Raw genomic sequence first — 576,716 nt, forward strand, 5'->3', positions numbered from 1 at the left:
CCCTCAAACTCATCAACTACATAAAATTTCTGCTAGGAACACTCAACCTTATCCCATGTTATTTGTTTTACCCATTAAGTTGATGGAGTAGTGCAAGTGAGGACACTTGTGCAGCAGTTACAGCATCAGCTGGAACTTCATAATATAATCACTGCGTGTACAGACTCCCCCAGCTAAACTCATTTGCATTATTTTAACTGATAATTTTTATAGCTCAGAGGCATATCAAACATGAAACACATAGAACAAACCAGTACTTAGCAAAGAAAAACTGTGGCACATTATAAAAAGGATTTATTGAGATCTTGATTTGGTTTGGCCATCCTTTAACACACACACACACACACACACACACACACACAGAAAAAGTCCTACGGCTTGAGAAATCAGCTTTGTATTATCACATCCCCATTGCCAAACAAGGCTCCATGGGCTCTGCTTTGGCTTCGACATTCTCCTTATAAATAGTCAGCAAAGCTCTCCAAGCCTGGCTCTGTTTATACAGTATGTAAGCCAGCCAGACATACATTTCATTAAATACAAACGCAATGTAATTTACTCCCTTCACAGAGCCACAAGGAAATGCAATAGCAACTGTGCTTGAATCATTATTACCTCCGTGTAGGAGACCAGCAAAGAAGAAAATGTGTTAATTTTGGTTACAAGAAGTCAGAAGTTCTCCAAGGTCACTCAGAAATGTCCTGTTGCTTATTCTGGGTTTAGGTCATGACCACATCTGTCTAACACATGAAATCAACATTTTAAAGTAAATGATGTCCTATCCATCCTAACCTGCCTGTTTGTTAGATTTGTGTTTGCAAACGTTCGGGTGATGTACTGGAAGAAACTGTAATCTAGAAAGATTTGGAGTTACATGTCCATCTAGAATTAACCAACACAGCACTATGTTCATTCAAAAATGTCTGAAGATCCAGCCCTGCAAATATTTATGTGCCTTCCAGATACCCAAAGCCTTAACCATTGCATTCAATTTACACGTCATTCCATTAATACCCTGAAATCTAATAAACCACCGCGCAGATTCAAGCCAGTAAGCAGTTAAAACAGAAGAAACCTGTATGAGTTCTAGTTTGTTATAAACATGTAACTAATAAACAACCCAAAACCTAAAATACAAATTTCTCCCCAAGAAAATCTTGCTGTGGAACAAAGGACACTGTAGCACTCTGTAATTTGGCTGGCTTTTCACGCTTTCCCTATTCTTCTAGTGAAAACTTACGCCATGAAATTTCTTTTTTGTTAACGCAAAGACATGGTAATGTCAAGCATTCATGACCATAAGCATGGAAAATTGATGAAATTACAGTGTGTTCAGGAAAATAATACGGTGATGACAGAAAGAATCTCTGCTTGTATCTGCGTCCTGGTGGCAGCTTTTTGAACAGGTGAACATTTTTTCCTCCCTCTGTGCAAAACATCTCTTTGCATGAATACATCAAATAGATGCCCAGGGAGAAAGGTCAAAGGGAAATAGTCACACAAATAATTAAGATATGAAGAGACCATGTATTAAGTTCATTAATGCTTTCCACCATCTTGTTCAGTTGAGGTGCACCTTTCAACATGACACAAGATAGTGTATGTAAAGCTCTAGGAAGATGGAAGATGACTGAGATGGGCTTCTTATTGCCAAAAAGCAAGAAAGACAGAGTATGGATGACAGGGTAGACCTAGTAGAAGTCATCTAGAAGTTTCCTGACCCATGTTCCCCATCTCTGGGTGCTCCTGGTGGGTCCCAGCTTTGGTCCCGTAGCTACAGCACAGTCTTCACACACATTGCTCCCACACAGTGGCCAACTGAATAAATCAATACACAAAGCCCAAAGGTCATATGTAACATCACCTGAGGCAATTCTTGAAAGAATCAAGAATTTCTTGAAAAATGCAGAGGCCATTTTCCTCCAGAGAGGAAACTATCTTAACATTTTCACCAATAAAATGGAAAGCTAAAATTACAACTGGAAAACTAGGAAAACACCCAGTCTTCCTAGGTGACACGCTCTGTCACCTTCTGGCCTGCACCCAGCTGTCAGCAGAGACCACTTGATCATAAATAGAAATACCGCCCCTTCAAGGATGGGATCGCTTTGCTGGAAAGGTATCTATCACACTAATTTCTAACACTTCCAAAGGCACCCAGGAAAATTTGTTCATTCCCATCTTATTTTTTTAAATTATTATTTCCATCAAGGGCACTCCCTGTTTTTAAAGAAACAGCTGCAAAGAATCAAAATGGCCATGTTGGAAACGTAAAAGCAATCAGATACTAACACAATTTCCAAACTATCTTTTAAGTCCAATTTATCAGGGCAGGAAATGCTATTTCTTTGAAATTTATTTGAAATAATTATAATAATTTGTAGTTATTTATATGGTTTTTTTCAATCCTACATGACTTTCAAGCTTTCAAATCTTCTACAAAGGTATGGGGGTTTTTTGTTGGTGGTTTTGTTTTGTTTTTCCCAGGTAGACACAATACTCTTGTATATCTTATGTGTGCTACCCATGCAGTAGGTACACAAGTATTTAGGAAGGAGCAGTAACAGACCTCTCTCCCAGACCCTGGAAAACTCAGCCACAGCTAATGAAAACACAATCAAAAGCAAACCTGCCACCATTTGGCTTGTGTTTGGGATTCAACAGCAAGACTTTCTGTCACTGGAGCTCAGGACCATATTCATGAATGTGAAAATAAATGCACGACTAAATATCCCTATGGGTTTAGGTGTTGAAGACTGACACAAACCCAAGATTCAGTTTTGGTTTAAGGCAGCACCTTGTTTGCCACAACTGTGCTTCTTGTTCGGTCTATGGGCACCTGCCCTTCAACAAAAGCTGCTCTTTGCTGGCTTGGCTTTCATCTGCTCTCCAGAATTAGCCACCCAAGTGACACTTCCCAAAGTTTCCTTGCTTGGTATATTTTCCTAAGTTTTCCAGCCAAGCAAATGTAGGGCTCATTTTCTGGCAGCTGCCATCATACTACCCCTCTTTTAAAATCATGAAACCTTTTTGTTCGCTTTTTAGGAAAAAATTATTCACTGAAGGGGTTGTCAGGCATTGGAACAGGCTGCCCAGGGAAGCGGTGGAGTCACCAGCCCTGGAGGGGTTTAAAAGGCATTTAGACAAGGTTCTTAGGGACATGGTTTAGTGCTAGAGTTAGGTTATGGTTTGACACTAGGATCCTGAGGGTCTCTTCCAACTGAAATGATTCTATTCTGTGGTTAGTTAGGAATCACCTCTTAATGCTTTTCTCCACAGGTCTGGGGCCCAGAGCTTTTTTACTTAAAAGCTGAGATTCATAAACATTCAGATGGCTCCAGAAGCAGGTGTACCTTGCATCACAAGGTCTGCCATAAACCTGGGAGAAGCAGCAACACCGCTTTGGATCTCAAAGTCTTACACAGTCTTTGCACTTGCAAAAAGCAGGAGTGAAACTTTTGCCATGTAACATGGTTGTGTGTCACCTTCCCCAGACACTCGCATCAGTGCAAGAAACATGCTGAACAGGGAGAAATCCTGTCCTAACTTGCCAGCATACAAGATAAAGCAGAGATAATCTGCTGCACGAATTGCAAGGTATTTCTTTCCATCACCGATTCCTCCCTTAACATCACCTTTGTTGTGCTCATGCTCATGTTGCCCTCTCGTGGCTGCTGGGATGAAAAATCAGGACCTACCTCAACCAGCTCAGGACTGATCTGTGATTACAAATGTATTTTTGGAAGTTTAAGGCCAGCGTTTTATCCCTAAAATTGACCTGTTATAGCAGGAGGTTTTATTCTGTTAATTCCACCGACATCTTTACACACTGAAGTCCTAATGACGCAGAAGGAGGTGGGGACAGGTAAGCTCCCTGCCCGAAACTGCCACATGCAGCTCACAGCCTGCAGGCTCCTGGGTGACATTTGAACCTTGCTCTGCTGTCTACCCTTTTTATTTCTGATGGAGGAGGAGGAGAAGGGGAAGCTGAAGGCCAGATTAATTGTTCGGACCATCACAATCCTCCCCAGCACAGACCAAGCACCAAAGCGTGACTTGCCAGCTCCTTCCGAGCATCTCTCCCCATCCCAGCCCTCACTGTTAATTCTTATGTTATATAGCATCTTAAACACATTAGTATCTATTTTGTGGTTTGTTCTGCTGCTGTATCTCAGCAGGAGAAGTTAAAGGCTTCTCTTACTGATGTCAGTGAGTTTTCTTAGATCAAGTCAAAGCACGGGAAGACCTACAGATTCTCAGCTAAAGTTCCTCTTTGCTGTACAAGCGTGAAGAGATTGGAGACCCTGTCAAAGCCAAAAGAACTTCTTATCTGTAAGAGTACAACTAGTAAATAACAACTGTCCATAGTAGCCAGGGCTTCGGGAGGTACAACCAGGCAGTGACCATCACTCTCCCTTGTCCCAAACCGTACAGAGCTTTCTCTAATGCCTCTTGATTTCACCCACAATTAGCTGGCTTACTAAATACTCTAGAGATGAGCCTTAATCTCTTGGTGATTCAGTGATTAAGCTAGAAAGTGTGGATAAGCTCTTATAATCAGAAGGCGCCGTAAGGAAGAGCCCTTAATATACATGAAGCGTACATTCTGTATTCAAGAATAAAATAAACTTAGTTTCAGCAACAAAAAAGAGCATCAGGATGTAGCTCTCAGGAAAAAAAATGCAATTTCATTTGTGAGCATTTTTAGTTCTTATTAAAAGTTACTTAAGTTAATTCAGGAAGACTGATAGTTGCTTTAAGCTGACAGAGTGCCAGAAAAAGAAGGAGTTAAAAAATGGCAACGTCATCAGAACTAGACAAAAAACACTCTCCATCTGTCCTGTGACTTGAGAATATATTGAAACAATTTTCCCAACTGTTTCTAGGGCAGATGCTGTTGCATTTTCCTCTGTACACACACAAAAAAGTAAACACTGTTCACAAATAAGCACACAATCTGTTTGTGTTGTGTGACACTTACAAAGAAAAAGACTGCACATAGAAAACAGGTATGAAGATGCATTAATTTATAAACCCACATAAAAATAAGGCATAACAAAGAAAACCTTCAAATAGTTGCTAAAACAATATTATACCTTCCACTTCTTAAGCCACAAGGTAGACATCATTTGCATTTCAATTCTACCATTACTTAAAACTTGAAAGACACATAAAATTAACTGGAAAAGTTTCCACTTCAATATTCCCTCTTAAACATTTAAACAAGGTAGTTCAGTTGGAGGAGGAACACGCTGCAGAACCAAGGGTCACCAGGAGCAAGAAAGGAACCATAAACATGGAGTGGCTTGGCGAGCTCTTATAGGTTCAAGATGATGATGCTACCCATAATAAATTGTTCAAAGTAGAGCTATGGTCTTTCTGCACTTCTTAAACATGAGGAAAACAAACAAAAATAAAGGGTGAGTTGAGAGTGAGCATGTGGATGGCTTCAATATCACATGGCATTGTCATCATCATGGTAGAATTATTTTCTCCACCCCTGCCAAAACGTATGAAACTTGATCTCATAATCTGGAGCAATAACTGGTGGAGAAGCACTGGAGTGTTCATAAAATATGTAGGCCAGTTCCCAAAGAACGCATTTTAGTGATAGGCACTGGAAGAGGGATTTTGTTTCGGGAGCCAAATCCTCCTTATGAGAGGAAACATTCCTTTCTTACATTTTCTGGCAAAAATTACTGTACATAACACTGCTGAGAAACTGCGCAGATTGTGTAGGTTCATGAGGACTGAGAACAACCTTCCCCTTTTTTGTCCCTCTAGCCGTAACTCTATGTAAAGTCATCTGTGGTTGACAGTGCTTGGTAATACTCACTTTGATTTTGATTTAAAGCTGTCCTCAAAACCAAATTAAAATCCATTATGAACAGTGCCTGGAATACAGTAGTCACTCCTAGCAACTCTGCAGCCCTTCAGCCGCACTATAGCAAAAACGATTTGTCACAGCAACAGCTGAAACAAGATGTGTCAGCAAGACGAATGTCTTGTTCATCCACACTGCGATACTGATCAGGACTGGAGTAAAAAAATTCTCCCATTTACAGCATATGTTAGGCAAGAAGAAATACTAGTAATTTAACTTCAGTACAGATGGACAAATGTCTGTATCCCATCAGGTTTCTTAGGATAATCCCTGGCTAAGTAGAGCCTAAAACTCCTGACTCAAGTCAAGACTATTTATTCACATTCTCAAGACCATGAAATAATACTTAGGCAGGCATTATCCAAACATCCAAAACGTCCTTTGGGGTGGCTCCCTCTTTCTAACTTATTAGAGGAACTGGACTCTCCAAAAGACTCACACCGAGTAGATTTTTGGGTTCCGTATTTATTGTATTGCAGTCATTTAACCTCTGTTTTAATTGCTAACTACTAACCCTACGCAGTTTTACAAACTGATCCTGGGTCTCACTAGCCAAATTAAGTTGTTCCCATCCTGCAAATCAAAATTTCGTCCATCATGCTGAAATAACTGCAGTTCTGGAAAAGCAGGAGACAGGGTATATCTTTCAGTTTATGGAAGTTAACATGTACCTCTATTTGCATCCAAGCATTAGAGAAGACTAGAAACAGCTCGTTCTCTGCAGCTTTTGGCTCTGTTCACTCCAAACACACTCACTGAATTCCAGAAAAATGGTTTTGGACCTGTACCAAACATCTTGTGGCCAAATGTGAGCAAGATTTGCTTGGTTTTAAGTTTTGTTTTGAAACATTTGGTCTGGTTCTGAAATCCTTACATTTTCTGTTTTCTCCCTCTAATGACTACCCTTTATTGGCAGTATTCTGATAAATTTACTATTTTTATATATATTCAGCTTCATTATCTTACTCCTTTCCTCATTCCATCTATGCTCCTGTCCAGCACAAACCTAAGATCGGTCCAGGGTGCTATTTTCAAATGAGTTTCCAATCATATGAAATTTGGACTTGACTGATATAGAAAAGTGGATGTGGCATACTTCTACTTTAAAGAGATAACAGACAAAGCAGAGATGTCCCATATGACCTTTGCCATGACTCGAAGGAGAAGTCACTGCAACTTCTTGCCCTTGGCTCTGAGGTGCAGAAGAGATTTGTGGCTGGCCTTGGGCAAGCAGAGGAATAGAGAGCAACATCTTCTGTTCCAAATAATTTGTTATTACTTCTAGATTAATTACTTCAGTAGGATTCTTTTCACCCTCCTTCATGTTCCTTCTGCCTTTTTCTTCTTTCCCATGCTATATATAGTTTTTCCTTTACAACTCTCAAATACCCCAAACAGAAAAAAGTAAACTAATATTATCTTGGACAAGTCACTTAAGTCTCTACACTAGTTCTTCAACCTAATCTGTCTATCCATCCCACATAAACATCTGTACAAAGTCACGTATTATGAAGCTTTAATTCCATTCTTCTTTCAGCACCATTATCCTGCAAAATTAATATCAAATGCCTTTTTGTTGGCTTCCCCAACACACAGATATCATAACTCTCAAGATTTCTTTCCATAGCATCTTAATCCTCCATCCTGCATGGCAGAATCAGAAGGAGACTACATAGCAAGAGTGACTGCCTTTAAACTTCATATGTTTCTGTATTGTATGACCTGGAGGAAGAACAGTGCAAACACAGGTTTCCTCATATTTTGCCTTTTAAAATTTAAGGAGTAAGTTTTGCAAGCTTCATGCTTGCAAAATATCACACTACCAAGCCAAATATTTGTGTGTTACAACTACTTTCCTAGTAAGCTTCAACAGTTGCACGCACAGAGTAAGGATCCCATAGCTGATTTCCTAGGACTTGCTGCTCCCAGTCCCCAATGTTGGGGGGACAGGGTGGGAGTGCTACCTCAGACTGTCCCAGTGTTACAGATTAGGGGGAAGTACATCAGGATCAAAAGGCATTTACTTAAATTATGATGATTATTATATAAAGTCCAAGAAGTCTTCAAAAGCAAGGAAGTTTTCCTTGAAATGTTAAGCTTTAGGGGTATATTCAGGCCTTAAAAAAATTACAAAATTTTCATCATAATTGGTTTCATCATATACGTGGCATTTAAAATCATCCCTAGTGTATTCGTCTGAAATAAAAAAAAAAATAGAAAATTCCAACTTTTTGCCCTTTTGGACAGAAATCATTCTATTTTGACCACCTGATGGGCCCTTGGGGTTAATTAGAAAATCCCCATCAAGAGCTCAGAGGCCAATATCAGCTGTCAAAATCCCACATTCCCCTCTTTCACCTCTTTCAAGTGCAAAACAACCTGTGTCTGAAGATGTGCCAGAGAATAAAAGGGCACACCACAACCACTGTGGGCTCTGACTTAGACCTATTCATGGCCCCACTACTATGAATACAGCAAAATCTCAAATGAAAGTTTTAATCTCCCCACTGCATTCAATCCAAAGAGAAAAGGGCTTCCCTTTTAACAATTTCCCCCCTTAAATCTTTTGTATTGCTCTGCTCCTGAAAAAGCCGAGATTTTGCTCAGCCCCAGCGAGGGCTTTTGGCCATAGAAAGCGCTGCACCTAACCCCTTTGTGCTGACATAAGAGTAAAGGTCTGCTCCGACCAAAAGTAACTAATGCAAAAGACCTTCGGAAGGGTCTAAATACCAACTGAACAAGATCAGAGTTAAAAGTGCAGGCATCTGATCTCACCCAATTTGCCTTCCTCACTCTCTTGTCTTGTTCCCAAAGGTGCACGTTACATATGAAGGTGAGTAGGGCGAACCAAACATTGGGAAAAAGATAAAATAAAATAGAGAGAGGCCAGATGTGATAGCGCTGGAAGATTAAGAAAGAAAAGCCATGTTACACCAGTCCTCTGCATCTCCACCTCTCCAGATCAAACAAGATCTCACTCCAGATCAAGTGAGATCTCCCTCATACATACAGGTGCATAAACAAGTGCTATTATAAAGCACAGAATAATTGCTATCCCAGTGATCATTAGCTGTTTTCTGTTCTGTGTAAGCAGAAGTCGCTTACAGAAAAGCCACTAATAACTGAATTTTGTATTCAATGTTATGAACTAAGGACAACAGAAAAGGCTATGATTTCATTAGCTGATTGTCAGGCCATGTGCAGAGACATTAATGGGGTGGGTAGGTGCAGAAAGCCAGAAGAAACAGATTATAAAAACACACCCAGAATATTGTGCATCTTCAGATGTGCTACTCCACCTTTTGGGGTTTGGGAGGGGCTTTTGCTATTTCGCTGCAAACCACACTTTTTATCCTCTTTTACTCAGAACAGAACATTTCTTTCCAAGTGCCTCGAGCCTCCAAAACCACCACTCTGCCTCACTTTGTGCCCAGCCCGTCTTACAAAAATGAAGGTGACACAATTTTATACCCTTAGGAGACAGGGAGCTTCCTCCCATCCAGGACGGCCTTCTCACCCCTTCAAATTATTATTATTTTGTTTTTTTCTCCTTGTAAACAGTAACACCTACATTGTATGGGGAGAGACAGCGAGCATTCTTTGCCCTAAGAAAGCCATTCACATCCAGGCAGCTGGAGAGGCTCAGCTCTCAGTTTTCCCCTCTTCACTCTTGGATGAGTTTTGTGCAAAGCTCGGGCTTGGAGTCCCTTCCCACAATTAATGAGAGACGGAAAAAAAGGAGAGAAAATGTCTCGGGGTGTTGTCCCTCTTTGCAGTTTGTTCTTTGTAGCTAACTTAAACTAGCTGGTTGCCCCGGAAGGATAGAAAAGCGCCCATCATCCTTGGGGAGGAAAAGAGAAATTACACTTCATTAATTAATACACCCTTGGGCTTTTTCTTTTATATGAGAGGGCAACTAAGGGTTTGGAAATTGCACCTCCTATTCACCCAGTGGTTACTGGAACTGCCGCTAGCAGAGAGATCACTAGCCAGCGAGACTTTGAGTGTTTTCATTTAATATTGCCCTACTTCAGACAGTGGCTTACCTCTTTTCAGAGGATGCTTCTGCAGAGCAGACATGGTTTGAAAGGTCCCAATAAGCTCTTAACCACCTTTTTTGCCCTGAGATTTGTGCTATACCGACAAGGATCCAATTCCAAAGCAGCAGTATGGCCCTTTACCCATCAAAGTCCAAGAAAGAAAAAACGTTCAAAAAATACAATAATAACTAAATTAATTTATTAACCCCCTCACAGCTTCACCCATTTTCTTGTCTCTTTTCCATCTGATTTGCCATCAGTGCAAAGCCATTAGATTTTCAGTTGCATTTTACTGTCATGGCTTGTTTATAATAGATGTGCACCAAATATCCATCTTACCCCCCAATATTACATGGGCCCCCCCTTTCACAAAGAAGTTTTAATTTTAAGGTTTGCTTCAGTGAACAGGATCATATAATAATGGGATAAACAGTGTGGTTTGTTCCAGGCAAGCCAAGCACTAAGATCAATGAATCAGTTTTATGGCCTTGTTAGTGATATTGTATCATTTGTTTTCAGAAAAAGTGATATAAAGATTACCATCACCAATGTAAAATGAAAATAAACACCATGGATGATCTTCATTCTTAGATTTAGCTTGAGGGATGCTCACTGTGTTAAGACAATGAAATAATGCAGCTATAATCATACTGTTATATTCAATAAGATGCAAGAATATATCATGTTGCAGTCATTTTCTGCTGGTAGCCAAGGCAATGTGCTTTATACTAGATACAATCACTGCCAAATAGTTTCACTAGGAAACTAGTCAACAGCACTAGGTCAACAGCAAATTGTTATATCCTATATGATAACAAATAATGAAATAATAACAGTACTTTAATAAAAATAAAACAACCTTTTTAACAACATGAAAATTAATTAGTACAGATAATCAGTTTGTCATGCTATTTTGCATAATAACGAAGTATTTTGCTATTTAATCCTAAAAATAAGGGTAACCAAAGGCAGCTGCTGCTAGCTGATTTATAGCCATGTAGCTTTGGCCTGGTTAGCACTGGATGGGAATCAGACATCACTGCCAGGCCAGAGTTACTGTCAAATGTTCAGTGAACACCACAGAAATCAGATGAGTTGAAAAACCTCCTTTCACTCCCATTGCACAGAAAAATAAGAGGGGAGCCGGGGGGAAGGAAAAAAGAGGAGTCTGGAGGCCTCAGTTAGGTAATGGTTCACTGTGTCAGGTGCTGTGTAACTATCTATTAAGTGGGAGCCGGGGGAGTTTTTAAAAGATGAGTTAATTGCACATTGGAGCCAGGACTTCCCACAAATATTAAAGCAATAGCCACGGGAACTGCAAATCAGTTAACTTGTACTTGGCAATGAACTATACTAAACAGACAAATGAGAATAATTTTAAGCCAGGGAGGTAAGTGTATTTTGGCAATAGTCCTGTTTTCAGTGTATAATGAAATAGGCCACTCTTTGGGTTATGTTAAAAGCGGGTTCCTTCCCCCTGTGGTTATTCCTGTTGACTCAGAGCCATCCTTCCCTGTGCCTGAGCCACAGTTACCAGTTCAACACCCTGCAACCGCACCAAAACCAACTCTGTTCTGAAATTTCTCTCCTGTGAATAGCAGCCCTAAAGAGTAAGATTTGATGTGGTGTAAGCCAGTGCAGGACCTGGCCCCATGTATTTTAGTCCCATGAATGGTCCTCACTCTCACAAGTACCAGCAACCGATTTCGGTGCAATACTCTCTAATAAAGAATTCAATTAAGTGGAGGAACTGGTTTGCAGGATAAATTCAAATTGGTTTATGCATATTGCTGAATGGGGACCCTCGTTTCTTTTCATCTGATCATTGACACTTGGTTAAGGTTGTTCTCTCACCTACACTTCTACAATGTGTTTTCTTACAGTGTCCTTGTCAATCATGGCCAAGTGCACTCCTGTTGGAACAGGAGTATTTTAACAGCATGCGGCATTGCCTCTGACTTCTCTTTGCATAGCAAAGGGGACTGCAATATTAATACAGCAGCACTGAGGATGCAGAATGTGCATATGCATTGCATTTGCCTTGATGGGCAAGACTGGTGGCTGACAAAGGCAGTGGACAGAACATCCCCTGTATGGGGGTACGTCTTGAGCCTGCATATGTCAAAAAGTAATGCAGAGGAAGAAAACTTCTTTGGCTCTTTCTTCATATCTTGTATAACTTTGTAAGAACCAAGCGGAAAGTTTCTCTATTAGTTTGAAGATATGACTTCAGCCTCTCCTTCCATCCTATCTCTTTTCCTGGTACTGAATTTATCAGCCAACTTTAAGAATGAGCAATTATCTTTAACAGCTGATGTAAGTAGTCCCAGGGTACTAACTTGTGTGTTGTGATCCTGTTTGTTTTCGTTTGCTATCCTATATCACCAAGTTTCAAATTGTGTGATACAGATTCATTAACCTGCATATAAAAAATATCCCCTCTTTGGATGTGATCAGTACAACCCTTTCACTCTTTTCCAGTTTCTACATCCTTACGTGGTGAATGGCACTTTAAAATATTTTGCACGCACAAAATAGAAGATAAGATCGTGTCGCTGATACGTCACAAATTCCACTCCCTCCCCGAAAGTTCTTCTGTCAAATAAAGGTGATTTGGTGAAAACTCTAATGCCCTCTGTGTCAGCCACGGTGATGAGCACAGCATAACAATGGCAGATAAAGACAAACTGAACCACGCCTGATCTGACAGGCAGGTACCAGGGTATTTGCAAAATGTCTCATGTTTCCATGTGAACATTGCTGAGCGAGCCAATGCCCTTGCTTAGGAATGATTTAATTGACATGCCCTCAGAATGAGGTCATATCAATATCATGCATGATCTCTATTGGCTTTACAGATGCCTTAACCTGAGAACGTTCAAGCTCTCTGAGACCCATTCATACTTGGCAGATTGATATAGTAACTGACAATTCACCGCCATCCAAGTATATCTGAGAACACAAAGCTCACATAAGTATTGTTGAGCATATCCCATTGTTGGTTATTTAATTCTGCTGTTCAACTTCCTACAGCTCTGAGAGGAAGATCATTTCTCTCCATGCCATGTGTCTGACTTACCCATCAGACACGAAAAGCTCCTTGTTTCCTTTTTATCAGTAATGAACTGTGCTAAAAGTGTCAAACACAGGTTTGTTCAACCCCAACCAACAATGTGAAACATTAAAGTACAGGTGGACAGAGACCGGCAAGGAAGCCTGGCTACAAGCTGGGCTGCCTAACTCACGCTAAAACAGCTTGTAATGGTGTTTCTACATTCAAAAAACTCTAGAAGGAAGCACGAAGACCTACCTGTGATACCTTTTCTTCTGCAGTTTCATAAACTGACCTGCCTGTTTACCCAACCTAAGCCCTTACCAAAGGCAACTGTGAGCAAACAGCTTGTACATCATACAAATAGTATTTTCATACAGTCTGTACTCATGGATTTCCAGTCCAGAAATGCCCACCTGACCCTTCGCTCTGGGTTTATTACACTCACCTCAGCCTCTTTCTCTCTGTGTGACAGCTCTGGGATAGAAAGACATGAAGAGAAGAACTAAGGAAAAATGGGGGTTGGGGAGAGAAAGTCCTTAAAACTCATTGCTTTCAAAGTTACCCTGGAACAAATATTCCTGACTGATAAGTCTGGTTGTAGGATGCACACCACTCTAACTGCAATCCTTCTCTCTCCACCGCATGGACTTCAGCCCTTGCATTGCACCCTGCACTAGGTTACAGCTTGCTACAACACCTGGAAATGACTTGGTTTTGTTTCCACTGGTTATCTTTCTGCCGGGAAATAGGATCTGTTAAGCACCAGAGATGACACAGAGAACCAGGAGCTTATGCAGCCAGGAGAAATACGGGGGTGATGCAGGAGGAACCAGACCTTCTCCATCCAGCAGCAGGCAGCTGCCAAACTGGCTGGAGACCCCTGACTGGAAACATCCCACTGGCATCAAAGAAGCCTTGGCACAAAGTCTGACCTGAATTGTGCACACCTGAGACATCCATAAAACTACAGTTCAGGTGCAGCTGGCAACTCTCCTACAAAACATCATTTCCCATGTGTCAACATGCTTCCAGATGACCTACAAATTACAATATTCCTGACTAGGATGTGAACAATTTCTTATATTGTCATTTGTTTTAGAGTAACTATAATCCACAATATCAATTGGATTCTTCCCAAGTATATTAATTAAAAGTTTTCATTGGGAATAGCCACGGTGAGCTTTCTCAGGCCATATCTGAAGAGGGTAGGTGGGACATCTCCTGTCCTCACTGCCTGTACTTGAAGTTGTTAGATATTATAATAGCGGAATCAACTGAAGTCAAAGTGAAAACTTTGGTAGTCTGAAGTAGGGGCATGTTCACTTGACAACTTCAATCTTAGTAGATACTTTAAAACTCAAATGAGTCCAACTAACAGCCCAACTTTTCTGTGAATACTCAACTCATTCTAGAGAATATAGAGCTGAAGGTTCCCATTATACATACATGCTATAACTGCATCCTAACATCCTTGCTAGAAGGTTTACATTTTGCTTAATTAAAGCACTTTTTTTCCCCCTCACTGGCAAAATGTCTAAAGATTTCAATGAGAGCAGGATTTGGACTATTTTTTGAAACTTCTTCCTGCTGTGTTTTGTGAGTTTCACACAGTTCTGTCCACTCAATGAACCCAAACATGATCCACAAAAGTCATAGTATCTGTGTGCAAACATAAAAGCCTTTGCCAGTCGAACACTGCAGTTGTGTGCATAGTGAGGAAAACAAAACGAACAGACAAAACAAACACACACCAAAATTAAAAAAGCCCCATATAACAGTTTATATAGGCAATAGAGACGCACATTCTTCCACCTGAAAATTTAGGCAAAAGTGGGATGTGATAGAATACCATGTGTGAGCGACTGTGCAGGTGTCTGGGTGCACACACCACTGTATATTGTCCTTGGTGACAAAGATGTGCTTCAGGTGTCATCCGCAGAATTGAGATGCTGCAGAGACCTGTTGCAGGGGGAAAAAGCCCTTTTTCTCTTGGGTCTCTGCTCATCAAGACCCGCTCACTCTCCCATCACTCATGATGCTGTTATGACATATGTAGCTAGCAGAACCATGACCCCTATAGCGAATTCCCCTATAGCGAATGATAACCAGGCGTACACACAAATAACATTTACATTTCAAGTGAGTTCGGTTCTCCTAGTTCTTTTTCTCCCCACATCACTGCAGTTCAACTTTTACTCCACCTTCACACTATGTCTTCATTATTTAGGCTTCATTTTTATTAAATATCAAAAATGATAAAGGATGCCATTGTTCTAACTACTGAAAGCAGCACTACTTACATCAAATACAAAACTGTAAGTGTAACTAGACATCAGAACACAATTTTCTTTCAGGAGGGTGTCAGACTTCCATGTGAACAAGTTTAGCCTTCGGTTTTGCACATCAGGGTCGGGGGGAAAAGAAATGGCTTCAGGAGCCCTATAGAGGAGCTTTTGCTTCCCTGACTTCTCACACATTATTCTTTCAAATGAATTTAAAGCTTTTCTTGTCCAAATCCCCGAAAAAAAAAAAAAAAAAAAAAAAGAAAAAGTAACCACACTGCAGTTTTCCTACTATTATGCAAATAGATTAATCAGCCAACGCTCCAGTGAGAATTAATTTATATTTGAATCAAATGAGGCCTTGGATTCTTTATAACCCAACCCCCGGGCCAAGGCCTGGGCTAGGTAGCAACCTCATATTATTCATTTGACGAAATGTGAACTGACATAAATACCATGGCTAACTTTCAATCCGATTACCCCGTTACCTCACATCAATGCTCTCCCAGCCATCAGCCTCTCGCGTCCCTCCTTTCACCAGCACAGCCAACAACTGACAACTCCTCCCTGATAAACAAGCACCCACGCCGTCACCTCGGACCCCCACTCTTAACCCATCATCCCTGCTCAATGGACCTTATTGGACAAGGTACTTTATTTTGTTTGTAGAAATCGAGGGGGACTAAACAGCACAAAATACTGTTTTGCTGGGGCTGCAATTCAAAGCTGCCCTTTCAGAGCTGCGGAGCACTTGAGGCACTAACAATAAACATCTAAAAATATAGGAGCATCATCTCCATACATACATATATATGTATGCACACACACGCACACATTTAATACAGTCGCCAGCATCTGCTATCTTTCATACTCTCCCTAACCCTTAAAAAAAGAGTAAAACAATGTTTTGGGCTACTATGTGCAAAGGTCAATGTAAAGCGAACCCACATTTTACACAGCACCTTTATACTAAACTCATGTTGACAACCACTAAATTCTTTCTATTGCCCTGCACAGGAACTTGTTTTTAAAAAACCTTTTATTTTTTAAATTTCTTTAAAACTGTAAGCATTTAAAAAGCTTGGCTAAACAATCCACCAGGTGTGAGAAAAGGCTTTTCTAGGCAAGCAGCTCTGTGTCAGGAAACCTACACTTAGTAATTAGATTAGCAAACAAGGACTGAATAGCTCTGATCAAAACATCTCCCCCCGCCCCATATTGTTTATAGAGCATAACTGATAACTAAGCTTCTCTAGTCATGGTTAGAATCTACTTTAAAATGGGAGTCCTGCGCACATTGGAATTTAAATTAAGAGGAAAAGAAAACAAAGTGCACATTCTTAAAAAGCTATGAGTAATTACTTGGCTGTCTTGCTTAAACAAAGCTTTACTTGAAAATGTAAGTCATAAAACAAACCCTATGATTTAACGGCAGCTCTTCAGGAGAGCACCACTTAAAACACATCTAAGCTACAGAGTTAAAGATGTAGTTTTTACCTTAAGGACACACGTCACAGTGACCAGGCCAGGGCAGCAGGAGGACAATCCTCTTGGCCACATGGCCCCAGATCAGGGAACATTCCAGATCCCTGGCATGAGCTGAAAAGACCCCATCCCTGGAAAACTACTCTAGTTGTCTTTCTTCATGGATTATTCCATGTGGCCAGACAGCATAGTTCTGTACTAGAGTCAGTTTCCCAACAGAAAAACCCAGTTTGAAAAGTAACATCTTCCTGGAGACACTAAATGTGGGGTGACGAGGAGCTGCAATGTGTTGGAGACATCAGCCCTACCTGCTCCTTTAAGGAAGATGGTAAATGTAAAATAAGCCCTGACAAGGTTCTTCCTAAAGCTTTTGTACAGAGCTGATGTATTTTTCTTGGAAATAGCCAAACTGTTTCACAGTCCTGTTCCATCTGCCCAGAGTGCAAATAACCCAGTTTTGAATTTCAATCTCAGCCCAACCCAGACCAGAGTCACTTCTGTTTTGTACTGTGGGGTCTGAAATCAAATTAAAACCCTGGTATGGATCATTTTTCCAAATAAAGATATGTACTTGCGGAATCCTTCTGCTCAGATCAGAACGTCTTGAAAATCTCCTAGTTATTTCATCTTTCTCAAAAAAATCTTTGAAATATTAGGGTTGGAGCATCAGAACTGACATTGAGACTTCCATTTAAGGCCTTAGCCAGAACTTTTTAAAAGACATTAGAGAACTACCTCTTAGCCCAGGACATCCACAAATCTGGAGGGTGAAAATGGAGCTTAAAGCTACAATAACCTCCTCTCTCCTGACTTTTTTGGATCTGGTGAGTATTGGCTGGAATATGGCTCCTCGAAAAGAGCCATGTCCTGTGCCAAGACAATCTGACCTTACCAGATTTCCTCAAGTCAGTTTTAAAATCTGCTAAATCACATCCAGTGCCCCTGAAGATCTTTCTAGAGACACGGGATTTGATGCTCTCCACCCTCTTACATTTCTAATGGAAAAGGAAAAGCAGAGAAAATTTTAAAAGACCAAATTCATGCCACGATAGCCAAAAATATGAATGCAACCACTAAAACATCATATTCGTTAAGTAGTTCTTGTTTCTACAGGCATGACAAGAAACATGAGAAAACCCGTTTTAGACTATGAAGATGCCATTCAGAACTCCTGGCTGTTTAATTCTAAACTTCAGTCATCTTTGATATTTCCTCCTGCGGTACCAAAACACTCCTGACAAAGTACTGAAAAGAGACAAGTACATTCAAATTCTTCTAGGGCTTAACCCCGCCACATTGAAATTGTCTTGAGTTTTGCCCCTGACTTCAGCCCTGACAGAACAAGCAACATTCTCAGGCCAAAGGCATGGGGAAAAGCTTTTCTACAACTTTCTTTACACACTTGCATTCTCCTTAGTCCTAGAGGTTTCTGTTCGCTTTCAGAAAGCTGCAGACATCAATAGGCAATGCATTCCACCATGTACCTATCCAATCTCCTGGCTGGTGGAAAGCAAGTAAGGCATTTTTTTCTGTTTGTCAGAAAGAAACGCAATTTTCTGAGATGGAAAATACTTTCTACAGGTTATGGAAGCTCCCATGAGAAAGGTTCTGCTCTTTTCTATTTCAAGAAAGTTTTACAAGTGCAAGTGAAAGCCGAACCTCATCAGTTTTTCCCGGTGATAAAACAGCAAAGCCCTTCATCTCTGAACATCATGAAGCTGTGCTGCTTGCAAAGCAGAGCCCAGAAGAAGGGCAGTCCTGTTCTGGTCTCCACGATGAGCCAAATGTTTTCTAAAGAGCACAACTCTTTGTCATGAGTGGAGATCCAGTGTAAAATCTATTTGCTTTATGGGGATCCAGTCATGCTGAATCCAGAGACCTACACTTGAGAATCTTGGAGAGATGTCCATGATGCATAAGTCTATGAAGTTATTCACTATTGCTCCGTTCTCCTTGGTTTTCTCTACCTGAAACACCTCACTTGATAAAAACACCCTCAAAGGACAACAGAAATACAGCTACCTTCTCTCATTTGACTTTCCAATTTACAAAAACAACCAGGAGCAGAGGACATGGACCAGTGCTTGCTGCCTCTTTTCTCATAGGCTCTGTGAAGGAAAACCCTGAGGGACACAATTTATCCGCCCACTTCTTCAGTCAGAGCTCCAGAAATCAAACATAGTCCATATCAATAGCTTTCTATTCCTGGACAGGGTGGGTGGGAAAAAAGTGGTTTACCTTCCTTAAAGAAGCCCGTGTATAGCATTTTCCTCCATAGATGTACTACAGTTTGCCAGGGACCTATAGACATGGATATACCCATGGTCTGGAGCAGAATCATTTAACTGTGAATCCATTGCCCCAATGGACACCAGTGTAAGGCTTCCAGGGTGAAATCACCATATACCAAGGCAATGCAATAACCAAAAAATCCATAGAACTACTACTACTACTACTACTACTATTATTATTATTATTATTATTACTATTATTTTAGGTATGCCCCCATTTTGATTCTAAGAGCATTGCAGTATCCCAACAAGGAAATTTTGCATTTTTTGTCTTGCTAAGTAACTGTTACACAGTATTTGAGTTTCTGCTTTCCATCACATGGCTTTTGCTCCCACCAAAAGGTGTGTAGGTTAATCCTTGTCAACAGAGCTTTTAGCACCTTCACATAGGACTCAAAGAGAGAAAAATGCTAGGTTTCGAAGAACATTCCTCCACACCTTCAAATCAGGAATATTCTTGCAACAATTAGGTTTGTGCCAAGAAGCTGATATCTGCATGGTCAAAGCATTTGCACCAATTATGACAGTATGACTTGCAGGGTGATGCGGCACAGTGCAAGGAACTGGTTCATTAGAACCACTCTGCTGCCTACCTGGAAAACCCAAGACAGCCATTTCCTCCACCGGATCACATCACCTGAAGGTATTTTCACCTAGGAGGAGCAAAGAGAGCCTGCCAGCCCATCACAAACTTTCTGGCTACTCATCACCAGTACATAAATTAGGGAAGACTTTCAAATGAGGACAGTGTTTACAAGTACCTGGGCTTTCACCAGCATGCCATGAGCTCTTCAGAGCTCTTAAACCATTCCCAGGAAAGTGCAGTGTCATTTGTTTGGCATGGTAAAAGCTGAGGGATTGAGGGCTAGTGGTCTGGTTCTTTTAAGAAAAAGTGTAGAAAAAATAAAAGGTCCTGGTTAAATCCTACAGGGTAGTTAAATATTCATTCTGTTCTTCCTTCTCTGAGAGACAGAGCTCCAGCAGACAGAGGAGTGGACACCAGCCCCTAAAAGACTGTGACCCCTCTTGCGGCAGGCATCAAGGGAATGCAGGGGCTCAGGGACCCTCAGTTTAAGGTGACAGGTTTGCCAAAATCCACCCCAGGACACATTCATTCTCCTGTTGAATTGCCCTGACAGAGTCCTTTCCTCCAAGAAAGTTTGTCCTTGCTATCGTAGCCTGGAGAATGGGGAACAGAAGTGAGAGGAAAAAGTAACAGGATCCTCAACTCCCAGCACTTAAATCCGCCCGATGCCTAGAGATTTCAGTCAATCAGTGAGCAGAGAAATTTGTCACTGTCATAAGCAAAGGATCACCACTTTGGTTTGCATGGGGGTGGTTTGTAGAACATTTAAGACCTCATTTGAAAAAAACAAACAAACACAGGATTTTTAATCTTTTTACCTACTTGAGTAAAGTGAGAGAAATACATGTTGAAGCAAAGAAACAGGAAAGTACGTTCTCTCGCTCTCCGTGCTTCATCTGTGAAATTCTTGGGGCAGAGACCACAACTAAAACAAGCAGGACCTTGGCCTCCAGCATCTGAGAATCCAAACATCCTCTGCCCAATTCCCAGCTAGTTTCCACCGTGCTAAATAATTATTAAGGGCAGAAAATAAAACACCATATTGCATTTTGCAAATCCTAGCTTTCCCAACGTGCAAATCTTAGCTCATGAAAAGAGTTGTTTTTAGGGAGGTTGTGTTGTTTGTTTATTAGACAGATCAGTGGAGAAGAAAGAAGAGGGACTGTTCGACCCCGGATTATTTTTTTTTGAAACAAAGGTGGAGGTTGGGGAGAGGATAAAACAGCAAAGTGGACAAAAACAATCAAATTTGGAAGAAAGGATGCAAATTAAACAGGCTTGGAAGGAGTTAGCAGAGCGCAAGCAAGACGCAGAGACCAAACTAAAGTTAATTACTTTTGACATGATCGGATCATCTGGTTGCATTTCAGGCTGCGTGCACTCTGGGCTGGCCAGCATGAATGGCGAGGGAAAAGAAAGTAACTCTCCCCTCCAGGTCCCTTTGCCAAGTCTGGGCTGCGCGCTCTGTCCGAGATCCCTCTTTCTTTGCGCAGGGAGAGAGAGGGGGAGAGGGGAGAGAAACACAGTTAACCACCTGTCAGGGCTGAGGACACAATAAGGCAGCCCCCAAAAGAGCTTTTCATGCATGCGTAATATATTTGTTCAGCTATTCACTTAATGAAGCTGATAAATGTGATGCGAAACAATAGTCAAGTTAATCTATTTAGTAAAATGTTTTGAGACTCTCAGGCGATGTTAAGGAGGGTAGTGTGTTCGGGGACATTTTCATTTCAATACGCTCATCTCTCCCCTCTTAGGGGGGTTTCAAGCAACCTATGTGAATATAATTTCTTATAAATGTGTCTTTAATGGGTTTAATTCACCCTTGCCAGCTGTTTTTTTAGCTATTTTGTAAGAGCAAAACAAACGTGCCAGGCTTGGAAAGCTAGTTAAAATTAGTTTCGGTCACTGGGGCCAAGCTATATTTCCTGCAAACCATCTGCTTGATTGGCACAATAGAAGGATTTTCAAGAAAAGGGGGGGGATCTAGAAGAGCTTTGAACGAACCAACAGTTACTGTTCCTTGTGCTTGAATTCTAAAGGTGAAGCCTTAGGTGTCTTAATAGAGCTTCGCCCCCGCAGCCTCCATTCAAGCTCCCAGCGAGGTCGATAAGCATCGTTAGGGAGTCGGGACGCGCCGGGGACGGAGCATCCCTTCCCCCGGGAGAAAAATAATAATAATAATTTAAAAAATAAATTAAATAAAAGGTGTACACACATACACACGCTTCCTACGTAGCTTTGGAGAACGAGAAGCCGCGGGGCTGCGGACGGAGGCGGCGGAGCGGGGGCTCTGCTCGGGGTCCTGGATCGGGATGAGTGGGTAGAATTTGGCTTTCACCGGCCTGCGGGAAACTCCGGGGACCGGCCCGGTTCGGGGGCTGGTCCTGCGTGGGGTGGTTTCCCCATGGTGATTGAGACGTCGGGGCTGCCGGGGGAGCGGGACGGGCGCTGCCGAGCGCGGCTCCGCGGCTGCGGGCAGGCGCTGGCCCGGCCCCGGCTCTTTGGTCTCCGGATTTGAAGTGCTGGCTCTCCCAATTTCATGCGGATTACCAGCCTCGGACCGGGACACACGCAGGCTTCAAGACCTACACCACCCCCCTCCCCCGCCCGCCTCGCTCCCGGTGGTTTTAGGGTTTATTTGTGGATTTTTTTTTTCTTCCTTTAGCGACAAAGAAAGTAAGTGACTTTTAAGAAATAAATTTGAAGATAACGACATTAAAATGAATGGCAGGAAGCACAAAACGGCATGAGCATAGGTCAAACGGCATTAGTCACAGGTTTTATCCTGAGACATTAGAATTCCCTTTCTCTTAAATGATCACCGCCTTTGAAAAGAAATTTCCAAAGGAGATCACTTAAAATAAGATCCTTTCGTCTGATTTCTTGGTTTCTTATGGTCTATCTTCCCTTTCAATAGATGTCTAGTCCCTTTTGCCTTGGTGCTTAAGGAATTCTTTATGAGTGTGCTCAGACGCATCACAAGGAACTGGGTCCACGTGTGCCCCAGCATGCGTTTGACCCAACCTTCCAGAAAATGTCAGACCCCCTTTTTTAAACCAGAGAAATTAGCAGCAGTTGGTCTATAGTCAGGCAAAATGCCCCCAATGTATATGTAAAGAAAGGAGTAAATCATCTCAAAGGAAACCTATAATGACTGTAAAAAACTAAGTGTTCTCGGATCCGCCCGGGCTGCTCCGAGGAGCCGGAGCTGTGTTGGGAAAAGCCGAGTGGGGGGGGGGAGAAGTGGGCTAGGGGGTGCAAATCAATTCTTTTATCAGGAACTCCCTGTTTGCATTTTCCATCCGCTCCCGTCCCGCTCGCTTGCTAAGTGACACCTTGAGAGCAACCATGCGTATAAACGGGCTTGAGATCACTCCGGAGCGGGGGCGAGAAGAAAGCAAAACCCGGAGCTGGATGGGGCGGCCCCCGCTGCTCCCCCCACCCCGACACCCGTCGCGGTGTCCGGCGGGGACGCGGGGCAGGTGCCGGGGACCCGCCGCCACCCCCTGAACCCTTTTAGGCTCAGCCCTCGCCTTCCTGCCCTGTTTTCTTTACCTGCTAAGCGTCAAGATTAACAAAACTGGGGAGGGGCGGGGCTGGGCGGGGGGGAACTCCAGCGAGGTTTTGTTTCGAAGTGATGCTTTCAGACAGCGGATCTTCCAAGTCAGCCTTCTGCAGATGCTCATCTGCTGGAGGCCGGCGTACAGCACCGGGAAAGCTTGTCAGGATCATACAATTTCGAGGGCTGATTGCGTCCTCCCTAATAAATAACTTTTTGATTTGAATCAAGGGAGAGGTTTAACAGGCTTTCTTTCTTCCCTAATGTGATATAAATCGCAGATGCACTTTTATTGCATGGTTAAAGCATCGACATGGAGATAATCGACACAAAACGTCCGGACAAAAACCATCGAGAGAAATAAAGCTGGTTAATAAGATTTTTGAGAAAGCTTTGTGTTAAAAAGTAAAAAGGGAAAACAGCTGAAGGTGACAGTTAGTTCATGGTTAATAGGATAAAGGCTGCATGGTTGAGCTGCACACTTCTGCTTGCAAAGGTTCAGCCACACCAAAGGACTGAATGGGGTGCTTTTAAAACATAGGACATTTAACACATCTGTTATCGTCTTTAACAGAGAAATCAGGTAAAACCGCTCTCAATAGTCGCTTTCATCACCCAGCTCCAAAGGATATTAACTACACTCGCGCCTATTTCCATATTTGCCACCGCAAACAAAACCTCGCTGCCAGAAAGAAATCCCTGTTTTCTACTTTTCCGTTAGACGATGTCATTTGTCCCTCATACCAAAGTTGAGGGACTTCGGGCTCTCTGGCACCGAGCTGAATACACCTCCAGAAATTCTGCGCATGCACACAGATAAAAAGCGAATTCAGGTGAATTTGACGGCGTCCAGGAGACTTTGAGCCACCGATACCGATAAAACCGAGCCTAGCTCAGACTACTTCAGCCAAAAGCACCCAAATGCTACGACGTTCCCTTAATTTCCACTACTCTTAATGCAGATGAGCGTAAAAGGACCATCAGACTGAGAACCTGAGGGGGCTGCTCTGATCCCCTAAAGCTGTTCGGATCTTTTCTATGTTCAATGCTCAGATTTTCTGGGAGCAAGGTTCTTATCGGCTACAATAAGGCTCACATTTCGGTCCGATACGGGCAAGCTCAGCCCCTAGAGCACACGCACACAAGACTCTTACGAAGGTCGGATCCTGAAAGTAGAAGGTAGCACATCCAACTCACTTTATGCCGGACCTTTGACGTGCAGGTAGAAAAATAACCCCAACCACACGCACAAATTTTGCCGCATACTAATAACAGAGGGCAGAACGCACTCAAATCACGACGGGATCCGCTCTCCGAATATTTCCCCCCATCGCCCAACAGAGCTTAGTTACACGTTTTCTAATTTGTATTTTCCATTCCACAAAACCCGTGCTTTTCTGAGAGCCCGCAGATAAATTTATATGAATATTTATTGGTTTATTTCCTAAACTCAGCAGGGGAGCGGCAAATAAATTTAGTGCTTTCTTTAAATAATTCCCTTTCTACGAGGCAAGATGTCATTCGAAACTTTTAAATAGGCATTTAATTAGCCTGTGTGTGTTGCCTCTGAACAAAACCCTGCTGGGAGCCTTTGGAGCGCTGTATTCCAAAGAGGCGGTCAATATGCAAAATTGATGACTACACTTTCTTTGTGGCGGGGCCATTGTGCCCCGGTTGCTTATGAAGTCTAATCCAATCATAAATTGCAGCCCCGGACCAATGGAGAAGCCCGGAGCTCGCCCTGAATGAAGCTCAAGTGGAGAACTTTGTTGAACCCCATTGTTGGGGCTGTCACTTTTGAAAGAGCCACAGCGGGGCTGACCACTATAAAACCCATCGTCTAGGAGGAAGGGGCAGAGAGAACCCCGCCAGGCTTGCTGGCTGGATCTTTACTAAAATTTCAAAGCAGAAAAAAAAAAAAGAAACAAAACACCAAAAGCAAACAAACAAACAAACGAGCGGCCCCAGGGATGATGTTCCCCAGCCTCATCGCTCCGCCGGCCGGCTACCCCAGCCTCCTCCGGCCGACTCCCACCCTCACCTTGCCTCAATCGCTGCAGTCAGCTTTTTCCAGCCATTCCAGCTTCCTGGTGGAAGATTTGATCCGGATCAGCAGGCCCACCAGCTACCTGCCCAGGACTGCCCCCCCGCCCAGCATGTCCCCTCCAACCTCAGCCTCCAGGACGGACTCGGGGACGCCGGAGCTCGCCAGCTCCACCACGGCCGCCGGCTCCAGGAGGATCTGTTCGCCACAGACTTCCAGCAGCGACTCCACTTTCCTGAAGTTTGGGGTCAACGCCATCCTCTCCTCCGCCCCCCGCACCGGTAAGCGACCCGATCCCGGTCCGTGGCTCCGGGGAACTCACCGGCGACAGGAGGGAGGGTGGCGGGGTTGGGGGGAAAAGGAGGGAGGCGGTTTAGGAAAGGGAGGGAGAACCTAGTACTGAGGGGCAGAACTCTCCGGCAGCGCTCACATCGAAGGGCGATGGGGAGCGCTGGCGGGCTGCTGGTCGCCCCTCCGCCGCCTCCGGACAGGCGGGAGAAGCAGGGGGTCCCTCAGCGGGTCCCACAGACGGGTCTCCTGACTGACTCTGCCTTCCCGGGTGCCGCTTTGCCGGCAAAACCATCGCAGCAATATTGCCGCTTTTGCCTGACAGCTCCGAGCTCAGTCTGACTCGTTTTTTTTTTGGGGGGGGGAAGTATCACCGCATTGATCCCCAGACCAAGCTACAGACCCAGCCGTGCCGTCGGTCGAGTCCAACTGGTGGTAACCCTCTGCTTAATTTCGTTTTATTTATCTACTAGAAACTTCCCCTGCGTTGCTCCAGAGCGTCCCTCCAAAGACTTTCTCCTTCCCGTACTTTGAAGGATCCTTCCAGCCCTTTATCAGATCTTCCTATTTCCCAGGTAGGTCTTTCAAAGTCTCTCCCTCTCCAGGCACAGCCCAGCAATAATTCTCCGTCCCCCTCCCACAACGGGGGTTATGCTCTAGTTCAGAGGTTGGATGGAGTACAACATTCAAGCATCAGTCGCGCCAATTTGATGCCCGATTTAGCACAGGCAGTGACCGCTTGACATTCCCCTGCCCGCTCCCCCCGCTGATCGCCAAATTAGCCGGGATTGTCACGGTCCCAAGGCGAGGCAGGTCGTGTCCCCCTCCCCAACTCCTCCCTCCCGGGCAGCCCCTCCCGCCCGCCGCCGCTTTCAGCACCACGAGGGGAGCGGTCAGCTCCCGCCGCTCCGCGCCCGCGCAAACCCCGCGCAGGCGGGGGGAGGCAGCGCGCTGCTCCGCAAACCTGCACTCCCCTGCGAACCTCAGCCCTCCTGCACACCTGCGCTCCGCCCTGTTTCCCCCGTCCCCTCCCCAAATCTTGCCGCCTCCACCCGGCTCCGCGCTGACGTGCGGATGGAGCGCACGGCGTGACTCCCTTCCACGTACCGACCCTCCCCTCTTCCCCTCGGGCTCATCGCTTGGCGTTCAGACCATCACTGGTTATTCAAACGACAAGATCTCGGCGAGAAAGCAAGGCTACAGGGGTAGGATTCTTACAGCACTGAAGTATTATGATGCTGAGGGAACAATTAAAAAAAATCTAATTACACAAACAAGCTATTAATTTAAAAAGAAAACAGGGAAGGGGAGAGAGGGGAAAAAAATAACCCAAGCTCTTCCATTCATCCTCCGGATAATGGAATTTGCTTCCTTTCTCCAGCTTGTGAATAGCCTAACAAAAACAACTTGAGCTTTATAAATAGCTTTTCATGTCCATTTAATGAAAATGATTTGGGGAAAGGGACGATTGTGCCATCAGTATTCTCCCGAGGAGCCTGGCATGCCGTTGTGTTTAGTTTGAAAGTGTAAATCTCTTTTGTTCCAATAATATATGGCGTTAGCTGCTTGTCCTCAGTCTTTTTCTGTTAGTTCATTACTACACAATTACCATTCACGCTTCATTAGCATCTCTGTCTCTCTTGGGGAGGTCCCCCCCCTTTTTTTTTTTTTAAGGAGAAACTCTGCCCTTTTTATCATACCAATGCCATTGGGAACTAGGCAATGTGCTAATTAGCTGTTACTTTTCATGTCTTCGGCTTGAATCCTCCAACTTTGGAGGGGTGGGGGAGAGAAGAGATTAATATAAAAAGATGAATACTGATTGATCAAAACTGCATCTGAAGAGGAGCGGTTTTGTTCAGAATCAGAAAAGTCCTCATTTTCATCTCAAGCATAATAAAGCATCTTGAAATATAAAAGCATCTGAAAAAAAAAAAAATCAAATGCTTCTGAGTGGGAGGGAAAGCTTTTTTATTATACCTCTATCTTAGCCGGTACGCCTCGCTTTGCCTTTTCAGGCCAGAGACCTTTGAATCTCTCAACAAAACCGGCCACTATTGATCCATTTTACACGTTTGAGTTGATAGATCTAATCCCAGCGATCGCTGGCTGTAAGGGGGGTTTGGTGCTTAGTTAAGCCTAAATCTCCTTTTCACGGCCCCAGGTTGATGGGTGCCCACCCAAAGGGAGGGGGGCGGTGGGGGCTGGTCCTGCTCTGCTCAGTGCTGTGTATCCCCCCCACAGCTGCCTCCGCCGTGGTCCCCATCCCCGGGACCTTCTCCTGGCCGCTGGCCGCCCGTGGCAAACCCCGCCGGGGGATGCTGCGCCGCGCCGTCTTCTCCGACGTGCAGCGCAAGGCCCTGGAGAAGATGTTCCAGAAGCAGAAGTACATCAGCAAACCCGACAGGAAGAAGTTGGCAGCCAAGCTGGGCCTCAAGGACTCGCAGGTGAGAGAAGCAGCAGGTGGGGAGGGCAGAGGGGGTGTGTGGGGAGCTGGGCTGCCCCACTCTGCGGCAGCTTGAGAGAAGGGGAGGAAAATGGGACCAGGATGGACCATGGCCTTATTGCTCCCTAGCCCCTCTCCTAGGGTCTCCAAAGGTCAGGTTTAGTGGTTCCCATTAGCTTTGGTTGGGCACAAGCAGGGTTTCAAGAGTGCAACAAAAAGGCTTTTCCTGGTCCCTGTGTTACTGAACTGTTTCATTTCTGTTTTGCTTCATCCCCCAGGTGAAGATCTGGTTCCAGAACAGGAGGATGAAGTGGAGAAACTCCAAAGAAAGAGAGCTCCTCTCTTCTGGTGGCTGCAGAGAACAGACTCTACCTACCAAGTTCAACCCTCACCCAGACCTCAGTGACGTGGGCAAGAAATGTTCAGGAGAGGAGGAGGAGGAAGAAGTTCCCCCCGTGTGCCCACCCAGCCCCCGGCATCCCTTACCCTACCACCAGTCCCCAGAACATCTACACTTGAGGGACAGACTGGACTCCCATACGTCTCCTTCTCCATCCCATTCTAGCAGCCCCAGCAAACCTTCAGACTTCTCAGACTCAGAGGAAGAGGACGATGAAGGGGAAGATGAAGAGGAGGAGATTACGGTCTCTTAGATCACTCTGCCTGCCCCTACCATCACATGGGGACATTGCAAAGTTGTAAATAAAACAGAATCCTATAAATTGAAGAGGTGATGTCCCACCCAAAAGTCCACATACTTCTCCAGAGCAGGTTCTTCATCGCATAGCTGCAAGGCTTTCTACTTATAGCTGTTCCTTATTTTTTTACCCCATGTCAAGGTTTCTATATTCATAGCATCTGCTAACCTTCTCATAACATTATCTGCTTAACAATCAACATCTGCTCAATTAGGTGCTTTCTCTTGAAAGCAAGCAACAGGTAGCTCCTCACTTTATAGTAGGGAGGAGAGTACATCCTGTTGAGAGGGGAAACTTTTTCTCCAAATAAGAAACAACAAAAAAATACAATATAGATGCTGTGACCACTTCCACTACCTTTCAAGTGAATTTCCAGCTACTATTAAGATTTCAAAACAGCAAAGACTGGTCTGAACCAGCAACCCTTCCATCCAAAAATGACATTATTGAAGGACACAGAACAAACGCTGTCTCCCTCCTCACCCCAAATAGCACAATACTTGCACAGCACAACCACTGAAATCTCTGGAATGGCTTCTAATGTATAATGCAAGTTTGCCTCATGTAATGGCAACTTTACATATTTATATGTTTTTCATTTTAATTTATGCATCAATATTGCATTGGGAGCACTGTCTAACCCATCTTTTTTGCCCACAAGCCTATGCTTATTTTCCACTTTGCTTCTGCTCTCCATGATGTGGACAGAGGAAAGTGGATATGCCTCTTTGATTTTTGACTGAACTTTGCTGTCTTTGCACAGCTTATATGAACTGTACACTATTTTGTACACTTACTCTGTATGGATGTTTTATACCAAGGTTATTGTGAATGAACATAACAATGGCTCAAGATTTCTCTCCTTTTTTTAATTGACAGCTAAAGTACAGACAAGTGTAGCTGTTTAATTGTGTAACTTATAAAGAAATGCTTTTATTTTGTATTTTACCATGTACAGACTTTAAATATGTATATATAATAAAATAAATGATTGCCAAATAAAAGAGTAGATTTCCAAGTTTGATCATTCAGTAGTACTTGATTTCTGCTTACAGGTTGTTGTAGGTTGTGTCTGGGACTGAGCGGAGTAAGAAAAGAAAACTACATTTTGTCAACAGCATATTGATTCGATAAGAATTCGTCAGCTTCAAATTAAGTAAACTTACAAGAATATCTACCTGCATTTTAACTAAGGAGCGGCCCCACCAAAGGATTGAATATTTTCTGCAGTTAAAATGAATACATGTTTTCCTCCTTTGTATTTAAATGCACCTTAATTTCTGCTGTGCTCTCCCCAAAAGCCCTTCTGACTCTCCTCCTTCCTTCCTTCCAGTTATTGCCCTGCATGATCCTGCTAAGATACTACGGTTTGTAGACCAGGAACATATAATTAAAATAGTCTTATGGGGTAGAAAAACAGAATGGAAAAGATAGTCTTAAGACAGCTCTTCAGCCTCAAGTCCAGTCAAGAATCACTTATACAACGCAAGGCAAACCCATAAATGCATTTAGATTCAAATACACATTATAGAAATATTGACCTTCTCCTCCTTGCATACGGGTAGCACAATTCTGCTGAAACAGAGAGTTCATTTTGAAGTGTATTTCCTGCTCCACAGACTCTAATGCGCACCACTCATGGTGTGCTAAAAGAAAAGAAATAAACACAGCAGATACCACCCAAACACAACTGTCCCTGTGTGCCCCATTGCCACGGCCTCAAGGGAAGGCAGGAAAGGGAGACGAGAATGATTCTCCTTTAAAGGGACCTACAACCATCATCTAGTCCTGACCAGAAATAAAGCACGTTAATAAGGACGTTGCCCAGATGTATCCGGAACACTCCAGGCATGGGGCACCAGCCACCCCTCTAGGAAGCCTGTTCCAGGTCTCCAGCTGCTCTGCAATGAGGCAATTGGACACAGCTAACCCGGGACACATTGTCACTGTGATCATCTTCAACCCCTCTAACACCCTGCAGCCATTAGCAGTTGATAACACACACCTGAGATAGCAGGGCAGTGTTTATCCCACAAAACACAAAAGAAAGTGAATCAGCCAATATGTTTTTGTTGTTGCTGTGTTTTGTTTTGTTTTTAAAACAAAACCACAACACCTTTTTCCAAAACAGAAGCACAGAAGTACACCTAAAAGGTCACACAAACACAAGTTAAACAGCAACTCGCACAGTCTACCCAAATGCTCATCCAGGCTCAAAAGAGCTGTTGCATGCATTATCAACAATGTGTATATTGGAGAATGTATTGTTACCCACCTATTGACTCCTTAAGTGATAGAGCACACCACAACAATTATCTATACCTTAAATTTTACTAGTACAATAAGCAGAAGACCATAGTTAACCAACCTATAAAGACAGATCTAATTCAAAACACATTCACTGGCTACTCCAGAAACCACAGGTACCATCACACACACCACAATATTCAAGAAAGGAGCATGTTCCAAACAACAACAGATATAACTTATAAATAATCCCTTCTGATTCAATGTTCAACAGAAGCTACTAATTATCTGACACCCTCTGCTCTTTACAGCTTGTCTGCACTTAGAATGTTACCAAAACCAGTTATTTCAGACTAGTCCTTTCACCGTGAGTGCTATTACATCTTATTCTGCCACGCAAATATCCTTATGAAAGGAAAAATAACCTGGAATTGCCATTCAAGGGAGAAAACACCTTACCTGAAATGTGCCATTCCTCAATCTTACTCTTCCCCTGCCTCCTTCAATGGTCTTGTAGCAAAAAGAACATTGTATGACCACCAAGCACAACCGCTTGAGATCCAGGGATAACTTAACATGAAATTAAAGAGCTTATTGATTTATTAATTTCTTACTTATCACCAACTGCCAGGCCACATCCGTAGCTTACAGGAGAGGAGCCTCCTCCTCCAAGGCTCCCATTTTAAAGCTGGATGGTGAAGGCAAAGCTCACAGCTGCCATGTGATGGCTCACGCAGGACAGCTGTGCCAAGGGGAGCCCTGCAGCAGTACCTGCCCTTTCTGAAGGGTCATATCAGAGGCACATACTTAGTCTCTTCCTTCAGATGTGGAGAGATTCCAGTTGCTTTAGGAGGATCTGATGACAATGGGGTTTGTTCCTGGTGTGCACGAGGCTGGGAGCTCAGCTGGGGTGTGTTTCTAAGAGCAAAACATTTCATAATTTGTTGTTGACATCAAGAGTGTCAGAGGCCACCCCACCCCTATTCCCTGAAGCTCACTGATCGTGGTCAGGCTAATACCAAACTGCTGACCCTAGAATGGTTTTGTTTTTTTAAAAAATGCATTTATTTTTTTAATGAAACCCTCTGTATGCTTTGGGAAAGGAGGAAGAGTGATAACAAGCCTTTCCTGGCTTCACAGGAATGGAAAGATTTCCATATTGACTAGTAGCATCCACAGGTTTTGAAACTCTGGAACAAAGTAATCCTGTGTGTAATGCACTCCCACAACAACTGCTGCTTTGTGATATTAAAGTGCTCTTTCTAAAGACTCAGTGGCCCAAGTGGTCTTGTGTGTCTGTTCTTCCTTCTCACAGCCAAGACGGAAATATCTGACACTGGAGAATGGGAAAGGCGGAGAAGGGGATTTATCTTTGGTGACTGTGAGCTCAGGGCAGCAAATACTCAATTATTTCATCCCTTGAGAACCCAGCTGGTTCAACATCTGTGCCTGCTGTAACTCTGCTTTCCCCCAGCGTGGGAGAGCGGCTTTTGGAACAGGGAAGAAAAGAAAATCAATCACTTTCTCAGGGAGTCTGTGCTGTTATTACCTGTAGAGCCATACAGCAGCATCCTTGGCCATGAGCCCCACATTGTGCCTGGGATGCGCAGGGTCCCACCGTGTTACCCCTCCAGTCCCCTCCCCAGCTGAAGGGCTGTTTGTGCCCCACACAAACTGGGGGAACTGGAACCATTGTCATCAGTGCCACAGCCAGGCCAGGCAAGGAATCCTGCACAGCCCTGTACTTGGAGCACTGTGCCAATCCTGCCACGTGCCCATTTTAAAAAACATGTATGTGTATGTGTAGAAATCATCTAATAAGGTACAGATGGTAACACCATATGCAGGAAGGTATGTTTATCCCATTTATATGAAACACTGTCTTTCCCAGTGCAATTTGTACCCATTGCCTCTTGTCTTCTCCATATGGGTCTTTGTGAGAAGAAACACTCCATCCTCTTTGTAGCTGCCCTGTCAGTACCAGAATACTGCGGTGACGTCCAGCCTGAGCCTTCTTTTTGCTGTGGGAAGAGTCCTAACTAGTTCAGTCTTTCACCATACTGCAGTTTCTTTTGCCCTTTGATCTTCTATGTGGATCTCCTTTGGACCTTTTCCCATCTATTCACATTATTTTTTAATTGTGGGGACCAGAACTGGGCATAGTACTCCAGGTATGTCCCAACAAGTGCTGAGTAGCATGGGATGAGCACATCTCTGATCTCTGTTAATAATGCCCTGCAGATGCAGCCCAGGGTCTAATTTGCCTTCGTTACGCTGCTGACTCATGTTCAGTTTGTTGTCCAGGACCTCCAGGTCCATTTCAGCGAGGCTGCTTCCCAGCTCCCTGGTTCCATCATCCCAGGTGCAGGACCTTGCACTTGACTTTGTTAAACTTCACACTGCTCTTGCTAGCCCACTTGTCCACATCTTTCTCCAAGACGGCTCTCTTCTGATGTGTCCACCTCACCACCTCGTTTAGTGTCACCACTTGGTGAGGGTGCTTTCAATCCCAGCATCCAGAAGATATTGAACAGCATGGGGCCCACTGTTGATCCCTGGAGGACCCCACTATTGAGTAAAAAAACCTATCGACCACCACACTCTTGAGTGCTGCCTGGTAGCAGTTTCCTAATTCATCACCCACCCAATCTGTATTTTGCCAGTTTGTCCAGCAGAGGGCTCTGGGAAACTATTGAACACTTTGCTGAAATCCAGATGAACAACATCTACTGCGCTGCACCCCCCCACCCCATAGACAGAAAATGTTACTTTGTTGTAGAAGGTGATCATGTAGGTCTGGCATGATTTACCTTTGGTAAATCCATGCTAAGTTCTTCCAATCACCCGTTTTATTTGGTTTGTAGTAGTTTCTATGAGGACTTGGCTCAGGGATTGAAGTAAGACTAATGGGCAGTTTCCTGGAGCCTCTGTTGGGTTTGACATTTACCCTCTTCCAGTTGTCGGGGTACCCCCTGATGCCCACAGCTTTTCAAGGATTACAGACAGTGGCCTTGCAACAATGTCAGTCCCTTCTCTTCCCAGCCCCAGAGATCTATGAGGATTGAGTCCTTGCAAGAGGATGCAGACCAGCCCTCCTTCCACTTCTGGTGGGTCAACATGGATATTGTTGTAGCTGCTTGAGGATGTGATCTGGGTTCCAGCAGAGCCAGTAAAGACGGAGGCAAAGATGTCCTTAAATCCCCCTGCCTCGTCGGCAGTATTTGTAACTGGTTTCCCTGTGCTGTTCAGCGATGGACCTGTGCCTTCTCAATAAAGGTTAAAAAAGAAAGAAAAAGTGAAGATGAGTGTACGACACGGTGTGCACAGAGCAGAGAAGAACAAGAACATGGGGAAGGAATGAGGAAGCCAAAAAAGGAAAGAAAGGGGAGAAGAATTCCTGAGAGATATTAAGCATTTTGATGCCAGTCCCGTATTGATCCAAACGCTGTTGAAGATCGGGGCTGGAGTGTTTTCTAGGGCCAATTCTAAAACATGCAATTCTGTGAATCAAAGGAAGTTTATGGAACATAGAAAAGTCCACTTCAGCATGTCCAACTCTATTCTGGCTCTGGAAAATTGCTGCAGAGGGACAGCTGAAGCCCACACTACAGATCAACTCTGAGTTAGTTTGCACTGCTGCATTATTAAAAGAAAAATGAAGGCTATTTTTAGATTAAACTGACTTGAATGTACATCTTGAATTTTTAGCAGAATTTATTATCTTTCAAAACTTTTTCTTCGATATAGGTGAATCTGTCCTATCGACATTCATAGCTCGAATCAGTGAGCAGAGGACAAGAAAACTACAAGGAACTGTCAAATAAGCAGAAATAGGAATAGATAGTAGTCTCCAGGAAAAAAAAATACTACTGTTGAGAATTATCTCTTACACTTTATGTGCAGAGGTTATTGGATTTATGCTTTCTGAAAAGAGAGTTCTTTATTTTCCCAAGTTAGAGCATTTATTTGAAACGAAGGAGAAAAGATCCCTACATGTTCTTAATGACCAATGTAAATTTATTACTGTATAATCACAGTGTCTCTATAAAATAGGTGAAGAGGAAATTGTAATAAATGTTGGTTAAGAAGGGACAAAAAGTTCTGGGAAGCCACAAATCTGAATAAATAAGCATCAATTTTATTGAATCATGAATAATTTAAGACTGGTACAATCATCAGCTTTATTCTCCATGACACAGGGGGATGGGGAATGGGGAGAAACGGGGAGAGTGAGAAAGGAGAGGCATGATCTCAAACAGACCATTCACGAATTCCAATCCTAAATGAGAACTGAAAATTAAATAGGGAGAGGAGCAAATGGAAAACATCATAAACGTACACAAAATACTCAATTCCTAGTTTTTCTCTTTAAAAATGGCTAGAAAAAATTCATCAAAATGCAGCACTTTTAATCAAATATTTACATTTCTATGTTACAATGAAAAAATGTACATCTTATAGAACATATTTCATAAACTGTTCCACTGGAAACGACTAGATCAAAACAGCAACCTTCCATTTAATATCGACAAAGAAGTTTTTTTTGCTTTGTTTTTGTATTTTTTTTCCTCGAAAGAAAATTGCCACATTTAGACAAGTTTTCATACACGTAATATTGAAGTTAAGCATCAACAATGAAATAGCAGTTTGCTTCTTCCAAAATGTACAAAAAGGCTCACTAACCCCCTCCCTCCCCTGCCCCAGATAAACCACATCTTGTTTATGGCCTGTACCATTCTTGGCAGTTGTGTAGGAAAGAGAATGCTTTATACTTTCAATTTACAACTCAACACGAATGTTGCATAGAATCTTGCATTTCTTTCTTGTTGATTTCTTTTCTTAAACAAGCCAACTTGCTAAGGAAAGAAAGGAAGCGTCTTGAAAAAGCCTTAAATGAGAACAAAGTCACTTAAAGAAAGACTTAATCTATGAAAAGTCTTGATAGAAACTAAGATGTGTGCACAACGGGTAACCCTGCTTCCCGAAGCTTCAGAAAACACACTGAATATTGTGATGCTCAGAATGACCAGCCTACAAAAAATTGCCTCGCTCGCTGTAATCCAAGCTACCGTCAAAATGAATTATAGATAACAGAAATTCCTTCCCGAGTTTAAGCACGGGATTCAAAATTAAAAGAGAAAAAAAAATACCCCATTCCCCACAAATAAAACACCATTTTATGTCTTATAGCGCTCAGTTAGCCGAGGCATTTTGTAGGATATTAAGTCCACGTAAAGCCCTAGCCCTGCAACCGGAGTATTTTACAGGCACATGCTCTATCTGCATGGATTCAGTTGGGGGATCAGGTACCAAAATTCACAGTAGTAGCAGGTAAAGTCAGTGCTGGGAAGCAGAATTGTCAAGACTACTGGAAAAATCAACCTCTCTCAAACTCGTCGTCAGCATGCTATGAATTTGATTCCATACAGATTTATCCCATTTTTACAGTACCAAGATTAGGAACATTGGCTGAGTAACCCTTGTTATTTCATTCAGTGAAATAATGAAATACAGTTCATAAGGTTAAAACAGTAACACCACCAAGCTCTTCCCCCCATCATTAAAATAGTTAATTTTTTCTTTTACAGTATTTTTCTTAAAAAAAAAAAAATCATCAGCACTTAAAAGTTGTAACAGGAGCAGATTCAAGACCAGCTCAGTAAGACAAAGTACAGTTATGTTACAGAAAGTCATGAGGTATAATAAAACCATCCTCTCAAGCTGAGTCACAGAAGCATGAACTTGTCTGTTACATTATTTTAAACCCACAAGCTCTTAAAAAAGTGTTTGTAATAAGTTTTCTTTCTGTACATTGAAAAACCAGCATAATCCTGTAATTTATTAATGACAGCATTTGCTATAGTTGAAAAGCTTTTTGTTTTCCTCCTGCATGGATAAAACAACTCTTCAGTGATTTATTAGCTGCAGATTGATATGAACCTGAAAAGTTATGTCATTTCCCTCCTTTTTTTTGTCACATTTAAACAAATCCTAGTATCGCATACAAACAGTATTCACAGCAACTTATGATATTCCAAGAGATGACTTTAGCCCTGTCTCTTTAAATAAGACCCCACAATATACAGCACTAATTTAATCAAACACAATTAGTAAAAAATAAGGCATCGCTTTAGAAGTCAGCACCAAAAAGATAGCTGGAAAGGCTAGTACAAATCAATATTGAGGAGTGCTGTTTTTGCTGAGGTACAGCTGAAGTGGTGATGGTATAAAAAGCATTCGCTTCCATAAAAAGGAAAGTGCAAGTCTTTGGGAGGTGGTGGTGTTCCCCAACAGAAGTACAAGCCTTAACACTGATCGTGTAGGTGTGTGCGTTCAGAGGAGAAATAAAACCAGGTTCACAGCTCTGCCAAAAGGCGAAAGCATGGCCCAGCTCAACTGAAAAGATGCGGTACCTTCCCTCCTTTTGTTTTTATTCCAGATCTGAATACTGCTAAAATACTTTTTTCAATTAAAAACTAGAACTGTCACAGAGCTGAGTTTTAATTAACCCATTTATGGTTGTGCTGATTGGAACAAATACTTTGATAAAAAAACAAAAACAAAAAAAGCACCCAAAATCTTTTAGAAAACGGCTGTAACATTTCATGGCAAGGATTAGGAAACGGAAAGCCTGACGAGCCCCTTTCGGGGGTGCAGCTCACCCCTGTGTGAGGGCTCAATGCCTGCGTGCTGCCCAAGGTCCTTTGGAGCCGCAGGGTTTCCCAGGGCACGGCCCTCGCGCCAACTTCTGGAGGAGGGAAACTCGCTCTCGGCGTCATTGAACGGGGTGTAACACCCCCAAAGTCAACCCGGTTGGGTTACATGGATGTAACTGGGAAGAGAATCAGGCCCTGACTTGCCAAGGGCCACCTGATCATTCACTTGTAAGTAGGACTGATTGTTACACAGTGTTTGAAAAAACCTGATTTGTTCAGACCGTATATATATTTTTATATATTCCTATTTATATATATAATCTTTATAAACACACAATGAAAGAAAGCCAAGGTCTCAGACTGGCAAGGAGAGCAGCGCTTTTTCTTTTATATTTTTTTTCTTTTCTCTTTTTTTTTTAATATTTATTCAAACTTCCTTGTTTTGTAGCTTTGCCTTTATTGAGTATTATTACCAAGGCAAGCGATATCGTTATAGCACCAGAACTATAGGAAGCTGAGTTAAATTTGCAAAGCTGACTGGTAAAAGTCCAGCCCTCACCTAAATGTGTTTGGTCAGAAGCAGCATAGGCAAAAAATTCCTCTCCCCTCTCCTTCTGGACAGTACATGGCACAAAGCTGTTTGCTTCATAGCTGTGAAGTTCGCCCCCAAACCCTACAACTTTTAGTCATGACGAATATTTTTAACATCTTCAGGATCTTAGGCATGAGAGCTTACAGCAACTAAACAGAAGAAAACAAAGGAATAGTGCAGTTCTCATCATCGTCAAAAGGAAAAACAATACAAAGGTTGCTTGGGTTGCCTGCACCCAGGTTCAAGACTGACTCCAAGTGTCTTGTTGTTCTTGCAGCTCTAATACTGAGATCCCAGCCCAGGAACGTGCTATTTTCATGAGTCTGTGATTAAGAGTTCTTGCCGAGTCGGGGAGCAACAATGGAAAAAACCTATTTCTATCCGAGGAAGATCACAACGTTGACTCCAGAGATGAATCGAGGATGTCATCGTGATGGCTGTTGCTGTTAGAGTCACTGTCGTAACTCTGGGGACTTGAGTAGTTGGCTGCTTCTTGCAGTCTCATTAGCATGTTCATCTGCAAGGGCACAGAAGTTCACAATTATCTGTATTCTGGGGTAAAAAAGATTATAGACTCCACATGAAAGCTACTGCGGCATTCACTTTGCCAGTGGGTAACGAAGGGAAGGAAGAGACAACTGGGGTAATCAATACTGAGTTTCTGAAAAGGGATATTAATTGTAGAACATGTTTCAGCATCATGCAAGTTAGTAATGAAAAGTATGCTTTTCCAGTCAAGGTGAAAATGAGATGTTTGAAGGGATTAATCCAGAGCCGTACTCAACAGGATTCTGCAAGCATCCCACCCCTCTCTTTCTCTGACCCATGGAAATACAGACAGATCAGTCAAAAGAGGCAAATCCAAATGAATCCAAATGTCCCGATATCTGGCTAAGTATTTCTATATGTATATATAAGCCAGTAAAAACTGCAACACTCAACTGTCCAGAAAACGTACACCTCAACAGAAATGCTTCGGGGCATTCCCAGTTTGCACAGTAGTTTCAGTAACTGCTTCCCATTGGAAGAAACTGGGTATTTAGTGTTAGCTTCAAGTTCAATTTATACGTTCTATACAAATTCTTGTTAACATTTCCCTATATGCTCGTATGGTATTTCTGATGCATAAATTAGACACCAGTCATGGAGACTATTAGTTCATATATTCTTTCAAAACTTTGATTTTCATCTGGTGTCATGAATACAGCTCTAAAAACCATGTGAAGCAAAGCAACATGCCTATTTTGTGATTGTGGCAAAACAGGCTCAATTAAATGGTTCCACTCTGTTATTCAAGTATGTCTAACAAGATCACACATTTAATTCCACAGCGTAGAAACAAATTTGATTACACACATCCTCTGTCACTTGTCAAAGAGGAATCCTCAACAAATGAATTTGAAAAGCTTCTACTATTGTTTCTTGCAGAACTGTACAAGCTTTCTGTGCGAGGGCGTTCTGCAAGTTGACTTGATGACTTCCCCAGAAACATCGCCTTCTAAACGCTCCTCAACTGTCCTTGACTTCGTTATTCCTGCTTATGAACCCTAGAAACATGGGAAACAAACGGTTCTGCTGTTTCAAAAGTGAGAGCTTACCAAAGGATCTCCTTCGGCATCACTCACTGGAATTTGTTTGCTGGTGGAGCCTTCCCGGGACACGGAGTAGCCATCGAAGCCCACGTCTTCGGGTCGCAGCTGTAGCAGAGGAGGCCACTCATGGTGCTGTGGGGTGGCCACCCAGGGGTAGGTGTCCATCACCCATTTGGCAGGATCCTCCCAGGGTGCTCTCCTCCCATACAACTGGAAAAGCATAAAAACACGTAAAACGTCCCTCTTAGTCTACCATTTAATTCAGTGCCTACCAAACCCAAAATGAACGTCTTGTATTGCAGAGTGGTCTTGCAAGCAGGGCTGAACAAAACCAAATGATGTTTCCCTTGCCCTAATGACATATAAAGCTTTAGCTATTTATAATGGCGACTGATTTGGGAGAGGCTGCTTGCCTCCTTTGAGGACGTAGAGCCCTTCTGTTGGCACCAGTTGAAGAACCGGAGACCTGAAAATAACCTCGCTTGATAAAGTTAACTTAAATAAAGTCACTACACAAAAGACGCTGTCAATGTTGACATCCGGACTGCACCAGCAACTGCCTTATCTATGTTTGCTGCTGTCCGGAAAGTGCCATCAGTGGAATGTGTTGGAGGAACATCAGACCTGTCACCAGGTAATAATGACGGCTGTCATAGCAAAAGGTTTTCAAGTCGGGGAGTTTTATTTGTATTCAATCAAGAAAAAGCACCAGCAGGATTTTGCTACGTTCATGTTCCTTCTTCAAGTAAGCAAGCTCTATTTTAAAAACTTTTTCTGTTCTGAACAAGCTGTGTTACCAAATCCCGATGTATTCTTGTTCTATTTGGTTAAGTTTGCCTTAATTAGATAATAAATTAATGTTAAGCCACATGAATTTCAAAAGCATACATAAAACTTCAAGTGACTTAAAAAAAATGTTTGCTTCTGTTTAATAAATTTCATCCTAAGAATCCTTCAGCAACTGGAGTTTGTCACTGGCATTTGTCACTTGAATTCAGAGAATTCTGCCTTTTCTGCACAACACGGAGCGGTAAAAGCAGTGGTTTAACAGAGAAATTCATCAGTTCTCCGATGGATCCAACACTACTTCACTTTCTTAATAGCTTTTTTTTTCTTTGGTTGCTTTATTTTTCACACACCCCCATTTTATTATCCTCCCATTGCCAAACAGCAGCAGTTAAAGCAAACCTTACAGCTTTCAAGTGCTGTTCTTTACCACAAGTCCCTGGAACATTCTTGCACCACAGAAGCAAATCCCTGCTTCCAGTGCAACCATGTCCCCGAAATGCTGCATCCAAACAGAATGCAAAAGCCTAATTTCATCCAGATGCATGGTTAACAGACCCAAATCTGATCTTCCCGCATGGTAGCAGGGTGTTTCTGCAGGTATCCATCAGGCAAGCGCTGGCAGAACAGCACTTTGACACAGATTTCCTGGGCAATATTACAGAATAACAACAGCTTTCATTCTAAATGACATCATGACTCACAGCCTAATCCTTTATCTGAAAATTTGGCTGTATTCATTTCCACACGCTGAATGAAGCCCTTGATTCTACTAGAGCCTCCCTGTAAGTGTTACGAGAAACCCAAATTAAGTGAAGCACAGATGATAGATGTGAACGCGAACTTGGCCACAGATGGCAGCCAAATGCCATGCACAAATTCACAAAGCATTAAATTGCTCTAAATACCAACATCTGCTTTATTCTGAGGCAGAACCCAGCGAGTCCCAGCCCAGAGCAGAGGTGCCCAGCAGATGGAGCCAAGCATCCTTCAAACTCCTCACCCCTGAATCCAGCTGTACTGGATTCTTTTCTCAGCATAACGTCTTCAGGCTGCAGTAAACCAGATCCCCTATTTTAATCTACAGCAGCACATGCCAGTTGGTAAGTGGTGAGGATTTTGTATTGTCCATGTCTTTTTCACCTAGAAGGTTTGTATGGATCCCAGCTCATTTCTGAAAATTAGCTAGTAGGTAAGATTCCCATGTAACTATATCACACAAAATTAGCTAGTAAGTGAGATTCCCATATAACTATATCACACAAAATTAGCTAGTAGGTGAGATTCCCATATAACTATATCACACAAAATTAGCTAGTAGGTGAGATTCCCATGTAACTATATCACACAAAATTAGTTAGTAGGTGAGATTCCCATGTAACTATATCACACAAAATTAGCTAATAGGTGAGATTCCCATATAACTATATCACACAAAATTAGCTAATAGGTGAGATTCCCATATAACTATATCACACAAAATTAGCTAGTAGGTAAGATTCCCATGTAACTATATCACACAAAATTAGCTAGTAAGTAAAATTCCCATATAAATATATCACATAAAATTAGCTAATAAGTAAAATTCCCATATAAATATACGACATATCTGCAGCAGATGATGAGAGACTGAATGATGAATTCGCTATTCTCTTCCAGAGCAACTAGTTCTGTCGCTCCCTTTCACACGTGTGTTTTCTAGAGAGCAGTTAAGGAGGCAAAAATCAAACTGGTCGCTTCACAAAGCACCAAAGAGAAACCACTGGAGTGCGAGTGACAGTGGCAGGAAGCCACAGGGACTTCGGGTCCTCTTCTTGTATCAATAAACCAAGCAGGAAGAACTGGGGTTTTATCCAACCTTCTAATTTTCACATCTTTGTTTTGAAGGAACAAAACACTCAGCTCCAATGGGAGCAATTACTGTAAGGATCCATTTGGCTCACTCGCCTTTGACCCAAAATAGTTCTCTAAATGAGAAACAGAAATATAAAAATAGTCCAGGTCAGATCCACAGGGATTGGAGTGAAATGAGAAGTCCACCCTTCCTTTCTGGCAGGCAATTTCGCAAGAGCAGATGTGTTGTTGGAGAAGGTAAGGGGCAGAAAATATCCCCAAATGAAACACATTTCTAGCATTTGAATAGTAATTAGCACAACTCTGGCTACTCTTTGAGTACTGAAGTCTCATTCTCATCCACAGAGTCAACAAAAGAAGTTCTAGAGTAAACAGATAAACAATTTAAATGGAAATGAACTAGTGAAACTCGGGGAAATGGGACTGAAGTGGATATAGAACCTAAAGCGCAAAATGAGAAACTGAAATCCTTATACTTGGAACACAAGCAGTTCAAATAACCTAAGCAAAGATGCGGAGAACAGGCAAAACAAGCAAACAAGAATATGGTTTTATTAATTGTCGTTCTTTCTCTGTGTTTCTGTTACTAATTTTTCAATGCTTTCCACAACTACTGATCAGTCAATACAAGAGCTTCAAAACAGAGTACAAGGAGCCCAAGCACCCCTGTGAGGATCAGTTTTCTCCTTTCCAGGAGGAAACCAAGTCAAACATTCTCCTGTCACTTGTTTTAGGTCAAAAATATTATTGGCTCCGGTTACTTTCCTTTATGGGAAGTTTTATGTAAAATGGTTCTGTTTCTAGGAAAGTTCCTGTGTGTGTGTTGTATTTCAGGACCTACCATGTCCTTCAGATCTAAGAGCTTAACACAATTATCTCAGAGAAAATGAGGTCTTCAGGCAATGACAAATTTTCAATAGTAAACACAGCTTGCACACATTCTGACCCAACCTGTTGAACAATTCATGTATTTCACAGAATTGTAAGGAGCCATTAGTAACAGCTTTTTTCTATGACAAGGTTGTCTTCTCTCTCTGCTAGTATCTATAAATCTCTGCTGTACAGACAGCAAATGAAGCCCAAGGTGGTCATTACTGGACAATGTAAAATCCCGCCCCACCTTTTTTTTTAATATAGTACTTCTACAAGTACTCAGACTGAATCTCTAATACAGAAAGGGTAGTGCATAGAAAAGAAACTTAATAAGCAAGTAAATCAAATCAAAATCCCAGTATTTTCCAAAAGAAATCTTTTCTACTTGAACATATCTTAACGGCAAGACATCCTACCAAACACTGCAATGGTGAACCCTCAGCAGGAGCACAATGGAGAGAACTATTTTCCAAAACATGCAACACAAGTGGCTTTCCATGGTGCTTGTACTTGGAGTAATTTCATTTTTCAGAAAGACCTCAGACACAGAGGCATATGTGATAGACAATCTATTGCTTCTGCAAGTACAATTTCATAGCTGTTAATTATTCTTACTCATAACAAGCCATGTCTTGCCTACAGTTTGAATTTTTCTAGTCCAAACTTGTCAAACATCCACTAGACTTCTTCCCTGCAAGACTGAAACAGGAGACTCCCATAGACCACGTAACATTTCAGCTTCCTCTTGAATAAACTGAATAGATTTGGCTTCTCATCTCTCACTGAATGATTCCTGTATCTTACTGATACCCACTGCTCTTTTCTGAACCCTTTCCACTTTAACTTTCTAAGTCTTTTTACATACAGAAGTACTACTCTTTTCCTACCTTTATCAGCTGTAATTATAGCTTATGCCCTCAAAAAGGCATTTGTCCTCTTCACCAAAACAGAAGCTCCCAATGCATTGCCATAATTTCCTATTTTCCATCTACCTTTAGCCCTTTTTCAGTCTTCTAGATTCTGTGCTCCACCTTTTTATTTCTGTGTGATCTCTTTTTTAGCTTTCATGCATGCAATGCCCAGAATTTACTGATATTTGATTCTTTTATCTCCAAATCTGTCTTTTACATGTTATGCTGTCACACTTACTTTGTGAAGAGAGGACTGAAGAATAAAAAAAGGTCATTTTTTCCAGTTGCATAGTAAGTCAATAGCAATCCTCTGTGGAACCTTCCTCCTGATTTCAACATGCTTTGTTGTCATAGGTGCACTAAGAATTGTGTGGTAATGCTTAAACTATCCAAGTTGCTAGAGTATGAATCAGTTACTAAGTACAGGCAATCGATGATTATTTCACTATGGCCTCTGAAAGAATTATGAAGGAATCTACTCAAAAATTCATTCTGTAGACTGAGAAGTAATCAAAATGTCACCGATACTGATCCTGTCACTCATTAATGTGTTTCTCTCCACACACAGCTTTGTTTCTCCTCTGTTGAAAGATTTGATTCACAAAGGAAAATCCTGCATAACTCAGTGAATACCACTAACACATTTTTCAGAGGTACAATACAATTTTAGGGTGTGCTTCTGGAACAAATTATTGAAAGATATTTGGGTGACTAACTCCCCCCACTGCAAACATCAGTAATTTGGCATCTGAACAACTTTTAAAAAACCCAATCTAATCTGGACTTCCAGTGCTTCCACTCCATTTTTCAAAACAGTTTGAAGAGAATAATTCTGCCTGAAATTAATGACAATGTAAGCTCCATTTTCACAGACATGTAGGTATTCAGTGTGCAAAGTTGTATCTAAAAAAAATGTTGGCATTCTTCAGTTTTGTCCAATGCTGTGTTTCCTTTAAAATAGATACCATTCAAGATGGGTAGTGGTAGGTTAATGATTGAACTCAATGATCTTGGAGGTCTTTTCCAACCAAAACAATTCTATGATCTGTAATTTTTCACTTTTGCCTACTCACCTGTAGCCCTTCTCTAACTGCCTCCAGAAGATAGGGGATGATGGAGTAGTTCCACAAGTCAGTAAACCAAACTCTAGAACCGTCTACGTCTATCGGACAGGAGAGGAAGAGCCGTGGACCTGGAACGAGAAATTCAGGTACTACAATCCAATCAAGATACACCTCAAAATAAGACCAAATAACAACTTTAGTTCTCTGGAGAAAGAAGCCAAGGATGAAAGAACATAAGTAGCTCTTCCTGAGAGCTCAAAAATGCTCTGAATCTACTTGAAAAACTATTAACCAGATTAACCAGATTTCGTAACACAATTACTTTTTGTACAGTTTGCCTCAGAGCACGTTGCCCTCTAAAAATAGGGTTTTAAAGAAACTTTTTTAACCTGGTGGAGCACAAGGGGATACACAAGGATGCACCTGATATACAAGGAAATAAAAGACACATATTTATATACGCCCGGGCATATGGGCAGAGCACTTACCAATAGTAACATCAGAGGAGCTGTGAGCCTCCAAGAATTTGTTCAGATGCTGCCAGACCTTGGGAATCCAATCAATAATTTTGACCAGCTCTGCATTTCTCATCCTGCCACTGATCTCTGTTTCAATTAGTTTTCTTCTTAAGAAACGACCGAGAAAGCCTTTGACTGGCTCGGTGTGGTTCGCACATAGCACCCATCTACGGCAGAACAGCAGAAATGTCCATTATTGCTCTTTCAAGCTACTGAACGTATCTATTCTGGGCTGAGTTTCTTTTATTATTTCTAGATTACTATCATGATCAAAATGACTTCCCAGTCACATATGTTTCTTAGCAAAAATTTTGTAACGATGAGTTCTCTAGATGAAACAATTTGTAACGCACATTGTTCAAGATTATTTCTCATTCAGTGTCTGCCTTGTCAATAGTCTTATTTACAATTTGTTAGAGGATCAAATATCTTAACAGTCCTCTGAAAAGGAAAAGTTTTATGAACTGAAGTTACTTTAATAACAGTATCATAACAAAGCTGCACATGTTAGGACAGCAACTAGTAACAAATGGTATTTCTCTCTCGGTTTGCTGTTTCGTCTGATAAGAACAATTTCAGGTGACTCAGTAGCCATTACGCCTGTGCCGGCCCACAAATATAAATAAGAAGCATGAATAAACAGTACCTGAAATTATGGTGAAGCTGAAGATTAGGTGTTGAGGAAGTGGCTTGGTTCATTGTGCCAATAATATATGGACTATTAGAAAACAAACAAACAAGCAAATCATAATTGTAAATTTTGAAAAACAACTTTTTAGTAAGATCTCAACATTTAAAAGGGTTCTTCAAACCTCTTTTGCCAAAAGATTTTTGTAGTTACTAATGACCAAACTCTCTGCTGAGAATCTGACTTCTGAGAACATCAAATTCTGAAAGCAAAACAGGAATCTCAAAGCAGGAAACTTTCACAAAAAATGGGGTTTTAGTATCGAAGAGCTACTGGGTGAAGTGAATGCAAACTACCCAAACTCTACACTCCTTTTTATTACTGATTTCAAATTAATTTATCATGTTATGAAGGAAAATACCTATAAAGTGCTGTCCATAATATGGACAGTCTGGCTGTCCAGTCCATTTTACCAACTTAATCTAGAGTTTGGTTTTGTGACCACATTTTGCAATGGCAGTGGTCTGACTGCAGTACTGAAATTCAGAATGTGTTCTGATATGATTTCCTTACCATTTGTGGTACTTGCAGTTCAGAAGTCCATTAAAGATCTCTCCCAGTGAGCTGACGTGATGCAAATTATCCAAAATGATAACGAGAGGCATGTCCACGGCGTTATTTTCACTGTTACACTGGTCTGCTAGGTTGGACAGGTATTGGCGGAGTTCCTGTAAAGCATACATAAAGAAAATTAAGAAAAAACATAAAATTAAAGATAAAGAGAGTTTTCTTCATACTCCTTGAAAATCCAGGTAAGATAAATAATCTGCTGGCATTGTAATGAAATGTAAAGCAAAAGAGCCTGCTGTCTTAAAATGCACATTGTCCATGAGAAAACAGAAGAATATGGTTTTCTTTCTCTTTTGTAGGTTACACTGAAGATTTAAAGACTATATCAGAAATCCCGTGTGAGATAAGGGCCTCAAGCGGGGTTACCGTGTTCTTGTCTGGGTCTCTGTGTTTTCATTCCCTCTGTCCTAATCTTACACTCGGAGCTCAGAAATGTATTTTTCTTTCTTTTTGGGAACTTGTTCAACTCTCCGTAGTGCAGCAAAGCGAACTTTGCAACCCAGCTAGGTTTGTTACATCTGCTTGCTGCTGGGTTTCTATCGAAATGCCGCCAACAAAATTAATCCGGAATAAAGCATCCCTCAGCAGAGGCCAAATTCAGATGCTCTCAGTCACACCATGAAAGAAGATTGAGCTCGTGGGGCTGCTGCCAGGTGACCGGGTGTGGTTGAAATGCTCTCCCCAGCTTTAAATCATGTATTCCCTAGCATGTCTCAAATTATACCAGTGGTCTACAACCACACTTTAAACCATTCCTTTCCTCCAGAGGAAACTATGCCTAAGGACATCAAACATACCTCTTTTTTTTTAATCTGGAGGTATATACAGCAAAACCAGCAGCACATAAAAAGCAGAGACATGTTTTTACCAAGCACAGGAATGTGTCTGGACAACAGTCACTCCAAACCAGAGTACGCAGATCACAACTGCTGATACTTGCAGCTGCAGAACCTCCTGACAGCCTAGAGATGCATTTGAGGGTTTTGGGGATAAAAACATCCCCATGCAATAGGGATTGCTTAAGTTGCTGGGAATTTTACGCAGTGGTTTATTTTCCCCAGCAATTCTCAGGCTCCTAAGCACCTGAAAATCGTGAGACTTTAAGATGTTTAAATATACACCTGGAAGCCTGCTATTTCAGGCCCATCATCAGGTGAATCTGCAGATTTGAAAATCTTAAATTTATTCCCTTTGAGATTAACATGATGTTTTAAAAAGAAAGATTAGTTTAAAATCAGCTTTTGATGGATTAATAAAGGAGGAATCTCTGATTTTGATATACAGTAGCATTAATTGTGCAAGGATGATTTCCATTTCCTCACCTTACTGGATTTATGGTCCACATTGAAGGTTGCAATAATGCCATCGGCCAGCTCCCGGCCCTCTCTAAGGACCATATATTCAGAGAGACGGTTCGCTAGGTACGTTTTGCCAGTGCCACTGGGGCCAGATAAGATAATCCGTCTGTGTTCCATCAGGAGAGAGACATAACGCTGCAGTATAGGCTTTGGGATCAGTGATTCAAACACCAGACCGTCCAAACTGTTCTCGCAGATACCTGCACCAAGAAAAAATACATCTTATTTAGTGGGATTCCTATTTTTTTATCAAATTATCTGCATTTTTTAAAGCATGGTCGGTTTTTTTTGTTGTGTTTGGTGGGTTTTTTGGTTGGGTGGTTTGGTTGTTTTCTCCTTTCTTGCCAAGTAGTTGTAAAGCTGCAAAGCAATCCTGTTAGTGGAGTTTGAATAAACCAAGATTAGTTGAAATGACTACAGAGTCAAACTGGAGGGCTGAAAAATGTGTTTTGTGAATGTACTCGGGCCCAGCAACAGGAGGAGAAAACCCCCCAAAATAACACTTGAACCCAACAGATTTAGATCCGACCTGGCCAAGGTGTTTCTCACTTCAGAGATAATTCCCTTCCCCACTCTGGTATCCCCCATGATCGAGAGGGGCACATATGAAGCTGAAATTAATAAAACAAGTGCAGAAAAGACCTGTGGGCTTAAACTTCAGCTCTCCCAGTTTTCAATGAGCTCAGCTGCACCCTATGGTGCATCTAAGACCTTGCAAGACTTGCCATAGTAAATAATTCCAGGCCACGTTCTTCACACACAAACCATCCATTTTGCAGCATTTCGCCATGTCCGGTCCGCGTTCATCCGGAATTTACCTGTTTACTTTTGAATCGCTAGACGAAGAAAAGAGTTATCATCAACTCCCCCTACTTTCCCACACGCTTGTAATTAAACTCCTCCTCTGTATGCTGATAGTTATCTCTTCTAACATAAAACTCCTGCTGATAAGCATTTACGCGATGTCAGCAGTCACTTTAGGCAGAATTGGCTCAGGGAAAATACACAGTGCTTCAAAATAAACAGCAGAAAGGGAAGTTGGCAGATCACACAGAGAAATGTTTGCACCTCAATGGCTACTTGGAATATTAAATATTTGTACAGGCAGCTTTATATCTCAAAGGTATATGCGTTTTTCCATGAATTGATTAAATACATTTCTATTTTATTGAAAACTGTTATCACATAGGAACCTTCAAAGCACTAGTCAAGCCAATGCAAGTTAAATACAAAATCAGATTTAAGCTTTACAGATATGCCTAGACCTTAAGCAATATTTCAGTTGGAATCTACTGTTGGACAATGTTTTCTAAGTAAGCAGAATAGCCTGGGTTCACATCAAGCCTCAGTAAATTGAGACATTTCATGGCTTATTTTGTCTTCCTGCTCACTGATTTGCTACCCGAGGTAACCGATTTTTTACACCAATATGCCAAAAAATCCAACTACTCTCAGTCAAATGCCATAGGGAAAATGAGCTGCAGAGTGTTTGGCAATGCTCTCAAATACTCAGTGCTCTCAAATACTCTACCGTCCAGATGCAGATCTATGCTCGAGGTTTCACTGGTATAACTTCAAGCAAACTAATAATGTACATTTAAAATGCAGTGGCTGAGGATTTTTTCCCGCAAATCTCATTTCATAGTACAAGTTTCATAGAAAAATGTTTCTCAGAGAAACCAAATGAGAAACCACATGAGAAATAAAAGCATCGAATGCTTATCAGCATGATATAATGAATTTGATGAGAAATGTGACAACCATACATTCTGAAAAAGCCCTGATTTTAAGGTGTCCCTGGGATGAATTTTGGGATCCCTCTCTACTGGTGCCTGAAAAGGGACTGTTCAGTGAGGCAAATCACAAGCAAGTGACATCAAGATTCTTTTCACTTTGCATGAAAGAAATAACAACTATAGCTGTCACAAAGAGATAATGTAATTCTGAGGCTTTATTCATTTGGAAGGTATTTAGTGCTCAAACATCTCCACGATGTCCCTTGTGATGTGACGTCCTCTCCAGGACATCTCCAGGCATCAGTTCAAGATATGTGGAGAAAACTGCGTGTGTGTAATTATTCCTACCATTCCACTTCAAAAAACTGCTGAATTTATAGGGTTAGCATCGTCTAAGCGCTATCTCTATCAAATGAAAATAGGACTAGTAACTGTAATTAGTGAGAACTACAACAGGCAGGTCAAGCGTAATTACCTTTGACGGTCACTGAAATAGTGTTGTTTTCTCCAACCAGGTAGCCACAGGGCAACAACTCGGGTGTCTCAGCGCTGTTGGTGCGTTTGATTTCTCCGATGCTGTAGCCCAGAACACTGTCTGAATTCAGACCCAGCTGGCTGACGGGATCCACGTGAATTATGTATTCCTGGGGCGAAAAAGGGACGCAAAAAGTTAGGAAGCATTGAGATATCCGTGACTTTGTTCTATGCTATAATAGTAATAATCACAGCAAGTCAAACATTGCTTGGTACCACCAAAACCTAACAGGAGAACTCAAGCACGCAGCAAGTTGTACTCACTTACCTTAAACAAGCGCCTCACAACCCCATCCAGAACATCCCATTTGGTTTTGCCACTGACTCCGATGCAGCCTATGAGGAAGGTGCGAGGCCTCGAATCCTGGATGCATAGAAATGTAAATTTAAGTTAATAAATAAATCCCTTTTGTTTTTTTTAAAATTATGGTACATCTTTACCACTAGTGAATTCTGAACGCTACACAAAAATCCTTCTTTTCTACACTGTTGGAGTCACAAACCTAAAGGATACTTAGATTGGTACTAATATTAGGTAAAAGGTGCTTATTAATTAATTGATCAACAATTCAAAAGCCTCTGAGAGGATGATACTTTTGGAAAAAGACAGAAAGACTCTTAGGAAAATTCTAGGCAGAAAAGTCCATGGCATGTTCATATTTCCACGACTTCAGAAACAAATATGAGGCATTTCAAAGGTTTATCCTATTTACTTCTAGAAATGCTGCCACAGACATATAAATCTAAATAGATTTATAGAAATTATACACGATTATACGTATATATAGTTATATATGTGCGTATACATATAGTTTTATATAATCTCATTTCTATAGTAAGACTTCAAGACTAACTAAAATCTAAGGAATCATTTCACTGTGAGCACAGTGGAGTCCGATAGAACTAGCAATATAGTTTTAATGTTAATTTGCTTAAATAGGTCTGCAATTTCTTAATGCAAAATTAGTATTCAATGGAAAGATCTGCTGAGTCAATTTTATTTCCTATTATTTAGACTGTTGTCCCTCTCTTACAAAAGACATCAAATTATTTCTTAAATATGCTTTTACATGTACTAATACTGTGAGACAGCAAGGTCAGTGCTTGGTAAAGATTGCATAGTACATCCACTCATGCATTACACACACAATGTGGGCCGCAATTTTACAATATCTGAAATGTATTAGAGTATTCAGGATTCTTTCAATTACTTGAGAATGGAGAACATCTGAAAGATGTCATGCAAAACAGGATACCTGTACCAGAGAGGACAACTTGAACTAGAACAATAAGCTATAGTTCTCCCAGTCTGGATCCAATAAGTTCTTCCAGAATATTGGTGCTTCTAGCATTTTGGTGCATCTTCTATCAATGCATTGGATCACTTTAGTTATTACTTACAATTTTATTGATGTTTAATTGAAAGGCTCAAGAGCTTTTTGCAGCTTTTAACACATCAGTCTTAAACAGATGCTGTCCCAAGGTGCAGATCAGTCCTTGATGCTGAAAGAGTGGCCTCATTTTCAGAGGTGCTACTGAAAGGCTTAAATACTAACGTTATCACCTATATCACTGACATATGGTCTAGTCTAGCAGCCCTGTGCTACTTTCAAGGTTTGTGGCCATCAATGCTGATGGCACCAACAAGAAGCTGTAAAATAAAAAGTAACGGCGGGTTGAGTCAACGAGACAACCTGAACTGGTGGTGTTGGCTGCCAGCTGTTCCAAGGAAGCAGAAGAGAGCTGAGCACCTTGGCTATCACTAGTGATACACCAAAGTACTATTCTTCAGAGAAAATTGTAAAAAATATTTTGCAAATAAAAGCCTCCAAAACAATTTGAATTCTCTGCCCCATTCCAAAGTCACTTATATTTCAAAGCTGGGGATGATGCACAACTCACCTCCTTCCACTTCATTTCATCCTGAAAGTTGACAACTATTTTGACGTGCCTGCCTCCCTCTTTCCGTGCAGACCCATCCCCAGTGTCATCTAACAGCATGTCTGTGAACAGAAAACATCAACCGCTTCACAGCTGTGTCTTAATAACAACGAAGACTATTCTGATTTACACCAACTTGTCTATTGTAGTCAAACACAACATACCTGGGCTTCGCACGCCCAGAAGTAACAACATAAGAACCAGTTTACTGACTTCCCTACCAAATATCAGTATCGCTCTTAAAAAGTGAATGTCATTGAAAATTATTAGCTGGTTACTCTGTATTTTCCTTCCTACGATATATCCCCTGGCAAATGTACACCATTAAATGGCTTTAAACACGACTCTTCACAGCTGAGGTCATAATTGGACAACTCCGATCCAGGGCGTAGCAGACTTATGACGACATTTTAAAAGAAGGCTTTGTGCCAGCTCCTGACATATTTCCACACCTCAACTGTTAATAATTTTCATGCTTTCATTTTTCCACGGCTAACCAAACCAAACCAAACCTTCCCAAGTGCAGGACAAAACCTGCCCACCGCCTTTCTCATTAAACTCACCGAGACTGGTTGACTCCGTGAGGTTCAAACTGTGTTGAGAGAGACCCACTGAATGTCTCGGAGAGGATGAAATGGAAACCTGAGACTGAGCTCTGCTGCAGCTGCCGTGGTTTTCGGATTTCAGCCGATCGTTTTCTGCTTTTAATTTTTCAATCTCACTCTTGAAAAGACAAGCCAGGAGTTAGAAGGCACAGTGAAAACGTACACTTAAAAGAGAGCAACATAAGTAACTGAAGAATAAATAGTAGTCTAGCAGAAATTCCATTTTTGTATTACTTCAAATTACTTTAATAAATTAATTATTTTAATTATTGCAAAGTCCCTTCCACAAAACCTTTCAAAGTATCTTAGAAAAACATAAATATGTGGGAATTCACTGATCACTGAAATGCAGCTACTTTAAAGCAGAGAGCAAGGGAATATCTTAAGAGGTTGATGACAGTCAACAAAATTATCCCCCCATAATGTTTCTAGGGTTGAAACAGTTACAGCTGCAGAGTTGAGGGCAGCAGACTTTACACATTCAAGCTGACTTCTAATGAAGGTACAAGGCTTAACGCTGGCACAAAACTAGACCCAACTTCTAATAAGCATTCAAAAACTTCTGATTTACCTTCTTTCCATTCTTTACTGTATGGCAGGTTGGCCAACCTTTAACACACCAACACAGGCTGCAGTATTTGGGGTGGTTATCTCTTACCTGCATTCTGTTCATCGCCTCCCGAAGCTGGTCGAGCTGATGAGCGGAGCTAAGGGCTTCCAGACGAATATCCGTCAATTTCATCTCCTTATCTCTCAGCTCATTTCGTAACTGCATGACCGTTTCAGCTTCACTGTCAGTGCATTCAGAAATACTGCAGAAGATGGAAAACCAGACATTGAACGAGACCATTTGTCACTTTTCAGGTGGTGCTTCCCCAGCACTTACTAGCAAAGGAGGGATAAAACCCTTTTATTCTGCAGGAGGCAGGCAACAGTTTGGGGTTGCCGAATTAGTGATACCATAAATCAGATATTAAATAGGTCATGGAAACATTAGAGAGTAGTGAAATCAGCATATCTGAACAGAATTCTGGAAATCAAATATCTGGATAGTCCTCATTTTCTTTCATGGTAGTTGCCATAAAGGAAAACTTCTAAAGCCAAACTCTAAATACATTAAGGGGGTGCAGGCAGTAACAGCAGTTGGTTGGAGATTGATGAGTTTACAGACAGATTTAAAGCTCACCAGGTGTGCACAGCTGGGTTTCCCTGAACTGTTCTGGAGGGCTTTGGAACTCTACACCTATTCAAGCGTGATAAATTCCTGCTCACTTTAAAGCACTCATGCTTTAAAAATTTTTGGTGGCATTTTTCTTCCCTCCTCCCACAAAAAGAAAAAAAATCTGGGTGAGTAACATTTCAGCACATTCATAAGTGTATCTATATAAAGATCAACTCCACAGCTGCATGCTTTAAGGGAGATTAATTTTAAACGTCTCTCTCTAAATCAGGTTAATGAGAGATGTTTTCCCCATCAAAAAGCCAATAGGCCAAAATACACAAGTTTTACTTGTGTTCTAGCCTTGCCTCAGTTCCCATATTTACTCTTTTCTCATGTTTAGCCTTTTGGCTTTCATGTCAAGACGAGACGTATGCACACAGCGTTTTGACTGATGACAGATGGGATCATCATTTGACAACTTTCTGGCCTTAGAGTTCTGAAACACAATTTGCCTCCGTCACCAGAAACTCACTGAGTGCGGCTCAAGAGACTGGAGAAGCTTAAAAAAAATTCACGGGGGATTATCTTCTGCTACTAACATTTCATCGCTATTATACGGCTGGAAATTATTGCTATTGTGAAACAAGGGATGGACAAAACTTCACGTTTGGGTACTTACTCCAATGCATTTGTTCTGAAATCAGGCTCAAGCTTTGCATGACATCTACAAGGTCGTAAGGCTGGCTGGTAATTATATATTTCACAATACTGCCTCTTACAACTGTCTGTATTTATCTTACTCAAGTGATGAAACTACTGACAGAATTAACGTAAAATCCGTTCTACAAAGTTTTCCAAGCACATTCTAAATGGGAGTTCAGACTCGAAACAGTGCTGTATGGCTATTATTGAACTTTATTTCACAGGTGGTCAAAATGAAGCCTTGAGATCACCTGTGACCTTCCCATGAACATAAAATGGGTTAAGCATGCATCTACATCTCATTCTCGTGCAAACACAGGCAGAAGGGTATGGTTTGGTCCTACACATGAGCCTACATAACAGCTTGCTACTACTCAAGTTCAGCTCTGTCACTAAACCATGCTTTGATTTCCAGTAAATTCTCACTTTTATCTGAATTTGTCAACTTAATTGGGAACTCATCACGGCAGATTAGCACAATATGCACTGCCTTAGTCAACAGAGAAAACAAAATCCCAGGCTTGGCCTGGATTGTTTCATTAACAGCAAGAGATCCAATTAATTCTGCACTCCAAGGTCGCCCTGGTTATAAATACTCTTCATACTCAATATCTTCTGCTGAGAGAGCACCCTGATGAAATATTAAATTGCACTACAGTAACAATGCAATGATTTTTGGCTTCCTGGACACTAAGACAAAGGTGCTGTGTTGGGAGTCAGCTTAAATATATTTAATTTTCTGTATACATGCATACAAATTTTCTGCCCTCTGCCTGTAGTCCCCTTGGACTATGGAACATTCAAAACTGGCAGGAGTTGAAAGTGTGATTTTTTGCTCATTCTTTTTAATTTTCTATTTAAAAACCAAACAAATCACTTACAGAGAGTTGGAATGGGAAGCTCTCAGTAATGGCGTTGAAACAGTGGTGTTATGGTGTGGTAGCTTTGGTGAAGAAGGTAACGAAGAATCAGTCATCTCCTCAATATCTGAATGAGAAGATGCTGACTTGGGAGATTTCTTTTTACCAAACGCTTGCTTGAAGGAGCTGCGTAACTGAAAAAAACAAGACCACAACAGTAGGCACATCATTAAGAATGAAAGCAGGCAGAAAAAGCCGCAGAGTAAAAACTCTAACATGCAAATACTCCAAACCATACAGCCAAACTCACATATTTTAATACGAGTAAAAAACGAATTAAAAAGCTTTTTTTTTTTTCCTTAACTATTTTATGAGATTAATAAGGTCAATGGGATTGGATATCAACGCTTCCTATTTTTAAGATAACTATTTTACAGCAAATTCCGTTCAGTGCAAGAAGCGATGTTGTAGCAACTTGCAGCTTTAACGTAACGTGGCTCAGCCAAGGTTAATGGTGCTGACATGGTTAGTCATGTAAATGGACGGGTTAGCTTTGGATCTCGTAGTTTAAAGTAGTTCTTCCTTACCTCATTGACCTGCCGGAGGAAGTGCAAGCAAAAGGAAGTGGAGGAAGGAAAAAAGACATGTTTTAACAGATAAGGCCAGTGATAAGGAAAGCTTTGGATTCCTAAGACAAACATCACCAATAATCAACAAAGACCAACAGTTACTTTAAAACCGGAACCCTGTATTTTCCAGAACCAGGTGTTTCAAACAACATAAGGTCATTTTTGCACTACTTGAGGGAGACGCCAGACCCAAATCTCTTAACTGCTTTAATTACATTTTCTCCTTGGCTCGGACAGAATGTTTTGGCTCACAGCCAAGTTAATACTGTGTTTTTCCTTGCGGGAACAGGTATTTCAACCAGGTGGAAAGACTGAATGTTCTCTACCTAACAGCAGCTAAAATAACCGCTGTTAACGTGACCGCCATTTTCCAAACAACCAAAAGAATACATATTCATGTGATTAAACTGATGTTATCCCAAAGTTACATCTTAACAGTTAGCATTCAAGAAGTGTTTGGACAACACTGTTAGACATATAGTTTAACTTTTAAGTTGCCCTGTACCGAGTCACTCCCTTCCAACTCAGGATATTCTATGAACACCGTTTAACGCTATCGCAAATTACATGTTGTAAACAAGCTGGCTTAATATGAGCTGAAAGTTATTTTTAAACTAGACAAAGACTCCTACAGTGAGAAATGTTGAAAATCTGATGTTTCAGCTCTGAATTGACACCTGCATTGTTTCCATTTATAACAAAAAGATCTTGGATGAGGACTTCCTCGGTATTCGGGAATAAACAATGTGTGATTCAGACTCAACTTACAAATTTTTCTCAGTAAATTACTGGTTTAATTTCCAGTCTTCATTTTGCAGCAAGGATGTACTCATTTTTAATAACAACATCAAAATACTATCCTGTTTTTTTCTACTTTATGAAAACTTCATTTCTCTTTGAAATAAGGGCATTTTTCCTTAACCTTGTTTAAAAATAGTAATCTGATGAATGAGAACTGTAGGCTGATGTAAGATAATATTTACCAGGTTACAATAACAAAGAGTAGAAGCTAAAGCAGAAAATTAAGAAGTATTTTATCTGAACTAAGGCTTAATGATTACAAAAGGTTTGTCTCACAAATTAAGAGTCGTTGGCAATTTAAAAGTTACAGCAATTTACTTTGTCTATAGCTAATGTATAACCCAGCACAAGAAGGATTTGGAGATGACATTATTTCCATTCAGCCAGTTATTTAAGGGGCAGAGTGGAAATACTTTTGTTATGAAGAAGCTGGCAAGATATCAAAACCACGGGGATAAAAGAGAAATAAAAGCAAGAACCTGCTCAGGAAGTTGTTTCTTACAGTTCAGGAGTTTCATAAACATTTCTGAGAGGATATTGTGCAAATATAAATCAAGCTTTTACCAGGTGAAACCACGTTTTGTATCTATACAGACTTATCTGTACACCCAAAAGGTCCAAGGAGATTTAAATTCAGCGGGAAGGAAGGGGTGGATTGTTTTACTGGCTACGATAAAGGATCTAGGGACTTTAGTCCAAACTACAATCAGACTAGGTCACTAAGGCACTTATGGTCTAATTGAAAATGGAGTTTAATATAATGTACCTTTCCTCCAGTACAGGGTACCTTGTACACAGTATATGATGAGCAAAGAAGGAAAAATGGGAAATGACAGGTAAGTATTCCAAAATCTTGCAAAATAAAGGTCCAGCACAATAAATGTTTAAAAATTGGTGGCTTTTTGTTGTAGAACTCAAGGGTAACATTCAAAACAGAGTTCTTTAAGTGCTTAACGCGTTCACTTAAAAGAAAGACCTATGAGCCAAAAGAAAAAAAGTAAGAATGATCTTTCATTGTCGATTTGTTTTACTTTAATGACAGACGGTGCGTTTTCCCTAAGGGGTTGGACATCATATTACTTTTAGCCAGACTTGATCTTTGACAGCTATTTCTAATTTAAGACTGGCCTTTTGGCTGTTAAGCTAAAATTCAATCCTAGGCAGAGTCAACACAAGCATATACATCACTTAGGACTCAATTAAGCCTTCAAAAGAGAGTTTACACAGGATTTAAACCACGCATAGTCCTTGTGCTGACCTGTCGTGTGAGGGGAGGAAGGAGGAGCTGAGCAGCTCAATTTCACCGTGCGTGTTCTGACAATTTTATATAAAACCCACGCAATCTGTTAAAAAACACTCACCCAGTTCTTCCTCTTCTTTTTCTTCGAATCGCTTTCGATGTTGCTGCCCACGCTGGAGTGACTGGTAGCGCTGTTGATACTGGAGACGCTGTCTGACGAGTGTTGCCTTCGGATCCGCAGGTCTGCGGGTTGAGCAGCTCCAGGTCCTGAATACCGGCAGAGAACATGTCAAAATTAAGTAAGAAATTGGATATAAGTGTAAACTATGGGCATGAGCAAGAAAAGTGAGATAAGACAGGATTGCGTTTGGACTCTACATTAGGAATTGCTGAAAATGCCAAAGAAACTAAAGCGCCTGACAGCTCTGAAATGGGTGAATTCAGATTGGATACTAGGAAAAATTTCTTCATGGAAAGGGTTGTGAAACACTGGAACAGGCTGCCCAGGGAAGTGGTGGAGTCACCATCCCTGGAAAGGTTTAAACGATGAGGTTCTCAGGGACATGGTTTAGTGCTAGAGTTAGGTTATGGTTGGACTTGATGGACTCTTCCAACCAAAATGATTCTATGAACTACTAAATGCTTATAATAAATTTAATGAGTCCACACAGAAGGTGGAAGAGCTTTGTTAAAATGCCTTCTCACGTACCCAACACACTCATTTACTTCTATAGAACATATCGCACTATTAACACAGATCTGATTTCAAATCCCCACGATACCAAAACAAGCACCTAGAGCATGGCCAAGAGACAAAGCTCATCCCTGATGGTTACATCAGCTATTACCAAGCGGACTAAAGTCTCATGGGCACCCCATGGTTGCTATACGTGGCGTTTGCTTCTCACCTTTGCAGTTGAGCTCAGGTGTGTTGATGACTCCGTTGATGGCAGCCTGGGCAGCAGCATTTTGCTTCTTCAGAAGTTCAATTGTCTTCCTTAACTCGTTCAGTTCTGAGTCCTTGAATAAGAACAAAAAAAAGTGGTGATACACAAGAAAATGCAGATGGTATTGAACCGCTCCAAAGGAGCCACCTTTCAATCTAAGCATTTGTAGTAGAGAATTTATGGAATATATATGTACAAGGAGACGAAAATGTGGTTTGGTATACCTGGGAAAATCTGGCCTCAATATGTTGCAAAATGGTTTTGTTATTATTATAAAAAATATGTACATGCTCTGTAATACGAAAATAATGTGCATTCAAGTACACTGTCCAAAAATCCAATATTATCTGTCTTGCAAGGATTCTTCTTGGTGTTTCTCTTGAAAGTGCATGCATGTGGATTCATTGGGAAGAAATTAGTTACAAAAATCTGCAATATTGAAGGCTTGTGTCCAAAGCAACAATTTATTGGAGTAACCTGATTAGTTGCCACAACATCCCAGTGAGAAAAATCAGTATTTTATAAAAGGTTTTATAAATCTTGCTCTGTCACCACAACTGAGGAAACGAAGGCAAATTGTGTTATTTTCTTCCCCCTCAACTACATAAGGAGCACAAGCAACAATGTTGGAAACTGAAGTTAAGAGTTCCCCACGTATTTTTCAAGCTTGCCTTTTGTTCTGCTGTCATGGTCAGGCTCTGCAGTCTGATGGTCATGTTCCCCAGGCTCTGCTCAAATGCTGCCACCAGGTGAGCCTGAAAGTTCAACCATACAGAAAACAGTTTGTTTCCCCTCCCAAAACATGAATAGTTCTACACGTATTTAAATGAACCATCTCCTGCATTGCATCGTTTGTTGTGTAAACGATACAGAGAAAATAACACTGATTAGAAAAGGTCAAATGAGTACAGCATACATTGTGAAAATATTCGCAAATTACCAGGAACAATTTAATTGTGGAAAATTAGAAATGCCAACGGTAACAGACCAATTTCAGAATTCTAGAAAATGACAGCCCTTTCATGTACAGCTACCACGAGCAGCGCCCTGCGAAATGATGCAGTTAAACTCTGCCCTGCTTGGCAGCAGCTGCTCCCAACAGCTTTAGAAAACAGATACAGGAGTAACGCTGTGACCTGGGACATCAGTGGGACATTTTCTGGAGGTGGCTTCTCACTCAGCTGCTACATCCACTTCTTTGATACCACAATTGCAATAGCCAGGACACTCATTTCACATCTATTCTAACAGAGCAGAAAGGTGGGATTTTTTTCCAGTTTGAAATTCTCATTTATTCAGTAGAACGTGCAATCCTGCAATACTGTGGCTTTTAAAGGGAATGCACCTTGTCACCTGAAAGTATGTCCTTGGTTATCTAGCCATGTCCCCAAGCTATTGCAAGCGATGACATGTAAAGACCTCCTATCACGAAATACAGAGAGATTCTAAACATCTCCTGCTGCTCATTTTTGAAATCAATCTTTGACTTTTTATGTGGGACATCGTTAACATGTAAAAGGTGACTCAATGACTTCTCCAACACTGGAGTGCATCTTGCTTGCAACCAAGGTCTATGTGCTAAATATCACCCAAAACTTCCTGGTGCTTGGCCAATTACCCTTTTTTCTTTTCCTATGAAGCACTGAGAACTCATTGTCGATTATATTAAGGCCATCAGCTAAGAACTGAACATTACTGAGAAGTAAAAGGAAGGAAAAGTAGATTGAAAAGATGGAAAGGAACTTGACAAATGGTGCCACTGTTTTATACATATACATGCGTATGTATGTACACAAATAACTGGACACAGGCATAGTTCAATATATATTTCCCTCATTAGCCACAATAATCTACACTAACCATAGAAAATAACATTTTATTTCTCTATTAAAAATAATTCTATGCGCACACCAACAAGAAGAATTGTGCGAAATCCTTCCAAGCGGAAAAGGACATTCGCCTAAATATATACAGAATAGCAAAATCCTTCACAGTGCTATTCCAGACGTATTAATCAGCAGTACACAGCTGACTTATCCTAAATAACTGTTCTCACATTCGCAATGAAAACAAACACGAGCACTACAATAACACGGAGATGTGCATCTCTCATTCCCATCAGCCCCTATGAAAATAAGCAAAGCCGAGACTGTGAGAAAATAGCAAAAAAGTAATTTAAATCCTCACACTACACACGTTTGAAAACCTAAATATTTGTTTTAAAAACACAGTCTGCAAAGTTTCTGTTGGGGAGGATGAACAGGGAACAACAAAAGTGATATCCAAGAATCCTCAGTGATACTTTGCAAAAGCAAAAAATAAACAGGCAAGTGGGACCACATGGATTAATAATGGGATACAAACCCTTATGCTTTGACCTTAATAAAAAGTTGCTTTCAAAATTGGATCAGGCACCTTGTAATTATTCCTATCTGGAAACTGTACAGTCCGCTACAGAAAACAGTTATCCTCCCTTCATAGTTGGAGCAGAACCTTTTCAAAATTCTTGCCCCTGATGGCTTGAGAAGCATCAAATCTTCAGAGTGTACACAGGAAAATTCAGGGGGGAACTATAAATAACGAGATTAATTAAAATTGCGTAAGTTAAATTGCATTTAAAAAAACCCCTGAAACTCTTGTGTCAAGGAAACATCCATAAAGCAGCGTCTCAACAGCACTTATTAGTCTTGATATTTTTGGGAACGAACCTGGCTTTTTACATGGAAAGAGTATGTTCTCTTGAAAAGAGGCAGCTAAAGACCAAACTATAGTACTAGAGCAGCTATAGCACCACCTCTGCAGTGGACTGTAGCTGTTTTATTGACAAATAAGGGACACGTCCAAGTCTAAGAAGTTGAAATAGCATGAATAAAAAAAGCCCCAAGTTTTAGTTAAGTGAACAAAGGAAAAATGGAATACCAGCAAAATAATAATTTATTCTAATAGTTTTGAGAGACAAAAAAGAAAAACCACAAACAAACAAAAAATCAAAAAAAAACCTAAATGCCCCCCAAATAAAAAATGTACAGGAGCAGCATCTGTTGAAAACTATTCTCTGCAAAGACAGTAGCAGCGACCGCACTCGAATTCCTCAGTAAATTAATGGAAGCTGGGGCAGGCACAGCATGTGCTATTCATTGATCTTGCACACAGGCTACGACTGTGTTGAGTAAGTCTGATGAATGCGAACCTTGAGTGAAGAAGAACATAACAAAGCTAAGCCAGAGCTGGATGAGTTGCAGAACCAACAAGTTATCTGATGGACGCAAGCTGGGTTATTTAATAATCTGATGATTAAAAACAAAAATGTATGCAAGACTCTGTTCCTTTCTTACATACAAAAGATACTTCTGGATGCAAGCCAGCTCAGGTATCCAGTCAGATGAAAGCTGCCTTTACTGTGCCAAGTTTGGTATTCCCCCCATTCGGAGAGCTGATGGATGGACAGGAATATCCTCTCCAGTAGCATGCGTTCGGATGTTTATTCATTCCCACAAACTAGGATGTTAGTATGATATGATCTAATGACTATTCATCTGTAGCTTATTTACCCTAGAATTGCTTATTTTTCTAGCAAGCTTCTGTTTTGCAGATTTCTGCAGCACAGAACACATAAATAAACTTGCTCAGGGTCACGCACAGCACTGCTTCGACATCTCCTGGCTTCCAAATATATATATATATACATATATTTTTCCCCCAAGTGTTTTACATTACTTATTCAAATTCCTCAGAGGAAACAAGCAGAAGTATTGCTCATACTGGTAAAAATCAGGGATGTCCACTCCATAAATAAGTTCTCAGAGCCCTTCATGCCACTGTTACCTGTCATCAGCCCACATCTTTATGCAGTAGCAAAGCATAATGCATTTCAATCCACGTTTCCACCGATTTCTATTCCTACCGATTATAACCTTCATCTGTACCTCACCCCCCCCGAATGACAAAACAAGACACTATTTATAAAAAAAGACACTGTCTTCAACAATTTCCACAAGATCTGAAGACGGTTTGTATATGTATAAAGCCAAATTAATATTATGATTCAGCATTTAAAGAACGACATAAGACAATTCAGTAGGACAGAGGATGTTATTTTTGGGAAGGTCCCACATGCATGTAGTTATTTTTTTAAACACATAGGCCATGCAAAACAAATGTTACACACATGAAATCTTTCTGTCACTCATTAAAAACTGAGGTGGTAATGGGTACGTTAAATGTATTCCCTGTTAGTGTTTGTTCTCAGAGTTGTACTCACATTGGCAGTCAACTGAGTTGTCAGAGCTGACACTTTTTCTTGGGATGCATCCAACTCTCTTCGTAGCTTGCGAATCTATATATTTTAAGAGAGCACTTTACTGCACCATGATACGGAGAAATGAAATAGCAAGACGCAAAATGCGGTGTCTTGACAGAACATTGATGCCCGTCAAACACGATGTGCTCTTACCTCTGACTGGCACTTCTCTTCAGGCTATAAAATAAAAACAGAGGAAAACACATGAAGGGCTTGTTTCTAACCCAAGTTATTAGCTGATGTATATGGTAGGGAGTTACTCTACCATCCTTATGTAAACCGTTCCACTACCAGCCACCATGAAAATTACACCCAAGAACACATAAAACTGAGCTTAGAGAGCAGCTGCTGAGTACTTCCCTTGTGGCTCCTGGGGTTATGGACAGCAGCCCAGAGGAAAAGGTCTGTTTTCCATCCTTCCAATAGGTTTTATCCATTTTGGCTTCATCGGGACCTTGCTTGAGGCAAGGTCAACAATGAAAGGTGGCATTTTCAATTTATTATCAAGGTCCTAAGGCCATGTTACACATGTAGCTTCTTAAAAGCGAAACACGTATGTGAAATAACACTAAATAACACTATGCTGGTTTGACAGACTCCTCAGACAATTACACATGATCTGCCAAGAGCAAGTTCTTCCATACACTCTTGTATCACATATGCTTGTTTCAACCATAGACGTGTGATAAGCGTGAAGATGCAGTGCACTTGCACAACACTTTGAAATTAAAGATCCCATCCAATTAACACGTTTCAGAAGTAATTACTATCCATTGCTTGTTTTTTTAAAGGGCTGTGCTTTAAGAACCCCACAAAATCGTGATCATAGCATTCCAGGAATACACGACCCACCTTTAATCTGGGTAACTGGGATATTGACAACACCCCCTCCCAGGACAGCACAGGTGTGGTCTTAACTTGAAAGATCTTCCATAGCATATATTCAAATGGAAAACCCTTCCTGAGACTATTAGAAGAAAATAAGCAAATGCAAACTGCATTTAAAAAAAACCCTGTATTTTGAAACTCCAGTAAAAGTCTTATTTTAGGATCAGATAACCTAAATTAACACATACTTTTGGAGAAAATATTACTGGCATAGTGAACAAATGGCTTCTTTAGAATCATTAAAATCACAGAATGTGAGGTTGAAAATCTGTGCACTAAAAAACCTACTCAAACTTCTTCAGTAGCAACTCATTAACACGAGGCTGGAATGACTTCATTCAGCAAATTCTGAAGTGCTTTAGGTAATGAAGTTCAAATCTCCTCAGATCTGCCGAGGTCCTTTGTAGCAAAACTTATTTAGCGTAGTTGTACAATACTGACTCAAAAAATAAACTGCTGCTTTTAGGCCATTAATGTCTGCGCTTAATGAGGATACTGCTAAATATCCACAGACATCTTTATAAATGTAAACATTTCTTTCATAGCTGGCACTCCGAACATAATCAAATGAAAAGCACTTTTTTTTTTCCTTATCGTTGAATGGCAAAAATCTTTAGTACAGTAAGACCAGTCAATTCAATAATTTTGATCAGTAATCCCAAATTGTTCATGTCATTATACTCACCGTCGAATAAATAGATGATGTACTGGATACCAAAGACAGAGAAGAACCATGCACTAAAGGAAAGAAAAGAAACACAATTAATATAAATACAGCAACCACACAGTGGAATCATCACAAATCACCCACTACCAATGACCAACCTACTGAATAAATACTTTCACAAATTCCATTATCCATCATAAACTTCATTACATTATTGCATCAATAATGTACAGGTTGAAGACTACATGGCCAGGTGATACAATCCATAAACTTTGAGTTGGTAAAGCTCTTTTAACAATTTAAGCATACTGGGTTTTGGGGAGATGCAGCTGTATCTTCCTTCTTCTGGCTGCAAGGAGATGTATGATGGGCACTGAGGAGCTGAACATTTCCTATTTCTGCAGGGGTTTTTGTCTTTCTTTAAAGCAATTGTATTTCTTTAACAAGGCAAGGTTTGTTCTCTCACAGGAAAATAACCAGACCTACAAAACCTTGTATGGAAAGAAGAATTCAAGTCAAACAGTTTTTGCATTTAAATATTCATCCAGTAGGAGAAATACATACACACTGATTCTCAAGTTTGTTACCATCACCGTGGTGTTAGGATTTACATATACATAATTTTATTTTTGCTTATGCTATTAAAAAAACACAACAACCTATCTGAAGCTACTCTTTCTGCTACTGAAACATGCAAATTTATGTTCCCTTTATTTTTATTTTTAGAAACAAAATGCACTTAACTGAAACTTTCATTCGGGTAATTTCATATAAATCATATTAAATTGTATCAAATCACTTCTTTGATCTAAATCCTCCAGCCAAAAGAAAAAGTTTAGAAAAGCTGCCATTTTGCTCTAGTTACCTACTGAAATTCTCCTACATTCATAATAAATGGTCTCTGCTTTCCCATTGACATTATATCCTAAGGCAAGGCTGGAAAGAGAAGTAAACAAAGTCTAAGTTGGCTTCTGGTGGAATTTAAGAGAATTTAAAAAACCCACAAGAAAGTCTAAAAAACCCCTCACACCCATTTGCTTTTTCTAGTTAATCATATTTTCAATTAAAATGATCTTTATAGGTAGATGTTAAAGACTGTACTGCATTAAGAACATAAAAATAACGAGCGTGAGTCAGAGCCAGGGTCTGTGTAATCGTGCGCTCCATCTCTGGCTGCAGCCTCAGCCCGTGTTTAGGGAGAAGGATGCAAGGAGGAGAAAGACACCCCGTGGTTTTTGCCCAGGTACAACCTTTGCATCTTCTGGGAATGAGCAGAGATGGCAATTCCTGAAATATAATTATTTACAGTTGTTTTAGACCTGCTGCTGAATCAGTCAGTGAGTTCCTTGACTGTCTCCACACCCCTGTGATATGGGAAGTAATGGATAAACATCTTCTTTGTAATGCACTAGATTATATATTATCCCCTCCCTTCAGTCACTATTTTTCTAAGCTGAAGACTCCTAAACTATTTTAACTTTCTTCATACCACAGATGTTAGGCACCTAAGATCTCCTTGTCGCTTTTCTTCTTACCTGCATTTTACCCTCAGGTTCACCTTTTTTTAAGACAGAAAGCCAGAGAATACAATATTATTTTCTGGTTTGTCTCTCTATATTCTTTTGTTCAATTTTTTCTAATAGAAATGTACTGAAGAAAGCAACCGTAAAAACCAGCCAGAGAAGAACCAGATCCTGCAATGGACTGGGACACAGGCATTTCTGAATCAGCATTAACTCGGATTTTTTAAGATCACATTGGGACTTCAAAAGGAGGAAAGAAGACTCAAAATGCAATAAGTGAAAGCACATGTAACTCTGGGCATCATACTCCTGCTTTATAATACGTCACAATTGCATCATTTGAGTGTGTGTTTCATTTGAGACGTCTAGTTTCAATGACAACTAAGGAGTTAATATTTTTGCCTAATTTCTTTTTGAAGTATCTGCAGATGGCTACTTTTAGGCTATTTAATTAGGAGCCTGAAGGCAGTTATGTTCTTGATGCAATTGCTGTTTTTTGTAGTTAACGTGCATCTGCACGCAGGCTACAAATCCAAATTGTTTTGGAGCTATTATTTTAAAGCACTCTAAACGCATACGCAAGCATGTATCATTTTTAATGTCAGAAAATAAATGGTCTAATTGTGATCAACTGTCCTATGAGTAGAAAGAACAGGTCCTACCCTACAGTCAGTAGCACAAAAATGAATTAAAAAATTTATATCCCAATGACAATCAATTTGATTCCTTTCTCTCTAGGAGGTGGAAGTATCCGTATGGAGTCAGCGGGAAGAATGGTGGTCAAGAGGGGAAACTTCATCGACAAAAGACCACTCATATTTTATTTAGTGTTTTTCCCTGAAGTTCTGGGTAGTTCGGGGGCTGATCCTGCTCCATCTCTCTAGTCCTGAAACCCTTCGTTATCAGAAGAGTTTAGGCACTGCAAGGCCAACTACCATTTTGCCCTAAACACAGGAGAGAACATGACTGTACTTCACACTATGCAAACAGAAGGAAAAAGGCTTTTAAGAATAAATCCTGGCCCTGCTGGTGTTAATAAGAAACAAAGGTCTTGCAGTCTGTAATAAATAATTAAGTAGGTTGGTAAGCTTTATTTAAGACCTGGATTTATGCTTTATTGACAGTGTATAACTGTAAAAAATGAATTTGTCTATTAACAAATTTAATTTCTATAATTCTTTTTGACCTATTGTCTCAGGTCGAAGGTGAATGATGTATTCATACTTTTGATCTATTCTCTCATTCTGTGAAGGTGAATTACACATCCATGGATTTGAAAGCAGAGGACAACATATTCCATATACAGCAGCGCTTGTTCAATTATGATTTGTGATTCCCTGAGAGATCAGCAGGAGATAATGAGCAGGATACACCTGCCTTCTGTACGGCCAGAGAAGTGACAGAAGATCCTTAACCTGAGCAGCGACTGCACCTAAACTTTAAGCCCATCTAGTAAAATGTAATTAACCATTTAGGTGCCAAAAAGTTAGGAAAATCTGAAAGAGACTTCCTCGGCATTACCACCGCAGGGTCAAATTCTCCTGGACAATAATTTCTGAATTATAAGAGATAGTTTAACCTCCAACATGGATTTGCTGAAATCTTAAGCACATTTAAAGACTAAGGTTACAAATTTTTAAGAATAAAACTTGACTAAATTTTGCTACAGTAGGTCTTCCAACAAATCACCTAAACACAACACAGATTTAAATCCCTTCACAGGTTATAATAAGGAACTCTTTAGTAAGAGCAGGACTGTTCATCTCAGCATGGAATTCAACTAGGTATCAGGCAGACTCTGACAGTTCATGACCATCTAGCTTTCTGAGGGCACAGCACAAACAAAGGTTAATTCCTGCAAGGACACTGTTTTCAAGCCTACAGCATTATTCTGATAATTTTCAACCCCTAATGAAGACCCTCAGCCATAGTCCTCTAAAACACAATTAAATGTAATGGGGTTAGACTGGGAAATTCAATAATGAATTAGCCTTCATATACAACCAAGCTCCCAATCCTTGCCAGGAAGGAGGCTGAAGACTCAAAGAGCTTCCTATGAACTCCCCATGACCTCCTCCCAGAGCTCAACCCTCGCTGGACTTGCGTTTCTTTTATCAGGTATGATTACATATTTGAAAAGATAAAGACTAATTAAATTAAGAGCTCTGAGCACACTGATCTGGTTGAAGATGTCCCTGCTCATTGCAAGAGGGTTGGACCAAATGACCTTCCCAACAAAACTCTTGTGGGATTCTATGAAAAAGAAGAGACTACATGTTTTGAAGAACTAATCAGGTCTCTTCTGTGGAATCTATGTGATATCAGCTCAGGACACTGAGTAGAAATAACCATTAAAGACGATTTGAATACAAATTAAATACTGGAAAAATTATAATCAGGATAGAAACAACAGTCTGGCTGATATCAATTATTTATACTAGAAACAGAAGTGTGGAGGCCCAGATTCAGAAGAACAATCCTATTCATGGAAGCACTTTAATATGCCAACTCTAAGCATGAACTCGAGTGATTCCGAGATCACACAAATGAAGCACAGGATGCGTTTAAACAATTTCTTGAGCAGTGATGGTCTAGGTAAAACACTTACTTGCTTTCCTATGTCAGAGGGATCACTGAATGAACATCATCAGAACAATGATGATCAGGACTGAAGCTCTATTTAACACTGAGAGCTCCACACAAAGAGAACTTTGCTCTGAAACGACCCCTACGCTGAACTGAAAAGCACCAAATTCATACTTGATTTATGTAAGAACGCCGTCTTCCAAATGTTTCCAGCACCACTGCATAGTTCACTGACCTTCTTCAAAGCCATCGCGGAAGGAGCCGGACCGGCTCATCGTTCTGCTCTTCTCGTCCAGGGACATGGAGCTGTTCCTGAAGCGCGTGTCACTGTAGGGGTCATAAGGACCATCTGCGTTGGAAAGGCTGTGGGTCCGGAGCATGGTTGGATTTGACAGGCTCATCTGGGCTGCAGTGGTTGGGCTTGCTATAAAGAGAAGAATAAACACCAATTTATTTGCTCGACCGCAAATTTTCACGCCTAATTTTTGTGCAACTGCCAAAAGACACAAATTTTTGATGTCATCCTCTCCAGGCTTCATTATTTTTCTAAATTCAGTGAATTCAAATAAGAGGCATGCAAATCAAACTAGTGAGTAAGAAAACCCAAGTAAATAATGTAATTTTAAACACTGGATGATATGTCTATGCTTCTGCAGACAAGCTCAGTCAACTCAATTAACACCTTGTAGGCATGAACTAATTAACCCTCATCTAATTTGGAACAGTCCTTCCTCAAAAAGGACTAAAACATCTGAAGGAATTTAAACTACTACTTAGTCTATATAGAACACGCCTTCAGAACTATCTCCTCCAAAGCTTTCGAGTTCTCAGAAAATGACATTTTTCTATGCATTTAAGTCACAAATTTTAAGAGCTTTAGTTTCCTAATTGTTTATTTCCACTGTTAGGTCCTAAGAATTATAAACCACCAATTTGCCCTCAAAAGCCAATATTCTCCCAGCCAGTGTTTAGAGCACGTCTACTCTAGTTTCACATTTTTTTAAGGGACTTTTGTGCTAAAATTATACCTGTTATGTATTAAGAACTACTTATTTGTGGGAAAAGAAAGAACAGAACCGCTGTTCAGCTAGCAGGTTCCTCTTGCTGCGCTGTCATTACCTGTTTCTATACAAACCATCAACTGATACAGGCGATTGTAGAAGACACAATAATTCAGTTTAAAGGTGCTCAACTTTCATATCAACATCTTCTATTCAACTCAGTGACCTATCTTGACTCCAACATCTCCAAGATCTTTTCTTAAGAACCCAGAATATATTTTTCTTTTGTTAATTGCCTGTAGGCTGCACAGCATTTTAAGCTTATTAAAGTAAATAATCTTCAATATTCTCCATAAAGAGTTAACTTTCTGGACCTAGGACTTTGGACCATTAAGATACTTTCATGACAGTTTGTTAGCTGTTGGCAATGTAATTACACTGTCTATATATTCAGCTGAAATTTTGTTAAGTGTCGGTTTACTTAAAGCTGTTTAATTGTTTCTCTTCAGCTCACTCAGAGAAAGGCTCTAAAATGTCACTGCTGCAACTCTAAACTGCACTAGAAATAAGTGACTGCCACAAATTCACACCAGAAATTCCTAACTATGGGCCTAATTATTCCGTACATTATTTCTTTATTGTTCTAAAAAAGATGGCGGGGATTCTGTAAGTCAAAAAGAAGCAGAAAACACCTGTTTGACATAGTACTTTCCAAATGTCACTTGACTTAAAGACAATATATACTGTCAGGATTGATTTACATACCTAAACAAATTGCAAAGGCAACTAAGTAATATTTAATCAGCACACCAGAGATAAGCACTACCAGCACTTTAAATTAGGTTATTTCAACTGCAGATGTGGTCAACTAAAATCTGCGATGCTTTATGGATCCTGTCAAGCAACTTTCATTGTTTCCTTCATTTAAAAAGTGTTTACTTTTAGCAGTGTAATTAAGTGAAGCAATGGCATTTTATCTGACTTAGTTGTATATATTATTTCAGACTGAGCTTCACACCATTTTCCAACAAACCACCTGAAAAATACAGAACTTGAGCTGATGAGGGCTGGCAAATATACCAATTAATATGCTTGGATTTTAACTAACTTGGATTCTTTACTAAGCACGTAGGCAACATCTTAAGTCCTTTAAATACACCAATGTGTGATATTAATAGCTCTGCTGCATAGCTCACTATTTATACTGAGGCCTCTGATTACTCCTAGAGAAGTATTTTCAAAGAGTTATTGCAAGTATGCCACCTTTGGGCATATGAGATAATAACGCTAATCAGTCACACTCATTTCAATGAAAGTGCTTCCTGAGGTTGAATGTGGGACTCGGACCTGCTGAAAGGAAATGAGATTGTGTCATATGCTACTCTCAAGACATGTGATGTATTGCTATGGTTATTCAAACAGATAATTATTCACCAAGCTGTGAGAAGTTAAATCTAGTTCCAGAGGGTGATGTTATGCTGGATCCAGATGAAAATGGAGAATTGCCAGCAGTGTCCTGAAGTCCTCCTGCTGAATGGGAGCGTAGCCATTCTTTGGCATCTTCTTGATTACGGAGTTGTGAGGATGGAGTATACCTGCAAAAACATACCATTTTTGCAAAATGAACTTTGTCATTTATTTAAAATTAAAAAACCCAAACAACCCAACCATGAAATGTCACAAGACTTGGGGGGGGAGAGAGGGAAAGATGGAAGAACTCTCATATGAAATGTAAAGATTAAAATTATATAAACCCATTACAATTCTGAATGAAGGAGCTGCTCCAAGCTGTTCTAAGCTCTAATTCATACTACCTCTGTTTGGGAAAAAAATCCCACAAACCCCTTTGCTACAGCTTCAGTAGTAACCAAATTACTAGAGAACAGCTATAGATAGAAGTTGTGTACTCTAGCACAAAATATGGCATGCATTACACATGCATGATTTCAAAATAAAGCCACAATTTGGAAATCCTTTCCTTAGGTTACGCCAAAATTCTATCACTGTTTTACTATTTTGGTGCATTACTAAGCTTAACTGGCTCTTTGTCATATTATAACCAAATTCAAGCCAACAAATTCATTATCAGATTTTTCAACAAGTTGTGACCAAATAACTCCTATTCCAGAGATGTTCACCTAAAGGCCTGTGGAGGTGTATCCCATTTAGTTCAAAACTAATAGCCTTAAACCATCATAAAGGAGACTGTGTTCAGCCTTTTCTGAAGGCAAAGAAAATAGTGGAAACATTGTCTATGCCAATATCAATGGCAAAACACCCGCTGGCTTCAGCTTAAGCAAAGTTTTAAATCAGCTTCTCTATATGACTGAAAAACAGGTAATGTTATCACAGGTGTTATGTGAAATACGTGATAGGGCGCAGGTATCAACAGAAAGAGCATCATGGAAACACTTGTCTGCTGATGGATTTTATAGTCTTACACTATGCTATCTGCTTCTGAGAAATATTTATGACTTACTGGTCCTCCTTCCAAAAACTAAACACTTGGAGCCTATTATTAGGTGATATTATCTATTTAATTCATTAGATTCCCTCCAACTCAATACCCTAATGTAAGATATCACTTACTAAGACTATTTTAAATCACTGTGAACACTACAATAGTAGTGAAAAAACTCAAACTACTTTCAAAAAATGCATTCATTCCTCTGCTTATGCCTCAACACTTAAGCAACAGTCCCTGACTATCTGCATCTCTTAAACTTTGTACATGTATCAGTTTAACAAGGGGCTTTGAACAGTCATTTTAACACAATAAGGATTTTTTCCTGCAGCATTAATACCTACCTCTTCAGCATTCAAATATTTCAGTCTTAAAAGAGAGTCTTTATTCATTAGAGACACACTTGATAACCACAGAAACATTTTAAACAGAATACCATTTTAAGAAAGGCTTTTAGCACTTGGCTTCACGGGATAAAGCTGCTGTGAAGAACAGCGTGTGGAGCACAGAATAACCTGCAGCTGCAATTTCAAGGCACCAACTCAGTGATCCTGCAAGCTGCTTCAAGCAATTCCTAAGATGCTATTTTTTAAATTGCCTAAGATACCTTTTGTAAATTCTGTAACACATTAAGCATTTAATTAACAGACCTCATGTTGATTATCTTGCTAGAACTGCATGTATCAACGGAAAAATCTTTTTTGGTGCATTTTTTTGATGTTATAAAAATGACAACCTTAGAGATATACAAAATGTATGAGAAGACAATAGACAAAAGTTTGTTTCGGGATTATTTTTCCTCTTTTCTAGAAGAGAAAAAGTTATCTCCACGGGCCCTATATATTTACATATTATGATGCAAATATCTTTTTAAATTAGTACGTCCAATCTCATCCTAAAAGGTTTATACTGAAAATCCTTTCTATTTGTATATCAACAGCAAGCTTCCCAGGGTGAAAAAAGATCTCAAGTCATTGCATGTACTAGCCATACAAGCTGCAAAATTATTGTTTTCATGTCAAGCCCACTGATGTTTTAGGAGATGCTTTCAGCAATTCAGCCAGCAAAAGCCACAGTTCTTGCTCAAGCGGAGAAGCCACTGGATGAAAAAAAGCACAGCGGTCAATGGCCATCTTGAGGATTAAAGAAAAGAAAGAAAAGAACAATATTGTTGCCACCTCTTGCAAACTGCGACCATCACCATCAGCCACAACAGAAACACAAAGCAAACTCCAAAGCCACAACAAAAGCCATTAAACCGTGTGGAAACACCAATACCTGAGTCCCTTCTTAGGCAAAGTGTTCCTATCAAGATGTGGGTCGCTGCAGAAAAGTTAAAAGAAAAGAACTTCAGAGAAGAACAAAAGGGAAGAATAAGATCAGGACGAAGAAGGACGTACAACCATCTGCATCACCTTTTTGGAGGAAAAGGTGTTGGGACCTTCCTACAGAAACATGCAGAAACCTCCTTACCCAGGTGTGGATTTGCACCAACATGCATCTGGTACCATGCTAATGAATCTCACATCTGTTCACAATATGGTTTTGCTATTTCTCCTACCCACAATGAACAAAAAATGAATCTTTAAATGTCAAGTAGATGCTTAAAAATATGCTTTTCAGCAGGCACGAGGCAGACTGTTTGTGAAAACTGATGAGAATCTTCAAGTGTAAACCACTTTCCCATCATTTCTTTCAGCAGACACCATTTTTGGAACGCAGCTAATTACTGTTATGCAGCTGCAATGTGTAGCATTAAAAGTATTGGGTCTCGACTGTTTAAATTTTCAAATCTTAGCTTAAATTCCATTAGCAAAGTAAAATGAATGTATTAGCCATCCAAACCCCAAATATTTAAGCCTATGTTTTTACAACTGATGAACTTGTAACTGAACAGAGTCTGTTAATTTGATTTTGAAGAAAATACCCATGTGCTTAAATGAATCAATTTAATGACAATCCATGTAACTAAATTACGGCATGGCAGTGACTAAAATTACGGCAGTGAGGAAAAGTGAGCTAGAATGTTTAGATTTGGGTCATCTTTTCCCAACTTTTGCATTCACTTTTACAAAGACAGCTGTACCCAAGTCCCCAAAAGACACTCACAAGCCAAACTGCAATATAAGACGGACGACACTGAATGACACGGGGACTTCACGACAAAAAGGACAGGCCTGGAAGGCAGTGGGAAAAGCAGCATGCCAGAGGGATGCTGAAATGCAAGTGAGAGTTTAGATTGGTAGCAAAAAAAAAAAACAAGCCAAGATTTTCAAATTGCCCTTTGGCAAAGAAACGAGGGGTGAAAAAAAAATACCCCTTCAAACCAAACGATGTTCCAAGTAAGAGCAACACCAAAAACATGCCAACTCTGCCGTGTGCCGTTCTCCAGATTGATTTTGGCAGATCGATGGGGTGTTTGAGGGGACTCTCACTGGCATGTCTTAGTGTCAGTTCACACCTGAACGATGAACACAGCAGAGGACTCAACTGAGCACAGTCTGTCACAAAACAATTTGCTTCACTGAGATGGGCAACAAAACCTACAGCCTTGTGCGCACTCCTGTCCTGAGACAGCATTACCTGTCCTGCCTCCTGGGCAAAGTATTGCGGCAGAATTTGGGGCTAGCGGCGGGGGAAGAAAGAGGGCTAGAAGAATCAGTCCAACAAGACAGAAAACAAGAGAAGGAATATTAGAATGAAAAGAGGAGAGAACAGAAAGGAGTTATAATAAAACACAAACAGAAACCCAAACATTATATTCAGTGGTAATTCTCTCCATTGAGATGCAACTCCAGAAATTTTGCGACATGACTGCAGCATTACACATCAGGATAAAGCTGATTTCCTAGGCTTGCAAGGGTACTACTGCAGGTCATTGTCTGGTTTATCCCAATGTTAGCTCAAGGTGCTGTTAATGCAGTTCTGATGCTGAAAAATCCATCCTGTTCCCTCCTCCCTGCTTCATCTGTTCCCAACTCCTGCTCTGTCCACACAGACACTGATGGATCTCATTGTGTACGGAACTGGGGAACTGATCAGTCCAAAATACAATTCAGGTGATCATTTTGCAGTTGGATCCATCTCCCAGTTGGGTACCCTAAGCATCCACATGAATGCCTGTCCCAAAACACTATGGGGAGCAACTGGAGACGGGACAGGGCAGCAGGAAGAGGCCAAGGAGGGATCGAGTGAGCAGGGAGACCAGGACGTCTCTTTTCAGCACGACACTCAGTTTAAAAGCTTGTCAAATGTTATAAACAAGAAGTTTAATGAGAAACAGTTGGTTTCTCAAATCAAAATTATATTAATGATAGAGGGTTTTTTTGAATGTCACCATCAGATCAACTAACAGGAGATCTTTGGAAGGATAACATATAAAATTCAAATATTAGGTATACTATGGTAGCAAGAAACGTTGTCATGTTGGCTACCACAGCAAATTAAAAGCCTCGCCCAAACCCACTGTCTTGCTCTGAATTTGGCTCCTTGCCTGGAACAGCTTCTTTGTATGTTCTAGTAACACCATTCTGTATTATCTTGCAAGAAGCACAACTTGATTTGTATCTGCAGCGTCGGCTACTGCTGCCAGGACTTCATTCACGTTTGAGATACATAAAGCCTAATGGAAACGAGAGAAAAACCTACTAACCTTTCAGACAACGTAGTCTTAACGCTGTTGGTTCGGACAAAGGGAGTCAGAGAATCATCTTTAGAGGCTGGAATCAAGCCAGTGGAGGAGTTGTGGCTCAGCCCGCCTCCACTGCTCAGAGAGATATCGATGGACTCGCAGCTGGTGTGAAGGCTGCTGACGGACTGATACCCAATGCCATCCTTGCTGACAGCAGAAGAGCTGCTGGCGTTGGTGCCCCACGTTAAACTGTTGGAAGGAGCCGAATGCGCTGAACTGGGACTAGAAGCTAGCGGAGACTGGTTCATATCGGGGTTTTTACTATACAGAGGGCTGCTGCCCCCGCTGCTCAGCATCCCGCTGCCAGATGGTGAATCCAGGTTACCCTGCTGGTTCATAGTGGCGTGAGGATTGGAGATGACTACCGAGTTTTTCATATTTTCAGCTGTTGTGATGGGAACTTGTTTATTAGGCTTGCCACCGAAAAGTCTGTAAAAAGACAACGTGAAAAATACATAAGATGGAATATTAAATGCAATGATACTTTTTATCTAGAACATACATTTTCTTAGCTTCAGAAAACCAACATCAAGTAAATGATGCTAGACTGGACATAACTATAAAATTATGAATTTCCTTGTGTTCACTCCGCCTTCAATTAAGCCCAGAGACAATTATGATAGCTTCAAATCTGTCTTAGGTGTGTCTTCTCTGAATTATCAAACACTACTTTCACAAAGCTAAAATACAGCTTCAAAGAACTAAAATACAGCCATATCGTCTTCTGCTCCTTAAGGAAAAAGGGTATCAGAGAAATACTGCACTGATTAATCTAAGGTGTGGAGTATTAGAGATTGAAAGCTAGTTGTCCAGGTAAATTCAGTGCAAATCACTGAATGATCTGCACAGAACCAGCTTTTGCTGGGATGTAACAGGAAGAAAGTATTTACTGGCATCAAATGTAGGTTTGTCTCATTTCAGGAGCTAAGCTGGCTGAAAACTATTTTCTTGGAGTGTAGAATGAAATTTTACCTGGTTTGGCATCTGGAACTGGCTCAGTAAAAGACTGAGTGGCAGAACTAATGCAAAAGAGAGGACACAACAGTGTGGTTGGAGGAGATGACTGCAGCTTCTCCAACTGCACCACCAATGAAGAGGACACTTCGATTCCCTCATTAACAGCTGACGGAAAAAGTTCTCCAAAGCGCACAAGTGTCTTAGGAGTAAATATGCTTATAACCAGACTACCAGTCATTCTAAAACTGATCCTCAAAATTATGGAGGAAACGTAGCTTTTGACTCTTGCTTCAAACATCCACCCCAAGGTGTTGCTTCTGTTTCTGCCACTTAGCTCCTGTCACCGCCTTTGGAACTTCAGTGTTCCTCACAGATAACGATATGGATTTGCTTTTTTCTTATCAAAAGTGTGGCATATTGGGGATGAAATCTTTCAAAGCGGGTGTCTATCAGATTATAGTCCTCAGAATAGAGGACTACAGCACTTCTATACAAGAGCTCCTGAAGACTTTTGAGTGGCTATGCACCAAGCAGAACTTCCTCTGCTTTTGATTACATCCAGGTTGTCTGTACAACACATGCACACCAAGTCGCTTTGCCCAACACCTCCCAGAAGCACAGGTTGTGTAATACATCTGGGCACCCACACGTGCAATGAGTGCAGTGATGCCCAGGTGCTGCCTGCAGCTCCAGGGTACCTGTGCAAGATGCCTGAACAGGTTTCAGCTGGGTGGCTGCTGTTGCATACTTGCCACAAAGCACCTGGATGACTCCTCTGGATCAGGCTGAGATGCTCATCTACACCTATCTCATAATCCAGTAATCCTCTGTGCCATGTTCCTCTCAGCACCTGGTGTTGACATTCACAAACCAGCACAGATCTGGCAAATACGGTTCACCTGGACACCACACCTCACTGATGAGGAGACGCTGACTTAGACAAGTCAGTCTGAATGAGAAAATCCATTCCTGTTTGGATTTAGAGACACGTAGAGTCTAGGCTTTATTTATAATAGATGCTATTAGAGTGAGTATGAAGAAAAATGTCAAATCGTACTCCAATGATACAAGGCCTTCAGCAGCAATACCACCTTAGGGTATTCCTGTTCCTATGCCCTTGCACAGCACCTCTTCAGCTGTACCAGGGGAACTGTCATCTTAAAGATAGGATCCTATAGTTTTAAAACAACCCAACCGCCCACGCAACCATTTTAAAAGCTACGCAGTCTTCCCCAAGCTGTTTCACAGCACCTCTAATACAACTGAAAGGCTGCTGTGCTGTGGCACGAACAGAAACATGTTGCTGCCAAAGGCAACGTCTGGTGGAACCACAATGTCATAACAAGCACCTTCAGGAGAGGACGCAGTCTGGAGAGTGTTCCTTTCAGTCCAACCCAGCAAGACAGTCGCATTAATCCAGAGATTAACTCTGGAAACACATCCCCTCCAAGGAAGGACATCCCCTCCAAGGAAGGACATCTTTTTGCTCCTATTGTTGACATATCTGAGCTGTTTCTTGGGTCATGCACATCTCTCTTTAACCAAAAAGCAGCATATTATTCACTGCAAAGCATGAAGACCCAATTTAATAAAAAAAATGTATAAAGATAAAACAATGGTTTCGCTTAAGGGACATGGCAGATACCGTAATACCAGAGCTAAAGGGAATACTGAGAAAAAAACAGACAGAGATGGGCCTCATGGCAGAATTATAGGATTTCACTGTTTATGGCAGCATAGAAATTACGTAAGTTTGCAGACTTGCAGTTAAATCTGTATCATTACAATGGTACGGGTTCTAATTTATTGTATAATATTAAACAATTACAGGGCCAAGAGGAAATATGCAAGAAACATATGCAACTCATTTCAATTTACTATAAAAATTAAGCTGAAAAATCTTCTTAATTTTCATTCTAGAAATAAGCAGATGAGGCCAAATTCAACTCTGATGCATTTCAATACTTGACTATTTAGACAATCTAGTGAAAATTCAACAGTGAAACTGTATGTCAAATAAGGGAAACAGTGAAATGGAGCCTCAGTGCCTTCTCTTTGAAGTGTCATGTATTTCTAATGTAGTGCTTCAATTAACATGGCTTGCAGTGTGGCTTATAGTAACCAAAAAAATTCCAATCAAATTTCAAGATTAATGTGCCTGAGGCTTGCAACACTGAAAATTTACATTTCTCATGGGCTACACTATTAAAATGAACGGTCTAATGGAGTTTTTCTTATTAAGTAACCATTGATGAAAATTAAATGTTCCAAAGGAAATGGCTTATCGAATGATAAACAGGAATAATATACAGGGAGTGTCTTGAATTATCCTCACATAGGTTCTTCAAATAAAACCACCCATCTAAAAAATTAAACAATTTACAGTTTTTTACAGCTTTAGCCTAAGCTGCCGTCACAGCCATTATGCTTGCGCTGGAGCCTCAGATGGAATGTGGCTTTCTCACATCACTGGAAGCAGGATGATGTAGCATAATTGTATGGGCATTATGGGCGTCAAGACAAAATGAGATGCAAAACACTGAAACTTGAAACAGACAAGCTACTCAATGTCAAATTAAATTGAAAAATAATACTAACGAAACTTGTCACCAATATCAAGGCTTTGATGCACACTGCATCAACAAATCAGCTCCTGACCAACTCAATATTGTTAAAAGCATGTGTGGAGCAGTGGTGGAGAAACAGAAGACAGGTAAGATATTTGTTTAAAGAAAATATATTAAAATAAGAAAATTCAACCCAGTTTGGACAGTAAGTTTACTTAGGGTTTTTCTACACAGTCAAACAACTTGATGTTATGAGTCTCAGAAGACATGGGTCTAATCCACACAACTAAAAGATCAGTTTGGGTTTGGCACGTCAGTCTAAGTGTGGTAAGTCAAATTATGCATCCGTCATAATGAAAATCTGCAATAACCCTCCTGTTGTCAGTTTAATCCATCACTGGGAGTATTTCCAGGTTTGATACACATACATTAGTGCAAGAATTCTCTAGTAACCTTCAGGTAAGAAAACTTTTATTCCTGTGATATCTGCACGGATAAGGCCTTTGGGTATGATTTTTGTAACAAAGAGACTCATATTACAATTGCCAAACTTTCTGCCAGACCGTTATTTTCTTCCAAATGTTAAATTTTTACTGCTGCCACGTGACGTACTGAGCATTTACAACACTGGCCAACCTGTTCATGCGAAATTAAATGTAAATACAAAGACCTTGATGTAGGACACTAGATAGTAAGTGCTCCACAAAACACAGCCAGGCCTGGCTTGAAGAGTCCTGGTCATTCAGCTCCGACTAACATCATCGCACGATCAACGGATTTATTGCCTACCTGCGCAAAGTGGGAGAGGCCACATCGGGGTACTTGGCTCCTTGCTGGTGGGTACTTGGGGCTCCGCTAGCAGCAGTCTGTGATGCAGGGTTCACTTTAACAGAATTACATGAGGCCACGCTTTCGTTGTCAGACGAAATCCCTTTCTCTTTATCAGTCTGGTTGACTAATCCTGGCAGAGAGCTCCCAAGGATTACCTTGGCAGGCTCTCTCATTTTAGGGACAGGCAACCCAGCTGACTTGCTGCTTACGTTGGAGTCTATGCTACTTGTGCTAGATCTATTCCCAGCTCCACTTCTGCTACTGGATTTACTGGGACGGGGTAAACTACGGTACTGAAGATTAGTTCGGGCGCTAAGTGCTAAGTAGCCATCATCCTGGTTCTGTGAGCCATCAACACTAGTCTTCCGACCAGTGGTCCTACCCATGAGTCCAGATGACTTTGGGATTTTTCCCAGGGTAGCCGATCTACTGGTGATAGTTGCCCCACTGGCAGTGATTATAGTCATGCCTACGGCTGACCCGCTCTGTTTCTTAAATCCAAATGTATTAGCATTAGCAGCAGTTGTTCTAGAGTTACTTGTGGGAAGCTTTTTGGATTCATCACCACTGCTGCGTCCTGCATCTGATGGGGAACGTTTAACATGTCCAGCTTTAGGAGATAGTCTACCCTTTTCTGATACCTTGGCGTCATCAGTTTTCCCTACAAAAATAGAAAAAGAATTCTAATATTTAATGACTTGAAAACATCAAGCAAATGATGAAACTCAAAGCAGCATGAAAAGCAAAAGCGTGTTAGCCACCGGAGTGTGGTTAGAAGTTATGAACTAGTCTGCACTGGACTTACATGCCACTCTAGTGACTTACACATGCAGACTTGCCAGAGAAAGTATGTGGTGTTTGCCCTCGAGAATATGAAAAGCAGAACAGTCTTATGTAATTATGACAGATAGGAAAAAAAACATGTTTCCCTCTGTAGCTGCCACATATTGATCCTTTTTTATCGTTAGACAAAAGTTGTGTTAGACCATTAGTACAATTTTCCTAAAAGGCATTGCTCAAGAAAGCACCCAACTTCCACTTTTTCATGTACAATTGTGTACACAACCAGATAAGAGGAGAGATATTAACTTATATTACTTGGTTATGCAAAATCAAGGCAATTTTCATTCACACATCTGCAAGTGCTAAAATTGCTAAATACATTTATAAAAAAATCCAGAACTTAAGAGTGTTTAGTATAAATTAACATGCTGGTTTAGTATTGGGGGTGGGGGGAAATCTCCTAAACCACACGTACTTTATATTCTTAAAGTTAACCATGACTTCAAAAGCTGAAGTTATATTATTTATTTTTCATATGGCAAGATTGTGTCAAATAAATAGCTTGGCTTAAGACCAGAGTTGTCAGGAAAACACCTTTCATGGTGTACTAATCCAAAATATGCATTTTCAAATGAACAGAAGTAGAAATGCAGACATACGAGGTGCTGCATAGCCTAAAACAACACCTAAAAATAAAGACAGGATTACCTGAAGTTCAGGTTCTGCCTCTGGAAAGTATTTAAACTGTTTTCATACTGAACACACTTTTTGGCTTGTTTACATCTTTACACCTTTTCTCACCTGTTCCAGGTGTCTTTAATGTGCCTGAGGTGGTTGAAGGTTTAGTCCTTGGTGTGGTGATGCCAACCTGAGCTGACATGCCCCGTCGCCAGGAGCCCGTCTGCGAAATAACAGTGTTCTTCCTACCAGAAGTGCTCTTATCAGATTCATCCGACACATCAGAGGGATTCCGCCTCCATTTAGATCCTGGCTCCATTTTTATGCCGCTATCGGATCCTCCGTCTGATTTCTTGACTTCATCACCGGACCACAAGGAATTCCGCTCGACCTGGGAATGCTTCTCTGCATCAGTCTAGGACAGATAAGCAATTGTAATATAACCTTCAGAGCGAGCCTTTCTTTTAACAAGCTTCACAAATGAGAACCGTCAAAATGATTAATAAACTCAGCAGTCACCTCTGAGTACCAACAAACATAATATGCCTTTGAGAAAGAAATGTCGCAGCAAGAAATGAACCCCAGCAATGACATTTCTTAAAACTACGCTAGGGGAAAAGAAATACAAAAACCAGAACAGTCGTGCCCCTTATGCCCCTTAGAATGAAAAAAAGCAAAAAAAAAGGTGGAAAAAAAAGCACTTGATTTATAAAGGACATATTCAGCTCCATGACATTTATAATCCTCCATCTCGAATTTCTGACGAACCCTTTTACTGTAATGCCAAAGGAACGTTTCAAACCTGTGCAGCCAGCTTTCCTTTGTTCTTGCTGCTTTGCTATCTCTTGTCTGGCAATCTGATCTCCAGAGCATAACGAAGCAGCTTTTTGAACAGATTTGAAGATGTAGAATGCTGTTCATTCTAATCTAACGTATTAGGAGGACACCCAAGAACTGAAGAAAAATAAATCTCCACCACCTTTCTAATGATACTCAGGTTTGACTTAAATACATAAATTACATTTGTTTTTAATTTATACTCAACACCTACAAACGGTTTTTCCCTATTCCTTGTACAGAATGATTGTGCTGACAGTCTTTTATGGATAATTTTGCAAAAATCAACACAAAATATAGAATTTTCTCATTAGCAAGTCTTTTCAAAATTCTCAGAGATGCTTGAATTAAATCTATTACACTATATATGTAATATATTTCCAATACATTATGGTTTCTATTGTTGATGATTACTCTTGCAGAATTCTACTCCTGTCAAATGCTGCTGATTAATTTGGGCAAATTTTGCAATACCAATCATTGTTGAGGTGTTCTCCAACCATCACAGTATCATGAAAAGGTCTGCCCATTTAACAGTGCATTATGAAGCTCCCAAGGAAAAGCTGGTGAATTTTGGCAAGATGTTGGGTGCCACCTCTTCCTTGCAGCCTCACTAGAAGATGAATGTACTCAGTACCTGTGCAGCAGTTGAATGGTGATACCACTTAAGAGTTAATTATTTTAAATGCCCCAAAGCATTAAGGCGCACAACCTTTTACTCCCTTTGGATAACCAGAAAAGCACAGCAGAAGAAAGGAAAGGATGCACGATCGTTTACCACCCTTTCATCAAAAATGCTTTATTTTATTTGTAAGTTCCTAAAGTACGTTTCAAGTTTATGACTTTTATTTGCTTGCCAGATCACACCATTAATATTAAAGCATCTATGGGAGTTGTGGTTTAATTTCCTCTGCTTTTTACTGTAATTACTTTTTTTTTTGTTTTCTTTTTAAGCCTGAAAAACGAGTCTAAGCAATGAGCATGTGAAAGCTGACACCACACATCATAATGATCTTCCTTCAGTCACGTGAAATAGTTAGGGCCTGGGTTATTTGTCTGCATATCGAGCCATTATACTATGAAGCGTTTACTGAATTACAGATTTAGATATTGTTTTCTTGTACTTTCCTCGTGCTACGCAAATGTTGTTTCCCTGCTTCTCCATTCAAAGAGAGCAACTCAGCACAAGGTTTGGGGATGGTTCCCTTTCTATTTACGACCCTTGGTAGGTGTGTAATAAATTCACAGCGCTACTGTCTTTGTGTCCTGTGTTTCTTTAAAATCATCATTTCATGTAAATTTACAGACCTTGGAAAAAAGGACAGGCAAGAAGTAACAAATAATCAATGAACAAAACCATATCATCATCCCTCACATGCTCTCATTGGTACTGTGCTTCAAGTATCTCATCTGGAATTGCTTATTTACACTGTTAGTGTTCAAGAAATACATCAATTTGCTAATAAAGGGCTTATTCTAGTTTTGGTTGACTACGAAATATTCCTGTACCTTTTACGTTCCCTGCCTTCACATGTGTAAGAATAGCGCAGTCTCAAAAGAGAGAACAGCACTACAAGAAGTCCTCTACCTTTGCTCTCTTCCATTTCATTCCACCGCTACACTCACGGCCAAAGTTTTTCTGTAGGCTTTGAAATGCTGCAACATCCACCCTTGGAGCCCTCCGGCCAGAGACGTTTCTGTTTAACGGTAAACACTGAGAACGGCACAGAAACATGACTAAGGAATCAAAACCAAAACAGGGTGAAACTTCGGGATTGCAGCTGAAACCCCACCTGCCCGAAAGGCCTGGAGTGGGTGAAAGTGGAAATGCTGTTTGCTGGAGGTCATGGCAAGACGTGGCGAGCACATCTGCTGTCCCGCTGAGCTGGGAGTAGCAGTAACCACCACGATTTCACAATTTATTCCTCCAGTTTTGGAAATCTATTCATGCAGCTGTGAGCAGACGAAACGCGTCCTTGCTCCAATTAAACTGAAAAGTCATCTTGATGCAACAGCTTAAAGATGCTGCTGCTATCTATTGAGAGGAACTATGTCTTTTCCCTTCCATCTTCAGATCTTTTTAGCACTATGTGAACAAGATTATTACTTGATCTCTTCCATCTTATTTCAGTTAAATAAGTTATTTTCAAATGCCCACCAGGTCTTAAATTTCTCCTTAAAAATATGTGCATGACATGACTTCAAAGGCAGCTCTATTAAAAGGTAACTTATCTAAATCTGCGAGATATCAGAGAGAAATACAAGGGCCCCAAAAGCAGTAGGGCTTTTGTGGTTCGGCACTTGGCACAATCAGAGCAAGACACGGGAACGTGGTAAGGCAAATTCTGGTTCTAATCACCGACCTGTTCAGAACCAACTTGCAAACATCCTCACAGCTTTGTTACAAAAAGGGGCTACAACAATGAATGCTTATGGAGTTAATACAGTATCTTTAAGTCCTGCTTCTCAAAGACAGAGAAACTACCGCTTCTGGAGTATGGGGTACCCAGCAGCTCTGAACAATCTATTTCTTAGCAGAGACCTTTTTCCTACCATGTCTTCTTCCTTTGCAGAGATGATTCTGCATAAGTTACTGATTTTATCAGCAGACACTGACATGTCAGGGCTCTCTCCCTTTGATGTTGCTGTATTATTTGGACTCCCAGTTGCACATGTATTAGCTTCAAGCTCCCTCTTTAATTAGCTGAAATCCAGCTTCTCTACCACCTCAAAAAGACGTGGTAGAATCACAGCAGCTTAAAAGTTAAGTGCTACTATTAAGGAGAACCAAAGCAGTGGATACCCTGAGAAGAAAAGTCCACATCCCTCTGCAGATGTCTGCCAGTCCTTTGTGGTTCACCACACGGGGGAATGCAAACCTGGGCACAGGCCTTCATACAATACCTCCAGGTAACATAGAAAAAAAAAAAATATCTATATATATGGATATATATTAGTCACTGTTTCATGAGCTGTGAGGTCTACTTTGGGCAGCAAAAAAATCAACCCTGCAAGCTATGCTTGGTTCCATCACTCCAAGTTATTTTCACTCCCTTGGTTGAGAAGATTAGGATATTCCATTCAAATTAAAACAAAGTATTTTATGGATAATTTGCAGATAACAGTAATAGCTAGAATAAATACTGTCAGTCATGAAAAATGAGGAGAGAAGCAGGTCACGGACACTAAAAAATCTGCAAACGCAACTTGTAGCGACTGCTCTGCTGTCTGCACAACCTTCAGCTGCTTTTCTTCTGGTGTATGTCTGCACCCTCTTGGATGCTGTAAGCATTGTGGAGGAGGAAGAGGAGTTCGTCAACACAGATTTCGATCTCTCAGAGGTGTTTCCAAGAATCTGATCCATCAGAAGACAGAAGTCAAATGAGTTTCTATTTTTTTTTCCTTGGTTAATGTTTAGTCACGTCTCCCTTCTTCTTTTTTCTCTTTTCCTTCAATAGTATTACAATGTTGAGACAGGAACAATTGTCAAAAAGTACTTCTAGTTGTCTACGTTACTCTGTTACATACCGAAAAACACAGTTCATAGATCTTAACTCCTCTCAACTTGTATGGGACTTGTATTAGCAGTTTCGAGCACACATGCAATCGCTGATACACAACCAGAGGCTAACTGGAAATCTTTAATGTAGGCTCAAATATGCGCTTCGTGGCAAGGGAACAAAGAGTAATATATGCTTGCACCACAGTCCTGTAGGCAGAGTTACACTTCACAGCAACCACACGTCTACATTAAACCTGATGTTAAAACCAGATTTAGGGTCCGGTCATGAAAAAGAGAGGAAAGAAACATGGGAGAAGGTCACAGCGACATCCCTTTCACACAACACCTGAGTTCCTCGAGCAGGCGGGTGTTAAAAGAACAAGGCTTGGCTTCTTATTCCCCCATTTTTCCAAATCAAATTCTATACATTTGGAGGGAAAAAAAACCCCACAAAACCAGTTTCTATTACTGCAAATCTCTGTACTATGCAGCTTAATTGATAAGTGTAAAACTGCTCGATACCTTCACTTGTTATACCCTCTTTGGCTGTGTGATGTCTGAGAACAAAACATACATGTAGGCTGCTTGTGGGCATAAAATTTGCCCTCCTAGGAAATGCTGCCAAAAATACAAAGTCTACAGTAACACACAGCTCTGGAAGTTTAAAAAAATGTATTTAATTTGCCTAGCATGCTTATATTTCTGATGGAAGTGTAAATAATCTTCGCACCTTCATGTTGACTTAATTGAATTCTATTATTCAAGAAAAAACATAATACTTTTTTTAGAGCTAAAAAAGAAATCCCATCTACTGATCATGTTTTCTGTACAGCAGTGCCGCCAGCAAGGCAGAACGAATTCCATGCACAAAGGAAATATGAATAAATTCCGCATATGATAAGGTGGTTACTATTGCTTGACATTGCCCTTTCACTGACACCATCTGTAGTGAAGGTGGTGTGGCTCAAGTTCATCCAACTTAATTATACCTATTGCACAGAGAAAAGAATAAATATCAATGTTACTTGTTTAAACTAGAAATCTTACCTGTGCATCTATGTTTTTGCGGGAGGAGGCAGGTGTGTTGGCGTAGGAGCTGATAGAGGAGCTGGTGTTAATGTCATCGGTACTGAGATTATCTATGGTGTCACTGATCCCACTGCTGACAGAGCTGCTGTCATCCCAGCTGGAGAAAAAAACAACAAAGGTAGAAAACAAGGGTCAAAAGACAATACATCATTCAAAAGGAGAATTATTATTTCTACGAGCCTTATGCTACCTGCGATTGCCAAATTAAAATTGTACGCTCATTTTCTGAACCTACCTTCATTGCACTTCCAAGTCTAAATTCATACAGATCATTGACTATATGATTGTCATACAGCAATGATGAGAGGTCTGGAGCATCTTTCTTATGAAGAAAGACTAAGAGACCTGGGGCTGTTCAGCCTGGAGAAGAGAAGCTGAGAGGGCACCTCATCGATGCTGATAAATATCTCAAGGGTGGGTGTCACGAGGATGGGACCAGACCCTTTTCAGTGGTGCCCAATGACAGGATGAGGGACAACGGGTACAGACTGAAGCACAGGAGGTTCCATCTGAATATGAGAAGAAACTTCTTTACTCTGAGGGTGCCAGAGCCCTGGAACAGGCTGCCCAGAGAGGTTGTGGAGTCTCCTTCTCTGAGACATTCAAACCCGCCTGGACACCTTCCTGTGTGATCTGCTCTGGTGAACCTGCTGTAGCAGATGGTTTGGACTGGATGATCTCCAGAGGTCCCTTCCAACCCCAACCATTCTGTGATTCTCTATTGGAAAGTTTAGTTGTACAAATGGCGCATAACCCTGCCGAGCCACACAACACATCCTTTTCAAGGAGATCTATTAGCAGCTTAATACTCAGGACCACCATCTTCCACCATGTGACAGCTTCAACATTTTCTAGTGAATGAGAAAATCTAACTGGAAGTTTAGGATACAGAACGCACCCACAAAAAATGTCCGTGCCTGAAGCAAATTGAGTGTTGGAACAGACAGAATCAAAATGATCTAAAAGTCAAGCCGGATGCTGCACTCCAAAAATGCCCGTAAAAATAAGCTGCTTAAGGAAGAGATTTATAAACTGGTTTACAAGTGCTCCATCTCCAAGAATAATAAAGCTTGGATTGAAGCACGGTCCTGGAAGTAGCTCTGCAAAGGTATTTCAGTCCACTGGTGGATAACTACTGCTGGAAATAAATAAGCACATATTTCATAGATCGTTTTTGAAAGCCAGCAGTAAAAGCCCATCTCCTGGCAGCTCTCTAGCTGTTTATCACCACAGCCTCAGATTTTGGGAGCTCCAGACTCTCCTCCCTATTGCGCTTCTCTTTGCTTTACCAACTTATAACAAAGAGATTGCAGTGAGTTTCTTGTCTGTAGAGTGGAAGCCATTCACAACTTGATATACTGGATATTTAATATATGCATTTAAAATTGTAATTGAACTATGTAAAGAAAGGCAATCTGTATCTGGCTTCTTGAGTTTTCATAGCTCCACCACTGTCTTACTAAGTAGCCTTACTATATAACCTTTGGCCACTTTGAAATGAAAAGCAATTCATTTTTCTAAGCATTACAAAGCAGCTGCCCATATGGGTTTTAACAATGCTTTCATAATTTTTAATTGCTTTTTGCTTACTTGGGAATATTTTGTTCATCCCTATCTACGTAAGGCCTATCAGGGAACTGAGCACAGCTTAACCAGCAGCACAAGCACTGAACCACACGAGGAGCAGTGGCCATGGGGACATGCTCCTCTGCGTGCTGCAGAAAGGGTTTTATTGCTCCCAGCTGCTCCTCGCTACTGCTTTGTTCCCAGATACGGTCACCATCAATCTGCCAGCGCCCCGAGTTGTGCCAGTTCTCGCGGTATTGCCACCAACAAGGCCAGCTGGGAAGCTCGGATCAACAGTTTCAGCGAGATGGATTCATTTTGTCCCTTCAGGAAATCTGGGAGTGCTCAGCCATGCTGCTCTGCTGGCAATGGACAGGGATGAAAAGGGATGGACAGGGACGGACAGGGATGAAAAGGGACATGGATGGACAGGGATGGAAAGGGACAGGATGGATGGGGTGAAAATGGACAGGGATGGATGGGGATAGACAGGGATGAAAAGGGATGGGATGGATGGAGACGGATGGGGACAGGATGGATGGGGATGGACAGGGGTGAAAAGGGACAAGGATGGATGGGGATGGACAGGGATGAAAAGGGACAGGAATAGATGGAGATGGACGGGGACAGGATGGATGGGGATAGATGGGGATGGACGGGGACAGGAATGGATGGGGATGGACGGGGACAGGATGGATGAGGATGGACAGGGGTAAAAAGGGACAGGGATGGATGGGGATGGACTGGGATGTAAAGGGATGGGGATGGATGGGGATGGACTGAGATGAAAAGGGACAGGGATGGATGGGGATGGACAGGGGTGAAAAGAGATAAAGAGGGATGAATATGGGTGAACAGGGATAGACAGGGACAGGCACTGGGACAAGCCGCTGACCCCTGCTGTGGGCTCCCCTTCACCGAGACTCAAGTTGGCCCTTTATTCGGTGTCCTTCAACTTACAAAAACCCGCTCCTGGCAGTTGTGATGGACGTCCTGGAGCATCCCAGTTACTGGCAAGACCCTGCCTTTGCAAGAAGATTTTCCAAACACCATTGGATAAATCCACAAACACTCCAGCTCTCCTGATCAGAAAGAAATCTGTACTCTACAGTGCTGGTGATGCTACAATTTAAAGGTAAGATATATATATATATATACATTTTTTTTTTCTTTTTTCTAGATTTGCCTTCACCTGGATGTTTTTAGAAGGAATCTGCTGTAATACAAAATAGAAGTACCTGGTAAAATAAAATAAAACAGCATACACAACGTGAGACCCATTGAGCCTGAGAAAGCCACCTGGCCAGATTCGACACAACAGTTTTACTTACTGTTTTCCAAAATCTTCCTCAGTGTAACTGAATGAAAGATATGCTGACCATAAAGAGAAACCCATGGAATGTAAAGGGAGGGGAGAAAAAAAAAACCTATTTTTTTTCCTAGTACCTAGGATGGAAAAATTGAAAACTTGGGAAAGAAAGATTTCTTTGAAGCACCTTTTTTTTTTTAGAGTAAACAATTAAATATAATGCAAAATATTCAGAGTTATACTACTTCTAATTTTTGGTTTTTAAAACCAGGTCCTGTAACTGATATTTACTTGTATTTCAAAACCTATTATATAAAGCAATTACATTTCCTAGATTTTAGAAGTCTACAAATAAGGTTACAAAGCTGTTATTAAAATAACTGCATAAAGAATATGCTCCTCATTTTCTCAAGTTTTGTGTAGCATTATTTCCTTTCTATTTCTGCATCTATAATGCAACCATAATCATAATAATATCAGCAATATCAATATTTTCCATATTTAACAGTTGCATTTACTTCTTATAGAGATAGGGCAATGGCCAAAAAAAACCCTCCCCAAACCCCCAAACAACAGAAAACCCAAATCCCTAACAATACTATTATTTCGTGTGACTCATATTTCCATCTTGAATGAACAGAAACTTCTCATTTCCAACCATTTGCCATTCTTAGACTATCACAGGACCCAGTTCATCAGCATCTAAAGAATGTGGCTCATGTTAATCATAGTTTTACTGGCATCAACCAGTCCTTGTTGACTGCACCAGGGCAATCTAAGGCATTACAGAAATATTTAATCACCCTTCTGAACTGGGACACGTGCCTAAGGACAAAGGTACAAACATGCACCTGAATACATTGATACTTGTGGCTTCCCTGTAAGTATTTTCCGGGCTTTAAGTCTTTTATGTTCTGATGGAAAGTATGAACGAGTCAAACTCTGTATTTTCAAGTTTACTAAACTAAAAGAGATCACCCATTCTGAGGTCCAAAGACAGATGTCTCATGTCCTGGCTGCCAGAAGCTAAGCAACACAGCTGATCATAGAATCACAGAATGGTTTGGGTTGGAAGGGACCTTGAAAGTTGTCTCATTCCAACCCTGTGCCATGGGCAGGGACATCCTCAACCAGACCAGGCTGCTCAAAGCCCCGTTCAACCTGGCCTTGAACTGTTCCAGGGATGGGTCACCCACAACTTCTGATGACAACAAGCGATGATATTGATGCACGTGGCTCTTCTGACAACTTAAGAAGCTCTACCAGCTAAAACCAGACATCTCACATTTAGCTTTATTTTAAAGAAATCACTTCAGTAAGGGTGGGAGGGCAGGAGGGGTCAGTCTCTAGCTAGAAGAACAACAGGAGGTAAGAGAACAAGAAAACACATCTTAAGAAATTTAAAATGATTTTTTAAACCTACATAAACGACTATGGATGCTGGCCTTTAGAGTAACACTAGACATGGTTTTAATGCAAGTGAGACCAGCGTAGAATTCAATGAACTCTGTAAATTAGATATATGCCAATCAAGCAACATTATGAGCACAGAACATATCCTGCTAAAAAGTAATGCAATTAAAGCACATATACTGTTTAAACTGCTGTCAATGACACAATACACTAAAAGCTCTTTGCCCCAAATAAGCCCATCACACCATATTTGGTGGAATATCCAACAATACTGGACACGTGGGCAAAAACTGCAGTTTCTCAAGAGGACAGCATCTGATAACAAATTGAGGTACCTCTATTTCACATTGTTCTTCAAACAACCCCAGGCTCTCCACACAAACTAGTTCACTTTTACCTTGATCCAGCGCCTTGATGGTTAAAGTGAAAAGCAAGGAAGCAGAATGGGGAATCTAACAGTCCTAATTAAGGTGTTCTTGGCTCCCAGAGCCAAGATAACATCTTTGTAATTTAGCTGGTGCGATTAATAATTTCTGATGTCAGCAAAAGTCTACTCAACCACAACCTGAAGCTGAAATGTTTGGGCTTTCCTTTCCCTATTTGATCAATCACCTGAAACTTTACTTTGATTACTGAAAATTACAAAAAAGTCTATTATATATTAAAATTATACAACCACACACTTAAAAACCATCACTAACACAACTACTTAAAAACTCCCACAAAGCTGCCTCGTCCCTATGAAACCAAGGACCCTGAGCACCCTCCTCTCCCCTCATCTCAACATACTCATCCCTAAAGCAACTAAAAAACATCATTACCACAGATCGCCCACGTACAGCACCAGGTCAACAACTCAAAGCTGCTTTTCCAAACAGGTTTGCAAAGCCGTTGGGCTCAGACTTGTATTTTTTTCCACAGTCTATCAGCACTTTTCCATCTTGCATAATCACCACGCACAGAATGGGCTTTTCTTTGTCAACTTGGACGGCACCAACCACCCTGCAATGCCCCCTCACTGCAAAGATCTTCCTCCTTTGCAAGTCCAAAGCAAAGGAGGCATTAAACCACTTCTAAATAAAGCCATTGTTAGAGGCTGAAAATGCACCCTCCTCTATGGGTGGGTGTGGATTTTAACTTCGCTGGATCTTTAGACAAAACCAAAATTACAACGAGCTGCTGAAAAATACGTTTGTCCAAGACAAGGCCTTGGGGCTCTACAATATTTCAAGTGGAAACATGGTAATTACCCTCTTCTACCTAAAAAATTAACTGTTTATGGGGAACAAAAAGAAAGTCGAGGTGTAAAATGATTGAATCTTCACAGTGACTTTAAAGAATTAGAAGGAAAAATAAAAAAGCCAGTAAAATGTCACTGTGCTATAAAGCAAGATACTAAATACTGCAGTTTCCACTTTCCATTTTCTGGGATTTCCTACAATATTGACATCACTGTCTCAGAAATCCAAAAACCATACAGGGACCCTTGTATGGTTTTCCCTTCAAATTGTTATGAAAAGTGACAAATAAGTGTTTGCAAAATAATGGATGGAAATTTACTTCTGTTGAAGTAATTGACATATCTTCCATGGCTGTTATTTATCACCCACCTTCATCTTCAGTTACTCTCTTTTTATTACACCTCATTATAGGCATTTTAAAATAAACCACCTTGTTTCTAACCAAAGGTGGAGCCTAGGGACAGGACTGTTACCCTGAAACACTTTCTAAGGCCAGATCATGAAAAGTAAAGCAGGCAAAATGAATACAGACCATTTCCAGCTGTTCTTTCTGGAGCAGAATCTAATCCTTTTAACAACTTTTACTTTTAATGCGGAGTTAAACTACCGTAACTGTGCTGTAAGCTATTCAGGCCGTTTTCATGTTTAGTGACTATGTGGTTTACCACCAACAAGCTGAAATGCAGCTTGGTTTAGAATTCATTTAAGGTAAGGTTTCATGATTTACATTTAAAATACCTATTTGTAAAAGATAATAACTCACAGAAGAAAACTAACAATTAGCGTCCAAAAAAGTTGGGTAAGAAAAGATTCGTAGAAGCTACAAAACTGCGCAAACTCTTTTAATTTAATCTTTTTTTATATCAGTGTTGACAACCTTATAAAAGTAACACTAGATTTTACTTTTTTGCCTTAAAATCTGATCAGGAATTTGACCAATCTTCAAGTGAACACAACTGAGTGCACAGACATAGGAGGTGCTAAACCCAGCTAATCTCAGGGAGTTTCCCATTTGAAACACCCCAAAGCTTCATGAAAGTAATCTGATTTTACAGCGAAACTCGTTATCTCCTGCTCTAAAGCAGAAATTCCAATGGCAACTTCTTCATCTGCACACATTTTGCTCAGAGATCTTCAGTCGTTCACTGTTTAGAGGCACTAAAGGCAGCAACCAGCACTGTATTCAGTTGTAAAATACCTGACTGGTGGAACTTGTTTTTTTGGCCACTGTTCACAACAAAGGTTCCTCTGGGATTGCAGAGCCTCGGGGGAAGGTGAGGAACCAGGGCAAGGCACTGCCCTCAACCCAAGTGCTGGAGGAACACAATCCCAGCTAGGTCTGAACAATTTAGTGTAAAAAGCTCCAACCAGCTACCAACCCTTTTTTTTCCTGAACTCACAACCCACAAACTGTAATTTTGGGGTGTGCGTGTCCCCATTTACTGTTCTGCCTGAGGATTTACTCTGTTCATAAACCAGTTAATAGACCAGCCCTACACTGGGAACATAGAGCACCCCTGTGGCCAGTGGCACCTTCACCTCTCTGCTTTGAAGACCATAGGATTGATACTAATCCCTGATCATTTCTGTATGACTCTAGTGACTCCAAATTATTTGCACACGTGAAAGCTGGAAAGGAAAATCAGTGTCTTCATACGACAATTAGGTCAGCGTTAAATCTTAGTTATTATGTTAAAAAACATGTTTTGTTTGTTATGCCTTTGTTCCCAAGACAGTGAGAAAAGTCTTCTAATGAAAGTCAAAACCCCTTGTTTACGTACAAAACTCCTGGTGCTCTCCAGAAAATAAATCCCTGAAGTGCACAGCTTGCTTGCAACAGCAATGAACTGAACAAATCCACAGCGGTCAAGCCAAAGCAGCTGTGGATGCTGCGATGGACCAGAAGTCAAGTCACAGCAGCTGGAGATGCTGCGATGGAGCAGAGGTCAAGTCACAGCAGCTGGAGATGCTGCGATGGACCAGAGGTCAAGCCACAGCAGCTGGAGATGCTGCGATGGAGCAGAGGTCAAGCCAAAGTGTCTGGAGATGCTGCGATGGACCAGAGGTCGCACCAAAGCATCTGGAGATGCTGCGATGGGCCAGAGGTCAAGCCAAAGTGTCTGGAGATGCTGCAATGGACAGTCCCAGATCTTTGCACTCCCCTGCAGTGAGGGACGGGGAGGAGCTCCCCAGCACAGATCCAGCTGTGGATCACCACTGCAATATGCCTTCTCATCCTGCTTGGCCACATCCCAGCCCAAACATCTCCCTCCTCCAGGCAGGCAGAGAAGTTGCCCTGGAGAGCTACCATAACCAAACAGCAGATTGTGCTTGTTTCCTTCCTCTGCCTTACTTAAAAGTTTATACTTTCTTGTCCCCTAAAAGCATATACCTTCAGGATCACATCACCTCTTCACACAAAGGCACTATTTAAGTTATGACTTAACGAAGAGGCGGCACTTACTGAAAACACTGATGTGGTTTCTGACACTCGTCTCCCACCTGCACGCTCCTCCAGCACTGGGCTGAGCTGGTGAGAGCTCAGCAGCTCACCAGAGGTTACTGGTACCTGGCAGCCTCCTTTGCCAAAATCCCCAAAACACAATAAAAACAGCCTTCAACACTAAGAAGAAAAATAATAGATTAGCTAAATTCTTACAGGACTGACGTAACTAAAACGTGGAAGGAAAGGAATGAAGGGTTGTATGGAAACAAAAATATGCAACAGGCATTTAAAGTCCCTGCTGCTGAGTGGGAAGACAGGACCCACCTGTCCCTGCGGCCACTTGTCCCCCAGTCAGGGCCACTTGCCCACCCACTCCTCCAGCACAAAGAGTCAACTGGGACCATTGGGCAGCCTCACCCAGGGGAAAAAGAGCCCAAATCTCCAGCATCTGGCAGGCAGAATACGGCTCCTTAATTTACCACCGTTGTTTTAATCCCTCCTGACGCTATAACTCCACTAATATAAATCCTTTAAGGTCTGCAGGCTGTAATCCTGAGCAAGAAACGTGCAGGCAGAAAATGAAGAAGCGACATACGTGCATGAAGGCTGGAAGCAATTCACGGGCACTGCTGAAGTTCTTTATTCAGAATACACTATCCAGCTTCTGCATTAGATGCTATAAACTGAACAAGGCAAAACCCTGTGCACAGCAAAACGCAGATTCACACACCAGAACCGCTCCTCACGCTGCAGCATCAGCTGCAGCTACACACATGGAGACAAAGATAACACATACGCTTGCACACTCTTTCCCCATTCAAAAAAAGGAGAAAACCACAAAATTTCCTTTCTGAATGCATTACAGCCTGCATTAAGACATACAGACGTATGTCTTAAAATAAAGCTGAACTTGGCAATAAAAGGTGTCAATTTGATCACAGGGCTCAGCACAGTCCCTCAGGAAGTTAAACCACTGAAAAACAACCGTCGTTATTATCACACCAGTGATTTACAGCACAGACACACAATCAAGTGAAAGACTTTATTCTTTGTAATGTGGAGATGTGTGGAAGATGTCAGCTACTACCACTTCTGAGAGCAGGTTTCTTCTGCTGTTGCAGAGCTGCAACATCCTAAGTAGTACCAATAAATCCTGGTTTATATCAGCCTTTAAAATCGGGCTTATTTGAAAGAAACTGTAAAAAAGATCTAGCCTAACTCAGACAAATCAGGAAGCCGACAGAAATTTGCACAGGAGCGAGAATAAGAGCGGCGTATTATGTCCTAAAAAGCAAGTGCACCCTGGGCTGTGATCTGGCCTTAAAAAGCCCCCAACTCGCCTTTGTTTCCCTGCAGAGTGAGCTCATTCCCATAGAGGTGCCTCCTCTGCACAGAAAGCAAACTTACAGTGCTAAAATACAACAAAGCCCCACAGTTTTCTGAGGCTAAAAGCCTGTAGCTCTAGTGGAAAGATAACCGGTTAGATTGCAACCTGTGAGACGCTAATAACCAGTCAATAGATCTCGCAGAATACTGAAATAAAGCCAGAAAAAACCAAATACAGCAATAGCTGTCAGTTCTCACATACAGAATGTCCTATTATGTTATTCAAATGTTTGCAATCTACTAAAAATACGTTGATTTCACGTAGCAGACAGCGATTCAAATGAAATAGATAGCGCAGGGAGAAAACTTCTCAGATTTACTCTCTTATCTCCTGCGTTTCCGTTGCTGCCAGCATTTAAAAAGCTAAACACAAAGGTGTAACACAACACACTTGCAGGCTTCCGAAAGTACAGAAAAACCTCTTACCTTGCAATATTCCCTGGCCAAAGCGCTTCTCTACCTTGTTGCCCATGAAGAATTCCAGAAAAGGGGCTTAGATTTATTTTGCAGGTTGATACCTTCATTAGGATACCATCCAACACCCTCCTAAATAAAGCAGCTTGTGATTTGATTAACTAGGAAGAGACTTGAAACAAAACAAGAAAACTGGAGCAAGGCTGTTTTCCACCAGAACCCTGACCATTCAGCAGCTCTGAAAGACACTGCAAAGTAAAGCCTGGCTAGAAGGTGATCATCAGAAACTTCCCCTAGAAAGAAATCTGATCCCTCCACAAAATTAACCTCTGAAGTGCTGAAAAAAGCGAGAGGTCAAGGTTTTCTGCTGGGAGCGGGTCATCTGTGCGGAGCTGTGACCTGATGGTGGGACGGGAGGCAGACTGGGTGCCTCCGGATCACATACCGTGTCGGATGAAGCCAAAGCTCATGTCAGCAACCCCGCACTTGGAGGTACTAAATGACAGCATTTGATCTCAGCTAAAAGCCCACGATCTGGAAAAGCGTATTCCTTACTCCGCTTTTACAGATGGATTCAACAACGTGGCTGCTGAAACAACTATGATTTTATGAGAAAGTATCAGGAGACATACCCCAAATGTCTTAACATAAAATATTTGAAATACTGGTATATATATAGATATTTTTTTTTTTGGGGGGGGGAGGGGTATAAAATATTTTTTCAATAAAGATAGTACTGAAAATATCAATTTATCCCACTCGCATCCCCAGTAAAGACTTGATGAAAATTGTACAAGATACGTACAATTTCTCCAAGTAGGGACTGAACAAACTAAACCCTATTTACAGTTGTAAAGTAAGGGGCTTAATACTTCCCTTTATTTCAAGTAGAAGAGAGATGAGTATTTATACATATTTAGTTGATAAACATTTCCAGTTGTTAGCATTCAAAACTCCTATTTTAGCCTAATATAAATACTTTCTGACAGGATTCTTCCCAGACCTCTCCATTCTGCCATATATTTATTCTAATATGGGAAATTACAGCAGTTGTGTTTTACTGGGGGAAGCAGTGCTCTGAGGCATTAATTACCCTTATGCTAGATGCTGCATGAACATAACCTGTATATGTTCGAAAACCTGTAAGACAGTGAGAATTGGAAAGCTGGTCACTTATAGCACATGTAGACTCATCACTTATGGAGTCTCCTTTGTGCTAATGGGCTCAGGCACAGAGCGGGAAATGATACACTTACCCCCAAAAAACAGAAACTGTAGAAATACAAGAGGAACACAGATGATGAAACAGAAATTCTTCTATTATAAGGGTGATGAGACACTGGTCCATGTTGCCCAGAGAGGTGGTGGATGAACCATCCCTGGTGACATCCCAGGCCAGGCTGGACGGGGCTCTGAGCAACCTGAGCTGGTGAAGATGTCTCTGCTCATGGCAGGGGTGGCACTAGATGACCTTTGAAGATTCATTCCAACCCAAACCATTCTGAGATTCTATAATACAGTGGTGTTGGATAGCTGTGACTAGTTGAGCATGGAAGGCAGCACTGGAGCTTGGAGAAGACTATTATGAGCCAACAGGAAGCCCATGGGTGATGAAGACCCATGGGACTGGTTCAAGGTCACTGTAAGCAGAATAAGGTCGGTGGAAGAAATGCCACAAGTAGATATGTGAAGAGGCTGGGGACAAGGAACTGGAATAGGGAAACTGAGGTTAGGAGTGAGGTCTAGAAAGCTGGTCTGGGGTTGAAAAGAGACATCTATCAGACATAAAGCCATGGTGGGGAGATAAGATGAACTTGACAAACGGCTGAAACTCATTGAATTGGACTGCAAAATGGAGAAAACAGATTAGCAAAAAAGCCTGAGCTCATGAAATTAAGAGCATATTATAGTATATATGCACAAGGAGAAGGGATTCAATTCAAGACAGAGCCTGTAGTTTTTATCATGTTTTGTTGTTTAAATGGGGACACATAAGACATTCTTGCTGTAGTTTCTACGGTTACGAGCATTGACCAACACACTAACTTCCAGCCAAATGGGAATACACAAGTGCATTCCCTTTGTTACGGAAAGACTTGTTCATTAAGCAAGAAACTACATTTCTAATCCAACGAGGGTAGATTTCCGCTGTCCGGGTTACTGATGAAGGATCACGTCATGAAAAGATGGGCAGCATTTCAGATGGAGAAAGCGGGGAAGACAATACCATACTGTCCTCTTAGCCTCACCTCAAGAAAACGATCAATTGTTTGGCCCAAAATCAAAGAGAAGAGAGGGAAAAAGTAGTCAGAAGTCAGCTACACCCATATAGTTATTAACTCTGTTCAGCTTGGGTACCCTCTGTTAAATAAAACACATCTTTTAGTAGAACCTTGTACTTTTGGTTGAAAGAGTTAAAATGCAAGTATTCAAAGGTTATAAAATAAAGACTCCATGGAGATATTCTGCTGCCAAAACCTTCAAATAAATGAGTCGCAGTCTGAGCTTGCCTTTCTATGCCGGAGTCTGTATTTTAGTGGCCACGGTGTTACTATAGCAACACGGAGGACTGGTAATTTAGAGGCTGGTGGATGTGACAACTTGCAATTTAGAACAATACTACTAATAAAAATGGCTTGGGAAAAGCATCATTTAACACAAATGTTTGTGTTTTAAAATGAAAAAAGGCCCTTCATTTAATTATTTCTTTCCCCCCAGATGGACAATTATCTATATTAAGTTAGTCGAGTGGTGAATAAAAGATAGAAACATGACTCTTGTGCTTTTTGGTATGTCTTCACCCTAGAGTGCACTCAACGCACCCCCTTTGCAATGCGTATAAATGCAAAGCTGCAGATGTCATTATCTCTGTTGAAGATTAAACAAGAATTAAATAACTTTTTTTTAAAAAATAAATATGTCTTATCCATAATGAAAGTGAAGGTAAAGATACTGATGGACTGCTATTAATCCTTCCTTACCTCTGCTGAGTTTAACCAGTATCTTTTCTTAACAAATCCAGTAAACTGTTCCCCATTCATTACTTAAATGACAGAAGAGTTACTAGAGATAAATCTCAGAAATTACAGATACATAAAAGAATCCCAACTGGAAAAGTAAACCTTTCTTCTCATCTCTGACATCCTGTCTTCAGCAAAACGGCTCCCACAAACGTGATGTCTCTTAATTATCTGCTCGCAGAGTTGTATAGGAAATAAGCGACTGACCCAGGGCTAACGGTAAATAAGAACAGCCAAAAATATTCTAATTCCAAAACCAATCAAATCTGAAACTGTAAGCCAGGGAAAAGAAAAGAATCAGCACATCCCATCTGTTGAATCACCAGCTGGAAATAAAACCCAAATCACAAGATTAAGGTGCAGCGTTAGTCTCTCTACACCAAGAGTTGTCCTTCGCTTTCCTGGCAGCCTTTACATTGCAAAGGAGGAGAGGTTTTGCAACATAATACCCATAACACTAAATACAGATAGATATTTCCAGATGAATTTTACATGTACCAATAATCATAGTTTTATGGGTCAGGAAGTTCAGAAGATTAGCGTGTTATGGCTGCAGTTTATAAAAGCGCTTGTGTTAGAAGTTTCGCATAGCAATGGGGTGAGATAAACTGTGAACAGCTTTACATTAAGTTGCTTTATGGTAGTTAAAGTTAGGGAGAAATAAAGAGACTCCAGGTATTAATTTACCTAAAGAACAGCTGCTTAGAAAAGGCTGCAAAGTGTCCTAATACTCAGTGTAATAAAATCACTGCACCTCCAATTGCTTGTTCTCTCTCCCCACACTCGTGTGCTATTCCCATTAACATCAGTAAGAATCACATTCGTGGTCTGAACTGAGCTCAAACTGTACGCAATGACAAAAAAAAGACTTATCAAAGAAATGTGTGGTTTGACTCTTATTTGAAAAAAGCCCCAAACCATAATTACGGGTTTGCATTCTAGGCTAAAACAGCACAGATCTTGCTGCTTTTCAAACCCTCCCTTAGAGAACACCAAAATGCCTGAAAATTGGGTTTTACTGCAATCTGTTAATTTCCTTTATTTGTTTTTTCTTATTAGCTGAGATATATCAGTTAGGAGCTTATAAAATGTCTGCATTTGATGACTGCAGTGATTACAGAAGTAATGCAAGCTGTGTGGACTGTAAAGCCATTGCGCTTCAGAGTCTTTGTAAACTGTTTTATGATGTGTGGTACAAAGCATCCGTCGCATTTCACCATGGAAGAGACTCCATTACAAGTGGCTAAACTGATGTCTTAAAATAACCTCAACAGTAATTTTTAAAGACTTATTCTCTCCTTCTTTTTTCCTCCTAAAGAACACTTAAGATTAAATGAGGAAAAAATATGTTTGTAAAGACAAAACAGATTCTGAACAGACTGAAACATGCTTTTGAACACACTCTGTCCTAACTCGAGGTCATTAAACAACAAAAAAGTATATTTTAAAAGTACTTATATGCATGAGAAAACAAAAGCAGGAGCACAGCAATACTGCTGCATCATCACAACTACTGTGGATCACACTACAGGGCTGAAATTCTGTGTATCGACCTAAATATACTATGGCTTGTGTTGAAGTAAGTTTAATAAACAAACAAACCCCAAACAAACCAACCAACCAACCCCAAAACCAACTTCTTGTACACAAGTGTAATTGTTAGTCCTAGAAAAGTATTTCTAGTTAAATCTAGAGGAACACTGGAAGCAACATAAATTAATACTTTAGGATTTTGTTAAAATTACTTATGTGAGTAGTACCATACTCAAAAAAAAGTATAAAGAAATCACCAGTGTGCTCTATGGCATGGGCAGTATGCAATCCATAGGAACTGACCAGTCATATTATAGATTTAGGGAAAGATGGTAAGTTTCTTGCCACTTAAGCCAATGGCAAAACTTCACTTGACTTGAAGAGCAGGGATTTTGGTGCTGAAAAGACTGTGCATACACAGAAAAGCCAAATATGACATAAGATTAATAATTATCGCATTGATAATGCATCAGGAAAATAGCATGAGACAGACTTAGCATCAAACTCCCAGGAATTTCTGTTCACAGCTCCCGGGAATTTGTTTTCCCTGACCAACCGCTAAGAAAACCACAGCTTCCTCCGACAAGGTGACATGCATGCCTGGTGGAGAAGAAAAGGCTATTTACGTGTGTGTAATACGTGATAAAAAATGGGTTTATACCATTTTACATTTACTTCAAAGATTGTTTAAAAAACACCAGTAGCCTACACAGAGCACGTGTGTTGACACAAGTGTGAGGTGTTCTTTGCACCATACCCACTTCAAATGAACGAGCACATCGGAGTGGATAAACACAACCTTTCTAGTGGCCGTAGAGAAAGAAGAAGGCAGGCAACTGGAGAGCATCCAACAAAAACGGAGGATGCTGAGCAGCGATGCAGCTTGCACGCCATTATCCGAGAGGAATTCCAAATGGATGCTGAATGCCGGGGTTACGCTCGGGTGATCCAAACATTTGTTTCTAAATTTAAACACATTAGCAAGTCCCAAATTCCTCGAGTGAGAAATATTGTCAACGTATTTACTACATACACATGTATATGCTTTGGTATCTGTTTCCTATGTTATTTTTTTCCAGATAGAGCAAATAATCAAATAATTTTTAAAAAATCTATATAATAGGTTTTTAGCTCATTAGTAAGAAAAGTCTATACAAAATGGAAAAAAAAAAAATCTGATCTTAAAATGCAAACAGTTAACACAAGAGTGAAATATCATTCCCATTGTTATAAATGCAGTTTTCTTCGCGTCCTCCAAACCATAAAAATCCGTCCTCCTTCCAAAGAACGTAACGCTGCCAATCACAGGTTGTAACACACATGCCATTGACTAAGAAGAAGAGTTTAATTCTTCCAGTCTAAGCTGCTGAATAGAATAACAGTTTGCTTCCACATTGTTATAAGACTTTCATGTCTTCTGCAACAATTAGGATTTTCAGCTTGATCCACAACATATGAAGTTATAAAAACAGTAAAGCTGCCATGACGGCTTTCTTCTCAGGACTCTGAAAAAATGCTTTGGGATGAATATATGACAGATGACCATATATGATTTACAGTTTGTTTTCTGAGCTTTCCAACATAATGTATTTGTCAACAGGTAATATAGAAGAGAACAGTGACAACAGATATGAAAGCAGCTATACAAATCCATCATTTAGCAGCAATGTTCCTCATGGCCAATAAGGTAGAGAACAACTCGGTAAAAGATAAAATTTGAATTATAGGTTTTGTTTCAGCAGCTGGACCAGGGGACTATGTCAGAAGATGCATTCAGGCCCAAGAAGGATATGCCAAGTGTAATATCTACAGAACTACACTTAGATACTTCTGGTTGAATACGCAGCTCTCCAAGTAGTTGTATGGTTTTGAAAAGACCTGTAAAACTTGACTTAATCTCCTACATATCCCCAACAAAATACTGTAATCATTACAGCTTAATCAATAGTAGTCATTAACCCTCTCCCTGCAGTCATTAACCATTGCATGGCATCCCCTGTAAAAGCACTGCTGCCAACCATACATATATTCATCAAATCCGGTTCAGTTGTGATCAATCGAGTTTGGCCATCTGAATTGCTTTGGCTTCCTCCTAATTAAATATATATCTATCTTTAGAGTTGGTTTTTGTTCCTGCGGCTGTCAAAAAGCTACTATATCCCACTAGGAAAGAAAACTTATTTATCCTAATTGAAGTAGAACAATTAAATCAAACTAGCATCATTATAGCTTGATCTTTAGTGTTTGCAAATCCTCTGTATTACTGAGTCTATAACCATTCAAAGTACATAAACAACAGAGTAATGAGCAAAGAACAAAATTCAAACTCTCAACTTCAACAAAAAATAATTTTCCCTTATTTTCATAATCCATTTTCCTTTATAAAACAAAGGTATCTATTTCACCCATGCAACACAAAGATGTTTCATGGATTGTTTCCAAGCCAAAAGATAAGCCTCCTGCTCAGATTACCTTGCAAAACCTTTTCACTCTTTTGAAAATGCTTTCCTATATGAATTGCTTTATTCTTATTCTTAGTGGTACTGCCTGTCAAATAGTCGAACTTGCTATTTCCAAATTCACAATAGGCTATTAACGCAATATAGAATTTCAGACATTTCTCCTCTCTGCCACTGTTACTTCTGTCTGGATAAGAAAACCACTAAGTTTTCATTGAATTTATAATCATCCTAACACAAAGGGCAAGTGAACTGAACCACTTACCTACAAGACAGCAGCTCTAACTAGTGTGTACTTTTAAACAAAAGTCTTGCCTAGCTCTGCATTTTATGGTTTTGCGAATAATGCCACCAACTCTTACAGACTCTATATTTTTGCTCATTTGGAAATAGAAATTCTAAATTAAGCAGTAGCAAAACCCCAAGTTTGTCAGAAAAAAAAATAATTCAAAGTTATATTTGAAAATTGCAGCTGATGAGAAGTATGCCCTCCATGAAACCCCTTCTCTCATAAACACCTTTGGCAATCACAACTTGCCCATGTGAACTTCTGACCTTCGCTAAACCCTAATAAAATTGTAGCTGTAGATCATCTGAGAAGACTAATGATCCTCCAGATTAGGGTATTGCAGCATGCATTTCAGGTAGCTAAGATATCGGCTTTATGAAAGCTTGACCGAGGCAATTTCAGTGGGTAGACTCGCTCTTACCAAAAGGTCAAGATTTTACCTGCAGCATCAGTAAACTGAAAACTTATTTTCCATTGCTCAAAAATTATTCACTTAGCAAGAAAACACTCTTCTCCTTGCAAATATGGAAAGCCTTTAAGGGTGAAATGTTCTGCTTTTATTTCACCAGAAGGACAAGATGACAGTCGACACGTTTAGACTCTGCAGGGTACCAAGGGGCTTTGCCATGGTTGCCTGTGACCCTGATCAACAACTCTGCCACCCAATGCTACTCAACCTCTGTCCTTCCACAGATGCTCAGCAGAAGCTTCCTCAGAAAAATGGTAGCGACCATAACCCTGGTGGTGAGGGACAGGAGGTTTCCTATCCATAGAATTCTACTCGGAGCAGAGGGTGCAGCCAGTACAGGACTGAGCAGGTTCTGTTCACGTTTTCCACACCAGGGATCAAGGTTGATGTAGACACAGTGGACAACTGCAGTTAGAGTTTAGAAGAACGCTTGGGAAGCAGAGGATCTGCAGAAGGAACAGCAAAGTCTAATGGGTGCATGACAGGGCCGGTGTAACATTTCCTTCAGGTCCCACCTAAGGACCGAACACCATGGAATGAGTGTGGAACCATCCACAGGCTGCCTGGACACAAGTCCATCTGCAGAGGGGTTGCATCCCCCTTGCTGCTGCCCACCGGCAGAACCAGAACTTACAGAATAGTTCCACCTATGCCGAGCAAACTGGAGCGAGCGGCACCTGCTCAAACCCTTTAATTTTTCACTGGAAAAACAAATACTTTCAATTGCTATAGATACTAGGATAACTATAGACACAGAGAGTGAGCTGCAATGGGACACGGGAACACCAATGGCAATAAAAGCTGAATATTGATGTGGTGAGCTATTGCATTTAAGAGTTATTTTCTTTTGAAACTGAACGACTAATTCCAAACATCTGTGCCTTATAGGGCTCAGATTATCTGATACCTGATATTGTTATCTGATACCTGAAAAATTAATCTGGTAATAACTTGTAAATTATATTCTTACAGTTTCCTAACAGGTAAATATTTCTATTATATATCTTATGAACTATGTTAAATATTTAGTCTGGAATGCCAGATAACAGCTCCTAAGTCTTTTCCCATGTATTTTTTTTAATGTCATTTTAAGTAATAGACTGAAAGCAGAGCTCAGTGGTGTCAGAATACAGAAAAAAACAGTACAGCTATAAATACAGAAGGCACAGCTACACGGTGTTACGGAACAGGGTTCAGAGATTCCTGAACTGCTGCTGCATTATGCTTTACAGATGCACATCTGAAGATACTCAAGTGGTTCTGGATGCAATGCAGATTCAGCACGACACAACCTCAGCTGTCACATCATTACATTTTATAGGGTTTCACTCATTTCTATTGCTGGACACTCACCCTATGGGCCAATTTCTACTCGTCTGATTTCATTGAAGTTAGTTAGGAGGACAAGTGAGAACTTCCAATTAGACATAATGAAATGAGAAATGCTAAGCATCCAGAAGATGTGTGGGAAAGCAGGGAAGAGAAAAAAGGATCCATGGAACTGCCCTTTAGCCCCAGCTCACCAAAAGCGCAGTCTTCCTAATGGTCAGAAATACCACGGTCACAAGATGCAAAGCACCGATCTAATACAAGCACAGCTCTGATTCACGAGTTCCAAAATCTTTCAAGGAGTATCTAAGCCCACATTATTCTACCTCTCCTCAAAGTCAGGCCTCACCTGTCCTCCCCCATGTGGCGTAAAACTGAACTTTGTGCTCTGGTATAAAGGCACAGCAACATCCACAAGCATGCACCCAGTAATTAGCCAACACTGGGTTAATTATTATCATGCATCATTGCATTATCATGTCTTCACGCACCCTTTTGTTCCATTGGATTTTCATGATAATTTCAGGTGCAAGGACAGATGTTGTCAGTGCCAGAGGTGCCACTAATCCTGGGCTTCTTACATAAACGTCTCTGGTATGTGTGGTGCTCCTTGTTGTATTAGCTGTTTATTTGCACTCCAAAACTTTGCAATATTCATTAACATGGTGCATCATTTTACAAATGAAAATGCTAACGACAAAACCCAAGATGTGCATTATTGGCTCTGTGCACAGTGTAATTAACATATGCATATGATCTGTATTCAAATCATGTTACTGAAATAGTGACTATTAGCATAACAAGTGCTTATTATTTATTGAGATGCAACTCAAGCAGGCATCCTGCTGGGGTCTAACATCCTTCCTTTAAACAGCACCATCTTTTCCTTCTTCGTTTACACATTCTTCTCTCCTCCTGATGATTAACAGCACAGAAAACAGGGAGACTCCCTTCTGTGCCTTTGTTTAAAGGGGGAAATCTTGTCTGCTTAATTGCCCTCAAGCATCTGACCCAGTTCAAAGCTCAGCAGAGCCTCTCCTAGGATGCTGCACTCCCTTCCCAACCCCATCAACCCTGAACTACAGGATGTTTAAATGATCCGTTAATATATGCAACCTCACCTACATTAATTCTTAATTGATAAGTTAAAAGCAGTTAGACTTCCTTTTTATTTTTTTCTTTACAATTTTACTGCTGAGAGGTCTGTGTCACTGATGCTGACGCTGTTTCCTCACTCCGCTCCCTACCCTGCACAAGTTCTGATGCCCCAGGGTCTCTGCAGGACTCTTTAACCTTTCTTAGCATTTCTCTAAGAGCAAAACCTTGCAAAACTGTTCCTTGCCCAGTAATTCCTTCCTCCAGCCCCAGCCCTGCTGGGTTTTGCGCCTCATATTTGTTTTCTCAGAGGTTACACCCTCTGCTTCAGAGATGGCTGTGTTACAGTAATGAAATAATGACCAGGGGGAGATGATTTCAGTTATTTATTGTTTGTCCAAAATTGAGCTGTTTGGCCTGAAGTTTTCCAAAGTGCATGCCAAGCTACAGATAGACTTTGGTCTCAGTTAAAAATAGCACAACTTCGGAGTATTGTTAGAAAATATACATGATTTTACTATTAAGTTATATTGATCTTCCCTGAGAAGCCTTGTCTTGCAATATAAATATGTTATTTGGTTCTGGAGGGCTCTAGAGAAGAGGGACAATAAGTCTAGAAGTGAAGCTGAGACTGTATTTGGAAAATAAGTGGGGAAAAAAAAAAAGGGAAAACAAATTTAGATGGAAACACTGAAACTGGAGGCTGGGACCTGCTGCACAAAAGGAATAGAACTGGCACAAGAAGAGTCAAGTGGGACTGGAGAAGAAAAAAACAGGTGTGGGACAAATTGTAAGGGAAACATCAGAACTGAAATTGTCTGTATAGACATGTTTTGATATATCCCTCCATGATGGGATGCCTTTTTATTTTTCTTTTAATGATTTCTATGTGACTGCAGGAGACACATCTGCTGCAGAGGTGGATCCCTGCTCTACCACAGTGACAGCTCTCACTCAGGGAAACCCACCTACTCGTTACAGCAGATGGAACATGCACAGCCTCATTTTCCTGTTAATGCAGTTTTTGATGTGCAATACATGTATAGACCCAAATTGTTCCCTACCACTCATTCCATCTTTGAGATCCTGAGAACTTCATAGGCCGACCTTGTAACTAAATACACCACCTTTACAGCACAGTGGTGACACAAAAGCAGCTTGGAAACAGAAACTGGAATCCAGTCAGAAATCTATATTGTTAAAAATAGGGTTTAAGGCACGGTTTCCTCTCCTCTATTTTGCATGCTTTAGATAATACTCAAGAACTGTCAGTTTTGCTACTGCTACGGTGATGATTTACAGATGGTTTGGATTTTTTGACTAAATATCATTAAATATCCTGTTGGTTTATTTAAAAAATATAACTCTTCACAACACTGAGATGACTCCCTTGGATCATTTGTTAATTTTCATTGTTAAATCATGCAGGGTGATGTGGGAGTTCAAGGACTTCAAACTCAATTCTTTCCATCCCACTTCTGTGACCTGATAAGCTCTACAATAGCCAAGAGTCCAATTAACACCTTTCATTATCTTGTGTTGATATAATTTCCAGCAAATAATTTGGCAGGAGAGACAGAGAGAAATATTCTTAAAGAAACACCCCAAATGAAGAAGGGCAAAACTGAGATCCCTGCTCCAGCCAGGCACAGCAGAGACCTCAACTTGACTTTTTACATTAGAACCTTAATCACTGCATCACTACTCTATGGGAAAAACAACCAAAAAAATATCAAAATCCTTATTTTCTGTTTTATCCCAGTGCAATAATGAAATGAAAACAATTTTAAACCAGCCTCAATATGTGCTATTTCAACATCAGCAGAATGTGGCCATCTTGTTAAGGCCGAGCTGTGAACTGGTCTCTCACTTCGCTATCAGAGACTTAATGTAAACTCGTACTGATAAAGATAGCTCTATTTCAGTGAATTCTTCTTGAATTAAGGAGTGGCCATTAGATATCTTTGTTTGGAGATTTCAATGAAGTGAACTGCACAAGGGATGACAAGATGAAAGGACTTTAAAAAAATCACACAAAAAAAGGAAAAAAACCCTTCAGTTAAATGAATGCGACCATTAATATTTTGCATCTAGCAGGCACGTCTAGCAAAGTGTAAGTCCCTGCCTTTAGTATTAATAATGAAATAAGCAAAGATTAACCTGGAAAACCCCTCTTTGGTTATTCACACCAATTTCCCTCTCATGTGTGATTGTGCTTTGGCTCATACAGATTTTTAAAGCCCCAGAGAACAGACTTCCTAGAGACTCGTTTACAAGTCAGTAAGTGCCAGAGAGGTTTTCCTTACAATAACTCTATGTTCTCCTTGTCTTCCCTAAACCCATTCTGCTTAAGTTACAGCTACAATTCACTACTATTCCTGAAAATGTCCGAAGCAAGTTTTGTTCTCCTCCCATGATCTCACCCAGCCTTGCTTAGCCAAGTCACAAGTTACCTTTGGCTCTCATATTTCTCTTTCTAAAACAATCCCTTGTTCCTAAATGATTTGATAACATATACATTGCCGTAATAAAATGCATCACCATGTATTGCAAGCTGCCCCATTCCAACTGTGTTAAAATCTAAAAGTGAGATCGGAGGCTGATGCCATTAAATAAGAGGAGAATGTATCCAAAGTGGGGAGCGACTTTAAGATTCAAACATGTTTCAGGGACAAAGTTGGGTCTCAGTTACTCATTGAGGACAAAGGTAGACAGGATGAAAGCCCATCATTGAAAGCACGGTGCATTGCTTGGAAATAAATAAATGGCTACAAGAAAAAATGATTTGGTAGCATAGAGTGGATGATGTAGGAAAGGCAAAATAACTGGGTCAAGTATGAGTGGAATTGAGGTGGTGGAGGGCGGGGAAAACATATGGTATGACTCACAGGAAGGAATGATTATTTTATCAGTCATATGTTTAAGCTCATTATGGCTAATGTAAGGTCAGCCCATAAAAACATGGTGAGACAGAAGCAGAATGTCGCTAAAATCTAGAAATAGTCAGAAGCTATTGCAGGAAGGGACCCAAACTAAGGCACAGTGTGGAAGACACCTCTGATTCTACCCTCTGGATCTTGGTGCTGGAGGCCAAACCACCAGCACACTTTGACCAAAAGCAACGACAAGCAACTTCATCTTGCCATAAGGCATACTTGCTTTTAATCTATATTAACAAATAAAAAAAGCTTAGTGGTTATTGTTGCAAGCCAACAAAGAATTTCAACAGAAATCAGAGAACAGAACTCATATCCTGTCTTCAGTTCAGAATCACCATCTTCTGATTTCGGAAAAGTTGTGTCTTTATTTTGCATGGACATTTAAGACAGCAGATGTGTGTAAATGCAGATTTCTTGCCACCACCTGATCCATCTCATGAGTCCTTTGGTGAAATGCTCTCAAAGCACAGACAAATAAATTCTCTATCTAGGAGTAGTCAGAGAATACACATAGTCCCAAAATACAGATTAAGTGGAGTATAAGGCTTTCCCAGATGAACATAACCCCTGTGAATTCGAATCGGCACGGGATACTCATATCTCTTTCCCAGAGGCTCATGTTGGTGATTCTTCCTCCTCCATTCCCCCCTCCTCTCTTTCCATAGAGATATATGGTTGTCTACAAATAATTCTAGCTATTTCCTGATAATATTTCATTCTTCCCTTCCGCATTCAAAACAGTTCTAGTTTTGCAAATGCAACATTATGTTTCAGTCATCTCTGAAAATAAAAATGAAACCTTTGCATAAAAATGCAAATGAAACGTAAAACTATGCATGCGCGCATCAGATAGTATCAAGTAACATCAACCGTTTCAAAGAGATGTCTAAGGCATTAAGTTATGTTACAAAGAGTATTTCTAGCTGCAAGTTTCATAACAAGAATAAATCAGTCTTGGCAACGAACATGAAAGAGGGAATAAAACCTTTTTGAACACTCAAGGTGGTTTGCTCCTTTCCCCCAAACCAAAACGAATGAATTAGTTGATATATATGAAAATTACCTTAAACTAACAACATAATCAGAGAAGATAAACTTTAAAGTTAAAATTAGATTAAAAAGATAAAAAATATTACTTGAGGCTGACGAGAGCACATGGTAACTCCACAGTAACTGCTGAGCTGAGCCTTTGTCAGTTAAGAAACAACAACAACAAAAAATCATATAGTTAAAAAAGAGCCGACCTCAGCCCCTGGACTTTGCTCAGGCACTAATCAGAATGCCAATGTTTAGCGCTGATCCTTTGGCTACTTATTGACCACATATACCTGGCCACACATAAAGAGCCTCTAGCAATGCCGTAGTTACTCAGGCTCCCTGTGCTCACTCTGCACACAGGTTTCGCACTTTTCTAATGCCACTTACGTCAAATTAATTAGTCTCAAATTGCAGCAATCAGTGTTAATAAAATTAGGTGTTTTATTTTTGGTGAGAATATAAAAAACTTTTACTAATAAAAACAAATTACACACATTCTCATAATACGGCTTTAAGAGCACAATGTAGCTCCAAGTGTTTCTACTGCATACAATTATTTATCCTGGCCAAATGTATATTTAACTGTATATACTAAAGCAACATAAGACTCTCACATGAAAGCCTTAATGCCTGTTTATGTAATAGCAGAGCGTTTTTAAGCCCCACGTAGCTGCATTAACACTGGGCTGTTTAAGCCTCAGGATGTTGGGGCTCAACTCAGAAAGATCAGGAGCAAAGTGACTACTTGTTCTGCAGAGTCTCAACTTCACTGCGAACACCATTAGCTGTCATAAAAAGGTCACAAAGTCACCTTATCATACTGCTGGAAAAATCCCTATACTATGAGGAAGCTGAGGAATGGAGAAGAGCAGAGTAGGACTTGGAGATAAGAAGGGTACGGACCCACAGTATGGGATAGCTTGTTGGCCACCAAGGAAGTTATTGTGACACCAAATAACAGCCTGATATAAATACAGTAGCTTCAAGAATCCCAGGGTAGCAAAAATAGAGTTAGGCATTTTTGTCCCTGTCACTCCGCTCCCTCAGCTCCACTGCAAAATGCAGCACAGCTGCTCTCCAGAGCTGGGAAGTCATAGAACATGCAAGAAGACTTAAGCAGGAGCTTTTTAATGGATTATCCACAGTATCATAGAATCATTTTGGTTGGAAAAGGCCCTCAAGAACATCAAGTCTAACCGTTAACACTGTCACAAAACCATGTCCCTAAGAACCTAATCAACACATCTTTTCAACCCCTCCAGGGCTGGTGACTCCACCACTTGTTGGGCAGCCTGTTCCAATGCCCGACAACCCTTTCCGAGAAGAAATTTTTCCCAATATCCAATCTAAACCTCTCCTGGCGCAACCTGAGGCCATTCCCTCTCATCATATCGCTTGTTAGTTGGGAGAAGAGACCAACACTCTCCATGCTCCAACTTCCTTTCAGGTATTTTCAGAGCGCAAAAAGGTCTCCCCCTCAGCTCCTGTTTTCCAGGCTAAAGCCTTTTCATTGAAGAGAGACATTTATTCTACACAGCCCATATGTCCCAATTTGTACACTTCCATCTGTGTACACATAAGTGGGAAATGAGACATTACCTTCTTTATGACAACCCAGTTATAGTTGGTAGAGAAGGTCTGCGAGAGGACAGAAGAGAGCGCACCTCTTTCTGAAGTGCTATGGAAACAGGGAGTGAACCTTCATTTTATCTGAATGTATCTTCTGCCTTAATGAGTGCTGGGTCAGGGATGTTTTAGTTTGTTTTAAAAGCAGCCCAAAAGTAGGCCCCTTCCTTCATTACCTTCTTAACACAGGAGCTGCCATCCAGGACAGCTGAAGGGGATCACTGCTTATGAAATACATCGCATTTTAGATATGAGCATAAAGTTGTAGATACCTTACAGCTTCTCCTACTGTGCTCCAGATGTGGATGTATATTGGATATTCAGGCCTATTAGTACCACCCAACATTAAACAGTTCAGTTAGCTGTCCAAATTAGGAGTCTCATTTCCCTGTCTAGGCAATGGATCAAAGCATCTGGATAACCTGAGTTCTTTGGCTTCTCACTGAAGACATAGGTGTCTCCTCACCCCATCTGCAGTATTACGTTTGAAAGCTCTTCATTGGAGGGGACAAAACTGGGAATAATAGAATCATAGAATACCAGGTTGGAAAGGACCACAAGGATCAACTGAATATTCAATAAATGTAATCAACAGAGTAAAGATAAAGAAACAAGGAACCCCAGCAAAGCTTGGAAGAGCATGCAAGAAGAGACATGCATCTGATATATGGGCTCAGAATTTTGATATCATTTTCCAAGCAATACAATCACAGAAAACATTCAGCCACTAAACAGAAAGCTTAGATCCTGGCTATTCACATTAATATTTCTATTAACATGTAAGCTGATACTAATAGAATATTATTGTAACTACAAGAGAACACATAGCTGTAGAACAGAAGCAAAAACCCTAATGAAGATTTCTATTGAAAATTATGGACAAATCCAAAGCCACAACAAACTATCTGAGAAGGGCAAACTAAGACCAAAGGGAGACTCTTTAGGTTTTGGGGTAATGAGACATTTAGGAAAGCACACAACATCTGAAAATATAATCTGGTCTTGAAATTTGCTTTACAGCCATAATAAGCTTCCACGCTCGTCAAAGAGCCCCAAACTGGGATTCTTCTTTTGGAGTCTGACAGCTGTCTGCTATTAGTTTTATCTATTCAATCTCCAAATCCCAAACTCAGAGGTTACTGGTGTAGGTCAGTTGTGAGACTATGTTGACTCTCTTGCCATTCGACATGGAAAACCAAATAACAAAGTCTGCACTATGTCAGCAAGCATTTCACATTCTTCGGTTTGTCATGCAAAGCACAAAGACCCTGATACAGTTCAAAATTGTCTTTGTATCTACAACCTTGTTTACCCTTGGGATACAAGCTTAATTTCCCACATGCCTAAAGTGTTTTAAAAGCCACTTCATACAACAGAAAAGACAGTGCTAATCTCTGGCAATGGAACCAGAAATATTGAGGGTTTCAGAAGAGCCTCCAAATCAGCAGTTAGATCAACTTTATACTTATACACATAAAGTGGGTGTGTGTGAAAGGAAATTTCACTTCAGGAAAATCTAGTTCTCATGGTGTAGGATCACGATTTTGCCATCCCTAGATGCAAATTACACAGCTGCTCGAATTAGGCAGTTTTTCCTATTTCCATGGAATTAGTATCCACAATTGTAAAAAAGGTAAAGGTCCCTTCACATGTACATACGCTGCAATGCAACTTTCTAGGGGACATGACAAACCATCCACAGTGGAATATATGGGCAAAAAGAAGGTTCTGACTTAGTCATGGTGAGTTTCTCCCTTGAGGCACCTGCCGCCTTCCATTAGCTTTGTAGAGAACTTCAGCTCCTGCCTTAAGCATTATAATTAGGTGTTAGAGGTAGAAATACACCCTAAAACATGAAGGAATGCAGAATCAGAATTACAGCAACAAAAGTAAAGGGCATGACATGAAGAAAAAAGTGTCAATGAGAAATGCAGTTCCTAAAGCCTAGATCCAGCTTGTGTCTTCAGCGTTTACATCTAAGCAAAAAAACCAATTCTGAAGAAGTGGTTTAAAAATACAGCCACAGTCAAGCACATAAAAACTGCCCACTCTACTAATTTTGGAGGGAACAACTTGCAATTGTGGGGTGTTTTGGATGGTTGGTTTGTTTTTGGTGTCAAGTGATAGAATTGTACGTCCTCAATGGAAGAAAGTTCTGAAAAATGGTGAAAAACTCTTTCAACCGCATCGTCAGCCCAAACGGCTACTAAAATAGCTATTAGTTAAAAGAAAAGAACAAGACAATTCTTGGCTTCTTGGATGCACACAGGTCTTAACTGCAGTAAAATCTGCCTTTTTTTTCTCCCATGTACACATGGAAAAGAGACTCTCCAATAGGAAAACAAATTGCATTTTAAGAAAAAGTCAGTTATATAATAGGCGCAAAACTGGTTCAAGAACCAAAACCCCGCACATCAATCACCCATCCACTAATGTTACATGATGTGATAACCTAGAGCCTAGACAGAAAGTTTTAAACAAATACCATCTCTGCTGAAAAATTACATCACTCCTTAGCTCATCCTTGAAACTCTTTCTGGCCTTCAAGGAGCTCCCAGCCTCACTAAGCTGATTGCTGGAAGCAAACACTTTTCTGACCATCATACAACGAGTAAAATCAGACCAAGCCTGAGAAAAACAAACCTTTCCAACGTATCTCCATTCCATCATGCCTCTCTAAACAGAGCTGATGTTATCACCTGTGTAAGTATGTCCCAGAATGTAGTAGGCTTCATCCAGTGTACCATATGTATCTCCAAAAGTACGTGTGTGGAAGAAAGAATTTAAAATAACCCAAAACACAGTATTACTGTGCCCGGTGAATGAATTCATGAATACATGTTAAGCCACGAAGTTGAGAAGAACCTGGTTACCAAAGGGGGCAATTCTCACACTTGACCTCTTCCTTCTCATCTTCAAGGGAGTTCTATAAAACATCTTCAAAGAATAAACCAGAGTATTAAAATAATAACTCTGGTGGATATTAAAAGCCATAGATTCATAAAGAAACAGCCTTTACAGCCTGTAGTAATTTCTCCCTCTCCCCAGTTAACTCCTCCACATTACTCAGGCGATAAATCATCCATGTCTCTCTTTTCTACAGCACAGAAACATCATGTCATGCCTGTCCTTGCTAAATCTTCCTCTGCTTCTTCGGTATTGCCTGGCTTTAAGAGTTAGTCTAAATTACTATCACATCCAGGTAAACTTAAGGCAACTGTTTTTCAACTTGTATTTAATAATGAAAAAACTTGCTTCTGTTTTAGACGTGAAGAAATGCTTATGTATCCAGAGTTTGTCATCTTTAGCCTACTGAAATGGATCTGCCATAAGACTTTGTTTCCCTTCACTAACTTTGCCTTGTTTGAAAGCAGAATGTATTTATTTTTTAAATTTTCCTTTTGGTAACTGCTAATTTCAGCCCTCGGGTATAGCTACTATACCTTTGCTTTCAACTACTATTTGTTGTTTAACTTCGCAATTACTTTATGTAACCTAAAACCACTTTGGATTACAGCTTGTAAAAAGATTCCTTGGAAAATAAAAGTATATGGTATTGTGATTTTAATCAGCAGATCCCAAGGCCATAAACTTCAAAGAATCTTTGCAATGTGAATTTCCCTGTTTCTGCAAGTCAGCTTTCAAGATAAATGCAGGATCTTTCAGAGACAGATATGTATCTATAGGTACAACTTGAATAGTTAGAAGCAGTAGTATTTTTTCTAACTTAGTGATAAAATCCAAACAGCTGGTCAAGCAGAGTAGGAGAACTGTTAAGCATGAATAATCTCACCAGTTCTGTGACTTTGCCACTATACACGGACATATATTTACAAATTGCAGTGACTCACAGCATAAATATATTGAGAAATGAACGCTTAGGTGCTGGCACTTTACTTTTTGATTTGTTTTATATTAAAAATAAATTATTTTCTAGAAAACTATGCTTATTTGTTATCTAGGATCCTTATATAGGGGTGTTCCACTGCCCTAGCAAAAATGGGAAAAGCAGAATTGATAAATTATTTTAATCATAACAACGGAATGCAAGAGCAATTGCCAGAGTTTTCTGGAAGTGCAGGAACTGTGAGCTGATGGCATGAAATTGTCTTTCTTAGCTGAGATCTCCTGAGGTCTGTAGATGACTTAAATGTTACCCCTTCTGACAGCAAGGACACCCTCCCTCCACAAACCCATTCACGTAAAATACCAAATGAATCTCCCTGCAAGTTCATTGAGTGTGCAAATCCACAAACACTTATGTCAACCCTCCTGAGGGAGCATTGCATGAGCAGGAGATGCTGTGGAGGAAGGAGATGATGGGAATTCCACTGCCATTACAATGCAGGAATATCTATTGCTATGTATTTTTACAATAGTTGGGTCCATCTGAAGTTTAAGATAAAAGCCAGTCATGTTTTAACATTTTAGGACAAACTCTATCCTGTCTATGTGGCTATTTCAGACACATTTTCTCTGTTTTTCCCCTTTTCTCATGCATCCTGCTACCGTTGCTAGAGCAGCAAAGCTATGACCAGATGGGTAGTAATGGGATATTATTCCTAACAGATATTCCCTGTGAATGGAGGACTTAACTCCTCATCTGCAAAGCCGGCACTTCCGGACACCTTCATTTAATTTTAGCTGCATTTTGTCACTTAGGAGGAAAAACTGACAAAACACGTGTAGGACTTAAAGCTGCCTTATCCTACTATAAAACTACATGAAGAATATCTTAACAAAAATGTCTTTTTTTTTTTCTTTCTTATATTGTAACATTTTTCCATTGCCTACAATAAAGCAGCATCTAAAAAGAAGAAAATTTGATGTAGCTTCTTATGTGATACCCACCAGCACCATGCCTGTAATCCTGCTTTGGGTGGAATTTGCCTCTTTCCAAAAGCAGTGATGCCCCTTTCTCCCCTCATTTTTCATAACAGGCCAACATTGCCCCCCATCTGACTATTTGCTCCAACTTGCTTTTCAGCTCTTCTGAAGTGCAATCCAGGTTCCCATGGTCATGAAGGTAACCTGACGATCTCCCTCCAGCACTGAACACTAACCCATCTTCATAGTAATCTCATCACTTTAGCAGGATTCAAGAAATTAAATTGCACTTAATGAATTTAAACATACTTCAGTCAAAGGGTTTTACTCCACAAATGAATGTGAAGTGTTGTCTGCTACCTGAGCCAAGAGACATATAAATAGCTTTAATATGTTTTTATAAAATGCAAAATAACAGCAAAAGCTACTCTTCAGCTATTTTTGAAGGCATAATTTTTATCATTTGTAGAAATTACTATAAATCGTAGCATGTGAAAAAATCTGCACTCTATTACGTTCCTATTAATAATTCTATATCCACGCTCTGCATGAAACATCCCCTGGCTTTCTGCTCAGTTTCTGCTTCACTTCCAATTCTTCCTTCCTGTCCATCCCCTGTGCTGGTTCCACATTCTCACCTGGGATTACCCAAAAATCTTGCCAAAAGCAGGAAATGCTGCTGAAATGCCAGGAGATGGTTTGAGTCAAAAGTCCTACACTCAATATGGTCTTGTTTGAACTGCAGAGTGACAAGAATGAGCCAAGACTGTCATTGTCATCATCATAGATCTGAACCATGAGATAGCAACGCTTTTAGAATGGTTCAATCCTACACCTGAGCTGTGTTTTACTTACAGTTCACCAATGCTGTAGCTGTTGGAAGCACCAAGACAATGTAATCTGCTATTCTGTTGAGACCGTTCCTTAAAGCCAGAAGCTCAGAAGACCTTTATATGCCTTATACTGTCATGCAAAGACATGTAATTCATGCAACCTCAAATTAAACTGCAAAAGTGAAAAAATCCAAATTAATCATGCTCAGGAGGAGTTAAGCACTTCCTCACTGAGGATATTTTAAGAAGTCATATAGATATTTCCCCAATAGCAGCATTAAAGTTACTCTTGACAAGCTCACATTCCTTAATACAATCTCTTGTCCTATTCACAAGGATACAATAAATCAGCACAGGTCTGGATTATCTTATTTAAATAACAGGTTATACAAATAAGAAAATACAGAAAGATTTATGCAAATATAAGTTCCAAATATCTTCTCTCTTATCTATACGTGTCCGTAAATGCATGTTACATTTATGAAAGTAAGGGCAGAGTTAAGTCTCGGATCAAGCAGCTGCATCTGACAAAGTGAAATCAAGTTAAATAGCCAGATGGTACACACCAAACCCATATAGGCAGAAGAGACAAAACCATAGATAGCTAATTTGCAACATTAAAAAAAAGAAAATAATGAACTAAATGAAAAAGGACATTTTTAATGCTTTTTTCATTAAAAGCACCTTTGTTATATGCAAACACAAATTGTCTTGAAGTGAATAAATAAGCTCAGCTGTGTTGTGCAATGATTCCATTAACCTTGCACTCAAGCATTAAATTAAATTGCCGTGTTCGGATTTCCCTGCTGCAGGGGAAAATGTACCTTCTAAGGTCTGTGCTTTATGTTACCAGAGCCAATGAGTTAAACCTTCACAACTGAACTTCTACAATTAATAATAAAAGAAACTAAACCAAGTAAGCAAATTGCACAAATTCCCCTGATCAGTTTTTAATGATTAACCTCATGCTTGAAAGGTTCATAGTCTTTCACACTTGTTCTCCCATGTATTCAATTAATTAACATCTGCTTTGAGCAAGTTAAATTTCATCTTCATACATTTTCTCCGTGTACCAATAAAGCAGAACTCCTGCTTGCCTCCATTCACAGAATTAAGAAAGTGATTCGTTACTGCCCCATTTCATTCGACTCCTTTTCCTTATGCCAATTTTCACCCTGGAAAACTGCCTCTCAAACCAAGATTAATTTCTTGTTTAAGCTGCACATCATGATCACCCAGCAACCAAAGAGAAGCTAATTTAAAATCACTGCCCTACTGTCAGAAAAGTGATTTCCTGCATAAGGTGAGTAAGCTTGCATTATTAATAGAAAAGACTAAATCAAAACAACACATCATAATGTCACCAAATCTGGGACCAAGGGTAATTTTTCTGTGATCCCGTGTCGCAGCTAAATTGCCAGCCTTACAGAGTCTTTATTGTGTGTAAAGTCCATCCCCTCCATGTGAACTGAAAGAATGATTTTCAAAGCTGAAACAACTGATGTTAAAGTACAAATTGCATTTCAGTGTGTTGCAGTCCCATTTTTAAGTGGAATATATTTTAAACATACAAATAATCTCTCTTGTTGAATGTACATAATGGGTCCTCGTGGTGTCTCTAGGGAAGCTTAGCAAATTAAACACGATAATAACTTACATGCCAAGAAAAAGTGTTGCAAGCACAGGAAATATTGGAGGGGGGAAGGCATCGATGACAAGGAATGTATCACTAGCTCTCCAGAAGGCTGACTGTTACTTAAACAATAATATAATTTATATCAGACCAATTCTGTATTGTAAACAGATAGCTTCTGTTAATGTGGCAATATTCAGAAGCCGCAGCTACAGATGGAGACGATAATTGATGAGTCTTCACTTGCATACTAGGTGGCAATGCCTTCACCCGCGCTCAACCAGGAGCAAATGCTGTTGGCCAAGGGGAGGTTTCGAGTTGCAAATTTCAGAAACAGATATGAGCTCTTGAAAAATCCGGGCATATTTTACAACTGGCAGGCATATGTTGACTTAGTAACTGAAACTGAGCTGAGATTCTATAACAGGTTTTAGTTCTTTTGTTGAGATTTAACATCCTGCTCTTTACTTGTATTAAGCGAACAACAAGGCAAATTTAGTATGGCTTTTTTTGAAAACAAGGCTAAATTCTTCATCACTTGTGTTTCTTTAGTAAACCATGCATCACTAAAGTATCAGCCATATCAAATTCAGTCAAATGCATTATGTCCCGGGAAAGACTTATTGATGACAAAAGTAAAAGAAAAAAACCTTTTAGTTCAGAAATTGGTTCAAACCTGTATCTCAAAATCCATGCAGGGGCCCCTCAGGGAAGAAAAGGGATACGGTTCACTTACTGCATCAACATTAACACTCATCAGGGTTTGGATTTGGAAAGGCAAGCAGCAGCTATAGGCTGATGCCGTTAAAAGCAAATGTATTAAAAGTATTTAACCCATTTATCTCAACTTTAACAGAATACAGGTCTCATTACTGTCTGTCTCCCTGGCTTCCTTTATGATCATGCTTCCATAAATTATGGATTTTTAGTCCCCTAATTTTTGATCTTTGGCCTTGACTGTTCACACTGAATCACTGGACTTGGAAGAATCAGTGGAAATGAGGACACAATTAGGTCTTTTTTATTTCAAACACTATTAAAATAAAAGTTTTACGTTTTCTTGTGTTGCGTCCTGTGCACAAAACCCCAGATAAGATTTCAGCAACGCAATCAGAAGACATAAAGGCAACATTTATCCTGACACCTCCGTAAACATCTCACCTAAAATACTCTGGAGAAGCTTCTATCTGTGTATTCAGTACCTGAACTCCCAAAGCTAATTAATCTTAGAGATCAAATCAGCATTAGATGCAGCTTGAAGCAAGTGTGCCATTATATTATTTGCTGGATAAGAGCTTACCTGTCAGCATCTCCGAGTCCCAGCGAGGTGTTGCGCTGCATGGTCTCCCGCACCGCGGCCATGCCGTCCGGCAGCCGGTTCAGCCTTCGTGTGTAGAGCCCCAGACCACCATCCGTCATGTACCTTCAAAACAGCAAAACACAATGTTATCCTTAATAAAACAATAAAACTTTTAGGTATTGGTGTAGCCCATATCTTCTTAATGTTTTTAACTGTATATTGCAATTCGCCCGCTTTACAGTGAAGAATATTACTTGCAATACGAAGCAAGGAAAGCTTTATTCTTGATTAAATCTGATAAACTTCTTGCCTCTCTTCATTCTCCTCTCTCATCAATAGAATTGCATTTCAACATAATTGTGACAAAGGAAGGACACTTAACTTTCATTCAGGATGCCTAGATGGAAGTCATTTAATACTCGTGAATGCTACCATCAATTACCCTTTCCTGTCCAAAAGATGCATGGTTAATACCATCCTGAACTATTTTGTGTGTGCTAAAACAACACGATGGAAATCTCAACTCTTTTAGAAGTTAACTGCAAAAAAGCACATGGAATTAAACCTAGTTTTGTCAATGGTCGATGAATACTGAATATGCCAAGGTCTATTGTGAGAAATCAAAGTTGCAGCATGAACAAAAGGTTTTTTTCAACCTTGTTTTGGCTCCTACACTGTACTCTGTCTGCAACTGTGACCTAGAGACGTCTGCATTTAAAGTGACTGTTCTTAGATATGAAGAAGTTCCAAGTGTATATATTATAGTTCACAAATTTCTAAGACTGCACATTTCTTACTTTCCAGTTCAGACAAATGAAAAATGCATCTTAAAGGGCACAGAGATGACACTTGGTGGACAAGAATAGGTTGATTTTGTTGATCACTAGGAACAATTCCTCGCAATAATTGAGGCTGTGTCATCCAGCATTTCTGCTGAAGCCTGTACCAATGCAGACAGCAGCTGCCATCACGTCATGCAACTTCGGGATGTGATGGTAACCAAGAAAAGAAAGTTTTAAAAATCATACCAACTACCTACCACTTTGGTTCAGTTTCAAAATCAACTATTTTAGTATGTTAATACTGAAATTAATTAGTTACTCCAGTCTTCTTCAGTAGCTTCCCAAAGAGCTGTCATACATCAATATCTCAATAATGTTTCAAAGAATTTTGTGGCCTTTCACAATAGTAATAGGTGAATAAGTTCAAAGTGTCAAAACAGGAGGATTTTTCTCTTGGTTTTTCTTCATTTCTACAAGTATTTCTGACTACAGATACATGCGAGCTAGCTTTAAACTAGAAAGACAAGTCCCATTTGCCTCTCAAGACATGGCGTGGAGAGAGCTCTGTGCTACCACCACCGGTCCATCAGCCCAGGTACATCTACAGGAGCAGCACCGACAGTTGTGTAAACAATTTTTTACACACCTGAGACTGAAATAACTCATAACAACTCCAGCAACGCGGCCGCTGTCTCTGGCGTACCGGTGGACATCACATACCTCACCGAGTTAGGAGCTGATGGGATTGTATCGTCTTAATCCTCTAGCCACTCTTCACCAATTGACGGCAGCCACAGAATAACATCCACATACACAGGACACTTTCTGCTGGTTTAGCAAAGCACAGAGCTTTTTCCCCCAAAACGAGACACCCTCATCCACAGCAAGACAAGAGAGACGTCCCCAACTGTAGCCAGCAATGCCTGGCGAGATGTTACCGCAGGAGATGTACTTCACCCAACTCAAATTTGATTACTACATTTATAAGAAAGAGATGGTAAAGAGTCGACAAGCCTTGCACAATCTGCTGGTTAGCGTTTCAGTTGGATGTATAAATCTGTGCAGGTTTTCCCAGAACAACTGAGGAGTCTGTCTGAGGAGAGCAACAAGGAGGTTGCTAAGCCTGGCGAGTCGGACACAAGAGTATTTTCTGTTCAGCAGATCTGTGGGGACATGATTCTCCAAACTCATAAACAAACACATTAAAAAAGCAAGAGGAGCAGTTGCACTGTAACTTGCCTTAGGTCTTGCATTCTAACTTGTGTTTCACATAGTTCATAAATATTTTATCATGGAAGAGTATTTTTTTTCCTTAAGCTACTGAAATAAAGGGAAAGAAAAGTGGAGCTTAAGACCATATTGTTATACAAGCAGGCAAACAGCATTTTGCAAAAACATCTAATGTACATACACTAGTTGGTTTATTGTAGATGCTTGCCTGCACACGAAACATGTTTCTGTATGATTACCTGTTGCACACGAATTGGAAAATGCAACTTTTGGCTTTGCTGTCAGATTTCTAGAGTATGAGTAGTCCTTTGCTAAAAAAGATCAACTACAGCTGAAATAGATTGTTCTCCATGTTCATTACCCAAAATACATGAAATAAAACGTATTACTCATTAGACTTAGCCATGCTGAAATCAATGGAAAGCCCCTTTACTAACACCGACAGATTCCATCCTCCATGCAGAAGCTCAGCAATCTGACAGATAAGAATAGTTCAGCAGTTGCATCAAACCAAAAACTAACAGTTGGATTTCCAGTGGTTTTCAGCACTCATAAATCTTACGTAAGTCAACAGAAGCTGGATGCCTTTGGCATCTTTGGCAACTAGATCGTGAGTTTTTCTAACCAAGACCCTGTAAAAAAGCGCAGACATAGATGACAACTTTTACCCACTATACCCATAGAACAAATTTCTTACACGCCAGAACTACACAAGATAGATTTTTGTATTTTGAAACAGGTTTGTGTAATCACAGATTGAAAGTTTTATATCTTATTTGTATTACACACAATGTCCTCTACTCAGGAACGTTTAATTCCAAAAAGAAGCCAAAAGCAACGATGCTTAAAGTCATGTGTGCAACAGTGAGGTGCAAGAACAAAGGGAAATACCATATTCTAAATTCTATGGAGAAAAACACACAATAAATACATTTTAAAAGAAAATAAACCAATACATTCTTGACTATCCAGAGTGTTACTGGTGCCACAAGCCTCCAGCCATCAATTTATTTTCCTTCCCTTCCATCACTTCAAACCTAAAATTGTCTTTGCTCTCAGAAGCCATCTTGCCTTTATGAATACAACAGGTTTTTGCTTTATGAGGAAGGAGAATATAATGAAGGTCTATTTTTCTAAAGACAATCCTATAAGGCTTTACTCGGGGGGTAAAAATAAACCCAGGAAATATTATCCTGCATGCATATAATTCTAACAGTACTCAATGCTATCTGAATTTATTGCCTTATCCTACATGTACACAATATGGAATGCCAGTGTACCAGCCTCGCCTCTACAACCACCCACTGCAATCCAGGCAATTGTATTAGGGCAGTTATTGATTAGGTGTTATTTCTTTGACTTTTCTTATGAAGAAACATGACAAATTTGCACTAGCTGACTTGCCAGATTCACAAATCTATGAACTCTGAAAGCACATTCAGTGCAAAAAGAAGCGCTTTGAAGTATTTTTATACCTGCTCCCAAATAAGAAAAAGTTTAAATATATGATCTAGGAAAAAGCATAGTATCCAGACTCCCTGACTTCTGTACAGATGGGTAAATTCTACATGTTCAAAGAATTCAATAGCTCAGATGCTTTAGTGATGGTACCAAGAGCCAATGAGGAATGAATGTCTTTAATGAAGTTGAATATAATAATACTTAATGAATCGACAGTGAGATAGTGATGATGTTGCTTAAAAGAAGCTTCTAATCTTTTCAGGAATTGATGTTTAATCCTCATCTCCACAGTTTCACTCTTCATCAGCAAGGAAACAAAATGAACCAAACTTCTTTGATTAAGAAAAGACTCAAGTTAAACAAGAGCAGTATTATGCACTTCTAACACACAACTGGAACTTCCAGCCCACTTTCTAGGCGACACTTTTTCTCTATAAGAAAGTGGCTCCATGCCCTGTATTACAGGCATAAAGTAATTTGCTTTGGAATTCCCTGGACAACCTGGACCTTTGAACTTCTCTTTTCTTTAGCCAAACACACCCTTTCTGTGCCTCTGAAATTTTGAATGCTGTAATAAGTTCTTCCAAGTGCAATATTTTTAGGGTATTTCTGATGCTGAAGTGATTTATTTCCCTTTCCTGAAAGGCACGCTGAGGAAACAGGAATTATGGAAACAGTGATCAGTAAAAATCCAGTGGTACGAGTCACTTGAGTTCTGTTCGCACTCCCCGCTGACCCATGTATGCAGCCAACAGGCTCCTGCTTTTATGGTCTGACAACTCCACCACTTCATATATATCCATTTCGCTCCTTAACGTATGAATACGGATTTTCCAGTTTTGAAAACAGATAGCCAAGGGACAGGCATTCTTTACTTAAGCGTTAGGAGAAGGAGCAGCGGGTAAATCAGCAGCACACAACAGAGCGGCCAAGCCTGCCCCGATCTGCTCAGCATGGCGCGGCTCCGTAATCCCAAACCCAGGAGCAGGAGAGCAGCATCGTGTCCCAAAACTGGAGCTGACTCACCCCAGGTGCTCCTGTCTTCTTCTTGGTGCTTTTGATTTAAGGTTAGTTTGGAAATGCCTGCTGAGGTGCCACCTGGCAGAAGACTTGCCCGTCAACCCAAGCGCTTGGAACTTGAAAGAAAAAGCTTGTAGGAATTTCAGGTTTTGGATTATTCCATGTATCATCATCTGCTTTGACACTCAGAAGTGTTCTCTTTTAGCTGCTGCAATAACACTGTTATCCTTAATGTTTTCCTTTAAATGTTTATTTTCACTAGGCTTCACCTGCCTCGTCATTACAGTCAGTTAAACGAGATCAAGCGGCTTAACAAGCTTTAAGTATCAAAGGAGTCTAACTTTGCCGGTTGCTAAAAACCACCAACAGCAGAAAATTCTCCAGTGCTGTTTCTAAGATATGATAGATGGGATCAAAACAAACCTGTGACTGCAACCAGGAATTTGTTCTAAATCTGACTGAAAAAGAAAACTTAGCAGCAGGATGATGACAACCCCAAACTTCTCAGGTCAGTATGAAGTTGGTCTGCATTTTCCATCATGACATTGGAATTAGATCATACGATCTTTTCTTATGTTCCCCCCCCGTCAAGTGTTTCCATTCATTATTCCTGCCTGACCACTCTCTGTTGCAATGCCCACCACATCAGCACAGTTTTTCATCTCACTAACCAAAGGGTTGAACATTTACAAAGTCCACAAACCTGCTGCAGGTTTAAATTCCATCTTTGATCCATGTAAACTTCAACAAACTCATTCACGAACTCAATTAGCTCCTGAGCTTTCAGGTCAGGTCTGCTAATACAATGCCCAAATCCCTAACATTAGACAAAATATTACCTTTCAGGTTCATAGAAGCACAAACCTATTGCTCATTTCATCTAAAATTTATTTTACTTTATATTTAAGGCAGCCTATAGTTTATAAATTAATACACTTTTACTAATAATCAGTAGCTACTTGCAATTAAGAAACTTATGACTGAACTACTAATTGTTTGAAGATGCTCAAAGACAAACATGGAGTAAACCCAGAAAAAACAATAAACGACTTGCAGTCTGAAAAATCATTATCACAGATGGGAAGAAAGAGATACCTGTTCCACTAACAGGTAAAACAGGAAAAATGAGATCGTGCAAAACTTAGTAAGTATATTTAGGTTTTATAGTTTACTCGGGAAACCTCTCACCTGTAAAGCACTAACAACATGGAACAGTAGCTCGTTGTTCATACTGTCCACACCAGTCCAGAAGCAAAAGTTCAGTCCTGTAAACTACTTAATTCTCAGACCTTTTTCTAGGGAAAAAAAGAAAATAGAAGAAATCTACAGAGAGAAAGTGGCTTCTGTGAAATCAACTCGGAGGTGTTTTAAGACTGCCTGGCACATGAGTCATTCAGCAGCCATCAGATAACAATTTTTGGTCACTACTCCCTTTTTACCTAATCCTTCCCTGCAGATGATGCCATGGACAAGCTGTGTATGATTGCATCTCCCTCTGCTGGCGAGTCCCAGAGTGGGACCGTATTTTGTCCTTTCAAAGCCATCTTTTTGCTCAAATTACAAAAACCTGTTGGCACCGAAGCAGCTGCCGAGGTATTTGTTACAGAAACAAGCCCAGAGTGGGTTAATGCCTATTAAATGGCATTTTGGTAGTCATTGACAATAGGACAGTATGTACAAGTAAGCAAAAAATACAACGCAACTTGGGAGTTCATTTTACTAACAAACACTACATACAACCTAATGTGGCCCTTTTTAGCAGTATAATATATAAAACGCTTGATTGCAGCTGATATAAGGTTATGGCTTATAGACCTACAATATCTTCCTGCACTGAATTCTACATTGCAAGCAAATTTATATGAAGGCACATTATCCGAGATCGCATTTGTGATAAATCAAACACCATCTTATTGATGAATCTGCCAACAGAACTATTCCTGAACCAAGTGCAATATTTAAGAATATTTAAAATCATATACAACATTAATAATACTGAAAATGCTTATGTAATAGTCTAGTCATGTCTCCTATAAAGATCTTTAAATAGAGTTATTAGAATAAGAATCTTATTTTGATTTAAACGCTGCCATATTTTTTTCTTTTCCTTCTCACAGCATCATGGCATCTGTGACTAAATTCAAAAGCTACTTCTGAACTCATTTCAACATAGTTTACTAAGAAATCAAAAATCAAAGCTTCCTATTACCATTTCATAAAAGTCAAAATTTTGAGATTGCTTGCCTGACCCCTTCATTATTTAATTATCTCTTTACCATATGTAGCTACTATTGTGCAATGTTGAAAAGATCAAGATATAAGAAGCCAGTCCTAGCAAGACAGAAGAGAGTTCAAATAAACACTCTGCTCAGAGGAGAAAAATGAAATAAACCTCCTATTGATTCTTAGTCATGTTGAAGTGTTATAGCCATATAAGGAACACAGTTTTACCCATGCCCTGTGTTTAGATGAAAGCTTATTGCTAAAATCATATTGGTTTAAAGTGCAACGTCCAGTAAAATGACTAATCCACTGTAACTCAAAGAGTACAGAAGAAAAAATAGGTCGGAAAAGACTATAGCTATATTGAATTAATGTACAGGGTGAACAGGTTCTCATTCAGACCGTGATTACCTTGGCCCCCCACGACTTCTATCTATCCATGAGTTACCTTCACCTGCAACCATTCCTGTTGCAAACAGCTTAGAAGGAAATTACTTCTCTTTACTACAAATTCTCATTAGCAGCAAACTGCATAGTCCTCCTTTTCTTCCTCTAAAACCTTCGCCCAAGTGAAGGGCTGTTACACCACGTACGAGCCCAACACCTGAAAAAGACGCATCTCTGATAAATAGTAGAGAATCAAGCAATTGAGCCACAAGAATCCTACAAGTATCAATCACACTATTCAACATGCAACAAATCAGTCCTCAATTTCAGTTCTTCATAGCAAAAGCATAGCTTCTTTGCCTCCTAATAGATACAACTACTAAATTTCAGCCTGCAACAGAACCCTATTCCAACCATCATTTTGGTCCGTGTTACTCAAGCCCTCTGCACAACAAATGTGATTTGTACCTAGGGCACGATGCTTTTGGGTGGATTTGATTGACGTGAGCAGAAGCAGCAGGTAAAGCCTGACTCCCCAGCTCCGAGTGGCCTGCTCCCCCTTTGAGCATCCCTTCATCTGTGTTCCCAATTCACCTGCTTGTAGAAAGATCCACAGGGAGTATAAAGGCTTCAGTAAACAAGAAAGAATCATAATCCCACGAGCATTGCACACACAAACACATTAAAGGCTGTGAAAACAGATCTAGAATGGGAATTTATCAGCCCCAAAGCATCAAACAAAGGGGGAGGTTAATAGAATGGTAAAGAATCTGCCCCTCAAAGCAGCCACTGCAGGGAGAATTTGTGCATAAGGCTCCTGAACATCGCATGGAGGCGAAACACTCCAAAGAGTGAGCTGGGCTCAGCCCCATAATCCACACACAGGGCTGCTCACATCTGCCCTGTCTCAAAATCCAGGCTCTAGGGCAGCCGAGCTGTCAAACCATCAGATGTACATTTTGCCAGCACATCGCTGGAACAGCCACACTTCTGCAGAAAATTGTTTTGACAAGTTGCATTTGCAGATCCAAAGCCATTTCCTGAGAAAATTTGTGACCAGCACTAATCGATATATGCACACTGTTAATTCTGCATAGAAAGCTGCACACTAGGTTAACGAAACCAGGGGCAGAGGATTAATTACGCTAAAAGAAAATGGTTTTAAAAGGCCTTTCTGACCAACAGCTCTGTCGCTCCCTTCCAAGGACAGATGAAAAGTAATTTAACTGGATGCCTCATTAGAGAGAACTGGGGAAAAAAGGACAAAATGAGGTAGGAATGTGTATGTTAGTAGCCAGAGGGAGATTGAAGCAACCAAAACCTTCTGAACAACCCCCAAAAAGCCATGAGAGTTAATGTCCCCACCTGGAACAATCTTTGGGAGACAGTTCTGGGCTTGAGAGGCTCTGGAGCCCTGAGCTCACCCACCTTCCTACCGAAGCTCCTTGGCCATTCGGTTGATGTTTCAGCTCCCGCAATGAGACCACTTCTTACCTTGGATTCTTCCCCTGGAGACTTTCTTCGTTTAAGTGATATTTTCTGCCCGTTTGGAAAAGATACTCAGAATTTCTAACTCTATGAAAGCAATCTTGGTGTCTGCCAGAGCTCTGCTTGAGCTGACTTATTGAAGGACGCCAAACGAAACTTCCCATGACCCAGGACATTTCAGAGAAAGCATCAGGATCACAGGGCTAAAATAGTTTTTCTTGGCTATTGGATTTATTTTGGCTGTAACAAATATTTTGGCTTCCTTCCCTATCAGTTTGCCAATGAAAACACAGATTCAAGGTTTTCAGACTGCAGGATTGTAGCAATTCTGAAAAATGACAAAGTGAAACACATACCAGCTAATAAAGAGCTATTCATGTTATCAATGCCCTCTTGTGCTGACTGTAACTCAGCTTCTGGAAATATTGGGCCTGTTTGCCCTGACACTGATCTCAGAGATCTGTTCTGCAGCAAGTTACACAGATGCTTTCTTTACAAGCAACCTCTCCGATTTCTAAGTGGTATGTTATTCCCGCCCCAAAAGATACAAGGCTATCTTCTTTTTTTTATTATTGAGAATAAACTGACATTGGGGAGATAACTCATGAAACAGGCTATAAAAACATCTGTTCATACTGAAGATGGTAATCCATTATTAGGTGTCAGTGAGATTCATCAAAGGCAATACCCTCATTTTTTTTGTCTCTCCAATGATATTGGGATTACATCCGATGCTGTCATTGCAATTCAAAACTGCAATGCTTCCTTCTCAGGGAGTCCGCACACACCATTACACTCCACAGACTACGTAACCCCAACATTTTGGGGCTGCTTTTGGGAATGTTCCTTTCAGACACCCATCATTTCAGCAACGAGAGGACCTCCAAACCACCCAATGTCCAAACCCTGCCCACAACCTGGAAATGGAGCTGGATCTTTTCTGACGATGGACTGACCCACAATACAGATTCTACCCTTGGAACCTGGTCAATGACTACAACAGTACTGTATAAATCAATAAACCAACTCACATTATTTAGTGGAATAGGCTTGTGTAGCTGAAGGCAAAAGATGTGGAAAAGAAAAAGACATTCGTATACATAACTTGTTCTAAGAAATTGAAATTGAGATGTCATTTATCAATCTTTGACTACTTGTTTGAGTAAAAATTGTGTGATTCTGTGAAATTGGAAGTTACCTTCCTCCTTTAAAAACGAGTGGGAAATAAGTCAGGTATGTGGCTAAAGGTGCTCTAACGCTCAGGCCTAGGAACGAGCTGTTGTGGTGCATATGACCCTTCTGCTAAATGATGTATTCACCATTTTGATATTATTCTTGGTGTATAACTCACTGCCTTGGTGACAGAGGTGCTATGTGGCAAAAACGTTTTATTACATTATTAGTCTTTTAGACCCAGAATCTAAAAGACCACTCCTGTATTTTCAGACTACGGAGACTTCAATTTTGTTAATCTTACACGATGACCAGATAGGACACAAAACTAAATCATACACAGAGATGAGTGAAGCCACAAATTTCTCATTCATAAACTCAAGAGCTTTCTTAATTCTTTCCTTTTCCTCAACACGGGCTCTGAACTTTATACACTAAGATCTGCAAAGACTAGAGCCCCTTTGGGAAGCCTGAACTGAGAATATTCTGCCAGGGACACTTCTCAGCCCATATTCTTGGTGTTTTATACAAATAATGGTGCTGATCAGGATTTATTTTCCTTACCTCTAGACCAAAATTACAGCCACGAGTTTGAATGAAAGTCATAGTCCAAAGGAAAAGCAATAACTTTTACTACAATAAACACTGCAAAACTCAGGTATACGCTGATTCACTTGAGGAAAACACAAGGTGCTTTAGTGATGTGATATGTTATTAATACAGCAACAGCTACTGGTGCTTTATCTGAAATATAACTTTATACTGGGCTTTGCATCAGCTTCTTTACTATATTCTTCCCTAATTAATAATTAAAAACTAAGTGTCTGACTTTTCAAAAAGGACAGTGTGAAAACATCCAGATATTTCCAGATTGTGTAACTTAACCAGCTAAGTTAGTGACAAAGCAGCAGCTGGATTCCAGCTTTCTATTTCAGTAAGAGACATTACATCTTGCAAATAAGCCAATGCTATAAGAAATACCACTGATAAAAAAAAATTACAGAAAAGCAAAGGTTTTAAGATGGCAAGATGGGGAAAGGGCTGCCACAAAAACAAATATGCCACATGCATATCAAAGATCACTTTTAACATCAATATAATGCTGATGTACTTGAGCTAAAGAAAGACGACTGTACCTTCTGGAAGGAACTGAAAATATTGAACTAAATACTGGCTTTGGAGCAAAGAACAAATGCTTTTTCCAGTCAAGACAGAGGTAAAACATTGATGTAAAACCTTGCTAATGGTTGTCTACCAGTCCATGTTTCTGCACACTAACTTGTTATTTAGATTTTATTTTGCATGTACAACTGTTTTACCCTACACAGAGGTGCAAACTCATTTGCTCCCAGTGAATGTTCTGACAGCAGAAGGGTTCAGTAAAAGTAGAGAAAACGCCTCACTATCTCCATCTTGTGGGCATAAATGAACGTTGCAGCGCGTGTGTGTTTCGACCACAATAAACCCTGACTCAGGAAAACATTTAATCATGTGCACGAGTATGTTCATATATAGGAAAATCTTCTTATACAATCATTTTGGTTTGAAAAAGACCTTTACGATCATTGAGTCCAAACACTGCCAAGTCCACTTCTAAACCATGTCCCTAAGATCCTCACCTACACGTCTTTTAAACCCCTCCAGGGATGGTGACTCCACCACTGCCCTGGGCAGCCTGTTCCGATGCCTGACAACCCTTTCCATGAATAATTTTTTCCTGATATCCAATCTAAACCTCCACTGGCACAACTTGAGGCCATTTCCTCTTGTCCTGTTGCTTTCTACTTGGGAGAAGAGACCAACACCCTCCATGCTCCAACCTCCTTTCAGGTTGTCCTAGAGAGTGATAAGGTCTTAACAAGCACTTAAATCATGTGCTTAAATCCCACTGACTAAATTAACTGTGATAATGAGCTCGTTAAAACCAGTAGAAACCTGTAGAATATATTTGTGGTGGGTTTCTTTTTACCTTTCTATAAGGAATTATGTGAACAGAGCCCCATTTAAACACAAAGCAAGAATCACACGTAGTACTTAAGAAGAAAAATAAAGGTGCTTACCCGCTCGTGATGTCATCAGCTCTGATATTTTTGCCCAACACATCCCCGTCGCTCATATAGCCGGTGGCATCCATGGCGATGCCTTCCAGCTCCATCTCGTCGCTCCCCTTGTCCGAGATGTCCACGTGGCAGACGCTGCTGCCGCGGGTCGCCAGCTGCCTCCGCAGAGGTGCCGAGTACACGTAGCGTCCCGCCTCGGTGTTGATGAAGCGGCTGGCGTTCCCGCGCGGCGGGTACCCGTTGCCCATGGATGGAGCGTCGCCTGCCTGCAGGCGGGGGCTGGACTGCCCCAGTCTCCACGACAAGGGGGTGGGTCGTCCCGTCAGGCTGAGGATGCTGCGGCCGCTGATCTCGGTAGTGACGTTGGTGTCGAAGGTAGTTTCCAATGTGCTGTGAAAAAAAAAGAAATGCATTTTATTAAGCGTGGCTTGCTATACGGAGCTATTTCAGGTGACACTGCGCCCTGAACACTCACCAAGTTACATATCGTAAGTAAAAGCATTAATGACCTCATTAATGTTTATGAATATATAAAGGGTGAGTGTCAGGAGGATGGAGCCAGGCTCTTCTCAGTGACAACCAATGGTAAGACAAAGGGTAATGGGTTCAAACTGCAACACAAGAGGTTCCACTTAAATATGAGAAGAAACCTCTTCTCAGTGAGGGTGGCAGAGCCTGGCCCAGGCTGCCCAGTGGGGTTGTGGAGTCTCCTTCTCTGCAGACATTCCAACCCGCCTGGACACCTTCCTGTGTAACCTCATCTGGGTGTTCCTGCTCCATGGGGGGATTGCACTGGATGAGCTTTCCAGAGCCCTTCCAACCCCTGACATCCTGGGTTTCTGTGATTAACAGAATTTACCTGCTACAACACCTTGAAATTGGGTCCATTCCTCCAACACTGTTCTTAAATAACGTTTCTCTTGCACCCAGGCCAGCAAGTGTTCAACATACATATGAGAAGACTTAAGCAGGAACTTTTTAATGGATTATCCACAGTATCAAAGCATAACTTTTTCATCTTCAATCGTATATAACTCCATTACACCATTGATGCTCTAGGCAAGGGAGTAGGATATTAAACTGACTAAAGGAAAACCAACTACAGTACTATTTCTCTGATACATTTTCTTTTTTCGGCTGTATTCATGAAAGCCTTAATACTCTGGAGATGTGTCCAGCACCAAGATGGCAGTTTTATCTACACTGGGGAAAGGATTAAATGAAAAAAATAAGAGGAAAGGCAAAACAAATTTCTTTTTCAATATATATTTTATACATTAATGAATGGAATATATTTTCAAAATACTGATAATGTTTATAGAGAGCTCTGGTTACAAAAGTGTTTTAGGTCACAGCTTGTAAATATAGTTTTTGACTAGCATCAGCTATAAGAAATCTTCCACTCTCCACATCCGAGACAGTGAATATGTTGCGTCCTTCCCACAGCAATGCCAGTACGGTCTGGGAACGCTGTGACCGCTTATCTCAGTAGTGATATTGGTGTCAAAAGTATTTTCCAACATGCTTAAAAAAATAAATGCATTAGATTAAATGTAGACTGCTAACTGGAACCTTAAAAATGGGATGGCGACACCATGAGATTCTAGGTGATGTGTAGAGATTCCAAGACCCTCCAATCTTAACACTTGCAGCTTAGTTGCAGCTAATCCATAGCTGCAACGTCTTTTACTCACATTAACTCCCCTTTTCCTTTCCTGCTCAGCTAACACAGTGTTATTTCTTTTTTTTTAATTGTGGATATTTGTTAAAATAAGCAGCATTGTACTGTTCACAGTGTGATGTTATGCGTGTGCTGTAAAAACCTGTGTATCCTCCAGTGACAATAATTAAATCATAATAAGCTGTCATGTTAATTGAAACTTGAAAATAAAAACAGCATTGGGAGTTCATGTTTGCAAGCACTGCCTTGGTTTTAGAAACAAAGCCAAAACACAAAGTGTTCGCCCAATGAACTCATTCAGGGCTGAGGTCCATAAGGCACCAAGCACTAAGTAGGACCCCAACCTCATCGGGGGCCGAACAGCTTATTGTCCCAAACCTCCACTGAGGAGATCTGAGTCACAGAGTGTTTAAATGTAATAGCAGTCTTTGTTTATTTAGAGCATATTTTAAGTATTGCCGAAGATTTCCAAATGCTGCTTTACAAAGAAAAAGCAGTTACATACATGGATGACTAATAATATTGGAAAAATCTGTTTGCCCAAAGATTGGTCAGGAATTCAAGTTATGCACTTGATAAAGTGGGTCAGGCACAGTTCACCTGCTTATTTAAACAAAATATTACACATAGGTGGAGATGGGTGCGATGCATTGAAATTGTTCAAGAGTAAGATGAAGAAACATTTTAAACCTTAACCTACACTCAAACACCACCTAACACATTTAACAAGCACTGATTATTCTCCACCTTTGATTCTATATACAACTCGCCACCACCAATTACGCATTGTAAATCTCAATAAACACTGAACGTAGTTCAGAATCTGTGCTTTACAGACAAAAAGTACCAGATCAGTATCTTCCACTGTCAGCGTCAGCTGTTTTTCAAGGATGCAAAGCAGCCAGATTACGAGATGTAAAGTAAGAGCACCATGATTTCCAGTTTCTTATAAACAAAACCATGACGTTACCTGTGAGTGACCTGGGTTCCCCGTAAACTGGACATGGTTTCCTCTAAGTTCTGCCGAAGATCAGCGATGTTTTTCACAGTTCGTAACCGCCGAGTTTCTGGATCCTCTCCTACATGGAAAATAAACCATTAGAAAGGACAAGGCATGAAACACCGCCTCGCTGAGCTGCTACCTCTGCCTCAATCTGTCTCAAATGCATTTCTTTCTGACTTTCTGTTCTTTAACACCCTGAAGTGCTCACGATGCAGATTCCATGTCCCTAGGGCAGGCACCTGCCGTGGCTGCAGCCGGACCGGGAATGAGCTCTGTGCTGTTCACTTTATTTCACAGGCTGCCTTTGCACCAGATGTTTCTGTATTGTCGTTTCCCCACATGACCCAATTTAAATCCTGGTTAACTTTCAACCTCATTACAATATATACTCCATCAATACCACCCTTTCCATCTCATATATTGACACAATTTAAATCAACCCGACAGGGCCAATTTCTCCAATGCTAGATTTTCACCAGGCCTTTTTTCTTCCCATTTTAAACAGATCTCATTCGACAACAGCAGCTTTCCAGTAAAATTGTGTTGACTGGGTGCTCTATGCTGAGTGACGCTTTAGATAAAATAGAAAAAGTTGTTGCTTGTCCACAGCACAACATCTATCGTGGCTTCAATGTGCTAAATGACATGAAGTTAGGGGGTGACTTTTACTTTCCTTAGCACTTAGAAATCCTATTCTTTATACACTCCATTCCAAAACATATTTATGTTCTGTTCTTTAACTATAAAAGCAGAGTTTACATACATTAAAAAATTCCTTGCAGTGCCTCAGAATAATTTATTTTTATAAAATTAATAATTTAATTAGTGCCTCAGCATAATTTATTTACTTGCTCTCAGCTGTCAATTAAGAAACGCTTCGGTTGCTAACTGAGAAGGAAATTATTTCATTCTAGAGGGTGAACAACTCATGACTAAAGAAAATACTACAGCGTATTCAAAACTTTTCAAAGTTCACAAGTGATGTGCTCTTAGGCTGCCAGGACACTGGTCACCCATGCTAGTTTAGATGGTTATCTATATATTACACAAATCAGAAGGGTTAAGGATCAGATGAACAGGCTGTTGTTGGAACTTTCCACATTCTTTGCTTTAAACTTCATGTTGCTACTACTCACCAAAGTGCTGGAGCCCTGACTACAGTGGACTATCTAGGGAGGGGAAGATAGACTTTAATGTTTATACAGTCATTAGCCTTTCTCAGGCGAACAACATTGGCTCAGGTAGTGCCCACATTAGCTATTTTTTTTAAATAGGTCTCTACTCCCTGAGACACAATTCACTTGGGCCAAATGGTCAAACAATTATGATCTTGTTGGACTGGAAACAGCCACTTAACAAGACAGATTTCTTGAGCCAATGGGTCTCTGGGACAGAAAATATTTTCTACATTGATGGATCTACAAATTTTTGCAGTAAAGAACATAAAATATTTACAGGCCTTTAGCCTAGCAAAGGTCACAGTGCTCTTTTACGGATAATTTCTCTCATAGATATGAAGGCAAACAGTAGATAACTTCTTAAGAGAACACAGATAAGACTAGATAAACCAATTCATATTGCAATCATTCTTATGCCTAAATTGACACAAAATTTTTACTTAACTGACATCCAATTGCTTAAATTATAAGTACACTTAAAAGAAAGACATTGTATAGTGCCACTAGAACTTCATTATTAAATCCCTTAGCTCTTAATGAATAGGCAGTATCATTAAATTATTTAGCTGGCAGTTTTCCCCACCTATACTCTCTTTTGGTTTATATGTGCTTCTAAATTAAAAGCATCAGTAGCTGCTAGGTAGGGAGAGCAGAAATCTGTCTCTTATTTCTTCTAATTTGTTTGGCTTGAGGGACCATTTCGTTTTGTGTGCTCCTTTTCCCCCGAGACCCCTTTATGGAGTGCTGCTCGCTGGGGGTTCACCCGCACACAGCTGGGTTTGGCATCTCCATTGTTTGAGGCTGTCGCTCTCTTCCATTTCTGCATCCCAAAACTTACATATTCTACTTGAACAATAAGTTTGTATTTATATAACATCTGCCATTAAAGACTAAAGACCTTCTGTGATCTACAAACACTTCTCAGTTTAGAGGCTGAAATACATCTAGGCAATATGATGGTTAATACTGAAAAAGCGTAAAGCAGCTGGACACTCTGTGTTTCTTGCTGTAAACTGGCTTCTATATTTAAATATCGCCCCCAAAATGTTCTGAAGAATTTTATCCCTTGTGCCATTATTTGTCTTTTTTAAATATTTAATCCAAATATATGTCTCCATATATAAATCATACACACAGATATGCTCATTTATGCATTTCTGCAGCCCTTCTCCTCACCAATAACTTTGCCATCAGTGTATGTAAACACAGGTGTAAATGCAGCGTTGACAGAATATGTAATGCGGTATGAAATTAATCCAATTGTGAAACTTTTAGCCACAGGATTTTCCCAAGCAAGACAATCCATTTCATAACTCATATTGAAGTGGAGGACATCAAGATTAAGTAGATAAAAAACCTGAGATATCCTGCTGATGAGATATGCTGCAATAGTATGCAATACACAAAGTCACAGAAAATGCTGAAATTGGAATAGGAGTAAACTTCACTGTGACTCCAGAAACACATTTTAGATCTTTAGTAGAATATGTTTGCTAAAAATTGCTCTGTTATATTGATAAGCTTAAAAAATTATTGGTAATTATCATATCATAGTAATCATATACTTCTTACATTAGCGGGAATTCTAGATAAACATATGAAGTACTTTGTAACACAGACTGCTACCATTCTAATCACAATCAGTTTCAGCTTGTGTATGCTGGACACAGTAAACTGTGGTTGGATTTTAATCTCCTGTTGCCGCAAAGAGCACTTCACAAATTGATCAGACTCGTGTGAGTAAATTATGAGATTCCTCCAAATCTATATCTGAACCAAAATATCAAGAAAAATAACTTAATCTCTTCTGTGAGCTCTGAAGCAAAGTTTTAAAAAGTAAAAAATAAATACGAAATATTTGGGAATACTTAGGGTCTTTATAATAGCTTAATTCAAAAAGGTGCTGCACATCTCCTAGAACATTAAGCACCCAGAATTCAAGGAATCTGGGGGGCACACAATTGTGTAGAACTTGAGCATCTACTGTTCAGATTATTGACACCCTGTTTCCATCACTAAGAGCTGAAAGAAATATCGTAACTAGTAAGAAATAAAGTTTTGGGAAGAAAACCAAATTAAATCCCCCCTAAAGGGGGAGCTCCTGACTACAAAACTTGCTTTAGCCCATTCTTATTTAACCAGACCACAGTCAGGAAAAGTCGCGTTGCAAGACGTACCTGAGAGGTCTTCGAGAGCGGGCTGTCCAGTTTTGACATAAAGAGCAGAATCCATGGTGACCCCCCCTGTGGTGGCCTCGGCTGTTACGTTCCCTTCGTTGTCTGTCTGCGATCTGGGAGGCGAAACAAAAGAGAGATGTGCAGCCACCCTCCATCAAAAGTATCTCAAGAACGACAACTAGATGATCGCACCCGCCATCCACCGCTCCGTCCTTCTCCCCAGAACAGACCAGCAGACTGATTTTACATAATTCATTAGTCCCATGTTGAACTATGTCCTAGAAATGGAAACATGCACTCAGCTGTAAAAAATAAAAAATTCATAGTCAAAGACAAGCACCACAGCTCTTTAGTCAGGGTCTTAAGACACTTAGATTTCCAGCTAAATTTTAATTATCCATAATATCATGTGGCTAATCTGATCCTCGCTAATAAAATCTGTATTCCACAAATATAAAGCAGGGAGGGTGTGATGGCGCATTACACTCCTGCTAATTTCTCTGATAACTAGCAATGTCACTCACTTATATTCCAAAATAAATGACTGGGTACAACCAACTTCAAACTCCAATTTATCGTCTGACATTGTGGCTGTCAGGTAGTGAAAGGTGATGTCGTAAGAATCTATTGTCAGATTTGAGTAATATGTCTTGACTCATTTAATTTTACTAGTTTACTGTGTTTTGCTCGTAGAGCCAGGTCAACAAGCGGCTGGAAGTTCTCCTGCCCAAAGGGTAAGTGCTGGACAAAAGTGAAGACACAGCAGGGAATTATTATTGCAATATTCTTAATTGCCATTGACCCTATGTGAAATGTAGAACAATTTCTTATGTCTTTTCTTAAAAACAAACGAAAACCCACAAAACCTAAAAAGCACCCAAACTAAAAAGCAAGTCTACAAGCAGGTGAAAAGTCTAGATTAAAGTAACCTTAACTGATAGCAGAAAAAAACTGAGACTACCACAGCAATGTATTAACAAGTGCGTTCCTCACATCCAAAAAGTGTCCAGATAGTAAATTTATAATATTGCTATATATTTGCCTTGGAGATCAATACAATATGACATTTTCTCTCCTTTTAAAGCCAGCAAGATTACACAGTTTGGCCTTTTTACCTCCAATGCTGAGAAGTAAATATGCTTTTTTTAATTCTTAGTATTTTCTCCAGCTGCCAATAGGTAGGTGCATTACTGCTTTTTCTAAAAAGTCAAATAAATACCACCTAGAGTTTATCACTGTGTGTAGATTATAGAAAATATATGGATTGCATCTGCTTTTACTCTTCAGATGATGTTCAAATTTAGATATGTTCAAACTAAAATGAACACCAAGCAGAGTGCTTTGCATTTTATCTTTTGATAGGACATTGTAGTGATAAACTTGAGCCAAAGCATCATGAACACATTTTTGGAGGATAGGAGAGATAAACAAGAGTGCGGTCAGTTTGTAAACACAATTTTCTATTTAATTATGGGTTAAAATAGTACAAACCACACTGGCAATATTTAACTCCAACGTTCAAAAATTACTAGTAGTAGATCCCACCTACAGCCAAAGACACAACAATAATGCTGATATAGGTAGATTAATCCAAGAGCGAGGGAAATCAAGCACTGCACTATTAATAAAAGTTTTAGATGAATTTTTCCCAACTGGTTCCTTTCCAAGTGACCACATCCCAGAAGGACATCTGGCATTTTATTCCATGCACACAGGGAGAACATTTAAGGGGTCAGAAGACTCAAGGGTCGCTCTTCCCATTTGGTATTCTTGTCTAGGCCTTTTGCATCCCTCTCCTTCAGGTTTATTCCATTTACATTCACTTTTATTTAAAAATGTGGCAAACCATTTCTTATGCTACATCTCCCAAGAGTTGAAAGGCAAAAACGCATATAGTAGAACTGAACAGATGATGGGAAAGGGAGATAAAGATGACCAAAGGTTACAAACAGTATGCCTACAAGTTAAAACTAACCAGGCTACGACACCTTAGCCTAGAAGAGACACGTCCTAATGGAGGGAAGGATATGATGGAGGTCTCTCAAATCATAAGTAGCAAGAAGATGATGAAGACAGAACAATAACTTTCATTCTCTTCCTTTGAAAGAATTAAGCAGTGTCAAGTAAAACTAGGAGATGGCTGTCAAAACCTAAAATCCCACCATCTGACTGAGGCATTCCTTGTGTCACAGCTGGAGAGCATGTTCTTAGGAAGCTTTTTTATTGATTTTCCTCTTGTTGCTCTTCTGCACCTATCCTCTACTGCCACTGTCCAACAGAAGATGCTGGACTAGAAGGAGGTTAGTTGTGACTCCATATGGTTGCTCTTTTGCTTATCTCATTCAGGCTTAATGTGCAGAGCAGAAGATTTTGTGCCTGGCCTTACCCATACTATGAGATCCGCCTTTTTTAGGATTTCCCATTTCTACTTATAGTGCAGCAGTTTTACCACTGTTAGCCACACCAAAGAGCATGAGTGTATATGTGATAAATGGGCCTTGCTAAAAGTTTTAAAGCTCTGATGCATAAAACAAATCCACGTGGTACAACAACAGGTAAGAGCAGTACCTGGTTAAGAAGGTGTCAGCATTTTCTCACTTTAAGGGTTAGTACAACTATTATTCATCCTCCTCTTTATCACAGTTTCTTATACATCTTAGTCTGACAGCCCTCCCCAACAGTTTTTGTGTGAATGTGTATCTACTCTTTAAAGCAAGAAACTTATACATGACATGGCATTCATCATTCATTGGGCTATGAGGACGATGAGGGGTCTGGAGCATATTTCTTATGAAGAAAGACTAAGAGAGCTGGGGCTGTTCAGCCTGGAGAAGAGAAGCTGAGAGGGCATCCCATCAATGTTGATAAATATCTCAAGGGTGGGTGTCAAGAGGATGCCCAATGATAGGATGAGGGGCAGTGGGCACAGACTGAAGCACAGGAGGTTCCATCTGAATATGAGGAAAAACTTCTTTACTTTGTGGTGCCAGAGCCCTGGAACAGGCTGCCCAGAGAGGTTGTGGAGTCTCCTTCTCTGAGACATTCAAACACACCTGGACATGATCCTGTGTGATCTGCTCTGGTGAACCTGCTTTAGCAGGTGGGTTGGACTGGATGATCTCCAGAGGTCCCTTCCAACCCCAACCATTCTGTGATTCAGTGATCTTACTGCCTCACTCCCCTGAAGGAGCATCCAAAATGAATCTTCCTACCTAAGCATCATGTTCAAAACAGTCCACAGGAGAAGCTGACCGTACCTGTACATGAAGGGAGCTACCGTGGCGGTGTTTGGGTGGCTGTATTGCTGTTGGGGATGAGGTAGCTGAACACTCACGGTATTGCTCCCCGTGGTGTGTGTCGTGGCGGTGGGTCCGTTGACGGTTTGGCTGCTGCTGCTGCTGTTGAGGCCTCCTACGCCTTTTCCTTCCGAGGAGGCGAGGCTGGACGAGGAGCTGGAATGCCTGCTGTCCAGCTGGGACTTCTGGTGAGAGAGCCCCGAGCCGGCTTTCCCGCCGCGGCCTCTCTCACCTTCCTTTGCAGGAACGGGGGCACTTGAGGATTTCCCTGTGGTGTTTTTCATGCCTGGTTTTGGTATTCCGCTGTGCGAAGGGGCAGAGGGCTCCTTCTTGGCACTATTGAGCTTTCCTCCTTTAGGGATAAAGCTTGCGATCTTGGAGGACTTTTTTGGCATCTCTGTTGTTGCTAGTGCTGTCTGTTCTTCTTTTGGTTCCTCTTTCACATCCAGCTTTTCCGTGATAGATGTTCTCTTTGCAACGTCTTTACTTTTCTCCTTTTCTTTCTGCTTTTCTTTATCCTTCTCATTACCCTTGGGAGAGCTTTTCTTATTAGTCAGCGCCCGGCTAAAAGTCCTTTGTGCAATTCCCTTGAGTGCAATTTTGGGACTACTGGACATGGATCCCGGATTGTTCACATTCTGGTTGGTGGCATCTATTTCTTCGCTCTCCTCGAGGCTGAGAAGCATCTCCAGCTTTTCACAACTGTTGTCCCTAGACCCCGGGCACTCGAGCGTTGTCCCTCCCGCTTTGGAGCCTCCTTTGCTATTGAAGAGTTTTAATTTCTCGAGCATGGATTTTTGACCGTTGGGAGCCGTTTTGGCGATTTCCGAGGGTGGCTTTGGAGGCTCCGACACGGGCTGCTTGACGGATAACATGGAAGACGTAGCTGTGTGCTTAGCACTGAGGGACTTGCTGCGCCAGGGTTTAATAGCGGAGCTGGGCTGAGGGATGGCCGATGAGTTATTGCAACCAACAGAGCTGCCGCAGCTTTGAACGGAGGATGAGACATTTTCATTCATTCCTGTGGGCTGGGAGGCTGTGCTGTCTGCAGGCTCTGGAAAAACAAACAAAAAGCATCCCCAAAAAATCAACACAGTAGTAGCTGATATTGCAGCTAGTCTGAGATTCTTTCTGTAATGAAATATTAGGAACTTTACACTAATAACATTAAGATGATAGATGCATATCACTATTTTCAACATCAGTATCACGTAAAGAAAATAAAAGCCAGTTTTCTTTTCCTACCCGGCAGAACAGTAAGCAGCTCCAACTATGTAATTTACATTTACTTGCTGTTTCAAGAAAAAGAAAGAAAAAGAATCTCCTCCAATTCAAACCAAAATGTGTTTTGCAACGTCTTCTCCCTTATTAAGTCCATAATACCTTTTCATTAGCAAAAACACAGCACTAAGGGTTCCCTCTGCTTTTGGCACAATATTTGCATCCAAGTTTGATTCTTAGAAAAACCACAAACGTATAAAAGAAAAATGCGAGAGTAAGGAAAAAATTAAAACTGAAGTCCTTTCAGTTATGGGGGGGGGGGGGCAATGAAATCTTCATATGCAAAAGATAGAAGAAAACTCCGTGTACAAAAATAAAACCACTTGTGTCCTTACGCGAAGAACCTAAATTAAGTATTACCACATATCTTAGTTCAGCTATAAGAGAAACTAGTGGCAGTAGCTGCACAGCCCTCCTCCCTCAGAGAAAGCAAATATTTTCTTTATTTAGTTCCTTTTTAATGTTATTTGCTCTTGTTAAGAAATTAGTTCAGAGCCTAAAGAGAGCTTGAAAAATCACACTCACCTACCAGCGGCCACTTCTCCTCTGAAGTTTCTCTTTGCAGAGTTTCCTTTCTGGAGACGTTACTCTCTCAATTATCACAAATATGTTTTCTGTTAAACTGCTCATGTTTCCAATTAACTTTTGTCATCTCTGTCTGTTTGCCTGCCCAGCAGCCTGCTGGGGATTAACGGCTCTTACCTATATTTCCCTGCCCTCCAGCAATAAAGTAAACTGTGTATAGAGCTGCATTTTTTTAATTCAAAAATCAACAGCGGTCGAGAGCGTGCGTTTTCGGCAGCAGGAGCAGCCCTGTGAATTCAGCGCTGTAAATCATGAGCCGCTGCAACCACACAGGGGCTGTTTTACTTCACTTTCAGCTGCTCAGTGAAGATACGGCTCTGTTAACCTCCTCTCCTCTGATCCAAACCAGATCTACTGCAGATTTAAAGCACATACATCTTCCTGACTTAGGGGAGAATCGGGTTTCTTAGAGTATTAGAGTCTCCTTAACAATAAACTCAGTCATTTCTTGTGGTTATGGACATAGCAGGAATTAATGATACTTTAAAAAATATTACTGAAGTCAGAAGGTTTCCAGGACTCTGTTATTAACCAATAACCGTTATATTGGCCAGTTTTGCTAGTCCTTTTCCCATGGCAAACGACCCACATGGACATGGAAGGACGCAAAAGTTGGATTACAGACACAGAAAGGAATAATACTTCTTTTAAGCTAGTGCCAGCCTGCTGACTTCCCGGGCATTAATCCTGTTTTACTCTAGTACAGAAGGAAAACCAAGCCAGCAAATGTCTCAAACAGCCATACCACCTTGTCCTCTCAGCTCAAGCCAGTTCAGTCTGATCGTTTAAGGAGAACTAAGAAGTGACAGTGTAGGAACAACAGTGACTCTGGTGCAAGTGACCCACCATCAGTCCTGCCCACAGAGGAAGGAAGGTCACAGCTAACTCAGAAGCTGTTGGAGATGTTACTCCCTCTGCTTTCAAAAGCTGTGCACCATTGCTTTTGCCTTCCTGCCTCTTTACCATACACCACTGCTTTGTTATTATTTTTATTTCCTGAAGTCCTCCTACTCATCCTAATCTACTTCTTATTGCAACACCGCACCATGCTCCTTTTGTAAACCCTGAACAAGCAAGCCTTTGTTTCAGCCCGCCTTCCACAGAAGACACCAAGCAATGTACTGAAAGCTTCATGAAACTCCAAATTGTGCATCATTTACCATTAATTTGTTCAGCTTCTTTTAAAAAAATAATAATTATCCGTCTCAGTCTCTGGTTACTTCTACAGAAAGTGGAGATTCACAGTATTTCCAACACTAAGGTCCTAATGCAAATGCCTAATCAAGCTAAACAATGAAATCTCAGCACAAAGCATACCCATGTCCGTATAACATCAGAGCTGTCTGAGATTCAGGAACATGCTTAGGACAAATTTATGGCTGGGTCCAGGAATGAACCCAGTGTACGAATCGACATGGGGAGGGAACCTTTTACTTTCTCAGAAAAACTGAGTCTCAAGGAGTAATGGGACTGGGGCAATATAAGGGGGACAAATTGAAAACTACTGGTAGGGGATCCCTCTACAAAGTAGTACTTTTTGCTTTACATGCATATAGAGAAGGCAGCGAGAACTGGGGGAAGAGCTGGTTGCGCACTCAGGTTGTACAACGTGTGCAGCAACACAAACCTAGCCAGGGTTGACACCGTGTTCAGTCGGAGCTGACAGCCAACTGAACAGACTTGTACAAGAAACCTGTGTTCTTCTCAAAAAGGTTCATAAGAGTGTGAAAAAAATAGAGGTAACATATGTAGCATTATGAACGAAACCATTCTGCATCCACCAGAACTCAGAGTCTAAGCAGAGTCCTTGCATGAGCTGCGATCCATAGGTTAAGGAACATGCCTGAGATAGAAGTGACCCAAGTTCCAGGTCCGTAACCCAGCTGTAAAGCCCGATTCCATCTCAAACACCGAGCAAGCTGTTAACATGCTGCAAGAGCAGCTGTGGGAGCAGAAACCAGAGGCAATCCACATCAAAACAGGCTTCCTGTGAGCTCTACAATGTTCTCCTGAAGTGAATGGAAGGTGAGGATCATTCAGGACGTCAGCTTCTTCCTCACACTCCAGGTGAGTGCTCCAGTCCATGGACTTTTGGGGAAAAAGCTTTTCCTGCATCAAGTGAAATGGCTTTTTTATCAAGTACCGAAAGTATTTTCCAAAATTTATTTCCCAACAAAATTTTTCATTTCTCCTTTCTCTGAATGTTTTCAGGATTTTATTTTTTTGAATTACGTTGGTCAGTGACCAAAATACACTTGTTTTTTTGTTTGTTTGTATTTAAACACAGCGTTTGCTTTGTTCCCAACTCCCCCACATACACCCTCCTATTTGGAACCTAATTGTGCTTCTGTTGCCAGTGGTGTAGGATGAGCACAATGTAACTCCATTTACAGAGGCGCTCCTCATTTACAGACATGCCAGAGAAATCAGAATTAGCACAAGAATACTATGACTGTCATATTTAAAAAACTGAATGTAAGGGGGATGTTCGTGTAATTTTCAGAGTCTCTACCTAACATTTTCCAGGAAGTAAATTCTATGAATGTTGGATGCTATGCATCGGATATCAATGAAAAATATTTAGAAATTCTTCAATATACATTTTAAGCTTTGGGAAAGGGAAGAAGATATTTTCTTACATAAGTACAGAGGATTTTGATTCACACTCAGGTCAAATGCAGTGAAACTGGAAATTCAAAGTCCTCCAGTTTTTGTTACATTGCATCACACAAAGTTTATGCGAGAAATAAAAAGTTCGCCGTAGAACACGTTCATGAAAAACGGCCTCAACTTAAGAAGACTTCAGCCTTTTAAAGATTCTCTGTTTCTTTCTTATGAGCAAATGTGCTGGTTCTTTCACTCCTCAGCCCAATCTTGGTAAACGAAAGGGGTCCTGCTGCCAGAATGCAGATTCAAACACGAGGTTTCCTAATGAAGCAGTAACATCAATATGTGGATAACACATCAGCATGCAAAGGGGAACGTGTTATTCAGCGTAGCATAGGCCCTTCTTTCATGAAAAGCAGAGCAGGTTTCATGCATTTGATTAATAAGCTTATTATTTCCCATGTGTTCCTTTGTAAGGGAGATATTTTCATTCTTCAGCAACCTGCATTAACTAAAACTGACTATAAAAGAAATGTTTTCAAACCCAAGCTACAGTCTACAATAAATAATGATCGCTTTCCCCTTTTCAAAGTCAAATCTTGGCCTGAAATCTATTTTGTTCCAAGCGTTCCTGTTAAAAAAGATGTTGGTGGTCTAGTTCCAATGCCAATACGCACTGTAGCATGGGTAAATCTGATTTCAGCTGCTCCTGCAAGCTCTTAACTGCATCTGTGAACCTACCCATTTCTGATGGAAAAAAAGGGTCTGAAGGCTTATGATTTAATTCTTCCACTGCAGTCTTTGAGAGCTTATGTTATAATAAGGTCAGGAGAAAATATATGCAATTTCCCATCATTTGTCATGTTCGCCCTAAGCAAGCGGACTTTGATTTGCTGTAACTGAAAACTTTCAGAAACAATCATTACAAACATGAAAGGCAATATAAAGACAAAGGATGTTCTCGTAGTTATTTCTCCTTAGGAGGGTCAAGAACTTAATAGCATTTTAATTCATTTTTAGAATGAACAAGCTGTCGTTTTTTATTCACAGCTATGGGAAAAAAACATAAGAACTTCTCACGAAGAGAAGTGTCTTTTAGTCTAGCCCATAGATTAGATAACTGAGTTAAAAGCAAATCTACAACAAAATTCTAATTTAGGAAGTAAAAGCAGATCTGCTCTATCACATTACAGTGTCAGAACTGCAGGAACCACTGTGGCAGTTTCATCGTTTCCCATCTATAGAAATATATAGAAAAACTGGTGAGTCCTGACCCTTCCCATCCACCCACCAGAAAACTCTCCTTCAAAGCACTACAAATAAGAGCCCTACAGAGAAAAGCTTTTTAGCTGAGCTGTTCTCTTCTTCAGTAGCGATTTATCATGCTCAGCGAACCCCTGAAGTATGGAAATGCCTGCATTTCTGCCAGGGGCTGGCTATAAAAATCACAATCTTTCCACAATCCAAACCACGAGCAGGTAGAGCAGAACATTCCCAACCAGAGCAACCTGGCACACAGCCCTTCTTCAAAACAAGCACAACTCTTCTGGCCCACAAAAGTTTCTATTTCGATTGTAATGCTGTTGACGGGAGAGCTGGGTGGAAGGGACTCGCTGATTTACCGGCTCTGGGTGGACAAGAGCCAAGGCCTCTACCTGCAGGATGATTGAAGCCTTGGGTTGTCTCTCCTTCTCTACACCACAACAAAAACCAACAGAAACATTTTCTTAAAGCAGAAATTGCCAGATCAGGAAATTCTGCAAACCCAAGAGAAGCCCAGATAGGCAACATTTTGCTTTGCTGAGTAAAAAACCTTCGCCAAGCTGAGCAGAATTGGTTCCTTCAACTTCTGTCCACATCTGTGAAGTCCTTTTCATCCACATAGAGCTCCAGTGAAACAACAGTTCTGCTGTTGACTGGTGTTTACGTCGCCAAGACTTGGCATTTTTGCTGAGGTGCAGGGAAATAAAACGGGAGCACAAGTGACACTTTTCTCATTGTCTTGACATAACCGACTGAGACATTTCAGTTTCTTGGTGTTGTTTATTTACTGTAAAATTCAAAATACTGTCCACATGACTGCCTAAGAAAGAGGCTGGAGGGACCTCTATCGACCACATACTGGTTAGATCATCGGAAAAATAATAAAACCATGTTTCCTGTGCCATTCGAAACAAGTCACACTCTCCATTTAATACTAGACAAATACCATTCTTGCTCATTACTCTCCATTTTCTTCTCATTGTGTGTACAATCCAATCCCCCAAGAGTTCTCATAACAGAGTTATTCAGAAGCATTAATGAATTCCAGGCAGGGAGCTTTTACAGAATCTTGCGTTAGATTTTATAAATAGCTGGGGTGGACAATATGTGCACTTAGCAGCCTTGATCTAACAGATCTCTCCTGCATGTAGGTTATACACAATACACCATGTACACGTTAGCGGTCTGAGATTTGCACTTAGGGAATATTGTCCATTGGCCTCTTTTGATCATTGTAACAGTAGTGGCTGTAGTCTGGGCTTGGAATCACCATGGAGGCAGAATTTTAACAGAAAAGGGACAAGCAATAAGAAAAAAATACCGAAAATCCTCCCACTGATCAGTCAATACGCCAAGCTAAACTACTTTTTAACTCAGAAATGTCTCACTCTGCTCAGATAGAAGTCATGCGACTGTTCAGCTGCAAAGAGTTAAGTGGTGAAGAACAACGCACTCTTGAACATGGATAATCTACGTATAAACAGAGGAGTCAAACCACACCATACGGAATTACCAATACTTTACCATCATCTATATTTATTTATTGTATACAAACACACACGAATATGCAAAAATCTATTACATTTTTGTATCAAAACCAGCTGACAGGCACACGTTACTTTTTATATTGGGGTCTTCATTTCCTCACTCTGGTCAATGAAACTACTCTACAATCTGTAGCAGCAGATCTTTCAAACCAGGCCAACGTGCAGGTACCGATCTGCTACTCATGGCAGTAAAGAAGGGATGGGCCCTAGCTTTATACTCATCAGCCACTTGAGAGCTGGTGGTAGTCACAGATTCTTTAGGTATATTTGGTTATGGATGAGGAACAGGCAAAGGTTCAGTAGAGAAGCCAAGAATGGAAGGGGCCAGAGAGGTTGGGAGATGTTCTTACTCAGGCAGAGGAGGCTGCTGCAGGTGTGCTAGAAACATGCTGGCACTTAGAAAAGTCTGGGATGCAGCACCATTGCTGTTTGCTTCCCTATGATTGAACAGTCAACTTCCATCTCCACGGCTGTGCTGGCACAATTCACCCAGCAATAAATTGACAATAAATTGTAAATATTTATTTTGAAAGGAAACATCTAGGAGCTGTGGGCCAGCTCTTCAGCTGGTATAAATTAACGTGGCTCCAGTGCAGCTCTGCAGATGTACACTGGGCAAGAAGCTTCTTCTCAAGGTTACATTTAACTTCAAAGCTCAGGGTTTTTATCCTCATTAACTATACAGTTAAGAACATGCCATTGGCTATTCTTTTAGGATTTTTTTTTTTCAAAAACTTTATTTAAATACATTTTTGGCTTGTTTTAGATACTTAAAAAGTTTATACCAACTATGACAAAGTTCTGTGGTCTTGTAAAGCTCCACTTCAGCTCTGATCAAGCCTTCAGTCAGCCTTCATTTAGGCAAAAGAGGACATACTTTTTAATGCCAAATTCAGCCAGCTGGGCAGTTGTAAAATTAAGCATTAATATGATTTACTGCGTACTCATATCTTGTCCTATAAATGTGCCATATTGTTTGTTATATTCTGACAGTCTTTAAGCTGTTTTATGGGCACACACCCAACATAAATATGTTGCTGCAGATTCACTAAGATGAGCCAACCTTTCAAAAAAAAAAAAATTGATTAGAAAAGCGAGAGGATGCAGACAATACCCCAGGATACATAAATGTATCAATTGCCCGAAGATAAGCGTTTTGTTTGACACTAATGACTCTCGTGAGGGTCTCCTTATGATATAAGCCAGTAACCTTATGTTTGGGGAACACAGAGGCAATAATTCATTTGCTTAATTGGAGAAATAGACTGGGTCAATAACATTACAGACATTGATGCCGAGTGCAAAGTTCTGTGCTTAGAAAGGAGGAATTGGATGCCTAAGTCTAAAATTTCAAAAAGTCAGCTATGCAGCAGTACTGCAGAAAAGAAATGGGAGTTACAGTAGACCACAACTGCACACCTCTATAACGGGACCCTAAGGAAAAACTAGCAGCATTCAGGAACGCATCATGGGTATCAGATATAAGACAGAGGACATAAATATTCCATCCTGCTCCGCACTAGAGAACGACACAAGGTGAAGCATCACGTCCAGCCGCAGCACCCCTCCAAGAGAGACTGGCTGAATGGAAAGAGGCCAAAAGAGATCATCAGAGAGACTTATCACAAAGAACCTACGAGAAGAAGGTTGAAATAGTTGGGGTTGTTCAATCTAGAAGAAAGAAGACATGGTAAGCCTTCAAATATATGAAGACTGTTATAAACAGGACAGAGAATCAAGGAAGAACAAAAATGGTCTTAATTTTTAGCCAGAATCATAGTTTTATGTTTTCTTTACAACCAAATGGACACCAGAAGGGATACACTTATGGAGACCATCAACCCCATGGCACGAGACATTTCAGAACAGAGTAACAAACACCTCTCGGGTACAGGTACAGCTTCACAGATTTTGCTTCACAGGTACAGATTTTGCTTCACAGTGAGAGAACAAAATCCCCTGGTTATTTATGGCTGCAATTCTATAAATACATAACGTATGCTGAAAACATCATAATTTTAACACAGTTCTTTAAATGGAGTTAAAGCCAGAAGGCATGTCTATGCTGCAAAGTTACAGCTCAGATTTGTGTAAGGATATGAGAAGTGGTTCTAGACTAAGGGACAAAAAAACCCCTATAGATTCTGCCAAGGAAGAAAGTACAAACCAAAGCACCAGGTTCTCAGGGTTTCCTTCAGATTATCCCACACTCCTTCATTTCTCTCTCCATTTCTATTTTTTTCTCTTGCCACATCAAATTCATGATCACTGTACTATATTCAAAGCCAAATAAATTATACTGTTCATTTGGTAAACACCTTAAATGCAAGTTATACGTAAAAAACTGGATAGGGTTATGCCAGAATCTGCTTTTTGGTAGCGCATACAGTAGAACAATAGAAAATTACAGCTATGCTGGTTGTGGATTTGTTGAGATAAATTATGTAAACTTATTTTACCATCAGAGGCAGCATCCTCAACACTAAACAGAATATGCTGTTTGCTTCATACTTGACTTAGATGAAACACTTACACATTTTTTAACGGTAGAATGACTAAAATTTATTAAATTATCATACTCCTATTTTGTTGAGCCAACCACATTTATTTCCCAGTGAAAATCTGAAAGTGTGGGTAGATTGGTTTCAAACTTCAACGATTTACACCTCTTTAAAAAAATAAAGCCTTTGCCACTTTTGCAGTCCTTTTAAACTTAGTGACTTCTGCACAGTCTTATCAAGTCAACACTTCAAAAGTAAACATTAGGTTAATCTAATTTTTTAAAGGAAGAGAAACCTAAAAAGAAAACTAATAAAAAAAGAAGGATATAGAACAGGAATGAAAGTAACTGCTCCAAAAAATCAAATTAAATAAGTTTTTTCTAAATCTATATGGACGCAATTTTCAGTCATGAAGAAAGTTATAACTGCCAAAATAATAAAATAAAATAATCTTTAACTTACTGTTAAATCTGTTGCACGAGCCAACTGTTTCATTCTATAAAATCACTTCCCAGCTTTCTGTCATCCATACGCTGTTCATTGATAAGGAATCTTTCCATCTCAGGAACTCGGCTTGTTTATGCCAGTCTCTAGTGAACTGTTAAATCTTCCTGCTGCTCTTCTTTCCAAAAGCCTTCCTCCCCCCATCGCTCCCCCTCCCTCTCTCAGCTCTCTCAGAGCTGGGCTCAGCACCAGTCTCCTGGCACAACTAAAACCAGTTTCAGTGATGATCTGGCAGTTTGTACAAAAAGGGTCAGTGCCTTTTCAGTACCCGTTGAAGTACATCCACAGCATCGTGCTGCCTATAAAGGACACTGGTTGAGATAACCAATATTTCATATTTCTCTCTTATTTAGGAACACGTCTGTGTGCCACCACAGGTTGGGGAGCACTGAAAAACAGGGAGTCCTCCCAGTCACAAATTAACTTTCTAGGTTTGTATTAACTCCTCCTCCTATAACATACCACCCACCTGAACATTTCAGGACTATATAGACTTAGATTAGTAAAGATGTCACTCAAAAGGCTCAGACATATTATAACAACTGCCATATATATACGTGTATATAATACATATTTTATATATATAACAACTCTTATGACAGTTTATAGCTTCTATGTGTTACCAACATTACAAAGACTTTTTAAACAGACCAGGAGAACATCACAAATGGTTTTGAGATCGCTTTAAAAGACAATCCCCACCATTCTCTCTGAAAAGCACCCCCTTGTTACTTCAAGATAGTTTCTGAACAAGAATAATCAACCACAGATCCTGATGAACCTCAAAAACCATAGTTGTTCAGTACAACGCCAATAAAAGAACTCTTCTCAATGCTTAAAGACCAAATCCAGAGGACCTGCTTTTATTTTAACTCTTACTCAGCCAAGCAATCCTGCCTAGTAACTCCTCCAGCCTGATCACTTAAATGGACAAGACCACAGAGGACAACTACTATTTCATGCCTGAAGAGACTGACTGGACAACACTGGAGTGTTGTTATTGTCTCCTACAGTTGAATGAAAATTTTATGAGGTAGTTATGAACTGTAGATACAAATTGAGCTGGTATGAAGAGGAAATTTTTTACACTGAGGGTGGTGAAACACTGGCCCAGGTTGTCAAGAGAGGTGGTGGATGAACCATCCCTGGAGACATCCCAGGCCAGGCTGGACGGGGCTCTGAGCAACCTGAGCTGGTCAAGATGCTCATGGCAGGGGTTGCACTGGGGGAGCTTTGAAGGTCCCTTCCAACCCAAACTATTCAATGATTCTATGAGCAGGGACAGTAAGGTTTATTTAACTTTTTTCTTCCAGAGGACAACAGTCGCTTGAAATGAGTTCACATCAGCCCAGGTCGGTCATTAACACACCCAGCATTGAAATGTTCACACTGTAGTTGACAACTTGATCATCACCAAATGATGATCACTTGATCATCACCAAACAGCTAGTGGTTTGGGTTTTGCTTTAAATATAACACTTGTTATCCTGATCATCTCAATGATTAAATATCAAAAGGAATGGCTTTTTCTTTGGCCAGGAGAAGGGGGAGATGAGGTGGGCACTGAGTACTGGAACAGGCTGGTCATATATGTAGTTTCCAGTAGGAAAAGACTGTACACAGTAACCCATGCTGGGCCTAAGTCAAACTGGCTCAATGCTACAGGCGTTGAATCCAATGCCTCATCTCCGCTGCCATAGTTGTTATGATTAACACCCCTGTACCTGCAGCCAGAATAAGCCTTTTCTTTCACATTCAGGCTTCTATGCTGAATGCTACTATAAATGGGTAAAAAAATAATAGAATGTTAACTCTCTAACAGGAATTTTTATCATGCTTTACAAGTCTCAGAGCTCTTTCTTCATCACTTTTAAAAATTTTTAGAGTATTATTTGGCACAAAGGCAAAAGCCTGCGTTTTGTCTCTGTTTATTATTATGGATTTATTTGGAGTGGAAAAACTTCATGAGGTTAAGCAGAACATAGGGGTCCCTGTGAGGAGGGTTGTGGAACATCACTTGACCATCCTGTACTTGGTACAGGAGCCAACCCGGTCATTCAGAACATGAAATATTTCATCTGATTTTATGCACAGCTACAGAAGAGGGCTGTTGTCCATTTTCATGTGCTTAAACCATTTGTCGTTCAAGAAAACTACTAGGATCATCTGAGTTGATCTTAAAGATAATATAGTTCAGATAATTTTGCTCGGCAATTTATAAGCCAGAACTGTAACCTCTGTCTGAACATGAGCACTGGGCAAACATCAAATTTTGACTCATTATGTCCAATTTATCTCTTTCAATGGCTAATAATCCTCACTCTTAAAATTTATATCTAGTTTGCAGCCTGAATTAGGCTAATTTCAAATTCCAAACAAATGGATACTTGTATGCTATCTCTAAAGGTAATAAAGAGTCCTTATGACTCAAAATCTCCCTCCCTACAAGTTTCTTGTAGATAACCTTTCTTTTAGGCAAAGAACATAAATTAACCTTTTAAATATCTAAAGTTTTTCCAAACCTCTACTCATGCAGTGCTTGTCTTTTCCCAAGACCACTTAAATACTGCTGAAAATTTTAGCCTTCAAGATGCTACCCAGAAGAACTACCAAGTTTTGATCTCATTAAACAAGTCTCCCCTTGCTCCTTGTAAGGATGAGAGTTTTCCCTCTCTATTTCTAAAGTAGCATCTTTAAATTGAATCTTGGGGTTTGAAGCAATCCATATCTGCCACTTTCAAATGACCTTAAACAACGCTGAATTCAAGACAAGCTCAGTATCACATATAACTAAGCTGTAAGAGCGTTTCCCCATGTACTCTTCATATCAATGCAGGATTTAATATGAAATATTTGAGTCATTACAAAGAGAAATCTCAAGTGGTTCAGTTCCAGATTTAGGATTTTCTACTCTTTACACAAAAGGACATTTAAACACATAAATATGGATTTCACAGTAAAGTTAGCATGAAAAACTACAGTTTGCATCAACTTCAGTGAAATAGAAGATTATCTTCTAAACCAACTCTGGACAAATACTGTTGTGTGTTTTTTTTGTTTCATGGGGTTTTGTTTGGTTGGTTTTTTGTTTGTTTTTTTAATTTAATTTTAGTTTATGTGTGCGGTCTAATTCATGCAACAGGAATGTACAAGCACCTTAGAGAATCCCCTGGTGCCCTTCTGAGCAATGCACATCCAGGGATCAATACCACATGGATTCTTATACATCTGCTTGTGAAAACCTCATTGCAGCTCTACAGGTTTGAATTTGAAGAGTCATTTGCACTAATGCCATGACAAGACATGCCATGCCCTTTTGAACTATACTTTTAAATATAACTGCCAACACATAAAGTGCACACATTTTTAGCACACATTTGGTGTATGTAACCATACACCGATAAGCCTAAGGGGAGGTTACATTTCCTTGCTAACATGTCACTCACTTGGTAGTCAGCCCTATTTTGATAACACGAAGTTAAAAAGTTATAGGAAAGAAATGCCTTAACTGCCCCCTTTGAAATACCGTAGTATCTCTTCCTATTTAACTACTTCATACTTAATAAAGTTAAAAGGAAATATTATTTAAAGGTATCAAAATGTAGTAGGACACTTCTAAAATATCAAATATTTGTCTTAACAGGTAGAAATATCAGTCCTGAAGGATGCTTCATTTTTCCTTTGCCTTTTTTCCCCCGCAGAGTCTCTTAAATAAATCACTGGTAATTCTAAAGTCAATGTCCACTATACTTCTAACACTCTACAAGAACAACCATACGTTTAAATTGTAGAAATCGTAGAACAGTCAAGACTGGAAGAAACCTCTGGAGATGATTCCTTCCACCCTTCAGTGGAAAGCAGGACCTGAGAAGTTATCCAGGGCTCTGAAAAGGCAAGTCCTGAATAGCCCCAACAAGGGAGATTCCACCAGTTCCTCTGGACAAAATTCTCCGATGTTTAATTCTCCTAATATTGAAGAATTTTATTGCTATTCCCAGACAGAAATTCCCCTAAAGAAACTTGTGCCCATAGGCTCTTGTCCTGTCACTATACATCCATGTGAATATCCTCTATATATTAAATAAATGTTAAATAAATACTGCATTCCAAGTTCAAAGGGATCCCCCAAAATTTGAAAGAAGTGAAAGGAGCATCAAACAGAGCAGCACATGCTTTTCTTATTCTCCTGCCCACATAGTAAATTCAAACCTGGAAATCAAGACACGCGAGGCTAAGATTATAGCTGAGTCAGCAGGATCTGGTTTCCGAAACCCCTCACGAGACTTGTAGAATATCAAGTAATTTTGCAAGAACACTGCTATTAAAACAGCCATTTATTTCCTCTGAGTGCATTAATCTGTATGCATGTATTCTTTTATTTTCTTTGTCCTAATACCACCTGTTTAAGAGAAACCTGACGTTATTAGCACTGCCTTCTTCATAAACCTGAACAATAAACATTTCTCTTCATCTCATTTGGAAACAGTCAAAGCCTGGTAGTGATATTTTTTTTTAACTGGCATTTTAACTCGCATTCAATCCAAAGGAAAAGTGTTATTTTTCCCACAGACTTCTACTGCCCTCTGTAGGATTATTTTAAATAAAATATTAGGAACAAAGTAGAAGAAAAAATGAAAAAGAAGTATGTACGTCACATTACTATATCACTTCATAAACATACTGCAGATGGTATATTAAGCTGATGCTTCTCAGTGCTTCATAAGCTCAGGTATTTCACAGACTATGGATACAAATCAGGAAGTCATAAGCCCAATATTCCCATTCAACATCACCAGACTTCTGCAACTGCAAAATGCAAACTGAGTGCCTGAAGGGCAGTGGAGACAGGGATTATATGAGGGTGGTCAGAGCTTGTAAAAAACAGCCACCATTTTGCAGAACTGCAGATTACTATCAAAGTCTGTCTCAAAAGACTCTCCATTTCATGTAGCGACGCAAGACACTGAAATAAACTAATCAGAAAATCTACTGTATCGAAGTCTTTACTGCAGTTGTATGCGCCAATATCTGAGTTTCATCCTTGATACTACCCAGGACAGTTCTGTACCTTCTTGCCATGGACAAACCCACCACATTTATTTATTCTAAATTGCACATGCTAATAAAATTCTGGGTATTTTTTATTTGGTGATCATACTAGACAATTAGAAGGACATGGTAACATAGGGCCTCAAGATAACTAGCGACTAATCATTCATATACAGGCACAACAATTTAAAGCTTTATTTGCCTCTTTACTTTTTGATAATTCAGATGAGTTCAGTAGTGATGTTGGGAAGTGGTTGATGCTTTGCATGCAATAGCATTCTTGTGGTGTTAAAAGAAATTAAAGGACACAATAGTAAACCAAAGGTGTACTTACATATGCTTGGACTCAATAACTCTGACAATTCAGAAGTGAATTAAATTGTTTGAAGGGATTATGATGAAAATCAAAAATCACAAGCCTGAGCAGCTTATTATTTCCCCACAATCCAAAAATGCAATGAGACTTTAACTGTATTTTTCTTAAGGAAAAAAAAGCCTGAAACAGCAATTACACACATTAAAATATGCTGCCTTGAATGCTACTGAAATTACAAATGGCTGATCACTGTGACAATAAAGAGAAAACTGTACCATAGTGTGTTGCCATTTTATGACGTGAGGAATGAGGGCACTAAAATTCCTATTTTGACGGGAATTTTGCACATGAACTGTGGGGCCAACTCCAAAAAGCAATTAAATCCATCATGCCCTAACCTTAAGGGTGTCCATAGGAATGAACCAGGTGTCTAAGTCATCCCTCCTAGAGAAGATGTATTAATACATCTCTTCTCCATATCTTGAAACTGGTGTCAGACAGGATGCAAAGTGTGAGGAAGCAAAATAAAATACTGAAGACACCATGTAAGCTGTGGGGAAGCGAGACTCGCTTCTCGTTCCATGTGCTCCTTTGCTAATAGTACGTACGCATCTCACAATAAATAAGTACACATCCAAAAATCTCTCATTTTATGGAATAGTGTAATAGTTTCTGATGTTACATAAATTCTTTCCCCAATATTTCTAGAAAAACAGTGGTATTATCATTAATTGATTAATGAAATCCTTCCAAAAATTCTAGGTTATTTATTTTCTAGTAGCTAGCTATTCCTCCATGCTCCATTTAGTGTCCTCTTTATTTCTGATGTGTTCTGTTTTCAATTAACGCACTTTCATTGCCACGAGACACAGACAATTGACTAACAAGACACTTCGCATTTGGAGGTAAAAGCCACAGATTAATAAAAGCTGAAAATTACAACCTACTTTGTAAGAAACTATTCAAACGTAAACCACCGAGGGCTCCCTTCTATCACACAGTGACCACTTGTGCCAAAACAGGCGGATTTCTCTTTCTCCCATTTCCTTCTCCAAAAACACACAACGGAGCTAGTCCTGGGTAGAGAGATGAAAACTCACCAAGACTGGAACACAACAAGGTCATGTGAGCCTCATTTCCTTAAGCAAAATACAGGATATGGGTCACAAAACTCGAATTGTCTTAGCACTTTGACAATAAACTTTGTCTGGCAACGTTACCACTAACTTAAAATGAGCCAAAAATTTGTCAGACCAACTGCTTTTGTTTCTCATGGACGCAGACCAACTTTGTGTCATGATTATACTTTTAAGCAAAGTTCAAGTCAACTTACATAAGTGCTCATTTTTTTTTAAGACCATAACTTATGACTGGAAGTTTTGACCAGAGCAAAATTCTGAGTATTTAATGCAATGTATGCAGGTTGTCAACCGAAAACTCAACCCTGTTTCTTTCAGTCATTTCTAATATAGGATGTAAATTATCTTGTATGCTTCTTCAGCAATCAGTTTATCTTTCTGAAGAGATGGATTGCAATGAGGGTTCACAGAACTGTCTGCCTAAAAGCAGTTGATGTTTAAGTTACTCAGTTGACAAATTATTGCTATTTCTCTATATGTGTGAGGACTATTTTTTTTTTTTAAGAATGAAAACAGTAGTTTCCTTTCCTTATTTAGTCATCTTGGTAAGCTGTGGAAAAGCCAAGATAGTTCAAGTTTTCTCTTCAATGCAGCCTAACGGCACAGCACCCATGTCCAGGTAGAGATCATCTGGCCAACCAACATGTCTCAAGATGAGACACATCCCACACTGTGTCTCCCCGGTGCGGGAGTTATTGGACATGAGCAAAATAGGAGAATATTGACAAAGAGACAGCAAAGAGAGACTGGGGAAACATTACACAGGACAACAAGGTTTCATCAGATCTACTGCTCATGCCATAACTGGTCAGCTTGTTCTTTCAACTGAAAGCCAGATCTAATTCAGATGTAGAGATGGCTACTACATGCTGATGTTCAGTTAAATCACTACTGCTGACATACTGTACCTTCTGAAATAGTGAGCATGCATTTACGAAAGTAGAAAGTTGCTAATTTATTAGCATGTTATGCTAATACACTGTAATATAATAATTATATTATTCAATTGTGAATGTAAATTTCTTCTTATACAAGGTCTGATGAGGGCAATTCAGAATGTCCCTGGAGGATGCTGAGGACCCCCCTTCATCTCCATCACCACAAAATGTGGTTTAGGGCTATAATGGTTAGATGGGGTAACATTCCAACATTTAGTGACATGCAGTCATAGGACAAGTTTCTAGGGAAAGAAAAACAGGATTTCCTGAAAAGAAACAAGCATAAGAACCACAGGGAAGCTGAAACGGACCGGTATTTTTCCCTCAAGCACAATCCTCATTACCGTTAATAGAAGTTACACACATACAACAAGGACACTTGAGCCCAATGGGTGCGACTGCCAAGTCACGACAAGGAGATGTCACTGAAACCCAACGCTGATCTATATTTGTAACTGCAATGACTTTGGGAAGGAAACAGAATTAGATACCAGCCTACACCAACCATTTGAGTGCATCAGACTAGAGGGATCTGCTCCATTCTCACCAACCACGTCCCCCAAAACTCCACTGGCAAATGCTGCGTTATAGAGCTCAGAGCTCCAGCTAATCAATGCTGTCAGATCGCTATAATGGCTTAGTGAGTGGACACAAAGTCAGCAAACGTCATTCGAAAAAGCCCCACTTCAGATAGAACACAGTATTTTTCATTTCAGGTGCGCTGCCACAGACACGGTTTCACCACAACGCTTATAAAACTGTAACACATTACTGCCTTCAAACCCTATGCTCTACAATTCTTGACATTATATTTAAATCATGTACTTTGGTAACTTAAAGGATCTTCCATGATAGCAGAGGAAAGGAAAGCAACTGGTACTACTTATCGTATAAAAAAATTGAAATATTTAGTGGTCATTTTCCACTCCTGTCAAACTCCTCATCAAAATGTCTTATTCTTTGATTAATTCACTCCCCCTTATCTGTGTTTGAAGCAAAAAGTTTCACCAGTGCCAGTTTTTCTTGAAGCTATTTTTTTTGCAGGTACCTTCAGGACAGCAAGTCACAGCTTCAGTCATATTAAAGGAGGACTATATATTTTTCAATAAAAAACCAGCTTGTTTCTGGATTGTAAATGTCATGTTTACAACATACAGCTTTGAGATAGTCTTACAACTTCCGAAGCTTAATGGAAAATTGAATTTCCCTAGAAGAAGCCAGTATTATTAAAAAATCTGAGGATGCCAAAATCTCAGGCGCTTACCTTTGTCATTGCTGCTTGTTGGTGTTGGAGGGGGAAGTCCAGGCTTAGATTTGTCGTAATTATTAAAGCTCTGGCTGCGTCGATTGTTGGCACTAATAGAACCACGAGCTTTGGCCTCACTGCCCGCAGCGGACACCCTCGTGGTGGGGCCTGGAAGTCTAATGAAAGAATTACAATACGATTAAATATATTTTAAAAACACTCTGGGAAAGAAACTGAAGTTGAAAAGAAAATAATCAATAGCACAAGTACATACTCGTAAGGGTCTTTGTTCTTTTTAAGAAAAAATTTTAAAAAATCAACCTAGATGAAAAATATCTTTCAAATGAGCTACAGACTGAATTCTTCTACATTAAAAGAACAAAACAACAAAAGAACAAAAAACCAAAACCACTCTGAGCTGAAATTAATGGTTACTTGCCATAAATCTTGTGAATAAGAAATAGTTACAAATAAATTCAGTGGAGCAATACCACTGGTACAAGGTTAAGACTACTGTTTTTAAACCAGACTGCTGGACACTTTAATATATGCTGGACACATAAAGGCTACCCTTATTTTTTAAATAATGAGACAGAAGGCATTTTCCCTTGTAGAGAAGCACATTGCATCTCTGCTCTGAAAGCCACAAATCCCAGCAGCCAAGCCCAGCAAAACTTTAACTTGCTTTAATTATTTGAGCTTTAAAAATCACACAATGCTTAAGTGCCCCTTCTTAGGGCCACCACATTATCAGTGAGCTGGTATAAGCCTCTGGTTTAAACCGGGTCAATCTCTTCCAGCATTTCCTTACCATAACCTGTATTTATGAGATTTAGCCGTTTACCTAGAAAAAATATGTAGTTAGGATTTGGAGTAAGCAGACAGGGAAGGACACTACTTTCATGCTTTTCAGGCAAAAGGAGAGCGGGAAGGCTCTTCTAAAAAACTTGACAGAATTACGAAAGCCACTGGCATCACATCTCAGAACAACACGTATGCTTGAGTCCCTCAAAGTCCAACTTCATACATAAAGTTCCCATGTTTGTACTGTATTTTGTGTGCTAATGAGCACCTATTCCTAAATCCCAAACAGGTAAAATATTAAAAATTGAAAGATCTGGTAGCTGCTCAAAATGCATACTGAAGAGCCAGTGAATCAGATTAGTGTTTTGAAAAGCAAGGACATCCCATTAAAGACTAAAAGATAGAACCAGTTCAAGTCACCTACAGCAGCTGTTTTCTGTATGGTAGAATATCTTTAAAACTTCTTTATGTAAAACAAAAAAATCTGCCTTCAATAACTTGTGCCAGTAATGAGTTAAAATGAATAAGTCCCAGTTGTCAGAGAGAATGAGGATGCAACCGACCAAATCACCGTTGTGCCTCTGGGAAGGAAGAGAAGCCAGAAAGGAGCTTGGCAGGGCTTCCCAAATAAAGTGACTGCTCCAAGACTAGCGAAGACATAGGAAATGTGAAAAGAAATACGAAGGAAAGGAACAAAAAACGTCAGCAGCTGCATGCACATGCTTTCAAAGCTCAAAAGAGGATATGACATAAGGGCATCATTCAAACGCACACACAAAAAATAAACGTACAAACTCAAACCACCACAGACCTGGCGCAGCACATCATGGTTCTGAGGTTGGTTTTGCTGAAGCCTTTTAGATCATCCATTTAATTTATCCAGCCTTTTTTTCAACGCTGGGGGGTGCTAGAAAGTTGTCCATACTCATGGTTGCAGTAAGGTGTAAATGAGAACACCCCGGAGATGCCACCAAGACAAGTAAGTTCATTAAGAGATTTTTTTGCTTAATAGGAAACGAGCTAGGTTTCTGATGGGTAGGAAGGACACACAAGAAACCTCAGCTGAACGTTTTTATCCAGAAATAAAACACTGTGCGTAGGGGCCAAGCACTGCAGGAGGCTACAGGAGCCTTCTAGGAGAGCTTTCTAGCAGGGCTTGGCAGGAGGGAAGGGAATATTCTTGTACCGATGGGTCAGAAAAGGCTCCTCACACGTGCCCACACAGGCTTTCACAAAACTGTCACATTTTAAAGTAAATAAAGCTACTCAAACCATGTGACCACTCAAGAAGTGACAAGTTTTCGATTCAAGTCAGTATTGTCACTGCCAATGAAAACATACCGAGAATTTTTTAAAAAGTGTTAAAAACTCTCTTGAAGAAGATATTATTTCCCTTAGATTTTTTTTTCCACCCTGTAGTTTGACTGATTTTAAGCTTCTATTTTTGGTATTAGGCCAGGTTATTTCTCAGCAGTGCCCATGAAATCTAGGAGGAAAATAAAATAGGGTCAGGGAGACATTTGTAGCTTCTTGCTACTAGAGACAAGGTGGTGAGCTTGGAGCATATTCTCCATTACTGCTCTTCAGCACCTCTTCTAGGCAAATATGAACTGTCAAGCCATAATTATGATCAAGAGAGAACACTAAAAAGGAAACATGGGACATTTTAACAGGGGTTGTACTGCAGACCTTCACTGTTGTGATAAATAACATGGGGGAAATATATTCAAATTATACAGCAGCACCGACAGTCTATACAAACTAGGCAAGCTGAATAAAAATCATAATAGTGCACAAGCTCAGCAAAAATGGTGTAGTATGGTTTATCAATGTATAACTATCTAAAAATTCCTAGTAAAACATTTTGATACGTAATAGTTGTAAAAGTAAACATGATCAATAACACAGCAAACCTTATGATCACTGAGATGAGATGGTCATACTAGCTGGCATGCATGGAAAAAAAATAGACTGAAATACCTATTAACCATTTTCAGGGCGATTAGATGTGCTCAGGCACATATATAAGATGCACGTGATGCTGTCCTCACTAGCCAAGACACTAGCCTGATGCTAGTTATTTCAATAATCCAGATCTAAACACAACTAATACAGACACGTACAGGGGGTAGAGAACTCCCAGAACCATGTTTTGTTCTCAAAAGCCAAAGCTCATAAGGACAAGAAAATCAAATCATTTTCTTGCGGGTCAGTGCATTCCACACCTCAACAATTATATGCATCTGACACTTCCATATCTCAGCTGTTTGTAGAACGTCTAATTACAAACTATTATCAACAGGAACCCTACACATGCATCCGGAAATATTGCGAAGGGATTATTCATGCTTTGCAGAAGATGAGGAAATGCTGACCTAGAAGACTTTTTCTGACCAAGAGTGAATCGGATGATTTTGCTTTGAGATGAGTCCCTGGGAGATGCACTGTGACAGGAAAGAAAAAGCGGAAGATAACATTGAACAACAAAACTTCTTCTTTTCTTTTAAGCCACTGAACTTAGTGATTAGTTTTAGGGAGGAAAGAGTTTTTATTAATGTCACAGGAAAAAAAAGCTTCTTGCCTAAGTCTGACTTCTGGCCAAAACTTCTAATATCTGAAATGAATTAATTTTTATAGAGTAATGAACATGCAATTCTACATGCAAACCCCAACATTATTACTCTTTTCCTTCGAAATCTTTTATATGTATTTTCTGCAGAATCTGAGCAATTTAACTTGAGCATATACTAAGAAAATAGGACTTTTAAGAACTTCAGATTAGATAGTCTTAAATTATTTGAAACCCAGCACAATCCATACAATGGGCTGAATATATCAAAGCAATATTCAAATGATCCCTTGCATCTCTGCATGTTTTTGACAGAAAAGTCACAGAAATATGTTCAAATACATCTCTGTTTCGCAATAATGATTTCCTGTACAAGTTTATACACACTGTAGAAACACTGTTTTTCAACTCTATGAAAAGACTGTCTACACCTAAAATTAGATTGATTCATGAAGAAAGACATAAGAAAAAAACAAATAAGCTCTGAATAGTCTGATTGCAAGGTAGTCTCATTGGAAGGCTTCATTTAAACTGTTTATATCCCTCATAAAGCAGCACTTAAGCTAGTATTCACCTTCATATGTGTTATTTTTACACAAATAAGCCTTGAGATATTAAATAAAACAGCCTTCATACTTTAGTAATCATGTAAATATGGCTTCAGCCTTTAATCCTGCCCACGTATCACCACTAAACCCCTCATTCTCAATGAATGGGCAACGGAAGGGTCAGACAAGCAGAATGCTGTACCTGCCTTCATAAATTGCTTTTATTCTAACCTGGAAAGAGCATCCCTGCCATTAAAGACATTCAAGAGACAAAGACCCCCCTCCCCCCCTCTATTTATCTGGATTCTGATCTAGAAGGGTCAACAAACACCAGTTGTGAAAACTGATTTTCATGCAAGCCAGCAGCACATAATTTTTGACCAATAAGCCTAGATTTGATTTTGACTGTCACCAACTACGAGGAGCTCTATTTCTTTCACCACTGTCAGAGCCTTCCACTTCTTAGTGAGGACTGAAACTCTTGTAAACTGAAAAGCAAAGTTGGTTTTCACATGCCCAAAATAAATATTCTGTAAGGGCAACGACAAGCTTAGCAAGTAGACAGAAGCAAAAGGAATACTGAGAAAAGCATCCTTATAAAATACTGTGGTTACGTGGTCTAGCAGGTATTTTACACCTGTTGGACTGTATATTTCCAGCACTGAGAACATATTTAGCACATGAGTTTTGATTTCCAAAGGCGTGAAGCCAATCGCTACCCAGCGTGCAATTTCCAACACGCTCTTTATTCTAGAGCAAAGAGAGAAATTTCTTTGGCTTTTGAAGACCTTTAACAAGAAGGAAAAAAAATTAAAGAAATAAACAATGAATAAAAAAAATAACGAAAAATAAAAACTTAAAGGTAATTTCCCCACCTGGACTGCATTTCTGGTTGTGCTTTGAAGGGATGCTGCCCAGCTTGCGGTGCCCCGACCTGGCACTGGGACGGAGACCCCGCTTGCTGGGACACTGGAGGAGCTTGTTGGGACGGATGGTGTTGTGGTTGCTGTTTCTGCGGCTGCTGTTGCTGTTGCTTGTATCGAGATAAACTGAAGAAAAGGCCCAAGATGGCCTTTAGATTCCCATTCCTGATTTCTGCAAGGCAATGGTCAGAAGTCACTCGATAGTCACTGTGCTCGTCATCATGTGTCTGAACTCGGTTCCTGCATGATATCTTCCATTTCTGCTATAGTCTGTATGTTAACAGCAGCATGCTCAAAAAGATAGTTCCTTTAAATTAATCAAAGCAAAAACCCCATAGGCATATTAAAAACAGCACACTGTAAATGATTTCTCAATCCTAAATTTGAAAGAGGAAAAGAAACTACTCAGTTATCACACAGTATCATACAATTTCTGGAATATCCAACTAATTGTTTCCACTAAGAAAATCTGATGCAAGCTTTGCACTAGAAAATATGATTATTGGGTGAAACTGCTGTATAAAAACGGATAATTACCAAATTGATACCATCACAGCTGATAAAGAATGGATACCCAAATACCTAAAGGCAGCTTGTCAGTGAATGAATAAACATTTCAACTCCTAAAAGTCATTGTGTTGTTCTATGCAATATCAAATGTGAAAATGTAAAAACAAACAGAAATACAAAGATAAAGACGTACGAGAATATGCAGTTAACAGCTGTATCATAATTAACACGTAACAGGGCTGATTCAGTCTTGCAGACAACCTTACTGATGTGCTGCAACTTATTCAGCAGGTTTAATTTCCTAACTTTATTACAAAAAGTGAATTAAAGAAGCTAGATCAAACAGCTGAACTTTTGCATGCGCTACATAGACCACCTGAACTAATAAAACTTACTGATGCCCTGTGCTTTTAAAATAGGATTTAAATCTAATCTTACACAGATTAGTGCAAGAGGGGAAGGAAAGGACATGTGGCAAAACAGCGGCCAAGCACAAAGGTGAAAACCAGCATTTCAATTTCTGATGCAATTCCAGCTGAGAGTTCCTTTGACTGTGTGGTGGGCCCCACTATATCCTTTATTCCCTCTCCCAGTCTCCTTTCTCCTCCCTTCGCTGATCTTTGCTGGGTAACAAGCTTCTGTTCTTAGCCCTAGAGCCTTTACTCAGCAAATCTGAGGTTCACAGCTTAAAACTTTGCTCCCCTTTCCATACCAGCTTCCAGCTTTGCTCTTCTTGCCTATATGTGCCTCAGTCCAGCTTTTTTTCATAGCCGCTAATCCAATTTACTTTCTTAATTTTGTTTTTGGCCCATGTTCATCCCCTCAGTAACCCCCAGACCTCAGCTAAGTGGTCCCGGTCATCACGCAGATCCAGGATATTCCTTTTCCTTCCTCCCCTATTCTTGACTATTTATTTCTTACCCATTTTTCCATCCCTGCAGCCTGGCCCCTCCATCAGTGCTCCTTCCCATCACTGCCCCAGTTCCCTTCTTTAAACGATTATCAACCCCAGGGCCCTTGAGCAGCCGTTTTCTGTCTTCCTTTGTCTTCCCAGCCAATTTTAGTCTCAGTGGGGGTCCCCAATGAATCCTGCTTATTTCCCCTTTTCCCCAGTCCACTCCTGCTCCCATGCCACAAACCCATCTGCAATGACACTTGCATCAGGCAGGTTCCTTCTCTAATCTGCCTGTGTTTAGCAAGGGAGGGATGGAAGTAGACAAAGTAAAACAGACACAAAAGACAGCAAAGCGCAGTGAAAAAGATCTCCTTATCTTCAGCAAAGAACTCAAATTACTCATGGGAATTGTAAGGAAAGCAGCACTTAATCACAGGTCGTTTAGAATAACTAAACAGACCTGGAGGCATTGAGAAGCTTAACAAATAGGGGCCAGAAGATAAAAGACGTTACCATGGGTCTGCATGTTGAAACTTAGCAAAGGTGTATGCAGTGGGAATTCAGTGTGATGGGAGAGGCCATTATAACAATAACCCCACCTAAAACCTATTGCTTTCTATGTCTGCCTGTCTTCTGCTGCACTTTCCAGAAGCACAATCTGCTTTGGACATTTTTCTAAGGTGACCAAAAAAAATAATAATTAAAAAAAAAAACACCTTTAATGAATTCCAAAAGAAGCAGTTTTTTCCCTTCTGGGTTTTAAGCGAAATATTTCAAACGGGACTTTCAGAGGTGGTTTTGTTTCTCTTATCTCAAAGACAGGCTGAGGTAATTCACCTGGCAGTTTGCCCCTGCACTTTGTACAAAAAGAGTATTTCAAAAGAAAGAGCACTTCAACCTCCCGCTCTGCCCATCAGCGCAGTCTCAACTGCTTCCTGCTTCAGCTTAAATATACATATTAACTTAGATAAGGACAGGCGTGTCACCAACTCATTTTAAATTTGGGGCCCAAAATGGCTCATCTTGTAAATTTGAAACAAACGTTAGACATTTGAATTGGCTTCCAGAGAATCCTCACAAATCCACCCTTCGGAAATGTCCATCCTGGTGTTCACTCTTTTGCTGCTCGTTTCACCTACAGCTGGAACTTCTACCACTGTAGCTTGCCAATCATCCTTCTCTGCCTCAACAAAAATACACTAGACTTGGTGGAAATTAAGGAAAAATAATCAGTTCATGACAAAAAGAAAGTTCTGCTGGACAGGTTACTAGAGAAATGTCAAGTGATTCCTTTAACACTTCGGAATACAGTTTCTGCAAATCATAAACTACTCATTGTGTACAGAACACAGATCAAAGCGAATCAAGGAACACAACCTACCACTGTTAGTCAAGCTTGTTTGCATCTGCTTCCATAAAGTTTATTTTATATGTGATTCTGTAAAGCACAAGGGACTAGAAAAACCAGAACTTGTTTACAAGGACTAGAGTGGTTAGCCAAAGAGGAGTGCAAATGAAGAATCACTGCAAACTTCTTAGGGTTGACCATTGAGGCATTCTGCACATGGTCCCCATCAACCCTTCTTCGCTCATTTAAGAGGTTGGGCAAGATGGGCTGCGGAACAGCACAAAATGTAAAAAAGCAGGAAATTCTGTCCACAGTGAATGACGGGAGAGGAGAGAAAGGGCCAAAATAACTACAAGAAGGTCTGAATTTAAGACAAAATGCTGAGAAGTAGAGATACTTCACAGTTAATCCAGGACACATCACGAAGTCCAGACTCAACCTCAGTCAGCAAAAGTGTTTGAGGCTGATGGGGCTCTAAGCTGACTTTAGGGATCCAAAGCTACCAAAACAGCCTTGAGATAAGCACTGTGGACTCTACTGAGAAATGTGATCTGAATATGAATACATATGTGATATGAATATGAATATCTGAATACTTTGGAATGTCACAGTAACAAGGCAGGGAAATACACAAGGAATTAAGTCCCACCGCACACACTGGATCTGCAGGCATTTTTTGATAATTAAAGAGTAATTTTTTGAAGACTGTACATATCTGTACTTAGTCTGGTATCATCAAAATTTGGCAGCATGGTAAGAGCCCTGATCAGGGGCTTATAATAGCACTGTGGGCTATTTGTGCTGCAGAAAGAAAAATTCCACCTTGATGCTGGAAAGCACCTAAAGGACCTAAAATGTATAAGCTGCATTACTGTAGAGTGTGCACACTGAAATTCATGCACCTACAGAAGTGTGCAAGTCATTCCAGAGGCAAAAGCCTAAGCTGAATCATGGCTGTTCCAAAGTCTAGCGAGAAATCTTCTTTTAATCACTTTATGGTTTCATGATCGTTATTCAGCTAATCTGTTACCCACAAGAGGTGCAGCTGTTATCTGTGACATCAGTTGGAGTTTCTACTACACATCTACATTCTTTGTAATCTTCAAAATCTTGGCAGAGAGGAGACACTGTGTGAAGGAGGGAAAGCTTAGCTGGGCAGTTGCAATTCCAGGAGTCTAAAACCCAGCTCAGTGTGGGAACAAGTTATGGAGAGACTGCTTGAAGTGATGGACAATTAAAAAAAAAATACAATAAAATCACAGCAAGAATTCTCCAGCACCCCCGTAGTTTTATATAGTGACTACAAATGGAGATTTTAGGATTTAAGAATCTTTGAGAAGGGAATACCTGTCCCTAGCACAGCATGATCACCATCAGTGATTGCAGATCCTTAGCATCTTCACTGTATAAATCCATTTAAAAAGACCATGTCTAAGGATGGGGCTTCGTTTTCAGGTTAGCAAGGAATTCTTTAAGCTACGTTTCATATTGTCAAAATGCAATTTTAAATTGTAATTTTTAATGACAGCTTTAATTCTATACTAGTGTTATGAATGCTTTTGTATCTTTGCAGTATTTGAAAATGTAACGTACACCTATAAAACTGCTGTACACGACGGTTTCACCATAAATTTCATCCACAGTGGTTACCTGGGATACGTTTTCTAAACATCATTTACCAACAAAAAGGGAAAGTACGTTTCAGCTGAGATTTCAAATCACGATCATAAAGCACACGCTGCTGGGGCTTGAGTTTGTGACTAAATACTGATAACGCACCGGGGTTGATAAGACATCAGGGTTGATGAGGCTATTGACAAGCAACACTTGCGTAGCCTCAAGGAGGGGACAAAGCCAGGACAGTGACCTCAATTGACCAAAGGGACATTCCAGGCCATGCGACGTCAGGGTCAGGAATAAAAGCTGAGGTGGCTTCGTAGGAAACTGCTGGAGGTCTCTCTACGTGTGGGAGGTGGTGAGTGATCGCCTTGGCATCGCTTGTTTTGGTCATCTCTTCCTTGTTCCTTCGCTCATTGAACTCTCTTTATCTTTACCTATGTGTTTTTAGCTCGCTTTTGCTCCTCCTATTCTCTGCAGTGCTCAGCCCACCACACCTACCCAACCTTTCTTGCCTTCCTTGCTGGAGCTATAGGATTCCTTCAGAGGAAGAAAATGCAGCCTTAAACATCCAGGCTATTGAGTTCTTCACACACAAGTAGAAGGATGTGTATGATTTGATGATATAACGTCCTCCCCAAAACTAAGTTAGCAAAGAGACCCAGTCACCAAATCTCACCTGACATCTTGACACATCTAATTATTTGTCCTGTGAAGCACTGAAGATGTCAGATAATTAACTCAAAGTTTGCCTCAGCAGCTGCCAAACCCAACTGCTACTCCAGAATACTTTAACGAAAGGATAAGTCAAAGTTGGTGCTGAGAACAATAGAAATCTGATTCCTTAATAACTCAGCAGTTAAGTATCTTCTAAGCCAAAAGGTACCATACATCCCGACATACATCATGCACTGGCATAAAAGGGTATAGTATGCTGAGTCATGTTGGGGTTTCAGAAAAATTCTGGTGCTCTTCAATGATTAATTAGAGGTTGAAATGCCTTTTTTTCTTTTGGTTCAGAACACTTGGATTTTATTGGTTTGTGCATTTCAAAAATGAACTTTAAAAAATATAATTATTTAAAAAAAAGAAAAGAAAGCAGGATACTTCCTCAGGTAAGAGAATAACTGAAGAATGAGGAAATAAATTTCTGTCTCAAAAGGCAAACAGCCGCCGGCAGTTCACTTTAAATATCTGCAAAATGTAACTCTGATCAATGTGCCAATTACACAACTTAGATGAGATATTTGGTTTTTTTAACAGACAGAAACAAACTGACTGAATTCTAATTCGGTCTCATTGATTGTTTTTACAAGTCAGCTGCGTGAAGATTAGATACATATTTCACCTACCTTTCACACTGGGATGGGGAAACAAGAAGCAAAGACTGTCAAAAGTTTAAATTATCCGTATTAATCTTCCATTACACTTCCTGTGCTGATTACAGTCCTAAGCAGTAATCCAGGTTGCTCCTTTAAAAATCAATTTTAAACAACTGATTGACTTACCTTCTGCTGACAGCCCCTGTATGTTAATCCCCTTGGCAGCCAAGAAACTCAGGCATGCGTCTATGTTTTCAATCTGTTCGAGAACAAACAAACAAAAAAAGAGACACAAAAAGAAAACGCATTGTAATAATTGTTTGCTTTCATCTCTCGCCACCCTTTATTGCACCCGGTCTTTATATCACATAAAAAGTCCCGTTGCTCGTTATGTGGAGACCATAATATGAAACCTCCTCAGTTACTACGGTCCTAAATTGATTGAGTGTTACGTGGGTTGGGACTTTCTGTTATTTGCACTTGCCTGAAGCAAGTTAGTTAATACTTGAACCACAAAAGGCAATCACTACATATCTTGCTAAAGGGTCAAGGATGTTACGCCAGGATTCTTAACCTACAGCAAGTATAACAAACACGAAACTGAAAATAAACACGGAGGCCGCATTTGCTTGAGAAGGCAGATTGCCACTTGCTCTGAAGTTGACAGCTGGCAAAAGTTTCCAGCCACAAAAGCGGTCAAATATAAAAACCGTAACTGGAAACCCCAGCTGGAATCCAAAAAACATTCCCTCGCGACATCCTCCGCATGTCAGAAATGACAGGCAGCTCCGGTCGTCACCGCGGGGCAAATCCTGCCCTTCTGAGAGGTGGCGCAACGGCAGTAAATTGCACGGGATAAAATGAATTTTGACCAGGTAGGGTCTTCTGCGCATCAGGTCTGTTAGTGACTACAGCTGCTCTATACAGACTGGACTCAAATCTTGCCTAAGAGAGAACTCCAGAAAGCTTAGACAGGTTAAGCACTTCTTCCCCCATATCTCAACATGACAATAGAGATCTTGCAGTAATGTTTTCCCACCAAGCTACCATCAAAGCTCTGCTGTGGTACCCAGAAGGTGCAGAGGGACACCAGCCCCCCCAGACCAAAGCGCTTCTCTGCAGAAGCCTAAGCCCACGCACCATGAGAAGCTGCGAGGAACAACATTTTGGGAACTAACACGTGTTTCATATGAAGGCTTTTGGATAATACCACTCACAGTATCACAGTATGTTTGGGATTGGAAGGGACCTCAAAAGATCATCTAGTCCAATCCCCCCAATACCACTGAGTAATCTTCACTCTTCTCGTGGTAATCAGTAAGTGATAAAATAGAGTCTCCGTGTTTGAACATCTTGCAGATGTTAATTTATTAATTCCCAAAACATCGCAAGCAAACACTGCTTGCACTGCATAGATCAAAAAGGAGGCATACACCAATCCCCACACTTGCTATCACCTCACTGCCTTTTCTTCTGTGAAGTTTGGAGCCTGATATCAAAAAGGAATGTAAAAGATGCAGCTTCCCTCTCAGGTCCTGTGGTGTTATGGGGCTGAACCGCAAGCCCTGCGCTTCCCATCCATTTCCTACTAATTAAAAAGTACAAGGGAGGCTGCCAGAAAACCACCACCATGGATTTCTCTCAAGGTAATTTCAATTATTGTCTATAAATACAACAATACAAACACTATCTTCTATCATGCGGGAAAAAAAAAGTTATTGGCATTACCTGTGATTTCAACAATCATAAACACCGATATACTCAAAACTTCTATCAACCACATTATATTTTGAGGTATACTGTATCAAAATATATAGACTTGAGCATACTATATACTTCTAAACCCAGACCAATGCCAAAGAACACATTTCCTGTAATGTTCAGACCCTGAAGCTTGTAGCACGGTGCAGTTCAAAGGTTCATTTATTGACAGTTCAACAGGACACAACAGTCAATCTCCACTTGTTTCCTCCCTCAGTGCTCAAGAACACTTTCACGTTTTTAACATGGCCCTTTTATTGAGAGGATTTGGGACTTAACTGGAAAGCCAAAGTTCATCTTTGCAAGAATAAACACCACACCAGAGCATCAATCAGTTTCTTCTGCCTGCACTTAACAAGTCTGCATCATTCCAAGAACACCTTCAGTCTCCCACAGCTGTGAGTAGATGCGTCCCCTCCTAGACTGGCCGAGTCTGTGTATCACTTAAACCCTTTAAGCAGATGTGAAAGGACTGGATTTGCCAAAGGGGAGTATTTTCTTCTTCACTCTGAGCTACAATTGTTTTTTTGGCTGACAATTCCGATTTCTTGTTTGCTTTGCCAGCAACGTTCAAAGCAGCAGAGGCAAAGCAGGAATGATGGCAGTTGGATGCTCTTGTTTCCCACCTACTCTGAATAGCAGAAAGCAGTGCAAAAGGAGGAGGAAAACCAAGGACAGACAGTGATTATCTCACTCGGATACATTGCTGGCAGTGTCCAAAACTGAGCCTTGTGTGTTACACTTCCTGGCCAAAAGCATCAAATGAATTTGCAATTTTGAACCGTTGCACATAAACCATTTCACTTACGCTCAACTAGCAAAGCGCCTTATCAGTCCCACGCCCTATGTTAGAGTTATTTATTCTGAAATGTCCCTAAATGTCAATCGAGGACGGCACAGCCCGCACCCAAGGGGCTGCCCACCTCTGAAGGCTCCTCCTCCTTTCTTATAATTAGGAGATTATACAATAAAATAAAAGCCCTATAGAATTACACTTCTGTTCAGAAACACCACATCAAGTGTCGCAGCTCCCATTGTCATATTCACAGGAGCAAAATGCATGTTTCGGTCAGCTACCTGAGAACTCCCTCTGAACATGCACCTCTGGGTGGCATCTCCTACCCAGCAAGACGGGAGCAGAAGGTGCCATGGCTAAGAACTATTGCACACGCATAATCTTCAAGAACCAAACCAGCAGCTGTTGCTTTGTTACACCAGCAAGACCATCAGCCTCTTGCTGGAAAAGCAGCATGAAAAGCTGGTGGTGCGTAGTTACTGATTTCTAAGTATTCTTGTCAATGACATCCTTGCACATCACCCTTTTCAATTCCCACCAGACCTGCACGCTCCTCATTCCTTCCCAGTGTCTACATCCACAAAACTCAAGCACACACAAGTTTAACACTGAATTCCTACGTGTGGATCAAAATACATTTATTTAATTCTCATTCCGCTATTGCTTTCCCAGGTGTTTCATTCAGATTTCCCTCAAAAGCACCTTGCAGTAATTATGCATCTCCAACACTGGCCACCACACCCAAGTTGTTGCACTTGTCATATAACAGCAATTGACATTTCTGTTCTTGTCGGTGCTAGAAAGAAAAAGAGCTGGAAACATGCCCTGGCCTGTATGAGCAGAATAAGACACACCAGAAAAAGAAGGAAGAAAAAACAAATCCTCAGCTTGTAGCCTGTAAAAAGAGACCCATACGTGGGCACCGATATATGTGGAATGTCGACTATATTAGACAAAGACTCGAATATGGAAACTCTACAGCCAAAGCTGTCCATCCTATTCTGCCAAGGCAAATACACAAGGTAAATTAGAACTAGTGTTGCCCTTGTGACAGACATGTTTTTCTCAAACAAAAATCAGAATTAAACTTACTGTAGGTTCCTTCACTTAGAAACCACAGGAAATTTCTCATGTTATGATGCAAGACCCCTGCTCCCAACTTCTACAGTGATAGATGTGGCGTTTTTATGAGCTTATCCAGAAAAATCACTGCTTATATTGAAAACAGTGCTTTCCATTTAATTTGAGGCTCCCTGTTATGGCCAGTATATTAGTTTTCAAAGGAGAAAAGGGAGATTGATTTCATGTGAAAGTTTCTAAAGCTTCACAAAACTCTTATGCAATATTCCAACAGACTTCACATACAATGAGGAAACAAGGGAAGAGCCCAACACAAGCTGTTTAAGGCAAAATGTATTCCTTGTCCGTATTTTCAGATCAAGCTTTTACACTCAGTATTATTACTTCAAAGTGTAGGAAGAGCCTTAAAATCTTAAGCCATGACATGGACAATTCATAAAAGCCTGAAGTTTTGGGCAAGAGGGGCTCTCCTCTTAAATAATGTCTCATTTACACTATTTCCTAAGTATAATTCTACATAAGAAACATCAAGGTAAAATTGCAAATGCCATTTTCCCCAGAAGAATACAAATAAAAACAATTATCACTTTGTTTAAAATACATCTTCATTTATAGTTATCCAAAATGTATCTTCTTTGAAATAAAATAATACATTGCTCCAAGTGTTCATGCACTGCTCCCGACTATTTGGATTAAAACATCTCTCGAAATTAAGTTTCAGGATTTTGTTGGAACCTAGTGGATGTCTTAGAACTGAAATAACCTGTAAAACAAAGGCAAATAAAGCTCATCCAAATTCTGAAGCCAAGTTGTAACAGATCTAGCCATAGAAATAAAAATCTGTTGTTACAGGTACACTTCTTACGACTATGTGAAGAGTTGAACTTCTCTGTTACAATTTCATTATTTGGGGTTTTTAAAGAAAAGGACAATTTGGGCACTGTGACCCTGGTAAAACCTTGGCTGTCCTGTGCCTGGGCTCTTCCTCTGGAAATATTGGGACAGATATTCAATATACACTCACAACATGAGTAATATAAATAGAAATGGGGGCAGCAAGCACCACAGAGAAAGCTCCAATTCATGATGGCCAAGATTTCTAATCGCAACAAGAAGCATCCAAAGGGTGTTCTTGTATTATGAACTTTCCTAGTTTATTTTGAAATTCACTTTTATTTATTCAAAACTGAAACTTTCCTATGGGGGGGGGGAAAAAAAAAGAGGCTAATTTATTTGAAAAATATTCCTGGAAATATTGTTTCTGGATCAGCTTCTCAGGATCAGGCCGTAAGTATATTTGAAAAGTTGAAGTGGATAATTTGTGCGCAATTTGAAAGCTTGAGATGTTCTAAATGATGATTAGTTAAGCAACAAGAAGTTCAACTTTGCAAAACAAATGTCAACAGAGTATCCTGCCTCTGGAGAATCATTAATTTAAGCTACAGATGAAACGCTTTGCTGGTCTCAATAGACACTTGACTAGATTTTAGCACATATCACACTAATTGTACGATATTGGCACTAAATCTCTGCTTATGTATAACTGAAGACAGGAGCAGACAGGGAAAAACTGTGGCTCTGATCAGAAAATACATAAAGAGGAGGGTGGCGAGTCCCAGGAATTCCTCATTTCCACCTTGAATTCTACGTAAAACAATATTTTTAAAAGAGCATAAATGTTTAAAAGGAAGGACTGACACTAAGACCACTCAATGCAGTAAGTGCTGGCTTTTGTACACTGTTGTATGTCCTCAAATACTACCCTGTTTCCCTGAAAGTAAGACCTACCCCAAAAATAAGCCCTAGCATGATTTTTCAGGATTTTTGAGGATGCTCGAAATAAAAGCCCTACTCCAAAAATAAGCCCTAGTTACACTTAATAAATAAGTAAATTTAAATAGTGTCCAGGAAGCTATACATGTAAAAAAGTAAGCATCTTTTGGAGCAAAAATTAATATAAGACCGTGTCTTATTTTCAGGGAAACGGCTCAAGTATGGAAAGCTCTGGGTGTCACTAACTTGAATTTGCAGCAGGAATCCAAAATTTAACCAGAACATTTTATCACAAACAGCTTTTACCTCAGGAAAAGGTTTTGCATTAATAATATTGGACTCTATTAACTGATTGCTTACAAAAATAAAATAACCTAACAATCAAAAACTAATTTTAAGTAACGCAAGTAAATTGGAGATTTGTAATTATTGAGGGTAGAATGACAGTAAACCAGCGTATGAGCTCGTTTCGTTTATTCAGATTGAAGAAGTGGGAATGGTCATGTCATGGCTGTGTCATTTGAAGGACCTCTTGCAATATACTGACAGTTGTTCGTTTCTAAAATAGCCCCTTGGGACGGGAGGTGCGGCCGCAGCCCATTCCCAGGCCCAGCGCACCCTCCGACTTGGCCGACGTGCAGAATTATGTCCCGGGGCCCAAGGGTCACAGTGTCACCTGTTCCCGACTGATTTATTCTGGTGGCTGGAGGGACACATGTGCCCCCTCCTTCCTTGCACCTGGATCCTGCATAACATCTCCTACTGAAATTCTCCTGTGTAATTGCTTGCAACAAGCGCAACTGTACTGTTCAAATATGTAAAAATCATCCTACGTAAAAAGCAAAGAATAAAATTTTCTGGATATGTATTACTAATTACTAATAAAATAGTTATTATCACACAGTTCCAGCGTATAAACAAGGGTTGGAAATCAAAGATTTAAGACAAGACACAAAAAGTTTATTCCTCTGAGCTGTATAATCCTTTGTAAAAGCTATGGTCTGTTTCAGATGCTCAAGAGTGAAGAGCTGATTAGTACCTATTCTGTAAAAAGAAACAAAGACCTGGGCACTAGAAGAAGTTGCCATACAAACAGCTTTAATTCTTATATCACAAACCTGACAGAGAAATTTAACAGAGTCTTGGTAAATATGATGTTTCACTGTATTGCTTACCACAAGTGGTAAGCATAATAGCAAAACAGCAGTCTGGATCTCTGGAAAGAAGTAGAGACAGTAAAATGAATTTTTTCTAGGAGCAATAGTCATTGTAAAGTGAGGAAGAAAGACATCTAAGTACAAGAATCCTGGCATATCACCTCTATAGTAAATCACCCTTGTCTACATGACAACACGGCTTCATACATGACCAACAGAAACACAGGACACTTGGAGAAAATGCTTTGAGCATTCCTAAACTCAATACTTGGCCAAGTGCCTCCACAAGCAGTTGAAGGGGCTAAACTGGTATTTGCAACTGGCCAGGGTGGGATGGCTCCGGGTAATGTCTTCCCCTCCAGCTGTGGGGAAACATACCATGGATTTGGGCCAAAAGATACCCATTTGTTAGCACAGTAATGTTAAACAGATTAAATTTCTAAACATACACTGGCAATAGAGACAAACTCCCCAGGCAAAGCAAGGGGAAGTCCTACCAAAACATGGAAAAGCGCCCTTTACAACATTTCTCAGCGCAACCTCGCAATAGGATTATTTGAGAATATATGACTATATTTAACCACTGGGATACGTTTCCAAGATCCTACACCAGGAATTTGCAGAGGGAAAAGAATGCTTGTGATGCTTTTGATCATGCCGGCGGAGCTGCTCCTGAATTAGCAGCAGAGTCCTCCTTGGCTTTGGGGAACGGGCAGCACAGCAACCAGACCCCAGCCCCACCAACGCGGAGGGTTTGGAGCAACAGCCTTCCAAATTTATTGTGGTCAGCTATGGCGACATTTAGATAACACCGGATGTATAGAAATGCTTAATGTGTATCGAGGAGCGGGTTAAACTGGATGTCTGCTCTTGAAGAGCAAAGATAGAATTGTTTTCCATGAGAAAAATACAAATAGCTAAGAGTATTTATTTTTACAGCAGTCATACAGAACACATCCGCTCACCCACTTAGCGGATGTGACCCCACATAGTTAACTGCTCAGGTGATACAGATCATTTCATCTCATTTTATTCCTGACATCCAACTCATTAACGTTACCCTCTAAGTACGGGCCATATCACAGCAGCATTCACATTTATTATCTCAATTCTTTGAGAACAATGACACAGATATATGTATAGCATCCAACATACAAATAGTAATGAAGATTTTCAACAAAAAAAGGATTCATAAAGCAGGGGATGGAGCTGGCAAGGGTCTATGCTGAGGAGGGAAGTGGCCACTGGGCTATAACAACTAAATTAAAAATCCCAGTGCTGCTCAATTTAAAACCAGGATGCCTATCAGGCTGGAAAATTTTCATACAAATGATTCTTTGACTTTGTGTGTTACATACATTACGGAACAGTTCATGGTCAGAATACAAGAAATCAGTCAAATATTAAAATAATAGTCAAATGGCCATCACTGGAGTAAGGCTTCTTTGCAAATGAAGTCATCATATTGGAGATATGGCCTTCATCTCAACTTTCACAAAGTCCTTGGGAAGAAATTCAGGCTCTGACCCAGGCAGCACTGTAGGATTATCTACGTTTGCAAGACAAACAGTAGTAGAAAGACTGAACAGTGTTATTTTACTACTACAGTTTAATATCTGCATCAGAAAGGGATGATTCTTGAAAAACTTCCGGTCAACACATAAAAAAAATAAATACCTCCTCTTTGTTCTTTGATAACATAGATACTTACATACACAAAGTGATCACGCTTTAAAACAATAAAATCCAACCGCAAACCCACACGAGAACCACGGTTATTTCCTACTCTATTTATAGGAGGGAGCTGTGGTGTTGGGTCAGCCTGCATTCCTTCCTGTTGCTCCAAATTCTTGCCTTGGGTGTCCCACAACTTCCTCAGGCTTAGCAGGGGAAGATGAGAGTCTGCTTCATCCACCTACAGACTCCGCCATCCTCCTCCCTTCACCATCGACTATCGCTTCCCAGACAAAAAATAAATCTATTTTCTCATTAGTCTCTTCTCATGCTATTTTTCCTTAAATATATAGAGAGATATGTCTTCTTTCTTTCCACCGCCACATTCAGTATTTCTTACCTTTCCATTTAAGGTGGCAAAACCCCTCTGCCCCTCCTATGAGCCACACTGCTGCTACTTCTTTTACCCCTTCGTCCAGTTCCATCTTCAGTTGTGTTGCCTGTGTCTGCCAACATATCCCTTCTCTGGCAATTATCTCCTCTCTTCTTTGTCTTCAAACTCATATTTATAAAATTAACTTTCTTTACTCAGCTCTCTCCCCAGTCACTTCTAGTCTAGCTGGTGTGGATCTTTTCCTTTCCCTCACCTTGCTCTCCACTTTAATGCTCTGATCTTTCAAACATCTTGTCCTTTGCCGCCTTCTTAAATCATCTAATCTTTACCATTTTATCATCTGTTACGATTTATCACTTGCATGTAATAGGTAACATAACAACCTCCCTCTCTCCCCTCCTTGCAGTGCTATGCAAAAACCATACATGAATGTACAAAACAAAGTGCTCAGCTCTCACACTCCGCTAAAATGTCACTGTGAAACTTCCTTCAAAAACTGTATTTTACACAGGCAGAACACAGCCCCTACAGAGCAAGATTTCTACAGACTGCCATTACAGCCAGACTTGGTATACAACATATAGCAACTCACCTAAGCGCTCTATTTGCTGTTTGCTTATCATTTTACAAATATAAGTGATATGAACCTTTTACAATAGGTAACTATTGTAATTATTGCAAAGGTACCCACATGAATAAGAACAATTTTTCACCACCTAGAAGGGAATAGACTAGACAGTACCTCCTATATAGTCCATTATCCTACGGAATGCCAAAAGTTGAGCTCTAATATCACCCCCAAAACAAGAGGCAAATTGGAAGAAAGAAAGAGATCCCTGTGTTTCTATAAATAAATAATGAAGATAGACCTACTTGGGTTTATTGACCTCAGTCTTTTATTTTCAGGAGTGTGTAGGAGATGAAACCAGTCTTATTTTACCCTTCCCCGTCCTGTTCTCAAGAACCATACCAATATTTTCCTGTGCTTCATTCTAAAAGCCTAAATGCAGTTGTGGTGACTGTCTCCAAACCTCCTTGGTCCCAGAGCCTCTTCTCCATACAACATCCTCTATCAACCACAGGATTTTCTGCATGTCAGCTGGAACTAATCATCGCAATGACAGGCTTTTGTTTAGGGGAATTTCTACAGTACAAAACCACAGAGGTTTGGAAAAAACCAACCACCAAACCTGAAACAGGTCTTATGCAGAGGATAAGATACAGAAGAGTCTATAATAGATTTTATAAAAGCCAGCCAACTCGTATCTGGAGGAAAGGAAGAGAAGGATATGCCTCACAGCCGAGAAACCCAGACAAGACGACGAGGGGGAATATGTTCTCATCTAAGTGATTTTTCATGGAGCCAGTGGGGGTCCTTGTCATGTCATTTCTGGCATTGGGACGAGGTTGATAAGCACGGATGGTCTCAAATGGTTCCGCAATACTAAACTTAATTTGACAAGGCTTATTAGCGCTGGCTTGGAGCCTGACAGACCCAAGCTGCCTCTAATGCTCAGTTTGGGTAAATTTGTACGATGCTCTCCAACACTGCAGCAATGAGAACAACAACGCAAAGAGACCTGATCTGGCTCTGCGTTGAGTTTGCTCAGGTTTGGCGGGTTTTACTGCCCTAGGGTTGTGCCACATGGAAGCAAATACACTTGCTTCCACACCCCCTTTAGTGGGCTTGGGAGACACAGATTTGCTCCAGCTGTGCTGATACATCTGGCTGGACGTGATCTGGCTCTCCACAATTCAGGTCACGAGTCTCTGCTCATGGCATTGTGAGTCTACAAATGAGATAAGTGCCACAGGGGGACAGATGATGGGAGAAGGCTTCCCTCTAAACTCTGTTGTATTTCTATTTAATGAGCCAAGCTAGATTTTCATTTATATTGCCTTTTTTTTTTTTAATTCAAATCTACTCAGCTGTGATGCTCACGTTACAGATGCTACAATATAGATACAGACATCTGTAACCAAAAATAATTTGAAAACAAGACTAGACATGACCTGGTTGAGTGTCTGAGCTGACCAGGTAGCCTTGCCTCTGCCACTTCTCCGAAGCAGAAGTACCAGACACAAACACCAGGTCTCACACGCTGAGGAGTGGTTGTAAGCTGTATTCAGAGGAGAATGCATTAAAATGCAAAGGGTGAAGAATGTCATCTCTCAAAAAAAACCCCAACCAAAAATACCCCAAAAACCCCACAAACCCAAACAAAAAAAACCCCAAACCCCTATATTATAGAAAACCAGGTTAGAAGGGACCACAGGATCATCTGTTCCAATATTTCTTGGCCAAAGCACAGTCTAGACAAGATGGCCCAGCACCCTGTCCAGCTGAATCTTAGGTGTTCAATGTGTACCACCTGCTTTTTTTCAAGAATGCAGGAGATCTCGAGAAGGGTTGTCTCCTTAAAGACCGCAAAGCAACCCTGTGAACACCACCTCTATGAAGATACTTATGTTCTTGCCTTAGAATCTTTACTGTAAGACGATAAAGAGTTCTGTGAGCATGCAGAGTTAATAACAACAAGCCATAAGCATAATCCTTGTTCTTCTCACATGAGGAAAGCTGCTGGGGATGCCTCATGAGATGGGGACACATCCTACTGAATGAGCAACCAGAGCAACACCAGAGGAGGAGGCACAGAGCAAACCCTTATTTTCCAGTACTCTTCACAATTCCTGACCCAGCACGTGCCCTCACTATGCGCCTGGTTATAACCAGATCTGACTTCTATAATATAAGCAACCTATAGCATGCATCCAACAGAAGAACACTGCTCCTTCATTGGGAGTAATGACTTAAAGTGACTTTTAGCTACGATGTCCTGGAATTTGTTACAGACTCCGGTCCTCAATGAAATTCAGTTCTTGGCATACACTTGTGAAACATTAAATTATAGTAATTGTCAAAATTTCCTCTATTATTTATACTCCAGACAGCTGCTGTGGCTATAGCAAGAATAGCACAACCTCTTCAAAGCACTAAAAAGTAGCAATGATAAATCTTTTGGACATCTTCATTTTATGGAGCAAGATTGATAACTTCCAAGGAAAGACCCAAAAAGCCAAAGCGGAACAGCAGAACGCAGTGTGGTTTCTGACTTAAGATGGCAAACTCTCACCAAATCCTTAACTACGCGGGTGCTCGTGCTCAAGTTGCAGGCGTGGAGGTCGGGACAGTTGGGAACAGCCACAGAAATGAAAAACATCAACACGGCTTCACCCACAGAACACATGTCCCACAGTGAGAATTTGCAAGGCAAAGAGAAGGCTTCAGAATTTACACTGCAAAATGAGTTTTGTTCACAAAATACAGAAGGAAATAACCTTCTTTAAAAGGTCAGAAATTTTAAACACTCTTAGGATGCGTTATAAAAACTGGTTTCTTATTCTCTGTAATTTTAGCTTCACCAATATTCAGAGCAGATACACTCTTCAGGTACTATGGGCTTTTAATTTTACTGCACTAATTTTTGGTTCTGCAGTTTGAAATATTATATACGAGCAAGAGAAAACTTTTTCTTTTACAAATTAAAACTTATCAGTCAAAAAAGTTGCATACATAAAATATCTTGAAGCCTGCAATTCATTTTTTTTTCATTTAGGGCATTTTACTAATTTATTTTGTCTCTTTTCAAGGGACACAGGAACTTTTAACCCAACTTGGAAACTAATATCTAATGCTGCTTTTGCAATACTACTGTCTACATGGAGGAAGCAAATTTTATTTTTATATATTGCTGTTTACTATGGGATATTTCAGAAATATAAAATAGCAATGTAAGAACAGTATTGATTGTAAGTATGTGATAAATGACATGGCCTAATTCAATTACTGTGGAGTGCAATGGGGCAAGAACTGTAATATTAATATTCTTCAGATTATACCTTTGCTGTCACTACTGTGAAGAACTAATTAAAGTTTGTTATTAAAAGTCTCAGACATGGAAGTCACACACTCGCACTCAATACTCAACACACAAACCAACCACTTTACTACTTACCATTTGAGACCTATTTTTTGGGCAGCCATTGATGTCTTCAATCTTTTCATTTGCTGAAAGGCAAAAAGGAGAAAATAAAGAAAACAAAACAACTATACCAAGGACTTCTATTGCAATTATTTCCAGAGCACTTGCTGCTAGCTAAATAAAGCACTTTCAGATTGTAGTTGTCCAGTCAAAGTGAACGTGTGAGACACTGAGACCCATCAAAAGAAAAGGGCAGCTGGAGTTTTCTAGTGGGTTGTGCCTCCCGAGACAGCTGGGAGCAGGAAACAACTGCTCCCACAACATCTCGTGCGGTGACGGGTAACTCCTTCGAACTACAGACAAGATTTAAACCCTGCAAACCGAATCACTGCGGGGTGGAAAAGTGAACGCTACGTACGTACAGATGGTTGCGCATCAATTGATTTACTTATAGAGTGAATATATATTTAAAATTTAGATGGGAAAATTACTCTGATACTACTTCTGTTATTTTTTTTCTTAAAGCACAAACCACAAGACCACTTTCCAAGCTTCTTGTCCATGGGTTACTCGCAATGCAACATCCAGAAAAAGAATAGTTCCAATCTTTCAAGTCTCAAGTGCAATAATTAAGTTGTCGAAGTGGTTAAATGTTTGCCTTAGAGTTTTAGTTTGCTCAGTTTCACATTTCAGTGTTGGACTCTGAAATGACTTGTGTGCTAGACTGAAGAACCACTTATCATCAAAGCTGGCTTTCCAAAGTTGGCGTTCACATCCCGTTTCATGAGTTGGACAGATTTGCGTCACCTATGTCAGAATTGTCACCTGCAGCTTTTAACTGAACAGCCACTCAAATATTAGTAAAAGGAACCTTTGTGTGACGTCCCACCCAAAACATGATAAAAAATTATCCCTGGATGGTACTGCTGGGCTTGACCTCAAGATACTGGTTTGAAATATAAACCTGTAAACTTCCTCTGCAAATGCAATAGTACAATTTTCACAACAGCAGACAAAAGCTGTACTGAGATAAGTCACGGCATGAATTTGAATTGCAATAGTTACCTGGAGTAAGCGCAAATGACTTTGAAACTCAGAGCAAAGATCTACTCTGCTTGAGTCAATGCAATTAATTACAATTGGAACACGTTACCCAGAATATTCAGATATACCTGTAAGATGTCTTGTCTGCATCCATGTTTATAAAACCACAGCTTTTGTATGTCATCTAACTTTGGTTGTAACTGATCGATTAAAATATTCCACAAAATATCCTAGGCATCAGTAGGCAAAGTCCTGTTCGACTAGGTTAAAGTTTAATTTTAGCACATAGAAGATTTTCACAGGGAACCAACCGACAATTTGATATACTCCCAATTTCAGAGCATACACAGCCCCGGTATATCTGCATTCAAGAATCTAAATATAGCTACTATGTTTATATGGCATTATTAAGGCATATATTGCTTGTGCATTCTCTGGTAGACTCATGAATTTAAAACTGAAATAAATCAGAATGCTATGAATACATTTTAACTGACTTCCAAATAGAAAAAAAACTGTCACCCTATAACACTGCTATATTATCATTAGCGTTTTTGAAGTTTGAGGATTATCTCCCCTAAAATCAAACGCAGTGATGTTTGCTTAATGTCTTTTTAGTTTTGCTCCTTGTTTGTAGGCTAAGGTAAAAGCACTACCTAGTTATTAATAATTTTAAAATTTTATTTTCCTAAATATGCAGCTATTTCACTTAAGAAGGGGAAGCAGAAAGGACTGTGATCACTGTCTCTTTATAATCATTAACTCTTATGAAGTCTTCATTTTAAAAAAATTAAATAAATCAGCAGAAACACATTTATTCTTTTTCTGGTTTGGTTATTGAGTAGTACTTCAAGATTCAACATCTGTGATGTAAATCTCAGATGGTAAACAAAAGAAAAATTGTGTCACTGATAATTAAACCTGAATCCATTTTTGATGACTCTGGAGAATCTCCAGATATTCCCGGCACATGACAAAAAAGAAGGAAGGATCTTCACGGCTGCATTTAAAACCTCTCCTGTGCTGCATATAGCAGGTGTCTTAATACATAGTCTTATTTGTTAGAGAAAAAAAAGGCTGGTATTTTGCAGGCTGCAGTTAAAGCTGCTTCTAGGTGTGAAAGATGTCACCATCTTCGTGACAAGGAGACGCAGCGTGCCTAAGGCTATAGGCAGCGGATACAAATGACTTTCCCTTCATCGTTAATTTGGAGGACTGAACTGAGTTATGTTTAAATATGGACTTGTGTCCAGTTGTGGCCCCTCAGTTTCAGCAGGACAGGGAACTGCTGGAGAGAGTCCAGCTCAGGGCAACAAAGATGCTGGAGGGAGTGGAGCATCTCCTGGGTGAGGAAAGGCTGAGGGAGCTGGGGCTCTGGAGCTGGAGGAGACTGAGAAATGACTCATTCATGGTGATCAATATATAAAGGGTGAGTGTCAGGAGGATGGAGCCAGGCTCTTCTCGGTGACAACCAATGATAGGACAAGGGGCAATGGGTTCAAACTGGAACACAGGAGGTTCCACTTAAATATGAGAAGAAACTTCTTCATGGTGAGGGTGGCAGAGCCTGGCCCAGGCTGCCCAGGGAGGTTGTGGAGTCTCCTTCTGTGCAGACATTCCAACCCGCCTGGACACCTTCCTGTGTAACCTCATCTGGCTGTTCCTGCTCCATGGGGGGATTGCACTGGATGAGCTTTCCAGGTCCCTTCCAATCCCTGACTTTGTTTCACATGGAAAACAGTCCCTGGAAGTTAAATCCTTCACCTTGTACTTCAACTTTTGAAAGCTTGCAGACCTAATCCTAAATATTAGCCAAAAGGCAACTCTAAGAATGGCTAAAGAAAAACAAACACAAAGGTGAATCAAAGTAAAATAGAATGGCTAAAAAAATGCAAAGGAGAATCAAAGCAAAATACAGTAAGCAATATTATTGCTGTGTGTTTTAGAGGGAATAATTTGAATTTCATAGAGCTTTCACAAATCAACACTCAAACAGCTACACTGAAATACTTGGAACAACCATCTTCACATTTTGATGGTGGTATTCTCACCCACGTTCTCACACAGGAGTTCTCTACAACAGCATTAATGAGGGTAACTAGGTATTTATGAAAGAAGCTAACACCTAATTTGCTGGGATTCCAAAAATTTTCCCTATTAAAGGAAACATACACAGGATGAAGCGTTGTCCATAGAGAATACCTGTCCATGCACAATCAATTTATGGCCTGTTTTTATACATCTGGGTCTGTAGAATGCTACTGAGATATAATGTTGCTCTGTATGTTGAGACTAAATCTTTTTGGACGGATTCCAGTGCAGCTCCAGTGATTCACTGGCACGATGCCTCGCCATTTCAACCAGGGCTTGCAGATTTATGCGTTAAACGAAGGAACTAGCTCATTTACAGCATCTCGAACACATAAATATGCATGCACTGATGTCTCGTTACTTCACTGCTGTCTTCTTAATTTGCATCTCAGATCTGCCAGTTTGTTTCCAACGATACTTGTCCTAATTCCCATTAGCAGGTTTTCCCATCCCATCCGTCTCCATTGGCCCGTGCGTGTGTTTTGTGGCATCCCAAGGACCAGATGGATGAGCCTGTGAAGGGACTAATGACGGATTCAGGCCCAAGGGAACACGCTAAAATATGTAGTTTTACAGGAGGACAATGGACAATGTTGTTTAAAAGCTTCATTATCTAAAAATATTAGTGCAAACAAAGGCAACCAAAGGCTTTGTAGAACTTAGCCTATATTTGAGAGTTGTCCTAATGATAAATAATTTTCCTCACCTGAAAACTCATTATGAAATATTTATAATAAAGGGGTATATTTTTTATTTCCTTTCCTAGCTGCATATGTGGATTTTCCAAAGCTGCCTGGAGCAGAAGGTTCAACACAGCAGGCCAGTACTGTGTATTTTGTTCAGATCAATCCCCAGAAGGTATCAGAAATAGAGACAGTGAAAGCTAACAGCATCCTAGGAGAAAAATACCCCTCATCGGCTCCTTTTTTAACATGCAGCTGTGTGCAGTGATGCTGTTGTGTCAGGAAAGCTTATCAGCAACATCAAGTATTTTTCCACTATGTTTTAAGACCAGGCTTTATCAAATGAATCAGCCAAGTCTCTGAAGGAAAATTATCTACATAATTTATGCAGTTGGATTGATTTGCTCCTCCCTGTGTTTATGTAGAAGATAAAGACAGTGAATTTCTGAGCGAGACGGTGGATACCTGGTACAAAAAGAGAAAGTCACTCACCTACAACCTGGATTATTTCAGCCAATAAGACTCCATCGGTCACATCTTGCTGTAGATCCTTTATCAATCTCTTGTGACCAGACTTTGCTAGATAGTGATTAGCCCAATCCGTGTAAATCTGTTAGGAGATAAACAAAAAGAAATTGTTGGTTATAACATCAACCTGAATAATGACAGTTCTTTGTTTCTCTCAGTATCCGAGAGGCTGATATAAGATCATTGCATATTTGCTCTTTGAAAGAAGCCAACAACATTAAAATTCAAGGCATTGTGCAGATCGAGTATTCAGTTTACTATAATGTGGCTTTTCCTACTCAGAAATGTGACATCAAAGCTCACAAAAGATGATAATAAACTCCTGAACGTGTTACAGCTTGAATGGATCATCAGGCAGTCAACTAAACATTCTACAGCAGTAACGAGGATGTAGAAGATATTTCAACTTACACCCAAGTATTTCTTTACATTTTCCTTCTGACATTCTTTATCTGTTATTGAGAAATTTTAAACATTATTTTCCAAGAACAACTTCTGGTACAGATTAGCCATATAGCAATATAATTTTGAGGAAACTCCTTTGTTATATTCCTCAACAAGCCTTTAGAGGTCTTAAAAATCTACCAATTCTAATAAATTCCAGCTCACAGATTAAATAGGCCTACTAAATTGGTTTGAGTCTCTCATACAAACTTCTAATTGTTGGGATTTATTTTAAAACATATTATTTGAGAACTAAGTTAACAAAACAGACAAAACCTCTCTTTCATTTGCATTAAGCACTGCTTTTCTCATGCCAGGTTACCAAAAAGAAGGAAAAATACTAGAGTAGGAATTTATGCTTCTGAATTAAAGAACATTTTTTGTTCTTCATATAGGACAAAATTCAAGGGAAGAGTTTTTTAATATGATCTGTTTATATTCCAAAGAAGTAAAGTAAAACCAACTAAAAATCAGGATTTTATCTTTCAAATACCCAGACAAATATTAAGGTTCACCCCAACTCTCAAGAATCTCTAGCATATTACAAATACCTTCATCCCAATATCAGTAAGCAGGAGGAGATGCAATGTGCATGACCCTTGCCAATTGTCCACAGTCTCTATAAACCACTATGTACTAGGTTGTTGTTGTTGTTGTTGTTATTATTATTTTAATTAAAGTATTATGCTGGTGATAATTGTCTCATGAGCAAGGGAATCACTGATCTGGAAGGAAAGGTCCGCACAACTGTATTAACTCCCCAGAAACCAAATGAATCACCCAGGAACTCCCCAGACCATCATGTATCAACACAAATCCTTTAACTTATCAACTAACATGACCAAGCACAGCCATGGCTACTGATTTCAGAAGCATCTTCAGCATCACACAGAAAACGCAAGACTTAAGTCCTTCTCTTTCACAGGAGTCAAAGGCCAACTCCCACATCTACAGTCAAATATTTGCCACACCGGACAGGGGAACCTGGAAATAATACAAGGATTGTAATTTCACGCTCCTCTTCCATATGCTGATTCAGTGTTAATATGATAAAATGAAGAACAGATATTTTGACTGGAGTTATTTCAGTTATAAAGTCTTCATTCATGCTTTTTTTAAAACCTGTAATATGCTACTGGTACCAGCAATGAAGAAACCACTCAAAATCTAAAACACATGGCTGTGTTTTCCAACATTTATCCTCCACTTCCACCTTCAGAGCAAACATCTCAATGAAATAAACGCTGAGTACATGAGTGATTTTCCGAACACAACAAAAGAAGAAAAGGGAACCCCCCCCACACACACACTTTGCATAAACCAAACATTGTGTTCCTCAACTCCTTTTACAAGAAAACATCTTCCATAACAGGAAGATGCTTGTAAAGATCTAATTACTTTAAGAAACTGGAATGGACTTCTCCTGTTTTTCTGCCTCATGGTTCTAGTTTGCTTGTCTCCAAGACACATCAGGAAAGGCGTTGGAAACAACTTACAAGGTCCACACATCCCTACAGTGATACTGTCATTTAGCTGACAAGCAACTTATCAAACACAATAACTGTATTTTCTCATGGGAAGGCTGTGATTAATGTCCCAGTTTATTGCAGGAGGACTTTCAGCAAATACCAGACTATACTTTGATGTATCATTTCCAGCCTGGATCGTTTCCACAATGCAAATCATCACACAATTCAGCAAATGGCTTGGATGAGCTCCGGAGTTTGGAAATCCCAAGAGCAGCGAACGGGCAGAGCAGACCCCTCCTGGCAAAGCCTGAAATTACAGCATCAGCAAGACCTTGAGAGCTGGTTGGGATTGATTTTTGAGTCAAACCACTGTGAGAATGCACGGCTGGCGTTGCAAACCCAACATTTCAGAGCGGTTCCCTACTGCACTAATCCCTGCTGCACCCAGGAACACCAGACTCTGTATTCATACCCTGCCAATAAACAGAACTGCGGGAAAGAAATTCCTAATTTGCATCACAAATCCTCCTGGTCAAGGAGACAACTTGAAACACCCCAAAAATACCCGCTCTCTGATTCACTGTCTCCAATAACACATAAAGAAAATCCCTCTGTTGGCAAATGCTTCTTGTAACTCCTACTTGGTGTGTTGAAGTCAAGGTCTGTGTTTGGTATCCAAATTGCACGCAGAGCTTTTGTGCTCATTATAAAATATTCAATTAAATGCATCACTAATGCATACCACTATGGAGAACATATCTGTTCCTGGGGTATTTAAGGGTGTGGAGTAGCTTATTTCATTCAAATAGTTGATTAGGAAAGCCCTTTGCAGGAAAATACAGATAAAATAAATCTGTGCTTCTCTTTTAAAAACTTTATCATAACCCATTATTTTGCAATATGAATAATATGCCTTTTTAAGTGACTCTGAAGCATTCTAATGGCTGAGGTATTACCCAAGCATATCATAGTTGCTCTTTATGCTCACTGTTCATTTTTATGGCATATATTAAGCTAATTATGGAAACTTTCCAGGATGTTTTCAAAACCTGTTTGTTGCAAGTCTTTGTAATGTACTGCACAAACACGATTCCTAATGTTTCTTTTCCTTTTCCATACAAACGTGTGAAAAAAATATAAGTGTACAATGGTTGCTATTTCTAGACACACGAAAAATGTTTCAAAGCACACAGTGTTTTCAAATGTTCAAAAACAGGCAAATAATTGGGAAAACAATAATAAAAGAACTAGGAAAGTGCTGCTGAGAAACTTTCCATTCATACATGTCTGTCTCTGCACATGAATTTCAAATGTTCCTTGGGCATGTTCAGCAAGCAGGTTACAAAGACACGTGTTTGAATATTCACATGAAAATAAACTAATCTGTCAATAGCTTAAAAGTACAAAATCTTGCAACGTGAAATATTTGACCCACCACAACCAAAGAGATACCGCTTTATTATTAACATATATACTGGTATGGGTTTCTAAAACTTGTCAGTGATTTCACACAGTACAAAAATCATTGGAGGCAGCTTTGTTATCTTAGTTATCAAAATCGAGTGAAAAATGCAGTTTGGACATTATCACCATAAGCAGGTCTTTGTGCCTGAGACCAGCCAGTTTAATGTTTAACTCGGGTCTAAGTTCTGGCTTTTGTTAAAGGTGGACTCAGCTGTCCAGTAGCTTATTTTTCTCTGTAGTCTACGGTCTTAGGACTCCAGTTATCTGGGAACAAATTAAAAACAAATGGGATTTCTTTTTTCCTTCTCTCTTTCCCTCCCCACTCAACCCATCAGGTTTGAATTAAGTGTTCCAGGTAAAGCCTGATTCTATCAGGTTTGAATTAAGGGCATTACAGGTAAATATTGGTTTTGGAAGCATTCAGCACGTTATGAGTCATGGCTAAACCACTATTGCACAAAGTAGCAAGGTTTTGAGGAAAAAAAAGCATCTAAAGCTTTTGAAAGTTGTCTATAAAGAACAGTAAGCGTTCAATCAGCAAGAACACCGTATTTTGAAATTCAGCTGGGTTTCTCCCCGCTCCTGTTTCCTTTGCATTACACCTGCTTGTTTAAAGCACATTTTAGACTAGAGACAGAGGTCTGAAGGGCAGCAAAATCTTACTTTCTAGCTAGGAAACTTGGCACTTTCTTGTCACTTTGAGTCTCCAGCACCGTATTGAATATTGAATCAGAAAAAAAAAGTGACTTTTGCAGAACAAGGTTTTTTCTTCGAGATCACGCGACTACCACTAAGGACTTGGGGAGGGCTGGGGAACACACTGAGCGCCAAACAGCAAAATGCCCGAAGCTTCTGTTTGCTTAAAATTAATTCATCCAGCCTTTTCAATCTTGGGAAAATCAACCAAAAAGCCAAATAAACTAGAGCTTGCCTAGCTGGCCATAACAATTTGAAGCTGGAATCTCAAACCATGTTGTTCCTGTCTCCAGATTCCATTTTGGAGGCAACAGGCTGGTTGGTACCTGGGTGCTCAGAGATGCCGATGGGTAGGTTCTGCTTGATCTGCTGGTGGACGGGGCCAAACACGGTATCTATAGGACTATGTTCCTCTGCTCCCACAGTCGAACCCAGGGAACAGGGTCTGAAAAGACTCAGGAGAGCAATGAATCCATGTGGAGCCTTTAAAAATCGTAGAGGAGACCCATCACATCCCTGGAGCTGCAATATTAAGGTTCTGGGTATTATCATGTACTCCAGAGTCTCCTTTAAACAGAGTTTAGATCCAAAGAACTATGCACTGGTTTTTGCCTCTCCATTAGTATTTTAAAATATGCTCATTATGGAAAGGGTTCACACACAACTACTCAAAAAAGAATTCCCCTCTTTTATGCAAGTAGAAAATATGCCTGAAGTCCTTCCCTACCCCTCATTTCCACAGAAAAATTCTAATTACAACAAATGCCCGAGTATATTTCCAAGCCTTTCTTTCCCTCCCTCACCACTGGTTACTAACTAATCACACTCTGTTTTCTTCCAATAATCATCATGAATCAATCCCAAACATACTGTGATACTGTGATACTGTGAATCAGGCTCTCGTGGATTTGGTCACAGCTGAAGGGCATCTTTTTGACATCACGTAGTATAATTAGAGCAGAACGAGGCTTTTTTCAGCCTTTAATAGCAACGGTTAGTCACATCGACGAACTCCACCAGAACATGCAGTACAATGCAAAGCCTGTGTTGCCGCTGACCACGCTGCCTACTGAAGTTCACGGGGGCAAAAAACCCCCGAAACCTAAAAATAGACACAAATTATTGAGATGATCCTAATGGGAATGCCTGCAGTTGTCACAGTGCTATACGGGGGGAGAAAAGCCCATCAGATACTCACTGCTACCCGACATAACGGGATTTACACATGCGGAGGCACGAAATCACAATTTTTGACTGCTAACATTAATTGCAGCCTCATGCTGGTCCATGCTGCACTCCAATATAACGATCTAATTAACAAATATCACGCTGCAAAGCCCGGAGGTAAACAGCTAAAGCCAAAGGCTTGGCTGAACAACTCGGAAGCATCTCTGGCTCCAAGGGAGCACCCTGGTGATAACAGCTATTTTGAGAGTGCATAGAGATGATGGCCCTGACAATAATATGGGTGATGCTTTGCTGAGTTACTGGCAAAAGGACAACTAAGAAGCACATGGTAAAAAGAAAATATTAAAACATCAAATTTAACAGCATTTGTCACAGACCTTTTATCAGAGTTTTCTTATAAATTGTGGCCTTATTTGCCCCCATGCGCTTCCTAAATCCTGCAGGGATCCTGTATCTGTACATCTGTACCAGGATAAAAATTCCAATGAAAGGACTTTCCTAGAACAAGTGAAGCTTCAAGCTGCTATCCAAGACTGGGTTGTTTTCTCAATGTAAGCTCTTGCTAGAAGAATAAAACCCCAAAACACGGGGCACAAAATACCATATAACATACGGTCACATTTCTCCACATTAAACAAAATGTATTAGTGGACTTAGAGGAAAGACCTCTGTCTGCTCATTTTCTTTAAGAACATTGCTTAAGGTATGTAGGGAGTAGAATATGAAGCAAAAATAAGAATATCCTGTCCTCAGGGATGTCCCCGAGTCCCCAGCGATTCCCAGCTCAGAGGGAGAGGTGGACATGGGCAGGCAGGGAATGGTTAAGCCAGGTTGGACACATCAGCCTTAGGCTGGGTCTGTCTCCTTTGAGCTCAGAGATGCTGGAAGCACTTTGGAAGTGAGGATGGAGCCTGGGGAGTTGTTTACTCCATCCTACTTGCAAGAAGGGAGGAAACCACCAGAAACTCCAAGTTTGAGGTGGTGATGGGCTGGATTGCAGGTGGACTCCTCCTGAGAGGCAGGTGAGATGGTAAAAGGACCCTCCTGAAAGGAACCCGTACGTTTGCGAACCCCTGAAAATAGTTGTCACAATAATTAGCTACTAATTAGTATCTAATATGATATCAGTAAAATGCCATCAAGTATCTAAAGTGCTAGAACTTCCTAAGTATCCTCAAGTATTGGCTGCAACAAACTGAGGTCTTAGTTTCCACTCCTCTGTGGAAACAGAGGCAACTATGGTTTTTTACCATTTATTAAGTGGAACTAAAGAAAATTATTTAATCTACTCACATGTGCAAATGTCTGTTGGAACAGCTTTAAATTATTAGTCAGCTGGTGGGAGGCATTCCGCTGTATATTCCATTTTACTGGACACTTACGTACATTAACTACCCTTTGGAAATTAAACTGAGAAATGGGTAATTTAAACAAAGGCCACTGGGACTATTTATTTCTCTCTCTTTAAAGCCTTATTCTCGACTGGGGAGAGCTATTCTCATGCAGATGACCACCATTCAAAGGCGATGGGCTGACTCACAGCACACACAGCCAAGCATATGTGTACGTTTTCACACGCCTGCAAGCCCTTCCAGTAACAGAGCCTTGAACTGAGCCTCTGAGATTGTGTAAAACAAACCTCTGGTGGATGCTAAACAAGTAATACGCTTTAAATTCCCTACCCAGCACCTTAGTTACTCTTAACCTACTGAATATTTTACTACAGTTAATATAAAGAGGAGAAAAGAGATGTTTTCTTCTTTCTCTCCCCCCACTTGCACAATTTCTGTACCCCGTTACTGCCTCTACATTTCATATCAAAGCAACATTTTCCTACAGACCAGCTAGAAGGTGAAACGAGGCCAGTAATTGTAGCGGTATCCGGCACGCTCTGCTCTCAATGCTCCCATTATACACTTTTACCATATACAAATCCCCCTCAAGCTGGAACCACACACCGCGCCAAGCAGGTGGCCACCCTCTCATTCCCCCTTGCAAAACATTTTAAATCCTGAATAGAAATGAGATTACATTCACACCTGCACCATTTCCTTTGCCTATCCAAAAGAGAAATAGAGTTTAGTTTGCCGAGCCGATCAGCAAAGCCCATTCCAAGCCGTACTTGGCCACGGTGAATCAACTGATTTGATCTCACGCCAGCAAAATATAATTGACCTCAGAGAACAAGAGAAGCAAATGTACTAATTTTTTCAGCATTTTCTAAAAAGTCACCTACCGCGAGCACCAAACTACTTTCAAATATCACAGTTCTCAGACATGAAATAAACCCATTTATACCTACTACCACACACAAATAGCAACAGAAAAGGGCTTATCTGAAAGGTGATACATTCCTACTCCGAAGAGAAACCACAGAAAATCTTAAGAAGCTCCAGAAGAAAGGGGAAGAGGGGAATAAAAACATCACTTCTGAGGCTGAAGTTAGTTCCTGTTCAACAGCCATTATCAAGGAGCCAAGAGCTGCTTACTGTTTTATAATGGTCACAGGAAAATTTACTTCTCCCACGAGCAGGGATCTGAAAGGCTGTACTACTTATGGGCATATTTAACATGAATATATACTGCTCGAGTCCAGCTTGCTTGTCCTTCTCAAGGGGTCTACAGTTAAATCATGATATATATGCCGGCATGCGAAGCCTGGATGGTTAATTTTAGCTGAAGTCACGCGTGCACAGAGCTCAGATTTCCTACACTGTCGCATTTAAAACCTCCCACCCCTCCTGCAGCGCTTCCCTTACACCCCCACTGCTCTCTTCTCTCACCAATTAATGCCTGTAACACAGAGTTGCCATGTTTGACATCAAACAGGATCAATGTATTTTATATACAGTCTGAAAGAACAAAGCTATTTGCAGCATCAAGTTCGGTAGGTCTTTTCTGTCAGATACTGTAGGCACGAAAAGAAAATCATTAAAAATATTGGTTTGGTTGTGGTTCGTTTGTTTGTTAACAGAATTGGAAGACTTTCTACCCACTAGAGAGACACTCCCCTCTATCTAAATGCTCCCAATGCCTGTGGAAATCTGAAAATCTGAACAGAAATCCAAGATTTTGCATGCTGCCCATATTTTTGTAACAGGCCAAACAAAAATCCCAAAATATCCTTTTTTACAAAATTGGAAGGTTCCACAACATTGGTCAAAACTTTGAAGGCTGCATCTGTTACAAATGCAAGCTAAAAAGTATAAGGCTGAATTAGATCTCAAGGGGACACCTGCACAACCTGCCCATTGTCTTGACCAAGACCTGGAACAAGGGCGGGACCCCAACACACGCAAGTCACCCCAAATCCCATGGTCGGTCTGACCATGTCACCAGCATTCCTTAAAAATATAGAGAATCAGCCCTTGGAAGCTGCTTTGCTTAAATTTTTAATATTAAAAAAATAACGTTGCCAGTGTTGCCAAGGTGAGAAACGATGACTGCCTCACCTCCCCTCTTGCCAAGTTGAAAGACAGATGTCTGACATTTTCGCTGTTTATTTTTCAATGCCAGAGTAAAATCTATACGGGTCTTTTAACTGCCCCATGAAAAGTAAATAAGTTGGTCGCCACCGCGGCTCCACACCAGCTCTGCCCTCCAGCAAAGCCCACGCACCACCAGCCAGGGCGCGTGTTTGTTTTGGGGAGGTGGGGGATGAACGGGGCTTTGATGGAGTTTGAAGAGAACATAATAACTTCTGACTATCCAGGACATAGAGCGGCTGCTCCACCTACACAGCACCAAGTGCTGCAGCGCTGATGTGCCCTGGAACGCTTGACTTTGCTATGAGCAACAACTCTGTTCATGGAAAGAGAAGAAACGCATTGCATGAGAAAGGGGGAGGTTTAGAACCACAGAAATATTTTGTTTGGAAGAGACCCTCAAGATCATACAATCCAATCATAACCTAACTCTGGTACTAAACCGTGTCCCTAAGAGCCTCATCGCTGTGTCTTTTAAATCCCTCCAGGGATGGTGACTCCACCACTTCCCTGGGCAGCCTGTTCCAATGCCCAACAACCCTTTCAGTGAAGAAATTTTCCCTAATATCCAATCTAAACCTCCCTTGGCACAACTTGAGGCCATTTCCTCTTGTCCTATCACTTGCTACTTGGGAGAAGAGACCAACACCCTCCATGCTCCGACCTCCTTTCAGGTAGTTGTAAAGAGTGAGAAGCTCTCCCCTCAGCTCCTGTTCTCCAGGTCTCTCAGCCATTCCTCATAAGACTTGTTCTTTAGACCCTTCACCAGCTCTGTTGCCCATATTCCCCCAAAAAACTCTGATGATTGAAGAAGGAAGAGAGAATGCCACAGTCTTAAATAAACCCTTCTGCTATAAGCATCCAATACTCAACGTGGTTAGTTCCCAGAACTCAATGTGATTTTGGCACGCGTGGCCTTTGACAGCAAATAAGTCTTCTAAACTTTTCTAATTAAGACAGACTCATTTTCTCTTTTTGGAAAAGGTGTGACAGACTGTTCCAAACAGCTGCTATAACTTCATGGGTATTTTTCACCTGGGGTTACAAATCTGCATGGCTTCAGTATCATCTCCTCTGGGCAGAACGCCACGGCTGCGTGCGGGATCAAAACTGTCAGTGCTCTATTGTACTCGGAGAAAAAGGCTAAGGAAGAGACTCCAAGAGATAATAACAATCTGCAGAGGGCTGGAAATGAAACCTGACTTGCCATGTAGCATCTGAAGCACAAACTCATTCCTCTATTTCATTTTCCCTTGATTGCTTAGAGGATTAATTCACCAAAACAACGTTCACAGTTGTGAAGCAACTCCAAATGAAAGTTGGTCTCAAAGGCACAGAACTCTAAACCATTTCAACTCCTAGTGATGTGTGAAGACAAAATCCAAATAGTGAGGCCAGAAATATTGCAAAGGCTTTTCTTAATTTTTAACAAAGGCAATTTGCTGAGGGAATAAGGGAATTACACAAATTTGCCTTTGTCTTGCCCAAGAGACCAAATCCTACATCTCTTTTAGCCAAGAAAGACAAGGCAGAAATCCCTTTTGAGTCTGCTTGGTGCTTAATTGAAAAAATGGAGTTTTCAAAACCAGGGGCTGGGCAGGTTCAGTCCATACCAACACTGTGAAGTCACCAGCAAACCATCCTCTGCTCCCGTGAGCAGGATGTCTAATGCCACTCAAAAAAACATCAATCATCTGTACTACCCTTCCCACTCTGTAAAATGTAACTTAGTTTAGTGTCCAAGATTTTTCACAAAAGGCAGAGCTTCTGCAGTTGCCAGAAGCTGGCAAGGGGTAGTGCTCTCCAACACTTGGAAGGACATAAAGCAAGATACAACCAAGCCATGGATGAAAAATCAGTGCAACTGATTAGTAAGGCCAACAACCTATTCATCACTAGATCTGCCAAGCAAGATGAATGCAAAATCTGGAGATGGAAGGAACAAAAGGAGGAGGAAGCAAGACCCAAACTTGGGGAAGCACTTGACGACACGCTCACTACAAGCACTTACTCAAGTCTCAATTACTTCACACACATTTAGCTCTTCTGAACAGGAAGCCTGATTGAAGGTGGTCGTTAGAGAATCACATATTAATTCTGTTATTTCTAAAGATTCATGGTAAGAGCAAGAGGATGAGAAGGGGACAATTACCTTTCTAAAAAGTTTTTGTACCTTCTACCCATGTTCCTATTTCTGATGCTCTTCTAATGCTCCTCCTGCTCTTGGGCACTGTCAGAAGTGGGACAGTTGGCTAGACACATCTTGGGTATGACCTACTTTTGAAAGACCTATTTTTATTTTAAGCTGCATTTTTAAGATAGTGAAAAATGCTCTGTGACAGCTGAGCATTAATTTGTGTGGCAAAGACTCAATTCTAAAGACACAAAAAAAGATTAAGAATCTCAGAAGGGTTCAGCATCCCAGTTAGAGCCAGATTATCACAGGCACTCAATTTGCACGTAGCCATCAAAATAAACAACTAAATTTTCAGAAAACTATAGATACTTTAAAAATCCCCAAAGAAGTGCTAAATTTCCAGCATTTAAAAAACCTGATCCTCACTTTTGAATAGAGAAGAAGGAATATATACATATATATTTGCATTAACACACAGATGAGGGGACACAGCCCACAAAGGTGTCTGGCCCTAAGTACTTTGCTAATGAGATCTTGAGACGAAATTCTTGCATTTGAAAATACTAATAACTGTTTATCCATAGGTGGCAGCATTTCCATTTTTGTTATGTCATTGTTATATCATTTATTACGTTGCCACACATCCTATAAATCAGGCTACAGCAAAAAGCTTTCTGCATATCGAGGGATCACCAGGGTTTGGCCATCTTTTTATACAAAAGATTAAGGTGGTCTCCATAAATTTTTCCTGCTACGTCATTACCAAATTATACAAAACAGAAGCAAAAAACCCCTGCTGAATTAATTTCCACAAACATAACAAATCTAACCTAATCATTTTGCAGTTGGCCATCTGTTTCACAGATACGAATCTAACTGAATCTTCTACTGACTGATAACTTTCTAAATTAAATTGTCTATGCTGACCCAGCTTAGTTCCTCCTGCTTCCATTTAAAGCGTTCGGAGTGCTCTCTATATAGTGATCTATATGCCCATTATATAGTTAGAAGACAACTGGTAGGGGTTAAAGCTGCACATTCGGCACCAGATCAAACTCAGAAGAGCGATATCCTCATTGAGGATGCAAACTGAGGGAATATAGGAAAAAATTACTAAATACATATGTTACAGTGAAAACTCCTGAGATCTCCTTTCTCCACTATAGTCTGTGTCACAAAAAGAGACTTTTTCAGTCAGATGTATTTGTGTATTTATGAGGAATTTAAGAAATACCCTTCCTAACAGGAAACTGCTAGTTTGTACGTAATTAGAGTTTATGGCTATATAAAAGGACAAGTATTTTTATCCCTAAATGCAGTTTTGAATATGTTGCACAAGACCCCAGTCACCAATTCACTGCCTTTGGGGTGAAGAAGGATGCTCTGCATGACATAAGAGGAAAATTCGGCTTCTTCATTCCCCATTGACCTTGTGAGTTATTGGGGATGAGACGGGGTGGGTGATGCTGGAGATGGGGCCAGACCCATGAACTCATCAGACCCAACTGCGATGGCAAATCCTCTGCTCCTAATTAGGGAGGGTCATTAAAGTGACACCAGCCTACACGTTCATTGATCCAGCGATTAAAATCAGCGCTGTAGGGTTTTACTACAATTCCTGATATTGAACGCCTACCAAAACCTTCTACAAAAGGAAAAAGAAAAATTCAGTGAAGTGAAATTTATAGCAAGCTGGGGATTAATAATTTAAAATAATATTTCATGGCTGATCAAGAAATGAAAGTATAATTCCCACAAGCGTAGGAGGCTCAGGCACCTCCTTGCACAACTGGTGGCCACTGAAAGGCCTTCTGCACCTTCCACTTGTTCTGAAGCTTTATTGAGAAATATATATAGTACAGTCCTTAACGAGTAGTTACGAGGCAGATCCATTGTAGATTTCATCTATTGTCAGCATAAAGGGTTTTAACAAAAAGATATTTAATGGGAATTGCTAAGTCTTCAACAGGATGACCCACTAGGCTAAGACTTGATTACTTTACCTCGTTATCCTCTCTGTTAAAAATGTGGACAGTGTAAATATTGTTATTATTAATACTCTTCTAACAGTTATATGGCAGCAAGGAGCTTCATCAAAAACCCTTCAGACAAGAACGTTCATTTTGATCCATGATATATTCTGGTCAAATTTTCAGCACAGGATGTAGGCGAAAGCACATTTATGTATGAAACCGAGTACGGTTTAAATTAATGTCAGATAAGAATACTGGCTTAGCTGCAGATAAAAATCAGAGCAATTTACTGGTGATCATTTGGGAGGACAGAGCCTACGGCACAGAAACAAGGCTTATGGACATCAGCAAAATCAGTTCGTTTTTGCCTGGAGCAAGGGTTGGAGGAATGCAGAACAAAGAACGTGCTGCTAGTCCAAAATAAAAAGGTCTAGGCATAAATATATCCTAAAATCTTAATTCCAGAATTAAGCACAAAAGATACCAACTCTAGGTAGCAATTGCCTTTATTTTCCTGTTCAAACAAGACTAATATTTATAGCATTACTTTCTCCACTTGCTCCAGTTCTTTGGCAACTACAGTTCAATCTACATAATCTTTAAGCTTTAGAAATAAGCCGAAATATATAGATATTTTAGGTAACAGGCCATTTGTTTTCAGAAGGCAGGCTAAGTGCATTGTCTAAAACTTGGAACTGTAGCAAATGAATCAAACCACAGGCAGACGGTTGAGTTAGGAATGAAATCTAAAATTACTATTAGAACAACGTAAAAGAAAAAGGCAGCTCATTGGGTTTTGTTGGTTTTTTAAAAATAGGGGTGATTCCACTGCAGAACTCCCCCGTACTGTCATTTTGGCAGTGTTTCTAACAACTTCGGCAGTACTTTCGTTGATGTTTTTGTTTGTGCAGTCTCTTAATCACTAGGGTCAAATGGGTGATCCATTTTTTACCTCTACAAATAATTTCTCAGAGGTCTCTTGCAGGTTTTTCTCCTGTTGGATCCCCGAAGAGCAGGACCACCCAGCATTATCCTTTCCCTCCTGATTGTGTTTACCGCTATAACACGTCCAGCGGCCTCAGCAAAATGACAAAGGCATTTCAAATATAAACTGGTGACGCCCTGTGAGGATCTGGCCGCTTCAGCTGGGCTATAGACATCGTTTTAAGGACCGCACCGAGGTGAGTGACATTTGTAGGCAAGCGCTAAAGGAGCACATGCTTGTCCTTATCAGATTCTGACACAAAGACCAATAAAGAGGAAAAAAATCATACTGAGCTATATCAGAGCTGACAAAGGCAGCAGCTGCTTTGCTGCACGGGGCAGATTTATATTTAGAGTTGAGAAAAACGGATCCTTACAGAAATTAGTTTCAGCTCATCCATTCTGGCCCCAGCACTAAGAGACCTGAAGAGTATAGAAGAAACTGTAAGTAATCAGAACGCAATCTCATTTTTAAAATGGGAGAAGCAACTAAATTCAACAGCAATCTCATTGATTTCTTTTAGGTAATGCCTTGAAACATAGATTGGCCAAACTTCTACATTATAAGGAATATTGAAGCTTCAGGGTATGAGGTCATCATGAAGTGACCACAGCCATGAACAAACAATCAGTAACTCAAAATGCATCAACATCTTACCAGCTTTAACAAGAATTCAGTTTAAAATGTAAAGCAGCAAATCAAGACAGGTTTTATGTTAAATGCTCTCAAAATTTCATGAAAATTTCTCCGTCCTTTCAGTTTAGTGCTGTACAACCAGGAGCAGCTGAAGCACAGCTTCGTGCTCACCAGAGGTTCTAATACTTGGTGAAAAAGTGTTGTCTTCTGCAGATTGACCAGGAGAATTACCCTTTGCCATTCTGATTGAAAAGGCACAATGAAGAGCTCATTTGCAGGGATTATGACCATGCCAACCACTAGCCCTGAAGGGCTGTTTTTCTCCACTTAAAGAAATGTTCACGTTTGACTTAATATATTCATATATTAAGTTCACATATTCAGGGGAATCATGCAGAGATGGTTCTGAAGAGCATGCAGAACTAGCAGGAACGTTTCCCAGTACACACTGTAAAGAATATCGATAAGCCGGTACAGTAGCACCTAGAAAAGATACAGATTGTTTTACTGTGGTTCAGAAGTTTCTAGAGGGTTTTTTGAAGGATGGATGGACGCTTTGGCATGTACCACTAAGTCCTCAAACCTCATTTTATTAGTGCAAAAGGCAAAAATTTACTGCTGCTACACCACAGGTGACCTAAGAAATAATTATTGAGTAAGAACTAGCTTTGGCAAAAACTGGTAAGAACTGGGCTTAGTTTAAAATCAAGCCATCTTAGATGTTGAGATCGCAGCTGGAAAATTAAAAAACCCCAAGTATGTATATGGTATAAAACATGGTATGGAATAATGCTGATGTTTGGTACCCTAAATCGGACTGAATCCATCACCAACTCATCAGGTCACAAAGCCAAGCCGTGGCCCAGAGGAGAAGTTGTTTGCGCCTGCAGTTTTTTCTGCTGACATTTGCCCAGAGTTTTGCAAACCAACAATGCAGAAAACAAGCTCTTAGCAATACAATTCTGAGTGAAACACTTACAAATGATGTAACTGCATTTAGCACGCCTGTCTCTGTATTTCTACATTATCAATTTTTCCTTTTTTAGTATAACTAGTAGCAAATAGCACAGTAAATTATTCAGACTATCTACATGACATCTTGGTAGTGTTTTTAACGCTTGTGTGATCCTTTACATTTTCTCTTTATAAACTGACAATGCTCGGGTAAGGGATGGGGATGGCAAAGGGATGGGGATGGCAAAGGGATGGGGATGGCAAAGGGATGGGGATGGCAAAGGGATGGGGATGGCAAAGGGATGGGGATGGCAAAGGGATGGGGATGGCAAAGGGATGGGGATGGCAAAGGGATGGGGATGGCAAAGGGATGGGGATGGCAAAGGGATGGGGATGGCAAAGGAGGGCTTTGCAAATGCTTCAGGGACACCTGCGTCACGTTGCTGACATTTTATTTTCCAAACTCTCTGCAGATGCTCGTCTCAAAAAGCAAATAACCCAAAGATCAGATTAGCAGACTGATTTTTCCACGGGCACAGCTAAGACCGGCAGACCTCATGAAAGCACTTACCAGCCCCAGGACCGACCTCCACCCCCACGGAAGGATTAAACACAATTAGCATCAGTTGTGTCTAACCAGTAAAGCAGATGTCTAACAAAGTAATAAACCTATAACTTCTACATGAGGTTAAAAATTTCCCTCTCCTTTCCAATATTTAGCAAATGATCCACGGGCCCCCAAAAGTATTGCACTCTGCTTTGTGCTGCCTCCAGACTTTCTTATTCTCTAATCAGTCAATTAATTGGCAATCACTTGTCAGATGGAGAAAAAAAATAAAAGCTTGTTGAGCAAATGTCAGAGAACATTAAATTAACCAGTCAAAGATCAGCAATGAACAGCTGACACCAAATTGAACCCAACACATGGCCCCATTCACATTGTTGTTAAACACATGTAGCCAATCCTCTGTCCTCCAATCAATCTACCTTTAAAATTACATTAAAGGATCTTTATCTTACAAAACAAAAAAAAATACTTGAAAATGGACAGTAAGCCTAATATTGAGCATCATCATAAAAAATAAGCTATTGCTTTTATGCAGTTTGGATTCAAGGTACTGTGTTACCTCTCAGTACAAACTCAATTTACTGAGCATTTTATTTTCAGCTCAAAGTGACTCGCAGTATATTTCTGTGTACTTCTATTTATGTACAAAATGTGTAATCTTACAGGAAGGCCTCCCAAGCACCCACTCAAGTCTGTATTAAATTTCCTGTCCGCATCATCAGGTCAGGTCGGTTCCCTCAATGAGAAAATGAGTGATGTGTACGGCGGTATGGTGCTATCCCCTCATTAATTCCAATCTTCAAAACATTATAGATTATTCATATGCACGTCTAAGAAACAAAGACTGAAGGTACCATCTTAAACAGATCTTCTAATGTTGAAGTGGCCACTGATTTTGGATGGTCCCACCAACACCCACGTCAACATACACATCCCAAAGAGCCCACACGTTCTCCTGCCCTGCTGTGGACCTAAGTGGAAACAGGATTGAGCCCAGCAACTGATTACTTCAGAGCAAGCAAAATTGAGTTCCATGCAATATAAATGCATTAAAGAAAGTAAGAAGCCTAGTGGCTTCCTCTCCTGACAGAAAAGGCCGTTCAGTGCTGTTAATCAGTTAATGACAGGTTATCCGGGGACAAGGAGATATAGTAGCATGTTGATGTGGTGGCACGGTACCTAATTACATAGACTCATTCTCTCTCAACAAAGGAAAAAGCCAACCCGACAATATTTTCAATATTTTAAACACAGGTTGTTGACACGACAGAAAAAGAACCACATCTGCATGAGACTAAGGTGCCCAGAATGGCAGGTGTAATTCCTCTTTTTATTCCTTAAAAATGAAGTTTTCAGCCCTGAGTAAATCTCTTCTCTATAGGTCTGTCACCCCTCCCACCCCTTGTCTGTCTTATTTAGATAAGACTTCTTAGACATATTTATACTACACACCTCCAGGGCAAGAGCTGCCACTTCACATTTCAGTAGCACCTCACACAACACGGCTGGGATCTCAGTAAATGAACCCAGGCAATCTCAAGATTTAAATAATGTTTTTCAAAAGGAAAAAAAATTGCCTACTAAATCCACACTTAGTCATGAAAATAATATGTTTTTACAGAAGACCAGAACAGATTAATTTCCCAGTCATCCCATCCTTAAGAAACCTGGTATCCTATATTGTGGAGCCTCTCCTAATTGAAATTTTCCACTGGAATGTCTTTAATCAAAATCAAAACCCAAATATTTCTACCTTCTAAATTCTAAAACACACATCACAGAGCTCAGGAGAATAAGGTAGCACTCTCCCAAAACCAAGCCAAAATGTAGGTAAGTCTTAGAAAATACTGATCTTTCCATATACCTTGTATTGAATCTAGTGGTAGCCTAATTATGAGCTCAAATTATTTATGTGCATTTTGGTTGGTTTAAAAACAAACCAAACAAATAAAAAAAACCCCAAACAAATAAAAAACAACCCAAACAAATAAAAAACAACCACCAACAACAACAAACAAAAACCCAACAAAAAATACTTCTAACAAAGGAAACAGCCCATAGAAATGGTTTAACAGATCCCTCAGTGGCTGCCAGGTGAAGCATAGAGCAAAAAACCCATTTGCTTTATAATGCCCAACTATTTCACAGGTGAGTGTTGTGCACATTGCAATGTAGCCATGATGGTATAAAATGCTAGAACAATAATATGCACCCAACTAATTGAAATGGGATACTCAGGAATGCTCTTGAAGGTCTCCAGTACTTCCTTTAAAAAGGTATTGATAAAAAAAGATACACAACTACTTAGTTCAGAAGCCTCTTTGAAGTACAATGCCCTTCCGCACCAAAACCATCTTTCCTCCTTCACCTTCGCAGTAATTACCCTCAAGAAATATTTAACCGAAGTTATGCAAGGTCATTTTCCTTAGACAACAAGATTAGGATCATTATAATAAAATCTAGTAACTGTCCAGATAATCTATAAGGGATTTATGTTTGTCAAAGAAAACTGTGTACATTTCAAAATGAAAAGGCAGATCCATTATGACAACAAACAAGCATATTGGAAGGGAATGGTGAATATTTGAAGTCTTTTCAGACAGAAAAGGCAGCACAGAAAACATCTGAGTAGTCATGGCCTCACCATAATGACCCTAATCATGAACTATCTGATAATAAAAAGTGCAAGTAGTGGCTGGTTGAGAAACTGAGTAGTTACAAACACGTAACATTTTAACGAAAATTAATCATATTAAAGACCGTGCACAATATTCTGATAAGATTTCATCTGAAAAATCTCATATGGTTCTTAACACCTGTGTTGAAGGAGGAGGAATTCGGACTAGAAATGGTACAGAAAAGGACTTGGGCAATTAAGAAACTGCCTTGCAAAAGGAAACTCTAAGAATTTGTTTTATTTAAACTTCACAGAGTAAGATGTTCTTCGTCTAGGAACAGAACTGCTAACAGACATGTTGGCAAAACCCCCCAAAATGGGTATGAACAAGCTATGGGTATCTCAAAGGAGATGAGTGTCGAGGAAAATTTTGGGGCAGCCTTCCATGAAGACTAAGAGAATATAAGCTTATCCATTTTAAGATTTAATATCCATGAACACGACATGGTTATGGCAAGCAGTACATTGTAATAGTAAAATCTGACATTGACTAAAAAAACATCCCTCCATGTCACATGCTATTAAATACTCACCATCTGCAACCATCCCTCTGTACCCTACAATAGTTAGCACAAAACCATGCACCATAAATGAAATAATAAGATTTTTAGTAAAGTGAGTATAATTTTTAATCTTCCCTCAGTGTCTTGTGATGGAAAAAAGTAAATAAAAGTACATTTTTTTAATGGTATGTCCCAGTACACACACACATGTTCCTGTTACTGAATCCAGAGCTCCTGGAGTTAAATAGGAAAGTACCTGCATCCAGCAATTGTACCAACTATACCATACATCTGCTGTCATAAATTGATCAATGTCTCTCCTAAAAGGCATGTTGATGTTGACCTCTTGGAAAGAGCCTGATTAGAAAGACTCTGCTGTATTTTGGTGTCTTCACACTGAACACTCCTACGCCCACATTATCCTTGTTTTCCTGGTTATGAGCATCAAGGAAACAGATTTTTCTTTCTCTTGGACAACCCAACAACTCTTGTTCCTTTTGAACTGATCTTTCATACATGATACCACAACTGTGTGTAATATTACGTACAAGGCTTCTCCTGCCTCCTGGTAGTTTCACTGCATTCACACTTGCCTCTCCGCGTACCGCTTAGGAACAAATTGACCTTTTCCACAGCATTATGATGCTGCAAGTTCACAGTTGTGTTGTCTTCTCCTGACCAACCCTCCTTGGGAAAAAGATCTGTGTGTCCTTTCAACACACTATGCTGAGCAGGCTTCTGCATCAAAATAACATTTCTCCAACTGTGAGTAAACAAAATGGTGGGAAATATATGACCATATGCAATAGAAATATCCTCACCTGTGAAACACAGAACTGCACTTCGCTGTTTAGAGTGTGAGTGACTAAGGTTTCAATCTAGACATCTATCAACTGGCAGAGATTCCAGACTTTTCAGCTTGGAAAAGCTCTGTGATCCGATTGCAACATCAAGTCAATTATCAGCTGCAAGATAATGCTGCGACTATTCAAATAAACTGCTTATAAGTCACTAATATAAACGGCAAAAGCTTAGGGAACCACAGCGACTCTCCCTTACTTAATGAAAAGTATAGCTAAGTCAGCTAGTAAAAATAGGTCTATCAGCCCATAACTTTTCAAACGTCTTATCAGCCCAGTCAATTCTTCTGTTGCAGTTTTTAAGTTAAGCACTTGAAAATCTCTTCCCGAATGAAGTGTTTCTTCCAAATAAGTATGTTTTCGTTGCTATGTGCTACACATTAGCCCAGAAGGCACATTGAGATAAGAGCATTAAAGGGAAATATTTAATAGAAGGGGATGCCACGTGTAAACCAGGACAGAAATTTTATACACAGTGGATAAATCTTTTAACACTCTCTTCACGGGAGAAATTCTGAATTAACTCACAATTTTACAATTATTTTATACCTAGTGGTTTTTAATCTAGTGCTTTACCCAACTCATGGCCCATTAACTTCTGCAAAACTCAAGTTCTGGTCTAGTTGGCAGCATTGACCTCCTGGCACACATTTGGGATGGTGCTGAGCGACACTGCGTGAGCAGAAGACATCATTTGCAAATAGTCCTATGTATAAAGTGCTTATGCAAAGACATGCACATTTCTTTTGTCTTGTGTTATTGAATATGTTAAAATCTAAGCAGAAATGAGTCACAGGAAGAGAAAACTAAAACCAGAATTATATCTGCTTACTGAAGTTTTACAAACTGAAAATAGCAATAATAGAGGTGAAAAGTGACAGCCAAGCAGCCTCTGCTCAGTTTTCTCCAGCTCTGTGTATCCCATAAGCCTCATCCCAACTAAGAAAAAAGCTACTCCCTTCCTAAAAAAAAGTTACAAACTACATTAAATAAAATACTAACAAGCTCAAACGTTTGTTAATCTAAAAACTGTTTTTGAAACACTGTTATTTATGGCACATTTCACAATAAAATACTGGTTCCTGCTGACAACTAAGGTGGCTCTTCAACCAAGTTTATTTTATTCCATTTCAAGAAATAAAACTTGTAATATAGGCTTATTGTGGGGTCATTTATTATACCATGTCAAACCCAGAATATTTCTTTACTTAGGAGACACATGCACTATCTTCATTCATTAGTTGCTCATAGGCTCAAGAAAACCTTTCCAGGGTGTATTTTGGTTTGTATTTGGGGTTATCTACTACCAGTTATATCCAGATAGGTTAGTTATCATGTTTCTACTGATAAAATAGTAGGGAAAATCTTGTAAAAGGTGGAAACCTCCTCAGATTTCACACATGCCAGAAGGCTGGGGCTGCTCAAAACCAGGACAATTTAAACCTTACATAAAGAAAAAGCATCACATGCTTTTTACCTCAACCTTCAATCATCACAAAAACAATGTATCACCCTTTGCAAATTCTCCAAGCCATAAAACTATGAGTGGGAAAGATCCTTGTATTGATTACATGTTTGCGTAAGGTGTGTATCTGACTCATAACGGTTAAACAACAACAACAAGAAGAGAGGAAGGTCTTACAGTATATGTTGAAAATTTGTTCTGCTACTCTCAAATGCAAAACAGAAAGAAAATCAGAATTAAGCAGTTACTTTTCTCCCAAGAATTGGGGGTAATTCAGAAAGCTGGCACTGCCTATTCACCAAAAGGCACCTTAGTTACTGGCTGTCCATTCCTCTGAATAACACCAATATGCTCCAGAAACAGGCAAGAAAAGCCCATCAGAGTTGCTCGGAAGTATATCCAGCAATAAGAGCAACCTTGTATTATGCAGATGACAAAGAGATTTGTGCGAACATTTTGTCAAGGTCTTTCCCACCCTCCCAAACAGATGATTAACATAAAAATGAAGATTTCCAAAGTTTTCCAGAATGAAAGTCTGGAACATTTCAGGAGCTAGATGCCAGTTCTTGCTTGGTTACAAGCAATGCAAACAAGCAGGGAAAACTGTAATTCTGGGTAGATTTAGGGAAAAAAATTCTCCCAGTGGAAGTGCTGAAACACTGGGATAGGAGCCATGCGTTTTTGGAGCTTGGCAAAATCAATTGGCCCATAACAACCTGATATTTCTTTGAAGCGAGCTCTACTTTGAGCAAGGGGTTGGCCCAGCCCACTTCCAGAGGTCCCTTCCAACCTGAATTATTTTGTGATTCTATTTACAGAAGTAGCTGGAATAGTTATTAGTTACTCTTAAGGGCTCCGTAGAAATCAGTCAGTCAACTCCAGATCTTGGTTACACTTCTTTTCCTTAACAAAACCGCAATTTGCTTTCTTTGTCTGTCTATCAAAAGGCGTCATCAACTTGTTCCTCAAGCTAAATTAAGAGATAAAATGTCCAAAATGAAATTATTGCATCATCTTTACAGCCATTTACATATAGCCTTACGTCTGGTTGGTTTACCCTCAATGCAATAGTATACAACGCTATATCCAATATAGCAATGGTTTTCAAATATTTCTGAAACCAGTCATTTCCAAATGTTTAAAATAATATCTTAAGGCGTTAAAAAGTTGTAAGTACCCAAGAGAAGAGCAGTGAAGTGGTGGAAAGTCTAACACAAGCAACAACCAAACCATCAACTCTCAAGAAAAGTGCACTAAACGAACAGCATCGCTCTAGATATAAAACAACCCCCCCAAAACAAAAAGGGTCAAAGGCTGAAGGCAGTAGCTCAAAGGGCTCTCCCAGAAGTCACCCATCTCTTCACTCCCTAGTTTTTATGCTGTTGTATTTAGAATCTATTTCTACATTCACAGAAGTAGCAAGTGCAGTTTTTCAATAACCTGATCAGAGTTGGACCTGTAGTGGGCTTGCTAACCCTCTACAACTGCCTTTCCTGAGTAGTTTACTCTAAGTTCCCTTGGCTGCAAGTAATGAAGATGTGCCTTGAACATCAGAATCACCCTGACATCCTTTTCATAAAGCAAACACACAAATAAAATGGGTGCTAATTGGATTATAAAGCAGGATGTGATAGAAATAAGGCTACCACTCACCAGAACAATTCGAGGGCAATATTTTGGAAGAGGAGCTACCACAAACTAAGTTTGAAGCAGGGTTAGACACCTATTTTTGCATTGTGCTTTTCCAGCAACATCCCAATTTTTACAAACTTCACTAAGTCTTGCAGGATCTGATATCTGGGGACTCTGTGATAACAGCAGGCAAAGCGATTTATGCCATGCTGCCTAAAAAGATCCATATTACAAGTGGAACAAACTTAATCTTCTGCAGTCTGAATCTTTCAACCACACAAGTGATTCTCACCATCACCACCCAAAACTCTCAACACTATATATGCGGTTATTTTTGGTATACTGTAATCAGCTGACCCTAAGCAAATGCTGATAAGCATCTTCTGAAGAAACAGGGACAACTGTAAGAAAGAGCATATTCACTAAATTGATACTGTGTAAAACTTCATGGCCATAGAAAGAACAGTACAGCTTCACTGATTGTTATGAAAGGCAAATTTTCATTTGCAGCTAAATACCACGACAAACAGCTGAGGATGTCTCATTCCATCTTATTTCCTACAAGACTTGGTTATTTATTTGTTGTTTTATTTATTTTAAAGTTTTTATTCTGGTTTTCAGTTCCTGTTTTTAGTTGTTGCCAATTAAAACATTTTCCTTTTGTATTTTCAGATGCCTGAGACATTTTCATTGGGCATTGTCTGTTCTATTTACTCTGATGCTTAGCTGAGGATTCAATTTAAAAAATACTATAAAGCTGACTTTCTTTGATCCACTTTATCACTACAGACCAGTCAAGGCCTATGGAGGAGCTCTGCACAAAGCTCTGCTCATCTGAGACCCTTAGGCTGAGCCTTGCCAGATCCCCTGAGACCAAGGAGCACCCACAGCCCTCCCCGCAATCTCCGCAATTCTCTAATTACAGGGGACAATAAATGTCCACCGGTTAACAGGGAGTAAGGCAGCCAGTTCAGGTTTTTATACTTTTCTCCTCCTGGTAAATCCAGCACTTTTCCAGCAGTCTGAGCATTACTTGGTCAGATTTTGCTGTGCCTTGGACACTTAGCAGCTATTTAATTTCTCAGCTCACATCTCCTTTGCTCTGCTCTATTCAATGCTTGGGTTCTCACAGGTGCTCATTCTGTTTGCAAAGTCCATTCACAGGGTGGCTGAAAAGCCAATGGATATGCAAAGACTTTTTAATACACCTGTGTACACAGCTCTCCCCGCTTCCCAAAGAGATGTTTGCATGTGAAAAGGGAGGGAGGGCTCACTCCAACCTCCCTTTCCAACCAAGCCTGGGCGACCCCCACACAAAGCCGCACATTTTCCCTGCCAGCTCACAAATTCATTATTCCAGTGCCTACTCATGCACGAAATATCCGAAACTATCTGATCCCACGTGAAGAGCTGCTTTTCTATCTAGAACAGAATGCTTAAATAAAACATGTTTATCTCCTCTTTCCCGGCAAGGAAAATAAGCAGAGATTGTTAAATTACTGGGCACACTATAAATTTTCTATGATTGCAGAGCCTGATACAAAGAGGTGCCAGGTACCTTTGACTCCCACATGGATTTCAAGAAAGTTTTCACATACAAAGGCTAAAGGATTAGACCTGTAGCAAATCCTTGGGTTTGATTACAAACTCCTCAGCAAAATAAACCTTTCATATAGAAACTTCAGAGAAATGTAATTTTCTTTGTTTACATAATCTGCCAGCGAGACAGAGAAAAGGAATTTAAAGCTATCTCAGCCATTGCCTCGATACTTTTTTAACATCAAATAGCTTTAAAAAGAAAGCTGTTCATAGGGAGTCTCTCTCTAAGTTTTGAGCTGAGTTTAAATCTTGGTATGGACAGTAATTCAAACAGACAGGCAGGTACATGGGTTTCCTGATCTCATTTATGCTGGAGGAATGAAGCTGCCATACACTTTCTATTTACAGGGAGCAGAGGGGTTTTTACTTTGCTGGGAAGGGGAATAAAAAAGGGGAGGGGAAGGAAGAATTTAAAAACATACTGTTTAGCAAATAAAACCCCAAAATGCTCCCAGCTGACAAAATTATTCTAACAAGACTGAGAGAAAACTGTTTCCAAGAAGAAAAAGGCACAATAAATAAAGGAAGGAGAGCTATACGCATAATCTTTGTTTCTATTCTTACTTTTAAATGAGCTTAACTCCAGCGATGAAACAACACGCGAAACAACCTAAAGCAGTCCAAAAGATGAACTAATGAGTAACAGACCCGGCTGCAACTCTATTGCACAACAGCATTCCAGTTGGGGAGAACATCGCTTCAGCATCAGCCTTTCCATATTTCACCATCTCTCAGCTATTTATTTACCGCACCTGGACAAAAGCTCCTGTTTGCTACTGGAAGGAAAAAAAACAAAGTGCCGTACGAACGCGCTGTTTTTAGATCAGGATTTTTTGAAGGGGTTTTTGTTCTGAAGTCCTTACCAGCTTCATGGCGCTGTTGTTCTGCTCCCACCGCCACAGCATCACGCTCATGGTCCCCAGCGAGCACCTGCGGCCGGGCGGCGGCTGCACCTCGGCTGTCACCTGCCCGGTGGCTGCTCATCCTCATCTCATCTCATCCGGTCCCATCGGCTGAGACACATCGTCCGTGGGGAAGAGAAAGGCCGGGAAGGTCAGGGAACGATCGTCTGTCTCATCCCAAGCCCCAGAGCCGGGCGGGCTCTGCTCCCTCCCACGGCCGCGCCGGGAGGACGATGCTTTAACCCCTTCGAGGAGGAGGGTCCAGCTCGGGCTGGACCACGCAACAAAACACACACTTGCTTTGTTTCGTTTTGTTTAGTACTTTTTAAAGTTGTGGGATAGGGACGTAGTGAAGCACTGAAGGTGAAATAGAATACTTTGCAAAAATAAACCCCTACAAAATAGAAATGAATAGAGTTCCAAGCCAGCCGTGGTTTAGAATGATGCCTGAGGGTACTGGGCACGTTTTAGAGCAAAGCAATAAATTACAGGGGATTTCCTCCTGAATTTGACAACCTAGGAGCTCAGCTTCTAAACGGGGCTTGTTTTACCCGCGTTTAGTGCGCTCTAGGCTGCTTCCACTTAAACTTTCATTTGTACTTAAGTCTGCTGGATGGGAAAGGAACAGCCTTTCCCTCAGTAAAAGGGAAAGAGGAAAACAGAATAATACACGTTGTTTCAAAAAGATGGACCTAATCTGATGTCACTGTATCTTTAAAACTGTGTCCATCTTTTTGAAACAACCTGTATAACACCTCAAAAAATGGTTCACTGTGTGGATCATCATAGATCAGAAATATAAGCTTTGCATTTCAAGAGATTAGTAAGAGTAGTTATGATATCCAGAATGACTGTATTCAATAGCAAGAAATATCACAGTTGGCTAGATTTTCTGTATTTATGATACACAGCTATTAAAGATCTATGTAAATGCCAGACTATTCTACAGCTTCTCTCTTGCATCCTTCTGAAATCTCTTGCCTGTTCCCCTGAAGTGTCTGATGTCACGGCTGAGACGGACAAACAGTCTTACCCCGTGTAGCCGTCCAGACAAGATACTCAACTGTGGGAAGATTCATGTCAGATCTTGCATAAGCTCCTATGAAATCACCAGTGGGAAAGGAGCTTCACACCACGCACTTGGCTGTTGCTCCTCACCCTTCTGCTCTGGAGAAGGTTCTATATGTGACAGAGGGACCTGGGGGGACAGGAGACCACAGGAGCTCCTGTCACAGGTACAGCCCTATCCAGAGCACCCCAAGCCTGGGTTTTTGGGATGGTTTCTTTGGTGGCTTTGGTTTTGCCAAGCCACAAGTAAATTATAAGGAACTATGGGAAAACAATAACACATTTGAAGTAGTTCCCCAGGCTGCCCCTTTTCCCATCCTCTCCTCAAATACAAATTGTGAGTCAGGCAACGAAAACTGCGGGCTCCATAGGGAGGAGGCAAGAAACGATTGCACACATAACCCAGGGCTAAAGAATCTGGAGCCCATGAACAGCTTCTGATAGCCTGCATTTGAATATTCCTGTGAAGATATATGGTCCTTATACTATAGTATTATAGTATACTACAGTCCTTATACTGGCTGCTGCTTAGCTGAAGCCCTTGAGTCTCTTTTTTGGGATGCGGTTTATGCCTGCAAAACTTGAATTCGTGATCCTGTACTTCTGAAGGCTCAGCCTTCTGGGGCCAAAAGAAGTAACTATACCCAATTTGTTCTCACCGTGCAGCTAAGACATTAAACATAATAATAAAAAGGAAGGGGGGGGACACCAAGTTGTACCCAAACAAATCACTTTCTTATCTAAAATTGCCACTATTGCATGATTTTACCGGCTAGGTTGTTTCATGTACCCATTAGTATCTTGCTGAAGAATAACACAGGAAATTAGTAAATAAGCATTTGAAATTCTGCATATATGCATTTCTATAAGAAAAAAAAAAAGGTATGCACCTCTGTATTGAAGTCTTTTATTTAACAGTTATGTTTCTATGACTTGGATTTCATTTGGTAAGTCTGTAATTGTTGTCCTGTTCTGATTATTTTTAAGTGATAAGAAAGAAGGAATAATTACAGAAACAAAGAGTAGTAACATTCCTTCAATGTAAAAAGAATTTCCCCACCAATCCTGATAGCTCGAACACACAGAAAAAGAGCTGCATGTTGAAAGCGTTTAAGAGTTTATACACACAGGTTATATTTGAACCACAGAATTAAAATTTGAATCCTATCCTGTGAATAAAGAACCCTTGTTCTTTCACTTCACACCAACGTGGACCAAAGCCCCAGCACAGGGAAATCTACATAAGCGAGTACCCTGCTGAAAGGTCATTCCTCCGACATTCAGAAGAGGAGAAGGTCAGAGCCCCTTTGAGGGCTCAAATATAAGATGTATGGTCCTCAGGAGGGTCACAAGCAGGGACAATAACCTGCTGACAGAGCCCTGAATGAAGGAATGAATGAATGAATGAATGCACTCAGAGGGAGAAGCCCGGGTGTGATGCCAAAAGGATTTTGTAAGAGCATCTTACCAGCACCTCCGAGGAGCTGCGGTGCTTAAATGTGTCCCTTCCCCGCTGCTGACACGGTGGAAACATCCCAAGGCTTTGCCATCGATGTGCTGGCACCTGGCTAAATATCCTGACTGAAAGGTTGTGCTCTGCTCCCAAAAAACACACACACTTAAGACAAATTTATAGAAAAAGGGAGCCGAGGCACAAGGAGCTTTACACTTGCAGGATTACGGCCCATACAAGACAAGACACAAGCCAAGACAACCCACAGCACAAGCCCGAGGAGCCTCAGACATCTCCTAAGCCTCTTAAAAGGTTGTTGATGATCTGCTCAGCTGGTTTGAACAGACAAATGTTTTCATTCAACCTCTCGACCTGGCACCAAACCAGGGATTGAGAGAAGCAAAGGAGAGGTCACAGAAAGTGGTGGTTTCTCGTCTTGCCATGGCAGGGGAAATTCTGGTTTTGGGACCTTCTTCTACCACTTTAGTGCCTGGGGAACAGGGTAGAGCCAAACTGGCCCCTCAAAGAGGGGCTCAGCTACAAACAAGCAGATTAAAAGACCAGATATAGATGGAAGGACATGGGCCTTAATTACTCTTCAGCCAACCAGTCTTGTTTCTTTGAACACAGTTTTCTGTCTATTTTTACATTAAATGAAGCGTAGCTGAGATTTGGAGTATTCTCTCATTTTATCCCGTATGGGCCAACTGAGCATGGACAGTAATCAGTCTGAAATACTAATGAAGCAAAGCTCCTGAGGTTAAAGTGTGAGTTGTGAACCTCCAAATCACTTTTCAAATTAATTCATATCCTTAATTAAGATCTGCGTTGCTTTTAGAAGCTTTTATTTAATGGATTCCCCTAAGCCGGCCTTGATTTGGGACAAAGATCACCAGAGTTCTGATAGGGTTGCCGGGTGTAATTGGCATTTATTTCTTCCATTAAAAAGCAAGACTTCGGAGGTGCCTTTCATCCTCCTATCTCTCTTTTAGGCTCCCTTGACAGAGCAGAAGAGATAAGATTGGGATTGAAGTTGGCGAAATCCGAGCATGACCTCTTGCCCCCCAGAGTTCTTCCCCAATCGCTGTGTTGAATTCTTAAACTATAAAGCATTAGAGCTCCCCAGAAAGCTTTATCATGAACTCTGACGTCATGTACGTGTTGACATGAAGATATTAAGTTGAGCCTTCAGAAAAGGACGTTATTTACAGCTCTAATGGGCATCTAAACATCCCTATTAAAGCGCTAAACAATACACTTGTTATTCAGCAGCAAGTTTTCAATGACAGAGAAACACGCGTGTCCCCAGCACAGCCCACGCTCTAATGAGACATCACTCCAATTCCCAACGCTTTGCAAATAAAACTGCTGGAAAAACAGGAGGAAACAGGTGTTGGAGACATTATGAATGAACTCAGTGCGTACGGTCATCGTCTGTGCAACATTTACTATAAAGAAAGCTCAGGGAAATCCGTTTGCTAATAATCCATTGTTTACCTATGAAAAATATGTGCACTAACAGCTTGCTCCGCAGTCATTAAACAGTCACACTCTTGTCACTACAATTACTTTTGCTTTTTAATCACATAACACTTTGTTATGTTTTTTACTTAGAAAAGGAAGCACATTATTAGAAAAATTTATTACTGCTCTTCTATGCATTTTGGTCAAAAATATTGAAATTTTCTACTCACCAAGAGGTGGGGTTTTATTTATTTTTCCTAAACGTCAATAACCACTTTGTTTTTCCTTTCGTGCTTTACAAAATGGAAATATCTCCAAAATTAAAATACTGGTTAAAAATACTGAAGTTGTCAATGATAATATTGGTTATGTATGATGTGGGAGAGAAGGGGAGGATAGCTCAGAATTATAACAGATGATAATAATTTTCATCCTAATAAAATAAATCTCAAGATGGTGTTACACAGTATGTTTGGGATTGGAAGGGACCTCAAAAGATCATCTAGTCCAATCCTCCATAATAACATAAGTGTTAAACAGGAGTCACCGAATTAAACATCTTCTAAACCAGCAGATAAGATTCCCTGCACTGGTCAGTGTAAGAGGACCCAATGAGGATCTACCCAAAGGGTGAATCTTGATTTACAGCAGTTGTTGGGAGGTTCTAGAGGGCAGACAGACAATTTGTGCTGTGTACCAGCCTTCAAAGAGCAAGAATGAGACATCCTTGATAGTCCCAGACCTACCAGGCTCCCACCAGTCCCAGTCAGGAGCACAAAACGAGGGACAGAAACTCAATTAATAAACAGCCGAAGCAATTCGTATTATTACTGGCAAATGAACATCCCTCTCTGGAAAACGTGTCTTGTTAAACCGGTATTTTCTGCTGAGTTCACAGCAGCTTGTGAAAGCGATAACGCAGATGCGAGGTTCTTGCATTCGCATCTCCTGACATGCTGAAAACCAGAATAATAACAAATCAACCCAGCAAACGTCAGCTGGACTGAAAAGGAGCTAACTGGTTTAAAAATACATGATACACTGGAAATTATCATTAAGAAAATAAGCAGATTGACTGTGATCTGCATGGATAATTTTCAGTGCCCCCTTTTCTGAGCAAGCCTTAAAGGAGCATAAAGCAGTTACAAAATTTGCAGATGGCACACAAGTAATGGGAGAAATAAACGATAAAGAAAATGATCAAAATTAAAGTAGCTCATATATACTGACCAGAGCCATGAAAAGGTGTTTCAATACAGCAAATATAATGTTGTAACAAGGAGAAACTAAGAATGTCCCAGATCAAAGGACTCTCCATGAATTCGGTGAACCTGAAAGATCTGAGGGCCAGGAAAGAGCATCATTGATGTGATGCACATTGCTATGCCGGTGTTTCTGCTGTGGTTATAGGGGCAATGCAATTCTTGTGGATAAGAACAGGTGGTTATCAAGTAAAAACAGGCTTTATTACCTGCTGGTTTTAGTGCTGGTTTGTGTGCAACAATTCGACAGGTTTATTAACCCTCGGAGGGTCTTCAGAGAAGAGCAACAATAAAGACTTGAGAACTGGAAAATACGTATCTCAGGACAAGCTTCAAAAAGCTCTGTTTCATTTGCAAGAGAAGAGGAAGGGCAAATAATATATCATAACAGGAACCAAATAAAATATCGAAGCAATTCAGAAGAAGGCATATGGACTGTTTTATGGAGGAAGTCAGAATGAATTATCGCATTTATTGTGGTCTTACTTTATCATCAAAGGCTATTTCTAATTTCCCCACAGAAGTGTATCAGTTCGCTACAGATCTGCTCCTGCCAACCTCTACAAATGTTCATAGCTCACTGGTTTCAGAAAGACTCAAGGGGGTATCAAGCAAACACAGTGTTAAAGCAGCAAGTGTCACTGGTAGAATAAACCACAGAGCCCACGGTCAGTAAAGACTCAGATCTTTCCTGAGAGGTAATGCACAATGCAATAATCTACTTTGCAGCCTCATCTCTATTATAGGAATATGTTTCAGTGTAAATTTTAAGATGCCTGAGGAAAAGGAGGCTTAGAGAGACAGCATTGCTACAACCCTAACTCTTGCAGGGAAAGGAAGCTGGAAAAAAGGACATACTCCTTTGTAACTCTTCAACAAACCCTAGAGTAAATCAGAACCCATTCTGCTACAAAGAAAAATATTAAAAAAATATTTTAAAGTTAGCCTCTGATGTCTGCTTGATAACTCTACACTATTAGGGCCAGATCACTAAATGTTTTTAATGTACTTTGGCGTCTCTTCCTGCCATTCGTGTGCAGCACACATCACAGCAGTATAAATGCTGCTAGAATCTATACCATCACCTGGCTCCTGCCAGCAGCCCCGTGTAACACCAAGGATTAAAATAAACATAGGAGCAGTGGAAAGCTGCTCATGGTCCATTCTAAGTTCCACCCTGAACTGGGCGAGTTCAACAGCTCAGCAGTGCACCAAGAAATAAGCCTTTGTTGCTGTCGTTGCAATATTAATTTATTGATTCAGTACACAACGGAAAAAGCTGCTAAACAAAAATACCAGTAGACTGAAGAGGCAGTGGCCAAAAGACACGTTTTGCAACAGCATTTCTCTGCTTGTAGGAGTTTCCACACGGGATGGTTTGTTCACAGGATGTATGTTCTGCAATATCACTCAAACAATGAAATCTCAGTGGGTATTGCAGGGGGCTCAGACCACGAGTAGGGGAGATAAATAAGCAATCGGGTTTTACCCACTGTGGTCAGGTGTATGACAGCAAAGGAGAAAACCTCTTACTGGAGCACTAATATCACCAGACACCTTATGCTATTCTACAGATGTTAACAAATCCCCAGGGCCGCTCACTATTCACCCTTTACAGGTAATTCCCTTTAATCAAGGCAGGTATTAGTCTCCTCGCTACAACCAAAGGAAAAAGAAAGTGGTAAATTAAAGAAGATACTTCTCTTAGTAGCTCTTGCCAAAACACAACACTGATAGAGAAGCAGAGCAACTGAGAAATAAAATCATTAGAAACTGATCTCATAATGGTCTGAAGAGGACAATAATCCAAGGGTCAGCTTTTACGAGGAAATCTTCTATGGATCCTACTTCAAAAATCTCTTAGGACAGGGTTATCTTTGGATTATGACTTTCTGAATGTAATTACCAAGTTTTAGAGATTTGGTGAGCTTTCAACAATTGAAGGGATATGATGCTGAGGAATGGTATCGACAGGCAGCTCCTCCCAAATACATTGTTCTACAGGAGATACAATGCACCAAAGGAGTTTAGATCTCATCATTGCCATGTCTTTCCACGAGCCATATGTACCATCATATATCCATCCATACAGCCCTGTTCTACTGGCCAAAAGAAAGGGGCCAAGGCGCTCTTGTCCTGCTCCTGTGGCCAATCTGTGTGGTCACCTCCAAAGGCCAGAGACCTGGCTTTAAAAGGATGGGTTAGTTACGCAGGACTAAAAGAAAATGCAAATATTTTGTGCGGCCACTTGAACTAGCAGAGATACAGAATGAAAAATCATCAGTGAAATTGTATTTAGGAAAAAAAGATGGAGAGACAGAACTATCATCCACTCTAAAAAAGCCAAGCAGGAACTCCTAGTATTAGTGAAGTACAATCACATGTGTGCAAGGAACGGTATTGAGGAGAGAAGCAGAAATGCCAACAGCAAAGAAAGGAATGGAGACGGTGATATTTAAAATGAAAGAGTGCTCTAGGCTACATCAAATGGAAATGCAAATTCTACCTCAAGATACATACATCCAAATCTCAGCATATTCCTGCCGCTTTAAAAGGCACAGATTTCTCTGAAGGGTAAACAAACGCTGAGCTGCCCACGTAGGGGGCCTGAGAACAACTTTTATCTAAACAAAGCTTTTCTAGTCACCAAAGCTGATGCTGAATTAATGCTTCTAGTATTTGAAAGGGATTATCACTTGCTTGAAAATAAAAACAAAAACGCTACTGTAAAAGTTAATCAACTTGGTTTATGTTTTTGGTGGATTATTAAGATAGCACAGAACTATGAATACAGGTTTCAAATATAATCTTATTTTCCCATATATTATCATCACTAAAGATTACTCCCACAGCTTACTGGCATTTTTATTTTTCTGCATCTGAAAATATGAAGAAGTGAATAAATATAAAGAAGCTACAGCACGCCCTGTTGTAAATAACCAAAGCATTTTGCTGAGTTCAGTGTATTGAACATTAGTGAACAGAACGCATCCTGACCCTGTGAACGTCCAAAAGAATTTATTACTGTTTTCAACCTGCTTCAAATCACTCTAAAAGTTGATCTATATTGACATGACAGTGGCAAAAAAAAAGTGCTAATTACTTTAATTTGCTCCCCACACTGGCCAAATCTAGACTATGACTTGCAGCCTGGTCTGATTTGGTCAGAGTAATTAGCATTTACTAAGAACTTATTTATCAACTCCAAATTGAGATTCCTCTCCAAGAATATCAGTATTTTTCTGGGTTTCAATTAAGCAGATTTTAGATATAAAGTCATAATAGAATACAAGGCAATTTTTTCCCCTGACTGCACCACTTCACACTGCTTGGGTGTCTAATTAGTTACGTGCCTTAGAACTAAAATTATTACTGGTCTGTTCTGAATGTACTTTAATATGATGATTAGAAAATATATATATATTCTGATTAAGATATATTGGATCTGACTCTTGTTTGCCTTGAAGTTTGACCATGTAACTTATTCACCTTCATATTCAACTTGTGTAACTACAATGATATGAGCTGCAAGGCAGAAAAGAATTGGACCTCGTTTATTACATAAAATTAAACATTCCTTAATTTTATTAAACATCGTTGCACTGATGTCAAGCCATGCCCTAAAGAGGAAATTCTAATAATACTTTCAAGCTATTTAACAGATTTTAAACCAGTCTCAGCCTATGCTTTGAATATCCTAAAATGTGCTAGTTGCAACCACAATGTTACTTTTTTTAAATGTTATTTTAAAAGTTAGATAAATAATAAACCTTAAGCTCATTCCCTGGTAAGCCTTGTATGTTACAGTGGTATTTGTTGTAAGAGGAAACAAGAAATGCGTCTCAAGGTTTATCCTGAGCAAACGCTTTGATCCAAAATACCCTTTATTATGCCAGCAAAAGCCTTGGCAAAACAACAAGGGCAGCGCCCATAGATTCAAACACCAAGTAGGACCCAATTTCTGCAGCCATCTCTGACTCAGTTACAGGATGCTCCTCAACTTCAGTGTTTTTTCCCCAAAATTTTTAATCCAGCAAAGCTTTGTTTTCCACACGATGTGAATCTTTCACTTTCCCGAAAGACAAAGCAGAGATACATTTTGTATTTCCCATAGGAAATGGCTTCGTGTGGTTGAAGAATTAACTTCTCATGGGCTGATTCCCTGTTCTGATACTGAAAACAAAGAGCTTCAGCTCTCAAGTCAAAGGCAACATGTAGCTTTTTGGAGGGGTCTCAACAATAGCTTTGGGTTCCAATTTTATTTCTCTTGATATCACACCCAATAACTGAGTGGTCTCAACAAAATTGCCTAAATGAAAATAACCCAGATGAAACAGGAATATTCCCACCAAAATCAGTTGTACGAGTCTGACATTATAAAGACAGGGTTTATATAGTTTTTAGTGGTGCCACTCATCATTTACTCAATGAAGGAATGTTCCACCGATCCTTGTTCCACAACACAAACCACCAACACAGAGACCTTCTCCAGCATGACACGGCACAGCTTTCCCAATCCCACAGCTACATTAGGATAACAAACACAATAAAAAACACCACACAAACCAAAACCCAACAAAACCCAACAAAACCCACCCACCACCACAAACAATAACAACAAAAAAAACCACACAACCCCACTACCAACCGTTACACATGAGAAATAAGGCCTGGCTTTCACTTCAGGGAAAACTAATAACCAGAATTGTTAACAACTGATGGACAAAAAGACTGTTCTGCTTCTTGCTGGTTTAACCTCTTCTTAACTATGATTACTGCTTATAAACACAGAAATCAAGTAATTTTTGATAACAATAAAAATAGCGAGTTACAAAATAGCTCTGGTTTCTAGTCAGAATAGTCTCCTGCAGCTGAAAATACAGCGGGAACGTCGCCTGAAAGAGCTGAGTGAAATCTGCATTTGATATTTGTGAGGGAGGTGACGTTGTACACAAGGCGAACCATTTAGACATATTGCAGGTCCTGTGAAATCTGCTCATTCTGCCTTATTAACCGTATTGGTAACCACAAATGGGGAAAGGACTTTGCTAACAGGAGAAGAAAAGTCCAAATTACTACAAGCAGCCCATGTAAATGTCTTATGAGTCTATACACCAAGTCCTTATATCTGGTTTGCTCCTGGTGTAGGTCTGGGATGGGGGATCCCATGGGCCATTCAACTGGTACTCTTGATTCTGGTAGTTTTATGGGACCTGATGCCTCTGAGATCCTGGGATGCTTCTTTAGAAGCCTAAAGATGATACAAGGACAGCAAAACTGCTTCAAAAAACATTCCCATCCCCCTTAAAATTATTTTCTTTCATTCTTAAGATGTAACAAGGCATTGAATTTCTCAGCCAAAATCCCAAGCAAACGCTTGCAACATTAATGGATTTACATTTTTCCCCAAAACAGAGGTTTTGTAGCATAGTACATGGCAGCTACAACAGAGACATTTAGGTCAGATCCCCACCATGGGTCAGATCAGATTTCCACACAAGACAAAGACGACCTTGGTTCCCAAGTGCTGCCTGAAAGATTCATACCAAATAAATTATGCCCGTACTTCACTGGAAAACATCATGAAGGTCTGAAATACTGCAGCAGATGTTTTATAGAGACAGAGAATCTACAGATGAAGGTACAGAGAGTGGCTTTGTCACCAGACAGGAGGGGTTGAGGAGGGATCTCCTTTTTCCTTTGTAACTACATCTTCTCTGCATTCCCCTCCTAGGACTGCAATGAAACTCCGTATAATCAAAGGACAATTAAGTCACTTATATTAAGTGCAAAAAAAAAAAAGTCATAATTTGATAATGATCCACTAATTTCAGCAAGATAAGACATTGATCACTTAGGGAAATCAAATTTGCACTGGTAATGCAGTGGCTGGACCACGCTGAAGCAATGCAGAGATGTTCATTAACTCTGTGCCATATGCCACCAAATCCCAGTACGTTTCTGCCGGAGACACTCCGAGGCTGGGAGGACATCGCGTCACCCCCCGTTCGATTCCTGCCATGTCACCCTGTACCAGCGAAGGCACAGTCTGGATTCACAAATCGTATTTATTTGATGGGTTTCAAGCTAGAAAAGTACTTGTGTCTGGCAACTCAAAGGAAATCAGGCACTTGCTCAAATTAACCACCAGTACTCAACGTGATACAATTAAATGTGAGGATCAATTAAGAGAAATTAAACGCTGACCACTGGCCTATCTCTGCCTCAGCTGCACCGGAGTGACAGCAGCTATATATGTCATATGTTACCCAACCTATATGAAAACCTATGGGCTTGTAACACCTGCCCACCCCATCCGGAGCAAAGTGTTTCCCCCCAAACACGGCAGAGCTTCCCCCACCAAACCCCAGCCTGGGCAGTTCAGGTTCTACCAGGAGCAGATACCCCGGCTGCTCCTGTTTCTCCTTCTCCAAAACCACCTCTCACACTTTGCAACCAGCTCCCCCAAAACTTGTCATTATTCAGAACCTGATCATGCACAAAGAGAGCTTCAATTTTATATAGATATATAGATGGTTTTATATATTATTATTATTTTAATTTTACAGCATTGGCTATGGCAACATAAATGTTGCCATAAAACACAGTGGATTTTTTTCCCCTCATTAAGAGAATTATCTATAATAGAAGCGTATCTTTAATGATCCTAATTGATACTCAATAGCTACTTAATCCTATGCAACTCCGATGCGGACACTGGAGGAAAGCAAGGTCTGGTTTGGTTTAGTTCAACACCACCAGGTGGCAATGGCAGCCCAGCTAAACTGCTGCACGAACCGCTTGTTGTCTTTTTTCCTTTCACTCAGCCCTGGCCTGAGCTCATTTTAAATTTGCAAGCGGTTAATTTCAGTGTCAGACTAACCACGTGTAATAAAAAGATCCCCCACAGCTATTCCTGTTTAATGAGAAAGTCCAAAGATTGGGTCAAACCACAGTAGCTCCCAAGAATCCATAAACGCTTCCAACCCTGCAAGTCCTGCTCTCTGTGCAGAAGACACAGCTGCCTCTTATCCATCACCATCACTTCTGCAAACTGACATCCCTTTGGTGTATTTTTGATGCATAGAGTGAAAAAAGTGGCCCTGAATCTCCCAGTACCTGTAGGACAGTTCATTTTCTGCTACCACAGGACCCCATTACTTCTGATTTGTAACCTCCTTATGAAATGATGCAATAATACTTAACCCTCGCATAACAGGACACAATAATTCACTATACAAACTCCCAAAAAAGATGACATCGGGAAAAGGAGAAAAAGATGATGCTTTTTGATGGCCCAAGAATAATAGAAATACACCAGGCCCGTATTTGGACAGAAAGCTCAATCAAAAATGGTGTTTATATTGCTCAGCTTTCAATGAGGTTTCTATAAAAGTGAGTTAGGACTTGAAGGTCTTACTTTACTAATTATTTTGCTTAAGTTTGACCACGAGGCAGAAGTGGGTTGGTGTATAGAAATCAGTTCCCATGTGCAAGTGTAAATCTACCTACAGGCACCACACTAGATTATGATACTAAAAATCAAAAAGCAATTTGGCCTTATTCAGTATCCCAAGACTACGGTTTCTAAACTTCTCAGGCAGTTTAGTAAACAAATCTGTGGGGTTGTTTGTTTTTTAAACTGAGTTGTAGAAAGGATACAGTCCTAGGCAAACTCATATATATAGATATATAGATCACATATAGATATATAGATCACATCTCTGATTTGACCTCACCAGTATCCCATTTGGAATTACAATAAGGCAAAAATCATAGTCACTGATCTACACCCGATTTTCAGACTCACTTTGAGGCTGATCCTGAGCTCTGAAAGACTCCAGACCACCAGTAACTCCCAGTTCCAGCACCACAGCACCAGCAGCCACCTGTCTGGTCTGCAAGGACCAACTCACCCACCCAGAAGACATTTTATACAACCCTAAAGCAAACCTTGAACGGTTTGCATTGTAACCACTATTTTCTAAGGTTTTTCTGTTGATTTTTTTTCTGTTGATTTTTCTGGATCCACACCCATATCTCTTTCCATACCAACTACTGAAGAGATAGCATGAACACCCAGGTCTCCATTAAGAGTCATCAGTCCTTCCTGTGCTGAGTTGGAGAAAAGGTTTTAACAAATAAACAACTGATCATTTCAAATTAGCTATCTGACACAGACAATCTCTCTCCTACGTGTTGCTTTATCTACAAGGTATTAACCAACTTCGAAGCATGCAATAAACCATAAAACCCTGCCAAGGTCTACACAACACAGTGATCTAGAAGAGAACCTAGACCTTGGTCCTTCTCCAGAAGAAACACCTACCTGAATCCTCCCACTTACCCCAGCACAATCCCATGGTCTACACTGGCTTTCCCTGCTGTGGAGATGGGCTGGGAAGCAGAATTGAAACACCCAGTTCCCATGTGCAGCTTTTTAAGGCTGATAAGCAACAGCTGCCAGGCCCACCAGGGTCATCACGAAAAGCTGAGCTGGGTGATGGGGAGGGGAAGAGAAGAAGCCAGCTGCAAAATACTAAGGCACATCCACTGGTATCAAAAGCCTTATTCCAAGACTGGGAAAAGAAACATGACTGGAGAAAACAGAAGGTGGTAGAAGGAATGGGAATTATATTTGCTTGGCTTCCATGCATCATTGGAGGCTTCTAAAACTAAGCATGTCCATCCTTAAGATGTAAAAGATTTATCCTCTGATAGGCAAAACCCATTTGCCACCTTCTTGTCAGAGGAGCAGCTGTTCAAATGCAAGTTACACACCAGGACATCTTGTTCTGGGTTGCTTTGGTCTTTAAAACCAGTTCCAGTATTATCTGCAATTTTATTCATAAAGCTAAATTATGACTTTAACTGCAAGTTGTATTCTATCTCCTTCAGAATTTAAAATGAGAAATCAGAATATGAAATTACCCACTGACTCCAGCTGCAATATGCTTGTTCTTTCACACTTTCACCCACACTCATTGGAAATTCAGTTCAAATATGACAACTTGAAAATTGGCTTTAATCGCAACTAATACATGGAGGGTTTTTTTTTTCCCCCTCTTTTTGCTCCTTACATCTCATAAGCACCCAAAACAACAATGTGTAGAGTGGATGAAGGGCAGTCAAATAACCCCACGTCTGAGCAACAGGTGTCAAACTCCACAAAACAAAAACAGATACCAAGAAACCCCAAAACACGCTTTAATCTGAACTATTCTGCTGGGCACTTAGCCTCGGGGCAAACACTGCACCTATTCACAGCATCTGCTAATACTTCTGTGCCATTTCTAAGCCAGAGGACCAACGTTTTCCTTTCGGTCTCTCGAAGTGAAGTGATGCAATGCGGTAAAACTGGCCGGACCCCCACAGAAAACGACCACACGAGCGGGGCTTTGCTCTGGGTTCAAACCGAGTAAAATCTGCAAAGCTCAACACGAAGCCAACCTGCCGCACGCAGCAACACGGTAGCTCCAGATCTCTAGGAAAGCAGCTATTTTTAAACTGCGGTAGCAATGAGAACTGCATAAATTAGCATAATTCGCAGATAGTTCTCAGTTGACTGTGTTACATGCTACGAATTAACACTCTGCAGATTCCTGGCTTCTACTAACGCGCTCAATCATGCAATTCATGGGGCTTAAAATCCCCTTTTTCTTTCCTCCAAAATCTCAACAGCCTTTTTCTTTTTACACTCCTCTTTTGCTTTTTCACAGCAGGACTATCAAAGGCTTGGGTTTCATTACAAATCTCACAAGGTTTTCCATGCGTAACTGGTGGTTATGTGGCTTCCTAATTGCAGGACATCCCACTATTTTCTCCGCTGGTGATTTTCTCCTTGTGGGCAGATGGCATGGAAGTGGAGTGCAGATGGTAACCCACAGCCCACAGACTCCTCATTATCATTTGAAATAGTGTACGCAGCTCTTCGATTCTTCTCTTTACATTATTTTCCGCGTTAAAGGACAAATTGCTGTTTTCAGAAGGCACAGCCAAAAGTAATGATATCTGTTTGCAGTTGAGAGCCTTCTAACAAAGAGGTAATGATGTGCCTTCTATCTTCATAAGTTATATTAAACTCCATAAATCATTAGTGGAAAGGATTTTAAATCACGTATCACTTACTTTGATTCAAGTATTACCTTAAGAAAAAAAAAAACAGCAAGGAAAAAGCAGATCACACTGAAGCATGAAGGCTTCCCAGTCACACAGTTAGCTATTTAAGGTAATTTCATGGCTCCAGGTATCACTTTACCTGAGCTGCTTGGAATTATAATGGGTTTATCTCCGCAGAACACCTGTGAGATAAGGGAAATGCTGCTGACAAATCGCAGGAGGCAGCAACGAGGTGACTCCTCTGCAGGTTCTTTGATGGCCTGGGGGTCCTCCGAAACCCTTCTTGATAGAAAAGCACAGCTCAAAATGTCATAAAAACTACTCTTATCACACTTTCAAGCTTTTTCACAGCATGTCCAGTCTGGTGGAACTGGCTTTCCTAACCTTTTGACCAGTTGGAAAAGTCCTAAAAACAGCAAGTTAAAAATATATGCGGTGGAAAATAGCAAGGAACGAAATAATAAGCATTAGAGGTCACGCCTGGATGCCTGAAAAGCTTCTATTAACCAATGGAAAAGCATTAAAAGAAATAAACTCATCCCTTAGTTATAAAAGGGAAACAAACAATACTTAAAACACCCAAGTGACACGGTTGATGAGGATTTAGTAACTCGCACTCAGCGTAATTGAAAAGTTGGATAATTTGCCCCTGTTCCAGAGGCCTGGAGTCAGACCCGATAAACACAAATAGCATCATTTCTTGGAAGTTTTGACCTGGTGCCTGACAACCAATCACTAAACCACACTATTCTACCTCAGCTATAATGGAACCTTCTAAATTGTCTCACAAAATCATTTCTGTCTATATAAAGAATGGATACACATTGCTTAACTAAATTTACTGCCTTTAAGAGCAACCATTAGCAAGCCTTTTCCTCAAATGGCTGAAATTATTTGCATATTATACTTCAAAGACATTCGGATGTTCAACTGAGTTATGGTATACATACACCACATAAATAATGTGACTATACAGTACAGGGCTATAATCTTCCACAGCACGTAGGCATGCTAATGATCTTACACGTGGACAACACAAGACGATATAATGAAGTATTTCAGCACTAAGGGCAATTTATCTTGTCTACATTCATGGAAGAAGATTATAGGACGTCATCTTCTTAGTGGTTTCCCTTTCACAACAAAAAAAGACAATAATCAGTTTTCATTAGGGAAGACTTGTCCTTTCTGATGTACTGACGTGACTTTCATGTCCTACACGCCAAATACAGCACTGATGGCAATTGAATAACTACACAGCATGTTCTAACACAAAGGTTTATAAAGGGTAATTGAAATGCTTAAACTTCAGATGTAATATTGAAGGATTTACACATGTCAAAAGAACCTAAGAGATATGTTTTCTCTCCAGCTTAATGACTTGTGCTTGAAACTAGTAAGGGTCTTCAGAACTGACCATTTAAAATCTCAGCTCAAGTCACAACTCGAGAGAATAAAAAAACTTCCAGAGGAAGGGAAAACGGCATCACATGTGCCTTAAGGAAGCTCTGACTTTGTAAGCCCATCTTCATCGCACAATATCTCCCAGTTCATCCAAAAGCTTGTTCTGAGCTCTTTGACATGAGAGGCCCCATCGCCCATGGAAAGGCAAGAGAATTTTGGCAGGGGATGAAACACTGTGCCAGCATTTCTGACACAGTAAGAGTGACTCTATAGCACATCTGCTCCCCTGCCAGAAGCTGAATCTGCCGGTGACAAGGTCAATTTTGAGAAGGGTTGGTATTAAAAGATTATGCTCCTTCCATCCTCTCACTGAGGCTGCACTAATTATTTCAGGGGAGCGAAGGAATTCTTTGATCCCCCAACTCTTCCTCCCCTCGCAAGGTGACTCCGGCTGCCGGCACAGCACCCAGAGGAACGGCATGGCACGTCCTAATTCCATAATTGCGGAATTAGCCATTTTCAACCTTGAAATTTAACCCTAAGAAATTGAGTATGCAGTAATCCACGTAATCCATGCCTCTACACCTGTCCCTCTTCCAACTAATCTCGCCACCCTTCATCATGTCACATGTTAATTTAGAGTCCTGTCTGCTAAGGTCAGCGTCAGTGGGTGCTCAGGAAGCTGCAACAAGCATTTGTCACTTGACAGGACCAATTATTTCCTTTGTGAACCCTGTGAGATATAGAAATACCAACAGAGAGCAAAACCCTTCCCTGGCGACGCATAAACCACCTCTACAAATGTTCTGGGAAGCGGCGAAGAGACGGAACATATAAATAAATAAATGCACGCAGCGTAGCCCCGGATAATGCGATCTGCTGGTATTAAGTTTTCTCCTGAAGGAGTTAAGTATATACCAGCTGCTCTACATTAAACCGAGCTGGCATTTTAAATCATGCAAATTAGCTGTGCTACCAGCCATTCCAGCCCAGCCTTTAATGGCATTGCAATAAAACCGATGCAAAGTGCTGGCCAAGCCAAGCCCTGCCATTTCAGCTGCTGTTGGAGGAGAACGGAGGAGGGATGGTGCCAGCACCAAGGGATGCTGCAGCTATTCGCAAGATGGTTTACAAGAGACTCCATCCACCACAGGTGTTATTCACGCGACCAAAACGCGTGCACGGAAAGCCTGACGTTTTCATTTGTTGAAAATCCATTTAATATGAGCTGCTAAGAACCACTGCAAAATTATCTAGAGTTAAATTATTTGCCAGTGGAATACTGAAAACTCAAATATCTCTCTTTGCTTAATGCTGTGTAATAAACACTGAGTGGATCTGACGGGCCATCGGCTCAGAAATGCTGACACAGCAGCCTAGGGGTGGCATCAGTCCCCACTCTGTCTCACACTAAAGGACATTTCTCAGGCTATGAGGATAACAGATAGAAATTTGTGCTTGTTCAATGCAAACCCCATCTTCTGCTGAATTTCAGAGAGCTCAGGAGGCAATAACACTAAATCTTATCTAGCTCATGTTGTTGTAGCCAAGAGATTAAGCTCCTTCAGCACCAATCTGAAATGGTGCATAGGAGAGCGAAGAATCTGCTATGGAGTTGTCTATGAGCTTCGCAGACTCGTTTTTTTCAGGTTCTTTTATATGCCTTTTTACCTCCTTTTTTTTTTCTTTCATTTTTTTCTCCTTTTTTCAAGTGCCTACTGCAGCAATTTAGTAGGTTCAACGCAGGGAAGCTGTGTTGAAAATAAGGGTACAGCCGCTTTACTATCCAACCTGAGAGACCAAACCAAACCACTGGTGGGTACGATCCCACCGCGCAATTCTGCGTATGTGCCACAAATCACTCCACGTGGACCAAACCCTGCCAGGTAAAAGGCAGAAAGGCCACCTCATGCAGGCAACCGCAAGGAAAAACTCCATTGCCGCAGCGAGGGAAGTTTGTATGTAAATGCTGGATCCTAGGCAACCGCTGCTCTTCCCTCTTGAAAAGCAGAAAGTGGTTTTTTGTTTTGTAAATTAAAGCAAATTCATTAGAATTCCCCTGGGGAGGTTGTGTAGGGATAAACAGGCGGCTGCTGCCTCCCCTTGCCAGCCCGGCGCTGGACGGCAGGCACCTTTTTGCCAGCTTCCCTTGGCAGGGCTGCTTTGGCACGGTACCCCGGAGCATCAGACCCTGTGCGCTCCAGAGCCCGTCCCGGGGGAGTAATGCTGAAAATACTCCTTCCCAAAATAATCCATCCCAAGTAAGGCACAGGCAAGTCTGGAATACGTACGGCTTGTCCTGAGAAGCAGATTGACCCACAGTTATCCAGCAAGAAAAGAGAAACCCGTTTCTAAGCTGTTGCTGCAAACGGTCGATGCACATTTGATCTTGGAACACATGTGACACTTTAAAAATTAGTTTTGAAGACTTAAATATCCGTAAGACTCTTTGAAATGAAGAATGATTTGTAACTGAATCAAATTTGTCTTATCAGACCAACCTATTATTGTGTCGAACAGCTTTAATTAAAGTTGCACACTGATCTTTGTGGATGGAAATGTGTCCTCTACATCTGCTCCAGGTCCTTAACCTCCAACACACACACACAGATACTGTTCTCAGATCAATTTTTGTGAAGAAAATATAAAATTTCATCACGCTACGTCGGTTTAAGGAATATTTCTGACTCCAAAAGACATGACATGAATCATTATATCTGCTTGATTTTACAACACTACGCCTGATAGATGTCTGTCTGACAGAGGAAGCAAATTTGCTAGACCCCTTGTACAAGTTGATTAGAAATGGCTTTCTGCTAATTAAAGCCAAAATCTGAGAAACAGCTAAAACACATATGATGTGGAAAGATAGCTATTACAAAGACTTGTACAAAATGACTATTTAACTTACCAGTACTTAAGTCACCTGGAGTTTCCAACAGTGGACATGAGTGGACATGACTAAAGAAAAAGGAATCTGTTTCTAAATATTTGTTTCAAGACATAGAAGTGTAACAAAGTCTCGTTATCTGTGTTCATCACAACATATCTGGATCAGCAACATGAAATCCCGCTAGGGTATCAATTTGTTCTACCAAAGGCCAAGTATATAGAATTAATAGATGGCAGAAAAATACAATATAACAATAATTTCTGGTCAGCACTTTCAGGAGGAGATAAGTGATCCTGTCAGGGAAGATTCAGCTCATCACATGAAACTAAAAGGTATTACTACAATAGTCTTCACAACTGAGAATGTCTCTCCGTTGTCCAAATGGCAGATCCATCAAACAGGTTACAAAGAGGCTGAGACATCCACCCTAGAAGATTGTCTTCCTACACAACCTGGAAAACTGTACTTGCCCATTAGCAAAAAGCCCACATCAGCTTCTACAGTGTTATTAGGGAGTAAGTCAGACTGTCAAGGGTTTTGTTGTTGCTGTGGGGTTTTCTTGTCTGGTTGCCCTGTTTTTTTGCTTATGTATTTAACGCCTCTGGGACCATTGTGTTGAAGAACCCATCCTTCTCCACCCAAGGCATGGAGAGAGCAGCACATCATGTACCTTGGCCCCCACTCCTGTGAGCTCCTGGAGCATGAAGGAAGGACTAATAAATGGCACTTCGAACTCTTATGAATAAACAGACTTCCACTTTCAAAGGAAACGCTGATTAATCCATCAATTTACTGCCCAAGAACTAACGTTTCACAGACCTAACCATGTTTTCTTGTCAAGCATAGTACTACTGCTACCAAACCAATACCCGCCAATCCCTCGTTCCTCGGTCTCTACAATCCGTAAGTTTTCCTTCTTGCTTATATAAAATAAAACCTCGATAACTACCACTGGAAAGTAGCCCATGGACTTTCTCTACAGCTGCTGGTTCCTTCCATAGAGCCTTGCTTTGCTACCTACAGACAATTCTAAAGTCTACACCATAAACGTGGACACACCACAATGCACTTTTGGATTATACCATGGTGGTCACCACATAAAGGACAAGGCAGAAGAAACACACTAATACTAGTGACGGGACAGGTAAAATAAGGAGATTAAGGGACTCTTTCCTATCAAAGAGAGGATATGGCAACTTCTAGCCATAGCTGTAGAGAAAAAGGCCATGCAAGCTGAGAATAGGAAGAGGACTTAGGGTAATATTCAAGACAAGGGATGGACACAAGGTAAAATTTAAGAAGAGGCTACGGGATAAACAAGGCATTGTCAAAATATGATGATATTACAGTCCAAAACTGAACACGCATAGGGAGAAACGTCCTGGTAAAAGTGTATTTTGAAATCCAGAAGTTAGATATTTCTTTCCTCTCATGTATTGTTTTCCCACATGTTGCTTCCAACTCTAAAATAACTGAAAAGTAAAATGAAAAATAATCCAAGGATAGCACACCTAAAAATACTTTCAAGATGAAAAAAAGGGGTAGAATCATAATAAAGCTACAGATCTCACCCTGTTTTAAACTAAGAAGTGAAATGGTTTCACTGTTATTTATTTTAATAAGTGGTTTATTTGTTCTAAGCTTTAGCTGTTATTTCCATGCCTATGATTTGCAAAACTGAAGAAACGGAGAATGTTTCCACAAACTATTGCAGAAAAAACAATTTACAGATAAAATTAGAGGCATACAAGTAAGTGCCAAGTGTTTGACTGAATTCCAGTTCTTGGTGAATGGAAAACCAGCAGCTTCCTGTTACAAAATGTACCAACAGTTCATATCTAATAATACACATAAAATCTGACCATTTATATACTTCAAATACAGATGTTCCTAAAAATAATATTCAAACAGGGTATTTTTAGCCAGGTGAACTTCTCAGGAGAATGAGATTCTACAGTTTGCTGCAAGGAAAAAATAAATTAATGGGTTAAATTTTAAGAACATATCTTGATTTATACCAGAATAAAAGTAGAAAGATTAGCCTCCAAAGCTTAAACAAGTGGAAAGCAAATGGGGAAAAATGGAAGAACAGAACACACATCATTCCACTAAAGGCCCAGCTATCACTTTATCCAACTGTATCTTCTTAAGCAGCACTTAAAATATTTATTCTGTGTTGCAAATTTGGGAAGTTCAAACAAAATAATTACTGATTTAAATCCCTCCTTTATTTCTTCTATTTGGTAGGAAAAGGGGAATTGTTGGCTAAAGCATTAAGATACTCTCGAAATAAACAGAGATTTACATCTAGTGGTGAGATAATCTAGAAACTGAAATTACAGAGCAGACAATGTTTCTCAAAGGGAAATAAAAATAGCCAAAAGCAGCCCTGAATTTCCAAACCCAAGAACTGAATCTGCCCTTCCAATCTCAGTAAAATAAAGACTTTTCTTCTGATACCCTATCACCAGAAAAAAAGAACACAGGTGGTGTTGGCCTCATAATTTTATTTCTTTTTGGTACCTCCCAGATACTTGAAACTCGAGAAAGGTTCATGTTTTGTTTACCAGTCCCCTTCTTTATAATTTGATTTTTCTTTTTGAGAAGTGAAGCTCAGGTCTAGCACCACTCATTTTAAAATCCAGTATCTGTTGTTTTATTCTGGTTATATCCCTGTCCCTCCTCTCTGCATCTCCTAGAGATTCCTTCAGGACAGGTTTCTGATGAGAGAACTCTGGTACTGCTCAAGTCCTGCCTGTGCTGGGTCTATGATACACACAGGTGCTTTGTCTTTCAGTTCCTTCACGTTACGCTTGCTCCTCAAATTAAAATTCTTCTATCCGTATTTGAACAGCCACAAATCAGATACACCAGGTAGCAGCTGGGTAGATGGAAACACTTAATTCTTCTGTGTTGAAGACAAGTTCCAACAAGCCCCCAGCAGAGAGTGAGTGTCTATCAGAACTGAAATACAACGCATGCACCAAGAAGGCTAGGGAATGATCTATTAGAGAGCAGCGTAGGGAAAAGGGACCTGGGAGTCCTGGGGACAGCAGGGTGACCATGAGCCAGCACTGGGCACTTGTGGCCAGGAAGGCCAATGGCATCCTGGGGTGGATTAGAAGGGGGGTGGTCAGTAGGTCAGAGAGGTTCTCCTGCCCTCTACTCTGCCCTGGGGAGACCACACCTGGAATCTTGTGTCCAGTTCTGGGCCCCTCAGTTCCAGCAGGACAGGGAACTGCTGGAGAGAGTCCAGCGCAGGGCAACAAAGATGCTGGAGGGAGTGGAGCATCTCCCGTGTGAGGAAAGGCTGAGGGAGCTGGGGCTCTGGAGCTGGAGGAGACTGAAGGGTGACCTCATTCATGGTGATCAATATATAAAGGGTGAGTGTCAGGAGGATGGAGCCAGGCTCTTCTCGGTGACAACCAACAGTAGGACAAGGGGTAATGGGTGCAAACTGGAACACAAGAGGTTCCACTTAAATATGAGAAGAAACTTCTTCATGGTGAGGGTGGCAGAGCCTGGCCCAGGCTGCCCAGGGGGGTTGTGGAGTCTCCTTCTCTGCAGACATTCCAACCCGCCTGGACACCTTCCTGTGTAACCTCATCTGGGTGTTCCTGCTCCATGGGGGCATTGCACTGGATGAGCTTTCCAGATCCCTTCAACCCCTGACATTCTGGGATTCTGTGAAAGAGAAGTTCTGAGGAATGCACAAAGGCCAAACAATCTAGGAAATTAAAAAGCAAATATTGAAAAGCTGTCAAAGAAATTCCCCATTGCAAAGACATGCAAGGAGGAAGAAAAGAATTATTAACTCATTTTTGGTTAGAGGACCAAAGTGTCCTGCTTGGGTGTAGCCGTAAATGAAGTATCAGGGAAAAGGTGATTAAAATTATTTATTAAAACAAGGATGAAGAAAGTTAAAGCGTTCACTTAAGAATCACAATTTTATGGCATAAACTAACAGTTTCAAGGGCAGAGGGAGAACACATGGACACCATATGCATAAGCATTTTGAACTGATTAACAAGTAGCAGCAAAGGAGAAAGATAATCTAATAGTCAGGGGACTAGCAAGTAATTTTCTACAGCACTGCAGACTTCATGACCTTGGGTGAGTTTCATTGTGCCTTAGCCAATCATTTATAAAATAAGAACAATATCCTCACCTCTAAGGAGTGCTCTTAGGTTAAGTATGTTAAAATTTGGAAGCTCCTATTAGCAAAGATCAGAGAAATAGCATAAAAATTAAACTGGAAGCAGGAAAAAAGGTCGTAATAAATGAGTGTTTCAAAACCACTACTATGGACTGTAAAAACTTGAGTGAATTCAACTGCAGCGTTATTAGCTCAACAATAAATAAATATCTCTACAAATCTTATCTTGGGCAATTGGACAGTAAAGGTGTCTGTATTTAGGAAGGAACATCATACGATGAACAAATGCTCTTTTTTTCAAGAACTGTCGCAGTTAAACTGAAATCAGAACAAAAAACCATTTTCATTCATTATCCAGTACAATTAAAAACTAAGTGAAACTTTGAATCCAAGTTTGACCCTTTGCATATTCTAAATGAAAACTTGATAATCAAAGAATCTCACGGGTTTATAGTGCAATCTCACATATTTTCTTTGAATGCATTAAAAAGCATAGCTCTTTACATTAAAAGACAGATCACCGAAAACTCCATGTTAATAATCACAATAAAACAATTTGAGAATTATTTTCTTGTGTTCTGTGTGGTAATATTTCATATGTAAGAAGCCTGGAAGGATTTAATATTTACTGATATGAATCTATAAACATATTATCAAAACCATTGTAATCATAACTAGAAAAAGAATCTGGCTACTTAATAGCCTCAGATTGCTTATAGTGTGTCAAAAAAAGTCCATCAGAAGGCAAGATACAGCAAGGATTTATTTAGAGGAAGGTACTTAGGTACATAATTATATAAGCAACCTCATTTATACCGATTTAAAATGTTTGTGGTTATATCTTTTGATAGCCTGAATCTATAGTTTTTCCTAGGTTTTCCCAACTCTTCACTAAAATTTCTCCTTTGTGCACATCCTAAACATGACTACATTTGGTTTCTTCCAGCACTGCAAAAAGCTATATTTTGTGATTATCAGTATTACTCACCACATTTCCCATAATTTCTTTTATAATTAGCTCAGCACTGGTAGCGAGACCAAATTTTACATCACTGAGGTAGCTCATATAATGGCACTCAAAACAGTCGATGTAAATCTAAATTTAAACTGGGTCCAGATAAAGATTTGACTGATTTCTACCCCTCCTGTAAGAGGGTTCTGTAGTAAAACCGTGAAGCCCAGTATCTTACAAAAAATTGCTAATGCACGTGAGAATGGAAGGCATAATTTCCCTGCAATATGCTTTATTCATCTTTCTATGAAGCTTCGCGTTAGCACGACAGCGATATGGAGGTATAAATGGCTTTTGATAAAGTTAATTGAAGTGTAGAAAAGTAATTAGCAATATCTGAAATATAAGGCTTCATTTGGACAGCTGATGGCATGGGAACGGGATGGTGAGGCAGAGGAACCAACAGCCAACAGACGTGGCTCATCAAATGGTTGATCTGAGCCTAAATTTGAAGAGTGGAAAAATACTGGAGCAACCTATGAATCAATCAATTTGTGGGCAGCTTGGTGGCTGAGGGGAGACCTTCTGATCTCTGAACTGACTGAAAGGAGCTTGGAGTGTGGAGGGGGTTGGTCTCTTCTCCCAAGTAACAAGCGATAGGATGAGAGGAAATGGCCTCAAGCTGCACCAGGGGAGGTTTAGATTGGAGATTAGGGAAAAATTCTTCACTGAAAGGGTTGTGAAGCACTGGGACAGGCTGCCCAGGGCAGTGGTGGAGTCACCAACCCTGGAGGGGTCTAAAAGGCGTTTAGATGAGCTTCTTAGGGACATGGTTTAGTGCCAGAATTAGGTTATGGTTGGACTCAATGATCCTGAGGGTCTCTTCCAACTGAAATAATTCTATGATTCTACTTCAAGGCAGTGCAAAACTGACTGAAAAACACCCTGAAATCAGTCAGTAGTGTGCTATCAACCTGGGAATGGCTTCCCAATAGATCTGTAGTGGAGCTTCTCTACCAATTCCATTCCATACCACTGTCATTGACTTGGACTACAGGATGGCTATACAGCAAAAAAACCAGGGTTGCTTCTAATCTCCACAAGTATTGCAAATGTTTTTTTGAGCACAACCTAGGTCTAGAACAGCCCAGATGTAGATGATGTTCACAAACTGGGAAAGAAGAACTAAATTGCTAGAAGAAAAATTCAGTGTAAGACTAGAAGATGGGGAGATCTAGAATGCCCAGGATCTAGAATGACCAACTCAATATGATCTTCACAAACTGGGAAGAAAAATCTAGCTGAGCAAGGTAGTTTTATTGCAGACAACATCTATGTAGTTTTAAACTGAATTAAAAGAAGGTTAAAAGAATTTAGTTTGCCTGGTGTAGACAAAGAGAGCAGTAACACCTAGTGAGCACCTGCCTTCTGTGTCCACCACAAGAGGACCTTCACCCAACTTCCAGCAAATGAATTTGCAAAGAAGCTTGCAAAGAAATACCAAGTCTCACCCCTCTCTGCTAAATATTAAAGACAATTATTGGTAATTGCTGAACATACAGATTTAATACCAGGTTCAGTAGGTGCCTGTCAACTGGAAGTGTTTTAGTGGAAGGGTAGGACCAATGACTTAGAGGTCCTGGTGCTTTTAGGACTGCTACACTTGCTTAAGACACAAACTGATTATTTTTATAGGTTCTCCAGAGAATGAAAATCAAGAAGCTAGAAAATAGAACATAGCAGCAATAAACATGGTAATTAAATCCATGATCTCCTTTGGTGGCTTTCACAACAACATGGCAATAGCCTGTATTCCTGGAACAGCATCTTCCTTCTTGCAACCTGCATGAAAAATCTTACCATGCCCATGGACTTCTAATTGGCAATGACTTCTGTCTTAAGTAACTAATGCAAATTTAGTAGCCAAATAAATATGACTTTTTCACAATAACTAATAAATAACATTTTGTATACGGAAGATCACTATCTTGCTATCTACTTGACCAAAGTTTCTCTGGCAACAAAGTTAAATATTTCCAAAACAATGCTCTCTAAATATGGGTACAATTTATTGGCGGTGTTTTCAAATTAGACAAAATAAGCACCAGTGCAACAGTAGGATACTGTTGTGCACGGCACAGGGAATTTAATATGGAAAAATGAATTGAGAGTGTGTATCAGTAACAATAAAATAGGAATTATACTGCCATGATTCATCGACCTAGGATTTCCAGCTAGCATTTACAATGGGCTTGATACTAAAACCCTCAGACCTTTCTTTGGAAAGTGGCTTTGAAATACTCTGAAGAACGCTTTTTATAAATTGCACGGCATTTTAAATAACACATTGCCCTTATATGGCCTTAAGGCACAAAACTTCCAGTTACTATAAAATCCAGTTTAGACATGTAAAACCATACTAAGAAGAAAAAAAAGAAATCAAAATACTGAGGAGTTTTCACTGACAGCACATTTCTCAAGTGGGACACCTTAATTTTCAGTAGTTAAAAAGAAAAAAAAAAGAGTATTTTAATGAATAGCACCTTCAGTGCTATTATCTGAAGAATGAGGCTCAAGATAGGTACCACCTGGCACTAAAAAAGCTCATGAACCTAGCGCTGGTGTGCCAGTGGCTTCAAACACACTAATCCAGCATTAGAACATGGTCCAGTATCTTCACATGGTGACTTCTGGTCTCTGCACCAGACACTTCTCCAGAATAAGCAGTGAAGTAAGCGCAGAGAAACAGGCAGACACAAATTCCAAGTGGAAGTGTTCATACACCATGATGGGACAGAAAAATTAACGTGTACAACCTCTTTGTTTCATCACCATCATCATCTCTTTCCATCAGCAGATGTCCTAAACATGAGGTCAAGTTGCTCTGTCCTTATTCTGTACACGGAACTGAATTCTGTGTTGTGTAGTGCAAAGAGGAGCAACTTGAACAGGATTAAGAGCAACTCCCTAAAATACTCCCAGAACATCCTGTGGGTTGTTGATTATGAAACCATTCAGAGATAAGAGTTTGAATTCCCTTGTGTTGAAATAGAAACTGAACTCAGATACCCCACACTGAGCAAATGCTCAGCAATTGTACAAAAGCAATTCTTTGCCACTTGTGTTGGAAGTGGCCTGATACCACCTTGCGTTTCGATAGAAACAGCTTAATCCTTGAACTCCAAGAGGGAGTTTGTGGCTGCGAACTCCAAGTTCAGCCTCAGCATGGAATACAGCACAAGTTAAATAGAGTTTGGTCATTCTTATTTCTGCTCTTTGGTCTTCGATTCAATGGCCACAATTGTTTTAATTCTCTGTCTACCCACACAGGGGATGTTCTGTCCTTCCCCATGGGCTGCAAACTCCATGCGGGGACCAAGATCCACAGAAGATACGTGCCAAAACATTTGGTGTTAGGCCAACTTCAGGATCTAAACGCAAAATGTCATGATAAGAATATAACTCTTCTGAGTCACAGAGGACACCAGATGCCTGTACAGTAAAATGGTGAGGGGCACATTGGTGCTTAAGATAAAATATCCAGAGAAGCAAGTGATCACCCCCATAGGATGTCTATATGATTCTGGAGATATTTAGTCATAACACAGTGTTTAAGACTAAGCCTTACTAGGCTTATTATCAGAAAGCCTGAAAATGTAGCTGAAGGTTTTCCAAGATCAAAATGCTTCAGCTGCTGTCACAGCACCTGGCAGCTGCCCATCCATCCCATTCCTTCTCCCTTGGGAGGGATGGACAGGAGAACAAGAAAGAAAAGTGCCCTTGATACAACTGAGCTGGAAAAATCTCCTTTAGATATAGACCAATGTTCTAAACTGCCACCTTGAATGGCAAAGACCTGCATGCTTCTGTGGACAGAGGGATCAAAGTTGGATCACTAAGACCAACAAAAAAGGACTGTGTTTATTCGGGATAATGGACAGTACAACAAACCTCACTGGTTCACACCTTAAAAGGTGCTGGTCATCTGCTGAGACCGCTACCCAAATGAGGTTAGTGAGAAAGGCAAAGCTTTGGATTTCTCCTGCTCTTGAAGTTATTCAAAACTCAAAATGATCTGAAATTCCTTTGGCCAAAAATCACTCCCTGTTTAGATATAACAAGTTAGCACGAAGACCCTTTTATGATTAGGATAGAAAAGAATGAGGTTTGCTCCACATCTGCATAAGGGTTAAAAACCCCATAGAATTCCCTTCTTTTGCTGCAAACGGCTGCCACTGGCAGGATCTCTTAGATTATAATCTAAGATGAGAAAGTATTTATGAATAACAATCACTTTTGCAGGAATGTATATTTCTATGCAGAAACTGAGGTGTGTCTGAAAGAGCGGCACATAATGAGATTCTGCTGACATGTCATAATCCAAGGACAGACTCCAGCACAAGAGAAAAAGCCTGCTTGTTTTTCCTTTAAGAACAAGATGTGATGGGCAGGTCGCTCCGTCTGCTGCCACCACTACTCATCTGTCTCCTTTTCCTGCTCCCGGTCCCTCAGGAACTGCTACAGTCATATTTGCCTGGTCTGAGCAGCCCAATGTGTCACCCTGCAGCATATCCCAAAATGCAGGGCATGGGGCCAAACATGCCCAGTCAGTAGCCACACTTGTCTTAACAGAACAGGGTTACGAGGACATAGATTTCAAAATCTAGATGGGAGGGATGGCCCATTATTCCTCAAAGAAAGTAAAGGAGGAAAAATAAGAGATAAGTATCAATCGTCATTTCCCTATCCCAGTATAATGGTATCACCTTCTACTGGGCTCAGCTATTGGTAGAAGCAGCTTGTAATGTATATGGCTGTTGCCAAAATCCATCACGCCGCTATACGGCAGTGTCTATAGAACGTTAATGAATTCTGCTCGCTGCAGCAGCCCATCTGCTCTGCTCACACCGTAGTACGCGAACACGGACTCTGCTCCCGCTGCCCAGCACACGCGGCATCGGCGGCACAGGGCGACCCCGGCCACGCTGGAACATCGCCCTGCTGACAGAAATTAAACGAGCTGGAAAAGGAGCATTCCTCCTCCCTACACAGGAAGCAGCATGCATAAAAATAGGTTAGAAAAGTGATGCACATGAAAGAGAAACCTAAAAAATGCATATTGACCAGGTGCTGCATCCTATGATGTCATGCACATATAGTATTGAAACAATTCCACTTGTGTATTCATTTAATATATAATCTATTTAATTAGAACGACACGCACGTTGTAATTTAGCATCAAGCACTGCCTCCCATCCACTCCCCACACAACTACAAATACAAAACGTTCACACGACTGACGCTCCACACCAGTACACGACCACACACAAAACACATTCGTGACAACCCGCAATCTCTCTCCCCATCCCAGGCACGACCCAGCCCTGACAATTAGCACCTACAGAAAGAACACAAAGAACACACCCCAGAAACAACACCTCTACCATCTCCCTTCTGCAAATCCCCCAAGTTGAAGCAAAGGCGATAGAGAAGGCAACGGAGGCAAAGGGCACGCACGGCTCCAGCCCTCCCCACCCCAGCAGCTCCACCATGCTGACAAAATTACAAAGCCACCCCTTGCTAACACATGCCACTATGTGGAATATAAAACGTTCCGCCGCTGCGGACAGATGTTGTTACACACACACACACATGCAGCCCTTCTCTTGCTGCTGGTCACACCACTGTCTTGCCTCAGAAAACCTGCTACACATTCAATACAGACACAAATTCCCACATACACCTCCCCAGCATTTGGTGCCTTCTAACCTGTGTGTCAAATCCATTCTCTACCAAGCAGCTCTTCCTTGGTGGGAGCCCATCTCCTGCGTTCTCTTGTCCATTCGGAGACTTGAGAGGGATCTGGCTGGAATACAATGGCTTCGTCACCTCCACCTTGTTCCCAAACTTCAGGTAACAGGGCTGTGGGATGGTCCTGGCCGTCGGGACGTGCACGATGGGAGCAGCGCTGTGTATGGGTTTAGGTAGTCCCGATTTCATTTTGGAGGCTACCAGGATGGCTGGCATTTTCTCTTTCTGCTCTCCTAACACGTTTCTGTCAGCAGCGGCAACAGCAGAGACAGCAGGCAGGGAGGGAGAAAAGGACACGGTGGGGAAGATGCTCTACACTGGAGCAGTCTGCTTTACTGCAGGGATCTCCAAAACCAGCTTAGAATTTAAAACTGACAATAAAAAAAAATAATAACAAAAAAAAAGGAGGAAAGAAAAATAAAATAAAATAAAACCACACCACTTCCAGCCTAAAATATCTCCCAGCTTTACGCCAGCCTTCCACCTGTTTCCTCTAATATTATTTTCAGTTCTTCACTGCAGTCCTCCTTCCTATTTCTGCTGTTATTTAACTTGCTCCTTCCTTTCTCTGGCTGACTCCTCTAATTTTCTTCCCTGGAAATGAGAGACTTTCACTCCATTATCTCGTCACTGCATCTCCGAAGTGAGGCAGCCTTTTGGAATAAAATGAAAAGGAACCTGCTGCTGCATATGCTTCCCCTTCCGTACGCACTGGAGAGCGAGTGAGCAGGATTTCCAGCTTAAGATGTCTTTCTTCAGTCTTAGCCAAGAAGCAGATGTAGCTCAGTGTGTTAATGACTGATGCCCTTGGATACGAGCCTTAGAGAATCAAGCTTCTTAAGCCTTAATAGCTGCGAACAGGACAACGATGCCGGAGTAAAAGGAGAAACGTCCGCCGGCAGCAGTTTTAAATAAAAATACGCCAATGGCCACCAAATTTCCCGGCTCCCCCCAGTGCTGGAGGATTCAAAAGAAATACAAAAAGCGAGTAATTCAGCTGTCAGAGGGAAGAGAAAGCAGCCGCCGCCACCGCATTTTCTCCTCCCGCAGTGGAGCGGGGTCCCGCCCGGCGCATCCCGCGCCTCTGCCCGGCGGGGGCGGCCCCGGCCCAGCCCCGCCTGCTCCGAGCGGGAACACGCACCAAATAATAAATAAATCAGTGCTCTCTGCAGGGGGAGGAGCGGCCTGGAGTCCTGCGGCGGGCAGGGAGCCCCCGGCAAAGCGGCTCCGAGGGGAGGGATGCCCGGGGGGGCGGGATGCTCGGAGGGGGAGGGAGGGATGCTCGGAAGGAGCTGCGAACCGGGTTCTTTTTGAAATTGAAAAAAAAAAAAAAAGCAGCGCTTTCAAATAAAAACACCTGGAGATGACTCATTGTTCGTTGCTGTTCGGGAAAACCGCCGCTGCCAGCGTCAACAGGAATTTGAATAAGCACAGTGAGTAATGCAGGCCTATTATAGCAACACTTGGCTTTTTGGATTCTTTCTGTCACTGTCACAGGTTCCTCCTGGTGCTGCTCTGCAGATGCCACCATCCCTTATATCCCCCTGACTCCCTATGTAGGACACGTTTGAGAGGTGCCCATATCCCTCTCTCTGCCCACAGGGCACCATCAAGGATTATCAGCATGGAAACCAAGAGATGCCTTAGGACCCGTAAGGGTGTTTTAGCAGTGGAATATACACCACCACAACACCTAATTTTCAGACAGCCAAAGGCTTTGAGTTACCACAGAGGTTTCTTACTTTATATATAGAGAGAAGGCACCCCGGAGTGATCTCACAAAGCCAACACAAGATGTGGGCATGAAATGTGCATTTTAAATCACATCCTCATCACAGCCCCGGGTATCACAGAATCACCGAATAGTTTCGGTTGAAGGGACCTTCAAGGGTCCTCCAGTGCCCCCCCTGCCATGAGCAGGGACATCTTCACCAGCTCAGGTTGCTCAGAGCCCCGTCCAGCCTGGCCTGGGATGTCTCCAGGGATGGTTCATCCACCACCTCTCTGGCCAACTTGGGCCAGTGTTTTACCACCCTCGGGGGAAAATATTTCTTCCTCATGTCTGGCCTGAATCTCCCCTCTTCTAGTTTAAAACCAGCAGCTCTTGTCCCATCACAACAGGCCCTGCTAAAAAGTCTGTCCCCATCTTTCTTGTAGGGCTCCTTTAAGTATGGAAAGGTCTCTGTGGACCCTTCCTTTTTCCAGGCTGAACACCCCAGCTCTCTCAGCCTGTCCTCATGGGCATTATTTCCCGAACAGGGACACTTCCTTCAGCTCCTTATTCCCAGCTCACCCACTGCCTGAAGACAGGAGTGACCCCAGCAAGCAATGAACCCATCCTTGAAATATATGAAATACAAGCTGGGTGAGCATCCAACCCACGGAGCTACCCGGGGAAGCAGGTCTGAAACACACCCCACCACCCATTGCAAGGGGAGCTGCGTCCTGCCTGGCAGACGCTCGGACTTTTGGGAAGGTTTTAAATGTGCAAAATCCAGGTTTTTACATCTGAGACTCTTTCGAATAGAAAAATGAGGCATTTCTGGATTGTAGGTGTCTCCAGGATTAGGTAGCAGGATTAGCATAGGATTTTAGGAAATGGAAAACAGATGAGAGGTCCATCCTGGATCCTTCTGTGGATGTCATCTCAAATGACTTACCAAGAGTTAATAGTAAGTAAGTGGCAGAAGTGGAAATTAAAGTCAGAAAAGTGTGTTCTGCTCATGATAAAGTACCATTCTTCCCCAACATTGCAATGTAAAACAGTCCGCCTCTATTAACAAAACACAGTTTCAGAAGACATCAGCTGTGCTACGTGGGGTTTTTTGTTGTTGTTGCTGGCTTGGGGAGTTTGTTTGCTTGTTTGAGATGTCTTACAGGAACTAGATTATTTAAAACCAAAAGCAAAGCCTGGAAAAAATATCACTTCAGTTTGCCATCTATCCTGCTTAGCACTGTCCCTTGATTGTGTAATTCAGGTTCCCACAGCACACAAGAGTTTTGGTTGTTGCTGGGATTTTTAAGCACATCTGCTTTCACATAGACCAGCTCCATAAGCTGCTTTGTATGACCTCAAAGAGGGTAATTTTTGTTGTTGTTGTTGTTGTTTTTTGGAGAACCTGCTTTCCCCCTAGTCTGTTTATACACTGATCTCAGATTGGAAACTGCACATCTCTACTCATCCACCTCACCGAGATGCATCTTCTCATGTTTACCCCCCTGTGCACAGTTTCAGCTTAAAGACAACAATATAGAACATCTCAAAGCCCAATAACTCGATGAAGAATGAAAGGACTGGTAGTTATGGGAGCAGAAATGTGTCAAACGCTCCGATACCATTTCCATTGTTCAGTGCTGAAAACTCAGCCTTGCTGGCTAAAAGAAGGTTGGGCTGAAGTACGAACAGCTTGAAAAAGATCCAAGTCTGAAAACAAGGCTAATTTTAGGTCTAGTCGTAAAATATAGTAATGTTTAAAAGCTATTAGAAGATCTAATTGACAGCTTTATGTTCTGTTCTTCACTTACACATTTTATGAGGTTCAGGCCACCAATCCCAGATGCACAGAACTTGCCAGTTTTTGTTGTTCTGTTTTCATCTCGGAAAACTGGCCAGGTTACAGGGTACCAAAACAGGCACAAAGTTAATTCGAGCAAAAGAAAAGGATTCCTTTCATTGCTCCTCTAACAATTACTGAATCCGACCCTGTGGTGATGGTGGATTGAATATTTCACAGTTAGAATAAATGACTTTATATTTTCTTGGTGTGCAGCCCTGCCTACTGAAGTGAAGATGATGTCTTCTGAATACACTCCAGCCATGCTCCTGATAATTATTTTGCCGCATTTATAACACAGACCAACCCCTTCTTTACCAAAGCTTAATGTGAATTTGTGATAGCACATTTGGAGAGTGGCCTAGAATTCCTGCTTCTCTTATTATGATTCAGTAAAAACCAGCTATTTAAGAGAAAAGTTTGGATAATTACTGCATTGTCATCTAATACTTGTTTTTTTTAACATTATGCGTATTTCGCTGTTTCTCTCCAAACACCATGGCATAAAGCCACCGAAATGCAACATACTGTATCCAGGGGTAGTGCAGCCATACCATGAGGTCATAAATTGGGAATATGTCACATTACAGGCTACATCTGCAAAAATGGGCAACATCAAGTTGAGTCTATCTTTGGAAGTGACAAGCTGTTGGTTTTGTTTGGGTTTTTGTTGTTTGGTTGGGTTTTTTTGTGTTTGACTTTTGGTGTTTGGTTGTTGTTATGGTTGGCTGGGTTGGGTTTTTTGTTTTGGTTTAATGTAATTGATTTTTACCAGGTTTTAAGGCTAGGATTTTAAAAATAAACTACTTGGGCAGTCAGTGGGATCTGGGAACCTATCTTCCATATCTTCCTTGCAAAGCCCAACCAGTTTTTCCTTACCTTATTTTAAATCAAGCAAATTTCTGTATCTAAGCTCTAAGACGAGTAAGTAATATTAAAAAGCAGGCAAATTATCTCACTAAAAAGCAAGAGCTTCATTCCTTCCAGCCACAAATGTCAGACGAGCCACTAACTAGGGGAACATTCCCTTGCAGCTTGAAGTTTGATGAGTATCTTTGCCTGAATAATCACAATATTCCCCCTTATCTGCCCGGAGTCCAGCGAGCACCCACACACTCCCCAAATGGGGGAATATGGAGGGAAAATGTTATAAGCAAGCACTTTAATTCCCTGTTAGGAAACAAAGCAACCCAACAAAAAAATGACACACAAAACCCCCTGGTGACTTGGTCTATAGGAGTGACTTTTAAGCTCAGGATTCAAGCTGTGGCTACTTAGCATCACGTAGCATCATCTCAAGTGCCAAGTGTTTGGTGTTGAGAACTGGCTGAATATTCTCAGCATTTTAGTGGACAGACTCGTGTGAACCAGAGACTTTAACACATCAGTGGAAACTATTTGAATACTCGATTTGAAGAGCTTGTAGGCAAGTCAGCACATTGCCCAAAACAAAGCCAGTAAACAGAACAAAACCCAGGGCTGGCTGCTCTTGAACAGACGATCTTTCTGAATGAGGTGAATGTTTCTGGAACAGTAAAACTATTGAAGCTGCTTTCATTGTTCATCCACTATCAATTAACAACCCAACGGGGGCTCTAGACCCAAGTGGCAAGCAAATGCCTATATGGACTGCATGTGGTGACTGCAAATAAAATTAAAAGCTTTATGAAATGTAGCGTAGGATCAGAGAATCAGACCTTCCTTTCAACTCGTGGTTAATATCCGTCCATAGCGAAGCCAAATGTTACATTAGTGTAAGTGCAAAAACTGTGTAGAATTATTATATCAATTAGAACACCTCATTAACTGCTCTGGTGGTTCAGAACTGCTGATGGAACTAAACTCAAGGCTTGAAAATACCTTGATCAATGCTATCCTTGTCTTTTAGGCATTGCAGATATAGTTGAAATCTCCCAGAAAATCGTTTTAAGCCAAGGTGAATATTCCTAAAATGTCACCGCATACTGTCAATATCGGAAGGCTTAATCGTTCTTACAAAACCGCTCTCGTCAAACGTTGCTCCTGCCAGGCGACAGCTGTTCCTATAGACTGCACGTATATTCAGCCTTGGCACAACTCCACCAACTCAACTGAAGTTATGACAGGAATAAATATGGACCTATTTTTGGTACTGCAGGCATTTTGCACATTGGCATCCATCTTTTGTCCCTCATCAGTGCAGCCAATATGTAAAAGCTTGACCCTGTCTACAGATTTATGTCACCATTTCATGAAAGAATCCATGAAGGTGTAAATGGGACCAAGCTCCTAATTTTTTGTCGTGTTCCCAGAAGAGGAGCGGTAGAGGTTAGGAAAGAGGAATGTGGGTACAAGCATTATATAACTTGGCATCCTCTCACCACAGCCATTATAATCTGTACATGTGAGTTCTTTATATAGAGCAGAGAGAAAAGGAGGAAACCTTGGTTCTGTGCCCAGTTCTTTTCACAGAAATCTTGTCTGCACCACACTAATTCTGATCTAAAATCCCTTTTGTAATCCCCTGACACGTTTCTAATTCACGCTGGGTTTAATTCCACCTCATTTTATAACAGTGTCATGTTTTAACAAATACACAAGCTAAGTTCCACCTGCACAAGAACACCCATCACGCTCGTTTTCAGATGGTGTGTACAAAGTTTCACTAACCGCACCACTGACACAGGCACACACTTGTGCATGGTGACACAAAATTGCACCATTTTACATTAGCATCTTCAGAATGATGCTCATGTTTAATCCTGTTTCTATACCAGAACACTTCATGCTTTTGTAACGTGAGCACCAACAGTAAGAGCTGGCATCATGACTACACTGAAATACCTTTCCGACCTTGTTCCAGGCTCATATTTTATTTTATGATGCGTTTATCACCGCACTACGTGACCATTTTACACAAATCTATTTCTGGTAGTGCTTCACTCTAAAGCTACACAAGTTTCTACTGTCATAGCAAATGCATTTAGATCACCATTCGTGTCTTTGATTTCATTATGTTCCTGTCGCTTTTGGATCTGCAGCCTTACCAGTTTCTCAGAATCTAATAACAATTGGGCTCATCTGGCTGGGGACAGACACACTGACAGCGGTTCTGTGGCTTTGAAAAGGTCCATCTCTCTGACTTTGCATGTCGAGTTCATTCCTCAGACTTAAAACTCACTGGGAACAGGAGTGAAAGGGATGAGAAATGCAAGAGTTTATTTCAATTAATGCTTTCTGCAGAGCTGTAAGGTTTGGATGCATATTGTATGTCTATAGTGTAGTCACCACTGTGTAAAACATATACGGGTGAATAATCTTTATGATCCTAACAGCCTGGCTTTGTCATGCCAACCTATAGCTCACCTTGACTTTCATATCTCTTAATGCCTGTGACCATAAGAAGAGATACCATCTCTCCATGCCACTAACAGCACCTGGAATAAATATTTCAATATCATTTTAGAAAGATCCTTGCAAACCACGTCTTCCCAACAGAGATGTACATCTGGCTATTCTCAATCTATTCATGTGTCCTTTGTTTCCAGCAGGTTCACAGTACTAACTCCTATATTATTTTATGCCTGATTTGACATTGCCTGTGGCTTCACGTATTTGGAAAAAACAAAGAAAATATCTGTGACTAATGAGAATATCACAGGAAAAAGGTGACGATGATCCAAATACCACATACTACTCTTGAATTTAGGAAGCACTCAGTTAAGATGAAAGATGAAGAAAAGGACCTAAAAACTGCTCTCTTCCCTGCGCTGCTGTTCTCCTGCCTTCTTGAGAAGTGACAAGGGAAAAAATTCCACTGCTCACAAGCCAGCGATTTCTCATCATCAGGTAGTCACCTTCTGTAACCCTGCTGTCCCTTGGTAGCACATTTCAAATACACCTGCTCCATCATTGAAAATAATTGCCAGAGCCTAAAGGTAGAAAGAAGCAGATGGGAAGAGCGGTCTATGTTTCAGAGCTTTTTTTTCAACTGGATCTGCTTAAGCATTCCAACCCAGCCTCAGCTGCCACCAATCCCTCCCACATCAGCACTTTTGAACAAACACAAATTGGCCAGATTATCATGAAGCAACTTCAGCTGTTTTGTAACGAGCAAACTATCACTATTCAAACTAAACAGGGAGAGTCACACTTTCACCTGCTTTAAATCAGTGCAGTTTCTCTATGGCAAACATCAGGATCCAGATTCCAAATTAGAAGTGTTTATCAAAATCTTCTCTAGATAAGAATTCCAGTGGCTATCCTACACTCACATTATCTCCCTTCACATCAGGACACATTACCAATCAATTTATATTTAAAAAATCCTCTTGTATACTGAGCCTATGCATCCCCTTCAGCTGACGATGCACAGGGCAGTTCTGGAGCCATGGAAGTGGTTGCCCCCCAGGGTCACCTGCAATGCACCACAGAACGTCACGATGATTAATTGCAATGTTACAAGCACCAGCTATTTCTGAATGTGCTAGCAGGAAAAAGAAATATACATACATATATATATATACACACACACACATATATATATATTTATGTGTATATATACCTAGATTGTTCACAATGATATAAAAGGAAACACAGACAGTGCCTAACACCATGCCCCGATATGAACGTTGCCAACCTCTACAGCTCCGTTAAAGAAAGATTAGTCTTGATTTGATGTTTATGGAAAATAAAAGCACGTCCTTAGAAGGTAAAATCTGCAGCACACTAATGGTCCTACTGAAATTTTTAAGCCAGAAATTTTAGTGAAACTTCTTCACATTTACACAGACATAACTCAAGTCAACCTTCTGTAATAGCCACTACCCAAAAATGACACAAAAAAGCCACAGTATGTCCTAGTATTTTGTTTCATACCAAAACAAAGAAGGTTCCCAATGTAATGATTAATTACGTTTGTTGCCTTAAATGGCTTTGATATTTCAACATTTAATCCATTTTACTTTTTTAAGGTGACAGGATACTATTCTGTCCTAAGGTTTCATGCAACCCTGAATTTTACCCAAGATGCTGTATTGAACTCACACTGTTTAACACTACAGTACACAGACCCAACAGCCTTGCATTTATCTTACACACCACATCAGGTCATTTTTAATAACGCTGCTCTCACTGTTTGGAATATTTTGGGAAGATTTCAGTGTCAAAACCCCACACAGCCCTAATACACTGTATCACCCCCAAGAAAGATCTGGCTGATGTTTATTATTGGAAAAGAAACAACAAACAGAAGGTGTAGCACTGAGAGATAATTTTTCTGTATTTCATATTTCCTCTTGTCGTTTTGGTGGTAGGATCATTGTAACATACATTGTAATATACAACCTGTTTGTTTTAGACAGATGGAATTCAATTGATGGAATGATTTTCTACGTTCTGAGACAGCTGTATCAGAATGAACATGAGGTTTGTTTATTCCAGCAGTATAACAACCTGTGTTCAAGCTAGTCCAAGATTAAAAAAAGAGACAACTGTCTGGAAACTCGAATGACTCTGCTGTAAAAGCAGCAGCAGTCAATCATTCCTGTCACAACATTAGTGTGTTATTGGCTGTTGGCAAATGGGTCAGCTTGTCAAAGGCAAAGTATTAATCAGATGCTCTGTTCCTCTCTCTCCCGGTTGGCACATGAAATGACGACATTACAGATGCTGAAAGAGACGCCGCTGAATTTCAAATCGCATCCATCTGTTTAACTTCCCCAAACGACTTCCAGGACGTGGATACAACAAACACATCTGCTACCACAGAACATTAAAAAAGATCATCTGGAAAATAACTGGAACATTATAAACTATTTCTGATAGCGATGCACAATCAAGTTTCAATACACATGCAACGTCTATTCCACCTGGAGACTTTGCACCTCTGGCTTCCCGAAGAATTGAGGCAAGTCCTGACCTTAGTCAGAACCAGCTCGGTATCTCCTTATCTCACTGCTAGAGTTTGCTTAGGAAGACATCACTGGGCATCCATCTATATATTAATATATAGATAATACAATATTCAGGGTACGAAGATGATTAGGAGCCTAGAGCACCTTTCTTATGAGGAGAGACTGAGAGAGCTGGGGCTGTTCAGCCTGGAGAAGAGAAGCTGAGAGGGATCTCATCAATATTTATAAATATCTCAAGGGTGGGTGTCAAGAGGATGGACCAGACTCTTTTCAGTGGTGCCCAACGATAGGATGAGGGACAACGGGCACAGACTGAAGCACAGGAGGTTCCATCTGAATATGAGGAGAAATGACTCTACTTTGAGGTGCCAGAGCCCTGGAACAGGCTGCCCAGAGAGGTTGTGGAGTCTCCTTCCCTGAGACATTCAAACCCACCTGGACACCTTCCTGTGTGATCTGCTCTGGTGAACCCGCTTTAGCAGGTGGGTTGGACTGGATGATCTCCAGAGGTCCCTTCCAACCCCGACCATCCTGTGATGCTGTGATCTATACACACTACACCTCTGAACGAGAGGATGAGACCAGGTACAAGGAGAACCCTTCACTGCCAGGACAGTCAGGAGGTGGCACATGTGGCCCACAGGGGTTGTGCTGCCTCTGTTCTTGGATATTTTCAAGACCCAGCTGGATAAAGCCTTGAGTAACTAGGGCTGATCTCACAGCTGACCTTGCTTGGAGCAGAAGGTCAAGACCTCCTGAGGGCCCATCAAATCTGAACCACCCCAATAATTCCTAAATAAAATAAAGGGCAACATAAAAGATAAAACAATAATAATGTTTTCTAAAATCCATCAGGATCCATTGGAAGAACCTTAAGTGGAAATGGGTTACAAACAATAACCTGGTCCATCACAAGAAATGCTCAGGCGGAAGGTCCAGCAGAAGATACCAGCAGATCAAATTTTAGGAAGAAAATTGCAGCACGTGTTTAAGTGTGATTTTTCTTACAGTTCTTCTCCCACATCTCTCACAAACACAACCATGTTATCACTTTGAGTTAAGTGAACAGATGCTTACATTTGCAATTTACATTTACCTAGCCTGCATTAGCAATGATTTCGACACAAAATGCAAACCACAATGCATTTTTTCACCCTTGGGTATTATGTATGTATATATAAACTGCAGCACCAGGACATCGCAGTAAGTTCCTTTGCTGCTCACTGCATTGTCAGTAATATTCTTAAGGTCTCTTGATTTTACTTGAAGAATGCGGTATTAAAGCAAGACCTTTGGAGCGCATCACTTTGCAGCAGCGCTAACACTGTTCTGTAGGTATATAAATGAGAAACAAAATTTTCTTTGCTGCAAATAGCTTGTGCAATTAATAGCAGCTAGCTGTTTCTGTCTTTTTCCAATTACAAACTCGGGATAAAATGGCATTAAGGTACCTCATGCAATTCTGGACCACCTAGTGTTAGAAGAGCAATTTGAGGATGAGCTGCTACTGCTGATTACCAGAATTAAAAACTGAAATAGCAATGTTCACTTTTCAAACTGTGATGATTTCCTATCTCTGGCATAATATTCTGTTGCTCTCCCCTGCCAACAATCATCACTTTTGTTTGAGGATTCACGGACTGAAACTTTGGACATAGAAATGCCATCCTACAGAAAAACTTTCAAAAACATTTTGGATCACCATTTTGCGTCTTTCAAAATAAACTCACGTATTCATCCTTGGCTAATTACCTTTTAGTTCCTATGCACAGATGCAAAATATTTGTGTTTCTATTTTGTCTTCTCCATTTTTAGACAGCTGCACCTGTTTCCAAAACCATCATCATGTTTCCACCATGACGTTAGGACAAAGATTTCTTCTGGACATTATCGCTCCTACTGCAACAATAAAATATTACAACTCTGTATGCATATGCATGCGTGCACACATATTGCGAGCTGAATAAAAATGTGGTGATGTCTAATTTGGCCTGAGAAAACCAGAACAGCATTTCTACACAAACAAGGAAAGGTTCGACACTATTTGCAACGCAGCATCATGAAGCCGATCCCGATTTCTCTTCCACTGTGCTGAACGAGCATTTCCAATTCAAAAGAGTCATTAGCATAGCGTATAAAAATTAGAGGACAAGCAAATACCAAAGCTTTACCCTCACATTAGTCAAGATCAATGAGAATCCATCGCTATAAGCCCAGCCTGGGCACTGGGAGCGCTGGGACGGGCGGCACTGGGCCTGCGCCTCTCCTGTTGCTCATTGGAAGCTACAAACCCCCCAGGGGATAGTTAAATATCAGGTATAATTGTTATAAACACCACCATCATTTTATTAAAGGTGACTGAGATTTCCCACTTCCCTACCTTATTCTCAGACAATCATTTTGTATTAAGTGCACAGTGCCAGAGCCCACTTCAGGCTGCAAATTTTGGAACATTTTGGCCAAAAATCGAGGTAGCTCGACACATCATTACTCAACCACGTACAAAAGTGCCAATGACCTTTGCTTGATCAAGCTCTGCACTCCAGTGCTGTGAAGAAGGAACTCGCAGTTGGGCAAGATAGCGATGTTTGTGCCAGAAATAAGTTTAACGTGAAAACGCACAGAACACAGCCAATTTAAAAGTCATTTCATTTCACACATGCTCTACCAGAACATTTAAATTGAGCAGCTAAGATCAGCCGAGCCCATCCTTCCCAATGCTTCCAAACTGAACCGAACCCCCTCCAGCCCAGAGGGACCAGAAGAAACATCCACCTCTACAACTGGTATTTTGGGTAGTTGTACATATATATACATAGACTGTGAAAGAACATGGAGATGGAAACTGGTTTCAAAGAGGAAGGTCCAAAGAGTGGAGACAACGATGGGAACAGGACGGGGATGAACACCCAGGAATAAAAAGAGAGAGCAGTAGGATATGGAAGCTCTGAGCCTATTAAAGACTACACAGTGTGTGCCCCTAAATCAGGTTCATATTGTATCCACAAAGTTAGTAAAATACTCATTTTTCCCTTTCCCAGAGTTTCAGTCCCTTATCTACATAATAGAGACTATGCTATCCCCATAATCCTCCAAATGTCATTCAGAGATGAGGTGAAGGTACATTAAGGCCAATACAATATTTAGGTATTATACTGAATGGTACTATTCACTGTCAAGAACCCATGGGGGCACGGCAGGGAGAGAAGACAAGAATTTTTTGTTTAAAGAAGAAGTTAGTCAAGTACAGTAAATGAAGCTTAGAGTCTCACATACTATTCTTACTTAATAAAACATACTTTTAAGTAGCTGCTTGCTGACTGACTGCTCTGCATGGACAACATAAGAAAAACAGTATATTATTATGCCCTTAAAAACTGCATCGTCATGATAAAAGACTTTATGTCACAAATGTGCAAAGCAGATACCTAGGACAACTTGCTTCTGGCATTTCCAAAGATTTGGATCCTTAACCTTAGTATTTCAGCAAACATAATATCCTTTAAACACATTTTTGTTTTGTTTAAGGGATTTGATGTTGTTTCACAATATTAGAAAATACATCAAAGAACATCAGACACTTCCACGGAAGATTTGCAGGGATTATTTGTTACCTGGGAAGCCACCAGAACCGCATGGAGCCCACAGGCCCCATCCGTGTGCCCCACACAGACACCCCATAGCCTGCCCTGACCCTCTGGGCACAGACGGGCTGCCCACCCCTCTCCATCCGTCCCACCACGGGGAGCACAGGACCCTCAGGTCACCCATCCTCTCACAGCGATGCCGGGATGTGTCCCACACACGTGCCTCTCCTTCTCTAAGGTCGTCACCCTATAGTGATGCTGGTATGAGTCCCAAACACCTCTCTCTCTCCAGGAAAGGAGGCACAAGACCAGCTCTCACAGCCGTATATCTGAAGAGAGCGAGAACATTTTATCAGCTCAACCCGGATTGTCACCTGGCAGTGCAAAGACACCAGCTGTAAAAGGCGCGATCCAGCGACCACCACACCACAACTTCCCTCCATCAATGGACAACCCGAGCCTTTTCCACACCTACGTCCCGTGTCACCTGCAAATGGGTCACCCCAAAGCCCTGACCCAGTCCCAGCAGCAGCCAGACCTGTTCCACATGACGGCCTGGCGCCCATTCAGCCCAGGCTTGGCAGCCACGTCCAGCACCAGCTTTCTGAACGGCCAGCAGGCAGGGGGAACAAATAGCAGATGGCCTTTCCTATCTGCACAACAATTTAATCGCGGTGGTCTTGGCGACGCTGACGTGCTGGGTTCCATCGCCAGCCACGCTGTGAGGTGAGGGGGCTGCTCTGTTCCTTACCCCCAGCAAGGGCTTTAGGGGTTTGCAGCCAGGACACGAGCTCCACCGACGCAACTTGAGCTTCAGAACAAGAACAGAGCAAGACAGGTCCGACCAGCTCCAGAAAAAAGCACTTTATATTGCAGGAGAGTTGTGACATTGGAAGTGGAGAGTGTGGGATGAGCGGCCGGTGCCACCGCTGAGCTCGGCGTGGGCAAGCTGGGCTGACAGCTCGGCAAACGCCTCCCATCGGGCCGCCCAAAATAGGAACCAGCAAAATTAGTTGCTGCTTTGGAAATATATTTCTTTGTTTTCTTTTTTTACAAACTGTAAAAGCAGATAAAAATGTCTTCACGCTGTCCAAGGAAATGTGACAGCTATGTTAACAGGAGGCCCTGAAATACCAAGATGTTACCAGACAGAGATTTCATTTAAACACAGAATTAATCTCCACTGCTGTAGCTAGTGCTGATCTACATTTGTGTAACATACCTAAACCCGGGCTCCTATGCATTAAAGGGCATGTGGAGATGCCTTGACTAATAGTATGTGAGCAAATCCAGAGGGAGAGAGAGGTGTTACTCCAAGGCAAACACAGCAATTATTCTTCTGGTAAAGAAAACAAGCTATTAAATGTGGCATCTTTTATCAGTCTCATATTGAATTAAAAAATAAAAAACAAACAACGTTTTAAATAACGTTTAAATGTTTTGGGCTCTTTAGCAAGACAAAACCAAAAATCCCAGAGCACGGCAGTTCCTGAAGGTACAGCTGACACCAGCTCGCTAGGTTAGTCTATAAACAAGGGTTCTTTGATACATATGGGGACTTATACACATGGATGCAGCAGCAGTTAGACAAAACATCCATCATTATTTCCAAACCCATATAAATCACAACAGGGGAGCAGGTGGAAGTGCGGGCAGAGAAGCAAAGTTTGACAAATGGAAAAAACAAAACCATTGGAAAAAAACCTTTGGGATGTGTAAGCAAGCTAATGAAAGGTAGAAATAAATAAATGTAGTATAATAGATTATATACAAAATATATATAAATATAAAGCAATCTAAAATATCAGCTCTCTCTTTTGATGTGATTATCTGTTTTGATTTCATGTGTATGGCACTACTGAGTCCCAAACAAATCAGATGAAAAGTGGAGTGGGTTATGCAGATAACATTGTTGAGGGAAGGAAGAAATACAGGCAGGTGCTGTTTATCTTCCCTTTTACTTTCAGTATTTTGATTCTCTGCCCCATAAACAGGAAGGTGAGGGAACTCTACTGCTATTGGCAACTTCAAAAACTTAGTTCTCCTCCCTTGATCCCAAAAACCACAAAATGTTCATCCTCCTTCCCCTATTCCACTTTCCCACCTGGAGCTGGAGCACAAAGGGCAGCGGTTTCCAATGCGTTTGTATCCAGGCACATTCACACACGGCCCTTTGTGCAGCAGAGCTGTGCGAGGAGCAGATAATTACGGCAAATAAAAGGCATCTCTGAATATAACAACGCGGAAGCAAATTCAATTGCTAAGGACATTGGCTGAAAACAGCCCTCGGAAACAAAGAACCAGCCACATTGGAGCAATCTTTCCTACTCGTATAAAATAAGTAATTGAGTCATGGACAGGGTAAAGCCTGGGAGCACAAAGAAAGATCACAAGTCGAAGCTGGAAACCGTCCCAATGGTCTCATATTTCAGCTCCTTCTTCGCTTGCTATTCTTCCCACTCAGGGTTTGAGCATGGCACCAAAGCTCGTTATTAGTTTGCAATCAAGGCCATTAGAGCTCTTGAATTCAACCTGAAGATGTACTCAGGAAAACCTGGCAAGGCGGCAATAACAATCCCCTTTGAGCAATCGGAGTATTGCTCCATAAGATGCTGATAGGAAACGGTTCCTTTGAGCCACGGGGACTCCAAGAGAGCTCACTTGAGAGAAAATGTTACCTTACACACTATAAATACATGAAAATAAGATTAGAGGCAAAGGTTGAGACAGCAATATGCTTAACCTGTCAATACACCCCCTCGTGCTCTGCCCTGATTTGTAGCTCGCTAGTGACTGAGAAGCAAGAGTGACATTGTCAACCCTCCCACTTGTGGACATGTCCCCTCCACCTCTGTCACCCGAGGGCTGCGCTCATCCTCACCTGACTCCACTTTGGCTATCTGATGTACAATCGAGCATCCCTCCAGGATGTCTGAATCAATACAGGACAGGGGAGCTTGTTCACCGTACTAGTTTAACTCCATGACACCGCAGCAAATGTTAATCAGTAGCAACGCTAACGCAAAGTTAGATGTTTGAAGCATTTCCAATTAAAATTAAATGTAGTCACCTGTCAATTTTAACTCCCACCCCACCACATATTATTCATAATCCTAAGCATTCCATAAGATAATTGTCTGCATTCATTACTTCTAGTAAGAAAGAAACCACTGAGTAGGAGATAAATAACCATTTTTTACATTACTCTGGGTTTGGATATTTGATACAGTTGTTTCCCAGACAAACCAGTGGTTATTTTTATTTATATCGTGTGTAGTTGCCTTAGCCATGAATGAAGATCCAAAACGGGTGCCAACTATAAAGTAGCTGCTACAAGGTGCAAGAGATGCACAAAGACACGCTGCAAAATGTGATTATTGATGGGTAAAGTATGTTCTGCTTACTTTAAGAAAAACAGAAAGTGTCAGCAGGCCAGCTTGCCTCACAATAAAAATGAGGCACTCTCAAGGGCTAGGGATAATGTATTTCCTCTGGGATAATGTGTTTTGAAATACAGGTAACAGGAGATAAAATCACAGAATGGTTTGGGTTGAAGGGACCTCCAAAGCTCCCCCAGTGCCCCCCCTGCCATGAGCAGGGACATCTGCACCAGCTCAGGGTGCTCAGAGCCCCGTCCAGCCTGGCCTGGGATGTCTCCAGCGATGGTTCATCCACCACCTCTCTGGGCAATTTATTCTAGTGTTTCACCACCCTCGTGGTGAAAAAATGTCTTCCTCATGTCTACCCTGAATCTCCCCTTCTTCTAAAATTGTAACCCCTTGTCCTATCGTAACCAACTGTGCTATACGTGGGTAGTAAGTCCCAGATGTGAATGAGGATGTACAGAAAACCTAAATCAAGGCCTTTGTGCTTCCATCCGTTCTTTCAGCTCAGTTTCTGGAAGCACTTCACAAGGATGACTCAGTATCTGCGCAGTAGAGATGTCCTTCATGAGACACATCAAGTACTGAGTGATGGGGTGACAGAAGCCTTAATGCTCTTTGTACCTGTGATGGAAGCGTTGGACTCTGCTGAGAATCCCAAATGCTGGGGAACAGACATGTCCAACTACCACCCCCTTTGAGCAGCACCGAGCAGCCCAAGGTGACGGTGCCAGGGAAGGAGGTGGCAAAGCCACGACCAGCCTGTGTGCCCATGTCCCAGCCCCCTGCGCAGAGCAGGGGACATCCCTGGTACCCCACCGGACGCTCCCACGCACACTCCCACTCCCAGATGGCCTCCAAATTTCCTTTCCAACATAATTTGTTATTAAGCCACAGAGCCCAAATCTCTGCCTCCCAGTCAGAAGCACAACCCCCGTCTTCTTGTAAAAGGCAAAGAAAATAAATAAATCAAAAAGAACAAAGTGTCGCTTGCAAAACAAAAATAATCATAATGAAATATTCCTGTTCCTACAGCGAGTCACCTAAGCACTCAAAACTCCGGCCGTGCACTTGCTCTGCTGACAGCTCTGTGCTTACACCTGCTGCTTTTCCTCACCCCGCGTTTGGCAGGCGACAAAAGCAGGAATGGAAATCAGTGGCGAGCAGCCCGAATTAATGGGATCAAGAGAAGCGACTTTGCAAGCAAAGGCACGGGCAATGTCACGGGCAAAGTAAGAGCTGACATTTCCAGCTCATCGGACAAGCTCTCGTGTTGGGATTTGTATTTTGGTGTTTGCTTGTGATTCAGAAGATGGGACCACAGTAATTCAGAGGGGGAAAAGGCAGCTACAGAGTTTCAACCCAGTTTAGTGATGAGTTCTATTAAACTCGAGAACTCATCATTCATTATATTCTCTTTCCAAAATACTAATTTTAGGGTACATCACGATATCTACCCTGCGCACCTATGCATTAAGGAGCTAATTGTTTTCCCTTTAAAGCTACTGAAGTGAGGGAGAAAAACACCGTGACTTGCAAGGCTCAGTTTCTGGCCTTCTTGGAAAGAAGATTGGGCAAAAAGATTAATTGGATAAACTCAACTGTGTTAGAGACAGGGACCAGAGCTTAGTAAGGTAACCACTTGCATTTAAATGTCTGTAGCAACTCAGTGAGCTTGCAGCAACAGACATTAAACAGTCATTTCTGAAGCCTAGCACAGAAAGACAAGGGGTTTTACGCTTGCCTGGTTGCTTTTAACACAGGATGTACAATCCTTATATTCTTTAATTTTCTTATCAAGGTCTTTTACAAGAAAACTTAATAACAATCTGTGTGTTCATCCCATCTCATGATGGTGACTCACAGGCAGGACTGACAGAGTGGAAAGACTGACCAAGTCAGTAGGACCTGCTGTGTGCCCCATCCCGAACGCACATCTGGTTCCAGCTGCCCATAAAACGGGTCTTGAGCCGCTGCAGCTCACAGCACGTACAGGCAGAGCAAAAATCAGTGCTGCTCAAAACCGAAACAGCCTGTTCTGAACCATAGTCCAGCCTCTGCCCGTCCACCCTCTGCTGCTCCCGGGATAAGTCACCCCGTGAGTCACAGCCCTCGTGAGCCGGTACATCCCCAAACCCATCGAAACGTGACCTGCTATTTTTCTGAGGCTTGTCAGGTCACCGTGACGAGTTACTGGAATAGCTGAATCACCCGTTTTCCAGCACACTCGCTGCTGTCATTGTCCCGGGTCTCAAAGTGTCCTCGCCTCGGCGTCTCACCACCTCAGCCTGCGCAGAGCCGGCGTGGAAGCTTCTGGCTCCGGTTCAGGTCACATTCTGGAGGGGAGGCATTCGGAGAAAGGGTTGTGAGCTGAGCTTTATGGGCAGGGGGCATCGCCTGCAAAATAACAAGTCCAGCAGGCTCCAAAGAAAAGCCAACAGAAAGCCTAAATTTACCGTGAGTGCAGATACTCCTCCAAATCTGTTAAAAGCAAATCCTTACTAGTGGCTCTGTTAAATTTAATAATTGAACCCCCAGGCTGGGTTTTTGGGCAGGAGGCAAGTCACGGTTATCACGCTGTCTCAGCAGCCTCACGGTAGGAGAGATGAGGAGCAGAAATAAATCTGATTCTGACTGACAAGGCCCCGATTCACATCAGAGGCTGACATCTAGCTATAACACCAGGTAAGCGCAGGATCAACACGAGAGCTATCAAAAGAGATGAGATATTGTACAGGACCAGTTCCTCTCTCCCTCAAAGGAAAAAGATGTTTTAAAAAAGGCTCAAGAACCAAAGGAAAAAAAAAATCCAAGATTTAACCTTTTTTAAAAAAGAAATTATGCTTTTAAACCAAATGTTATGCTGAGGAATAGTTTCATGGCGCTGAAAAGGACTGAAAATAGCACAATTGATAAATATACGCAGATTTCCCTTCAATACATTCAACTCAACCCCAGAGTTCTGCACCAGAGCACACAGGTTTGTCTATTCCTACCTCTAGTCCCTTTGCTCTTACTCCTTAATCCCCAGATAAATCTCTGATCCTTATGCCATGCTGTCATTAACGAATGGCACGAGGCCGGGTGCACATTTCTTTTCTGGCCTGGAATAATACAAATGACACCTTTACAGGCTCTGTCACCATTTGTCCATTTATTTCTCAATGTATATTACACCCAAAGCTGGCGAGCTGCCCAGTCTCACCTCCTGCAGACACGAACAGTGAAGCGATTCGAATACTGGGCTGCAAATACTCTAAGGAAACGTTGCAACACCAGTAATTTTAGTGCCCAAGCTAAAAGAAACAGCATGAAAAACACTTATTGCTGGAGTTTGGTAAAAAAGCAGAGTTTTCTCCACCACCTTCACTGAAAAACATATATATTGGGCTGCTCTCATCGACATGGCATGTCTAAAGAAAATCCATAAGAGAGATACGAGTCTGGCCAAAAGTAGAAAGGGCCTTTGCTAAGATGACGGGATGAGGCACTTAAGCGTATGTATTTGAAGATGAGAAGGCTACAGGGGGTATCTTCTTGCGCTGTGTAAGTACCTTAAGGGGGATCACAAGGATCTGGGGGATGGATAAATTTGAACTAAGCAGAGACAGAAAAACATGTGGACAATCCTAGGCTTTAAAATGGAAGTAATATATATTAAACAGAACTGCGGTGCTTTATCCCAAGTGAGTTTCCATGTAGTCACGTGGAATTTTTTGCTCAGGACCCCTCTGCAGCATATAAGTAATGCAAGAGCCAAGAAAATACAAACAGGTTGCTTGGATGCCAGTGATATCTATGGATGTGTATGGGATTAGATGCTTAAACATGATAATTTTGCTTATGCACAGGGCTTATGTTTAGCATCAATAAGAAACAGCCTTTTCTCAGGTTACTACACAGAGTTGGGGAGATGGTGACTTCACAGACACAGTAAGAAAAAAATGTACAGAATAATTTCTAACCCATATACAGAAACATCAAGGACATACTTATTGCACCATTCTTAAATGACAGAACGGGAGAGCAAGAATTTCAAGTGTCCCTTGCCTGCCTGTCAAAGTCTAACCCAAGGTCAGCTTGGCACAGCAGGGGTTTGCAGGTCTAGCTATGCGGGTGAATGGTACAGAAGTACCATTGCATTGGAAGCTTCTTTCCGTTATAAAGGCTTTAAAGTATTTTTTTCACCAGCAGACGATTGCACCAAGGAGGCAGGATGGGGAAAGTGCAGGTATCGTAATACAACGCTATGTAAAGTTGCCCCCAGACAGTGCTGGGAACCCCATCCAGGGCATCCTCCTGAGAACTGGGGTACCCAAGAACCCCTCCTGGTTCCTGACCCTGCACCTACCCCTGTGCTTTGGGCCTGCCCCAAAATTCCACGATTCTGTTCAAAACACACTCAAAAAATTAGAGCAGCACAGGTTAAGTGCTTTAAACTAAAGACTTTCCCTTGGTTGGAGGAAAAGAGGAGGAGAGAGGAGGAGAGAGGAGGAGAGAGGAGGAGAGAGGAGGAGAGAGGAGGAGAGAGGAGGAGAGAGGAGGAGAGAGGAGGAGAGAGGAGGAGAGAGGAGGAGAGAGGAGGAGAGAGGGAACCCATAGGCACCTCACAAGGCTTGGGATTCAACGACCTTGAAGCTCTTATATTTCTTTTTTAATGGCAAGTTCATACATGACCACAAGAATACATTTTACTTTGTTACTGCTGTGCAGGATCAGCTGCTGCTAAAGATTATAATACTAAAAGATTAGAACACTGGCCCAGGTTGGCCAGAGAGGTGGTGGATGAACCATCCCTGGAGACATCCCAGGCCAGGCTGGATGGGGCTCTTTTGGCACCACCAAAGCTGGTGTTTCATTTTTGTTGGACTGGTAGTTTTAGATCAGCCCCTTACACTCTGTGAGATGAAATCTGGATCTCTGCTGTGGTTTCATCTTGGGTGCCTGGACTTCCCCGTACTAAACAGGAAGCCCTTGTCAATACAACACTATTTAAGCACTGGCCTAGCTGGCCTGTGCTGTGTCTAGATAATTCAGCCTAATGAGGGATTATTTCCTGTGTTCGTGGCTGACAATACCCGAAGACATGCTGGGACGGCGCGGTGATAAAAACTGAGCTATATTAAGCTGATAGCATGGAGCTATTAATTTTAAATAGAGGGTAGAAGAGAGAATGAATGCTGCCCCACACCCCCCAAAGTCACCAAGGTTTGTGTCTCAGTGAGGAAAAAACATATAAAAATAAAAATATAGGTTTTCTTAGATTAGGACTGACATTTTCCCTACATCCACCGAGCTCCATAACCTTACCTATATGTTAAAATGCAGAGGGGTATGTGAAGCAACAGACCAGTGTGTAGGCGTGATTACAGACTAAATTGAGATCTGCTTTTGTCTTCAGTGGATGCGGCTGGACTAAAATTAATCCTGTTCAGAATATGCACCAGCCAAGGTCAGTCCAAACAAAAGATAAGGATCAAATTTCTCGCACAACTAACAGTAGCTCCTTGGTAGTTTCACCCCGCGGGGGTTGCAGGTCTCTGGAGGAAGCAGGAATGTCAAAGGAGTGACACAACTCCGCAGTCACCTGGTGGGTATGGGGTAAGGAACAGGGTTTTCTTGCTCCACAAAGGGAGCTGAGCCCTGACCTGAGCCAGTGGATTATGGATATCACTATTTAATTTCTTGTCCAATTTCAGAACGTGGACCACAAGGTTAGTCCTTCAGTTAGCCAGCATCTTATGTGGACACCATGGATGACTGATGTGCGCTCCAGCAACTAAATCAAGGCTTAAGCCAACATGCTGTAGCACATCCATAGCCTTTGGGATGTAACAACGAACTATCTCTCTATGGAGAAGAAACACTGATGTCCACTGTGTTTGAAGAAAAAAAAGGTGTTCCTGTACAAACATGTCTGTATGTTCCAGATGAAGGAAATGAAGAACAGCAATGCAGCACATCCCCTGACACATCCAGTGTCAGTCTAGCCAGGAAAACAACAGATCAAAACTAAACATTCATGCACAGAAGAAATTTCTTATCATCATTCTTTCCATTTTATAATATCATCATTTAGATATTCACGTTATTAAAGCCAAACCAAACACTTCAGTTATTCTCAGACCATGTATCCTCTTCACTGGGCTTTCCCGGGCAGTCAGAAGCCTGCCTATCATTTCAGCTTTATTGCTCCTCACTTCTACAACAAAACAAATAGAGAGCTGCCTAAGACATAATCCCAGCTTTGCAATACAATCTAGACAGTGTCATTTGGCCACCTCTTTGTACCAATTACAGTGTTTTTCAGACTTGTATTTGCATGATAAGGTCTTCAGGTACACTTAGAAGGGACTCGGAGTGTGATGGCCCAGCCTGCAGGCAAGCAGCCCTGTTTAAAAATCTATGGTTTGCCTGAGAAGAACCTAACAGCTTAATAAAGACAGGAAAACTGCAACAGCCCAGGCTCACGTATGATTCATCCAACCCACCATCAGTTGTTACTAGGCAAAACTGACACTAAAAATAAAAAAGCACCATGCAAGCTTAATTTTTTCCCATTTTTTGATTGGTATCACTACTTTCAGCTGTACAAGACATTTTCTCTGCCATTTTTTTCTGCAGTCCCTACACATCATTCTCCGTTTGCTATTTCCAAGGCAACCCCACACTGGAATTCCAATGGTTTGAAGGGACTTGCAGGGTTCAGTGACACAAGGCAGATTGAGCCAGTCTATAATCCTCCTGTTGCTGAAGGAGTTTACAACTGTGAAAAGCAGAAAAGCATTAAAAAGTATAAAAGAAGGAAAATAGTACTAGTCTCACTGTGCCTGCAAGCAAAAGAACAGATGCTCAAGGTGTCTAAAGGCTGTATTAGTTGAGAAGTTAGCTTGACAAAAGATCACCTGTAACAAAATCCATACAGGATATAGGCTGTAACTGAAAAAACAATTTTAATTATGATATGCCAAAAGCCAGGACTAACCAGAATTCCCTATGGCATCAAAGAGGAGAATCGGCCCCACTAGAGCGCACTTGAGCTCAGCCCATTGTGTGTGCCTACAACAGGTGAATCACAGCCTTAAAACGCGTAATTCTGTTCTTTATAAAAGGAGCCAAGGCAATCAGCTCAAATTGACACGTCTACACTGCGAAGGTCTAAAGATTCTGCGCAGAATCACAGAAAATGCTTTAAAATTAGGCAGTGGTGAGGGATCTGAGGAAACTCCTACCCTTAGACTGGAAATGAGGTCTACATTTTTGGTAATGCAAATAGATATCCAACCGCTGCCCCCGTGTTTAAGAAAATTAAGTTATTGCAGCATTACTGTACAAACAGGGCAGGTGCCAATATGCAAGGAACCAGATGGGCTGATTCTATTGAAGGGAACTTCTCACAGCGAAGTTACCATTTCCACTCTCACTAAATAAGTAAGAAATAGGAGACTTAGAAAATAAAACAACATTCTAGAAAACTACTGACTATTTCTTAGAAATAAATTCAGTTTTAATGCAAAGCTGTTCACTTCACAATAAATACAGACTGATTAAAGGGTAAGAACTGAACACCACACAACTCGCAGCACTTGGCTCTACAGTGAGGTCAATGTACATAAAGAGAATATTCTGCCACCTGTGCTTCCATCCTGCTTCCAGCGTTTCCAAGCCTGGTATTCACTTAATTAAAAAATACTACCAGGAAGAAACAAAATACCCTGAATCGATTGCACATGCTTGTTAATCCCCAGCAGCTCTGCGCTCTCTGTTACTCATTGGATGCTAAAGTGTGTTCCTATGATTCAAAAGTAAACAATTACTCAGGAAGGTTATTCAGGCAGAAACGGAGCTGGAAAGGTCCGAGCAGCATGTGCTGGGTTAGTCGGTTGTCCAGCAAACCCTCCGAGTCCCACACGCCGTCTGTGTCACACAACGCACAAGAAAAGCATCCGGCCTCGGCACATCAAAAGCATTAACCTCGAAATGATGAACGGCCACCAGCGGCTTTCTGCAGATACCAAGCCAGGCTTACTGACTAAGCTCAGTCCTGGGATCTCCTCGAATCTCTGCTGGGAGCCAGGACTTTTTCCCTTCTAAGGGAAAAGCCTCACTTGAAGCATTTTGCTTTATGCTTTTGCTAACTCGGTGGAGGAAGGAAAGGGTGGAAGAGGCTTTCATTCCACCGAGACAATAGACTATGAAAGGACCAGAATATCTTCTGTTTTACCAGAGTGATTACGAATTATGTCACAGGAGGACAAACAGAAAGTGTATCACTCTCGTTTCAGTCTCTGACAGAGCAGAGACAGGGACACTGCTGTACTGGGATTCAGGATTTGGGGCATCTCTGCCAAGTTCAACCACATCACGTAAAGTCCTTACTCCCAGCAATTCCCAGGAGAACACACCAACACCAGGCAAGGAAACAGAGGTGACATCTCCCTGAGATCGTTTGCACAGGCTACAAAGCAATAAGCTCCCATTTCTAAGGAAACAGAGGTGAGATCTCCCTGAGATCATTTGCACGGGCTACAAAGCAATAAAGCTATTTCAATTTTGAGCTTTTCCAAACCTGGCTGCTTGTAGAAATTGCTGCCAACCGCCCAGAAGTGTGTGAACAGGGTAGACCGTGATTTTGGGAAAAGTTGTGACCGCCGCTGCTCCGCAATGAGCCGCAGTGGAAGCCCCGACTGCAACGCAGGAATTGGGGGTCAGTACCAGCATTAGCGACCGGCACTCGGCGATGTTGCTTTTTTAAGTACCGGTGTTCATCTCGAGCAGAAATTGCCCATTCACTTAAAGCTGCTTTCTGTTTCCCTGGGGACCAGGGGAAAACCAGGCCCTGCCAGCTTTATCTCCGCTCCTGAATCACGGCCCGATCTTTCTAGTCTCCTTGACTACGGCTAAATAAAACAGGGCCAGGAATCATTCACTGGCCGTTAAGTGCCTGAAATAACGCGGTGACTGCATTGCAGCCCGGGAGTTTTATGGCAGGGGGTTCGGGGTGTGTGTTTCATGCCCTAGGCTGTGGTATCAAGGGGTGCCCGGGGTTCTAGTTGGTGCCAGAGGAGGGTGCAGGATGAGGGACCCAAGGAGAACCTGGTCCATGGGGTATGTTGCACACACAGGAGGGATAACCTGCCCAGGACCTGCTCACAGGCAGCACTGTGGCCAAATTCACCCCAACTCTTATATAGCAACACAAATGTAGCCTGTGTGAGCCAAGAACCAACACACTATCTCCCCCAGGTGCTAAATCTGAATATAAAAGCTGATGGATGTGGGGACACAAAGTCCCACAAGCAAGACAGCGACGGTCAGCAACAAAAACCTCACATTTAAGTCACCACCTGTTGCTCCAAACTCTGAAGTTACTTTTGCTTCCAGCATTAAGTACCTTCCATTGCAGAGACGGCCTCATCCGATACCTCAGTTTAATTTCAGTTACAGGGTCTCATCGGCTACTTAAAGACGCATCAAGAACAGGCTCAAAAAACTGAGGGGACAAGAAGCCCTCCCGTGACAATCATCAGAAGCAGTTTTCATATAATAAAAAGGAAAAACAAACAGCTTTACTGCTTCCTGTTCTGAAGCTGAGTAGTTTATTCCTGTTTCAAATAAACCCACAAGGGCAAACAGTGTTTTTTTGCATAACTCCTAGGTTTCAATGAACACAAACTGAAAGAGAAAGAACTGCTGATGCGTTCTCCTGACCATCCACATCAGTAGGTCTTTTTATGTAGACTAAATGGAGTATGTAAAGCCTTAGAGCAGGAAAACAGGATTGTAATGGGATTTTGGAGGAAACAAATTCCTAACAGCAAGTCACACACCCCTTTCCTACACTGCCCTTGCGTAATTAATTCTGCATCCGTAGAAAACCAGTACTCCATGAATGAAGCAACCTCCTGAGAAACAACTACACAAAAACTCATAAAACAGGACATGTTAAAATTATGGCCAGGAAATCTCTAAATCTTTGCCATATATTTTTACAATGTGCTCGCCTGCGTTTGACCTCGGTGCAATATTTATGAAATACAACTGTCAGAGGCGGAGAGCACTTCATTCAACAATCCCAAGGTGGTATGCAAACTGGTTTTCTTCTCAGCTCAGCATTCAGTTTTGGGACTTCAAACAGAGAACTGAGCTGCCCTGCAACCAGAACAGTAGAGATATAGTAAAAAAAGCCTCCAGCAATAACAACTTCCCCACCCAGGAACACTTGCAAGTTTTTAAACTCAGACCTAAGACTGTCTAGGCTGTACTTTCATCAGCCATCACTCTACTGCAAAGAAGCTGACACAATAATTTTGAATATTAATTGATTCCTCTCTCTTTTTTTTTTAAATATGAGTTTAAATCCACCCACTCTAGAAGCAAGAGATCACTGGGTAATATACTGAATTATTCTCTCTTAGCCAAGCACTATGAACTGAAACAATCCTTAGAGGTTGCAGGGACCTATTTGTGACTTGAGCTTATTGCAATTACACAGAAACACGGAATTAACTTGTTCCTGAAAACCACCCTAGAATGCACGGTGGCCAAGAGCCACGTTTGGCACTTGAGATTCTTAGAAGAAATGTATAAAACTGCCTATAAAAGCCAAGCATTACTTCTGGATCGCAGCGCTTTACAAGTAAAAGCAGAACACATTCAGCAGAAAGTGTTCACTGTTGTATCTGCTGTGAACTAAATAGTAAATGTGGGCTCCCAAAATTGCAGTACAAGTGTTACCTGCAATGAAAAAAAATAAGGAGGTCTTTTCTGACAAAAATAAAAGATAAAATGTTCTGGGATGCCGTCCAGACTGTTTGGAGTGATCATGTATTCAGATTAAATGGATTCAGTAAGGTCAGGTCGTTACAAAAAACTCAACTATGATCCAAAAAAAAAATACAAATTTCATTAGGCTTGAGCTTCCATATTCTTGCAAGAAATGCTGGAAAATACATATTGCCTCAGCCACCTGTAATTCTTACACTTCCTACAGTGTAGCATCTACTTTTATAGATCCAGAGATTTTTATAGAGGAGGAGAGAGCACAATTTTGCCAGTTGTAAAACACCAGCCACTAAACCCAACTCATAAATCTCTGCGCTGGACTAAAAGTTCTGTAATCTGGCATCTCAAATCTTGTCGCTCAACCGCTTCAGCGAGAGTGACCCACACAATAGTCTCTCCAATACATCTTTTCTTGTTGGTTCATTTGTGATCAGGTCAGCAGCTTTTAACTTTATGGTGAGCCATAGTACCAACACCTTACATGGAAAGCATCTTTTTAAACACTCTTCTTGCAAAGATCAAACCCTTCAACTGGTATTTTCCCAAATCCATTTTGTGTTACAAACTCATTTTCCACACTGTGATGGGTGTTTCTGCTGTTTGTTGGGAGATCATAAATGCAACAGTTATAGCTATTACATATAGTTATTCCTATAGCTATGTAGACCTGGTTAAGAAAATGCAGTCTGAGGGACTCCACTCTATCAAAAACACAATTGCAAGACCTACATTGCTGACATTTTCTGGCAATAATTATTTGGGTTATTATACTTTTTTTTTTCCTCATGGGTTTGATTGCCATTTTCCCCACAGAATATGGGAAAATCATCTTCTATCCTGTAAGTGAGAAAAACGCCAGGCAAATAGACACTAATCCAGGCCATACAAGGTACTGATCCCTCTCTCTTGGGGTTCATAATGTCACCCCTTCCTCTCCAGTCCACACACACAGGCTGAGGCGTCCTAGAAATCGCCACCTTTATACCAGTGCACACAACTGCATTAAACAGCTTCACAAAGTTCTTTACGTTGCCTGAAAGGCAATAATTGTATTAAGCTGAGCCTATTTTGATCGGCACCAAGTGTGAAATTTTGTCACCCGATTAATACTCCACTTTGCCACAGGCGTGAAGAGCAGCAAAACTGCAATGATTTCCTAGAGAGCGGGGACGGTGTCTCAGCTTCACGTTTCGCTCCTGCCACCCACAGAGTCAGAAACTAGACGTGTTTTCTCATGGAGCAACAGGGACTTGGAAGCACATGGTGAGCCGGGTCATCCCAGGGCAAGTCCCTTTCAATTACTTTATATTTTAAAACCCCAAAGCCCTTTGCTGCTCAGTGCTGTACTTTCTGACTCTGTCAAAGGGTGGCCGCTACCATTTCTAGGTCACTAGGTCTCCAGTACTGCCCTTCGGGGATATTCGCACGAGACTCAATAGAGTTAACGTGTCAGACATCCCCACAGTAAATCTCTCCTACTGTCTGGTGCTTTATCATTGGTTTCACACAAATATATGACTAGATACTGATAGATTATTTTCTTTAAATAAAACCTTACGTGAATTTATACATTCTAAATGGATCTGTAAATGATAGTTCATAATCTGAACTGCACCTCGCTTGCTCTGACAATGAGGAGCTAAGCAATGAGCGGCCTGTCCTGTAGCGTCTGCTCAACACTGTGCTCACAATATTGCCATAAAATTTATCTTCCCTTCCCTTCCTTTTAAAGTAGATTAAACTAATGGGCAAAAGCCCTCATTATAGGTGTCATGCCTAATAATGTGATTCCCAAAGCAGCACTGGACTGTTCCTCCCTAAAGAGGGTTTAGAGACAACTCCTTTGTTCACCGTTAGTACATTTTTTAAATTGGACTTCCCTTTCAGCTACTTCATTAATTTATCATAATCAAGGCACGGGACCAGACTCCAGTCAGTTCGGATTATCTTTCAAGATCTCCACAAAGCACAAGATCCCAAATCCCAAAGAAGAAAATTAACATTTCATGCCTCTTGCTGAGTCACCTGGAAATACTGGGACATTTCCCAAGTGTTTCCCTTCCTTTCTTTCTGCCCTTTATTACCTCTCACCTGTATAAGTCCAAAGATTTGAAAATGCTGAAAAATAATCTTCTCCTATAGTGGAGTTTAGTCTGAAAATATATTTGGAGGTTATCATTATGTTCATCCAGATCACCAGAGACAACCTTGTCAGATCTAAATATCACAGTTTCAAGTGAATCTGATCTTTTGATAGGAAGAATCCAGACAGCAATTCATGTCAGGGTTGGTTTTACTCAGGCTTCTGTTTGGAAACATCAAAATTATTAATTATTTCATGTACAAAGAGTGACAAAAAAAAGCTCATTAATACATGAGCACTGTCAAAGATCTTTTGGCAGGAGATTAAGTCAATAACATTCTACTAGGAAGGAAATAATGACTTTTTTCAATATTGTACTTTCTGATTAACAAGTCAAGGCAAAGACATTTTGTTAGCATCTTAGTTCTACAGAACTGGCACATGAGACTTTACCGAAGAAATTCTAACACTTGTTTGTTTGGTTTCCCTTCTCTCTCCATCTGATCCTGGAAATGCCCAAAGTTGATACGGCACCACTTCCAGAATGAAGTTCAACAGCTGCGTAATAATCCGCATCTTTCTTGAGGGTCCCATGACTTTGAATATGAATTAAAGAGAAATACTGTACCTGGTCAAAACCGATGCTGCAGGAAGGCAAAAGGCCACTGTTTTCGTTCCAAGCTGTGATATCGGATCTCTTTAGATCTTGCGGAGCACAAACCATGGTTAACCACCCGCTCCACTTGCAGCCTCGGAACACTTAAATTTCTTTAGCTCAGTTTAAGTCCGTTCTTTCACAAGAACTCATTTTTACTTAGAAACTGAGGAGCGCTAGGTATTGTCTAATTTACTAAATCACCTCTGGTTCAGCCGTACCGGTGCTTTCTGGCTCATAAACCTGCAGTTTTAGATCATAACACCTCACCGATGTGATGAACTGCCACTCTATAATGCACAGTTAGGTGGGAAGATGGGCCCTGGGTGGAAATCCCCAGCTGCCAGTATTCTGCTGAAGCAGAAAGGATGAATTCCTGATGCAAACTGATCAAATATGTATGTGTTTCGCTAGGAGAGAAAGAGAGCTGATATCCTAGGGATGCAAAATAAGCAATAAGAAACCACGACCTAATCTAAGTCACTGCCTAAGCACTGCAAAGACTCTGCTTCATGTTCTTCATCATTTTATATATATATATATATATATATACACATATTTACATATTTAGAGATAGATTTATTATATACATGTTAAAAGGGGAAAATGTGCCTCCTATACTGGATCAGTTGACATCAGCTAAAGCTGTTGGAAACTGCGGTTCCTCTGCAAGAGATTTGGATAGTCAGGTCTTTGGATGAGGAAGCAATGGAATTTATGAGACTAACAAATATTTGGGTTCATCTGGCTTTAAAGTCACTATAATAGGACAAAACAGAGGAGTCGAATGGGCAACCGACAGCAATAACCAACAGAAGTTTTCACACTTCAAGCTCCAATTATGTGGCACGCACTGGCTAGAGAGGTCGACCCACAATTTCACTGAATATTCTAGCACATCACTCTTTCTATTCCATGTCAAAAAAATCACTTCTGCTCCTCGACATACAGTAGCATCAGTTATTTTCTGATTACTTCAAGACAGAAATTAACTGAATCTGACTGATATTCAGCCTTTCAGCCTTTTTCTTCCTCCAAGATGTTTCGTGTTCACTTTGCACGTTCAGTAGTAGTTTCCGTGCACGCTGATTAGATTATAAACTGGAGAATAGGAAAGCAAACAGAGATTAAACAAAGCTGCAGCAGAGTTACATCTATAAGAACTAAATCCAACCCCCAAACTGCAGAGGCAACTCTCCAAAAGTCATGTTAAGTAGAGTATGTACATTTGCAGTCCAACTTCCATTTAAAGTGGATGACAAGTTTAGCAAGGATAATACCCTTCAAATACTGGCTGATTGGAGAGGCAAGGACATTTGCTCAATTTACCGATAGCATTATCCTCCTGGCTGGCTGGGAGTAGATCCCCCGCTGCGAGCTAACAATAAGAGTTTTCCTTCTCAAGTCCCTGATGCGCGGGCGTTTTTCTTCAAGATCATGGGAAAGTTTGGGGTTTTTATTTTAAATCACTGCAGCAAAGAGTAAAGAAGATTAGTTGGGTTTGCTGCACAGTCCATCTCACCGGTTTTGGCTAATTCATAATCAGTATGTTGTAGAATATAGTTTTAAAATCTTAGATATTTTTTAGTTTAAAATTATTATAGTATATAATAAAAGATACACATTTTAGGGCGCTGAGAAAAACAGACATAGTATTTTAAGCTATATAGGCCAATTTTATTTGATTTATTCATTTATTTATATTAATCTACCTGCAAAACTGTATCCAAAGATAATATCCCACTATTTTCCCTGCTGCCTCCTAACTGCGCAACAACCGAGATACATGGAGCAATGTGCCCATCTGATCTAGCACCGTTTCAAGTGTGAACTTCCAGTTGCAGCAGAAGGTTTCAAGCAGATGGTGCCTGGATAGAGCCAATTGATACCCAGGGAAACTGGGACACCCCGGCAGCCGCGGCCAACAGGCTGCAGAAACGCGTTCACAATCTCGCCCAGAGCTTATCAGGCAAAGCTCAGTCTTACAGAAAGGCTGACGCTTTCCAGGGAACTTGGTAAGACTGACATGCCCGTGATGTTAAAAGCCCGCTTGCAATGTGACTCGCAAAACACAGATTATTTTAACCTAAGCTGGCAAAAACTTTCATGCAATTAATAATTAGGCATTTTGTTACTCTGCAGTGAGAAAAATTAGATATTTAATTTTCCTGACTGGTTGCAAAACAGGTTTGTAATTCAAAAAATTCCTAATGTTACAGAGGAATAAATTATTATCATTCCTATTTACTCCAGGTTTCGCTATGTATATAATTTACTATTTTATTGCTCTACATCTTACATTAACGAGATCATTTTCTTCCTTTTATAGATGAAATAACTACATGCTGTTTTTCGGCAGAACACGACCCTTCGCTGTAAAAGTGAGTGGTAGGAGAAAACCAGGGGAAAGCTGCATTAACCTCCATCTGTGGGTCAGGCTGTCTGGTCCTCCCACACCTCCCCACCACAACCATCCAGCAGATCCAGGGACAGGAGGTCACCAAGGGCCACCGCTTTACTGGGGGGGGATGAGGTTTACTGTGCTGAGCTGCTTTTTCTCCTGTGGAAAAGGAAAGAGCATTATTCTAACAAGGAAGGGAGCAGGGGTTGCTCTTTCCACATGGGAGCAGAGAAATGGCCCGCAGCCAAAGCCCGGCTTAACTTCCTCCCTCAGGTGCTGAGGCAGGACTAGGCTGGCACCGGGGTCCTCCCAACGACCTCAGCGAGGCACAAAAACTGAAAAATTGTGAACACGTTTACTGCATTAGTCTGAACAATCTGAACTCTGCAGTACACTTGTTAAATATTTTATCACTTCTGATTAATTGATGGATTTTTAAGTACGCTCATATATAATTCTTAATTCTTGGCAAGAAACAAAGGGCTGTAGTAGTGTAGTCGCTTACTCTCTGCAAATACTGTACCTACCTCTGCTTATCACAGAATGGTTTGGGTTGGAAGGGACCTTCAAAGCTCCTCCAGTGCAACCCCTGCCATGAGCAGGGACATCTTCACCAGCTCAGGTTGCTCAGAGCCCCGTCCAGCCTGGTCCAGGATGTCTCCAGGGACGGTTCATCCACCACCTCTCTGGGCAACATGGACCAGTGTTTCACCACCCCCAGTGTAAAAAATTATGATTAAGACCATCACCTTGCAAACCACAAGTACAGTTTCCATTAATTTAAATTTCCATTGAAATATTGCAAGATACTTGGCATTTCTGAGGAACACATCACCCAAGTTTTCTATGTATGTTAAAAACATTAAAGAATCTACACACTGTAGCTTGGGGCTCTTTCAGTCCACAGAGTAAGGAAAGTAAGACACAAAAATGCTGCTCGTATATCCTTAGATGGCACAATAAGTGAGCTAAGACTAAAGCCCTCCTTAATACCCAGTCTCGTATCTGGTTGAAGTACATTGAGGATAACTTTTAAGGAAAAAAAATGGTTAGCACATACAATTAGGATGTATTTTTTTTGGAAAATGAAAAAAGAAGAACAACAACAAAAAAAGAACAAAACCAACCAAACAAAACCCCACAAAGTAGCCCATGGGATTCTGTTTCCTCCTGTTCACCACCGCAGTGCGTTCCTCAAGGACTGGAAGAAATAATTTATTCTACAGTTTGGGGAAATTGGATTTTGCTATTTGTCCATAACCATATTTGTGTTGACAGCTACTGAGAACTCTCTATAAGATTTTCTGAAAAGGAACCAAAATTGATAAATAACCACATTCACATTTTTGGGCGTCAACTTTTTGCTGGGGTTCATTCTCCTGTTTTTACTAAGACAGTCCAGTTTCTTTATAGAAAACAGACTTCAGAAAAAGAATTCACATGATCACAACCTCGACTATAAATACAGTTTTGGTCTGCTCTTTTATTAGTATTCAGCAGCATCTGCAGGACTCAGCCAAATCTGGAGATCCAGGTGGGTTCTGTACATACTCATAGGAAATTGTGTCTGCCACAAACAGCATGCAGTATAGACTGACACAAGAGAAAAGGGATGGAAAAACAAGGTATATGTTCCCGTTATATAGACAAGGAACTGAGACACTGAGAAACACAGTGACTTGGGATGTGCACCTGAAAATCATTCACCTCGAAAAGTTCACGGCAATGGAAGAACCAACCATTCAGCGCAAGAATGACCCAAAGCACCATCAAAAATAACTTGCACTTCACATGCCCAGGATAGAAGCTTTCAGATATTTCCATCCGAGTATCCTCTGAATCCTTTTACTATGTTGTTACTGAGAGGAGACTCAGGGTAGTTGCCCCACTTGAGTGGTTGGCACCACCCCACGTTGTGTGCAAAGAGATTCCTGCACAGCTCGCTCAGGCTCTCATCAACACCCAGACTGATTTAAAGCAGCACCCGCCCCGGGTTGCAGCCGCTCTGATCTGCCCGACATGAATAGAGAAACATCCTTTGAGTGACAAACGAAAGCTGACAGCCAGTCTGACTCCTCCTGTACTCAGCTGCACAAGCTTTCACATCTAATACTACTCCAAACTCACACATTTAACTACAGGGCTCTTCGCGTGCATTTGCAAAATAAAGCTGCAGCTCTGTATCCATGTTCTTTGTTTTAAGGTTAGGTTTGTAAGGTTTTTCTGTTGTTTTACAATAGTACTCAGGGTCTTTGGCTGCATCGTCTTGAGGAACTGTTATAGACACAACAGCACAGACTGAGCAGAATCGCAGCATCACAGGATGGTTGGGGTTGAAGTGACCTCTGGAGATCATCCCATCCAACCTGCCTGCTAAAGCAGGTTCACCAGAGCAGATCACACAGGAATGTGTGCAGGTGGGTTTGAATGTCTCAGAGAAGCAGATTCCACAACCTCTCTGGGCAGCCTGTTCCAGGGCTCTGGCACCTCAACGTAAAGAAGTTCCTCCTCATTTTCAGACGGAATGCTGTGTTTGCGCAACAGCTGGTGCCCAGTGGGATGACCTATAATTTTCTGCTAAATGCTGCTCTTTGCAAGAAATTTGTAAAGACTAACAATAATTCCGGTTCTTGTTCTATGTGACCACCCTGCTTGGTCTCTGCCGCCTCATATCTCTGAGAGTGGACAAAAACGATTCACTTTGTGCAAGTACCTCTATCTCACTACTACTACCATGTTTCTGTTTCACCACTAATTGATGCTCGGAGCAATGTTAATGAACTCTGTGTTCATCTACCCCTTGGCCAGCACAGTCAGAAAAAGGTCACTAAATGGAAAGACATAGGAGGGGCGCAAGAACTGCTAACAGTCACGCATCCAAGCACAGAACATAGAATCATTTTGATTGGAATAGACCTTTAAGACCATCAAGTCCAACCATAAACCTAACATGGTCAAGTCCGCCACTAAACCACGTCCTTAAGAGCCTTGTCTATGTGTCTTTAAAGAGCTTCAGGGATGGTGACTCCACCACTTCCCTGGGCTCCTTACTTGATGTAGAAACACTCGGGTATTCAGAAGAGTGCTCACACCAAATAAAATCGCCAACAGACCAGAAGTTGTCACCAAGTAATACGGTGACTCCTTGAGTAGGTGACCCTTCTGGGACACATCCAGCTGCTGGGAAGCAAGCTTGGTTTGCCACATGCTTCAACCAAAGGAGACACAGTAACACATGCTTCATCAAACCCAAATTCACAGCAGGACTCAGAAGTAACCATATGGCAACTACTTTTACTTATAAAGTGAAGGGCATTCTATTAATACTACTGTAACGCTCTAATCTCTGCTTTATACCTTTACTGATCTTGGATGCTTGCAAAACATTTCAGGTAATGCTAAATATATTTCCATTTTTGCTGCTTATTCAGTTCTGTTTCATGGTTCTTTGTAGGCAGGCTACAATTTCTACGCATATATTATTTGTTAGATGTATGCTTTTCCCATTTGTTCATCAATTATGTGCACTAACTACTTAATGACTTGCAGCTTGAAATCTGCAAGCCCTGTTTGCCCTATTTTCAGTTTTGACTGGTGCACACAATGAAAGAAGCTTCAAAATGATAGCATTAATAAAGATTTATCAAATCTGCAAGATTAAATTATTTCAGTCTTTGCCAAATACTTTTTTTGCTTTACTGGACTATGAAATGCACATAGAGTCTTAGCACATTCTAGAAATACGTCCTGCAGCACGGTCATTCTGTCAATGTAAATCGAGCACGGCCATCTTGACAGTTAAGCTCAATTTTACTTAATTTTTGCATACAGAAGATTTGCTGGCAGCTCATCATTATATCAAAATGCTTAAATCAATATTTAGCAGCTAGAGCAGCCACTGCCATGAAAACATATAAAAATGGATTTGTACAACCCACAAGGGTGATGCACTACCTGAAATAATTCCAGGGAAAGATATATTTTTAGAAATGTTCCATGCTAAAACCAGCTATGTCCAAATACAATCTGTACCAGTAAACCATTGAGAGAAATCATTTCTTACCAACAGCAAATTATTGTTTATCTGGATTTGTGTTTCATGTTCCCCACCAAACTATCGTACAAACCTACACCGTAACATCTCATTGACCACCCTGACTTGCTGATGTAACAGTTATGTATGAATAAAGCCACGAGCTGACCTGCAGTGGAAAGTCAGCACAAGTTCACTTATTGTCTTTTGAAACGCCGACCCAGTCTCACAGCCAAGCTGCTGCTTGAATTCACAAATGAATTCACAAATGCTAACGCGGCAGTTTTATGAGACAGGGACATATTAACATTCATCGAACAGAACCACAATTAATTGGGTGCAACCAGAAAGGAGTTCTCCTGCCCGTAATGAAAGAAGAAAGCCTCTCCTGTGGATTTGTGCCCTACATCCCATATACACCCCTCCATCCATCACTAAGAGTCCTTGTGCTTTGCCCTTCTCCATGACACATCCCACGTTTGCCCCAAGTCCCTGAAGACACACTGCTTCACTGCTACCTCTCTACTCCTGGTGCCATCCCTCTCCCTGGTACTATCTTTATTTCCCCTAAACTATGCAGAGTTTCTTCCATAAATTCTTCAACAACCTCCGGTGTCCTCACTACAGCTTGAGCTTCTCCATTAGAAGATCAGTTTGGGCACCTTCTCCCTAGACAGACAGTGATCTTCATGGAGGTTCAATGCATTTACCGTTCCTTCAGATGTATTTGAAACTGGTAAATGGGTTTGAAAGGAACTGGAAGACACAAAGAACAAGAGAATTATCAAGTCCATTTCAGTTCCTTAGGAAAGTAGCCTAAATACATGAAGGGAGGTGAAGGGCGAGTGAACCAGTAATGCTTCCCAGTAAAACAGGAACATTTTGAGGGGAAGGGAGACACCCTGAGCACAAGACTAGTGTAGAAAAAACGGATAAGATCTCAGAAATGAAGTTTTCTGAGATTTCAAATCCGCTGCCTTAAACCGTACCTTATTCCGCCAGATTTCGCAATGTGCTGCTCTGCTCCCAGTCATGCACAAGACATAAACACTCAATCTGAGTATTTGCAATGATGCAACTTTTCAGGTTTTTCTACTTTTGCTTCAAAATATTCAGCTTATCTACCACTTTTTCATTCGAGTTTACCTGTTCTGAAACAGTGGACTGTTTACATCTTTGCATAATTTTTGCAATTCTGCCCATAATTGAGGATTTTTACCCGAGGAGATGGCTTGTGACATCCCACAACTGGGCAGTCCCATACACCTTTGTCAAGGTGCAGTATTAGTATGAAGCCCAGGACCTGAACCTCTTTCACATCACAAAATGCACTTGCTGACAAGAGAAGGGCGAGAGAACCATTTCCATTCTGGTAAGTCAAACAAAAAGGTTTATCTGCGACTTATCGGTCTGTAGGATTCTGCGCAGCAGCAGACGCCTCTTGTGTGACCCAAAGGCAGGACTGGAGTTGCCTGAGGAAACAATTCAGCCTCTGCTGGCACTGAAAATCGAAACCCACGAAAACAATGGGAACGTTTTTGGGTGTTCACAGCAGTACAGGAAAGGGAAATGAAATCCAAAAATTAAGCAGTTTCTACTAGAGCTCTCGCCGCTTTCCCTGTCTGACTTCAGAGCACAGATATTCATGCTTTCAACTCCCAAGGCAGAAAATCACAGCAGAAATTCTCCCCTGTTAATGGCAAGGAGCTGTTACTGATGTTTGGTAACTGCTGTCTGGGATTAAAGTCGGGGTCCTGCACCTCTATCTTAAAACCAACTACCTGTACTTTAGATCTACATTTACCATAGTGTTCAACAGCAAACCTTCCTACAAAGTTTGAAAATCACACATTAAAACTTACTACTTTAAATGTACTCCCAAATTGTTTCAACTGACTGTTTACTTCTCCCTGTCTTTGATCCTCAGCGCAGTTTCTTAAACTAAGGATTTATATAGGTAAAAATGATCCCACTATATGGACGTGTATAATACAGGGATTTACATGACACACTCTACCTTTAGGGTGCACTGAATTTGGTTGTTAACCAGGATCCAAATATATCCCTTCTATAGCAAGCTTCACAACAGCAGTTTGTTTTGCTAGGTAAATGATATCAATCTATTTATTCCCAGATGACTGAACAGTTACCAGCTGGAAGAAGCGGGAGACTTCCATGAAGCATCCCAGGTTTGAGACTGCTGCCTTCATCCAGGAGGCATCGCTGGTCTAACGCGCTAACCTAAAGGAAAGAATATATTCTTTCTGCAGGATGAGTTTCTAAAATGCGGGTTTCTGAAAAGCAAGAAGGCTGTGGCTGGGATTGTGGGGAGGGAGGTGGGGTCAAAGGCAAGAGCCCAAGATCTGAGTTCTTATGCAAGCCAGGATGCGTTGGCCAAAGAGGCTTGTACCAGCACCAGTGTGGCCAGCAGGACCAGGGCAGGGACCGTCCCCCTGTGCTGGGCACTGGTGAGGCCAAACCTCAAATCCTGGGTTTAGATTTGGGCCCCTCACGCCAAGAAAGGCCTTGAGGTGCTGGAAAGAGTTCAGAGAAGGGAATGGAGCTGGTGAGGGGCTGGAGCACAAGTGTGATGGGAGCGGCTGAGGGACCTGGGGGTTCAGCTGGAGAACAGGAGCTGAGGGGAGACCTTCTGATCTCTGAACTGCCTGAAAGGAGCTTGGAGCATGGAGGGGGTTGGTCTCTTCTCCCAACTAACAAGTGATAATATGAGAAAAAATGGCCTCAAGTTGCATCACGGGAGGTTCATATTGGATACGAGGGAAAATTTCTCTCCAGAAAGGGTTGTCAGGCATTGGAACAGGCTGTCCAGGGCAGTGGTGGAGTCACCAAGCCTGGAGGAGCCTAAAAGACGTGCAGATGAGGTTCTCAGGGACATGGTTTAGTGCCACTGTTGGGTTAATGGTTGCACTAAACCATCTTGATGGTCTTTCCCAACCAAGACAATTCTATGGTTCTCCAACCTCGTGCCGTGGGATGCGCTCTGCAGATGCCACTCTGAGAGGTGCATTGCTGTGTTTCTTTAGTAGCTGCAAAATCCAGCCCTGGAAAGAGCGCTGGTCTGGCACCAGATGAACACACTTTTCCTTCCAAACACATTTCTGTCAACCTTCTGCTCAGCCTCTGCAGCGCTGCTCTGCCTATTGATTGTCGCTATTACTACGGCAGTGCAGTTAAATTGATTCTTAGCTTCATTATCTCAATACATCCACAGGTTTATATGATGAGAGAGGGGGGAAAAAAAGGGCAAGACAGGAATTATGGAGAAAAAAAATGTCTCTTCATTGATTGGATTGTTAGCTTACTGTGAAGATAAAATATGCACATTCTGTGTTAGGCCTTTGTTGGCCACTCACGGAGCACAAAGAACTAAATGAGTACTAATTACCAGGAGCTAAGATTAGTCTCTTCTAGCCTGTGGAAAATACAAAGGTGAGTTTTAATAGCAGAGCAAGGAGATTAGGCAACACGAATTCTTACAAGAGCCGGCAGAAAAAAAGACAGTAAATTACCCCTTGTGACCTAAAAGTATAAAATTAAGTTGTACCAGAATTCATTACGGCTTCTCATGAAAAAGCTGCAACTCCTTTCTTCATAAAAATTCAGCATAGCACAAAGAGGCACAATCACAGATATTCTGCAGTTGTAAAGAAACTACATGTAGATCTCCAAAATTCCTGAGTCCTGCTTACTTGTGATGAGGAAAGGCATTTCTTAAGCATTCGCATTGCTGCCTAAGTCAATACTCTCTGGAGCCTATAATGTGTGTTTTCTTTAAATGCCTCAGTTCCACTGACACCGGCTGCTGTGCAATCAAACAGAAATGCCATGTGAGAGGGAGGCACGTGGCCACTTCAGAACATTTTCTTTCAAAACACTTAAATTGAAAGAACTCAATCACAGAAGCTAAATATAGCTAAGAACGGCCATAAATATGCAAGGGTCTCGGCAGAAGAAAAAACAAACACACAACACGTTATGTGTCTATCCAGCAGTTCTGGTATAAGGAATATGTGGATACAAACAGATATATATAAACATATATATATATGAAAAATACTTTAGACCCTAAGGAATGTCAATGTATGACAAAGTTCAGCAGTTTCGCAGAGTTTGAATTGTGCTAATGCCACCTAAAAGCAGATGGAAGCAGCTCAGCAGAAAGAGAGGGGAGAAGAGGAGAACCATGGAGCTGGTGGCCGAAGGGGAATATTCTCATTTTCCAGTAGCAGACACTTTTTATTTGTACTGTCTTCACAGATGTTGGCCAATTTAAACAGCTCATGAGAAGTCAGAAAATACTCTGGAGCACTTGGAACAGTATTCAGCTCTTGTGTATAGTGCTCATTTCCCTTTGAGTCTGTTGAGTAAAGCTAATGAAGCACTAATGAAGCTGGTTTCCTATGGCTTTTCGTCTAGTGGTTGGAATTGCAGGATTTTAGCAAAACATGAGCATCGTTCCACATTTTTGTTCGGTTTTACGTGGTAGATGCATTGACAGCATTTCTTCTTTTGCAGGTTTAGGAAAGAATGGGCCCCCATGGCAATTTTTTTGTTGTTGGCAGAAGAACTAACCTGATTTCTCTCTTCATCTGAGTGGCAATTTTCACCAAACTTGCAAAAACCTTACAGCCCATCACCAAAACAGTGGTTAAAACAGGTCAGAAGATTCAGAAGGTGTGAGGAGTAGGCTGGAAAGGGTAGGCGAGAGGGTAAAAGACCACCAGATAGAGCAAAATAAACCAAAGTCCCACTTTCTTAAACAAACACGCATGACTTTGGAAGGGAAAAAAGGCTGTAATGGGGAACGCTAAGGGAGACAGACCAAAACCACATGTAACTGATGACTATGGTCCATAATGAGTATAGAAAAATGTTTTCCAATTCACTATTATTAACAGGCTAATATACTATTCCTCTCAAAATTTGTCAATGAGAATACTGCTTTTTGGAAGTGGGACATCATTCAACAAAGCAGCATGTTAAATATCATTCTCCAGGCTTTGAGTTGTAGAGATTTCCTTTATGCAGCTACAAGAACTGAAGAGGATTCAATACTCCTACTACATCTCCATGGCTGTGTGACTTTAATATAAGGCAACAAAAGTTAAATCCTTTCTTTCTACATTTCCCAAAGCAGTTTTCTTGCCTAAAAAAGTCCTATAAAAAACCTGCTGATTTTCCTTTATTTTCGCTCCCACCACCACGAGGTTCCTCCGAGGCAGCACACAAAAGCAGAATGCAACTACTCAAGGCAGAATATTAAGAATTAACGGAAGACCTCAGCTTGAACCCGACCTAAATGTTTATGCCTTTACTAACATTTAAAGAGCAATGCAGAAGGCAATAAACACACTAAAGAAATACCAAAGAGCCCAAAATAGCAGTCAGCTCAACACAGCCAGCAGGCAAGAGGACAAGTGGCATCTGGAAATGAATGGAAGAAAAGCTCTGTGGGATAAAGTTATGGCTTTATCATGGAAAATAAAGTTAAATTAAAAAAAAAAAATCACACAAATCAATCCAGTTTTGTTTTTCTCAAATATATGGTAATAACGCTTTCCTATAGTCTTTCTCCTTAACTGGAGTATCTTTTGTATGCACTTATTGATTTCCTGCAGGTATCTCCTTCCTGTAGCACATTCCTGCTTCCATTTCTCACCTCTACCTGAAATCACTGTAAAAAACCACCACTTACAGCCTGTGAATGGTTCTGAACCTCACAGACTTGAGACAAAACTCTCTCTGTAGTTTCCCCTTGTGCCTACCAGAAAAGATGAAAATCAAGTATTATCTGGCACATTGTTTTTTCCAGTAACTTTAACTATCACCTGAAATAAACTGTCTTGCAGGTATTTCCACTCAAAATGAAATTACTGGGTGCAAAGCTCCATTTAAGTTTCCTTCTCAGTTCACCAAGATGCTTTTGACGTGCACAGGTAACTGTGCAAGCTGCTTTTACTTCTGCATCTCTTTCCAGCTATAATTTCCCAAAGTACATGTACACTGAAGTGCATTTATTTCCACACATTAACCAGCGTCCTCTAGACAGTACCCTGCATCCATTAAATTGATTCGTTAAAACTCACTATCAGCATCTTAGTAAGAAACAGGCATTTGTGGTGCTAATAGGAGAAGCAAATAAGAGCAGAATAATTCTGCCTCTTCTTCATTATATCTTTCCAAAACAAATAGCATTCATCACACAAAGAATGTGTCTTTCCAGTAATGTCACGTTCTTCACACGTATGCACATTTATTCCAGACTATAGTTAATTATTTCACCATTAAATTATTTCCATACAAATTTAAATAGTGTTCATAGCGTGGTGAAATGAAATGCATGCACAAAAAACCAACTGTTGTTGCAGATATCCGGACCAGATGCTAATATTTTTCACTTATTATGTGAAAAATGGAAAGTTTACTGCAGAAAAATAGTTAAGAGGGAATGAGACCATCTGCACAACTTCCTAATAACGAATATAAACCCCATGTCTCTTCACTCGTGAAAATCCCTCTGCAAATGGGAACCCAAAGGACACAGCGGAAGGGCAGCACTTTGAGAAACATCAAATTATGTTAAATGTTCTTTCTTGTACATCATCATAGGGGTGCTCACAGATTTGCTGTGGTAAGCACAGCCTCCTTAGAAAACACTGCCGATAGTTGTTTAAATAGGTGTTCTTACAGCAACGGCAATATTGGAATTTAAAGACAGAATTCTTCAAGTGATTTATGATTCATTTTTGCATCTCAATCCGCAGCACTGAAAAGCCTCAGTTCTCATTTTCCTTGAGAAATCTGCAATTTGATGCGTTAATGAATATTCAGATGATGAAAGCGAACAAAAGCATCTCAGAGAAAAATCAGGCTGCAAATCCTGCTCCGGATAATGATTGTCTTGAGTGGAGACGACCCGACGCCCACGCCAGCAGCTGCCCTACGGTTCCAAACGCCATTGGGTTAAATGCCACGGCATCGGTCACACGTGGCAGTGCCACCCACCTACAAAAATGTGCGTTTTAACTCGGGACTTCCCGTGAAAACATGAATTTTTAGCTAATAACTAAGTGACTTGGCAAAAGTGGTGGCCACCTTGACGTTACCCCTGCGAAGCATCACACATAGTGATGGCAAACAAAATCTGATGAGAGACACTGAAATACTTCATGATGGGCAGTTATACACAACATTTATACCTACACAGCAGATACACAGCGCAGTAAGGAAAGAGTAGAAAGTGATCTTTCATTAACAGGCTTAAGACAAAATTATCCCAGCTGCTGAAATAAGATGTAATTTTATTTCTGTCGTGCTGCACTGGATGAAATGGTTCGGAAGTGTTCATATCACAGGGTTAAAACACAAAAAGCTTGCCCAGGACAGCTTGGCTTTGATTCTTTGAAGGAGTCAATTACAAAATTGGGAACAATTTAGACCTGTTGACCCTTCTCCATATTGTGCCCTTTGTCTTGAGGCATCCCCCAAACAACACCCACTGAGAAGCAAAGCATTTTAAAGGATGATTTTGCTTTGTGTTGAAAACCAACAACCTTCAAACTTGTAAAAGCATCTCACATACGTTAGGAGACAACAAAATTAATGGGCTTTGGTGGCTTCTAGTTCTAATTTTTCAACTTGAAACACCTTGAAAATGCAATTCCAGGCCAGACGTAGAACACAGTCTTTATCATTAGGACTTTTAAAAGCATCTTGGATTAGATGCTCATCAATGAAAACCTCTAAAATTATTAGACACGGTAAAAATGTTTTCTAGATACGTTTGCACTTACAATGTACTGCATATCTAAACATCTTCTGTCGGACAAAATTAAGAGTTTTGGATGGACAAAATACAATTAGATTTTACTGGGCTGGTCCAACGCATGAGGACTAGTATCACAGCCTCTAGTAGTGTTGCGTGGGTCTTCTAACAGCTTCAGAGTGACTAGGTAATTATCTATTAATATCATTCTCTAGATGGCTTAAAAGTCTAGTTTTTAGAGGTGCAATATAGATTTTGGTTATTTATTTTAACTCACTACTGCTAGATCTACCTTGTTCATTCATTCCTAAATGAAAGAATCTTTGACTGCTAAAGGATTATATCAATATTTAAAAAAAAAAAAAAAAAAAAAAAAAGATGAAGAAATCAAGCTTTGGTCTAAATCATTGGAGTTATTCAGCTGTCTAACTCTCCATTAATTTCTTAAATGGCGTAATTGCCATTGACCTTCCCTGTGTTTAAGGTCTCAAACACGGGGGAAGGTCAGAGCTGGGGAATTGCTGCACCCTTGACTGAAGCACATTGATCGAGGCCCGTTTAGCACTTGCTTAGTTTAGCAGATAAAACGTGGTAGTCAGCATTTCTAAATAAATTACTTGATTTCTAGCCGGTGATGGACGATTTGGGTAAATATGATGATTCATCAGCTGGGAGAGGGGAAAGCAACAGAAAATCTTGGGAGTTTCACGAGAGGTCAAAGCAAAATTCAGCCTTTTTAGAACATTAAAAACCCCCTAAAGATTTGGGTGAACACCCCTTGACACATCACTACTACCGAGATCCTTTGTGGGTACCTTTTTTCGGATCCCAGCTGCCTCAGTTTTAACTGAAGATGACTAAAGGAGGAGAAATGTAAGATAAATGAGCAGGGTTCACGCTGTAATCCCATTGCTGGTGGGCTCCAGTCACCTCCACCTCCTCCACAGCCTAGAAAAGTTCTGCCTGTGGCCCAGGGCTGGCCACAAATGATGCGTTTTCATTCCCTAATTAGTCTTCAGGACGTTATCAGCTGAAAAGACATTTCTCTGGTTCCCTTTCTACAAAATGAGAATTTCATCTCAGGCACCTAAGAGCTGCTGAACCATCTGGCAAGGAGATCCTGACTCTAATCATATGTTGTCGCTAAAAATCATCTCCTTCTTGTTATTTTAAAAGTCTAACCTGCCCATTTCAGTATTTCATGTCCTCTAGATTTTATTTTTTACCATTTTCATTTTAAATATCTTTATACATTAGGATTTGTATTCACATTTAGAAACATTTGCACTCTATGGAACTAGAGAGTCCTGAGATCAAAATGTACAACCCCATGCAGAAAATTCAGGTTTTAAACATCAGCCTCCACATTCTGGCACATGTCCCCACCCAGTTATCCCTGTTTTGGTAATAAAGTCCACAGATTGTCCCAAGAGCGCGATTTAAACAATTTGCCCACAATCAAGACTAACAGTGGTTTATCTACAAAGCCACCAATACACCACACTGACCAGAGCACCTGCAAAAATGGGATTATAATTTGATGCCACCGGAGCCAAGCGACCAGCCAAAAGGATATTTCGTATGATCTTTTGAGGTCCCTTCCAATCCCAAACATACTGTGATACTGTGTGAATAAAAAACACCATTATTAGTAACACATTTTGCACAGACCAAAGACACAAGTTGTATAAAAACACAGGAGGCTGAAGTTTGCAACACCGCTGTGGAAACACAAACCATCTGCTCCAGTATTTGATTTTATTCTATATTTAGAAGCTATTTGTTAAAAGGTGAAGGCCTGGTATAGACATTTTAAGACTTAGTTAATTACAAGTGGTAATTTGTTTTTCTTTGGAATAGATGAGCTTTAGAATCACGTGGATCATCAGAAAGGACAACAGTTTCTAGTTTTATTGGGCATATTTTTGTTAGCGTTTCCAGTAGGCGTTATCTCCTGTTGTCACTGTGACAGCATCCTCTGACAGTTGTTATGATAGCCTGACCACAAGTGATCTCTATCTAAAAATCAACATTTTTTTTTTAATTAAATAAAAACAGAGCCTGGTATAAGTTTAGAAAACAGCTGTGTTCTCACTGGCTGGGGTCAGTTTTCCCCTAACACACACAGCAGGTTACCAGCTCCTGAATTTTTGCCTGAATTAAAGAAAAAAGGTGAATCTTATCCCCCATTGTGTGCATTTGTTTCTTCTCTAACAACTCCAAATGCCACCAGGTAGGTTTAGCTGCTGTATTAGCCAAACCCCAAACATATCCAGGTCTAACTGAGCTCATGGACTGGCTTAGGACTGTATAAAAGAGATTTTATTGAGAATTGAATCTGGTGAAAGCCAAAATATTTTACTGCTTTGTATAAAACTACCTAAGTTATAGATGGGAAACGTCATTCAAGAACATGTTACATTTGTGTTCTCTGCCATGACTCACATATAGATGAATTCAACAGAAATTGTTTCTCAGTTGCTCCCCCAAAACCTAATATCTCCTGTCTTCTCTGGTAACTATGGCCATTCCCTCTGCAAAATCCAGTTCTCCTCTGCAACTTTAATTATTTGGGTAAAGGGACAGTAATCCAGACAGAGACATGTAATTATTAACCATGTTTCATACTGAATCAAGGAGACTCAACTTGTTCTTTCTAACCTAATGACATATAATTTGTACCCACTCACAAACAATTCATTAAAATTTCCAAAGCTAACTACAAAGTATTATGAGGTTCAAGTGGCAATTATGTAGGAAAACTGAAGCTGAGGTAGCTGGGCTACTTGGGTTACCAGACCTGAGTTTACGATGTAAAAAATACCACCTTGTATTTACTTGATTATTCCTACACATTTGCTTTTTCTACATCAGAACCTTACAATTGTGTCCTCCCCTAGTTGTACCTGCAATAAGAGTTAATACGTGACCAATAACACCATGTAACATTAGGAAAAGACCACGAAAAGATAGAACTTGCTTATAGCTGGATAAGTTAAACCAACATTTTGCAATACAGCTGCGTCTCAAGAAGAACATGTCCAACGGGATGTCCCGGCCAAAACATACAGGCTCTGGTCTCCACCTCATCCTGCTCTACTCCAAAGCATTTTCTCCAAGAAATATGTCCAAGATTCACCTGTCTGCCAGGCAGGAAAGCCATGTATGGGTTTTTCAGAGCTGGGTATAGCATTTTAGTGATGTTTAGAAAGGTCAAGAGGCAAGAAGAGAGAGTTCTCCTCTTTCTGAGGCCATGATTCAGGAACGTATCAGAGCAGGTGCTCACTTTTAAGGACATTCTCAAATACCAATTCAGTCAAGAGGAAGCAAAAGGCACAGACATGAGCTTCATCAAGCACGGGTAATTATTTCCTTCCCAGGCTCAGGTGAACTGACCAAGGTTTGGACCTTCTCGTGCTTTTTTTGCTTATGCTGACACCAGGAAATTGAGTTTAGTAATTTTGTAAGGTGAAGAGCTATATGCAAACTTCACATATCTGCAAACTTCTCTAATGTGCCAGATATCATAATATTTCAGATATAGGAATCTGAAAATTAACGTTAGTATTATTAAGACATGTAAAACGTGCGTGGGTATCGGGGAGGGGTGTATGCAGAGCCCTGCAGGCACCGTAACCCCCCAGAACACGAGGATAATCTTGCCCTCAAGGAGTTTTAAACCCAAACGGTTCTCAGGTATCACAAGCGTTTTAAGTCAATGTCAGCACAGGTTGTCATGGAAAAACAAATCCTGCGATCCCAGCCCTTCTTTAAGGCTCTTACCAGCAATTGAGCATCTCATGCAATGAACTACATAAAGGCATTAAATCCAGCTGGAATGCAAGAGATTATTCAGTTTGCTCAAACTATGACCAGAAACAGCACAAACATCTCACCAGGGACCAAACGACCTTCTCAAAGGCAGCCCAGGTGCTATAGATTGGCTTATCCCAAACCACAGACCCAAGTTCATCCCCTTGAGAAGCTGACAACATCACGTCCCCTCCTGCTACCAAACCCCCCTCAAATGTTTCACAGCACATTTGAAGTGCATTACCAAATTAAAAACTGTCTTCGGCATCAAAACCAGAAACTGAGAAATTGCTACTGCGAACGTGCCAAGCATCATCAAGGTAACTTCTAATTCTTTCATGGTTTATCTGATTTTGAATTTACTGTAACATCAAGCACATGCTTCCTGGCACAGAACAGGTAACGACCTTGAGCAGGAAAGCAAGTCAACATCGGTTAAGGATTTCTGACAAGAAACAATTATTTAGAAGTTGCAAGATCTATGTCCTCACCACTGATGGGTTCAAACTAAGTGACTGGTAATTAAAAAAAGAGACACTAAACCAAGACATTTATCTCAAAGATTTTATTTCTATCCTCACTGTCATTTGATGGGACGTTCCCTGGTAGATGATTAAAAACTACAGGATTTATACCAGATACTCCACTTAAGAATTTCCCCCATACTAAGTCCTAGGAATGGGAATAAACCTGAGTAAAAATCAGGACCAGAATTTTGCAAAACTATGAATTTTTGGTTACAGTATTTGAGGAAGAGGTTGGCTCTTATAAAAATATGTTTAATTCAAATCTAGATGCAAATCATTAACACTGCAGTTTCTCAAAGTCCAGGTTTCCTTCAGACACAGGTCTTTGATCAGACACAGAATTTGCATACTGGAAGATGACATTTTTCAAGACAACCTGACCGCCTATTAACCATCATAAGTGGATTTTGCCTACAAGTCAATACCTTGTAATTTAGAGAAAAAAAAAGAAGTTTGATTACAGCAAGCAATAAAACTTGAATTTTAAACTCCGAAGATTTCTTTAAGCTTGTAGATCACTCGGCATCAAGAACGACTCCGCAATGCAGCCCTGGTCGAGCTGCCAGTTTTCTCCTTGTCAACATCCAGTACGTGGATGCTCCAAGGTTCCAGATAAGCCGTGGGGAACATCAAGATAAGAAATCGGCTGTTTCCCCTCGCTAGGAAACCCGCTGTCATTTTGACCACAGAAAGATCCTCCATGGGCACGCGAACGTTAAACCTTTAACAAGTTAGCAAACTGAAAACTTAACAAACAGATCTGAATATTTACATTTTGGATATGTACAGCCAGTGTATATGTATCTTGGAACAGATTTGTAAATGTTTCCACTGTGTACTGCTTGTAAAATTTCAGAGCTTGGAAAAGTGCCCCGAATGCTACGTCATTGCGTTTGCTGCCAGGGTAAGAAGGGGGCTAATAAAATAACCATTACCAGGAGAACATGATGTGAGAAGCAAATTTTCAGAGGGAGGCCTTCTTCAGGTTTGTGCTTTTCAGTATCAACATCAAAAGGAAACGAGCAGGTAAGAAAAGAGACAAGGAAAGGCAGGTGCGTCGCCAAATGCATTCAGACCGATGACAACGTTTCACAACAACATCGCAACTGGAAATGTAGGTGTTGAAATCCCAGCTTATATTTTATTGAGCATCTCTTGAGAGAGAAAATGCTTCTAAAGCAATTAGGGTCGATTTTTTAAAAGTGAACTTTTAATTAAACAGACATAAAACGCAAAGGATCTAAAATCAGACTAATGCTCATTCTTTGTTTCAGTTTTTGTTGCCTTCATCCTCATAACCGTCTTGAGAATTCATTGTACATGTAGGCAATTGTGCAGATGCAGGAGCAGGCACTGAAGTTACCTCCATTTCAGAGAGAATTATGGCTTGGAAGAGACCATCACCATTTATATATCTGTAAACATTAATAAGGTCACCCCTCAGTGTCCTCTTGTCCAGCTCCAGAGCCCCAGCTCCCTCAGCCTTTCCTCACACGGGAGATGCTCCACTCCCTTCAGCATCTTGGTGGCTGCGCTGGACTCTCTCCAGCAGTTCCCTGTCCTGCTGGAACTGAGGGGCCACAACTGGACACAAGATTCCAGGTGTGGTCTCCCCAGGGCAGAGTAGAGGGGCAGGAGAACCTCCCTGGACCTACTGACCACCCCCCTTCTAACCCACCCCAGGTACCATTGGCCTTCCTGGCCACAAGGGCTCAGTGCTGGCTCATGGTCACCCTGCTGTCCCCAGGACCCCCAGGTCCCTTTCCCCTACACTGCTCTCCAACAGGGTATTCCCCAACTTATACTGGAACGCGAGGTTGTTCCTGCCCAGATGCAGGACTCTACACTTGCCTTGTTATGGCTGGACTGACACTTTCAGCACTGGTCAGAGAAATGAAATAAATGAAGCCCCTGGGAAATAAAGAGATCAAAGCTGGAGGAGCCAACAGGTGAGGCTGGGATCCCAGTTTGTGAAAGGTGATTTTTTTAAACTATTTTTTTTCCTATTAACAAAGTCAACCTCCACACCTCACAAAAACATCCCCCCAGTGCTATTCCATGACCCCCCTTCCCCTTCTTGCTGCTGCAAGGGGGTCAGGCAGCAGCGAGGAAACACCTGAGACCCCAATTCTGCACCAGAGGGACTGTGGGGGACCCAGAGACCCCCCAGCATTTTTCCTTGAGGTGGAAAAGGAGGCTGCATGGACCACGTTAGGGAGGGTGTGTCCGGGAGGCGGCAAGAAAGAAGGGAAAAGGATGGTGAGCAGCATCCTTCTGTGCACGTGGGATGTCCAGGAGAAAGGCAGAAGCTGCTGTCACCATCAACATGGGGAACTGAACAAATGAGACACAGGAGCACCTCTACTAATTCGTATTCTACCACCTGCATTTCTTTTTAATGCAGCTGAGAAAAAGTAGAGGGCGGGTCCATAAGGATAGTAAAGCTGCAAATGTGCTAAAAGACATTTCTTGTCCTCAGTTCAGCTACACAAACAAATCATGACACAGTTGTTTATGCAGAGGATACTTAATTGAAATGAATGACAGATATAAAAGAGATTTTAAAGCTTCTAAGTTGTTTATGATAAATGATTATATGCCTGTATAAGCTCACTTCATGATAAAAAAATACAGGATGTGAGTCAGTAGAGTTGCACAAGGAATAGAACATTATCCAGCATATTTACAGAGGCCTATCAGAAACGTTTTCTCAGCTTCTTTATACCCACTCACATGCAATTCACTTTGTTTGTTTTTGTTTTAACCAAGGAGAAAATAGCTTCAGAGATAGTATTAATCTTCGCTCAACTAATTCAAGATCTTTAGATGACCTCCGTACACACTTGCAGTTAAAAACAGCACATCAACTCCACTGGAGAACCATCAAACAAGGTACTTTTACAGAGAAAATAAAAACCAGAGGAAACCTACTGAAGTCCTTCCCTTGCATTACTCTAAATCAGACGTGATCTTTCCACCATCCCATACATTTCCTTGGTAGGATGTCTTGAGGATGAACAGCAGACCTTCCCAGCTACTGTTTAAATTGCAGAAGTTGCTTCTAATACCGAAAGGGACCCTTCATAACACATGAGGCATGAAAGCAGCATCTCAGAGCTGTGAACTGTAACTGTTCAAAAGGATAAATCTGGTACTGGAGTGGTGGCAGAAACTGATCCCAACCTTATTCTGGATGGGACTACAGAACAGATTAACAAAGTTCCTTATATTCCTTCTGTCTCACCCTGTTTTATTCTGGGTGTTACCACACTCTGTCGTTGCAATCACTGGTGCTCCCCATCCCCATCTGGAGTAGTTGCATTTTGGAAGTAAAGAAATTCATGTCTCTCACAGGCCAAAAACTATTATGACTTTCCTTAGGGACATAATACATTGCAGAGTCATTTTTAAAGCTATATATCAGCTTGAATAAGGATTTACTCAGTTCCCTGACACTAATATTTCCTATGCAGACACGTATGCAAGAACCATTCCCCTGCAGCAACGCAGACACCGTGACCTACACTTGTCATGATCCAGCCAAATGCCCCCAGAAATAGGCACATTTGCTGAGCTGCCATAGCAATGAACATAAACCTCGTGCTGCAACAGCAAAGACACACATTTTGTTTCCTATATAAACACGCACTTTTTGAGATGGCAGCAAGGGGGAGGTGAAGTCATCATCCAGTCTCAATCACAGTCAAGAATGACATCAGTGACCACAAAAAATGCCAGATACTAGTGGACATGAAAAGGATCTCCCCCTTCTAATTCTTTTTCTCACCAAAGTTCTCCATGGATACAAGTTCTCAGAGGTCACAAGTTATTTGTACAGAATAAGCTGAGTTTCTCATGAATAAAGAGGCAAATATCTCTTGCAGTGATGATGCTGTATACCAGTGAGTCACAGTCATGACAGACAAGAAAAGACTATAAGTTTAAAGTAAAAGTGGTGAAGGAGAGGATGGGTGGGCTGCGGGGGTCTCTTCTACCCCAAAAGTCTTGGAGATCTCAGAGTGATCTTCACCTTTCTTTACTGATGACCCAAGTAGATATTTTGCAACCTACTTTTCATAAGACCCAAACTCCAAGGGCAGGAAACCCTTGTGAAGGACACAGGTTGGACACCAGCCTACCACGTACCACCAGCAGCAGTAACCTGTCCCAGTCCAAGGCTGAGATTGCCATGGGAATTTATCCCCCTCCAAATAATAAAACCTTGTGTACAACAACACATCAGGCTCTCACATGTTTTCTGTGTGTTTCTCCGCTGTTTTCATGGTCTCAGTGCCTCACCCAAAACATTCAGCAGATAAAGGGGACCTGGAAAACCATGCCCTACATCTCCACAATGCACAGATATGTCACAGCAGGTGGAACGGTCAGATAACCATAGCAAGTCCCGTGTTCATCTTTTGTTTTGCTTTTAAAAGCCTTTTCACTCATCCATTAAATAATTACAGGTTTCACATTCTCACTTTCAAGGTTTATTTTTGAAACTCTCTGTCACTAAAGCGGTTTCTTTCTAAGTTGCCTTCTTGCCAAAAGCACTTTAGGGATTTTCACATGACAGAAGCAAGGCACACAAAGTATTCTCATCCTGCATATAGAATTGTGGTATCTAACTACTTTTGCTCTCAATATTATAAAAATAAACATTTTAGAAGTAGCGTGAAAATACCTCAGTACTACTATGGTTATGGTTGGGCTTGATGATCTTAAGGGTCTCTTCCAAACAAAATGAATCTCAGTGATATTTGTTTCTTTTTATTAAATGAGTTATTTAAAGCCGTTCTACAGCCTAAACCTCTCTAGATATTACACTAAAAAATAACCGCTGTTCTTTTTATAACGTACAGCACTTCTTTTTGTTCTCTTGCTTTTAAAAACCCATGAAACTATTAGTTTCTGAAGCGCTGCGAAACTAAACCTGGTGCGCTGCAAAGCCCGTAATTAAGCAGGCTGTAATCATTTTTCACTATCTGGCTCCTTTTCAAAGCATACATCATGCTTTTGTTCCCCCTGTGCTATATTCTCATGGCGGCAGCAACCATGCTGATCCGAGGCATTAATTACTGTTCAGGAGAATGGAAAGGAGGAGGCAAACAGAACAGAGAGAGCAAAGAAGAAACATTCCACAAAACCCCTCGCTGTGATATTTGAAAAAGCAGCTTACAAATACCTACCCACACAACCCTTGTTAGAGGATTTTTCTGCTCCCTTTAAGGACTGAACCTCATAACTAAGATCTTTAGTTCCTAAGCCTAAGAAATATATTGACATCAAAATCTATTTTTAGTTAACAAGAAAAAATAAATCACTGCTAAAAGGAAAAAAAAATATATATATATTCATGGGAACTGTTTGCCTGTGTTATTTTGAAAGTGTCTCAGTATTGTTTGTCTAGTGTCAATCTAAACTAACATTTACTTCTACACAATAGAGAGAAATTAAATCAGCCTGGGTATCAGTGAGGTTCTAATGCAGTTTCTATAAGCGTTACTGAAGCTTCTAGACATCTAAGGACAAGGTGTCGAACGTGTAGAACAAAGAGATCCACAAACTCCTACCACGATCTTCTAACTATAAGCTACATGTTAGAGATCCTCATGTGAAAAAAGTTGGTGTCTATAGAGTTGTCTTCTGCTAAAGGCATTAATAATTCAGTAATTATTAATGCAGAATAATAATTAATGATTCCATAACTCTGTTTCAAAAGACAACCACAGCCACCGATGTTTCCTATTCTATTTCACACTCAAAATTGCAATTTAACTTGTATTGAGCAATATTCTTTTTGAGGTGAATGTTGAAATCAGGCCTGCTTAAAAAGATTTTCTTTTTGAAGGACGTAAGAACTGTATGTGTTTGGCACTTAAATGAGTACAGAACGGTCCGAGGCCCCAGAGGGTGAGATGTATGTTATCAGTGTTTGTGTTTCATATCCAGCGTATGTTCAGAGCCGTATCTGCCCGAGCCAGCTCAAGTTCAAAGCTCAGAGCCTGGCCTTACTCCCTTAGGTACAATAACACACTGAGGCAGCTGGGTTTAAGTTTCGGGTTGGATCTTCCTCATGCTTAAGCAGCTCAGAGCAAGGGCAAAATAAGCCACGGGTTCTCTCTGAAAAAATCATTAAATACAAATTGTCAGAAATTATTCGTACAGATGGTCAGCAATGAAGATTTATGACCTTTTCATTGGAAGAAAACTGAAATATTAGTGACTGTGTTAAAAGACTAAGAGCACAGCCTTTAGTTTTCTGAACTATATAAATACATCCATGCAGATATTATACATATATATATTTCCTTTCTATGATTCTGTAACTTGACCAGCAGTAATGAGGGACGATTGGCACAAGGAGAAACTGAGGAATCCAGAGCATCCAGGAAAAAAAAGATCTGAAGGAAACATCATCCAAAATTCTCTGTCTCCAGCTGCTTTCTAAGGGACACAATATTCCAGAATCCAGACTGAGAAAGAAATATATGTTTCATTGTGCCTATGCACACACACCTCAGAACTTATTCTTCTTTATGTTATCATAGATAGTATCCAAACTCTCAGATATTGTATGCACATATGTACACAAACACATATGAGATCACACACAGCCTTTAGGTCAAGAGTTAAACTGAAGCTTCATACCTTCTACAGCCCTGCTTGCTCTTGATATTGAGTTTAAGCATCCTGGTGTTAAGCATAAGGATGCTTAAGATCTTGGTGTCTCTTGAACTCTGATGTCTCTTAGACTTGCCAGCATCTTTCATTTGAAATTTAATCATATCTATGGATAACACTGCAGTAATAAAGCATGCACGGTGGTTTCTGAATTTATATCACAAGTCTGCAGAAGGATTTTTTGCCCTTGCTGATGTTTATATATATTTATCTCAGTATTTTTCCTCTGAAATTGATTCTAACCCGACACCACCACAGCATAAAGCGATGCCTGATTTATAGGCTGAGGTATTACTGCGACATGACATCCATCACGAAAAAAAGACATTTCCTAGGATCAACAGAACAGTTAATAAGAGCATAAACTGTAAAAACATTTAACTAAGCACACTGATCTATCATGTTAATCTTGAAGCACTGACTGTAAAATACAACACTCAACAGGCCAAGAATGCCAAACATGCGAACTGATAATCGTTTCAACTGGTCCAGCCAGGCCAGATCAAGCTCTGCCAGTTTTCCATCACCCATAAAATGCTGATAGAAACCTAAATAACTATAGTGTGAAGAAATTACAATATTATTTCTATGTTGGTAGATGATATATTAGCATAGGAATAGGTTTAAGGGATACTAATACCTGATTGAAAGATATTCAAATTCAAACCAATTCATGTTCGCTCTAGACTTCTAAATCGCTTACATCTAAATAAATACTATCACCAGCAGTACCGAGATACTATAAGGCTTTCTTCTGAGACACAGAAACCTGCTCTTGTGTGAAAACGCACGATAAAGTTCATCCAAGAATATGGACTTAAGAAAAAAATCAACATTTACCTTCCCGAGGTGCAAAATCCTAGAAAAAGATACAGTGCAGCCTGATACTGTGAAGCAAACTGACTTTTTAAATGGGATCTGCTTCCAAGTCTTCCTTTATAAAGTATGCAACATAACCTCTCACTCGTATTTCTCTTCCTCCTCGATTCAGATGGAAAAATCCCTTCTCACTGCAGGAGCCCCCAGGCTGGGCTGGTCCATCTCAGTCATTGCTTCCAGCAGCTTTCTGTCCATTTATTGCATCCAGACTCTCATTAAATCTGGGTATGAATCAGCATTTTAAGAAAGGCACAGGATGAACATCATTTTAATGATGATTTACTGAAAATTCAGACCTTCTCGTAGATACAAGGACATGTAGAAAAAAAATAGTATTCTTGGAATATTTCTGAAGTCATTGCTGTTGAGAAAAGTTTGTTGTTCCCAATAAAAGTGGAATCACTGCCTTAGTAACCAACACAGGGACAGACCAAAGGGCCAGACAACACAAATAACAGTATTCAGATTAAAAGACAATCTGAACCATTCGCCTGTCAGGATTTAGTCCGAAGAATCAAAATTTCACATTCATGTCTTATTATTAACCTGATTATTAACACCACTTCTCTAAAAGAAGCCTCTAAGGGCTCAACATGATGGATTTTCATATTAGGGCTCGCAAGAAACAATAACGATAGAAGGGCAAGACTGGTGTATTGGGGGAACTCAAAGCAAGAAAGTTTTGTGGTTCGGAGGTTTTGTGGTTTGGTTTGGGGTTTTTTTTTGTTTATTGGGGGGGTTGTTTTCTTGGGTTTTTAGGGGGGAAGGGGTGGTTGAGTTTTTTTGAGGATAACAGGGAAATCAGCAAGACTGCAAGAGCTTACTTTAAGTACAAAAATAGTTCAAAATAAGACTGGAGACTTGAGAAACACCATTAGGGTATCCAGTTCTTGTGGATTCTGTCCCTCTGCATCCCTTTTTTCTCATCTTGGTTTTCCCTCATACGTGGTGTATTAGAATTTAATGTGATGTCATCTTAACATTTTAGCCATATAGGCCATATGGCCTCAAGTTGTGCCAGGGAGGTTTAGATTGGGTATTAGGAAAAAATTCTTCATGGAAAGGGCTGTTGGGCATTGGAACAGGCTGCCCAGGGCAGTGGTGGAGTCACCATCCCTGGAGGGGTTTAAAAGGTGTTTAGATGAGGTTCTTAGGGACATGGTTTAGTGCTAGAGTTGGTTAGGTTGGACTCAATGAGACTGAGGGTCTCTTCCAACCAAAATGATTCTATGATCATGATTCTTGTTCGTGTGGTTGCTTCTTTGGTGCAACAAAGTGAACCCCACGAGACCTTCAAAAGGCTGAAGAACCCTTCCAGAAGTTACATACATGTAAAGGACGAGGGATCCGCTCCACCACAAGCAGCAAAGAGACCAAACGTGCCCTTCACAACCTGATGCTGCTCCTCTAGGTGAGTTTTATGGGAGCATTATAGATAAAAACAGATCACACAGCACTTTGTTGCTCAAAACACTTCACGTAAAGAGGGCAACACAACTTCCAGGAATTATTTAAAGGACCCTGTGAGCTGAAGTCGCGCATAGAGCTCATCGGTACAAGACATAAAACCTTCACCAGCGGAGCTGCCCTTTTATTTCGGAGAAATGGAATCAAAGGAATGTGTGTGCATTAAAAGCAGTTGCTGAATCAGAGCATCAGGAGGGTAATTGCTCCATTAGGAACAGTCAACATGGTGAGTTAATAAAATGAGATCTACTATCAATCAATAGTTTGGAAACGATTCAAATCATCGGGGTAGTGGAAATAAAAAGGCCTATTGGTCTTCTGATTAAAACATTTTGCTGCTTTGGGTACATGCAAGCTTAATACAAAGAGAAAGAAAAAGAAAATGGAAGCTTTGTTTTAAAACTTGGGCCATTATAATAGCAATGATATGGCCTTTAGGTTTCTTTCATCATAATTTGATTTTTAAGAAGAGTCAACTAAGTATTGCTTATGGATAGAAACACTCCTGTCACAACTGCACGTTTACTCTATATGTACTACATACATGTCTCATGATGTTCTTCAACTATTCAATGTCATCTCTCACCTTCACTGGAAAACAACTACAGAAAACTAATATTATCCTTAAGCTATTTTCAGATAGGAAAATTAAATTTGACCTCGAAATCTTTAGAAGACTCTGACATTTAAGTGCATTCTGTGAAAAGAAAACTAATGGCAATTGAATCAGCTTTGCAAACGGCTTGAGGATAAATTGAAAGGATCACACCTCAACTGTTATTTGCGAAATTTAAATATTAGAAATGTTCTTGCTTGCTTTGGTTGTTTTTTTGTGGTTCCTTGGGTGGTTTTGTTTGTTGCTTTTTTTTTTCCTCCCAATGTACAGAACAATATATCTATATCTGCCAAGTTAAACAGGAATATAGGAATTACATGAAACATCTGCCTTAGCAATAAGCTGCATCAACGGCTCACATAGACGTGCCCAAACTGTCTTTAAACCAGTGTGACAATGACCAGTGTTGGCCACAATATTCACCCCACAGCAGCAGAGATGCTCCCAAATCAGCAGAAAAGCTGCAGAGCATCTTGGGGTATGTCTACATGAATCTACCTGTCCGCAAGAAATATCAAGTCTGTTTCCATATTTACATTTAAATTCATAAAGAACAAGAAGTGACGGATAGTCATTGCTATGCTAATTGAAGTGCTTAATTCCATCTTGTGTCATTTCTTGAATTTACATCTGAAATAGCAGAAGATTCTCTATAAAATCCCTCACAAGTTATCATAAAACACGTGATCTATTGCTAGGCATCGGGAAGCAAAGAAATTCATACATTTTCATACCTGATGAATAAACAAGAGGAAAAGGCAATAATGAATCAAAACATATAAATGACAATTATCTCAAAGGTCACTGTATTTATGGAGCTCATTATATACTAATGAAATACGCTTAATCAACACCCTTCCAATTACGCCGGAGTGATGTCCTACAGCAAATGCAGCCATCACCAATGTGTGAATTGGACTAATCCTCTCCAGAACTTCCCAAATTTAAAATATGTGTGAATATTTTATCAGATTCAGCCCAGAACATTTAACGCTACATAAATACACTCAAGTCAACATTACAAAAGACTAAATGAGTCAATAGTATCTACAGGTCATAACTCGGAGCTATTAACTTATCCTTTCTTAAATCATTAGCAAAATGTGACATTTATTAATGTCTCAATGCTTCTGCAAACAATGAATGACCTATAATGCTTGTTATTAATTATAATTGAAGAATACTCTAAACGTGGATTTTTCTTTAAACTTACATCTGCAAAATTGATTTGAATTGTATGTGGCCCATTAAGCAAGACAAAGGAAGAAAACAGGAAAAAAGACCAGATTTTTACCCTTTATTTCCTCACCCCACCTGGTAAACCAAACATATGCCTGCAAAGGTAATAATAATGTTGCTTTATCCCGCAGGGAATTATTGTCCTGATATCTTTTGACTCTACACCATTTAAGCTTATTGAAAAGCGCTCTCAATAGGAATCAGATTTTTGTGCTTAATAAGATATTCATGTTGGTTGGGTCTTGGTTGGTTGCTTTTGTGTGTGTGGTTTTTCGGTTGGGTGGGTGGCTTTTTTTAAATGCAAATTATTTTTCTACAAAGGGAAAAGCCTTTCTGTTCCAATGTTTCATTTGCCGCAATCTGCACAAAATATCAATATCTGCCACCAATTCTAAACTATCAAGAAATAAATTGGAAAGGGCGATGAAAAAAAAATCTCTTTTCTGAATTTAGTTAAAATATTCGTGGCAACACTGCCATCCTTAGCCCCAAACAGTGACTTTTGACTCATATTGTATATCCACTTCTATTAATTTGCATTTAAGATTACGCAGAACTTCCTTAGTCTTTAGCAGATACTTGTCATGTGCGAGATTTCTGTTCAAGTCACCCATGTTCAGCGGAGGTTCATGATAGAACTAAACTGAAACAATGCACAAGTGTTTGCCTAATAAAACAGGAGCTAAAATTCGGGTGCAGTTTTAGCTTAACATGAACCAAGAAGAGCTCCACAGAAAATCTCTCCCTCCATTGAGACTGGAGTTAAATAACTAAGAAAATACCACTATTCACCTTTTTAATAAATAAAATTTCACAGTGAAGAAATATACTAATAAAATTACCCTCATTTTAATGGAAAATAGTTTTTTTTAAAAAAAACAGACGACCATACTGGCTGTGACTTTTTTAAATGGATTGTTACATAGTGAAAAGATCTGGTCTAATCCTGTAGAATTTTCTTCCCCAAGATAAAGTATTATATACTGAAACTTAAGAAAAAGATCTTAGTTCACATGAAATTTGTTTCTTCAGACTTTTTTTTTAAAGAAAAAAAACCCCATTAGTTTCAGATAATTTTAAAACCAGACATACTCTTTATCACTGGTTTATCACCTCTTCGAAATAGGACTTAATAAAACAAAACACTTTGGTATAAGCAAAATAACGGGGATTTGTTTGAATGCTGCAATAATGATTACAAAAAATAAAACATCCACTGTTTTCTTTGTGCACTTATGCTCTTGCTTCCCTAATGCACCGAGAGAATAATTTCTGGTAGAAGAAGGTTCAGCACCAATGATGCCGAGCAACCAACTATAAACTAGGCTAAGAAAATTGCACATATACTTAGTCAGGGATGTCCATTTAGGAAGTGAAACTAAAGGAAACAAGCTAAACTCCGAGGGGACTAAAGGGCAATTTAATTTTATGTACAAATCCTCTAATGCCAAGGATGTATAATTAGCTGCTTTTAAGCCTGTGCCTCACTGCTGTTGAAGAAAAGCTGAAGTGCCCACTAATTCAAACCACATCTGAGGGAGTCTTACAGTTAAAAGAAAACAGAAAATTACATCATTGGAAAAATAATCCGTTGTATGCAATGTATAGCGGGATTCGCATCCCCTCCTCAGGGGGCTGATCCCCTCCCAAACCTCCACGGCCACGGTCCAACCGCGTTGGGCCTTGATGGAAGGAGCCAGGAGATGAAACGGGACATCACTCAGAGCTGTCAACACTCAAGCCACCACTTTACAGCCCCTACTTGTTCAGATGTCCCCATATTAATAAATTTCACATTTTAAGTCATCTCCTACTGTGGCAAGACCCACTTATGTTTACAGCATTAACCAAGAGTTAGTTGAAGGTAGCAAGAGGAGCTCTGGTTGACTTCATGCATCCATCACCTCTGCAGAGCCCACAACAAACATCTGGCGTCTGCTGGCCTCCATGTGTCAGGGTTCCGAGCAACCTGAGCTGGTGAAGATGTCCCTGCTCATGGCACGGTTTGCACTAGATGACCTTTGAAAGTCCCTTCCAACCCAAACTATTCTATGATTCTACGAGTATACAGTTTTCGCCCAATTTTTTGAGGCTGAGATGGCCTCAAAAGCTGAAGGACAGAAAACATGACAGGTGAGGTTCCCTCCACCTTGAACATCACTTACAGACATTTCTTGGTCCCTGTGTGTCTTGGCCTTTTTCCAATGACAGGTTCACAGAGAAAGGCGGGTAGCGTTACCAGCTAATTACACATCTCCTTATGCCTAAATTAGAGATATGCAAATACACCAGACCTGACTGATGCTACATGAAAAGCAGAAATTGCTATTTAGACTATCAAATATTGCACAATAACTCCAGGTAGAATGTGCTGAAAACGTTCATCTGGTATGTCATATTGATAAATGGAAAAGATGGGATGTTTCTTAAATGAAATGTTCTTTTCCTCCTATTCCTATATACTTTAAGCAGTACCCCATTCCCACTTCTGTTATCTGGCAAAGCAGATAACTATGACAGCAAACAACATGAACATTTTACCAACCCCTAACCCAACTCTGTCTCAATAGGTAACTATATAAATCCAACATGGACCCACTGGGATTTATCCAACAGCAAATACCCCCCAGCGCTTCCTCCCGCTCTTCGTGCTGCCTTTACACGCACGGTTCTGTCCTCACACACCCATCACTCCCATTAACGCTAAAAGCATTTGTTATTGGGTGCTGATTGATTAACTAATGGAAATACTTGCACGTAGCATGGGAAGGACATATAGCAAAGCATTAAAAAAAAAAACACACAAAAAACAAAACCAAACAAAAAACCAGAGCAAGGTCTTTGCAGGACATTATGATGGGAAAAAGGCCAAGAGAGGTTTGGAAATAAATACACTGATGGTAAACAGGAACTTTAACAACGTGTTTGTGCAGCCTCTCTGGCTGGCATCTTGTTAAATTCTACCTGGTATTAAGCACTGCTGCTTTTATTGCCAAATTAATGAGAGCTGTCAATTAAGAGCGTTGAAAACACATCACTGGAGAATCACTGTTTACATTTTTAATACTACAGTACATTTGTGCAAGTCCTCTATTACTCCCATCGCTCTGGTAAGGAACCTTGGGAATCTCTATCCTATAACCATAACTCTTCCTTTACAAAGTATTTTGCTTGGAATTCACACGGGAGGTTGAAATCACTCATGGTAACTTGGCTCAAGTTACTATTCTTTACCCACCTACTTAAAAATTAATTTCATTTCCAGAAGTTGATGTTGCTAATTTGATTTTCCACAACTTGCTGCTAATAAACAAAGGCAAAAAAACCCACTCCATGCTAACACAGTAGCTTAATAACAATATCACTCATTTTACTGAAATGGCAGTCAATAGGATGTACAGGTCATTTTTGCTCACAAACCACAAGTCTGGTCTTGAAGCGCAAAATTTTGGCTCTTGGTAATCTTAAATAGTAAATATGCCAATTCTAGTAAACACTGATATGATTTTCTGTAGTGTTTCCCATAGTGCTATGAAGTTACAGACACCCTGATACACCCATATGCTCCATTTACAACAGGATTTTCTACTTATACATAGTTTGCTCATTTTTTTAAAATAAAGACTCAACATGCCAGCCTCATCCGTAGTGCTGCTCTTCCACCCCACGGCACACAACACAGCTGTGATATTACACATGCAGATCTCCTGATAAGTGGGGAAACATTTGCCAATATCAGCGCCAGAAAGACAAACTGGATCGTTCTGTCATTTCACAGATCTTCTCACTGCCACAAACACATTACCTAATGATCACTGGAAAATCCCCATTATCAAGGCTGCGTGAATTTTTCAGCAAGTAAATTAACTGTTAAAACCTAATTTTGGTTCAACCATCCCTGGTAATGAGTTTGAATTGAATATACTAAATGGCATAAATTAAAACCCGTGTTTTTTCACAGGCAAATCTAGAAAACGACAAATGAATTGGTGGCAGTTTTGGACTCTGAGCAGCACCGCGGCTCAAACTCTCCGCTGGCCCCATCTCAAGCTGTTATTTGAACCAAATCCTTGCACAAGGCTGTGGATGTCGCAATCCAAGGTGGCTCCTCTCCTGTTGACATCTCATTTCGTACCAAATTTCTCCTACCCAGGCTGTGGGCAGAATGCCGGGAGTGACTTGAGTTCTCACACTGAGCATGTTTGTTTGTTTTACCAGGCTGTAGGAAAGAGGGGGCTGAGATAACCCTACCCTGAATATTGCACCCAAATGCTCTTGGACCACTCCAGTAAGAGATGCTGGTTCACACCTCAGCACTTGAGGATGAGGGTCCAAACCAGGTTCTCTCACATGTTGGAAAAGCATCTAATAATCCTTCGAAGCCATAATCCTGTTGCAATCAAAAGCATGCACAGATAATGCCGTGGTTTGTATTTCTGATATATCGATACATTTAATTTACTGGAATGGAGAGAAAAAGAAAAGCATGAAACACTAGTAAGCCTAAAGGCAAGGAAGTGATCCTTGACATTTCCACTGAAGAGCTATTTTTAGGTAACGATCATTATTTCATTAAGTGAAGCCAGGTAATACATGCTATTATATCTAGAAGAATAGAAAGCAAAATTAGTAAGTAAAACCTACTGTTAAAAATCCAATAGAAGGAGCACGAAATGGATATGAGAATGCTGCGATCAAAGATAAAGGTGATCTTAAAGCCTTAATTTTGAATAGTGGGAGCATGGCATAACTCAAAGGCATTAATCAGAAACAAAAACCAAACAGCAGCGGAGTTCTCTGCACTGTGGCAATAGAACCGGCTGAACCCTGAAAAATGGGAACATTAATAGAGTTAAAATCAAGTTACAAACTAAGGTAATAATAAAATGGAAGCTGCAATTTAAATATGGATATGGTTGACTCATCATGGAGAAGGAATATTGCACTACACCACCAATGCAACCACGTTCTGCTGAATAACAACAATCTCACTTAAGTTAACGCAAGTCAGAGATCCAAGTTTGAATTCTTCTCAAAAGTGATTCCATCAGCGGCCAAATTCTTTCAAATGACCTTCAAATACAACCACAATCAAATGAACTCCTGTCAGAGTCACCACTCCGCTCCAAGCTCCTGTGACCTCCCTTGGACTCGAGCCTTTAGTTCGGTGACTCATTTTTCACAGGCAGCATTTATTATCCAATTATTACCAAATACGATCTACCTTGCAACTCCAAGGAAGTTACCAAACAAGTTTGGAAAAACATTTGCCCCATCTATTTTTCAATTGGCCAGGACATCTGTTTGGCTGGAAACACAGGAGGTGAAGAAAATACCAAGATCAGCTGAGTAACCATGAGACTGATTTAAAACACAACAAAGGCTGGGTTTCTAACTCTACAATTTTAAAACTGGTATTACATAGGCATCTATATTCACTTCAGGGCAACCCTTTTGAACAACAGAGAACCTGAAGAACTTGTTTCTGTCTTACAGAACTCAGTAGTATTTTTAATATTTAGAAGTTTTAACATAGTGTACACAAGAACTGATCCAGGTAACAGAAACGAGTAAAATGCCTTTACCAGAACTTGATGCTAAAAAGTCATACAGGTAACACACTTCAATGTTAAATTAAGCCCTAACAATGTGGTTTTTTTTTTTTTTTCAAAGAGATTATAAAAGTGCTTATATATTTTTCTTCCTTTTAAATTGTAGTTTAACATATGATATGCCGCCTTCTAAATCAGTATCTGTTCTGCTACTACTTCATGTATTGAGTTCACATAAATCTAGGGAAAACAATGACATTTTCTAGAAAAAGCTTTCAAGACCTAGAGAACTGCGGAGGCATCTATGTAATTCCCTCCTCCACACTCCTAATACATTTCGAGTTATTATAAATTCAGTAAACATCAGTAACAAAGCAGAACAAATGCTCCCAGGAAATCTTCATTAAAATCCCCTCCGAAAAAGGTAGGTAGGGAAACAATGACTTTTCTGGATGGAATAGCATGAAAACCTCTCTAAATAATTGACCTGAAAGGAGCCGGTCAGAATATGCTCATAACAAATAGCACATAAAAAGGCACATATAGGATCACATGCTTATAAGAGCTTGAACAACAGGTACCATGGTTTCCATGCTCCTGCTGTGCAGAGTGGAGTTTTTTGGTCCCCACCTGTTTACACCGATTTATTTTAGACAAAATATGAGAATCTCTAAATACAGTAATCAAAGGTCCACGCTACAGCCTCATCCACACCACCAACCTTCCCCCTCCAGGATAAAAGGCATCATCGCTCCAAAGCAACTGCAGGGCAGAAAATATATCTAAACATATAGCAAAGAGCATGCAGTGATTGCACAGCCAGGCAAACTGGAAAAAATAATTATTCTGCCTTTTGACTTCTAGAATATATTTTACATCCATAAATGCAGTGGGTTTTCTGGGGTTGTTTTATTTTTTTTTTTTAATATGTATATTTTCCTTCTTTTCTTCTTTCACCAGCACCATCCTGCTGATGTGGGGGCTGTTGTATTTGAAGCAGGCAAGGAAAAGAATAGGATTGTGCTGCCTCTCGCCTCCCACACAGCCCGTACCTACTGAACCAGAACGCGCGTTCCAGCTCCCAGCAGCAACGCCAGGAAACTATTTACCCAAGGAAATAACTCGGATAAAAAGGATAAAAATAGCCGAAACCATGGAAAGCATTTAGTTGATAGATACGTTGAAAAGAAAGGAAATGAAGCTGTTAAAAAGATAGAACGTGGAGCAAGGCACGGAAGGGGGGAATATTCCTCTGGCTGCAGCGGGGGATCTGGCAGAGGAGACACATTTTTTCCCCGCCGCTCTCACATCTTGCAGTTCACACCGATGGCTGGTCCGGCTCCAAAGGCAGCGAATTGCCCTCTAGAGAGGGCCCACGGGGAGGATTTTGCCTTACAAAGCTCTCCCATCCACCTCGCTCCCCGAACCAACAGGTCAAAATAAACTGCACCTCTACCTACCCCAGGAAAGCACAACGAAACCCATAGATGTGCTGCGGTCTCTATTGCAGCCCAAGAGCTTTGTCAGAGAACCTTAGACATTTTAAATAAAACGCATTTGTGGCTCTAATAGCTTATGGAGAAGAACATTATTATCCTTTTAGGCTATTTTTTGTTGGCAGTCAGGCCCTCTGCGGGGAAAGAATAAAAACAGAACAAAAAACCACCCAGCAATACAGGGACAAAAAACAGGTGCTCACTTCATCTGAAATTAAACCACTTATTTTGCTAATTAAATAATATCCATGCCCATATTAGGCAACCAAACCAGATTATTTTTGCATCTCTTTTTTTGAATATTGACTTTTCAAAGGTAAAAATGAGAACAAGTGAATTCAGCACCATCCAAGAGCAATAGGAAGATCCATTTAGTGCTGTAGAAGAGAAATGGCAAGGTGCCTTCATATTGCAAGAGAAGATGCAAGAAAATACCATGTACTGACTGTGAAAGTATTGCACGCAGACACACGCAAGAAAACAGGTAATACCATAAGGTTTGCTTTCTTCTATTATTTTATAGGCCTACATATCAAAGCTGGAGTCAGTCACTCTGAGTATTCATTTTGAGCTCCTGCGAAAGAGTTTCCTTTACATCTGCATCAATAAACACTGCCTGAAATAAGATATATTTTTAGAAAAGCCCAGCATTATGAATGAGACATTCTGTATTACACAACGTACGCCATGTGCTTGGTAAGACACAAAACTGGCCTCTGTTGGTTTCCCATCCTGGATGAAGATGGTTTTGTCTTTCAAGAAGACTGTGCCAGCTCATCAGAAGCGGCCCAGTGAAGCTCTGGAAACATCCCCAACCCCTTCAGCCTCTCCAGTTTGTCCACAGAGTGAAATCAACCCTGCAAAGTCATTTCTAAACCTCCATATGTTTTCTGATAAAATCCTAGGTACAGGTGGCCACATCTTCCAACACACCGCTACAGGTGGACTGAGGAAACGAGCAACAAAATGGCACCCAAGTCATGGGGAAGGTGAAAATTATTCAACTTAAGAGTATGCAGAAGGAAAAATCAGTATAAAGGAAGCTCAGATTGAAATTCAGGAAACACTTCATAATGACGAGGCCAATCTTTCGCAGTCACACATAGCGACAATCCCTGTTGTGGTGTCTGTCACTGCAGGACATCTGCTCCTTTCTGCTCAGGGATGATGGGCCACCATGACAGAGCAAGACTCATTTGTCTCTTTGTTCTCATATCAGTATGACCCAGATTCAGCCGCAGCTTCACAAGACAAGGCAATAACAAACCTCAAATGAAGCCCAGAGGAGTTTTACTCTTTTACCAGCCATGACGAACCACCAGTGTGGATCCACCTAAAATTCACAATTCCAGGAGGAGGTCTTACCAAAACCGTAGGTAACTGACTTCACCTCTAACACTTCTACTCCATTTTTTCAAATTACCTCAACATGTGGTAACGATCCAGGCAACCAAATCTATGACTATCATCACTAACAGACATACAGAAGAAATAAAAGCCGTTCTCAGCCAGTCCTACTAAAACCTACCAAGAACTTGTCTAGTCTTCCCCGGAAGAAGCAGCACTGAAAATAAAACCATCCCATTCCAAAAGCACGTTACCTTTTGAAATTGTTTGGAACGGCATACTTTCAAAATTCACAGCTAATATTTAGTGACAAATTAATGCTTTATAAGAAAGCTTTTCATGTAGCATCATCAGAGTTGAATGTACAACCCTCAAGGATACAAGTAATGGCTACGGCTCTAGAGAACCAATTCTGACCATTATTCTCACAGACTAACAATTGCAATATATATATTTTAAGCTACATTTGAATTTTCAGTGTGTTTTCAGCATTAATAAAACTGGCAAGCATGCCCTGGACAAAATTAATATTGGTGTGAAAGCTGAATGAGAATGGTGGGGCAAGCAGCAGTTCCCTAAGGAAATCCTTAAGCACATACTAATTCACAGCAAGGTCAGTGTTACTTCGGTGTATATTTATTTCAAATATGTCAATGCGTCTTTTTGTTCCATGTCCAAGCTGCAGGAGCTGGTCCAACCACTCAAGCCAACGCAGATCGCACTGATTTAACGAAGGTTCACGTATCATCTGAAGTACCTGGTACATCGGAAATGCAGAAAATGACCATCTCTTAACGCAAGGAACGGAGAGCTGGATACGTGATGGTTAAATAAAGAGAATCCACGCTCGGACAGTGCATGCGGTAGGTGAGGGGGACAGGCTTTTTCCATTTCTCCTTAACGCAAGAGGAAAATATTGGAATATAATCTAGACTAAATTATTTACATCACAACCATAAATATTACAGAAAGAGCGCTCTGTTGTGCTGCCTTCGCCTTCCTTTCATCCCTAAAAGCAACTGTAAACAAATGGTTTTAGAATACATATATATATATTTTTAATCACGTCTGTAAGCACAAAGGACAAAGATGTTTGCAATTTTTGCAATTTTTACGTGCAGTCATTTGAAACAGTAAAACTTATTTTGGGAAATACAGCGTCTCCACTGCTACACAGAGACCATGCAAAAGTGTATGCATTAGATGAATATTGTATTCAGGAATTCAGTATTAGTAGCAGGATTTCCAACAGCTACTACACACGCTATCACCATTACAAAGTGATTTCCCCTGTACTTTCTTGCAACGTGTAGCAAAACCTGTGGATTTTAATTCCAATTTCTAAGGGACAGATTGGTCCATTCATAACATGGAGGTAATTTGTCTCTCTCTCATTAAAAAAAATGAGCTCAGAGGCATTCAAATGTGGGAGCTAAACATCCTACTAGGGGTAGGTAGCTCTGCGATACAATCTCCCCTTAAAAGGCAGGAAATGAAAGGACATTTCACATGTGGTCGAATATCTATAAATATATATTTTTAATATGTATATACATCCACACGCACACTGCTTACCACCATTAAAACACTTCATCTATTGTCTGGCATGATGCATTGTGTGGAGAGACTGTCCAGATGAAAAAGAGTTGCTTTGCTAAGCAGAAGTTTATATTGTATAAACATTTCCATATAAAGAACGTGCATGGAATTTCCAATGTCTTATTCTAAATGAAGACTGCCCTTGGCCATTGGCTTCACAATGCCCTGAATAATTCAGTTGGGGTCAGTTAAAAACCAAGTCCATGTTCTGACTGTGCATCGGATGTACCGAGAAACCCAATTCCAACATCATGAGAAAGAAAAGTCAAGATTATGTGTTATTAAGCACTGAGTTATCTGTGAGCTGTTATTCACAGCTTTGACGGGAGCTGCAAATATTTTCCAAAGGTGATAGTTCACACACATATTAATATGAAACTCAGGTCAGTAGCGCTGAATCCACAGGAAACAACTAATAATTTAAGAAAAAGCCTCAAAATATGAAGTTAGGCTTGCAGTCTGTTCCGGAGGCAACGTGTTACCTTGCCAGATAACTATGAATATTTGAAAAATATTACAGATATAGCCTGAAAGCTACACTTTCCTCCTTTAAATAAAAGCAAGTAATAATTAAAAAGACAGTTCATTATGCTTTTGTGCAAGAGAAATCAGGTTGGTGTTTCTTCAGCATCAAAGTCCAAATTAGATCAAGGCCCGCGGAGGTAATAACGGCAGCGACAGATTCTCTTCCTACTCCTTTCATGGTTAAGTGAAGTTTGTTCCTTTTTCATTTTCTAAGTATGGTTAGGCGCCTCAAGCATGCTTGTTAGGATGGAAAAAGCGTGCAAATCCCAGACCTAGGACCCTGCCAAAAGTCTCTTTAGACAGTCAAGACAGCCAGAAGTATGCTGAGAGCTTGCCAGAACCGCATTGGGTGGCTAAAATTAAATAAACAGTTAATAAAAAGATCTTGAATCAACCTAAATAAATACAAACTTATAGATTAACTGCCTTATCTGCCTTATAAAAGAGGATCTAAGATAGCAACCGAGCGCTTGAAACGCTTAGACATTCACAAGTTCTGCACCGCAGATTTAAGTAGAGAAGTACTTGCTATTATCTCTTTCAATAAGATGAGGCTTACGTCTGAAAAGAATATATCATTGACTCCTCTGACAGTGATTTCTCTCCCTTTAAAACATAAACTCGCTCTGCCCCCTGTTGTCAGCAGATGACGAGTCGCATCCTGCAGCAATGGGCGAACAGCAGGATCCGAACGACTGAAATATCCAGAGGTCTTTCACACAAAAGGCAGCAGGAGCAAAGGTGTTTTAGGAATATGCTGTTGCAAAGTGAAAAACGTTCCTGAATGATTATCTGCATGCTCAAGGCAGTTTGTTTTCTCTGTGTGGTATATTATTATTTTTGGAAAATATTACCACACATATGAAACCAAACGTATACAAATGGCCAATGTTTTGGATATTAAAAAAGACGAGCTGCCTAGAAAGAAAAAGTAAATAAATTGAACAACTAAAGACAAGTTTTATCAAGGTTCAGAAGCCTTTTCTTTTCCTTTACCTCTGAATGCTTATACCGAATAAGGCAATGATGGATGCTGTGAGTTTAACTTCTTGTATATATAGCTTAGCTTCTTATATATATACCTCGGGTTTGATAAGTGAAATGAATGCAACAGTTTGTCACTGGCATTTTTCCATATCACAAAATCATGTAGATTTGCTGGAGCCGGCTTATGGTGAGGAGATTAAAGAGAAATCTGAACCCACCGGTACAACCTGGGCAGCTTCCCCCAATTTTCTTGCCTATGAAGCTTCTGAGCTACTTGGACCTTCCCCAAACCCAAGGGGGGAAGAAAACTCTTTGGTGATCCAAAGTGATCCAGCTGAAAAGGAATAACCAAACTCCTATTTCAGCGTAAGGCGCTCTCAACCAACACGTTGCCATCCCTTCGAAAATCAAGTGCCTGATAAAACAAACTCACCAGCGATAGAAATACACAGTTCCTACCTCCAAGTACAGTTAACAATAATATTTGCACTCCTGTGTCCTTCTTAGAATGAAATTGTTTAAATAGCCAGATGAAGTGGCTTAGTGGTCTAATCTCGAGTAAAATATCCCTTAAATCCACAGGTTTAAATGCCAGTGGGGTCAGTTTGCTCTTCTCTCCAGGACGGGGCAGATGAATTGCAGGCGGCTCACACCATGTGCTTCACATGGTGCAAAGGGAAAAAAGAAAGGACTTTATAGCCTACCTGAGCAACCAGAAATCACTTATATCTATCCTAAAAAAATCAAGGTTTGTCTGTTGCCCCAGAATCTATTTTCCAGGTGGTTTTTCTTCCCCTCCACCATGGAAGCAGCTGCAAATTATTTCATATTCAGCCTCCATTCTCTGCAAACACCTGTAAATTTTACTGATCTATTATTTTAAATCCACTGGAATTGCTTGCTATGAAATCATACTTGTGCTCCAGAACAGGATTAATATCTCCATATATTTATTTGTAAGCATCCTCACTAATCGCCCTTTGACCAATGACTTGATCAATCATATATTGTTTGTGAAATCATACCGAGGGGAAAAAAAAGAAACACCACAATCCTGGAAAATAAACCAAAATTAAACGATATTAGAGAAGTTACCGATTCCTACTTTCTATTCATCTGTGGTTAAACAACTTATTCTGGGTTTGAATCTTCCCTCACATAATAACAGGAGGAATCTAAGTATCATCAAGAAGCATGTTTTGGCTTTCCCTGTTCTATTAAGGTGTTCATAAACTGGAAAACTATTGCTCTAAGCCTTGCATCTCATTTTTCCCTTCTGAAGGTCTGGAATCAGCAGCGGTTGCGGTGTTTGCATCCCCACCCCAAATAAACCCCGTGAGACAGAGGCCAAGCACCTTCTAGTTCAATGACCAGAACACAGAGTGGAGATGGAATATATATTAAGAAATATATATTAATATATTAATGTTCAAGTCCACTGTTTGAGAAAGAACTAAGGAGTTTTCTCCTCTCTCCCTCTCTCTATATATGTTTTTTTAGCTAATACACACTTTTCAAGTGCACATTTAGAAAACATCCAAAGCGCAACAGGCAAGAGCTCCTCTCTAATCCTGCTCTTCTACCCATTAGTAAAAAAATATGCATGTGGCAAACCGTGCCTGATACTTTTAATAAACATCAGTCTTTCCATATAAATTTAATTTGAGGAAGCTGCTGCAGAGGAAGAGGAGGGTTTACGAAGGAGGATGATTTAGTGGAAATCCCTGATTACATGCAAGACTTACCCTGTAACTGCAAACCATCCAAACTGCCATAAAAATCTATATTGCCCTAACATCTGAATTATTAACCTGGCAAGAAAGCATTCACACAAGTCCCTGGCTGGGCTCCCCTTTTTTTCAGACACTTGGACTGAAAACTCAAACATCACCATTAAGTAGGAATGAGAAAGAGACGCCTCCCATTCTGCTGCTGTAAACCAATTAGTTGGCCACATTCATTTGTGCAATTTTAGAAGAAAAATTAAGTTTTAAAATTGTGCAGCTGGTTGCTGTAAGGCTTCTCGTGTATTGTTTTATACACCACCTACACTGATATTAAGACCGCCACTACCACTCCTTTGACATCGTTTCTAACACGCCAACTGCTAAAACATGCAGATCAGGACTTTAAGAAATGTACGTGTTTCTGCATCAGCTAAAGCTAAAAAAGTGACATTTTACCCCTTTGGTGGCAGTTTTACAACACAGCTAAGCCAAGTTCACGGCTTCCAGAGGTAGGACTGGCCCTGGCCCAGCTTCTTGCTCCTGCAACTGCATCTTGCAGTATTTTCTGCCAGTTTAACCTCCTACGCTGGGCTGGACAAGCAAAAGTGCCTTGAAAAGGAGTGTGGGGATGGGCCAACATCACCATTTCCTTGGAGGCTGGTGATGAGGGTGGCTCAGCCAGCCCAAAGAAGAGGCCCCAGGGCTATTAATGCCATGGATGCGTACGCCGGGTTTCATCAGCACTTACGCTGACCCACCATAGGTTTCAGTCCAATTCACTATAGGAAAGCAAAGCACATGTTACAGCTTTCAGAACGGGGAACACACATGGACCATAACGTAAAATAAAATACAAATCGATTTTAATGCTGGTTCCAAGCCTCCTGTTACTACATTTTGTGACCTACGGCTACCACTCCATTAATCCTGAGAGCCCAGGACAAATCAGAACCATTTCAGAAATGTAAAATTCAGTTATTTCCAGGTGATAGGGGCTGGTTTTGACCAGCAGAATTTTAACCCAATATATCCATTTATTTGTTCAAAACCTTCCCTTAATGTTTTCATCTATACTTTGACACTCTTTTTAAATATTTCTATGGCCAGTTTGCCTGGTGGGCACTTCAATCTAATTTCTGAGCCGCTCCGGTAAATGGAAAGAAAAACCGGACCAAGGGCACATTTTCATTCCTGTAGCCACTAAAGGCAAAGAGTCCAACACAGCTCACTGTGTGTTACACAGAAGCATTAAGCATATTGTCATTTCCAAATTGTAATTTCCTAAAGTATTTACCAAATTAACTCAGAACAGTTTTAAATGGGGTTCCCAACAGATACGCGCAGGCAGGACGTCTACATTGCCTTTCCCCTGCGATGCTGTTCGCTACTCATTAACTTCTGTCATGGGAATCACACAAAAGCAAGCGGAGGAAATTACCGCCTCGTTATTATCCATCCCCGCAGCTACATACAAGAAACATTCGTGCTGCTATTAGAAAATGCTGTTTCAGTTCTGCAGAGATGAGAATTCATCCTAAAGAGGTATTGCCAGTCAAACATCTGCACGGACCACTGAAAAGATTGAGGCATCTACCCCTACAGATGCAGGGACAGACGTACATAAACAGTGCCCATAAACTAAAAGTAATTATAGTGGTGTTGTAAAGAGAAACTGATTTAATGAGTTGGTTAAAAGATCTCTTTCAGGATAACTGAACTCTAAATACAAACAACGCTGTTCAGGGAGTAGAAAAAAGTACCATCCATTCAGGTAGGCCCCTAATTCTTCCTATATTCTATGCAAAGCTAAGAATTAATATACGTACAAAGGTTTTACAAAGGTTTATGGTATGTAATACCATAAATCACATGTCTAAGTCACAGACATCAGCTGGTTGATTTGTACCATCCACTTGGTTGTTTCTCCTCTAGTAATACAGGAGGGGGGAAAAGTCCCAAATCTTCAGTATCTAGTAGTGCTTGGATTTCAAGTAATTGTAAAGATCTATGGTTGAATGAGAACAAGTCACCTCAGATGTGATTTAAGTGGCAGTGTGCAATTAAATCACTGAGGAAACTGTTATGTCCTGGCATCCCCGACCCATCACCGGCCTTCCACCACAACCCTCAGGCCACTCATAACCTTTGGTAACTCCCCAGGAGCTTAAAGTAACCACATTTCACAAGTGAAAGCTTCTTCTCCAAGGTGCCACACCATCCAAAGCCTGCCAAGGAGATCACGCAAGGCCGGGCTTAACCTTGGCCATAGGGAGACCCTCAGGTTTGGGTAGACCCAGCCAGAGTGCTCGTCTTCAGGACCAAGCTCTGGGTTGTTTCCTGGGATTTCTGTTCAACAAGCACTATCAAAATAATTTGTGAAAGGCCAGGCAGGACAATTATTGTGTATGTATTTTAAAATTACTTTACTGACTTCAGTAAATGCGGAGCTGAAACAGCTATTTAACTTCACTTGCTACCACAGCTGCTTCCTAAACCTACTTGATCTGGGCTTCTCTCTGCTACACAAATAGTGAAGCAGAGAAAAAACTGAAGAGCTGGGCTACCTTCTATGAGTCTAGGTTTCATTACATTTAATTTTTGTCATCAGAACATATCTAACAAGCCCACTACGGAGCTACTAATATCCTCACTGCAAATGTATCTTGGCAGCTGGGATTCGAGTTAAAATTGTCATATATGAGGTAGGAGAGGAGGAAGATTCAAGCATTCCGCCTTGAGAGCCACACTATACTGATTAGTGTCCCCAACTTGCCCCTGTCCTTTTACAAATCATCAACTGCTTCTCACAAAATCAGTGGGGTTTTTTTCATACTGACGGTCAGCATAGGCTTCTGTCCCTAGGTTTTTAATGTATAGTTTTTGTATCACAATCAGATCTTCCACTACTGAACCACAATGATCCTTAAATATCAAACTAGGCTGGATTTAGCTGCTGAGATCTCTTTCTTAGCTTTGGCTTCAAAAGGTGATTTCTGGTTGGAAGTCAAGCGAGCGATATGGTTCACCCACCTCTGGAAAAGGGGCATCTCAAAGAGACGGGGCGCCATCCACCAAGGGTTTCTTCCCAAGGAGAAAACCTCATTCCCATAAACAATATCTGCAATTCAAGCCTCTCGTCAGTCTTCCCCGTTAACCCCTTTTCAGTTTTCAACGGTCTCTATTGCAGCAATGAGTCTAACCCAACTTTTCATGTAATAAATACAAGAGCGCTCATGCCAACAACTCAGCGGACAGATAACACCGCAGGATGGGATGGGGACCAGCCCAGATCTATTTCCAACCAGCTCTTTGCCCCTAAGGCTTCATTTGTGTGTCAGGCTCCGAATATCCACTCCCTTGGGTTGCTTTTGGCCTGTATATGTTTGTTAAGAGACTGTTAAGTCCAGCTTTATACAACACCTTTCAACCCAAAACCACATTAAAAACTCACTGCTGACTGCTGGCTCAAGCTGTGATCAACACAGTCAAGCTAAAACTCAAATATCCAGATTTAATCTTTGATTTCTAACTGTTTGAGGCCACCCTCGAGGCACACAGTACCGTTTTTTTTTGCCTGCTCATTTTCAGTGCATTAGTTTAAGGCATTTTTAAAGAGTTAGCACGCTGAAACACAGAACAACAACTCGGTAGCTTTGGGACAGACTAGCAAAAGTGGATTAAAACTCCATATGCACTTCACTGGTCTTACATGAAGCTCTGAATTATCTGTATTCTTTATACTTGCAGAACCCAGCAGAGGGCAGGTTCTGTCCTTCCAAACAGCGACCAAACCCCAGCGAGGACCATCTCTTGAGATTCCAGCAGAAAATGTCCTCAATGCCAAAAAAAATCAGTGTACACACAAATCAACAGGCACAGGACAAAACCTGGCCATTTAAATTTCCTTTTATAGCTCAATATCCACATGGAGCTACATTCTGACCAATTTACAAAACAAACTGCTTATCCTAGATTCGCTTTAATTGTGAGTCAAACCAAGAGCTGCTAATGCAGTTAACTGTATGGTTTTGCTCTGATATACAAATCGTCTATTCAAATATTAATTATAAATACATTCACCAAGTATCCTTTTCAATGAGAACACTGCAGAGGGGGAGGATGGAGGGTATACAACACTTTCCTGCCCCATAACCTTTAGCAAGAAAGGATCATCTTTGATATGTACAGTCACAGTTAAAGCTTATTTTTTAGGTAACATATTTTATACGGAAAGACAATCTCCGGGTACATACACAGAGGATGTGTATGTGGTGAGGGCAAATAGAATCAATGTTTTAAAGCGCTCTGCTCCTCTCCCCACAGCCACTTTTGGGGAGTCGACACACCTAAGGATGCATTTACCTATCTCAGCAACGCCTTGTATGCTACAACCTATATATTATGATATAAGTAAAGCAAATACACCAAAAGGGCAACTTCATCCAGTTTGTCTATGTTACCCGTTGTGTACTTTCCCTCTGACACACGCTGCTCACTGCGCTTTACCTGTAGTAAGACCTTTGTACGTATATTAATATAATGAACTGAACATCCTGAATACAGTGTTATTGAGAAAAAAAAAAACAACATTCTATAGAAAATAAAAAGCTATTTCACAAATCCACCAGATCGAAATTGCCAGTCTAGATCTTTCTTTTTTGGGGTGCCTGGGGCATTCTCCCATAATAAGTACCATGGAACAAGTACCCTCTTATTTAGTTATTATTTCTTCTGTAATTTTCAATACAACCATCTCGTCCTTAGTTTGACAAAGTTTTGTAAAAATGCCCAAATAAGTCTCTGCATACAAATTCCAAATAGAAAAAACTATCAAAAGGTGCCAAATCATGTGCAAATCCCTGCAGCCCTATTGGAACCCAGTCCCTGCCAGGGCTGGGGGCGAAGCGATGGCAGCAGACAAGTCTGAACATCGTGATCCCAGCTTCCAGAAACCTTGGCAAGAATGCCAGGACAGTCACAAAAATCACGTCGAGCAAACAAAAACAATCTTAGTTTCAATATTGAGAATAAAATCCTACCGCGGTGGGACACCCTCTGGGGTTCCTTGCCTTGGAATAAAGAAGAGCTGAGTCAACCTTCCTGGGCATGTTTCCTCCTGAATCAGCGTATTTCAGAAAAAGAAACAGCTCTAACCCGACATTGTGCCTTTTAGCTATGACTTACTGCTGACTATTTTATTCCACTCCCCATGTAATAGCCAAAATGACTAGAGATTCAGTGCTGGCACCTACAAGCGTGATAAGGGGGAAGAAAGCCTCCCTGCCCTTGCCTGGCAGTTTGCATGGTAAATTATGATACTTTTAGACTAAAACCACACTTCAAACACATTATCAAATGCTATCAACTTACCGAGAAGGTCTATATATTTATAAGATCCCCATAGCATTAAATAATTCAGTAAACACTGTCACCCTTTCTCTAAAAAAAAAACCAAAACGCAGTGAATATTGCTGTTTGTAGCAGCTGCGTCTCATATACATGAGATTTCTCGAGGGTTTTATGGCAAATGAGCAAGCTGAGGATTCTGCCAAAGGTTGTATTTATCACTTTTGGGTGGGTGGAAGGAGACCCGTCTCTAGATTAGCTCATCATTACTCATGAATCACAGCGAATGCTGAGTGTCAATAAGAGACACGGGCACGGCGCAGCATCTATACCAGCATGCAAGTATTGAACATTAAATGCGTTTCCTCCCACCGCTTTTCTATTAACTTTGTAAGGGGAGACTCCAAATCACATTCTGATCCGTTTTCAGGGGCTTGAGCAAGAATAAAAAGATTAAGAATGCGAAACTATCGATATCTCTAATGTGTGAATTCTCACTGCCACGAGCTCTTCTCATATATTCCATCCATCTGTTTTCCTTCCGTCATCGCTGTTGCAAAGTGCCCTTTGTCCTGCCCTCAGGCATGAAAATAAACAACATAAACGTGGGGAGACCAGACGGTCACCGAACTGTGTGTTCCCACCATCTGCACCCCCATCAGCTGCCTGGGGGTCCCCAACTCGCCCCTGTCCCCTTCTCCTCATCACCCCATCGAGCACCCCGCTCCCCTTCAGCGCCTTCATTAATAATTTACCAGCTGCAAGAGACAAAGAAAATAGGCCTGTAACACCACGGTGAGGCTGATAAGATTTTTCTTTCTTTCCTCCAGGATTAAAATAAAAAATACAGACTTTATGTATTTTGTTACGTAGCAAAAACACAAAATGAGGAGTAGACACAACCATTTAATCAGCACTACAGATTAGGAGAATAGAGATAAGCAGCCAGACCTGAAACAGATCCGTACTTAGGAGTACAGCTTGCCACAGCTGTCAGGATAAAATACATTTAAGGGATATATATTTTTTGAAGCAAATTACTGTAATATAATTTACCACTTTGAACGCATCAGTGCTGGGAATTTGGAAGATTCTTAAAGAGCAGATTGTTTTGTGCTTGTTATTTTGACAGTAAGTCTGTTATATTATTATTTATAACCAATTAGAGCACTAATTACTGTTTTTATTGCTTTGTTAACTTCTGAAAAATACTGGATAAAGGACTGATGAACAAGCGACAGAGAGGGAAGCAGCAGTTCTGGTTATTTAATGAGGCTGGATAGGAGGTTCTTACAAACTGCCAGAGATGACAGTCCAGGGAAAGGGAAAACATGACACCTCCGTTGTTAGTAGAAACTACAGACACCACAATGTTTAGTTTTAATTACATGAGTTTGGAAGATCGCTACAGGCTACAGCCCACAGATCCCATCAGATCCGCTGTACTAAGTAGAGTTGGACTCAACCATTACTTGCATGAGAGACCATCAAGAAAAGCGGGAGGAATTGGGTTTTGCTTCAGCAGATGGCACGTTTCCCCGAGCAGTGACCAGATGCCCCGGCACCATGTTCGTATGTGTCACATCTTTGACTCAAACATCTTTCAAACATAAATTACGAAGAGTTAAAAGGAAGCTTTTACAGTAGTATATTCACATTGACATACCAGCAAATCCTTCAAGAGGAAATTATCCTCTAACCTCCACAGCAGTCAGATCCTTCAGCTCTTGCAGGTAAAACTAATTTGGTCAAGAAGCCATTTTCCATAGGAAATGCTTTGCTGCAAAAGAGCAATGTTGCGTAAAACTGACAGACAACCGAATCATATACTCGATTTGATTTTATTTGATAAAGACAAACTCTGTGCCCAGCACACAGGAATGTAACATCCTCTAAAATGCCTCTTCACTGCTGGCACGGATGGAAACAGATATTATTTCAGATTCTGAGGTCCTTCAAGAGGATGGACAGCTTTCTGAAATAGCCCACGCTAGGAGGTGGGCAATAGACACAGTCAGTGTAGAACTGCAATGAGATGGTCCTCACAACACACTCAAATCCATCGAGTAGCCAAAAACTGCCCGTTAGGATTTTAATGGTTCTGGGATTTAAAAATTGTACTGCAATAAAACACCCACAGCGCATAAATCTAAAGGACCTTTGGAAGCAATACCAGATTTTATGCATTACTTCCTCCAGCCCAGTGGTTTGTGACAGACACTGTTAGCGTTTGGTCACACAGCTTTTCATACAATCAAATGATGGTTTGGGTTGGAAGGGACCTTTAAAGATCATCTCATCCACCCCGCTGCCATGAGCGGGAACATCTTCACCAGCTCAGGTTGCTCAGAGCCCCGTCCAGCGTGGCCTGGGATGTCTCCAGGGATGGTTCATCCACCACCTCTCTGGACAATTTATTACAGTGTTTCATCACTCTCATGGTAAAAAATTTCTTCCTCATGTCTAGCCTGAATATCCCCTCTTTTAGTCTAAACCCATCAGCCCTTGTCCTGTCGCTACAGTCCTAATTAAAAAGTCTGTCCATATCTTTCTCATAAGCCCTCTTGAAGCATGAAGGGCCCCCAATAAGGTCTCCTTGGAGCCTTCTCTTCTCAGCCTGTCTGCATAAGAGAAGTGTTCCACCCTCTGACTACTTTTTGTTCCTTTTATAAGGTACTCATTCCAACTTAACCCTTTCAGATTAATAATTAATTCACTCTGCTGTGGATAGCAAAACAGTCTGAGGTTGAGGATGGAGATCTCAGCGAAGGTCACCTGCACAAGGACCCTGAGTAGATCCAGTCCTGACTCTGGTGAGCATCCCACACCCCAACCAAGGACACCCACCTTTGCCCCAAGCTTGAGCAGAGACCAGCACTACCTGGTGTCACCTCATCCTTCCCTTTGGCAAGAGCCAGAGTCAGGAACACAAATAAACCCCCAAACCCCATGGTGGGAACTGGATCTTCCTGACCACACCAGGACATATCGACCTGAGAAGCCTTACTCAGGGTTGGCCGGTGTCTCAACCATTTTACTCACGAGTCTCTGGATCTTCAGTCTTCCTGCAAAACGTTCACGCTTGACCTGTCCTGAAGAGCCTCCCTCTCCAAGGAACCAGGTAGAACACCCTCTGGGAGGTTTTACAGAGGTTAGTCCTCTGTTGGCAGAGCTTCAGGCCAAGAGAATGACCTCGGCATTGAGTATTTTTAAAAAGATGCACAGCGCTTTTAATTAAGTCTGTCCTCATCAGTTTCCAGGTGACTTGAAAAATTAACATTCCCAATATAAATTAACCTGGCAGAACCAACCGCCTGGTTTTGTTCTTCTTTATACAGTGGTGCTGTGTATATTACTAAACAGATAATTACTATCAAAACACTAAACAATAGACAGATAATTACAAAATTAGTCACAGATTGTCTCTTTACGCAACCATCTTTTCACAAGCTGTATTGGTTTTTGCATTAAACTCAAGAAAAGTAAAATGGAATGGAAATTGCCAAGGGAACTCCTGGGCAGGAGATGAGCGCATGAGCTGATATTGATTGCATCTGTTTCCAAAGCCCATTAACATCAAACGAAGGGACCTGACCTTGGGAGCCGGCAAGGGAAGGAGCCGCTTGGAGTGTAAGATGGGGTAAAAGTGCTGTATCTCAGCTCAGCAACACGCCCAGACAATTTTATAATTATATCTATTTTGCTTTATAGCACAACATAAGTGGAAAAGCTTCTGGTTTGTGCTACACAAGACAAAACCTACAATTTCTTCTAGTTTTACTCACGGGGGTCTCTGTGGCAATGACCGAGTCCTGCTTTGTGCCGTACACACGTGCACAGAGAACACCTCTACGAGGAATCTGTTTCTGTTAATTGCCTTTTAAATATTATTTCTTCATATTTCCTGAAATTATTGCAAGAGAGGAAATAAAAAAAAAAATATATAAAATCCTCTAATCCATGTGCTTATTTGGGTCCCCTACTCTTGCCTATCTTCTAAATCCATAAATAAGGATTTACAACACGAAGAGAAAGCGGTGGTTCCTGCAGCACGGATTGGAGGCAGACAAACTGCGGCTTAGCTCATTGCTGGAAGTTCATTTCACAGCTGAATTCCTTTTTATTATTATGTTTTCATTTGGCCATATCTGAATTTGTTGAGGTCCACATAAATCTGGGGACTTGATTGTCAGTAGAGCTCTCTAACTACTCAGCTGTGAGAGATCCGATGCTCCAGCCCACACATCAATCCTACTCTTCATCAATTAAAAAATTGCTTAAAAATATAAAGTATCATGCTGGTTTTCGTAAGCAGCGTGATGCCAACCTTTTGGTGACTTCCTAAGCCTTTCTGTGATTTGTAAGTGTGACGGCTTGTTAATTAGCTGTCTAATCACTTTCCACATCTATCATCATGGTTTCAAAGAGCAAGTCATTTATGGGACCAAATCAAGACGGGCAATATATGTTTGATTCCATGGCAAAGTCTTTGGATTTCTGCATTTCTTTAAATTCTTTATTTCTGCTCTTTGTCAGAAAAAGGGCACCGTGCAAGGAGAAACGGAGGAGCCCTGATGTCAGTGGAGAAACTGTTCAACCAAGGGAAAACGTAATTTCTCATGGAACTTCAAGGTGAAGACAGAATTTCATTTTTTAATACTACATTAGAGCAAGAATAGTATTTCTGTGTAGAGGGAAAACATTCTGAGAATGACTAAAGCCATACAGCTTCTATTTTTATATAAAGACTCTTTTCTTAGGGGAACACCGAGCTGCACTGTCGCTTTATACAAGAAGTGTTCTCTCATATAAGCCACCCAGCTTGACTTTCAGCAATTGGCCCAAATGGGAAAAAATGTGTCATCTAAGACAGTAAACATGGTCCTTAAGTAAGATGCCAGGTGGCTTGCAGCTCAGATCAATGATAGCATCCAATTATTACAAAATAAAATGACCCACTGCAGAAAATGGCTCCCGTGGGCACCACAAATCAGAGGGACGTGTTTTCTTCTGGCATGTTCTGCATTTTAAGCCTCTACAAATGTTACCATGAACCTGTCACCCTGTTCCCGCACGAGAACGGATGATTCTTATTTGCTGAAACACCTACAAATTTGTGAGCGCATTATGCAGATTCGTTATGATTTCGCCATCTCCAAACGACCAAATTGCAGGTTTAATAAATTACATTATTACGGCATGCCCGCTTTTCAGTTCCATTTACAAATATGAAAAAGGCTGACAACTCCCCTGCATTTCTGCCAGCTGAAATACATACATCAGGTGCTTAAATAGTCGGGATATTTAAACATTAGAGGCACATTTCACAGTTGGTCCCCCCACTTTCCAGCAAAGTAGATGATCCTTCAATAATATGGCTCTCTCTTGCTTCTGTGGCTATGAAATCCTTCCTTGCTGCAGGCACATAATAAGAAATGCTTCAAAGTTTTATGTGTCTATGCTATAAAGGGATGGGCAGTTGCTCAAATAGCCAGAAAAATGTCATGCTTATGTACAAATTGAAGAATTCAAGCCAAGGTATAACACAAATAAACTAAATTCAAAGGGCCTTAAAAAACCTTTTGCAGAAATTTCAGGGTTTGGTAGAAGCTGACTGAGAATCAGCAGAGAAAAAATAAAGTATCATAGGTCACAATTTCCCTTTGCTCCCATATTAAGAGCTGAGGATGATCAAGGTATCGCGTCTGCACCTTTGGGTCAACCGAGCTCACTGCTGGTGTAGCTGCTGGCACTGTAAGATTTTCCTGATACACACTGGAAAGAACAGATTTAGAATTCGATATAAAGGGGCAAAAAAAGCAGCCCCACTCCTTAAGTTAAAACAATTATTAAATCGGTACAGAAAGAGGCTCCTCTTGTGCCACAGCAGGGCAGCAAGGTCAGGTTGGTAGGAAATTCCACTATCTTTGTTCTACCAGGGACTCGCACTTGTCTCCAAAGGGGAAATCTCTATCACCAGATAATTTGATTCCTTAAGTAGTTCCCATGAAATCAGATAAAGGAAAAAACCAAACAACCAAAAAACACCTCAGTCAATTGCTATTAAAAAAACCCAAATCATTACTCAGAGATTACAGATGCTTGTTAGTACTTTAATATTTTTTTCCCCAACAAGAAATCCATTAAATAGCTAACAGCAGTTCTGTGAACCCGCTCCTGTTTAGAAAGCAATATTGCAATTATATTGAGCTTTCTCAGTGGGAAGAGTCAAGCTCATCTTTTTTTCACTCAAGAACACATCATCTCTTATTGCATTTTATGACAATGAATGCCAGCAGCTCAATGATACAAACAAGTCTCATCTCAGAACCATTGCCACTGCCACTGGGAATGAGCTAATTGCAAGAACAAATTAAACATTAATCATTTAAGCGATTTAAATTCAAGTTGTGCATACTGTTCCATTGCTCATTTTAGCATTCACATAGGAAGCTGCTCAAAGCCATTAAAACACACGTAGCAACAAGATTTAAACAAGGTTGTGCTGTTTCTTTTCTTCCCGCTCAGCTACAGATATTACAAAACCTTCCCCTTGCTTAGAATGTGCTGTTCAACCATTTGAAATGTGAACTCTACAATGGCATTAGCTGCTTGCATATGGATTTGTGCTATATGTGCCTTTGCACCTTCTCCTCCTCATGTCCTCCCAACAGACACCAACTTTGGCCCTATTTCTTCTACCAAGTCATCATGTACAGAACTTGCATGAACTTAACTGAATGTTGAAGTTTCTCCTGCCCTTCCAGTTATGGCTGCGATGGGCTGACGGGGATGCAGACATTAAGACGGATGGTGAGCACAACTCCCTGTATTTCATCGCAGAAATCGGACAACAGAGCCTTGCAATAAACTGTATGGGAGACATGACTCCACAGATAATTCTCTCAGCCTTCGGGTTACTCAATTTGCACAAAAATCAGACAACAAGGCAGACGGAATAAGGAAGAGGCAGGCTTCTCAATCGCCTACTGCCCTAATCCCTCAATAAATCTTAACTATCTGTCATGCTGAAAATGTGAAATGTAGCCCCCCGCATGTTGAAAATATTTGTAGCTGGGGTTTTACACACCTGAGACAGGTACACTGTTCATAAACCCGCTTGCAGGAAATAGGTTTGTAGACCATGTAGGAAGAAAAGCATGTCCTTGCTGTCCACACACACGAACCATCCTGCACTTGTTTCAGGTTTTGTCTTTGATCAGCATCTCTTCCCAAAGCATTTTTATTACAAATTCTTTCAGAAAAATACCTACTTCCAAGCTGGTTTTATACCACTGAGCCATAATGAGCTGACACATTTTTGTTCAGCTATTATATTTAGACTCAGTCCCCTAGAAAAAGTTTATTATACAATGTATATGTAACTTTCCTTCTCCTTTATATATATATGCAATATAGAAGTGACTAGCAGCTTGCAGGTCTACCGTCTTCCCTCCAGAGATCTAAAAATGTTTCATAACAGGGAATTTAACTTCAAAGCGCTTGTGTGAATGAGATGCAGCACTTGCTATTTTTCCCTGCTCCATATAGAATGCAGCTATAGCAAAGAAAGATTACATCGAAGGTCAGACAGAAGTTCATTGATGTAGCTGAAAGGGTCCTATGTGTTCCTCTTGCAAGAGGTGTTACAAAGCAATTCTTATTAAGCACGGAGTATATTCAGGTAAACGAACCTGATCCCTGAAGGATTTACAAGCCTAAAACCTATTTCAAGCAACCGATACCTTTTGAGTGGTGTGATTTATTTCGCTAGGAGTGGTAGTATTTGAATCTAAGGAAGAGGACAGAATTAATTTCTACTTTTATTATCACAGAACACGTACCAAGAAGATGGGCCCCCTCTTACAGCAAAAGGAATGGAGGTTTCAACCATGTACCTGGCACCTCTGTGGGACCAAAACGGAACGCAAAGAAACCTCCAGCAGTATTGGGCATCCCAATCCCACTGCAACCAGTTTTCTTCAGAGGAGGTTTCAATCCTATGTACTGCAGGCGATTAGCAGCACCTCGGGCCAGTCAACCTTAAGGAAAGAAGACAGGTCCAAAAAACAGGATGAAATTTCAGTGTTCCGATACATACCTACCTAAAGCAACCAAAGCATTTGTCAAATTATTCAACAATAATCAAAGTTTCTCATTAAGTTCTTTGCTTCCCATGAATTATCAGTTAATTTGTTGGTTTGGTTTTTTTTTTTCCTTCATTAGAAGAATGTTTGAATTGCAGTTTCCTAGAAGCAAAATGTTTGTTTCTTTCCTCCTTGGCTGAAACCTATTTACTGGAGTTTAAAAACCAAATAGCTTTAAAAGAAAAATCAATGGTAACAGATGCCAGAAAGAACCGATACCCACTGCCAGAGTTCCACCACGAGGTCACGTCACGAGGGATTTGCCAACTAATGACCTCACCCTGCTCACTTAATGAACAACCACATATGAACAGGAGCGAGTCATTCATTAGGATGTTACGATACGCAGAATTGCTAATTCTTCCCAAATGCGCCGACGTGCCAGCTCGAGTTGCCGCAACGCCGAGTGTCAACGGGGAACGAAACCGATGTGAATCACCAGGCACCGGGATCAAAGTCAGCAGCTGAAACCGCCGAACCATGATTTATTAATAAGGAATAAAGAGAATGCAAATAAACTAATTATAAAACGGGGCTTTTAAGAGACAAATTCCCAAAGTAAAACTTTAAGCAATGTTCAAATGATTATCTGTATAATTAGGAACATATAGCCAAATGCAAACGGCCCGATGGCCAACTTGAGTGCCATTAACATCTAAAATATAGCCTGCCCGTGTGCCCAATTCCGCAGAAGCAGAGGGGTCAGGTGCCACATCCTGAGCCTAAAAAACACCATTTAGACAATTCCTTACTGTCCATGGATGGCACTACCAGAGCCCATTTGACACACTGCCCCTGCACACGCATGAACTTCTCACCAGTGGCTCTTCATGGATCCCAAATGAGGGTGCAAAAAGTCCATTTTTTCCACTGTATCAGTTCTGTTACATCAGACAATTATTTACTCTGCACTTGCATTTTCTACTTATGTTCAAAAATTCAGGAATTCATGACAGAATCTGCTTCCAGAAGCAGCAAAGTTATTTAGAATCGTTACATTCTATCATTACAGAAAAGGGAAAAAGTTCTCAGAGGTTGATTAAACTGTACACTTAGGGGATGCAAGCGGTGCTGAGCAATCAGAAGACCATGTCACTAAGTTGTCTATGGGGAGAAGCAAGTTTTATCTACAAGGGCAACACAGAAACGACTTACATTAGAGGTTTCAGCAACTAATTTTTCCATTTTGAAGCAGGAAGGTTCACCAAGACAGCCCTTTAATTGCTGCAAACCTGCTAAGATCCACTGAAGTCTCTTCTCCATTTCTGTGGCATCCAAAGTTCAGGAAAGTTCTTAGTTAGGCACCTAGTTTTACAGAGTAAATCCCTCCAGAAACACAAATGGGCATCTGGTACGTTCCTCTCATATTAAGGTATTAATGGGAACACACTGGGCCCCAACAGTACGGGACAAAGAAGGGAAAAAATGACCAATACACAACAAAAATCAGAACTCCAAGAAATTTTCTGCCAATTGAGCGAGTTGTCTCTCAGCCCACGATGGTTTCAGACCCACAAGGATGACCAGCGGTGGCGTGGAACACTTGAGTGGAACCAAGCAGACCAAAAGAACATATGTAGTGGACTAACTTACACAAAATTAAGTTCTTTCCCTTGTATTGAAACTACTTTCCTGAAGAATTCTGCAGCAATATGTACCTTTAGCAAAAACATGAGCTCCCCAGGAGGCTTCACCTTCTGCTGGATTAGAAACCAACCACCAGACCAGCACTGCTGCGCCTCCTCACAGCACATACCCAAAACACTATGGTTTATATAGATTATACTATTATATTTCTCAGTTGAGTGGCACAGAACTGTTTGCCAGATTGCAAACGTCAGACTATGTACAAAGGATACATTTAAAAAATAATAATCATTAAAATCTTTAAACAAATTAAGTTTTGTGGCAACACAAACAGTATTTACCAGCTTTTACAACTGTTCATTGAATTCTTATTTACAAAAAGAGAAGATGGGGATCTCCAGGGTTATTACACCTAACAGTTGCCTCTATGGAAGTGCCAGCCTTATGTGAACACAATGATAAATTGACTGATTAATATAAGCAGTATTAGAGTTGAAATGAATTATACTAAAATTCAGACTTATAGTTTTTATCACTTCTCTTACTAATAGAAAAATTGGGCTACAGAGCGAGAAGAGATGAGGACAACCTCCTGCACTTGAGAGAATTTATTCTCTCCTTTAAAAAAAAAGGCAGAAATATGTGATGTTACAACCACATTTTAACACTAACTTCGCACTTGACCAAATACCAGTGACAAGTATAGGCTTTATTTTCAAGAAAATAAACTTGCCGCTCACATCTTTCATGCAGCTGACATGGAATCAGTTGTGCAAACCACTTGAAAGAGTCTTCAAAATGATGGACAACAGTAGGGAGGAGGTGAGGGACACGGACCAGCACAACCACCCTACCGAGGGGCAAAATAAAGGGAGTCGGATGGGTGACGGATGGCAAAAAGTCATTATATTTGATATTTGTGATTGACTAGAGTCACATTTGTAACGTTACTAGCAATATTCCCCACCCTGTAGTAGAGGCGAGCAGAGATTTTGTAGCTCTTTAATGCTTCAACAACAGAGAAATAAGAAAGGTGTCAACACATGATAAAATTGTCCTACCATCTTATTTTTAATTAAAGCACAGAACAGCTGGCTTCTGTGGAACAATATCCATCTCCCACAATCGTCCAGATTTCCTTATTTTACTAGCAAAAATGCCCGTTAATTTAAGGCCATTTGGCTCTAACAGATTAATCTTAGATGGTGTAATGGCATTAGACTCCTTTCACAGCAGCCTTTTGCTGAGAAAAACACCTTTTTCTTTTGAAAAAGGACTTAGAACTGCACTCTATCAGGTAAATAATTAAGACCAGGAACATAAACTGAAATTATAAAAAAATCGCTGTATATAAGAATGTGTTGTTCCCTGGAATTTGCACAGTTACCCAAAGCAGAGGCCTAAGTCCCACACAAACAGCTAAGCTGGGCTTGCAAAGCCTGACTAAATCTTCAGCCTTGCAAAGTAATGACAGAATGAAAAATATTTACATAAATCCATAACTTGAGCGAGCATAATATGGGTGAAGCACAGGAATACAAAGCAGTTTTCACCGAGACATGTTTATGCTAAACCACAAAGCTATATATTAATCGTAAGAAGAAGATACATGTCCTGAGAAGTCATTTAAGCTGATATAGTTTAGTTTAAAAAAACTATAGTATAGTTTAAAAAAAACACATACGCCTGCTACAGCCTTTAAAATAATTGTCCTCACCTTCCAGAAGCAACAATCCCACCCGGCAACGCTGGTGCGGTCGGTGTTGGGAACGGAATGTTAATCCTGGAAGCTAATCCAGGAAGCTGCATGTGAATGAGCCCCTCTTTGGGTCCCTAACATTTAATAATCTTTGATAAATGCATTTTACTCAACGCCGCCCAAACCCGAAACATGTTTTTTCAAACTTATTTTGCAAAAAGCTCTGTAAAAATGAATATTATTTGTCTTTCTCGTTACAGGGTGGAAATTCAAAAGTGTGTTTTAAGCTAATGGTGCGTCTTACTATTTTCCATATTAAAGAAAGAAATTAATGTTGCGGCTCCACATGTCACTCGTTTGCGGAAGAATTCAGTTGGCTCTGGTCATAAAAATTGATGAGTAACAACACTGAGGTTCTTCCCTATATATTCCAGATCACCTCCAAAACAACCCATCCCACTGCAACATCCTTCCAGTGCAATCGGCTCCATCATCCAGGCTGCTCGTCCGTAGTCATCTCTTCTTAAGAACTGTAATTGCACAGCGGGAAACTCAATAAACCTGTGTCTTATCTGAAAGAGAAGCCGGTAATTGCCTGAAAGAAATGGATCTTGTTGCGGAAGGATGCAAGACAGCGTCAGATGTATTTTAAGCCGCTCTGATAACTGATGCTTTGTTTGTTTGTTTGTTAGATTAGCATCTAGGAAAGACTTAGAATAAAAATGCAACTTTTCTGCAAAAATGCCAGCCGTTTTTGTGTCAAAATAAAAGCCTGTTTTTAAAGTTATTAAATATTTTGGAAGCTCAACACCGCAGGATTAATGCTGGCAGATCAATACATTCTCTCACTATCAAACTCATCTTCACTGGCTTCTGAATAATTCAGGCTCATCAGACGGCCGAGCCGTCTGGCCCAAAGGTTACGCGAGACACGCATCAATCTGTCAAAAGGTGGAAAACGCTTTTTCATCCTTTTTCCACGTATCGTAATCATAATCATCATCATTTCAAGTCTTCCTTTAGACCATAATTAGTCTACAGCCCCCGTCCCAAATATTGAATGTATTTGTTAGGATAAAAAAACGAGTCCCACGACGCACATATGGGGAGCAAGGGGAGTGTAAGCAAAAGGTTTTAAATGTCATTTTGTACAAGGCTACAGACTTCTTTTTAATAAAAAACACAAGTAAGAATACATTCAGAGAAATATTAAAAGAGAACAGAAACACTGATGTGACCACATTGGATTTACCAACCATGCTGCTTAAATCTTGCATTTACCAGAGGCTTTAGCTATTCTCTCCTTTTGTTTTATCACCATCTTAGCAGCACTAGCAAAGATTTAATTGACAATTAGATAACCACAGGATATTATTGTTTTAGCTGCTCGAACTAACAGCAACAACGACTGTCAGGTACAGATGCCTCCTCTGCTATGCTTTGGTAATCCTAAATCACTTCCCCGTAACCTCTTCTTCTGTAAGGACACATCGCTAAAGAATTACTAATGGATATGGTCAGAGTATTTATATTCTTCAGAATGTCAGCATAAAGCCAAAAATAACTCAGAGTATATGGAAACCAATGTCCAAGGTACGGCTGTGCTTCAGCATTAGGAATTTCAGTCCTGACCGCTCCAAAATCCTGATTCTATGTCACATTTGGGTGCCCACACCTGCTATTTTCTGTAACTTATCATAGCATTGTATACGTCAAGTCAATTTCAAAAAAATATTTTTGAAAGAGTGAACTTCTTTAAACAAAACAGAAAATAAATAAGGGAATGACAAGAACAGGCAGCAGCTTGTGTACAGAACATGGTGCCACTGTTCACCCTCTTATTATCTACAGAGGGACATTCAGTAAAGTTCAAATGCTGTAAAAGTTTATTTACCTGTTTTAAGAAAAATAATAAACATCTATGACTAACCTGAACTCAGAGGAATACTATACGACAAAATTCCTCGAGTGGCGCTTAGTAGGACATCTATCGCTGAAGATTAGGTTGCCCAGGTATTTTGGACTATCTAGTTCTGGTAAGGTGGGTGTTGGGAAGTACAGAAGCAACAGACCCAGAGGTTTTCTGAGATTTATCATGCAGGAGTCCAGCAGCAGTTTTATTTACAAAAGGCTAATTTGGTTACCACAGCCTCCAACGTATGAAGACGAGTACTTTTCCCACTCTAGTGTGATCTCCTATTTGATATTGAAAAACTAATCTGATCTGGAGCACTTTTAACAAGAGCACTAACCTTGGGAAGCGGAGATCTTGTCTCCGGTGGACAAAAATCGCACATGACTTCAAGCTATGATTCGAGTTGAACGCAATAAATGACTTGAAAAATTGAGCCTCGCATCGTTGGGTACTAAAAGAGAACTGACAGTGACAGGTTCCATCAAAATCACGGATGTACCTCCCTGAATGAGGATGTCCCTATGGTACTTCAGTATCTACTGAGCCTACAGTATCAACCAACAGCAATACTGGCCAGTTACAAACTCAGTCCATGCAGAATGGTCTGAAGATGAAAACAGAAAGGAATGGGGAAAGTGAGCAGCTGCTAACAGAAATTAAGGCGTGTGACCACATTTCTGCTAAGAGTTCACATTTTCAACGGACTCGGAGGCCTCAAACAGCTAAAAATATTCAAAAATACTTCATTTTCCCTCCTGTCGGCCACAAAACTGACCGTGGTGCAGAAGGAGACATCTAATTCCCTCTGCTCTTCCACACTGCAGTTGCCCATTTTTCTCCTGGATTAAGATGTATCATCTCACACTTGTTTTGTCACCTTGTTGATGCTGTTCAGTTCCAAGCACAACCAAATGCGTCCAAAACTACGAGTCCACCACTTCGTTCACATCCCACCACCTGGACCATGTTCAGAAACCATGAGCTTTTTAATCCCTTATAGTCTTTGAGAATCCAGCCCCTACACCATTTTCTCCTTTTCTCTTAGATTCCAACCCAGTCAAACGCATTTGGGATCATTGCAAGCACAGGGTAAGACTAAAAGGAGTTTTACCTCTGACTATCAAAGGTATTTCTGCCCCACACAAATCTTTTCAGAGAGAAAGAGCATGTACACAGTGCATGCACTTTGGTGTTAAATTGCTTCTCCGTTAGTTATGGTCTAGTTGCAGGAAGAAACTTATTTGTATAAATACAAATGTTTAATGATGATAAAGGTGAAAGCAGGATAAAATATCATTAACACAGATCTTCTCCAGCACATTAGTGTAAGATGTTTAACATTTTCACCCTTGCTTAGAAAACAAAACTTCACGGAACATATTTTTTTTAAATTAAGCATTTAAATGTTCCTGTTTCAGCCTGTGTAACCCCCTGAATTAAGGGCTCTGATTCTGATTTTCCCAGTATTTTTATTTCTTGGGTTTTACAAGCTCGGAGCTGATTCAATGCAAGGCTGTGACCACAGGGCTGAACTGACTCGACCCGATAAACCTTCCTTTCAAAATCCTCTACAGCTGCCTTTTCATTCAAGAAGTATCTCCCAATCCCATTACTACTTAATCCCTTTATAATCCAATCAACCTCGGCAGCATCATGTCAGCTCCCTCTGTCAACACCGTAACCCTGTAATATTTCATTCTGGGAAAGAGCAGCATTACTTCCAATTTCCAGAAGAGTCGTAATTCCTCTTCTTGACCCGGCTTTGTTCCGGATTCATCTTCAATAGCCATAACCACATTAGAAAGATTGACTGTATCTTCCGTGTATCCCCCTCTTACATGGGGTAAAAAGAAAAATTAACCTTATCCAGCTATTTCTAAGGAAATAAAATACCCGGCGTGATTCGGGCAGTAATTTGGTTTGGTTTACGCTTCTATTTTAGATGAAAAGATAAAATTCAGTTGGGTTACCAGTGATGTAAACTGTAAAGATCCTCCCTAGAAGTCAAGAGCTCTGCAACTGGGTTTCTTCTCATAGCTATCTTTCTTTCTCCTCCACCACCTATTTTTATGGAAGCAGTAAACAGTCCATAAAGCAAACCCCCCGTGGTACATTTTCTGAACTACATGGCCGATTACATGTTGCTACAGTCTGTGCACATTCCTGGCAGCTCCAGAGTAGGTAACCTATGGATTTTTGCTGCCGGGGTCTTCTCCATCTGCACCTGAAACATTGCCCAGCAGGTTCTTTGCATTTCTGCCACGTGGACGCAGCAACAACCGAAATCCTCTGAAATAAGGTGATATCAGCAACATTTTCAGCTGCATCTGCCATCCAAACAATGTTTTCCACGAGCAGCGCAGGGCTGGGGACTCACACACAACGTTCCAGCATCTGTGGCTCTATCTTAGGACAAGTGTCCCAGCTCTAATCACGTTATTTCAGACCAAATGGAAAAACAATATATTCCAGCAGCAAACTCTCTTGTCTGCAAAACTTTAGTAATTGTAAGTTTAACATGTAAGATTTGAATTTCAGGCACGAAAAATGAACTCGTATTATGCAGAGCTAATTGATGGGCTGAACCTGATTGGGACAGCCAGTGTATCTCCAAGCCTTGAAACATTGCAGCCACCAAACAGAAATGGAAAAAATAACAAAACAAAACAAACAACAATAACCACACACACAAAAAACCACCAACAAAAGAAACCCCACTTTAGCTGCTAATTCCTTCTGCCACTATCAGATGAAGAAGAAAAAAGGTCATTAAATAGATGATAACCAACACATCCATGATAACCAACATATCCATGATAACCAACACATCCATCTTCGGAGGGCTAAGAAACCACTACGAGATATATGAAGGAGGTAAACTTAAGTTTTCCAAGTCTTTGATCAAGTTTTCGTCCTTTCTTCTAGTGATTTATCTTCATTTCACTTGAGCTAACAGCAAACAAAATAACCTCAACTTCTTTCCTTTAGTTACAAACATTTAAGCAAGAATGCATTTATAAGCTTTTGTCCTTTATGTGCTATTTTTTATAGTTATTAATATTCTTTATGAGAAGCTCCTACTTGAATGTAGCCCAGGAACAGCAGGGAGGTTTAAACTTGTTCCCTGGTCCAAGACACCAAGGATTTCGCAAACCTGGGACATGTTCCTGGTTCCCTTATGGCATTTCAGGTGTAGCACAGGCTCATCATCTCCATTTATCATCATCCTTCCAGCCCACAATTGTGTAACCATAGAAACATGGATGTTCCCGTGGACATTTTCTGTCTATTAGATTAAAAAAAAATAATAATAAAAGAACTGAGCCTTGTTTGCTCTCTCCACAACATTTGTGGCTCAAAGAAATGAGGAGGGGTTTGCCTAAAAACTTGGGGTCTCCCTATTCCTCTCAACACACAAGATATTGCATCACATCTTGTATTTTCTGGATAACATTAGGGCTTCATTTTGCCAATACTAACAGATACAGTAGGTATGTCTACCATATATTACAACCCTAAAAAGAATAGATCATTATTCACTGTTTGAAGACATATATTTACTTAACCATGAAAAGCTAACACATGAAAAAATATTTTCATACTATCCATGGCCAAGCAGTTAAGAGCCAAAACATTTTTAATGTCTTCAGTCAAGACCAATGTAGAAGGAGGTTTAGTTACCATTCAGAAAAATAAAACATCTAATTAGATCTGGGAAAATTAGCAGTAACAGTTACTATGTGTATTGCCAGAAAATACTTTTACTCATGTAATGCATTCTGAAATATTCTCAGCATCCAAACCGCTACCCAGTCCCTTTAAACCTCTGAAAATTCAAGGTATTCCCTGGGCAAAGGATGAAGTGATCTGCTCCATACACAACTACACATTTACTGAAGTCTCATGCTAGGAAGAATAAAAACCTTTTCCTCCCCGGCAATGTAATTTAATAACTGTAAAGCAGTAAAGTATTATAAACCATTTCAGCATGTACAATGCAGGCTTTAATGAGCATGTTACTTCAAGACAATTAAAGATAATGATTGACACAAACCTCTAGTCACAGATGTTTAAAAAAAAATGTACAGTAGTCAACATTAACATGAAGAAATTAGGCACAAAGCAGTTAAATATTGGAACTATAAAGCTCCTAGATGAACTTCAATCAAGCTTATATTATATCTCATGCAATATACCATGAAACTTTGAATAATGACATAAATTCCCGAATGCATATACAACACAGCCAATGATGACCCTGCAAGAGGAACCTTGTATCTCATGAGCTTTGGTGTTGTTCATACTTTCATGTTTAAGTTTTTCCACTCGTGTGCATTATAAAACATACAAACCCCCTCTTCGGCACTGAGGAACCATTGAGTTCTTAAATCAAAAGCTATTCACTGCAACTCAGCCTTTTTAAACTCTTTATTTCATCTTAAAGAAAATTTTGTATGTATTCATTCCAAAAGTGCCTAAGGAAAGTGCCTAAAGAAAATCACAAAGGCTTTTTCAAACTCAAATATGAATTAATCATCCAGCCTCAGTGAAACTCTTATGCTTCCAGTGACTGATTCTGGACATCGTGATAAGGGTAAAATCTTATTTTCACTTCATATTTTAGCCCTGCCCTTTAGATGCGAACTTTTAGCTGTGAAAGCAAACAAAATATTGAGTAGCTAGCTTAAATCGCTCAATAAAACTCAACTGTAATAGAGCATAAAACGTTCACTCATAAAGTTGCCACCTACAGATTTCTGGATGGCGACTCGCAGGCAGCCACAGCCTAACAGGCAAATTTCACATATTTCAAAAGGTTTTTGGCTGCCTGTGTAAATTGTCTCTCAGCTGGAGATCCAGGTGCCTCTGGTTAACTGAAAATCAACAGGGACAACATCTAATTAAGATTAGAGTACAACTGCGAATGCCATAAAGGGACCAAGGCTCCCCAAAGTCAAAAGGCTTTACCTGCCAAGCAGAAGCCGTTCTGCTTAAGTAACATTACGTCGATGTTTTATTGCTTCCAAAATGTCAAATAAATGGTTTTTTCGTTTTTGACACTATTCTTGGTATTAAAAATAAAAGGACAAGCAAAGTGTTTTACAGAGGTGCTGGTAAGTAGTTAAGCTGGGCATATCTCAAGTTCTTGTTCAGAAATTAAAGCTGATCAGCCACAAGGAACCCACATTTTCTCTATGAGCTCTGGGTTATATTCAAAGACTCTATGGAGCTGGCAATCAGCCATCACGAATATTTAAGACAGTACTATAGACTGATGAAGCTATGTTAATTTACGGACTTAACAGCGGATTAGTTGCTGTTGAAACAATATTCCCTATATTAATAGAAGGTATTTAATACTAAAACTTGTGGAGTATTCCCAATAAAATTAATCAAAGGAAGAACAGGAAAAAAACACATTATTTTAGGTTTTCAGCTACCTTTCCAAAATAAAGTTAGAGCTCTGCATCACAGCTTGTGTTTCAAACATATGTTTCATGAGTGGTTGTCTTATCCCCATAACAGATATCAAGAAGTTATGACCTCAAACAAATGTGCTTTCTGCGGCACAACCCCAAACCTGATAAACATGAGCCAGGGGGCAAATCCATTATCCAGAGCATCACCGACTGCCAGTGGCTGCACCCCAGGAGACGACAGCAACTTCTCCCCTTGGATTTTGGCCTAAACGTTTGTATTGTGATTATTTCGCTCATTTTCATAAGCTTAACTACAGGATTTAGGGGTGTTTTGGTTGTTTTCAAATGGCATAAAGTACTTCTCACTTCACTAACGTGGTGAATATCATCTTTACGATACATGGTTTGAGTAGCTGGTCCCTTTGTGACCAGGACGAAGCTCAGCGCATGGGTCCTCTCCATCAGTTAGAAGTGCCGTCAGATGCAGAAAACATTAATTTCTGACAGAAAGCACATACACAGTGCTGAGCAAAAACCCAAAGCTCAAAACCAGACTCTGACTCACAGTATTGGGCATAAAATCAAGGGGAGGAGACCCAGGACACTGGAGACCTCTGGCCCATCTGTTTCCCACTCAAATGTTGGCCATCAAGTTTCAAGCTGAGACCAATAACTTTAAATTGATTAAAGCTCTCTCAAAAACCATCCACGTATTGAATTAAAAGCACCAAGAGAGAGGTGCTGCAGCTTTTGATAAGGCTTTTCCAGGTTCCTAATTTCACACCCAGCTTACCTGGCTTCAGCTGCAGGGGTTGATTTTTGTTACAGCTTTTCCATATTTTCTCACACTAAAGTTGTTAATATACTGTAATCAAGACACCTTTATTTCTTTTGATAGGCAGAACATCAAATCTATCTGACAAAACAATCCACAACCATCACTTCATCCCCAGCATTGATTGAAAACTTAATAGGTTAGACAGAGAACAATAGATTCTTATCTCCTCATCGCACTCAACGGAGATAACGACCGTGCCATTCGCATACCTCAAATCTGAAAGTCTAAATATTTTGACCTAAAATTCACATTTCCTTTTTTTATTGTGATCACACTGAAGCTTTTACCAACTCCTTTGTAAACCGGTATCTCTGATATTGCCATTTATATAAAATATTTAACAATATTCAGAAGGGTAATGAGGGGTAAACTGGTTATAATCGTATAAACATGCATTTACACCTTGGACTGCAGAGGATCACAAGCTGTGTGGGACAAGAACTGGGAACGCTAATATTTTATCACAGTTGTAAGCTTCCCAGCACCAATTAGGATAAATATAAACATAGATATTTGTCTTTTTATTGCCCATTTATACAAGGTGACATAACAAATGTCTCACACTCCAATGACCCCAAATAGCTGATCCACGGGCAGAAAAGCTCCAAAACATACAGAAAATTGAAACACCATAAATATTAACTGTCTGAAAGTGCAGCAAGGAGAAAACAAAGACAAAAAAACAAAACAGGGGAATGGTTACAATAAACCAGGATGAAAAAAATAAATTTGAATTAGATACTAGAAAGAAATTCTTTAGTGTGAGGGTGGTGAGGCCCTAGAACAGGTTACCCAGAGAGGCTGTGGATGTCCCATCCCTGGAAGTGTCCAAGGTCAAGTTGGATGGGGCTTTGGGCAACCTGGTGTCCATGGCCATGTCAGGGAGCTTGGAATGGTATGATCTCCAAGGTCCCTTCCAATCCAAACCATTCCACGATTCTACGAAAAGGTATGTTCAACCCACAAGCAAATACTACAGGACAACTGTGCATGGCGAGATGACAGCACAGACAGGATCCTGTTGAACTTACAGCAAACATTTCCAAGCTACAAGCCCCAGTAAGAGATTCCTCTTGACTCAGTAGTTCACAGACGCTCAATCAAAGGGAAGACAACCAAGAACCAGCCAACGGGAATATTTAGGTTTCCTTCAGAAGAACATGAGACAGTCACAGCAACCACTGATGGTGCTTTCGGTCATTGATCTGATGATGTTTGGGGATTTCTACACTTAAGTTTCAGTAATATCTGAGAAGCAGAGGAAAGTTTGCAAGTACATGTATGTGCATTCATGGCTCAAAAACAGTAGGTCTATATGTATTTTTTTTTCTTAAAAGCTTTCTTTCAACCAGCCTCATCTGAGAGGAGGATAATGTGGGTTTTTTTGTGGTTTTGTAGGATTCAGCCCAAGGAGAAACGTTCCCTAGACTGGAACTGGGATGTCAATTGTAGGCAGAGAATTACCATAATGCAACATGAAGTTTTTTGCATCCTCACAACAAATATGATGCTCATTTAGATTCATGTAGTTCAAGATATTTCCATCTAAAATTGGCTTTACCCCCCATTAGAATCCTATAGGGCTTGTTTAATTACTGCTAATGAGAATGGATTTTCACATCCTACCTGTTAATTTCTTTTCAGATTTATTTTTAATACCAATGCGTCCCCCTTGGGAGAATGACCATCATTATCACGCAAGTCCTCCGAGAAGCACAAAATAACGGCTGTCACTTCGGGTCACCATAGCAACACTACTGTAACTACACTGAATTTGGTTCAATAGGAGAAAAAAAACAATAATATATACATATATATATACACACACAGAGATGATAAACGACTCATACCACAGTTCAGGGAATTCTCATTTCAACAACAATGTGTTTCCCCCTCCTTTTGCCAGACTAACCCAGTTAAGCTCAGCTTATCCTGAGTGGCCATGGTTAAGGCTACAGATCATCTTCTCCATCACTCAGCGATCCCCCAGCCTCAAATACCACGTTCTCTCTCTTAGTGCCAAAAAAAATCAAGTTTGGGGGATATTTCTTGCCCTCTCTCTGGATTCAGGTGGCTCACAAATAGGTGATCTAGTCACACGATATAACTGAACTGATTCTCAAGAGATTCACCCATTTATGTCCCATTAATGTTAATGGGAATTATGTGTGGAGCACAAAGTATCTGAGTGAAATGAGCTTGCAAGAGCAAATCCACCATTAGAAGCAAAAAATGTAAAGTTTGTCGTTATTTTCAGTGGGAGAAATGTTGAGTCTCAATTCAGTGAAACCAGCTAATCCATTTATATAGAAAAACCCAAAAATTCTGAAAATTGAATATCTGGCTTTTCAGTCTTCGCTGCTCAACAGAAAATACTATCTTTTTCTTTCCTACTATGATTTCTTTTTTATCTCTAAGAGGTCTAAGTATGTTATGAATATTAGTTCACTAGTCCTCACAACATTAATGAATCCAGGCATGTTAACTCACTTGTGGACATGCGGAATTTTGCCACAGTCATCAAGAGACAATTTCTGGCCCACAAAAGCACAACAGTTGTGCTGGAAAACATTCAGGAGCTTTTCTTTCCATTCTGATCTATGCTTTATACTTTATTTTGCATTCAATCCAATGTTTAAATACATAGCCAAGCTTAAGTGGGAGCTGCTTTTCCTCCTTGTCCCTCATCGCCCCAACAGACAGAGGGAAAACATTAATATCTATACATGACATTCCTGATAACAGACTCGCAGTCTACAAAAAATAGTGTACTTAGAAGCATTATCATGCACTTTGACAAGTTTAAGCTTTCAGTTATTTCTCATTTGTGAAGTCACATCCTGACTTCAATAATTAAAGTCTTGTTTTCATAGTGTCAAAAAATCCTACAGTGTGACATTCTTAAGGAAAACAGATGATTTTTATTCCATAATTTTCTAAATCCTGTTGTGGTCAATTTTAATCATCAAATTCAATACCTTCCCCGGTGATATAAAATGAACAGAAAATCATATACTCAAATTAAGGTCTCGATACAAGGAAAATGCTGTGGTAGATGACCCACTGATGAAAAGAATGTGAAAATGTTTTCTGACATTTTATATCCTCCTCCTAAATTATAGTTTTGCCCATCTTTCTAGATAGAAAAACAGACCAAAGTCCCTTTATCTGGACCCAGAAAGAAAGAGCCTGAGTATTTTATTGTTTGAACTGGAATTGAATGGACATTCTCAATTACCGAGGGCAACGTGCCTGACAGATAAACCCCCTGGGGCAGATCATCTCTGATAATGTTATTTTTCTGAGCTTAGCAATGAATTCCTCAAGCTTCACAACTGGCTGCAAAGAAAGGAGCTTTGTCTCTATTTCTTTTGAAGATCCCACCATTTTATGCCAAAGTTTCCTCCTCTGGAGCTGTGATGTGAGAGGGAGAACCAGAGATGCTAAATTTACTTGCCCCGTAGGATTTGGTGCCTCATGCACCTTCCTCAGACTCTTTCATTTCCAGCTTTGCAAAGAGAAGCATCCCAGCCCTCACCTGTTTCCTCTTGAAGGGATTTTTTTCATGCCTTTGATTATTTTCTTCTATTTTCTCTACTCCTTCTAGCTGTTTTGTGAGAAATGTGCAATAACAAGCATCCAGCTCCAGGTGAGTCCCCATCACCCATCCATGCAACAAACTATGAACCACCAACTGCACTATTCCACTTCCACAACTTGCTATTTCGTTTGCTTTTTTTGATTATAAATACCTCTAAACAGAAGCTTTAATGGACAAGGTATCATAATGCTCATGGTTTTCTTTCAGCAGAAATAGGGTTTAATATCATTTCACCATAGGGCTGGTTTATAAGCGTCTTGTTTGTGCCAAGTATGCAGTATCAGCGTTGATTTTTAAACCGATTATAGTAAAACTATATAGTAAAACACCCCAAACTGCATGTGGGCCTGTGGCTTCACATCACAAAGAGCTCAGCAGCAGTACCAATATAAGAAATATCCCAGCTGCCTCCATTCACCCCGTTTTCCTCCCCCAGAGGTGTTGGTTGTTTAATCCCCAGCTGAACATTTCACATGCCTAAATTACATTTTTAGCAGCAATGATTTTTAGGACTCCAATCACCTGCTCTTCAGGTGCAATTTGGTATTTTTCACACCACAGAATCCCCACACCACTGTAAATTACACGCAATCTAATCTCCCTTCTTCTCATTTTCTATAAGGCTCCTATTTCTTCAGTGATGTAAAGATTTAACACTAAGTAGTTTTGCACCAATTTAACTCAATTGTTTTTAAAGAACCTATTTAGTGAAATAAGAAAAACTCCCTGGTGAAGATACAGATTAAACAACGCTAGTGTAAGAGGAAAAAAGAACAAACACCTCTTGCTCTTCGCACATGTGGATTGGTGTTACCAGCGTTTTAATAACGGATGGCAGTTCTGAATCTTCTTTTTCTTACATTTCTTCCTCTCCTCCTATTCAACATCACCCTAACATTCATAATTATGGAGACGCAGCCCAGATTTTGATACTGTGTGGCTTTCCCTTGGGGTAACAAGTTCTGCATCCTGTTTAACCACATGGAGAAGAAAGATGCTCATTAATTGCTTTAAAAAATAAAGCCACAGCATGTTTGACTATCTGCTGTCATGTAGCTCTACCACTACATGTAAAACACGTCGGGCTCAGCTTCGCAGAGTCAATTATTCAAGCTTTCCCATTAGAGTTTCTAAGCCATATCACAGCCAGGAACTAAGCCCATGTGTACTGTATTTAAGGCACATTACAACAAAATTTGCCAGGATAAACCTTCAGCCAGGACGAGATCTATCAGTTGTAGTCTCTGTGCTCTCGCTGATGTGCAATAATTAGGGCTTGTAGTTGCTAAAAGGCTTCTAACAAACCTCTCAAAGCAATTTATCATAATTAACATAACCTTAGATATGTTTCAAGCTTTCGGTCCTCAGCTCATTATTTATGGGCCTTTCAAAATTGTTCCAGTACATTAATTTTTCTGTTTTTAAGCAAATCTATAGGCAGAGCCTATCAAATGCTAAAAGAATTACACTTCCCAGTTTATAAATGTGAGTAATATACATGCACATTAATAGCATGGACCTTTTTTAATCAGTATCGAGTCATTAATGAATGATGTACAGAAATGATTAGAGTCTGGCAGGGCCTCCCTTACAAGAAAGATATTACAGATACCTTAAATGGAGCAGAATTTGCAGACAGCATAAAATCTGAAAAATGCAGCAAGCCTTTAAAATATTTTGTATATAATTAGCATTAACAGCACTTTCACATTGTTACAGATCAACATTCTTCCGAATACGCTTCCAACACCTTTACGCCACTTTAAATTCCAAAATAAGCTACAATAATAAAATACATCTAAAGTGAGGTCAGATTTATATGGAAATACAGAAATCAGTGTAAGGATGCTCCAAAGTTAGCAAAATACAAATATGTCAGATGCAGAGGATTGAGAGTAATGAAGCTGGGGTGGGAATACCCCCGCTTCAATTTAACCAGATTTGCCGTTTTAGCACACAGTGCTACATGAATACACCCAAGCTCGGAATGACCAGAATAAAACCAGTCCACAAATAGTCAGAAACCACCAAATCGACTAACAACTCATCTGAACAAATATGATACTGCAAATACATTGTAAACCGATCTGGCTACCTAAAACCCTAGGTAAAGCATCGGTTGTGATGAAAAGTAACAAATAAAGGGAGATAAACTGTGAAATTGAGCCTTCCCCGTCTAGCACAGTTCCGAGTTATGTGCAATTAATGCATCGGGATCCTAACAGCTCCGTCCCCGACTCCCTGTGCCCTACAAGATGTGGAGGAAAGATGTCAGCAGCACGTTAATGCCAGTAGCAAAGCCTGCAAAAAGTACAGATCTTCAGATACAAGCAATTTCATGTAACTCCCTGCAATTTGGACAAGACTCCTACCAAATATTAATGGTTCCCATCGCCGTCTCCTCATATCAACTATTTTCCATATCTGTACTTTTCCCATTCCAGCACATGACCCAAAGTACATTATCTACCTGCCAGAGCAATTAAACACTTCATGGTCAGAGATGAGAGCTCAAGATGGTCTGGTCCATAATTCATATCACAACAGTGTTCCTCTGCCTCCCCTTACACCAAATAGCTGTAGGGTGACCATGACTTATGTTCTGGAGCAGATACTGGCCAACACATGTAGCTGTTTGTAAGCCAGACCCATGATAACGATGTCCCTAAGTCAAGACTGCCTTCTGGTGGGACACAGTTCCCTTACACACTCCATCATCTCCACCAGAAGCAATGTAGGTGGCATCTATCCAAGCAAAACTGCCTTAGAAGTTGTCACAGCCTCAACAACAGAAAAATATTCCATGGTGGATTCTTAGAATTTAAAACATTTAGAAATTCTTTGATTAATAGGGCATGCCGAGAAATCATTGTCCAAGAAGAAGAGCGGTCAATCGCAACCCGTGTTAACACGGCTGCGAGCGGAGGTCCTGGCACAAGGAGATTTCTCCTTCCTCCTCCTCGAGCAGCCAAACGGCCCCTGAGGCGTCTGAAGAACGAGGTGGCTGGGCCAGGACATCCAGTTTATCACAGCAGAACAAAACGGAATTAAACTCTTTGTCTCCCCCCGATTACAAAGCACAGCGCTGTTCTGAGCACCAAAGGCCCTAATGCGCTTCGTAAGGCAGACACTTCGCCGGGCGCTGGCTATTAGCCAGTGCGGATCTCTGTCGCTTTTTAAAGATAATCTGGTTAAACAGCTACATCTTTCCTTATTATGGTTTTGTTTCCACTATACACATGAAAATCAGCTTAGAGACTAAGAGGGTTAATTTGCATTTTTAGGGGTATGTTTTATCTTTGTGTGCAGATAGGATTTGCGGTCTTTGCTGAATGCGTTGTGTTACAAACCCACTCGCTTTTCTCTGCCCAAAGAAAGAAAAAGAAGGACATTTTCACCATGTAAGCAGAGAATATAGTTCAGCTTTTCATCGAAAAAAGAAAAGCTTTGAATTATCACCCTTACCTAATAATGCCAGGGAAAACTGAAGCATAATAGATGTTGAAAGGAAGAATTCCCTAATGCTAATAAAACAGTAGGAGAAAGTACAAACTTGCATTTTTTGGTCACTGTCTTTGAGATCACACTCTTGTGAACATGATGTGAATCCCACATGGAAGGGACTCGCCATCACATTTTCCACTGCAGTGGTAAGTATTTGTAGCTGTAAATAAAAATGGATAATTTGCACAAGTCCTGTTACCAATCTTGTCACTAGCAAGTGCATGAGGATGGTCCTTGGTGCTCACCTTTGCGCAAAGCTTTGCAAAGTGGGTCTGAGATATAAAACAGCAAAGCATCAGTGTATATTTACCTCTCCTGGAGAGAAAAAAACCTTAAGGAAGGGGATAAAACATAAGAAACCCTGTCTCGGTGTTATTTCACTCTGTTACTTGAAGAGGAGTAAGGAAGCAATTCTAGGATGTTGATTTATTAGTTCCTATTCCCATCATTTAATAGCTGCGAGCAAGGAATGAGAAAAGGTTCTAATAGAAGGTGCAAATGGCAGAAAGCGTTAACAGAAATAGAATTTTAAAATACTCATATCGTTTGCATGTCTAATAAAACAGAACTGCCCATCATATTCAGTACTGTGCACTCTATGAGAAGGACTGAGACGCTGTTTGATCAAAGGACTACGATCGCACCACCAGTGTCAATGGTTTTTATATACCCACACATACAGTATGAAAGGATATTAAATTGGTATTAAATACATGTGCATATATGATCAAGCAAAATGCCTATACTATAGGCACATCATAAACAGCATGGTAACTTGACCTATGCTGAATTTACAGGACAGAACACGAGCTCTGGGAGAGCTGCAGGAGAGAACCTGAAAGAACAAGCAGTTTGCACCGTGACTGTATATCCATGTTAGACTGGAAAAAAACCTGTAATTCTATTTCATAAACATTTTATAGCACAACTATTCGAGCCTATTCAACTTGTGAAAGCGCAAAGCTTCAGTATTCCTGTAAAAGTCAATGGTGTGGCCCCCTGTGATGATGCCCAAAGGACTCCAAAGATGTAAGTATAAGTAATTAAATCTACCAAACTGAAATACACATCTGAAAGTGACTCCAACCGCCACACAACTTCAAGTTCATTCACCATCTAATGCCAAAAACACTGAAACAGTATCAAACAGTATTGAAGTACAAGATGAAAATATTTTATTCATAGAGTCTGATCTTGCGTGGCAAAAGTTGTAATTTAAAATATCGTTGGGTATCTCACAGGGGGTCCTTCTGTTTTTTTCCAGTTTCATAATGATATAAGAAAAACATAGCCAAAAAAACAGGTCAGTAAAAAGCAGGTACCACACACAGTGCTTAACTGCCCGATTTTGTCTACTAGTCTTTCTACACATTCGCTTTCCTGCTGTGAACATTCAAACAGCCTAATAGGCTTCTCTGTCTCTGCTAACAAGAGCTTTATTTTTAACATCTCATTTAAATACAATGATTGTATCAGATGCAACGCTTTCCACTCAGTTGTTCAATGTACCCTTTGAAAAACGAAGTTATGTAGGAAGTATATGTAAAGTTTTAATAAAAGTTACGGGCTACGGCTAAAACAATAAAGTATTTTCTTTTTAAACTGAGACGTAGTGAAATATTGACTGATTTGGGGGAAAAAGAATAGCTTTGTTTAGCTTTGAAAATTACAATATAGTTCAAATTAAAGCCAAGGCATCACTGTAAAAACAACTTCTGTAACCAACACAGCTCCTGTCCCTGGGAATGTTTTGCCAATTACACTACTGCACAGCAACAACAGAAATATCTGAGGATATACAAAAAAGGTAGCAGACTTAATCCCAAAACTACAACAGCTAAGCCACGTGTTACTAAAAACTCAATTACACAAGAATATCAGCTACGAATCCTTTGACTGCAGGTACAAGGGGGTGCAAGACTTACAAATGCACTAAGTTAACGCAATTTGCAGAAATGCGCTTCTTGCGGTACTAAAATTAATTTGTATGGTATATTTTGGGCAACGTCTAAAATACAGATTTCTAAATAGAGGAAGAACATCCAGCTCAGGCAAATAAAACAAGACCCATCCAGAGGACACACACAACAGAGGAGCTGAGGAGGGTGATGAATACTGGAACACAGCTACAATTTGTGATAACATTTAACCCTCTGCCCTCAATTTAGACTCTCTAAGACATTAAATGAATACCAATATGTCAATAAACCAGGACAAACACAACCTCAGACAGAACAACAAAACCCCTGCCCCCAGCAGCATCCATCCCTCTTTGTCTTCCCGATTACAGGAGAAACCAGGGAATCAAATCTTTAATCCGCGGGCAAAAGCTGCCGGGGAGGAGTGAAAGCACCTGCGGCAGCGGCTCATCTGCTCGCTCCGGCAGCAGCCCTGCAGGTCACTGTGCTGTCTGCCAGCACTGAGTCAGTATCTGTCACCGCCGCAGCTGTATCACGCAGCAGTTGGCACAGATAAAGTAGCTCCTTGTTAAGGGAGGATTTATAAAATATGCAGGACATTAACTGAACATTTGCAGAGACTAGTTTGAGATGATAAATTCATTTACCTAGAAACAATCGCTGGGTAGAAGGCAGGCCGGAGAACCAGTCCAGTCTCCTTTTGCTTTGCCAACAAGGGTGCAGCAAAATTTGCACAATTTGGGACAAGTACTAAAACCACGGCACTAAAGGAAATTCTCAGATCGATTGGCAATTAAATCGCTACACAGAGCAGAGTCCAGAACAGGGAAAAGTTTAGTTAAGTGCTGAATTGCCTTAACATCCCCAAGAGTAAAATCACCAACACCTCCAACATCCATTACACTGACCACTTGGCATGCAGAGCTCCCGAAGGAAGGGACACTGCCAAATCTCTTCTTCCAAACATGACTTTTAGAAGCTACTTCAACATCTATCACGCCACCGCCCAAATGCTGCTGCAACATGTCCAGGTCTCCTCAAATCCCTCTTCCATCCTGCCACAAGCAAGTGTTTGTCGTGTTTACGGAGCATCCCCTGTTTGATCCGCAACGCCGTGGTGGGTCGGGTCTTGGCATCTTCTGCGCGGGCGGACGGGAAGGAGGGAGCACCAGCAGTTGGCCAAGGGGATGGGGAGGAACGTCGCCTTTGTTTGATCCAATATCAGCTGCAAAGAGCCCAACTGGAAAGAAAACATCCCGTTCCAAGCTGCCTCGGACACCTGGACTAAGACATGACAGACCTTCTCAGCAGGGCTGAGGAGCACGTGGCTCCTGCCGATACCTCATCCCACCCCTTAATTAGCAGCGGCAATTTGCTCCTTATCACTCCCAATTTTTGCTGTTGTTGGTTGGATTTGGGGTTTTTTTTTGTTCTTTTTATTTTATTTTATTTTATTTTTATTTTAAAGCTGACTTGCCTTGACATTTAAGGGCTACGTTTTATTTTCAGCTTAAATTAAAGGCTGCCGAAATCCATCACAGTCTCTCCTCCCTGCATGAGGAGTCAGCTCTTATCTCTCAGTGGGGGGAAGCGAAAATGGGCTCGGTTGCCTGGAAACCTGAATGAGCATCTTTTAAAGTGAAAAGCAACTTCTGGACTGTTAGTTCTTCCAGCAAGAGGATGATACCAGTCACTTCACCTTCCACATCTACAGGGTGACCCTTTCCTGGGGAGCACGAAGGGTGAAAAACACACTGGTCTAAGAGTGACCCAAGTCCAGTTTATTTAAAACCAAGTAGTTGCAGGTGCTGCAAGCAGAGCATCAGTCTCTCCAGGTCAAGACAACTCCTTCCTACAGGGTCACAAGGGTTTGCATGGTACCCAGAGACCTGCTCATTCATTTAACTTGTGTGAGGCACCACAGGTACCTATTTGCTGGAGCCAAGGGACACATCACTTATCTGAGAGTGGATATACAGTCGTAACATATTACATAAAGTTACATCTAATTTACAAATAAAACCATGACTAACAGCATTTCCGGAAAAGTCTTCTGTAAAATTTAGTATTAGATCTAAAATCTGTTACTTGAGTTGCTTTATTCGAACATTTTTCTTGCTGCAACAGGCTCAACAACATGCATATAACTAAAAAAACCCCACTTTTTTCCCCTCCCTTCCCCGGCCTCAAGTGTGGGAAACAAGATCTCCCATCACGTGCCACTAAACCACTGACTTCCACTTTTTAGAGCTGATGAAAGCTTAGATCAGAGCAAACTTTGTCTGTCATTAATTGTTGCTCTCAAGTCAAATATTTTATCTACCGTCTACCCCGAACTCCAGTAACTAAGTGAGAAGAACACTCATACTAAACACCGCCATCAGCGCTCTGACAAAGCGGTCAAAATACAGCAAAATTGGTAAGCATGGACTATGTCCTGATATTTATTTTGCATTCAGCTATTCCTGTTTAAATTTAGAATCGCAGAGTGGTTTGTGTTGGAAGGGACCTTCAAAATCTAGTTCCAACCCCCTGCCATGGGCAGGGACACCTTCCACTAGACCAGGTTGCTCAACCTGCCCTTGAACCCTTCCAGGGATGGGGCATCCACAGCTTCAGTTTATTTATTCGGTTTATTTATTATTCAGTGATTTAAAGCGACCTGCTTGACATGTGGTCATACAGGGAAGACAGCAAACTCTCCCCCTAAAACCTCATTCTACCTCCATGGGCACAGACAAAATACAATACGCTCCTCACCACCCGAGACGACCACCCCGAATATCCTCAACACCCCACTGCAATACAAGAAATTAGTTATATATTTTCCTCTCCCCTTCCCTCAAAGTTTAGAGGGCCAGAGCTACTTAAAAAGAGCAGCACATCCCAGGTTTCACCCCCAGCTACCCACAACCATTCCCACCCTGCTCCCCCGAGATGGTCTTATCAGCGCCTCGCCAGCCGAGAAGGTGAAAACAAGGGACAGGGACTGGTAAGGGGAAGGAGGGAGAAATCACATGAAAAATAACGCAGCAGCTGGTCAGTGAGACTCGATTTTCAAATCTAATCTCGGTTTGTGCAGTCAATGGGGGAGAAATGCCGCAATTTGCATGACAAGGGCCAAGCGAACTGCATAGTGGCAAATCAATTCTGCAAGAGAAGATAAAGCAGAATATACCTAATATATTAGCAGCAAGGTAGAATTCAATTCCCATAAGGTCTGATGATATTGATTAAAACTGACACTTTATTATTATTATTATTATTATTATTATTATTATTATTATTCCTCTTACACTTAGGATATGGAAACAACTGAGTCATATAGAGATGCAGTTGTCTTACACAAATGGAAACGTATTTTGCTGTGGAAGAAAATAATGTAAAGTCCACATCCATTAGCAGTAACAGCCTAGAAAATATTAGGGCTGACCATTTTAGCACATAACAAAGAATTGTGCTCACTTTGGCCCAGGCAGGATTCGGTGACTTTAATTTATACCCATCAGGAGAGAAGTAAATAGTACAGTTGAAAGGAAGCATTAGGTTTTATTTATGGGTTAGTTTCAAATAATCAGCAAACACGATATTTCTGACTTCCTTCCCACTTATTTAGAGATTTGACTGTCAATGTTGCCTTGCTGTTGAATTTCACAACCCTCACAATCACTGCCACGTTTAATGTGAAAATTTTCTGAGAATGCGCGCTTGTCTGCAATTAAAAACTATTCTCTTTGACTCAAAATTCTGTTCCCCTTCCCTGGTCACCAGTGTCATTATCTCATTTAACAAGCTCATTTTTAAAGAGAGCATTACAGCTGAATGAGCATTGCTGGTCTGACAAAGGGTGCACATCCAGTACCTGCAGCTCAGCAAAAGGTAATTGTAATGAAAAACCCACAAAGTTATGATGCTGAAAAGTCCACGATATTTTTAACAAAGGAATTTGCTAAAATAAATAATAATTTTCAAGCATTAAAAAAAAATAAGTAGTCTTTTGGGGTTTTGACTACAGTGCACGTCACCATAGATATTGGAGACAAAGACCAATGAAAATCTCAGCCAATATTGCTTGTGTCACTGAATCTATCCTGCACAGCCTTAGAAAAGGAGAGCAACCGCATCTGAATCCAGGCGATGTTAAATCTTTTGACTTTATTACCAGCTATAAGAGGCCTCCCCAGCCCCCCTTCCAATGCTGCGGATGTCCCTGCAATGCACAGAAGCTGCACCCGGCGCCTCCTTGAATACTAAACACTTCCATGGGTCCGCATGGCGTTGTCCTTGCACTCGAAAAGATCACCATCTGCCGCCGTGACGTGCCAAGAAAGGCGACTGTGGATGCTCCTGGGTTTGGGGGGGTCCCAAGGGAAGATGGAGAAGATTGGGAGCTCTTGGTTGTGTCCCTCTGGTCCGACAGCCATCGGGTACCATCCCGCCCTCGCACACCCTCCAAAATCCGCCCTGGAAAACGCTTCGGTTTGTGTATATATTACAGATCTTAGACACACACACGTCCAAACCTGACCTATAATAACATCTCCTTCAACAGGCAGCGGGCTTACATTAATATATATTAGTTTTTGTAAGCAACTTGAGTGGAGATGTAAGTGACATTCGCTGCCCAAAATGAAATTATACATTTATATATATCCTATCATGTTTTGCCATCTCATCGCTTTACAGCAGTTCCGCTGTCACAACCTCCCTCTGGCATGAAAGGAAACAAATCTTCTGGGTTTAACAATGAGAAAGCAAAACAAACCAAACCCAAGAACAAGCCAATGTCAGTAGCAGGGCACGGAACCCGGTTTATGGATCCAAAAGTCCAGGCACAAAACAGCTTTGAACAAAAAGGATTGGGCTTTACCAGTTTGCTTTTGATAGTTGCTTCAGGGAAATCAACCTTCACTAAATTATCCCTCAGAAAACTGGGTGGTAACATCCAAAGATTTTATCTCTGTTTGTTAGTTTTAAATAGAGAAAAATTCTGTAAATACAAGGTCTAAAACTGGGGTAGCATGCTAATTTAACTATGCAGCCCCATGTTCAAACTGATTCAAAACCAGCTTGGAACACACAGTTCATAAATTGAGGGTTTTTTTCTGCTTTTCTGATCTTGGTTATTCACATTTTCTCCCATGGGGCCAGCAGCATCTCCACTGCGCAACCACAAGTCTGAAAGAAACATGAAATACTAATTTTATTTGCACTTCTATTGCTTAGAACAAACGAACAACATGGAAAACCAACATTTCTAATTCCTTGAAAATATGGTGATTAGTAAACCAGTCTGAACAAAAGGAATTAAGTATTGGGATGATTTTTTGTTCACAGAGGCTGGATGAATAATGTGCGATGAATAGTTTATAGGGTAAATTTCAAAGTTACCAAGAATGGATTTTAGTTTATCCACAGTTTGTAGATAACACTGCCACAGATCTGATCTGAACTATTAGCATTCCCTAAATTAAAAGTATTGACTATTAAGAGTTACAAAAATTCAACCCAATCTGTTAATTCTACTGGAACATCACATTTTTTTTCCTCCCTAGGTTCGATGACTTCAACTTTGAGTGCATAACATTTTTTTAAGTTTTATTTTAATATAATACTGTGCTGCTGCCACTAAAAAAATCAGTTTTGCCTCCAGCATTATCATTTCCCACGTAGCCATCATATGCACCCAAGTCAGACCACAGAATCCCAGAACGTCAGGGGTTGGAAGGGACCTGGAAAGCTCATCCAGTGCAATCCCCCCATGGAGCAGGAACACCCAGATGAGGTTACACAGGAAGGTGTCCAGGCGGGTTGGAATGTCTGCAGAGAAGGAGACTCCACAACTCCCCTGGGCAGCCTGGGCCAGGCTCTGCCACCCTCGCTGAGAAGAAGTTTCTTCTCAAATTTAAGTGGAACCTCTTGTGTTCCAGTTTGTACCCATTACCCCTTGTCCTACCACTGGCTGTCACCGAGAAGAGCCTGGCTCCATCCTCCTGACACTCACCCTTTATATATTGATCACCATGAATGAGTCATCCCTCAGTCTCCTCTCGTCCAGCTCCAGAGCCCCAGCTCCCTCAGCCTTTCCTCACACGGGAGATGCTCCACTCCCTTCAGCATCTTTGTTGCCCTGCGCTGGACTCTCTCCAGCAGTTCCCTGTCCTGCTGGAACTGAGGGGCCACAACTGGACACAATATTCCAGGTGTGGTCTCCCCAGGGCAGAGCAGAGGGGCAGGAGAACCTCTCTGACCTACTGACCGCCCCCTTCTAATACACCCCAGGTACCATTGGCCTTCCTGGCCACAAGCGTCCTCTAATTAAAAAAATGGAAATTAATTGATTAAAAATGGCTATAGAATGGATCTGTCTTACCTTAAAGTTACTGAAGGTGAAAGACGTAAAGCTAAAAATATTTGATTAGGGTCACACAGGGGGCAGAACTGTTCTGGGAGGCGGCAAACCATGGGTTTAGTAACTCACACCGATGAGTAAACCGCAGTGCTACGTATCGGCACGGCTTTGCTTTCCTCCCACTGTCCTGCAGGTTTTTAGTTGTGCGTCTAGCAGGGGATGAACACAGTGTAATACAACCTCATGCAATGTGCAACACCTCATATAGTATAGATTCAAACATTAATGATGAAATTTGTTCAAACTCTACTCCTGAAAAATATTCTCGCCCTCGGCATCCTTCATTCTTGCCAAGGAAATAAGCATATGATTGATTATAATGAGACAATTTCAGATGTATAATTAAGAACATGTATTGCAAAAGCTCAAATAAAGGAAAAAAATCTCATACAGATCTACTTAAAGATCTACTTGTTTAGGAACCAATTAAACAAGAGTAATCCCTTTCTATGCCACAGCCAACATAGTACGACCAACAACCATAACAGACTTGGAAAGTTCTTTCATTCATATATAGAATTAAAATACATGCATATAACAAATGAAGACGTAAACCTCAACCTCTCCCGTACCATATTAAAAAGAATGGTGCAGAATAACGTGAAGCTACAGCTTCAAATAACGTTACGGCTCATTTTAAAGGTGTTTGTCGAAATTTATAGATAATTAACTCATTTCAACCAGTTCTGCTCTTGAGTCTTTAAAGGAGAGAACAGTGGTATTAATACACTGCCCTGAAGAGTTAAATTCTCAATGGATTAAAAATAGTCCAGTTAACTCTGTTTCTGACAAAGAAGAGGGAAGAAAGAATCAATTCTCTTTCAGTTAATGGAGTTAAATTGGGGTAAATGAAAGTAAAATGAGGCCAAATTGCTTGTGTCTGTGTAGGCACAACAGAGCCTGCGTAACCCCAACACTAACAGAATCTATTCAAGTACCTTGGTCCTGAGAAAATGAGAAGTTTTCAGGAAAAGCAGTGAAATCTCTCTTGTAAATCGGTCTCCAAAGATGAAAAATATATACCACTTCAGAACCAGCCAGGGACTTAGCTAGAAACATAGAAATACCCCCACCAGAGGAGTTTCTGCAATGCCCTGAGCCACCAGATTCCAGAACGACTGGTTCACTGAATACATTTACAGTGAATAATAATCAGCTTCTCAGCTTCTTTTGCCTTGTTTTTCTTATTGCTTAATCCCGTATCAGAATTCAAACGTGTTTTTTTTCTGTTAACGTGGCTTAAAAGTGAGGACTGCATTCAAACTCAAAATGATGCTTACATCAAAAGTGATCTGGATGGTAGGTTTGAGTAAGTGAAATATTAATAAGTGATACTACCGACAAGGGCAAAATAATCTATTATACTTGTGCGTTGCTGCTTTTCCACTGGCAGCTGTAATGAAAATTGATTTTTTTTTGTTTGTTTTAAACCACACAATACAAGTAACTAATGCTTCCGAAGTCTTCTCTCAATTCAGATGCATTGTACTTGCTTCCCTTTTAAATTATAAATGTCTTTATGGCTCGGGCTGAGCTTATTTTGTTGAAGGTTTTTTGAGCAACCAGACAAGTAAAACCAAAGAGTTAAAAGAATCAAAGCCTGAAAGGAGCCGAAGAGTGGTCCCAATGAATCTGCAATTTTCTGGTGCATCATTCTGCATCAGACGCGTAATCCATCGTTTGGGACCATTTCCAAGAGCGGACCATCTGCTCTCAGCATGACCGCGCTCGTGGAAGCTGCAAAGAATCTTTCACCTTCTCTTCGACAGCTCTGGAGAAAAACAAGAAGGGTTCTAAAAAGAACAAAGCCAATAAATCGTAAGCTGCTTTGCTTGAAATACTATCTCTTCACAGGTTCAGTACATCTAACGTGCATTAGTGGCCTTCTGCCACACATAAGAGGCATTTGACATGGAGGAAACGAATGATGCCGACAGGAGAAAATGGATTTTTAGCCATGAGATCACAACACTAAAAGAATAAAATTGCAGATAAGTGATTGAGGGAATTTGCCTATGTACAGTTAATGAATTCTTCCCAATTTCACGCACGTGTTCGTCACAAATGCCTCAAAGAACAGCAAAGCAACCCCAGAATGACAAAACCCCCATCCATCCCCTACCCTGCGTGCCAGGAAGGTGATGGGACAAAAGCCCTTGAACTTCATTATTTGGCAAGGCAGCTCCATGGAAAGAGCCAGATCTGAAAGGGAAAAAGAAAGAAGCCAACCACTTCTTACAAAACTGTCCTGCAAAGTTAAATTAAGGCAGCTGGCTAACGGGATTGGAAATAAATTCTGGCCTGCAGAAGTTTGGGGAGTGAGGATGAGAATACAAGGGCAAGATGTGCTCTAAGAGACATCCAGCCAGCACAGAAATGCGGTGGAAGGGAGAAAGCACAGACTTATCCATGTATGAAATCAGGTGCAGAAGCAGCAGGAATATGTGCACAGGTGGGATTTGGAGCCTGAAGTAGCGGCAATGGAGGGAAAACATAGTCGTGGGTTTTAGGGAGTTAAGCTGAGTCTTGCAGAATATTTCTCCTCCGGCTCTTGTGCCGCAATCAGAAGGAGCTGGTCCCCTTCTCTTCCCGACCAGCCACAGCAGCGACACTCGGGACCCCAGAAAGCTCAGCCCTTAGGACCGGTCCTTATTCCAAATCATCAGCTGTGCTACCTCTCAAGTATAACTCCAGTACTCTTATTTTGCAAAATCTGTGTATTTTAGGTGTCGAAGGAGAAAGGGATAATTTGACACATGAAAGGAAAAAAAATCACAGTCCACTGCAAATATATCTGTCCTGCTCATCACTCTCCTTCCCAGGCATTTCCAATAGGCAGACTGAGCTGGCAGATGAATTATTGCTCAGCTGGCAGCAGAACGGGCCACCAGCCTCCCCAGGTCCCAGCTGCTCCTCCCCTGGTACCATCAGGGCTCCCATTAGAGGCAACGTATCCTACCCTGATTAAAACGTTTCCTACCCGAGTCTTGCACCGGGCTCAACCTGTCAGTTCCAAAAGACTTGTTCTTGATTTATACCAAAATAAATGAGAGGAGGAGGCAGTTAAGAACGGAAGGGCAAAATAAAAAGCAAAACAATAGGGGGAGAATATCAGAAATACTCAGTCCTTGAGCTGCAGGATTATCTTTCAGACCTATGAGCCTTCAAAGATAATAAGTTATCTTGAGAATCTAAAGTAAGTATTTTCCATAAAGAAATAAATGTTTTAGTGTTTTATTAAAAAAATGTGCTCCATTCTTGGGTTAATGTCAAGGATAATTAATACCAGGATTAACTAGCACAGAATTATGTATGATCCACATCCACAGCTGCATCATTTCCTAAGCACTGCAGGATGCAATGAATACACAGAACCTGTGTTCACAGTTAAAAACAACCACCTTATTTGCCCTTCCTTTTGTTACGATATTTCAATATAATATTAACACTCATTCTTGGCGCTCTTCTACATTGCTGAGTTTCGATAGATGGTTCTTGTAAACATTTGTTTGACGATTAATCATCTGTCTCTGCCTTTTGGGCTTTACTGAAAGCATCTCGATCACAAACCAAAACACTTCCATTTAATATAGAATATTGCAACTGTCTCCAAATAGAGGAGAAACACACTCCCTATTTCACATCACTGCAGCTCCCAGGTCCATGGAGTGAGCAGCAATCTTCTCCCAAGCAGGGGCTCAAAATAAATACTATAAATCCTAACAGTGATCATTTACATTAGATGTTATGGATTATTGAACGGCAATGTTGTACGACATTAGTTAGAAGCGCTACAGAGTTGGTGTTTGGTTTGTTTTTTGAAGGACCACAGTTATTTCCCCTTAATAGATAAACCACCTGAAAGTCATAATAAATCATATTTGACCAGTGTGATATCTAGTTGTCAGGTAATAATTTCCCCACAGATATTAAGGGAAGCTTGCAGCCTTGAATGCTTGTACTGAAATAAATGCGGAGAAGGAAGAAACCTCATTGCTGGTTTTTGGTAGATAGATATAGATATAGATATAGATATATTTTGCATCCATAACTCATCAAGTGCTACAGAGCAACAGCATCCACAGTATCCCTTACCCTAGTAATGTCTTCTAATCTAAACCAGGCCAAAGCTAAAAAAAAAATTAAGAAAAATCACACCGTAAATGACACCCTAAGGCACGGAGTAAAAGAGCAAGAGACAGGATGAGAACTCAAATTTATGCTATTTTTCTATTGTACCAAACTGAGTGCCAACAATCTTACTTATTTAGTCAGTCACATAAGCACCACCAAAGGAAACCTGGTTCATCTGCTCCTCTCCCTCCCAATCCAAACCTTCCTCCGCTCCTTCCCAACCCCAGCATATGGTTTATGTAGATATCGCTACTCCACTCAAACAATCCCCATCTCCAGCCCCCGCCGCTGCCCTCCATGGGTAAATCAGCCTTTGCCGCTCGCGTTGCTGCTGCTTTCTTGGCAGGGTTTTCCACGGCCGTGGAGCAAACGTGCTCCCGTTCCATGTGTTCCCAAGTGAGGATGCCAAATCTTCGGGCACCAGCCTTTGGCAGCGGGACAGATGGATGGTTTCTGCTGCTCCTCTGCTTTGTGGGCTTGAATAACAAGAGACTACGCACTGTAACAACACAATGATGTTATCTATGGAAGGAATAAACTTTGCTCGGCCCCATCGCAGTAAAACCACCTCAGATTAAAAATTATTTTTAGCAAGAGGAATGTGAGTGGGGAAAAAAGAATAACCTAACACGAAATAAAAACGTAAGACTAATCTAGAGGAACAAATGTAACTTACCATCCAATACACACACTTGAGGTAAATGAAGAGACACACATGGATGCACCATCTTAATATAAATATTACTTATGCCTCACATTTGTGGAGTGGAGAGCTTGCATTTTTAGCATCTCTTTTCAGAGTTACTGTCCAAAACCTCCAAGAAAAGATGCGACACTTGCCTTTCCCTTAGTTCCTAAGGCAGACACCATAATCATGTAGCATCTTCTGGGCTGAAACATCTCCCATTTCTTCCCACTCTCCCATATTTCTGCCCACACTCCAGCCATTCCCCAGATCTGCTTCATCCATCAGATGAACTGTTCGTGACTTGACTTTAAGGAATATTAAGTTACAGCACAGCAGATAATTCAAGCTGGATTAATTACACTTCCCAGGGCACCCAGGCAGACACAAAGGGAAGAATAACCCTTTTTTTGGACAAGTAAGAGCTCAGCAGTCACGCAGCCCCAATACTATCCTGGGCACAAATAACAACAGTCTGTGCCCGTCTGGCACATTTACCCAGAGAAATCTGGCATATGTTTCACTGTGAATAATTAGGACAAACACACAGAACTCCTGTTATTTCAAGGTAGCTCTTACTAGGGCTCCATTCCTCCAGACTTTTAAAACGAGACTAAGATGACAAGATATGAGATTATCAACATTTCGGCAAGGGGCTGAAACAGATGATCAGGCAGGAATTGGAATAATTCTCCACAAAAGCTAAAGAAAAACAAATCAAAACAGATACCGAACTGCACTTTGGAAATGTGTTTCTCTGTGAAAGTATGGCTATTTCACAGTTTCTCCTTGCCTTCTTCCTAGAGTGATTTAGGTACGAAAGCTTTGTAATACAACCTGAAACCAGTTTACATATTATGTATGTAAATATTGACAAATGTAAAGACTTAAGTTTTGAAACACATATCGGTTTTCCTTTTTAGCCAAAGAAATGTGTCCATGGATGGGAAGATAATACATGGAAGAAACGTAGGGAATATACCCGATTTCTCAACTGACCACTACAGCACTGAGTCTCTATATTTTAAGTGCAAGTCCTGCCACATTTAGAGGTTTCAAATTTTTTATTTTTTATTATTTTTTAAATAAACAACTCCTGAGAACACACCAGATTTGCCCCTGGGCTCCCAGCCCCTGAGGACACACAGGACTCCTGCGATTCACAATTCACAAGGCAAACAGAGATACCACGTGGTAATCTTGAGAACAGCAAGATATACCACACCTTATCAGTTTTCAAAAACCTGGCATTAGCAATACTTTTTCTGGCACAAAGTCCACCAAGGGTGCAAAAGCCACAGGGAGCTATAGAAGCCATTCTTACAAGGGATTCAAAACCAACGTAGGACCAGAAACATCAAAGCCCAAACGGGACCAACCACCACCACCACAACCAGGTAGGAAGAAAGCAGTTTGATTAACCTGGTTTAACGAAGTGGTGATAGAAGACACATAACTTGGAAAAGAAAAATATGTGGCTTACTCATATTATTTTTCTGCACTGAAAGTTCACAGTTCCAGGCAGTTCTAACCTGAGATGTTGCAGCACCAGTCAATACAACAGCTCATTCCAGATGAGTTTGGAAAGGGTTTAATCACCGCATTCCGGACAGCTATGATGGAAGTGACGAGTTACATGAGACAGGGTTGGTGTCTAATAAGCATAATTAATCTAATTTGATGATTAACCCGAGGAGGGAAGAGCTCCTTTAGGCAAAGGTAAAACAGAATGTGAGTCATTACTTGGCAGTGACAGCCATTAGCTTGAAAATGCAAGTTGTGGTTTGTTGGAAGGTTTAGACTCAGTCTAGAAAGGAAACACATAAATTCTTAGGTGCTGGCATGGAAGCGCTTTCTCTGACCATCAGAAACCAGGACACTGTCACCAAAACCATCTGTTAATTTGTCAAACACCAGAAAGTGTCTTGGGACACAACACCCCACTTACAGCCACTGACACGGGCCAGTTTGGTGCAAGTACTAATAGTACTGCTCTTTGCAGACAGTTTAATACATTATGCCACATTTTGAGCCTTTTTTCCATCAGCGACACTCCTCCCCTTCACAGAATTACCTTAAAAATGCTCTCAATATCCACCCAAAAGATACAGCTTTTAGAGTGCCAGGACCCACTTGACAAGTGTCTGACCTATCCTAGGTAGCGCTTCTGGATTATTCATGGAGAATTTCACAAGTCTCTTATGCAACTTCAAAGTTGCATCTCATAGGACATGATCCAATTTCAGCACAACACAAATAACGAGCTGTTTAAGTGTTGCCATGCATTCCTATAAATTTAAAGCAACAAAACCTAGCAGAGCCACCAAAGGCAGCAGCCTACCCCTGCAAGTATCGCAGTGTATTTGCTATCCCCACGCTTTTTCCTTCTCTGCGTTTTGTGGCTGAACAATAAAATGGATGGGTGAATTCACCCAGGGTAAAAACATTTTGAGTGTAAGGAAGGGTAGTTTTAAGTTTATGTGCATTTAACAGCCACAAAAATAATCGCTGCAAAAGTGATTTATCCCCCTTGACCTGATCTAAAGCCAACAGAGCTCAGCTGCAGCATCCAGTGAACTCTGCGTAGGAGTTTTTACAGCTATCGCTGGCTAACATCTGACTGACGATAGAAAAGCCATCTTCCGTCTCATATTCAGAGAGCTAATACACAACTATCTTCATTTTTATTTCTTAGCTTCCACCAGGGGAGATGAAAATGTTGAAGCTCTCCAATAAGCTGTCATCATGTAATATGCAGCTAAGGAGAGAACTGTCCCTCTTTCATTCGGATCAAACACAATTACTGCTCCTATCATGAAAGAAATCACTGCTTACGTCTGTATCACCTATTAATTCAAGAACGTGCCTACCAAATTCTTAAAACTGAGATGCATTGGGAAGGAAGGAACAAAACTCACAGCAGGTTTACGTTGGCCACTATAGGAGGTCACAATGGTTGCCAAGATCCCCATTAGATGCACCCCACATTTGTTGGATGTTGCACGTGAAGATGCAAAGAGCTGTTTCACATTTCCTACACAACTCCAAACAACACAGGTTCAGAAGTTCTCAGCACAAACCAGAAGTTGATTCTTATCCCTTAATTCCTTTGTTGTTTGTTTTTTTCCCCCAACTATAAAATTCCTACTGAAAACTTTACAAGAAGTTTTATGTTAATAGTATTATTATGGGATAATGCATTTATGAGTGATATGGGTGAGTACTTTCAAAGTGCTCATTCCCAAACAGTTATAACCTTTATTTTTTTTCCAGTATCCTGGTGGGCAGCCTTATTGCAGTGGACAACAAATAAGTGTTTATAGAGAACACATTACTATTTTACTTTTTACCTGTAAAACAAAACTCTAAGTCATGCTGTGCACCCACTGTTCTGCTCACACTACCAGCTTTCACCAGCACAGGAATCCTGCTCTCCAGGCCCGGTCGTTCTTTTATCTCTTATAATGCATCGGTAACAAAAACAAAAGCACATGCACGCATGCATGCCTTCCTGAGCATACATACACACTCTAAACCAGTCATTTATTTTATATATACATCTAAAAGTTTCACTGTAAGGTCACATAAGAGTTCTTATTGTATGTCTATGAACAAACTCATCCTAAAGGCACAACAACGTATACCTCAAGCAATTACTACAGAAAACTGCACAAGGAATCATCGCAACAACCTGCCAAGCAAAAGACTGTTCTGCTGCAGGGCAGGGAATATTTCGCAGAGCAATCTATATGAAGAGAATCTATGCTCAATGTGGCATTTTAAAAGCATCTTTCTTTTGAGCAAGACTGCGTAGTCATGCCCACCCCTTCCAAGGAAAATATTAGACCAGAATTAATTTGGAGTACTTCATGAATAAATACGTGAGGAGGAGGGATTACAAGTGGCCTCGTACTCGCACAAAAGCAGCAGGGAAAGGTGAGCAGGGGCAAAAGAATAAAGTCAGAGCACGGGGAGCGCTGCAGGTATCGGGGAACCTGAAGGGTTCAGATTCCAGCCAGAACAACCCAGATCAGACGATGGCCTCCAAAAGCTACATAGGAACCACCTCTAAACACGATCCTCCATCCCCTGGAGATACGGCTGACGAGCAGTTTCACTACAGTTGGTACTGTATTGCTAGAAAATTTATAAAGACACAAACCCTTCATTCTAGGTAGCTTCCCCCACACCCCCAAGCAGCTCCCCGCTGCTTTTCGTTCGAGTATTAGAAATGTTTTCATCTCTTCCAATGGGAATTTTCATTATTTAAATTTTGCATTTTCTTGTTTTATTGATGGGAGACGAGGGGAAAACAAGACGGCAGTGACGGAAGTTTGAAAATCCCCACACCAATCCCAGAGAATCCAGGAAAATTGGCACTTCTGTGTTTGTATCATCATTACACTCTCAGTAGGTGAGAGAATTTACCCTTCAAGGACAACCGAGAAAAGATCCAGCTCCCAACTGCTTGTACAGTCTTCAAACCCTAAAGAGGATTTTTACAACAACAGCCAGGGGACATGGAGAAGAAAAGCAGGAGAACCAGCTGCGGGGGACAAGGATGAAGGAAGATGATTATTCCAGCTTGAAGAAATAACAAGGATTAACTGTCAAAGAGAAAGAAATAAATATAGCTCGTCACTCATAACTCACGCATGGCCATGTCAGAGCATCCAAAGTCATTTAACGCATTTCCAGCTTCAAGGTACAATCGCATCAAAAACCCCAAAGGTATGAACAGAGAACGCCTGTGATGTTTTGGATACCCTATCTTAAAATCCTGAAAAGTTAAACTGATTGGGATTTGAATGCCAGCAATTAGACGATAAACAGATGTCTCGCTACAAGCGAGAGCAATAACAGTAACAACAATTGCCGTTTTGTGAGATGGAGTGTAATGCACACCAGAAAAATGCATTTTTAATTTGTCAGAGCTAATATTTATCCAAGGTAACAGATGATTTGCTTTGTTGACTGCAAATTTCTGGAGCCCTGGGTTGAATCTGCACAAAGCATAAAGGTCCCTTCAGCATCAAGGGAATCTTTGGTGGCAAAACCAACAAATGGAGAACAATTCAAAGTATAAAGGAAGGGACTGAACACGAAAGTGAAACAATCGCTTTAGATCACAACCACGGAACAGGGCTTTGTTCTTCTTCCATACGAATTCTCATCAATCTCTACAGTTATAATAGTAATTTTAAAAATAATCGGTGCATGCAATTTCTCCAATTTTCTGATAAAGTTCAGCCACACACAATCAATTAACTATTAACACTGAATTGTTCTTCCCTGTGTAAGGTCATCATTCACACTGGTTATATTGGGACCATTAGCTACTGTACTATTCTGCTGGCACACAATAGGTTTAGGTTTAAAATTATCAGACTCATTCAGGTTTTGGATTTGGTTATATTATGGTACAATTGTAATGCCTAGTGTGCACTTAATAAATAAGACATAAAAAATAGATGTGAGAAAATCACTGCTGAGAGCATTTGCACACAGACATTGCTCCTGGTTGCTGTTACAGAGGCACAATTTTGTCTATTCCTTCAAATAAATCTAGCGATTACTCATCTATAATATTTATTAAACTATGAAGTATATATTACGCATACATTTTCCTTTTACAGTAGAACTGCTGCAACATTTAGGCAATTTCTGTTTGTTATATGGTTTCATATAATTGTATAATCCCCCCAACTTCTACGGCTCTGACTAGTTACTGTTATCTTATGGATTTGTGTAGAACATGAATAAATCCTGTCACCAGGACAACAACCAAACAGCTGGGGCAAGGACAACAATAGCTTAAACCCCTTATTGACAATTTTCCACTTCATTGGATGTGATACCACCAGCCAGTCGCAACCCCCAAAAAACACAGAGGGTCACGCAGGTGCCAACCCACACTCAATACAACATATGCAGAGGTCGCACAACTTAACTTGTCCCGTTCCTTCTCAATTTGACACAAGCTGGTGTGTTATTTCTCAGCTGCGTTTTTTTTTTTAATAAATGACATTTTTGATTTCTGCAGAGCCTTGAACAATTTCAACTCATCAGATACAGCATATCTAAAAAACGCTTGGCTTTAATCATGCATTTACAGGCGTTAAAACAGAGGATATTGTAGTTTGGAGACCACATCACACGCATCATGTATGTTACTTATCAGCATGCACTGCTGCATCCACTTCACACAAAGTTTAATTGTGCAATACATCCTTTAACATTAAATTACTGACTTGAGCACAATTGCTACCTCTACAAAGTAAAAACTAAGTAGCACACATGAAAATTACCATTCTCTCCCTTTCAAGCTGCATTCAGGTCATTTATCCTCAAGGTGAAGCAGGCGAAGCGAGTTAAGGATGCGCTTTTCTTTTTGCCAAATGTATTCAAATGACAACCAACCTTCGCAAGACTACAAAATAAAATCCCTCAGATACCTTGCAGGTTTGCTGAAAAATCTGTCTGAAAAAGCCATTTCGTGAAGAAAACAAAATCCCTACTCACATCCACACTGCAAAATGTCACAGGTTCAGCAATTCAAGTGATTTCTTCAGTGTCTATTCGAGTTTAAGACTTTTACACACACATGCACACCATGTAATTGTAGGTACAATACTTCCCCTTATTATTTAATTCCCTGAAGCTATAACTGAAAAATGCTAATATTACCTTGCATGCTTGAAGCAGCTTGTTAAAGAAAGGCAATTTTCTCGTGTGTCAAAAGATTCCAGTCCCATGAGATCCTCCTGTTAATTCATAAAGTAATTTAATCATAATTAAAACAAAATTGCGCCTTACCCAACCATCATGTTTTGCAAGGCGGATTTAGCTAAATAATAAAAATAGGTGAGATTGCCAGCAGGAAAAGAGCAAAACCCCATTAGAGGAGATGGGGGAATTAAAGGTGAGAGGTTGTCACTGGGCTGCAGGTCCAGGTTCCTCCCTACACTCTGCACAAGACAAATGATTTATTTGGCATTTCTCCCTCTGAAAAATGATTTAGTTCAACAATTCACTCGTCCCCAACTAATGACAGCAACACAAAACGTGGGTTTTGCTGTTTGCCCACGCGCGGGCGTTTTGTTTTCCGATGGGTTATATTGAGCCGCAGAATTAACCACGTACCCAATAGCGATGTTAAAATCGAGATAACGGGAATCAGAACCTGCACCTCGTGTTGCTTTACTGGGGGGGTTGAATTAGCAATAAATACAGCACGCAACGCAGCAAGTATCTGTCTCTGAATTAAGCTGTAAAATGTGAAGGAAAACAGAATAGGTCTTTTGTGTTTGGATTTTGTTTGGGGTTTTTTGTTTAGTTTCAGTTTTTTGTTTGGGTTTTGACTGCCTGTTTTTAATTGTTGAAAACTGAGATGTACACCGAATAAAATAACAAGATATAACCTTTATACAAATCATTAGGAGTCAGCAAAACTACATATAAAACACCATGTTAGTGAAAATGATGACATTTCCCTCATTAGTAGCTACAGAGGACTCTGATGCCTCAACGCTACATTAGAGCTCTTAATTCTGACCCACACGTTGCAGGAAAAACAAACAAAAAGAACACACATCAGAAAACAGGCAAAACCCAGGAACACACACGAGAAAAGCGCTGCCTTACTGCTCTTAAACAGAAGGAACAGCTGCATTGGATGGAATCACATTTCATACTCGCTACTAGAAGGTCCTTGATAGGTCCTTCTCCTTGGGGTTGGTCACGTCAGAGGTCTCTCACACCATAATATCTTGAAGTAATATCTTCAAGCTTCTTCTAAGTAACCGCATTTTCTGCTTCTAGAATTGATAACGCCTGAGGTTTATAGTTCACAGCTAAAAACACCTTCTACGATATCACGTCAATGACATTAGTTCACAAATAAGACTTAAACGAGGGAGGTTTAGAAGAGGTTTTGTTCTTTTTAAACAGGTGCTTTTATGTTCCTGATGGCAGGAACACCAATATTAGTTACTAGGGTTCCAAACACAAGGGCCCTACTGGTACCAAGAACTTTGAATTTGGAGAATATGTTGTGGTTTCTTCAAGAATAAGCCACATTTTTCACTTCTGACAACTCAAATGCTGCATTCCACAAAAAACAAGATCTCAAGAAGTTCACAACACAAAGAATTCTAGGACCTTCTGTGAATTAACTACCATGGCACAATAATACCCTAAGATATTCTTATGTTTACACAGACTATTATAACACAGACCACAGTGAAAACACCTTTCGCATTTAGGTATTTGCTTTAAAAAAAAAAAGGAGGTAAATATTTAAAACAAAAAAAAATCCACGCTGTGGTTACAATTGCGAAGTGTTATTACAATCCAAACCAAGAGGTCTCGCTCTCTTTGAAGATTTTAATATAAATCATTATTTTCAACTATGAACTCTTAAATAGAACGCCAGTGAGCATTATAGATTATGCTTTGTTTCTACTGTAAGCTTCAGACAGCATATTTTAAGCATCCTTTAGACTTCCTCAAGAAACAACTTAAGTACAATGATTATATCACCTGTGCCATCTGCAGGGCTACTTTCAGGTTGATGACAATATTTGTGAAAAAATAGTTAAAATACTTATTATTATTAGCTCGTTTAGCACCAAGATGAGTTAAGGAATGGTGGCAAGGGACATGAGGTCTCCGGCGCATTTGCTGACACTGTCGCTGACCCACCTGTAAATGTTCTCAAAGGGGGGGTCAGTCCAGCACCCCAAGGGAGGTTATTAGGAATCCACTAGACTTGAAGGTCTAATAAATCACTGTCAGGATATTCCTACAGGCATGCATCATCTTCTTTGTTGATGCTTGTTCCATATATTACTTAATAATCTGAATCCATCTTGAATAACTGCTCTAATCAGTCTTTATGCTACCAGAAATTCTAATGCTGCACTCATCCCAGTTCCTTTGAAGGCATTTTAGCCCAACACGTACATTTATTTTCTGTGTGCTGCACCAGGGCACAAACAAGCTCTGCTTACCTTAAGAAAGGAAAAACACAGCCTCCATCTGCGACTTAAATGTTTAGTCTTATTTTTACCTCTATGTTCTCTTTCCAATCAAGGTCACTAATTAGAAGTTAAAGATCTTGACTTGCCTGACTGGTAGATCTGCTAAATCAATTGATAATTTATTTGCATTGATTTTTGGCCCTGGCATGCTTTACAGAGCACTGAGCATCTTTTACTTCTCACAATGCATTTTTGTAGAGAAGCCAGGAATAAAGCTGACACACACAACAGACCTACCTTGCCAAGTGCTTGCAGAAGAGAATTTAACACAGAAACCTGGGAATAAAGCAGAGTTATCTCCATGATTCACAGAGTGAAAAGGCCAGAAGCCAGTCCCATCTTTGATATGTTTAATCAATTCTTATTTCCAAATTGTTATAGGACGGTGTCATTAATCTTTATGTACTTGGGTGGGAGCACAGGTTTCCATATGTTTCCAGTCTGTAGGACAGTTGCTTTCTTCCCTTCAGGAAAGAAAACTGTAAGCTTAACCATGATTTTATAATAGCATATTAACAGGATAGCCCTTCTTCACATAAAGTACTAATCGCCCCATCTTCAACGGCACAACCACCAGGTTATTATTGCTATAATACACTATAGTAATAAGCTGGTGTCGCCTTAATCACAACATAAAGCCAGCTCAACTACTAAACAACAAAACTTTGCTAAATAACTTCATCCTCCCATTTGCAGACGCATTGTTTCAAAGGCTGAGAAGTTGTTCTGCCTTTGTATTAAATTCAATTTCGCTACACCAATCTGAAATTCTTTCTCTTGGGTGACATGAGGAAACACTAAAACCTTCAGTCCATTGTGCTCCTTGGGAGCTGCCGTTGCAACTATCAAAAGGACCAACCAACAACAAAATAATTGACGTGGGTGTCAGCAGCAGATGACAGATGACCTAGATGGGCTTTCAAATTAAGGGCTGTTCAATATGTTCAACTGGAAACATACCACCAAATGATTATCAAACCTTTATTAACACGAAGATACTCTGAAAAGCAATATTCAGTAGGGCAGTTTAAATGATGAGCCAGAATTGTGTCAAAAACAGAGAGAAAGACTATTTTATCTATCTATCTATCTATATATATGTCACAATACACACAGGCATGGGAAAACCATTGTTATGGTATGTAGTTTGCTTACTGTGAACCAAAGTGCAGGAGGATGAAGCACTTCACTCATTCACACAAGAAGTCTGAAGGCAGTTCGAAACGAACCCAGATACCACAAACCCGAGTCCACCAGCCAAACCCTAATGCTGAAAATACACTCTGGGACACACGTGGAATGCTCCAGTTCCTTACATTGAACTGAAAACAACAGCTACAAAAGATTTGAAAAGGAAAAATTAGATATTTTCATTTAAAGCAAGCGTCCTTACAGTTTAGACAACTAAACTCTGCAACTGAGGGATTAATCAAAGGATTCATTGACCAAAGGATCAATGAAATGAATGGTCGAAATGCTTAACACAATCTAGTTTAAAGAGCATGACTGATTCCGTTTGTCATCTTTGTGGAGTATCACTAATATAACTGTCATCTTTAATTTGAAATTACAAGATGTTTCTTTACAACAAATATATATATATATATATATATATTTTAGGTCCCAGTCTAAAAGCAGAAGAGCCATGCTTGGCATTGGACATGACAGTCTCACGTGTTTACAGAAACCAGCCCAGCAAGGGAAAAATAAAGAATAATTCCTGTCAGCATGTATTTAATTAATATTAAAGCATACAAGCAGGAAACTGGGGATCAACCGAGTGGCTTGATCTCCAATATACACATGGAGAAAGCAAGACAAGATATAGAGCACAAACCTGCAGAATGGCAAAAATCATCAACTCCTTGTTAGGATACAATCCCATCAGGTCTTCAGCCCTATGAAACACCCGTGCTACAAACAAAATCTATTTCAGGACCAGAATTAAGACTCCAAAATCATATCATTAAAGAAAAAAATCATTAAATGTCATAGCTCTATACAGACAGAACTACTTGTCAAATATAATCCCAAATCACCACTCAATGTTACAGCTTCTGCCCCAGTATTTGCACCCACATTCCTGCACATAAAACTCTCTTACTCCAGATTTCTCTCCTAAGCCTAAAAGCTTTGTTTTATTACAACACTTGTTCCCCAACTCTCAATATTTCTGCAGTTACATTTCCATTAGCAGTTATTCAGGCAAGCTAAATCGCTAGGTTAATCACTGCTGTTATTAACTATCCAGTATTTATTCCTGCGCCAAGGCAATTCCTTCCTAACGAAGTGAAACGCTTCTGATCTCAACCTACCACTAAGAAATCCTGGTTCCAGTAACGACAGAACTTAACAAGCCCATTTCGTGATCCCATTAATTTTACAATATGAAAGGTCCCCAGGACCTGTGCAATGGAAGCCTCTGGTTGGTGCCGCTTATCTGGAAAATACAAAACTCTCCACTAATTTTAGAGTCCTGTGGCCCAAAAAAAGCATCCAAACCAATTTACACCTTAAAAATAACAACACATTTCTTTAAGACACCACTCTGGTACTTTAAAGCTCTTTTCTTTGCTGTTTGCAGTGCACTGAGAAGCATTTTTGCAGGACTATGACCCTCAAGAAATGCTCCTGTACCAGTTAACACCTTTCCAAGTGATTTTGTAATTATCCCTGCATCGAACCTCGCAGAAATTTTATTTTCTGAAGGTTGGTTTGCACTGGCGCCGCTGCTGACAATAGAAAAGCAATTGAGATTTCAGAAGTGAAACACAACCTAATTTAGCCCCAAAGACTTTTATTACTGGTTATGATGTGCAAAAATGAGAAAACACAGCTTGACTTTGAGAACATATTGCAGCTTTGCTCAGTTGGCAGTATCTGAAACATTTTTTTCCCTAATTTGTGACCACAGATGTCCTCTTTAGTAGGACTCCAGTGGCATTTTTACTAAAATAAGTTCCAATTATTACTAAAATAATTGGCCTCCCCAAAGAATTTTCATCAAAAAAAAATCCTCTGATGATCAAGTTTTGCCTGGTGTCCGTGTACAATGAAGACGCAACACAAATGAGACAGAATGGAGGTTACTGAGACCAGTTCCAAATTTACAGTTATTCACAGAATCACAGAATTGACTGGGTTGGAAAAGACCTCAGAGATCATCAAGTCCAACCCCTGGTCCAACTCCAGTCCATTGACTAGATCATGGCATTAAGTGCCATGTCCACTCTCAGTTTAAAAACCTCCAGGGCCGGTGAGTCCAGCACCTCCCTGGGCAGCCATTCCAATGCCTGACCACTCTCTCTGGAAAGAATTGCTTTCTAATCTCCAGCCTAAATCTCCCCCAGCAAAGTTGAAGCCCATGGCCCCTTGTCCTATTGCTGACTGCCTGGGAGAAGAGACCAGTCCCCATCTGGCTAGAACTGCCCTTCAGGTAGTTCTAGAGAGTGCTGAGCTCACCTCTAAGCCTCCTCTTCTCCAGACTAAACAAGCCCAGCTCCCTCAGCCTCTCCCCATAGGTCTTGTGTTCAAGTCCCTTCCCCAGTCTTGTTGCTCGTCTCTGGACTCACTCCAGCACTTCAATCTCTTTCCTAAACTGAAGGTCCAAGTTCTCCAGATGTCAGAAAGCACTAAACCATGCTAGACTAAAAGAATGATGGAAAATACTAACTCATTTTTTTTTTCTTATCTTTTAATCAGAAGACAAATGTAGGGGTTTTTTTGATAAAAAATGAGATGGACACAGCAGTGATCTGAGCATCTCATGCCACAGGGTCACCTGCATCCCAAAACCATCCCACTGGCAGGCGAGGAACTCCCAAATCCCAATAAAATATTATTAAACAAATGCAGGCCAGGGCTCTTTTTCAGCTGGTATTTTCTACCATTTTTACCTCGCAAAGGCCTCTGTGAGAAGGTTGTATTTTGAAAGCTTTCCCTCGTTCTTTGGATGAAAGCTGCTTGCAGGGGATAGGTGCTGAAATGATCCTTTTTAGTATGCTGTGGAGTATTTTGTTACGGATCACACCATCTGGTCGAGCTTGTGAATGTAAATGAATCCATCAATTTTTAAAATATAAACTTAAAAGAAAAAAATACGCATGTGATATTAAAAATCCCATACAAGCACCTTCTGCTGTGTAGCTATTATTTGGGACCTAGCACTGAAAAAGCAGGATTATTTCAAAAGCGTGTTCCAAGCTCCTAAAAAAGATCCCCATTATTTCTAGCTTCACTGGTCTTTGTATGAAAACAATACTTCTGCCTTTTTCATCTGAACATTAACAGATACAGTACAAAGTATTTTGCTGATATTAATGTGCTTACAGCTTATTACACTGAGTCAATTAAAATCTGAATAAGGTAAAATCTGGAAATTCTGCATGTCTAATTTGTCCACTAAAGCAGCTTGGGTAATAACACACAGCTCTGTAAGAGCATTAGGCTATCACAATGCAGCATATGATTCTCTTCCAGCTCTATTCATTTCCAAAAGAAATGGGAAAAGCTGCACGGCTTTATGGACAAACCATTAGCTTGTCATCTCTGGGGAAATGGCTCAACAAAGCATTTCAGATTAGATCTGAGCCTGCTTCTCCTTCAGCAGAATCCACCAGCACATAGCAACACCACCAATGGGATGTCCTGTTTGGGAATGTGAATTTCTGAGGTGCAACGCAAACCCATGAGCAGTTTACTACAATAGTGAGCAGAAAATATGCACAGCATGCTGATCAGGGGGTAGACATATATAATAGGGTTCAGCCTGAAATACGGGCTTCAGAAACCTCTGTAACATTAGGTTCTTTTTAAAGAGGTCCAGCCCTGCAACAGGGAAGAGCAGAAGTACACCGGCCAGGATAAAGCTTAAAAGAAAAGGCAAAGAGAATCATAAAATATCAGTTTTGGGCTCCTCAGTTCCAGCAGGACAGGGAACTGCTGGAGAGAGTCCAGCATAGGGCAACAAAGATGCTGAAGGGAGTGGAGCATCTCCTGTGTGAGGAAAGGCTGAGGGAGCTGGGGCTCTGGAGCTGGACAAGAGGACACTGAGGGGTGACTCATTCATGTTTACAGATATATAAAGGGTGAGTGTCAGGAGGATGGAGCCAGGCTCTTCTCGGTGACAGCCAATGGTAGGACAAGGGGTAATGGGTTCAAACTGGAACACAAGAGGTTCCACTTAGATTTGAGAAGAAACTTCTTCTCAGCGAGGGTGGCAGAGCCTGGCCCAGGCTGCCCAGGGGAGTTGTGGAGTCTCCTTCTCTGCAGACATTCCAACCCGCCTGGACACCTTCCTGTGTAACCTCATCTGGCTGTTCCTGCTCCATGAGAGGATTGCACTGGATGAGCTTTCCAGGGCCCTTCAACCCCTGAGATTCTGGGATTCTGTGTGATTCAAGTTGGAAGGGACCCGTAAGGACGCAGCATCTTTCCTGCTCTGCTCTTGCAAAAATCCTCACACCGCCCTTCTGCAATTGCACAGCAAAGTCTCAAACTCCCATTTTCTATACGTTAAATGTGCACACGCATGAACACGCACGCAAACACGTAGCCATACTGTCCACCCAAGGTTTTACAGCTGGGGACAGCCTGACATCCCCCACTTGCGCTAATGATGGTAATTCCTACCACCTGCGTATTTATCCCCTGGGAACCCAGACTGGCATAAGTTATGTCAGCTGTCCCCATCCTCTCCTGCTCCACTCTCATCCAGCATGGCCTCTCCCCACCACCATACCAGCCCCACCTCATTCCTGAGCTGGGGATTTTGGAAAAAAATAATAATAATCCAAAAGAAAATGCTCAAATTATCATCAGGATAGAGGTCAATTGCAGCTGTATTGTAGTCACCTGAAAATGAGTTGTATGAAATTTAGTCCACCCAGTTTCTCCCCAGATCTCAGTTTCATTTAAGAAAGTATTTGACTTATCCATTGAAATCCTCATCTCTAAGCTCTTGTGACTACTGCTCTTTGTGGAAGAAAGGGAAAAAGTAAGGTTCTTATGCGGTCAGAGTCAGAGGAAAAAAAAAATACCAAGTTTCAAAAATCCCAGATTTAAGAAACCTAAGTTTACAAGCTTTGGAATATTTAATTTAATTGTTAGCATTTTATTTCAAGACAGCATAGTAAGGGCTCATAAGGGAGCACCCCAGAGACCTCCCAGCTCTGCACAAGCTGTGTTCTTTCTCCAGCACAATAGCAACACCAGACCAGCATCTCCAGGCTCTTCCAAGACTTGACCAGGAGCTGGAGCTCCAACTGCTTGGCTCAAACATCAAGTTTAATACAACCCAGCCAAAAATGTAAATGTCAAGTTTTGTTGGTTAATGTATGTTGTTTAGCTCAAGCCATTGCAAGCAATGAGTGCAGAGGAAGGTCCCCATGAACAGCAGAGGTTGGAACTGATGTGCAGGGACCGTGATGCTCTCAGACAGCGTCACAAGCTGTGACCGGGACTTCAGAGGGACAAGCAGAAGCTGCCTGGGTGGTGGGAGCGTGCAAGTGGTCCTTAGTCCCATCCGTCCCCACCAGACATGAAGAATATTCTCCACACCTTTCGCAGTCCCTCTGTCTCACTTTGCTGAGACACAAAGACCAACACAAATCTGGGTCCCCTATTTTGTATCTGGAGATGGGAGAGTTCATTTCATGTTCAAAATACAGTACAGGCTTGTTTCACAACCAAACAATTCATTTTCACCCCCCTGCTCAGATATGAAAATCTGAAATATATTTAAAAATACACACAAAAAACCACACCACCACAACAAAACCACAAGAAATAAAAAGACACAGAATTTAAAAATCCTGCAGTTTATTAACGCCTACTAATTCTTCACATGCAGATTTTTTTCCTCTCCTCTCTGCACTATAGTAGCTATTAATTTTCGTGGTCAAGCTGACTTTAGACATTTAAAAAGATGTGATGTTATTTATTTTGACATAAAGTCCACACAGGGAACAAAAAATATTCAAGTAGTCATATTGCAACTGCATAGGCACAAGCAAAACTAAGGCAGAAGCTTCTCACTCACCCCGTGCTTTCCCAAATTAGCTTTGTTTGCCATTAATGTAGTCGATTTATATTCAATGTCTTCTCTGTGCTATTTTGATTTAAACATAATTTTAATTTAACTACCCTTTTTTCCATGGGGACCTCTTGTTAAAATTCTATTCACACCACAGCTATTTCTCTAAATTACACTGATGTGGAGATGAGCCGATCTTATCAGGCTCATTGGGCTACCACGGCACTTAATACGGGGGGTTTCATTATTTTTCCTGTGACATGACTTAGATCAAGCCTATTTACAAACATGAAAACGGTCTGAAGGAGATTCTCATCAGGCAGACAGGTTGGCAGAAAGACTTGACAGCAGAGGCTCAAGAAATTGCTTATATCTCTGCTTTGGAAAACACAGGAAAAGCCGAAATACACAGCACTATAAAGAAATGCTCAAGTTGGGGATGTTCGGTTATCAGTGTAATTAAAGAGTTTAAAAATATTTAGTCAGGCAAAACTAAGCTTTTTGCATAGACCATCCTAAAAGAGAACACAAAGGATTTTCTCAGCAGAAATAAGAGCTAAGGCCTCCACCAAGCATTATTTAATGTTTCCTTACAGGCACAGATTGGCAAACTCCAACAATAGCTGGGAAGCAAGAGATATTCTGATAACTTAGAGTAGGAAGATGGGGGGTTTGTATTTTGAAACCGGTTTATACAAGTACAGCGCTTGGACACCAACAGAACAGGTTACAGTGCTTACTAGAAATCATGTTTTCTCTGCACGCCAGTCAGAAAGGAGATAATGCACAAGAAAGGAAATTTATTAGAGGCTTTATTTAATCCACTTCTATATCACAAACATGCAGGGGGTTTCCTCTATTTATTTATTATTTTTTTGTAAACTAGGAGAGCCAGTCTTTTTCTTCCAAAGCAAAAGGAAAGCCCAACCTAAGGTAGATAAGCAGGATACCCTCTCAACCTCTGTCCTCCGATATTTCACGGTTCACAGTTGACAGTCATAACAGGATTCCGAATCCCAACAGCAGCCTGCACCATTTCCAACCCCGCTGCCAGCAGGAGGGAGATAACAAGAACCGCGGTGTTTACAACCCGGAGCAGCGAGGGAAGCGTTACAGCCAAGAGAAATGCAGCTGGAGGACAAAACGCCTTCTTTTTGCCTTGTTAAGGGGTGGGGATTGAGGACAGATTAAACAAAAACTGACTGGTGCCCTTAAAGGTTCTGAGAAACAGCTGTTGAGAAGCAGCTTGGCATCATGATCGCTGCATAACCAAGGGAGGTGTTAAAACATCAAAATCAACCACCCTCAAAAGATGGATGGGACAAGGTCTCGGCTCCCCTCTCCTATTCTTCCCATCCAATGCAATTCAATATAAATAACACTATGCAATTGCTTAAGAAAGGAAAAAAAAGTAAAGTTTAAAGGGTCTGTTGGGTTTCAGTACAAATCTGCCACTAGAAAATAAAATCTTTCATCTTGTACGCAGGTGACATTTGAGAGACAGGTACTCACTAGGTATGCAAGCTAAAGCTCGCTTCATTAAATTCCAGTTTTTGGCAGATAGTGACTGATGGTATCTGACTGTTTCTATGCTTAAACTCGAGACATCCCTATAAGCAGCAATTTCATACCATATGCTCCAAGTCAAGGTCTTCAAATGCTCCCACAGTCGAGCCATGTCTGGCAGGAGTTGTGCATTTTGTTTTCCATACTCAGTTCCACCTTGAAAGCAGCTGAATATCAATGGAACAAAAATATCATAATCGCTTTCATTTACTGTACACAGCACAAAGACTGAGAGGCCATTAAATAAAAATTGCCAATGTGACTAAAATAGCTGCTGTAGTCATGCAGAAAACTGAGCAGATAGAAACATCCTGCTCTTTTGATCAATAGCAATTTCTCCTTGAATGTTTATGCACGTGCGTTTTTATAGGAAAAGATCCTTCTTTGAGATGCTCAGTCTCCAGTAGAGAAAATGGTTTGTACAGTCTATCTCATTTACTGGACATGGGATGCTAAAAGGGAATTAGAAGGTGTTTGGGTTCATTGTAGGAAGATCGGAGAAGCCCGGTCACATCAACCCTATAAGACAATTAAGCCAAGACTGACGCATATTCTTTGTTAGCCTAAGCCCTTAATTACATTATGGGATCTACCTTTCCGAATGAAAACTAATACACCTGAACTACAACACATGCCAATCCCCATTTGTTTCTTGAAAACCTCCTTGCTGTAGTTCACTTTTGCCCATTCTTCTGTAGCAGTTCTATACACCTCATCGGTTTTATTTTCACTCCTACACAGGGAATTTCAGAACTTCTTACCGCTGTTAACTTACGTGCCAGGCACGTACCCTTCGGTTTAGGTTAAATAACAACAGAATACAGCAAAAGAAGTGGGAACAGCAGACCCTGATTTCCATCAACCTGCAGTCAAGCCAACGCTTCTCTTCCTACTCAGCTCATAGTGCTTTAATCAGCTACAGTTATTAACCATACACTTTACTTATAGCCTCAGATTAAATTGAGTTGTACTGATATTTTTCTATAAACAGATGAGAAATATTCAGTAGTTTCAAATATAAAGACTGCAGAAAAATGACATTAAGGATGTACCTTTCCATCTGCAGTAAAATGAGCCTGTCAGCAAATCAAACTCGATATTGAACTTCAAAGTAACTGTGTACTTCAACAGAATGGAAATAGCATTTATTTACATCAATACATAAAACAAGCATCTTGTGCTTGTTGTAAGCATTTTATCGTCATTTAATAGAAGCACTTTGCAATTTTAGCACTTTGCAATGTGTTAACAAAGCTGAGGAGCTTCTTAAAAGACAAATATAAACTATTAATATTTCATGTGCCAAGATCTTCAGAAGTCTTTGGGACTATTGATTACTTAAACCCATTAAGTGCTATTTTGATCTTAAATTGCTAGATATCTGAAAAGAGATTCAAGCGAAGTGGTAACAGTTATTCTAAGAGCAAGCAATTTCCAGCTGTTATCATTACTGATAATGAAGTTTGCATTTTAGAGGCCACTAGTCCATAAGCAACAGCTCCTAGGACAGCTTTTTCCAGAAGATTGTGTTTTGTCTTGTATGTTCTGTTTGCTTCTGATTTAACAATGTTTGAGTCCAGTCCATAGCAGGAGCCCAGACCAGACGACAAACATGACATTAATGTCATGAGTTTTCTTACTGTGTCCCTTCTGCTTACTTTCCTTCAGAAAGTGCCGAAGATAAGACTTTAAACTCGCTTCCAGCGGCAAAAACAGAACATAGAGTAACTGTGATAAAGAAAGAGGCAGTAGCTCATTTTAACTTCATTTTGTCTACCAATTCTCCAATATTTACTTTGAATAGGAGGAAACTATGACTCCATTTCTACTTGGCCAAACTTCTTCCAAAAAGCTGAAATGTCATTAACTCAAAGAATACATAGAGTTCCTGAAATCTACGTCCTCTTTCATATTCTCTCCATTGTTCAATTAGGAAGAAAATGGTATATGAATGTAATATTTCTTTGAAATAACTTCAATGACAACTTTTCTTCTATCCTTCGGAGAAAATAAACGTAGCAACTGTTGCCCGTGCTTTGACCTAATAAGTATTTAGTCCTACGGATAATATATGAAAAACCTTTGTTTTCATACAGCCAAAATTAAGAGTTTGAAGAGTGAAGAGAGATTCACAGAGATTTTGTGTTCTGGGGTTTTTGTTTGGAGATTGTGGGGGGGGATTTTTGTTCTTTAAAAGTCATAAAACACTTTTGACTTCCCCATAGCAAACACATAGAGGACACGCAGCGCACGCATAAGCATTATGGCTCTTATGAAAATAAAGCTTTTTCCCCACCTTTTACATAAGCCAAACAAGTTATCACAACTTGTTAAAACTGGTTTGTGGTGTAACTCCTACTCTTCTCTTAAAGTAAATGAAGCTTTAAAACCTGCACTGCTCCAAAAGGTCACTCTTGGACTGGAGGTGGAAAAGTCTCCCTCCCCTTGTTCATCCTGCATCAGCTGCAACATTTCCTACACTGTTATGGTACCAAACGCTGCTGGAGAAAGTCTCCATTCCAAGCAGGAGCCATTTATCATGCTGGGGTCACAAAAGCTTATGAGAATTTTCTAAGTCAAAGAAAAGGCCACTGGAAAGCATATGTTGTCTTCTGTTTGTATTTGAGACCTCCAGATTACTAGCGGGAATAATTTAATCTGTTTTCGCTTCTCTGTTATTTGCAATACTATAACCAGCTCCCAGGAACGTGACTGACACGCGGCCACTCGCACATGAGGGCTTCAGCGGCGATACAAGGGGCGAGGACTCTGCCCTGTGCCACTGCACTGAGATAAATTGAGGGAAAAGAGAATTTTGGTAAATAAAGAAAACAAAACCTCTAAAAATAAAAGTTGACAACTGTATTGATAGCATTTTCAACCTCTTAGGAACAGTGCTGACCATCAGTTCACCTGCCAGAGCATAGCCACACAATCTGACCCATAAGCACCGCACAGACCTCATCACATCTCCCTCCAAGTCCCTCTAACACTTCATGCTCCAAATCCACAGTAGAGTTACACTTTAGAGACTCTGAATACAAAACACACATGCATAAGATATATACACGTGTATATATTTTTGGTTGCATCACTACAGCCCAGAAGTTGAACACGTTCCTGCCTCCTGGTCCTGTGTTTAGGCTGAAACATTTCTATTAATCTACTCTTACAGGCTCTGCCTTCAAATGATTTAGTATAAAGCATATTTATCACTTCAAAGCTCTGTTTGCTGCAAGATGTTTTTCCTACTAAGGCTCCAATACTTCTATGTCCCCTTCTCATTAAACAAGGCAGAAATGTAACCCTAAGAACACACTTGCACCTATAGCCTGGTCCCAGTAGGACGGGATTTCAGTGGTGCCGGGGTTAAAAATGACCTTTGCAACTCCAACCAAGGGGTTTCTCCGTCCTCCTGAGGAGCGTATTGAATTATCCACGCTGGCAGCAAAACGCAAAAGAAGAGTCAAGCCGGTTGCTCTGATATCACTGCAAAGCTACTGAGATGGGGCTTTTCCTTCAGAGCTGCGATTGCACTCAACAGGGAAGGAAAGGGAAGGCACAGAAGTTATGGAAGATAAAAGCATCTGAGGTTCTTTGCAGAGGGAAAAGTCGAGTACTGTCTGGGAGGAGAGACACAAGTCTGGGGTTTTGCTTTTAAAAGCATGTATATCCTTCTTAATTATAATTGAGGATTATATGCATAATATATATACACACAATTAAATTAAGCAATCAGGGCTCACAAACTTATCACTGAACCTCCATCCCCATGTAACCTCAGATACAATTGGTACCTCTGGACCTACCCAGCTCGCTCTTAATTTCTTCCCTCAGAAGGACAAGGTGCTGGTTTTACATTAAAATGTAATAGAAAAGCTTGGCATATCCAAAACATTGGGTAAAACTGTCACCTGAAACTGCAAAGCATTATTTTCTAAAAAAAAAAAATTGTTAAAGATTAGGAAGTAATAGTAAAAGATTAGGAAGACCCACAGACTTTCCAACGTATCGGTAAACATCTAGACAGCAACAAGAAAATGGAATTTTCGAATAATCTCTTTTCTACAGCCACATTTGACACACAGGAAGCAGATATTCATATTTATGAAGCCAACAAAAGAGAACAAAATCATTTTTGAAGCCACATAGCATTGCTGTTTCCATTTCTATTAATATAATGGAGGTGAATTTGAGCCCTTCGGTGAATGAGTAAATCCAAGCAGCGGCGCTCCCCTGGAGCCTGTGCCAAGCTGTTCAGAGAGAGCGAATTCTAGTGCTTTATAAATATTTCCGCAGGACTGTAAATACCCAGTTGGGTGGGGAAAACCTGTGTACACATCTGAAATATAGAAGCTAACGTGGCAGTAAACAGCAATAAAAAAGCTCTCTCTGTTATCCAGAAGTGCCTCTGTATCAAATATTAGCTCAGGTGTCCCTATGCATCTACTCTGCACAAGTAATAGGTACTACTAGGCATTAGCGTCAATTTAATTCATATGGAGTACTCCCAAAGCCAAGTCCGGCTTCTGGCCACATATCCTCATCAACAACTTGGCACCAGCTTCAAAATGCCTCAAAACAGTCTAAGACAAGGGGCCAGGTTAGGAAGGACCATGGTAAAGGCCAAGGAAAAGGACCAACTTTTGGAGGACTTGCACCCATCCATTCATCTGCCCCATCCCAGCCAAGACAGAACAAAGAAAAGAGCACAAGATCTCTTTAAGAAATGTGTTTCTCAAACTAACGCTTACTTGTACTTGGACTAAAACATTATTTGGGGATGATGGGCGGGGAGGTTAGAAAAAAGCCTGGGAGACACTGTTCCATGGTGAGACCACGGGGTGTTCCATGGGGTTCCATAGGGTTCCTTCACCCAGATTTGAAAACTATCCACACCACAGCCCCTTGAACACCATTTCACAGCACTGATTACCTACCCCCAGCAGCAGCAGCTGTCATATAAGCCTGTGCTTCTTGTCCTGGAATAAATATGCACTAGATACTTAGATTTTAGACATTCAAAGGACACAGATAGTCCCACATCACGCTGCCTTTTCCCCCAGGCAATACATCTTCCACTGGCTGCCAGCAGAACCACAGCGATCCAGGGCTGTGGATTGATCACGCTCTCCTTCATAACAACAGACGGGATCTTCTCACCAACAAACAACCCCAACCCCTGCCCAGCAGAGGACATCACACCATTTCTCTCTTAAAGTATATTATCATTCCACAACAGAAAAGTAGGTCGAATATGGATACCGCATCTTAAAATTGCGTTTGGGATGGGTCCAAACTCCATGAAAAGTCAAGGAGAGTGACTTCAGGAAAGGTGGATGTTGGACTGGAAAGCCGGGACCTCCATGGTCCCATCACATACACAAAGAATCAGTCAGGAAGAGGCCATCCCAAAACACAACAGAACACAGCAGGACTACGTGTTTCCAACATTATTACCAGGTCCCTTGTTGCCAGTTGCCTTTTTACCCTAATCTTTACCTCCAAATACCCTCATTATTACATTTACAGTCCTTCCTACAGTGTTCTGCTCATGTTTTCACTCATAAGCTGTTACTAACATCTTCAAACTTATCTCCTCCTTAATCAGCTGGTCTGGATTCCAGATGCAACTCGCTACATGAAAATCGCTGTACTCAGTGATAAAATGTTATCTATTTGTGTTTACACAAAGGATTATTCATTTCATATTCAGGATCTAATACACAGATAAGCCTCGCTGCAGAGTAACTGGGAAAGCTCACTAAATAAAAAGACCTCAGGGTGGCAAACCAATTATATTGTTCTTGCTCCTGGTTTTTTCCACCAGCAAAGCTATTTTAACTCCTATGAGGAGAAATAATTATTTTAAGTTGACAGTTGGAGTGACTTCAGTTACAAAGTTTAAGAGCAGCTGCAAAGGTTCCTTGAATCTCTGCATTTGATCTTCAACTCCACAGTTATGCCAGAGAGCAGCACAACTTATCTTAAATAAGCATAAAAAGAGAAAAAGTAGAGCGCTTACCCTACTTTAAATGGCTGTTGTGCAAAGAGGAATACTGAAGGTGTTCCAAATTCATAATTCAGCCCATACTGGAAAGAGAACAAAAAATGCACAACAAATGCACCAGTCTGGTTCTCACTAGGAGGGTCTCTCACAGAAGAAACATTTTTGATAAAATTTAGATCTTTTAATCATCTCCTGGTCCACAATTGCATTTGTAGGGTTAGTTTTCTTTTTTCTGCGCTATTGCAAATGTATGCAAACTTTCAAAACCAAAATGCTAGGCTTCTATTTGTACCTAAATGAGTATCACTAGACTGCTTGAACCAATTCATCCTTCAGAGGAAGGTCATGAGATGTTTTCCTGCTCTTAGAAGTCCATTTAAAAATAAACACTTCTTCAACAACATTCTCTCCAGGAATACATCCTCATCACACCAGTCGAGGAAAACAGTGTTCTGCATTTTGGAGCTCCCAGTCTTGTCTCATTAGTTCAGATGCATATTAAAAAGTTTGACTGACAATTTGTGTAACCATGTACTCAGCCCAGCTTGTCACCCTCAATAAGTTCCTAACCCTTCAGTTCAATTTCAATCAAAAAGAAGAATAAAGGTTTCAAAAGACAAGAGGCTTGAGGTTCCACCACTAAAACAAAGTCCTAGGGAAGATGCCAGGAGAAGGTGGCAGCAGCTTGTGCCAGAGGACATGGCAAAGAGCTGGGGGACGGCCAGACAGGCCACAAAGAGCCAAGAGCCTCTCCAGGTACTGCTGCTCACAAGACAACGGTCTTTTATTTTTAGAACAAAGCTTAATATTGGGGTTTCTGATGAAACCTGACAAGCTGAAGAAGTTGAGTACATTCCCAAGGGCTCAGAAGCAGACCACTGCACTTCTCCGAAGGACTGCTCTTACAAGACAAGTTTGTTGGGTGCCCTCCTTCACTTCCCTCATTTCTGTAGTCATTCACTTTTTTTACTCCTCTTTCTATAAATGGCAAAAGTGGAGAAAATGGAGATGAACAGCCTTACTGATAAAAGGTATCTCTCTCCCTAAGGCCCAAAAAATTTCCACATTTGAGCTTTAGATGGGAAATAAATAATTCCACAAGAACATCCAGATTTGAAAAGAGGCATTTCAAAGGCAAAACCATCAAGTGGGTTGTGCATTTCAAGTAAACTCATCTTCAGAACTTGGAACTCGACGGAACTTGACCAAACAAGCCGGCATTTTCACTTCAGCTGGAAGCACTAAGTCATCTCTGAAAAGAATGACCCCCATTAGAGCACACCAACCAGCTTCACAGGTGTTTCTTGAGAAGGCCAGAACTTTCCTTCAGGTGGGTTCAGATCATGGTCAGACTGAAGGTCTGGGAAGAGATAGGTTGGCACAAAACACTGGTCAGAAGAGCTCCTTCCACCCCTTCATTCACAGAACTTTGCATCTCAATGTTTTCACAACATACAGAAACTTTATTGACATTCACGAGCAGAGAAACTAACGTCATTCAGTTTCCCACTCGTTCACATTTTGTGGTTGACATTTCTAGTGTTTAAAAGGCACAACTCTGGCTGAAGACTTTTACATAAGCAAAGCACATTTTCTTTCTATCATAAGACAACTTACTGTGAACACTTTCAAATTCTGCTGAAATTAATTGTTGTAAAGATTAAGGGAATGCTGTCCACCTATCCACAAATTTCACATTCATCATGAAACCAGGCTAAATGCACTTATGAGCCTGTCAGACTGAACACAGGACCCTGACATATGCAAAGCTTCCACCAGGCTCAAATGAAAGGATATAGATAGAAAAGCACTATTTAAAGTCTTATGTGGTCCCTCCTTGCCATTACCTGGCCATGGAATTATTATACCAGTCTCAACTGGCCCATGGAATTCAGAGGTTCCTCAAAAAGCCTTATTTCATACTATTTATAGGCTCAAATCTCATAGTAATGGTTACACTGTGAACCTGGGTAGCAACAATCACAGATTAAGTTATTGTAGATACGGTCCTATATCTATATACATCATCCTAGTATTTTCAGTGCTACTTAGTCACATACTCGTTCTCATCACTCAAAAGTCTGGAATGAGGATCAAGAAAAACCAAAATACAATTAAGAATATGAGGAGTAAAGGTTTTATATCTCAAAATATCCAACGTTTGCATCAAGCAGCATAACATGGCCCAGAAACTATTTTTTCTGGTGTTTTCCCAGCAGCCCACAACGCCAACCCTAAGCCTAGACTAGACCTTACCACTAAACTAGAGGCACAAGGACCATGTTAAAGCAGGAGAGAGAGCCACAAGAATCTGCTGGGGAACCAGATGACAGCACATGATCAAAACATACATTAATGGATTAAACTTTCAGGCTAACTTTCAAAATGCATGTTCGAGGACAAGTCATACAGGTTGTTCTTGCCTAAGACAGGTATTTCAGCCTCCAGTCTTACAGGTTAAGCAAGTAGAAAACAGTTCTATCTACTGGGTTTTTTACTCTCTCACCAATGTATATTTTAAATGAACTCATAGTACTAAAAGGGGTTCTTTTATGTGGTAAAATAATATGAGCAACACTGCACATACATTTTTCTATTAGGAAAGTTGCCCCTAGTGCAACCATTTGAATGCTCAAACTGGCAATAGACACTGCACTCATTTTCCAGTGTCATCATACCCACTCCTTGAATTCAATAAGGAAACAAAGGTTTTTAACAAGAAAAACACACCACACACCCCAAACTGTCAGAATCAATATCACAAGTGAGCAATTCCCCACCTGATATGGAAATTTTTCAGAGTATGAGAATTTCAGACTAAGCTATTAACCTGAAAAGACTAAGAATACCAAGCAAATATTTTTCCCATTTTAGTAACCTGAAAAGCCTAAGAAAAGCAATGAAATATCACTCCAACTTGCAGACTATCTGGTCTTCAGCATGTGCACATATCACCTTCATCATGAGTCCTACATATATTTTAGGATCTTACCCTGGGTCTATGGTGGCAAAGATACTTCAAGTTTAAAAGGAACAGAGAGCAAAATAAAGCCCTTCATGCAGGGTTCAAAGGAGAATATTCATTTTTCTTTAGAGTGTATTAGCATAATCACAAGTCCTTACACTTGTTAAACAGAAAATTGTTCAGTTGATCACATCGGGAAACTCACAGCAGAATAGGGAGAGTCTAACTGAGACATATTAGTTCCAAGTACCTTGGGAAATAACACCAGTAGTCTCCAGTAAAAAGTGAATTGGATCGTGGAAGAGCCTATAAACCCTTCACTAAAAACCAAACACCAATGCCTCAGCTCTTCCCATTTCTTCCACTAGTTCCCGTGTTTCATTGCTCAGACTCAGATGGACCACGGAGGTGGTGCGGTACAAACACAGCTAATCCACCTCATCCAGAAACTGAGAAGATTATACCCCAAAACAGAGCAAAAATAGAGCTGTTCTATGCCGAGCATCTTGCTTCTCCATTTTCACAGCCTCGGTGGGGAAGGAAGGAGCCGAGACGGTTATTGTCACAAAAATGTTAGTGCATTTTTCTAGACAGAAGGATCCAGGCAAAACCACCACTTTTTGTTTATGGTTTAAGATTGCCATGCAACTTTCCACAAATAAATAGCGGAGCCAGAGCCCCTGTCCCAGAGATATTACCATCTATTTAGACTAATATAAGGATGAAGGTTGTGGGATGTAGCAAAATGCAAAGATGCAAGGTTGTCTGGTGAACAATTTAACACAGGTTTTCATTCTCTGGGTGTATGCTCATAAAACACAGGTCAGAGCCAAACAGACAGAGTAGACAACAGTTTCTATCATTTTTAATGAGAACACAACATTGTTTCTCTGCTGTTATTTCGTGTTTGCAGAACTAACTTATTCCAACTGCGTTTTCTCTCCATGTGGCACGAGATTTGTTATTCAAGCACCTTTCCTTGCAAGGCTGCAGGGAGAAAAGGGAGCAAATTTATATCATTCTTCCTCATTGTTTGCATTTCTCTGAATAGAGATTTTCACTGTGGTGTGAATTCTGTTTAAATTCATTTTCCACAAATAATTTCCCCTGTTCCCGTAGCTGTGTGTGAGCACATATCCCAGCACACAGCAAACTTCTACAACATCACATTTAGTGCAATATTCTTAACGGACTCAAAACGCTTAGGAAGGAGCAAATGAAAGGCTTTTATTGCATCCCTCCCATCACTATCAGCCCACATTATTTAGTTTTACCGAAGTATTCCTGCATTTCTCCTGTTTGCCGCCGCTTTTATCCAGAGCTTTTCTGCATTAAAAATACCCACTGTTGGAGTGAACAGCAACCCCCCTCCCGCCTCACCATTTTTATCACCCTTGATTGCCCTAACAGTGCATTAGCAGTTAAATATATATATATATATATATCTATATTCTACCACTTAAGCTTGCCTGCCTGAAAGAGCAGATGATGCCCATTCAAGCAGCTTCTCTGCGCTCAGATGCCCCATCAATATCAATGCAAATTCCCCACAGAGAATGGCTTACAAAGGCTGGGCTGCTGCGAACATTTATAGCATAATTCAACACTGTTAATGAAGTAACCGTGACACAAACCAGAAAGAATACCAGTTAAATATGTCAGGTCTTAGCCACATGAAGAGAAATTAATATATACGCTTAGATATTATCTGAATCGTGAAACAACTACAGGCTCTGCGTTAGTAAATAGCGCAGTTGTACCAACCCACAAAAAACCCCTTGAACGCTGAAAGGTGATGAGGTTTAACAGATAATTCTGGAAATGGTGGAAAAGCTACTGTTAGCTTCATTTCAGGATAGAAAATGGTGTGGAAAATCAGCATAGGTGACCTAACTTACAGTTCAGTTTCTCTCAAGTAGATACGCTCAAGTGCAGTCTACTTCAATAACATCAAAATAGAAATTATCAAATACCGTCAAAAAGAAAAAGTTAAGCTTCAGGTTGAATGCCATCAGTAAATATATATATCTATATAAATACATCTCAACCGAAGAAGTGTAATTACATTAAAAGTACCCAAGTATGAGAATAGCACCCATCTTTTAATTTCCAGTCATCAGTTTTAGACATTGCCTGAGACATGAGTCTAATATCTAGTCCTGGGTGCTCATCAGTGCACCCACTGGCAATTTCAAGCAATTTTGCAATAAAAACAAGATTTCTGAGCTACAGTCATCTCATTTTTACAAGCACTTGCTATCTTTATCACTTTATGATTTACCGTTAAAAAGGGGATATGAGGCATCTAGTGATTTAAAAGATTCTCCTCCTTGGAGTAAAATCCTTTAAAAATATGCTTCTATATTCCTATGCTCACTATACACTGCGAAACTGATAGAAATGAACCTATCAATCTAATACTCTACTCCCATAACTACATAAAAATCATACTACTCATATCATTGCTTTCCCAACAGCAATACTTGAATTACAATGCGTGAAGTGATTCGCATTAGTTCCCTAATTAGATATTCTTTTCCCATTACCCAAAAAAAGGGTACTCGATGCAATGGAAGCGTGCACAACACGTTATTAATCACTGTCAACAATGTGAAAGGTTGCAAAGATAACTGCTCATCATTATAGAATCTAGGCAGGTGGCCAAGAAGAAAGATATTAAGTTATCATCAATGGTTATGAATAGTTATCGGCTTCCAAAGTTCAACACTCAAATATCTGATATACTGCAGAGATCTGCCTCGGGAAAACCTTGATTTTAGGAGGGTTTTCCTCTTCTCTGCTAATGGAGCACCTGTGACAAAGGTTTTCATCTGACAACACACTGGGATCCTAAACACACAATAGTTCAGATATTGGAGTCCAAGACTTCATTATGAAGAATTTGCTAAAGTGCGTGGTCAAGTTTTCCTCTTGAGCATCAAGGATTCAACTAAGCTATTAAATAATCAGTGTTGGTTTATGTTACCTTTGACACTGTCTGGAAAGGAAAGTCTATTACAAACAAAAACAAACTGTATTTATCCAGCCATTAAACAGAAATCCAGGTTGAGCGTTTTCATTATTTACATATCAGAAAAAAACAAATCAAAATCTTAAATTAGAATCCACATTCTAGTTTAGTAAGAATTAATATAAGACTAGAAATTAACTGTTATAATGTAAAAAGCACTGTAGATTACTAATCTTAATTGGCAACAAAAGATATCCTTAAAAGTTCATTATAGGAACTGACTTGCAATAGAAGAATTTCAGCATAATATTCTCTTTCAGAATAAAATCAGTCACTCCAAACTCCCAAAAAACTTGGGCATGGTATCTGGACACCCTTTAAGTCTGCTAAAAATATGTGGAAGCTTTAAGGAAATGTAATTGCATCCTGTTGTATCCTCCGAGGACCGAACTAACAGCCTTTGTATTCCCTCTCTTCCCAAGGCACATCCCCACATGGTTGGGGTTACAATACACTCGGAGCACGGTGAGGTTGTTAATAGCACATATTGATGTTCATCAGGGATGGGGGGGGTTGTCTTCCTGACCCCAGGAACAGATGTGAGCCCGATAATCTACTGGGTAAATGAAGTATAATATATTTACTGTGGTACGCACAGTACTGGCCAGGGCTGAGAAAGAATAGACTCTGTCCTCCTCCAGCCATTCCCAAACTTAGACTCTCCTGCTCAGACAAGATTCACTGAAGAAAATTAGAAAAATTAAAAGAAAAAAAGAACTTTTCTTCACTCTGAATATTTTAAGTACACCCACTGGAAAGGCTGATGGAAAAGCTGCAACCAAAACTGCTACTGGAGTTCATAAACGCGAGAGACCTTTACACTACTCCCTCATCCGAAATCATGACTTAAATTAGAGGTTTACTTTGAAGACACCTAGGAAGATAAGCTTATTACCCTGTTTAATTGGTTTAGACATGCACCTCTTTAGAGACATTCAAAACATCTCCGACCAAAGCCTTAATCATAAATAAGTCCTTCTGCACTCCACTGGCACCTGCTTTTGTTGCACAACTGGTGTTATTAGTCAGGATACATCACCTTAAGGCAGAAGAAATGAAACAGTGACAATAATTTACAGACTATAGACTTTTTTTTTCCTTTTAGAACTAAGGACGAGCATATACTTCAATTTTTAAGCAGATTTCCTTACACGGGGTGAATGCTTGCACTATATTTGTTTTCATGGTGCATACCTTGTGTTCTAGTCTGCAAGATCTGCCATCTCCCTCATTTCTAACCTCTCTTATTCTACTGCATTCACAGGACTTGCTTAGAAATTTTCAGTATCACAGCACTGAATACAAGACATTTGAAAAATTACCTTGTTTGGTACAATATAGAAAAAAAAAATAAAGAAAAAGACTCATTTAAATAGGAAAAAATTCAAAGACACTCAAGTAACACAGGCAACTCCATCTTTTGGAGTATCAGATGCATGTTGTTTATCCCAAACAAATAACCCGAGTTACTGAAGATCTGAGAGTCGCCACTGTCATCATAATGAAGAACTGAAAGACTTTAGAAAATAGACTATCAGCTGAATGCTTGCAGCACGGAGAGCTCCAGTTTTCCACCTATAAATGAGGTTTTCCATAACAAGCTTACCTTGTCTCTATCCATTTCTCAACTTACTCTGTTATCACATCTCAGAAGCTACTCTCTGCCCCTCAGCTCCTTTGAATAAAGCTCCTTTTTTTTAGTGCAGAACACTACACAAGCCTGAGTACATATTTATTACCATCAATGTGCGATAGCCCCTAGAGACATCCAGGCATCATACCCTGTTAGCAAGAAAAGGAATCACAGCCTTCAATATTGTGCTATTTCTTTCTGAATGCTGCAAAGACAGGCTAATTTGTGAGCCGGCTCATTCCCTTCTGCAGGACGAACAACACAATTCTGTTTAAGGAAAATATAGAAACCAACTTTTGAGGAATGTTTGGGAGCCTCTCAGTAGCTCCAAAGACAAGGCTGGTTCCCATCAGAAAGGTCCTCTGTCACCTCCTACCTCTTGGTTACTTTGCATTGCAAGAAGAACAGAAATGGAGTGTGAATTGTCTGATGGGCAAAACGAGAAACTCAGAAATTATGTCCCTTCCCAGTTTTCCTCCGCAGAGAAAAGGGAAATTACGTCTTCATCTAGAAAACAAATAGTAAAATACTGCGCTGCAAGGGGATTTCAGGTTGGGAGAACAACTTAGCCCAGCAGTCTCCTTCTAGTTAAAGTTCCATCAATGTAACCTTGAATACCTTAAGGACAAGGTACCTGTTTTCATCTGTAACATCTCTTTTGCTACCAGGTTCTGTTACTTTCTAAATAGTCCTTTTAGCGATCCTTTGAAAGCGATACACGAAGTTGAGAGCACACAGATGTACAATGCGTTTCAAAGAGAAATACATAGCTGGGAAACACACACATTTCTCACACTCGCTAAAAGCTTCTTCACCTGCACTGAAACCTATTTTAGAGCCACAAACTGCACCAGTAAATATGCTTCAAGTCATCTGTAGTACTGGCTCTACACTTAACACAAACCTAATTTCTTTGTTAACGACTATACTATAGCTTTACTGCTACTGGAAGTTGTCACTAGTATTTGTTTCTTAAAGTTGTTATAAATTGCTGTAGTGCACAAGCATAAATAAATGTGTCAAACTAGACTATAATCAACCAGAAAAAAACCCCAAGACTCGGTGCCTAAAAATAAATACTGACAAATCTGTGTCTGTCTCTCCCTAATGCCTCCCTTTCCCAAAGACCCTTAAGGTAAGATTAGCTTTGAAATATGCCCTAAAATTAGTAAATAAATCAGAATTACCACAGAGACTATTTCCTTTACACTCCCTCCTGCCTTTCCCCATTCCCTTTGCCTTTCCTACCCCTCCCTTCAGTAGGGATATCAAAACAGATAGTGGACCTCAGGGATATCAATGTGCTTCCAGGCACAGACGTCACGAGAGGCAATATCTGACTGTCCAGCATGGATTTACCAGCTATTTAGGTTTTGAAGAATTTAATATCACGGCCCACACGTTATTCCATATCACAATTACTCCAAAGGCTAGCCATTTGCATAATAAAGCATATTTTTCTAAGGAGGTGTGCAGGAAACGACACGCTAATGAGTTCTAGTATGTATTATCTGAAAGTCACACCTGCTTTATAAACACAATTAAAACCACAACCTCTAATGTTTACTTGCTTGTACCTTTTATGTACCAGACAGAGACATTTGTCCTATTAAATGAACAAAACCACATAGTATTGCAAAAATGTGTCCTGATTCACTTGAAATTCCAAAGTTTACATGGGACTGTTCACATATATAAATACGGCAGGAGCGGGCTGGCCTCTGAAGACGTGCACCAGGGAAAGATATGGTTTGAAATGCAGAAAGAATGAGGGAACTGCTAAATCAGTGCTGAAGAATGGAAGGACAGGTGAGGTGCATTTCAAAGCCGCAGAAACATTTCCAACAACACTTTGGAATCTGACAAGTTGGGGTAAATTGTTCTCAGTTTAACCAGTAACAGAAGAAAACGTCTTAGTGGGCAGGGAGCTCCGCATAGCATCCTATAACCCACGTTTGATACAAATGGAGCAGGCTTTTGACATCAGAAATTCACTTTATTTTGAAACTAATGTTCAAAATAAAATACATACTATACTGCATAGCACTTCAATGTATTTACTGCTTGATCCTTTTGGTTCCATTTAATTGAAATTAGATTAATGAAACCACTAGGATCTTATCCATCAAATCCTCTGCCTAAGGAATTTTAAGAGTTTAGGCTCAGCTTGCCCCAATTCCTATTTTCTTTGTGCTTTTTTTGAGAGCCCTTGGTTCTTTCTTCGTTTTCCCATTTTCACGCTTCCAGTTTTCCATACTCGGTCTGCAACATTAGGAACAAATATGGAACAAATCAGTGCAGTTCTTGCGTCTCTTTCATAGGGTAGGACCTGTTTCCTCCGCATGTGCAGAGCTTCAATTTATCAGCAGATTTTTCAAGAAATAAAGAAAATTGAGGGGAAACAGATGATGGAGGAAGAAAATAAAACCTGTTGTGAAGCACAAGTGTTCCCGACCTGGTCAAACACAATAAGACTAATGATATTTAGCCCTTGGAACAAACACAGTACAAATCCAGCACAGCCTAAAGCTTTTAGATACAGGAGATCATTTACAATATCCCAGCTAATTTATGGCCATTATTACTTGTAGCCATCTAAGATAAGAAGGATAATCATCTCTAGTGCCCGTTTTAGATGCTATATAGATATACACATAGATGCAAGCAAGGAAGTGCTTGCAGGGTAGCTTATATAAAGTATACATCAGCCTTAACCTCACTCCTTTGGGTCTGGAAATAACCAACTCTTCTGTATTATTCAATGCAGTTTCAGCAAATAGAAATTATTCCTACGTGATTTTACACAGTTCTATTTAAAATGGTATCTGTACTTAACCAAATACTCTTTTGCAGAAGCGTTTCGTGCTTTCCAGGATTTTGGAATAAACCCACAAGAATAATTGTTGTGCATTTGGTGCATGTTCAGGAAAGCGGGTGTGAGGCTTTTGTGTGTATGTAATTCATCCCCGCGCTCTGTTTTTGGTTAAGATCCAGAACTGGGCGTCCAGCCGTAACAAGTGCCATTGGCAACGTTGGAAAAGATGTTCTAAATGTTTTTAACAGAGTCTCGTCTTTTGCAATGTGGTGTTTCATTCATAAATTGTCCCTGTTCTCTTGCTCAGTGGATTTTTATTGCATTTCTTTTCTCCATAAAAGCCCAGTTAGTTACATTATCAAAACACCACCCAGCAGCTGGCTGTAATTTCATAAGCTAAGCCTTACTGCAATTTATAAGTGGTTATACTTGAGTGCTTTCACGCTGGCAAACATCAACTGCATTAATGTCTCAGCACAAAAATCTACTAATAAATGTGGTGCTTGGCCAACATCGCCTCACTTTAAACAACACAAATTCTCAATATGAGAAGGTCAATACATGCGAGACCACTTAGGCTCTTTAAATTACCTTTGATAGGGAGGCAGAAGCAAAGTATCCTCAAGCAAACATGAAGCGTATCAATAAAAACCCAGGAAAAACGTAACACAAGCTGAAGAGAAAGCGACAGCATATGGCTCCAGTCGTGTGCATCGTGACGACTGTTTCCATAAAAACAAGTCAAGAGAGAAGAAGCCCCACGGAAAAAAGTGTTAGTCTGATTTTAACACTGTAAAACTGCAACTCACACATCTTTCTTAAAAAAAAAAAAAGGAAGTTTTCTATCAAGAAGAAAGAGGCGGGGAGAATCCTACTGAAAGTCCACAATCAGTTCAGCTTTACAAGGTCCAGTGCCAGATCCACCACACATCTGTGGTAGCATGGCCAAGTAGCTGGAAATGACAAAAAAACAGTCAAAAAACCAAAAACAATCAACCACAAAGCCAACCAAGCACCTATAAGCCCCATGAGGTGCAACATGAGACATCCCTTCCCAAGAACTACCAGCCTAATACACCAGGTAGGCACAAATAAACCTCTGCTTATCTTATCATTTTCAGTTTTTATGAGCGCCAAAAGTTTAGACAGACAACAGAACACATATAAGCATATACAATATGCATTCATAGAGTTCCCCCTGAAGTCTGAATTCATTACACAATTATATTTTACTCATTCAAAGAGGGTTCATTCAGGCAGAGCAGAAGTCACTTCTGTCACTATCGCTCAGACATTTCTCTACCATGTTCCATTAACTTAGAGCTACTGATCTGAATGAGAAATCATAAAGAATGGGAATGAGGGATAGAAATCAACTGAAGAAATATTCCATTCTGCCCATCAGCACAAAGAACGCGTTTAATCAGAACACGGGGCAGTACTAAATTTTTCATTACAGAGGATGGCTGAAATGTACCTAAGTAGATCATTTCAGCAGCAGTTTTTATCTGCTTTACAGTGATTTCCTCAAGTTTCTCCAAGAATATCAGTGAATTTACTGGTCATGAGCAATCATCCATTTTCAGTATCAAAACAAGAACCTACACACAAACCCAGCACCATCTGTATCACTCCTGTATTTAAAGACTTCGTTGCCAAGGTCATATATTGGCATAAAGCCGACTCACTTTATCCACATTCATGTTCATAATCCTACAGCCTTCGGACGGTCCACTTAGATGGTGTTAAACCTCAGCAACTTCTTCACTCCCCTATTACAAGTTGCATGGGACTTGGCTGTGTAATCCCCACTAGAGCCAGCCTAAGTTCTGTACATAGATGCGATGCTATCCCAAATATTAAGAGTAGAGTCCTTTTAAACTCAGCCTGGGAAGGTAACACGGGGTTAGGACAAGAACCGGCTTCTGTTGATTGCAGCAATATCAGACAGAGGCCATTTTCCAGCTCTTGAAGATCTGCTAACACACAAAAACCAAAGCCTCGTACCTCTACAAAATAAGCCTAAGTACTAAATCTTGTCTTGCTTTAATCAATATAGCTATTAAGTAGATACCTAGAAATACACTCATAAAAAAAAAAAAGGCAAATTAAGCTTTATTTCTATACCACAAATGCAAACCTAGCTTTTTGTATTTGACTTGGGAAGGACATGTCAGATGCACCATTGACTGGTGCACATATACACACCAGTTTCTTAATGCAACAACGGTTGACACTACACTCATAAAATATATCGTTATAAAAAGGAGAATGCACTTGCCCAATTTAAAATTAGCTTGGTCTTATTTCTTCTAGCACAAGCCTCATTTCCAATAACAAAAGTGTCTACTGATGATTTTTAATGGCCCTTGATCGCACACCCGCTTTTCTCAATCAAAAAAATCTCAGAATGTTAAGCTTCAGAATAAAGTCCATATTCCTATTCAACTCCACAATAACAACTGAATTGCACCAACACTTATATTCCAAACTGATTTTTCCCTGTCTAAGCACCAACCTTTCCCTGGAAAATTCTGTAGGAAATGAAATGTAACACTCTATTAAGACTTGTTTTGCAAACAGAAGTGAGAGAGATCATCCAAGCATGCAGAGTCATTAAACTGGATCTTACATATATCATTATAAATTTAATAATCTCCATGACGGCTAGAGTTCAAGTTAAAATGAGCGTCAGCAAAGCATGACCAATTGATGTTATCCCAGCTGCCACCAAGCCTCACTTGGGGTTATATTATATATTCAGAGGCCCCGTCCTACATGTGCACCAAGCACCCAGAGCCAGGAGCAGATGGGAGATGTAGCTTTCTATACCTATCAACACACAGACACAGACATAATTGCATATTAATTTCAGTGCATCAGAACAATTACAGGACGCTTTGGTGCTGCAGGACCCAGATGTTGTTCCCATCGTACCCTATATGAGGTATAACGTCATATACTTAAGGAGAAAGACGTGTACGAGCAGCCTCCAGGAATTAAGTCGATAGAAGGATTTGGTTTCAACCCTTATTGATTTTCTTCAGTCCAAAAAAGCTTCCGTGATAAAAGCAAAAAGCAGCTTCTTGGTTACTAGATGACGCTTGGTGCAATTAAAATATTATACATTTAGGACCTCTATTTCATTCCCCAAATGTCGTTTCTCTCTAAGGAAACAGCTGCATTTTATCCAATTTCTCAAAGTTTTCCAGGCTGCTTAGATTTCTAACAGGGTGACAGAGAACTCGCTCTTATTCTTCAGCAGACTTGATGCAATTGCGACAAACACCCCTCTCTCTAAAATTAGACAGTGCTGTTCAACAGCAAAATAATAGCTGGCAGTCAATTGTTTTTCCAACTCACTTATCAACTGAAATAAAAAATCACATGTATGAGCTACAAGAAAAAGGAGCTTTCCACACAAAGCTGAACACACGGTGTTTTCTACCACACATCAAATCTGCGTGGAAAACGACATAAATGATTCATACAGTAGAAACATGTCAGGTTTTACAGTTTACTTGACTGCTGCCCAGAAAACAACTTTAAAGTCCCAATTGTTCAAAAGCCACAGTTTGTCTGGGACGGCAGCTTCGTTTAGGTCAACTTAATGTGCCGATGCATTAGTATTAAATAACACAGACCACCTTGACGCACTTTTTGTACAAAATAAGGTCCGCCAGCTGACATTCAACACATTCCACTGTGCATTTTGTCTCAAGTCAAAGTTACATCTGGAAACCGCAGTAAAACGCGATCGCTGCCATCAGGACAATGATACTGACAAGCACGCAACATCTTCAGCAAATTTAATCACCAAATCCCAAGAAAACAATTTAACCTCTCTAATGATATCAATAGAAACGTTAAAGCAGTAATGCATCAATAATCTGTCCAGACTCAGCAAGAGGCAGTATACTTCTAAGTCTTTCCATCAACAACTACCTAAAATCCTGTGTATTTTTCCCTTCTTTCACTCACATTACCATTTTCCCTTCCCTCAGCTCTTTGTGCCACACATTGAACAAGCCTGAAGAGAAAAAACAAACACTTCTTTTCAAATATATAACCAGAAAAAGAGACCTACAGCTGGCTAAGCGTAACGAGCAGCAACACCATTGATGAAAGAGTTATGAGGAGCTCTTCTGTATCTCATTCAGCAATTTAAGCAGAAAGCGCTTCCACCTTTTGTCACTTACCCTTTTTTGATCTTCCAGTCCATGTGTCACAGGTTTTCTCTTCTGATGTTGGCTGGATTCGGAGCCAGGTTCCATTTCCCAGCTATAAAGACTCTTCCAGGCTCTTTAAACTTTCCCTAAAAATCCATAGCATGGACAACAACAAAAATCTAAAAATAATTTTAAAAAAAAAGGCAAGAAAACTCCTTCAAATCTTGTCCATGTTTCTTTTATAGTCCTTCTAAATTCTTGTTTGCTCATTATCTTAACAAGCAGCCATTCCGCGAGGCTCCGTATCCTATTGTAGCTTAGCCCAAGGTTCCCATTTGCGCGCCTTAGAGCAGGATGACGGAGCCGAATCCAAACCCAGGGGTTCGTGCCACATTATTGCTCCATCAGCAGCCTTTTCAGTGCGGTCCGGGCACGGGTAATTTATATGTCAATAAAGGTGTAAATGTGCATTTAATCCACTGTGTTGATATTATCAGCATCCCTCTCTTGGGCCACCTTCCTCCCATAAATCAATGTAAACACTTCGCAGCGATAATTGCCTTTCGCAAATCTAGCAGGTGTTAATTACGTAAAACCATCCATGCACGCTTGTCGTCTTCTTCTATGTATTCAAACAAACACCTAAAAGGTGGGGGGAAAGCAGTTTTTACTAGTTTGAAAGAACACTGATATTCTTCACCCACCACAGGTCAGAAATGATACAATAATTACATATTTTGTCCATACTCTTCATCCAAACCTCTCAAAATTATAGGACTGTACAGAGGGATCTCTCCCCACAGTTTATAAGGTTATTTTGTGCCACCTCCCAAAATCCTGGGCACAAGAATATGTGAATGAACAGGCTACGTTATTACCTGAAATCACAGCTTAGAAGCTCAACCACCTTAGAACATTGTTCTTATTGTTAACGAGAAGCACAAGTTCACCACAACAGAGACCAATGATCTTCTGAGTTAATTTGTAAGGTGGGATCAATATCGGCAGTCTGATCAGCATGCTGTGATCATATTCATATCAATATGAAAGAAGCACGTTTATTCAGCTGGATTTTAGATCTAAAAAGGCTGAATATTAAAGCTGTTTTAACAACCACAGCTCAGCATGAGCGCACAAATTCAGCTGTATGGTGTTGATACGAGCACCAAAATAACCCAAACCTAAGTGTCCCAACTCAACAACGAACGTAACCAAAAAGAAAAATCACTCTAATAATCAGACATTCTCCCATCACTAAAGGATTGGTAGCATGAAACATAGATTATTCCATAAACATAGTAGGAACTGGATATCTATATCCCACTCACATCTTTCTACAAAGCTTCAGCGCTACCTGAACACTCAAATCAAATATCCAAGTTAGATACGATTTTTGGTGATGTGCATGAACAGGTTTGTTCTATGTGCTGGAGTCTTGTGCTATTCATAAGCAAAAAATTAAAATACAAAAAGAAACATAGCTTTTGCCTGTTGCCACAAATACTCTTTTATGGGTCGTTAACCCAGCACGGGGAAGAATACGAGTGATGGCAGTGACGCTCTGCCATTCGAAAATCATCTAAAAAACACATCTAACCCACTTCATAGGGAAACAAGCGGCTTCAAACTCCATTTTGAACCGCAATCTCCACCTGGCCGGTGGTTTTACACCTGCCAAAATCACACAGGTAGCTCGGAGGCAGCAAAGGGCCTTCGACCTTTGTGACAAATATCACGCGAAAAGAAAAAAAGACCAACTTTTACAAATATCCTCAAGTCCCACCGCCGAAAAGTTTCTCCCTCGAGTGATTTCACAGTGATGTGACACATGAGGCTGCATCAGTCACATCGTGTAATGCCGCGGCACAGCGTGACAGGACCGGTGCAGCTGAGGACAACGTCGCTCGCACGAGAGGGGCCCTGAACCGGAGAGAAATAGAAAATATAGGAGAAAAAGAACAAAGCGCAAGTTCCTGTGCATTCAACGTTAAGGCTTCAACCACCGTCTCTGGGGAAACACGCCAATTTCTATGACTTAATATATGATTGTAACCTTAGAGCATGCATGAGTATTTAGTGCCACTGAATGAGTTAGCAGCATTAAACTTCATATTAAAAATATATATATTAACAAGGAAAAAAAAATCCTAAAGTTTGAAGAGGTATTTAATTCAAACCGGCCACACAACAAAACATTTTAAGCATCTAGATTGACTTGATTCTTTTTCCTGCTCCAACAAAAAGAAGTTTCACTTTTTCTTTATGCTCATCCCCATCACTGAGATTTGTCAGCAGTAAATTAGCGTTGGAAACCAGATAGAATGGATAAGAAGAGGGTTTGCTGGGGAAATCACCACAAAGCCAGAGACGCTAAAACCAACAAAACGCCAAGTGACCAAAAATCTCCATTATCTCATTTTCCAGCTATCGAAACACCCAGAGACCACAGGACTTTGTTGGGCTCCATCCTGAAAAACCTCCATGAGAAAACAGCTTTGAGAGCCCAGAACCCAAAGCTGACCAGGCTTGAGCATCTGACCGACCCCAACGAGCCTCGGATTAATTAATACATTAATTTAAGCATTCCAGCCAAAGTCCATCCACCTGCAGAGAGACCTGAGGGGACACACACCTGCCCAAAGCACCACTTGAAAATATCCCCCTATAGAACCAGGTCCCCAGCAGCTCCTCCTGGTCAATATCCTTCATTAAAGCAAAGCAGATGCACACAACTTCTATTTGTTTGCTTTTACCCTAAAAATATAAATATATAAGCAATCACAGCATTGGAAATTGACCGTTCCCACAACTGATGAAAACCAACCAAAGCAAAAATACACTCGTGGGTCTTTTCTACTCAAGTGTTTGTTTGCTTCGCGGCTTTTTGTTCGGTTGTTTGGGTTATTTTGGTGTTTGTTTGCTTTTCTGTGGGTTTTGTTTGTTTGTTTGGCTTGTAGGGGTGATATTTTTTGTTAATTTCGGGTTGTTTTTTGGGGTTTTTTTCACACGGAAAATCCCAGCCCAGCAGAAGTTTCCCGGGTGTCTCACCCACCCGGATCCCAAAGCCAAACCCCCGCGGGGACACCCCCCACACCCTCACGGGGTCCCCCCCGAGGTGCAACCGCACACCACCAAATAAACGACCATTAAAACAACCGTAACCAGGACCGGCGGCAGCAGCAGCACCGGGCGGCTCCCGGCGCCGCGGACCCCACACCCCGCACCCCTCCGCGCACAAGTTGCGGCCCCCCTGCCCGCGCTCCTCACCCGCCGAGCGGCAGCGCGGCCCCGCGGGGCTGCGCCGGGATCCTCCCGCCGTGTCTCCCCGCGGACCGGGCGGCGGCAGCGGCGGCTCCCGCAGCGCTCGGCGGCGCAGCGCGGGGGCCCCGCCCGTGCCCGCGGTTCCGCCGCCGGGACAAACTTTGGCGGGCTCCCGCGGGCTGCGCGTTCCCGCCGGTCCGCGCTGCGGCCGCCGCTGCCGGATGCTCGCGCTGCTGCCGTTGCAGCCGTTGCAGGGCGGCGCGCGGCTGCTCCCGGCGGCCACGCGCCCGGGGCAGGGCAGGGGCCGCCCTGCACGCGCGGCTGCGGCTCCAGCTCCGGCCCCGCCGCCTCGCGCCGCCGCCACTACTCACTCTGCCGTTGCCCGGGCAACCGCCGCCCCCCCAAAACCAGCCTTGGCCCCGCCCACCGCACAGCGCCGCCCCTCGCCGACCAACCACAGGGGCGCCCGCCGTGGACACGTGGGGGCGGGAGGCCAATGGGAGGAGGGCGCTGGCGGTTAAAGAAGTCAATGAGGAGGTGCTTTCCAAGCGGGAGCGGGGTGGGAGGGGCGGGGTGGGCGGGCGTGGCCTCCAGGGCCTCGTTCCACTCCGAAGTGGCCCCGCCCCTAACCGGCCACACCCCGGACTGGCCCCGCCCCACTGGGATCGTTCCCGCCCCAAATAGACCCCGCCCCGAACAGGCCCCACCCCCAAGCGGCCCCACCACTAACCGGTCAGACCTCCGAACTGGCCCCGCCCCTAATGGGACACACCCTGAACATGCCCCGCCCCCCGGGAACTGGCCCCGCCTCTAACCGGCCCCACCCAGAACAGACCCCGCCCCACCGGGAACGGCCCCGCCCCAAAACTGCCCCACCCTGCCCCACCCTGCCAAGAACCAGCCCCGGTTCTGTGGTCAGAATTGCAGAATCACAGATGGTTTGGGTTGAAGGGACCTCCAAAGCCCCCCCAGTGCCCCCCCTGCCATGAGCAGGGACATCTGCACCAGCTCCAGGTGCTCAGAGCCCCGTCCAGCCCGGCCCGGGATGTCTCCAGGGATTATCCCGCTCTGTTCAGCCGCCCCTGGAACACCATGTTCCGTTTCTGCACAAAAAGGCTGGGGAGGGACCTGAGAAAGGGCACAAGGATGATCCAAGCGCTGAGAAGCTGCCACATGGGGAAAGGCTCAGAGAACCGGGCTGGTTCAGCCTGGAGAAGAGGCTGCGGGGAGACCTCAGCACCACGTTCGGTGTTTAAAACACGGGTACAAAGCAGATGGAGACGCCCTTATACAAGGAGTCACACGGGAAAGTCGAGGGGCAACGGGTACAAGTTGTTCCTGGGGATTCCTATATGTGATTCGTTCTCATTCTGGGGCAAAGAAAATGCAGCATCCCCCCCCCCAAAACAAATTTATGACTCCAGTTTTACCTTGCTTTTAGCTTTATTCTCAAGGCTGTAGACTTTCAGCCCAGTGTTCAGGACGTCTGCAAACACTGAGCACCGGCAAACAATATTTCCACCTCATTTCTTTCATTTAAATGTTGAAGTGTAAAAAGCAGCCTATGAAATCAGGTTGCCTGGAAAAACAAGACACCAGGAACCCCTGGGCTGCTGTGGGACCTTTGAGGACATGGTGTCTTGCAGGACTCGGTCTCCCCCGTGCTCGAAGCCTTTGCCGGCATTGGGTGCGCTTGCTGAACATCAGCACCCGTGGAAAATAACATTTCCATCACCCCCCTGCATTTTTTCACATCTGATCCACATCTCACACGCAGACAAGAGGAATGAGAAATGACGCTGAATCGGTTCTTTGGCAAATTAAGGCGGTGTTTTGGTACAGAAGATTCATTAATAAGAAACTCTGCTTCTGCAGTACATCTTTACATTTAGAAAATCTTTTAGAATACGTGGCTAGAGGTAGAAAAGATTATAACAGCCTAGTCTGTGATAAAGGAAAATTCCAATTCAATGGGACTGCTGTAAAGGCCCTTATTTATTTTTCCCAGCAGGTGCATTTTGCCTTTCACTCGCTCGCCTGCAGCTTTGGTTGCTGTGGAGGTTTTCTTCTGTAAATTCTTCAAAGTGATGGATTTTCCCTTTGAAAGAATGCTCGACTGTAGAGAGCTACAGACGGGCAACCTTTTTCATTCCTTTTTCCTGTGCACGTGTGATGCTTTAAGCTTCGAAAAGACGGGTGCACAGCCGCCTCTTTGCTTCATTTGCATGCCGAGAACCTGAAAATTTGCATTGCTGGATTCACACTCCTCAGCTGAAAGGCAGAGACAGAGATCTACTCTTTGCAGTTAAAGGTCACCTGCAAATACATGTTGGTCTCTAGCTCAGATTAGAGAGACACTCAGCATTTTATACATCAAAGAAGCATAAGGCATATTGTTATTGATTAAATGCCTACCATCTAGATAGATAAAGGCGAGGAAAACGCAAAAACAAAAACAAACAAACAATGAAACACCGCAACCGGACAATATTTTAATCTCTATTTCAGAAACAGAATGGAGCTGATGGGAGGAATTTGCCAAAATCCCGACTAACATCAGCATCTTCGCCACAAGCTGTTCCCTTCCTGTGGGTTCTCGTCTCCTCGATGTGTTCCAGCCTGTCAGATGGGTACAAGCAATCGTGTGGTGAGTTACAGGACTCTAAAACGAAAATCATCAAAGCCTGAGCTCTCATCTCAGTGGTGAGAACTGAAACCAGGAGCAATTCGACGACTTGATTTGATAAAACGAGCCCTTGGTCTTGGCTGGAAGTTCTAGGTACGGAGTCCGCAATAATGAAGTGCGCACACTGAGAGTGAACGTGGCTTGGAGTTGTGATTTCAGCACGGACAGCAGGATCTGGCCTTTTAATTACCAGTGCAATACAAAGTACTGAAATGCTGTGAAAGTCACGATGCCATCGTTACATTCTTTGCCATAAACATTTGAAAAGATGAGGTTCCTTTGCAAATGTCTATTTTCTGATGCTACAAAATGTCACAGAAAGTTCCGCTCTAAAATAGTAAAAGATGTCTACAAATACTGAATATTAATCATAACTAGATTTTCTAGCAAGTAAAAAACAAGTTTCATAATTAGAAAACAAAACATTAATAAACAGCTACATGCAATTCACTGTCTAAAGAATTTAAATCATTTAACTTGAGATAATTCAGCTTTGATCCTTAGACCGTAAGAGTCAACATTTCCTGAGGTGTTTTCACAGACATTTCAGGACAATCTTGAGTTCATGTGTCTGTGCGTCTGCTGCAGGGTCTGCTAAAACATTGTGTTCCAAAACTGATGGCTGTGATGGTGGGGATGTTCAGAGAGCAGAAAAACAGGGATGTTAAACTAAAATAGCAAAGCTTTCATTAATTTTTCAGGCTCTGTTATGTACCTTTTAGCTGTAACTAATCAAATTGAATGTTCGTATAAGTTCTGACTTAAGGCAACGAATTCTTAAAAATGTCTTATTTTGCATTTTTAAGATGTTATTGTATAATGCATGTACATTAAGAAATGTTGCTTTGGGGGATAGAATGCATCTTGAGAATCTTTTTATCTTTATGAAATCCAATACAATCTTTGAAAGATTAACTCTTGAGATAGCTGATAGGTCTCCTCTAGGACAGTCAGAGGCTGGCATTCTTTGTTGTGTTCTTTGGTGGGGGGAGATTGTTGTGTTTGTTTAAAGATTTCTTTAAATAAAGCTTATTTTTGGAAGATGACATCCATTACTCACTTGATCAATGGAACAACGGAAGCTGCTTCACCCATTTACTTCTGCTGTGATCTGAAAACCATTAGACTGAAGTTAAACTGGTAAAATGAAACTACGGTTTTGAAAGAAAAGGGGCAGCTGTTCTTTGAGAATGCTGCACTCATTACAAGGGGTACCCCCACCTTTTGGGTAAGAACCATGTTGATCCCTCACAGCTGCTTAGATGGGGTAAAACTTTACAAAGCAACGTCTCTACAGCAGTTTAACTGAACTAAAATTTGCTTCACGGTGCCTTATATTTAAAGTGCAAATATTCTAAGACAACCCTCTTTCAACTACTGTAATTGCTAGTGAGCATCTTGTTCGTCCTCAGAGCTGTCACTGTATTTCCATGGCTGGAAGACACAACTCCTCAAAGCCGTCAACTTCATCCATGGCTTGTATCCATGAGCAGCCAGAAGTTTCCATGGTCACTTGTTATTGCAATAAAAACCCTTTACAATGGTTAGTTAGACTTGTGCTGAGTCCTTGCCCTGGGATTTCACCAGTCCTGCTCACTGCTGAAGCAGCCTGCTCTCTCCTTTAAACAGGATGTATATTCTCTCAGGATACCCGAATTTTTTAGCAAGTGCCACCTTGCTACACTATGATTCCATCACTATCAAGTACTTACTTTGCATAATGGCATCAAAATCTTGGTATTATGTGCTTTAGGATAAAACAGAGGTAGGAAGAAGCACGTATTTGATCCTTGCTAAGAGCAGACCTCAGTTGTTTGCATTCACGGGGTCTTCCCTGCACATCTGCCAGATGTGGTGGCATTCTTGACATTCTCTCAGCTGTTGGTGTCTCCTTGCCCCCGAGAGCCTGGACTCCTAATTGGAAACAAAACCCTTTTTTGGGGGGAAGCGGATGTATGAACCCTCAGCCTGCAGCTGCTGTGTAACTGGGTCTCCTACTCGGCTGTAGAGACATTGTGAACCACAGACAACTTCACAGTGCAAAATGCTTATTAATTGATATTCAGTGGAAAGTCCATCTAAGAAAAGCCAACCTGACCTGTTACACCCCTTGCAGTTTTCAAGGTTTGAGGCCTTTGGCTTGAACAAGTCACTTTGAGAGCGTCTCGGGAGATCTACATTCAAACAAGTTCTCCAAAATACATTTTCCGTGTCGTCTTCTTTTATCTGAACAGAATCTGTCTTCCAAGCTAGCTGTGTGTGCTGAAAAAGGTTACAGGCTGCATATAAACATGTTTAATGAAGCTGAATACCGCAAGCATTAGCAGCAAAAATATTTTGTTTACTTAACATCTATACACACTCAAGTAAAAGCTTGTTAAGTTTGGTTGGCTAAGCTTGTTTTCAAAAAGGACCTAGAAGGCTGAAATATTAAATAAAACAACAAATGCATAACAACACAATCATTCATATTAGCATTCTAGTTAAGTCGATGATTAACTCTCCTTTGAGGAAGAAGTGGTGGTAAAACAACTCTAGTCTAATATCTAGTAGCAATATTACAATCAACTCAAAATTCCAGATTATATCAACACATGCATATGTAATATAGGAGCAACTTTCAGAGCCTGAACTTTAAAGAGAAATCTGAATAAACATATGCTTCTTTGAGTATTTAAATATAGATTCAAAGTAGCTGCTCTCCACAATTGGCTTGTAGATATCTGCTCTGTCTGCAAATAAAGAGGTCATGAGTTTCCTACCGACTTTGAACGGCTGAACTGGAAGAGCAGGATGATGGCACAGCAGCCCCAGCAAGGACTCATTCTGCAACAAATCAGCATTTGTCAGAAAGGTTCACATGAACTTCAGTGGGGTGATGGGAGACACCAAAATGGTATCATTTTAAAAACATGACCGGCTGCTCTGTCACGGGCGATCTGGACATCGCAAATGTTGTGAGCTTTGAATATAGGTTTGGTGGGGGTTTTTGCCCACTGATAGTGTTCTCCGTCCTGTTTGTCAGTTGGCTTATCTCCCACAGCCTTGTTAACAGTTCTTACCCTCTCTTTGCTTTTCCTCGCAAGGTCCATAGACAATCTTGTGGCTACAGAGATAAATAGTCAAGATGGAAAAAAAATTCCTTGTGTCCCAATAGTAATATCTACATGAGTTTTTGCAAAGGGTGTTTTGGATTTGCAGGTATTAATTTCAGTATTATTGCTAAAAGGTTCCATAGGTTTTAGGTTGTAATGGAAACAGGGGCAGGTGGGTTCATGGATGATATAACAGCTCCAGATAAAAGTCGGCAGGCTAAGATATTCCTTGACTGGACAAAACCCTAAGAAACCTGGTCTGATCTTATAGCTGACCTTGATTTGAGCAGAAGATTGGAGTCCTGAGGTCACTCTAACATGGATCATCCTACGGAAATACAGAATATCCTTTAGAGAAACCACTGTTGATGGTAGGACACAGAAGATGGTTCCCATCTAGAAAACAAAAGATGCATTTTTAAGAGATTGTGTGATGCCAGTTATTTTATGGTCTGAAGTTACACAAACCTGATGGAAGAACAACTGTTTTCCTATGGAGACAGCAGCATCAATCTTTCAACACTGATGCAGCCCTACAAGATTCAGCTGGATTTAACCAGGACTACATTTTAATTGGGGAAGCACAGAGACTGTGAATAGAAGATTAAAAACATAGCTAAGAAGTTTTTATGTTAACTTTGTTAACACAAAAAAGATTATTTAAAAAAAATGGGCATTTACAACCTCACATTGTCCGTACAGCAAAGGAAAATGTATTCGCCTCGATTCTAAAGTAAGTGTATATGATTACAAAGATCTTCATGAACAGGTGAGCTAAAGGAGAGAAAGAGAGAGGTTATAGGTTCACATTTTTGCTTTAATACTAACATTTCACACTTGTATAATCTCTTTCATCTAAGGATTTCAAAGCACTGTACGGACATTAATGAATTAAGCCTCGCACCAGTCCTGAGAGAAAGGGTAATGATTTAAAGATTGAAATTCAAAGAGATGAATGGATATAAATAGGAAAGAGCATTCCTGAAATTTCATATAGTACTTAGACTGTATGGAAAATCCACTATTTTCCTCTTCATTTATATCCTACGTGCCTTCAAGGCAATTCGCAGTGCTGGAAAAGTTGTTAGGAAGTGTTTACAACTGCTTACGTACAGCCAGTTTAGATACAATGATAACAGTGGTAGCAGAAATTTACAGGGAATACATCAGATTGCAAAAAATGGAATGTTTTGGACATGTTAAGCTTCATTTCAGCTTACAGAGGTTTTACAGCATATTTTTCATGGAAACAGATTTGCTTTACGTATTACAACATGCAAAGTTGTATCAAATGACGTAACCAAGACAGTAGAGTTGGCTTGGAATAGAGGCAGGGAAAACTCACAGTATACAATACATTAAAATACCTTTGCATCTTTAACGACCAGCCGAATTCCTGTGCCTTTGCTAACCTGACAAGTTTGGCTTATAAATAATTCTATTGATAGTTTGCAACATTCATCCCAGAGGACGCAGTATGGTGTGCAATGATAAAACAGCATCCCTCAGAAAGCAGCCACGTCTGGATGCACAAGGACATGGCATTTTGGGAGGTGAGCAGGTATGCTGTGAAGTCTTGCAACTTTTCCTCCCCTTTTATAATTCCATTGGTCACAGATACACTTCCCTATCAAACATATTTGCAGTTCTCTGAGCTGTAAAAATTCATAAGCAAGACCCAAAGGGAAAATGCCTTATGTCTTCCAGGGAAATGATGCACTATAATCACGTAATGACAAAGAGCTCTCTTGATGTGCAGCTTTCGGTCAGTGGAAGAGTCAACGGTTGTGTTAAGGGTTTGTAATCTCCAAACTTCTTGCTGTCCTGGGGCATTAGGAAATGAACCTCTTTGCAATTTGAATTATTTTCCCCAAGTTTTTATTTTAATTGATTATTCATACTTTGAGCAGAGCTGGAAATGAGAAGTATCTGCTTACAGAGAAAATAGCTTCCCATCAATCACAAAAACCTGCAATTACAAGTGGAAGCTCATTTCACCCTTTAGGAAAAGCAAACAAGACCTGAGTTATAATGCACGCATATTAGCCTTTCCGTCTTTTTATAAACCGCTAAAACAAAGCTGAAGGAGAGTAGAAACAAGACCTAAAGAACTAATATCCAAGGTAACCGCAACTGGATCATGTTTATTTTGGCTAATTTCTTCTTTACATTCAACATGTCCCAGACTTCTTAGAGCAAGTAATTTGTTTTTGAAGACTGCAATAAAATTAATACCAATAAAAGGTCCTGATATTTTTTGGTAATTTAACCTGGAACCTCACTGCTTATGTCTTGTAGGAGAAATTGCTCTATGGGAATTACGTGCAGAGACCAAGTACTTCTCAAGAAAAAGACAGTTCCATACCAAAAATACTCGTAAAAAACAACATGCTTCCCTTTACCACTTCCCAAGTTTATAGATATATTCATTTATTGATGTTCAACTTCATCTTTTTGGTTTGTTTTGCCTGAGTTGGGGGAAAGAGGGAGATGAGCAAAGAATGTTATGACTATTGACCTGAGACAGTCTGCTGGAAATAATCTACCAGCAGGGAACAGCAAGTCCTTTTCAAAACCAATGAAGCAAGAAAACGCTGTTGACCAAGCTACTGTGAGAGATTTCAGGGAAAGGAGAGGGGGGAAAAAAAGGATGGAGAAGGAGGAATAGAAAGGATGAAACCATACCTTAGGCTCAATATTTCCTTTAAATGAAAAGCGTATCTTTTCAAGGCCATCGCTTTTATGGCATTTCTACTGTAACTAACCCTTATTCCAAAGAAAAGGCGCTTGTTTTAGCACAGTCAGCCATGTTCTCGGTCTCCCGATTGCAGGATTTTCGCTCACAGCGTGCAGAGCTACACAGCCTTGGATTTCCCTTCATCTGCCCTATGGCAGCTTGAAAATAAGAAAACAAGATGCTATTTCTGTAAACTTAATATCAGTTTCTGTCCTGCTCCGGGGGCTCTAGCTTTGCAGTAAAAGGCCACTGTCTGAGACATAGAAACGCTGAAATCTTCACGTTTATTTCTTTAAAAAAAGCTCGGAAAAAACCTCCCCAACACATATTCCCACTCATATTGCCAGGACCAGTTGCACTGTGAAGTTGTGGCCTCAGAGAGACCCTGATGGTGAGCAGGACCTTGCTGGGATACCTTTGGTGTGTGTTGCTTCCAGGTGTTGCCACTAGTACCCAATGGGTCAAGCGCTGTAGCCAAGTTGGCCCCAGGAACACAGATATTGCACAAGTTAACTATTTTATTTCTTCATTTGCTTTCTCCTACAAATCTCACTTTGCTTCAGAATTTCAATGGACAATATTGATATATTGTTGGATCTGCACCTAATGGTACTTAGTAACGTAGTAAAGTGTCTATATGCTCTCTCAAATAAACAATGCTAAATAACTGAAGAATGTTTGTAGATGAGACAGGGTCACATTAGAGAAACTTCCCACTCAGGTTTTGGGGTTGGTTTGTTTTTGATGATCTTTGGTTCTTTTTGCTGATCTTTCACTCTCTTTGCACATGTGCACAAGCACACAGGGTAGTTTCTCACCAAAATACAAAACCCCTCGATGTTAATTCATCTTTTGAGTTAATCCATTTACATCGAAAGCCAAGAGAGTGAAATTATTATTGTTGTGGACTGACAGAGGCTCCCTCGCAGCAGATTCGACTTTCCCAGTTCCTCATCATTTTCCCACATCAAGCTGCTAATCTACACTGCGCATAAACAAAGGGGGGTTTGTTGTCTGCAAGTGTTAGGGAAGTCAAAACTGAAGCTGTGTATGAAGTTCGGCTTTTATTTATGGCATTTGTTAGTGAAACAGACGCTTTTTTTCCCACCACATCATAAAAGAGAGGGGAATCCTGCTCTAAACCATCAGAAATCGTCTATTCTTATTACTCAGATATGTGTAGCCACTATTCACACGGGGCAATTTAATGAATAAGTTCATACACATTTACATTTTTAACCATGATATCACGTTTTGGGATTCTTTTTTAAGGAAGAATTATCTGGTTATTTCAAGAAGTAAAAACCAAAAGAGAGCAGGCAGGTTTTCAGCACTTTGAATAGTTACCTATAAAAGGAATTTCCTCCGCTGTATCAAAGGCAGATGTTCTGCAGAAGCACCAACATGCAGAATACAAAATCCAAACTATTGATGAAATTGTGAAGGTATTTTTTCCCCGCATATTTAGGTATCAAATAAATGGCCAAGAAAAATGTATTGAAAGAATAAAGACTAAACAAAAAAAAGCCACCAAACCACTTTGGGATGAAATCAAGCATGTGTAATGGGAGCACAAAGGGAAATATATTCCGAAAGCTGTGTCTGAAAATGATGGTTTAGAATGAAAGCACCTCAGCCATAACTCCAGTGTCACTAACGCAAAGCTATAATCTTTTTTCCTGTGTTCTGACTATTATCGAAGCACTAAGTGTCAGTTAAGAAGATGTAAGAGAGCAGGAATTTTCAGTGGGGCGGAAACCTTTTGTCGCCCATTTTCTTATATATGGGAATGTTAAGAATAAAATTACAATTTTTGTCACGGCTTTTAACTAATCTTTGGTTTACTGCTGCTGTGACAACCTTTTAAGGAGGTAGGCTGTGAAATGAAATGATGCTTTAGAACTGTAATAGACTGAAAGCCTCTTTTTTCTCTTAACCAAAAATAGCAGTTTCAATATTAACACCGGAAAGGTTAACGCACATATCTCTGATCAAAGCAAGAAAGAAGCAAACCTGTTAGGAGGCAGGAAGGGACACCAGTTCAAGCTTCTGATGCCTTTTCTGTATTTGGAGGGTTAGTAGATAATATGTAACTGTCCAGAGTCAAAGAATCCCCCTTTGCTTTACAGATTTTCTTATTAGCACTGGGAAAAATAGAATCTTTTTACCTATTTTAAAGAGGAGAAAAATAGAAGCATTGCAAAGGGAAATGATTTGTGAAATAGGTCCTCCTCATGCACGGTCTGTCATTCTTTCACGATATAGCTCCTACAACAACAGTCACATTGTTTAAAGACTAAGATAGTAAACAGAGTAAGCAAGAAAGCAGAATATATCTGTAAATTAGCAGCCAAGCTAAACCTGGTGTTTGTTTCGCTTCATAACAGAATACTTTTATGTATTTATATAAACCTTATATATATAGAAAGGTTTTAGACTTAAGGCAGACCATGGATTCGAGCAGGACACCTGAATTTTGAACTGACTGGCTTTCTGGAAAACGGACACAAATAGACTGGGATTTGCGGGATTCATGGCTTCCTCTTAAAGTGAAAAGGCTTTTTGGCTGCAATTTCTAAGATGTGTACAACATTTTACCTTCTTCTAAAAAGTAATTCATGGAAGTGATAAATAAATATTGAGGTACTTCAATTTAAATAGTGCTTGTTCACTGCTTCCATGAGACACAAATGTAGGTGACCAGACAGGGAAGAAATAGCAATGCCTATTCTAGCATACAAAGTTGGGTTTACACAAAAATGTGTAGCTCAAAATATACCATAGGTTGCTTGTTCAAATAGACATGCTATAAATTGTCTTTGGGGGTCGCTACATTCAGGGTCTTCTACCCTGAATAACTGGAAGATCAGATAGAACCAGCTCAGCCATGTCCTCTCTTCATTCTCTCCCTCTTTTGGCACACGAACTCTGCTGAACTGATTTTCTCCAGTTTTTCTAATTGGGGTCTGAACACAGAGGCATTTTCAGGAAACTGTTTTCATTTCTCAAGCCATTATATGAGCACCTTACTAACACAAAATAGTCTATGACCTTGTAATACAGATACAAGATTTTCCATCCAGTATTTAGGCACCTAGTGCACAAGAATATCTTATTGACAGGAACTTTGGTTATTGAGCAAACTTATTTAGGGCTATTTTACGTGGCTTTTCTAGGGACAAGAAACTCTTCCTTCCTCTTCCCTCTCCCTAAAACTGAGGAGATGATTAATACAGGAGACAATTTTCAATAATAACTTCCTCTGTGTGAGAAGAGCTCTTGAGGCACTGCTTAGCGTGAGCTGGAGAAGAAGACAACTCAGTCCTCATTTAACCACAAACATTTTCTTAAGGAATAGTCCAGATCATTGTACTCAAGTTCTCAATTCGTATATGTCATCACTCACACAAGAAAAATTACAGTGCACGTCTTCCAGAGAAAGTAATTTGAAAATATCATCAGTACAGTTTCAGCTGTTCTAATAGCAAGACCTAACTGCTTATTATACCACTAATCAGTCTTAAACAGGACTTTGGCGTTTGGTTGTTTTTTTAACAGTAAAATGAAGTTTTGGACCTGAAGCATCCTCACCCCAAGGTATTTCTGTACTCTCTCCTTGGAGGTAACAGAGCAATAAAAAGCTACAGTCCCCCCAATAAAGCCCTCAAAACACAGTCATGCATCCGCACATTCGGGTATTGTCACCTGGTGCCTCAATGTCCCGCTTCGCCATAAGCACACGGCAGCCGCAAGTCTCGATGACTCACATCTAAAACACTTACCAATACCGATGAGCCTGAACCGCGGCATTTGGATCCCCACTTCTGATACACGGTGTTCTTTTGGGTTTTCTAATGCTGACCGGTTATCATCACTGTGAACACGGCTTTCTGCATCCTAAATACACACATTAAAGTGGGAATGTGGAAACTGGCACGTTACTTATTACAAATCACAGAAGTGTGGAAGCATTTTTTAGCAAAGAAAAAGTGGTTTCTTCCTTTAGACTTACAAGAAATGAAACACATCCCCTGCTGCCATAAGCAATGACAGAAAGCAACCTTTTAAAAAACACTAAGTGGTTGCTTTATTTATTCCTACCCACGGAAATTACACGTTAGCTTGCCATGTGCACAAACGGATTCACATCTATAAATCGCAAGAAATTCAGCAAAGTTTGCTGTGGTACAGTTAACTCATTTTTTTTTGGCCTGTCAGTTCTGTTGGCATCAACCCGTTGCCTCAGAAGACAACGGGAATCGGTCCAAAGGATCATCTGAGGTATCACTACAGCAGCTCCTCGGCTGATCTGGCAGCAGCTCACTAGGACAGATTCCCACCCTGGAGCTATTTCTATGTGAATAGAAGTCTGAGCCACTACAGCCCAAGTTAAACTCACTCTTATCTCACCCAGAAACAGTGACCAGGAAGTCTTAGGTCCAGCTCTTCTCTTACTTTATGTTCAGGAAAAATAACAGCCATATTCAGTATTTAACCATCACCTATTTTCTCCCATTTGCCCCCTTAATGCAGGAAAACAAAGAAATGTTGAAACGTATCTGCTGCTGGAATTCACTCAACATTTCATTATCCCTGCTGAGAAACTCATTTTAAAGAGGTTTTGGTTGGTGGTTGCTTTTTTTTTTTTCCCCCACAGAGAAAACAGATTAATTCCCTGGCAACAAAATTCTAGTTAATCAAAAATATGGCTCTATTCATTCTTAGCCTCTTCATTACAATAAAATATCAGATGTTTACTGCTGAAATTATAGTCTTGATTAAATGCAAAATCATGTGGCTCTTAAGATCCAATTATAAAAATAAAAATTAGTTTTATTGACTCCGCACAAGTGTTGATCTTGATCTGTGATTCACTGATTACGGAGTTAAATGATTTAACACGAGGCAGGACTTTCTGCAAACAACTGGAGAAACATGATTATCTCCAACCCAGTGAACTGTCAATCATCGCAGCAAACCGTCCCCATGTCAGGCTTTGTCCCTCAGCCTCATTCAAGCAATTATGGGAAGGAAAACAAAGTTTTCAAGAGTAATCTGGCCCCTGTGTAACGGCCACTTAGGGCACTGCTTGTGCTGTCACCAAGGCCACTGCAGAGAGATGTGGTTTTCGGCACGTCCAAACTCCCATCGTGTCTGTTCTGATATAAACAGCAGCTTTCCACGCCAATACCCCATCCATCCTCCAAATCCATTTCAGTTTTGCGAGCCCCATCTCTCTTCTGTTAATGACAATACCAATATTCCCAGGATGGGGAGGTTTTGTCTTATCATAATTGAGTGAATCTGCCCCTGCCTGTATTTAATTTCTCCGAACTTGTCTGTCAATGCAAATTTGTGCACACTATAAAGTCTAAAGGGAAAATATTAAGCCTTACTTACCTGATAGTGTCTGTCGTTAGTCGTGTTTTCATATGAAATCCAGCTGTTGAGAAGTGAAATAAAAAACTGCAGTGGTGCTGGCTTTTCTAATTTTCCATGGATTTCTTCAATCTGGGGGAATGGATAACATAGAGATGTGTCAGAACCTTGCCTTTTCAACCCCCCTAGACAAAAAACACCCAAATTGCACCTGTACTTAATATGAATATTGTCATTTGAATAGACTAAGAAAGCAATGGATATGCCGGCTAAATGCATAAAGAGGACACATTCTTGCACCCACAAACTCGAGAGACAGCGAAAAGCTGAGCAGTCAATATATTCAACAAGCTTCACCCTCACCTTTGTCATTTTTATAAGTAGCATCTTCTTTCCCTCAGGCTTTTCAGCCTACACCTTCTCCTAGAATTCAGTAGCTACATAGGCTCTGTACCACAAAATTAATCTGAAATCCTCCCTAATAAGAAGCTTGAAGTTCTTTCGAATGTCTCCGTTCTATATCTTTAGCGTGGCCTTAGCCACCAGGAGAGTATTGCCCATTTTTATCTTTTAGCACTTTCACTCATAGGCCATAATTGACTTTTTATCAGGCCAGAGAAAGACAGACAGTGCAATTGAAAAGGAAGGGTATCAACCTGCCATTCTTGCCCTACATGAAACAACATAGAGGTATTTTGTGTGAAATATTCGCTGGAGTCACAAGGAATACCTTGCTGTGAGATTTTCTTTTTCACTCTTTGGCCCAATAAACGTTTGCTTATATATAATATTCGTTATGCAGAAAACTTAAAATAACCCCAGGCACAGCCAGAGGCAACTGGGTGAGTGAGGAAGCTGGAGTGGGTTTGGCTAAATGAATGGACTCGGTATCTAAAGTCTGTGATCAACTGAGTTAAGCAGGGATTTTAGAAGATTTAGGCCCAGTTTTCAAGCAAGCACCAGAATTACTGGAAAACCCTTCCTTGTTTATTGTGCTGCTGTGATTTTTGATGCTACTGTAATCCAGACAAGAAACAGCAACAGCAAATAGGTGTAAAACCGAGCGGTTGCTGAACCCACACACAGTCTGACCCTGCCAGGTTCGCAGCGCTGAGCATCATTTCACATGGCAAAACTGTCTCTAAAGAGGAGGCTTCCCTTTTTTAAACCAACAAGAAGGCGTTCCTTGCTCAGGAGGATGCACAGCAAGCTTCCTTCAGGATAAATGGCCCTTGAAAAAGGTGCCTACGTGGCTGTTAAGAGCCTCGCACGCCGCATCTCAGGAGTGCAGCGTGCCGAGCGTCATTTTAATGGACAACTCTCCATCGTGGCTAAACACCGTATCCAGCCCTTCAGGGGGAAAAGGAGCAAACTCTGCACATCATGGGTATCTGACTGACAGGGCAGGTTTCCCCCAGGAGGGAATTCATGGTGAAAACCTCAGTTAATCATAATCTTGGCTGGATGCAAAATTTTCCCCCGTGTCAGGCTGTTGAGAAGCAAAACAAGCTCTTTGTTAAAGCGCCGCACATTTCCCTGCGTTCTCCAAGGGGGAGGAAACAAAACAGAACAAGCTAGCTAGGAAATTAATATTCAAAGGCATTTAAGTTTCTTTTTTCCCTTTGTATCTTCACAAGAAAATATCCTCAGAGAATTATCATTTCTGTGAAGAGCTGGCAAGGCTGCCAAGCAAAGTAAACTGGATTTTATGTCGATGGGTACAGCGCAATGTGTATTTATCATCCTCCTTGTCTCCTTGGAGCACGAGTATTACCGCATTGTGCTGTCTATTCCAACGGCCTCATCTGGAATATTACAAGGTCCAGAGAGTATCCTAAATGTATTTGTCGAGCTATTAGCCTTAATTGCTCAGCTTTCAGTAGGAAACCAGCGAAAATAGACACAAGTTTCCTTTAATAATATGGCACTGTGAGTTATGTTGTCATGCAGGTCTAAATTAACGTACATTTGACTATATACTTTTTTTTTCCCAATAAAAATACTTCAAAAGAGTGAAATACGGCTTTGATGCTTTGGGAGAAAAACAAATCTAAACAAAACAAACTCAATATTAAAAAAATCTTTCATTTCTCTTCACTTCAGTGATATTTTAAACAAAACCTTCACTCTGAGGCTTTGGGAAATGACATTTTACAGTCATTTTAAGTAACAAAAACTGTTAGTCAATCACAACATGAAATCAAAGCTATTTTAACAACAAGAATGACAAATAGCTTTGGAGAACTAACACTCAATGTTTTGTATACAAACTATTCAGTTATTTTATAAACTGAAACACACAGAGCTCAGGAGTCCATTGCTGGGAATGTTATATCTTGGCAAAAACCTATGAAATTAGGGACCAGTTTAGTCATTCTCCTTGTTTGCTCTGTTCTCTTCACTCACCTCTGCTGGTTCTACTTCAAAGTACAGCTCAACCGTCATTAGAATTTAAAGCACTAAGTGTTTTCTACTAAAAACACAAAACTTTACAGAAAAACCTCACCAGTTAGAGTCACTTTCTAGCAGCAGCCTAAGAGGCTTCCAAACAGAGTATAAACTCAGCTGGGATTTGAGAAAAACCCTCCTGACTGTCTGTCTCCTGTTTGCAAGAGTGGGCACATGTGCCAGTGTTTGCTATGCCAGCAAATGATACCTTGATAGATTTATGCATCGAGAGATTTAGTGAGAAAGTTCTAATGAACCTCTGAGCATATTTAAGGAAGTACAACTGCCAGAGAATAAGGCAAAGATAATTACTGTTGACATGTTTAATCCCTTTGTGGCAGATGAAATAATTCAGCTTGGTTAAGCTGCTACATGCGGAATATAGAGGAGTGTTTCAATAGAGATGGCATTTGGAACAGACGATGGCAGGTGCGAGTAAAGTTTATTTCAGATATTATGGGCTTTGTGGTGGATTTACTGTGCTCAAGCAGCATTCTCTTAGGGGAAAAAGAAAAAGGTTATGTGTGCAGTGCTGAATAACTCCCTCTATGCAGAAAAGACACAGAAGACTAGCTAATGGAAAGACAAGTCTCTTTTCAACTCGTAACAGAATTTTACTTTTAATTGAACAGAGGAGAAACTCAGAATCACCTGTTCCCTTCATGCCATTATAATGCACCAAGGAGTAAGGCATTTTTATTACTCATTCCACAGCATGGAATACACAGCACAAATAGTCTGACTTTCAGATGTACTTACTCCAAGTGAGGCTGGATACAGGGAACATGGTGCCAAGTTCCTCTGGAAAAGCTAGACTTATCCCATCACAGAAGGTCATTCCCTAAGTAAAACTTTCAGCTGGAAAACAGGTAGAAAGAAGAAACGTTGAGTTCCACGTGTTCATCAGCACATGACAAATTTAGCGATAATTCTCACGGACAATCATGTCCCAGTGCAGGTGCCCATCACTGCGGTACCCAACAGCCAAGGACACATCTCTCAGGATGGGATTTTCTGAGAGCAGGTCTGAGAGTCAGTGTGAAAGAAATGAGATGCCAGAAGTTAGAGCAAGAGAATCTACAGAGCAAGAAGCACCTTAAGATGAAAAGGTGGCTCACGTAAAAAAGGCAGAGCTGGCCAGAAGGTTTAAAATGAGACACTTGAAGAGTAAACTCAAAGAAACAGCTTTCAAATACAATGCAGTAGAACAATTCAAGGAAAGGAGAGTTTCACTGAAATGGAGAAAAATCTTCAGATTAAAAAATACTATTAACGTTCTTGAAGCAAAGTCAGTCCTGATGGAAATCCTCTGAAACCAGTCAGTTTAGAGGAAAATGTACTGCTTGTTGTGAATGCAACATTTTCCAACTCAATGAGTTAAGCCAAACAACTCAAGACAAGATTGTGAATATATTCAGTTGAACTAGAGGAGTACGGTGTGTCTGTAAAATGTCAGTGTATTGTTTTGTTAATCCTACAGTACATGCTATTTAATATTATGTGTGTCATTTCTCAGCTGAAGCATTGCAGGGGGATGGAACTTGTGTAAGAATCTGTGTTTTGAAAGAACATGAACTTTTAGATGTGTCCATGCAGTAGAAAACCTTTTGAATAAGAACTTAGATGCTGCTTGTTGGCAAGAACCTAATGAAATTGGGTCTCAGGAAAAATGCTTCATAGGCTGGTTTAAGAATCCACAATAGATTCCACTATAAATACATGACAGAAGAAATACAAAATAAATATAAGCCATTTCAGTAGCACAATCACTTAGTGAAACAGACCTTCCAAAGGCTCCTGCAAATAACAAAATAACAGCAAATGTTTTCCTCCATCACATAAAACACTCTGGCAGGGAATTAACTTATTGTATAGTCATTCCAAGTTTTTTGTTGAATAGGTTTATGCACAAGCACTAGTGACGCTTCTCATCCCACATACATTTATTCACCCATCGTCTTTATTGCTCCTGTTCCATCCTCTCTGAGCATCCATCGGCTCATCTTCCTTTCAATCACCAGCAAAAGGCAGCGCTGGCAGAATACATAACACAAAGTATCTTGGACTGATAGACACTGCAGCTTGCAGGGTGGATCCCTGTAAGACTGAGACATGCAACACCCAATGGATCTGCAGGTTCTTTATAAATTATATGTGTATATATCTATAAAAATAAAATGTGGGTTCTGTCGCTATTATAATAATCTCTCTTCAGGAACAGAGTTTGCTGGTTTAGCCTGCCCATGTACTTCTGACTTCACTGAGTTGGGTAGAAAGCACACAAAGCAGTAAAAAGAGTAATTTACAGGGTGTTTCAAAAAGCTGGACCCAATTCAAAATCACTGCTTTGAAACTGGGTCTATCTTTTTGAAATACCATGTAAATCTAATCCTCTACTTCAAGGACATGAAGGAAACAGGCCTTCACTCCAACTTACACTTGAGATTTGGATCAAGAAATAAGACCTTAGTGAAAGACTTGTCTGTGTGTCTTTGGCAAGCACTATTCCTCTTCATTTCTCAAAAAAAAATGATTCACTTAAATGGCCACAAGTCTCAACTCTTTGTAGAGACTCCTCATATCTGAAATGCTGAAAGAACAAAATGTAGAATACACTAAAATAATTTAGATGCTACTACCAGGAAAGTGTTTAACTACGAAGAACAGAATGAAGTAGAAACGTACCCTTTACTCAATACTCTGAGCTCTCAGGCTCAGCACCAGTGCCAAGTGCCTTGCTGAACTTCAAAAGTGTTTGCTCTTGAATATATACACACATCTGTGCTGTTGTTATCTTCTTTTCCTAATAATCCATCTTAGCAGAAAGAATTTACCAACAGAAGTAAAGCACCAAAACTCCACCTCTCTATTTCCCTTTGTACCATGCTATTAATATTCTTCCGTTGTAGTTTCTGGTGCATGCATTAAGTTTTAATTAGCATTCCCGGCAATTAGCATGCCTGAAAAAAGGCATTTGTTTGTTTAGGAATCCACGTTTCCATAATAGCCTTTTTTGTTTCCTTCCCCGCCTTCACCTCTGAGTTTGACCAGCTGATTTAATTTGCTTAATTTTAAAAGATAATGTAACAACAGTAAGCAAATAAACTGAAGCTAAATTGAACCAACTTGTGCAATAATATGCCTTAATATGATTTAATTTTATGCAGGCTAATGAATATGAGATTAGGTAAGGCTCCAGTAAAGCGCTTGCGGTGCCTTCCTGGCCAGGCACTGCCCCGGTGCTGTGTCCTGCACCCAGATTTGGGGTGAGATCACTTTTAGATGCCGTGATTTCTTTGTCTGCAGCACCTTGTTTGCCATAATTTCCCTACTGTATATCTTTAATCTTTAAAAGTATTTTTTAAATAATCTAAATAAAGCTACTTAGTGCTGTTATACACTCAAAAATGTCATTTTGCCAGGTAAATATGACATAAATGCAGCCTGCGAGTGCAACTCCAGGACTTAGCAGCTTCGTCTTGTAGATGCAAAGGAGTAAAATAAGCCTGACCTCTAGTGAACCCAAGCGCTCAACACGGCTCCTGCAAGAGGCAGAGTCTCCAGTTATCTTCACGCTCCGGAAAACTTTCTTCACAGCTCTGAAATGAAGATATATTTTTGTTACAACATAACCCAAAGCAAAGGCGAGGACAACAAAAGTATTATAATTCTAATTACCGCAGAATTTTGAAGCGACTGGAGAGATTAACTTCACAGAAGCAGCTGAATAAGGAAAAAGCTGTGATTTGAGACTATTACATTGTGCTTCTGAATCTACTCTGCCTTCTCATTTTCATTTAATACAATATTTATCTATACTTAAAATATATCAAATATTTTAACCAATCTATCGAGAGATTTCTGAGGCATTTCAGGGTCTGCTTATACCATGCACTTCTCAACTAGAAGTATATATCTGCAGAAGACCGTAGTTTCTCCTTGATACCCATCAGGCATGAGAATTAAGGTATAATAAAACAGGGCTATCTATTGCCTTTAAAAATCGCTTGAATAAAAGAAACACGAAAAGCAATCATGACAATTTAAAGAGACATCCGCAATAAACAGCAGCACTCACGGGGATTCCCACAAGCAGTATTTCAACAACAGAATCGGGATGTCTAACTATAAGAACTTTGCTGCAAAGCTCCCAAAGGCGACTATTGCTTACAAATTTGTAATTCCAGTCCTGAAAAGAATAGTCGTAAACTAGTTCGCTAAGGAAAACAACCCAAAATAGTCTGACCAATCAGGCAGCGGGTCAGAAATCCATGGAAAGTTCAGTTTTCTGAGGGTTGTAGAAAACACAGAATCTTTTAAATTCACATGACACCAGTGATTTTTCTAAAAACTTTACAACAGATGACAGTCAGAGATGTAATTGCCAGGCAATTCCACCACTTCCCTGGGCTACCTGTGAATTATGTATGGAATTACCCGATTATTTCAGTAATATATGTGGTTTTATGTGCGCCATTAATTACAGTTCCACTTGAGAGCAGCACAGCATCACATCCACCAGGCACACGGGCACAAGATGCTGAACTTTGCTGCCTTATGATCATATGAAAACAAACCCATTCTTGACAACATATGTTCCTACAAAAACTACAACTCTGAGCAAAGCAAACCAGATCGGTGCTTTCTTCAGCATATTGCTCAGGAGAAGAAAATATCTATGGGCAAGATAAGGAGGCACCTTAACTACAATACAGGCACTAGAAGCAACTTCAAATTGCATATTCTTGACTTATTTACCACCTTACCTATAATCCTAGCTTATCATTCGCTGGATTTGGCTAAACCACTAGGATATATCACACATATCTTTAATCTACATGACGGTGCTTCAAGTAACTCTTTAGCTGAACCAGCATAGATAAAATCACTGATTTCTGGCATCAGGTGGTATCTTGATTCAGCACATCCCTCGCAATTAGCAAACAGCCCATATGAGAATCATCGGGCAAAAGGCTTCAAGGACATCCATTAAAAGATGTATTTCTTAACATCTTGTACTTGGGGCTACAAAGAGAAGCTCAAGCAGGAGCAGCAAGAAATACAAACAGCTTAAGTGAATGGCTGCAGATGGACACACCGGTCGACTGCTCCGTGTATTTCCATAATGTCAAAAAGACAAAGGTAGCAGCACAGTAAGGAAGACCACACAAGAGGCACACAGAATAATTATTTCAATAACTGTAATAACCTTAGCGATTCTTTTAACCTCCACTTAAAAACACCCGATGTTCTCAAAGCGAACAGACTGTCAGGCTAAGTTTGAGACTCAGAAAGATCCCCCCGGAGCAAAGGGCACGAGGGATATTACGATGTGTTTGAATAGGGATAATGGCTTCTTGATTAGGGGATAAGGGTAATTTTCAAAGCTCAGCATAAATGAAAAACAGTAATCAAGCAACAGCTCGAACGTAAGAGCCTTAAGGTTGGTTGTTTCCAGTTTGATTTCTGAAATACGCGGATGCATTTGCTCCTCATTTAAGTAACTCCAACTCCACCAAATATTACCATCCCTGAAAAAAAAGAAAACAAACAAAACCCCCCAGTTTTTTTACTGTTTATAATTATACTTCCTGAGTCACACACCAAGCAGAACACAGAACTACACCTCCCCGTGCACCTTTTACAAAAAGAAACCAATACAGCATAACTGTATCAAAGCACAAACACAGAAAAAGAGCAAATATTCACCCAATGCAAACCTTGCTGTTTGAGGTGAGGCAAGAGAATAAACTCCGGCCGTTCCATGGCTGGTGGCATCAGGGAGTGAAGGTGAGCCGGGCAATTTTTACATTTGAATTTATATTTGAATTCAGAAAATTACGTGGTTACATTAAAAAAGCTGTTGTCTTTATGCAGTCCCAGCTCTAGCACAAAAATTGCCTGAAGTAAAATGGGCTTGAACCCCAAACGTGTCGTAACCCTCACGATAAGCGGAACAGCCCATTTTAATACCAGACAGCGACTAAATCTTATCTGAGGGGGCACCAAGAAAACTCCTTGGCCAAAAAGTCAACAGCTGCTGATCCCACCCCACAATAACACACGCAATAGGTAAGTCATTAAGCTTTTTTTTCCTCTTTTTGAGAAGTGTTTTTCCTCACAGTTCAGAGCCTGCGAGTTATTACACTCCTCAGCTCCACATGAGGTGGTGAAGCCTTCCCCGGGGTGGCTCAGCCTCGGAGCTCAGCCTGGGAACCCCATCCCCTCCCGCCAGAACATAATTAGCGGCATTAAACTAATTAGCGCCCCTCGCCAGACTCGTCCCCTCAGGCCGGCGGCCGTTGGGGGAAGGCGGGAGGCGGCGCGCGCCCCGGTTCCCGCGCCGCGAACCCGCCAAACCTCCCCCCCGCGAGCCCGGCCCGAGAGCCGGCGGCGGCGGGAGGAGGGAACGGACGGCGGAACGCCGCGCTCCCATTGGCTGCGCGGGGCGGAGGGACGCGAGGCGATTGGCTGGGCCGCCCCACCTTTGCCTCGGCGGCTCAAAGGGTTGAATTCAAATCCGCACCGGGAGCGCGGCGGGGCGGGGCGGGGCCGGGCGGCGACACCGCCACCCCCACCCCTCCCGGTGGGTGTCGGTTCTCGCGTGTCTTGCAGAGCAGGAGCACGGAGGAGCAGCTCTCTAAGCGCAGCAACGGCGCCAAATGTTTAAACCGGATCCCGGAAGGACCCCGCCCCGCCGGCGGCGGCCAATCGGCGGCGCTGCGCCGTGAGCGGCCGGTGCGGCGCGGGCGGGGTTGGGCGGGGCCGGGCCGTTGGGCGCGGGCCGCCGGGCGCGCGCGGGCCGGGCCCAGAGGCGGGAGGCGCCGGGACGGTCCCGGGCGGCAGCGGGAAGTGGCCACGGGAACCGGCCACGGCGGGCGGGGGGGGGGGGGGGTCCCGCCGCCTTCCCCACCGGTTTTCCCGCTAACGCTCCGCTCCTCCCGCCCCGCAGAACCGATGCGGATCGCGGCGGCGGGTGTCGCCCCCTGAGGCTGCGCGGCGGCGGGAGAATGCAAGAGGCGGGCGGGGACATGGGGACCGGCGACAAGGTACGTCCTGGGTACCGCATCGCGTTCCTCCCGGCGGGGCGGGGAACCGAACCGGCGACCCCCTGGGGCCGCTGTGTCCCCACGCGGGTCGGTGACAGCGCCGGGTGCCCGTTCGCAGCCGTTTGCAGAACCGCGAAACCGCTTCGCTCGTAACGAACGCGGGATAGAAAACAGAGTTGGGGGGTCAGGATGGAGCGCTGGGACCTTCACGTTAATTTCTGAGCATTTAAAAAAATACCAAAAACTTTACCTGGCCACCTTTATCCACCAATTTCATAACAAGCAGGACTCCTTGCTCCCCGTGCCTTTTTTGCTTAATAAAAGGTGCTTCATTCATTCATTTCTCCTACGGATTAATGTTCCGACTGTATTTTCCCTAGACAAAAAAACCCCAAAGAAATAAAAAAGAACAGGGAAAATTACCTCAAGGAAAATTACCTTCAGAATATGAAGTGTTCTGTTTCTTAAGCTAAAAGCACAAAGAAATGGTTTCAGGGAAGGTGTTTGTTGGGTCAGAGTCAGGTTCCAACCTTTGGCTTCAAGTTACCCCAAAAATTGAATTAATTTCAGTCCCGCTTTGACCGTTACCAATAAATGGATCGCAATGCTTCTGGTTCCTAACATCACAATTTTTGTAGGAAAATCACTCTTCTGAGCCGCATAGGAACGTATTGGAAACCCCTCTGAAACAAGCAGCTACCTCACAGTCGGTGTTGACGGAGATCCAGCCCCTCACCACACCCCCGAAACCCAAAGAAACCCCCCCGGCCGACCCATGGACACCCACTTCCAACCTCAAAATGCTGATCAGCGCCGTTAGTCCCGAGATTAGGAGCAGAGACCAGCGCCGGGAGCTGTCAAACAACGCAAGGGACGTCCTGCCGGCCAAACCCTGTTTGCAGGTATGTTGTAAAAGGGTCGTCCTTATTTACTTTTTAGTTAGCCAAAGGCTGTTTATTCAGTATAAAAAGTTATACGTTAACATACTACAACTTTTTTAAAGTTTTCATTTTGGAGTATTTACCAAATATAAGTCATGATATTGACCAGTTACATACAACAGGTAACATTTGGCTGGTTTTATTTCACAGCTGTTGAGGACAAATAGAAAACACTGGGGCTTTGGCAGCGCTCACAATGAAACTGTTAAATACCTCTGTTTTATTTATAATAAAAAAATTTCCAACTCTCTTTTTCTTATTTCCATGTAGGAGCACTTATCAGGAGACGAATATGAAAAATCTCATCCGAGTCGCAAAGAAAAAAGTCTAGGATTACTGTGTCATAAGTTCTTAGCTCGATATCCTGATTACCCCAGCACCGCCGAGAATAATTACATTTGCCTCGATGAAGTGGCTGAAGAGCTTAGTAAGTTGCTTTATATGTTAAATATTCCTTCATACAGACGTGCCAATAACCTCCCATTTTTGCTCTGTAAAGTTTTGAGTGTGTAATGTGTACTCTCAAACTTACTTAAACTCAGCTTTGAACTTTTCATTCTTAGAGCGATTCCTTTAAAAAGCTGAAGTTTCTTCAGTGAGCTGAATGGAGAAATTCCAAATTACGTTTAATATTAAACATCTAAATTACTGCTGATACCACAAATAACCAGCTGCAGTTTTTTTGGATCCAGAGATGGTGGCTAAGATTAGAGGTTGGATTTTTGCGGCAGGAACCAGCGTTTTTCAAACTGAGCCCACAAGTTCCTGTCCAGTTGTGGCATCGAAGCAAGAAACCACTTTCTGCTCTTTGTGATCATTTAACTTTCTCATTTTATATCACTATTTTTGTATTGTGCCAATGATCTACCACGAGTCCAGGTTGCTAACACTGAGCCAAAGCTTTTTTTAATCAAATAGCTATGAAATTACAGTATTCTACAGATTATAACGCCGTCATTTTTGTGTCATTATATCTTCAGATATATCTTGGGGAAGAGGGACAAGTTGCAAATTAAACAAAACGCTTATTCTGTTTGTACAAAGTAACCTCTCTTTTGGAAAATGCCCAGTCAAAACCAAGAAATCAATAGACAAAAGAGAAAAGGACAGTGTGTTAATAGAATAACATATAAAACCATTACAAATCAGTTGTCTACCCTGCCTTTCCAAGGGTATTTAATGAGACGATCTAAAATTGGTGCAATGAATAATTAAAAATGCTGTATTGAAACCCATTTAATGGCTCTTCTGGCAACAGAAAGCTTCATTAAACCATAGATAACTGTGGAAAAGCAAGTCTTTCCTATCTAAAGCAAGAATTGTTTTCTTCTCCTTGCTGGCAAGATCTCTGAGAGCTATTTTCAGAAACCTTTATAACAAGGAATTGGGAAAAGTGCCTTAGAAGTATAATAATATACTTGCCGTAATATATACTTGCTTAGACGTACATTGAGAGTAGAGGGAAATATAGGAAACTGATCCCTTCTCTGTGCAATTATTCAGGTAAATATACAACGAAACATTTTATATAGTAGAAATGTCATGTCAATCTTCTTTTTTAATGTATTTTTCAGATGTGGAACGTAGGCGCATTTATGACATTGTGAACGTGCTCGAGAGCCTCCACATGGTGAGCCGCCTTGCCAAAAACAGGTACGCTTGGCATGGGCGACACAATCTCTCCAAAACCCTGCAGGCTTTGAAAAAAGTTGGAGAGGAGAACAAATACACCCAGCAAATTCAGATGATCAAGAAAAGGGAGTATGAGCACGAGTTTGATTTCGATGGTGAAAGGAATGAAGACATGGCGAGGTCTTTTGGCTCCATTGAGCATTCAGAAATGTCTTTTGTCGAGCTCCCAGGAATGGAATTCCGTGCTGGTAAGAATTCTCTATAATGCCAACAATAATTTGTGCTTGTAGTGATATCTGTGAACTTGGAAAAAACATTGATGGGGCTTCTTATTTCCTGAAATGCTACTGCCTGAAAGGCATCCCAGCTGTTTATGGTGAGAAGTCCTCTGCACTCTTTCAGTTCTCTTATTTATTCAATTCTTGCACACGTATTTTGTTTTTATGGTGCGAGAACAAGGGGGTATCAATGAAACTATAAAACACCCCCAACATAAAACCCGCTTGCAGGATTTGTTACCATTGAACGCTACAGAAAACAAAAGTCTAAATTACTCCGCTAATCTATTTTTTAATTTAGGTTTGATTTGTGGAAGACATGTTAGTCAAGGATTGTTAAATACATTGTATAACCTGCAGTTAAACATTTTTAAGAGTACAAATTGTCAGACAATGGGAAATATGCACAGGGGGGGAACATCACACTCTCTTGTTTGTACTTACACTTGGTACCCACCTAATTATCTGATTCTTGCCATGTAGAGACACGACTCTGGAGTTCACGTAGGCTCTGCCTAGTTGCCATGTTGTTTGTTCTTATCATAATTGTTACTGACAAGTTTCTCCACTTTTAAAAGAAAACGTTTGTAGCTGGCGTGTCACTTATGACTTTAATCCTTTCCCTGTCTGCTGCAGCCTCGGTGAATAGCAGGAAAGACAAGTCTTTGCGAGTGATGAGTCAGAAATTTGTGATGCTGTTTCTTGTGTCGACCCCTCAAATCGTGAGCCTTGAAGTCGCTGCTAAAATCTTGATTGGAGAAGACCAGTTAGAAGACTTGGATAAAAGCAAGTTTAAAAGTAAGTAAAACGCTGCTGTAGCTGTCTGCTTTTTGATCTAAGTGGGAATATCAAGCGGAGGCTAAATGAACTATTTTAGTACAAGTTTATACAGTGTAAAATACCATCATCTTCCTGCCATAAATACATTTGAGCTGCCAAAATCCCACTCAACACCTTGCACAGTTTTTAACAGGGACCTGCTTGTGCGTAGTCATTGATACATGATGACATCTCAATCACGTTAAAAGTCCATTAAATCCTCTCTCGTTAAGTAAAGCCTCTTATCAGTAACGATTTCTCTTTCCTCAAGCAGCCTGTCAAAGATTTCAGCATCATTTCATCAAAGATGCCGCAGAATCATGCAAATCTGTGTTGTGGTCCTGTAGTTTACGTGTTGGAAATCTAAAGAAATTCTGTGAAAGTCCTGTTAATAACTCACACGTGAGAGGAAGTGAAACCTCGTGCTGTAACTGCCAATTCTTTCTTCATTCTGTGACCCTGCTCTCAGTTCCTCGCATGTTTCCCCTTCTCCCTCCCCATTCAAATGAAAAAGGTACTTCTAGGTCTAGGCCTGCGTATCTTTAATAACCAAAAACGGGTCTGCTCTTGAAGGATCTAGAATTAATTGTGGGTTTCATTGAAAATTACACTCTTGATTTTCAGACAGACTCCATTCCTTTTTTTGTGTGTGTGTGTGTGGAATTGTATCTATGCAAATAGAAAACTGCTCCTGGCTGGTTTCAGTTCGTAATTTCCTTCCCAGTGCATCATGACAACACAGAGAGGTGGGTGGGTTATCAAGAGGGGCTTCTTGTTCATTTTCATTCTTTCATTTTCCTCCCTAAGGTCTGTCTTGCACGAAAAGCATTTTGAAGGCATTCCACACCATTTCAGGCATCACATATTGGACCGTGTTCTTGGTTTAGATCCATAGTCCCAAGTTCCATGACTTGCTGGACTGTAAATTTTCAGGAGCAGCAGCTTTGTCTTTGAGGTCGAGAAGTCATCTGTGATTTTACTGCTGCCTAAAGCTTTTCCCCAATAGCTCAACCTGACAACAGCTCAGAATGCAGACGATGATCATCCTGTTGGATCTGAGTTCCCATATTCAGCGTTCCATGTGCATACTTGCCTTTTAAGCTACTTATTTTCACTCCAGAATTGGTATAAATTGGGCCATTGCAGAGAACCCAGCTTGTTTTCAGAACGGTTTTGTATTTCTATATTTAGCGTCATGTACTTAGCACTATTCTCTCTTCTAGATCTTTACCTGTGTAATTCTATTCTACATACAAACCATATTGTGATATATGATGTCATAGTACACCCGTCCCACAAAATTCTTATTAAAAAAATACAAAGGTTTTTCCTTTTAGCTGCTAAAAGGACATTATAACATTTTTCATCTGATACATGTCAATTTGTTAATTGGAATCGCCATACTTTACTTTTGTTTCTTTTGTTTCAGCCAAAATTAGGAGACTTTATGACATAGCGAATGTTCTCAGTAGCCTTGAGCTTATCAAGAAAGTTCATGTGACGGAGGAGAGAGGTAGAAAACCAGCGTTCAAATGGACAGGACCCGCAGTCTTGCCAAATACTCAGGGTGGGTGTCTCATTTTACATCGTAGATGGGCTCATACTGAGCATCTTGCTAATAACCAATAATTATAAGCCATGCTCAAATAGCTGCTTTTAATTACTGAATCTGCGTATGATATGTATTGATTTTTCTAGAGGTTTTTTTGCTGTTTTTTAGATACAAAACTTGAAACGACTTCTACGACCTGTTCCCCGCCTATTTCAGACTCCATCGCTTCCAAAGAACAGTGTTCAAAAAACCTTTTTCCTTCAAGAGGGAAGCAAAACTTCACTCGGCATCCGTCTCTGATCAAGTTAGTTAAAAGTATAGAAAATGACAGAAGAAAGATCCAATCTGCTCCGACCAGCCCTGTTAAAATAAGTGCAAGTAAGTAGCTGAAAAATACATTTCCCTATCTTTTTCTAAGTGTGTTTTTAACTCAGATGTATTCTTGCATTAAATATACACAAGGAGAAGTATATTACTATTTCGTCTTTAAGAATAATATTAAATCCTTTTTTACACGTCGCTATTTTGACTTGGTGTGGTGCCTGTTTGTGTAGTAGAGCTGATTCTCTGGGTATTGTATCTTTATGAACTGCTCTAAGCCTGGCTTGTTGTATAAGCTGCGCTTTAGATCTTGGTATCTAAGCAGTTCAGTATTCCATAAAATTGGCAGAAAATTGCCAAACAATGTTCTTGTTTGGTGTCTTTGGAGGAAAAAAAACATATGTTTGATGTAACCTGGCAGCCAACTGATCAAATCAAGCCCAGGCTGCAGTTTGAGGATAACACAGAGTCTGGACGTCTTCTCAATAAATAATGCACTCTCCTCAAGACAAAATGTAACTGCTATGTCTGATGTACTAACACTTTTATTTTCCCCCTCCGAGCAGGTACTGATCCAAATTTATCAGCTTTCCCAAGTCAAATGGCTGTAGTTCCAGCAATCGCTAAACAGCAGCTGGAAGGACAATCCAAGTAAGTTTGCACAAGTGAGAAGCTTTTTGTTGTTACTATTAAGCTGTGATCGGTCTGCAAAAACCGGTCACCCCTCACACTGCAGGCTACTTGTTCCACTTGTTATTTTTTGTTTAAAGTACAAGTTTATATGAAATTTTTGTACTGTAGGAAATAACTTGTCAGGGCATTGTGTATTAAAATATATTTGGGATTTTTCTTTCTTTTCAGGAAAGCGAAAGAGCTGAAAATGAAACTGTCGGGATCTGCTCTGGAATTCAGTGTGTCCTCATCACCCGAGGCCGCCCCCAAACCTGAAGCTCCTCGGAACGTGACCCCCTCCCAGCAGCCGAGCCTGGGGCTCTGTCCCTCGAGCCACAGCGCGGTCCCCCCGCTCATTCTACCTCATCCTCACTCGGGCGTTTCATACGCCATTTATCTGCATCCTTCTCAAGCCCACACTGTGACCGCCTACAACCCGAGTTTCATGCTGCAGCCTCTACCGTGTGCTAATGTAACTGGAGCAAAAAGTGTGAATTCAAAAGGGTTAAACACCATAACCACTGAGGAAGGGGATGGTCAGATTGCTACGGATGAGCCCACAAAGTCCTTGACAGCTCAAGAAAGAGCGACTGTGAAATCAGAAACTTCGTCACAGAGGTGCCTTAAAAGATCGCAAGCATTACAAGAGAAGAATTCTATTAAAAGGTTCAGAAGTGATGAGGAAAACTTTGATACTTCTCTGGTAAGTTAAAGGATTTTTAAATGCCATTCTATAGCTTTAGGATGTTGCCACCTACTCATTTTCAAAGTGGCTTAGGGGCCTACCAGTGTGTGTAGGTGTTTAAAACAACATTACACTTGAAGGGCTGATGCTCGTTTGTTGTGCTTGCTGATGTTTAGGAGGCTGGCTTTATATATATATATGTATATGTATGTATATATATATATATGTATGTATGTGTATATATATATAAAAGTTATATATATACAAAAATAGATAGATAGATAGATAAATTTTACATAATCTTGCTGGTGTTTGCAAAGCATCAGGCAGAATATACAGTACACAATATAACACGTATCTTTGAAAGGCCAACCCAGGCTCAGGCTGTATTTTTCTCCTTGCTCCCCTCACTTCCTCCTCCAAATATCCATTTCTAAGATGTGTTGGAGTGCACAGATGATAATCAAAATAAAACAACTCCCAAAACATTTCCAAACTTACCTGGAGTAGTTCAGGTTGCTCATCTTCATCCAGTGGCTGCCACTCATTCCTGGCTTTGGTGTTAGGAAGGAAAGTGGACACATAAAAATCACTGGACAGGGAACGTCCCAAAATCCAGATACCTTCTAAATATTTCTTTCTCATGTTGCACACTGTTAATATTGTATTGTTGTCGGCGTAACGATACAGCACATCAAGAGAATACGAGATTCGGATACACCTGATACACATGGAGAAGCTGGTTCTGGATTGCTTTCTACTCCTCGGTTGCCAAATGTTTTAGTGCCTCTGTAAATCATTAGGCTGCTTTAATTGCGCTTGCCAAAAGTCGTGAAATGTCATCAGCGTGTTGTGACAATGAGTGGTGTCAAACATCCCCCGGCTGTGACAGAGCAAGGGGGGGGACATGGAGCTCGTTGTCTTATTGACTAGAAATTATTATAGCACAGACTTGGGAGAAAGGAGAAACTTCCCTTCCTCATTTTTAAAATGTATAAATATCATTGTAGACCTGTAATTGAGAATGTAAAGTCCTAATGATGTCTGCCTTTGGTTTTGTGTTTCTTCTTTCTAAAAGGGAGAATCTATTAAGAATGAAAGACCACCTTCCACTAGCTCACAAGTAAATCACGAAATGGATGATTTCCAGCAAGAGAGACAGAACAAAACCGAAACCTCAGATCAAAACACAGCAAATTGCTATGAGCAGTGTAAACGAGAAGATATTCCAGAAGATGAAGACAAGACTAAACAAGACATAGCTGTAGCGTTTGCCATTCCTGCTCCCGAGGTGAGTCTGGCTGTGCTTGGATTATCTGTAGTTTGCTTTTCAAACCTTCCTTTGTAGGAATGTAGGGCTTCTGTTTCTACACAAATGGGGGGACATAAGTGACTCCCAGGCTTCAATTGGGAGGAAGATCACAACTAAGTAAATGAAGGCAATGTTGAGATCCCTTCCCTCCCCTGTTCTTTGTGTGTATTTGCTTTCAACTGAAACAGCATCACATGAAACTCTCTTCATCAGTAAAATCTGGAGCTCTACAGTTAGGAGAACCAGAATAAAGAACAGTTCTGTTGGCAGAAGCAGAACTTGTAAATGCAAAAGGATTGTCGCAGAACTTGTAAATGCAAAAGGATTGTCTTCCAATATTTGCTTTATGAAAAGCACAGTCCAGCAGTGAGGTGACGTGATGATTGCTGGGGCTGGATGCTGCTTCTGGGAAAAAAATGAACATATTCAGGCTGAGGATTTCTCTTCTGTCTGGTCTAATAGTACTGTGTCAATCCCAGGCGGAGCCAGCTGCCTTCTGCACAGAAATTGTACTGTAAAGAGTCAGTTGTGTCTAATTTCAGACAGAAAGTGGAATAAACGATCCTGGGGATACAGAGGATAACGAGGAACAAGGCAAGAAGGATTGGAAAAGAACTTCATGCTTGTTTATTACATGTTTGGGGTAAATGTGGATTTGTCCTTTTCTTTTCCAGACATTTTTTCCATCTGGTTATCTTATTCCTCTGACTCAGTGCACCCACGGCAACAAGGCCAGTGTTTCTAATAAGGAGAAAGCTGGGATCTGCTCGGTACAGCACACTACGTACAGCTCTCCCATCGCTGGTGAGTATTGAACAGGCTTACAGGAGTTTGGCTTAAAGAACTGTGGGCCAGATTTATCCCACTGAGGTAAGGAAATCGCAACGCAATTGATTCTCAATTTTTAACCCCTTTCAATACTTAATTTCTCTGTTTCAGGCGTCATTCCGGTGACGGCATCTGAACTGAAAGCAGTTAACATTCCTGCCTTTCACATAACACCGTTCAATATAATGCTGTCCCCGACGTCTATCGCCGCCGCACCCATGCTGAGCAACTCCTGCCTCAGCTCCAGCAACGTCGGCTCTGCCCAAAATCCGAGTCCTTCCATTCTCAACTTCACCCTGCAACACGTAGGACTGATACCTGCGGGGGTGCAGGTCCCCGCAAACCCCGCGCTCCAGCACGTGTCACAACCAGAAAGCGTCGGCCGGAGCTCGGGAAACGTGAACCTGCAAGAGGAGAAGGTAAATTAATACAAATACATCGCAGCTTCTTGGCCGCGGTGGGTCAAGTGGTGCTGGTAGAATCTTTTAATGCACCTTTTTTTTAATCTTTATAAATCAGCACTGCCTGAAAAGAGCTGGCAGTGAAGGGCAGCGTAAGTACAATATGATTAAGAGGTTATAAAGGAAGAACAGAGAATGTCAGGGGTTGGAAGGGCCCTGGAAAGCTCATCCAGTGCAATCCCCCCATGGAGCAGGAACACCCAGATGAGGTTACACAGGAAGGTGTCCAGGCGGGTTGGAATGTCTGCAGAGAAGGAGACTCCACAACCCCCCTGGGCAGCCTGGGCCAGGCTCTGACACCCTCACCCCCAACAAGTTTCTTCTCCTATTTAAGTGGAACCTCCTGTGTTCCAGTTTGCACCCATTACCCCTTGTCCTATCACTGGTTGTCACCGAGAAGAGCCTGGCTCCATCCTCCTGACACTCACCCTTTGTATATTGATCCCCATGAATGAGTCACCCCTCAGTGTCCTCTTGTCCAGCTCCAGAGCCCCAGCTCCCTCAGCCTTTCCTCACACGGGAGATGCTCCACTCCATTCAGCATCTTAGTTGCCTTGTGTCTTGTTGGCTGTGGAAGTGGAGCCAGCTGGAAGATGACGAGATGTGCAGATATAAGTACTTTAGAAGGAGGATTTTGCATACATTTGAGAGGATACTTATTAATAAATTGTCCATTTGTTACTTAATCTTTCCTCCTTAATCTCCTTATCTGCTCTGAAGTTCTTGCATTTAATTTTAGCTTTTTTAATAGGATGACACTGTAGAGGATTTTGAAATATTTCTTTTACCACCTGAAGCTTTTCTGGATATTTTGTGTAATACTGTATTGCCTAAGATGTATTTGTATTAAAAAAAGGAGGTAGGAGAGGATTAGAGAAACCAGATTTTTATTTCATTGACTTTATAGCTTCATCAAGGAATATCTTCTTCTCAGTAAGGAGTTACGTGTTTAAATTTTAAAGTATTTTTCTAACATCCTGTGGAAACCTACAAATAGAATTCACTATATTTTTCCTTCTTCATAAAGGAAAGTAACATTCTGTCTCCTATTCAGCCTCCTGTTCCAAAGGAACCCCCAGAGCCCCAACCGGTCACAGAGAATTTCTTCCGCACGCCAGGAGGACCAAACACGGGATCTTCGCTCTCTGTGAACCCAAATGGTACCGAGAGAATCTCCCAAGGGACTCTGTATATTCCTCAACGAAAACTTGAAGTGTCACAAGACTAATTTTGGGATATCCGATTGCTGAATGCGTTAGCAGGTGTAGTTACTGGTAACGCTCTGCACACAACTGGGATTGTACGATGGACAATGTGTGTTTGGACGTGTATTGGCAAGACTGGAATAGCCTTAACGAGATGCTTTAGAATTAAAACTGGCTCTTAATGAGAAAGTTAATGCCTATTTTTTTTTTCAAAAGGCTTACCTGAAGTATTATAGCAACAAAGTTATGTATCTAGGGATTTTTGTGTTGCTTTTCTGCTATGCAAAGTAAGCTGAGATTGTCTTTGTACAGAAAGGTACAGTTTATCAGTCAGTACGTATTTTGCACAAAGAAAAGTACTGTGAGCGTGTACATATTTGATGTCTTAACAAAAAGGCCATAGTTCAAACGTCTTGCTCCTATGTTCAATAATGCTCATTTTGTAAAGTTAGTTAAAGAAAAAAAAAAAGGAAAAAAAAAAAACTTAATCAAGTTTTATATAAGTTAAGGATTATTTATACTGTATTTTTTAATCAATTTGTTCAGATTAAACTTACAACAAACTCAAAATTTGACTTTTTTTGTTTGATCTAATTAAATTACTTAAGTAATACGTTGTATATTCACTAGCATCTTAATTCCTTTCTTATTATCAGCCGGGTGTACTGAAGAAAGAAAACGGTATTTAATCAGAAAGGGTTTTAAGTAACTCAGTGTATCTCCTGAACTCCATCACTAGAGATTACATTTCATAGTAATGACAATTAGAGGAAAAAAATGAAGCTTGGAAATCAGAGTATCCTTAATCACCTCTTCTATTAAAGTCAGAATTGGAGTGAGGTGTACACTACATTATACATAGTCTGTAGGTTCTCCCGACACTGGGGAAGCAACTTTTTGGAATATTTGCCCTAAGGAAAAAGATGAAGCCTCCTCACACACATCTTAGACGAGAAGAAATAACTAACAAATCAAATTTGAGAGGATACTTATTAATAAACTGTCCATTTCATCCATTACATTGGATCTGCCTTCCCAGGTGAAAGGTGCTTTTCTGTCCCAATTAGGCGCGGAGAAACACGAGCAAAGCCCAAGATTCAGGCTTGGAGTGGGTAAAAAAGCACAGTTAAAAGGGCTAGTATGGTAAAAATAACCGGCTTGATTTTACTAACGCAAAATCATAATACAAAATACATTTGACAGAATAGGATCACTACTGAAATACACTTACATGAGGGGGAGAGAAGAATAAAGGCTCGGAAATGGGGGATTCTCACCGCAGCAGCGAGGAGATAATGGATCATCCTTAAACATGCTATCAATTTAATCTGAGAAGTACCAAGGTTTATAGAAACCTGCATTACCCAAAGGAAACTACAAACCTTTCCTTTTCAGACATAACAGGTGACAGGATAAGCAACTACAGTAATTAGGGTTGGAGTAAACGATCTCCCAAACTGCGCTCTATCTGGAAAAGCCGCCTCGCTGCCGTTGTCCCTCTTACCAGCTGCTCCACGCAGGCTTGCTAACTTCACTTACTCATTTTTCACGCTGAAAAGCCACCGTTTCTCAGTGCGTTTTACTGCCCAGACAACCCACGTTGTGTTCTGAGCTCGCTGCTGCTCCTCCCCTGTCCCAGCACCCCCAGAATGTGACCCCCATACCTGTTGAGCCCCGCGAAAATCCCTCCGAGCCTCAGGCTTCGCTTCTTTATAGGCTGCTCTTCCAGTTCTCCGAGCAGGCTTTTCTAACCCATACCTTTGATTCCTGCGTCACCGGGAATATAAGAATTCACATGTGTGGAGGCTCCTGTTGCACATTTCAAGTCTGTTCCTCCAAAAGCCGCAGTGGAGTAGGGATTAAATGAAATTCCAACTAACTCATACGGCTCCGACTGCTCTGAGCTGTAAAGAGCCTCTCAAGAGTCGCTACTTTAGGGGCACCCGATATCTGCGCAGATGCACAGGAATGAAGCAACACTGGGGAACTTCAAGGCTGTTCCCTGCCTTTTCCCCTTAAATTCTCTGACAAACTCAAAGGGAAAATACTTATTGAGATTTTTGGGGCAAAATCTTTCTCTATAGATTTCCCTGCAAAGTTGGTTATGGTGCAGATCTTTCCAAGTATTAACGCACGATCTACACAATGTGAGTGAGGATCGATAAAGATTTGGTTGCCTCAAAGGTTAACTGATAAATCCTCATGGGTGCAAACACAGAGTGGTCACAAATCATAATAACCACATCCACAGCACCCTCACCCTTTGCATTTCACCTTATTTGATACAGATAGATTTCCCTTAACCATCCATGGAGAATGACCAAGAAGGGATGGAGCCCAGCTCTCCTGCTCAGGAAAAACTAGTCCCACAACTTTACATCGAAGACCTTCCTCTACATTAGTGAACAGACCCCTAAAATCCTCAAGTCTGATGTGGATTTGGGGTCTAATTTCCTTACGATGCCACAAAAGTCCCGGAATTGAGACTAAACTGCAGCCTCCTGGTGTTTAACCCCTCGGCCATTTCACACCCAGCAAAGTCCACGACACCAAAGTTTCCAAATTCAGACATCCCTTCAGAAAATGAGAATTACCCTCTAAATCCACAGAGCACTCAAAATAAAACCCTGTAAAAAGTGAATTTTAAGTTCTCCGTACTTTACTTTATGTCTCTAATGTGTCTGCGGCATCATTGGTTTCCAAGGGGCTCAGCCAGGCATGGCCAATATAACTGCAACAATTAGACATGCTAAACATTACATATACCCCGTTTCCCCGAAAATAAGCCCTACCCTGAAAATAAGCCCTAGCACGATTTTTCAGGATTTTTGAGGATGCTCAAAATATAAGCCCTACTCCAAAAATAAGCCCTAGTTACAGCTCATTTTAAAAGTCAATTTAAATAACATCCAGACATGTAAAAAAGGGCATTTTGGGGAGCAAAAATTAATAGAAGACCCTGTCTTATTTTCAGAGAAACAGGATATTAACCAGCCATGTTAATACCTAAACCCAGGAAAAATTTAAAGCAGGAAGCCTAATTCTCTGTACCCTAAAAGACACACCAGTTGTAGCTATGAAATGATAAACCGCTGAATGAAATTCGACTTGGTTTAATACCGTTGCGTTCCAGAGCTTCCTACAAACAGGTGCTCGGGCTTTTTTAATAATTATTTTGATCAATCGTTTTTGGCAACGCGAGCATTTAGGACTGAACCTCGGCTTTATTTCTGCCCCATTAGGCTGCAGTCAGGAATGCCCTCCAGGCGTAACCCGAGGGGCTGCATTGTTGTCCAGCGACTCACGAGTGGACGTAAGGGACCGAAATGCCAGGCTTTTGTCAGAGGTTATTTTCAGCCCCCTGATAGCAGTGGCATTGCTCAGATCCCTGAATCTCGCCCCCATTCCCCTCCCCTCCCTGCTTTTATAGGGCTGACAGCAGCCGCTGCATTTAGAGAGCAGGAATCCCTCATGTTCAAACCCTTGGAGGCCCAACAGACCAAAGAGAAACACCGAGCGACTCCGGTAAGTAAAGTATTAATAGATTGGGTTCTGCCAACACCACCTGATAGCAGCATTTGGGTATTTTGAGTATTATTTTGTCCTAAAACGTCATAGAGCTTGTTGCTTGACAAAGAAAAGTGTGTAGATATGATAGAGAAATGTGAGTCCTAGAGAAGGATTTTACATTTGGGGAACCCAAGTGATAGAAGAAATAGAAGAGATAGAAGAGATTCTTCTGGGCTTCTCAGCTTGTTGAGTAGTTACTAGTGGTACAAGAATGGGGTTGTGGGATCCTCCTTAATGAGACACATGCAAAATTGGATAACAGAAGTTTCAGAATCTTCAAAATAAAATTGTTAAAAAGCTACAGAATTACGTTTTCCACATATAGTTTGTACATACACTTTTTAAAGCACACAAATTCCATAATTTCTCAAATAAAAGTATTTTAGAGATAAAAAGTCCCAACTAAAAACCCTCAAAATGTTTCATGTCAACGACCAATCGGTTTTATATCAAATGGGAAAAGTTCTATGCAGACTTCACATAAAATGGCTAGATAAGAATGCAGAATGAAAGAATCCACGCACCCATCACCCAGGCATTAAAAGACAGCACAATGGGTCAAGTCTTTGGAAAAGCTCCAATAGTTAATATATATTTATATATATAACCTTTAAAAAGCTTTCTACCTAGAGGTAAAATTATTTCAAAGAGTAAAGCCTTGCACATAGATAAAGTAATTCTGTGTCTCGTCTCGACCATCATGGCACCGTTTGACAACCCACAACGGTTTAGCTCTGCACTTAAAAGCCTTAGTGCGGGGATAAGGATTTAGAGAAGGATCTTGTGGAAGGACAAGCTCAAGCTGATAGGCTGGGATTAGGTCTGGAAAAGGGAATTTGCACACATTTGTACACATTCTACACATTTGTAGAGCAGACGCCGTTTCCCACAGCCCCAAGAATCAAACTGAATTCTGTGTGTATGTGTCTGTGCGGGGGTGTTGGGGTTTTAAGCTAGAACTAAGTACCTAGTTCTAGCATCAAGGTGTCTTATATTTTGGAAGTGCAATCTTAAATTTCCGCAAAAGTGTGGATCAAGGAAGCTTTAAAAGAAATGTGGTGTTACTATGTTAGAAAATAAGAGGTAATTGGAAGGACACAGATTGGAGCAAAGGGCTCAGGGTTTTTCTATCAGCTTTGCGCATCACGTGCTTCATGTCGGCTCGCTGACCATCTTCTGTTTTAAAAGGGCTTGTCTAACTTAGACTGACCACTCTTAATGAAAAATCAGTATTTACTTTCCTGGGTCGGTGTGGAAATTCCCATCTCTCGATCTCTATGTGCTGGTTTAATGTAGAAATAAAGGAAAAATGCTGATCAGCCTGAGATTGTGCTGGAGGCTGAATGAATGACTCTTTATCCACAGTCCTTTGAATGCATTGAGATAGGAGGACTATGATTATATAAATATATGACAATATTGCGTCTTTTGTGAAACGAGCTCACTCTTCAAATACAAACATCTTCCCTGTTGTGAATCTATGACACTTTCTGCAATGGATTTAGATAAAAACACCTTCAGGCTTTGGGAGATGCGGCTTTACACCGCAGATACAACGAGCTAAAATATAACGGAGAGTGTTAGTTGCAGAGAAAAAGCTACAGCAGCATTTTATTGCTGCTTTTCTAAAGGCAGCTGCACATTGTTACCACCACAGTGCTGGGGAGGTGACACTGGGGACAGTGGAATGAGTCACTGGTGGTCACAGGACAGGGCAGCAGCCGGCGGTGATTAGATACCATGATGGGGTCCTGGCTGCACTTCCCATAGGCTTCAGCTGGGAAAAAGATCTTTGAATGTCGCCCCGATGCGTGGACAGAGAATTAATTTGATATTATCGTTATTTATTAGCTAAGGAATCAGTATTCTTATACTTCTAACCGAGTCTAGATGAAACAGCAAGCTGGGACTAAACACAAGGCACGTCCTATCCGTAGGTCCTGGTTCAGCATTTCTACCACCATTTCCCATCCCATTTATCACTCCAAATTCACCCTGCAGCACACGTGCCTGAGATAATCCTCCCAGACACACACTAAGCGACTCCCGCAGCCCATTCACACACGACTTAAGCTCCAGACTATCGTGCAAGCGTTTAGAAGGGAAAAACCTCATGTTTAGCAGGGAAACACCAGTATTATTCTCCACACCTTCCTCACCTGCTGTCTTGCACCAGCGCCGCCTTTTCCTCCTCCACACACCTTGAGCCAGCACCGCATCCACTTCCCACCTACATCAATGGATCTAAATACATTTTTGGATTATATTCTCATCACCAGCGCTCTGATTATCATGCGACACCCTCCGTGACATCCAGATTCGCTAACAGAAGACGTCTCACATTTTTCCAAGCCGATGCAGAGCACAGAAACACTTCAAAGGCTTCCCTGCAGCCCGGATAGCAGGTTGCAAGCTCTAAATAACAAGCAGCGCGTATCCTTGGCTGCACAGCTCATGTGTATAAACTCTACTCCATGTAGTATCTCCATTTTTAAAAGGAAGGATACGAGCTGCTGAATGGTATTAAAACAAGCCCAAGAACTCCCCTCCAGCTTAACAGTACCCGCGTGGCTGCCAACACGCCGCGATATTCGTGCTCAAAAGCTTCTCCGTCACCTGTTTTGTGTATTTAGATGGGGCCCATTCTCCTAGATCACTAAAATATAACAAGCCCCCCATGGTCACCGCAAGTTAACCAGATTTAGACAATGAAGTTCAGGGAGTTTCAAGGGGATTTAGATACTGCCACCTGTAAAACTGAGCGAAATGCATAGAATCATATAATAGTTTGGGTTGGAAGGGACCTTTGAAGGTCATCTAGTCCACATTAAGCCTCTGGGTATTATTTTTATGACAAGTAGGAGACCAGCTTCTACTTGCACATCATAAGGATGGAGTTTTATCCGCTGTTATCATTTAGATGAGTAAAAACTAAGAACTCCATGCAGGCCGTGGGATTTACTCGCCCTTGGTAGCATTGTGGCACCGGCAGCATCCGCAGGGATGGCCATGGGGCAGAGATGAACATCACTGTTCTTATGGGAACGCTTTCACTGTGACTTCTTTCTCCTCCAGCTTCCCATCAGATGATGCCAAAAAGACATGGAAAACGTGCGTGCATGCCCAGTCATGCTGCTATAATTAGCCTCAAGAGCAATGGTTCTTTTAAGAGCCCTAACCACAGCACAAGGGTCACTATCGCCCCTTATCAGGCTGTTTCAGAGATTATATATATATATTTTTTTTTCACCCTTTGGCTAATGATGTAATTAGAGCTGCTTTCCAAGAAGTTTCCCGATGCCACAGATTGAGATGCTTGATGTGGCTTTGAGAGGAGCTCAAAAGAGCAGAAGCAGCTTTACAGAGGCTGGAGGTACCAACCGTTCTCCTCTCAGGCAGCGAAGGGATTCAACTGGAAACCACCCTTGAAAGGGAACATTTTGAACACAAAAAACCTCATTGTAATTTTCAAGAAAGTGGCGCAAAACTGATTTTTATCTCCCGCTGCTCTTCCTTAAAATGTTTAAAGCATTGCTTGGACTATTTTTATAAGAGGGGGAAAAACGGCACCAATAAAAAAGTACTTTAAAAACAGGAGGAAATATAGGATGGCGGAATGAGACAATAAGATTTTACTTATGTGGAAGATTTCCCTCAGTTCCTTTATCTCCATTTAAAAGAAACAAAAACCAAAAGGATTTGCACAGTGCTGTCCAGTAAAGCCTTTGCTGAATAAGAAGGGACCAAATTCATAGTCTATTCCATGCGTGCAGTCGTTTTGATTTCGGCTACATCAGATTTTTGCTTCTTACTCGTTGCATTACAAATAAACAGAGGCAAGCTGAGCTTGCTTGGCCTTTTTTGCATCATTACTATTTTATGTCAAGCAGTTTGGCTCACAAACAGCTTCCCAAGGAAACTGGCAGGGTCCGAGAGCCATGAATGTTGTTACTGTCTGACAGGTATTTGTCTACTCAGGTGACAGTCACAGCAGGGAATATGTAATTAGAGAGGGTTAAGGATATACTAATAACTGCAGCACTAAAGCCAAGATGTTTGGATGTGCTGGTATCCGTGTCGTTATCAAACACAGAATCGTAGAATACCAGGTTAGAAGGGACCACAAGGACCACCTGGTCCAGCCTTTCCTGGTGCAAGCCCAGTCTAGCCAAGCTGGCCTAACACCCTGTCCAGCTGAGTCTTACAAGTGTCCAACACTGAGGAATCCACCACTTCCCTGGGGACATTATTCCAAAGGTTCTAAAGTGTGCCCAACGTTACTCCATCTTCATTGCTACTGCTTCAGCATCTGCACACACTCCTATGATACCTTCCTTTTGCTGGACAGGGGTGTCTTCTATAATATCGCATGATTTGTAGTGTTAGTCACCAGAAACAACTCCCTTTGGGTTCAGCTTGTGGAGCTGGCGTCTAGGAATTGTTCGTTTCATTCCAAAATTCAGGATACAGCACAAAAGTCACTGAGGTGACGATAAACACATGGGACTAGTGTCCCATGTCCACACATAGTAAAATGCTAGTCTAAAATGCAAGCCGTCAGCTATGTTACATCACTGCTGTGATAAACTCCCTTATCTCGCTTGACCTCGGGAGAAAATTCTCAGGTCTGATCCAGCATTTAAAACCTTTTTGTTAGGTAAGAATATCTTGCGGTGAATTGAATTAAACGCAAATAGCACGAGCCAGCTTCGAAAGCACTATAATAAGGTGCTGACTGGTTTTCCAAGAAGGACAAGGAAGGCCTGCGCCAGGAGCTTGGAACAAGCCGATAATACCGTGTGCAGATGACAAGGTGACGTCCCAGTCTTTCCAGAAACGATGACTCAAAGAGGAGAACAAAAGGGCAAACCGCAGGTTGGGGTTGGTTCAGATTGTGAAGGGCAGTTACAGAACGGGCAGTCGGCGACCGCGGCAGCTCCAGCTCCGACACCGCCCTCCAGTGTGACCTTGGGCATGTCACTTAAACAGACAGAACAGCAACCACCAACTTTTTTCCTCAGATGTTCAGATTTTTAAAAGAATTGACAAAGAAAAAACACACCTTAAGCTCCTTAGGAATCTGTTATTCACAATGGCTGTGCAGCACAGGGAGCCTGCAGCGGCCTAACGAGGAATTCAGCAAAGCCACAACTTGTTTCTATTCAAGTGTCCGCTGAAATAACATTATACATTTGTTAAACATTACGGTGAAACTACCCAGGTGTGAATTGTATAGAATGATATCATGCTGACACGGAAAATTGCCTTTCTACGTGTCAGCGAGGAAGCTCTTGTGGCACTGGATGAACCAGGACTTGCTTTGGATAGGTATAAACAGCACTACATGCTGTCTCTGAACAGAGAGTTTAGGTGGAACGCTGTGCTGTACAAAATTTAATGCCAAATACTGTCCATACGTTTGCCTGAACTCCACTCAAGCTTCTAAGTGTTTGTTAGCGCCATAAAAACCTGTCTCACAAAATCAGAACAACACACATAAAGCAAAAACTGAGGGGAAAAGGCTACGCTGGGCTACATGGGAGGGCAGGACTGAAAGAAAATGGCTGTTTGCTGGTTATCTGAAGAGGTTTGAGTGACCCTGGCATATTTTTACTGCAACACCTCATAATCTTTTCACATATTTACCAGCACAAAAAGCACCAGGCTTGCACCCTCACCCATGCATGGGATACATTCCTGCTACCGCATGGGTGTGTGGTATATTACAGGTGTGCGGTATATTACAGGTGTGCGATAGGAGTTGACTGAAGAAGGGGGTAAAAAATAATAATGAAAACGAAAAAAAAAGGAGGCTGTTCTGTTTAAAACAATTCACTTCTGCTGCTGTATTTGTTTTTGTAACTTGGTTTTCCGGGTTACCCTGCAGATCCAAGGATGCCCAACTGGGGAGGTGGAGCCAAATGCGGTGCCTGCGAGAAGACCGTGTACCACGCCGAGGAGATCCAGTGCAATGGAAGGAGCTTCCACAAGACATGCTTCCTCTGCAGTAAGCTGGGCTGCACTGTTTTAACCCCCCAGTATTCCCATACTCTGTAAAATCCCCCCTTTACAGCTAGCAAATTCACTTTTGTATTACTTTGCATGCACTAAAGAAGCCCCACAGTTTCCCCAGTTCAACACGTTTGCTCACAGGACACCTACAGCTGGATTTAAACACCATAAGCAACGTACAGGACAATCGAAGCAACCAGCACCAGACTCAGCTTCATACAGGGAAGGTTTTGTGAAGCTTATTCATCTGACTTCTGGGATAGTTTAAAGCAGAGGGCAGACCCACATCAAACATCCCAGCACGGCGAGACAGATTCTGGTCCAGCGCTCTATAAATACCTATGGGTGAAACCTGTTTTCCCATCCTGTTAGTAGCTGAAGGATGGAAAATAACCGTATCTGTTTTCAGGAGCATCACTTAGTTTTCTGAAATGCCAGCCTGCAGCTCTTAATAATCAATTCTAGTCCTTTACCCTGAGCAATCTGCCTCTCAGGCTTTTCTTATTCCACACATGGCTTGGATGACTTTTATTAGGGACATTAGAATACTACAGAATTATGATATCTACATCAATCTCCAAGAAACACGACCTTCTGTCCCACAATACGGCATATTGCAGGTTTGCTTCAAGTTAAAAATTCCAGAAGAACTAAACAGTGTTCCTAAGAGTGAAATACATCTTATTAGGATATGATAGGAGGTTATTAGTTTTATGGTGAAGCCTGACATTAGTTCATTTCACACGGGAAAGCTGAAAGACATTAACCTGCTGTCACCAAAATCTCTCCACAAGTAGCTCGGTCTCCCCCTTCCCCATATTTCATATGGTCCCACATCACTTAATGTTTCACTCTTCTCACCTCTGCAATGTTTGGCAGGTCCCTTGCAGGAATCCCACTCTCTACAGGTGCGTTAACCCTTGAAAAATTAGAGAGAAGGCATCAATTCAGCTCTGCTCGCTCTTTGTAGAGGGAGTCAACAATTTGCTAAGACCTACAGAGCGCCAAATAGTTAATTTTACAGAAAATGCTTGATGTTTAGTACCTTCGCAGTACGACTCCCAGCTTAGAAGGTGCTGAATCCAATTTTCACCCTGGTTTCCTGGATGGACAGAGAATTCTGCTTGGAGGATGAGACCAGCATTAGATGCTCAGATGAGATGGGGCAGCGCGGAGGGACACACCGCAGTTTTCTCTCCCTCTGAGGGCCCTGCAAGCGATGACCAAATCATCGAATAAGAAAGAAACCCCCAAAAAAGTTTCCGTTTAATTGACAACCTTCAGCCAGTTCTTGCAGAATGGTAAAAATGTCCATTTTGTGAAAACTAGAGGCTTCTTATTCCTTCCATATGCTGCCTATAACAATATTAGATATCAGAGAAACTATAGGGAGATGGACATGAATTTGATAACTATGAGAAAACCTTTTACTGACGTGTTTTATCAAATGTTAGAAAACGATACGGTAGAAGAAGACAAATGAGTAGACTCTCTAGTGTCTAATGCAAATAAACATCTGTCCTAACAGGGCGTAGTTAATAATATTTCTCTCCTACCTAATATTGGAACAGGTTTAAGCTTTGTTCTCAGCATAAATAATTCATGACAAACAACATCCATCCATTAGCTCTGCTGTTTCTTTGTTTTTTTGTTGTTTTTCTTCTGTTTGGTTTTGGTTGGTTGGGTGAGATGGGGCTGTTTTATTTTGTTTTGTTTTATTAGCAGGTTTGATTTTGTTTTGTTTGCCTCTAAGTCCGAACTAAATTATTAATAGTTTATATAGCAAAAAAAGTATTCCCAGCAGAAATATGTTCAAGCTCAAAAACTGAAGATGCATCTAAGCCCAGCTGGCACAGGAGAGGTATGTTAATTGGCTTTACTTCTCCCATGATTCACACACTAATCAGCAGCTCAGGACGACTCAGTATCAGGTTCATGGGCTTTTCAATGAACCAATTATAGGATTTCATTCCTCAACAGAAGAAAGACGATCCTCCCTGACCTAATCTTGGCACAGAAAGAGTTAACGTACTTAGTTGAGTTTTAATATTAAATGTATTTAAAATATATTATTTTAAATTATATTTAACCAGACACACCAGTATTTTCCCACCAAAAAGTCCAATTTGGGCAACACCATAAACGATTCAAACCAACCTGTTAAAGCATTAAGAATCAGACAAGCTAAACTACAAATCACACCCTCCCCACTCCATAATTTTAGCCACATACATGACAAAAGAGAAACTTCTTTCCAACAAACCCTCGTTCCCGTTTATCTACCTTGTTTTCCTGGTTGGCTTGGACTTGAACCACAGCTGTGAGGGACGTTTGGCAGGACCTCACACCACCAACCTGGACCTTCTCCGTGACGGCTGCTGACCGGGATCTGTTGGCAGATGACGGGTCTCAAAAGTTATTTCAACAACAGCACTTCAAGGGCTTTTGCTCCATCTGTCGCGGTGAATTGATACCCTATGGAGCCAGAAATAGAAACACTTTATCTGCTGCTAGAGTTTCCGTCAGCCCATAACTCCCTCAGCAAACATAATTATCATCTCAAAGCAGAAGGGACTGAAGCACAACGAGATCGGGTTCACACATTTACAGAAGCCCCTCGTTTTATTTTGCGTTAACTATAAAGGTCCTTGCAAATTATTTCTCCCCTCTATGCAGTTCAGTGATGGGATTAAAGCTGCAGAGGTCCCAGGACCAGCTGAAATTCTCTGGTGTGGATGAGTTCTAGACTCGCAGCAGGACAGATACAATAAGCACGTAGGGAAAAGGGATTAATCACAAACTCAGCTGGCCCTTCTGGAGCTTCAACTTCCAACCACTTCCAATATTTGTGTATTTCACAGGTTTCTCTTGGTTACTAAACAACTTTCTTTCCCAAGCTATCAACATGACTGGAATGCTCTCTTGTTCAAGAGAAGCTGCAGAGAAAGGAACGATTTATAAGAAATGTTGAAACTTTGATTTTTAAGCATACTACAAACCCCTGATTTTTTTCTACAGACACCCCAAACAGAAAAGCTTCATCCTCTCTCCATGTGGTGGCCGAGTAGTAGAATTCAGCCTCTAAATACTGATCATGTTTCAGATGAGCAAAGGACTCGGGAGGGAGCGATCAACCTTCCATAGCCGCTTGATGAGAAAAACCACGCGAGACTGGGCTCAGCAACACTCGTTAGCTCTAATTGTGGCTTGTGCTTCTCAAAACATGGACACTTGCTCCCCGAGATCCCTGAATAAGCAGCTCTTGGAGCTCATTACCTTTTGGTCCTTCCAAGTTGAGGCTCATGTTGAAGTGGTGCCATGGGGGATATAACGTGTGTTCCACTACAAACGTTGGACATTCCTATGGCACCTTCTGCCCAAAAGTCTCCAAGACCTTTCCCGGTGAGCTAAGCCAAGCAGGATTTCCCGATAACAAACACGAGGATGAAGAGGTCTTGGTTTTTGGAACAGCTCTAGTCATGCTCTCGTCATCCTAGAAGAAGTCTAACAGAGCTGAGACTACCAGTGATTTGGCATCGTGGCTTCACCTTGCACTGCAGGTCGAACAAATCAATAAAAATATGTCCTGCTTGGTGCCTTGGACACAGCAAACACATTATATCCTCTTTTAGAAACATTAAATTAGCACGGGCTGAGATAAGAAAGCCACCGCAGACTCAGAGTGATTATTTCCAAAGGTGCAGATGCACAGTGGAACCAACACTTCTGCAACCCCCTTTTTAAATATATATAGATATCTAGATATATTTAAGATTTAGGATGATGATCTCAAATCCATCCTAAGCTTCACAGATCTAGACAAACCATCTCAACAAGCCCATGGTTTTCCTACGGCTTGAGTAAAACTTTCAAGCGGCAAAAGAAGAGCACGTTGTGCGCACAATTACCTTCGCAACAGCCCAGTGAAGTTTTATACCGACAACAACTAACACCATCCTTCTCCCGTCTCCATTTCTCTTCCCGTTGGCAGTGGCTTGCAGGAAGGCCCTGGACAGCACCACGGTGGCAGCTCACGAGTCGGAAATTTACTGCAAAACTTGTTACGGGAGGAAATACGGCCCCAAAGGGATCGGCTTCGGCCAAGGGGCTGGATGTCTCAGCACCGACACCGGCGACCACCTGGGCTTGAATCTGCAACAGTGAGTTAAATCCCAGCGACAACACGCTTGGTTTTTCTGGTACTACTTGTCACTTAATAAGGTATTTCGGATATTTTATCCTGTTTCCATAACAACACCAAGCGTGAGTAGCAGAGCAGGCTTTCCTACAACCTTCGCTTTGGTGGATGCAGTAATTTACCAGTTTTTAATGATGTTTGGTCTCTTTAAGCTTTCTTTATAATCTATCTCCTCCTTCAACAGGCAATTATTCTGCAGAACAGCCTTTATATGTCACCAGGCGTAAATATTCACTGCAATTGTAATTTGCCATTAGCAGCCCAGTGGTAAAGTCGCATCTACCACAGAACATGAGAACGCTTCTTTTCCTATCAAATACAGTTAGCTTTTACTGCTAGAGAAATAAATCACGCTACACATACTCTTAACTCTCCTCGAAATGGGGGAATAATGTTTCTAAATCCTCCCTGTGGCTCGAATAACACTTACAAACACACCAACAAGATGTTTGAACAAAGGAATTCTAATGGGATACCATCTTCCAAAAGCCTCAGCTGCACATAATTCCCCCTGATAGTCCAGTTTTATTGTATTTTTCTATGATTCTCAAAGCTGCACATTTCCAAATCCGCTGCTTTCTTCTGGTGTCACTATAAGGAAACCAATTAACCAAGATGCTGTGCAAGAAATAAAAACTGAAGTAATGTATTTAACTAGAGCTCCTTGTAAGATAAGAATCCATGACGGGCAGAGCTCTGTATCAAAACCTGTCACGTCCTGGAGATTTAATGACCTGTTGCAGGCCAACAATCCTATAATTCAAAAGTCATTCTGTGAAAGGCTTTAGGACATAAAGCACAAAGCAAAGCAATTTTTCTGATGTGCTCTTGACCTTAGACAGTTAAGAACCCCAGTTCCCCATCCAAATGTTACAGTGACTAATGAAATAACTGCATGACAAATCTGAAGTCTTTCCACTCACTGAGCACCATCACAGAGCCAGTTACAAAGAACAGAGGGGTCTTTTGTTTGTATTTTTCCCCTCGTCCCTCAATAAAACAACATTATTTGTTGACTTTTCAATAAATATAATATTTTCTGTGTGTGGCTCCACGTACTCAGCCCAAAACAAGTAACATCAGCACTTACAGCACCGGCTTTTCAACCATATAATGCAGAACTCAATAGAAAACTTGAATTTTGTCTTTCCCCCCTGATTCCGCATGTCTAAGACCACTGATTAATTATTTCTTTATCCCTTACCAAAAACTCATGAAATCGTATATCTAGAATGAAGGCAACATTTTAAATGGCACTTTAAAACACTGAGAACTTCTGTTTCAGGGGTTCACCCAAGTCTGCTCGTCCTTCAACACCAACTAACCCTTCAAAGTTTGCCAAGAAGATGGTAGATGTGGATAAATGTCCCCGCTGTGGCAAATCGGTGTACGCTGCCGAGAAGATCATGGGAGGAGGAAAAGTAAGTGGCTAACGCAGAACTAGGAACCAAACACACTCTTATAATGGCAATAAACTACAGCTAATATGTCCGTGGTGTTTTACATTTTGACTCATAGTCTCAACGAGGAAAACATAACAAGTAATTAACAAATTGCGTGAGAATGGGATGTACTTTCAGGTTTAAAACCGTGTGCTTTTCATGAGCCACCTTCAACTATTTGCATCTGGTTACTGTACAGGCTGGTTCTTCTACCACCATTATTCTACTATCATTTCTGCAGATATTTAGAATTTAAACCTTTATTTGTAGCGGTAACTGCAGATATATTAAAGAGATCCTGTGATTAGAAAATCAAATGCCTGGCCTATATGACACATTATCTCTGTAAGAACTCACACTAAAATATCACCTCTGCACACCAAAAAACTAACCTAGAATAGCTACAAATTGAAGCCATAAGACCAATAAACAATTTTAAGCTTTTCATACTATCAAAAAGCAATAGATCTTTGTTTCTTTTATCTGCTATTTGTGTGCTTTCTGTAACGTACAATGAATTGTCTCCATGTCCTCAGCCTTGGCACAAGACGTGCTTCCGCTGCGCTATTTGTGGGAAGAGCTTAGAATCTACAAACGTTACGGACAAAGACGGAGAGCTCTATTGTAAAGGTAAGAATTGCCATGAGCTGAACTACTGAGTCCATCCAAACTTAAGTCTTTTTAGACCTGGAATGGCCATTGTGATTTACCTTATTGCACGCTTAACAGCTTCAGGAAATTTCCTTTTCAAAGGTCATGCCTTGAAGGTCACAGCCTTAGTTTGTATTCTTGCCAGGGAAAGTTAAAAGATGCTTCAACTATACTGGCAGCACAGAAGATAACAACATGTTAATGCTAAATTATACATCCAGATGTTCTCAGATCAAAAATTCACAGGCTTCACTTGACTCTTAGAAACAGCCTAAGGGGGAAAATATGCAAAGTTTTCATATCCTTGGTTAAACTTGATAGGCAATACTAACAAAGAATACTAACGTTCTGTGACTTTGGGTACAGTCTGACCATTGCAAGTGCTCAAATTAGTGTATTTGGAGGAATACGCTGACCATTATTACGTCTTTAGCAGAGTTGTGATAAATAACTATGTGTACGCTTGCCAATAAAGAGTTAAATGAATGGTTTAAACTACCACCAAGTGTCTCTGGACTACACTCCAGTTATCTCAACCTACTTTGAAAATCTCTGACTTAGTACTCAGTCTGTATTGCTCATATAGACAGAGTTTTACCAAGAATTTTCAGACAGAAAAGGAGCTTTGATGAAAATGTTACTTAGACCTTAAACACAGTTTCTTTTAGGAGCAGATTAGATGTGACTTGTGTTTAATTCAAATATGTGATGCCAGTTTCTCGATTAGAACCTGTCAACGCTTCTGAGAAAGACACTATTTCAGATTTCCTTCCTTTTATTAAGTTTGGATGCAGGACTAAAACCAAAATCACTTCATTGTATATGAAAACATACAGAATATCATTTACCTCCCTCCTTCTTCTGCAGTTTGCTATGCAAAAAATTTCGGTCCCAAAGGAATTGGGTTCGGTGGCCTCACTCAAGTGGAAAAGAAAGAGTGTGAATGAGAAGAAATGGATGCGATGGGCTCAAACTGCTGTTGAAGCCACCAAGTGATAGTTGTCAAGTAAAACATTAAACATCACATATTGCTAAGAACCTATTCATTATTTTCCACCTTCCAGGAAAAAAAACAACTTGTGAGCTTAAGATCTTAAGAAATTCTTAGAATAGCTTAAAAAGGTACAGTGATATTAATGAAACTAGATTAAATGAAACTAGATTCATGTTTGTTGTACAGTAAATAAGGCCAAAAATCCTCATGGAACACTACTGCTTCTTAAACTAGTATTTACCACATTTTAGACTAGAATTTTAGACTCGGTTTACTGTCCTGTTAAGATAGAGATACCTTACGGAGTGTTCTGATTTAAGCTGTATTTTCCTTTGTTCCAAATGTTGCATAATGTCTGTATTTCTATCCATCTCCCAGTGGTGTTTTGAACATGTTGACATTATTTCTGTTATGGTAAAACAGATGTTATTCATTTTGAGACAATTAAAAAGGATTTGAAATTCTCTCTCTCAAAGGGAGGTATTTCTGAGGAAAAACAATAGTGTTGTAGAATACAGTGTTGTAAGTTTTGTTATTGTATCTTTTCAAGCTACAATAAAGTACTGATATTACTTCACATTATTTTTACTTGAATTCGTTTGTGCTTTTATGTTCTAAAATGCCATAGATAAATGCATTTCACTGAGATGAATTAAATCTCCCATTTCTTAACTACAGGAATTGTGTTTCATTACACTACTTCATTCCTATGTTACCTGTTCTAGATGATTAATTTTCTGATCTTGATCCGTTTCCCCAATAGTTTTCATTATTACCCCACTCTGATTTATATTCAGCCCAGCTGGTGACTCCAGCCTGATGCCCAATTCCCTCTCTTTATGCACATTGCGATTTTCCAGCATCAGTTTATCCATTTCCATACACTAACAGCACATATATACATGCAAAATGTGAGAAATAATTGGTCTTTTTGGTATGGTTTAATGCTTACCTGTTCTTAAATACCTCACTGGTCACACATCCCTTGAATCAATTTTGGTCTGGAAAAATACACTTAGAAGCATGAAAGCTCTATTTTATTACATGTAAACCCTCAAAATGCAAAGACTTAGTAGAGGCTTTCACAACATAAGGATAACTGTAATATTGAATTTTTAAATATGAACATTCCCCTTAATTTTCAAATGCAATTTTTTTTTATTATCTCCAAAATAAAGCAAAGGTCACCAACATGGTTTTGAAATTCTGCCCTAAAAACTTACCTTTAAAAATATATTGTTAGTGTCACCACATAAAATTTCAAATAGTTTCAGTTCAAGCTATATATACACAGATATATAGTGATTGTTCCATACATACACCCACTGTAGCTTACGCAACACAGGTTTAATATTTGCAACAGTGATAACAATAAAAACAAGCAACTTCAGAAGAGTTTGTAAGAATTAACCAAATAACCAGCTTTATTTAGCTTTCAACTCAAACGAAACGAAGCCAAACTTCATACAGAATGAACATTCTTCTCCTTTGCCAGATGAAAATGGTTGTACTGCTTGGTCCAGTCAACTGCATTGGGTTTGAACATACCAAAGCAACTGCACTGGAAAAAGTCTGCAAGATTCTGGAAGCATCCGAGACTGAAAATTAGAGAAATACCCATTAATAAACCTACCAGGCATCAAAAATATACATTCAGAGAGACAGCACTTAAGACAAAGCTGTCAGTGATTAATCCTCTGGGAGAAGAAATCTAAGGACAGTTCTCTACTGAGCATTGTTCCTTTGTTGAACTTCTACAACCTGCATCACATTTAAGTTCAACTCCAATATTTAGAGGGCAGTAAGATCTCATCTGCCAGGACTCGTGAGTAAACACAGACTTTGTGTGTAACAGGGAAAGCTCAGTACCAGTTTCTCTGTAGAGCTAAAAACTCCAAGAGAAGTCAGGAAAGGGCCGGTTTGTACCTTAATTCTTTCTGAATCTACAGAACAGACACAGAGGTTGACAAACAAATTAAAGGACAGCATCCCTCACCCCCAAACCAGCACTTGCCGATTAGAGCTGTGCACTGATTTGGGCACATCTTTGTCCTATCCATGTGGCCATGCAGAACCTCAGCAGCTCTTAGGCAAGCTGCTGATTTTCTAGGGCAAACAAAGTTCTCAGCAAGGAAAATAAGCTCAGTTTCCTCCTCTTAGCACAACTCAGGCATGAGTAGAACCTCCACAGACCACCATTTTTTCACATTTATGAAGTAGCGAAGCAAATCGACATTGGAGAGACAGGTGCTTAAAACACGCTGCTCACTAATACTCACTTGTATGGGGTTCTCCTGAGTGAAACAGGATGTTTGCAAGATTTTCTCTGCATCAGGAGGTTCGATCTCTCACGTGAGGTCAATCCCAAGAACGCGATCTTAAAATGGAAGTAACGGTTAAAACATGAGCATCACAAATCAAATTTTGGCAATACCAAAAGATATTACTGCGAAGGGAAGGAGTCAGCCACATCTAAGTAACTACTGCCATAATTAATGACTGAAAAGTATGGTTTTAGATGTCACTTGGACTAAAAAAGAACCCGGCAAGCTGTAACATTAACACTCCCCCTGAGAAGGCAGCTTAATTGGGAAGACTAAAGACTATACTTTTAAAAATGTCTGTAGAAGTACAAGTTCTAGAGCAGCTGAGCAGCTGTCTCCTCAAATCTGGTCTCTATGCCACTACGCAAGTTGGGAGAAAAATAATCCCCCCAAAAAGACAAAGCGGCTTAGCAAAAAAGATGAAGTAGGTGTCAGAGACTCAGCTATAACTTCCTTTCTCTAGATTTCATGCATTCTTTCACTGAATTTCATGAGATTTATGTGCTTTTTCTCCATTTTTGCTTACCTACTCCTTTTTCTATTTTTTTTATTGACATAAATCTTTTAAGCCCTTATAAATGGCTGCAAGGTTGCTTCGCTGAATGACACGCTAAATATCATAAAGCAGTACATTTACAAATAGAGTGTACTATCAGCAAGTTTGCTGATGACACCGAGCTGGGAGGAGCGGTGACACTGGAAGCTGTGCTGCCATCAGAGACCTGGACAGGCTGAGAGCTGGATGGGGAAAAATGTAATGAAATATAACAAGGGAAGTGTAGAGTCTTGAATCTGGGTAGGAACAACCCCAGGTTCCAGTGTAAGTTGGGGAACAACCTGTTAGAGAGCAGCGTAGGGGAAAGGGACCTGGGGATCCTGGTGGACAACAGGGTGACCATAAGCCAGCACTGAGCCCTTGTGGCCAGGAAGCCAATGGTACCTGGGGTGGGTTAGAAGGGGGTGGTCAGTAGGTCAGAGAGGTTCTCCTGCCCCTCTGCTCTGCCCTGGGGAGACCACACCTGGAATATTGTGTCCAGTTGTGGCCCATCAGCTCCAGCAGGACAGGGAACTGCTGGAGAGAGTCCAGCGCAGGGCAACAAAGATGCTGAAGGGAGTGGAGCATCTCCCGTGTGAGGAAAGGCTGAGGGAGCTGGGGCTCTGGAGCTGGACAAGAGGAGACTGAGGGGTGACCTCATTAATGGGGATCAATATACAAAGGGTGAGAGTCAGGAGGATGGAGCCAGGCTCTTCTCGGTGACAACCAACAGTAGGACAAGAGGCAATGGGTACAAACTGGAACACAGGAGGTTACACTTAAATAGGAGAAGAAACTTGTTGGGGGTGAGGGTGTCAGAGCCTGGCCCAGGCTGCCCAGGGAGGTTGTGGAGTCTCCTTCTCTGCAGACATTCCAACCCGCCTGGACACCTTCCTGTGTAACCTCATCTGGGTGTTCCTGCTCCATGGGGAGATTGCACTGGGTGAGCTTTCCAGGGCCCTTCAACCCCTGACACTCTGGGGTTCTGTGACTGTGTGCACAACACAGTATTTAACTGTAAAAATCCTACCTAGAGACTTTCCCCCCGCCCCCCCCCCGCAGTGTCTGGCCACTTCAGAACTCCAGCAGTACACATTTAAAATGGTGCATTTTTATTTTTTTAAACAAGACAGAAAACAAGTCTTCAGCTCAATGTGCTTAGCACACATTAAAATGACACATCTTCCCTAAAAGCTGCTAAACAAGCTGTTTCCTTCATGCTTTAAGACAGCTCTTCTCAGGCTTGTTTGCACAGCCAAGCTCTGAGAAAAACAGAAATGGGGAATTCGACAGTGCTCATCATGATAAAATCCAGGTAATACATCTTTATTGTAGCAATGGGATTTAATACAGTCTAATGATGCACTGCTGAGCTCTGCCGTGGAATTTTCAATTGAGGACTAATTGTACACAAAACGCCACTTTGGGGACAGTAATACCAGTTCTAAATATAAATATATAGATTATATAAATGAGTTTCTTGGCTATAACTACATCTTTTACAGTTTTGGTATTTTGGATGAGTAGGAAACACAGAATTCACTTATAGGAATGATTTGCAAGCTGCGATCCTACTTTTAACATGGGAATGCTGAGTGCATGAGCACCCATCAAACTTAAAGGACTGACCTGAGATTTAAGAAAATCGCTTAGGTGTGACATTAATTAGTCAAGAAAAGCAGGCACGAAGTTTTTATGGGAGCAAACCATCTAGAGAAAAGTTTTAATGTGTTCAATCTTAAAGAGCATATAATGAGGCAAACTAATACCTGACAAAGCTGAACAGTCAGCCCCAGGGACGCCCACATAGTGTGAAAACACGTGAGTATGGCGAAGTAGGAAACCCATGGAGAACAACACATTATCTGTGTGAAGCACGTCCACAGTCCATCTTCATGGTAACTTGTCGTGCAATGGTTTGTCCAATCTGACAAGACACACAACCAGTTAATTACGCCTGAAGGCCACTTAAGAGCGGAACAAAGATTATTTGCATGGAATGAATACTACGCAGCAATATACTGTATAAAAACCACGTTTAATGTATCACATTGCCACTTAAAGGCACACACATAGATACGTGACTGCTTGCTGTTCTGGCTGCTTATCTTTACATTATCCATTCATAATATACAGAAGGAAAGTTCAAGGCACTGATTGGTACTTTTTAAAAGTTAATTAATGACATTGACATAAGTCACCAACTCTCATTGTCAAGATTTCTGCAGTTTTGCTTCATGCTTCTTTGTAATTTTAGGGTGAGAATGTATTTCTTATCTTAAACAGCATCATCAACAAAAGACGATATGATGCTGACAATGCCAAGAAAGTGTTTTACCACTACTAAACAGACATAAACTGGAATGTCCAACTTCTGTAAATTTCTCAAGCGATACTTAAAGCCTATTAAACCTATTAAAAACCAACCAAACAAAACCACTAAAAACAGAGCAACTTTGCCTCTGTAGGAGCAGAACAATAAAGAGGTTTCTCCTCCCATGTTCCTTCGCACATGGGAAATGGAGAAAATCATTGGCTTTTTGCATTTGTAAGACTACCACAGCTGGTTCACTTCACTCTGTGTTGAATATCGCTTCATTTCAGCATAACGTAAAGCAATATAAAACAAAACTAATGCCTCTACCTTTTATTGGAAACGTTATTGTTATGTTATATCATCTCCAAGAACTATATTATAAGGGCTCTCCTCTCTCCTCCAAGAATTTTTGGATTATCCAAAGTAATAGTTTGGATTTATTACTGAGACACACAGTTCTTCTCTTTTCAAAGTTATCACTACACTAAAAACAAGAATAAACTTTCACAGGTGTTCAATATAGATATTGCCAAATAACAAAAATCAATAAAGCCTTTGCAATAACATATTTACAAACTTATTTTCTACCACAGTAAATGGTATCCAGACTAGAACCTGTAACCTGACCTTCCTCCCCATGGCTTCCCTGCTTCATCTCTAACAAAGATCTTCTCTGATACCGTATTTTCCAATGGACATTCCACTAGAGCTGTATCTTAGTTCAACACAAACATAATCAGATATTTGACCAAAGGCAGTTATGATGTATTTGAATTTAAAGACAGGATTAAAAGATAAAATCACTGCTGAAAAATTAAGATTACACACATACATCCTTGAAAGCTACATTAAACTAAATTCATGGATACATACACAGATGAGTTCCATGGAGCAGACAGACACCTGTCAGAGTGAGGAAAAACAGGAACAACAGGTAGTAACGGTGGTTCCCAATGCCTGAATTTGAAGCAAAGAAAAAAGACATTTTAAAATTCAGCAGTATTTGCATTTCCCCTCAACTTAATACGAGTAAAAAGAATCAAAGCCACTTATTACCTCTGCTGCCCTCAAGAGAGTTTAACAAGGCTGATCTTTCTCACCTGCCTCCTGTAAGCCATCCCAACTTATATAACAGACTCAGTTCTGACAAAGCCAATGAGGATTTGCCTCTTTTTCAGCACGTGCTTTCTGCTGGTTTAGCTGAGTGAGGACTAATTATGCAACCATAACTCTCCTCAAACATGGTACAATTGTCTCATATGACTGAGAAATCTGAGCTATTCAATTTAATTGTTTGACCTTTGCGTGCTTAGAAAAACCAGCAGACTTCTGTCAGAGAAATTGTTACATGAAAATATACAATTATTTTTCTTTAAATTGCAATCAGCATTGCTCAAAGCTTTGAAACGACACGTCACAAGGATGTCTCACCGCCTTGTAAACAGCAAAAACATTTCCAACTATTTAACACTACAAAAAGAGCTATTGGCAAAAGAACATGCTAAAAATATATCGTTCCAGATGTAAAGCTGGATGTAAACCTTTCTATCTTGAGCATCACCAGCAATGAGACAGAAAGGAAGAAAGAGTTTCTCAAGTCCCTCTCTCTCAAGAACACAAATGACGCTCCCCTTTGGTGGCTCCAACAGCCTTGACAGGCAACACAGGCCCCTTTCTGGAGTTCATTCTCATCCACAGCTACCAAATTCAAATGCCAGAGTGCACATCCCTGGCTAGTTCTTTCAGTATTTACTTTCAGACATGTTGTTCAAAAGATGGTCTAATTCTTTCCTGAATGTCCTGATGTTGCCGGTATCTGCAAACCCTCCCAGCAGCAGGCACCAAAACTTCACTACAAAGACACTTAATTCTTCACCAATTTCAAACCCAATTTTTCTTCTCATGGAGTCTCCCCTAGTTCTAGTGTGATGAACTTTGTGATTGACAGTCCTGCATTCACTTTAGCCACTATTTTCATGCTCAATCATATCCCCTGTTCCTTCTCTCAAAATAAGAGTCCCAGGTTTCTCGGTCTCTGCTTTTAGGGTGACTACTCCATGCATTCACTAATTTTAGTTGCCTTTCTCTTTGCCATCAAACTAATTTCCCTCTGGCACGGATCAGTGAGCCCCTCAGTATCATCTGTGTTTTCTTGTATCAGGTGTGCTCTCTCTCTAAGGAGATATTTCTGCCACTTCTGAAATACGCGGTATTTTCAAATGGGATAAAAACAAATAGTCTCACCTACGCACTGACCGATCCACACGGAATGCTGGTCGTATCTGGCTACGCAGGAATCACACGCCAAGCAATGCACGGATCTCACAGGCTTCCGGACCTAGATAGGGACGAGGGAAAATAATACAATCAGAGCAAAGGCTGAGAGTTTAAAGCATCAGGTCATGGTCACCATCATATTTTGTATAACAGACCTCAGAACACTGAATACATCTTAATTTTACAAAAAGAGGTGGAAATCATTATTATTATCTTATTAGAGTCCAAGGATCTCAAAGTGTTTCTCTAAAAGAACGAAATCTAAGTAACAGAGAACAAACCACGCACGTAACGCTTGCGTTACAAGCAATGAGGAAAAGCCGGGTTCAAAAAGAAATCAAATAGCAAAGCCTCACTTACAAGACACGACGTGCAAAATGTTCTGAAGTCCAAGCAACCTGCTTCGGCAAGAGCTACAATGTTCTGAAAGACAAAGGAATTTGTGCTTGGATACCGATCACATTTGCAGGGGGATCTATGAGGATTTTTCCATTAGGCCTTCTGCAGTTCATAAGCATTTTGAGTGCCAAGCACTGACGGAAATAAGTATTTGCTGTTTAAAAGGTCCATGAGAAACACAAAACAGCAAAGATTAACACAACTTCAGCCATGCAGGATTGTTTACAAAAGTATCTCTATAGTGCCAAAATTCATAAATAATGTGAATGAAAAATACTGTTAAAAAATGCGATGGTCTTAAGACACAAGGTACCTCTCATACAGAGTTCAGAGGGATGAGGACAGCTGCTGTATTTACTGCTCCTTTATGAGCACTAGATAGACAATGTTTACTAGACCTGTGGCAACAAGTTAAAATTGCAGTTTATCTCCCTGACAGACTGAAGAAATAAAACCTCATGGAGAGCAAAAAGACCACAAAAACACTTTCCTTAATCCACAGGTTGAGGAAGCAAATACTAAATCCTCCACTAATCGGTTGGCTGTGATTGCTTTTTGCCATTCTAAAATAACACTGGGAAATTGCTTGTCATTTACACCATGAGCACAAAAATCAAACCACTGTAGGCATCATCAAAGCATTCGACAAAGTTTAAGCCATTTCTAGGCTTGGTGTGGTTTATGAGCATGGAGAATTGTAGAAAAGCACTGTGAATATCTCTTTCCAATCTCAGACAACTGGATTGCAAACCATACAAAATTTCTACTTATTAAGCGCAGTTCTATGTGAATTTATATCGCAGATAACAAGAGTGGTGTGAGTCTGTGTGATATCCGGCCAAAGCTCACATTTCAATGGGAAGATGGAGGCAAGGAATGATAAAGATAAGGAAACTACCAGTGATGGAAAAATGTATGTACAGCCTATGGTGTTCAATATCAGAACTAAAAGCTCTTAAAAGAACCAAGAGGATTTCACCACTTTCGAGTTTAACAAAGCTGCACATGAAAACGAAACCATTTGTTCCACAAGATTAACCATTCCATTTGTTTCTACGAAATCACCTACCTCTTTTCTTTCTTTTTCTGAAGTTTTAATGTATCCGGGATCAGTTCTCCAAGTTTTATAGAAATAATAAAGAAAACCCATCATGCTGAACAAGACAGTGATTTTTAGAATTGCATTGGTTACATGTAATAATCAGGTTAAGGAATATACTTTTATACCACTACATATATTTATTTGCTACAAGTTCTCTAGCAGATGCATTATTATTATGATACAATACAAAAGAGGCTGTACAGCCATTAGGATTCTGTCTCCAGTGACCACCCAGCCACTATATAAACTGCAAATAAATCTTCAAAATCCAGTGTTGCAACCTCAAAGTTGTTTTGCCTTATGAACTAAAACCACTGCAAATAGCTCTAATGAAAATCAAGATGATAAATTATGAAGCATTGGTGATATTACCAGTCTTATTGCAATGTTTGTTAATGGCACAACTGCAGTGTGTGCACTTACAGGTCGAAACAACGGCGCGTTTCTTGTGGATACTGCTGGTCAATCTGCACTTCTGTTGTTTTATTAGAGCTAAGAGAAGCTCTTCATTAGAATGGGTGGATTTTAGAATCATAAAATGTGCTGAATTGGAAGGGACCCACGAGGATCAGAGTCCAATTTTTGTTCAGTCTATGGAAACAGTTTGACAGACATAAGGTAAATAAAATACCGAACACTTTTCTAACACTCAGATCTGTGATCGGTTCCAGAAGGAAAACACATTAATGAGAAAAAGGGTTGGATAGTGAAATGGAAAAATACCCATTTGCCCATTTCCCCAAGCTGTGGTTGGGCCTTCAAGAACATCACTGCACTCACTATCTTCAGTAAAGTCTCACTCAATTCCCTATCATTGGAATTCCTTTATCTTATAATTTAGATGACACCAAGGAAACCTTAAAACTTCACAATGGAACACTGAGTAACATGATTTTCATTTAGACAAGCATATGCGTGTATTCCCGGAGGGAATATACTTGATCAGTTCATCGAAGTTAATCCTGATAATTCTATTAAGACCATCTTAATTGGGAACAGTACAAAAGAAAACGTCACTTAGAGAATGAAGTAATTAAAAAATTAATTAAAATTGTGTGGCAATACGTTATAGCTGGTTTAGTACAAAATTATTTACAGTTCTAAGTGTCTCCCTAAAGGCCTCTGCACAAAACTTAATAAATAAATAGATGGCTGCCACATAATAAAAGAACAGGGCACCGGAAAGCAAGTGTAAACTACTCAAATGTTTTTGTACTCAGCACTGCAAAACATTCTTCAAATAAAGTAAATGTAAGGTAGAAATTCATGCCCTGTGCACTGAGCACAAACTCTGAATAAAGAAGGATCACAGACTGGATGATCTGTTTTGGAGGGACATGACATTTGTTCCCTGTTTTTGGAGGGTGTTGTTTTTAAAAGCATTAATACCACTAACTGTCAAATCCTTGTCATTGCAGAAAAAAGAAAATTATTATTAAAGCATGTGTTATCCAGTTATAGTACATGCCAAAATACATTATTGTACTAGTGTCAATGAAGATTAGAGTCACATGGAGATGGTAACAGAGACAATTAAGTTTATAACAAATACATTTTCATTTTGATATTCCAGTAATGTTAGAAATAGCTCTGAACTGTACACAAATATCTGCTAAAGACAAAAGGAGGTACAGATTTTTACTCCATATATAACTTTAAATTAAACTCAAAGTTACTTCATCCCTGTCTAATGGAAGTAAACCAGTCTTACCACACATGAATAGTCACGTGGAATTATCTAGGACTGCTCATCACCACTTGCATGACCAGGCTTAGATTTATTAGGAGAGTTTCTTGAGTCTAAAGGATATAAGGCAGGAACGAGAGAAACCAGGTCACAGACATCCAAAAAACTGAGCTTAGCAGGAATGCTGTGGGAAGATACCGCAGATTCTTGAGCCCCACAAACAGCCTGAAAGAATATGAAAAGAAAAATATATTTTTAAAAAAATGCATTTAAAATTTAACTCCATCGAATACAAATTATCCGTTTCATTATTTTAAGCGTTTCACGCACACCGTATACTTCAATTATCTCTTAAAGCAATCAAGAACTCTCACTCCAAAGCATTTTTTATCCAGGTGGTTAACAATGCAAAAATAAAACTGAAGAGGGCTCTGTCCCAGCCTAATATTATGTACCAGAAGTGCTGTAGCAGCAGATGTAAAGTGGGATCTCTGTGTGTTTGCACTCTGATAGCATCGGCCATTTGAAGGAACATTTGCTGTTGCAGTAACCACCAAAGAAGACCCATGAAACAGCTCAGGATAACACTGGGAGGGCTGGGGAGCAGACAGGGAGGGAATGGTTCATTAAAACTCACTCTGTGTCACAAATACAGAAGGAAAATTAAGAAGAAACACATTTCTGAGTGTTGTACACAGATATCTCGGTGTCTAGCAGGTGCACACCTTCAGTAACACTTCAATGGTAACAATTAATTAACAGACTGCTCAAACACTAATGTTTTCTCAAGTCCTTCAGTGATGAGGACCTATTATTTTGCACACCTGAAGACATTTCATTTCTACGATGATTCATTATTTAAATCCTCCACACACTCTGCAGCCATTTCTCAGGAGGTATTTTTGATGCCAAGTGACACTACACTTTGAAAAGAATACAGCATCATATAGCTTATATGGCATCTATAACAAATAAACACGCATTAAGGAGAAAGAAAGCCACAAACCTCATAAGCGGAGCCATCCCACAGAGAAGGAGCAGCACAACTCCTTTCAAGAGCCAAGAGTCAGAATTTAAGTTCATCACATATCCTACGGCCCACATCCATGTCAAGGAAGACACCAACAGCAGGAAGAGCTGTCAAAATGATCACAGGTGAAATATGACAAAGTATTCGGACTTCAAAAGTGTTCAGGTAATGTAATAAACACTGAAAGACTAAAGGTAGGTGTGACAAGTGACTCATCAATATATCAAAGCGGGGGAAAATGACACTCCCACCCAAAGCACTGCTGTGTGCTTTTACATCATTTTATTATTGTGCACCCAGTTTCAGAAACTTTAGAAGATGCTCGTTAGAAAAGAGTTAAATTACATATTACTCTAAACACAGAATGCTGTAGCTTTATTGCCATTCGTTATTACCCCTGAAATTACCTCATATTTCTCTACAATTTTCCATAACCTGTTGTTTCTTCTGCTTCTGATTTTTTCCTCCTCTTTCACCATATAAACCATGTGGCGACTCTGACTTCGATACGCAAGGTCAAGCGGCGTCTCTCCCTTTAACAACAGAAATCTTTATTTCTCTATGCATTTAACACAAACATTTTGTTGTTTAACAGAAGCAATAAATAAATACAGGTAAAACAACAATAACTTGACAATTGCTTCCCTGCCCCTCGCTTTTTGCTTTTTGAAGGCAAGGGTAAGCTGAATTCAGAGATTCAACATGTTTAATGCAGCGCTTTGCAGTTCTAAAAACTAACGCTTGCAAACTGATTGCGCCCATTGGAGTTCTGTGCTGGACTGTCCCCAACAGCCTGAAACGCTAAACCGCTGGAATATTACCTGCTTACTGAAAGGGAAGGTTTCTTGTTTATTACGTTAACTTTTGAAAACCAAACGGCAACATCCTAAGAGTCACACGTGTGAATAAAAAGAAGCAGCAGATGGAAAACCTGAACCCTGAATAACCACACACAGCGAATCCGTGTAGTCGTAGGAATTGAAACTTTCAGTAGTTATACTTCTCACTAACAGTTTCTATAACTATTAGGACAGAGGCTTTCATATATGAGCATCCCTTTGGAAGGCGCAAATGGGCATGATTAATTTCACACACTCGTGCCGCAAGGAATGAAATAGGAAAGAAATGGTACCTTGGCGTTTTTTATGTCCAGGCTGGCACCAGCTTCCAGCAACAGATCCGCTGCACTGAGGTTTCCAGCTGTGACTGCCCAGTGCAGCGCAGAATTCTTTTGAGCATTGTCTACAGCATTGAGAGAGGGGTTAAACTTTAAGAGAAACCTCGTGGGTTCTGGTCTAGATGAAAATAAAGTATAAAAGTTAATGAATAGAAGATAATCTACACTGGAGATGAACATTTTGAACACCTTCTAAAAAACACTGTTCCCATATATGAAATAACAGCAGGTACTCAATGCCTTGTCTCAGAACAAGATAATTAACCATAGATCTGACTTGATATTAATAATTCAGGACCTGCCCTGAAGGTTTTTTCTCCAGACTATGTTATCTCACCATTTTAACAAACACAAGGTATATACACAGATTATATCTTCCTACAACAGTGGAGATCAGCTTACATCTCCACATTGTATTTATTCTAAATGCATTTTACTGTGTCCACCTCCATTTATCTTAATTTGAGGGAAACCACAATAACACTGCAGCTGGTTCACCGAAAACATGAACTTCTCTAAGAAATTGTTTTGACCTTCTTTGCTATATCCAATTAGCTGCTTCCTAACTCCTGATCTCTGCATATTTTAGCACCAGTAAAAAAGGAAAGGAATGTCAGTTTAACAAAAGGTTCTCATAAAAAACTCACCTCACCGCTTCTTGGATATAATAAAATAGCTTCCAAGGGATTCACTACTTACCCCATCACTTTTTGTGCTGCTAACATTAAAGGTGTTTGTCCATTGACATCTGTTGTGTCTACATTCTAAGAAAAAGATAATAAGCAAGTAATTAGCAGCGATTTCAGGAAACAGAGTTAAATGGTCAGATTTGCAGCTGTAAAACTGGCTGAGCTTCACTGCAGTACAGGAAAGAAAACAAATTATACCAGCCAAGAACACAAAACTAACTAAAATGTTTGATTTTCCCCTCCATGTGAGTCTTGCATGTCATTCCTTTCTGAATATGCTGAGGGTATTTTTAAGGGAACCATCTTAACTGTATTTCTTGTCCTCTTCTGCGCAAATATGCTGTAAATAAAACGTACGTTGGAAAGCAATGTTAACCATCCTCCTTGTGTAAATAGCGGTACCTGCCAGAATGCCCAAGTACATTAAAACAACAGAAAAGGATTATGTATCTCAACACGTAATTATTTAAATGCATAACTCGTCTACTATGAAAAGAAGGAAGATTAGGTAACACATTTCCTTCTTCCCCACTCATTATTACATAAGAGCAGATCTACTTAAAAGAAACACTTAATCACTTGGATTTTTTTAGTAGAAGATAGGCATGCTAACAACACTTACTAGTTACAAATTTGTAATGAAACAGTAAATACTTCATGATGTATATACTTCATTTACCGCTTTTCTTTATCATGCCCAAAAGCCGGTTGTTGTTTCTACAGCACCACAAATCTGCATAGCCTTAAATAACTCTCCTTAAACACTCTGAATTGTACAGGGATGACAAGAACAGGGGAGAGTATTGAAAAGATATATTTTAAAAAATAATCTAAGCTTCTCTGAACTTATGGCGTGGGGAAATAGTTGTGAAATACCTGCTTATCACGTAGAAAACAAAACAGTTAATTCTGAAATGTTTCGTACACACAGGCAGCTACTCTTAAGTAGAAAAGAAGACTTGGGACATCACCAACATACCTGGCCTTTTGCTATGAGATAAGCGATGATGGGCATGTGTTGAAACATCACTGCCAAGTGAATGCTGCTGAATCCCTCCCAGTCGATGAGAGTGGGATCCGCTCCGCATTTCAACAGCAACATGACCATAGGCAGGTGTCCTTGTCTGTAACGATACATGGAAAGAAACTATAGAGTTGATAAAAAAGCTGGAAATATTACTGAAAGCGTCACCTTAATAATTCCCATAGATACCCCCACTGCAAAAAAAATTCCCCTTCAGATTCTTGTGTTTTTACTCAGGAAATTATTTCTTTTTTTTTTAAATTAAAAGTTTAGATCAGAAAATTATATTAAACATGCAGCTTTGATTTAAGACGCCCTCTGCTGTGCTACACAAAACACAACTGTTAATGCTACCTGATGTACAATTAGCAGCTGGAAGCAGCCTACCTAATGGCCCAGTGAAGGGGAGTTGAATTCAGATCTCCACCCAGCTGATCCACTATCGCACCTTTGGAAATATAGTATCTGTATAACAGCAACACAATGCAATTAAGAATTAACATAATAAAATATTACACTAAGGATAAGACAGCTCTGATAGTAAATAACTCACAATTTAAAAAAATTAACTAGATAAGCAAATGGACAAGAGTATTTTTGCAGTAAAGAACAATGTTTTGAGAACACGTTTAAGGAAAAACATAATAACTAGCAAGGCACTTATAAAATCAGTTTTAATCTTTCTTAAACAAACCAAACCCAGAAAAATCTAATGGTTTCATGTACATGATTTTACACATAAAGAAACTGTGGTAACTGGACATTTCAGTGACATTTTCACAAAGGCAATTGGATTAAAATTTGAATTTTATGTTTTTCTTCTCAAGCATCATGTTCCTTTCTATAATAGCAACAAAGTGATTATATATAGCAGTAGCAGAACACCTGTGCTATTTTAACAAGGACTCCAGAGCTTACTTAACCAGCTCCTGTCTGTTGTTTATGGCTGCCCAGTGAAGAAGAGTCACATTTTCTTTATCTGGTTGTCGAACATCATATCCTGCTTCTACCAGTTCTTTGCATCGCTCTAATAGTCCATACCTTAAATAAGGAAAAAATAATATATCAGTTTACTTATAATTCGTTTGTTAAATATCCTCCAGTTTAGAGACAACCACACACTAATGTCAATTTCAACAAGCATCACCCAGCAGTTCCTACTTGATCAAATTCCACATGGCATTCAATGCAAGTCTTGCAAAAGGAGTTGGACTGAGTCTTGATGGGTAGAATTTTCTACCTAACAAACCTGGTTGAGATAAAATTGTTTATGATAAAAATATTTACAACAGTAGCTTTGAGTGATTCTTCTTCTTTCACTACATGGAGAAAGTGAAACTGTAGAATTTGCCTTGGTAAGAATAAGAAACTTGGCTCACACTTGAGGACACTCCCATCTATTTCAACACTTCGCACACACAGAGAACAAGTACGTACTGTGTAGCCGTGACAATGTCACAGGTGCTGGGGTCTTCAATGGTGGGATATGGTCCTGGTAGCACTGGCAGCTCATTATCCCCATGGGCGTTATGGCAGCTGTGCATGTGAGGTCGGTGAGGCCCATGGCAATGGTTCTTACACTGTTGGTTAGCAAAACATGAATGTTATTTATACACCATATATTGCATTTCTCTACTAGACATACGGGCTCTACTTGTTGAGTTGTGTTAATACAAATAAGGAAGTTAATTTAAAGCATAGTTGAAAGCCATTGACAAAGAGAATAATCCTTATATTTGGCAAAAGGACATGGGGGACATGAGGTGAAGGGCTGGAGCACAAGTGTGATGGGAGCAGCTGGGGGACCTGGGGGTTCAGCTGGAGAACAGGAGCTGAGGGGAGACCTTCTGATCTCTGAACTGGCTGAAAGGAGCTTGGAGGGGGTTGGTCTCTTCTCCCAAGTAAGAAGATGAGAAGAAATGGCCTCGAGTTGTGCCAGGGAGGTTTAGGTTGGATATTAAGAAAGAATTCTTATCGGAAAGGGCTGTCGGACACTGGACAGGCTGCCCAGGGCAGTGGTGGAGTCACCCTCCCCCGAGGGGTTTAAAAGGTGTTTAGATGCAGTTCTCAGGGACGTGGGTTAGTGCCAGAGTTGGGCTATGGTTGGACTCGATGATCTCGAGAGTCTCTTCCCAACCAAAAAGATTCTGTGACTCCAAGGGACATGGTTACGGTCTATCAAGTGAAACTACAAAGGCATTAAACACCTCACCGAGCTGCTTCCCACGCACCACCCGAACCCGCAGCAACCCTTTCGCACTAGAAATGACAACCGAGCGCGTTTCACAAAGCAAGGGCACCCCAAAGCACGCCTAGAAACCTAGAAACCCACAAGCTCCCATCTTCCGTCTAACAGGACCCGCCGTCCCCGGCCCGCACCGAGGGCAGGGCCGCCCCCTCAGCACCCACCATCCATCCATCCCTCCCTCCTCCCTCCCCGGGCTCCCCTCACCGCCGGGCCGCCGCCCGCCATCCTGCCCGGGCCGCTTCCTGCTCCCGCTTCCTGGTTACCGGGGAGCGGCAGCGCCGGGCGGGGCCGGGGCCGGGCAGCCGGGGCGGGGAGCGGGGAAGGGCCGCCCCGGGGCAGCCGGGGGACGCCGGCCCGGGAGCAGCGGGGCCCGCTCCGCTTGCACACGCAGCCCAGCGGCTTCTCGTGTTCTTCAGCCGCGTCTCAAACCGCTTTCATCGGTAATAAATCCCTTCGGTGCGTGTTTTTCACGTTTCCCCCCGTGCTGGAGGACAAGGAGCAATTTGTGGCAGTGGCAGAAACAGGTTCGGCTGTTTAGAGGAGATGCTAAAGTGATGGATGCTGTGATTGATTAACCAATTAACACCATAAATGCTTTCTAGCACCCTGCAAAACAAGGGGATGCTTTTCACATTTGAGAGCCTTCTGCATGACAAGACAGAGACAGATTAAGTAATAAAATTAGAAGCAGAGAGCTTAGCCTATATTTGACTAATAACTAATAAGTAAGAAACTAATCAAGTATAACTACATCAATTATTTCTTGGTGTAGATGTATGTTAAAAACGTCTGAAAGTTGTAATGGATATGTAATAATTGTGTGACTATAAGCAAGAGCATCCAGTCGTTGGAGGACTTGTGGAGGGTGATCCCCAGTGCTAATAAAATAAAGAATCCCTGCTTAGCAGTATAATTGTGAAGTTTATTTATTTGTTTCCACCAGAGCGTGTCCCAGGGTTGGAATCCATCCCACACCTTGTACAACAGGAGGAGACGAGGGGACGCCTGGAACCAGCACAGAGTTCAAAGGCTGACAAGTCGATTTTATAACCGGAGAAGGACTTTGTGGTCCTTGTAAAGCTCCTAAAGCTTTTGACACTTGGTGTATTATTCTAAGCAAACATTGCAGTTTGAAAGGCTACCAAGGAATTATCCTGATGCTGAGCACATTTCAAGGAAAAAACGACACCTTGTTTGTGACTGGGTAAAGCTGGGGGGGAGAGGAGGAGCGAGCAGGTGGCATCATAAAGCATGGACAGAATTGGTTATTAGGACAATCATAATTCCATCATCTAATGCACAAGGGTTTGATGTTGCAACCTTAATAACATTTATTAGGCGTATCCTTGTATGTAGCTTTCTGCAACTATTATTTTTTCTTTTGTATAGTTATAGCAAGACTTATGTACCAGTAGAGTGATATCTACCATTTCAGTCAAAAAACCCCTCTTTTTCTCCTCTATCCATGGGAAAATCGCCTGCTCAATGCGGTGTCAGCCCATGGAGACCTCAACAGTTTTAGGGGCTGCGTGCGGGGCTTTTGGACTTCTGATCTGCTGAAAAGAAGCTCAGTGTTGCTGCCTTGGACATGGGACGGTTCCTCATCGTGTTCTTTAAGAAGTTCATCCCCTGTGAGGAAGTTTCTCGGCTGCCAAAGTTTCAAATCTGAATGAGAAAGGTGGAAAATTTCAGCAAAACAATTCAAATGCTTTTTGTTGGTTGGGTGCAAGAAATAAGAAGCAACTCTTCACCATCCTACAGCATCTGTTTTCTTTCTCTGCGTCTCCACCTAATGACACCCATGGTTGTGAACCAGGTCTCCTTCACCTCCCACACCAAAGGCTGCGTCAAAACCTTGATTTATATTTGATTTAGGGGGATAAGGGCTCTTGGATATGCGACCTGCGGGGTGACAGAGAAAACCCATCACTAAGTGACCCTCAGTAGTTACTGCAACATGCTAGAGAGCCCAACATCACCATAAAACCTACTTTCCAGACACTGAGATGGTGACTTATTACCGACTTAAGGAAAAAAGAATGGGTGCATTGCAAGATATTTTGGAAGTTTCTGATAGCTGTTTGCTTGATATGTTCATTTTTCAGCATAACTGCGATTCTGGCAGTGATATCCCGTTTTTCCTCATGAGTGATTGGTCTTGTAGCACCACCTGCTGTAGACGGTGAGCAGTAAAATGTGCTCCCCTCCACCAGGACGCTTCTTTTGCTGCCTGCAAAAAGGTTTCTCTCTCAAGAGAGTGGTTAATGTTACAGACATAATAACGGGATGAATTCTGACTTGAATTGACAAACTTCTTAATATGTACTTGGGTCACCTCTTTAAGGGCCTTCTTCTAAGTACACCGAAATAGATGGTGCACTTTTGTTTTCAACGAAGAGAGATGATCATGAACACATGGTTACAGATTTTACTGATTTGAGGAAAATGCTACTGCAGTGTGAAGCATATCACACCAGGAAAATCATATCCATGTCATATGAGTTAGCTATTCTCTATTCCAGTACTTACACAGCATGCAAAAACATTTTGTTAAGTATCATTTTACAAATATTGGCAATTCTATACTCGAAATTCTCAGCATACTACAGAGACATACTCTCCTAAAACTTCATAGGTGATACTGACATCACAGTGTCAGGAAATACGAAATACCAGGACAAAGGTTAAACTAGTGCACACACCTACAAATCCTTCAAGGCAATATATTGTTTCTTTTTTAAGAAATAAGTTTAAACAGCGCTGTGTCGAGGGTTTAGATTGCGGGGTGAAAATAAAACCCTGGCAGATGTATTGTTAACCTCCTCTCCCCGCCCCAACTTCCCCCTTTCGCTCCTCCCTCTCCCCCCTTCCCACTCAGGACAGGCGATCAGGAGGGAAAGGAGGACAGAGAGAAGAGAGCTGGAAAAATTAACAATGTTTTACTAATGCTAATAATAAGAATAGAGAAAATAATACAAAATATACAAAACCAATCTTGAAAGTCTCAGCAACTGCAGAGCCGGCACCCAAAGTCCTGGACTGGACTCCGCAGCCAACCGGAGCTGGATTCAGTCTCTCACTAGGCCTCAGTTCACAGGGATGACTAGCAAGGTCCTCTCCTAATGTCGACCATAAGCAGAAAGAAAAAGGCAAAGGCAAAAGGGCAAAAGGGATGAGATCCTCATGATCTCCCACTTTTATATGAAGTATTCACGTGAATGGAATGTTATACACAGTTGGTCAGTTTCTTGGTCACTTGTTTCTCGTCGCCCCTCTCACGAGATGTCCATCCATGCTTATCAATAAGTTTGCATTCCATTGCTAGGTTTACCAAAACATGTGTCTGGTTCTCCAGGAAAATGTAGTTAATATGAAGCTTTAGCTGACAGGCAAAATCACTAAAAAAGAAACTTGTTTTTAACAAAAACAGGACAGGCTGCTATGCATACAACACAAAATGTGACATAGGAATCACCTTAGCTGAAGATGATCAAGTTGATAGTCATTCACACGATTAAGTTTTAAAGAGCACCATTAGCTGGACACCAGTTATAGCACTGCTTACACATTGGTTATGTTAGGATGAAGTTTACAAAATAGCTAAAAAAGGTTTTCATGCTTCTCCAAAACCAATTTCTTTATAAGAAATACAAACCTGAATGGGATCAGTAGTTTCTTTTCCAGGCAGATTTACTCATTCCATCTGCCAGGGTTCTGTAGTCCCAGCAGGAGCAGACTCCAACAAATAGACACAGAAAAGTGCTTCCACGCTCCAGTGTCAGACAGTACGGAAAATCCTTGGAGTAATATTAGTTGTAACAGAAATTGCCTACAAGAAGCATTTGGATGCGTAATTGTTACTCAGAATACTGACCTTTCGCTTCAGATTTCCCAAGTCTATTTTTAAAGAGCTGATTTTTTTTATTGGTCTTAATTGAGCAATTTCTCCTATTAATCATCCAGGATTTATCAGTGAAAAGAAGGGAGTGTACCATGCCCTGCAAGGCTACAATGATTTAAAGTCCAGATTATTTTGCTATATTTAAATAGCCTTGGCATTAACAGCAAAGTGTCAGCGCAATTTCCAAGGCTGTATAAGAAAAGGATGCACATATGGGGCCTCAGGGATGCTGAGGAAAGAAAATATCCAATTACTCCAGCAGCGACAGGGGCAGCTGAAAGAAACACAGTGACAGGGACTAGAAACCTCAGTTTTCCCTTCCTCTGAACTCACTCCTCTCAAATCAACTATTTTATAAGCGTTTATAAGCCCCCCCCAAACTGGAAGTTCAAATGAAATCAGGAGCTGCAGGTAAGTGAGCTCTCAATGAGCTTTGATGTTCAGGACTTACACAAACTCTTATTCCACTGTATTAATTACTCAAAGTGCTAATGATCCTTAAAACAACACACAAGCCCTAGGATACCAACCTATATGATAAAGGTCAGTGTGGAACTGTGTCACACAGAAAGATTGAACTGTGACCTTCAATAAAACTGAAATTATGAACACATATCAAGTTCATTACTGCCAGTTGCATCATCAATTCACTGTGCTTAAATACGCAGATTTTAAGCAGTATCTGGCAATATAAAGACATTATGAAGTTTCTTACCAGACATCCTAACACAGAGCTCGTTATTCCATGTGAATGCTTCGGGATTTAAGAGTGGAAATTGTCAGATATGGTCACTCTCAGACCCATGAAAACAGTTATTAACAACACTATAATATACTGAAATTGTTATCTGCAAAATGGTTATAAAATAGTTACCACGTCTACAGATAGTGTTGGGGCTACAGTTAGAGGAGCTTTCTCTAAGAAGGCATCTCTACACATGCTTGTCCATCCACAGCTCTGAAACAAAGACAAACTACGGGACATGTTCATTTTCCATGTTTCCAGAGACTCTTTTAGTCCTGTCAAAACCATCCGTTCAGGGAGAACGGCAGCAAAACCCAAACAGCTACTCACCAAGGCAGCTCATCCAAATCCGCCATGAAGATCAGTGCTTTCGGCAGCTCCTACGAGAAACAAATTTGCACAGTTTTCTACTTCCTATAAAAACCAACTATATGTTTATGTGTAAAAAGAAAAGTCTTTTGGCTTGAACATAGCTACCAAACTTGTTACAAGATGCATGGTTAATACTGTGATGCTTTTCTCTTTTTATTTGTTTCTCCTTTATGCATCCTTGGAGCAGCACTTGTAATTACACTCTTTGAAGAGTTGCTTTTGAATTTTGAGATGTAACGAGAAAAGAAATAGCTGAAAGGAGAATTAACAGTATTTTTTACTTGTCTTGAAACCAAATTTATTTATTAAATTGTAACAAACATGATTTTATACAAACAACAGAGAATGCAGTTTTTTACCCACACTAATGAAGTCATTGTATGCTCAGTATCTTCACAAGCCAAGTTTGGTTTCAGTATTAAAATAATACTCAGTCGTGCACCATAATCTCAGGTGCCATAAACTGATGTAACTTTTGACCTATAATAATTTCCACCAGCTTTCACAAATATTTATACTACATTGTAACAATATTCCCACACAGCAGTTTAGGATCAGGCTCCCCAGTTCAGTATTACTCCAATTAACCTCTTGAGAAGCAGCAAACAATAAAACCTCCTTTGAGGAGTTAATGACTGTGGGTTATGACTTTCACAAGCAACCACATCATACAAGTTATTTCACAAAGAGATCAGGCCATTATTTTCCTTCTGTGAGTCACTGGAAACTGGTTCTAGAACCCTGCTACTCTGAAGGGTGAGGCCTCTCCTCCCAGCTTTGGGACATGTCAGGAGTCTCAATTCACACAAGATTTCTTCAATTCCAAGTTAATTTTGAGAGGGGAAAAAAAAAAAGAACAAAGTTCCAAGTAAAAGAGTCTCCTAAAAAATTAGATCATTTCAGTGTCTCATTTAATTTACTTTAAATACTGTCTGCCTACATGTTCCTTCAGTACAGCAAGGATTATTGTTCAGCCACCTTTTTTCCTTCACCGCAGTACAAGCGTCCCTCACAAAGTGTTTTTGTTAGTTTAACTGTGTGGATAAACTCTTTGAATCTCGATTTTCTTTTTTCTTTCCCCCGGATTCTGTGTTCGCTTTAAAATATTCCTGGTACGAGCCGGTAAGGCACGGCAGCAGTGTAGTGCTTCCAGTCCTTCCCGTATTTGCTGAAGCAACGGTGTTCATCCCTAATGCAGCGGTGGGTCAGCAGAATAGTCATATAAATGATGTAGAAATAAGGCAAGATGTGGTCAAACCCACAAGTCAGGCAATAGGCCAGGGAGCCCATCAAATCTCCCGTGTAGTTAAAATGTCGCGCCCACCCCCAGAATCCCGAGGTCATCAGTTTGCTGTAGTGCTTGGTCCCGTCCATGGACATGTAGGAACACTCGATATATTCCGGTTTCTTCCCCCAGATCTTGCAGTTGCCGTTGGTACGACGGAATAGGTCCTTCTGGTGGTTGGTCACCCTGAAGATGTAATAGCCGATCAAACCCAACATCAAGATCCCTACGGCATTAGCTGTGCCCAGATGGACAGGGTGGTTAACCAGATACAAACCCTGGGGGGGAAGAAAACAAGAGACAATCAGTGATTTACTTTAAATACACGCTCAGGATGCCAGACTAACTCACTGACCTACAGTGACCCAGAATAGACTAGTAGAAAGAATAGGAAAATCCACCCTATCAGTAAAAACATGGACGATTTTCGGAAAACTCTGCATCCCATGTTTTCTTTCTCTGTCTCTCACCAAAATAGCATTTTGTAGGTGGAACGAGAGACAGAGAGCAAAGATGCACACAAACCAGGACAGAAGGAAAAAAAACAACCAACCAACCCACCACCCACCGAAAACCAAACTCTGAACATGAAGGAATACAAAAAGGCACTGAAAGGATTGATAAAAATACACAGATGCAATAGACAGTGACAGAAAAGGGCACAAAAGGAGGAAAGGACAGGAATAGATGTCAATTCCATGCAGGGATAGTAAGACTTCCTAAAGTAAATTGTTACAAAGGATGTTGAAATGGTTACTCAACATTCAAACTGTCTAGCAACAATTTAGGATACAAACCAAACTGCTGGGGATAATGTTTCTGGACAGTTTTACATTTTTACCTGCAAAGTATAGAGGTAAGGCAACCAAACACAGTCTCCCCAGCCCAAATACCAGCCAAAATGATCGTGGCAGATATCAATGGTTTTCAAATACCAAGCTTCATTCCAGAAGAAGTCCAAAACATAGATACCCTGAAACAGAATAGTTTCACATTAACAACACACGACTGTCACCAGTCATCCTGTTTAACAGCATCAGCCTAATTTTTCTGTGCTATCCTGTGATATGACCTCATAACCGACTTGTGCTTTTATTTTAACAGTTCAAAAAAGGGTATTAAAAGCAACATATCACACAAATACGTCTCTATAGATTAAGCAAATAAGTAATGCAAAGCAATATTAATGAAGATAACTAAGGCAAGTGTGCCACTATAAGGACATGTGCTTAGGGATTAGAGTCGTGTTTGACCATCCCTGTATCCAGCTTAAAGAGTCACATGCTTACAGAGAGCGAGAACAGACCCATTTACACATAGTAACGAATAAATCCAAACTATTATCTGTACTTATTACTTTGCGGTTTCTTCAGTACCCGACTGGCTATCTTTAGGTGTAGAGACGTGTAGTTCTGCATGTCTCACACACACAAAGCGAAACAACAAAACAACAACAATAGAAAACAAAACCAAATAAGAATTCATCATTGTTCTCTTTGTATCGAAGATCAGGCTATGCCGGTTTCCAGAACACAGGCTCAGAAAAGTACCTCTTCAATTAAGTTTACACTGAAATCTGCTGGTACAGACATGACCGTGCCACTGGTGGCACTTGGAATGAATACAAGTGTCCAAATAAATGAATACAAGTGTCCAAAGAAGCAAGTTCCAGTGCATCATCACTCAATGAGGTTGGTCAGGCTAGGAAAAATTGTGTAAGTTCAATTTCAATGCAAGGAGATGTTTCTACTTTATTCCTAGTTTATTTCCAAATTGGTTTCTTATTTCTCTCCTCTGAATTTACCTGAAGGACATTGACGAGGATCATGGAGTTGGTTACTTGACCGTACAGCTCCTGTTGTTTAGCAGCATAGGAAAGGTTGATTAGAGTCCAGGCTACAATACCAGGACGCCCGTTGAAGAACAGCTTGAAATCAAACCACTTTCCTATTCGAGGGTTAAATTCAATCCCCATCATGTAGTCGTAAAAGAAGTTGCCAGTGAATTTGCTAGAAAGCATTAAGAAAATAGAAATGTTCGCAGTTACACACAAATACAGGTAATCACTAACCTGACTACACATTCCAGATGATTTCCTAAGGCACTTGATGTAATGATAATAAAAATCATAAAACCGTATAATGTTGTGAAAGGTAAGATAACATGGCATGTGCTGCTATGGTGCTAACACATGGTGCTAACAAAGCAAAGAGCCACAGTCATATATAAAATATATCCTGTCATTCTTATTCTTTGCAGCATTCGATTTATATGTCCGATTACCTAGTGTCTTATTGTCTTATTATTGAAAATCACTTACCAGTCTGTGGCACTGGTAGGGAAAAAATAGCCTTTAATCAAGGCAAATGTGGAAACTATGTAGCCCAGGATATTGGCACACCACAGGAGAGGAATCCAGTTGTCAAAAATGATGGTAGGTGAGAAGAAGTGGAAGTAATAGGCATTTGCAAACCAAAGCACATGGGTAATGATCCAAGCCTGAAGTCCATTGATTTCATACTTATTCACTACACCTAAAAGATGAAGAAAAAATTGCATGTTAGTGACTCTGCACTAACACAGCTTTTTATTAATATAGATATGCATACAATATATAGAAGCTCAAATAAATACTTACGAAACGACCTCACTCTCCCAATTAAAAGTCTTGTGGCACTTTTCTGAAAGTTTCATTTGACTCTGCTATAACCATCAGGCTTTGTTAGGCTGAGTTTTTCCTCTTCACAAAACAGTGAATTTGGCATCTCCCCTAAAACTGACTAAGGTAACAAGTCACCCTTTCTCACACTTAGTTCACACCATGCTTTTTGTTCAAGTCTTGTGGGTTAATTTAGCTTCGGCAAGTACAACTGCATTGACGAATGCTGGCAATAGTCCACTGCTGATTTTAAGTGCCAAAATTATCAATCTGTATTTTTCCCATACCAGTGTGGTACCTGCCATATCAATAGTTTTACTAACAGCAAGAGATAGATATTGTAGCATTTATTCTAAAAGACAATGTAGCTTGCTTTCATTTTTGTTTGAAGTAAACATAAGAGGAAGGTGAAAGCACTTATTTCCACACCTCCTCCAGATACATGTGGATTATTACAGATTGTAAGTACAAAAATACTATAATCTTAAAAGATTGTATGGTGTGCATATATTCTAACGAAGAACTTACCAGCAGGGGTGATGGCACCTTCTTGGACACCTCCTACATATCCAGGAAGAAATTTATGGCAAAAGTCAGGAATGAACACATACAAAACCACCTAGAAGACATAGAATATATTAATATTAATAGCTAGAACAGGCAAGACAAACCCCCCCAAGACACTACCCCTTTCATACACATATCAAATGTTACACACAGCAGTTTCAATTAAGTATTGGATAAGTAAATATGGCAAGATTTAGCTGTTGTGATTTTAGACTAGTAACATGTGCAAGCTATTAAACAATTCTGAACTTGTACTTCATGTGTGGTTGTCAATCTTTTTTGGTAGCGAGGCGGGACAGTTAGTAACAAGATTCAGGTCCTTCTCCTTTTATTTTGAACTTCATCTGTGTTATAGGTAAGTTGTTTTCCAAAATGGAAAAAACAATGGAGTAGTTTGCTAAGTCTGAAGATATTTTACAAATATAAGTTGTATTTCTGATGTCAATGTTTTTTTACTGTCTATAGAATATATCACCCCTTCTGCTGTGTTAATTTGTGATATATTTCTTGTGTATTTATTTAAAACAAATAGGTATTGTTGTTACATAGTTGGGTTTTTTTTTCCCACATCAAGGAATATGTCACACAAGGAATATTTGTGTATATTCCCCACGTATTTATTTGTCAAGTTTATAAGCTTCGTCTGGATTCCAAAAAGCCATGGCAAGTAAGAAACACCAAAGAGTAAATGCAAGCGTGACATTCCATTATCCTTCCTGTAAAAGGATTAATTGAACAGCTGTTTTAAAATCCAGCCACTACATCAAGATAATTCAATAACGTACCTGGAAAGCGATCCACAGGGTATACATGCCAGCAGCCTTATAGGTCAGCACAGGAGTCTTGTTCCAGATGTCAGACAGATGTTTATTCCCCGTGAGCAAGTCAACGAGTGGATCGGTTAGAGAGCACTGATACTGGTCGCAGGACATTATGAAGTAATATACGATAAGGGGCGCAAACATGAGCAGGAAAATGACGCTTGCCAAGGAAAACCAGTCCACTTCCCTGTAATCCAAACACAGCTTTATTGTTTTCTCCAGCTTTTGGTTAGAACGGTCAGGCAATTTTTTCAGTGCACCTTCTAGACTAACGAGATGAAAACTGAAAATGTTTTCAGGGCACATACATTTCTTTGGGTCAAATAACTTAGCATGTTACATACTTTACCACAAACTGTTATCTATGCTAGTTAAGCAGAGCAACAGAATAAATAATAACTCCCCTCCAAAAAGCAGTTTATTATTGCAGCCTTTGTGGTTTTGATGGCAATCATGGGTGTAACTGGTAGAGTGTTCAGCTGGAAGTGGTAACAGTCACAAGAATATTATGCAAAATTTGGAAACACAGAAAAGATGGACCGTGAACAGCCAGAAGCTGAACTTGTTCTACCACACGCTGTGGTAAGAAGCCCTATAAACACCCACAGATGTTTCCAGCTGCAATACAAAACTAATTTTCGCACAACTCTTTGAGAACGGAGAGATGAGTAATAAATCTTGCTACAGTAGATGTCAGCTGGCAAAACCACTGATGGATGCCTGTTTGTTAAAATCTCAGGCAATATTTTGTTCAGCCCTTGAAGGAACTACAAATTTTACTGATTTTTATTATTTGTTATACTTTTTTTGCAAGGAGGACTGTGTTTTAACCCAAGCCATCTAGCAAGCTCTACATCCTTAACATTTTGAAGAACTCTTCTTTGGCATCTGTTACTGCAGCTCATCACCCATGAGCTTTCAACTGAAGGGCAATGTAATAATCTGTTACTTATAGAGGGAGGTTTAAAAGGAATGTAGTATCTATAAGAGTAAGTATGAACCAATTTGCAATGACTAATGAGGGCCATCAGTTTCTCTCACCATGCTCTTCCCCACTGGACTTGAGGTGTTCGAGAACCATTTTGGGTGCTTTTGCGGTTTCTTTCTCCAGAAGGTTTTTTATCCTGATGGGCTGCCATGGTGTCCTGTACGAAAGAAAATACTTGTTGTATTACTCCATCTGGTTCTCAGTAATTCTTATGTCTCTACAGAAGAGAAACACAAATAAAAGTTATTTAAAACTACTATATAGCCTTCTGATTACAAGAAATGTGGGGAGGAGGGTAGGAAGGATGAAAATATTTCCCAGTTCCTTATGATCTTATATTCAGCAAAACATAACCAAACACTGAAGTCAAAGCAGTCCATTAAACTTCTTGCTAACTGGATATAATATACGGCTTAATACTTATATGTGAGATGCAAAGGGAAAAAAACTTTTCTGTTTTGCCATGTTCTTATAAATCCCTGAAAATAAAGTAATGTAACTGATTACTTGCCTTAATTAGATAAATCACTACTGGAGTAACATTACATGTACTGGACCTTGGCAAATTATGTACTTTACCTTTGGCCCCTTGTTCCATATACATTAGTGATACCAGAGAAAACAAGATGACAGTTTATAATCCCATCTAAATCAGAAATTAGTGGGAACAGAGAACAACTTACTAGGCAACAAATGATCCTCTCTGTTGGACATGCATTGTAGCTTTCTTTTGCTTTGCTTAAATACTTTTGTCAAAGATCATCATCTCATAGTCTGAACATCTGGTAATCCTCCATTCCAAAAAATGGTATTTATTCTTCCTAAACTTTATCTTGTGGGAAGATACAGACTCTAAAACACATGGGGTGTTGTAGTTTGCCATTCAGGGGCAATTTGCTAACACTTGTTAGTTTTGTACCTTTTCAGGCTTTGCTGTTTTAACTCAAACTAGAAACTATCAGTTATTTCCACTGAAACACAGATTATAACACATTGTCATGGCCCTGAGGACACTACCAGGCTGCACTCTCACAGCTTAGATTTGAGCCAAATTTGAGCTCAGATTTAAGCCAGAAGTCTACATCTTTCCAGGTATCAATACTTTCGTGACAAGCACATAACACACAAACCTCAAGAGGAGGTTATTGATCACATACAAGAAGAAAGAGGCAGGACAGGAGATCCACTGTATCGCAGTTAGAGTGCGGGAGCTTACTTCAGTTATTTACATTTGCCTAGTAACAGTAATGCAAATTCTTATAAAGAACGGTTACAATACTAGTAAGAATTTTGCCAAGATAGACTCTTATTCATCAGAATTGGAAATATTTAGGTCAATGAAACCTTTGATGTCATTTAGCCCGACCTCACTGGCCCCTGCTCAGAGCAAGGACAACTTGAGACAAGTTGCTCAGACCCTTGCCCAGTTAAATTTTGAATATTTCCAAGGATTCCACATGATTTGTCAGTCCTATTGAGAAACCAGGCCTCTTTTCTAAGACATCCAGCAAATAAATCCTAGGTTGGGAATTTTCATGGTGCTCAGTTTTGTTTCAGGCTCTTAAGTAGCCAAACAGCGCAGCAGCTTTGAAGAGCTCAGTGTCCTAGATTTGCAAACTATGCTGAGTCTGCTGAGCACTTGTGCAAAGCCGCTGGCCACCCCTGCGGTTTCGTGCAAGACCCAGTTTGTGCATACACCCAGTTTATCATTAGTCCTACCAGACGCTGCAGAAAATCCCAATTGCTAAAACTGGGAATGGGCTAGATGAGAAAGGCTGGCGTTCAACAGGTCTTCTCCTCCTGGAGAAGAGAAGCTGAGAGGGGATCTCAGCAATGTTCATAAATATCTCAAGGGTGGGTGTCAAGAGGATGAACCAGACTCTTTTCAGTGGTGCCCAGAGGTAGGATGAGGGGTGGTAGGCACAGATGGAGGTTCCATCTGAATCTGAGGAGAAATGTCTTTACTTTGAGGTGCCAGAGCCCTGGAACAGGCTGCCCAGAGAGGCTGTGGAGTCTCCTTCTCTGAGACATTCAAAACCAGCCTGGTCACCTTCCTGTGTGATCTGCTCTGGGTGGACCTGCTTTAGCAGGTGGGTTGGAATGGATGATCTCCAGAGGTCCCTTCCAACCCCAACTATTCTGTATAAGGGGTCCGTGCTTCCAACCTATTTAAAGACCAACAATCACCACCAAATTTTGCCTTTCAACAAAGCAACTTAAACAAGTGCCTGCTTAGGAATATTCCCCTAAACATACACCCCAGTCTGACAGACAGCTGTGCTGGCAGTTAACAACCTCTCATGTTCAGAGCTATGCCCAACACATGCTACTATTTCTGGATCAAGGCTCCCACTGAAGTCATACTCCTGTTAGTAACTATTTCAATTTCTGTAAACGCAAGCTTCCTGTTACCCCACTAAACACACCCCAAATATTGCTTTTCTAAACTCAGCTTCTTAACAAGAGCCAGAAGCAAAATTCACAGTTCAAGTTATCACCTGCACAGAGAACTCCAGAGATGCGCTGTTCCTCCGGGTCCAAACATCAGGGTTTAATGATAAGTTACTGCATTACTGCTTAGACTGTGATAAAGGCATAATCATGCCAACCACCCAGTTCACATGGACGCTCTCTCTGTCTGCTGCCTAAGCCAAATATCTGACATGAGTTCACAGAGCGAAGTTCACACAAAGTCCTGTCAAGGATTAATTACATGTGCTCGGTGCTTTTTATCGGCACACTCCGGACTTAGTGAGGGGAATCTGTGATAAAACGCCCACTTTTAGATTTTTGTTCTATAAAAACAAGGCAGAGTCGCGTTCATTAATATATATTTTAAATGAAAATACCTCGCTAATGTGCAATATTCCGCAGAGCCTCGTGTTTTGCGCAGGAGGAGCAGAGCAGCATATCGGGCCGCTCATCCCTCACACTTGGGGAGCATTACCGGGGGTACCCCACAAATCAGACACAAGCTCCCCACAAATTAGACACAAGCTCCGAGCCGCCGGCCGAGCACCACCCGCTCCCCGACAAGGCCCAACGCGGTTCTCCGTGAGGGACGAGCCCGAGCCCCCCGCGCACGGGTAGACTCGCCGGTCGGGGGAACGCTGCCCGCTGCCAACTTACCAGCAGCAGCTCCGCGGTACCACCCGTCCGGTGCTGCTGTTTCCGCTGTTCTCCGGTCACTGAGGCACAACCCGGCGCTGCCCTGCCCGCCCCGCCGGTACCGACGGCGACACGATGCGATGCGGTGCGACGCTCACCTCAGGGCGGCCTCTCCCCTCCCCGCCGCGCTGACCAATCAGCACCTCGCCACCCGCCCCTCTGCGCCACCTGATTGGTTGAGCGCACTCAACCCATGGGCTGAGGAGACGGGGTGGGCTTGACCCTGGCCGCATCGCGGTCCCTGCGCCAACCCCGCTCCGAGCGGGGCAGCAGCACCGGGGGCCGCTCCTCCCCTTGTGGCCAGGCCCGGCAGCCTGTAAAGTCACGGTCAGGGCTGTTTTGCACAGAGGGATTTTAACTGCGAGAGCAAGGTGTAGTTACCGTGAGAACATCCCCTAGAGCCCGCACGCTACGGGCGGTAGTGGCCTCGGGGGGGTTTGATTCAGCCACCGCGCGGGAGAAATCGCTAAAACGAGCAAAGGCTTTGAAAGAAAAGGAACTGGCGGCCAAAGAGACAATTTAGTACATAATAAATTAGTAATCCCGCATGCGAGGAGGCTCACGGCAGCCAAATGAGTGGAGGACACAGGAGGGGAGCCGGGGCTCCGCAGAGTTTTGTACCCAAAAAAGGACTAGACTTGCATCCATTATTGTGAACTCAGGGGATTCGGGTTGTGTGGATGGGTTTTGATAGATAAAGATCTGTTGCTGAATTAGTCAGGCTCAAAGGAACTTCAAGGCCGCTTCGAGAACAGAGTCTGCTGTGAGAAAGAGGGGCGTTCCTCAATCACTGGGGTCCTGGTGTGACATGAATCATCGGACGTATCATCAGTGAGACTCCAGCACACGGACAGCCCACGATACTCATTTAACGAATCCATGCTTGGAGCGTGGACGCGTGATTAGAATATAGTTGCATATATAAGGAGGCTTGTTTCTGTAATAAATGGCTTAGCGTGATTCACATTGAATCGACTTGTTTTGCTTAGTCCTTATCTCGCTCTACAGGGTTAGACATGAGGAAGGAAATTTTTTTACCATGAGGGTGGTGAAATACTGGAAGAAATTGTCCAGAGAGGTGGTGGATGCCCCCACCCTGGAGACATCCCAGGCCAGGCTGGAAGGGGCTCTGAGCAACCTGAGCTGGTGAAGATGTCCCTGCTCATGGCTGAGGTGGCACTGGGGGAGCTTTGGAGGTCCCTTCAACCCAAACTATTCTGCGATTCTATAATACGAAACTGCAGCAACCGGCCGGCATTTCCCCCGCTCCCGGGGCGGGCGCTCCGGCTGCCGCCCCGATCAGGGTTGGCCCGCAGGCGGCGGGAGGAGCGGCCCGGGCCCGGGCCCGCCCCGGAAGCGGCGGGGGAGCCGGCGTGGCCGCCATGGGCAGAGCGGTGACCGTGGCCACCTGCGCCCTCAACCAGTGGGCCTTGGATTTCCAGGGCAACCTGGAGAGGATTGTCAGGAGTGAGTGGGGGGGCGGTGGGGCCGGCTGCTCCGCGGGTTGCGCGGCCCCAGCCCTGCGGAGCGGCGGAGTTCCGGCCTGGGCTGTGCGGTCCGGTTACCGGAGCCGTGGGGGCCGGTCCGGAGCGTCCGGCTGGGGTTTAATCCGAGCCTCTTCCAGGTATTGACATCGCCAAGAGCCGAGGAGCCCGGTACCGGCTGGGGCCAGAGCTTGAAATCTGGTAAGAGCGTTTTGTTGGTGCTGGGTTTGGTCCGTTCCCGGGTAGTTACTGCAGAACGATCAGTAAAATAATAATTCCCAGGTAATGATTAGTAAAAAAATCAGCCCTGTGGTGCTCTAAGGCTTAAAGCATTATTTAAAGCAGCTGTCAGTGCAAAGAAAAACATCGCAGTTGCAAGCACAAGATGGGTTCTCTTCTCTTGGAAATGTCACTGCTATTGATAATTTTTGGCCTATTTCTGCCAGTCTTCCATCACAGAATCCATTGTACTTTGACTTCTCCTAGGGCCAGGCTGCTGCCCTTGTGAGGAACGTCCAGCAATGTCGCAATGTTTTCAGTGCTGGATGATGTTGGCAGTGCTGCTCCTGCACGTTCTGCAAATATTGCCTCTGGGATGAGTGTTCCATGTCTGCCATGGTTCTGGTCCCTGGCTCTGCTGCTGACGTTGGCTGAATTTTGTATTTCTTTTGCTTTTTCATGCAGTGGTTACGGCTGCTCGGATCACTACTATGAGTCTGACACCCTCCTGCATTCGTTCCAAGTTCTGGCAAAGCTTCTGGAGTCTCCAGCCACTCAAGATATTATCTGTGATGTGGGGATGTAAGTTTTTTTTGTATGTAAATAAAGGGGTGAGTCTTTAGAAATGCCGCATCGAACTTTTAAACACATCTGGGGAACTGGGCTACTCTCTCCGTTTTAATTACCATGACTGGGACTGCAACATGCAAAACACTTTCTGAAAGAGAATCCTATTAATGTATACTTACAGGTTGGATTAAATCAATAAGCCCAGCCAGGAAGATTCCTTTGGTCTTCTTGTGCTGCTGCGGTGTGTCTGTCCTATGGGAGCTGATACATGTGAGACTGACAGTGTGGTCAGTAACTCTGATTTTTGCAAACAACTATTTCAATTTAAAAAAATACAAGGCAAGACTTGATATATCATTTTGTAAGTGTTGTCTTAAAAATACTTAGTGTGCAGTGGAGTTGATTCTGTAGCTTTTCTTAATTTCATTTAATGAACTTAGCCGCTGGTAACTTTGCTTTGTATTTTCACAGGCCCGTTCTGCACAGAAACGTTCGCTACAGCTGTCGAGTGATCTTTTTAAATAAGTAAGTAGTTCTTCATGGGTTTTGTGAGACATTAGTGTATCCTTTCAGAGACCTGTTGGGCCTTCAGGAAAGACTTTTCAGCACTATGTGGAGCGATGGAGTTGTCTTCCTGTCTACTGGATTTTAGAGAGACAACTAATGTTTTTCCATTATCACTTTTTCCTTTCTGCATTTGTAGAAACTAAATTTCCACTGCTTTCTGAAAGATTCCAGAAAAAAAGCCTCAACCCTTAGGTCTTCAAACTGAACCTTTAAAAATCATTGTATGTAGTAGTTGTTTAATGTACATCGTAATAGAAAAAAAGAGCTGGTATTAATCAGTGTTCTTAGTCTTGTTTGGCTGTACATCAGGTCTTAAGTCGCCCTTTCTGTTTTATGTTTTAAGAAAAATTCTTCTGATCAGACCGAAAATATCATTGGCAAATGCAGGAAACTACAGGGAACTGAGATGGTTTACGCCGTGGAACAAAGCCAGGTAGGCTGACGACCCTTAAAATTGTGTTCAAAACCAGGGCTTGCCGTTTGCAGCCACAGCAGAAAGACTGAAACCTCTCTAGCAAACTAGCGATGCTGCTCCAGAGGGAGCGGTAAGACAGAGCCAGCTAAGCTACGTAATTGAAGCTCAATTAGAAAGCTTATTAAGTGTAATCAAATTCTGAATTACTGAGGTAGAAGGAAAAGTGGGGCTGAACGATCCTGCAGCCAGGGGAGTAGTGGCATTTTCCTTGTCTCTGCTTTTTAATCTGGGCAGTTGAGGACTGGAAGTGCCTGTGTTTATTTGCTCCATTGATTGATGTATCCTATGCAATATTAAACTGGGAAACAATGTGAAATGGATGCGCCGTGTCAGAATTTTAACAGCTGCAGAGGATACACACCTTATGCGTGATGCTCGTTTCGGATGCCATGTGCTCCTCCTCGAGTCACAGAATGTTCCAGTTTGTTGGTCTCAGGACTAAGTGCTTCTGGGAGAGCCCTTCTTAATTCCAGCTGGCTTCCAAGTTGCTCATCTAGTAACACTGCAAAAAGAAAAGCTTTTATTTAGTATTTGACTTGCATTTCGTGTTCTTTATTAGGTCTAGTTTATAGCTAGGATGGAGCGTTGTTCACCATGCATTTCTGAAGCAAAGTGGGATGTTCCTACCTAATAATATTTCTCATTAATTTCACAGAAAGTATGAGGGTTCTTTTTGAATATTTTTTAAACATACACAGCCCTGTACAACTGAGTGCAGTTTCTTTTCTCAATGTTAGAAGGTGGCAGAATGCGGAGATAAGAATCAGTTTTTATGCTGTAATTTACATAACGATGTATTCATAACCTATAATCCTGCTTTAGGCATGTGGAGGAATATTTTCTACCCAGGATTATTCAGGAAGTGACTGGACAGGTAAGTTTGTCAAGGATTCTTTTCTTTTTAACTTTAGCATCTTCCAGAGTCAGCGATTTAAATGAATAGAATTGGTGGCATAAAACTGTAAGACACCAAATTGTGCTGTCAGTCTTGTGGCAGATCCATAGGTTTCAGTGATAGCTCTCAGCTACATTAAAGGAGAACATAATTTAACCTTGTTTATGTTCATATTTGGCAGCAAAACAAGTGCATTTTAAATTCGCCTCAGTTATTTGTATATACAAGACCTTCAAGATTGTCTTATTTTGCACAGTCTGGCACTCATATTTTTCTGTGCTTGAGACTAGAAATGAGTATGTGTTTTGAGGTAAAAAAAAATTAACCTTGATATAACCTTGGTATAAAATGAAGGTGTAATGTGATTGATATTGTTAGAGTCGTCTATTTGATGTGTGTAAGGATGTTCTTGTTTTTGCTCAGGAAACTGTTCCGTTTGGGGACGCAGTGCTAGCGACCAAAGATACCTGCCTAGGGGCAGAAATATGCGAAGAACTCTGGGCACCAAACAGGTAAAGGAGAAGAAGAAATGCAGAGTCAACTAAAACATCCCTGGACCTCCTGCCTGAAATACATGTTTGAAAAAAAATCTGCTTATTATTCTTCTATGTGGTAAATGTTTCAGAAAGTGCCAGGTAGCTAAATTATAACTAGGAGCAATAAATGCATCAGGGGAAAAATTTCATGAGGCTGGATACAGAAATAAGTTTTAGGTGGTTGAGCTGAATTCATTTGAAACAGAAAGTAGGAGAGAAATACTGAGAAGTGGAATGAAAAGGGTGACCTGGGGAAACAAGCGACAGAAAACTACAGTGCTTGTGTTCAGATACTGTTCAGCTTTTGGTTCATCCTGAGGTTGAAATGTCCTCTCTGGGTCCATCGCTGTAACTTGATCTGGGGTCCAAGTGACAGAGGTTTTGTTGTATCAATTTGTAGTATTGATTTTGTGTAGTAATTATAATCCCATATTGTTCCCACTTACTGTACCTTGTCTCAAGAATTTGAAACTACTAGTAGGTCTTTTTATTTAATTGCCTTATTCTATTTATCTTCGGCTTTGACCAACTCCTCCAAAGCATTTCACTTAACAAATTGGAGCTCTCTTATATTAGACAAGCTAGAGCATTGGCTTCTAGGCAACATCAGTTTGAGGTGTGTAACTCATTTTTCCTACTTAGCTGTTAGCTTCATCCTTCTGCTTTATTTTTTAAGCAGCATCAGACAATGCATGAAGATAATGCAGAAGGAAACAACAAAAGCAAAGCCTAGTTCCCTGAATACTTCCTGTTATTATTTTAATTCTTGTTACAATTTAAAGTTTTTCCCAACAATAAAGAAGATCCCATTCACAAAGGTCTGATGTGGGGTGGGGGTGGAGAGAAAAAAAACCATGAAAGCTGTTGTAGTCACCATAAAATAAGCAAAATATTCTGGATGTTTTTTTTAAATCTGCCAGTTACAGACATTCACTTAGAGCAAAAGGAGCAAAAACCCTTTGCAGCCACCACTGGTCTTTGACAGAAGAGTCAGGCAATGCAAAAAACCAGATGTTTTTGTGAGTCCTGTCCTTATTTGGGTAGACATGCAGCAAACTGGCAACGACACAGATGTTTTTACTCGTCGGTGGTTTTAAATGATGCCTGTAGTACTCACAGTGTAGTATTACCAGCTGAATTTTGTTCCTGCCTTTTGCTTTGCCAGCCCTCATATTGAAATGGGGCTTGACGGCGTGGAAATTTTCACTAACTCTTCAGGGAGTCACCACGTGCTGCGCAAGGCTCACACCCGTGTGGATTTGGTCAATTCTGCCACAGCAAAGGTATACACTTAATAAAATAATATGTTTTTGGTTACGCACCTCACTTTATTTCAGAGGTCGTCTCTCTTGTGACAGGATGTAGCATTTTCTATATGAATGTGGAGGCCTTGACAGACCTGGTTGTTAGCTTTTTGTTTTCTTACCTATAATTCCCTTCCCTGACTGAATCAACTATAGGGGCAGAGCTCTCTGGCAGGGGGACTGTACTTCTTTGGGGCACCCTGCTATATATCTTGCTCTAATGTGAAACACTGATTTATTTCCAGCTCTGTGATCCCAAATGCCAGAAGCTGTTTGATTGCATGTTGGCTCTGTCTGGTCTGTGGAGCAGCAGACCAGAAGAGCATCTAGTCCTGCACTGGCATGCCAAGTATAGTATCTTTCACAAACACTAAAAATACCTTAAAACAGCTTGATAACTCCCAGCTCTGGAGATCTAGGCTCCAAAAAATGCATATGATGTCCTCAGTCTTAATTCTGTTAAGCACATATCATGGATAAATGTATAATGGATAGAAAATAGTTCATCAGAATAACTGACTTCATGTGCTGAATTGCCAGCTCATTGCCAGCTTGTAGTTCCGTCAACAAAGGGGATTATTTCCCTAGCACATATAAAACCATCCAAAAGTCTCTTTTGGTTCCTTAAAATGTCAGTTTCTTTCCCAGTTTTTGTTCACATAGCAACATTGTGCTGGAGAAATACTGGTAACTGTATCAGAAAGGGGAAATAGAAGTAAGTGTTTAAACTCAGACTTCATTATTTTTCCCCATCATCTTCTTACTTTAAATATATTCATTTTTTTCTACTTTGAAGGTTCTGTTTATTTTAAAGAAGAGCAGACATTTAGTTATTAGACTGTAATCTTGTCCAAGTGATGGAGACAAACCAAAGTAATGAATGTACATTAAACTGTGTAAAATGTTCTATTTGTATAACTGCTTTGTCATCGTAATTTAACATGCTTTGGTTCTATTTAGCAGCATCTGCTTTGTCCTCAGATATCCAAACACACCTCTTGTCATCTTCCTGCTTTTCTCAGTCTCAATTTGGACTTTGAATCTCAATTTAGAAGTGCAGCCCTCTCTATTCGGGCTAATAACAGAAGACTCCTGTCTTCCAACAATGTGAAAGGGATACAGCTCAGTTACTACATTTACTTTTGTAGTTACTTCTTTCCATTGTGCGTATGACATGCAAAGTAGTTTTACAAATGACAAGAGAGTGTCCTAGCTGGAAATCATTCACAATATAAAGACTTAGGAAAATGATAAGAAGGCCAGGAACAGATAAATAGCATTTTGCCTTTTAACATTCTGTCAGGTGCTATATTCTGAAAAGCACTTTTTTTTGTCTGCATCTTTGTTTTCCTCCCAGAACGGTGGAATATATATTTTAGCTAACCAGAAAGGCTGTGACGGCGATCGTCTGTATTATGATGGCTGTGCCATGATTTCGGTGAATGGAGAAACAGTCGCACAAGGATCCCAGTTTTCACTTGATGATGTGGTAATATATTCAACCTATAGCTGCTGGTTACAGCTGAAATTAGCACTGCTGCATTTACGCTCAACACTTCCCAGATGTTCCAGATATTAGGTCCATGTCTCTAGACTAAAAAAGATTTATTTTTACTATGTTATTCAACAAGATCCAAGGTTTTTCCTAGTAAAATTGCCTTCTCTTGAGAGCGAGGAAGAGCTCTCACAGTACAAGAGCTTCCTGAAAATGTTTGTGTATGCATACAAACCAGGATTGAAAGGAGTTGCATGCATTCTTCTTCTCCAGCGTTTTTTGTAGTCCAAGCGTTGTTTATTTGTTTGTGTAGAACCGATCTAACATTGAAAGCCTTTCCATAGGAGGTGCTGGTTGCCACTCTGGACTTGGAGGATGTTCGAAGTTACAGAGCAGAGATTTCATCACGTAACTTGGCGGTAAGAATCCTTTATGGAGTTATGTTTGGAAACTCTGCCGAGTTGGAATAGTTACTGAATTTTAAAAGTATTTTCATGTCTTGATTTTCATAGTATTCAATAGATTTCTTGTTTTATAGGCACATGCTATGCTAAAATTGATGTCTTCCCAATTCTTCTCTACTATTGCTTAGGCCAGTAAAGTGAATCCTTATCCCAGGATAAAAGTGGATTTTGCTCTGTCGTGTTCTGATGATGTGGCTGTACCTACTTGTGTGCCAGTCCAGTGGAGACATCATAGTCCTGAGGAGGAGATCAGGTAAGAACATACTGAATCTGTTGCTTGAAAGTCATTTTGTTTAAAAAACCAAACCAAAACCAAACAAAAACTCAAACCAAGAAGAGATAAACGTAAGATCTTATTTATATTTAAGTAAAGAAAGTATCTCACTGGATATCTCACAGTAAATACGGTGACTTGCTTAGGTCTTAGTCCATAACCTTCTTGGAATAAGCATATTCTCTGTTTTCAGCCTTGGGCCTGCGTGTTGGCTTTGGGACTATTTAAGGCGCAGCAAACAGGTAAGGAAAACTGTTTTTGTTCTTTGCCTTGGCTTACACGTCCCCTCCTGTGCTGCTGTTAATGCAAGGTCATGTTAGTCCAAGGTGTAAGGCTTGAGTTTTTCACTGGTGGCTCATTCAGACTTAAAACTCGTACGCAAAGCGTGACTTCAACGTACTCTTCAGAGTTTTTCCTTAGGAATTGTGCTTTCTTTGGAAGCAACAGTCAAGCTTACCTAATAAAGGAGGTTTTTTTTCTTTGTAACACTGTTTTTTCAGTAAGGAAAATATTTAATGGCACAATGGAGATGTTTAAAATAAGCAGAGTGACATGAACTAGTAATTGAGTTGAAAAGTGACATATATATGAAAAAATTCATCTTTTTATAGTAGCTCTTGTATCTTACTAGAGGATAAAGATGTACTGGAAGTTTTTCTAGCCAAAGGGTTTACACTGACTACATGTTTGATTACCCGATCAGTAAGAGTTTAAGAGGGTTTGCTAGGTCAGGTTGGTTTGGTTTTCCCCAGTACAATATAAGCAGACTTGAGCAATGCACCCAATTCTTTTAGAAAAGTATGTTTCTGAATGGCACAATATATATTTTTCTAATTTTGCTCTTTGGAATGTCTTCCTTGCTCTGTTTTCAAGGCAGGATTTCTCCTACCTCTTAGTGGTGGAATTGACAGCTCTGCTACAGCTTGCATCGTGTACTCCATGTGTCACCAGGTTTGCCTGGCAGTCAAGAATGGAAGTGAGTAGATGTGCACGTCTGCCTTGGCACGCTTACTAATCATTAGGGACAACTTAATGTTAGCTGGGTGCGATAGATGCAAGACATAAGTGGTAAACTCTTGCCCAGCTGTTCTAATGGAATCCTTTGTATCAGATATTCCAGCAATGTGTGTCCACATTTCAGGTTCTTTGAATTGGTTTAATAGTTTTCATTCTGGTTTTCAGGATTGGATGTGGAACTCAGACTAGTTTCTGTCTGGAGTATCGTTCAAAATGTTGGCCAATGTAGTTTTGGTATTTTCAGTTTATCACGAGAATTTTCTCCTTCTATTTAATTCAGCACTACAAAACGTGGTTCGACATGGTTCAGACTCTTCAACTGGCTCTAAGTAGACTACATGTGTTTAGCTAAGCCTTTGTACATATTGGATCATATTTTCCATCAAGTTTCTTTAAGGCATAGAACAAATGGATTTAGTATTTCTGTCTTCAAAATTAGGAGTGAAATCAGAACTTCTTTTATTCAATATATGAAAATACGTTTGGAGAGTTAGATGATGGCATCATCTCATTTTCGAGGGGCAGTGTAAAGCTTAATTGGAATATGTATCCTCAATAGCAGGAGTGCAACAATTTCCACTCTCGTTCTGTTTCTTTTGCTTTGGACTCAGATGCAGATGTGCTGGCTGATGTGCGCAAGATTGTGAATGATGAGACCTATGTTCCTGAGGATCCTCGAGAATTCTGCAAGCGCATCTTTACCACTTGCTATATGGCCAGCGAGAATTCCTCCCAGGATACCCGCAACAGGGCTAAACTCCTGGCCGAGCAAATAGGCAGGTACAAGATGCTGCAAAAAAATCATGTTCTGGCAAAGTCTTTGATATAAAACTAAAAGAGGAAAACAGGATAGTAGGTGTGTTAAGTAGGAGTATTACAGATGTTTTTTAAGTGTGTAAATGTGAGGCAAACTTAAAAACATCTAGTAAAGGACACGGAAATTTGGAAACAGACGCTGGAAAGTTTTATTCTTTCCTAAGATTCTTCATGCCAGATCTGAGCTGGTAGAGGCCTTTCAAATATCATTTTATGGGTGGGTTTTTTCTTCTTTTTTTTTAATGCCATTTTATATAGTCAGATTGTGCTAGTTGAGTCACTTCTGCTTGAATTCTTTTCAGCTATCACATCAATCTGAACATAGATGCGGCTGTGAAAGCCGTTGTGGGAATTTTCATCACGGTGACAGGTCGAACTCCCTGTTTTTCTGTCTATGGAGGGAGCAGCAGAGAAAACCTGGCACTCCAGAATGTGCAGGTGTGTTTCATGTAGGCTGAATCAGGTCAGAACCTCCTTTTTTTATTTATTTTTCTTCCTTTAAAGAGTACAAAATGGTAAAGTAGCAAGGGGCCCTTCATTTGCATTGCTGTGCAAACCTGAACTTGTGGTACATCCCTGAAGATTCCTGGGTTTCCAGTAAATGCTTGTCTGCAGCAGAAATCAACAATCCCACATAACTCAGGACTAGACCAAGATAATTTTTGTTTGTAACTTTTACAGGATGGTCAGGAAGCAGTAATATACACCTGTATCCCATCTATAGCATCAATGTTTAGAAAAGTGCCCCAACAGAAAGCTGCCAGGTCAGGAAGATGAGCAGCAAAAGATTTTTATAGACAAGTCTGAGTCCAGTAGGATTGTGGCAGGTCAAGACTCAAAAATATTGCTGATGTACAGTAGAATTTCATATGGTGAATATTAGCAGCCTTTAAAAGGCTCTGAGATGTCAGTCTTGGCCATTCTAATTCCTGGATGTCCTCAGTTTTAGAAGGTAAAAAATAATTTTATTTTTTATCATCAGAATGTATTTGATCTTCAATGGCCTTATGAAACACAGCTCAAACACACATTTCCAGATATTCATTTTCATTGTGTCAGAACAGATTGGTGCTGTGCCTGGGTAGCACTGGTATAACTATCCTATAGAACCCCAGAAAACAACTGCCTGGTGACTCCTAGGCCCTGGATCCAGTTGTACCTTTCCTTGGCTGGAGAGCTTTCTTTTTTGGCTTCCAGCCTATCCAGAAAGTCTGTTCTAATTCTGGCTAAATGTCAGTTACAGTATTTGATAGTTTTTGTTAGCTCAGAACCTGATCTTTCTTCCCCTGCTGTTACTGGAGAGCTCCAGCTGTCTCCTTTGGAAGCAAACATTGAATCCTTTATCAGCTCATTGGCAAAGGGATTGGCATTAGTCACAAAGTATGATTATTTGCTTAAAATCACAGAATCACAGAATCGACTGGGTTGGAAAAGACCTCAGAGATCATCGAGTCCAACCCTTAAATCGCACACAATTGTGGCCAGGGCTGGGTTTGCATTTGAGGTCTGCTTGGTGTTATTACCATCCTTAGAAAAAGCAGAGTTGCAGAATGGTGACAGAAGCAAAGAGAACTTTTTACAAATTTTCTGTAAGTAAATCCCTTTAGTTTAATACTCCATGAAAGGATGTGTAAGACATATAGTTCATCTGCATACTTTATCCCTCTTGGACCCTTACTAGTGCTTATAGGAGGCAGAAAATGGCAATTACTCCCCATTCTGCAATTCAGAGTAGAATAAACTTGCCCAGGTGTGTCAGTCTGTGGCAGTAGCAGATACTGAACCTGGCCTTCCTAAGTTCAGCATCTTCTCCACAAGATTGTCCTTGCTTTAACACTTCCCCTCTCGCATTTTGTTCTTTATGGGTTTGTTCAGGGAACTGACTAATAAAAATGATAGAGGAGAAATTATTCTGCTTTGTGAATTCATTTTGTTTTCCATTTTGCTTTGCAGGCTCGAATCAGAATGGTCCTTGCCTACCTGTTTGCTCAGCTGACGCTTTGGGCTCGGGGGATGCCAGGGGGACTCCTGGTGCTGGGATCAACCAATGCAGATGAGAGGTTGGTGGAAATTAGAAATCTAAAAGCAGGTGAACTGGGAAGAGGGCACCTCTTTCCTTGCAACTCTACCAAATCCCAGCGTAAATTAGAAGAGGTAACAAGCTAAGAATATACTGATAGCAGTGAAATTAAGTAGCTGAATTGACCTGAATGGAAAATTGTGTATTTTTCACAAGTTTACCCCAAGTATTGTCATAGTTTTCCAATAAACTGCTGTTCCTTCCTTAGCCATTTTCAGTAGAGTTTGCCTGTGGGGTTACCAGGTGAACTTTCCAATCTGTTATTTGTTATATTTTCCATCACTGTAATAGGAATGAAGTTGTGAACTTCGAGTTGAAAAATGTCTTTGAAATCTGGAGTACTGTTACTAGAGCTGAGTATTCGAAGATTAAAGCAATTCCCATGAGACTGTGGGATTGATAATCTCAAAAGCTGGGAGAGTAGCATATGCTGATTCTATGGGTATTTTGGGATTTACTTTTTTAAGTGGTCAGGACAGTATTTTAATTGTTTTGCATCAAATATATTACCTTAGCATGGGCAGTTTAGTAGTGCTTCATAATGGTTTAAAATATTGTCTTCCTCCTGGCAATTTCATGGCTTTGGGATAACCCTGTGGCAGCTGAACACCTGTTTGCCTCTTACATATAAATACATGAACAATATGCTGTCTGTTTTTCCCTGTCTTTATATGACATGTATATTCTATATAGAATAAACCATTATTTATTATACTAATGTTACATTATTCTTTACTGTTACTATATAAACCTTGTCTCTCGCTCAGTCTCCGAGGTTACTTGACGAAGTACGATTGCTCAAGTGCTGATATCAACCCCATTGGTGGAATCAGCAAGACTGACTTGAAGAACTTCATACAATATTGCATTGAAAATTTTCAGCTCACGGCCCTCAGAAGGTCAGTAGTGAAGCGGTGGTATCTGGTGACTCTATTTGTATGCAGCAAATTGTGGACTTCACGGTTTGATTTTCTGTACTAACAGCTAAGCTGCAGTAATATTGCAAATGCTAATAAGGAAGAGTCTTCTGCATGACCTTCTGGTTTTAAATGATTCTGTACCCTTCACAATGTAAGTGACTGGGTGCTGAAAATGCCACCAGTCTTAGGAGAGACCGAATGCAAGTGTTTATGTTGTTAATTCTGCTGAAGGAACTGTTTGAACTAGATGCTTTATGTTTTTTTTGTATAAAGCATTGCTTTTTAAACCTGGAAAAGCTTGCAAGTGCAATTTCTTTAGAGTTATCTGGTCATTTAGCAGCTTATGCCGTGAAAAAATTTTGAATAAAGCATTTGATTTTTAACAAACCAGACTGGTTGTTAACTATACTATTGACACTGGGTAGAATTAATGATTTTCTTTTTACCTTTTCCGTACAGTATCATGTCAGCTCCACCCACTCCAGAGTTAGAGCCCCTGGTAGATGGACACGTGGCTCAAACTGATGAGGTAATGGGCAGTGACTATAAAATGCTCTGGTAAGCCTGATCCCAAAACTTGTTTTGTGTCCAACAGCTATTGTTTGCTCTTGTGTGCATCTGTGCATGTTATAAACAACCTTAAAGCCACTGACAAGGCCTTGGTGTGCCAAACCAGCAGTTTCCAAAGGAGCAACTGAATGATTTTATATTTTGGGCACGTAGAAGGATGTGTGTTCTGAAATTCAGTTTGTTCTAAAGCTTCTTAACATCAGAAGAGAGACAGAAAGGGCTTTACTGCTATGAAAATGGCAAAGCCCTCCCTCTTCTTGCCCTGCCCTCCTCTTTGCTACCCACTTGTGTAAGACAGGACTGCTCAGCCAAACCACCACCTCGAAAGGCTGTTGGATATTTAACTGCAGGGTACTGTAAAACTCTTATGATAAAGCAAAGAGCTGCTGAACTAGAATTAATGGTTTTCTTCATTTGGCGTCACCTTACTGATACATGCTACATTTAAGCTGCCTAGAAGCTAAAATGAACAAATGTTATGCAGGAAGAAATCTTTTCACTGGCCAAATCAAATATATTCAGGGAAGAATTTCTAATCTCCCACGTCACAGAGATTCCAGGGGGGTTTTTTGTTTGTTTTCTGCTCACAATATTACTATCTCCTTGTCTTTTTGATCATTCACAACTTCATTTTGGTCTTGCCTTGACTAAGCTGGGTTGTTGTAATTGCTCCATAAAGCTGGTAATTATAATTTGCATAGTAAAGATTTTCAGTGACTTTCTGTGTGTGTGTGATTTCAGGTGGACATGGGAATGACCTATGCAGAGCTCTCAATCTATGGCAAATTAAGAAAAATTGCAAAGGCTGGCCCATACAGTATGTTCTGTAAGCTGATTAATATGTGGAAGGAAATTTGTACTCCAAGAGAGGTAATATTAAAAAAAAAAAATCAAATAATGTAATTTCTTTACCAAAATAGACTATGTTTGGAGAAGGGTCAAACAGATTTCCTTTTAACTGAAAGGGATATTTTAATTATTCTATGTTTAGAGATTATTGCGCAGCTGTAGCAAAATACACTGGAAAAACTGGTATGCATCTCTTAATGGACCTTGTCTGTGTTGCACATTGTTATAATGGTAATTGGGCAATTTGAAAACAATTAGTTCAGAACTGTACCTTCAGGGGAAAATTATTCTCTGCAACTTATGTGGCTGACTGCCCTTGAAGCCTTTGGTTATGTGTTCCGCGACAGCCTTGAAGGACTGTCTACACTGAAGACGTGTCCTCTTGGCTGTTACGCAGTTTGTCCTTTCTTGTGCACGAAGGAAAAAGTTCAGATTGACACCAGAATTGTGGAGGTTAGTGCTTATTGTTAAATTTTGTACATGGCACCTCCTTATTTTTATAGTAAATAGGTACAGAGAGGGAAGCGGTGTCTGAAAATGGTCTTAAATGCCTCTTATAGGTAGGGTGATCCACAGTGATTCATACCAGTAGTGGTAGATAATTTATGTAAATGTTAGTGGAAGAAAACATGTATGTAAAGCTAGAATACAATCTCAGCTAAATTTTTCAAGGCTAAGAACCTTCATCTGATTAAAAGCTATATTCTCTGTACACCAGGTGGCATCCAAGGTCAAGCATTTCTTCAGGATATATTCCATGAACAGACATAAAATGACCACTCTGACACCATCCTACCACGCTGAAAACTACAGTCCGGATGACAACCGGTTTGACCTGAGGCCTTTTCTTTATAACACCTCGTGGTCCTGGCAATTTAGGTGTATAGATAAAGAGGTAAGTGCTATCTACTTCTTGTACAGATTTGTATTTAAAGCCCTTGCAATGGGACAAGCGCAGCTCCAGTGAACATCCAGCAAAAGCCCTCTAGCATTTAGGATAATAGTTTAAAACAGAAATAAGTGTGATTAATCTTTTCACATCACTGTGAGGCTAAGAATTCTCTGGTTTTAGTGTAAGCTGTTGGGTTTTTTTTTAGTTTTTTTAAATTGTTAGGTACAGCAAAAAGATAAAAACAGACTATGTGTACTGAGGCTGGAAACTAATAGGTGTACCCATACTCATCAAGTCTTGTGCTAGTACAGAGAACAAGCTTCTGTGTTTCAGTTTCAGTTTAGGACGTGTCTGCAGGGATCTGTTTAATTGCAGGATTGAGACTTGACCTACATCTGTGTGGGAAAAGCCCGTAAGAGGCAGCAATTCACTGTGAACCATTCTCTCACCTGCTGCTATCAGAACTGTGCTTCTTGTAGTTTTTAGTCACACCTTCAATGTTACTTTAATGTATATTTTTATGGCAAAAGTGCTGGGCTGAAGAATTTTAGCACCTTGAAAATTTTTCTGCCAGCGATTTTTACACCTCAGTTGCTTTTAAGATATGTTTATATATGTAATAAAATATTAATTCCCTCATCTGCAAAATGCCAGACATGCTGTAATAGTGTTTATATTACCTTGAAACCTAGGATAAAAGCTACCATATGTGGTGGTTTTTCTTTTTCTTTTCGATCATTTTAGACTTTTTCCCCACTGAAGTCCAGGACAAAAGGGTTTTTTTGGCCCCACTGGGAGTTGAGTAAAATTATTTTTGTAGGGTCTGGACCAAAATGTAATTATTTTATGCTTACAGTAAATGTGATTAAGATATTTTCATGATCCAGAATATTCATACACTCTTTAACTACATTTGTATGGAATAGCAGTTGTGCTATGCAAGGGTCATTGCAACTTATTCCTGAAAACTGGGATTTAAGTTTGGGGAAAAATCTTTTATGGGGGTAACAGTAACCTGAACTGATAACTGATAGTTTTTTGCAAGACTGGAAAATAATGACTTGCAATAATGTGAGTTAAATCTGCCCTAATCAAGGAAGGGAATACTGTAAGAGTTTCCACTTATTGTGCATATTCAGTACAATAGTAATTCTGAGGAGAATTACTCTGTAGGACAATGTCTTACTGATAATTGTGCTCCTGGGACTTAATCTGCGCTTAAGGTTTTTCTGGCATAGTAACAGCACTGTGAAAATATGGTATAAACTCTAAATGATGCAGTTTTGCCAGAAAACACCTTTAGGCAGGTAATGCCAGGTTTTCCTATAGAAGACTCACATTACAGCTTGAGTTCATTTGTGAAGGGAAATGGTTTTGTGTGCTAATGATAGAGAAATCTGTTGGATTTGTGGAAAGTGCTTTTCTACTTTAGATGTTTGTAGTGTAGTCAAGCCAAATTAGTTATCCACTCTTCTAACTGCAAAATTCCCTCCGTATTTGCTGCAGAAGGTACAGGGGTAAGAGGAGGCTGAGTTCATAGTGCTTGCTGGGAATTGCCTGATTTGCCCTTGGAGTCTTGGTATCATTCAGCTCTACCTGGGTCATGGAATTTCTAGTGGTTTAGAGTGACCCTGGAAACTGCAGTAGCACTGTCTGTAGGTTCTGCTGTGAAGTTATGCATGAGGTAAACCATGTGTGGTCAGACCGTGCACTTTAACAGTTTCTAAGTGCCAGAATGTTCATTGGGATTTTAATAGCTGGTGTAATTTGAAGGAACTGTGACATAGCTCAGAAGAAAACTAGCCCACCTGCCCCCAAGGGTTAGGTACCAGCAGTCTGTCCTCTGCTTTTTCTAGTGCTTACTGGTCATATCACAAGATAAGCTACATTGGGTCAAACTGAAGATTGAGCAACCTGAGTATCTTTGTGCCTCTCAGCAGCCGATGTTGAAGGACGAACATAAGAACAGAGAATTTATAGTACAACCCACCCTATATATCCCCATAGGTCTAGGGAACGTAAATCTAAATTTTCCAGTTAGAGGTAATGTGCAGAACGTCATGTTTAGGTTGTGCCCTTGGTCTATCCTCCCTGAGATTGTAGAATCCATTCTGAAACAATTTATACTGTTAGCCTTAGCAACAGTTTAGCTTAATATAAGGTAATTAATTTTCTAAAGTTTTAAGAACAGTGAAGGCCAGTTTTATAAAATTGTGTGTGTGTGCATGGAAAGCACTCCCTGTGTTTGTTTTAATTATTCTAGGCTCTTAGGGGCAGGGTTCCAGGTTATGGCCTGATCTGATCTGACAGCTGTCACTGAAACGGACAGCGCTGCCTCCCTTCCTGTCTCTCCTGCCTTTTGAGATGACTTTGGTGCTCGTCTCACTCTTTGGGCAGCCAAATGAAGTCACCAAACTGACAAAAACCTAAGAACTGATGGGAGCCTGTGGCCGAGGGGAGGTTAAGAGGGTAGGTAGAAAGTTTGACCTTCTCGTTTGGCTGCAAATAACATCTTGTTCAGCTCAGTTGTCCCCTAGAGTGTCTCCCGCTGTCAGTTCCTGATAAATCTGGGCTCTCCACTGTTTTGTGATGGAAGTCTGAAAAGACAGGAGACGCTAAACGCAAGTGTATTTTTACTATTGAATCAGTTTCCTTTTAACTTGCAGGTATCCAAGCTAGAAAAAAAGGAAGGAATTTCCCTAGATGAAGACGTGGACTGACTTGCTGTCTTGTTTAGCTGTGGTAATTAATTTGCTACGCAGAATGTTCAAAACTGGAGTATACTGTGATGATCATGAGCAGAGATGACCCAAACAATTGTTGAGATGGCCATTGTAAACAGGATTTGTAATAAACTCCTCTATTTTGATTGACTCCCTGGTTTGTTCCCAATATACTTAAACCATAGTTTGGCTAAGGAATCATTTGTTAAGGATTTTCTTCAACTGCTGGAGTTAATGACTTTTAATTGAAAATATTTGGATAAGCCCATCAGTCATAAATACAGGGTAGTCTTTTGTGAAAGGGTAATAATTCATTCTAATAATTTGGATATGATTTTTTGAGTAACATTCAGCCGAAAGTATAAAATTTTAACAGTTCTGGCATGTGCTGTTGAGGGGAAAGGCTCATTTTGCTTTGCAATAAACTTGTAATTTTATAATGCTAATTGACTCCGTTCTTATTTTACTGGTTTTTTTATTAATCCAGCATTGGCTGTGTACACTGGACCAGTGTTTTGAGTAGCCACGTATGGTCTAATTCAGAAAGGTACTGGAAACATGTCTAACTTGAAGCAGATGGGTAATCTTGTTAGTGGGATCCAAATTAAGAGTTCAGCTTCTTGTTTTGCATCTACTTGCTGTGTAACTTGTGACAATTAACTTTAAAATCTCTGACTTAATTTTCTCAGAGAGGAGAAATAACCTGCTTCATTAGTCTGTTCAGGGATTGTTTAATGGTTATTGCTCTCCAAGATCCTCAGCTGTATTTTAAGGATTTTGAAAAGAGTTGGCATGGTGTCTTTTCCCTCCTGGCATTTTTGATGTGTAAGGGTAACTTGAGTCCCTTTTCTGCTTGTTTATTTAATGTTTGGCCATTTTTGTTGCTTTTTTAAAAATCTGATTTGAAAGATGCTTTCAGAGGTTCTAGACAAACCATGCTATAACTGCAACAGCCGGGAAGCTTAGACCAGGCAAGACTTTTGTTAAAATGGTTGTACATTGTGCTAATGACAAATGTCTGCTAAAGGGCATGTTCTCCACATTCGTTTTCCACAATCTGGAAACACAGAGTTGATTCACTTGGAGTTAAAGATGCTGCATTATTCTTGGTGAGTTTATTATATGGTATTTTATAAATACGTAGCTTACCTTAGTGGATGCTGCTGATACTAAGGATGTTTGTGTTCGTCTGACTGAAAAACCCCAGTTAAGATTTGCTTTCCTTCACTGTTCGTTGGCCATTTCCCCTTCCCATTCCAGCCACAGGGAGTGGATGAATCTTGAATAGCTGTTCAGGAATCCGTTGTATATTTGAAGGCTTCTTATTTCCTTTTTTTCTTCCTGAAGTTATTGATTCTCCTTCCTGACCGTCACAGAAGAGGAAAGAAGGAAACATTTGCTTTCATTCAAATAAAATTAATGGCAAAACCAATACAATGTTTACATGTACTTCTTGTTACTGTGGTTACCCTGAATGTTTCAGACACTTAGCAAAAGGACATTTGTGGATTTTAGCAATGGCACTTAGAGCATCTGTGAGAAGTGCATTTTATTTCTTGCCTGCTACTGCTGAATACACATTGTCCTAGCCCACCTCTACTTTGCTTTTACTATCCTGAAATTTTCACTGTACCTGTTCCATCTGATGCCTCTAGTTTATCTGTTACCAACAATAACTCAAATTTTATTGGTGCTTTGCTGTCTACTGAGAATGGGAAATAACTGTTATGAGTAGCTGCTGCCGTTCACTTTTTACTAGTGATGACTCTTACAGTAATGTCATGGCATTTTCCCTTTTATCTTAAGCTCCCCAAAAAGGCTGGATCTTACCCTGACTTATTTAGAAGCCTCTGTATAATGACAATGTTTGACCCATCAGTTGTGCAGCTGAAGGCAAAAACCTACCCCATTGCTAATTAAACAGTGTAGGACAGACCTACTTTTACTGCTCAGGTTGGAACACCAAATCAAGGGATGGATACACTTTCCTGTTTATTGTTATGCTGCTGTAGCTCCCAGTTTGTGGCAGAAAAGAGTGTAGGCTTGTCATATTGTTATCCCTAAACCAGGGTTCTTTACCCGGTGAGCATGCAAATTTTGAAACTCTGTATGCAGAGATAAGATGCTGGTTTTATTGCAGAGTTGTACAAGTCTGGATGCTAGATCAAACTAGTGTACCAGCAATGCAAAAGTCTCATTCATTTATACAAAATGCCATCTGTATATGCACACCCTTAGAGCTGTCCTGTAGGGCTGATTTGTTACAATATTTGCATACGAGATATATAACACTTTTCTTACTACACATGCTCACTGAGCAGAGGTCTTCTGGAGGCAGGTAGCCTTTAATGAGGGGGTGTGGGTTTGTATTCAAATGATATTATAATGAGCAAAGTTCACTTTAGGTTAAGCACATCCACAAAATTTGGCAATTAATAATAATAAACTGTCCATGGTTGACCTGTCAATTTTGGAATAGGTTTTGTTCTGCAATTGAAAGTTAATTACTGCTAGACATCTCGTTTGTTACTTGTCTAATATTAACTCTCCAGTAGGCCTCATGGTCAGCTCTTTCGGCCTGTCTAGCAACAAAATTATCCTGACACCTACCCTTTTGAAATTGCACCTTTATGAACTTGAACAGTCAAAATGTGCATGAAAGGGACCATGAGGAAAGGGGAAGGGTAGTAAAAGTGAAGAATCTTTTAACGAAGTAGCATAAGCCAAGTTCCTAGGTGGTTCTGGGGTGCCTAGCTAGCTATATAGAAATTAAATACCTGCTGTGACCAGAGCTGTGAATTAGTATCTAAGAATGTGAATACTAGCAGGAAGCAATAATTTCTAACCTCGCTATTATTTCTCAATACATCCTAAAGCCAGATCCTGCATGGCCGGTGGTGGCGACTGGCTTGGAGGTGTGTGCAGCTGAGGAGAGAACTTAGACTCGTTTGGGTTGGAAAACACCTTTAAGATCATCAAATCCAGTCCACCACTGACCCATGTCCCTAAGAACCTTGTCTATGCATCTTTTAAACCCCTCAGGGGATGGTGACTCCACCACTGCCCTGGGCAGCCTGTCCAGTGCTTCACAACCCTTTCAGTGAAGGATTTTTTCCTAATATCCAATCTGAACCTCCCCTGGTGAGACTTGAGGCCATTTCCTCTCATCCTATCGCTTGTTCCTTGGGAGAAGAGACCAACCCCCTCCACGCTCCAAGCTCCTTTCAGGCAGTTCAGAGATCAGAAGGTCTCCCCTCAGCTCCTGTTCTCCAGCTGAACCCCCAGGTCCCTGAGCTGCTCCCATCACACTTGTGCTCCAGCCCCTCACCAGCCTGGTTGTTCAGCTTCTGTGAGGTAAAAAAGCTTCAGCTCCTCACGATACATATATTTAAATCGTAAACAACGTCTGGGATCTGCTCTCCAGGTGGAGAGCAACACTTTTTACCACAGACTTACTGTCACGTCTTTCATCAACACCCGGCCGCTTAAAAACACCAGTTCCCGAGGCGGCAGTCATTGCCGGGGCGCGACACGGAGCTCCGTTTGCTGCCAGAGGGACAAGCCTGTCAGGGGGAAGCGCCGTGACCGAAGACGGTTCCTGGCGATGACCCGGAACGGGGAGCGACCGGAGCCAGCGCCTACCCGCCCGCCGCTGGTCACGTGCAGAGGGCGGAGCCTCCAGGGGGTGGAGCCAACCTCCCCCGCCCCTCTCCTAGGCCCCGCCCCTTTCCCCGCCCGTCGTTCCCGTCCCATCCCGGCGGCGCGGCGGGGCCGCGGTGTTCGCGGCCATGGACGCGGCGGCCGGTGCTGAGGCGGAGCCGTTGTTGCCCCCGCGGAGCTGGCGAACGGGGCGGGGGCTCTGGCGGGCCGGTGGCGGCGTCCGCTCCGCCGCTGAGGACGGTGAGTGCCCGTGGGGCGGGCGGTGGCTACGCGCCCCGGTCCCGGCGGGCGGCGCTGGGGGAGCCGGTGGCTGGGGCGGGCGCTGGCGCTCCTGCTCCCGCTCTTCCTGGGGAGCGGGTCGGGCAGCGGAGGAGGAACCTGTCGGGGGCTGGGGCTCGGCGCGGTCCGCCGCGCCGGTGTTTCGGCGGCGGCTGCGCCCGCCCGGGCTGGTTGAACACGCTGAGCCGCTGTCACCGACCTTTGCTGCAAACCTTCAGCCTCGGGCTTGGCTTATTTTCCTTTTTAATTTTTATTTTTTTTTTTTTAACCTTCTAACTATTCTTTTCTCTAACTAATTTAATATTAAACGTCTGACTTCTCAGTTCCCCCAGAAAAGGCTCCCTTGGAGACCTCAGGTTCTGTGTTTTCGGGGTATCGCATCATTCAAACGAACCTTCTCCTTTTGTTGCCCGTTTGTTTGGTGTCAGGAGCACAGAGGGGTCTGGGATGGACCCCGCGCACCCCAGCGGAGCAGCGCTTTAATCATCGCTTGTGACTCAGGGTCACTTGCTGTGACTAAGAGTTGCAGAATAAATTGAGTATCCTTGGCAGTGGGCATGGAGAACGTGTTTCTTTAAAAAAATGAAGTTGTTAAAGTAAACTGCTCTTGTTAATTTCCCTCTTGCAGTTACATTAAAAGGATTGCTTAGACTCTGCGCTTTCAGAATTGTTGGGATTAACGCTGGGCTTGTGCTGCGTGCTCCACGAGTCTAAAGCTTTTGTTGTCCTTGATAACCTTTTAACTAATACTGTTCCTTTAAACAACTTCATTTGTTTATTTGTATCTCGCTGGTGTGTCATGTCTTTGGAAGATAAAATCTTTATTGCATATGAGCCTCGCTTGTCTCCTGTTTATGTTCGTTCTTGTACCGCGGATCATATCAGAATCAGTACAAAACTGTGTTATTGCTTACGATCAGATAAATGCTGACATTTAAAAACTGTTTGCAGCCTTTGTTGAACGTTGATGCAGCTGAATCATGTGGAACATCAAGTCATCTGGGACTCAGATTAACGGTGCTTCTGGCACTGGTTGGCATCTGGATGGGCTTGTTCTAGTGCTGGGACTGATGTGATGGGTTTATCCCGTGCTGGGATTGTAATCTTGGGGAAGGAGATAGTGTGAAGGGCTTCTTAGGCCTCTTCCCCTTGTGGGGAGGTTACGCTAGCACATATTGCTCTTATCTCTACATATTATTCTTATCTCTAACCCTCTCCACTTTCTCTTTTATTTTTTTCCTGTTTTCACCTCAACTACCTTTGACTCTCTTGTTGACTTAATCACCAGGTTCCTCACTCCAAGGTCTGAATTCAAGTGAACGCATGCAATTGCCTTTTATTTTTTCTTTATGTATATATCTTCATATGGACTTTTAGTAATGCATTTTGAAATCACACATAGTAGTTGGTTTGGTGATATTTTACTTAACATTGCGTACTTTTACCTCTTTCTGTGTCTTGAACTCTGATCGGTTTGATATGATAATAACAGCTCTCAGGACAAATTAAAAAAGGACTTAATTTTGTTCTCATCTGACTGGAGGTTTCTGTTGGTGTTGGAGGGAACGAGATGAATCTAAACCTCAGTACCTCTCTGAAACAAAAGCAAAAATTCCTAGAATGCTGGTGTTTGTTTTTTCCAGCTTCACTTGACTGTACACTTTGTCAAAGAATAATTTGATTGAAGCCTCTTTAAATAGAAAGGGATTTTTGCCATCTAATTAGAGGTAATTTTCTTGAGATAAGACTGGTGAGGAGATAGGGTCATAAAATAATACAGTATGTGTTACTTATGACTTGTCTCTGTGTAGAAATATTTCAGTCTTGTGATAGCTGTTTAACTACTAGTGTAGTCTTGGTACTTAAGGTAAATGTAAGAGTGAATCTTTTCACAGCATACGGAAAGATGTATGATGTATTTGAGACTATTATTCATTTAATTTAATGCACAGTGCTACTAATGGAGCAAACATGGCAGGAGCTGTGTCTTCACTTTGTGTGTGTACAGTGCCCTTTATCATGAGAACCATGTTTGTGGAGCTTCTGATAACTGAAATACAGTAAGTGGTTCTTACTTCTTTTTATCTTTGTAGGTACTGCAGCTGATAACGATCTTTATATAAACCAAGCCATAGTATTTATTGAAGATGCAATACAGGTAAATATAGCTCATTTGTTAGCTGTTTTGCTTCCCATGCTGGGTATTTGTCACACATTCTGCTGGCTTTTCCCATTGCACACATCTGGGCCACAGCTGTGCTCATTGGTGACCGACACTTCAATAATTAATGTGTACCATAACTTCTTTATCTTATCGTGAAACTGGAATTGTCTGAAGACTTGGGCTTTGTTGATTAGAACTTGATTTATTTTGTTAGCTTGATCTTTGAGACAGACTGAATATAATGTTTGAATCATCCTTTTTGCTTTCTTCAGTATCGATCTATAAATCACCGTATGGACTCCAGGTCCCTGTGGCTTTACCGATGGTACTACTCCAGAACTTGCCAGTGGTAAGAACTTGGTGTTCTCTTTGCTTTTTCTTTTGGGAGGAAGTCTTTATTAAAAAAAGAAAATCACTCTTTGTATTTCTTTTTTGTTAAGTAATTTGATAATTGCGGCTTCATTTTTATAAGAACATACTGCAGGAAGCAAGTGGATTGTCTACTTGTGAATGTGGCAGAAGTGGAAAGGGACAAGATAGATGAAAATGTCATCGTGCAGATGGCTCTTTAAACAGCCATAGGACGGTTGTGTGAATGAACTGTTGCCATAATTTAGAGCCCTGTGTGGTAAAAGTTTCCCAAGTGTCTATTTCTAAACATATTAAATAGTAGGGAGGTTGTTTGCTGATGTTAGTTTCAAAAGAACACCACCCATGGTTGTTTGATGGTCAGCAGTTATGTTATTCTAACGCAGGCAAGCCATGTGTGTTAAGTATGATATTATAAAGCTTGGTTTAATTATAAAAATTTGCTTTACTGTAAGTATTTTGTTGTTCTTTTGACTCATCTTGTGGGTTTTTGGGTTTGTTTTTTTTTTTCTCATTTCCCGTTTTTTTTGCTTTTATAATTTTATCTCAATTCAAACAGGATTTTGAGTTTAACCATCACTCTCATCCTGGCTTTGGCTTTCATTGAGAAGCCTTCTTCACTGACCGTCACGTCAGACGTGCGATACCGCCCTCCCGCCTGGAACCCTCCCTGCGGCCTCACCGAAAGCATCGAGCTGCTTTGCTTCATCGTATTCATGGTTGATGTGTCGGTGAAGGTGAGCGTCATATTTCTCTGGTCCTCAATGAAATCAAGTGCGTCGGGCAGCTCAGCAGGTGTAGTCAGTGTGGATCTCCTCCGTTAGATTCTGAGAAACATTTTAGAACCACTAATCAAATCTTGGGTTTGCATGGTGAGGTTGCTTTGCTATAGCGATGTCTTTAAGGGGAAAACTGATTTTTCTTTCAATATTTAATTCTGGAAGAATCTCTCTTAACGGTTATTAAATAGACATTTTTCTTTTATCCAAAGGATTATTTTCACATGGCCTGTGTGCGCCTCTCACTTCTACTGGCCTTTATTCAGCTCTTGTAGAGAAATTGTCTGATTAGTGTATTTTCGTTTGGATTTCAGGGAGCTCTTTATGAGCACTAATATAAAATTACAAACACAAAACAATCGGTGCTGACTTGTTACAGTATTGGGATTTATTACTAAAGTAAGCCGTTTGTTTTTCCTCCTTAGAGTTACTTAGTCGGATGGGAAGAATTTTGGAAAAACAAATGGCTGATGGCTTATATACTGACACTAATTGTTTCCCTTGCTGATTGGATCGTGTCGCTGAGTTTTTTCTGCGCAGAGGTAAGAACCGTGTCCTGCAGGAACAACCAGCAGCTCAGTTTGTTGCTATAGTCTGTCAACATCCAAAGAGTAGAGAGAAAACTCGGGTTGCATAGCACCAATTTTGTCTTATAGTTGGAGAATTATGTTCTTAACTCGTTTCAATGGCACAGTCCATGTAGTGATGTCTAAATAAGAGGAAATTGTATAGTTTAAAAATCAATTGTATAGTTTAACAGCTGCTTTCTAAGATGAAGCTGTGTTGTGTTCAAAACAATTGCATCCCAAGAGGAATGTAAGTTTTGTGAAATGGTTCTTAAAGTCTCCTCCTCTATGTAATAATGTGATCTCCCACTTGGTTTTCTCTGCCATGACATAAAACTGCATTAAATTGGTTGTTGTTTACTTACAATCATCATTAAGAAAACACTAATATGGTAAAAATGGTGGGAAGTGAATGAGGCAGAGATCTTGACTTCAGCTTCTTGTGTAAGTTCTCATGTCAAAGCCATTATTTGTTGCCTGTGTGTGATTTTCAAACCTATTTCAAATTATTGTCAGGATTACATTGGATGCAGTTATTGCTGTTAGTAACTCACTGTTTAGTTTTCTGTGCTTCAGTAGTTGTAGTTAATCACTGGTCACTGTTGACCAGGATGTGACGTGGTATCAAAGAGATGATCTGAAAATGTCGAAAGAATATGTCAATTAAGCTTATAAGCATCTGACTATTAAAAAAACATGCATATGCACTTTTCATGTTCAAGCCAAATACATGTAGTGCGTCTGAAATTAATTATCTAGGATGAAGATTTTGCTTGCAATGTGGGGAATACGTATTGGAAATAAATGATTGTAAAATCTTTAGGTATCATAGTGGACAAGTAGTTAGAACAGGAGCCTCCCGTACAAAGCAGTGGCAGAAGGAGAAGTTTAACTCCTGGGATATGTGAACAAGGGAATAACGAGGAAAAAAAGTGATTAATTTGCTGTTATATGTGATGCTGAGAAGACTGATGTTAAAATACAGGATGCTGAAATACTCGAAGCAGCTGATAAGTCACGGAAATAACTTGAGGGCTGGCAAGTGTCTTGAATGCAAGAATCAAACAGCTGAATTGTTTTAGTGTATGTGAAGGAAAATAAAGGCAATCACCTGTTTGAGTCTTGTCAGAGGCAGAAATCACTGAGTAATAAGCAGGCCCTTCAATTGTGAAAAGAAACAAAGGTTGAAAATTGAAATCAAGCACTTATTTTCAAACTATCAATCTGTTTTTATTGAAAGTAGCTTGCTATTAATTCCCATCTTGAAATGGACCTCAGCAGAACATACGAAAGTGCTGTCTCTTGACCCGCTTGCTGTGTCTACCCAGCTGGCAGTAAAGTTAAATTGTTTATAATTAGTGGCCTGATGAGGCTGTTGAAATGTCAATGTGCTTTTTAAAAGCACTCTTTAAAAGCATCTGTTATTCTTTTAATGAGGCACCCATATGTATAAAATAGGACCTCAGTGGGACAGATTGAACTTCTGAGCACAGACTTTTTTTATGCCGAACTGTTGACTTTGTTGATATGTGTGTCGGTGTTTTTTTGCCAAGCTTGTATTTAAAATATTTGGTGTGTTAGAGGAACTCAGTGTTTGATCCATATTTTTTTTTTCAGAATGTGAGAATAAGAAGAATTCTTCGTCCTTTCTTTCTCCTTCAGAATTCCTCTATGATGAAGAAAACATTAAAAAGCATCAACAGCACGTTGCCTGAAATGGCAAGGTAGATAACAGCACAGAAAGAACTATCCTTTCATAGCAAGCTTATGGTTACCCTTAATGTTCTGGCACGGGACGTAGAAACACATGTATTGTCTTCCAGTCACGGGTGCCACACAACAAGATACCTCTTTCTTTACATCTTCAGAGTGCTTTACTTCAGCTTTTTTATTTCTAAATTGTTTTAGCAATACATATGGAAACCCCTCTGGTGAAATCGTAACAAGGCAGCATCCTGCTTTTTGAAGATTTCTTCATGTGACATGGGTTCTGTGTATATTTACAGCTTATAGAACTCGCCGTCCTTACCTATTACTTTTTAACTAACAAATCCCAAGAGAATCAAAGGTGTGTGTAAGCCAAGATGTTGTATTTTGATCGGAGTGTATAAATACGGTTCGAACTGTAGAAAAGCAAGTGTTGGGATCTCATTGACCTCACAACTGTCAAAGCTCAAGCTGAGGAGTCCTGAACAAATGTGATTCTTATTGATCAAAACTTAGATAATCTTCTGTAGACTCCATATAGCTTCTTAAAAATACCCCTGGTTTGCTTTATATGGCATCTCTTTGTATTTTTAGTAAAGGATATTAAGATAAAGTTGGCGTTGATGCATATGACCTGTTTTCTTTCCAACAGTGTTGTTCTACTACTCGCCGTTCATCTGTCTCTCTTTACCATGTTTGCCATGCTGCTGTTTGCTCGAACAAAGGTAACCCGGTGTATTTATGCTTTGGTAGATCTCACTTGCATAGCTGCTGCATGTCTAGTTTTATAGTCAAACTGGTGAAACTTATTTCTCCCAAAAAAAGTCTCATTCTCAGACTTACTGGGATGAGTTTAAAGTCTATTTAGAGAGATTTAACGTGTGCGTAGATTTATGTGTAGTGCTGTTTTTTAAAGTGGGCATTAGAAAGCTCCTTAGAATAATGTTAGAAATCTCTTCATCCTTTAATGAAGAACTTTTCCCAGACTGTGCTTTGTTTCTTAAGTGATAAGGTTCTTGCCTAGTCTGCAACTCAAACCTTTCACTCTTGCTGTAAACTCTGGCATATTAATTTAATTTAGATGGTTCTGTACTTTATTTGCTTATAGTGCATGTTACTGATATTGATGCCATTATCACAGGGGAGAAATTTGAAGCCTATTCATACAAGAGGCTTCTATATACAGCTCTCCAATTTGATCCTTTGAGTTACTTTCTGTTGAAACCTTCTATGCTCTTCTGTGTTCGGAGCTCTTAATCTTGTCACTCTTTTGTTTCTATTATCACTCATTTATTTTCTCTTTTCCTTATCTAGCTTTGCTAAATTTAGTTTCTTCTGTGTTTTCTTGTCTTCCAATACTGGTATTCCTGGCCATGCTTTGGTAGGTTTTTGTCTATTTTTGCCTGCATTACTCCAATGTTTTAATTTCTGATCTCTTTGGGTTTTGCCTCTGTGTTTTTTGTTCTCATTTTTTTTACTTTTCCTGCTTCCAAAAACCAAATTTGAAAATTAGTAGTTAAAAGTTTTCTGTTCCGGTGCTCTTGGTATGTTCCCTCTCCCTTAAACTTCCTGTATCTTAACCTGTCATAGTCAGATTTTCATTAATTTTTGTCCATACTTTTTAAGGCTTTCCGTAAATGTGTTACTGTGAGCACAAAGATTTGTTGCGTATCTCCCAGTAATTTTAGTCCTCTCCTTAATGGCAGCTTTACACCTTCATTCCTGCTCCCTTTTACACTTGAACCTGCTTCCTCATGATCAGCAAATTCCTTCAATTCCCATGTTATAGAATTTCTGGAATTAGAAGCAGAGCTCTATTTTCCCCCCTTTTCTTTAGTTACATGCTGTGTCTTTGTATTATCTCTGTATGTCCGATCTAATTTCAATTATGAGCTTTCCCAGAAGATGGGAGTATAACTTTTATACCTGAACCAGGCAATTTTCTATATGTTTAGGTGAAAAATAACAAATTAGAGAGCAGTCTTAATAGATTTCCTTTTTTTGTTTTGCTGGTCTAATACCCCTACAAACTCATTTTATCCAGCAAAGCGAAATACTGAAAGCAAGTTCTAAAAATACATTCAATAATGAAATAAATGCCTCTAGATTTTGTGCTGTCTTGTGTATGTCCTCTAAGGTACATTTTTCCAGTCTTTGCAGCAGCTTCAAGGGCTGTTTGTTCTGATCTACGTGATCGATGTTTGTGTTGTTTTCACTCTGTATCTTTTTTAGCCGCCTCTAGTTGACCTCGGGGAAGAAATAACTATGTGGCTGGTCCAAGATCAGCCTCCCAGGGTGTTTTTACTGAACATTCTGATACCATCAGAGCTTCAGCAGATCAGCTGATGTTTCTGCTGAGTCACAAAATCATTTGCTGACTTCAGTTGCCAAATATTTGCGAGTATTTTTGGGTGCTCTAGCACATTTTTATTTAGTTTCTTTTCCCCCAAGGTGTTTAAGCCCTTTGTGATGTTTTCATCGATACTGTACATAGAATTTTGAATATTCTTTTCAAAACGACAGTTGTGTGTTTTCCGCCTGCCCGACAACTGTAATGTGCACTAATGCTGGTTATAGCAAACTGCTATAATTGTGTCCTCTTACTTGTGTAAATAGATTTATTTTCTCTAAAATGAGGACTGTATCCTTGTAGTAATACTTTAAGGACATCTTGATGTACATTGTTGAAGAGGGACCTAAAACTTGTCTGTGTTGATCTTACAAACTCAGGAATTTCTGTTTAATTACAATAATGCCTGGAGAAGAGGAAACAACTTCTGTTCCAAGTAGTGGAAGTAATTTTGTGCAAATAATCCTTATCTTTTGTAACACGGTAGTTATTGAGGCAGCTCGTCATTACTGAGGAGTTTATGGGGTCACCCACGTGTTGCCATCCTTGTTGTGTTTCTGTTCTTCAGCATAAACCCGATCTATTTTAATATTTTCCTCAAATTGTATTATACTTCTGGACAAGTGCAATGCTAGAGGACACAATTCAGGGTGCTGAGGTTCCCATCTATGCTGAGGTACATAGTTGGACTGACAAAGAAAACAGCTTCTGCTCTACTCTGATTTTTATAATACAATTTGAGACTCAAGATGGCATTTTATTATTGTGATTTTATGTATGTATTTTAAAACAATGTTTAGGATTAGCTCCAATACACTAATACCACTTGCAGGCTAAGACGTAATATTTTTTATATCAAGCAATATTTTTATATCAAGCAAAGGTGGCTTCAGGTTCCTGTATTGTCTGTTTGTGACATTATTGTTCTGTCTGTCTGAGGTGTTAAATAGACGTGACTTCTGTGTTGAGCCTCCTGTGTCTGTCTTAGCTTGCTGTTCTTCCTTCTGTTCTTTTAACAGCTGTTAATGAGTGATTGCACTGCATTACTACACATTGTCCTAATTTTTATGCCTGTTTCATGTTTTTTCCACTGAATAGATTTGATTGTGTGTGTGAGAAATTGATTGTTAACTGATCTATTTTTTATTATTGTTATAATGATATTATTATTGTCGTAGTGATGCTCCAGTGTTTGTGTAACAAGGAATGTCTCTCTGTGTAGGATGGCCAGCAGGATAAGGAGTGGGTGGTGTATTTCAGGAATTTGCCCGATTCACTGACATCGCTGCTGGTCCTGCTGACTACTGCAAATAATCCTGATGGTGAGCAGTCTGTCAGGTGTAACCTCGCTCTTTTTACAACATTATAGAGTAAGATTAGCCTCAGACTACTATAACCATTCTCCCAGCTGATAACCTCCCTCCAGCTGTCGTAAGGGCTGTGTAAAGGTTTGTCATGCCTTTAGTAACTTGATTCTTGCCTTTCCTTTAGTGTAGTTATATGTTCAACCCAAAAGTGGAGCAATATAAGAGCTTTTAGTGATTGCCAGAAATCGATGGAGGTCTCCAGTTTTCATTTTAAGCAATAAATTCTTACATCCTTTTTCTTTAAATGTGATACAGTGATGATTCCTGCGTATTCTAAGAATCGAGCGTATTCCATCTTCTTCATACTTTTCACGGTGTTAGGTAAGTGACCTCTTGTCTTCAGTAATTTAAATGCGCTTAAACTTTTACAGTTGTACATACCAGCTAAATGTTTTATATTTCTAGGAAAGTTTAACAAATTGCTCATTTTTTTGTGTTTCTTCCAATTACTGTGTAGTGTCTCGTAAGATTGTTTTAATGGAAAGTACTTAGAGTTTGGTGTGTTTTTTCAGTAAAATATAGGGGAATGGATACGTTACAGTATGTTCAAACAGTAAAAACATTTTGGAAAACAAGCACAAGAAAATGAATCCTTTTAAAATTTTACACCTAGCTTGCTATGTACATTGAAACAGAAATGTATTTCAATAATACTATATACATTGAAACAGAAATGTATTTCAATAATTCTTACTGCTTCTTTTCCTCCAATAGGCAACTTGTTTCTGATGAACTTGCTTACAGCAATAATATACAATCAGTTTCGAGGATACCTTCTGGTGAGTAACGCATTCCTAATTTCTGTGTTCTACCATAAGCTTAAAACTGCAACGCCCGAAGTATTAGAAGCTTCAACTGCATATTAAAGAATTGTCCCCATCCTGGTTATAGGTACCATTTTAAGATACTAAAAGTTCTTTGACGTAGATACATATGCTGTTGTAGCTTCATCCCCTTCTGTGACAACGTTACGTGCTTGTATATATCTGTGGATCTGCAACTTTGACTATTATAGGAGGTGAAAAACCCAAACTATTGTAAAACTGGACAAGTGAACCAGTAACTTAAGCTTGGTCTCTGAAGAAAACCTGCGGTACTATTCAGATAGCTATTGCTGCAAATCCTAGCAATTAATTTCTCTGACTAGCACAGCATTAGAAGCCTTCAATAAAAAAAGAGTTGCTGACTAAAACATCTTCACGTCTGGTGTTTTTTTACTCCATCCTTGCTATGGCGGCTGTGATGCTAGAATGAGTAGGGCAGCAGACTGCCCTAACGGTTCAACAGTTTCACTTCCACATGTGGTTTTTTACTGTCTTTGTGCATATTTTCTAAACTTGGCAGCTCAACGGTGATATTTTTGGTCAAGCTGGGTCAGGGCAGCGCTATGCAAAAGCGCTGGAGTCTGACAGCTAAACCTCTCTCACGAAATTTAAGTTTTCTCCTTCTGTGCAAGTACAGTCTCTTTGGCCTCTGTAGCTTGGAATAAACAGTAATTCCTGATTATGTAGGTTCCAAGTCGTCTTTTCTCATGCCCGTGGTTTCCTTTGGGTTCGGTGGCAGGGGAAACTCGGTGACCTTGACCTCAAGCGTCATTTTCCCCTTACAAACAGTCTTATCATTCCTCCATTACTTCCCCCTTAACTTAGATACAGTTTAATAGCTCCATCCCCATACTTACATAGTCTTGTGGTTCCTTCAGCCTTTCAGAGGAGTGGAGTTGAGGGCTTGGCAGAAAAAGTGAAATAATAGCTGCTCTGGTAATGCTCAGAGACAAGGTAAAGTTGGTTGGATAATAAGTCTTAGGCAATATTACTCAAAGGAATGGCCTCCACCCTCCTGTGGGCGAGTGCTGTTTAGATATAATATGTGCAAAGAATAATTTTTGTAATCCTTTCATCCTGCCCTGTTTCTTCCCTTCTTTCTCCGTTTTCCTATTTCCCATGGCATAATCTGACTCCTGATCAAGTAGCTGAGTTTGGAGGTGATTACTAAGAGAAAAATGAAGCATAAAAACCTGTGGCTCTGGCTTGCTTCTCTTTGGCAAGAAGCTGGACAAACTGTCTAACTCTCCTCTTTGCACAACAGTATGAATTCCAGTGAATACTCAGGCTTTGCTGTTGCTGTGGTCTCCAGAACTGGCATGTGCCTATGCAATCCAGGATGAAGAATAAACTGTGACCTGGATGTTTACTTGAACTCCAGAGCCTTGTTTGCTTCCTTCCTTCCTTCTTGGACACAGAGTTCTTCAGGGGAATGAGGCCTGGAGAGGTCTTATTTTCTGATCTTTAATCACAAGTCTGGGAGTTGTGCCAGGAGATCAGGACGTTTTGTGACCACAGGTCATAGTTCTGCATGGGGAACTGGGTAACTCTGATTTTTCTCCAAGTCCTTCTGCTAGGAGTGAGCTTCACCAAATCCAGCCCATGACTCTTCATGGTGTTGCTTTTAAACCGTGGAGTGTCTGTGGTTGGAATCAGTATCTAGACCTGACCTTAGTAGCTCATAATGGGGACTTTAGCGGTAGGAGAAAGAAAACAGTATCTTGCTTTCCTGAAAAAATCTTGTAGTTGAACAGATGTAGCCTTTTCTGAGGCTTGCGGGATGGGCAAATAATTGCAGGTTTTATTAGTAGTTGGATTTCCTTTGAACAAGTGTAAGTTGTCTCCTTTGTGGTGTTTTTACTGTCCAGAAATCGGTTCAATCCTCCCTCTTCAGGAGGCGACTGGGAATCCGGGCTGCGTTTGAAGTGCTTTCCTCCCTGAAAGACACTCCTGCTAATGCACAACAGTAAGTGAAGAGTGTTGAAACGGTAAATTATCTAGGAGAAAAGAGAAGATTTTGGTAGTTTTGTTTATTATGTTTACTGAGGATCCCTTATTGCAAAACGTTTGTTCATCTTTTTTGTGTTGTTCTCTAACTAGATGTTTATAATGCACTTTTATGTGGTCTATTTCTTCTTGATTTCTACTTCTAATTTTATCTGCTCTTAAAAAAAAAAAAAAGGCCAGAATGAATTTGGAACACCCATTCTCGCCATCAAGACTGTTATTTGTTTCAGGACTAATCCTATTTTCTTTTAAATAGGTCTTACGTCAGTGTTGGGGCCTTACTACGGGTGCTGCAGAAGGTTGAAATGGATTGTCGCTGCAAGCAAGCCATCATGAGAGTGAGAACTGTGTTTTCTTTGTGTTGGTGGCTATGAAACCATCTGGTGGCACAGCTGTGGAAGCTGAAATTTCCTTCATCACACCACTGGTCCAGGAGTAGCAGCTTCCAGCTCAGCTTGCTTCATGCTGCTTGCTTTAAGAATGTGAAGGGAGGCCCAGCTCAATAATGGCAATATCAGATGAGGCTAAAAATTCAGGTATATCAAAAGAACATGCTCCTTTTTAAGCAGCATGTGGTCCCAGAGTGGGAAGAATGGAAAAGGCGAGAGAAATCCCAGTCACGCAGCAGTTTTGTGTTAAAGCAAAGCAATGCGAAGCTCCCTCTAGTACCCTGGTGTAGGTTGTATTACACCTCTCTTCCTAAACTCTTAAGATAAGTGTCTTGGCACCGTTTGAAGATGCACCTATTGCAGGTTTTAATCTGGATGTTTCTTCTCTTTCATGCAAAGTCACTCAAAATATGCTCCTGTGACCACTTGTCAGCCGCCCAGTTCCAGAAGCTCTTTGAAGAACTAGACAAAGATGCCATTAAGCAAGTAAGTATCTGGCAATCTTTAAGTGTCACAAGTTGGGTGCGGCTTTGTGCAAAAATAAGCGATAAAATTCCACTACGAAGTGTATAAACAAACTCCACAGCTTGTTGAATGCAAGGAGTGTTGGAGTGTCATTGGTTTTTAAGTTGGATGGCTCTTAACGTCACGAATGACATTGCTCTGGGGGCTTTTACAGCATTAGTTTGGGATTGCCAGGTAGTGTTAAATATACAAAATGCATGGTTGTTTGTTATGTCAGCGTTTTTAAGAGACTTGGCCAGACAAAATAGATGAGGGTTCTGTGTGTGTGTTTTGTTTAATAGGAAGATTCATTACAAGGTAACAAAGAATAAGAGTTACTTCCAGCATAGACATTCTGAAAGGTGCTGTGGAGAAATGGGTACTTCTGTAGTAGATTGTTTTGATGAAATGCAAGGGATTTGTCTTGTCATGACGGTCCTTTATTAAATCAATGCATCTCCACCATAGATTAGTCTTAATATACTCAGGCAAAGTCTTTTCTCCAGTCTGTGAATGAAGAATGAAATGTGGATTCTTTAAGTGCTCAGATGAAGATGGGCAGAAGGCAGGATTTTCCACTTGGATGAATGAAGAAAACAAACAAATCAAACTTTTTGAGAGTTAGAAAATGTTCTTGCATCTAACTAAGACTTCTGAATTTTTTAAGGGAGATTAAATGTTAGGAAATGAGGAAGAAATGTATACAATTAATAGTGTGGTGTTTGGTTTACCTGCTTGGAGCATTGGGGAGAGGTTGGATTATCTCCCTTCTTTGCCATTATCTTCTGTTGTGCCACAATCATCAATCCATTTGCTAATCAGAAATGATCTCTTGCTACTAATAGCCAGACGGTGAAAACACCTTCCTACCGAAATGTCAAAATTAGCATGTGGCCCTGAAGTTTTGCTTTGAAAATGTCTGTTTCTGAGACCTGAAACGGGGTGTGTTTATTGAAATGCTTATGCTTGGTGTCTCAGCAAATCCTTTGTGTTCTTTTCAGCATCCTCCCAGCCCAGAGTACCAATCCCATTTTATGCAGAAATTGCAGTTTGCCTTTGGCCATCCCTACTTTGGCTACTTGGGGAATGTTGTAGCCCTGGCAAACATTGTTTCTATATGTGTAAGTAAAATATATATATTATTTTTTTCCCCTTGTGCTACAAGCTTCAGTTCTGTTTTTGTTCTTTAGTGTCTATTCTGTTGACCAGTTTTTGTGGCAGATGTCCATGTTTTAGTCGCACGGTCTTAAGAGAGAATACTTGCCCTTAAAATATGTATTCTGAGCTGCTTGAAAAGGTCTTTGCAAAGAATAAAGGACTCTATTTTGTTCTTGTGCTTGAAAATCTGATTTATGCATCAGTCAGGCCATGGATTAATAAAATGGTTCTTGTCGTTTAAGGTGGTTTTGGTGATGGATGCGGATAAGCAGCCGTCTGAAAGAGACGACTTCTTCCTGGGGGTGAGTAGTGTCAGTTCCTACAGTTCTTGCTGTTCCCTGAGGTGCCAATAATTCTAATAATTATCTCTATTTTTGGGGGCTGAAGGCTATCAACTGCTTCTTCATTCTATACTACCTGCTGGAAATGTTGCTGAAAATCTTAGCAATGGGCTTGAACAGATACTTGTCGTACCCAAGCAATAGATTTGATGGACTTCTGACTGTAATTTTGCTGGTAAGCTTTTTGTTGGGTTTTGTATTGCTGGATTTATTGACTGGGATGTTCAGGAAGTGCAAGAGCCAGTGGAATTGCCTTTTATTCAATGCTAATATGTTGAGTTAAACAGCATGAGCCAGTGTTGTGATTTGTAGTGGCTTGAACATTTTGGTGGCACGTGGTTGTCTTAGGGCCTCCTTTCTGGAGGCAGACTTGAAATTGATGGGAAAGGTGAAGTTTCTTATAAGCAGCCTTTTTAATGTTACTTGGAAACATTCATGTCTTGGTGTAATTACGTGAGATCTGTTACGTAGCTAAAAATCACTTTGTTGAATTTAAAAGAAAAAAAAAGTGGCTGAAGATGATTATCATTATTTGGTAAAAGCCTGAAACTCATATGGCAGATGAGGCTGAATTAATGGTTAATGTAATTCACTCTATCCTTATATGTGCCACTGATGGATTATATGAGTACATTGGATTCATTTGGGGAATACTTAGTTAAATATGATGATTTGAGAGCCTTAAAGTGAGTCAGATTAGCAGCTTAAAGCGCTCGAAAATGCTTCCTATCGAGAACCTTATGTAATTTTTGAAACTCAGCATTACAAAGTAAGGGCTTGATGTGTTGTGTTTGTGTTTTCTTTCTTCTGTAACTAAAGGTTTTGGAGATAGCAACTTTTGCTGTGTACGGATTTCCTCATCCTGGTTGGTATGTAATCTCTTCGAGCTGTTGCACTTTGCTCGGTGTCTGGGGTGGGTCAGGTGAATATCCGCCCACATTTGTATGCGGGTTTGTCATTGTTGTACGATTGCCAGCGCCGTACATAACTACATAGCTTACCCAACCCAGTAGAATTTCTCACCCTTGTAGTCACTAGAGGCCATGCAATATGCGTAAGTGGAAGCATTTTTTTCATAAAATTTGGACTCCTGTTTAGATGTTCTGAGAAGGATGCATTTTACTTGTAATCTGATGTAAAATATTATTTTATCAGACCTATGCTTACTAAAGGTGCAGGAATGGGAATCTGGCACAACATACACAACCAGCTACTAACCCAGTGTGTTTCAGTATCAGATTGTCCATGAACCCAATTATATGAATTCCTAAACAGCTGACAAAGCTCCTTCAACCCTGGGTGTAGATTGAAGTCTGAGTTTAGTTTTGTGCTGTAAAATTAAGTAGAATAATTCCCATGGACTTGAACTATTTATCTGTACTGGCACAGCAAGCAATTGTGTTTTGATTTCATTAAGGTCGAACAGTTATTTGATAACTATCCTGATCTTTTTTGTTATCAAAAACATACAAATCATTGTTTTGTCTATTAAAATTTGGAAACTGCTACCACACAAAAAAGGAAAGCAAAGGACTTTTGGAAGATTTCCTGCATCTTACTTTCAGGGGTGATTCATAACACATTCTTATATCTATCTATTTATTAATATGAGCTTACTCTTAACACATTGGCTTTCCCTAATTTTTCAGGATATTTGTTATGTTGCCATCAAGAAGTTTCCTTAATTTACACTAGTATCTATGAAGAGACCTGGTGGACCTTAGACTTGAAATGGGTTTATTTTTGAACACTACTTGCACTCCTGTCACTCAAAAGCAATGGTTGGCATATGGATATTAATTGCTAACAATCTAATGGCATTAACTATTGATCTAACTTATTATATTTGGGGTTGATTTTGCCCTTTTAATATACCATGGATGTTAACCAAAAGTTGTGGGGAATTTACAGTTACCTGCAGCCCGGCAGATTTAACTTTGTCATGACCTATTTGCCTGATTTGTTCTTTTCTTCCACCTTTCCTAGGAGACCCGAGTTCATGGGCTTATTATCCCTGTGGGATATGGTGCGATTGGGGAACATGTTAATTGTGTTCAGGTTCCTGCGGATTATTCCTAATATGAAGGTTTGTGTTTATCCCTCCACTCTTCTGTTTTCTTTGCTGGTCAAATTATAAATGTTATTAAGTCCTTTCAGAATAAGAGGTAGATTGGAATTCTCTTGCATTTGAGTGGGATTATAGTGCAGTTCTAACTGTCCAGACTATTGCACACAATAACTCACTGTCTCTTTAGCTGGTTTTCTCTGTCGAGGTGGTGGGGGAGTTCTGTTGATATCAATAGAATTGATGCCAATATTCTAACACATCCAGAAACACTTGTGCAACTTGTGCAGCGCTTTAATCTTATTTGGATGAGTAGATATGATATCCTGGAAGAATTTTGATTCAGGAGCTGATAGACTTGCTTTTGCTCGATACTGCCTGGCATTTTAGTCATGCAAAGGGTTATTTGGGATTAATCCCTCTTTCTGCTTCCCAGTGTGGGTATTTCCACCAGAACATGTGTACTTGAATCTGAAATCACTTTGAGTTATTTGATTGTTTGTTGTAATCCTGTGCTTAGATTTACTTGAAAGTGAAGCCTGAGTTAATGTCAGGTGCAGGACTTATTGAACTTAGTTCAATAAGTAATAAATAATAACCTGATGTAATTGAAGGTCGCAATGTCAGTAGAAAGCGTAAACTAGAAATGAAGCAGTCACTCTGGAGCTATGGGCTGGTTTTCCTGTTCTATCCTTACTAGACGTCAAGCCCTTTAAGTCACAGTGCCTGTGTATATGTAAAGCTTACCATAATGTCTGTGTATGAAAAGAACTGCAGAATTGTTCATATATAAAAGATATCCTGCATTTAGATGTAGCGCACTTTCCTGGTTGGTATTTCTTTGTGCTTTTGGTGAAAATAATTTGATACAGATTGCAAGTAAGATTAATGTCGTGCATACAAAATTCTGCTTTGTTGTAGTTCATGGCTTTGGTTGTTACTACATTGCTGGATCTGGTAAAAAACTTGAGAGCCTTTGCAGGAATCCTTGTGGTAAGTCATGATGCAAGACTGTAATTTCCTTTGTTATGCTTAGCAGTATAATAAGGGCATGTCATCAACAAAGTGAACAAGGTTCTTTGGCAGTCACCGCAAACAATAGCGTTTCACCTCAATCAGCCACTTCTTCTCCAAGTCATTTCTTGCAAAGCCACAACAAACTCCTGTTTTGCTATGGGCTGCACACAGTGACAGTAACGCATTTATCATTTCCTTTAGGAGTGACTTTAAAAGGCTGTTTGCAACTCACTCGAGTGCTTGTCTCAGCCTGGGTACTCTTGTTTCAAATAAAAATTAATCTGATGCTAAAAGCAGCCTTTTTTCCCTTATCCTGCCTTGCTTATGTTAAATTAAATAACAAAGCGACTTTAAAATTGTTTTGAGTTGAGAAGGTCTCGAGGTGGCACGTTTGGACCTGACTTATAAAAGCCTCTGCCATCCTGTTTCAGGTGTGTCTGTGTGGAGCATTTACTCTGTAAACATGTGATTAAAGGATAGATCACCATGTTATATCCATTACATAAATCCTCCATTTCCCAGCTCTTGAGTTTCTGACTTTGTGACAATGTCTTTCCAATAAATAAGTGACTGGGTAGTTTGTTGTGTTTGTGTTTTTATAGGATATCTTAATTTGAGGTGGTGGTTAGAGAGCAAAGATTCACCGTGTATTAGATATTGTATAAAAACTTGTTGTAGTCTATATATTTAGCATGCAGTTTACCCTGAGCTACTCAGCTATTGTGAAGCAAGTGTGCCATGGTGTTTGCTGCTTCTGTCAATTTAATTTGCTTTTACTTAAGGCTACACGGAACCCATCACTGATCTTCCAGTGCAGAGAAGTCCTGACTCCTTTACCAGCTCATGCAAAGCATCCTTCCCAATGTTAAACTGGGACATGTGCTGATAAAGTAATGTAACTGATTCAATCATGTGGTGCCTGAGAAATTAGCTAGATAGATCTTTTTCGAATAATAAAATTAATGTTTTATTGCCAAGGCAGATACCCCACCTTCTGGCAGGCTGTGGAATGTCAGCCTCAGCTTATTCAAGTCATGTTCAAAGTTCATAGGTCTAAGCAGCTTCTCTTCTACTCCTCCCAGACTTCCCTCTTTTGTCTGTTTTGTTGCAAAATACAGAAATATGGAATCTAGCAAAGATTCCTCAGATATTTAGATTATTCCTTGGAAATACAGGTGTTATTTTTTGGTTTTGTTTTTGAAGTCCCGGTCCTGCAGTGTTAATTGTTAAATATCAGCACTCTGAGACACAGAAAAGTAAAACAGATCATACAGCAAATTGATTTAATGCATTTTAACAACTGAAATTTAAATAGGGTTTTCAAAATTAAGAGGAAACAGTTAAGTAGTACAGACAGTGTGAAGCATTTTCACTGTAATAGCTTCAGGTGTTGTCCCTGCTGAAATACCTGTAGCTGTGGTCCTAATAAGAAAACAATGTAATTAACACGGAATGCATACTTAGTGACAGAAATACTCAAAACTAACACTTGCTAATGTTTCTTCCAGGTGGTTTTCTACGCGTTTGCTATAACTGGCATAATGCTATTTCAGGGTGCTGTTGTTCCCTTGGGAAATACCAGGTAAACATCACTGCTCAGAAAATAAATCTGTTTTTTCCAAAAGCATCTGCATCTTGGTACCTCCGACATTGTGGTTATGGTTTTTCCTGATTATGTTTTTGTTTTTTGTTTTCTTTATTTTCTTCTTGGAGCCACCCTTCTTTTAATGTTAAATCTCACAGAGTTTTTTCATGTTGCTCCTTCTTTTTCTTCTTGCTATATTGAAATTGCAGGAATGCTTATCCATAGCTTGAAATACATTCTTAAATACATTTTTAACTATTTCCCTTGTTTTCTGCCCATGTGAGATACTTGACTCAATACAAGGCTTTCCGAAGAATTTTGTCTTTAAGGTATAGTACGTAGAAAGTTACACTCGCATCAGCCTGTAATTCTCTTTTAGTGCTGTCAATACAACCTATGACAACAGCACTCTGAAGTGTGGGACCTACGAGCAGCTGGAATATTGGCCAAACAACTTTGACGACTTTGCTGTAAGTAATTATGACCTGTCCCTCTTTCCCTCTCTGTCTCTTCCCCTGATTTTCTGAGGCTCAAACGTGTGATATAACCATCCAACTTCTGTTTTACTCCCGTTATTTAGGCAGCAGTGGTGACCCTCTGGGACGTGATGGTAGTGAACAACTGGCAAGTCTTTTTGGAAGCCTTTTCAAGATACTCAAGTCCGTAAGTAGCAGTAATAATGATAAAGTCCCATATAAAGCTGGTTTATAAGGTAACTGAGTAGGGATTATACACACAGCACAATTCTACTAAGAGGGGTGCCCCTTACCTTTCATGTATATAGGGAATAAACTTCTTGTGTAACTGGATGGTTGGTCTAGTGGATGCCACAGAATCTGTGATCACATTTAGAAGGGATTGGCAACTGGCCTGGTAGTTGTCTTGTTCCAAAAAAGTGAATTATTTAAGTGGATTATAAACAGACTTGCAACAAGTATTGGGTGGATGGCTCTTCCTGTAGAGCCATTCTCTGAGGTATTAGTGAATCGCTGTAATTAATTTTGAGCTGTTTCTGTATTTTCCCTGTGGGTGAACAATTTATTGTAGACTTAAAACCTTGGGGACGTATCATTCATTTGTATTTAATTACTTTATGGGCACGTTTGGATGAAGTGGATAGCCTCTGGCTTGAGCTGTTCCAGTGATCCTTGGCCAGTTAACCCAGCGTGTAAAGTTGTAGAATGCCCATATACAGGCTGGTGTGTGTGATAAATGTTTAACGTGGTCTGGTGAAGAGTGGAAATTTTAAGGAAAAATGTGATTTCTATGGCTCCCTTTGGTCGCTTTCAGGCTGAGGTTATTTACTGCCTATCTATTGCATGTTAATCTGATCTGCAGGTGGGCAAAGATCTATTTCGTAGCCTGGTGGTTGATCTCCTCGGTCATCTGGGTTAATCTCTTCGTAGCTTTACTTCTAGAGGTAAGGAAGTGTGTGTGTTTATTTGGTATTGTATTGTTTTGATTTGTGTGGGTAATGAAAAGAATCGTGACAACTTTTTTGGGAAAAAATGTTGACTTTGTATGTACTTTCCTTTTCTCCTTCCCTTCCTTCCCCTGAGATATCGAGGAAGTGTTTTCTTCTTCCTGGACAGTTGTATAATTTATTTGCAACATGGTCACAAATCTGGTTGCATTTTATTGTGTGTGTTCATTTGTCACTATAGCTCATTTTTAAAGTATGATAAAATTGCTTGTCTTTTGTGCATTAGCAATTAACTTCCACTGTAGTTATCCAAGCTGCAGGTGTTTTACATTTTGATGGGTCACCAAGTGAGGTTAGCACTTTATAATTTACATTTTTATTTGATTTGGTTGTCTTGTCTTTCTTCCTACCCCAATTTGAATTATTACCCATATTCGGTTCCATACCAGAAGAGTGGAACTGATTACTTATTTTGAAGAGATCATCCTCTAGAGTTTTTCCAAGAAGCTGTGGCAATGCAGGTGCCTGAGTAATGGTGTGAAGAACACATAGTTCCTATGGTGTCTCATGTTTGCGTACTTCTCTACAAATCCAAATGCCAAATTTTGATGTTGAATGGAGTGTTCATCATGGCCATCTACTACAGATTAATCACTGTAGTCATGTTTTATAAGACATGGAAGAAACTGAATACTGGTAGAGAGCACTTCACCCCATCTTAAAACCTATGAAAGCTTCTCTTGAGGATGCTCCTGTTGTTGACTGCATTGAGAACTAAAATTTAGTACTTTAGGCAAAATGAAGCACTTTTAGACATAAACCTAGGTGTGAGTCTCATGCTGAGCCTCAGTCTTGCTTATGCGTGTTCTAGAAAAGACTATTTTCTAGCTGGAGGCTTATCCTGTGAGGTCTTTTCCGTGCTCATGACAAGTTTGGAAGAGCAAAGACGTATCATTCTGTAGCAAGAGATCACTATTTTTCTCCTATTTTTTTTTGCCTAATCTGTCTGCCTACTCCCTAGGTATTGATTTGTTAGGGTATTCACAATGGATAAGGGACCGTGACAAAACCAGAAGCTGAGTTTAAGCTGCGATGCCTGTATTAGGAGTGTGTTTATGTATCGCTGAGTTTTTAAAGAGGAAACAATTCAAAGCAGGTGAACTCGTGTGGGTAGTTCACATAGTTATCTCGGGGAGGCAGTCCTTGCTAGGATTAGGAGGCAGCAGGGCTGTCTGCTGATCTTTCAGTGTGTGATGAGAAAATTACTTCATTCTTTTATTTTTTATTTATTTCCCCCCCGGCCTTGTTCCTTTTTTACATTCCAGAACTTTATTCACAAGTGGGACCGCCGCTGTCATCGAGAGCCTCTTTCAGATATTGAATACCAGAGGACAGTTGAACTGATGTTCAGGTGAGCTGAGCTAGGCTTAAAAATCAATCTAGTCTTTTATGTTCATCTGTTTTAAAGAAAATGTTCTGGCTGCAAAAGGGTAAAAGGCTCATCTTCTATTTCCTCCCTCTGAAGCAAACTGTTTCGTCTGTTAGTCTGGATAAGTTCAGAAAGTGCTTTAGTTAGGCCTGTTTTAAGCTGACTTGGTAGCCTAACCTTTTTAGACTAGGCCCTGGCATGATGGAGAAGGGATTCTGGGGTTGTGTGTGTGGGGGAAAAAGGACTCTGCTGAGAGAGAGAAGAAAAGGGAAGATGAGGAAAGTGATGCACGTTCTTGGCTTATGATGAAATTGTGGGTGGTGAGTTGATACTTGATGATCATACACAAGTGGAACTTCTGGTGCACATTGGATATTCAATAGTAGCACTGGGAACATGTTCTCATTTGGGAGTTTCTTCAGGAAAAACAAATCTACTGACCTTCGGTTGTATTGTACTGTGTGCAGGAAATTGCTTCCCTGCTTCTTATGGGAAAACAGCTGCTGGTTTCCATGACACATCTGTAAAGGATGGATCGCTTGCAAGTAGATGCATCTTTAGGGAGCATCAGCTTATTGTAACTTTAATTCCTCGTTTCATTCTCGAAACAAGAACCCGTTACATCTCAGTATGTGCATTGCAAAAACAAATGCTGAGAAGTTCCCTTTGCTGCCCCTAACGACTCGTGCTTTTTCTTTGTAGAGATGTTTTGGAAGAACCTACAGAGGAAGAGTTGATGGAAAAGCTGCACCAGCATCCACACCTGCAGTTGTGTAGGTGACCGGTGGGAAGGACTGATTCATTTAGACCTCTGTTTTCTTGAGGTTGTCAGCTGGAAGAAACTGAATGGATTTTCTGTGAGGAGAGAGGATCGTAGGACAGCACGAGAGGTTTTGCTTGGAAATTCTCTGCAGAAAGAGGTTTTTTTATTTTTGGTTCCTATCTTTTTTTTTTTTGAAAAAGATTTGAATCTTGCTCATTTGCCTCGATTTTAAGTTGCAATTTTAGAGGAATATTGCAGCTGTTATTTTTATAAACTTAGCATCAGAATTTTTTTATTTTCTTCTTTTAAGAAGGGAAAGTGTGTTTAAAACAACGGTGCACTTTAAATCATGAACTTTTTAACCACTAAGCCTGCTACGTTTTTTTTCAGCACAAGAACATGGAACTGCCTTTTCTGGTAGGCGAGTGTGCCAAGGGCTGTGCCCTGCAATTCATGAACGGATTAAGCAGGACAAGAGCAAAATCCTGTGATGGTTTTTTCTTTGTAGTGAGAGTTGAAACACTATTTTTATTGAAATGTAACACCAGCGTATCTTACCAAATTTTCAGGAGTTAATCACTTCAGAACACAATCAAGTTCGGCTTAGTAACGGGGAGTGTCTACTTTGCACACATTGTCTTTTTCTTTTGTTTTTGACCTCGGGTTTGTGCTGGTTGCATCATGCTGGTCACTTTGAGGGCAGTTATAGCTCTGAGTGGAGCAATTGCACTCGTGGTTTTCAATGTGGTAACACTGAGCTCTCCTTTGGAGTAAATATTCTCTTGTTGCTTTTGAGTGAACCTCTTCCTTTTGCTTTCTTCCAAGTCCTGTTCTACACTCTATCATATTCTATGGAAAAGCTGAGGGGAATGAACTTTGGCTGGAATGTAGCACCATGATCGCTGTGAGTCTCCCATTAAAGGGGGAGATAAAAAAAGGTCGAATGGGACAATTGAAATGCTGAACACTTCAATTTTTCATTTGAATCTGGGAATTGAAGGTACTCAAGCGGTATTGCAAGATCATTCTTTTTTGGCTTGATGACCACATGCTATATAGCACTAACTTTCACCTGGGCAATAATTTGGGGGTGAATAACTTTGTCCACAAATCTAAAGTGGAGAATTAACAGTAAGCCATGTCCACATGCTTTTTATAATTTACTATTCCTCTAGAAAAGGTGTTTCTCTGTGAATCTTTGTCACAAAACTGGTAAATCACTTTGAATAATAGAATCAATCCAAACTATGACTTTGATCTGTAAAACCCAAACTAGCCTTGGGGTGCTGCTTTGTCCTTGAGACACTTGTCATCAAAATAAACATGATCATTAATATGATCATCTCTACATTGACTAAAGCTTGGGCAAGGTAATTGGCCATAAACCACTGCTACTATTTAGAAGTTATTTGATCCTTTTTTAGACAAAACCCCATTTTTGCCAAGTGCTCAGCAGCCATCCTGTATGCTTTTTCTCCTGTTTTGTCATCCATTGTCCTTCATAAGGGAGAGAAAAGTCTCTGGGATGATGGTGCCTTTGAGCTCAAGAGCATATTTCTGTGGTGTTGTCTCACTGTTCAGAAGTTGTGTGGTGATTTTTGTCTATTTCTTTACCTTCTGCTTATATTCTCCTTGTGCTATGAAACAATGTGTGTGGTAGATTGCATATGTGTAGAGCAAATCTGAGCTGAGCTCTGAGCTACTCCTGGTTTCTTGCTTTCTTATTATATTATTGTCTCTTAAGCCTTGCTCATGTCTGTGTTCAGCCTCTGATCCCTGTTCCAGAATAATCCACCCGGTAACTCACTTGCACTGGTTTTGTTGGCACTACCGTGCTTATTTTCAGTCATGCACTTAGAAGACACATCATAGCAATTAGATAAAGGCAGCAGCACACAGTTTTTCTACATTTTAGTTAGTTTTTTGCAGTATGGCTTTATATCAGGATGGTTTCTGCTCCTTCTAGCGGGACGTCATCACTGTTACCAGTTCATTGGCACTTATTAAAAGAGGTTAAATAGTCTATTTTACCTTTTTACAGAAGAAAAAGGTTTTCCACTTTTCTGGATGCTTGAAGAAGTAGCTTTGTCTTGCCAAAAATGAAGTGGCCAGTTCTTATCAACCTGCAGGTTCTTATCAACCTGCAAGTTGGCGTGGGATTATCACAAACATCACAAATGTCTCCATTATGCAATCTTTGCATCTGGACAAATGTGAGGAAGGCTTTCTGAAGGGAATAGTCTTAGTCCTGTTCTTGTTTCACATAAATGACTGAAAGTGTAGCTGGAATGTAATACCAAATTGTGCTACCTGATGTCACTTGTACTGGAAGATGTAAATGCCCACAAGTCTTAAGCAATAATTGTATAAATCATGAAAATGATTGTATGTAACTGGGTAAAACTTCAGGTTTGCATCATTAAAAATTCCTTCTCCTTCTTAAAATATGAAAATAATTGGGATGTTGGAATGTTTCTTGTGGTTTGTTTTTCCTGTTCCCCTGCTACTGATTTGTCATGTTCAGCTTCCCTGCTCCTTTTATCTCTACTAGTTGAAGGCTGTGCCCATGGAAGAGGTGACGTGGAGATGGGACGCAACAGCCTGCTTTCAAAATGCAGGACCTAAAGTATTCTGCTCCGTTATTCTCCAGCTTTAGAGGCGTGTAACATCATCTGTAGGTACTTGATATATTAATGTTTAAGGCGAAACTTGGTTGGAACTGAGCGCGGAGGGCGAGCTGCGTAATTTCCATCTGCATTTCAGTCTTCGCATCGCCAAACTAGGTATTTGTTCATCTCTTTTTCCTGAAACGATCGGTGCAATAAACATTCTCAGAGAATTTGGATGGGGACACACTTTGTGCATCATGTGGCACAGTCCATGGCATTCTTTAGAAACAGATTCTGGTTTAGATGGGTTTTTTTTAAGAATGGAACAAAATCAATTTTGGATCAAGCTAAAGGCCAAAGTTTTCTGGTGTCTCTGACAATGGCTGTTGCTGATGCTTAAGTGGAGCATGTGAAAGCCAAAGCAAATACGAATAATTTTGCATTATTAAATCAGGCTCAGGTTTTTGGCTTCTGAAGGAGGATGTTAATCACCTGTTTATTGGTTAATTTGAGATTCCTCAGGTTTGTTTTTTCCTTCCTGATTTGCTATGAATTTGTGTTGCTTGAAGATTAAGGAATAGAGGGAGAAGGTGGAGGCGATTGAAATGTTCTTGATTCTTTCAGTAGAAACACAATGATAAACCTCCCAACTGCATTTAAATATGAAGAAACTTAAAAAGCTTATATAGGTCAGAACTACAAATAGGGCAGCCAGAGTAACTTCTTTTACCTCTGAAATGTGAGGGAAAGGTATTTTTTACCTTGTGAGATAGTTTATCTCTTCACCTGCCAATATATCATGAGCATTAGGTAGTGTTACCAGGCCTTCTGCTATTTAGCATCACTTGAGTCAGATGAAGTCATTTCAGTCTTGGGTTTCTATTGAAAACAGAAAAATAGGTGTTTTTCTGGTTGTTTGGTTGTTTTTTTTAATGTAGATGTTGATGGTTTTTTTTTCTTTCACTAGATTTTTTTTGTCTAATTAAAAGCCAGTGGTAGTTTTCCACAAATCAAATGGTTTTGACTTGCTCTGCAGTCTTTGTGAACATTCAGAGCCATTTCTTATGCAAACTCTGGGTAGAAATAATTCAGGGGGATATGAGAGAGGAGTAAGACTTGATTTCTGTTCCATCTGTAAACGCTTCACTATATAGGAGCCTTTTTCAAAATGACCCTGATAAACTAGAGGAAATTGCCAAAATTATTGAAGCAAAATTGAAGAGCTAAATATGGACTGTTACAGCTTATAAGCACAAAATATGGAAGGACATAATAGCGAGCAAGAAGACAAATATAGGTCTTACAGTTTACTATAAGTGGAATGAGCCAGCAGCATCTGAAAGAGAGCAAAAGAAAATTGCTTTGCTGTGATTTGTAGTTGTACTTCCTTTTAGGCCTCACTGTTCCCATTTTGGGCCCTGCATTTTAAAATAAACAGGTGGGGGGAGGCATTTGTTATAGGGCAGTAACAGAGGCCTTGAGAAATTTGGAAGGTGAGAGTTGAGAAGAACTTTGAGGGAAATAAGGCGGGTTGGACTAGATGATCTCCAGAGGTCCCTTCCAGCCCTAATCATTCTGTGATTCTGTGAAATAATCTGTTCAGGCAAAGAAAAGATATTCAAGAATATTAATGGTTGAGAGGAGCAAATTGTTGATGTTGTGTGCTGATTGTAGGACAAATTGTAGTTTGGATTTCAGCAAAAGGGGTTGCTAGAAGTGAGGGATGCTTCCCAACTGTGCTCTGGGAGGTCACAGCCTCCCCTTCCCTTGAGTGTCCCCCTAGGAAGGGTTTGACAATCGCCTGCTACAGCTTTGGATGTTTGTGAACCTGCCCCTGCTCTGTGATGCTTCAGCTGGTCCCCGAGATCCTGTCCCACCCACCTCTCTCTGGTTTCACTGGACACGATTCCCACGGCTGTAACAAACCTTGCTTTTGTTCTTCCAGCATGTGCTGTTGGTTCTTGCTAATGGCTTACAAATGTGAGCAGCACGCAAGTGTTTTACAAGCAGGGATAGCAAAAAAAAGTGATCCTTCGGCTTCTCCTTGTGAACAGCAAGCTGAGATTTTGGTGTTTGTGCTCTGCTGATACCCCATGAGCATCCCCTGCTCCCTGCGCTGTCTCCCCATAGTTCTATGTCCTGGGTTCCCTTTAACCTCATTTCTACATCCCTTCCCTTTCTGGGCAAGAGGAGGAACAAGCTGCCCTACTCCCAGTTTGTGTTTGCCCACTGGCAAGTCAGGTAACTTCATCTTTCCACTCCGTGCCACTCACTACCAGTTGTCACTAAATGCGTGACACTTGTATCTTTGACACTTCAGGTCGTCCATCAGATTTGGTTGAGTGAATGAATTTCAGAAGTTATTACCAGGGGACTGATGCTGTGTAATTCCTAGGAGCAGCTAAAATGCCTTATAAAAGGTAATTCTGAGAATTGTGTTAATAGCAATCGGTCTGATGTTTTGCTGGATCTAAGGCAGATTCAGATCTGAAGCCTTTCAGTAAGAACTGAGCACTTAACTCTGGTGGGGACTAAAGGAGATGGTCCAGAGACTTAAACATGTCTAGCATCCTTCATCAGTTTGTAGAAGTGGAGGCTAATGCATTTCAGAACTGGGTTTTCCAGCATTCTCCAGGGATACCAGCACTTTTTTTAAAATATAAAATAGATCATGAAATATCTAAATAAGAAGTTTAGGTCATGGGAAATCTGTTCACCAGATCCCCAGATTTCCTTAGTGGCAAACCTCATATTTCATCCTGTACTTAAATATTTTTGTTCTGTATTTCTAGAGCTACTATTTTCCCAGTGTAAAATGAGACAAAACGTTCAGGAAAAGTCCTGGAAGCTGAGGTGGCCACCTTAAAATACTAAATACATAGTGATGTGTACAGCAAGCGACTGGAGGAGCCACCTGCCATTATCTCCTATAAAAAATAGGAGAAGAATTTCAAGACTGTGTATAAAGTGGAGTCACGAGGCATAAGAAGTGTGTGTTTTTGAAAAACTGTCTTACTGAACTAAATTTATTGCAATTCTGGAGGAAAAGTGATGGTATATGGTTACCTCTGTCATATATGTACTTGTTTACCAAAGGTAGCAAAACGAAGTTTTGTCATGAATTATTCATGTTACCTACTGTAAGAGAAAACTTAAATGTCTTCTGTGGCTTACAATTCCAGCCATTTATGTAGTTTATTTGCATCAATTTTCATATCTAGTTCTATACTTAGATTTTTTCCATAGTAATTGTATAAAAATGGTTTGGTGATGGTTTTTTAAACTTCAAACTGTAACTTGAAGACAATTGCAGCTTGTCCTTTAGTGCTAAAAATCCCTTATAACAGTCTCAGCCATCTTTTTTCCATTAAGCCGGTCGAGCAGGTGTTGTCTTTGTTCTGTACAGATACTTTCATGGCCCCTATCATTGCATTATTTGAGTGCCTCCCAAGTACTTTCCTGAAAACATCCTGCTGGGATAGGAAAAAATTACTGTCCTTATTTTTGTAGCTGATCAGCTGAGATATTTGGTGATCTGCCCACAGCCGAACTTGAAATCCGTGGGAGAGTTAAGACTAAAACCTGCAGTTCCTGCTCCCTGCCTTTGCTAACAGCCAATACTACCTTTTTTTTCCCCCTTTGCAACAGCTGTGAACTTCAGTTTTATGTTTATAAGACAATGTTGACATTTCCACATGAATTGGTTTATAGTTTTACTACTGCCTATTCTTGTACATAACTTTTTTTGTTTACTTTGTTTCAAAATAGCAGAAAAATCCCAGAACCTCTAAACTTCCAACCCCATTTATTTCCCACCTCACCAAAAGAGGAGGGAAGACTATTAATGATTTTCCGTCTGATTTATAAATATTTAGTCAGGATTATCTGAGGCTTAAAGTTTAGTAAATATAAATTAACTACTAGATCCCACTAATTAAGATCCTACTGTAGCTGTATAGAAATAAAGGAAAGAAATGCAGGATGACAATCCTAAACAGCAGTTATTTGACAGCTCCAATTTGCACTTGTTTGAGACCTGAAACTCCAAGGATGCTCGAGTTTCTCTCTAGCCTCACATTCTTCTGTACCGCTTTTATTTTGTTGTTTGAGGTGAGTGGTCTGACTTTTCAGAGCTGGCAATTGCAACAGCGTATTGAATTTGGAAGACGGTCCAAGAGACCAATTGCCCTGCATGGTCTTGCTGACAAAGGCCCATCAGCATTGGAGAGAAGAGAAGAGAAATTCAGGTCAATATAAAAAATGGTGACCATTTTTGAGACCAGGTTCTGTTGTGTAGCAGGTGTGTGTCTGTGTGGTGTGAAATACAATCTCTGATAGGACTACAGGTTGCTGGGCTGGATGCAGAAATTACCGAGTCAAGCTGTACGGGTTCTGTTACACAGCCTATCACATCAGGTAAGCATAAAAACCAAAATCCCTCCTGGTCTTCGAGACAGGGTTATTGTGTAGGATTCTGGCTAAAATCAGGTGGGGGTCTGTGCAGCTTCCAGAGAAGAATTAGGATTTTGTGTGTGATGCAAAACGGTAACACTATAGCGTTGAACTGGGTAGCGGTAGCATAACAGTGACCTTGTACAACAAGCATCCTACTGAGGTGCGCAGGAAAGCTGGTCCAGCCTGGATTATTCTATTATGTTGGGTCTCATCTTGCGTTTAGGAATGAATTGGTTCCACACAAACTGTGCTGAGCTCTTTCCAGTGCCCTTTTTTATTAAGCAATGATCTTAGGAAGTAAAACTTGATTCTTTAATGTGTCTTCCCTTACGTATTTAATACCAGTGAGAATAAGCTTGTGTTTCACCAAAACTACAAGTGTTTAGTTTCCAGCGTCCTGGGTAATTGCTGGTTTCTCTGAAAAGACTTGAACAATTACTTGGGATAGAAAAACTGCTCTAAAGAAGCTCTCTGTAAAATCAAAGGTAAAGGTGTTAAACCCAGACAATAAAACTTAGATCAAAGTAGCCAGCAGAAGGGGCCGTAAGAGGAGCAGATTGTCCTTTAAGTTTCACCATGTTGTGTAAGGTGTTACCTCTCTCTTTCTCTAATCACAAAGAAAGCAAAGCTATTATTTCCTGATGAAATTCAATCAGAGCCCTCAGCTAGATCAGTAGGAAAAGCACCTGCTTTGATAGACCCCAGTTTTCGATAGCAGTTGGTTAATCCATAACCCAAGCATGTGGCCGCAGCAACACCTGCCATGCAGGTGAGCTTTTAGTCTTGTTAATATACAAATATAGTCTAGATTTCTGTATCAACCCAACCTTGCACACATACACACCCAACAGTGATCGTCATAAGTAGGAGAATTTAATGAAATGAGATCATAAATGTCTAATGTACTTTTTTTGTTGGGCAATAAAATTGCGCAGATGTTGTAACTGAGGTCTGAAGTTAACTTGCTGGGGCCTCTCTAGGGTAGATTACAGGCTAATAGTGCACATGAAAAAACTGGGTTTTGTGCTTTGCTTTTCATCCTGTTTTGTCCACTTGGCCTTTCCTCCTTAACCCTGGCTTGGGTTGCTGCCCGCTGTAATATCTCCTGCCGTCAAACTCAGCGCTTCGAAATTAGGCACACGTTTGAAACATCTGCTTGATTGAGACCCTCCACGGTGACTATTAAGCTTTTGCCTCTGACGTTTTCCAAAGTCCTTGGTTCTTTTTCTGGTTTCCCGAGTGACCCTGGTATAGTCCTCCGGAGATCCGTAAAGCAGGCTCCTGTACTTCCTAATTGCGCAGATATTGGAAAGTGAACTGTGGGCTGAAGGTTCAGGCTTATTTTTTATAAAAATCACCTATACTGTATATGTGGCCATTGTAAAATTTAGATCTGGAGCACCTTATATCAATTCTGCCCCAAAGTTTCATGTGTGTGATTTTGGGTGTGCGCAGAGAGGAGTTGTCACTAGAGATTCATGAGCAGGTGTTTGGGGACAACCACATCTTGTTTACTGAATGAGGAAGGGTTGAATTTAATCCCATATAGATAAGATGGTGGTTCAGATAAAAAAAAAGGTGGTGATCCATCAGTGTTTGTAAGAATCCCACTGGGAGGAAGGCAGTTTCATCATATATGAAGGAATTTAATAAGATTTGTGCCAGCTACATTACATTATAGGGACATTTTCTGTGGCCACCAGCGTGTTAGTGTGTGAACAGACTTACCGGAAAATAAAATTTGTGACTTAGAAATGATGGAAATGTGGAAGATGGTGGAGGATCAGACACAGTGCTCTAAAAATGCTTTTGGAATAAGTTTGAGAAAGCTGAGTTATGTGACCTACCACAGAAGGCACTGGGGGGACACCAGGTCTGCTCTGTAAGCTCTTTGGGGCAGAAATCTCCTCTTTTGCAGTCAAAATATTAATAGAGGAAGGGAAGAAGACAAGTGAAGAACAATTCCCAGAGAAGGAACTGAGACAGATGGGTTTGGGCACCAGAATTTCTCTCAGGAGTGGGGACTGAACCCAAACCCACATTTGCCCTTTGGTAGCTCTAGTGGACCATTCTCCCCAGTAAATTTGACCTAAAGTTGTAATTTTGGTCCTTGGCAAATATGTCTTTATTTACTAATATGACAGTGGTTTTCCTGTTAGCAGTTCTCCCACCTTTTCATGTAAAGGTCCTCTCATTATCTTGGTTGTCTTACCACAGATACCATCCTCTTTGTGTTCTCTTGCATGAGAAGGAAGTCATTTGTGCAGGACTCACCCGCAGAGCTTCCCCGCTCCTTTCTGCATACTTAAAATTATTATTATTATTATTTTTTTGGCATGACAGGATTAAAAAAAAATCCTCTACTTTGATTTTAGCCAGCAGAGGGAGTTCAAGACCCCATTTTTAGCCTCCAGCCGTGCAGATTGGACTGTATGGTCACCACTTCTGGATGCACTTAATGGAACATTCTCAGCATAGTTCAGTGCAGGGGCCTGGATCAAGGGCTTGGAATACAATCGAGTGTTGTTTTTTTATGGCAAAACGTAAGAAGGTATGTTTTGAGGCAGTGAATTATCTGTAATACACATCTGCTTGTACCAAAATGTTTGTATCTGGAACATTTCTGCGTTTATGCCTGAAGTATGAAAATGGAAGAGCAGGAAAATGAAACTTCTTACAAGCTGCCCAATCCAGTTTCATTGTCTGAATGAAATATAGTTAAATGAGTCTCAAAACGATCTCTGGTCTTTGAGAACCCCAGTGAGCAGCAGTGGACGAAATGTTTTGAAAATAGCCTCTAAATTTTAACTCAGTGCTTGAATTTTCTCATAGAGAATTATCAGGAAAGGAGTTAATTATTTCTTTAGGTTTTTAGTGTATGCTCTCTGACCTGTATATTCTGATGGCAAGGACATCCTGATATACCTTATGTGCCAAAATAAGAATAATAACCAAATGTGAAAATAAATCAAGCACTGTTGGTCTTCCTTTCAACCTGTAATTGTGGTTCCTCTGTGACAATAAGCTCTCAGCTGACCATTCATCCTGCCAGGGTCTTTTATACCATCTTAAGCTGATAACTGAAAACACAAACCACTTTTTAAAAGTAGTTTATTGTATATATTGGCCTTGCAAATTTTAAATAATGCTGATTTGAGCAGATGCACATTTTGCTGCTCTAAGCATTCAGGACAAATTTCTTAGAACTGAACATCTGGTTCCTTGAATTTCCTTAAATCTGAGTTTTACATAAGGAGAACTGAAGTGTTTAAGTGAAGACTTAATTGTAGGTGGGGTGAACATCAAGGTTTGAGTAACAGCCCTTCCCTTCTGCACTTAAACCTGATGGGCCACCACTTGTGTTTATCTACCACTGCAAACTTAATTTAGATGTAGTAGTAAGGACTAAAGCAAGTTGCACTTTGTGAAGAGACCAAAGAAAGCAACTGAACAGTTCCTGAGGGGAATCTGCGTGTCTGGCGTTGACATAATGCTGCGAAATCAATGCTTTGATCAACTATAAAACATAACAGCTGTGTGAAAGGTTTGCGGTGCTTTGCTGGCATTATCTCTCCTGTAAAGGCAAGTACATTGTAAACCAGTAAAAATTAACTGCCGGCGCACAATGATCGTTTTGTGACCGGGAATTCAGATAAACTTTTGCTTCTCTTGGCAGAACGATAAAAAGAACAGGGGGTATTTGCATACAGGTGAAGAAAGGCGGTGATGTCCCATGTTCCACAGGGGCAAGGGACCACAGGTATGCAAAGCACTTCAGCTCCAAGTGCTGCCTTCAATTTCACTTGATAAGTTTTTCTTTGCCTAGTTAGTTATTGAGTGGGAGGAAATGGACTTAGGAAATGGGCAATACCAGGAAAAGTCATTGGGTGGCAGCAGAGCATTTACCACTTACCACGGCATTCCCAACCAAATAAAGGCAGAAAGGGCTGTAATTCTGTGTGATTTTGATACAGGTAACTGAAAACGAGTGTATATATATATATATGTGTGTGTGTGTAATATACAGGATGTTTCAAAAAGATGGACCCAATTTGAAATCGCTATATCTCTGCAATTGGATCCATCTGTTTGAATTGTGTATAAACGTATATGCACAGGTGCAGATAAAAAATATGTCTCTGTGTGGGGTCGCAGGTTTCAGCTCTGTGATAGAGTAGCAAATAGCTTTAATGTGATTACTATTAATGTAACTGAAATCTCCCAAATTAGATTCTATACCCTTGACTGTTCAAGCTTATTCCCAAGATATATAACTTGGTGCCGGGGTGAATAAAGCCGTGTAATGGTTCTAAATTACTTTTCTGCTGGAAGGAATCAAGTGGGTCTGTGAATGTGGCCAGCAAGACCCACTTTCACCAAAATTGGTGATTTGTTTGTATATTAGTTGTAATGAAAGTATGAGAAGCAGGACAGTTAGTATTTATTATCCTTTTAGGAAGGAGTTGACCTCTCCGTATTTATTCTACAATGTAAATATTGAGTCTTTTTGCTGAATTAAGTGGACGATGCTTGAAGCACTTTGAAAAGATGGTCATTTTTGGGGGGCCTAGAAGCTAACTGTATTTTGGGTGTGTTTGTTTCAGTGAAGAGGGAGAAAATTTGGTTTTCACTTGTGTTTAACATCAGCCTTGGCGAGGACTGATGCTGTACAGCTCGCTATGTAGTTCATACAAAGGAATGTGTGATGGCCTTAAGGAGGACACGAATTGCAGCGCGTGTATGTCCAAACCTGCATGTTTCTTTCTTATAATATGCATTGTGAAGTTATAGCTTTGTTTGCTGGCTTTTGCGAGGTTTTTTGTGAGTTGCTGCTATTGTAAGTATCTCACCTTCTAACTGCTCATTCTGCCATCACCCTTATGGAAACGCTACCAAATGCTTTATGGGCAGTACCGCTGCGAATGTTAATTCAGTGACTGAAAGGAATTGAACATCTTTCTTTTGCTACTTTGCTTGGGAATAAGAAATTAAAAAAAATGAGTGACTGTAGAGAAGTATTTCACCACCAGCTTGTAATTCCTGCTGAGTTTGGAAGGTCCCAGTAACAATTAATGCTGGAAGCACTCCTCCAAGAAGCACGGGCTGAAAACTACAATGTGTGTGATGCTGAGCTACAAAGCCAGCTCTTATTTTGAAGATAAACATATAAGCAGCTTGGGGTCAAATACCCACATGTAGGGAACTTGAAGGAAGCATAAGCAGATGCCCCATCTACAGGCATCACAGTCTGGCTTGAGAATCGTGTTGAGAGTGACTTGTGATACTGAGTTTTTCTGAACTATGCTGATTTCTGTTGGGTTCCCATAGGAACAAGGTCCTATTGCCTCTGAAGAACAACTATCCTGTTCCAGGTTCTCAATGTGCTCAGAATTCAGAGCTTGCTCCCACATCTCCAAAAGTTATTGTCTTGTACCAGTAAGACGCAGCATCTCTTGGCTGCCTGGGAGCATTAATCCCTTGTTCACTGGTGGCACGTTGCCTCTGCAAGGAATAAGGACTCTTGGCTCCTGCAGAGCTTAATAAAACCTACTTTTACACCCTGTTTTGAGTACTGTTGGGAACTATTTAAAGAAAGATGTCTCTAAAATTATGTTATTATTTTAGTTGTATCTATTACTGCTGGAAAGGATTATTAGAAGGTAATGCATCAGTTGACAAAGATATCAGATGTCCCCTGAAAAGCTTACAAAATTAGGCAAGGAGCAATGTGTGGAATGAAATCAGTGTATAGGAAGGTCAGCTTATTGTTCTCTTTCGTTTTACTCACCCATTCCAAGCAAGAAGACATCGCATGGAGGTGAACTCCAGAAAACTCAAAGCAGAAAACAAATTCCACAATTTCAGTCTTCACCAAGTGTGCACAGATTCGATCCTTTGTGGTGAAACCCCATGGCTGTGTGTTTGTGCCTCTGTTTCTGAAACCAGGAGGGCAGGATGTTGGAGCAAGTGCAGATGTTCCAGGTGATCTCAACTGTGATGATGACATGGAGGGGGGGACAGTCTTTGAGGTACTAGCGCTGATTTGGTGGGTTAAAACGAGCACATCTCTCTCAGTAATGAAGTAACGTGCTTTCTGTGAGAATTGTAAGGTACCACATCAGGTAAGGAGCAATTAGGATGCAGATGTTATAGTAAAGGGAGCTGCCTAGTGGAATGCATGAAACAGAAAACAGGGAAAGATGGAAATGACAGTGAGACTTCATTCTGTGTATTTGGACCTGATGTTGTGAGGTTATTACAATGTACAATCTTGTTCATGGTATCTGCAGTGATTTAACTGTAGTGAATTCAGCTCGTTCCTGCCATTTTCGCTTATCAGCTTAAGTGATTCCCTTGTTAACTGTGGCATCCACACAGCTCTGTGCTTATTCATATAGGGGGAAAATGTCCCCTCGTGCAGTATTTGCTTCTGTGCTTTGTGTGCTTTTGCAGAACATTAAGGTGTAGACTGGAAATAATAGGAATTATGGTTCTGAAGGTTAAGTGTGCAAACTCTTGTAATACCTTTCTTTGCCACTAAAGTGCAGTCATCAGTGAGAAACTGATGGTAGAAACAACACTGAGTGTTTGATCTGTAGACAATTACTTGAAGCCACTTTGGGTTTATGTCGGTCTGTGGTGCTTAAGAGAATTGGTGGTATAAAATGAAGGTGACTAATGGGAGAGCTGTCAATTTTTTTTGTTTGTGGTATATGTAGCAGAATTTTCTTATTTTCTTTTGGACAAAGTGGTTTAAGAAAGAGGCTGATACTGGAAAAACTTATAAAGCAATTTAGTAGAAGTCCATTATGAGTGTTCTGGTACTGATGTCTCATGTCCTTTTGAAGACTGTCTGTTACTTCTGTCTCTTTGAGGGGTTAGCTCTCTAAATCTCAGCTTAGTTAATTACCAGCTTTTTGGAACAAATTACCTCTGACTTTTATTTTTGTCCCATTCAGGGATTTGTCAACCTGACCGCAGGAAAACCACAGTGCCCTGTTTTCCTGTGCCTATTTTACACACTGAAAATGGATAAAATTTCTTTTTCCCTTGCAAATTTGCAATGACATTCTCATCACCACCCTTTCTTCCCAGTTAATCATCCCTGTGTCCAAGAGGTCTGATCATTTGCAGTGGGTGATAATCGCACGTGTACCTCTGCAGGCTGTTGTGAAGGATGCTATCCTAGGTCACATCTCTAGGACACATCAAAACATCGTGTTAACAAAATAGCACGAGGATCTGTAACACAAGCTGGTCCCTGCAGCCTTCGTGGCTGCAACCAAAGGTCAAATTTGCTAGAAACACTGGCAGGAATTCCTGAAGGTTCCCTTGGATTCCAATAAAGTGCATCCAAACCTTGCATGTTTGAAAGGGTGATTTTTAGGCTCGATGACTTGCCTGTTCTAATGAAAGTTCATTTTAGTTCATTTTCAGACTGCGTAATTAGGAAAGACTCTACACAAATTCTTGAGCAAACAGAGTAAAGAGTGTCCTGCCATTTTTGAAGAAGGTAAAACCAATTTATCGAAGCACTCGTGTATTTTTGGGGCACTTTGAGGTGAAATGGAGTTACTCTGAGGTGGCATTTCTGTATAGAGATGAAAAGCAATTGACATGTGACCGTGTGAGTACTAGTGGCATCTGGCAGCTTGAAGTACCTCAGTGTCCAAGCGTGTGTTCTGTCCTCATGGTGGAAGAGATTTCCCAGGACAACTTTAATGTAAACGTTGTAATTTGCTCGAATCTATGCTGAAATTCAGCTATAATGTTGACAGGTAGTGGTACAGTTATCTCTGCACGTAGTAAATAGCTGACATTAATCCATGTGGTTGCATTAATACCATGAGTTTTCTGTAATATAGTCTAGGGTGTTTTGGATAAATTTTGGTCATAGGTGACCAAAGAAGTATGTGAACTTCTTCTTCAGCATTTTGACAGTTTTTGTTTAAGTCCTGACTCCTTACCCTTGTTCAGTGGTGAACTGGTGGCCCAAGTACAAATCAGGGGTTTATGGCTCTTTTCCACAGACCTTTGGAAATTCATGTTTAGACAAGGTGGCTATAATGGACCATCTTGATCCAAAATCGGGGTCTCTTTCTGCAGCAGCTGTGGCTGAGTGCTCCGTGCACACTCAGGGAGGTTCTTCCATTCTCCTCATTGCATGCCCTACTGAGTTGGGATAAAACCAGGACTTTGTATTCTAAGAATGTAGCCAGAGGTGGAAACTTGAGCTTCATGGGAAAGAAAACAACTCCTTTTGGTATCTCAGAATGGGACCCAGTAAGTTTTTCTTGACTAGAAGCCTGGGATTCTGAGTTCCTGCTTTCTTAAAAGTGGTAGAAATTCATCTACAACTTTTCAGAATCTGTGGGGAAGTTGCTTTTGAGTTGTTCTGCAGAAGAGGGAATTAGTTCTTGATGCTAAGTTCACTGAAGAGTGTGAAAGTTTTCCATAGGTTTCAGTGGCCTTTGGTCAGACATGTGATGTATTATGAAAGAGCAGAGAATTTCACTGTGGTTTTTTCTTTGACCCTAAAAGCAAATTGTGAACATACAGAGAACCTATTTTTTTTGTTTTCCGTGTACTCTGATACTAAGAAAATTAAGTAAATCTTTGTTATAAAATTACCAGTAAAAAGTATTTGAATGCTGATCATGTTCAAAAATATGGTTATCAGGGTGTCTTCCTGAGTCTTTTGAAATGCTTCTGTATCCAAATATGGTCTCTCATAGAATAGTTTTTGCAAATTGAATGTTTTTCTAATTGTATCCAGGCAGCTCAATGAAGAGAAAGGAGTGATTCTGAACAGGTAGGAATTACTTGTAAATATCCTGAAAAGATAAACGAGCAAGACCTAACTACAAACAAATGTACTACCATGACTTAATGTTTCAGAGATGCCCAGAATAAAAGCATGATTACTTTTCATTGTGTAAGATTTATTTGAAATAGATGTTTCTGAAAATAATTGTAGATTTAGGTTCTGTGACATTTGGTGTGTTTGTTATGTGCTTTCTGGGACTTGTTTTGCAAAGATGGATAAATATTGTTGCCAGCACTCTAGAGAGTATTTACCTATGGCAAATTCTCATCCTCTTATGGTGGTGACTAGAGGCTGGTTAAGACCAGGGCTGTGTTATATTGGTACACGGAACAGTAAATAATCCCTGTCGTAAAGAAACAGTGACCTAAAAAGGTGGCAGCAAGAGGAAAGGGATATACAGAGAAGCAATGATATAATAAAATAATATTAATTTATTATTATTATTTTTAAGCTGTTTGTCCCCAGAAGATACCTTAAGTGGATTGGTGAAGGAAAGCAGCTTGCTGAACCTGCACAGGGGATAAAAGATGATGGAGTGAGGGTGAGGAGAAGAAATTGAGAAAGGAGGGGAGAAAGGTAAATAAATTGGGTAGACAGTCCTGAGTCTGAGCCTTTAAATGGTCTCAGACTGGAGATAACTCCTTTTTATGTTGAAAAGTATAGGTTGTTTATACATATATATGTTTATACATATATTTGTATGTATGCATGCATGCATGTGATTAATAGCAGACATGTGTCACGGAGTCCAGCTACAGCTTTGGTTTCTAAGGCCCCAAAATCCTTTTTTAAAGCTGTCAACATTTTGTGTCCCTCTTCAGAGACGTTATTTTCTGGGCAAGGTTTACTAATTCCCAAAGAAATTGAGAGTGTGAAGCTTTGTGGTTTTGGTATCTCAAAGTCGTTATAGTCTAATCTTGAAATTTTGATTCATTTCCTCCTCATTCATTGATGGGGAAAAAGAACAGGTGAGTTGGGAACTTTCTTGGGTTTCAGAAACCAAAGCACACAAAGGCCTGTTCTCTTTGTATTAAGCATCTTTACTGAAGTGCTCGGAAAAAAGTGAGGATATGAAACATTAGGGTTTTTTTTAATGCAGATTGGAGATGGATTTGGAGTTATTTTTTCATTTAGCCAGGGAAGTTGATTATCACTAATAATGCTGCCTCTAGTGTTTCACTGTAATCTTATTTTAAGGAAATGTTTGAGCGTTTTCCCACAGCAGTTGGACAAAACCAGAATTCCTAATCCAATTCCTTGGCATTCAATGGAAGTTCAATTATTGAATCCCTACCCAGTGCTCTTTTAAATTAATATTCCACTCTGTGTCCCCAAAATGTGACCGTATTTGTTAAGAAAGGTATTACGACATTGTGTGAATTACTTGCGTTTAGTATAATCCTCAAACAATTAAGCAGCAAGAAAAAGAAAACAAAGTCTATTGGAAGCTCCTTCTTCAACAGAAATCAGATTTTTGTCATGTGAAGGTACCTCATAGTATTTAGTACCTTAGAGTTTACAAATAAATGACATTGCAAGAACTTATCACACCATGATAATGCACAAGATACTGTAAATACTCTGGACATCAATTTGAGTTAATTTCTAAAACCACAACTTAATCACTAGTGAGATTATTACTTCTAACCACTCAGCATCACACTTGGCATCAATACCTTGCTTTGGCAGAGTAGCTGGTAAAAAATATAAAACTGGAAGGAATTTTAAAAATTCAATTGATCGTAGTATTTTATGATCCTTCTATTTTGATTTAGTGATGCTTGTTTCATTTTGAGTTTTTCAGTTCTGCATTGTTAGGATTACATATGCCATAGGAGAATTTGTTTAAAGATCATTTTTATTGGAAGTAAAATAAAAACTGGAAATCTTTCTGTTATTCTAAGGCTTTATAACAGCTTGTTTGTACAGAGTCTAAGTTTGGAGCCAGATTTGACTTGTCCTTTAAAATAAGAATAGGCTCAGAACACTGTTCATAAATACTGCGGGATTTGTCAGTGCTCAGAAGAGTTTGAAGATATTTGAATTGTTTGCCAGATGGAGCCTTTATACTCATGGAGTTCAGGCTAAAATATATATATATATATGTATATATGTCTGTATTGTACTTTACTAAATATCATTTAGCATTAGGTGTGTGACAGCTATCCTTACTGTTGATACTTTTTTAACATTTTCATAATCTATTAATCATTTGTTATCACTTTATAAACCATTTGTGAATGTACCCTGCATAAAAAAAGTGTGACCATTCATTTTTTTCCTCAAGTTTAATATTAAAGGCAAGTCCAAGGTCAAGATGGGCACAGGGAGGATTTAGGGAGCTGGTGTAGTTTATATTTTGGCCAGTCAGCTGAGTTACCACGTGGAACTAAACTTAGTGCAGAAAGTTCACACAGTGTGACACGCTGTGGGCAGTATTAGCGTTGATTTACCCAATCTGTTAATGGTGTGGTCTGTCTAGACCTTTGGAACATTCCTTAGCTCCTTATTTAATGGAGGAGGAATCACTTCTGAAATTAGCATAGAAATTGTCCGGAGTCAGCAGCCCTTTAAAACAGTGTTCTACCCTTGTGTCATGGCACAAGAACTCTTTGGGGGAAAAAAGTAATAAAATAAAAGCCCCTGTCAGGCATGTTCTCATGAAGAAGCTCTCGGCTTTAGATTGCACACCGAAAAAGTGCATAATCCTAAGTTTAAAATGGGGAAATGGTCAGGATTTCATTTGGGTAAGTTGTATTTATTTAGTCCTGTTGATAAGGGGAAGCGTATTATGATAAGGAAACATCTGGCAAGGTCTATTCGTGTAGGAGTTTTATGTATATGTAATTGAAACTGGAGGCTTTTCTGACTTTGACATTATATTTTTTTGCTTTTGTTGGGCTTCCATATAACTTTATATAAGCTGTGCTATGTGGTGCGTTGATTCCAGGGGTCAGTCCAGCTGAGGCTGCTCCTGGTGCCATTTCTGCAGAAAGAAGGACCTGTTGGAGACAAATCCTCCTGCCCGGCTCTAGTTCTTCTCTTGGCTCCCCTGAAGTCCCGTACGTACTTGTTCCCACTTTCGCTGCCAAGAGCAACATATCCTTACGTTATCACTTTCAAGGGAAGATAATATAACACGCGTGCAGCTCCTGAATTTGTGCAGGAATTGGGAACTTGCTTTTCAGAGCGTATGTGTGTGCAGAGACGGAAAAGAAACGACGATGTGACGTGGTGGGTTTATTTGGCGTGAACCTGGGATGACCACACTGAGCAGTGAAGCCAATCAAATCTTTGTCCTCCAAAATCATGTGTTCTGAACGTGCCATGTACTCTGCAGAAAAACTATGCCAGGAATGTAGCTAGAGAGCTTTAAATGTTTATTTGGTGCTTATTTTTTCTCTCCCTTGCTCCAAGAGCCAGGTGCTTTAATCACAATGAAACCAATTGCCCAGGTAATAAATGGGAAATAATGTAATTACAGAAAGCACTTAAAAAAATATCCAAAATAACATTATTATATGTGACTGAATGACAATTTAAAGTTGAGATATTTCCTTACTTCCCAAGGGTTATATACTGTATTTGTTACTGAAAATATTTTTCCCTTCCAGAAATGTTTGGTTTGTGGCCAGGAAAGCCTTCAAGATGCTGAATCTTCAATTTGTGATGGTCCCAGTGTCCATTTCGGGTGCCACACCGGTGTTCTGAGGAAAGCTGTTTTGAGGAGTGTGAGAGAGAGGATACTTTTTTATCCCTAATAGATAGTGAAGAACTGTTCAAGAAGGAAAAACACCCCAACAAGCCAAACCCAAAGCCAGCTCCCTCAAAACAAGCGACTTTTCTGATGGCAGAGTGGGCCATGAGGAGAGTAACGTCATAAATGCTTTATCCCAGCTTCTGTTCAAGTAACTTCAAGATTATCTTATATGTGGGCAGTCCAAGTGACCATCTGATTGCGATGCCGTATTTAACCTTGGTTTAGTATGAGGATCTCAAACTCGTAATTTTAGTGGGTTTTTTTTCTTTTAAATTTGTTCTTTTTTTTTTTTAAATGTATCTTTTAAATTTTTTTCTTTCATCTACGTTTTTATATTTTTATTTTTATATTTTGGTTTTATATTTTTATGTTTTTATTTTTGTTTTTTATTTTTATTTCTATTTTTTATTTTTATTTTTGTTTTTTATTTTTATTTCTATTTTTTATTTCTATTTTTTTTTTTATTTTTATTTCTATTTTTTATTTCTATTTTTGTTTTTTATTTTTATTTCTATTTTTTATTTCTATTTTTGTTTTTATTTTTTCTATTTTTTCTATTTTTTCTATTTTTTCTATTTTTTCTATTTTTTCTATTTTTTCTATTTTTTCTATTTTTTCTATTTTTTCTATTTTTTCTATTTTTTCTATTTTTTCTATTTTTTCTATTTTTTCTATTTTTTCTATTTTTTCTATTTTTTCTATTTATGTTATTTTTAATTTTTTATTATTTTTATTTTTTTTTTATTTTCATATTTTTATTTTGTTTAAAAAAAACCCCAGATGTCTCAACACGGGAATACCAATGGGTGCAAAATTACGTGCGGCAAGCAGGGTTTGTGTGTGTACCGCTGCTCTGCCTGGCACAGGGCGGCCTTGGCTGGTGTCCGTGGGCCGTAAGTGTGATGCTAAAACAAAAACCAATGTGACAGGTGAAGGGTACGGCTTGAAGTAGAACACAGGAGTCCTGGCTTCTACGTGCCCGTTCCAGTTGGGGTGAAACGGGTACACGGAGGCGAGCGATAGCGGGTATTTTGTGAGCTTAGCAACCGAAGACTTGAGTTTATTTCACAGGCTTTAGAGAGCGGCTGATCCGAAGATAACCGCCCTCAAAAGTGTTGGAATGCCCGGGATGAATCAGTGCAGGCCACTGTTCCTGCTGATGTGGGGTGGGCTGGAGCGATTTGGGACAGGCACAGATTTGGGGAGGTGTTGGTGCAAAGTCTCATATGCTTCTCTGCAACCCCCACCCCAGGCCTCACTGCTCAGTTTGGGGAGGTAGTTTTGGATATGACAAGTACCTCTGCAAGACTAAATTGGGTCATTTTTACACCAAGTCAGACCCAATCCTGCGACAAGAAAACCTGCTGCATTCACTACAATGTTGCATGGCACAGAGTTATGCTCTGACATTCTGCATGTCACAAGCCCTATATTTATTTTATTTTATTTTATTTTATTTATTTATTTTATTTATTTTATTTTATTTTTTTATATTTGTTTTTATTTTTTTGTTAGTCTCCAGTGGAAAAGGGGCTTTGAATTTTCTTATCTGTGCTCCTCTGATATTTTTGTGCCTTGTGGTGAATGACGTATGCTTGTTTTTATGTTTTTCTTTTAAAACCCCTCTGTTTCAGTGGCACTTCAAATGTTTGAAGGGTTTCCTCCCCTCCCTTATTACTCAATTTAATTGGAATTATGGTGCCTATCAAAAAGTATTACTGCAAGGTGACCTGGAAATAATCATTTCCTTTCATCTATACCAAACATTTGTAGATCGTTAAAATGTCACGAATTAAAAGGTCTCATTCACAAAGAAATGGCTTTATAGGAGCACAGTAAAATATGAGATTTCATTATATATATATGTATATATAAAAAAAAGGCCATGTTGTTGTATTCCTGGCTCCCAGAGCAAACCTCCACCACATGTGGAATGCATGGCAGGATGTAGGACCCTCTGAGGGCTGGATATGTGAAGGGGAAGAGGACGTGGGGGGAAATAAAAAATAGTAATAATTAAAAAAGCACTTATGATTCTGAGGAAACGACCATTTCCAGTGACAAACGGAGCATGTGCTTGGGGTCTCCGGGCGGATTTGTGCGGGGATCTCGCTCCCCATGTGCGCGCATTCCTGCGGATGGGACAGGTGTCGGAGCGCGGCGGTGCCCGAGGACGCAGCGCCCTCCGGCACTATCGGCGGCCCGACCGCATGACGGATCCCAAAGCGGCCAAGCACAACTGCTGGGGGCTTTGCCAAGAGGCTGGAGATGCCAAATGCTGCGAGAGAGGGACCCGTGCCAGCTTGGCACCTTGAGGCCGTGCGGCTGCTGCTGGCGTGGAGTTGTCATTGTAACGTGCTGGGGGGAACGGGACCAGAAACTCTCTTAAATAGTTCCCGGTGAATGAAGGTCTCTGATTGTTGTGAATCTAAAATATTCGTGTGGCTTTGGCGTCTCTCCAGACTCGCGGTGGTGAAATCGGAGGATTGCCTCCTGGCAACTGAATTTATTTGTGTCCCAGCCCCCAGCATCACACTAGAAATAAGAGGGGGAACTATTTGAAAACAATTGAGGGCTGGGGAAAGAGGGTCATTGGCTTCTGGAATTTGGATCAGTCCCTGAGCTGAGTGGATTTAACTGATGCTGTAATCTTTTGGCACCTGTTGCAGTTTTTGGCAGGGGCACAGGACAGCTTGGATTGCACTGTGACTGGAGCAGCGAGCATATGTCTGATACCCATCCCAGAAAGAGTGACTTAGTGCCCTTAATGCCCTTCCTATTGTTTTTCTCCCACTTTCCCTCCTCTTATTCATCAAGCTGCTCTTAGTAGTTATCATTATGTGCAAACAAGCATCTATCAGCATCTTCAAATCAAACACATCAAGGATGAAGCAAGAGGAGAACAGGGATTAGGAGAGATCTGTATTATCAGATTCCAGTTGCTTTTTCTTTTGGTTTTGAATTGTTTGCCTGGCCCTGGATTTTTAAGAAGTGCGGTAAACAAAGCACTCCAGGCAAAGTGATACGTGTGCTATAATGCCTGAAATGTAATCAGAAGAGGAATATTTCGGTTTATAAATATGCTAATGAAAATAACCAAGTATGTATCTTCAAGAAGAGAGTTCAGTGGACCCATTAAAGGAAGTCTCTGCCTACACGTCTCTGCACTGATTGCACATCTGTAAGTGGCTGCCGTCCAGCAAAGCTCTTAAGTGCATGCTTAACTCTCAGCACAGCTTGGCTACGGCGATGTTGCTAACTTTGGCATGTCAGCTTTTCTGCGTTCGGGACATTCACATGCCCAGTGTTAAGCACATGTGCCCCTTTTGGATTAATAACTCTTCCTTGTGTCCTACAGGCCCGTAGCCAGGAGTACGAGTCCCGTTTCCACCAGAGTTCCCTGCTACTGCAGAAGATGTTGGAGATGACAACAGGGCTGTGCATCACCTGCAGCTCTGCGGTTTTTGCCCTTCATTTGGACATCACTGAAATACACAGGTACAAACCCCTGAATAATGTTACAAAGCCTACAAATACTGCGTGTACTTTACCTTCACTGGTGCCCTAGAATCAGTCCAAGGATTCCCAGGGATCTCTTGAACGTAGTTTAAAATCTGTGAATTAAGATGTGTTTGCTTTTCAGAAGGTGTCTGCAGGGCACCGCAGTCACCCCGGCAGCTCATTAGGCTCTGATGGACAGACCCATTCTTACAGATTAGATGAGCAGGTTGACTAGATGTAATGAGATTGTCCATTAACACCCACATTGTCTTAAATCCCTATTTTAAATGTGTTACCAGTCCAGTCTGTGTAGAATTTAGTGGTGTTTACCGAAAATGTCTCCTCAAGTAATGCACGCAAAATTGTGGCAAAGGCATAAAGATATCACGCTCAGATATCACACTTTACATCCACATTGCTGCATCACACCTGTATATATTTATACCAATGGAAAGTCTGAGGCTTAGATGCGTTAAAATTTATCATTGTGTTTGCTGCCTTGTGAATAGTCAGTTTTGAGAGTTGGGGTGATTAGATTTGAAGAGCAAGTCCTTAGGTTCTGAGGTTGGTTCTTGGTATTATAACTAAGCTTTGTCATCTAGAAAATCAACAGAAGGCCTTAGGCTTCCTGTCTACCTGCAGATATTAAACAAGGTCAACATTGGTATGGGCAGCTCAGCTGCTAAAGCTCTTAAACGAGGATGTAAGGATAATTTAATTGAATATAGTCTAAGAGCCACAACTCAGAGATCCCATTGAGTACCTCTGTCAATATACCTGGTTAAAAAAAGAGAAGAAGAATTCCGTCAGTGACAAACAACTGTACTCACAAGTAAAGTCCAAGCAATGAAACTCGACTAAATATTCTGTTGTGTGCAGTTCAGAGTCCACTCAGATGTTTTCCGGACTACCATGTGCATGAGGAACTGACTGGGCAAATAACTCTGATTCTCTCCAGTAGCTTGTTGGTATGCCCGAGGTGGGGTTCCGAAAGACGAATAGCTGGCAGGTTGCTGAGTTTTGTTTGTACCTTCACCAAAGCCCGTTGGTATTACAGGGATCATAGTGCACCTCTGTTCTTTGCTACCTGTACTATTTTTTTAAGACAGTTAGTTTCTCAGAGATCATAAAAAATCCAGATCAGGGAAAAAAAATAACCTGTTGTGAGGAAATTCTTATCTGCTACATCAAAATAATTGAAAATGGCTTTCTAAATAGTCCAAAGAAGTTCACTTATGGGCTAAGACCCAAATTTCCCTAAAAACAAACAAAAAAAGAGGCAAGTTTGAGAAATACTTTAAAATATCTTTGTCCAGCTTTTAGCCCCTGGAGGAGGAAGTGAGAAATTCAGAGAGCACCATATGTGACAGATGCTGCTCAAGCTGCTGAACACATTACTCAAAGATGCTCTGTAACCATCACGTTGTGAGCAAGGGAAGAATGTGGATGGGATGGAGGAAGAACAGTCCGGATTTACTGTGAGCACATCTGTAGCCTCACCATTCTCACATGATGTAGAGAGGTCCCTGGAGCTTTCGTAAATGTATATATCTCTATAGTACAAGGCAACATCAGCCCGAGGAGCCATCAGGTTACCTCCGAGCAAGCTGGCACGCCTGTGGTAGATCACCACACAGGGATGCTGGCGTCAGTGCCAGGAACAGTAAAGCTCTGTTACTACCATACATAGTTAATTAGCTCGTGTGTCACACCGAGCAAACACGGCTACATCGCTCCTGGTTCTGCAATGAAGTTATTTGAGGCTGGTGTGGGGATCTTTGCCCCAGCACGCGGTGCGGACATACCCATTAAGGCCCTCCTATTGTTGAATGAATACTGTATTTTTGCCTAAATGTGGCAGGAGTATAATTACAGGGTGGGAAAAGAAGAAGGGCAATATACATTTGCTTAACTTTAGAAGCTAAATTAAACATTTTGACTTAAATCTCTTCTGTAGCAGCTCCCTGCAGGCATTTCCACAGGCTTCGTCAGAGCCAACCTAGAGGCCATGGAAAAGGTTTGACAAAAGCCGAGCCAGGACGCTGGTCCCGGCCCCAGATCCCAGAACACAATCTGCCTCTTGGCACCTCGGGCTCGCAGCTGCCAGGCGCTCTCCTTATGTGGTCACCGGCATTGGCCGGGAGGCTGGAGCGGGGAGAAGGGGGGACCCATCCATCACTGCCAGCCGGGAGCCCGGGCAGCGCCAAGGCGCCGCGGAACCGGGCACGTGTGCCAATTTTGCCGGGTAATCGGATTGCTATTTGAAAAATGAAAGCGGCGTCTCGCGGATCCGAACCTTCTCCTTGACGGAATTCGAACCTTCGCGTTTATGGGGTTTTGCAGCTGGGCGGGGAGAGCGGAGGTGATCAAACGGAGGTGTTTAAGGAGAGCAAATGTAGGAAGTGATTTGATTGCTTTCGCAAGTGTTGCACCAGCTCTCTGTACCAGCGAGACAAAGAGCCAGGCACGGTGCAGTGGGAAGCTGGAACGCTATGGACAAGCCGTAACCCATTGCTTGCTAAGGAAAATTAACGCAGACTTCTTAGTTGAAAGCCATTTGTATAAAGAAAACATGTAAACAGAGAGAAGGGCCTGATATACTTGCTGGTTTTGTTTGTTTGCTTTTTTTCTCTAAAGAGAAAAAGGGCATTATTACAATTTTCTTTTTTTTTCCTGAACTCGTGAATTTGTAGCTTCTATGCTGTACACACTGCTCGCAACTACACTTGGTAAACAAATCCTATGTGCTAATATTAAGCGTAAATGATATTGAATTATTGACCTACAGAGAGAATTTCTCATTCAGAAGTATGCCTCTGCCACAAGCCATTTCTGCTCCTCTCCAAAGCCCAATTCAGACCTTGCTTTGACTTTAGTAGAAGCCTAATTACATCCAAAAATATAGTTACCTAAAGAGCCCTTCAGGCATTTCGTTATTCTTTTCAGTTGAGTTCACTGGCCACCCTTGTTCAGCTGAAAATTTTCAGCATATGTATACAATGGATTATAAATTGTTCCTAAGATAATATTTGTAGTTTGAAGTACAATCTGGTTGCTAGTAGACATAGAAAAGTAGTGCCTGTGTTCTTCATCACTGCGAAGCGGAAACTCAGGCTGGAAGCTCTGTATTTAAAATAATAAAAAGCAAAAATCTATGGACTCATACTGAGGAAGAACTATTTGGAACCTCTGTGAAACGTCTGATTATTTCTCATGCACTCAGTCCTAGTGGAATGAGGTTAACACATGTCCAAGCAGAGGCTAAGGAGATTTTGGGTTACATTTCTACCCCTAGATGGAGTGTTCTGCACACTGGTATTTATTTATTTTTTTAAATATTTGGGGAGAATGGAGCTGTGTTAGAAGCCTTGAAATGCCTCTTGTTCTGAATTCCCTTTACAGCGTATCAAGTGCTGCCCATTGGGACTGGGCTAACTGGGTCCCAGAGACCATTTAGAAGAGAAAAATCAAAATAGGGTTTGTTTGTAGAGTTGATCGGATGCTATAAAGGGCACTGCAGTTTCTTAGTGTCTCTTATTTGTTGGTTAGTGATAGATACATACCTAAAAAAGCAAGAAGCCTATACTTGACAAAGTGTCACTGATTACTATGAAACATCTGATACTTACAGCGCTGGATGTTTCTGTGATTTTCATGGTATTCCCTTCACTTAGTACACTGTGAACACCACGGTAACCTTAACCGCTTGTAAAACATTTTAATAGTGACCACTGTAATATAGTGGTTGTGTGCAAACAGCATGCACCCCTGCTTCGGAGGTGTTCCTAACGTTTCGGTTTTGTCCCAATCCAAGTAAAAGGTTGTGCCAGATTTCGAGAACTGAATCCTCAGCTTGCCAAACAGGGAGCTTGGAAGTAAGTTCTCCTCTGTTCCAGCTTCTGCCTTTGATCATCTCTGGAGTTTCATTGATACATTCCTACCCAGTGCTCCCAAGCGTAGTGAACCATGGCTCCAGAAAGCACCGTGTTGCTTGGGAAAAGCATTTGGCTACGGACCTTGTATTTGGAGAGAGGGGTGGGTGTCACATTGGAAGCCAGCTCTTGAAAAAACCCCGGATTGTTTATGTGTATGAGCGAGAATTCAGCTGTAGGCTCTTAGCTCAGGTATGTTCACATGTGGGCTTCTGCTTTAGCCCCCTATAACAGGAGGGACCAGCTGCAAAGTTTGTCCCTGGACTGGGAGCTGAATTCCTGCGGAATCCGGGATTTTGCTTTGGACCTTTTTTAGATATGATGTAAATGCCAGCAGCTTCCTAACAACTGTTCTTGAGGCTCCGAGCAGAATTGAGAGCAGACCCTTGTGAGTTAGGGAATTGCACGAGATATCCCTTCTCAGCACTGAAAGGAAAAGCCCGACAAAACCTAAGCCATCTGACTGGAGTCCTGAGAAATGCTTTCCAGCTTTCAAAGAAAGAAAGGGTCTTAATTCAGATTTGCCGGAATCGTCTAATTAGCCCCTTTAATGCCATGCACCTTATAGTCTGTGCCACCGGATTCGTCCTATAAATGAGACGATGGGTTAATTCATCTTGGCAGCGGTAAACAGACCTTGTGATTGTCCTCCTTACAAACACCGGCCTGATTTTAGGGAAACGCTTTGACCAAGCTTGTGTCTCTGCTCCCTCCCTCCAAAACCCCTCCTTTTATATATATATATATATATATATATATATATATATATATATTTAATTATTATTATTATTTTGTGAGTGCTGCCTGTGCCTCTTGCCCTCCTTCTTCCCCACCAACCCAACCCACCCCGTCTCGCACACAGTGACATACCTCACACATTTGCCACTGCTAACAACAACCTGTCAACTCTTTCTTTGCACCGTGCTAGGCGCCCTTTGTTTCCGCAGCCCAGCAAGCCTTGCAGCTGTTGTCCGAAGCCTGCTCCGACAGCCTGTGATCAGTCAGCTGCAAAATCCTCCCTGAACAACTCGGTATTCACAGCTCTAATCGGGCCAGCGGACTGTTTCCTCCTCTCTCGCAGTAAATCTTTATCACTTGCGCTCTGCTCGTCAGTTCGTGGCGCCAGCTCTTTGGGCTGCTCTCTCCCTTTCCCATACTCTGCCGGGCTGTGTGCTCGGAATGCTAAACTCCAGCCTTGTTTAGCCTCGGGTTCTGCCTTGCTGCTGCAATCCACATGTTGGGAAGGGCCGAATTCCTGCTCCCTCCCTGTCTTTTAAGCTGCGTGTGCAGCAAGTTTGTACCTCTTCAAAGGCTTCCTCCTTCCCCCTGTTCCATACTTTATCCGTATAAATTAATTATGTGATTATCTTTCTGTTTCTCCCCAGCAGGCTGTTGTGCTTCTGTTTAAGAGCTGTCTTGGGAAGGAAGATGAGGGTGAGCTGGTGGTGGCAAAAGAAACCCTGGGGGAAACTGGCACAAACCTTAATTTGATCGCACACCCAGGGCTATTAACCTTCCTACTAATGGTCCCCCCTCGGATGGAAGCACATTTCCCTCTATGCTGTCCCTGACTTGATGCCATCTCAGTCTTTTAAACGATTTCCATCAAAGATGTTGGGCCGTGAGGAAGATATTTAGAAAAAAAAAAGTATCAAATTTGCTTTCTTATTGTCCCAAATGAGTTGAGGAGAATCCATGGAGCTTTTAGGGTGAGGTTTCCATCAGCGTGAAGGTGCTGAGGATTTATACTGTCCCTTTATCTGCGCCTGTTGCTGCTTCTGCTACAGCGTGGAAACTCCTCCTGCTTTCTTCAGCAAAGTGCTGTGGGTTTTATTTCACTGTGTGCTATGCTTGGGCCTGGGATTGTAGATGATAGTGTAGTTAAAGCAGTTAAACAGCTCATTTTGCAAAGATACTCAACAAGTTTTTAAGTAAAGCTTGCTGGAGATTACTTTATAAAAAATAAAATACTCAGGGCAGTGAGGGTTATTTCAGTTTGTCAGGAACCTGGGAAGCTTTTGTCTGAACATTGGTCTGAGGATCATAATGTAATAGTGTTTGATCCTGTCTCTGAAGCTGAGGCCATCTCTGGCACTGGAAAACCCATTTATTTCTCTTTATGCATTATCTTCCTCCACCTTTAAGTCTCTGTTTCACCTGTTCCAGGTGTGTGCGTGTTCACATGCATGCAAGGGTGAAGATTAACCAAATACAGAAATATTCCTTTAAGACTAAACTGTGAACCGACTTCAAAAAGATGGTATTGCTATTGACTGTAGGAGGCAGCTGTAAAATAGATGCTGCTTGGAAAATCTGGGTTCATTTCTATTCAGACTTTCTGTGCTTCAGTTCCTCATCAGTATAGTATTTGCATGGTCAAAGTTAAGCTCAGCTCATCTATATAGGATTCTTACTATTTTGGCATTGGTGGTCAGTGTGAGCCTGTGAAGGGATGCACAGAGTAAACTTAATGACGACAATCAATTGATGTGCAGAGGAACTTTGCCGTTAGACTATATTATGCGTATATGTTCAGTAACGTGTGGCACTGCTTTATTCACTGAGTTCACAATTTGAGTCTGACAGCCTTGGAAATATATGGATAGTTACATATTTGCACATATTTCCAACAGTCTGTGGTCGTCTTTCCTTTCTGGCCATCCTGGCCGTGCTCCGTCTCTGTGCCCTTTGTCAACAGCTCCCGCACACTTCCAGGTGGGATGTCACTCCGTAAAAAGATGTATAATTTTAAGCTTGATTCAGGAAAATCACTCAGATTTTGCTGGTATTTACCACCAAAGTGCCATTTTCTCCCAGTGTATTATTTAGTGAAACTGAATGTACATGAACAGGATTTGAATATTGGTCTTTTTTCTGTGTTTTCTCTAGGCTGTCTACCAGGGCAGCAGTAGAATTACGATCTCAAGTGGTATGGAGTGTCCCACAAACAGGGTGATTGTACCATTTCTTGGTGGAAGCTTCTCTGTTGAAGGTTTTATGATGAGAGTCAGTCCAGTGGAGCATAAGAGAAAGAGGATACACCAGCATGTTGATTTGCCCTGGGCAAATGTAAAGATACCCCCTTGGGGTTCACTTTGCTATTACACTTGTAGCTGGTAGGGCTCAGGGAACACAACTAGGATCTCCTCCAAAGGATAAAGTCTTCAAAGCTGGAAGCAGAGTCTGAACTATCTTATTTCTGTCAAATAGTGAGCTACTGGACATGGTTATTTTGTGATGTGATAGTCTTCTATTTTATAAACCAGTGGTGGCTGGGGTGACTGAGATGGATAACCTATCTGGTGTCCTATGCACAAAAACCAGTTGATTTTGAAGTGTTATTCAATAACTTGCTGCCCTTTAAATATATCCTTGTATATACTAACTTTATTTTTTAAATTTTATTTTAAAAAACACACGGTAGCTAGAATTTACACGTAACCTGATACAGTGGCTTTGAATTACAAAGGAAGATTCTGACAGTCTGAACTGGAAGTGCATAGAGCAAGGAGAAGACTTTATTAAAATTATTATTTTTCTTTAAAAAATGAAACCAACTTAAAACACAGCACAATATTTTGACTGTACATAGAAGTAAAGCTGTGCACAGCCCAGCAAATACTTTTCTTAAGATGTTGCCACTGTCTGTGTGTCTTAATTCTCCTCTTTCTCTATTGATGCTTGTGCCATGAAATGAAGTTCTTTCAGAAGTGAGTTTTTTGGGAAGGGTGCAGATGGTGCTCACCTTGCTGTGGTTGTAGTTCTGTGGTGCTTGGCAATGTGGGCTTCCAATAATCAAGTAGGAAAATGTCTTGAAGTTATGACAAGAAGGTTTTTATCTCTTATTTTCCTCAGAGCTTTGTACCACAGGTGAAGACTCCTCGCAGGGGGCAAATATTCCTAATGGGAACGTATTGTTGTTCAGAGCATCCTATCTCAGCTCCCTTGTCTTAGAGAGGTAAATTCAGTCTCTTCTTCATGTTTACCCAATCCTGCAATGGAGACTTTGTGGTTTTTTTATTGCTGTTTAGTTACTGCTATATGACGACTTGTTTATGGCTGTAGGATGAGCAGAATTTGAGAAGAGTTTATCGGTTCCTTGTTCCAAATTGAAAGCGGATTCGACTTTTCTTAACGCGCCTGCGTGCATATATAGGAGCACAATATTTTATTGCTCTGCTTTTTTTAAGGACCAATGTCAAGTGTGTTTTTCTAACTCCTCTATTTGTCTTTTAAGAAAATCTCAGACCCCAGCAACTTTCTATTTGACTCCCCTCTGAGTTATTGATGATATGCTTACACAGTAATTCCATTTTAAAATAGTCTTTTGGTCTAGGAATTTCCTTGTCTGATTTGCCTCAGACTTTCCAGAAAAATTCTACCTTGGCAAAAACTTTGCACCTGTGAAAGTTCAAGGAAATTGGTTCAGCTTTTGCTAAATGAGGAAGGGATTCTGCCAAAATTTGCTTTGTAATGAAGGGCTGGTTTCAGTGTGGGTAGACTGATTTTTTTTCATAATTAATTATTAGGTAACATGAGCGCATACTCAGTCTCATAAAGAGAAAAATATTACTAAATGAGTCTTATGTTGCTTATAAAAATGAGTTTCTGTTTCTTCTTTGGCTGCCCAGGGAAGAATGCGCACTACTAACCCATCATCTTTAATTTTGTGAGCCGCTTCTTGTGTGCAAATTTCCTGTACATCTTGAACAAAACCGTGTGAAGGATGAACAAAGAATGAGGGGGAAAATTATAAATGGATCCATGTGACTGCCTCTTCTCCAGACGCGTCTTTTTTCTTCCTCGCTTAAGGAGTTTAGAGGGAAAGCAGGGCCATGTTGTTAAAGCTGATGGAATATCTTTCTCCCTCAGGGTATTTCTTTAATCAATGTTTCTTTATACCATTAAGTCATCTCCTCTTTTTTAATTAATTTTTTTTTTCTGAAGAAGCCTTGTTTTGTACATTTTCATGCATTGTGACGTTTATTCTCAGAATTCTGGCCTGATCACTTCCTCTCTTTTCCTCAAAATTTCTGCCGTTTTATCTATTTTAAGTGCCGGAACACAAAGATAAGCCCATCATAGTTCTCTCATTTTCCCCAGCCGTCCCCCCCGCTTCCCTCCCTGCGATGAAAAAAATGAAAGGTCTCATGGTCTTACAGATTTTCTTTATGCTTATTTTGGCCTATTTGCAACCCAAATACATCATCATGCTATAAGACGGCTCTCTAAGGCTCTTGGATCAATTAAAGGTAGCCCTATTCATTGCCAGTACAAACCTTTGCCTATTAACTCTTTCAAAGGGCATTTGTCATCGCAAAAAGCTGTGAATGCCGTCTGGGTTCATTGATTAAAAAAAGGTATTGTTTTAAGGCTGCTGAATATCTTAATTAGTTGTAATCAGAGGGTAGCTTGTGTCTGTAAAGCGATACAGTTACCTTTCACCTACTTGCCTTATTTTCTGTGTTTTTAAAAGGAATAAAAAAATCTCAAATGCAATTCAAGCACACTGTTTTTAGGGTACAAGAGCAACACGCTTGCTGGTCAAGCTATAATTTATGGCGTTATTTTGTGAAGCCAAATATTTAATGTGGTGACCCAGATTACATCTCATCAGTCTACGATCAGCCAAGAGTGAGTGCATGGAGCAGCGCTGCTCATTGCCAGCGATCACCCTCCTTTCTTCAGTCCCAAAATCCAGCGTCTCCCTCCTGGAAATGTTGAAATCCACCCCAATTCTTCAAGCACTTGCATGTGTGCTCAGCTTGAGCACAGGAATTGTCCGTTAATATAGAATATACACAGCACTGTTTGGCAGATCAAGGTAGAACAGGGTAATATTAATGTTTTCTAGACCAGCGGTTCACGTGCCACAAGTGTTGTCTCAAGTTATTCGGGGCTATTTGTCAACGTGTACCAAAGCGCTGGAAAATTGTTTTAGCTGGAAAAATGTCTTTCCTGCTGTTCTGTGAATCAAAACATTTCAGTAGTTAATAATACAAATTTCTTTCCTATTTAAAGAGACCCTTTTGAAAGTTGAAATCAACACTTTTCCTTGGTCTTTATGAAAACTTCTGGGTGTGCTTTTTGCTTTCTTGGTTTATTTTCCTGAGGAAAACATCGTAGCTTATATTTCCTCTAAAATAATTTGCTCAAATCAAATGGTTATTCATGTGCCTCTAATGGAGGCGTCGGGGTGAGGACAGAACCATGCAGTCCCGTGTCTTGATGGTTCTTGATGATTTGTATCATTTAACCCTCACCCTCTGGAGATGCATTTCCAGAGAAGGCGATTTGGGGACATACACTTTTCTTTCCATATTTGTGCAAATATCTTCGTACAGGGAGGAAAAAACACTTGACAAAAAAAAAACTTGTATGAAGTCACAGTTGTTAGAAATATGTGCTTTTGTGCTTGAATAAGATACTAGATACAATGATAATAATAAATAGCATTTGATTTGTTTCATTATGGGAAGGAGTGGGGGCACAAATCATGTCTTAGAGGGAGTCCCAATTGTCTGGGACAAAACTTTCTAGAAAATCTTTAGAAAATACCTAATGCTACTCGTGTTGATCACATTGGTGGTGCTGGGTGGTCGTCTGGAGAGCAGGGCAATGCCAAGTCTGGGAACCACCAGACCTATGAATCTCTAACACTCAACTTGTGGTTTGCTGATGGAATTTATTACAGGAAATCTGGGCAGGATTCTCGAGGCAGCATGGCAGAGTCGTGGTAATGCGGACAGTCCCGTATCCAGTGTCTTATTTTCCAATTAATAAGTGTACTAGACAATGGCTTGAAGTTAGAATATGCTTTTATTTTAAATTTATTTTTTAGCTTTTTTTCCAGAAGCCGAGATGATACTTGCACTTCCCTCAAAGGGCGATTTTGCTGGACATGCCTAGATTTTACTCCTTTTTTTACTTCTACAAAAATGCTTCAAAACCCATAATTCTGTCTTCTATGGACTGCACAGGTAAGAGCCTATTACCATCTCTGTTTCATAGGTAGAGGAAAAACAGTCTGATAAAGATTAAAATCCCAGTTCAAGGAAATGCAAAAACTTAACCACACATTTTAGCCTTCCTACAATTTTGGCATAAACTACCCTGAAAAGTTTCTCTGGGATGCTGTCAAAAGCAAAAATAGAATATGCATTTGAGTTGCAGACAGTACCTCAACCACAGTGTTCCTCATTGCAGTGTGTGCACATAAGAATTTTTCTTATTATACTTGATAAATAAAACTATGATGCATGGCATGGTCAAGCAGGAGAGAGATTTATTTTCACAGTTGGCTATTTAACTCAGCAGTTGATATACTACGGTATTGAAGTTCATTTTGGTGTGGAGATCAGTGCAGTTCTAACCTTTTCCTTCAGCTTTGTACATTTTCACAGGAGTGTATAGTGTCTTTTCTTTGGTCAGAAGCATTGGAAATACATTTGGAGGAATAAATATGTACATTTCTATTGTAACTGTGATGTGCATATGTATTTATATCTAATGGTATTGTGTGCCTTGCTCTATGTAACATTTTTAGGTGTCTGTACAAGTTGGAGATTTATGAAGTGTGACTCATTTTTCCTTCTCCACACTGTTCCAGTGGAAGCTCAGACTGCGATGAGAAAAACTCGTCCGCGTTATTAAGAATTCTGATAAAGTAGGCTGAATAAATTTGTTTTCTTTGTGAGCCTTAATCCTGTGTTGTATTGGCTTCTCGGACATGGCTAATTTATTTGGAATTCCATTCTGTTCCTGACAGCATTCCTGATTAGCGGTTTGATCACCCAGAGCAAAGTTACATACCAGCTTTCAACTCTTGTAATCTAGCAGTGTAATTTTTTCAAATGGACTCTTTTCTTTCCTTCTTTGCCCCAGCTCCCCTTCTTTTTGTGTGCAAAGAGACTTTAAAAATAAGCGGGATAACCTGTTAGTAGAATGAAAAACTTGTTCAAAAGACAATAGAGCTCGCTGAATCCCTGATTTGGGTCCGGCCACAAAGCCGCTGATGCAAAGTTCAGACGGGAATATGGAAAACTCCAAAATAATAGATAGGCAGATCAGCCTGTGTTTATTGAAAATTGAGCGTTGTGTGGCTACAACAAATGAGACTTAAGAAAGCAAACCATTATGGAGACAAAGCCAAAGCATAAAGCCTAAGCTGTGCAATCCCACACCATTATTATTATTATTATTTTGTAATTTAGTATGATATGGTAGGTCCAATAATGTACTGTTACTCTCATGGCTTTAAATAAACGTAAAGTTATTTTTTTTCTAGTTGCACATGTATTTAGTAAGGACCTTTTTGAATGCAGGCTTATTTTTGATCATCTGTCTCTAAAGTTTCCAAAATCCTGTTAATTTCCAAGGAAACCTTTATAAGAAATATTTCAAATATACCTTTCAGATATTGTAATGACATTTTTAAATAGAAAAATAAGATTTGCCGCTGCGCCAGTGCAGTATGTGAAATATTTGCCTCCCTTCACTTATGAAGGATGACAGTCTGGTTTTGTACACAGTGAGATGGAAACAAGGTTTATAAGTCACAAGAGCCCAAAGTTTGGTGGCCACAGAGCTTGTCTTGACTATATAATGTTTTGAAGACCATTATCTGTCTTTCTGTTTTCTTCTGATTCTGAACTTTATTGATCTGAAAAGCAGCTCTTGACAAATATTTCATCAAAGCAGGAGTGTGTGTTGCCAGTTTTCTGGATTTGAAAACTGGCATTGTGATTGAAACACTCTTTTGTCAGGAATAATCCTAATAAAATTCTCTACTAGACTGATGTGAATTCTATTAATTCAGTGGGGAAAAAACCCCAACCAAACAAACAATCACTGATGAAAGGAGAGCACCGAGAAACAATGGGTTAGGGTGAGATCCATTATGTCCAATTGAATTCAGTGATAATTCCTTAATTTCACCAGTAAAAATCCAGCGGTTCTTCCCAAGTAAAAAATGACGCAATTGAGTGTGAAGACTTAATTTGTGTAGGGTCTCTGACAACCAAAGAGGGAAATAGACAGAGTAATTGTTTGTTAACAAGCTATTCTGAACATTGTAACATACATTCTAAATATTTACATGAGGAATGTTTCCTTTGAGTAACTAAATATTTATGTATTTTTGTGTTCTTTTGCCATTAGGTGGACGGTCTGGATATTACTAATCATTTAAATAATTGATGTGATTAAATATCAAGGCATGTACGTGGTCTAGTCTGCTGCTTCTAAATCATGTTCTGATCACTCCTAATAGGGAATTCCTATAAATGAAAGGGAAATAAGATGTTTACTGCTGGGCATATGGAGGTGATAACTCATCGAGTCATCTTAAAGATGCAGATCTCTTCAGGTAATTGCTTTTAAGACTGATTTATAAGGTTTTGTTTAATTTCTCCCAGTGCTTTTCTCTCATTTTTATTATTGTTTTGCTTACGATCTGTGCTCTTTTTCATGGTTTTTATGTATCAGTTTTGACTGTGAGGCCTTTGAGGATGAGCTCAAGTTTTACAAACTCTTCTGGTTTTATGGACACTGAAGTTTCTCTTAGAGAAGAAATATGTAATAAATGAAGTGTCTTGTTTCTGTCCTTGTTTTTTTTTGATGATGGAAATATCGAAGGGACTGTAGTGGGAGGAGTATATTTGCTGGGCATTTTCCAGTGGAAAACCAGTGGGGCAGGTGTTTGCTTTCCTTTGACTCAATGCAACATTGAATGATCTTGGTACGTGCACATTATTGCCAGTTATTCGAAGCAGGAATTGACTTTGAAAGTCACATTTTTGTCCTCTAAAGCTACGAATACCTTGATCTGGCTCTTTTTAAGCACTATTTTGTTTTCAGTGTGATGTAGAATGCTTGTTCAGGAGATTTCACGTGTGTAAACTGGAACAAGGTGCCTCTTTGCCTCTGATAACTACAGAAGGCACATGATGCTGGGAGATAAGTGCTGGTCTTGAATTCTTCTTTCTTTGCTTAACAGTGAACTGGGAACTTCTTGTTGGCCACGCCGACACCTGCAACTCTTTGCTGTTTTCCTGACTTCTGAATGCGTTGCAAATCTGGTAAGTCAAATATCCTGTTTTAAAATAATTTTAATTTATTTCCGTTTTGAGATATGTTTCAAACCAATGATAAGAGTAGCTGTTTTATGATTACTGCTGTATTGTCTACTTTGTTGCTTGTAAATTCAGTTTATATTTAAAATTTAAGTTTAAAATAGGAATGTAGTGACATCTTAGGAGATGGAGTGCTTTATGATTGGAACTAGAAAATAAGATGTGAAATCTGTTACCTTACATTTTAAAGGTCAACAACTATGCATAATATGTTGGGTTTTTTCCTCTTTTTGCTAAACTACTCTTCCAGAGGCACTGATTAGCAGGACAATTAATTATGTGATAATTTAAAAGAAAGAAGATGGAATTTGTCTTGGAAATCAATTCAAATTAGAGGATTTTAATAAATATTTATACCACAAGAGGGTAATAACGCTGGTTATGTGATGAAAACATGTGTTAGTAATAAAATATCACCCGTCGGAAATACTGTTCTATCATGCCCTTGTTCTCTAGAGAGATGATTAGTTGAAAAAAGACTTTAATAAAATAAACTCTGAACAGAGAGGATGTTTTCCTGTGTGATACAGCACGCATTCTTTGAAAAGGCAGATCATTAAAAACGGTGCCAGGCATGAGGAACATCTGTTGTGTGAAAAAGTATATTTAGGAAAACCTAAATAATAATTGGCAATATAGAGGCTTTACATAGTGCTTTAACTCAGTCTCAAAATACTTTACGAAGGAGAGAAGAACAGCTATGTCTATTAAACTGCATTTTCTAAAATAGAGCCACACAATATTTTCATCTGGCACGTAGATTTGCGGTGCTTGTGCTGTGCCGTTAATTTTCCGCGGGAGGAAATCTCTCCTAAGAAGTGAAATCTAAACGGGGAAGCACCATCCTTCCCTCTTCAGGAACTGAAATGCAATATTCCTTTGTGGAAATAACGATGAGGAGTGCCAAGCTGACAGCCGTGGCATGTGGGGCCATAGAACCTCCATTGACCAGGCGGCCATGGTGGGATCTGACCCAGCTTTGTGGCAGCTTGTCCTAAGCTAAGCCCAGTGCCAGGGTTGTTGCGGTTTCTGTTCCGGCTTTGACACCTCTCGGGGAACGCTGGAGAAACCACTTGTGAGGAGACACCTGTTCACTTGGCATGGGAATGAGCCACTGATTCGTTCCTCGTGGGGCCTTGAATAACCACGGGGCTTCTCAACACCGACAGGTTGAACCGGAGCCGGTGGCCAAGGCGTAGGATGTGCTGGATGATGTGACAGTCCCATCAGCTGCTCTTGACGTCGGTAAAATCCTACTGGGAGTTTTTGGCAATCCTGATAGAGGATGGACAGCAGGATTGCACCAGGGTAAGGGCAGATGGGTGTCGCAAAAGATAACGATTTCAGATATAACAATTGCATCCGTCTAGAGGAGACAGATATACAGATATGCGCTTTTCTGGAAAAAAGGGCAGATATCATTGATTCAACCAATAAATTACTTTACAGCCACAAAATGAGCTGGTTGCCTAAGTATGAAATGCAGAGCCTCTGGCTGTGGGCTTACAGTGGTTGTATGGTAGCAGATAGAGCCGCTGAACAATGTGTCAAACCCTTTTTCGTGCTTAAATCCCTTTCAGATGAGATGGAGATTTTCTTTCTTCTCATTTGTGTGGATGTAGGTCTCTTAAAAAAACAAACAACAGGGTAGAGAAACAGCTCTCAGGAATGGCATAGCTGATCTTGCTTCGGGGTAGCTGGTAAATCTTTTGGGTCCCTTGCATCCTTTTTCCTATAGCTGGAGATGGCCCAAGCAACATATATACATATATACAGTTGTTCTCTCCAGCCTGCTGCATTTTTTTCAGCAATATCTTTGCTAGTTGAAAGGAGCAGTCCCTTTAAACTCAGCACCTTTTGAAGTCTGTAGGTATGAAAAGACATTCATTGTTTGGTGCACCACTGCAAAAATTCCTTCTTAATCCTGATTGTGTGTACTCATCCCTTGGTTGGGCCATCCTGTGAGGAGGAATTTGAGTTGATTCACATTCCTTCATAAATACACATAGTAATACATCAGACTTTCTGTCCTTTAAAGCAACCTGATCAGTTCTGACACTTTCCAACTCCATTTAAAAAAAAATCCCCGTAGTAGTTAAGAACACCCATTAGTGTGAACAAACTCCTGAAACCCCTTAAAGTATTTGCTTTGCCATTTAACTGTTTACAGAGCCTGGCGCTTTGCTCCTGATACGCAGTCAATAAAAGGGAATAGACTATTTTTTTAAATTGTAATGTAAATGTATTTGTGTTGTCCTTGTAGAAGGCAACACATTGACTCTCACAAGGTTACCCCAATCAGGACAAATTCGACAAGAAAGTGGTACTGTAAGAGAATACTGACAATAGTTTGGTATGGCATTTAGTTTAATGCGGAGTTTTGGAAATCAGGGAAGCCGTTCTGACACAGTGCTGTTGGTTGGACCTTGTCTAAGTTGTTCCATCTACAGCTGATCCTCCACGGTTTTGCCCTCACAACTCCATTTGTCCAGGTCCAGTTGCTGAAGTTCAGGCTCAGTCCAGGTATTATTTAAACATCCATAAAAGTTCCTTGTTTTCTTCTTGAACTGGGTCCTGGAGTTTGTACTTGTTCTAACAGGGACTTGGCATCAATGGGGATGTCAAGGTATTACTGCACCTATTCCCTGATTTTAAAGGAAAAAGAATGTAAAATTCCCAGAGCTTTATGTCTCTGAATCAGGCTTTGATTTCTTTTTAGATGGAAAGTGTGGTTTCTGGGCAAAGGAGCTTGCTAGTTGAGTAAGCTCAAAAGGATCTTAGCAGTTCCAGTAATTACTCATTTCATCAATCCTTCTATATTTAAAGTGAGCTAAACCCAGTTCTTTCCTATAGTGTCTACTTCAAATAACGCTGCTTTACATTTGGAGAGCCAAATAAGGAAATAGAACATAATCTTCCAGGAGAGTTTCTTTCCCTTTTAGTTCGTGTAGCTCAGAGAATTGCTGCCACAAGAGCCCTTCTTTCTATAAAACCTGTTTAACATATTCAACTAAACAAACTATCTCCTAAAGAAAGCCAAAGCATGGGTGTTTTTTTGTGTGTGCCTTGCTCTAGCGTTGGCTCTTGAGGACATTTGTACATTTGTCGATGTATTAAATGAGTGATGCATTTTGGGCAGCTTCTGTGTTCTGATTTTTGTTGTGCTTTTTTTTTTTTTCCCCTCTCCCTCCCCTTCTTCCCCTTTTAATTCATCTAGGAAACAAAAAAAAAAGCTTCTCCAGTGTTTTTTTTCCTGCAAAGACCATTCTTAAGAGCTCGTTGGACAGCGCGGGGCTCTTGAAGTGATAGCTAATTGGTGAAAGAAAGGCCCCGATTGTCTTGAGGGAGCTGGAAAGTGCTGCGTGTGCTGCTGAAAAGGGACTAGGGAGAAGGTGCCTGGTTTCGCCGAGCAGCTGCTGCTGGAGATGTTTGGAGATTACATCAGCATTGGAAAAAAGGGGCAAAAAAAAAGAGTCCAACTTCACAGAGACAGAGTTTATGGAGTTTTTTTCCCCCCCCTTCCAAAGTTCTTCTGACAATACTGTCATTGTCGATATAAGAGTTGTTAATTCTTTATGAATAGCACATGGGGCCTCTTGACTAAATAGTACGTTACATGTCCCAAATCTGTCAGCTGGACTCTTCTCTCACATGCTAGTGAGATCACTTTGATTGGAATGTTACAGGAATTGCTGGGCTGGCCGTGCAGAACTGAATGCTGCATTATATAATTAGATCTCCCAGAGTATTTTTTTCGCATTACCTCATTATTCTAGCTTAAATATGGAATCAGCCCTTTTGATGGGTTTGCTGGTTGTAATTATATTAATACGATTCATTTTGTGGTCCTGTCTTAGTGCTTATATAGATTATAAACTGTCCCGAAGGTTTCCTGATGCAATAAAAGAGGACTAGGAGACTTCAAAAGGCTTGTTCGGATTTAAATTGACAATGGGGAGAACTGGATAAGGTAAATGGAGCTAAAGCAGATTTTACCTTGATATCTGATGAGAGAGAAATGACCTGTTGAGGTTGCAACTGAGTGAAGATTCTTCAGAAAGCCTCATGTTGACAGAATGGGGAAAAAAACAATGACAACTGATTGAGTTGAATGACTTCCTATCAAACTTGGGGCATGAATTTGTTGCTGGAAACAGACTTGTGGACTTTTGCCAATTGAATGATCTGGACAAGCTGGAAGGAATCCTGTTGTTGGGTAGTCCAAGCCTGCCCGTGGCCCAGTCTTGATGTGTGAAATGGGACAGCCTGCTGCCCACTGGACTGACTGCTGGTCTGTATGTGAAGATCTCAGCTGCCTGGATGCAACAAGTGACCATGTCCCAGTGAAGCTGAAGATCCCCGGCCCAGTTCAGCATCCATGTGCTGTGCTCTGGACTCACGGGAGTGGATTTTTTTACCTGATTGGCTCATTTGTTACTAAATTCCTTGTGATTCCTCCTGATCAGTTGGATGTGGAACTGACTGAATGATTTTAACTGATCTGCGCTGAGTTTGGACTCCAAAGCCCTGCAAAATACCTTCATTTCTAGCCGTTCATAAGGAACTTATTAGGACACCGAAGGACGTCAGGGTCATAGTGCCATTGAATTTTGTGGTTAACTCATCTTGCAAAAGGACATAATGGGTTACAAGTGAACTCTCTGCTTTCAAATGAACATCATACTAAGTCAAACATCCAAAAATCTTACTGCTTATACAACTCAATTTAACACCTACTTTTAAGAACTTGTTTTTTCTACAAAAACCAACAGCATTCCCATAAAGACTTTCTGGCCCATTCATGACTCGCACACTCCTACAGGTTTGTCTTGTTAGTAAGTGTTAACCAGCCCTTATCACTTTGTCTTTTGAAACCATGAGAGGTGATATGTGCTTATGTGGTGGAGCAGGGTAAATGTCAGATCAATTGATTTCAGCTTCAGATTTTATTTGTGGTGGATGATTAATCTACAAAATAGTCTACAATGCCTAAACATGTGTGCCATTGACTTGAGATCTAGCCAGATGACAATAAATTTGGATGCAACTTACTTCCTTGTCCAGTTCTGTGGTTCTTAATTTTCATGGTGGTTCTTAATTTTAATAATGATTCTGTCCTATTTTTTTTGTTTCCCAGCGCCAGCAGACCGCGAAGGGAAAGTGAAATGTCTGCTTGATGTGCAGACGTACTTTTGATAATAAGTAAATGGAAAAATAGACACAGCAAACCATTTTTTTTCTTTGAATTACTCATTGCTATTCTTAGCTGTTGAATGCAAAGCAAAGCTTGCAGATAAGTTGATAGTACCTTTAGGAAAAAATCTTCTAATCCTTTATTTCAACTATATGTAAATCGTATTTGACTGTCGTTTTCATATAATTTGTTTAAAAATGTGGATGTAATGAGAAATGATACAAGTGAAGTTGTGGGTTAACTCCTTTAACATTTGAAGATATGGGGAACGGTCTGTCCATGGGCTGGTTCTTTTGGTATTTGTCTATTTTAATAATTTGATTTGGACCCTAAGTTAGTTATATGAATTTCACACTGATTGTAAATGTCCTGGCCAATGTATGATGTATGGATGCAGAACTGTTACTGTGATAGTGTAACTGTATGTTTCATACATTCATAGGATTATGCTTTGTTTTGGTTTTAGCCAGCAACTTGAAAAAAAGTATAGGAGTCAGTGCATAAGTACTATTCCTTATTTTGTGACGATGCTAGGAAGGTTATAGTAACTTTCTGTGTTTGAATTTCCTCTTCCATAAGACTGGTTTTATAATGAAGTTCTGCCTTACAGGTGATATTAAGATCAATTTATAAATGTTGCAGAGAGTTTATGAACTTTGTCTATGCACACTCGGCAGTTACGTACGTACAGGTATGTGTGTGGATGTGTGTACAGGCATGTGTGGTCACCTATATTTTCACATAGGAATGTTAATATTTGAATATGATAGCAGCCTTTCCCTCTTTAAGCTGCTCAATCTTGTGTAGTTCTGAAAGAAAAATGATGAATTTAGCTGCTTAAGTAACTGAAATTGCAAAATGACATTTACATTGATGTGTTAGGACTGTGTTAATTTGTGGTGACCAGTATAACCAATTTTTTATACATATATGGATATTAATTTATATTTATTTGTATATTTATTTATTCATATCCATTTTAATATATATTTATTTATTTATTTATTTTCCCCTACAGGCCTCAAAATCTTTCTGAGCTTTAAAAGCTCAATTGATTGTAAATATCCTGTCATCTGCAAATGTAATTTCTATCCAACATCCTGTAAGGTGCAAAAAGTTGGCATTATGGACTGTTTATGGTATGGAGGACTAACTACAGATAAGCTCATTGTCTGAGCATGTGATTATATTAATTGATTAGAATAATATGACCCTTTTTTTTTTTTTTCAGTGCCATCCACTTAAACAATTACTGTCAAACCACGTAAACCAAACTGCAGTAAGACTCCCTTAAATGGACCTGGCATTGCAACAGGTGGTCTAATTACTTTAGGTAGGTCCATTACAGCCAATTTCAGAGTATAGAAGCTGAAGACACAGGTCAGGCTACAATTATGTTTTCTCACACAGAAGCAATCTGAGCAGCTGGGGGCCCAGTGGCTTTTTTGCCAACTGTTTACAATGAGCTGACACATCATAAAATGAGGCTCAGGGAAAATCTTGTAATCAGTAGATACAATACGGAAAAGTATTGTTAGCGTCTCTCCATCGGGATTCACGTAGGCATCAAATTGCTGGACAAGTAAATGGCAGGAATCTTGGCTCAGTTATGTTAAGAGGAACCCAGAGTTTGGCCGTAAAATGCAGTTGGTTTATGCTTGATTGTCACCAAAATGGGTGAGCTTGTAGAGTGCCCCTTTGACTCTCAGTGCATCAGGGCTAGGAACAGCACCTATTGCTAAGGCTGCCAGACAGTTCCAGTCCTAAAGCCCTATTTTCAGCTGCTCACAACTTTGTCAAAGTAGCTTTTCAAAGTAAATTTTTCCATGTTGCTTTGGGTGTCTGCCTCAGGCTGAATTCTCTCCAG

General features: G+C 40.6%; 8 protein-coding genes across 14 annotated transcripts; 5 read left to right on the top strand and 3 right to left on the bottom strand.

Moving 5' to 3' along the window:
* Positions 1-24,818: 24,818 nt before the first annotated feature.
* DBX1 (developing brain homeobox 1) lies at positions 24,819-28,616 on the top strand (the record flags this gene model as incomplete). The annotated part of the gene is made up of 4 exons (XM_080345860.1): positions 24,819-25,510; positions 25,991-26,092; positions 27,762-27,964; positions 28,242-28,616. The coding sequence occupies exons 1-4, from the start codon at positions 25,156-25,158 to the stop codon at positions 28,614-28,616; spliced, it is 1,035 nt and encodes a 344-aa protein (XP_080201986.1). The 5' UTR covers positions 24,819-25,155.
* Positions 28,617-38,547: 9,931 nt separating this feature from the next.
* Positions 38,548-402,104, bottom strand: NAV2 (neuron navigator 2; the record flags this gene model as incomplete). 4 transcript variants are annotated; one of them, XM_080345861.1, is made up of 40 exons in its annotated part: positions 38,548-38,673; positions 39,755-39,958; positions 45,246-45,364; positions 45,725-45,921; positions 46,401-46,472; positions 46,956-47,110; positions 48,335-48,570; positions 50,582-50,750; positions 50,909-51,004; positions 52,543-52,643; positions 53,145-53,304; positions 53,845-53,998; positions 55,932-56,104; positions 56,498-56,506; positions 58,702-58,847; positions 59,489-59,600; positions 60,199-60,282; positions 63,789-63,863; positions 63,981-64,004; positions 65,401-65,453; positions 69,727-69,915; positions 71,927-72,087; positions 74,235-74,279; positions 75,540-75,605; positions 76,609-77,076; positions 80,961-81,663; positions 82,587-82,878; positions 87,850-87,988; positions 122,057-122,179; positions 133,881-134,270; positions 136,532-136,640; positions 139,920-140,032; positions 143,177-144,269; positions 162,210-162,367; positions 165,371-165,439; positions 166,988-167,207; positions 172,914-172,986; positions 185,379-185,431; positions 189,656-189,773; positions 245,869-246,618. In XM_080345861.1, the coding sequence occupies 40 exons, from the start codon at positions 246,124-246,126 to the stop codon at positions 38,548-38,550; spliced, it is 7,305 nt and encodes a 2,434-aa protein (XP_080201987.1). The 4 variants fall into 4 exon arrangements, with proteins under 4 accessions (XP_080201987.1, XP_080201988.1, XP_080201990.1 ...); XM_080345862.1 differs by lacking the exon at positions 165,371-165,439; XM_080345864.1 differs by lacking the exons at positions 56,498-56,506; positions 165,371-165,439; positions 245,869-246,618 and adding an exon at positions 402,030-402,104.
* Positions 402,105-428,615: 26,511 nt separating this feature from the next.
* E2F8 (E2F transcription factor 8) lies at positions 428,616-439,500 on the top strand (the record flags this gene model as incomplete). Its single annotated transcript, XM_080346070.1, has 13 exons — positions 428,616-428,654; positions 429,293-429,556; positions 429,866-430,022; positions 431,170-431,475; positions 432,142-432,303; positions 433,754-433,891; positions 434,045-434,254; positions 434,764-434,848; positions 435,059-435,572; positions 436,633-436,845; positions 437,541-437,670; positions 437,806-438,113; positions 439,210-439,500. The coding sequence occupies 13 exons, from the start codon at positions 428,616-428,618 to the stop codon at positions 439,381-439,383; spliced, it is 2,700 nt and encodes an 899-aa protein (XP_080202196.1). The 3' UTR covers positions 439,384-439,500.
* A 9,325-nt stretch (positions 439,501-448,825) lies between these two features.
* CSRP3 (cysteine and glycine rich protein 3) lies at positions 448,826-456,180 on the top strand (the record flags this gene model as incomplete). Its single annotated transcript, XM_080344635.1, has 5 exons — positions 448,826-448,937; positions 452,934-453,102; positions 454,426-454,561; positions 455,119-455,212; positions 456,101-456,180. The coding sequence occupies 5 exons, from the start codon at positions 448,826-448,828 to the stop codon at positions 456,178-456,180; spliced, it is 591 nt and encodes a 196-aa protein (XP_080200761.1).
* A 1,509-nt stretch (positions 456,181-457,689) lies between these two features.
* ZDHHC13 (zDHHC palmitoyltransferase 13) lies at positions 457,690-473,261 on the bottom strand (the record flags this gene model as incomplete). Its single annotated transcript, XM_080345973.1, has 17 exons — positions 457,690-457,825; positions 458,507-458,604; positions 460,856-461,013; positions 462,277-462,360; positions 463,648-463,741; positions 464,041-464,103; positions 465,149-465,273; positions 466,993-467,093; positions 467,875-468,005; positions 468,306-468,431; positions 469,031-469,193; positions 469,775-469,839; positions 470,744-470,888; positions 471,176-471,253; positions 471,707-471,829; positions 472,226-472,368; positions 473,241-473,261. 17 exons carry the CDS (start codon positions 473,259-473,261, stop codon positions 457,690-457,692), a joined length of 1,854 nt encoding a protein of 617 aa, XP_080202099.1.
* Positions 473,262-478,897: 5,636 nt separating this feature from the next.
* DHCR7 (7-dehydrocholesterol reductase) lies at positions 478,898-487,594 on the bottom strand. The gene is made up of 8 exons (XM_080345226.1): positions 487,504-487,594; positions 484,428-484,531; positions 483,351-483,573; positions 482,527-482,617; positions 481,660-481,873; positions 481,144-481,348; positions 480,181-480,312; positions 478,898-479,617 (listed from the first exon to the last, which is right to left on the bottom strand). Exons 2-8 carry the CDS (start codon positions 484,523-484,525, stop codon positions 479,153-479,155), a joined length of 1,428 nt encoding a protein of 475 aa, XP_080201352.1. The 5' UTR covers positions 484,526-484,531; positions 487,504-487,594; the 3' UTR covers positions 478,898-479,152.
* Positions 487,595-488,906: 1,312 nt separating this feature from the next.
* Positions 488,907-506,138, top strand: NADSYN1 (NAD synthetase 1). 4 transcript variants are annotated; one of them, XM_080346000.1, is made up of 21 exons: positions 488,907-489,009; positions 489,167-489,227; positions 489,711-489,827; positions 490,287-490,340; positions 490,726-490,815; positions 491,680-491,731; positions 492,176-492,264; positions 493,454-493,571; positions 494,950-495,081; positions 495,432-495,506; positions 495,680-495,804; positions 496,019-496,067; positions 496,699-496,801; positions 497,454-497,622; positions 497,961-498,096; positions 499,612-499,718; positions 500,506-500,637; positions 501,118-501,187; positions 501,970-502,098; positions 502,796-502,972; positions 505,636-506,138. In XM_080346000.1, the coding sequence occupies exons 1-21, from the start codon at positions 488,925-488,927 to the stop codon at positions 505,687-505,689; spliced, it is 2,124 nt and encodes a 707-aa protein (XP_080202126.1). In that variant the 5' UTR covers positions 488,907-488,924; the 3' UTR covers positions 505,690-506,138. The 4 variants fall into 4 exon arrangements, with proteins under 4 accessions (XP_080202126.1, XP_080202127.1, XP_080202129.1 ...); XM_080346001.1 differs by having other exon boundaries at positions 505,645-506,138; XM_080346003.1 differs by lacking the exons at positions 502,796-502,972; positions 505,636-506,138 and having other exon boundaries at positions 501,118-501,216; positions 501,970-502,108.
* Positions 506,139-509,413: 3,275 nt separating this feature from the next.
* TPCN2 (two pore segment channel 2) lies at positions 509,414-534,460 on the top strand. The gene is made up of 26 exons (XM_080346146.1): positions 509,414-509,592; positions 511,725-511,789; positions 512,068-512,144; positions 512,724-512,901; positions 513,369-513,485; positions 515,127-515,233; positions 515,869-515,941; positions 518,789-518,888; positions 519,189-519,254; positions 519,648-519,712; positions 521,626-521,723; positions 522,021-522,102; positions 522,553-522,639; positions 523,659-523,778; positions 524,058-524,117; positions 524,203-524,331; positions 524,976-525,025; positions 526,143-526,242; positions 527,143-527,214; positions 528,747-528,820; positions 529,203-529,293; positions 529,404-529,486; positions 530,162-530,243; positions 531,572-531,657; positions 532,378-532,448; positions 533,264-534,460. The coding sequence occupies exons 1-26, from the start codon at positions 509,481-509,483 to the stop codon at positions 533,335-533,337; spliced, it is 2,319 nt and encodes a 772-aa protein (XP_080202272.1). The 5' UTR covers positions 509,414-509,480; the 3' UTR covers positions 533,338-534,460.
* Positions 534,461-576,716: the final 42,256 nt, after the last annotated feature.

This window comes from Nesoenas mayeri (genome assembly GCF_963082525.1).
Source record: "Nesoenas mayeri genome assembly, chromosome: 5".
NCBI lineage: Eukaryota > Metazoa > Chordata > Aves > Columbiformes > Columbidae > Nesoenas > Nesoenas mayeri.

Coding starts and splice junctions, on each gene's coding strand:
- DHCR7 (XM_080345226.1), bottom strand. CDS start 484,525: ATGGCAGCCCATCAGGATAAAAAACCTTCTGGAGAAAGAAACCGCAAA. Junction 483,574..484,427: donor GTCCAGTGGGGAAGAGCATG/GTGAGAGAAACT, acceptor TTTGGATTACAG/GGAAGTGGACTGGTTTTCCT. Junction 482,618..483,350: donor CCCTGTGGATCGCTTTCCAG/GTACGTTATTGA, acceptor TATGTCTTCTAG/GTGGTTTTGTATGTGTTCAT.
- NADSYN1 (XM_080346000.1), top strand. CDS start 488,925: ATGGGCAGAGCGGTGACCGTGGCCACCTGCGCCCTCAACCAGTGGGCC. Junction 491,732..492,175: donor TTCAGGAAGTGACTGGACAG/GTAAGTTTGTCA, acceptor GTTTTTGCTCAG/GAAACTGTTCCGTTTGGGGA. Junction 495,805..496,018: donor AGTCCTGAGGAGGAGATCAG/GTAAGAACATAC, acceptor CTCTGTTTTCAG/CCTTGGGCCTGCGTGTTGGC.
- TPCN2 (XM_080346146.1), top strand. CDS start 509,481: ATGGACGCGGCGGCCGGTGCTGAGGCGGAGCCGTTGTTGCCCCCGCGG. Junction 511,790..512,067: donor TTATTGAAGATGCAATACAG/GTAAATATAGCT, acceptor TGCTTTCTTCAG/TATCGATCTATAAATCACCG. Junction 519,713..521,625: donor AGTTTCGAGGATACCTTCTG/GTGAGTAACGCA, acceptor TTTACTGTCCAG/AAATCGGTTCAATCCTCCCT.